The sequence below is a fragment of the Argiope bruennichi genome, chromosome 8 (assembly GCF_947563725.1).
Source record: "Argiope bruennichi chromosome 8, qqArgBrue1.1, whole genome shotgun sequence".
In the NCBI taxonomy this organism is placed as follows: Eukaryota; Metazoa; Arthropoda; class Arachnida; order Araneae; family Araneidae; genus Argiope; species Argiope bruennichi.
The window spans coordinates 35,664,918-36,241,633 of NC_079158.1; the positions used below are offsets into that span (position 1 = coordinate 35,664,918).

At 28.0% G+C, this 576,716-nt stretch overlaps 3 protein-coding genes and 2 long non-coding RNA genes across 8 annotated transcripts; 2 read left to right on the forward strand and 3 right to left on the reverse strand.

The window, feature by feature from the left end:
* Positions 1-1,772: 1,772 nt before the first annotated feature.
* Positions 1,773-13,825, reverse strand: LOC129980509 (selenoprotein N-like). Its single transcript, XM_056090841.1, has 8 exons — positions 13,229-13,825; positions 11,850-11,966; positions 10,908-11,245; positions 9,189-9,337; positions 6,573-6,784; positions 6,223-6,432; positions 3,936-4,108; positions 1,773-2,654 (listed from the first exon to the last, which is right to left on the reverse strand). Exons 1-8 carry the CDS (start codon positions 13,469-13,471, stop codon positions 2,570-2,572), a joined length of 1,527 nt encoding a protein of 508 aa, XP_055946816.1. The 5' UTR covers positions 13,472-13,825; the 3' UTR covers positions 1,773-2,569.
* Positions 13,826-27,666: 13,841 nt separating this feature from the next.
* LOC129980865 (CLK4-associating serine/arginine rich protein-like) lies at positions 27,667-60,123 on the forward strand. Of its 3 annotated transcripts, none has more exons than XM_056091305.1 (20): positions 27,667-27,804; positions 27,985-28,083; positions 29,438-29,535; positions 30,203-30,292; positions 32,895-32,974; positions 34,319-34,397; positions 34,483-34,628; positions 36,241-36,337; positions 36,541-36,619; positions 43,072-43,148; positions 43,222-43,284; positions 43,843-43,998; positions 44,435-44,704; positions 44,847-45,122; positions 49,121-49,160; positions 51,589-51,649; positions 52,681-52,739; positions 53,792-53,838; positions 54,308-55,252; positions 56,889-60,123. In XM_056091305.1, exons 2-20 carry the CDS (start codon positions 27,985-27,987, stop codon positions 56,962-56,964), a joined length of 2,838 nt encoding a protein of 945 aa, XP_055947280.1. In that variant the 5' UTR covers positions 27,667-27,804; the 3' UTR covers positions 56,965-60,123. The 3 variants fall into 3 exon arrangements, with proteins under 3 accessions (XP_055947280.1, XP_055947281.1, XP_055947282.1); XM_056091306.1 differs by having other exon boundaries at positions 43,246-43,284; XM_056091307.1 differs by lacking the exons at positions 27,667-27,804; positions 27,985-28,083 and having other exon boundaries at positions 32,895-32,939.
* Positions 60,124-142,725: 82,602 nt separating this feature from the next.
* LOC129981198 (B-cell lymphoma/leukemia 11A-like) lies at positions 142,726-351,906 on the reverse strand. Of its 2 annotated transcripts, none has more exons than XM_056091937.1 (3): positions 351,625-351,906; positions 182,747-183,256; positions 142,726-145,910 (listed from the first exon to the last, which is right to left on the reverse strand). In XM_056091937.1, exons 1-3 carry the CDS (start codon positions 351,674-351,676, stop codon positions 143,368-143,370), a joined length of 3,105 nt encoding a protein of 1,034 aa, XP_055947912.1. In that variant the 5' UTR covers positions 351,677-351,906; the 3' UTR covers positions 142,726-143,367. The 2 variants fall into 2 exon arrangements, with proteins under 2 accessions (XP_055947912.1, XP_055947913.1); XM_056091938.1 differs by lacking the exon at positions 351,625-351,906 and adding an exon at positions 197,661-198,024.
* A 119-nt stretch (positions 351,907-352,025) lies between these two features.
* On the forward strand, positions 352,026-371,616 carry LOC129981199 (uncharacterized). The gene is made up of 3 exons (XR_008785291.1): positions 352,026-352,161; positions 365,762-365,910; positions 371,153-371,616. It is a non-coding gene; the product is annotated as an uncharacterized LOC129981199 (long non-coding RNA).
* Positions 371,617-380,398: 8,782 nt separating this feature from the next.
* On the reverse strand, positions 380,399-414,096 carry LOC129981697 (uncharacterized). Its single transcript, XR_008785349.1, has 4 exons — positions 413,723-414,096; positions 399,204-399,303; positions 382,163-382,215; positions 380,399-381,121 (listed from the first exon to the last, which is right to left on the reverse strand). It is a non-coding gene; the product is annotated as an uncharacterized LOC129981697 (long non-coding RNA).
* Between the last annotated feature and the right edge of the window lie 162,620 nt (positions 414,097-576,716).

Here is a 576,716-nt window from a genome sequence, read left to right on the forward strand (position 1 = left end):
GCATTTAAAATGGAAAAATCTTCCTGTGCGCAAACTTTCTAAATGCAACAAAAGTTTTGATCACAAAGCATTACTTTATAAGGCCAATTTCAGTGAATAATAAAAGAAGACTTTTAAATATATAAATTCTAGAAAATACTGTAAATGCATAATTTTTTTCCTTCAATAGATGATGCTTTTAAGTACAATGAATAAATTTGTACATGTATACGAACAGCACTTTAAAGCAGCCTAAATACGCAGATTGTCAGTTTATAAGATTTGTATCAAAATATATAAGTAGCCAGATCATCCACTGTACTACACTAAAACGTTTTAATAGCACAGCTTCATATAACTACAAAATATAATGATACAAATGACTGAGAAAATTCTGACAGTGTAAAATTGTGTCAGTTAACTACTTCTAAAAATAGAAAAAGCACAAATTTTTGCAGTTTACAAGCAGTTTAATGTGTAAAAGAAGTTTCAAACTATTATATATAGCAAGTACACCACATTTAAAAGAGATATAGTGTTGGTGACTCTTGCTTGAATGCAATGATAGATTTCAAGCACATATACTTTGAAAATCTTTTTTAAAAAATCTACAAGTAAAGAGATTCTAATATAGCACTTTATGTAAAAATATTAATAGAGGAAGGCATAGCTAATTTAAGGAAGATAACGATAAATTTTTAATAATACAAATTGAAATAATACTAGCATATCAAATGATTAACAATGAAAAAATAATGTATAAAAATAATTTCTTTTCATCAATTGACTTTTAAAGAGTCAAAAATAAGGTAAATAAACTATCTTAGTATACTTTTACCATTAAGGCTTTCATTAATGAACAAACACTAGCAACTATTTATTCCAGAAAAATACAAATACTTTTCACTGAAAAAAACATGTATCAAAAATGAGTATAATTTAAATTATAAAATGTTTGTTGACAATAAATATAATATCTTTGGTATAAATGAGCAAACTTTACATTTGAAATAATCTATAATAGTTACTGATTTCTGCATTTTAAAAATCTGAAAATAATAATAATAAGAAGAAGAAAATCTGAAAATTTTTAGCATAAATAAAAGATAGTAAATATAATCTTTAAAAACTCAAAATAGAATATACTGCATAATTTATAATAAAAAATATAAATATATTTAATTCAAATAAAATTCAAAGCATTAAATTTTATTCTACAAAGTGATGCACAAAAATAAATAAATAATTGCATAGTTAAAAAAACTCTAATTATTTTATGATTTATGCAATTGTAAAATATATAGTTAGAAATTAGATCAATCTATTTTTCCTTCTTTAATAAAAAAAGGACAAATTTAATTTCTCTCAGATTACAAACTGATTAGTGATTAAACAATTTTGTTTATCATTCTAAAATTTTATAATCAGAAAATGTGATTTCCATTGTCTCTAAATAAATTTGATTTAACAGAAAAAAATTAATTATATTTATAAAAAAATATTTTTTAAACATAATTTTTTTAATACAAAAATTTTCATTAATTATTATCAGCATTTTCTAATTTTTAAGGAATATTAAATTAAAAAATAGCCCCATAGCTTATTAAATAACAATACTTAGGAAGCTATTCATTTCACAAATCAGAAAAATCACAAAACTTGTCTCATAAAAAAAAAAAAAAAACTACTAACTGAATTTAATCTGAAAATGTTAATTAATTAGATATTTACAACAACACAGTTTTGATTAAACTTAAACAAATTTTTGGTTTTTAAATTTCTTCCAATGGAAAAAAGTAAATTATAATTTAAAAATTTTGTTGATGTTAAAAAAAATAAAATAAAACTAATAACAAATAATAAATATATTAAAGTTTATATATCTTAATATATACATGAACTTATAAGCTAGAGATAGATCACAGTATCTTTATCTTGGTGGAAGGAAATACATTTATGGAGATATTCCAACATTAACTAAATTATTCATATGATAAACTTCATGAATTTATTAGATTTCTAAAACATCCAAATCTATTAACAGCAATAATATTAACCGTGATTCAAGACAGGCACTCTATAAACTTGTTTTCTAATGTTGTAATATTTAAAGGACAGAAATTAGAAAACTACAGCAAAACTTTGTAATTTTAAAACTTAAAGATTTATGGTTTTGCAGTTTCATTATTAATAGATGTGTGTACAAAAACATGTCGGGAAAACTTAGATCCTGCATCTAAGAAATATTACAATAACATAATTCCTTTATATCTTACAGTATGAGCAAAAAACAATTATATTCAACATTTTTTTAAAAATTTCATTTCATTGAGGTAAGAACAACACAAATCACTAAGATAATGAGTATGAGTTAAGATAATCAATAAGTTTATTAACATGAAAGAAATTATAAAGGTGTTAAAATAATTTAATTTCTATAACAGATTTCTATAATTTAATATAATTTAAAAAAGTATCACAGTTAGAATAACACAGAACAACATCAATAAAAAAGACACAAGACACTAGCTGGTTAAATTGGGCTCCTTTATCTTATTAGAAAACTTAACAGTTCTTCAATATGTAGCTCTTAAGTTTCTGTCTTCATTGTTTTGCTCATCAACAAGGCATTTTCTAAAAATTCCTGATAATTCTTTTCAACTGGATCCCTTATTCTAAATTTTAAAACATTATCAGGATTAATAACATTATTTAAAATACAAATTAATGAATCAAAGGATAAATCAAATATGGGAATAATATTTATTCAAATAAATATATACAAGTTAAATGGATTGCACTATTTAATCATGCAAACAATTATTATATAAATATAACTTTATTTTTAAAATAAATTCTGTGGCAGGAAAAAGATCAAATCAATCACATGATTAACTTCATTTAAAAATCAAATGCATGATATTTAATTTAAACACAACAAATATATAAGAAAAATTAGTTAAACTGAATTTCTCCTAAAAACATTTTAGTTATGATAAGCAGTATGTCAACAAATAATATGAATGAAGTATTCTAGATTTTCATAATAATTATTGTTACTAAAAATGAAGCCAAGAGTTATATGTGTACTATATTTACAGAATATATGCCTGCAAATATTCTATAAATAATTTCTTGTGAATAGTTCATTCTAAAAAATAGTTGCTTTCATATGTAAATGAAAAGCATTCATTTCCTATTATACATTTATTTTCAAATCACACTAAGTTAAGTATAAACCACATGGAAGATGCTTTACATATGTACCTCTGATTATGTAGTGTGTGTGTATATATATATATATATATATATATATATGGAAAGTAAACTTTTTGCATAAAAATGCAAAAAGTAAAGAAAAAAAATGTCTTCCATTTTTTTCAAATGTAGTAGTTTTTTCACTTAAATTTAAAACCATTGTTATATCTCAGACAACAGAATAACTGTGTTCTTTTTTCAAAATCACATTAAAGAATGAAAAAAGACAGAGAAGAAAATATGTAATCATAACTTTTGATGCCATAAACACTTGATACCTTTAAATGTTTTCTTTTTATATAGGAAATTAAAACACAAATAAACAATTAAAAATTCACAGCTTCAACATTAAAAAAATGGATTTCATTGGTCAATTGTGAATTTCAAGTAGAAGTTTTGAAAAGATATTAAAAGCTATTTTATTTATAAATATTTGAAGAATTACAGAGCATATTGCAAATTTGCCTAAAATAGAACATTTTCTAATGTCTTAGAAATGAATTCATAGTCATTAGACTTCATTTAAGATAATAGGGAAAACAAAATGAGTTTAAAACAATATAATGTTTATAAGCAATTAATAATTACTGTATAAAGATAATTCATCAAAAGTGTTCTAAAAATTATTCATGATTAGTTGTGGTATAAAAAATTTGTAAAACAAAGTTATTTAAGAATAGTATTGGAAGGAAACTTACTCAAAAAAAGATTCTTGTTCATTACTAAGACCCAACAAGACATTAGCATTAATTCGATGAATTACAGTTCCATTTGGAAAAAAGACAATGGATTCAACTGGAAATTCATAATTTTTTATACATGATTGGGCAAAAAAGGAAGCCTTAGAGCCAGCACTTTCCTTCACAATTGCCTGAAAATATAATTGTTTATAAATTTAAATGATATAAAATTATTCAAGGAAATTAAAAACATAATTCTTTAACAAATTAATTCATATCATTTTCATATTTAGCAGATACATAATATACATTACTTATTCAGGAATTTTGCAATGCATTTTATAAGGCCATCTTTTAAGAAACAAGTTTATATAATTTTAAATTTTAACACTTTTTTTATCATTATTTATCAAGATCCTATTTCATTTTTTCCCTACCCATTACTTCTTTAAGTAACTTTTTGAAAATATTATGTTTTTATTACGACTCAGAACATTGTGTCATCCACATTTATAAACAAAATTATTTTAAAATGCTAGTGTATATAAATATTGTTGTAAGTAAATGGATATTATTATGGAATCGCTTCTTCAGTCATGGGGGTTCTTTTAGTGATAGACGACGACTTTTATTAAGTTTCTGAACCAGTCAGGAGTATCTCGATTTCTATTGGATGGATCGCTAAAATTCTCGAAGTTTTCAGCAATTTCTATTTTGTCGCCAAGCTCTGAGATCACTGACACGGCACCCGATCAGCACCCAACAGGCTCACTGTAAAACGGTTTTTCTTATCTTGAAACTATTCGTGCTGGGAAGCAAAATTACAGGTTTGTAACAATATAATGATACAAGCAGGACTTGCAAATGTATATTTAATAAAATGTTAATATTTTCTTAAAATAGCAAAATTTACAGAATTTGCATTTTTTTTTTTTTTTTTTTAAGAAATTTACTTATTTGGCAACTAGAATAATAACATCTTTTTAATTTATTTGTCTGTGCCTCTCTGCTTCACTTCAACAATCTATTTTATTTAATTATTAATCTGCAACTAACAGTCACAGGTTGAAACATAAACTATATACTGAGCTATTTTATAAGATACATAAATGTTTGCAATATTTCTTCATTGATGCAATTAGGCAAGCAAGATAAACTTGAAACAAATTGTTTTGGTATTTATTGGTACTATGAAGGCAAATGTTCCAAGAGAGCAAAACAGCACCCTATTCTGAGTCCTTTTTTTAATATTAGCATTATGCATATATTGATGACAAAATATGTGTTAGCAACTTATTACAAAAAAATGGCCCTTTTAAATGATACCATTATTTCTCATTTTCTTGAATCCTTTTCCAAACATTTTTTAACTGGTTCATCTGCATATTGAACTCATTATATATCATTCATTCAATAATATTTAAGAGCACATTTGCAATTCATTTTCAACTCATTAAAAGGAAGATCAAAACCAAATTGCATTTGTTTGTTTATATTTGGAAATCGAAATCACATGATCCATCAATTGTTGTAGATATAATCATATAATATAGTTAAATAATTTTTAAGAACCACAGGAGAGAAATATTTACATAGATACAAAATAGATTTTTTTTTTTTAATTGTAGCACATTTTGATAAAAATAAATCATCGTATTTTTCAAAATAAACTTTTAATTATAATTTGTGGTTTAGAATCAATTAATGGCAGGGATTACAACTGTTAAGAGATTTTAAAATTTATATAACTTTTATTTAAAAATACAAATAGGGTTTTGATTAATATAATTTCAAATCTATAAAAGATATATGTTTTTAATACATACACATAATTTTATTTCATCCAAGAAAATCAAGCTCAATTTGATGTATTGGAGACATAATAAACATTCTTCTGTGATTAAGGAGGAATGAAGCATTAGACTTATTTTCAATTTGATTAGCTCAACCAAAGTTATCTTTAAATATAAATGTTAGATAAAAAAAAACACCAATTTTGAAGAAAAAAAAAATTATATACAAGAACATCCTCACATTTAATGATAAAGATAGCTTTATTTGGTGTGTTTCTATAATTCTTATTAATGCAAATATTGTAGGGCTAATCATAAAGCTCTAAATATTATTACATTTCATTCCCAGATTTACACTGAATCCTATATAAAAATATATCTACTGAAAACTTCTCTCAATAATATAAAGATTAGCAAATATTAAATTGGGCAGCAAATTTTTAAAGAAATAAGTGTCAATAAAATAATATTTTATATTCTTACACAACAAAAAGTAATTTTTAAATATTTACCTCTAAATCAGCAACTGTAGACCAGAAGCTGATGAAATGAGCTTCTAGAAGTTGTAAAATGGGCGGACTTGCAAGAGCAGTTTCTCGTAAAGTCCGCCCTGATCCTCAGCATGATTGATCATCCAGATTACCCCATAGTATAATTCCATGAACAAGCTTTGATTCTTTTGATGCCACATCAAAAGCATCAGATACATTATAATACTTTACCTACAATAAAAATGAATTTAAATAATTCTGTGACAAAAAGGTACTCGGATAAACTTATAATATATGACCTTTTGCTATTTCAATACAATTGGCAAAAAAAAAAAAAAGTATAAGCCTGCAAATTAAATGATATCTTTTACTTTTTTAAAAGGAAAGAACTGCAATTCCAATAAATTTAAGGCTTCTTCCATTGTAATTTCTGATTTCCATTTTAGAGTAGACAGTTTCTGATGTGCTCCCTTTTCGTCTTTTGAAGGTACAGATATTGCAGATGAAACCAAAGACATTTTAGGTATATATCCTATATCTACTTCCATACTGTCTTCAGTTGGGCCATTCAGCCATTCCATATCTATAAATATGAAAAAGACATTCCAGATTGTGATTATTCATTTAATAATATAATAAATATTCTCTTTTTTCCATTAAGAAAAATATCATAACAGAAAAAGAATTCATTTACTTTCTTCACTTTGAATCTTGTTCATTGAAAAGATTGTAATACAAACATATATAAAATAATAATTTTAATGAAATAAATTTAATTCAATTAATATCTTATTCTGAATGAAAAAGTTATTTTAAGATTCTTTTCATAATCTTAAATCATAAGCAGGCTGTAAAAATGGCATCTGAACTAACAGTGTATGTCCAAACTTCCACACCATATCAATATAAAGTGTCAATGTATTTAACATATTCTAGACCTTTGTACAAATAGCAATTTGACAAATGTCAAAACAAGATGTTTCTTTTAATACAATGAAAAAAATCATTAATTAAAATAAACACACCAGAATCTGTTGGAAATAAAAAGAAAAAGTAATAAGAATTCATAAATTCTGAGATTGATGGATTTTTTTTAACAATATAGCATAATCATTCTAATAAATTTTAAGAGTTAGAGATTATTTTTAAAGATATACAGACTAATAATAATAAATAAACGTTTTTCAAACACTTCCAACATCTAAAGAAAACTGAAGAACCTTTCAAAGACCATAATGTAATGTTACAAATCTGTAATGCTGCTTCCCAGCACAAATAGTTTCATCGTAAGAAAGGCTATTTTACGGTGAGCCCTGTTGGGTGCTGATCGGGTGTTGCGTCAGTGATCTCAGAACTTGGTGACAAAATAGATATTACTAGAAACTTCGAGAATTTTAGCGATCCATCCAATAGGAACCAAGATACATCCTGATTGGTCCCGAACCTTCTCGGCTCGCCCCCCCCCCCCGGAACTATAAAAGATCAGAAGACTTTTATAGTTCCCAGGGGACGGGCTGTGAATCATGTCCATAGTCAGAGTCGTAGTCAAGTAACGAGTCGTCAACAAGATAACGAAGCAATGGTGGAATAGTCCGGCGAATTGCCAGCATTGTGTACAGACCAAGGTATTGCTGAACTGAGCTGTGTGCCAAGTCCTGGTGTTTATTGTGGTAGCAGCATCGAGGAGGAGTCCTGTTAGGAGTAGCCAGTCAAGTAGAATTGTGTCGGCAGCTGGATACAGCTAAAGCGAGGAGACAGTGGAGAATTGCAGCCATTTGGAGAGATCATAGAGTGAAGCTACGAAGATTCCCTCTCGTACTGAATTCTGTCTGGCCGCTTTGTGTGCTATGACTGTTATTACTACCGATAATGACTTGTGAGCTACTGTTTGTTGAAATGTGCAGCTGTGTGTTGCCTATCTTTATTACTACCGATAATGACTTGTGAGCTACTGTTTGTTGAAATGTGCAGCTGTGTGTTGCCTATCTTCATCTTGGCTTTATATATTTGTCATCTGTGTATTCATCTATAATAAAAGTCATCATTTTTTGTTACAAAAGGACTGCTAATTTCATCAACCAACAAATCAAAAAGAACCCTGACAGAAGAGTAAATCCTAAATAAATTTCAGAATTTATTACCTAAATAAATTCTGAAATTTTAAATATTCAATGAAGTTTCTGATTAAAAATTATGCCATCTTTATGAAGAAATGATGATTTAAAAATAAATTTAAAAAGATATTTCAATGTATAGCAGAAATATACTCTACAGTACTGAAAAATCATTTATTTTGGAGAAAATCTCCTATATATAATTTTGTTTTACAAGAACCTTTATTTGCATTTTAAAGTAATTTATGTATATTATACATAAAGCTAGTTTTATGAAATAAGATAAAAATTAATGCAGAATACTGTAAATTAAAAAAAATCTATAAATGATAAAGGAAAATATAACACAATGCATTTCTTATTTAATAATAAATAAGAAATGCATTGCTTAGCTGTCAATAATAATAATAAATATTTAATAATAAATAAGAAATGCATTGCTTAGCTGTCAATAATAATAATAAATATTTAATAATAAATAAGAAATGCATCAGCTTATTTGTCAATATTATATGTTTCCAACCAGCAATAAAATTTCATACACTATAGAAGGGAATATAATGAGGAATTTAATCAATCTAACCTATTTATACCAAATATTAGTTTTGTTTAATATTAGTCTGAAAACTCTTAATTTATGATAATTGTTAATTCAAAAACTATTCAAATTTTAGAAAAATTATTTTAACATGTGCTTTATTATTACAAAGTGCTTCAGAATTAAATTTTATAGCTGCAGGTTAATTGGTCTCCAATCAATTTCATGCACATTAAAACCTGTGCATGTACATGCACGCACACACTGGTATATTATGATGCAAAAGTATATATTAATTATTATAAACAAATTTAAAGAATCAAGGATTTGCTTACCCACATTTAATCTTGTATCTGGAACTTCCATGTGGAAAAATTTAATAACAGAACTTTCTTTGTTGATAATTAAACGGCCCTGGAATTGAGAAGGAGTAAACCAAAATGGATGAAGAGGTGGCTTATTTAATTGGAACTCAGCATGAACTCTAAAGAAAAGAATGAACAATAAATAATATATAAATTACCAAGAAAATAGAAATGCTAAAATAAAATGTGCCCCAGATTATTAAAAGAAAAAAAAAAGGGGGGGGGGGCAAATAGTAATGGGCATGCTTTTTTATAATACAAGAATTGTAGAATGAAATCACATTCTAAAAATTTTAAATTATTATTCTAAATTCAATAGTTGCTTTCCTCAACAAACCTAAAGATATTCCCTCCTATTTTCATAGAGGGTATGAAGAGTCATTTAGTTTTATGTAATAAAAGTAACAGAAGACACAGCTTTTATACATTTTTAATTTTAGATAAATGCTCTTATTAGTAACATTTTGGAGAAAATGAAAGAGGGATGCTATTTGAATTCTAAAATTTTGGGCTTTCAGAAAAAATAAAATCAAAGAGAACATATTACACTGCAAATATGTGTATTAAATATCAATGATATTTTTATCTTCAAAGATTATTTTCAAATCTGTTTTTCCTGTAATAAAAAGATTAAAAGCATAAATTTCAATAAGTAATGTATCTTTTTTGTAGGCTCAATAACACAATATTTAAATTAAATCCAATTCAGATTTCAATCTATTTTTCACCATCTTGTCTTGATATTTATATGATAGCAGGAAAAATTTATCTAAAGAATTACTTTGAAGAATATTGATTTGAGAAAAATAGATACAATAATGCATTTCTTTAAAATTTTTCAAATATTTTAGACATTTTGTCTTGTTTTCTTTTGGGTCTTTAGGAACTTGGATGTATATTTCTTATTCAAAAGTTATTAAGGTCATGGCTAGATCATAAATGTACTTTTTTTTTTTTAAATTTACATGACTGAATTATTAAAAACTTCTGTACAATTGAAATGAAAAAAAATGAAGATAAAATTAAATTAAATTAAAAATCTGGATTCCCTTTGCTTAAAAACTTTATTTTAGGATTACAATTATCCTAAACTATTAAATATGCATATATTTAATAGTATTGGATAGTTTCAGCTTAATAATGAGGAAAAAGTCCAACTTTCTTATAAAACATTTTTTTTATTTTCCATCATAATTTATACTTTAAGCAATCTTTAAACATTATTGTTTTAAGAGCAATTCTAAGATTTAAATTTTAGATGTTAATTGCAAGCCCATTACCATTATTAAATATTGGACGGAAGAAACATTTACACTACAGGAAAGCAAATTTAGGGAAACAGCAGAGTTTGACAGAGCCAGCTAATACCAAATAGAATAGGAAAATCTCTGATAATGAAATGCAATATATAATGATATGTAAATTCAGCAATTCAAAGGAACATTTTTCATAATGCTGGATAAACCAAACTGAAATGAAGTAATCATAATTAAGAGAAGAAACTTGAAATGCATTTATTTTGACACTAAAAATATGTAGAAAGGAACAGATTTGCTACATAAATTGATTATATAATAAAACAGAATATATGTTAAATAATAATAACTTAAACTTTCTAAAATAAATAGAGAAAATGCAGGCTGATATTCACGATTATGTAAAAAAATCTAACAATTAAAATTAAATTACCTGAAAACTATATCATAAAAATTATCTTCAACAGCCCGTATAACAGCTGTTGTACCTTGGGGCTGAAATCTTGTCCAAAGAAATGGATGTGGATGAAACAGACTAAGTAACGCATGAAGAATAAGAATATTTTGTGGAACTTTAGGAGGATAATATCTTTGATTTGACAAGGGTGGAGAGTTTTTCTTAATTTTTGGCTCTACTATCCACCAAGTAAAACCTGGTTGTGCATCTTTCTTAGGTGGAAGAAATGATAAAAAGGCCTTTGCACCAAAAGGATGCCTTTCTTTGAAAGGATTTTTCCAGTTCAATAATCCAAGGAGTGAGCCTGCTTCTTCCTACATAAAAAAATATAAGAAATTAAACCTTGCAAAACTGTAGAATAAAATAAAAATTCGACTATCACTCATATGCACTTACAAAATGATACAATAACTTTCTAAATTTATATATATAACTGTACACATTAAAAAATATAATTGAATGAGGTATAGAATATTTTAATTTCATAATTGATACGGCCTTTTGAAGAAAATTTTCAACACAAAATTGTTTTACTCTCAGATTTTAAAAAGTTACTTTTTGTATTTTTATATCTATATTTATTACATGTATTTTTTTATATATGCACCACATATTGGAATATTGATTTGATATACATATGAATATTGAACATATCTTGACATTAAAATAGCTAAAAGAAAGTTATATCAAAAGACAAAAGCATGTAAACTGTCAGTTTCGTTCCTCTAAAATTAAAACAAAAGTTAAATTTTACTAATTGTACTGAAATATTTTGGCAGCAATTAGAAACAAGTAAAATTAAAAATAATGAAAATGATATCTTAAAAATATAAGTGGTATTTCTTTAAAAATATTGAAAATAAAATATAATAAAATTAAAATGAATATTATAAAATAATAAGGAACAAGAAAAATTACCTCGGACAGATCAGAAATGTTCTTCAGCATAGACTTTAAATTTAAAGGTTGAAAGTCAACTTCAACATTAATAACTTGTTCTCCTAAGTGTATAGTAAAATTAGGAAACTCCTGTATCTGGAGAAAAAAATACCAATAGTATACCAGTACCAGTATAATAAGCAGTTAAATATTTTAAAACTCTATAAAAATGTATAGAAACTTTAGGAAAAATCTGATTTGTTTTATATTTTGAATAATATGGTGGTTATGAAGGATGGATGAAGTAAATTCAAATCATAAAAAAAACCAGGACAATATTAGAATATGATTTCCCATTCTGCAAACTTAAATACCATACTAATGAAGGAAGTATATTTAAGTAGATTGAATAGTGATAAAGTAGATTGATGTCTCATACACACATCAGATTTTAAGAGATACTGAGAGATACTATTATGTTTTTCTGATAATGGAATTGAAACTTTGCACCAGCCATCATGTCCTAAGACTCAGAACAATGCAATATAAAAATTAAATTCCTCATAAAATAAAAAAATTTAAAAATATGTTTCCGTTATGTATTAAATTTGTCTCTATCAGAATATTTACGCTTTATCTATTTGAAATAGTAATAAAAAGTTTTAATAATAGAATTAAAAGTGCAAACTTAAAATATTATTTAAAAAATAACAAAATAATATAGATGATATACAAATACTATGAGGTTCATCTAGTTCATATACATAATATTGTAAATTAAATATCATATAACTGTAATTGATAATCACAAACATCTAGTAAAATTACAAACTAATCCCTTGAGAACGAAAAAAACTTTGCTATACAAATTCCAAATTTGATATAATAGTAAAAATTAGAGGGTAATATTTTCTTTTTGTAAATGAATAGGGCTTAATAGCACAAAAATATTTCAATATTAACTTTTAAGCAATAGGTAAAAACAAATTTAAAAGAAAAAAAATTAACTAGAAAATATTAATCTTACTCAAATGACTTTGAAAGATATACAGACAGAGAGAGACTTATTAAAAGTATTGCAAATGGTTTTAAAAATTGTGTATCTATTTTAATAGATTTATTCACCATTTAGACAGTTATTGATTTTTTTTTTTTTTTTTTTGCATTTTATTCAATAATGATGTTTATTAGCACATTTGATTCTATTAAGTAAAAAAAGATCCCAAATTCCATCTTGCTTAACAAGTAATAAAACAAAATTAAATTAGTTTTACTTTTTATCTCAATAACTTTGATTATTAATATCTTTTATAAATCGAAACTAGACACCTTTTTTGGGTCCTTATTATTAACAGTCCTAATTTTAAAATTTTCACAAAAAGCTAAGAGAAAAAAAAAAAAACATCAAATAAACATACCAGGTATTCTGATTGGATATCATGCACATGTTTTTGAAGAACTATATACAAACTTTTCATTCTTAAAAATTCAACTTCATTTAAAACTTCATTTTGATCTATATCAAGTTCTTTGAAAATGTTTTGTAAACTGCCAGTGACATCTTTAACGTCAGGAAATTCCTCAGATACAAAACTATCATCCCAATACCAATAAATGAAAACCGATATTAAGCAAAATATACCGCCAACTATATATTTCATTTCTGATATGATTCATGAATATAATTCAGAACTTTTCATATTAAATATAAAAAGTTATGAAAGATGGAAATATAATTAGTAGTATTTATTAAAACATTTTCATTTTACGAGTACTAAACGAGAACATCATTTATAATTTTGATGACGATTGTTTTTTATTATTAAACCTTTATCAAAACATCATTTTGACATATCATCTTCTGTTTTTGTTTCTTTGATCTTAAAGTTTGTTCAGAAAAATCATTAGAAAAAAAAATACAAATAAATAAGCACAACACACGACATCGTTGTGAACAACAAAGCAAATTGTTAATTTGTGCATGCGGTTTAAAAGTCTGAATATTAAACTTTTTTTTTCCTAAATATTTTTCTTTAATAATTTATAAATGAATGAAATAATAGTAACAATTTAGGACTTCATGAGTTCATCATTATTAGACAGAACATTCTGTACAAAGTTGAAAAATCGAATTAAATCACAATCGAAACACCTCAACTTCTCTCAATTGGAAGGCGAAACAATAAAAATAAACAAATAAACATGATACCGATAGGCTAGATATAGGAAGGCTCTTAATGTGAATTCGGTTCTCGAATCATTCTAGTAGTATTCGGAACTACAAAATGAACGAATAAATCAAGATTAAAATAATAGGATTCGGATCCACATAGTCGGACCTAATACTGGATTACTTCCTTCTCATTCTTGGATAGAGACTATCCAAGAAAAGAATGAATATCTATGATGAGGTTCATCCATCGACCTAACGTATAGATCAAAATCTGGGCAAAGAAGGGGGGGGGGAATATTGCTTTGTTTTAGAGAGAACAGAAGACAATAGGCATCATGTCTTGATAGTTCACCGCAGAATTTTTTGCAAAGTAAGTTTCTTTTTAAGGAAGGATTACGCTTAGCATTCATTGCTTTTTAGTATGAAAACTATCTGATAAAAATTAGAATTCAGCCGAATATCTGGTATTGGTTAATGGCAAGATAGATAAAATAGTATTTTTTGGAAGGGGGTGGATAAGGTTTTTGGATATTGAGGAAAAAACAGTTTTAATTATAAGAATGTTAGAAAAAAATTATAGTTTTTACATTAGTCAATTCTGTTGTCTGTATCTTCCATAGTCACACATTTTAATTCGTTCGAATTAAAAGCCAACTAAAATGACCATACCTTCTTTGATTTTTCGAATAAAAAACACCTCAAAATATCTAACTTTTTCACCTTATAAATCATATCGATTCATCTAGCTTTTAAAAATATTTTTAAATGCATTTTTTAAAAATTATTCTCTAGCAATAGAGATTTTTTCCTAGATATTTTAATCCTTTTTTCTTTCTCTCTCTCTCTTTTTTTCAAGTGGATAATAATTAAAGTGACGATATTGCAGAACAAGCTAAAATTTCATAATTTCAATTAATCTAATTTTTTATCCTTCTCTTTCACTCCTTTTGATCTAATAACATTTCCAATCTTTTGAGACTTTACAGCATTGTGCAAAGTTATCTTCAAATCTCTCTCCCCTCTCATCTGTTTCATACTAAATTAATAAGCATTTTTTTATTTGCCTTCTTGTTAAAGGTTAATATGATTACAACTTCCATTCTTTTGAAATGACAGAGGCAAATGTAACTTTGTTGTTCTTACCATCACGAACTCGATCGCTTAGGATACTTACTTATATTTAAATATTTATTGCATTAAAAATATTTAATTTTAATTTAATTGATTATTTTTTAGCTTTTCTCAATTTTTGTATTGCTTTTATTTTAAAGTTTATTTATTTTGTGTTATGGGTTATGTTGCACGAGTTGATTTAGTTGAGTACACTATCTAGTGTAAAAGTAGTCTTGAAATTTATCTCAATTTGATGACCGTCGTCTTCTATTTTGATTAAAATCCCTCCCCCTTCCCTCTTTTTTACTCTGAATAATCTGATGATTTCTCGACACATTTAACGAATTTTTAAAAACTAGCAAGGGTAAATACAAAATTAATTCAAAATTTTACCTTTATATTAATATTTTAATTTCTTTTCTGCAATAAAAAATTGATTAAAATGATAATAACTTTCAGATTTTTACAATCAGAGATTCACATTTTGAGATTTTACTCACCATCCTAATCGCTTTCACCCTGGATATATGACGAAATGCTGGAAGGCTTCTTTTTTGCTTTTTTTCTATTTTGGGCTATTGTATCTTTTTTAAAAAAAACTCTACAATTACTCTTCACTTCCATCAATATAGGTATTAATTAATACTATATTAATGAAATGCAAGAATGTTGATGGTATATACAAGAATGTTGATTTTATTCTTATGAATCAATTTGCTAAAATAGTATGTAACAGACTACAGAATATTTGTCGCCGTTAAAAAATATGGCTTTTCGAAATTTGAAGAGTAAAAAGTTCGTATTTCTTACAGAAACCTTTTTGGTTCCCTATTATTTTTGTGCATGATGAAGCAATGCTTAGGTTTTCTCAAACTCAATTCTGTACATATTTCTCAATCCTTGAAAGATTGTTAACGGCTTTCATGTGTTTGATTTAATTTCTTTCTTCTTTTTCTCCGAAATTTGTTTTTGTTTAAATTCTAATTTTAAGTATTTATTCTTTTATTATTGATTCTATATTTTTCCTTTTATAAAGACAATTTTATTTTCAAACAAAAATATTCTTTATTTGTAAACTGGGGAGTGGAAACGCAGGTTTTAATTGATAATGAAAAATTCCGTAGAGCGTTCAGTACTGTATTTTCTTTTTCTTCGAATTTCGTCTATATCTGGATAGCAATTTCTCTGATTTTACAGATACACTTTAATAGCAAGTTTGGTGATTGCTAATTATATATTCCTTTTGATTCGTTGGTATATTTACATAAAAATATGAATGTGTGGCACAAATTTGAAAAGCGTGGGTAAAACCATGAGTAATCTTGATTATTTTTCAATCAAATCCTTAAACAACCACCTTGTGTGATTTCTTCGAATCTGCCATCCTTCTTTTTCGACATAAAACTGTAAACTTTGGGCAAGGTAGTGAACGCCACGAATGTTTAGAATTTGATTTTCGCCTACACAGTTGTGTGCTTAGTAGTGTAATAAAGAAAACCGGTAACTGATTATGAACTGCTTGCCACTGCAAATAATAAATATGAAACATCGAACTTTGGTTAAAATCTTATGTTTTTACTGGATCTGGAATGCAATTTTAGCATATGAATGTTTTTTTTTTTTTTTTTTTTTGCTTAAGTGAGACAAACATCAAACGATCGAATATAGATTTTAAACGTCTTTTTTTTAACCGACATGAATCAAATTCACATGGAATTACAAATGCCATCAGAAGATCATGTAATGAATCTTCATTGTGTTTATGTGTATAAGACTGTACAATCCGACAGACTCAACACTTTATAGTCCTGATTAAAACCCTGATAAGTATCGATACTTTCGGTGCAAAAATTATGAATCAAATCTCTTTCACCTAAGTTAGGTATATTTTAATATCCCATTTATATGCATGCAGAAATACAGATTAACAGATATTAAACTTTTTAATAGATCTTATTCTAAATTTGATATTGTAAATGCTAAACCTGTGTATCAAATTTTATGACTGGCTCTTTCCGTTTTGTAATTATCGTGTTTACTTGCATTTGGACACCGGGACAGACAGACTTCCTCTGACTGGATTTTGATCAAAATTTGATGTAAAGACCATATATAAATTTCTCGAATCTAACTCAAAGAATTTTTGAGTTTTCAAATAACATGATTCCAAAAATGAATTTTTCAAATTCAAGGAAATCTGAAACGTGGAGATTCGTTGAAGTTTCAAATTCGAATTTTTTGACGATTGCAATATTTTTTTTTCGAAACTTAAAGAGAATAAGTGAAAGCAAAATGTGAACCAAATATAAATTTGTTTAAAAGATGAGAATCTGTGGAAATTAAAATGTAAGAAATTAGTTTACAATCAAAATAAAATATTATTATATGATTTATACTATATACAGGGTGATTATAATTAAAGTTACGATTTCATAAATCGATAATTCATTTTGATAATCGATCTACTGGTCAGAATGACGATATTTTAGCAGAACAATTGTGACGCAATGGAATTTGCTTGGCGAAGGAAAAAAAAAAAAATTCCAAAATGTGTAGATAGATGGCGCTGTCAGAGTCACATTGTTTGGAGATTTGCGAATCATTTATACTTGGCATGTGCACCGCAGACATAAGTGCCATAAAAATGCAGAGCACCAATTCTTTGCTTGAATGCTTCATCATAACTCTGATTATGAAGGACCGTGCTTTGCTCTTGAAGCTTTTTTATAAGAACGATGACTGTGCACTTACAGCTATCAGGAAGTTTCGGACATTAAAATCCATAAAATAGGGTCTAATAGCCACAAATGGCCTGCAAAAAATGATTGCTAAATTCGAAGAGACCGGTTCATTTCACGTGAAACGGGGTAGAGGAAGGAAACTAGTTTCGACTGCGGCATTGGAAGATGTGGCTACAGCATTACAAGAACAGACTAAAAGTGATGCTGGAATCATCAGTGCACGGAGAGTTGGCAGAATGCTGGATATGCTGATCAGCATGGTGCGCAAAGTCCTACGGAACATCTTGCGCTGTTATCCGTACAAGATAACTCACATGCAACAGTTGCTACCTACTGATCTGGAAGCACGTGAATCTTTTACACTATGATTTCTTCTCCGGAAGTGGAACCTGATGACTTGGAACATTCTGTGGTCTGATGAAGCCCACTTCTATTTGCACGGTTTTGCAAATCGCAAAATTGCAGGATATGGGCGACCGAGAATCCAGCTACAGCCATTACCTCTTCAGTCTGAAATAGGGATGACGAATATTTTAAGAGCGGTTATTACGTAACCAATATCAAAAAGTCACAAATACAAGTGATCAATACTTTTCAAAGAGGGGGGTGATTCAAATCCTTGATACGATCTTCGATCTTACTGATGATATTTCGATTACAGGTTTTGGATCACGATAGAAAGTAACAATCGATACGATATCACTGAAATTTACCGGAGCGGTGACTTCACTGGAAAGTAACAATCGATACGATCTGTCCAATGGAAGCTCTCGAAAGAAATCTGTGATTGGATTGAAAAGTGAACGGACCGGTTATTGGAATTATCGTATCGTATCATTGAATTGCATATCACTGAAATTTATAGGAGCGGTGATTTCACCGGAAAGTGCGAAGTCACCGCTCCACTTTACGGGAGTGACCGATATTCGTATTTGATGATGCACTATTCCATATAAATCATTTTTAATTGCTCGTGACATGATTGACTTTGATTACATGTATTCTGTTTACTGCTGGCGCCATCTATTGGTAGAATATAGGACTAAAGTAAACATTTTAAAGAAATGACATATATTTTTAACTCACCTTTTCCAGAAAATGGTTCACTCTAATAAATAAATTAAACAAATAGTTTTGAGAAAAAAAATTTAAGAAGTAAGCTGAAACAAATCAATTAATTCAATCACACGTTACTTAAATTAGTAAATTAAGTATTAATTACAATTAATAAATTTTATATTTAATATTAAGTAATAATTTTTAATTAATAATATGATTGAAATAACAGATATTTGGAACGCATATTTAAAAATAACAATAGCAATATTATTTGTTATTCAAAAAATCGTGGATTATGCATCTCTAGTCTGAAAAGGTCACTGTGTGGTGCGGAATAACAACAGCGTTTATCGGCAGTCCGTTTTCCTTCGAGGAGATCACACCTGCTGGTCCCGTTACCTGCACCGTTACTGGCAAACGATATGAAGCACTTTTGTGTAACCATGTCCTTCCGGCACTTCAGCAGCCCCAGGGCGTGGATTGCACAGTATTCATGCAAGATGGCGCTCTTCCGCACATTGCTACTCGTGTGAAGCAGTTTCTGAGTGTTCATTTCGGAGATGACAGTATCATAAGCTGCCATTTTCAAACAACGGGGCCGCCGTTTTTCCACGACTTAAACCCGTGTGATTTCTGGCTTTGGGGATATCTGAAAAATGTAGTTTACAGCGGGTGGATTGAGAATTTAGCAAACTTGAAGGCAAGCATCACACACCACATCCATTGCATCAGTACAGACATCCTGCGATCTGTTGTGGAGCATGCCGTTTTGCGCTTCCAATTAGTAGCAGAACAAGGTGGTGAGAGTATCGAATAACTGATGCCTTAACCACCCATCAGTAAGGTGTTTGTTCTATGAACCTTTTTTTTTGTCATTATTTCTGTTGTCGCTATAAACATGTATTCTTGTCTTATTGCTAATCAATTTTTAGTAAACTCCTGAACTCTATTGTTTCCTTTTGACTAACAATACTTCTGTATTTCACCTTTGGTCTTTCCTCCGACAGCGCCATCTATCGTCACATTTTGGTACTATTTTTTTCACTTGTCAAACAAATTCCATTGCCTCCTCATTTACATCCATATATCTTGGTTAATGATGAAGGTTGGCTATAGTTCACAGGCTCACACAGTTCATAATGAAATTTTGTATGTGGACTTTTTACCAAAAATGCAGTATCACATCGAGTTTTGACAAAATCAAAATAAAAGAAGCTATTGTGTTTGCTTATCTTACTACAAGCATGAGAATACGATAACTGAAAAAAGGCTAGATGGATGAAATCTGATATAAGGATTTATCAGCAGACTTAAGGATCTGTAAATTTGGACCTGCTTTATTAAAGGTTCACTGCCTATTAGTCTGTCGATTTCTTAGTGCTCAAATGAGATTGTTATATAACAAGTTATATAAAGATATAACAAGCTAAGTATATAAAATTTGGTGTGTAGTTTTGGTAACTGTATATTCATGAGGGGAATTTTCGATTCAATCAATTAATATCCATAAAAACGTGTTTTTATTATTGTAAAGCAATTAAAATATCATTTTCCATTTAAAATATTTACAGAAACAGTATCCATCTGCAATACGGACACTGTATATATATATATATATATATATATATATATATATATATATATATATATATATATATATATATATATATATATATATATATATATATATATATATATATATATATATATATATATATATATATATATATATATATCTTTGTTATGTGTTATCTTCATGCAATAAGCTTATGTGATGAGAAAAAGTGATTTATTATCGGGTTTTAAGAAGAATGTCATTGGTATTGCTATTGTAAATCACACATACTCAAATTAACAGGAAAGAATAAAGGAAAGTTATTTAGCAATCAGAGATGCAAATGGTGTAGATGACTGAATCAGTTTCAAGTAGAATATAAAAGTGAATATATTTGAAAGAAAAGAAATTCGTCAAAATCTCGAGTTTGAATTTTTCGACGATTACTATATTTTCTCTATACTATGTATACGAAAAAGTAAGATATATATATATGTAGTGTACGGAGCGTCATCCTAGCGGCGTTCGCGGTACGGAATGTCATCCTAACGGCGCTCGCGTCGTCTCTCAACAGTCAATAAGAAGCTATCTGATTCCCGCTCTAAGAACTGTGTTCGGTACTGTACTAGCGTCCATCGATGTAAAGCGGCCCAGCCGTTCGTCCAGTTCATTAAATTTGTTTATGTTAAATTAGTGTGTGATTCTCTTAATATGAGCCATCTCTACGCATTAATCTCAACCGGGCTTTCCCCTAGGGCCCGTGAGAGATATTTAATTTGATATAATCCGATTAGTAGAGGCCTGTTTTTCGAGCCAGAGTTAACATACCTCTACATGTGGGGGCTCGGTCCGGAGTGGAATGACCTCGGAAATAGAAAAATAATCTTCGATCCTGTAAGAAGCTGGGAATTTCACCATTAGTTTTCGTCGAACTATTTTCGGATCGGCAGTGGCCGACAAAATATTTCAAGAAAAGTCTTCGAGATCGGTAGTGGCCGACAAAATATTTCAAGAAAATCTTCGGCTCGGCAGTGGTCGACAAAAATTTTCAAGAAAATCTTCGGTTCGGCAGTGGTCGACATATTTTTCAAGCAAATCTTCGCTTCGGCAGTGGCCGACAAATTGTGAAGTTCCTGCATATTATCTCAACGGATATAATTGAAGAAGAACAGGTAGGAGAATTTTCTATATCATTTTGATTAAAGAATCTTGCAAGCATTTATTTTAAGATTTATATATTTGTGAATGACTTTTTCAAGAAAAAGAAACTGCTTGAATGTGTTTATTTTAGAAATTTCTGTTTTGAAGAAATATTAGCATTATTATTATTATCGTTATTATATTAGCATTTGTTATTAGGAAAAATAAAGGCATATTCAAAATGTTTAAAAATACAAAAAAGAAAGATTTAATTATTGTCGCTGAAGCAATAGGTGAGGTAGTTCCGGAAAAAACAAATATTGTGAAGCTTAAACAAATTATAGAAAATAGCCAAGCGGCTAAAGATGATTTGGAATTTGTTAAAGACATTATCATTTCAACTGTAGAGGAACGCGAAAAAATAGAAGCAGAGGAACGCGGAAAAATAGAGGTCAAACGAGCGCGTGAAGAGGCAGAAAGAGCGCGTGAAGAGGCAGAAAAAGCGCGTGAAAAGGAAAGACAGTTTGAATTAGAAAAATTAAAACTAACTTTAGCTCATGAAGAAAGTATGAGAAACGTTCAAGCGACCGGAATAAGTAGTCCTAACGGACCTCCTCAAGAAAATCATGCGGAGTCCATCGAACAAATAATTAAAAGCATCCGCACATTAACAATGCCAATACCAACTAAATCAGAAAATTTCAATTTGTTTTTCAATATTTTGGAACGTGCTTTCGAAACAAAACAGGTTAAAACTGAATACAAAGCCGAAGTCCTTCTAAATTTGTTAGGCGAGAAATGCCGACATGTTTTGTTATACGCGAACGAAAGCGAAATAAAAGATTATGAAGAAATCAAAAGAATAGTGTTAAGAGAATTCCAACCATCTGCTAAAGAATGTTGGGATAACTTTCAAGCCGCCAAAAGATTTAAAGGGGAAAATCACGTGCAATTCGTCTCAAGATTAAAAGCGAATTTAGAATATTATTTGGAACTAAGAAAAGTGAAAGATTTCGCGACCCTTTGTGAACTAATTGTAACCGATAAATTAACCAGCACTCTTGACAAGGACACATCCGAGCACATTTTGATCAAACAAGGCTCCGACTGGTTAAAACCGCTGATGTTAGCAAAAGAAATAGACATTTACTTTCGCGCAAGAAATAAAAGTTTGTTTTGGGAAGAGAGTAGATATACACATGACTACAGCTCAAGGCCGCGCATCAATAATTCCCGCCAAAATAATGATCATGTACACGGTGGAAATATTGATAGGAAAACTTTCCTCTAAGTACTTACCATGTTGACTTTATTGGACCCTTAGTGTCAACCAATAAAAATTATAATCATATTCTTACTATAATAGATGCATTCTCAAAGTTTGTTTGGTTATATCCTGTTAAAGGTGTAACTGCAAATGATGCAATTACGAAACTGCAATTGCAGGAAGCAGTGTTCGGAAATCCTATGCGCATCATCACGGATAAAGGTTCCGCATTTACCTCCAAGGAATTTACAAACTATTGCGCGAATCAAAATATTAATCACATTCAAATCACCACAGGAATACCTCGAGGAAATGGACAAGTGGAAAGGGTTCATGGAACTCTTATCCCCCTGCTTACCAAACTTTCTATCAATGATCCCACGAAATGGTACACTCATGTTCAAGCAGCACAACGTATATTTAACTCTACTGCTCCACGGAGTACAAAATTTACTCCTTTCGAACTCATGATCGGTGTGCAAATGCATAAAAATGACCAGAAAATTCTCGATATCCTACGAGAAGAATATGAGCAAATGGTCATCGACAACCGCGAGGACATTCGCGAAGAAGCGCGACAGAATATCTTGCGCCTTCAAGAAGAGAATAAAAGAGCTTACAACAAGCGCAGGAAGAAAGCTACTCAATATAATCCAGGTGACTTAGTGGCCATACAGAGGACCCAATTCGGCAGTGGTTTGAAGCTTCGCCCGAAGTTCCATGGTCCCTATCGCATCACAGCGAAGAAGCCACACGAGAGGTACCTAGTGGAGAAAGTGGGAATCCACGAAGGCCCCAACCATACCTCTACAGCAGTAGATTATATGAAGCCTTGGTCTACAACTGCATAAAGCATCTACTTCACAAAATCTAAAATGTTTGCAAAAATCTAAAACTTTCTTTTTTTTGAGTTTTTTCAGATTCTTTCTCAGATTGACGAGGACGTCAAGATCATCAGGACGGCCGATTGTAGTGTACGGAGCGTCCCCCTGGCGGCGTTAGCGGTACGGAGCGTCATCCTAGCGGCGTTCGCGGTACTGAGTGTCATCCTAACGGCGCTCGCGTCGTCTCTCAACAGCCAATAAGAAGCTATCTGATTCCCGCTCTAAGAACTGTGTTCGGTACTGTACTAGCGTCCATCGATGTAAAGCGGCCCAGCAGTTCGTCCAGTTCATTAAATTTGTTTATGTTAAATTAGTGTGTGATTCTCTTAATATGAGCCATCTCTACGCATTAATCTCAACCGGGCTTTCCCCTAGGGCCCGTGAGAGATATTTAATTTGATATAATCCGATTAGTAGAGGCCTGTTTTTCGAGCCAGAGTTAACATACCTCTACATATATATATATATATATATATATATATATATATATATATATATATATATATATATATATATATATATGTGTGTGTGTGTGTGTGTGTGTAACATTATTTGTTGCAGTTTGAAGACAGTGAAGATACTTTTAATTTCGTGACGTCGTTTTATTTCATTTTGAAGAAGCAGGCATATGTACAAGCGATGAGCACACAGAAAAGGAATGAGGAAAAAGCTCTTGGACATTTTTTCCTGCTCTTATATAACCTATGATTTTAATGGGGTCAATTCACGGTCACGTGTCATGTACCAAACAAACCGCTTCTGTTCAATTTTCAACCGTTCTGCGCATGTTGTGATGTCTGCCGATAACGTTGATGAAATCGTTTAGTAAATATTACGCTAGCCGATCAATTATTAAAAACTTCTGATTTTTTTTAAAGATATTATTTTGAATTATTTAATCCAAATTTTCGTAGTTATATAATTTTATTTCTTATATTAAAATTTTAATTAGTATTTTCAATGGAATTATTGTTTTTGCATAATTAATTAACATCGCTTTTTAATTCGTTTGGTGCCGCTATATTCTTTCCTTTTTCATCCAAAGGATACATTTTGACAAATGACTATGGCAGTGTTTTTGAAAAATTACATATGTTCTTTTTTACATATTTAAATATTATTGAATGTTAAATCTTATGAATATAGTTCCCCCAGTTAGTTCTTTTTAAAAATAATTATTAGTCTTAGATAAGTTAATATTTTAAAGCTTACTAATAAAATTATTATATTTTTTTTCTTATGTAATTACTTTTATAAATATTGAGACTTTGATGTTATCAGTTTGCTCAGAGGAAAGAACATAAAACTCAAATTAGTATATATTGAATAAATTATGTTTACAATTTCAAATTATGAAATATAAAAGGCATAAATACCCTTTTTTTAAATCTATGCAATTTATGAATCAGTTATTTCATTTTAATTTGTAGAAATCATTAAAGGAAAACAAACAAAATCACATTTTCATAATTTTTATTTACACATTACATATATATATATATAAAATATATATGATATTTATTTGGAAAAATAGAATCAAATGGATATTTTAATGCACTCACTAATTCAAAAAAACTATTTACTATTTATCAACATTTATTTTTCTAGACACTTAGAAATAATATAAACACAGTATTACAAGAATCTCAATGTAAATGATGAAATCAGTTTTGCTCAACAGAAACATCCTAGATACTAAACATTTTTTTTATCACCAATAAAAACATAATGTTGAACAATATACTTTTAAAGCAGAACATTTATGATTTTTTTTAATGCTAAAGTTACATTGATAAAATTTACATTGAATGAATATGATGAAATAAAACAAAAACATATAATACAGTAAATTTAATAAACAAGAATAAGGTCATGATATATATATATATATATATATATATATATATATATATATATATATAGAGAGAGAGAGAGAGAGAGAGAGAGAGAGAATTAAAATAGGATGTAAACAGTAGTTGAAAGAAATACTTTTATGCTTTTACAGAATTTTATAATTCAAGATTGATATGTTAAAGAAATAGAAAAAAAAAAAAAAAAAAAAAGAGTCCAATATTTTCTGGAATGAATCTCTTTCTTTCTTACAGAATCCCGAAGTTCTTGTAGCTCATTTTGCAAATTGCTGATCCTGTCAATTATTTCAGAAAAAGTAATAGTCTGGGAAGAAGCAGAGTACATTCCACTGAAATCAGAATTCATATAATTTTGCTTAGTAATCTTTTGCTTAGTAATTAGTATCAAATTAAGAGCACTTTTAATAACATACATCAATTATATATATATTATAACAGTCAATAAGAAAATTGGATTTTCAGTAGTTGGTAAAGGATTCACTTACTAAATAAATCTTTAAGAAATTTATTCACTTCCACCTAAGTTTAGCATTATAGCAGTTGTTATTTTTGCAACAGGAATTTGTTTACGTACGTTAATTAAATTTAGATAAAATTTTGTAGAAAAATGCAATTTAATATTCATATAAACATTTTAAAACCTTCTAAGCATATTCAAAATTATCAGAAATTTCATTAAATGTGAATAAAGTAAATTAGAAATGCACTCATGTTTTTGTTTGATTGTTTTTGATGGCAAATCGCTTACCGATTTCTTTTTCTTCGAATAGTTTTTCTACCAAATTACTGGAACAGCTATATTTAATAAATGGACACACACTGAATGAATTCTTCAAAATGATCGGAGCATATCACCGACTTCGAAGGCTTGAAAAAATCTATACCAAAGCTATCAACCCAAGTCAGGATTGTTGAAAGGAAAATAAGAAAACATTTTATCATGGCAGTCACTTGTGTTTCGCATTAAAGCATGCATCCATCAGCACACCAATATTTCCTCTGTTAACACATAATAAGAGGAAAGAAAAGGATTCAAAAATTAGAACTCCAAATGTAAACAAAAAATCCGCTTCATACTCGGCGGAGAACGTTAATGGCAGACTGCTCGAGGAAAACGGTGCGGATGAAACTTAAATGTCATGCGCAAGAGGTACATGACATGTGACTTTTACGTCACATGAATTGACCCCATAGGGAAAATATTTCTTTACAGTGCTAATGTATTATGAGATTTCGATAGGGATTTTCGTTACACGCGTGGACAAGGTAGGGGAAACACAGGGCGATTTTAAAAAAGAATTTGGCTCATCAGCGGTATTTTGTCGCTTCACATGGTGTGTGGGAAAATTAGTTTTAGCTGATTCGTCAGTTTAACAAAGCTTCTCTTGAATTAATTAAGTAGCGACAGTGGAATTGGATCACGAAATTAGAGAATGAACTTACTATGGGCTAAATTAAAATAAAAGCTTGGAAATTAATTAAATTGAAATTAAGAGTTTAAAATATCATTACATATATATATATATATATATATATATATATATATATATATATATATATATATATATATATATATATATATATATATATATATATATATATAAATGTGATTTATAAATTAGGCAGTTTTTATCGCCCTTATTTGAAATCTCAAGTATTCCAATTACTTGATTTGTGCTTACAGTTTACTTAAAAATTCACAATTATGTATATCTACTCATTGATCATAAAATTAAAAAAAAGGCAATAAAATTTAAGTGATTCATTAAAAATCGCAATCCAGCAATACAAGTATTCTTTTTTTTTTCCAAATAAAAAAACTGTCTTAATATTCTATATCTTTTATACCATATAAATTTTAAGGTGCCTTTTTTTACTTTTCCCAACTATCAGAATAAGATTTTTTTTTGTTGATTTTAATTTTCGTATTCTTTTTACGGATGCAGCTATTCAAATGAACGAATTGTTCCGGATACTGTCGTTCAGATTTTTGAATCCACACCAGTGTAAACCAGGTCTATCTAGCAACCCATATTAATGTACTGGTATAGAATGCATGGATGTGTATCGGTATAGAATCGGTTAAGGTAGCGCCATGTTATTAATTGTTTGTTAAATGCGAGGTCTCTGTATAATCTTGTTATTTGTTTTAACGGATGTAATCGTATTTTAAATTATTTCAGAATTCGAGGTTTGTTATTTTATTAGCTATATGCTTGTCAGAGCTTTTACTTGCTATTTTCGTTAAAGTTTCTTTTTTCTGATTGTATTTACTAACCAACCACTTTAATATGAAAAATTTCCTTTGCATTTTGAGTTTCTGAAAGCTTTCATATGTTATGTAGTTTTTATAATCTTAATTGAATTACAGATGTGGCACGAGGCAAGAAAACAAGAAAAAAAGATTCGGGGCATGATGGTTGATTATAAAAGAAGAGCAGAAAGGAGAAGAGAATATTATGAAAAAATTGTAAGTAAACCTTCAAAATCCGTACAATTGATTGTTTTTTAAAGCATTTTATCATAAATGATATATTTGAAGGTTACTTTGAACAGTAATCTTATAAAATTAATAATATATGTTTTTAAAATCCTGGATGCTAATAAATTAAAAATAATAGTCTTCAGTAAATTTATTCTCTTAATTATTTTTGATTATATATCATAAAATTCAAATTAACATGTATCATTAAATTCTGATTAACATGTATCATTAAATTCTGATTAACATGTATCATAGAATTCTAATTAACTTGTAAATATAATAAAAAGAAAATCAGCTAGTTTTCTATTTTGGTTATTTTAGTAATTTTTTCCCTACTCTTTATTTTATATTTTAATGCTCAGATAAAAAGAAATGGCATGAGCAGCTGTATATTTGTTAAAATAATTATTATATTAAATAAAGAGGATTAAGTTATTGATTTACTTGGAGATATTTTGTATAGTTGTTCATGTATGTGTCATATTTAATATTAACTGCAATATCGGTTTAGTTCTAAAGCCTTCTGTATATGCCATCTTTTTTATGTAGTTTTGAAATCCATTTTTCTGTTAGATACCTCTATCATTTTTGGTACATTCTTAGATTTATATCTTGGTGTAAATTTTTTATAAACTTCTTTAAAATCAGTGTTGTAGATTGGAATTATCTGCATGGAAAATTATTATTATGGGAAAAAAAAGTAAAGTATTAATTTAAAAGTTGTTTTTAAAGGTTTTTATTTTCTTTATAAAATCTGCAAAAAATGACATTTAAATATTGATCTTTTGCAGATAAGCTGTCTCATTTGAATTACACTAGAAAATATGTGCTTTTATTAATAATTTTAAATTTCTTTGAGTTAGTATTACATTATAAATTAGTTTATTTTAGTACAGTTATTAGTTTTGTTTTATATTTGTTTGTTACCTGTCCTTGATATTAATTGAGCAAGAGTAGTTTACAATACTTAGATTATTATGAAAATTCTCAATTTTTTTTCATTAGTAAGTAATGCATTGTATGCAATTTTATTTTTTTGTAATTCTATAAAGTATTATGAGTAATTTTTTATTCTTAATGCATTATTTATAATCTATTTTTAAATATCTATAATTTCTTCTGTTTTCTTGAAGTAAGTGCTTAAAAATTTGTTCTGAATGGCAATGATCTACTAAAAGCACTTAAATGTCAGCAGCTTTTCAATTTTTGTTTAACAGTATAAATACTTTTTTTAAAAATAATAGTACCTTTTTCATTTAATAAGTATTAAATAATTGAAATAACTCCTATTTTCCTTTCAGTTTTTAAATAAGTGATTTTGTTGTTATTCATATTTTAGAAACAGGATCCTGCTCAATTTCTGCAAGTGCATGGACGTCCAGCCAAAATTCACTTAGATCCTGCAGTTGCTATTGCAGCTGATAGTCCTGCTACAATGTAATAATATATTTGTAATACTAAGAAATTTAACTTGCTTTTATTGTCCTTTTTTTTGTTTAAATTTAATATATTTGACTGTACAGTATTATGATTATAATGAAATTATTGAAATTGATTTCAAAGAATCTGTATTTATGTTTTATTATAATCTAATTAAAAAAAAATCTTGAATATGTAGCAGTTTTTTAAAAAAATTATTGGGTTAAAATAATTAAGGGCATAATGTTAAAGCACTTGTAATCAAGTTTCATAAATGATGATTCTTTTCTCTGGTGATCCAAGCCTTTCATTCTAAACAGTACCTTTGAATTTTTCTTGTAAATAATCAAATTCTATCTTTATTAAGAGTTTAAATGCAGAAAATGTTAAAAAAAATATTAAAAATATACTAACCTGATCTTTATGCAAGACTTCTAATTATGACATTCACTTCAATCATTTATAGGTTGATAATGACTTTTTGTATAAAGCTTTTTTAAAACTATAGTTTGACTTTTGAAGCCAGTCAATATTTAATTCTTTTAGATTTCAAATACTGAAATGTTGCTTTTTTTGTTAAAAAAGTTCCCAAAAGTTTAATTTATAATTATAATAATTCATTTAAAGATTGTTTTTATTATAATCCACAGAAAAAATTCACATTATTTTATTTATTGATATACAGGATGCCCTGGCAAGGCCATGCAGATAATTTGATAGATAGATTCGATGTTCGTGCTCATTTAGATATCATTCCTGAGTATGATCCATCAAAGTAAGTTTATATTTTTACTAGTAATTGATTTTGACTAATGTAATTGCCATTGCACAAAATCGTTAATTATTTAATAATCATTAATTTACAAGCCTCTGTTCATCATATATAATATGATATGATAGCAATATTTATTTAGTGATGTTCTAAATGCTAAGATATAGGCTTTAAAAAATAGATTGTTGGATATTTATTTTTATGTAAAATGTTCTTTTGTGTTGAGCGTTGGCATTCTATTAAGTCAGGAACAAGATGTAAAAGAAATAGGTGTCAAACAGAAAATTTAATAAGTGCTGAAATAGGCTTAAACATCACCAGATTGATAATTTCTATGATTTAACTACTCCATATTAATTGTTTATTACATTAATAATCTGGATAAACAAACTAGTTGATAAAAGCAATTGGCACTTAAAATTACATTGCAGTATGTTTTTTAAAAAAAATCATAAATACTTAAATGCAGGAATTTTTAAAGTCCTATGCTATTTTTTATATATAAGTTATTTTTCTCAGATGAAATCAATTCTAAAATGCAGCCTGAGTTTTTAAATTATAAATGCTCCATTTAATTCATTTTATTTTGATTTCCCTATGAATGATCTAAAAATATATGGTACATGTTTGGGAAATATTGTTTTAAATCTTTAAAGAGGATAAATGGAAATAAAGGAGGATATAGCAAAGTATAATTAGTGAAACTGTTTTTCCTTTTTGTTTTAAACATGTATATCAGTTTATTATAGAATTAATTTAATTAATATCACTGATAATTGATATAATAATTAAATTGGTAATTCTTCATATTTGGATTAAAAAGTATCAGAAACATTGTAAAAAGAATGATAATTTAAAAAGAATGAACCATTATCAATCCAAACACCAAGAGATTCTTTTTTTAAAAATAAAGATATGTGGTTGCAAATTATAGTTTTATTTCACAATTAATGAAATATGCTTTATTTTCTATTGAAAAAGGTATCAATAATATTAAAATATTGTGGGATTTCAAAAGTTTTGTAAATTTTTATGTAAATTAAAAGAACTAATTCTAAATGTAAATTCTGAAATTTAATTCCAAGTTAAAGAATGCAAATGATATATCTATGGAAAGTTCATAAAATGACATTTATTGCACTATTAGCTAGTTACTTTTAGTAACCAGCTGGTTTGCTAAGAATATTAGTTGTGTTTAATTTCAGTTAAATCTTTTATTCACAATTTTAATGTTCATGATTATTTCCACAAAGTATTTTTAAATATTAAATTGCCACAAACTTTAATGTTATTTTAATAGTATTACTTATATTTTGTTTATGTTTGTAAAACCTTTGTAATAAAGTTAAATCCCTTATTATCATAGTGCCATTAAAAATTTAAAAAATATATCTGAATAATCTATTGCAGATTATCTTTTGTGATAATGTAATTTCACTTCCTGATTTGTCATTTAAAGTGTTTTAATTGATAAAATCTTTCTGTCTTAATTTTTAGTAATGGTGAAAAATCACACTATTAAATATTTGATGAAATAATTGAAACAGTTTGAATTCCATTGCAACAAAGTAATCAATTGATAAAAATTATGCTAAAAAAATGAAAGGAAAATGTTAAAATTCAGTAAATGGCATTGCATGGCAATTAAATTGATATCATTAAAAAGTTAATGTTTTAAATTTTAAAAATATATACAAAATTTATTTTGTTCAGTAATGTTTCTTAGAGTCATTTCCAAAAAAATTCTAAAATTTTGATTAATTTTTAATACAAAGTTAAAAAAAATCGCTTTGTGTTGCATATCTCACCTTTCTAATTATATCTGTATCAAATTTAACAGGACAGGAGGTCTATCTTCAGTACACATACAGATACATACTAATGCATGATCCTTTATTATTGATTAATCTAACTAAAAAAGATAATTGATTATAATGTTAGTGGATTTCAGTAACATACAGTTTCTTAAAACATTAAAGGTATTTTTTGCTGTAATTAAACATAATTTTGATTCAACACTGTTTTGAAAATTCAATAAAATTTCTTAGAATTCAGTTTTATTATAAAATATTTTGAGATCATGGAAATTTCTGAATGATAAGGATTGTTATTAGAGCTTTTAAATCCAAAAAGAATAATTTTAAAGAGAAAAAAAATTGATATATCTTATTTTGAAATATTATAAAATATATGCTTATTTAATAGTAAAAATTTAATTTTTGGAACCAATTCCTTTTTTTCTTTTTTTTTTAATGTCGAGTTAAACTAATCTGAAAGTGTTGTGAAGTTTTTGTAAAGTTGGTTATTTATATAAAATTCATTTTAATGCCTTTTAAAATTGCTAAAATTTTGTTGACATTTTGCTTTGACATTAACTGTTTAATTTCTACTGCTAATAAACTCTTTAATTTGCAGTGGAAATAAAATGAAAAAAAATTCCATATAATTAACTTGGCAGATGGGATTAAAATTTGTCTCTTAAATAATCTTTCATTTTTAAAATCAAGATAAGAATTTTTCAAATTTCATGTAAAATCTTTTTAAATTTATTATTTGTACCTTCCATAGTTTAATTATAAGCTAATTTTTCTTCCTCTCTCCCTAGGAATGATGAACCAATACCAGAAGATCGTCAAGCATGCTATGAAAGGTATCGAACTTTAGTTCAAAATGACTTCCTGGGTGGTAAGTTTTACTGATAGTATAAACTACTCACAATTAGCAAGAATGGACTTTTTTTAAAATGCTATCTTAAAAAGAAATATTATTTGATTCAAGAGATTTAATTTTTTTTTTCATTTGTGAGGCTGATTTGATTAATCATAAATAATTGCATATCATTTTAGTATTTGATGGAGCTTAAGTTATTTTGCATGAAAATTTGTGACTTTTTAATTAATTTAAGATGATTGAGAAGTATTGTCAATGCTTAGTTAGATATAAATGAATAGGTAGCAGTTATATATATATATATATATATATATAAAAAAAATTAGTTGTTTTTATTAGTTTAGTGTATTGAGAGATTTTGAATGAAAAAGTGAATAATATCTGAGTCGTGAATAGAAATTAAGTGTAGTTTTGTGCTATATATATATATATAAATATAATAACCATGCAGAATAGTTAGCATTAATTTCCACTTTGAATTCCAGTCTATATTATTGTTAAAAGGAATAAGTAATTGAGTTTATTCAAAATGTTTCTCAATTTTAAAAGATCTCAATTCAAATTTTTTTTCTCAAATTCAACATTTTAAAGGACATTTCAAAACAATTTTCAAGTTTAAGAAGCATTTTTCATAATGGAAAAGTTTGAATAAAACCAGGAAAAAATTATGATTTATGCTTTGGTAATTTTAAAATAAGTCTACTAAACAAATCATGGCTGCAACATTTTTATATATTGGCACAGTAGTGCACATGCTTAATGGAAACATAGTTTTTAGTTCATAAATAATTTACTATTTAGTTAATTATTACAAGATCACTGAAACCTTCCATATTTTTCATAACTATGAGCAAAATTTGAAAGGGAAAAAATCTATTTTAGTTGTTTGGATTTCTGTAGGGAAGGGCAAAAAGTAATTGATGTTTCAGTTCTATTTATATAATTTAAGAAAGTTGCAATTAATGACTTAAAATTATTTGCAAAGCATTTGTGCGCATATGTTTGAATATTTAAATAATGAGTATCTGCTATAAAACTATTTTTACTGATTTAGCTTTTAATCTATAATTATTATGTGTTCAATTAATTACTGAAATAATTTAAATTCATAGTTTATTATTATAGTAGATTATTGATGCCTGGAATATCAGTAACCATTAGTAAAAGAATTTGATTTCAATTATTGATAAAATCAAAGCTTAAAATATTAATCTTGAATTTGATTAATTATAATTTACATGATTTTGAATTGTTATAATCGACTACTCTGTAATGTTTTTAATTCTGTAAGATAAGAGAAGATTTTTGTTTTTGTTTTCAAAAGAATATTTACTGATTAAATTATGTTTTGGTTTTTAGTTAATGAAGACAAGTTTTTACATCAGATATTTATTGAAGAGAGGTTTGGAATTTTCAAGCCAGATGAAGAAAAGAAAAAGTAAGTTAACTTAGATAAAAAAAAAATGGAAAGTGATATGTGTTTAATTCATTTTTCAAATCATAGACAAGATGCTCTCTTTCAGACCAACTGATAAAAAGGCTGCTATTGGTTATGTTTATGAAGATAGCACTGAATCACCTCAGCATCAAAACAATATTTCAAAAGAGGACGAGGATGATGAGGAAAATGAAGAAGAAAAGGAGGAGGATTTAAGCGATATTGACTTAGGTAAAAAATCAACAACTTTGTATTACTTTATTGTATAGAATAATATTAATTTATTCTTATATGATGTTTATCAAAAGAATGCATTGTAATCATCACAACATTTAGACTTGAAATTTTGGTCTCCTTGTTTCAGACCAGCCATTGTCTAAATAGCACATTATTGAAATTATGTTTGTATGTCTGTAAGCATAACTCAAAAATTCTCAGAGCTAGGTGGATAAATTATGTGTGGTCTTCACATTAAATTTATTGACTTTATCAGATTTTGATGAATGTCTGGCTACCCCAGTAAGTAGCTACCCAGTACAACAACTTTAAAATGTAAAGAGCTAGATGAATGAAGTTTGGTACAGAGATATAGCCTTTAAAGTGTAGACCTCTATTCAAAGTTTGAACTAAATTTGCTAAGGATTGGCCATCTATCTTTTTATATTTTTGCATGTATGTAAATATGATAACTTAAGTATGCAATGGTTTAAATAAAGGAAATTTGATATTTTATCTTGTTATTAAAACTGTACTTCTTTGCTAAATTTCAATTCTAATCAGTCAACAAAAAGATCCAATTTTCTACTTGAATATCTTTATTATCAAGCAAAAATTGCTCGTATAGGATACTTTTAAAATGAAATTTGAGCCCTCATAGTTTTGGTAGCCAATGTCCAGTTTTGTGTGTGTGTGTGTGTGAGGGAGGAAGGGGGGAATATTTATATGAGAAAGTATATCAGAAAGTTTTGGGAAGACCAATGAATGCTGGTTATAAAATATATTGTCTTTAATTTTTGGAATTATTAATTTTCACATTTTATCATTTGGGATAAAATGTGGATAAGGACTTTTTAAATTATGAGCTATGATTCCAAGTCATGATTCTTAAATTATGTGTCAAATATATTCAACAGTAAAGGACAGATTATGTATTTCTGATGAAACACATATTGAATAGTTTGAATGATTCATTTTCAGACTCGGATAATTTTAAAAACATAAAATGCTTGATATGCACTGAAAATAAACTGTAGACTCTTATAGCTTCTTGGATAATGATCCTACGTCATCTGTAGTCTAACAAATGAAACCTAAGAATGTCTTTTCATTCGTTGGCAGAATTATTATTTAAACTTTTTGTTGTAAAGATACAAACAACTATTCTAAGCTGAAAAATTCTATTTGTTATTGAAATGTTTATTAATTAGAACTAATGAAATGGTAATTAGCCATTTTTTTGGATGCAGTGGATGATAATGGTCTATTAAAATTTATTTGATTGTTTAGAACTTGGAATTTGATGATGAATTGATATTGTAAATGCCTAAATTATAGCAAAATAAAATTTAATAATAAAAATGCATTTTTATTACTTAATGTTAAGAATTTTTTTGTAAATTGCTTTATTTCTCATTTTTAGTATACTACTGTAGTACTTTCATGAAATTTAGTTTTAATAATTTGTATATTGATATTAATTTAATATTACCTAGGGAATGAGAAAGACAACATCTCAAAAACTTAATGCTGTTCTATATCTGAATTTAAATATTTTTTATTACCTTAACTTTGAACTCAAATATATGTTTATATTTCTACCTGATTGTTTATTTCTTAATTTCAGATGTGACAGTTGACGTCAACATGCTGACCCCTGCTCAGTGTGAAGAAATGAATGCACATTCCCTCAAATATGGGATGGTAGATGAGGATTTTATAACGTAAGAGATCTTGGCTACTGTTTTAGAAGTTCTGGTTACCTCTTTTCCATAACTGCAAAATAGACCACTGTGGTATCCTCCCTGGCCTACTAAATATTTATTTAATTTCTATTGCTTGGGTACTTAAAACAAAAAGTATCTTATAATGTGTGATTTCTGCAAATGAATTTAAATATAGTAATCCTGAGCGGAAATTCCAACAGATATCTGCACCATGATAAAGATGAAGCAGAGCAGCTGAAACTTGCCAGGGAGATAGAAGAGGAAAAGGCCATGTATTCAGTAAGTCATATGATTTATTACCTTTATTAATTGATAAAGATTGTATTATGTGTAAATAAATTAAGTACAAGTACAGTGATTCATGAGTTAACATGCATAATCCATTAAAAATAGTTTGTTTCCTGAATTATTTGTCTGCCTATTATCAAGGTATTGTATGCCTTTTAATTGACATTTTGATTGATCCGTCCAAAGTATTGAGGCAAATATAAATTACATAATCTCTTATTATATTTATACACTGCAATGCAAAAATTAACAGCATTAATGCCATTTGACTGTAAGATTGAGATTTGGGATAGTAGAATTACAGAATCTTTGAACATGGTGAAAAACTTTTTAAATATTTTATTATCAAAATGCAGTTATTTTATTTGCTATGATGTTGAGAATAAAAACAGAAATTTATTGTTACAAAAAATTATAAGTTTCTGGATTTTTTTTTTTTTTTTTTTGGAAACTGCAAATTTAAAAGACATATATCAAACGTTGAGTTTTTAAGTTTTGCACTTCATAGATGAGATGCTGACAGCAAAAGAAATTCAAATGGGTAAGGTTATGAAGATCTTGAAAGCCAAAGATAAACCAATATAGGAAATTTTGGTTATAATTAATCAATCAAAGAAATCTATTCGAATTTTACATAGTATATATATATATATATAATATGGAGGCTGTGTGTAACAAATAAGCATGACGGTCGTCAGATACAAAAACTGGTGAATACCCAACAAATGATTGTTTGTCAAGTTTAAAGGCAGTTGGGACTCTCAATATCAAAGGATTCTAATCATAAAAGGAAATTGAAACTATCATTCATTGCAAAATGAAAAATAAATCAGCTCTATAGCGTATAGCTATCAGCTCTAAGTCTCAAAGAATATTGAGGACTTGATGTTATGTGGACTTAAATGGCAATTGGGGATATTTAATAATAAAAAAACTGGAATATGGATGGTTTAGATGGCTGGTCCTCACTGTTACAATGAATCTCAATGTTTTTATAGTGACTGACAAGGTATTGTCTTAGTGATGGTTTTAGCAGACTTTAGCTTTGCACTTTATTTTTGGTTCATAGTAATATACTACATCATTGGCAGATAACCTGTCACCATTTTCTTCTAAGTGGCTCTGAATGGTAATTTCAACAAGATAATGCTCCAGTTCTTGTGACAAAGTCTGGTTTCAGTTCCCAGAATGTATAAACTTTCGATTAGCTGACATTTAGCCTTAGTCTTAACTAAATAGGAAATACTTAGGGCATCATGTAATGTAAGATTTATAGTATTGGTAGGTAATACTATTCTGCAGATGAACTCAAGTAATTTATTTAGGTTGTATAATACTAACTCTAAGCCCAAAACTATTCATGACTTGATGTTCTTTGATGGAGACATGTTTATGAATTAATCAATTAAAATAGATGCACAGTCAGTCTTTAAATCTGTTTATTTCATCTTTGTCTAATTTTTTGAGACCTAAAAAATGTAATATGTTGAAGTTAACTTTTTTCATCATAATATTGTGTATGAATATAATTTCATGAATATAATTTTAATATTATAATGTCATTTAATATTGAAGCACATCACACTGAAGCTATGTTACAAAAATTGATTTTTAAGTATTTTAAAATTTGTGAATTCATTCATTGTTTAAAATTCTGTGTATATATGTAATAATAATAATAATAGTATATATTCCTTGCTTGTTTTTTACATGAGTAGAATGCTTGAGTCTTCATTTTAGCTCTGTAATATTTTTCAGTAAGAAGGTCTGAAACATTAAACATTTTTATAATATTGAATCTATGATTCTAATGATTACATTATATATATTTGTTTAAAGTTTGCATGCTCCATAACGTATGTTGTTATTATATAATAAGAATTGCAATCTATATAAAGAATTATTTTCATTGATATGATTTTATATTTTCACACTGTGTGTAAGTGTAAATTGTCATAAAATATAATGATTCTCTGAATGCAATTGTTCCATATCCATAATATTTCCATATTTCTTTTCATTTTTTTGGAGAAATTTTATTGAGTTCATTTCCAAGTGAAAAGATTTTTTTTCTTGTTTGTTATTTCTTAATTGTTTCTGTTATTTCTGAAATGTTGAGTTCTTTTCTACCATAAATTTTAACAATTGAACTAAATAATATTAAATTTTATTATATATATAAGTTTTTCCATTTTGCAGAGTTTAACTATATCTTTTTGAGACGTTAGTATATCTGAAATAATTGCCAGTAGTAAATTGTTAATTGGTGGGAAGATTTTTGATTAAAATAAAACAATATGCTAGCTTAACAAGAAGAGAGGGCACAGGTTGCAAAACTGAGTTCGGGATGAAGTATATTATAATGTTAGTATGTGTGCAAGTTTGAGGTTCGAACTTGCAACATTATTGTTCAGAACCGAGTAACAAAGCCACTACACAAAAGTGTACACTCCTATCCGGAGGTTGTTATCTGACTTAGGAAGTTACCACCACAATACTCCCCCACCAGTGAGTCGGCGGAATTTATTGCGTCAGTTATGGCGAGCGATGGACGTGATTACATGCCAGGCGTTATGGTGAGCGACAAATGTTGTTATCGTGCCAAGCATTATAGCGGGCGATGGCGAGCGTTTTGTGAGTGGTTGCTGCCGGTAGATGGAGCCATGACAGCTGATCGAAGGATGTAGTTGTTCAGAACCAGGGTCACCAATGTGCAAGTTTGAGGTTCGAATTTGCAACATTAGGGTTCAGAACGGAGTAACAAAGCCACTAGACAAAAGTGTACACTCCTATCCGGAGGTTGTTATCTGGCTTAGGAAGTTACCATCACAGTATGCCTTTAGGATGCTCATTTAATAAAATATTAAAGAGCAATAGCCTTCAATTTTGAGGAACTGGCCTTCTAACTTTCAATATAACTTATATACTAATAATGTGTCACCATGCATTACAATCGGTAAGACGTTGAGACAAGTTTGACTGAGAACTTAATCCCCAAACCTGGCTACTGTTTTAAAAATTGTTTTTTTTCTTTCTAAATTATTTCAGATTAATTTAACAATTTATAAGTAGTTTTAATTAATATGTTTTTTTAAAATTTTTGATGCAAAAATAAATGTTCTTGGAATTTTTGAATTACAATTTGTTTTAGAAAAAAAAGTTAGAAATTTATTTTTCTTAAACAAAAACAATAAAAATTATTTAAATAAAATTAACAATATGCATGTAGTTTTAATTAATATGTAAATTTTATATAATACAAAAATAAATGTTCGTTTATCTGATACTTGAATCATAATTTTATTTTTATGCAAGAAAAATAATTACAAGAGCCAGAATGGCAGTTGTCCTAAAAACATTCCATAACTCAACATCTGCTTTTTTTAAAAACATTTTTTTAATTAATTTTCAGCTGCTGTCTTTAAATTTTGGATATAAATATAGCTTAATTGAGCTATAACAAATGATTTGTCATTATTAAAATTCAAAAATTTAAAACTTTTAATGATTTTAAGATGATAATGGTTATTTAAATTATTTTTATCATTAAATTTATATTTATTTTAGCTCTTAAAAATTAAATTATAATAAACAAAATTATTTTCCTTTTAAAAATTAAATTATAACTCGCGTATTACGAAACAAAACATTTATTTTTGCATGCTGAAATGAGTGGCATGATAATTGAAACCATCTTTAAATTGTTAATTTATGCAATTTTTCATATTTAAAAAAAATGCATATCAATTTTCATTTATTTTTCTTGTAATAGGTAAATTACAATTCTTGAATTAGGCGAATAAACATTAATTTTTGCTTAAAAAATGAGAAACATATTAATTAAAAGCATTTGTAATTATGTAAATTAATTTACAATAATAATACAAATTAATTTGAAATAATTTTAAAGGAAAACAAATAAAAAATTAAAACAGTACTGAACTCGGGTCTCATGAATGTTAAGCCAGTGCCTTACCAACTGTGTTGTCTGGACATTTGTCAGTGATACATTATTAGTATAATAAGCTATACTGAATGCTTGAGAGTCATTTTCTTGAAATTGGCTGCTATTACACTTTAATAATTCATTCAATGAGCATCTTAAAGGCATACTACCATCATACTAAACCTTACTTTGAACTCAAACCATGCCTTCTCAACTTATGTGCTTTTCAGTTTGTTGAATATTAATATTCTTTGAAAGAACTTTATATCCATGCTAAAAATATGATGGTAAAAAAAAAAAGAGTGCATGGTCAGAGCATTTGCCATGGAAGCTAATTAAAATCAGCAATAATAATAATAATGCAATTGTATAGAATAATTATTAGTGAAGGCCTGAAATTTTTATGGATTTTTATAAAACTTTAAATGGGCCTTTTTTTTAGTATTATTTGAAATGAATATTGGTTTTGTTGCACATTACAAGACAAATATTGACTGGCTTCATTTTTTTTCTATTGGTCTTTCTGTTAATTGACCTTTGTTCATCATAATAATTAATCGGCATCCAACAAATGTTCATTTATTATTATGATGTACAAGAGCTGTTAAAAGCACAAATAAGTTGGTTGCTTTTAAAAGCCCAGTAAATTGATATGATATTAGCTCAGTATACCAAATAACATGTTTAAAAGAGAAAGGGCATAGGAAATTTAAATCTGAGTAAAGATTTTAATAAATTGAAAAAAAAAAGGAATTGCCCTTTTATATTAATTAAATCTTAATTTATAATTGAGTTCCTTAAAAATCTTTTATTAAAAAGAGGTATTTTTATTAGACTAATTTTAAAACTCTCTCACTCTTCAAAATTATTTATGATTTTGATTCTTAAATGCTTCTTTTTAAACACCTGTTTTCTTAAAAGAGAGAGAGAGGGGGGGGGGCGTATTTTGTGGTATTAAAAAAATAAAATATAGATTTATGGGATGCCATATATTATATAGGAATTATATTGTATGTATGGGATGAGTAATTTTAATATGAATTTCATTTATCTAAGATTTTAAGCAAAATTTTATAGCTTCATATAAATCTTGTGCATTTATCAAGCATAAATCCAGCTGTGTGGATTGCAGTTAAATTTAAACAAACACATTTCTATTTATTGGTAAGTTTAAGAGTGGACCACTGAATTGACATTAAAGTAAGTATTATAATGATGACTTATTAGAAAGTGATCACAATGATAATATTAAAAATGTATTAACTTAAATGATCTAAAAATCTTTAAATTTTTATCAGTTGTGAAAATCAAGATTTAATTTTCATATAATTGTAATAATTTACTTTCATTTATGATTTTTGCAAATTTATATTAATAAAAGGGCAGCTTTGTGGTATATATAAAAGTATTTAATTTTTAAATACAAAAACTGAAATATTAGTAACCAAGAATTTTAAATTTTAAAGTCTTATTTTCAACAAAGGCATTATAAAAGAAGGAAAAAGTAAAACATTTTTTTTTTTAATCTGGAGAATTTTTTAAAAAAAATTTGCTTTTTATGGTTTTCAAAAAAGATATAGCTTTGATTTGTATAATTTTAATAAATTTGATAATATCTAACTTATATGGGAGCTCAAATACTTTGCTTCTAGTTTGTCATTTTAAATAATAAAAAGTATTACAAATTAGTTTTTTGGTATTTCTCTAAACTTTTATCAGATTTGATATTTCTTTATAAAATATGGAACATTTATTTTAATTTTAAAAGTATTATTGCATTTTAATTTTAACTGGTATTTTATGAATCAGAATTATATTTTATTTAATCAAGCATGCTATATTCCTGAACTTATTCAGTAATTGTATAATTCAACCAATTGTTAAGGAACAGGGTGCGTAGGTTCATTAAAAGTTCTTAAAAACAATTTATGTTTGGTAATCCTTATATAAGGCCTTAAAAGTGCTTATTTTTTGTTCAAATATCTATTTCCCCCTTTCTTTGGGAAAAAATAAGAAAAAAGAAATTTTCACCATGCTATAGAATCACACTAGATCTTCCTTTTTTTATGACTCTATTTTCTTTCTTTCAATGTTTATTGGATCTTATCTTGTGAATCCATCATATAATCCTCTATGAGTTATTTGTTGAAGAATCCCTGGCGTGTGTTTAATAGTTTTCAAAAATTAAATGTAGCTCTATAATCGGAAATACTATGGTAACGTTGGATAAAATGCTTATTTTTTACGATAAAATTTGCCTATGCACCCTGAAGAAGTTTCAATAAATTTTTCATAACTGAATTATTTTCATTTAACTTCAAATGGAACATAAGTATTTTTAATTGTTTTCAGTATTAAACAGCTTAATGGCATGTCTGCTGTGATAAATCAAAGGTTGTCTTGCTATTAGCACTAATTATAAAATTATGAATAATTTTTGGTTATTTATCAATGTTTCTTTCAGATTATAATAATTAATTTCTGTTTTAAATATTAGGGCAGAAAATCACGAAGAGAAAGAAGGGCTCTAAGAGAGAAGAAGCTTGCAGGCAGGAAGATAACTAGCCCACCAAGGTATCAAAATTTTTATTTTATATTATAGATTACTTTGTAAACTGTTCAAACTATAATTAATTTCATAAATTAGTGATTATTTTGTTAAATTTTTTAGCTATGCAGCAAGAGATAGTCCAACCTATACACCTATGAGGTAAGTTTCTAAAATATTTTCTGAATTTTTCAACACATATTTTTACATTTTTACTGACATAGTAAGTATACATTTTTGCTGACATAGTAAGTAACTACTTTTTTAATAATTAAAAAGTGATTTCATGGTGATTCTTTTTTTGCATTAGAATAATAATAATTATATTATTAAAATAATTACATTAAATATCAAATGAGCTAATATGATCTTTGTATATTAAGTGGTTAAACACACAGTGCAATTATTACACAACACAGATTTACAATAGATTTAAAGGAAAACTTAAAGAATGTAATTTAAAAAAATATATCTTGCATAATATACTTGTTTTTATTTTATGTAAAAATATAATTTAGGAAGAATGTGACAGTATAAGCAATTTATTGCTTTTGCTTGAATAGAGTTTTTGTTTTTCAGAATAGAGTTAATTTTCAAATGTTATTTTATTTTGGGAATTATCAATGTTTCTAACTATAATTATGATACGTTTTTATTTATATTGCCCCACATTTTGTTCTTTGTTGATCTAATGATCTTATATTTTCCTCAATATTTCAGGCATTCAACATCTAAATCTCGTTCACGATCCCCACCAGATGCTGGTAAAATTATGTTTATTACAAGCTTTGGTGGAGAAGGCTCAGATGGAGAGCAGCTGTCTAAATCGGGGAGTAAAAGCTCAACTAATAATTTAAAACCTGGAAAAAGCCAGAAGTAATTGAAATTTTTGATCTTGTGATAATGATATCAGATATTGAATTAATTATATATCAATTATTTTTTGAGTTTCTGTAAAGTTACTTTCATATTTGAGACCTTGAGAAAAAAAGATGGCAAAATAATTTTAAAATTAATAATTTTAAAAATTGTTTTGTTAATACAAATGTTTTTCACTGTGTGCTTTTAAAAAAAGTTTCTGTATAACAGGCCATTTTTTAAGCAATAAGTTGTCATATTAATTGAGTTTACGTTATTGATTGACTTTTTGAAATTACTAAATTTAGCAAATAATTGACATGCATAAAATTTCTAATACTCTGAATTATCTCTATAATTCTAGTAATTTAAATTCTTGGGGAATTTTTCTTTAAATATATGTATTTGTGTTGAAAACTTTGACAACTTTTAAAAATTTGACTTTTATTTATAGGCCTAAAGACAGTTCTGGTTCTGTCTTTGGACCACAGTTACCTTTTAAAATTGATGATGAGAAATCTTCTCGAATGTCAAGAAATAGTTCTTATTCAGATTCTTCTCGATCTTCTCATCGTTCTAAAAGAAAACTTGAGAAACATCATTCTCGACACCGATCCAGACATTCTTCCCATTCTTCTTCTGGCAGATCTGTATCTCCTAGGAAGAGTTCTCATGACAAAAAAAGGTCTCGTAGAAGTAGAACTAGGTCTAGGTCCAGATCAAGGTAGTATGAACTGTCTACTTGTTTTTTCCTAATTTAATGCATGTTCTATTTTTTAAATGAAACATTCTTCTATAAAATGATGAAATAAATTATTGAATTCACCATTTATCTTCAACTCATTGAAATATGCTAATATTTTTAGGTCTTATTCTGTATCTAAATCTCGTTCACGATCTTGCTCTCAACATCTGACTTGGCGAATTAAAGCAAAATCTGCATCTCAGTCCAGATCTAGGTCTAAATCTGCCACAAAAGTTGTTGAAAATAAATCAGAATCACCAAAACTACCGCCACCTCCAGTAAAATCATATTATCGTCATAGTTTATCTAAATCTAATAGTGAAGTGTCTGATGAGAGTGAAGAGGATAAATCGCCATCTCGAACACCACAGCTTTCAAATGTTTCAGGCAATTCCCGGTAATTATGACTATCAGATATCATTTCTTTATATAGAAAACCAAATTTTAACTATATATAATTTAACAGAAGTTTTTAATATAATTATCATTTGATTTTTTAATAAAATTTTATATTTTGTACCAGATAGTTCAAAGATGTGGAACTGTTTGTTTTCATCATTTTTTTATGTGTGAATTTGCAGAACTGTGCAGAACTAGAAATTGTGAACTATTGATTTAAAATTACAGAACTATTATTATTTTTTACCTGGACTTAAATGGTTTTACATCTAACCATAAAATCTGAATTTTTGTCATTTAAAAAAAAAAAAAATTAAAATTACTTTTCCAGACTGAATATTGGCTCTTTGATTGGAACAGCATTTCTATAATGTTATTATTGGTCTGTAAAAGTATGAGATTAGAATTCATTGATCTTTTAAGATTTTTTCATAATAATACTATAGTTATACTTGATATTGCTCACTTACACTATACACATACATTTAGTTATGGACATTATCTATATCGTAATTCAGATGAAATCATGCATACTCATATTGTGTGCACTTACATGCTCATAGATATATTTTTTTCTTTTGCATTCCATGAAGATGTTTAAATTATTAAATTTGAAAACCAATTATCATTTAATTATGGTCAGTTTCTAGATGCATGTAATTTTGGATATAAATTTCTTAAAAATTTATTCATGATGAATGGTATATAAAAAAGGTATTTTCTTTCTTCAGTTATGCGTTTTTAATGTTTGCAAGATTTTTTTTTTTTTTGCATCCAACATTTTTATATTTGAAAAGTTATCTTTTAAATTTTAAATCAAAATATCAGGTATTCTGTTTCCTGTTTAATTGATGGCACTATTGTTAATGAAGTTTTGTTATGCTGTTGTGTATATTTAAATGTTCATAAATAAAAATAGAATTATTCTGTTAGTTTTTATTGCAATACTAGCCGCCTTTGGCGACCAGCCGGTTCGCCAATCTTAATGTTCGTTTAAATTTTAATAATTAAATAGGTTGAGCCGGAGTTTAACCCCCTTCTTCGCCAAGTTGCGATAACGCGCCAAAGCTGGCAATCTTTATTATGCACTATAATTGAACATCTGCTCCTTTGCTTTTGAACATTTCGCAAAGCCGTTGTTGGCGATTTTTAAAAATTGCACCAAGCAGGGGATTAAACTCCGGTCGTACCATTAAATATTTTACGCAATTCCAACTTTAATAGGTTCTTCAGCAAAATATTTTAAAACTTCGAATTTTGATAGTCATATAATTCACTCATAATATTATAAAGGCCTTCAGTCATAAAGTGATATGTATCTCTCTTATTTTCTGTTACCCCTCGTCGAATTTATGGTTTAAATTAAAGTGTAAATGATTAATCAGCAATTAATATAATCATATTTTTTACTGAAACAAAGCATTTTTTTTAATAATATGATTACTGATAATAGAGTCACTGAGCGTTTAAACTTTATGGGCACTAAAGAATATCTTTCTTAATTTATGTAATATCACAAGAATTTGTCAACAAAATTTTCTCAGATTCCTCATGAACAGATCGATTCATTAACAATGTTTCATTTTCAAATGCATCAAACACTAAGAAAATAAAATGAATCGTTTAAAATAATCGGTCGAAAGCAGGTTTAAAAAAACTACTTAAAAAACGTTGTACTTAAAACTATAAGCATATACAAAAAATATATAACTAACATAAATACAATTTAATTACAAAAGCATGCAACTAACCTAAAAATAATTTAAATCATTGAAAACAGGTTAAAAAAAACTACTTAAAAAACGATGTACTTAAAACTATAAGCAGATACAAAAAATATATAACTAACATAAATATGATTTACTTACAAAAGCATGCAACTAACCTTAAAATAATTTAAATCATCCGTTGATAATGGTTGCCATGGCAACCATCAGAACACAATGCGCAGGCGTGAATTTTCTTCGCCACTTACGGTAACGCAAATGCATGAATTTTTCTACGCCAGTTGGGGTAACGCTATGCAGATTAGACATTTTTAATTTCCTTTATTCTGTGTTATTTTAATTCAAAAGTACTTCAGAATGAATCTGAAACATGGATTAATTAACAATTTTTAATTTTAAATGCACCAAACATTAATAAAATAAACAGAATCGTTTGAAATAATCCGCCGAAAAATGTTAACCCTGGTCTCATTACTGTTAGGAGAAAAATAAAACTGAAGCTTTATTCATTTGGCGGTGGGGGAAATGGAAGATTTTTTTGGCGGGAAAGTTGGCGGTGGGGAAAATGGAAGATTTTTTTGGCGGGAAAGTTAGTTTTTAATTAATAATTAAAATTCTAATTAAAATTTCAAAAAAAGGGACCCCAGGTGCACATTCCCGACCTCTAAGGTATACATGTACCAAATTTGATAGCTGTATGTCAAATGACCTGGCCTGTAGAGCGCCAACACACACACACACACACACACACACACACACACACACATTGAGCTTTATTATAAGTATAGATTTCATTCGATAGTTTTCACTTATCTAACTTGCATTATTTCTTTGAAGCAAGTGTCAAAAAAAGAATTGAAACATCTTGCTCCTTGTAATTTATACTTCATTAGTAATTGTGAAATAGTTTGAATGTAATTGAGACAAATGTTTCTTTTTTTATCAAATTTTTTTATGAGTAAATATTCATTAGGACTTTAATTTGGAATTAATAATTGATATTTGGCTCTTATTTATTAGTTATTTTCTTTATTTTTTTATTAATCATGATATTGCTTTAGAGAACATGAGCAATTTGGAATTAAAGAATTTATTATTATAATTTACAAAAAAACTTAACTCATTGGAAATTTTAATATATGTTCATTATTGTGAAGCAAAAAATTATTCTATAGAAATATTTGTTTATAATAAAGTTGTTACCTTTTTTTAGAATTTTTATCAGATATGAATTATTATGTAAAGAAATCTGTAGTATGTATCTTGAGGGGAAAATGAATGTGTGAAAGAAACTACTAATCTTCAAAAAAGTTTGAACCAAATCATTTGTTATGTAACTGGAAAATTATTGTTGCTTTAACTTTTCTGGAGGTTTTTATAGGAAAATATAAATTTCTGACAGTTTTCTTTTTACAACCACTGTCTCTTATAAATATTTTCTTCTGTTACTTTTTTCTGTTAATTTAATGTGATTTATATAAATACTTGTGATACCAGTAATCATTTAAGAATTCATTACTAATTTCAGTTCATGTTTTCTTATTACATATTTTAGTGTTTTTGTGTTGCATTTATTAGTATAATTGAATAGATGATTTGAGATATTAACTGCTTTAATTAATTTCCTGCAGCTGATGTTCCATTTAAGTACCAGCATAAAAAATTATGATAAGTAGATAACTTAAAAAAAAATTCTATTCTTTTTGTTTTTAGATGGTTATATGTTATTTTGCACTCATTGGATTGAATTTGTTAAAAGCACTGTTTTGATTTTGTTTAAAGTTTATTTTATGTTAACGTGATGGATTCATTATGAAAATTCCTTACAGAAATGAAAATTATTCTTTGCAATACATTTATTTTTATAATATTTCTTGTGATTTGATTGTTAAAAAGTGTTCATGTTGTGGAGAGTAAAATAGTGTTTGAATGTTTATCTATTCTTTCTCTATAAATGAAAATAACTCTAAATACTGTTGAAAAATGATCATTTAACCAATTACAGTATATTTAATAAGTGGAGATTTTATTTGGTTTTTGTATTTTTTTTTTTTCACATTTACATGCTCAAGTTTCTTATATTTTATGCTAATAACTGTACCAAGTTACTTAACTTTCGTACTTTTTAGGTATTATATATATATTTACACGATTTGTTTAAACTTACACAAAAGTAAGACATATCTATTTCGATGATATGTTGCTTTGAGTTACAAATCATTTTTTTCTAAATTTCTGAATTACTAAATCATTTATTTGTTTCTTGCAGATTGCAGCCACTTATGGGTAAAGCTGCTCCTGCCACCAAAGTCAGTAAGAAGTTTTCTATCTCATTTCCCAAATAATAGTCATCATAATATACTGTTATTCTAATATCTGCTATTAAAAATAACAGAAATTTCATATCTTTTATAGAAAAATAATTTATATTAAATATAGAATATAAGTAATATTTCTGTTAAATTAAGTATAAATACAAAATCCTTAAAAATGAATTAAGCTTGTTTTATAAGATGGAAAGAAAAGTGAGATGTTTCTTTAGCTCATCTTTAAAATGATAAGTATTTTTGAAATTTAAGTAAATTTTAATTAATTTAAATGAATGTATTATTTTAAATTAATTTTATGCATTTTCTTGAAAGCAATTAATTCATAACATATAGTATCATATTGGTACTTTTAAAAAGTTTTCAATATTATTTTGAGTCAAAAGTAAATATAAAATTTCTGTTGCTAATTTCTTAAAATTTAAATGTTGATGATGTGTTACATTTATGACTTAATAAGCTGAGTTTTAAAAATTCTGTGACTTAGCAAAACTTAATAATGAACATGATTATTTATATCAAATTTTTTTTATCCATATAATCTCTTTTATTGTGTAATTAATGTTTAGTGTATTAATCTACTTATAATAATGCATTTGAATTATTTAAATTGCAATATTAATTAAGGAGGAATATTTTAAGGTTATGTTAAGGAGGATGTAATCACTAGTAATTCTTTTAAAAAATATTAGTTTCAAGCTTCCAGTCTTATTTCTTGAGGCAGTTTTATATTTGAATTACTTATGTAGTATGCATGATCTCCAGACAATCTTAAAAAAATTATAATATATTATAGAATTAAGATTTGGTTGTAAATATGTATTGCAAACTGAGGAATTATAATTTGTATTTATGCATTTTAGCTACTTTATAAAAAAATATAATACATATTTTATGCAGTTAGTGTTCATTTGGTAATTTTTTTAGCTTTTAAGAGTTTTTTTTTTTTTTTTTTGCAATTCATTTCTAAAAGAGTATTGTTATCAATAGTTGTACTTTACTAAATCTATTATTCTTTTATTTTTAATTTTTTGATGTATCATTGATATGAAATAAAATTTTTAGCTAATATATGCAATTATGGTATTAAATATTATTTAGAACATTGTCTTTGTTTGTATTTTCAATTTTTTATTTCTTCCAGTTTTTATTTCCTGTTTCAATAATCAATTAGAATTTAATCAGTAATAGTTTTTTTATCTTGCATTTTCTAGTTACTTCTAAATTATTCATATTTTATTTTTTAATATATATTTAAGATACTATTGCTTATTTTTACTTTTGTATAGGTTTAATTATTTTAACAATAGAAAATGTATCTGTAATCTATTATAAATTGACAATAAGGGATTATAAATAATAAGTAATACTAAGGGAGTAAAAAAATGAATAAAAAATAAATACAGCTTTACCAAAATTGAAAATTGCTAAGAAAGGAATATAATTTTCTTATTAAATATAAAAGTAACTAATAACTTTGGCATTTATTGATTGAGTTATCAAAATTTAAGGTGGGGAGATAAGTCTAGACTTTGTTATATATAATAAAAACCATTATTAGATGTAGAAATTGGCGGATTTTTTTCTGTGGATTTGATACTCATTTGCCAAATTTGAGTAATTTAGCAAATGTGTTTCTAATTTAAATTTTATTGGGACTAATTTTTACTTCTAGAATGAAACTATTTATATGTTAGGTTCAAGCAGAATGAACAAATAAACTTATGGTCCATTACATACAAATGTCATCATATCTGTTGTGGGAAAAATGAAGCGATCAGAGAAATGGGGAAGATATAGTAATTCTATGCTCTATAATTTTTACCAGTTGATTTGAAAATATAGATTGTTAAAACCGGTCAAGAGCTTATCCACCACTCCCTCCATATCATTATTATTTTTTAAAATCTACTTCTTGTAGATTATAGTTAAATATACAATTCTTTCCTGGATATTATTTTAAATGGAAGAAATCTATTTTAGATTATTTCATTGGTCAAACATGCTTTTATGAGATATTTTGAACCGTTTAGTGAAATTTATTTTGTTTAACTATTGTTTAATGAATTAAGTTAAATTAAATATGAGCCAAAGCATTTTTAAATTCATTCTACAATATTAAAATGAACATTTAAAAAGTAAATAGTTCATTTGATTAGCAAAGAATTTTCTATCAATTTTTCAAACACTTTCATTGCTGATATAGTTTAGTGAAAACTGAAATTCTAATATCACAAATATTTTTTTAATTAAAATTTCAAAATGAATATCCATTAAAGTTATTTTGGAACAGATTTGAGAATAAATACATCATATCACCCTATGTTGAAAAGTTTTTTAGTTATTGCTATCTCATTCCAATTGTATTTGCTTGTTTATGAATATTGATTTCTTTCTTTTCTGTTTACAGGCAAAAATGACTCCCCAAGAGCGGCTTAGACGAAAAATGCAACTGGCTTTGAAGAAACAATGTGAGCATTTAATTTAAATTATTTAATTTTTTTAGACATCATATATTGTGTTTATTTAAGCTTTTTCTACAAATTGTAAACGTGTTGAAGTAGAAAATTAATGAAAATTGTAGATGTCAGAAAAGAAAGAGCACAACTTATTGAAATTATAATTCTTTTTAATAAGATGGAGTAAAATTTGCTTTGCTATGTTAGTTTTCTAACGTTATGAATAAAAAATAACAGAATTAGAAAAATATTAGCGATGAATTTTACTGTAAAAAGTAATTAATTTGTGTGAGATTTTACATTGAATCAGATTTAGAAAATTTAATTGCATTACCTACATTTACTATTGTTTTTGAACATTAAAGGTAGATAACCTTAATTAAGAGATAGTTATTAATTATTCTTTCTTTTGTTATATAATAGACTATAATTTTGTAATTTTTTTTAATGTAGATTCTAATGCTAAATGAGTAATCTTTTGATTATATATAAAATGCATTTTAAACTGTAAATATTCCTACTTTTTAAGCATGTTTCAATATATCGTGTCACTATGTGTTAAGCAAGTGTCATTGAGGAACAATGTGTCAATGTTCCTCAAATGATAGTTAATGAGAATTTTGTAATATGTTGTATTCATCTGTAAATTATTAACTATTTTAAACCATTTCTAGCACATTTTAGCATTGATTCATACAGAATATTGTGAAATTCAATCTTGAATTGAATTGCAATTTTACTATCATTTTTTTTGTATTACAATGATATTTAATGTTTTGTTGTTACAGTGCAAAGTAAAATTCTGAATAATAATTTCTCTTTTTTTTATATATATATTCCTTTTGCAGTCGAACTTCATTTAAATATTGGTTATTCTTAATTTTTTTTTTTAAATTTTTTAAATTTTTGTATCAATGTTTAGTTTGATTGCTTGTGCTTTAAACATTTTTTGAATTTGATACTGAAAGATTTTATCTACTGATTCATGATAATTTTCTTTGTAATATTGTCATCTACATATTTACTAATATTTAATTATGCAGATAAAGCTGATAAACAAGCACAACTTGAAAAAACAGAGAAGCAACTTCAGGAAAGACAGGTAAAATTCCATTGCTGGGTATAAAATTTTTCTAGCACATTTGTGTATTTTCTACAGTTTTCAACTAACTTCAGTGTTAACTATCTAAATATTTCCATTTCTCTTTTAATTACTTCAATTTTTAAAAAAGTGATCTGTTAAGCTAGCATGGTTCTTACAGCATGTATACAATAATAAAAGTACATTTCCAGAGGACATGGAATTAATTAGGAGCATTTGAATTCTGTTTACATTTGGTCATCATTCATCATCCCCCCCCCATTTTAATTCCTGTTCTGTCTTGAATATTCTTATTTTGGTATAATAATATGGGCTCTCAGAGATAAATGAATTAGTATTGTTTTTTTTTAAATATTATTTATTATTATTACTTGACCACAATTTGCATGCAATTGGTATTCAGTAGTTTTTGTGAAGTTTTAAAATTGGATATCAAATCTATAAAAAAAAAACATAGATTTTTTAAATTAAGTTTTATAGTTTTATTTTAGTATAAAATAAAAAAAGTTATAATAGGTTAATACCTTTGCAGCATAAATTATTTTTTATTTTACGCTATTGTTTTCAAATTCATGTTATTGGTTAATTTTACCTCTTAAGAAGTTTTGAAATTCCTTTTTCCATCGGCGTGAAGATGTTTATATTTATAAAAATTATTTAATAGCATTTTTTTTAATGGGATTTAAAATTGAAAAGAAAGTAAACAAATGAACTCGTGACTAAGTAATTTGCATGATAAATAATGTTACACGGCTGAATTATATTATGGAGCATAATGGTTAGCTTTATTTTCTGATTCTTTCTAATAGATGTAGACATTGCTTAGTAAATTTATTATCTAATTTGCTTTATCATTTAATTAGTTCTTGTGTTTTGTGATATCACTTAGTGCTTATAATAAGCAATACTTGCATTATTTAATTCGTTTAAGAATAATCTGGTATCTGGCTTTTTATTGAATGTTGATAATGAAGAATATGAACAAAAACCTTGTTTATAATTTCTTGTATATTCTGCATAATGGTAAATATACTACTTTATTTATTTTAAAGGATAGAGCTGAAGAACTGAGAGAGATGGCCATTAAATTGCGACAAAGGTAATTATTTCTTCAATAGCCTTTAAAACAAAATAAACTCTCACTTCATTTCACTGCTGATTTCTTCTCTTTTTGCTTAGAGGGTGGGTAGGACTAAATAATAATTTGAAATTTAATATTTACATAATTTTATATAGTAATTCAAGTTTGTATTTTTTTTTTAGAATATCAAATTGAAGTTTTAATTATCCTTGGAAAATTTTATTATCCTTTTATTTATTGTAACTAAAGGAAAAAAAAAATGAAAAAGCATTCCACTTAAAAAAGATAGTTTCGGTTTGTTTTTCAATTAAAAAATATTAAAAATATCTCTGTCTTGTTCTTAGAATGGTTATAAGTGTTGGTAGATTTGTTTAAAGTTATGTAATTTATAATTTTTAGTAGTAAATTTAATAAATATATATTGTTCCATCAAGTAAATGTTAATTTTTTTTCTATTGTTCATGAAAATTCTTGTATTTTTTACTAGGGAAAGAGAAAGAAGGCACAAGATGCGTGGATATGATTACGATTCAGACAGTGATAGCACCTGGACTAAAAATCCAGATTATCCTCATAGGTCTGATAGTAATTATTCAACTAAGAGGAATAACCAAACATCCAGTAGAAGTAATAGCAGCTTTAGTAGTCAGGAGCGTAGTCCTCCTCCTGATGCTCCTTCTAATAGCAGGCGACGAAGCCGATCTAAGACTCCATCACGTTCTTCAATTCGAAGTCCAAATAATGAAAGGAGGAGATCTCCATATAGGAGAAATAGTCCAACTCATCGTAGTCCTAAGAGAAGTCCTCAACGTAATTATCGGAGAAGTCCAGGATATGGTTCAAGAAATCAATCTAACTCATCACGTAGATATTCACCTCAAAGAAATTCACCTCGTAGGTATTCTCCTGCTAGAAATCAGTCACGTAGATATTCGCCACCAAGAAACGATTCTTATAGATATTCCCCATCTAGAAGTGAATTTCATAGATACTCACCATCTAGAAGTGATTCTCATAGATATTCACCATCTAGAAGTGATTCTCATAGATATTCACCATGTAGAAGCGATTCTAATAGGTATTCACCATCTAGAAGTGATGCTCGTAGATATTCACCATCCAGAAGTGATGCTCGTAGATATTCGCCATCCAGAAATGATTTGCATAGATATTCACCAACCAGAAGTGATTTGCATAGATATTCACCATCCAGAAGTGATTTGCATAGATATTCACCATCTAGAAGTGATTCATATAGATATGCACCATCAAAGAATGATTCTTATAGATATTCACCATCAAGGAATGATTCTTATAGATATTCACCATCAAGGAACGAGTCCTACAGATATTCACCATCAAGGAATGATTCTTATAGATATTCACCATCAAGAAATGATTCTCGAAGATATCATCAGTCAAAAACTTACAGGTTTGTAAAAATTTATTTACTGAAAAAACATCTTTATTTTTTGAATTTGAAATTAATAAATGCTAAAGATATTGCTGAAAGTACCAATTTTATTCAAAAGTTTATTTGTTTAATTAGATTTATAGAAACAAATTCAAAGCAAAAGGTTTTTTTAAATGTTTCAAATACTCCATTTTTTTTCCATTAACATATCCAGATTTGTAATCAAAAAATTCTTCAATGAAAATTGTAAATCATAAAAGCTGTCAGAGAAATGGATGAAATACTGAGGACAGAGAGTACCCATTGATCAAATACTTAAAGAATGTATACTTCCACAATTGAAGGAAGTGGGAGGTGGGAAGCTAGAATTTTTTTTCTTTCTATTCAATTTTGTGTATATATATATAATTTATTGAAGAATTTCTAATGTGCAATGAAAAATATAAAGGTGCTTAGTAAAGAGGGTGGGAATTAAAATTTTTACTTTGTTGCTGAAAAAAATAGATAATAATAATTAAAAAATTCTTGCAGAATATATTTTTGTAATTAATTTATTCACAAGTATATTTCGTAAGCACTTTGAAGCACTCATATGCAAATATTTTGCATATTTTTCTTTCACTAGCTGGTAGCTATTGCAATTACATCTAAAAGTGAAATGTAAACACCATATTTTATATGAAGATAAATTGGAGAGGAGAACTAAGGCATCTTCATTTATAAATTGCATGCCTGTCATTGTAACTTTGCTGGCGACAAATTGTCAGTAAATTGTACAGGCATCAAAGGACCCAGGAAAACCGCAAGAGGGGTCGAAGGGAGAACTTGTGGCCCGCCTGAAGATTCTCCGGTCGTTGGAACATGGCTTAAGAATGCAAACTGCAGGTTTCACTTGTCACCTTCAAATGGGGATTGAAAGTAGAATTTTTTTTTTGAGAAATCAGACTGGTAACTTAAAAATTGATTTCTTGTGACATGAAAATCTTGTGAAGTCTCAGAAAATTCGTATAGTTAGAAAAAAAATCAATATGCATATAATTTAAAGATTATAAAAATTCAAATCGCAGAAAAATGCATACACAGAAATTTAAAAAAAAAAAAAGAATACCAATAACCCAAGAGAATGTAAATATATCCCGTATGTGGTAATAAAAGAACCAGTATATGTCCAGAAGGTAAAAACACATTTTTGAATCTATCTATTTTGTTGTAGATAGTATCTAGAAAATAAAATATGAGGAAATTATTTACTAAAAAGTAAACAAAAGAAAAAACTTCATAGCTGATGGAATTTCTTACGGAGTTTTACTTCTTTCAAATGCTCCAATTTACTTCTTTCAAATACTCCATTTTTTTTCCATTAACATATCCAGATTTGTAATCAAAAAATACTTCAATAAAAATTTTAAATCATAAAAGCTGTCAGAGAAATGGATGAAATACTGAGCTTCACGATTAGGTATATCTTTCATGTATATGGATTAGGTTTATATTTTTTCTCCCTTATAAAAAGAATATTTTCGCCATTGAAACAATTTCTTTGATAGGTTGAGAATCAAAGATTTGAAATTTCTCTATTTTTGATAAATTTAATTATGAAGGTATTGGTTATTGTATCTAGTTATGACACGTCTATGTTTTTTTTTAAATTTAGGCAAGGAAACTCTCCATCACAGCGATCAAGATCACCATCAAGATCATATGGTACTAGACCCCTAGTTGATTATTAAATGTTAGTTATTTTTAAAATCATGTTGATTGTTTATCACATTCATTTCTTAATAAAATATCTTACATTTTGATATATATTTTTTTCTTTTGGACATACAAATTGTAATAAATGAATTTGAAATTCAAAAACTGAATTTTTTTCTTCATTTACTCCTTAAATGACATTGTGAAATTATACATATGCTGTTAAGGGAAGGATATTTGTGATTGTCATATGTTGAATTGAATATGATGTGGTTTTTATGTGTTCAGAATAGATCGTCTTTGAAAAAAAAAAAAAGAAAAAAGTGCACTTAGTTTAGTTTCTTATAATTTCTTATTTCATCATATTTACATTTTTAGTTAATTTGTGCAGCAAGCGAAATATGATTATGTGTTCTGATTCTCTTCTTTAATCAAGAAATTATATTGATATAATAACTGTATCAAGATTGATTTTGTTTTAAGATACAAGATTGATTGTACATAGATAAAATCTGAAAGTGAGAAATATGTTTTCTGAGTCAAAGTATTTTAAGAGAGAGAGAAAAGCCATGTCTTATTTGCATTGTATATTTTTTATTCATTAGTAATAATTTACATGAACAGAATAGAAACCTGCATGTTTATATAATGCATTATTTGATACTGCATATTACATGATAAACGTTTAACAAAGAATTATGCAATACTATGAACCTTTTACAAGGAACTATATAATGTTATAAACCTTTTACAAGGAACTATGCAACAATGAAACATTTTACTAGGAACTATGCAATATACTAAACAATTTACAAAAAACTATACAATATAATAAATATTTACAAAGAGTTATGCAAATGCTTTTTATGATCTAGTGCTTTATATCTCTTAGGCTGTATTCAAGATGCATTTTCAATTAAGACAAAGAATATTTTTATTACAGTAAGTGCCATTTAATATAATTATATTTGACCTTTCTAATGAAATCCAATAATCAAATAAAAGTATGGTACTCTGTTAAAAGAAACTTATTTTGGATTTTTGTTTTAATTTTGAAAAATGATTTTTGAAATTCGTGATGTGCTAAAATAAGAAATATATAATAACATGTTAAGTAGTTGATAATTTTAAAATAAGCATATGCTAAAACATTTTTCTTTTACCACAACCGAAAATAAATTGATAGCTAGTTTATAATTGTTAGTTTATATTGTTGAGGTGAGAGTAAGATTTACGTATTAAATTTCAAATCTTTTATCATTTGGATTTTGAAACTTCCGTTTTGCATTTTTTTTTAAATCTTTATGAGGCATCATTTTATATTGTTTCATCATATTATACATGGATTTTTTTTTTTTTTTTTTTTTTTTTTTGTTTATAAAATTTGGCTTGTGGGGAATGGAGGAAAAGCAGAAGTTTTAATGTTTCATTCCTGCTTTTTGCCATGTAAAGTGTTAGATTATCTTAAACAAATAAATACTTTTTGCCCAATAGGCACTGAAAATATTAAAAAATATTGAGTGCTAATAACAATTTTTTACTATGCTATTTGTAATTTTGAATCTGATTTTCAATTTCTCTATTCAGCTTTTGATACCTTAAAAATCATACAATTGTTCGGAGTTTCGAATTCTTTGTTACTTAGAATTATAAATACAGAGAAAAATTACTAGCTTTTATTTTTTTTATTATGTCTTCGTTTAGACTATAATATAAGGCAAATAACAATTGCTATTTGCATATTGAATTAAGTTAAAGATGATAGAATTGCACGATTTTAATTATAGAAAAATGATTGATGATAATAATTGTGATTTAATTAATTAGTGGCTGCTGAAATTTATTTCTTTGAAAAATATTTGACATTAAATTAAGGGATTTTGATATTTCTGTTATTTAAAAATTTGGCTGGTTATTATATATTTCCTTATTAATTCCATTTCAGATGTTTATTATCCATATGATTTTTTTTTCTGTGATTAAGTTTACATATATAATTGCTTGCTGTAAATTTCATCCATGTTAAATAATTCTCCTGCATCTGACTTCCACTGTAAAAAATATTTTCCTATTAGAGCAATAAGAATTATTAATGTGAGCAATATATTATACTTGTAATGTATGTAATTATGTTGTCAAATAGTAAACATTTCTGTGGTGTACTGTGTGCTGTTGCTTGTAAATAAATACAAGTACTATCAAACTTTGTTAAAGCATGATTGTTTATCTTTTTCTGGACTTCCATTTTTGAATCCTTCTGCCAAAGATTTTTTGTTACTTATTTTTTTGTTATTTAATGAATAAATTGAACTAAAATATCTTATGTAAGGTTTTCTATTATGTATTATCTAAAACAACTTAATCTTAGAGATATCTGATTATTACAGTTCGATACTTTTTTCTTCACCTCCTTAGCTGTGCAATGGTACAGAATTATTTGGCTGGTATTACAGTTGTGCAGTCAGGAGCCTTTATTCCTTTTAAAAATGCAGTATTAGATTGTTTTTGTAATATTTTACAAATACTTCCCTATTTCTGAATATCTACTTTGGAATTGTTTTCTTGCTGTGTAACTGTATCCAGCTGATACTTTTTCTATAATTATATTGTAATAGATTGATTTAAATTTTATTATATGTCATAAAAATTGTCATTACTACTATTGGCCAAATAGATATATACAAGATATTCTTTGACTTCATTAGGAAAAATAAATTACTTAATGATTCTTTTTTTTTTTTTTTTTTATGAAATCAATTATTGCAACTTGTAATTTTATTTTCTGTATTTATTTGAAACTATTTTTGCAATTTTTCTCTTGGTTTGAGCTTGAAATTTAAATAAGAAAACTGATTTCACCATTTTGATTATTATTTGAGAGTGAATATCTCATAAAAAACAAGATTAATAATTTTTAAATTTTTCTTTGATTGTTGAATTAAATGACTTTATTAAGGCAAATAAATTTCTGATTGTGATATATTTTTTTTTGCTGATTAAAGAAGTTTGTGAAAGGACTTATGCTTCAGGTGTTAATTATACTCTACATATTCAGCCCAACTTTCATTTGTATGAAAGTTTTAAATGACTTTCTTTTTTATGACTTTGTTATGAAAATAAGATTTTCTCTCAGCTTGTGTCATTGTATCCATATGCTTATTTGAAATGAATAATAAAGTTGACTTTGTACTAAAGTAGGTCTTGTCATCATTTATTTTATAAACATATATTTCATATTTATTTTTTACTCACTGGTATATTCAATACTAGGCAGTGACTGGCTGATTTACTTGGAATATTGGTTTTGTTTACTTTAAGTTAAATTTCGTATTCATAACTTTATGATCCCCCATAAAGTAAACTTGAATTTATTATGTTCATTGTCTATATGAATCATCCTGATAAAGTCAATTCTCATGACATCATAGACCTATTAAAAACGAAATTATCCTGTTCATCAGTCTTCTGGCATTCTCTGTATTGTAACTTTACATTCTTATTTCTCATAGTAAATAAAATCTTTCATCCTTTGTTTACAACCATGGAAGAAAAATATGCAATTAAATATTTGACAGAAGATTGAAAGTGGTTTAAAATTCTGTTCAACAAAGAAATCTTGAAAATTATGCAAGAAATATTTTAAAAATTTATTTTATATACGAGATTATATACTATATTTTATATATAAGAAAGAAAAAAAATTATTTTTGAAAAATCTTTAAAATTTTTGTTGTATTTTGCTGTATATTAAAAGAAAATCATTCATTCAAAGTGTACTTTCTTAAAACTTCATATTATTAAACAAAACCTACTCGTTATAGCAACAATAAGAAGTACAAAAAAAAAAGTGTTTAATATCGTAAATTAGTAAAAAGTATTGCTGTAAAACAAAATTAATGTTTTTTAATATTTCTCAAAATTTAAGAAAAAAATTGCACGGAAATAAAATATGTGTCACTGAAAAGTCAATTTTTTGAATTTTAAAATGGTATTTATAGAATTTATACTTCGAAATTATAGAGGAAAAAATTTCAATTAATTATAAGTTAAAAATCTAATTGAAATTAAAAAAAAATATTCTTAGTAAGTTCAGATTACGCAAGAAGTAATTGTATGCCAGATTTAGTAACTCTAAATTCAACGCTCTGTCCTGTAAAACATTTTGAATGCTTGATTGTGCTTGATTCAATTTGCAGTTTATATCTAGCTTATGAATATTATCAATCTTAAAATTATATCTATAAATGATCCATTATAGTAAATGATGATGTGAACATTTATATGAATATAATCATATAAAAATTATTTCTAGTACATTTTATATATGTACTAGAACATGTGCCTATCTAAACAGGCAATTATTTCAGATATGATGTCACGAAAATCAACTTAAAAAGTTGCATAAAATCTCATGCACATTAGCGCAGGGTTTAGTCAAGAACAAACAAACAAATAAAAAAAAATACATTGCTATACATTTTAAATGCAAATTTATAATAACATTAGAAGTTTTATTTCCTCCGCAATGGGATTTCCTCACTATCTACTTAAATCAAAATTAATCATTAAAATCGGTTTGAGACAAATGATAATCCATTATAGGAAAAAAAAAAAAAAATTAAATAAAAGCTGAATTCAATAAATAAATAAAATAATAATAATAATAAATGCTAATAAAAAATTTTAACAATTACTTTCAATTGGTCCGTGAGGAGAGAATATAATGAATCAGTATATTGATCTCAGCTTATTGACCTTTGCTATTTATTTATGCTTAGATTTATTCACACACGGATAAATCACTCAGTAATAAATATAAAACCTGTTTCATTTGCTTGGTGCCAAAATGGAAAATGAGTTTCACATCCAATAATGACATAAGCCAAAAAGGCGGGAATATGTTTAGCATTTCTCAGCGTTATAGATGACGGTGGGCGATTATGTATTCTGATAACTGAAATTAGACTACCATATAAAGCGGTTAATACACGTTGTAGAGGGTCATGTTTCTCGCGAATTCGTTGCACAAAATAGATTGACCAGAAAAGGAGGCTCCAATTTTTTAAACATTGCTACCCAATTCATCTTCGGCATATTAAATTTTTTAGAGATTAACAGGACACATTCTTAATGGAGGAGATTTTATAGGTCCCAAAGGAAATTTATGAAAAAAAAATTAATTATTATATATAATTTAGCAAAGAATATTTTTTATGACAATTTTACAAACCGTGGAAAAATACATTTAGGATATTGTCTTGATCTGCCAAAATTTGACTCGAGAATTGTAAGCGGATCGCGACGCGACCATAATTATGAAATCCCTGATTTAAAATAATGTTTTAAATGATTATTCCTTTTGAAAATTTAATTTTCTCTGTTTTATTTAATGACACATTTTTCGTATTTGAGCTTTTAATTAAAAAAAACAATACAATTTTCTTATTTACAATACTTTGCGATGTATCAAAAAGTGTATAAAATGATACTCTGGTTTTGAACTGAGCATTTATTATGCAAAGCAATATAAGCAAGACATTCGCTCAAATCTTTGATTTTATTAATACATTATTAGTATTTTTTCTTATCAAAATAAAGAAAATTATTATGAATCTGTAATATTGATTCTCTGAGTAATTAGTTTCATTGCAAGGAAGAGAGTTTTACAGATAACTCTAACGGATGCTGAATGAATGCCTGGTCCATGATACACGATCTTGGCGACACATTTCATAACCATTTTCTGACTTGGCGACGATTTGACAACTTTAAAGGTAAATATTAAGATTCTTTAATATGCGTAAATCTTGGTAGTCTCTGTATTGGGATTCGTAATGAGTTGTTTCTGCTCTACTTCTCGATGTACTAGAACGAAAACTATAAAAGTGGTGGCACATATACGAGAATGGTAGTCATGAGATTTCTGTCTTAGCAATGCAGATCTCCGGCGTATGGTCTGAGTACTTTGTACTATTGCGGATGTTTAGAAATGTTTTGCTGCTTCCTCTGTTTCTGTTGATTTTTGAAAGCATTATCTTTGTATACGTTTCCTTTGTAATTAGCTACCTCTAATCTCTTTAATTTTTGTCGGATAAAGCATCGTAACTCATTTTCAAGTATGTTAACTATTCATTGTACATCCAATAAATTAAAAATAAATAAAAATATTAACTCCCATGTCACTTATTGTTATCTATTAAATGATAATGCTTTCATATGAATATGTATAAGGAAAGGAGGCAGGGTAGGAGGATCTTGCATTGCATTTAGTTACAGTATGGTGCGCTATTTCATTGAGTTATAATATTGCTGCGAAAGGTGCTCTAAAGATTAACAGGTGATATTGAGCGTAGGTTTAAAAAGATTGTTACTTGGTATAAATGCATCCAATGAATCAGAAATTAATGTTAGCCAACGGATTCTAAAACCTTCCGCGCTTTTGCGCATGCATTAGGATAGGTTTAATTCGTCGAAATAGGGGTGAAAGGAAAGACGAAAGGAGGAGATGTTTACGTTTAACAATAAAGTAAAAATAGGATTACTTGCGAAAATAAAATAAATAAATTTTGAATTACAATAGAACAATGCAGTCGTAAATGACTCAACACTCATAAACTTGTGAAAAAAACTGAACTGAAACTGAAAAAGTATCTAATAAAACGGAAATTTTGAATTACAATAGAACAATGCAGTCGTAAATGACTCAACACTCATAAACTTGTGAAAAAAACTGAACTGAAACTGAAAAAGTATCTAATAAAACGGAAATCAAGATAAAAAAAATGACGAATTCCGAAAATGCGCTCATTTTTTTTCAAGTCTCACCCCTTAGCGGGACAAAATCATTCAAAAGTGGTAGTTTCAAGATAATTGAAACGAACAGTAATTTTAACTTCCCTAGCAAAGAAAATATCTCTTTAAAAAGGGAAATCTATTCGAAAAAATCCTTCATATAACTAACTATTAGTATGTGATATTTCGATGTAGATGTATATAAAAAGGCCTAAATATAGGATGCAAAATGGAAATAAAAAATTTGGAAAAAATTCTGGATTCGAATTCTTCGAAATTATTTGGTGTGATACCTGAATATTGCTTCTAAAGATAGAGGCATTTTATGTGTTTATCTTTAAATAATTTGGAAGATAATTTGCTTATACAAAAAAAAAAAAAAAAAAAAAAAATTCTTACAAAATTAATCGTGTTTCATTTAAGAGAATATCATTGTGTAGGTAAACAATATTAGGACAAATAATGTTCCATGATTAAGAAAAAAATATATTTCATGATTATTTTAAGTATAATGAACAAATATTAGATTCTCTTGTTATGTATCAGCTATTAGCCCAATTTATAATAATGAATCCATTTATAGGAACTTTGAATGTTAGATGGTTCCACAAAATCATCCAGTTTTGAAAAATAAAGTGCAAAACGGAGTTTTAAGCGGTACGAAATAGAAGCTTGCTTATGTAGTTCCCTAAATGATTTAATAGATGAATGTTATGCATAGCATGCTCTGCTTTTTATCCCTTGCAAATTAATGGATAATTATTTACCTTATATCTGAAGAGCAAGTATTTTTTCCTTTATTACCTAGATATGTTTGTTTCAAATGAGAACAGTTAAAATCATATTCTGTTTAATTATGTCGCTATAATATATTATTTTTCTAGATAAATATTATGAAAAGAACAGAGTTTTGTGGAAAAAATATAACGCTAAAGCTGAAAAAACGGTATGAAAATGCAGGGTAAATGGATGCCAAGGAGAAAATAAATCGACATTTGATTATTATCAGCTTTCTATCTAATACAGTGCAAATACTCATTAACTTTTATTGTGACAGAACGACATATAATAATATTCACTTTTTTATAAGCTTTCGTTACCATACTTATAAGAATTCTAGAATCAAACAAATTCAAAGAAAATAGTATAAGTGCGGCAAGAAAAAAAAAAAATATCTACAAAAATTGAAATATTTTTTCCTAAGACGAACAGACCGAACTTTTGTAAATTGCTTTCATAATTAATTTGTAAGATTAATAGAAAGCAGTGAAAATTAATGGAACATTTTTGAAGGCAAATAAATAAAACACATTTGATATAATTTGTCAGAATTAAATGAATTCTGAAAATGCACGCATTATAAGGAACCTATCTCATACTAGTTTGATATAATGAATTGATACAGAGGCAACATTAGATCAGCGTTCTACTCACCGAATTTTTTTAGTTTCATGATATTGAAGTTGTTTATTCCTCTACCAAATTTACTTTGCATCACGTGCCTAACGCGGCTATATTTTTTGACTGAATCGATTCTTTAATTTGCTTTTGTCCAATACTGGTTCGTTTGTTTCTTAATATCTATTTTGCAATTACTTTAGGGCTGTTTGAACTTGTCCTTCATAATTATAAGTTGTAATGAGATGACATTATTTTAATTACTCTATTGGAAGGATAATTATTTAACCTGTACTTGATCCAAGTGCCGATGTCCTGGGCTAGGTGTAGCGCGTCTTCCCCGTGATCTAGGCATTCCGGGCTTGAGTCCTGGTTCGGGCATGGTTGTTCTCTTCCTTGCATTCTCTCTGCGAGGTGCGTGAATGAGCCTCCCTGTAAAAAGGGGTTGTGAAAGCGAGTGTGTGTGTGTGCTATCTTCATTTAAGCTAGAAGTCAGACTTCTGCCCTCGGGTGCTCAGGGGTCTTTACCCTCAGAAGTTACTGCGCAAAAATTTGGCATAAAATAGTCACACGGCAAAAAAAAAAAAAAAAAAAAAAAAATCTAGATAGAGATTTAGAACCTAGGTTTTCAAGAGGACTGGTCTCGAACTAGCAAACCTCCAATACCAAAGGCAAGCTATTGCCGTTCCACCGCTTTCCCACAATGGAAATAAAATCGTGCTATCAGACTTATTTATCCCAGACTTATTGTTATTAATTCCAGATAGTCTAGGTCTAGATTATCTCCATGAATACAGAAACCTCCAAAAATTGGAAAATAATTATTCATGTGAATGCTAAAGGAGAGCTTTAATTGTTCCGAAGACGGGTCATCAGAGGGAGAAAGCTGACCTAGACTTAAATGCCTGTTCTTTAGCTGGACAAAATGGAATGGACTTCACACTTTGGGTAACTATCAGGTGCATATACTTTTGATGTACTTTGTCCATTCCTCCCAGAAACACCTTTCCACCATGACGAAGCAGCAGCACATGATTTTGGAAGGGACTGTGATTGTTTTAAGACAGAAGAGTCTAGTTGGAGATCGCTTTGGTTAAGAATTTAGTTTTTTAATAATCTAAGGATTTAGTCAAGAAATTATCAGCCGAATTATTCTCCTTTCGACTTATTCGTATATTCACAAAATATGGTGCTCTTTGTATTGTGTAATATAGTAAAGAAGACCGAGTATGAATTTTGAACATCTTCCTTTATTCTGACTGGAGCCACAATTTGGTATAGACTTATCATTTTGATGATAACCCCCCCCCCCAACTTTATTTATTGATATTTTGAGTCACTGCTTTCACATATTAACAAGTGTACAGACCAACAGATCGTCAACTCTGATATGTGATAATTATGTCCAAAAAAATGCCTTTTTCATATGAGTATGGTTAGCATGTGTTTGTTTACTCTAGAAATATAAAAACGTGTGAGCTCCATATTGAAGATAAACCATATCGGGATTGCTATGAGGATTGGTCTGTAATCTCAGCCTTAACTATTGATATTTCTAACGGATGAGACCATTTTATTGTTAATATTTGTTGAAGAGTCTTTTAATCATTTTTGTCTATTAATGTTGTATTTTGTTACCGAAAATGGTGCAAATTAATTTGAATCTTTAGAAGTCCAAATATTTGTTGAACATCATTAGCCAGATTTCTTCAGTGTACATTAGACATTGTCTCTTCGATGGCATAAGGAATATCTGCAATGATGATTTGCACAATATTTTTGATAACTATCTGTGGATTATCTAGCTTTCTGTGTTTTTAAGTAATTAGTACGCTTGGTATTGAAGAAAAAAAATCTGAATAATTTGTAGTATACAGATTTTGATACTATAATTAGATACTATAATTTTGATGTTGAGTTCACATATTAAATTTCTCTCTTCTAGCTCTCTGCGTTTGAGAATGACGGCGTTCACAGACAGATTTATGTAATATCAAAAAATGAATTTTTTGGCTTCAGGAAAATTTGAGACGTAAAAATTCCCCATATTCTGCAGATCCAATTTTTTAATGATTATTTTATAAACATTAAAAAATATGATCCTTCTCTTTAATTTGCTCCCAAAGCTGGTTTTCTCTTTTTTACTTTCTTGAATCCGAAAACATCGAAGTCGAGATTTTCACGAGAGAGGTAACCTGCACTTTCAAGATTTCTCCGAGTTCAAAAAATATATTTTTGGAACTATGTCTGTCTGTCTGTGAACACGATAACTCAAAACGATGACTGAAATTTTGTATACAGAATTATGACAAAATTAGTAGATTTCTATAAAATTTTGAACGCAATCGATTTACAGGAAATCTGTCTATCTGGATGTTTAAGTACATTCAGATTATCGAGTACATTAATTATGGAGTACAATATGTACTTGATAATTATAAGCCAAGAAAAAATACGTAGACAAAATTTGGTACACATGTTTAGACTTATAAAATTTTGAACAAAATATAAATCAAACGGTTAACCGTTTGTTGGTCTGTACATTCGCATGCAAGTAAAAGCAATGACTTAACCCTTTAAAGAGCCATTTTTTTCTAGTCATATTATGTAAAAATATTTTTAGGCTTGAAATTAGAATAAGAAAAGGGATTCATTTAGCTTATTAGATAAACTTAACTGGATTAATTAATTAATTTGGTTAATTAATAATTAAGTGACAAATCAAGGCACATCATTTTGTCTGAGATAAAGAACTGAAGCATCTAAGTTTCTGACTTACTAAAAAAATGTGTCAGATTTTATGCCAACCTACATAATTTCATTCAAAGATTGATAAATTTGGTGGGAAGCATACTTCTCAAGCCCTAGAAAGGTTTAAATCAATGGAATTCGGTAAGTGCAACTGTAGTTCCTTGCAAAATCTTGATTTTTATCGGTCGTGGAAAAGGTGTCCAAAGTACTTATTCGAGTAATAGATTTAATAAAGTATTTTCCAAAAATACTTATTCGCATGAAAGTGGGATTTTACGAATTCAGGTACACCTGAATTGTTAATATTCTTTAAAATCTCGAGGTTAATTTTTTATTTATTTAAATTTTTTTTTATGATTGCAATTCCTCCTCCATATTTCTTATACTTGAAAGTAAAAAAAAAAGTTATTACATAAGAACATTTACATTACAAATGATTAGAATTTAAAAGATGTAAGTCAATCCACAAAAACTCAATTTTTCATTACGACAGCATTACTGTAGATTGTGAGGTACTTCTTCAGTTATAACAAATATTTGCATTTCTTTTTTTTTTATCCTTGGAAATTTAGTTGGAAAGCGAATACGGTATAATGAGCACATTATTTACCGGTATCTAAGAATAATTACTCTTTTGTTTCAGTGGACAGAGCTTTCGAAATGCGTGATTTTAATTGCATCTCTGACTTCCTTTTTCCAAACCTATAAGTTTTGTATTCTGCAAATTGATTCTATCTCTTTTTATTCTTCTCGCATATAAGAGGAAGCAAAAGATGACCCTGAAGATGACGATGGGAATTCCACATCACCTAGGAGAAAAGGTGAAAGGAAAAGAATATTTCACAAGCATTTCTCTTGCATTATATTTAAAAAAGAGAAAATGTTAGCAGCAATACATGGAATAATGAATTTCAAATTTCCAAAATGCGACTAGCAATTTATTCTAATTAAGATAATCATAAATGAGCCTAGCACGGGCTTTTGAGCACCATTATAATAGAAGTTTTGTGTTTCGTTTCACTATACAGGGTGTTCATTAATTATTGCCAGGGTTTCCGTACCTCATAACTTTCGAATAAAATATTTTACACAAAAACCGATTACGTATTCGTAAATTACAACTCATGGAATTTTATTAATGATATTAAAGTGTAAAGCTTGAGCAATTTGCACTTTGTAGGCATTCGGCTGAAGGCGATTATGTATTCGTAAATTACAACTCAAAGAATTTTACATGGCAACAATGCGAAGAGGTGGACCAATCCCATGGCCTCCGAAATCACCAGATATAACACCGCTGGACTTCTTTCTATGGGGGTTTGTGAAGAACATGGTGTACAAGACCCCTGTGCCCTCCCTTGATGAACTGAAGCGCAGAATTGTTACTGCGATCCAAAATGTTACCCCACAAATGCTGGAGAACACTTGAAAGGAAATCAAATTTCGTCTCGATGTTACGAGCCACGAAGGGCAGCCATGTGCAAATTCATTAATCTTTTTAATATCATTAATAAAATTCTTTGAGTTGTAATTTACGAATACGTAATCGGTTTTTGAGTAATATTTTTTATTCGAAAGTTATGAGGTACGGAAACCCTGGCAATAATTAATGAACACCCTGTATAGTGAAAAGAATTCAGTCAGCATTTAGCAATAATGCTTTTCCAGTTTAGTGACCGAGTCCAAATATTCATAGAATTTCTATTTTTTATAAACTTATTTATTAAGTCAATAGGAAAATTAAAGTTTTTAATTGATCTACTTGCATCCTCCTTATCAGTCCAGCGAACTTAGGAACTGTTTAATCTAACTTGTTAGAAATCTATCACTGATATTAGTGTAAACTTGGATACAGAATTACAACTTTGACATAAAAATTACATGCCAGATTTCTTTCAACTAGCTCGTTCTATCTTCGAGCTGTCACTTTTATATATATGCAGAGGGAGAAACCGTCAAAAAGGAATAATTTTAAAAACGTAGTATCTAAAAATTTTATCTAATCGGCAGGTGGAATTTTTTTTATCGATTGCGAACTTTTATGTATAAATATTATTCCGCATATGACAACTGAATAAGTCATATCGGTTTGTTGGTAGAGTATGGGTTTGTATATCAGAGCGTCATAATTTCGAAATCTGTTTGATTATCTGAATCTTAGAAACATGTAGAACAGAGTAGTGGCTCAGATATTGTTATCTGATTTCGAAGATTCTATATTAAATTAAAATGGAACTATTGAATTATTAAAAATATCTAAGTTATACATTACATTTTCACGATTGGCGGATATATATCGAATCTACTTTTGTTGACAATGGTAGATTATTTTGCGGCCCTATGCAGTGTATGTTATGAGGCCCCCTGTTTTTCAATAAGCCGGCATAGGAGCAGCAAATAGGGAATAAGGGGAATATAGACACCCCAGGTTCTATGAAGACTAAATGTTAGTCCGCATATGACACTTAAAAATTTTGTTGAAAGAGTACAAAAACAATACAATTCCTCGATCGCAGTTGATGACAAGGGGTAAAAAAATACTATGCAGCGTGGCACCACTTATCTCCGCTGTGCTATTATAAAATAGACAGTTTAGTTTCACATTTCAACACTTTTTAAACATGTTATTGCTTTATTTTCCTTATTTTTATTTCATGTATCTTGTGAAAATGTATTTGTATTTATTTATTGCGACTCTAGATTGCCTGGCATTTATATTTGTACACAATATTATTGAATCAGGGTCATTTGGAGCTTATAAATATTCTGATAACTAAGTCAGAGTGATGAAATATAAAAATCTGACCAATTATAGTTAATTAAGTTTTAATATTATCCAAATATTTCGTAATTCATTGAATTTGTATTTTTTCAAATTTATTTATTTGGCCATGGAGAAAAAAGTTTTGAATCGACCCTATATACTGGGCACTTAGAAAGAGAAATAAGATTATTGTGTTACATGAAAGTGGTCTTTCCAAAGCTGAAATTGCAAGACAGGTGGGTGGTTCAGTGACTACACCTGGAGTCCTAAAAATTTGTTTACGATATCAGGAGGCAAATTCAATAAAAAAAATAAAGGAGGAAATGGCTGATAAAGCTGTACCATATATGTTAATGACAGAAAAATAAAAAGACTATGTCTCCAAGATAGAAGAAAGTCATCAACGGTCATTAGAAATCAAATGAAAGATGCTGGTGTTTCTGTTAGTTCCATAACAATCAGGAGAAGATTATTAGATATTGGAAAAAGAGATAGATTCCTCGAAAAAAACCTTACCTCAATTTAAAAACGATTATAGTGGGCAAACGAATACATCAATTAGACAAATAATCAGGGGGTCACAAGTTATATGGAGTGAGGAAACAAAGATATAGTTATTCGGTAGTAATGGCGAAAATAGGTAAGACGTAGAATAGGCGAAGAACTACATCCTGACTACATTCAGCCAACTATAAAGAACACAGTTAGTGTTATGATTTGGTCATGCATGTTATCGATCGGACACTAAATGCAAGAAAATACATTGACATTATTCTAGAACCAAAACTTACACCTTCCATCAATGATCTCTTTCCCAACAACGCATCATTTATTTTTCAGCAGGATTCAGTGCCTTGCCACATAGCAAAAATATCGAAAGTGTTGCAACTCCATTTATTTATACTTGAACTTTCCCTGATCACGCAAGTGGCTTCAAACTATGACGTAAGGATTAAAGCGATGTCATGTGCGCCGGTCGCGGATTGGTTCTTAATTACATCACAAAATGAAGTCATATGTAGAATTATAGTATAAATGTACCTCTCTCTTTAAAACTGTACGTCTTTTTGTGTATGTCTTTGTGCTGTGCTGTTAATAAAGATGTTTGTTCCAATAACCGTCGTAAAGATTTCTTTGCAGAACCTGAGTTTGTAAAAGAAAGCGTGATTTAGTACAAAGAGCATTGAATTGTTATCATGGCGTGGAAATAGTCCTGACCTCAAAATTATTGAGAACTTATGGCACCGTTTGAAAACTCTTGTACATATGAAGCGTTTATCAAATAAAAGAGAATTAATTGAGGTTATAATTGTTTCCTAGCATCATCAGTAACGAAAGAAGATCTTAAAACTCTAGTCAGGGCAATGAAACATCAGTGTGTAGCTGTAATAAAAAAAGAAAGACTGCCCTACTAAGTACTGATAATTCACTGCAGTCATCAGTATCTAATGTATCTAGATAATTATTGCCACTGAACTTTTTCTGTGTTATAAATATCCGAATTTTCCTTTTTGTATTGAAATTAGCATTAAATTCTCTTTAAAATGATATGCAAGAGTTTGCATTTTGTGAAGCGTTACATTTTCTATAAGCATACAAAGTTAGAAAACATACAAATTTTCAAAAGTGTCCACAATTTTGGCCACCACTGTAAATCAGAATTTGGTAGATGTTGCAAGTTATTAAATATGCAGAATATTCTTAAAAGTTTAAATATTCTGTAAATTTTGATGCGTATATTTTAATTTGGTGGCAATGAATTCGATATGAAATATTCAAATATGGAACACAATTTCTTATAAATAGCTGTTGTTAAAATTCTATTTCATTTTCAATAGTCTTTGTACTAAGGTTCAGCATTAAAATATCACATTTAAATATACTTTTCATTACAAGATAATGATTTTTAGCAGATAAAACTGTGACTATTTCTTCTGTTAAATCACGTATGTATACTGAGCTGTTCTATATCAGACTTGAATAGCTGATGGCGGCTTTCATTATCAGTAGAAATGGTATTTCATTCTAGATTCAATTATATATCAAAATATATCATCATTATATAGATTTGATATTGATACTATATAATTTATATCGTCTGACAAATGTCTTCACGATCGTTTGATATAAAAGTGGTGCTGATTCAATTATTGCTTTTATCATTTGCCCATGAAACTTCCAGGACGCAAGCATTTTTAATGTAGTTAAAATTTCACCTATGCAAGCTCTGTAAGTACAAATATTTGTAGAATAAAGAAATAGAATTTATCACTCACTTACCGCAAAGAAAATCAGATTTCCATGATCGTTTCTAATAGCTAGAGATATGAACATTTGTTTGAAAGTTTGTGTGAGATATATAGTTTCGAGATTGAAACTATAATCTATATTGAAGTAATTATTTTGTTCTGAATTAAATTTTCTTTGCATAATTTCTATTATAAATATTTTTAGATTTCAATCGAGTCCGTGGGGTACAGCAGACAGAGTTTCAGCACTTTAACACCAGAATATTATATGCCCAAAAATGTATATAAGCGAATACTCATTAAATTTGTAACTGTGTGTTGCGTGTTCTCATCTTTATGTGATGTGTGGTTGGAATCCTCGTCGCAGTTTTAAATTAGTTGTCTGTCCCTAAGTAACCTTTGTGTAGCAATAAAATGACATTAATCTAGATGTTTTTTTTGTTTTGGTTTTAGTATTTTTTTGCGCAAGAGACATTCTTGGCTAAATTGTGCCATGGCTTCAGATTTCAGTTAGTGTAAGAGGATTTTGGTCACTGTAAATATGCCACTGCAATTATTGCCAGAAATTCGCCTGACATGGTATAATTCGTTACTCCTTTATTGTAATGTTAACCATTTTTTTTAAATATTACTTACAAATTTCACTGCTCTTTTAGTTCCCCACTCCAAAGACACAGGTCTCCTCGCCACGTCGCTCTTATTTCTTTTTTATTTCCTTTCTCTGAAGCGATAAGCACGCATTTTAGAAATCGAGCCAATTAACTTCGAATTTACATTCATTTCATCCACCTTACCATCTTTTTCTTTTTATTCACCGTGTTTCATCTTTTGCAAATAGTCGGAACCCAGAAGACGAAGAAGGGAATTCCAGTCCATCGGGAAAGGGAAAGGAGGGATGGAACGTTACGTAAACACCCCTCTCTCGCACCCACTCCATAAGAAAAAAAAGAAAAAAGAAAGACCCAGCAGTAATACACAGAGACAAGACATAGCAGTAATAAAACGAATAAATAAAACAAGCTAAAAATTAAACATTCTTCCGTACGCACTGCCAGAGAAGAAAAATTCTTCTTGGAAAGGAATCATAATAATAATAATAATACCAAAAAAAAGTGGGGCCGAGATTTTGCTTGGAAGAAGAAGAAGAGTCGCAAAAGTAGAGTAACAAACATACACTTGCTGTTAATTTCCCGTGGGAAATTAGTTTTATAACGAAGGCGACTGCCGACAGGGGGAGTCCTTTTCCGGCATGAAAGGGACGTGCATGCAAAACCGGAGATGCTCCCGAGACGCACCCTGAGGGGGAGGAGGAGGAGAAGAAAACGGAAATTCCGGAAAAGGAGCGAGAGAAGCAACATCTCTGGTTGCATGTACAAGAAGGCTTAGATTCTTCCAAAGCTGAATGAATGTACATGTACTATTTCTCACTCTCCTTCTTTCAGAGCCTCCTCCCCATTTTATCTCCTTCGATGTTGTAAGTAAATGTTACTTCAAGAATTTCCCTCCCCCCTCCCATTCTCTGGTAAGAAGAAGAAGAAGAAGAAGGATATATAAGCCTTTTTTGTTTGTAACCGGAAAAGCTATTGCGTGAATAACTCCCTAATGGGTCTAAATGTAAGCTCGCTAAGAAGGTAATTTCGCAACCAACAACCTGTTGATTGCGGGTGGGTTTATTATCCATAAAAATGAAAGGTGGAAAAGGAGGAATCCTTGGAGTGGTTTATTAAGTTTTGAGGACTAACTGACATAAAGTGTAAATGGGAATTTAAGAGATCTTGTTGGAATTTTTTTTTTGTTTGCGTTAGGGATCTTGAGCAGAAAAATTTCCCCAAGACGATAACTTTCGAAATTAGAATAATGGAATTCAAGTCAGTTGTTCTTTCGCATCAAGTTCACTAATATTTCTTTCATTAATCCCTAAGAGCGGCAAAGGATTAGAAGATGTTTTTAGTCTTAACTCATGGTTTTGAAATTACGCGAAACTAATCTACAGAACCAACCAGAAGGGAGAAATCTAATATATTAATAAAGAGAATTTTATTCCACTGCTCATAATATTTCTTAGACAATTATGTTTATGGAATAATATTTAGATAATACATTAAAGAGTTAATTAGCTCAAGAGCCATGATAATAACAGATCTTTTTGAGCAGAAAATTTTTAATTGAATGTTCATGAAAACGGTTAGAGTATGTTAATGCAAATTTAGCAACAAATGTAGTTTGAAAATCTTTGCTTATTTTGTCATTATGTATTTTGGCAAAAGGAAAAATGAACTTTTGATAATTACCGTGGTTTGTTTTTATGTTCCGAGTTTGCTATGGAGTTGCTTTCCATAAATTTGATTAGATACATACTGTTTATGGAAGATAAATAATTTAAAAAAAGGCCACTTATAAAAACAGGTAATTATCAATAAAGTTTTAATGATTAATTAAAAATTAGTTGATTAAAATTAATGGATAAATGAAATATCATAGTTTTTCAAACGAGATAAAATAAAGAAATACTTTATTTAACTAATTGCATACAACAATGCGCCATAAACTGTAGGTCCCAAGTGAAAATTATTTTGTGAACGAAAACTTATTTAGAGTGTTCTTGTTTAAGAGTTTTCAGCATTTGTTTGCAAATACAATCACGAAAGCTATTTTTCTAAGAAATTTTATTCATATACTGAATCAAACTATTTTTTATTGATTTTTTTATAGTTGGTATTAATTAACGTTTTGTCTTTTTTTATTTTAAGAAAGTATCAAAATAAAATTATTTTAATGGAAATAGGATAGCAAAAATTCTTTTTGCACATGAAGGAGGAACCTTTGATATGTAAATAAAAATAAAAAGGATCAAAAAGTTCTATGATAATTTATGCGTCAGCAAATAAATAATTTTAATATAAATAGTTAACGAACTCCATTTTGTGTCATAATCATGTACAGATTAGAATGCATGAGAGAAAACTGACGTTGTTGCCTAGTCGTTAATGAACCAACATCTTATTAAAGCCATGACAAGTATACGCATAGTTTCATCTTCGATAGTGCAGCAGAAAAATGACTTAGGCATTAGAATTTTTAAGCGAACAACTCTTTTCCACCAAAACTCATTTTCCAATTATTTTAATATTCCCTCCATGTCTTTTAATGAGAAAGCAAGCAACTCAAGGAACTTAAATCTTTCCCTGGTTGTCATTAAAAATATCGGCCGCTGAAAGGAAAGGCAAGAGAGTTCGAAATTTGCCACAACGAACCCCCCCCCCCCCCCCTAAAGAAAATAGAAGACAGCAAGCAGAACTGCCCCGATCTGGATGGCTGGCACCTCGTCAAAACTTCTCTGAGAAACTGATGTAAGAAGATATTTACATTCTTGCCAGTCCTTTCGACATTAGACTTAGTTGAGATTCTGAAGACGGCTTCCATGGAAATGTCTTCCCTCTACTGTCTGCTCACGGAGGACGTGGGTTTTAAAAATGAATATCGAAGTAAAGGAAATGAAGTAAGGGGTCGGACCTGGAATCGATATGCAAAGTAACTGCACTCACTGAGGTCTCTGGGGGTGCCTATGCATATACGTAGGCCCCAGCCTATTTTCGATCTGTTTTACTCGGTGAAACAGAGACTTTCTTCTGCTTTGTTAAACAGGCAGGCTGGATTAGTTTCTTACAGTTGGGATTTAGCTTTGGGTTTTGCTATTTGTTGTTTTTCATTCGGTGTTTGTACGGCTGATGTGTGACTGTAAAAATCGTGTTTGTTTTGTTTCAGTTTCGTTTTTGCTGAAATCCAACACGTTTGTAAACAGTTGACGGATTAAATTTTATTCTCGGGGCTTATTTTCATGCCTGGAGTATTGAATTCTTTCTTTTTCCAGATATACATTTATATTGTTCTTGTGTTGTATTTGTGGAGAAATGGTAATGGTTTTTCCCAAAGTATGGAAGAGTATTGTTTAGGGTTTGTAAATAACAAATTCTATTTAAGATTTAGATGAAGTTATTTATTTCAAGACTTCCAAATACGGTTTTGAGTAAATGTATTGCTAAGAAATGTTTTTTGCGTGTGAGTTAATGAACTAGATTTTTTTATGGATAATTGGACAATTACATCATTTTTTATAAAGATTTATAAGCATATCTTTTTTATTAAAATAATTTAAAATTTCATCATTTTTTATAAAGATTTATAAGCATATCTTTTTTATTAAAATAATTTAAAATTTCATCATTTTTATAAAGATTTATAAGCATATCTTTTTTATTAAAATAATTTAAAATTTCATCATTTTTAAGAATTTAGTTTAGCATATAAAATTTATAGTTTCTTCTAACCAATTTTATGTAGGTATTGTAATTAAGAAAAATCTTTCATTAAAAATACACTTATTGTTGGATAAATAAAAGCTATGAAATAACATAGTCTGATTGGGGACCCCCTCCAAAAATCTCAAAGTCATATTTTTGGTTTCTGATTTTTTTTTCTTTTTTGCGAACCCGGCTAAACTGCTCTAAGCATTGTGATCAAACAAACAATGGTATTCAGAAGATAATTTTAGTTTTAGTAGTATGAATTAGCATTCCAGTTCGAGGCATTGCAAGGGCCATTTTGGAACAAACCTCGTAATTTTAAACCATGTTAAGATCGGAGAGAGATGCTTTAGTTGACACTTCCCCTCCAAACTTCTACACCTCACCAAAGGAAAGATGTCTGGCCTCGCGGATGGGTTTAACGTATATTAGAAACACATATACGGAGAAATATTTGAGAGAATCGGATTTTAACCCTAAAAAAGTTTAATTTGGAATTTCACTTAGGGAAATTAATGGTGCACAAAAGTTGCAAATATGTGAAATAGAGAAACATAAACAAACATTTCCTTGTATAAACCACATTTATTCGTTGTTATATTGATATTAATTGCGACGATACAACAAAACAAAAATACACGTAATGGAATTTTCTTTAGTTTAGTAACATTAACGTCCCATTTTAAAGCATCATTAGGCTTATTTTGGCACAGACTTCGTAATTTTGAACAGCTGTCAGATGACGAGGACAACATCTGAGCTGAAACCCACTCTCCCAACTTTCACACTGGAAATTGGGAGAGGGAGTTTCCAGTGGGAGGACATTCCACAAATGTTCCAGTGGGAGGACATTTGGCCCTGACGGATTTAACCTGCACCAAAACCGATTACATGATGGCTCTTCGGTGAAATCAGGTCTCGAACTTGGAATTCTTGGGTCTCGATAACGAGACTTTACCACCAAAACATCGCATAATTGAATAAAACTTCCTAAGGAAGACGAGAAGAGATAACTTTCACTGGTTTATTTCTTATATGTTACTTTAAAGTGAACAGTATTATTTTAATTTTAATCATCCTGTAGATAGTATTTAAGATAGGAAATTTTGACGAACACTTTGTGGTAGTTTCGTTTTAATTGATGGTAATTCCAATTTAATTAAATAATTTTTAAGCATTTGTTTTAAATTATTCTTTTTAAATATATTGCTTAGAATTGTACATGATTATTTAATATGACGACACTACCATCTATAAATTACATCATATGTCATACATGATTGGAAATTATTTCAAAATTTTCTACAAGTCAGAGAATTGGACTTGGCTCCTAGAAACTTTTTGAGTAGTAAGAGATTATCCTAAAAAAGTTTTTTTTTAAAAAAAATATTTGGATTTTTAGTTAAAAAGTAATAAATTTGTGATGTTTTTTCCTCAGTAGTTTCAGAGCTTATTACTTCACAAAAACTATTTTACATTACTTCTAAATAAATTTTAAAAATATCATGATATCAATTTTATTTCCAGTCAATTTTTTTTTTCTAATTTTACCAAGTTTATAAAAATATTTTAATATTTTGCAATATCTTTCATTTTTTTGAATTTCTGTATCCTATGTTCACTGGGATGATATTAAATAATCCTTTGCGTATATGTAATCACTGATATATTAGCAATACATTTTAGAAATTTAAATAAAGATAAATGAGTTATTTCTAAAACAATATCATACCTCTAATGTTTAGAATTAGTAGTTCGAATTTTCTTGAATTTTTTTTAAAATCTTTAATTGTAAAATTTAAGGTTTATAAATTCATATATTAAATCTCTATATACTATTATAAGTAAATCAGAGAACTCATAAATTAAAAAAAAATCTAACTGATAGTAACTTTACATTTATTAAAGTCGTTATGAAATTAATTAATTTCAATGTAAGTAGAATAAGAAATCTTAAAGAAAATATCCAATAATATAAACTATTTCCTGAAACATTCAGCCAATATTAGGAAAAAAAATTAATTCTAATGATTAAGAAAATTTCAGTTTTTGATGATAATGGCAATTCCAGTTATATAACCGATTTGCGAAGTAGTAATTGCTTGAATAGCATTAGCAAGATAAATACAAGTAAAGTTTGGAATGATCAACAAAAACAACAGCAACAAAGCTTTTTTAATAGAATGATTGAAGTAAAAAAGCAAAATTTTTAATATATAGTTTAGAAAGAGATAGAAAGGCCGAAAACATCGCATACTTTATAGAACACGCAATTTAAACGAATATTCTGATATTTTTATTGTTAATTTGGCAGATGTTACATTTTTCCTCATAAATGTTCTTTTAACTCAGAATATTTTAGTAGTTTTTTCCCCCAATTCGGAAAAGAATACTTAATTTGACTATAAATTAATTTGATAAAAAAAGTTTAAAAAAACAGTTGATAAAAAAATTATAAACATCTAGAAAGGATTTTTAAGTGACATTCGCTCAGAATCAAAAATTTGAAATGTAATCGATTAACAAATAGTTTAGCTGTGAAGATATTAAAATAGAGTATTTTCATTAAAAGCGTCTTAGTGCACAAATTTCTGAACCCTGGCAGGTGAAAAAGTAAGTGAAAACATCGACTACGAAATTCTAACAATTTAATAAAAAATCATGCAAATTTGTGAATAAAAGTTAATGAGATTATTAAAGCTTAATAGAAAATCCTTAAAATATTGAAAATGATGAAATACAGATATTGAAACATTCTTAGAATATACTTGAAGCATTTTTACAGAACTGTACTATCTTTCTTTATGTTTTCATATTCTAAAACAATAAGTTAAAAATTTAGACATATAGGGAATAAAAAATACAAATATAATAAAGATAAACTTAAGCATAATCTATTTATAGAGAATTAAAAAGCTAAGTATTAGTATAATATAGATAAACAATTCAGAAAATGAAAGTGAAAATAAACCGGAAGTGACTTGCATACCAGTTTCTAAATTTTGGTAAATCAGAAAGTGAAAGTAACAATTTTATTTGACAGTTTTTTAGAAGCCTTATGAAGCTTTCACAGTATCCGAATAATTAACTTAAATTGCTGAATCTATGGAATTTCAAATCCGGATCTCTAAAACACGGATGAACAAATTAGGAATATGATTGAGGTTGTATCAAACAAAATAAAAAAAATTAAGGTGAACGAATGAACAAAGAATAAGTCCAATAAATAAATTAATTAAAAATGTAAAAAAAAATCCAAAATATTTAAATAGTAAAATAATAACATTTTCAAAATGATAGCAAAATGAAATCGAAAGAAATATTGTAGTATAAATTATGTAGTATGTTTTTATATTTACTATTTTTCATTTAGGCTGACCCATCCATATTGGTAATCTTGGAGAGGTCATATTTCACCCAATTAGGTTAGGAAAAAGAATTAATATATTTATTTTGATAAATAAATGCAGTTAATATTTTTTTTTACTTTAGATTCTTTGCTTATAAGCAAGACTCATATAATCGCAGACTACGAGTTAAAAATCGAGATTGCCATATTTAATTTTTAAAATTTCTATCTAAATTTTGAAATTCATATCTAATTTTTGCCATATCTTGTTTTTAAAATTAAAAAAAATTAAATAAAATTTTGGCAATAGATATTCATAAAAATAATAAATATAAATTTAATGATTAATTCATAAAAATAAAATTTTACTTTCGCATGTGAACATGCATCAAATTTTGTTCATTTTTTATATATTAAAACATATTTTTTTTTATTTCTTGAAATTCTAAATATTGTAGAATAATTAATTATTGTAGAATAATATTAAAATCGCTAATCGCTGCTCATACTTTCAAGAAAATTTTAATTTTTGATCTAAAATCAATTTTATATATCTAGAAAAACATTTGGCAACAGATAACTTAAATAAGAAACAAAAAATCGTTTGCGTAAAATAGAGTTATTCTACGTGTTACAAGATGAAGCTGTAGCTGCAAGACTGGATATTTTCTATTTACTAAAATTGGTGTTTGTGTCAGCAATTTAAAATGCCGTAAAAAACTAAGTTTTTAAATCTTAAATTTAATATTACTAATAAATAAATAAAAAAGAAGAAGAAGAAAAAAAAAAAAAAAAAAAAAAGGAAAATTGTCAGATTAGTATGAATCGGGAAAAACACAAAATGGAATTTAGAAGGTAAGAATTATTTCAAGAATTTACATATGTTACATATGTTTAGATATATGTCTGTTAAATGAAAGTTAAAATTTTTTTTAAAAAGAAAATGAAAAATCAAATTTGTACAAAGAAAATTTGCAAAAATGTAAAGAGAGTTATTCCAAGTATTCTTATGATCCAAATAGATCATAAATAGTAAAACAAGAGCTATCACATTGCTGTTGATGATATGTTAAATGTTTCTATTCAGCTCAATGTCATAGAATGAGTTCTAAGCAACTTTTGTTTAAACATTGTTTTATTTCTCAGAATATTGAAAAAGAATTTAAAAATTAAATTTTATTCAATTACATTTGTTCCTTTTAAATGCTTTAAAATCATACTAGGAGCTAGTCATACGCACTTAGTAGCTTTGAGTTGTCAAATTTATTATATGAAGCTAGAAAGTTAAATAGATTAACATTAAATCATTTAGGAAATCAATAGATAAATGTTATCGCAATAAATAATAGCGGATATGTTTGTAAAAAATATATTTAACAGTAAAAAGAAGCCATTCCTTACAGAAAAAGAAGCATACAAATATTAGCTAAAGAAAGAGGAAAAAATCTTCAATAAAAGGAATACGGATATCTCTGAACTTAAGATTTAAAAAAAAAAGTTGTTGCAAACTGTTAAGAATATTATGTAAAATTTATGATAAGTAATTAATTATCATAAGTAATAATTTATATTACAAAATTTATGATAAGTCACAATAAAAAAATATAAAAATACCAAAAGGGAAACAATATAAATATTTTTTATTTCTATTTTTGATAAGACACTTTCAGAAAATTTAGGATAGGATTTATAAGAATAGAATTGATAGATTTCGTTAGGATTAACAAATTCTAGATTTTGTAAAAATTGCTGTAAGAACATGCTAAGATTAATTCGTATTATCAAAATAAACCTTTTTTTACTGTTTTTGATAGAGTCACAAAAACATAATCATGTAGTATTGATAAAGCTATATTTTATTAAATTATTTCTGGACTAAATCATGATGACAGCTATCAATTTCAAGCTTTATTAAAAAGTTATAATAAATTGAATAATGATTAACAAAATCCTTTATTGCATTTAAATAAAAATAAAACTTACTATTTTAGATTTTATAAAAAATTACAAAAAAATTCAAAAAATGAAAATAGATAGAAAAAGGAATAAAAAAAGGTTGCTTTCTGTATTCGTCGAAGAATATTAAAAAAAAAAAATTCTCCCCGGATTGATAGGAAATGGTTTTTAAAAAGTTCTTTTGAATAATAATCTTTTGAAAGCGTTATTAAATCGTTATTTTGAAGCGTTATTTAATTGATAAATACAAAACTCTTATCGAATCATTTAATTGATAAATACTTAGACGCATTACTAAATTTTACAATTGACAAAATTTTATTGTTTTGTTATAATGTATGCTGATGAAACCTTTTGATAAGGTCTCAAAAATGAATTAAATTGCAAGCTGTTTTTTTAACCTTTAAGCAAATCTTAGAAGTCTATTTTAAGAAGGATTTTCTTATTCTAAAGAACGAAATGAAACAGTTTCAACATTCAATTCAAATTAATGTTTCTTTCCATCTGGGGAGGGATGGAGGGAAGTTCCGAGTTTACAGAAGATCAATCTTGGATACAAGATGGCGTTCATTTAGACAGTACATATATGAATTTGTTAGGAATAAGAGTTAGCATAATTTAGAGTTTTCACATAGACAATACATTCCTAAATGTAATCAAATTTAATAGAAATTCATTTCGTCACAAATATAATACAATGTGGCGAAATATAATATCAGAATTTCGAAATTATTCAGTAATTAATATAATTCAGAATTCGAAAAGTTAATGACTATCACAAAAAACTGAAAATTCAGAATGGGATGTCTGTTTGCGTTTAAAAAAATCATGGCTGCTGTATCAAACTATCATATTAGAAATCCCATAATGAAATTTTAATATAACCATTTTAAACTCTAGCGGTATAAGTTAATCCGTGACCTTTTATAACAGTCATCCAATAAAATAATAACTAATGTGGGTTTCAAATGCTTTCTATTAATAAAATGTTTCAGCAAATTTGACATTTGATGCGACAGACGACATTTTGATAAGACAGTAACTTCATGTAGTCATTGACAGCTAAACTATCAATAAGCTGATAATTACGATATATATCATAAAATTAAAGGATGATTAAAATCTGATGGCAAATTTTTAAAAAATGACATATTTGAACATAACTTATTTTTAAACATCAATTATCTAAAATGAAAATGGATGCTTTTTAATCTCTTGGAGCTCTTTTTATAGCTCTAGGAGACTTTGGAACAACCATTATGTCATTCACTTGTGACTGAATCATTCGCTGCTTTCTTCTTAATGTCAACTTGAGTTTCATTGAAATTACACATTGTTTTGCAATATACTGGGCATCATATCTTTTTTTTTTTGTAAAAATACGGAATAGGTAAAAAAATTAAGTTTATATTTTACATGAATTTAAATTTTATTTAGTTAAGATTGCAATCTTATGCCACTTGTTTTCTTAAACCTTATATTTGAAGCTAAGACATTCTTTCAGATTTAAAAAGAAAAGTTAGCTGTTTCATAATGAATTTTCCTCAAAAAGTTATATATAAAAATTGAATATTCAAAATTCTGTATTTTATATAGTTAATATCAAATTTTCGAGAAAATGATAAGTATCGGAAAGTTTTTTGCTAAATCATTTAATTTCATACTCAGGAAAATGAAATGAAATTATGAAAAACAGTTGACAAACTATTGAAAATAGCCATTAACTATTTCTGAATAGAGAAGAATTTGTTCTGAATAGAAAATAAATGTTAAAGAAACGCAAGGTTTATGTAAGAATTTAATCTTGCAACATATAGAAGTAAGTCAGAGTTATAAAACAATTAAAAGGGCAGTCAATGTTCTTTATTGGTTATTTGTTATTTTATCAATAATTTTTCTCTGTATTCTGAAACAAATGTTGAGGTATGCAGTGGCGGATTACGACAACTTGAGGCCACAGGCCACTTTATTCGTTATTCTATGAACAATGTTCTTTAAAATTTTGAGTAGCTTCCTTAATTTCGATTTTCGTTCATTTTGGAAAATTAACTAAATATTCGAATATTCGTGACCCGATTCCACCGAAGAACCGTCGTGTAAGCGGGTCTGGTGCACGTTAAAATCGTCCGAGCCAAACGTCCGCCCGCTGGTATGGTGTCGTGTGGATAGGAGGGGGTCGCCAGATCAGGTGTCGTCTGACCGAGGTTCAAAATTACGAGGTCAGACCCAAAAAAGCCCTAGTGTTGCTTTGAAACGGGACGTTAATATAACTAAACTATACCTTGTAAACTAGTTCCCGAAAAAAAAAGTACTTAGACTTTCTGGGTACGCCATATCGCCCTCAGTTTTTAATAATATTCAAATCAAACGCTTTTGCTAATAATTTTGCAATTAAAAAAAATAATGTTTATTTTTGTTTTTTTTTCTAATATTTTCTAGTTTTTTTTATACTTTAGAAATTTTCCGAATATCAGAATTTTTGAAATTATTTATTTATTTTTGACTTTTCCATTTATAGTTAATTTTCCCTGTGCTACGTTTGGCTCTTCATTTTCATTAAGTTTCTTTTTTCTTTTCCTTTATTTTTTTCTGAGAAAAGAATTAAAAATATTGTGTGCAGTCTTACGATATAGATTTTGAGGCCCTCCCAGGTCTCAAGTTACGAGGCGACCGCCTCCAATGCCTGTGCGGAAATCCGCCACCGGAGGTATGAATGGTATTTTTAATTGCATGAAAGCAGAATTAAAATAGTCATTTGGAACAAATTAATATTAGTTTCATAATTAATTTTTAGCGTCGCAATTTATGCCTGATTAAATTACATCACATTTTTTTAACTCTTGAGATAATTAATGAATTATCAAAAATCTCAGTTAGTTTTTTTCTATATTAAAACAGTTTTCATCTTCCATTCAAAAATATGTGATTGTAAAATTGCTTCGAATTTATTTGATTTTATTTGTAAAATATTTCCTTTTGTTTATTCATAAAGGATTATAATTATAGCTAATTATCATCATAACGAAAAAATAGAAGTTTTTAAACATAATTAAAAAAATAATTGATAAACGGTTTTTATTTTTAAATTTACAGTATCATTAAAAGTAATGATTTCATGCCCTTCTGTTAGAAATATGAAAAAAAACAAGGCAGAAGAAATAGTCCGTTGGCTAGGGCTCATGAACTTTAGGGCAAGGCCGGAGCTTCGATTTTTTTTTTAATACTGATTTTGTCTTTTACTCTCAAGTTAATATAATTTTGTGCTTTCATTTGATTTAAAAGAATCGTGTTTTTTAACTTATTCGAATTAAATGAAATATTATTTAAATTTCAAAATATAATTCTCAGATTTTCTTAATGTTTTCGATTTCGGACCAGTTTGTTTAACGAATGGCTGACTAACTCACAAGTCAAGAGCCCTGACAAATTTCTTCTATTATTGAGATTATCTTAAAAATGTTTTATAATCTTTTGTATCATTGCATTTAAAATTACTTTTTAATTTATAATAATTTTTTTAGACATGAGATAAAAATATCATATAAATCAAAAGTTAATTCTCAATTGAATATTTTCTTATCCCAATTTGTTATTAGTTATTTCAAAAATTCTTATATAGTAATCAAATCAATTAAATCAAATCTTAAATTTGGAAAGAAACTTTGGGACCTGATGCTTGCATTAGTTATGGGTTCCCTGCAGGATTTAATATTGTTTCGATTCCATTCTATTCAGAATGCAGACCCAGTGCTGGATTAAGCTATATAAGAATCCTTAATCAATGCAGGATTCTTGATCTCTTTTCCCCTTTTCACTGTCAAAAACAAACTTTTAAAAAAATTGATTTTAAGTTAATCTTTAGTTTAGAAATCTTTCAGTGAAAAATTTTGTGATAAGTTATGACTGAGTTAACAAAAACATCTGATTTCGAAAAATCTTGATGAGTGTTCATTTAATCAAGCAGAAAAAAATGAATTTAAAAGTAATTTTGGGTAAAATGGAAAAAAATAGCAAAACTTTTTAACTAGTCTAAATGTTATTATACAAAATGTTAAAAAAAAAAAAAAAAAAAAAAAAAAAACACATTAGGCAGTAGTGATTTTCAAGCATGTAAAGCATGAAATCCCATATAAAACAAGTATTATGAATTCTTATTGATACTTGATTTTATTTTGAATAAGTTCGAAATAACGACTCTTTTAAAAGAAAAATGAAGTCATATAATTTAATGCCCTAAAAAATATCTTAAGGTTTCGAGGTTTATAGGTAGTTGCATACTTTGCCAATTTGATAATCCGGCGCTGTGCATATTATATTAACAGAAACAATGAAATAAATGCTACAAGCTTAAAAATATCAAATTAAAATACATATTAAAGAGAATATTAAGTGTCATTGTTCTCATCCCAATGTTATTACATTTTTTAAACATTTTTAGCAGTTAAGATTACATTTTCATATTTTATCTTTGTTTTTTTTAAAAAATAATAAAAGAGTGACTTGAGAAAAAAAATATAATCACGAAAGTATATATGTTTTAAACCAACTATAAAAAGTATTTTGTATTTTGAAATGTTTTCATTTCGTTTCTGCCTTTCGTTCATTGTTTACGTCTTGACTGAAGTAGTACACCATTTGCTCAATAGATGTCGCTATGGTCATAAAGATCAGAAAAGAAATTGAAAAGAGGAAACGAGCTAATTTCAATTTTTCCCCCCCTCCTTTTCTGTTTTCTTAGTGAGAAACGAAATTTTCATATAACTTTTGCAGTATGTATCGAAGAATTTTTTCAATGAAATTTGTAAATTCCAGTGATTATAAACTTATTAATTTCAAACATTTAAAATTTACGAAACTTCTTCAGTAAAACATGAATTAAAATTAACGTCGATAAACAGACAGGCAATGAATAATATATAGTCAAAAACATTTTTAATCTGATAATTTTTATTCAGTCATGTCTAAATTGATTCAGTCTTTTTTATTATGTACTTTTTTTTACAATTTCCTTACTTTGGATTTTATTTAATATAATATAAGTTTGGATTGAGGAGTTAAAAATTATTTTGTAATTAAATATTAATAAAAATAAAAAGATCAACACTGAAAAAAACTAATGAAAATTTAAATGTCAACTATTTTCTATTGTATGGAAGAATAATGAAAACCTGAGCATGTTATAAGACATTAAATAAATAATAAACTTTTAATTCATGTTGAGAATAAAATATTCGTTTCAATAAACTGAAGGAAGCTGAATGTAAACTAAGTAATGAAAAGCTAAAGTGAAGTTTTCATTAAGTTTCTTTCTGATTTATAAAAAAATAATAAAGGAAATCATCGCTTACTAGTGAAAAAAAAAATCATAATCGACATCTTCGTATCTTACATCTTTCCGAATACAGCCAACATGTGAAATAATGTTAATGTATTTTCTATTCGTCATTCTGTATGTAAACAGAACAACTCGTACTTTAAATGGGTTAAATAAGTGAAATTCAGCATTTAATCTTTATATCTGAAATAGTGACCACATGGAAAGTAGGGGCCAAAATTGAAAGAGATAATTGTGTGTTTATCAATATATACGTGGATATTCAGATTCAATAGATTATTCAGAAATGGAATGAATAAAAGCTTAATAAAATTTGATATTCAATTCTGTGAACCAAAATTGCAAGTATGCATCAAAATATGAGCTAAATCTGGTTACAAAAAGAGATATTACTGTAAAATGCATATGCGATTTTCTTTACTAAACAACGAATCAAATATCGGAGAGAATTCCTTAGATTTTTCTCCTGAAGTATAAAAATAGTATTAACCCCCCCCCCCCCCCGTCAAAAAAGGAGTGATCTCATAATTTTAATAAATCTTGAAGTTTTAACCTTCCTGGTGACCTGGATATCTCTTTTTGATCTTTATGTCTGAATGTATATTTGATAGCATGCTAAAGTGTTATTAAAAAAAGAAAACAAATGGAAATATAAAAAAAAAATGCATAATACAATAATTAAAAAAGCGCCATATTTACGCAATTGTTTTTTTACGTGCTGGTTGCCACTTAAAACTAAGGAAAATATTATACATATTTATGGTTGCTGTGCTTATTGACATTCCATTTAGTTTAAATATGAAGTGAATAATATTCGATTTACAGTAAAAAATTTAAATTAAATTTACAGTAAAAAAAATCAAGGTTTGAGATTGTAGGGGAATTAATATCCTATCCCTCCCCAAAAAAGTTTGTGTAACAGTTTAGGGGAAAGTATCAAAGTTATAGAATGAAGTAATTTAAATGCGCTTTTAATGCCTAACTTAAAACATAGCAGTAAGATAATGTTTTAATCTTGCTCCGTCTATCTTTATTTCATTTTTAAAATGTAGTGGCATAGCCTCGATTGCTTGCATGCAAAAAAGGAATATCATGTATCCAATACTTAAAACCAAGGAAAATTGTAAAATGTACTTAACGATATTTTTTTGAATTAGAGAATATTATAATTAGAGAAAAAAAATTGCATGGAAATAAAATTGAGTATCATTAATAAACTTATTCTTTGAATTTTAGAGTGATGTAAATAAGGGTTTTTGTATAATAATTGTTTTCAAAATGATCGAGGAGAAAATTTCAAAGTCTCAATTAGTTTTTGATTTAAGATCTAATACAAATTTTGAAAAAATCTTTCTTAGGGATACTTACAACTCAATAAGTAGATATCTGCTAAATTTGACAGTTTTAGTTCCCACAGTCTGCACTGTAGAATTTTTGAACGAATTCTAACTCATACATGTAACATAACGCAATTTATAGATACAATGCCAACTTTTAAATATTAACCTTTTAAACTTCAGCATTGTCAAATCACCAATGAAAAATATAATTTTTAAAACTTCATGAAAATTTTATGAATGTCAATTAGGAACGCTCTGCTACAAAACATGTCACACATATTTAATGTGTTTTGTAGTCGAACGCTCTCGATTGGCATATTAAATAGCTCACTTTAGTATCCCCCAAAAAGCCAACAACAAGCTTGCAGACAATATGACAACAAAATTATATTTGATTATCGTTATAGTATTATTTTTATATGTAATGAAAGAATAAGTCGAAGAATAAAATATTCTTGATTTGTTAGTGTTCAAAATGAAAATAATATCTTCCTATGATTCACAAAAGAGATAAAGTATTCGATTTTCATGTAGGCTTAGAACAGGTATAAATGTAATATTTTAATATGTTTTTCAATTTTACAAAAACAATTTTTCAATTTGAAAGATGGATTTATAGATATAAATCTATCTTAATAATGTTTATAAGCTGGAAGCTATCAATAATTTGCGACATATAATGCATATGATACAAAAATCATTCATAACATTTTACAATCAGAACATTGGGTATACGTTTTCGCTTTGAAAGGAGTTTTTAAATATTTAATTAGGCTTTTAAATTAAAAGTCAAAAATTTTAAAGTTTTTCTACTTTAATTTCAGAGCATATTACTGCACAATAACTATTTTTCCTCCATTTTAAAATTAAAAAAAAAAAAAACATTTTTTCAATAGTACAAATTTTATATTCATAATTTTTTCTATAATGTTAACAAATTTTAAAAAATAATTTTAATCCCAGTTTTTAGCAGCGCCTTTTATTGCTGCAAGGAAATTCAAGCTAATTTATGTGTTTCATCAAACATTTCTTTCCTGTGTTTTTGTTAATGTTAAAATTATGATAAAACATGCTTTGTTTGGACGTTAATTCCAAATCAGAATTTTCACTTTTGCTTTCTTTAATATGATAGTGTTTAGAGGCTGCTGTTTTTTCTGTAAATTGAATATTATAAGAAAACGCTGTGCTCAGAATGTAGCGGTTGATATAGTCAAATCAGACACAGACAAGTTAGACGAATCAAATCTAAAAAACTATCATATTTGATACGGACTAGAGGTTCGAAATTTAATTATTTTGTTGTTGTTGTTGTCATGCATGTTTATGTTTGTTTTTGAAAAAATATGATCTTTTTTGCTCTTTAATGGTTTAGAGAATTAAGATATGATATGGATGACGAATATAAGCAGGAAAAAGAAAATCATAAGTTAGCTATATGCTTAATTAGGATTATTTACGGTGATAATATGCGCTACAGCAACGGGTTGCTCGTTGCAGTTGAACTGACTGAAGAAAGACCAGTATTCTCTGAAAGTTCTCGAGGTAATCAATTTTCCTCATATATTGCAAATGCATCAGGATTCTCCTTGTAGTACTACCTAGCTACCTTGATATTTTGTATCCTTTTTGACCAAGAAAAAGCCTTATTTCTCTTGACTCAAGAACTTGGTTATAGATGTTCGATCTAATATGATTTGTTTTTGTCTATACAAATTTCTATAACTAAAATGGAGATTATCACAAATTTTGCTATAAAGTATTTCATATTGATTTTCCCCTATAATGAATTTTAGCAAAGTGAACACTATTTTACCTTGAATGCAAAATGTGAATGAAAAGGTTTTGAACAAATCTATTTGCTAATAGATGAAAAGTGTAAAATCACTTGTCTTTTTTTATCTTTAGTTTATGTATTAGTTTTAAAAAGTGGCTAAAATTTAGCAAGAAATGTCAATTTTGTCACTTTTTTTATGTCGTTTGACTGCATGGACGATTTAAAGATGCAGAGAATTAAATTTGTAGCTTAATGAGCTAATTATTTAATATGTTCAATAAATAAAGGACTCTTTAGGATGGTTGCAATTTTGGATAAAAAGATTAATTCCGGTTAAATTTTATTGTAATCCCTTATGGTTTTGACTGATTTAAAAAAGTATTTATGGAAGATTTAAATGAAAAAATTAAAAAAAAAATTGCTCCTTGACAAAATGATCTGAAACCCACTCTCTTCTCTTTGGCAGTCTTAAATGCATCTTCTACATTTTATCTTTATGCAATTTATTTATTTATTCACTAAATGTTCAATTGAATTCAATTAAATTAGTCTCATTTCGAAGTCAAATTATCAGAAATTAAAAAAATTCCTCTTATTTTTAATTTTAAAATTGTGAGGGATATTTTCAATCAGACTTAGAAATTTTGAGTTTTTTTCAGATGATAATAAAAGCATCTGAAATTGTACTTCAAGCTTTCGCACTTGGTTATTGGAAGGATAGTTAAAATTGGAAAGATTATGATGTGATATCGAGTCTCGAATTCACAATCCTTATGTGTCAAAGAGGAAGTCTGTTGTGGGCCAATTAGTAAAGCTTGTACTTTTTAGTGGGCTTCTTTCAATCTTTCTGACTTCTATTTTTCAGATGATGAGATTTGTTATTTCGTTCAATTCTCTTTCTGATTAATGTATTTTTCCAATTCAATTTGATTTGTCAACTAAGTCGAATTAAACATTTTTCATTTACCTTTGCTGTGTGACCTTTTTTATTTATTTCAGGCTAGCTGCCTTTGGCGACAGGCTGGTTCACCAGAATGAATGCTCACTAATTTTCAATTCAATATTTATATATCTTGGACTGGTAAAAGCTTCCTCAGCAAAATTTTTCAAAGCTTCGAATTTCGATAGTCATATAACTCGTATTATTATTAAAGCCTCACGATATTTTGTTAATTATATCTCTCTATTCTACAGAAAATCGAATCCTGTAATATTGTTATCTTATGTATACTACATTTTTTAAAAAAAATAATTTATGCAATATTTAAAAGGATTACTCTACAAAAATTTCTTTGATTCATCATAAATTCGGTTTCATTTACAATTAAAAGTTTATTCTTTATAAAGTCAGTTTTTTTTAATAAAAAAGTCCAAATGTCATAAATAATATTTTATTTTATTTCAATCAATAAATGTATTTATGAAAACAATTATGAAGTCTAATTTTTATACTGTCTCTTGATCCTATAAATTATATTCAGTAAAATTATCTTGACAATCTAATGTTTTAATTTTTTGAGATCAAGTCCAGCTCCGAATGGTGCATTTTCTTCAAGAAGGTAGATGGAGAGGTTTGAAATTGCACGTTCTTATAGAAATTGAATGGCGATATTCAAATTTTCATAACTCAGTCAGTTTTAAATGCAAAAGAATGGAGCTTTTCTTATTTAAAATATTAGTATATCGAGAATATTTTATTAAACATGAATCACAGAATAGAGGATGTATATAAAATTTTAAAATTCATAATTAATCATAACATTTATTGATTTAAACTGCATAAAATAGGATTTTTTTTTCATTCAGACCATTTTTCATTAGTTATATACAACAACTAATAAAGTTTCAAAAATTAACTCTTCGGTCCCGATTAGAGCGTATATCCCATATGCATTAAACATGTATGCCTTAATTAAAACTGAATTATTAAATTAATAATAGAGCTATTTTGAAATGTCACTGAAAACGTTTTCTTGCATTCAGTTTTTTAAAGAAAATGTTGCATTTCATATTTATTTCATTTCATACAAACACGTGCTGATTATTACACTTTTCTTGATTTAATTTACAGTAACAGTTAACTTATTTTTTAATTCTATTTTTATCTTTCTGATAGCAACACGTTGATAAAAGTTAAATTTTTTTCCCATGTACGCGTGTCGTGTTCGTGCAAGTTAAATTTTATTTTTATTTTTCACGAAATAAATTGTTGAAAAACATGGTTAAAATATTTTTTAATTTATTAAAAATAGAAATGTATTTGTTTATTTAAACATTGATATCATTAAAAAGATTATTTTTTGAATTTCAATAAGATGTAAAAATCATTTTTGTGCTGTTATATTTTCGAAAGTTATCGGGGAAAAGCATCGAAATTTCGCTTACTTTTTAATTAATTAAAATTTTAATTAAAACTTCAAAAAATAGCTCCTAGGTGCACATTTCCAACCTCCAAGGTACACATGTGCCAAATTTGGTAGTTGTAGGTCAAACGGTGTGTCCTGTAGAGCGCTAACATACACACATTGAGCTTTATCATAAGTATGGATTACTCATAATGACTTCTTACTGAAAAGTTTTTTTTGTTTACTTTTACCTATTTAACTTGGCTAATTTCATATTTATTAAGATGGAATTTTGTTTCAATTTTACTATCAATTCCTGATGTTTTTCAGTTTTGAAATTTCAGAAGTATACTCTTTTTAAAAATACAACAATTTAATTAATTATAACTTAATCGGTTAAATAAATAAAATTTTAATTTCTTCTTAGGGTCACCACTTTTTAGTAAATTTAGGGAAAACCAGGCTCAAAATTTGAAATGTTTACAAAATAAGGATCAATTAAAAGACTAAAATATCAAGCAGTTCTTCTGTTTAGCATAAAAGTGTGTTTTTAAAAATGGTTTTATTTTATTTCACTTCGAAATAAATCCCATCTTATTCAAACTTTTATTATTTCATATCATATTATTAATTTTGAAATCTATTCTTTCATTTAACACATACTAAGTATCAAAAAAATCTTCTGTGGTGAAAACAGGATGGAACAGATTTTCCTTTTTTATATAACCAAGATCCTTAAAAAAAATAAAAGTGTTTAAAATTCATATAGTTAAAAAATATGAAATTCATATTTTTTAAGGATTTTTTCTAAGATTTTTAATATATATATATATATATATATATATATATATATATATATATATATATATATATATATATATATATATATATATTAAAAAGCGCAGCTATGTAATATGACAAATTCTCTCATATAAGAATAATTTCTAATGCTAATCTTCTTTTACATAATTATCACCTATATTTTATATAATACCATTTTGACAGTAAAAAATTAAAAAATTAAGTGAAACAGACAATAGAGAATCTATCGTGAAGAATGCCTTGGTAATACACTGATCTTTTGCTATTTTAAATAATAACATATATATACAAAAGAGACCACAGTTAAAGTCACGAAATTATTACACGATTGGCTAATGGCTGACTAATAGCGTTTCGGATTTGAATTGGAGAATGAATTGAAATGAAATATTCTTTCGTCAACTAAAAATTTTAATATTTCTTCTTTTTTGTTAACTTAAATAAAAAAAAATATATAACATTTTTTTTGTTCTTTATCTACTTTTTAGAATTATATTTCATTCAATGAATTTTTTTTTACACAATAAAATTAAAAAAAAAATTCTAACGAACTTGATAAATGCGTTAATAATTAGTGTACTGCCCGAGGCGACAATATTTTAAATTTCCAGGGTCGAACTGGCTTTTGAAAATCAGATACAGGCTGAGTTTTACTTAATAGGTTGGCATTATATATATATATATATATATATGTAAATATATTTAGACTTTAGGAATAATACCAGCAAATTCTACGAAAATAAATATGCACAGTAATCCTTTATTCTTTAGATAATTGCTTTTGACTAGCCATGTTTTTAAGCGATTTGATGAGACCATTTACATTAACAATACATCAAAATTAAATCAAAATTTTTAAAATCGGTTTTTAATTTAAATATATTTCTTGTTTTCATTAATAATTTTCCAGCTGGTTGAAGCAAATTTTTCATAAATGGGAAAAATGAAATACTTCTGCAGTTGATTTTAGAAATTAGCTTTTGATTTTGTAAAAGCGTGGAAGCCGAGTTTATTCATTTACACCCAGATGCATTTTTACTTTCTCATATACGAAATACAGAAAAAGCACTGTAATCATCAAAAATCACGTTTCAGGCCTCCAAGAGTTTGAAAAACACATTTTTGGTATTATGTATGTATATGTAAACACGATAACTCGAAAACACTTTGAAGAAGGCGAATGAAATTTGAATGAACTCGATAACTCCAAAATGCAAAGAGTCAAGTAGAAAGAAATTGGTTCACAGTTTTAGTATTTAAAATATAGATTCTTATCAAATTTTCAAATAAATTTGTGAAAGTTTGGCTGTCTGTCGGTCTGTATTTTCGCATGTGGGTAAACGCTATAACTCATAAATCTTAGAGTTAAGCTAATGTTTAAATTAATTAAATTCAGTATGTGATCTTAGTTATTCCTTTCTAAATTTTGCTTTCAATCGGTCTGAAAAAAAATCTTCCAAAACACACATTCCCAAGACAGATTCAGTAAAAATAATAGGTTCAAGCCACAGATGCATATTTTAAAACAATTGTTCACCAATGACATGCAAGACATTCGTGGCTGTACCTAAGGTTTGAAGTTTTATACGGAGCACGTTTAGAGAGGGGACAGTATCTTTATTACAGAGTATAGGAGAAAGTTTCGCTGGTTACTTTCTTGTATTTTATACAAAATATACAAAGAAAAATTATTGCAATTAATAAAAATTTGAACTGAAGATTTTAATGAATTTCCTTCATGAATCCCCCTCCCCTCCTAAAAAGAATTATAATCGTCTTTGTGTTAATCTATCTGATAACACGATAGTTCTAAAACACAAATAATTCATCAATTAATAAATTTAATGTTAAAAAGTAAAATTCTGTAAATTATATTTTTCATCAAAATTATGGATATTAATCAGTTTTTTGGAAATGCAAAGATGCAAATATCTAGATGATGAAATTTAGTATTTAGTTTTAGCATTAGAACTGCCGACGTATATAATAATCTAGCCTAAATACGACGGGAGATTGACCATCTATTGGTTTGTATGTTTGTAACAATGAGAATGCGTTAACTGAAAAGGGCTACTACTAAAATAATTAAAATTCGTTGTTTGATTTTGCAACACATCAGAAACGCCAAAATTGTAGATTTGTACCCGATTAATTACCAATTTTGGACCCGATTAATGGAATGGAACATATCCAAATGAAACATATTATGTTAGTAAACTAGTAAACTGAGGGGAGAACTTCCAATGTTGCCATCTGAAACTATAATAAAACTGCGCAATAAGAAGATTCGTGAGAAGGGTTTGATGTGAGTGTATTACCAATTTGTTTCAGTCAATTTCAAATGAATAATTTTGGTAGTTACTATAATGACCACGTTCTCCATTATTGTGAATTTTTAAAACAATATTTGACGAATGTGTACTCTACAATAACCAAATTCTTAACGAAAGTATTCATTCAATCAAATTCCTATTGGAATCTGATAACATGAGATTTACTGAAAAGAATTTTGGTTTTTAAAGTTCTTACAAATTTATGATTAAGTATGACATGCTAAAAGTATTGAATTATGCAATTTTAAACACTTTTAGGCAGATTTGATTTCATCGAACAATTATTTAAAACTGTATACCTTAAAATTTCGATTACGACCTATTTGGGAATAAGAGTCACAGAAATCTGAAAACAAGTAAACTTTCCAAATTTTAAGAAGTAAAAATAATCAAGTAATCTCAATTAAATATTTAAACTTGATGACTAAATCAATGCATTTTTGGTCTCAAAATTTATTTTCAGAAGAAAGAAAGTTCACAAGGGAAAAGATCTTGATTTAGAGCAAACAGTTTAAATTACTTAGCCATTTCTTTCTTCTAAAAGAGAGGATTAGCTCAGAGTTCAAATCCCTTTTCTTTTCTATATCTATCCAGAAAACCGTTTTTCTTTAAGCATTCAGTTATACAGAAAGCAAATTGCTTACTGGGATAACAAAAGGGAGGGAAAAACCTTCCAATCCATTGTGAATGGAAAACGACGCTGGTATTATTTACCGCATTATACAACACAGAAAACAAGATTTTTACTGTTTTTGACAGGTGAGCCATTGCGCGTGAAACAGCCACGCATAGGTCCCGATTATGAGAGAAATAATAAAATGATAAACGTCACGAGGGACTTTCAAGGAGGAAGCTTTTAAATGTCCTCTCTCTCTCTCGTTGTCGCTGGAGCACTTTTTTGTTTCAGGGGTAAGAGAGGATAAAAAAAAAGCCATGATAAATAACACCCTTAAATTTCAAGCATCCTGTCAAAAATAGCTTTCGTCATGGACCCTTGGTTCCAAACTCGAGTGGCAGACTTTATAGCTACCTTTTGGATAAGACGGGTAGGACTTGGAGATGTACCATCTCTCTCTTTTTTTTTTGTTCCATCCCTCGGGTTTATGTAATGATTTCCCTACTGTGTTTTGTAAATTTTCTCCCCAGAAGATTTAGCTAATCTTCACATTTTGACAACTGCTGTTGCACAAGACGAAAAAGACCTTGCTTGCTTTCATGCAGTTTGGATTTATATATCCGCATCCATTTTTATTATAGGATGATAATGTTATAGATGCACTATTACAACCTCATTAGAAATTTAAATGTTTTCTAAAGCTGTTAAAGAGGAATAAGAGGCTTGAAATTAGTATGAAGGACTTATACTTAGAAATAAAAATAAATTTACCAGCAAGCTTTCAAAAAAATAAAAAAAATAAACAACAAATGTGTCAGGGAAAGGCCTGGGCTTTTAAAACTTTTATTACTAGCGACCCATTTTTCGGCTGAAAAAAATCCTTCGTTTTCATTCATGAAATTTATTTTTCATTCACTATTAAGTAATAAATTAAGACCGATTATTAAAAGCTAATTTATGATAAACAAACAAAAACATCAGGTAAATAATTTATTTTTAAATTTAAAATAAAATTTTGTGCAACAAAGAGAATTTTTGGAATTATTTTAAGCTATTTCATGTGAAAAAATACGATCGCTTTGCATGACACCCCGTCCTTTTTCTGAAATTAAATTCCAAATTTGTTGCGGATAATGTGAACATGAATTGATTCCAATTGGCAAAAGCATGTGCATTTTTCGTGGCCCTACGTGGTGTCATGATCTCGCCGTTTTGGCATAAAGATGCAGCCTAGTCGGTGGTGTAGTGAAATAGGCTGTATCCGATCCCTAACATTTGTTTTTCATCCCTTTGTATTATTTGCAGATTTCTTGCATTAAAAACGAAAGATGCGAAAAAAGCATTGTCTTCAAGATCTCTCCTAAGATGGACATCGAGAGCATCTGTAATTACCTTGCCTAGCTCTAACGATAGTATTGAGCCTTGTATTATTAAAACATCTAATAAAAATGAATGCTTCTGTTAAACAGTTGTTGGGGTTTTGATGGATTGCAGTAACGTCCATCACAACTAAGTGTCTAATAACAGTTAACATTAATAGATTTCGTCAGTTAATGTCTAATAACAAATATCTGTTAAAAATTGACTAAGTATTGATCGGTTAGATCCTTAATAATCCTTTAAATGTTGATTACTGTTGATATACAATCATTTATTGAATCATTTATTACTGTTGATATACAGTCATTTATTGAATGTCAAATAATTAACTTGTGTAAAACAGTGGAAAATTAATTTGAATTGTCACATGTTTCAATTCAGAAAATACCAAAATAAATAAAAGAAAGGAAGGATCCTATTATTTTTAATACAAAAAAAAATAATTCGAAAAATACGAAAGTATTTGCAGCTCATAATATACTTTGTTTTAAATTATTTAATGTCCCAAAATTGGCAGAATAGCGGAAAAAATTCATTAAAAAATACACAGGGTATGAAAATAATTTTTTTAATATATTTTATTTAGTTTTTTCTCTTTCATGTTTGCAAATTTCCTACTTGTAAAAATAATATTTTATGATTTGAGTTTTCATTTACTTCCTGATGAAGTAGAGCTTCGAAACTTCGCTGAGATGTTCCTCCCGATGACGACAGAATATATTAATATTTTTAGAACTCCTTGTAAATTTTTCAAACTTAGTCAATTAAATTGAATTAAGCTTTGATTTCATATAGAAAATGCTATCTGATAATCACTTAATGAAAAAAATGATTACAGGAATCTGCAATTATAAAAATGTATTCATGAAATATATAATGAAAATTAGTAAAAAACAGTATAGCAAAAAATAATTAACAATAAAATGAAATTAAAAAACTGCAATTACATTACTGTAATTAAAGGGAGGTAAATAATTTTTTTCTATTGGATATCTAAAAATAAAAAAATGACAAAGGAAAAAAGCGGCGAAAATAATAAGATAAGGAAGCTAAATTAAATTAATTAAATATCGAGAAAAATAATTCTTGTAAATTTATTAAGAATTAAAATATAGACTGTGACTAAAATTCTAATATATTTAGAAGTAAATCTATTTACAGCTCATGCTTTGATGACTTAATTTTGACCTTCAGATAGTTGATAAAATATTTTCCTCATTTAAATGCACTAATAAAAGCGTTTTTTTTTTAATTTAATAAATAACTTGGGGTCTCATGTAAAACAGGTGAATAATCTATGATTCCATAGAAATTGTAATTGAAATTGTGCGTCGTCAGTATGATAAGAAGGTGTTGCGAAATATGTTTTCATTTTTCTATATGAAACTATTTGTATAATTAGAAGCACAAAATTATTATTCTGTATTGTATTATAACTTGTTACCCATTTCTCCCTTTGTATTTTTAATTTCTGAAATTTAGAATTATCAATAATAGCTGAGGGAGAAAAAACTTTTGTTATAATACTTTTAATCAACTTATAATAAACGATAAAGAAAAAAATATGCATTTGCTTTTTTAATGTGTCTGAAATTTTATTTGTGTTATCATGTGTTAAAGATTCCTGATATATCTAGATTTCATACAAGTTGTCAGATACAATATATAATGTGCTCATTAAAATCATTTACCTCTTTAAACTTCAGGGCGAACAGCATCTATAACCATGTAAAATAGTGAGATTACTTATAGCGCCAACTGGTATTACATTGTAGAATTGACATTCTTAACTTAAAAAGAGTAAAAAAAAAAAAAAAAAAAGACAACTTAAAATTAGAGGGCATCAAACTATTAGTACAAAAACATGCATGTATACTTTGTGAATATTAGTGCCAAGAATAGAACACTCAAAAGGCATTTTGTTTGTTTATGATTTCAAAACTGTGACGGGAAACGTGGATGAAAGGGAAAAAATGATGTGCTTGCTATCTATGGACAAATGTATAGTTACAACATAACAAGGATCCTCTCCTCCTCCCCGTAAGGCATCAAACATAAAGCAATATCTGGAGGAGACATTCTAGCTACAAATACACAGATATAGTGGTTTCAAAAAATTAACTCCTGAACCTTGTCCTACCTGACTACAATGGTCTTTTTTCGGTGGGGGACTTTAAACAACAGATGTATATAGCATCTCTGTCAGAAGACAGGATTTTTGATGACGCTGATTACTGATGCCAGGGTGTCAATATGATAAAAAAATGTGAAATGTGAGATTTAAACAAAGGTTGAAATGTGTACCGTAGCTAACTGAAAACAGTTTTAACAATGAAAAGAAAGCATAGCAACTATTATTTTTTCTTCTTTCAGAGATATGTATTGTCACAAAATACATTTGGGGATCAGGAGCAAACAATGTAAGTTTTAAATGTTTTTTTTATTAATATTTAAGGTATTTTTTGTATGTATGTATTTTCATTTTTGATCTGTCTCATCTTTTTCAAGACAAGGAAATTGAGTTCGAAGTTTAGTACCAAGTAACGCTGTAAACAATAACTTCGCTTAGCGCATAGCCACTTTATTAAATTTAGACATTACTTTTTTGACTATAGCTGCAGTCGTTCTGAAGTTAAAAAGCGGTAAAAGACTTTAGTAAGTACCCCCTCCTCCCGAACAATTTGTCATTACTGAATTCCTTTTTTTTTTTAATGATATACAGCTCTATTCAGTTTTAAAATAAGCACCAATAATAAAAAAAATCATGCATCACCAATTTTTATCTATAAATTTCTTGAATTCTTGAGTTAATTTATTCTAAATATACGAAAACAAATTAGAAAAATATTAAAAATTTATTTCCGTTTATGAAAAAAAATTTTTTTTTTCTAGAGACATTTGGACTTACTTTGTAATAAATAAAAAAATTCAATCATTTATTTATTTTGAGCGATTTTAAAATCTTAAAAACATTTTTATAAAATTCGATGGGAGTTTTGAAAAGTATTATAGCATGTCTTTCTAGACGACGCCAAGAATATCAGAGATTTTTTTAGGGGGTGAAATTTTAAAATATTTAAGAAAAGTGCATGATTTCATATCTTAACTCTGCTAAATTAGTAACTGCACCAAAAATCATACACATTTATTTCTTATTTTCTACGTTATCGGGAGCGTCTAATATTGGGATCACATTGGATCAGAAAAATTCATTTCCGAAACTTATCTCGTTCTGAATTATAAAATTTATGCTCGTTTGGGTTTCAGACTTTCACGGAACATTAAACCTGGTAATGTTGACTCTTGTTAATGCAGTTTAAACACAAAACAGTTAAAAAACTCAAGATAAAATTGCAAAAAAAGTAAAAAATTTCAGATAAAAATTGAGACACAAATTGAAACACTGTGCGTCATTTTGAACTGAATCAGTTACCTTGACTTCTCAGTTAAGTGACAAATGCCATGTCATTATTTAGCATTAAATGTTATCGTATTTCGCTATGTTACCATGTTTCACTCGCTTTCTTTATGCAGGGTATGTATTTGGTTCTCCAATAAAATGGTAGAGGGAGATTTTAATTTAATAATTATTCCAACTTTTTCTTCCTTTTCGGCTCAAAGATAAGAATAACGGCAAACACTTTAAAATTTCACAATCAGTTTCGGAATACATGACGTCATGTCTTCTGCATTCTGTGCCAGAATTTATCATTATTCCATTTTTTCCCCTCATGCTCAATTCAAACGTAAGAATGATGAAAAATATTTTTAAAAAATCATAAATAGTTATTGAATAATTGATTTAAAGACTTTCTACAGAATCTTATCTCAAATACTTAGTTCACTGATTGACTAAGGGCTTCTACCGACAAATTGTTATAATGTTTTATTTTGTGGAGCCGAATGTTAGAAAAGGAAGTCTTTTTTTATAAATATTTATAAGTCATACTCAATAAAATAATTAAATATATATATAAGTAATTATTCATAAATTATATTAATTACATCAAAATAAATTCTTCATGTAAATTTGCAACTTACTTCATTCAAATTCTTTATGATGATAATTACTTATAATTTTTTAATCATAATAACTTCTTATAATTTTTTCACTGCAAGCAACCATACTACAAATAAGATATTAGTAAATATAGACCAAATACGTAGACTAAAACTGTGGAAATAAAGATTACTTTGTCAAGAATCCGATGACAATTACTGAATGGATGGTAGTCCCATACTACCATCCACTTCCTAACATATGGGCGATGACTGTAAGATCGATACATTTTTTTTTGTTTCATTTTAAATTAGAGTTTCTAGCAAGTATCATCTTGCTTTTAGTTCATGAAAAAAGATTTTTTTAAAATTTTTTATTATAGAACAACTATTTTTAATACTTTTGCAATTTTATTGGATAAGCGCAGTTCCGTCGATAAACCAATGAAAGTAAAACATAAAAGTTTAATTTCTCAAAAGGATTTCGAAATTTATTAATCTTGATTCAGATTGAAATCACGAGGACAGTGCTATATTTCTTAAAACTTTTATTTCTAATTTGAAAAAGTACACCGTACCTTGACTTTAAAATATCTTATAATTTTGTGTAACATTTTAATTGCTTTGAATTGATCTTGAGTGTAATTTAAAAATACTATTACTACAAAAAATTTCAGTATCTTCTGCGTAGAATTGTGATTGAAATGATAATTTTGCCTTTTTCAATAGTTTTTGTGAATATATTAAAAAAAAAATTCTTAGAAGCCGAAAAGTTTAATTTATTTAAAGATACACATCAACACTTTCGCTACATTTTATAACTGTTAGCTCTTTAATAAATACAAATTTAATCTTATAAAAAAGTAGAAATGCAATCATAATAATAAAATCATGAATAATCATTAATTTTGCTGGGCACTTCATTTAGACATGAAATTGTTGTCACGTTATCGGCATCTGTTTGAAAATATTAAAAGCGATCTTGAAGTGAAATTCATAATTGAGGAATGACTTTTGAATTCAAATTTATCTTAGTTAAGTTGTGGATTATCATTTAGTATCTTAAATAATCTTTATGTTTCTTACTTAAATAGCAATGCCTAATTGTAACTGAAACATTTAGTAAAGGGAAGTTTAAAATAGTAACAACTTTTATACTGCCTTTTTTCTGCACTATTTTCTACGAAATCAATTACTCTTACTTTTGTATGCTACTCATTAAAATGTGGAATGAGCCCAAACATTAATTACAACTGAATTCATGAAAAATGCTCTATATTGTGAATATTTTGGACTGTTTTATTCACTTAATTTAAATTTAAACAAGGAAAAAAGAAAAGAAAAAAAAAACGAAAGAAGAAGCGAAATTTGCTCTTTCCTTGATATGGTGCCTTATTGATTTATTCTAAGAGCCCGTGCTGGAGTCTCCAGATCTATAGAATAAAATGGAATTAATTTGATTGCTTTTATTGAAATTTTTATGTTTTCTGTCTAAAAATATGTTCCTTAGGGAAAGTTTTACAATGTGCCAAGCATTGTCCTTCTTATTTAATTATGATTCAATATTACAGTTTCGGATAAAAACAGCTCTCTGAATATTGAAAAAGGGTCATTATTTTAATTAAAGTGAATTCTAAGTTTAAAATCATTGAAGAAAAGACATATTTTTTTGTGGTTTTTTTTAGATAAAAACCACAACATTTTTCTTACTTTCATAGCATGCCAGATTAAATCATAAAATGCTTTATTTGGCTGTTAGTAAATAAAGCAGTTTCTACAGAAAAAAAATTATCACCGATATTCGAAAGACAATAAATTTTTATAATCAGATTGAGTTTTTTTTGGATATTTTTAATAATTTACTTAGAATTAATGTACTTATTCACATAAGTTTCGTTTTTTATTTAAACTGATTAAAAATATGGATGGTTTCCCTCTTACTTTTCTATGTTAATTCGCACTCATGAAAAGAAATTATTTTTTTTTTATGAGAACGGGTTATCAGAGCTTAGAAAAAGATTATTTCTGATAAAAAAATATTATTTTGATCAATATATTTGTTATCATAGTTTTATTTTCTAATTTTTAATTCCTAAAGATCAAGAAAAGGAAGTAAAATTTGATAGTATGATATGATCAGATTACATGCTCATTTCATTTGAAATTTTTTTTCCTGTCTTAAAACAGATTAAAAAATTTTATTCATTTTTTTATGTCAATAGTTGCAAATATTCAGAAAAGTATCCATTTTGAAAAGGAAGCGGCATTTTCTAGCTACTTACCAGAAAATTTTATTTCTCAAATCCTCGATTTCAACAGCAATACAGAATATAAAAATACATTTAGTATTTAAAATAACACCAGTTAACGAAATAAAAATTTGACATAATTTATAAAAGTTTGCAAATAAAAACATCACTTGAAGTCATTCAAAATTTCAAAGGCTTTGAAGCAACTTTTTCAATCAGTACTCACAAAAGAATAAATTCTACAAGTTGGAACTATTGTTTAACTGCTACTATTGTTTAACTGCTAATGCTAAAAATAATGCATTTTTAAGTGTTCTGTTTTTATATATATACATCAAATTATTGAAATATAAAGATGTAGAGAAAAGATATTACAAATAAAATGCGAAACTAGAGTATAAATTTCCAAAATATTTCTCTGCACCCTTCATATGCTGCATGTAGAATAGCATATAATGTATTTGAGTTGCTTCAATGCACTACAGTATCATCAATGCTCTACCGAAGAGCCACTCTTCGAATGATAAGCATCCTTACGATCATGTTTTTGATAACGGCTCTCCACAGTACCTCCTGCGTATCGGCTATAACCGATTGTCGATTACCATAAAAGCATCGAGCCTGATCCGGAATGCGGCCGAGACAATGAAGAAACGCCTGTAAACAATACGTCTCTGATGGATGGCCGCTCGCAAGCGGAAAGAGGAAGACGTAACGTCAGCATTCATAATTTCACCAGTTAACGGGATGAATCATGGCCTGTGTACCTCCTTCACTGGTTCCTCTGTGGACGATGAAATATTTTGGCAGTTCTCCAGAATGCGATGATTTTCGCGATTGGACGAGCGAAACGGTCGAAAAAGGCCTTTCGTAACCACTGCCCCATAAATAACGATGCAAAAGTTTCTGATAATTCTTCAACCGTCCTTCGGACGACGTTCGGACGCTGTTTTTGGATTTATTAAAGGTGGTTTTGTTTTATGCTTGTCGTTCTCTTCCCTCCCTCCGCTCTTGTTGTAGTTTTCTTTTCTTTTCTTTTTTTTTTTTTTGTTTCCCTAAGATCGTCTATTCCCAGACAATCATCGCCGTTTATCGTGTGTGTAATTTTTTCTGGTCCTCTAACTTTCTGCTTCTGCTACAGACAGTGGCAACTCAAGATTAGAAAAGAGTAAGTTTTGAGGTGTATCATTACGCTCAGTTGGATAGTCCTAAATATGAGCTCTATAGTAATTGATATGCATGTTTTGAACAGTATTTATAAGTTACGTTAACTATACCGTAAAATTTGGATCAAAGTTTTAAATGAAAGCCTTCAGATCTTCGTGGAGCTATTTCTGCAGCACAATACATTTGAAAAAGCCACCATTTTCACTTTGGCCATTTGTAGCTTTCTTCAGGCATTTTAAATAGTTACTGGCTCAGTTATGTAGAGAATAGTATCCAATAAGTTTCAAACCTGATGAAAACTGACGAATGTGCACCCATTCTGCTAAGATTTAAAAAAAAAAATAATTTATGTTGAAACAATGGAAAATAATTAAGACATAAAATATATTAAAATTCTTAATTCGACGAAATTGATGAAAAATAAGATTAAAAACATAATATTTTGAGAATATAATTTATGATATAAAATATTTTACCTTTATTTTCTACCCGAAATAAATCTGAATATTAAAAATTCCGGCCCATCTTAATCCATCTCATCTTAACAAGTAGGAGCTCATGTACCAGCTCCTACTTGTTATTAAGATGGGCCAAATAGAGCCGAAATTCGAGTCTTTCCGGTTTGCATGAAGGTCGTCGAAGATGTTTTCAGATTAATTCAAATTAAACAAGAGATTTTAATTTTACTAGACTGCCGCAAGAATTAATCCAAATCGAATTATGGTTATAAAAGTGTTGTTTGATATTAGATATTGTATTACAAGCTACAAAGTAAAAAATCCCAATGCGTTTTGCTCCGAGATTTACTTCAAAATTCTCATTGTTTGAAATATGTAACTTAAATTCTTTAAAAAAATGTTGATGTTGAAGTCAAGGAATCTTTGACAAACACAATTGGCAATTTATATGATGTTTTCTAAAGTATTCAATGCGAAAATTTAGATTATTGTCTGTTTCAAAAGGGCATCTTTTTCGTTTGAGGCGAAATTCAAACTAGTGGATTCATTCCAACAATAACACCAACAGCTAAATATTTTTGTAAAATAAAAATTTGTGTTGAAATTACTTTGTTGGAATCCACTGGAGTTTTCTGTCTGGAAAAATTATGGCAGAAATACTTCGAAAGATGTGCTTGAAGATAGCCGAAATTCTTGAAGAATTTATACAATAAAAACCAATTTCGTACCAGGTTTCATTTGTAATCAGGTACCCTCTTTGCAAAATACATTAGAAAACTAGCATGGTGAATTTTTTCTTGTTTTAAAAATTGCATTACTTGTAATCTACTTCGCACAAATTTACTGTTGTTTCATTCTTGCAAGCTAAATATATTTGAAAATACTTTTCAATAGCAAATTCCCATGTTGAAGATAAAATATATGTAGCCCATGATAACTATTTTCGTGTGTTCTTAATTCAAAAATGATATTTATTTCTTAAGTATTTTAAAACGAAGGAAATATTTATAACTGTTTTTCGCTAATATTAATTAAAAAAAATTTATATCAGAAAACATATCTATGATTATGTTATTTTTTAAAATCATGAATCTTTTTTTCCAATGATATTCAACCGCATTTTATTAATTTTCAAAGAAAATTTTAAGTCATTCAGCTAAGCGTTTTGAAAAAAAAATTTATTTAAGCCTTTTTAACTCATTTTTTTTCTCGATAAATAACACCATTTCTTCTACAGAATTTATATTCTTTTTACTGTGATATTATTAATGCTCTTCGTACGTAATTTGTATACCTTGAAACTGTATTATTACTATTAATTTCACAGTTACTTCCAGAAACTATTTATAAAATTTCTTTAATTCATGTTTCTTTAGTCTTGATTGAAATTTGTAATTTTCATTAACATTAGACTTGAATTCATTCGGAATTCTTCGCGTTAATGCTTTAATTAAGAGGGGGGGGGGCGACGATAAGAAATGTGTTGGTTGAAAGAGAAAGTTTTTAAGTAATTAGATTAGGCTACTTTATTAAGACTATCAATCTTGCTTCTGAATTAGTTTGGAATTAAAGACAATAAGTGCAAAAACAGCTTCGTTAAAAAGAAGAAAAAAGAAACTGTTTCCGAGCAATTACTTATGCATTATATTAATGCATTTAAGTTTCGATAACCTATCGTCGGGGTTATTCGGGCATAAATATATGAAAAAAAATAATTTTTCCTAATTGAGCAAATAAAATTGAACTTTTAGAGTTGATTCGAACCATATTCATCTAGCATAATCTGTTTCAAGTTTTATTCGCGTGCCTTTATTTTATTTTTAAATGTTGCTTTCAATTATTTAACAGAGATAATGGACATAAAAAAATTATATATGTAATATCGTTGCAAAGAGTGCGAATATGAATTCGGTAACTAAAACGATGAAAAGTAATGTTGTCAAATATAAATAAAATGTTCCTAAAAATTTATTAAATTAAAAACGAATTTATGGAAATAAAATTGATAGAGCTGAACAACTTATTTTTTGAATTTGAAGGTTTTAAAGTGATTTTTGTCCAATATTTTACTCCAAATTTACTAAATTAGAAAGTTAAAATTTCATTGAATTTTTAATTAAAGAGTCTATTTAAAATTTGAAAATATTTTCTTAATGAGCATATTCTAACCAAGACATAAACTACGTGCCAAATTTGGTTGTTATAGCTCTAGGGGGTATGTCTTGAAAAACATTTTGAACGATTTCATTGAAACATTTTGAACGATTTCATTGAAACATTTTGAACGATTTCATTGAAACATTTTGAACGAATCATTCAAGTTGCACGATGCAGTTTCCAAATATTATGCTAGCCTATAAAATTATCGGCTGTGTTAAAAAACAATCATGTTTATGTATCAAAAATTGGATTTCTTCTCAAATGCTAGCCTGTACTTTTCTTGCAATTTGGTAAGCACAATCTTTATAAATTTTTCTGTGCTATCATGTATTACCAGAATGAACAGAAATACAATAATATTGATATTGATAGCAATTGTAAAATAAATCTGAAAAAAAAAATTTCTACATTTTTTTAAAAAATTTTATACCCGATCCGGTGAGTCATGAAGATTTAAGAAATTTAGGCGCAATTTGTTCTCGTGTCGATATTTCTGTATTTCTGAAATTTCATCTCTTTGACTTATCAGATTAGATAGTCACATTTTGTATCGTTACCACTCATAATAGTTCATAAATACAAACCATAAACTTTTGTTCAATCATGCAAGATACATAGAATTCTCATTCCGACAATTTGATAAAAAAAATGCCCGGAAAACATTTTTCTAGAAGATTTCAGAGCACGATGCCTGAAGTGTTGAAAATGCAGACAAAAATACATGAGGAAATTGCAAAATGCTTGAATGTAATAATAAAAAAAAGTGAGGAATAAATCCAACAATCCTAAACTCTGTGTCACTTCTTTCCGATATCCAGTTTTCTATCCAATAAAACGTTAACTCCGTAATAAATATTTCAAGAGGAGCAAAAAAACAAGGAATTTGAGCAGTAGCTTGAGGATAGATAGATAGGAAGACAACAATTCATCGATACGATGTCTAAATTAAATAAACAAATAAATAAAAGACCGAAAAAATAATGAAACAAATCGCTGACGCAAGCAAATGGTGTTCTCATGACGGGAAGACAGCAGCGAGTGGGACTTTAACGCGAGAAACGATGCGTGAGGCCTTCACGCCTGACCAACCCACTAGTGATGCGTCGCGCAGCCGAACAGCGTAAGTAAGGTCAACGGAATAAAGATGCCAGTCATTTGACTTCAATAAAGATGTGAATGGAAGAGGACGCTCAAGAAACAAGGCTTGTATACGAAAAATGAAGATGGATGGCAAAAAACAACAGCACAGTGATAATGGTGGCCATAAACGGGATCGGGATACCAATCCATTGTGGCCACCAGTGAATTCATTCACTTTTGGGTCAGTATGAAAGGAATTATGAATGGATGGAAGTTTTTGTTTATGGTGCGAATTACTATGCCGGAGTCATTGAAGAGACTTCAGCTACGACCCGAATAGTAAAACTTAGACGTGAAGGTTGACTTTGTATCTTAAGTATGGTGCTTGGTCAGTCTATGCAGGAACAATGAATGCGTACGCTAACATAGATCTTCCGAAACTTAGGTTGAAACTACAAGCAGGATAATACAAAGTAACAATAAAACAGTAAAAATTTTCTAAAAACACCCCCCCCCCTTTTTTTTTATAACGGATGTAAACGAAAATAATTTAGGAAAGTTTCCTAAGATAAAATGTTTCATTAACATTTATTAACTACTATTTTGAAAAACCAGATTCATTTTTATTTACCATCAATTAGTGCTTCACTTCTTTATCCATTTTTGAATTTGGGAGAAGCGATTGAATTTTTCGGATAGAAGCGAGACAGTAGAAAGTTTTTACACATAACAGAGTTAACGAGAGGCATAAGTTTGAAAAACTCTTGCTGATAAGTTGTAAAAGAATAAAAATGATTTCATTTAGAATTGTAATGTCTTCGCTTAAATAAAATATTAGTTTGGTAGAAAAGGAAAAGCGTTAAAAGTGTTCAATCTTCCTTCAATCTTCAATTTCCTTACATACTTATGCAATATCGTTCATTTGAAATTCAAGCACCATCATGTGGTTAAAAAAAATCACCGATTATTCATTTTGGAATTGTACGTTTTTCATTAGATCCATCGGTAACAAAATTCGAAGCATTTTTATAATCTTGACCATGCACTATTTTTTTAAATTCTAGTGATTTGCGTTTTTGAGTTACTGCATTCATTTATGGGTAGCTTAAGAGAAAGTCAAACTTTTCAGCAGATTTGGTTCAAAATTTCATAAACTACAAGTGGAGAAAAAGACCACACTACATTTTATTGATTGCAATTTTGATATGTTACGTTTATAAATAAACATATAAATTTAATTCTAAGGAAAGTTTTTCGAGCATAGGGATGTGTAAAATTTTGACGTCGAAGTTTTCAAAGGTATCAATGCTTTTTTTAATACATTTCATACAGGGAAAAAGTAAAAGACCGTCTGAAACTCGGGACTTTGATAAACTTTGGAGTTATTTTACATAATCAAACCAAAATACCTCCTATATTACCTGTGTTTATCGATTGCAACGACTACTTCTAAAATTTTGTAATAATTCATTTTTATTAGGTCATAAATTATTATTTTTTCGATTTTTTTTTCATGCTTTCTCGCCTTTCTTATAAATCATGTATGCCTGCGCTATCATTTGCGATATACGACTGAATAGTTTTTAAGGTACCTGAAGGTAATATGGCCATTCTTATTTCGGACTAAAACAGCTATACTTATTTATAATAATGGGAGAAAAGTAAGGAAAGGAAATAAAAAACGTAGTAGTGCTATATGCCCTCTTCAAAATTTTTAATGAATTTCTGTTTGCATTTTTGGATTTTGCTTTCAAATTTAGAATTTCACAAAACTATTGCTCTTGAATGTAATATGGTCTGAAAAAGTAATTCGGTCAGTTTCTTTTATTTCTCAATAAATCCATTTTTATAGAGTTTATCTGAATTAAGTAAAAAAAAAAAAAAAAAAAAAAAAAAAAAAAAAAGACGATGAAAAGTAAGGACTTTATTATTTTTATCAAGAAAATTAATTTATTTCTATGTTCAAACGTAAAAAAAAGTATTCTGAAAAATCAAAAATAAATTATGTTAAATATTGAAACGGAATTTCTTTTTAATAATAAAAAAAGCAAACAAAAAATATGAGATAAGGCAGGATTCCAATTTAAACCAAACTGCAACTGAATTTTGAATAACAGTGTGTAGTTACTACAACCACTAACGGGTTTATTTCTTCACAGATAGACTGCTAGATTTATGAAATCTTCTATGATTTAGGCAAGAACGTGCATTTTGAGATATACATTTGAATACACATCTTATGAACATAAAATTACATACATTTTAAGAAAATTCATTACATGTTATTGAAACAATTAAATTCCCTATCGGTTATATAACATTAGATTTTAACCACTATACAAAAATTGGTAAATTTACTAGATCGTTGAATTTTCCCAAAGTTAAGAACGGCCACTTTGAAAGGCAAGTAAAAGGAGATTTCTTCATCCACAAGAAAGGTTACTCTTTTCAAGATTAGTAGAGCCTTTTATAGACAAAAGCTTAAACTAAAGTTCCAATGCTCTGTATTAACAACTCTATCCACAAATTCTTTATGAATTGAATGACAAGATACAGGGTAAGATTTATAAATTCATAAATCATCATATTTCATGCAATATTTATGAATTATTCTCAATTAAAATTTTATATCACGATTCTTACAATTAGGCTTTACATTCTTTCCCAAGAATCCTATTACACATCGGACGTACACCTGCTGAAACCGTATCACACAATTAGCTCCAACGAGGCTGTCCCTCTTCAAAAACAGAAACGGCTACTCATCCGTTTCCCATAAAACATGGCATAATTTGATCGGTGTCTGGGGCATCAAGAATTTTTTCCAAGGTTAATCCCGCTGCGAGAGAGCCACAGAGCCTTAGAGGTCTGCCGAAACGAGATCTTCCTTGGTCATTGCGCATGTGTTCTCTCCGTAGGTGAGATTTTAATGACGCAATTATGCTGCTTCCTAATGGCGACCTGCCGATCTCTTTGGTCGGAATAAAAATCTTGGACTTTGGCTCACGCTGATTGCTAACCTCCGCCTAACGAACAACCCGTGGTCCGTAATGCATAAAACATTGCGTTTCACAAGCGGAGAGGGTTACGCTTCGATGTAACAAACTGAGTTGCATAACGATTTTTGTTTGAACAAATGACTCTCACATTCATCCGCCTGGTTGTGCGAAATCAAATGGTCCGAATAAGGAGCCATTTCTTCACGATTTTATGTGAGCCGGTGTCTTGTTATTGAGGAATGGGTGGTATTCAGGTGGAAACGATCATTTGCACAGTTACTTCTGTATCAACCAAATCTTACGTTAAAAGAAATGGATGGTTTTATTTTGTAAATGCACAAATACCCAAAACGTTTTCGAAGTTCAAATTTTGATAGACATGCAACTCGCGATATTAGGACCTTCTGTTTTAGAGCTTTATTATTTAAAATATATACTTTAAATGTATCCAAGAATTATTGAACTAACTCTAGAACCCTGTTTGCTAATACAAGGTATTTTCATTAAAAAATATTAAAATGAGAATCATTGAAGTTTTTGTGTACACTGCAGGACAGATGTCATGATTTATGTAATATCTCAGATGATCATTCAATAAAACTTTATCTAATCGAATAAAAAATTAGCATAATACAATAAGTAAAATACCAAGCAAAAAGAGCAATGTTATTTTTTTATACATAAAATTATATTTGAGAAAAGATAAAGTGTTTAAAATTGGGTTAAGATTAAACATTTTGACAGAATTGCTTACTTCTGAAGTTAAATCTTAACGTAATTGTCACTGAATTAAAAATAAAATTATTAAAAGCATTCTTTAAACAGAAAATAAATAAGGAGAAATTTTCATATCTTGTTCGTAAACAATGGAAGAAATATTTACAGTAACAACAAAAACCAGATTTGAGTTTCATTATAATAATGAAATTATTGTTTTAAAATGTATTTAAAACATCTTTAAAAATTAAAATAAAAAAATGATACTAAGGCATTGAATTGGTATAACTGAAAAAAGGAAGAAGAAGAAGAAAAAAAATTTCATTTAATTTTTAATCAATTAAAATTGGAAAAAATCGCTTGGAGGTAGCTCTTGGTCAAACAGACTCGCTTTTTGAACGACGACATGCGCACGCACGCACACTCTCTCTCACACACACACTTAGAATAAGTTTATAAAAATATTTTCAAAAACATATATTTTTTTAATAAATTTTAATCTACTATTTTAAAGATATTCTTTCAATATATCAGTGCATTTTTCTCACGTTGTTAAGACATATGGTTATAATCGATTTTTAATTTACAACTTGATGTTTTGGAATTAGTGTAAGTGTTTGTTTCAAGGTTTATGCATATTTTAAGAATATATTAATCAATCAATGGAATAATTTCGGTTGACTTTGAATTCGTACGAGAGAACTCCATCCTATAGTAGTAGTGAGTTGGTAAAATTCTATTTTGTAGAGAACACTTTCATCAGTATTAACATGCTTTTTCAATTTTTGTTTTAATTGTCAATTAAAAAAAGATAATAATTTTATACCTTTAAATACATCAACAAAAACATGTTTTTAATTGATGTTTAAATATTTTATTAATAATTATTTACATTTAAGACTTTGTGAAAGTTAATCATTTGTTGATATCGGGGAGAAATCCGAATCGCTTTCAAAAAGCCGTTTGTAAATTCAATTTAATAATTCATTCAAAAGTAAGAAATTATAAACTTTATTATTGTCAAAAGTCGAAAAATCAGTCACGAGTTTTAATATCATTTATTCTCAATATTTCAATAGAAATTTGAGCCTTTTCTGCATTAAAAGAACTTTCATTAAAATTTGGTTAATTTCTGAGAAGTAGGAGAAAAATCACACATCACGAATTCGAAATATCAAACTGATTACTGATAAATTTTTAGCAGTTTTATAAACTTTTACTTTTGATATCTGAAATTACAACTGGACGTTTCAAATGCCCCCCAACTCACTAATAAATGCTCTGCCACTGATAATAAAATCCTAAACTAGAAATAGAAGAAAGAGAAAAAGATATAAAAAAAAAATTCGTCCGTAAATTACCAGCGAGGATGATTTCCGCCCAAGTCCGAGGTTCCAGATAACGAAGAGACCTTTCATTCTACCGAAAATCGCCACCGGAGGCCACGATTGGGGGTGTGTAGGGTGGAAACTTTTTTTTTTTCATTGATATCCAATATGGCGTCCGGCCATCAAGCCTACCCCCTTCTACTCTCTTTTGCTTTGCTTCTACCCTTCTTTCATTCAACTCATTCCCCCCGTTTTACCCGACCGACCCACATGCAATCACTCGTAAAAAAAAGAACGAAAAAGAATATATAAAAAATAAAAGAAATGAAGAACAGGAGTTTAAAAAAAAGAACAGAGAATGAAGGGGAGAGGGAGTTGGATAAAAAAAAAAGTCGTCTGCCCGATATATTGGCTTAAAAGGCTTCCGGAGAGAAGGAACGATTGGGCAGGGCCTCTCTGGAAAAAAAAAATTGGAAAAGAGAGAGAAAAAGGATTTTTAGGAGGATAGGGGTATATACAGTGACGAAGGCTACGGATGGGGAACGTGCGATGGACGGGTCAATTTATCATGGACGGGGAGGGACAATGCGGGGGTCGGCACGAACGTCGACCTGTACACTACAGGACGTTCATTTTAGAACACGCATGCTTGCGTCCTATTGCGCGGACAAGGCTCCCCCCGTTGTCTGTTTCGCTTAACTTTCCAATATAGTCCAGATTCCAATATGGACGATTGACTGGCAAGCTTTATTATCATCAAAGGTTGCCCTGTCTTTTGCTTCTTCATGCAAATGGGGACTCAAAACCCTGTAAGATTTACGAGAAAAAGATTTTGGACTCCAGGAACAAGCGTGAACACAAATAAGAAATAAAAAAAAGCAGAGGGGATGAGAAAGGAGAGGGGTAAAAATGAAAAATGAAGTAGTGGACTTCACAAGGTGAGCATAAGCGACGCTTGTATCCGAAAGATCAATTTGGTTCTTTTGACAGATGAATACAGTTTAACGCGGAGATTTTTGATGCCCTTTTTGTGTGGTTTTTTTTAGACATCCACTGAAATTCATGTTGAATTGGATTGGATTCTTTGAATTTTCCTGCCGCAAGAGCTTTGTTTTTGACTATGTTGCTCCAAATCATAGGTAAAATCCTATCAATATAAAACAGTTAAAAAAAGAGTAACGCAACAGGGTGATTTAAAATGTAAACAAGATTTAAATAAGTAGATAAAATATTAAAAATGCAAAAATTATTAATTAAGAGTCCAAAAGGTTGAACATGAAGTCTTATTGAGTAAGAAAGATAATAGAATATTCGGCTTTTGAGAAAATTGCAAGCTCCGGGCATTGAAATTTAAAGATTCTGACAGTGTATACTGGACAGATATTTGATAATCACATTATGAACACAGTGGTGGTTATTCACCTAAATTCATGTTGAAATCTTCGCATATGTATAGAATATATGAAATTTTATTCATAAATAAGTCATCGCATTTTCAGATTTAGAAAAATGTGTGTGATTTTTGGGTAAAATGGTTCTATATTTTTCATTTTAAAATACAATTCTGCTAAAAATATGAGTGATTTTTTTAACGCAAACAACATTAATTGCAATGATATTATGCTTTCAATGTGACTACCAGATTAAAAAAATACTCCATTACAATAAATGAGCTCTTTCACCTTTAAAATTTATTAAATATGAATACTATATTTATAACACCTGACTTTCAGCATAAAAATATGCTATATGCGTCATAATTAAAAATTATAGAAACACCCATCTTTAAATGTTGAGATTTAAATTTGCAAAGCAAGCTTTTCAAAAAGAACTTTTTTTTTTTTTTTTTTTTTTTTTAATATTTTTAACCAAGTTTATTTTACTTCAATCAATTCTAATGGTTGTGAAAAATCAGCTAATGACCAAAATTTATTAATTTCTTCTCATTAAAAATATTTTTTGAATAATTAAATACTTTCTTACTTTTCGGCGATTTTAATCATGTTTTGTAATTTAAACAGCATTCTTGAATATTTGTGAAAAAAAAATCATTTTTGAAAAGTTTTAATTTCTCAAAACAGGTCTTCTTTAATTTCTTTCAACTCCAATTTTTTTTAATGGAAATTTTTTTTGTTACCCCACTGATAGTAGAAAATTTTTTCTTCGAGTTTAAAATTGGAAAATAAACGTGGAAATGAAGCCCTAATTAAAAATAGTAAAGGGAAATTCAATTATAAATAATTATTGCAGCAAATTTTAATTAAATCTGCAAAATGATTTTCCTTACTATTTTTGATAAGAAGTGTTTAAGTATCTGCAGGCAAAGACGTTCGATGTAAATTTTTGTCATTCATTATCGTTCCTCATAAGTAAAAATGACAACAAATGGGCATACTAAACGAAAACAGGCAATTCTTTTTTATACATGTTTTTCATTTTATTTGACTGCAATAAATGAAATTTTATTTATAAGCATTTTTGAAAAGTTAAATATGACAGGAAAAACAGATACAGTTTTTTATTAGATGATTTTCTCATTTTGAAACAACAAATCCGTTTAAGGATTTAATACAGACTTCAATGCATTTGTTTTCTTTTTTAACTAATGGTCTTAAAATTTTTTTTCACTAAAAATGTTTTTTCTACTCGATTTTTACGCTGAAAAAATGTTTCTTGATCCCCACGAAAAAGAATAAAGAAACATTATTGGTGACAAATAAAAATAAATGAAATTTATAATAGTTATTCAGAAAAATGTAAAGCGTCAAATTAATTTTCTTAACTGTCTTTTCCTATACCATAACAAAAAAAATCAAGTTAAATTCTGAACCTTTAGTTCAATGTAATCCTGCATAATAATATTTTAAATATCCACAAATGCATTGTTTGAGTAATAATTTTTACTTCATGCAAAAAGAATACCAATTCAAAAACTTTATCTTTTCAAAAAAGGTGAAAGTGGATATTCCGATTTGGAATTAATGTCCGAAGAAAGCAGTCATTTAAAATGTTTTTAAAATTATTCAAAGGCAAATGTTTGAAAAATTCGATGAAAAAATAAGAATGATTTAAATTTTAATATAACAATAATAAATATGTGTTAATATAATAATCACAGTGTTTAAAATTATTTTAGAAAAATGCATTAAAATTAAATAAAGTTGGATGAAAATAGAATTGAATACAAAGGAAGATAAAATTTTTAAATTTTAAATTGATGTAAAAAAGGTTTTTGTGTATTAACATTCTCTAAAGTTATCGAGGAAAAACATTTAAATTTCGATAATTCTTCTAATCAGTTAAACATTTAATAAAAATTTTGAACACACACACACACACACACACACACACACACACACACACACACACACACACACACACACACACACACACACACACACACACACACACACACACACACACACACACACACACACACACACACACACACACACACACTTTTTCTTACTGAGTGTTAGATAAGAAATAAGAAAAAGTTTATCTTTATATTTTAGCAACGAAATCAATTCATATAACGACATAAACACATGACAAATAGTACTACGTGTGTCATTTAAAGTCAAATTGCTAGTAATCCTACTCTGCGTTACTTTTAATTCATCAAAAAGCACTACAAATTCCAAAATTAAGTTAGAATACATCGAATGAATATGGATTGGTCAGGGTGCATGCTGATGATTGAGCACGCAGATGTAATAATAAAGAAGATAAACAAAGTAACGAATGATTTTAAGGATCATTAATTTTGTGCGAAACATTACTTTTTTTTTACAATGCTCAGCTATTTCATCGTAAATTTAGAAGAGAAATCTTTAAGGTCATTCTATTCACTTCATTAAATCAGTGATGAAGTTTGAGATACTTTAAACTTTTCTTTTAAACTTTCCTTCTAATCAAAAGCATTATTATGTTATTCAGCTCTTTAAAATGACAATAAAATGACATCGTAGAATTTGTTTTTGAAAACTTACAATAAGAATTAACGATCGCCGAATAAAAATTTATTCCTTTTTTTTCAGTATTTGCTGTATGTAAATCAAGCATTCCAATTAAAGTGGCCGGATTTTCTGAATTTAAATTCGGAATCATGAGATCCGAACCTGAAATCGGATACGCTGGATAAAAGGACGTGTAAGGAATACTAGCAAAAATCAAAATTTTGATTAAAAGAATTCAGAAACGCTTGAATCGATGTGGAAAACAGACTAATCCTAAATTTTCAATTCGAGATAATTCGAATTTTCGATTTTTGCGATTGATGATTTTGACTGATTTTATTATATTTATTCAAATTCAAAATGTGACTGAAAGTAATGGCGAGAGGTTATAGTGCTATCCGTATAGTATTTACTGAACCAACTTGTAACAAAAACTTTGAATTTATGCAATATTCCTTATTTTTCTTGCAATTAAAGTATTGACTATTTTTAAAAAAAGATAAAAAAAAAAACTAATACCGAAAAAATTTACAAATAATTTATTTCTGCTATTGCTTTTACTTTTTTTTCTTCATGCTTAATCCTAATAGGGAGATCACATTCTTTATACAGAAGCGAATTCTTAAAAAATTGAATATAATTCGTTTACTTTAGATATGAGCTAATTGTGGATAAATTTAAAAGTTGATACAAACATATCTTAAAAACATACTTTATTACTAAAAATTAACTTTTCTTTAATAATTTTCTACATTTTAATCTTTATGTTACAGTTCATTATTATAATTTTTTTGAAATTAATACCACTGATTCGACCTGAAAATTTAATTAGTATAATCAATTAACTAATAATAAAACTCTAAAATATTAAAACAGTACACTGTCTTTGAGAATATCTAATTATACAAAACACTAACACATCTTGAAGTAAAGGAAAAAATTGATTATCGGTTACGAAATTCCGTATTTACAAATATGAAGTTAAGTCAATTAAAAATGTTTTAAGATGGAATCATTCAGAACAATAAAATGATATTTCAACTCTAGATGAAAAGTCGAAACGGAGGTCTTCGTTTCTTTAAGATCTCGATCTTTTTATATCAATAGAAAAAGTTTCAAAATTTTAAATATTTATTTAACTTTTTAAAGATTAAATCAAGTTAATATGGTTTTCTATTATTGGTAATTTATCTATAAGAAAAATTTAGGAAAATCTCCTGAAACAATTAAATTCCTATAGCATTCCACAAAAATAAACCCTTTTTTCCATAAAAATACAGTCAAAAGAAGAAGGATTTTTTTAATCAGAAGAAAAAGAAATGAATCTGGATGGATTAATTTTCTTAATAATTTTGCTCGTTTACTGTAGTTTTATATGGAATCTCGCATATTTTGCTTATTTTATATCTTAATTATCCGAAATTCTTTTGGATATTTCTTCCTTGCACATTTAATACTAATATTATTTTTGTCTTCACTGCTAACAACTTTTTATTTACAAGAAGCACGAAATTAGATAATTTGTTCTTCTGGGTAAAGTTCGCATGCATCCATTGATTTGGTTTTCCTTCCTAAAGAATTAATTACAGTTGTAATATTTGACACAATATATCTTGTTATTGTATGCAGGTAATGTTGTAATTCCGTTTGTGATCCTCATCAATTCAATCCTTAACGTGCAATTAATATGTCAATCCCCCTGTTTCACACTTTGTTTTATATTTTATTCCCTCTATTACAGTTCTTACGAATTTTGTATGTAAGTATGGAATATATATAACAATGGAGTGTCATTGATTAAATTTCTTATTGATAATGGATTACTATTTAATATAAGAATAATTAATTGATATAACGATAAAATGTCATTGATTTACTCTCTCAAAATTAATAATAGAGCAAATTTTGATACTTTTCCGAAAGAAAATTTTTTACTTTACTTTATTTTGAAAATAAACAAGGAAATCATAAAGGGAAACTGAGATTCCAAAATAATTATTAGAAATAATTTTTCACACTTAATATCAAATAAGAATTAAAAAATTACAAACAAACCATTTTATGAAATGATAATTAAAATTTTATCTGAATAATTTTTCCCCACAGGATTACTGTTTAAGGAATTTTGTTGATTACAGTATAATTTAAGGACGACTTACATACGTTAATTATAATTTTGAAAAAATAAATAAATACTGTTCTTTTTTTATATAGAACTTAATTATTTATCTCAAAATCTTATTCGTGTGAAACTCAGTATATTATTACAAATATACCAATCTATTTTTTAAATTAATTTTTCACTTAAGTGAAAAATGAATTGTTGTTCATTCGTTTTCTTTTTTTTTTGTTGCTGTTTTTTTCTTTTGAAGATATTTTCATTTAAAATTCATCAAAAAATAGTATTAGCTAAAATGTCACAAAAATTTTTTGCTACTGAATTTTTCTTTTAATATTAAAATTTTGCTTTTCACCATAAGAGTTCCTGTTTTATTTTAAATTAAATTTTTTTTCCCACTAACTCTGAATTATTTACGCATATGCAACCTAAAATTGCTGCAAATTTAAAATCCCATAAGCTGTAATTATTATTGAAAATAAGTATAAAGTATTAAAAACCCGACGATATTACTATTAATCATTCCATGCACCTTTATTCCGGAATTCGACAGAGAAGATTGAACCTTTCTCGCTCAATTAATCACTAACACGTAAAAAAAAGTATCATTTCGTGTGAAAAATGTCTATGAACATAAAATGCTTATTATAATCCCCTTCTGTTTCAAGTAGTTATTTCCATTTTTTTGAGTAATTCCTGTATTTTTATTATTATCAATTGATCCAAACCGCGGCAGTATTATTCGATCTGAAAGTGGCAGTTTTAGAAAACATCGATTAAGATTACGATCTGAAATCCGAGCATTGTAAGATTTTTGCTCAATGAATCGCATAATTATCGTTTGGTGCTTGGCTTTCGTGCGACCGTCGAAATTTTAGTCCGAAAAAGAAATAAAAAGGATTAATAACTTTTATTTGGCATCAAGATGGGTGAGAATATTTATTTTGTGACAATCGAGTGTAACATTTTCAATCGGTCAGACATGGCAAGTGTAATTTTATGATTAGAATTATTATGGAATTATACTTAAAAATTTAATTTGCCTTCTTTTCAAGTTGAGTGAAGAAATGTTTTTCGCAGTTCAAGATTTTTCTTTTACAGTATATTCTCACTCATAAATTATTTAACGACTTAAGAGAAGTATAATTCGGTTTTGGATTACTCTTGTAAATACTACTCTTAACAGTTTTGGTTTTGGCTTCATTCTTACCTAGCTGAATGACTTTATTTTCATGTCCTGGGATTATAGAATTTATTCTTTTGTTTTCTTGAGTTATATTCAAGTTTCCTGGAATTATTTAAAAGCTAAAATCTAGAAGTATGATTTTGTGGTTAGGATCCAGTGGGAATATTTTTAATAATTGCTTCCACCCGCCCAATAGATGATTTTCAAATAGTTCATTCAAACTTTTTGATGAAATTATAAAGGATGTATAAGATAGTTATAGAAATTTAAATCTGAGTTATAGAAATTTAAATCTGAGTTATAGAGATTTAAATCTGAATTGTTAACTAGTTGCTTTTAATTTGAATTGCTGATCTTTTCCTGTTAAAATTCCATTAAAATTTTATATCATTGAATGTATAAAGTTGTGGAGAGAAAATTAGAGAAATCTAAATTACATTGAACAGAATGTAAGGCTTCTGAAATAGTGAGAGTCACATGTCTGTCAGAATTTGAAATTTAAAAATATCTTGTTGAGGAAATAAGCCTCAATGAGCAGCCATTAATCCCAGCGTACCAGCCAGTTCCAAAGACAGCTAATTGTAAATAAAAGCAAATTATCTTTAAATAAGCTTATTAAAAAGCTTGAGCACGTTAAATTTTCCAGTAAAAAATGAAAAGATATTACAATTCAATTTTGAAAAATATGTGAAAAAAAAAACATTGATGAATAAGATAAAAAAACCTACGAACCATTTTTTATATAAAGGAATATCAAAGTGAATTGCTTCAAAAAAGAGATTTTACTTTACGTTTTGACAGTTACAATTAAGTGTATGGGAATTTACGTTGGAAATGTTTATTTTAAAGACAGGAAACATATTTTAAGATTAACTATGTCTTACAGAGAAAAAAAGCACAACAAAAAATAAAGTTAAATATTATGTTGATGATTGTTAATTTATATATTTAGCATTCAATAGCTTGGTATAATTTATCAGATGCACAAACGCACATTTTATCCATCAAAGAGAAATATTATTAACCTTCATTTTGCAAATTATGACATTCGACTCAGAAACAAGACGCCCACGGTCCAGTGAGCACACTACCGAGGATTTCTTGTCAAAGTTAGCTTAGATCTTAAACATAAAAAAACGAACGCAGTGACCAGATGAGCAAAAGAATCGTTGAAATGTTAAATGTGTTTGCCATTAACATGTAACTTACTTGTTCACACCGTGCCACAGGAAGCTTGTTTTTTTACGAAGATTTTTAATTTTGTTTTTCGGTCCACAAAGCCGGAAATGATGCCTCATAAACGAACCATCATCCTCTCAACGCACCAACGCCTTCCAGTGAGAACTCTGATGACCTGGAGAGAATAAATTAGTTTCAGCAAACATTTGTAGTTCAAGCGATCCGATGCTTCAACTCGTGGATTCTTTCTTTGTAGCTGGAATTGGAAAGTTGACGAATTCTAGATTAAAAATTGTCTCTGTGTTGTAGAAACAGCGATTATGTTTATTTGAAATTGAATTGATTGATGATCAAATGATAAATTTAAGTAGAAATGATTAATATACACCCAAAGAATTTTATTTCAATATTTGCTTTATTTACTGCAGGAGCATATCTTTGTATCCTCTACTAATAAAGATGAATGTGCATGTATACATGTTAACTGTCTGCATGCCAGGCCTTTTGCCCTTACAGTATTTTATCAAAAGACATTTGTAAACATTTTGGACCGGGGGCAAGTATATTCACCCTTGAGGATTTTTTAAAACTCTAATATTAGAACTCTCTAGAATTTTAAAGAATTCTATTTTTTAAAAAATCAACAATAAATTTACAGCAAAATATTTCATATTGAAATGAATTTGAGATTGTTCTCATCATTGCTTTGAATATTTTATTCTTTGGTTCGTTCCCATTGTTGATGACCCAGATATGAAGATTCATTATTTTTTGTGTTGAATAGGTTTCATTTTTGTTGTTTCTTATGGCACTTGCCATGGACAAACCCACTGTTACGAAGACAGCGATTTAAGCCGGTGGGGGAGCGTCTTTTGTTTCTTTAGTAGCGCCAACTAGGGCCAAGAGTACGACTTTGCTACTCACGTATCACTCATTCGCTTGCAAAGCCTCTTTTTACAGGAGGACACATTCACACATCTCACAGATAAAACAACGTAAGAACAACCATGCCCAACCCGGGACTCGGCTCCAGGACGCCCAGATCATGGGGAAGACGCGCTACCCATATGCCAGGACGCCGGCAGGTTTCATTTTAAGATATGTTGTTAGCAAAATTTTTTAACTTTGTTGAGCTTACAAATAAAGTTTAATTTCTTAATCAAACAATGATGAAAAATGTTCACTGTTTCCTTTTTTAAACACTGCTGCCTTTTCATAGGATATAATTGTTTGTATAAAGATATAGATTAAAAATTGGAAAATGCTTAGCACAATGAACAAAATGGCGTAAAACTTCTAAAATAATATAAGCTCTATGCCTATAGAAATTTGAAATTCAAAAATTATTTTATGTGGAAATTATTAAGAACAAATAACATAAATTATTAAATGGAAATTTTAGCAACCATTGATTCTAGTGAGTCAATTCATCGCCAAAGACGGCTACTATATAAATTTTATGATTCATATATTTGCCTAAATGATATTTACAAAATAGTTTTTACATTAATTAGAGGAGAATTAAAATATTATTACTAATACCTAAGACATATACTGTACATAAATGAGAGCTTCTTTCTACTTAAGAAAAAGTTATTTTTGTTTACATGTACGAGAACAGTAAAACTAACCGAAAGTCAACGGTTTTGGTCCAATAACCGATATACATCTATAATTCTGGTGGTAAAACAATAAGCGGAGTTTCCTTCATCCAGTTCCCTGCATTTTTGAGTTATTTGAAGAACACATATAATCTTTCCGTTCAAAGATTTTGTCTAAGATTGATATAGAGCTGCTGTTTGAGAACGAATATAATTTCATTTTTTGTGTAGTTGATATTGATTTGCGTTTATATACAGGCAGAAATTATTCGAATCTCTTCTTTTCTTTACTTTTTTTACTTAAGAAGATTTAAAACGTGGAGATACGTCTAAACCTTATAGAATCTTTTAACGATTGGATTACTTTCTCTCATAATTTTATAATCCAATCAGTATTAAAATACTTAATTGCCTTTTGCGACCAGTTAGTTTATCAATATTAACGGTTGCTTAAATTCTTAATTATATGTTTTATGTAGTATGTTCTGGATGGCTTCCTTAACAAAATATTTTTATACTAAAGTTGGGTAGACCTGTAACATTGCGTTATCTTAAAATCTTGCACCTTTTCATTCATGGCGGTCAGTATATCTTCCTAATTTTGAGTCCACTCACCTTAAATGTGAATTTTAATTTTAACTGATTTTCGACTGATATAAAACTTACTCGATGAAATTGAATATGTTTGTTAAAAAATTCAGAAAGCAAGAATTAGGTAGCATTTGTTTTATGCTTACTACAAAATATTTTTCATAGTTTGTGTAGATTATTCAATAAAAAGTTCACTGGTTCAACACAAAATTCAGTGCACTTAAATAAGAAAGTAATTGTAGAGCAATAAGAAGATTAATAAACTTTTATACGTCTAATTTTATTACATTAAAGAGAAGTCAATTTTGAAGCATCAATGTTTAAAAATTAATTCACTTTAAAAACATTTAATCACTGTTCACTTGTGATGTTAATAAATTATACGTAGAGCAAGTTTCAAAGAGTGTATAAAAAAATAGAAATCTACTCATAATAAAAAAAATGACTTCCTAACTTCATCAGCAGCAATGGAAAAAAAGAAAAACAGGATGATTTTAAGTAGCGACAATGAAAACGATGTGAGTTTGACTTCAACCTTGGAATATTTTGTTTTGAAATACCCTTAAAATATTTTTTTGAAACTCATTGAAAAACGTGAAAAATTGTAACGGAAAAAAACTGTTAGAAATAAAAAACACACATATGTATTTTGAATTTTAAGATCATTTTAAAATAATTTATATGACATAATATTTTGGGAGTTTTCATGGAAAAACGCTAAAGTTGCGAAAAATTTTAATTAATTAGTCTTTTAATTAAATTTTAGAATGTTTTTTTCGAAATGCCCATTAATTACCGTCAAATTTGATAACCTTACATCAAATGGTTTCTAGGATGTCAACACACACTATTTTTATTATTAGTATAGATTTTGAAACTAAAATTGCTCTCTAACCAGTTTTGGATGAATACTTCATTAATATATTTATTTTACCATATAAATTTATTTGCATTTTCTGCTAAATGTGGCTTAGAAAATCTTTTTGTGACAAATATATGACCGTGAAATTTTTTTGCGAAACGTATTCTCCAAGGAAATATATATATATAAATCCTGGCATAAATCTTGCAGTGAAAAAAAAAAAAAAAAAAAAAAAAAAGAACTGCCAAAGACCTTTTTCACCCACGCACCAGAAAATTCCGCTACATCGAATGCTTGTCCACTCAAAAAAAGGGAGAGCGGGGAATGAATACTTGTCACATGATGTGGTGGAAGAAAGTGTTCTAAAATGTCCAACACGGGCCATAAAACATAAATCTCCCAATCCAGTGCAGGGATCCTGCCTGATTCGAATTTTCGTGCCCGGCAAGTGGACGATGGTCTTTTTATACGGTTGCGTAAATCTTCCAGCCGCAAATGTCCACTTCGCGTGCAGAGGGGGTGGTTCTGCCGCGGCAACCCCTCTTCATCGTATGCAAAAAGCTCCCCCAAGACCAGCTTGATCGAGAAGCGCACTAACAAAAGAGTAATTTCAGACTCGCCCTTTTATTAAAGGTACCGTTTGCCAGAGTTGTTGGGATTCTTTCTTGCTTCTTTTTTATCCCATCTTCGTCAGTGGCCGAGGGGGGGGGGGATTAAAGATTATAGAGCAAGAGTTGCATTCAGATGGTAGATGAAAATTGGGGCTATTTGGAACTGTTTTAACGGGAGTTCTGTCCTGTTCTTCCTCCCCCTGAAAAAAAAGGAAGATTGTGAGGAACGTGCTTTGAGGTTTGTGCGCTGATTTAAAATTTTCGTGCATGCGGCGATTTATAAGAAAATGGAAATGGTGGATGCGACAGTAATTGGAAAAAGATGAACCGCTATTTTGAAGATCAAAATGGACACGAGTATGCTTTCTTTATTATAGGTCATTTTTTTAAAATGTATCTAAATTATGAGTGCACATTCATTAATCTTTTCTCCTTAAGTATTATTAGTAGATTTAGTGAAAGTATACTCATATATCTTGCTCTTCCAAATTTATTCTTTTCGGAAACATTTAAATACACAAAATAAATCAAAATTTGAAAATCTTTAAACCTTGGTACTTTATAAACTCCAAAATAGAAATAACTGGTAAACGACGCATTCAATGCAAAGAGAATTTAAAGAAATAACATAAAAATTCGAATTCGAGATTTTAATAAATTGTCACATTTTAATTCTATCTGAAAGAATCATTTATGAAATTATGTCTGTCTGTCTACCGATCTGTCGGTCTTTGAGGAAGATAACTCAAAAATTAAATAATGTAATTTTTTAATCTTGTATTTACTTCTAAATTCCAGAATTTATCAAATCTTAGTGAAGATCAATCAAGGGGAATTCGTCTATAGATTTGTTTTCCATGGGATTGTAAATACAATAATGCAAAAACACAACAAACTTTACATATACATATATATGTGACAAGTTCTGATTAATCTGTAAATAATTCCCTAATCAATCGAACTTCATCTTCACGTAATTTCGGTTTCTGTCGCTATTATTTTCCAACAGTGATCAAAATGTGGTATCAGCACATTCTTTTCTCAAACTATATGCATAAAAAATTCTGTCTCTTCTTTCTACTTTCTCCTTTCTAGTTGGCTTGTTCCGCCGCTTTCGTCATGGCTTCCATTAAAAATGCCATGGTAATTCACAATGATAAAAATTACACTATTTATAGAAAATTATGAAGAATAAATATTGTTAAAGAGCTCCACACTTCCAATGTACAAATAATGTTGATTTTTACGTGTATGAACGTGGAAACTTAAACACGCAACAAGATAGATTCATGACATTTAGAACGGCATCTTGACATCAATTTTATAGATCTGCAGTAAAATTTATTCTTAATTAGTTAAAGGAAAGTAATCTGAAATGAATATTCCATTTTCTTCATTTCACTACGAAACTAAGTTGAAAATACGCCATATAGTGTTAATATATGAGAAAGTTCAGGGAGAACACTCAAGTTTTTATTTGTTTAGATTTTTTTCTTTTATTATTAGATTCTTTTCTCATCCTTAAGACATGCATAAAATATAGTAGTAAAAGTATAATTAATATACAAATTTTGCCGTAAATTTATTTAATTTTGGCAGTGTCGTCTTGTCTATTCTTTCATCCTATGCCTTTAGGTGACTGATTGTACTTTCTATTTTGGAAAGGGCGATTGTTGTTTTGAAAGTGCAATATATTGTTTTCTTATTAAGATTACATATTTATGCAAGCGTCCTTGCATAGGGGTTGCGCATCTTCCCCGTGATCTGGGCGTCCCGGGTTGGAATCCCGGTTCGGACATGATACTTCTTCTTCTGTGTTCTATCTGTGAGGTGTGTGAATGTCCCCTCCCCCTGTATAAAGGGGTTGTGCAAGCGAATTTGTGAGTTTCATCTTCATATGAGCTAGAAGTCAGACTTCTGCCGTCGGGTGCTCAGGGGTCTTTACCCTCAGAAGCTACTGCATCCCCTTTCGGTGGTAACGCGGGCACGACATCGTCATCATCATCATTACATGTTTATAGAAAATTTAAAAGATATATAAAAATTCCTTATTGTATTAATTATTATTATATTTTAAAAAGTTGTAATATTTACAATTTTCTTTATTTATGAAGCAAACTCTACCACAAATAATAATGAAAATGTGTATGTGTATGCGTTTACACTCTACAGACCAATTGAACTACGGCTACTGAATTTGAACCCCTATATATATATATATATATATATGTATATCTGAGAGTCAGAATGTGCGCATCGTAGCGATTTATTTTCAGAAATTTTAATTAAATTGTAATTAATTAAAATTTAATCTGAATTTTGATGTTTTTTCGAGGTACCTTCCAAAAATGTTGCTACACAAAAATGAATTTTACAATATTTGAAAATTAAAAAATAATGTTTTTTTTTAATTTAAAAATAATATAATACACCTGTAATGTTTTCCCGCATTTCATAAATTACATAAAATAAATTTTGTGTTTGATTTTCAAAAATAGATTATTTTGTTTCTCTGAATTTCAAGCCGTTTTCATTGGTTCATCAAATATTAAATTGTGAGATTTTCATCCATTATTGAAAGCTAAGAAGAAGGACCCAGTTTAATATCTGTGTAACTTACAAAAAGAATAAAAATGTGACAAAGCAGAGAAGGTTAGAAGATAGATAAACCAGACATATATGTTTTTAATATAGCTATGATGTCATGGGACCTGCTTCCATTCGGTTCATGCACACAACGAACAAAATATACATAAAACCATTAAATAAAAATAACTCTGTTTTGATGTCTACCAATTAGACAGAATCATGGGCATGAAGTTATATAGATATTATTTAACTGAAATTAAATATAATCAATATCCACATCAAACAACTGGTAGCTAAAGGCGAGTAGTATTTATTAAAATAATTATTTATGAAGAATAAAGCTTTAATATTATAGTAAGTATAAAAATTGCCATTCATATTTCTTGCACTCATTTTAAATTCAGTTTTTTTTTAAATTTCAGTTATAAAACAAAGTTTTTGTGGTTTCATGAACTTCGAATTAATTAAATCCTGCAATATTTTACATGGTATTCTCATAAAAGACTTCTACGTTAGCTAAAAGTCAATAATATGTTCAATATGTCTACTCAAATTTCCACCAAACTCGAAATTTAACAGCACCAAACCAACTAGTGATTTCCTCAGATAAGTCTTAAATAAACAAGAAAATTGGGAGGTTGAGGGGGGGGGGCGAAAAGGAACGTCTCCTACAGTCTCCTTCCCCTAAAGTGACACCTGGACCATTTCGGATGGAGGATGAACCTCACCGACAGTCTCCGCGATAGAGAAGAAAAGTGGAGTCGACTGCAAAAATATAAATGAAAATATCGAAAGGGGTGAAGGAAATGCAAAGTAGCCATGTGTATATGCGATGGTCGGATGATGACTGTAAAAAATAAAAAAAATCCGCGAAGTCCCCCGCCACCTGTGATCTACCACTGCGTCTATTTGCATACGTGTTATATATCCAACGTCTTGCAGACCATAAAAAAACGCAAGGAAAAAATGCAGCTGTCACCAGCGTGCGCACGGTGGTCCAGAATCCTTGATGGGGTTGAGAAGAAGATGAGGGGAAAAGCATCTTCTGCCTCTGACGATCCCTTTGCTCCCGAGCCTCCTTTTTCCAATTGCTTATTCCTCTGGCTTGCATGAAGATGCTAATGAAGTTGATTTCCTAGAGAAGGGCCTTATGCCGACAAGGTACTTTGGAGTCTGGGGTGCTTTAGAGAGGTATGCAAATTTCCGCGGACATGGAAATGCAAGGAAACCCCTTCTACCCCCTTCTTTGGCTGCTGCGTGCCAACGTTCGCTAAATATCAAACCTGCCACATCATACGACGTCAAAATAAGTAGAAGAAACTTACTTGCGGAGTAGAACCAGAAGTGAATTCGAAATGGATCATTATAGGCATCGGGGCTTCTATATTACGGTTATCGGTTCGAAGTTATTGACGTTATTCGCAGCCGGAGTAGTACTTGCTGGAGGCGCGCTGGTGCTGAAAAATTCATTTCTTTTTTGTCCTGAACAAGTTGGGTGTGACAATAAAAAGCTCTGACAAAGAAGATGAAGAAATGTAAATGGGGTGAAATTTAGCAGAAAATGATACGCGACCATAAATTAATTCATAATTCTTTTTAAAACTTGCTTGAATATTTAAAATTCATTATTGAAAAAAATTAATTTTCAATAATACTTCTATTATTATTAAAAGGTTGGGATATTATAATTCTGAAATATTTTAAAAATATATGCGAATTTTTGATATCAGTAGCTAAAGTGTAATGTAAGTGTAGCTAAAGTGTAATATAATAAACTGAAGCTGTGTAACTTCCTAGATTTGATTTAATTTTCAAGATTAGCATCTAAATTTGAAACTACACAAAGACAATTTTGGGACATTTTGCATTATAGTCATATGGGTATTGCGTCCGCTAAAGCTAATTACGGATGAGATATCTGTAAAATATAGCTGAATTCTATATTTTAATTTATAATAAAAATATATGAATGGCGATTTTATTTATTTTACATAAAATTTCAAAAGCATATAATGCCCGATTGAAATCGAATAAACCATTTCAATTAGTTTTGAGAACGCAATTCCAAACTGGAATTTAATTTATCAGTTTCTTTTCGCTCAATATATTGTTAATCCTGATTTTCGGTGTTTTTTTACTCACTTTAAAAAGTACAATTCATTAAACTATTTTCAAAGCTTTTTGTATTTTTTTGTTACATGTTGCGTTGATCAAAATGTTGATAAACTTATTGCATTACGTGCATATAATTCTTTTTATCAATTAATTTTAATTTGGAACTAGATGCATTGAAAAATCATTATTTGTTATAAATTGAATCTTACATAAACGATTAGAATTGGATAGTGTTATAATTTTTATATCATCACAAATCTTCAGAACATTATAAATTTGATAAAGAAAAATGATAATTTAAAAAGATAAGAATAATTTTATTTGTTAAATAAATGAAATAGATATAATTTTCGTATTATTTCTTTATTACATGAAGTGCAGAAAAACAGAAGATATTTGTGAGTTATTTAGGGAAAAATTCAGGCTTTCAAATATATTTTCACTTAGCTTTTTTATTTCCGTTTTTTTTATTTATTTTTACTGCTCTTTCTTGTGAAGAATGCAAGAAAAATCATTCCGAAATTCAATTAAGAAAAAGGAATCACAAAAAATTTCTTGTCGAGAGTTTGATAAATCTTGACGTTTTTTAACATTATGAGTCCAAACAAAAACATTTTAGAATTACATTTATCTCTATACATGAATACCATAATTGAAAAAGAAAACGGCATTTTGACACGGGAGCTTAACACCAAAATTTAAATCTGTATCAGATTTTGAAAGAAAAATTCCGGAGTCAAGCCGAAATATATAATTTTCCAAATTAAATATTCAATTTTTTTTAATAAAGAAAAAAAAAGTGAAATATTTATGGACTTTGTTTTAGCAAGCATGTTGCTACACAGAAAGGGCACCTATCTGTCTAAAAATTATGTAGAATATACTCAGAATCTGCTGACGATTTCTTACAGAAAATTGAAATGAGAGTAGGCCACAGGGTCTTAAAAAATGATTCATTTCTTTCTAAGCCATTAAAATCATACTCATATATAAAAGTTTCCGCTAATGTGATTAAGCTGTTATTATTACGATAATTGGTCAAAATAATCAATTGATTTATAAAATTTACTGGTTACTGTAATTATTTGTCCCTTACTATTAACAGCGAAATTCTTTTAAATTAATTTTTAAATATTAATTAATAACAACCATATTTTTAATTAATATTTAAAAATGGTCACACTGATCATAATATATTGAATGAAATGATATAAATATTTAATAAATTGAAGAAACTGATTATTTTTCATTAATTTTTGATCTTTTTATATATGTTTCCTAAGTCAAAATATCGAATTTATCATATATTTTTTCATATTTCAAAGATCTTATTTCAAATCTTGAAGTCTTATATATTTTTTTAAAAACATAACTTTTGTTTGCGCATTAGATATTTTTTAAGATCTGTAAATTTTCTTTAATAGTGGGTTTAGGTAGTCAAATTCTGATGATAAAATCGTTTTATTAATACTAGAGTATCTGATCTTAGAAACAACCATTTCTTTTTCGTAGGACTTGAAAAACAGAAAAAAAGATGATTTGCAAGTTGCATTTAAAAATTTGAACCAATGATAAAATTTGTAAATTTATTTTATTGATGTTAATTTGTTCGTACGATTTTAATTAAACGAACGGACTTTAAAACGATATATTTTAATAATTGACAATACATTTCTTGACTAAAATTTTTTAAAATTAATATAATTTATTTATATTATTTTTTTAAAAAACTCACGCCATTTAATTGATTATTGATCATTTAAAATAATTTTGCTCTGTCAAAAAAACGAAGCAATCTGTAAGAAGAATTTTTAAAATGCATTCAATTTTTCTATTTAAAGAAGCAGTTTTGGAGTGAATTTTTAACTGTTAATTTAAAAGAACGAATGAAGCGAATGAATACTCACTATATTTATAGACAAAATTTTCAAAAATTAGAGATAAGTTTTTGCCAGGATTTGTAATAAAAATTAGCAATAAACCAAATGAGCACTGTTTCCTATTTTTTGCTTAATTTTAACAAAAATCAAATATGTAAATAATTGATAAATGTTTTTTTAATTCCCCCTGTCTTTTTATCATAATTAAATCTTAACATGATTTACTTTCAGTTGTTTGAATGAAAGTTCAAAGAAAATGTTAACAAAAATACTGTTGAATAACTTTTTATTATAATAATTTCTGCATACTTACAAAAGGTATTCTTCCGGTATATTAAACCGTGGAAGTATTTTTTTTTATTAAATATGAATTAATAATCTTAAAAAGTGTAAAATTTACCAATAGTTTTGAAAAATTATTTTATTTTTAACTATTCCCTTCAGCTTTTACAGTTTTTCTTATGGATTTAGTTTAAGAAATATTATTCATATCAATTATCTCTAAAAAATGACAAAACGTGTTTTTGAAGATTCATTTTCAAATATTTTTCTAAAGCAGATGTATTATTCAGATATTAATTATGTGAATTTATTATGATAGAAAATATCATAATAGAAAATATTATGTGAAAATATGATAGAAAATATCATGTAAGGATTAATAGCCAAAATATTGTGGAGACCATGAAATATTATTTGTCATTAATTAGCTGTTCATTTTACATTCATTTTCATAGCACATGTGGGTATTCATTGTGTTTAAAATAACAGTTTAATGGTTATATGAAAATCAACTGTTATCCTCAAAGTATCTTACTAATTACTAGGAAATTTCAATTTTCAGCAAAGAAAAAGGAATAGGAATAATTTAAACTAAAGTCTTCCTAATCCTTTGCTTAAAAAGAAATTCAGCTAATCTTAGCAATTTTTTTCTATTGAGAAATCTTTAAGATAAGCAATTTCGTGAGTTTATATACTGGAAAATCATGTAATTTTTTTAAAAAAAATCAATAAATCTTTAAAAAGCCTTTTTTGAAACTTGAATGAATTTTTGACAAATTTCATTCAAATAACATTCACACTTTTCCGCATCGATATGAATTTGTTTGGAAATTTGTGAGTTTGTATCTACATGTTTATTAAAATTATGCAGGATTTTTACTCCATGGAAATTGTTAGTCTTTTTCAAATAAGAATGCAATTGATACTGAGTATAATATATAGAAATTTCTTTTAATTTTATAGCCCTTGAATTACTTCCTGTAACATTTTTTAATATCGAAGAGGAAATATTTAGTCGTCATTCTGAAAAATAGTGAAAATTTTAAATAAAAATTTATTATAAATTCTTCTAAGAGAACTAAATTAGCTTATTTCCATAGGAGAAAAGGGGCGCTAGTATTACACCTGAAATTCCTCATTGTATCTTAAAGACACCATTTGAAATATTTTTATTTAGCATTAGAAATATTGATAATTAATTATTTTCCTTTTTAAACATTTTTATCTAACATTAGAAATACTTAAAACTAACAATTTTGATTTTTATGTTTCTAAGATCCTTTGTAGATTCGATTTATTACTTTTTCTCCATTCAGAATTCTCCCCTCTGTCAAAATTAAAACAAGCAGTTAAATTTACAGAATTTTTCTTAAAAAGTTATAATTAAAATTATTGCTTCTCGAAAAGTTTAATAAAGCAATTTTATTGAATTTCTGTAGAAGGGCTATAGTAAAAAGTATCCCAAAAATGCGAATGAGAAGAATTCTATCACAGTTTTATATTTATCGTTTTTCTTTTTATGTTGCCAGAATTATCTATTTCTTCATATATTATTTTAGTAACTTTGATTTGTAATATGGTGATAAATTTCGTTGTAGCATTGTAAAATCATACGTTAGATTTCAATGTGCACACATATAAATTATTTCTTAGAAAAGCGGCAAATTGACAGATAAGTTAAATTTTTGAGAGCACGAGGTAAACATATATCGCATGAAATTGCACGAAGAATTGAGATGCAGCATTTATACTGTAAAATTATATTTAAGCACCCCTTACTGAACAATCCTTAAATATATTTATTCAAAAGTACCTTTATCCTTTTCTTCTTCTTTTTAGTAGAACAAATGTTACCTATTAAGCGTTTAACATCATTTAAATGCATTGTATTCTTATTTGACATATCTTCGAACATTTATTTTAAAGATTATGGTGATGTTTTCATATCTGATTTAACTTAATGTCCTATAGTTATCAAATTTTTAAAAATGATCTATCGCAAAAATTCTAAAAAAAGTATCAATTGCAAGGACTTTTTTTGGTGTGAAAAAAAATTTACTAAATTTTATTTAAAACTTTTATAGTGAAGCAATAACTAAAACATAATTACAAGAATTTAATTATTACTAATTAATGTCTACTAATAGCAAAATACAATGTATATCTCTGAGGTTTGATGTTCAACAGAGCAGATCGCTGGACCTAGAATTTCAGTATTTGACATAAAAATGTAGAGCGAGTATGTTTTTCGAAATAATTCTTTGAAATTTATTTTCAATTTTAATTCGTTAAAAATTAAGCTGAATTTTGCCGTTTTTCCGCTATAACTTCCGAAATTTTACAGCACAAAATTGATTTTTAACTATCATAAAAATCAAAACAATGCTTCTTTAATGATATCGATTTAATTGTCGTGCAATTTTTTTTAAATATTTACAAATGATAGTTTTTTTCATAATTTTTATAATATTTTATAATGTTACAATGAAATTCAAATTATTTTTATCGTTTCTTCAAATATTTAATAGCGTAATTTATCTTCAATATTGAAAGCTACGAAGATAATTACCTACAATGCTACATCTATTAATTACCTACGATGTTTATATAAGGAATAATAAGGCTAAATTATAGCACTGTGAAAGATACGATTTGAAGAGATAGCTATATTTTCAATGACTCTGTGATGTCACGGAATTCGACACCATTAGGAACGTTTACGTACTCAATAAATAGAAAGCTAAGGCTATTAAACTAATAGAGATTTAATATTTATAACAATTTGTTTATTTAATATATTATGTTGATGGAATCTTGAGCATCAAGCTATAATAAGAAATGTAATTGAAACTAAACAGAATTTTCTCGTATAACCAGCCAAAGGTGGCTAGTGATCGAAACGAAGTTCAATTGAAATGAATTAACCAGCGATCCTTAATGAAATGTTTTATAAAAAGATAATACTCTTTATTATTTTTAGTTAGAAATTATAAAGAATATGAAACAAGAAGAGAATATTAAATTGCCAGATATCCTACCTACGACGTGATTTTATTGAACTCACATAATCACAGTTTCAGAAATCAAATCTAATTCTATGTTTGAAGCTAAAAATTTCTTGCGAATTTTGGCTTATATCTATAGTCTTTCTACTTAAATAAGAAGAGAAAAAAATTTATTTCAAATTAGAAATTTTGTTTCAAAATGAATACTGCAATAAAAAATTTGATTATTTTTTTAAATATTTGAAAACTTAATGAATCCTTAAAATGAGAGAAAATTCCAAGTAGTAAATAGAGGTTCCTTTAAAATTCATTTCTAACTTTAAATCCTTATTAATAGCTAGTTGATAGGATGAAAATATTACAAACAGAAATTTATTATAATCAATTAATTTATCATTATTATTAAGTACTAATATTAACTTTATTTGAAAATTGTCGGTAAATCAAATAGCATAAAAAAGCTAAGTAGCAATGTATATTTGCATCATTTAGCTTCTTATTTTGGCTCTTTTTATAGTTTAATTCCAAAAATTTAGTAATTAAGTAATTTACTTCTGCCTTTTTTACTTGAACTAAAATCTAATAAAGAAGATATAATTGAACTATTAATTTTTAAAAAATAATCTGTCTTAATTCATAACATGAGCTTATAATTTCCTTTTGTTATTAATTTGCATAAATTTATATTACTTCAATTGAAGATAAAAAAAGGTAGGCAAGTTACAATAAAGAGAGACAAAATCTGAAATTTTTACAATATACGAATTTTTGTTTTCGCGAATTGTTGTAATTCATTCAGTGTTGTTTGCAAGTGTATATGAAATTCGCATGTGTGTTCAGTGTTTATTGAAAAATAATCAGACATATCCATTCCAGCAAGATTGTAATTTATAATCATTCTCCTTCCATAAATAAAAATCTGTTTCACAATATAGTAATGTACAAGAACATGCATTTAATGAGCATAATTAATTCAATCAACACAACAAATCTCTTAAGAAACGTAAGGCCAACAACTTTCTGCATTATTTTCACTAAATGCTTACTCATTATGACAGCACGGGTGCACAGGATATTTGAAAACTGAAAATAGACCTTATCTTATAAACGACCATTCCAAAAAGCTATGATAAAAACCATACCTTTTCAATACATGCAAATATGGTACAAAAGAAGGCAAGTAATGATCAACATAGGATGAAGGCAATAAAATATTTGTCAAACAGTGGTTATTCATAAAGATAACATTAAACTCAAATGTCCAGTGAATGCACTGTCAGATGCACCGTATAAAATGAATGATGAAAAAGTATCGGTGAATGTTTACAATAGGTGCTATTTTTTTTTCATACTAGGGTTTTGTTAAAGCTAAATTGCTATAATGTGAATTTTTGTACTTGTACTTGGTTTGGTATATTGATTTATTCTAATAGAAATTCTAAAATTTTGAAGAAAATAAACATTTATATATATATTTAATTTTACAAGAGGTGCAGTGTAACATTTTATTTAAATTGATAATATTATTATAAAACTTTAAAACTTTGATAGTTTTTGTATTACTGTTTGGAAAATCTTTACTTCGAGAAAATTGAATAATGTGCATAGTTTCTATTTCTTCAATTGTTTTATAATTATTACAGAAAATGTATGGCGGAAACAATATATTCATTTAAGGAGAAATTACTTATTTTTATTTAATTAATTAGTTTAATTAAAATTTTAAAATAAAAAGAAAAATTAAATCTTTTCTAAATTTAAGTTAGCTAAATAATTTATATTAGATAATTCATATCTTTAAAATATTTTGAACAATGAATTTCAAAAAACTTACTAAATGTTAAATTTGATAAATTTCTTTTTTCCGTCGTAAAATTTCAATATTTTTTAAATAAAGGATTAAAATTATATTCATTAGCTGTATACATTAAATATTTAATTAATTTAACGTTAAATGTTTAATTCTTTCTGTCAATTAAAAATTATAATTTCTTTCCTTAATAGTTTAAGATACGAATGCCTTTTCAGTGCTACTTTGTATAATTAAAGAAAAAAAAAAATAAACAAAAAAATGTGAAAGAAAGAAGAAATGACGTTGGAACTGCGTGCAAGGAAGTGCAAGTGAAGATACTTAGCGAGTTATCTGAAAATGTAACATTATGAAATCGTAAATAGAGTAAACATCAAAAACATATTTTTAAACCATCACATAACTTGAATGTAAACATTAACCAAATTCAAATTAATGAGTAGGATCCCAGAATTCAAAATTCAGGGTTACAATTTACATATTGCACGTTTTTTAGTTTACTTATCCTAAAATTTAAATCAGGATATGTTTTTTAGAACAATCTACAAGTCAACAGAGTCACAGGATACAATGGAAGAACTTGGACAAATAACAGACTGTTAAAGAAATTTAAAAGTCAATTTCAGAAAACATTTAATAATAGTGTGAGGATGAATTAGTGTAAAATTGTTTATCGAAACATAGCGTCAACAAATAATTCGATAGTGAAAAATAAATTCCATAGATGGCGCCATGTGAATATGGCTACCGCGAATTTTATTCCCACCTCGTTTTGAACCGTTACTTCCCACTACTTCGATTTGCTGAAACTATGTTTCGTTATCTGTACAACTCACTTACACAAACAAATCTAATACAATTAAAATATTTTTAAATGCGAATCACACTATAAGAATGTATTTTACATTATTTGAGCAAGTAGATCAGGAGAAATTGACCTCAGTTTCAGTAAGAGATCAATGAGAAAAAATATTATGCAATAATATATGACAATGACAAACTGAAATTGGAATTTATAGAATCGATAGCTTCTTATTTATTTTAATATTTAAAAACTTTTTTTATGATCATTAAAATTGTTCTTCAAAAGTAAATTGGGGACAGAAAAATTGAAACAACACCAACTGTAATCTGTACAAGGGTGAGAATAATTTTGTTCTGCACACTCAACACATTCAATATGAAAACACACCACAGAAGGAAGAGTTTTCTCATGAAACTGGCAACGATAGTGCTAGATAGTTAGTTCATCAAAGATAGTCCATTTAAATATTTCGAAACGTGCAGTAAAAATAGTTAGTAAATCATACGAAATTAGAACCACACACCATTATTATTATTTATAGATTGTTTATGAGAGGTAGGTTACATTAGTTTTAGCTGCCCTGTGCATAGAGCAAACTGTTAGTAATGAGGTCCGAAATAGGAAACGTAGAGTACACCAAATCTTTACTCAATAAATCGTAACTTCGAACTTTGCAAGCTGAATTTCTTTCAACTAATTCTCATTTCATGTCTTATAACTTAAACACCAAAAAGTAATTTTGAAAAAAATAATGTTGTGACATAATATATTATTCTAATCATCTTGGAAGACGAGACTGATCCCAAATATTAAAAAGAGTTGTACAGCAATGCAAGATATTTTTTTATTACTAATCAAAATTTTCGAAATGCATTGCGTCATGTTGCAGTGTAAGTTCGTTCCAAATCTGATAACTAAGTACAATATCGCAGTGCATCAGAAGATAGATAGCTAAATGCTTTTCAATAATAATTTTTTTTGGATATTATAACAATATTTTAACTTTATTAAAGTTTTAAATATTATAAAATTAGTTTTATGAACTTTAGATTTAATGATGAATTGAGATTGGTTAAAATCACCAGGAAACAATATTTCTTACAGTCATGATTGTCTAAACGTTCTAAACTCAGCTTACTTTTTTATTCAAAATGTATGTTTCGTTATCTTTATTTTAAAAATTAAATCATTTTAGTTAATTTAAGGGCGATATTTTAGAATATTTAGTTTTAATGAATCAATGAACAACCTTTTTAACTTAAAAAATTTATAAATATTCAATCTGGTGTTATAACACAAAATCTATTCAAAACTATTATTCTTATATTGTTATATTACAGTTTAATTTTTATCAGCATACTTTACGTTAACTTATTAATGTGACATTAATTCTTTCGGGAAAAATTCTTAAAAAATTTGTTTATTGACTTTTTAAATTAGAAATAGACTAATATTCGGTTATATAAATTCATCATCATTAATAAAAATTAACACCGAGAGAGGTTAGCAGTTTATTCAAAACGTTTGTATTGTTCTAGAACGAATTTCCTAGCAAAAATTCTTAGCATTCTACATTAAAACTGAAATTTTGCCATGGTGAATTATACGAATAACTAAAAAAATATTACAAATTTTGACAGCAAATACTCAAAGTAAATCTCGCTTGCATTTGGTATGGAGTTGATCTGTAAAATGAGATTTAGTTGGTTGAAATTTCAGGCCGTCTGTGTTTTCTATCCAGCGGTGTACTCTTACATGTACCAGATAATAGGAATCTTATAGTCCTGTTTCCAAGATGCAGTTACATATACCCACCACCTTGGCAAGCTAGGATAGCAGTGGTAAGATCTCGGACTGCGTTGAGGTATTTGAAGCTTCTAGTGTTTGTGGAAAACACCGGCTTCAGTATTAAAATCTTAAGTACGATAAATTTAATTTCCTCAGAATGTTTCGTGTCCATTTATGGTAGTTGATATCAGTTCTGCAAAACGATGAAATACAACTCTTCATGAATAAGAAAGATAGGGATTTGCTTTATAAAAACGGATCAATTCTTTTGTCGAATTCGGCATGAAACAGAGTTAAAATTTAACATGGAATGATGTTTATAGAGTTCTGCATTGGCAATAGTTTTGAATTTCAAGACGAAAGAAACTTTCTGGTCTGGACGAACGCACGTTATTTCGATAGGCATGTCTGGAAACAAATATTTTGTAACAGTAGTGAAATGACGTAAAAAAACAGAATATAAAATTACTTGCTTTATATTAAAATTATTGTTTTTTTTTAATTTGGTAGAAAATTGAATGCTTTGAAACTTTCAATAAAATTCTGTATATTTATTTATTGCAATAAGAAGTATGCACCTTAATTTTCATTGAATAGATATTAATTGTGTGTGATATTCAAAGTTGCTAAACTTGATACAGAAGTCTCAGAAAATAGAGCCAAGATGAGTCATGGGACTGTTCAGCCAGTGCAGATCTCTAAAAATATTAAGTATTATCTTAATTATTGCTATAAGGGACATAAAGTAAGGTAAAAATAAATATGGTTATTTAACAGTAGAATGTCAAACAGTTGTGCCTTACAGCAGATAAATGAGTTTTTTAAAAAATATATTTACATCTATTCCTACAAACTCACCTGATATATCAATGCTAATAAAATGCATTTTTCGTTGTAAAGGAGTACGAAATAATACAGAAAAGATTGCTTAGCATGCTGAAAACAAAGTGTCTTTATTACAAAAGACATTAAAATCTCCTACATAAGAGAAAACTTTCTTAAGAAATTTAAGATTTGTTCACTATTTCAGAAAAAAATTTTTTAAAGGGGGAAAAAAGAAGAAGCGTTTCTATTGGTCGGCGCCCGAGATCTTACCTACATATAGGAATTAGAAGAGGTATTTGCGGTTGCTTGGGTCTGTAGTTACACCCAAAGATATTGTAATACATTTGCAGTTAAATACAATACATAGTCACCAGAATTATTGCCACAATGTTCACACTTTTGTTAAAAATTTCGATTAAAATTCCACATTATGTAATACTATAAAAAATGAAAGAACTTGATTGCTTTTTGAGGTATTATACAACTGCTAATAACTCTGTTCTTAAGTTATATGTCAATGCGTGTTGAATTCATTTGCTCAAGTAAATTTATAATTATTTGAACACTTTCTAAATGATAAAAATGATAACTAAACATCTACATAATAAAAATATTCATGACTGAGGTTTTCAATGAACAGTTTTTCTCATTCGTAAAAAATAAGATAAAAATGTAATAATTTCTCTGTTTATATATGATTCATTTACATTGGACCGAGTTAAGCTGCTTTTTGACTTTAATTGGTGGTAGATATGTAAAATACGAAAATATAAAAGCATGTGAAGCATAGTTAAAATTACGGAATACATGTTGGAAAATTAGCTTATTAATGAAAACTATTAAAATTCTGTCAATTTAATTGCATTATTATATGACAAAAAAAACTGAAAGGTAAAATAATCCTATCCTTTTTTTTCGTTAAGATTTTATCTACAAATAATTTGTTATGAGGTACTTTAAAAAGCATCTATGGCAAATATTATCACCACAGATGTTTAGCTGTCGATGTTATGTTAATTAGATGATATACTAAAGTTAAAAAGCAGCTTGGTCCATAGCACAAAATAAAAACAAAGCATGTAATGAAAAATATTTCCACAGCAATTTGGCAACCTATCATCTCATTTATTTTATATCAAAACGCTAAAAAGACACTTCAAAAACATTCTATATCTATACCTAACAAATTCTCAAACTTTTTTCTGATACAACTAAAAACTCATTACTTTAAAAGTTGAGTTTCAGTCACACATAGAAAAAATGTAACACGTGATCATTATACAACAGTGAGGGAAGGCTTGTTTATTCGTATTTCTCTTTTTTTATTTAAATATTTATAGGATAGTGTGTGATCCAGGTTTAAAACCAACACACAAAGAACACATGCACACACGAATACGCCCTAGTTCTATCTTCACAGTTCGGGCCAGTACAAGAATTGTTCGAGTTGCGAGACCAGATAGAAGGTCTCTGCTGAAAAGAAAAATGACCACGTCACACAGCAATTGAAAAATAAAACTTTAGGTTCAGTAAATTCTTTCAGAGTTTGAGATTATTACATAAGTCTCACGTGAGATCTTTAGAGTCAGAGTCTCGATCCATGTAAGTCACACCTGTTGCATTTTGGTTAACCACGCACTTCCTCATATGTTTCTCTAAAGTGCTTGGTACTGAGAAGGGCATGTCGCAGAATCGACAGCGATAAACGTCTTTACCTAGACGACCATGCGTCTTCATATGTCGAGTTAGTTTAGAGCTCTGGGCGCAGGCATAGCTGCACAGTTCACATTTGTACGGTTTTTCACCCGTGTGTGATCGTCGGTGCACGGTGAGGTTACTGCAGTTTTTGAACACTTTCCCGCAGAATTCGCAGGTATCGTTGCGACGTTGCTCTTTCGTGCTGTTGCTACTTTTTGAAGAGTTAACAAGAAGACCGGGCATAGGCGTCACTGATGGAGTGCCCCCACTGGTCCCGGGACGAGGACTCATCGATCTGTTACACATGTTGGTGGGAGTGACAGACTTCAAGGCACTTTCAGAAGAGGAAGATTTGTTGTGGCGAGATAGATCGGCCATATCGTAAACATCTCTATGCGAAGAACCGTGGACAGAGGGCAACCAAAGTCCAGCATACAAAGAATCCCGATCATTGCTGTTCCTCAGATGATCCGCTATATCCAATTTCAGACGTTTACTTGCCTCGAACGCATTATGGTGATGGTGATGATTATAATCGAAGGCACCAAAGAAACCGTGACCGAATTCCATGGAGTGTTGATGGAGAACGAGGGCTTTATTATTATTGTTACTACCATGCTTGGTTGTATTGCTATTAGTATCTTCTCGAATATTCGGCCTCTCGGGACCATTTTCAGTCACCGATGATCGATCTCGATTTGAGGTTTCAGTATCTTCTTTTAAGGAATTTTTTAAAGAACTCTCTTCTAGTGCTTTTTTATAAGCTTCATTGTATTGCTGAATATTACTCAGCCCTATCTTGTCCATCACCTCGCTAAGTAACGAATGTCGGGTCTCCGGTTTAGAACTTTCCTTTTCTTCATTGTTATTTCCGTTTTCGCCATTACTAACGCTGATAGTATTACTACTATTATTGTCGTTATTCGTTGCCACGTCATCAGAAATTTTAGGAGTTTTGTTCTGATCAGAATTAGGTGACCCTCTAGGAACAGGCGTTGAACTGTTTGGTCCTCTGGTACTGAGATCTTCTGCCATCATACTATCGTCAAGATCTTCTTCATCATCTAGTTCATCTTCTTCCTCTTCGTCTTCATCGTCCAAATCTTCCTCTTCTTCCTCGTTGTCAGCAGTCTGTCCATCAGAACCGTCTTCATCCTCGTCGAGACTGCGGGGTCTGTTGCTAGACAAGTCTTTGCCGGTTTCGGATGTAGAATCTGGTGTAGATCTTGGCGACGCCAGACTGTTATTTTCGGAACCGTTTGCAGACTTGCCATTGCTGTTCTGATGAGTCTTCATGTGCCTCTTCAACTTACTTGCTTGACTACAGGAGTGTGTACAAATCGGACATTTGTAAGGTTTTTCACCGGTATGAGATCGTCTGTGAACTATGAGATTGCTTTCGAACCTGAAGGCTTTGCCACAAAACTCGCATGACCAGGATTTGAGCAATTTAGGGGAGCCTTCTGCTGCATCCGTGACTCCGCCACCTTTACTGCTAGTGGAAGATGCAGAAGATCCTCTGTGAGCTGGGTTGTTGTTTGTGCTGTTGTGCTGGTGACTTGGAGTGCCATTTCCACTGGCGGAACTGTGAAGGTTTAGCACTGGTTGAGGCGTAGAAGTGGGAGTGGAAGGCTGAGAAGAGGAAGACATTGGAGGATGAGTGAAAGGTGGGGAGGGCTTCCGGGGTGAAGCCGACGTTGCAGTAGGACTGGTGGCTCCCGCTAATTGCCTCAGTCTTTGCGAGTAAAAGTCCATTTGTGGCTCAAAGCCTAAGCTCATTGGGGGTGGTCTGGGTCGGGTGTCTATACCCAGAGGTCCCCTGTCGATGAACGGATTGTGGGGGTCAAAGCTTCCAATTCCTAATCCAGGTAAGGAAGGAGCATTGTGAGGTGGTATGTGTGACGGGTGATGATTGATTCGGTGAAACTGTTGACTATTTTCCGAGTTATTTCCGCTAGTGGAAGAAGACGTCGCTAACATGTCAACGCGGAAGTCTTGACTAGAGGGCCGTGCAAACATACCAGGGGCGTTGAGCGAAGTGGGAGGGAACTGCCTTTCTCCCAGTGGCATCCTCAGCAGCTGAAGAGCTGGATGATTCTCCAAAGATAGTGCCTGCTGAGGTAAGACGCTGTGATGATGAGCGTGGGGATGATGACTGGGTCCGTTCATCGAAGAACATGGAGGTAACACCGGTGGTAAGGGAATCCCTAGACTGCCACTGCTGTTGATGAGGGATGGTGGAGGCCCTGCAGGAGGTAGTGCATTCGCAGAAGAGGTGGATGAGCTCCGGCTTCCATGATAGGGAGTCACTAAGTATATCTTCATTCCATGCATATGTTGGGCATGTTGCACCAACACCCACGCTGATGTGAAGGTCTGCTTACACGTACTGCACGTATATGTACTGGGTTCTGGAAATGGAACAAATGGAAGTTTTAGCCATTTGATAAAATAAAAAAAATAAAATAAAAGTTTGGTTCAAAATCATATATAAAAAAGTCATTTATAAATATTACATGAAAAGAAAACTATTTTTCTACACAAAACCCAAGGTATTTTTTGCTATATCATATTTTGATTTTTAATTCAATTGTATATTATCTTTCCGAATGTTCCGGAATGTATTTGAAAAATAACAAAAATAATTATAAAAATTATCAGTTGCACTTCCTGATTAGTTGCATCTAATAGAATCTGTTATTCATGTGGATAAAAATATTGATAAGGATACAAAAATAATATTGTACTTAACTATAACAATACACAAAAACATCCTTACATAAAAACAAATCTAGTAAATTTTTAAACAGCGTATGACAAAGGCAGGATTTATGCTATTTAGATTTTCCAGATTACTATATACTCGCTTCAGAGACAATAAAGCAAAATTTTACAGAAAAACATCAAATCAATATTTATAATAAATTTATGCCATACATATATTCTTTCAAATTTCATCTATTTTAATGCGAATTTGATTTTAAACAATTTAACTGAACTCACTGACAAAATTCTATTTTAAAGGCTCGCAAAATGCCAGATTGGATAATCGATTGCTCTGTTAAAAACCCACTAAAGCCAGCCTGCTGTGAAAAAATCATTTTCAGAAGACTTCCCGAGTGTGCCTTCGTAATTTTGTCCTTCTCCTCCCTTACCCCTTTTTCCTTTCATCAGCAGCGAAACTCTAATCTGAAAGGAAGAAATCTCGAAGAATAAGACGTTACTGTGGAATGAGATAGCCTGGAAAAGAAAAGGATTCAAGTTTCTTCGCCTTGCGCAAGTCGCCTTAAAAAAAAATGTCAGAGTATTGCAAGTGCCGGTGGGAGGGGATAGAATGTCCAGTGACGAAGGGGCTCAGCAACGGATGGGACGCACAGGAAATTAAAATATTCCTCAGATCGTGCGCTGTGCATCAATCACTGTCAAATCGAGTCAGTTCTACATTTGATCGTGAACCAGCTCAGAGGCAAAAATTGCATCTCTCCCCCTTTCTCTGTTGTCCAGTTTTTTTCCCCTGTTCTATGTGCATGGAGTTTTCTCATTTAGTGCAATGGAAATACTCGATCTGCATAAAGTCCTTCTATGCACCAGAGCTATTCTCCAAGGACTTTGGCGTCGCTTTGTTTGGAAGGCGATCAAAAAATAGACCCCCCCCCCCCGGAATCTCTCTATTTAAACTGCAAGAGAGAATTCATAGCCATTCTTTTTATGGTTGAATGTGTGGTGCCCTTTTTTAATAGCAGGCTCTCTTTTGAAGGGGGTCTTAAGCTTTTAAATTTGGAAACGACGTAATCCCTTTTGCTTATTTTTTTATCTTTGAGGATTCGAAACTAATTTAAGAATTTGGATTTGCCCATTATTCTTCTGAAATGTGCTATTTTAAACCATTTTTAAAACAGTCTAACATGGAAAATGCATCACAGTTTTTATTCTTAATGGAATGATTGTAATAAGTTTGAAATATTAATCAAAATTTTAACATTATTTTAGATTTTTTATTATCATTATTATTATTAAAAATCATATTTTATGCTCTGTTTATTACAATACTTGTAACTTTCATAATATATTTTGAATCTACATGAATGATTGCAATAAAACTTTACTTTTAAAATTTTAACATCGATAATTATACTCTTTCAAGTGGTATGAAATTATTTTAGGAATAAGAATTTAATAATTTTTATTCGCAGCTCTATTTAATAATCATTATTATCATAATATTTGTACTTGCTTCATCATAAACTTCGTTCTTCCATGGAACGACCATAATTCGCATTAACTATGAATCGAAGCCATGAAATTCTTCTGATAATTCGAAACTTAATTTAAAAAATATAATTCAGACACAAATCACATCTGATGTATATTATAAATAGTAAACATCAAATAAAATTAAAATACTATTTCAATTTTCAGAATTGATTTCTTATAGTTTTTAATTACAAATTAACCTCATTTTACTACAATGTAAATAAATGTTGTAAAATTAAAAAAAAATATGTATACAAATTTAAGTGTTAAGTATTATTGATTTCACTATTCAGATCTTATAAAAATAGTATATATTTAGATATTCTGATCTTATGTAAATACTTGATTCAAGTATTTGATCAATTGCAGCGAAATATTTTCTTTTGCTTCATAAAAATTTTTTTAGATTTAATTTCAGAGCAAGTTTTAATTGGGTTTTTTCCGATCATTTTACTGAAATGATATTCAAAATTCTAAAATTTGAAAATGTTCATGTAAATTATTCTAAATTCATTTGTAATCACTAAATAATTCAGTAAAACAAAAGAATTGCTCATTTAATTTTGCATAATCGAAGATATTTACTTTGAACATATAATTTAAATAGATAACAAGTTTCATATAGTTAAGAGAAATAGTTCTTTGATGAAATGCCTTTCTTTATACATGGGCTATTGATAATTTTTAATTGTTAAATTGGTGAATGGAAGTTGATGACGGAAGTTATTTCCATTAGAGATATAGGGACAGCAATATAATATCTTTTGGTAGCTAAAATTCAACACCTTTATATATTTCAATTACTAAATAAAAAAAATCGTTTGTTTTCAGATGGCAATATATAAATTAAAATCAATCTGAAACATAACTGGGGAAAGCAGAAACATATTCATTGCTTTGTTTTTAACATAAAGATAAGTTTTTGACATTAATCTTAGAGAAGATTGTTAGCATATAAAGTTTACTTGAACTCTTCCCGAAGTATACTCAAACAACAGAGCAAACATATTTTTCAACCGCTGTCGTTGAGTAGATTTTTCGCGGTTTGTGTCTCGTGAAATAAAAGTCGCATCACGTTGTCCATCTGTTCGATATACATTGTGATCAGATCCATCATGCACCGTTCAACCGTCTATCAGCGGCCTTGTTTATTTTATATTATATGTTCCTCCCCTCCCACACAACAGCTGCAGAATTTCGGAAGAACAGACAATTATGCCGGACAACAAATTGTCACACTTCGCCGTCAAAACGTCCCGCTTCCGGAAACTTCTCCAAGATACAAGGGGACCATATCGAAATTATGAAGATGTGTATTTATTGATTCGTTATTAGATCTCTAACTAGAAAAAAAAACAAAAAAAAAAAACAGAATTTCTCATAAGGTAAAAGACTGAATTCGCTGAATCAATAAAATGTATAAATTTTATTCTCTTTAAAGTTCAATAAAATGTATCAATTTTATTCTCTTTAAACATAATAATTTTTATTACTTTTTAAACGTTATGTCTGCCTATAAATCTGCATTTAGACTTATTGCTCTTTATGTACAATATGATAGTATGATTTAATTAAAGGCTATAATAAAAAGCTAATAATAGTATAACATAAATCAAGGCTATATTAGTCTAATATAATATAATATAATATAATAATTTTAATTTGAAACACCCAAAACCACAAAATTATAATGAATAATAGGGGCGTGAATTCTTGGATTAATTGACGTTACGAGTAATGGGATAATATATCATCTGTAACAATCTGATAATATAACAATGGGATAATATAATCATGATAATATAACATCTGCTAAAACAATCTGTTCTAAAGTATGATTAAAATATTTTCAAAATTTCGGAAATAGATCTCATTGAAGCAAATTTCCCAAATAAGAATAATAAATTTCGATATAAAAGAAAACCATATAATTTGAATGAAAACGAAGTATCTATGAGGTATTACAGTCAAGTTCCATCACATTATGAATGACTGTAATATTTTCTTGATTACAAGAGATATATTTGATCATAAATGTAATAAACTCCAAACAATTAGGGGAAGTGAAAAAAAGTTTAGTTTCGACATTTTATTGCATTATTATGGGCAAAAACGAAATTAACATACATTTTGTGATTTACATCCAAAAATGATTCGATTTTTCCATGATAGACCCATTCTTGAATATTGCCTAGACAAAATTAATTTTTAATTACTTTGAAATTGTTTCATTTTTTTCACATTTAAGGAAATGAAATAGCGACTCGGATTCAAATGTTTTAATTTCAATTATTTTTAAAAGTTCTATCCATTTAGGTTAAAATTTGGTATTTAAAAATCATAACTGAGAATTGATACAATTTGCATCCTCATAAATCTTTTTTTTATTTAAAAAAAGCAGCTATAATTATTTCAGCCTGAAGTACGTTAATATGTTTAAAACCTACTTATTTCACAATAATTGCAAAAATTAAATATAAGATATTAAAATTAAAATCGAAGAAATGTATGTTTATTTATTCAATTGCTTTGTGTTTTATGGTTTCTAATTAAAAAACACCTTTTGTTTCAGGGATATGATTTCTTTTTAATGCAACTAAAAGAGACTAGAGAATACTCGAACTATCGAGTATGACTCCACGCAATTTTTTGTACCGAATTATAACATCTACGCATGATTTAATTTCACTATATAAGTTTAATGCGATAATGCGGCTCATTTATGGCGTAGTACACGCTTATAAAAACCTTTATGTTTATTTTCCAAAAAGCTTAAAAAAGAAATGAAATTCATAAATCACTTATATTGCTAAAACAATACCTTAGGTTCTTATTTCCTGTATTACAAATTAATTTCAATTCATACTCGTAATCGGTATCATCATTTATACCAATGACAGCATCTACATTTAAAACCTAAAAGTAACATTTCCCTTTTATACGGTTTTAGTGACATCGCTCTTCATTTTACTTTCCCGAAATCCAAACGTTGCCATACAAAATAAAATACAAACATTATTGCAAGCAAATAAAATCAGACAATCGCTTCTTTATTAACCACCCGATTTGTCATTCTTTAAGAGACTATACTAAAAACCTTCAATAAAACCTTAACCTAGAAAATGAGCATGAGTTCTATCACCGTTTCAAAAAGAAAGGAGAAAAGTCCAACCAATTACCATATTGCCGACAGATGCCTCACCCATGCACAATTTGTGAAAGGTCCTTCGAGATTTACCTTCACCCATCTCTCGCCCAGTGGGTGAGAGGCCAGACACCCATCTCACCGGTCTCCCCTCCTCCAACGATGCATGAACCTCAAGGTGAGACAAGATGTCCCTTTTTGCATACACACCTCACCCTCCCCTATCTGGGCCATGCAACTGCAATTTGATGTATGGCTACTGTGATGGATAGGTTGGCTGGACAGACCCTCCCCTTGTTCCCCTGGTTCTTATAGATTAATGATTTTGCCTTCTGACATTTGAATCAGAGAAACAAAGACGGGACGGCAGATGCGGTTCTAGGTCCGAGTGCAAAAAAAATTGGCGCGTAATAATGGATGTTTATGTTGAAAAGACCGTTACAATTACGTGTTGTTGACCAGAAGTGGTACAAATGAGAGGCAAAGACCGACGCAGGTGGACGAGTGGCTGTTGATCGATGTTGAGTGTAGATGATTTTTAAATTGATGGGATTTGTGTAAGGAAGATTTAGAATTACTAAGGTTTTAGAACTTAGACTTGTTTACATGGATAAATAACGCAAGATCTTTTCAAACTCGCATTACTTGTGAGTTCATGAAAAGTACAATTAGTTCTCTGCTAAAAATAATTAATGTTATCTCTTAATACTTTATTATGAAATATGATGCAACAGGAAGTAATCAAATCAATTTGTATGCGCCAGAATCATCATCGCTTCATTATATAACTTGTAATGCAAATTAAAAGTAATTTCAATCTTAGGGAAACACATTGTTTAAAATTCAGTATTTGAATTTTTTTATAGTATTTAACAATAGTGTTATTTTGGTTCTCCATTGCGTATTTGCGTCCAACTATACAAAGAAGGACCAACTAATGAGATAGTTGGTTCACCTTTAAATAAACTAAATATAAAGTAAATTTATTGAGCTTGGAAAATCTTATTAATCATTTCTTTGAATTACCGATCCACTGGCTTGGTGTGAAAGTTTCAAAAAGAAGTTGAAGGCCTTGAGGTCCTCCTCTCATTTGATCGTAATTCAGAATTTCGAATTTTGTCTAGAAATATATTTTTTAATTTGAAGCGAGATGTATTATATTATGTATGTATATGTGCAAAATATTAATAAACTTAATTAAAGTAAAAACTTAATTAAAGCAAAAGTATCTAAAATTATATCACTGAATTCCTAATTCATTAAATCCAAATATCCTTCGTATAATGTGATGCGAAAGTTCGAGAGGAGAACGTAGGTATCGTTCTCGTCATCTGACGACGGTTCAAAATTACTAAGTCCATCCATTACAAATCCAAATAGCCCCAGGGTTGCTTTAAAACGAGGCATTGCTATAACTAAACTAACCTAAAATTCAAATAAAAGTTAAAATTTAGCTAAAGTAAATCAAAATTGCAATTTTATGACACACAATGGGTTTTTATCCAATTAAAGAGTTTACAAATCTGATTAACTTTATAACAAATCTAGTAACAAATTTTAATTTTATAACAAATCTAATTAACTTTATTTCTGTAGAAATTTATTCACAGTGAGTTATACATACATTAAAGCGTAGGATGAATTTTTTCTGACTACCTTGAAACGCTTTACCATCGTAAAGGATATGCCTTTAGGATTTGAACTAATAAAGGGAAAATAAATATAAGGAAACTGTGAGCTATTGAGTAATGCCTTCACAATGACTCGTAAAAACCTGATTTTTAATCATGTGAATAAATAAAAATAAACAAATTGCTGCAAAAATCTCACACTGTCAAGTTTCAAGTCTAGCACATTTGCAGATGATTGTATTTAATTACTGCATTTGATAATAGTGAAGACACTACTATGATGATAATATTATTTATGGTTTTTATTATTGCTATAGATTTTGACTAACTGACTGTGATTATTACTTAAAAGTATATAAAAACTAATTTAGAAAGTTGGAAAGATTTGTTTTAATGTAATACTAACATTCTGAATGATTTTAAATTTAGAAATAAAATAAGTACGAACAAAATAATTGGTATAATGTATTGCAATTTGTTGAACAAATCATTCGTCTCTTTTGATTGACATTAAATTCATGTCTTTTAATAACTGTCATTTTGAATAATGAGAACAATGATCGATTAGGGCAATTTACACCAAAAATTAAATGATGATTTTATCGTTTTTTATTGAAAATTGATAATTAGAAAACAACAGTCCTCATAAAAATGACAATTTTATTCTATTTATTCAAACATGACGCATCCAGTTAACTACAATTTACCTACATTAAGAATTTTAATTAAATAAAGCCTTTTCTTGAATATAATATTTGGTGCAGTGTGTTAAGATCTCGTCATTGTCTTTTTATATCTCAACCAACCACTAAATAATAATTATACAAAAGTTTATAAGCTTTTTTCTGTTATATTTTTAATACTTTTTGTTTATTTTTGTGAACAAAAGAATTCATTCTTTTACGTAAGAAGTATTCAATAATTTAATGAGATGACGCATCCTGTTTGGGATTTTTATTGTTATTTCATCCTGAATAGGCGCATTTAAGAGAATTTTGCATTAAAAGTAATTGCTACCTGCTTAATAATAACTTTTAATATTAAAAATTCTGTAATTTGATCAACAAATCTTAAAAGCCATTGAAAACAAAAGTGATTAAATTCGATTTTTTTTGTTTGCGTTTGTGTGTGTAACTGAAATTTACCTAATACTCTAATCTGGTATTCGTCGTATTATTTTCTCATACAGTCAAAGAATTTTTCTTCAATTGACCTTTCAAAATGGTAAGTAATATCCATTCGTTGGCCTTGACTATGAAAAATCGTCAGTTCATTATGTATTCCAGGATATAGAATATCCGTTTCTATTGTGACTTGAGAAAACGCGAGAAAAGTATACGACTCGAGAAAAGGGTGGGAGGGGGAAGGGGAAGGAGCAAAACACGCATTTTCGGAAAGAATGGCCTACATGTCAACTGAAGCCGGACAAATGACCGACAGATTATTATATTCGCGCGATTCCCATCGGATGACCGGACGGCCGGACGTCAAAGGCAGGAAGATGTCCAGAACGGACATCAAAAGAGATTCAGCGATCTGTGAATGAAGGGTTAACAATGGGCAGAGCGAACACCTTTTCTTCGGACGGTCTCGGAACCCCTCGCTTTGCCTTTACTCAGTTAAAACACGCTTGTTTTTGCTGTTTCTGTGACTCTGAGTCAAATTGGTCTGTTTCCTAGGATATTGTAACCCTAGCGGTAGATCACTGACCTTAGGAATTGGATCCTGAGCTGCCTGTTTAATAAAAGTGAGATAAAATGGCCTCAGTTATTCAATTGGAAAGTTATATAACTTTTTTCGCAAAATATTACTGAGTATATTTTAATATTGAGTGTATTTTTTTAAAAAAACAACAATGCAAAAAATTTTAAGACACAGTGCAACGCAGATTTTTAGAAAAGTAATGATTCTATAAAAAGACAATTTTAACTTCTAAAAAATAATAATAAATTTATTTCGTTGCAATTAGTTAGGGAATAATGATATTTAATCGGTTAGTAGTCGTATGATTTGTAATTATATATCTGTAAAGGAAGTTAATATTTTAAAGAAAATACATAAAAGAATCTTTAATTTTAAACACAAGATTTAAAGGTTACTTTATTTATAGTTACAAAAATCAAAAGTGTTGTGATTGATTCTCCAAAACTGAAAAATTATTTGTGGCAACAATAAAATTATAGTTATTTTCCAGTAATAATGTTTCATCTTAATTTCTTCCCATTTCCCTTTTTAAATTAATAATATTTGGGACTCTAAAAAGTTTATATTCTGGAACTTTGAAAGAATATTGCAATCTATTCTAAGGTAATTTTAATTAAGGTAAGAATTTTCTACCAAAGGACTTAAATCGAAGAGGTGCAATACTCCAGGAAGCAATTGATTTTCTACAATTTTTATTTCTGTTTTCTGATGTCTCAGCTGACCAGTTCTCTGAAAAAGTATTTGGTCACTAAACATGTCTTACATCCCCCCCCCCCTTAAACTCTTTTGAAGTCATATTCTCCGAAGTTCAAATCTACAATCTACTTTGTTAATATTCCTAGGAAAAAGGACAGTTTTTACAAAAACATACAGAAAAAAAAAGAATATCGATTTTTCAAGATATAATATTTTAAATATAGAGAAATTTATGCCATCTTTCTGAAAGTAAAGAAAATTAGTTTTCAGTAGAGAAATGCATATAAAATTTATGCATATAAAATTTCCATCGAGTTGTAGATGGAATAGCCCTTTACAAAATTAATAAAAATTTAATTTATAACAAACGCAACCAAACGTAAACTGCTTTCAAATTCATTTCCATTATTTTTTACCTTTTCAATAGCTAAATTCTCTATTTTTATAAGTATATTGATGTTTATTGAGACACATTAAGTCATTAATTACCACATATTCCACAAAAGGGTGTATGAAACGGACCACTTACAAATTCAAAGAAACTCTTCAATAATGGAAATAACATTTTTTCCCTCTCATTTCTGTTTTTCTTCCCCTTTGTTACAACTTGCATTTTCCTGTTGTTCAAAACAATATCAAGCTCCGAGAAAAGTTAATTATGAATACAAGCAATCGTGAACGAAAAATAACCAGTAAACAAGCAGTGGTTCGTTTGCCTTTTCCTGAGCCAAAGATCGTCGGCAGCATCTACAATAAGACAAGCGAAAAGCGGCAATTTCTTTCCGCTCTCCCTTGAAAAATAATTAAGAGCTCGGAATTTTTATTAATTAACGTTCAATCGTGTTTTATCATAAGCCAAACGAGAAAACTTAATTAGCTGAGGAAAAGCTTCTGGGTGAAATTCATTAAATAAGCGAAATTAGTTTCGCCAGCATTGTTAACACAAGAGAGCAGGGAAATTAGGAAGGCCCGGATGAAAAAAAAATGGCTGATTTAATCTTGGCTACCAATCCTTCGACAATTATCGAGGTAAAGCCCTTTAATCTTTCGAGCTTTTAAAACGATTTTGACTCTTCATTTTGTCGGCGGTGTTTGTTCTTCTAGAGTATTATTTCATCCCGGAGAAAATCAAAACGTTAAGTTGACATTTGAGTATTCATTTCCGAGTAGCTCGAGTTATCCTTGCTGTTTGTGCGTCGTGCGAACAAATACACCTTTGATTTTCTGAGAAATTTCTTTATACTTGTTGACAGTGTCAGGAATTAATTAAATGTATAAGTTAAAAGATATCTGGTATTAAATAAGAATCGGTGACACGGATTTTTCCTTGATTTTTTTTTCAATCAATGAGTTTTAAATGAAAATCATGTTTGTCATTTGATGCTGGCCTATAAGTTTACCGAAGCATTTAGTAGTGCTGTAGATTTTGAAATAAGTAATTAGAAACTTACAGATTGTCAAATTTGATTATAAAATAGAGTTATAAACAGAGTATGTTTGAAAGCTTTATAAAGGTTGTTATGTTTCTAAATGTCTAGTTCGTAACAACCATTCGTTAAAAAGTGTCAACTTGTAATTGCTGCGTTACATCTCATTTACTGTGTAAATTGACATCTTGCTTTAAATGAAATTCAATATTGGCTTACTAAATGTGAAGCCTACGTCATTTAAATCTTTTCCTTCACTGAATAAATGATGCTTGAACTGTAAAAATGACTGCATTGAAGAAAATTTTCATTATCGTTTTTAATGCTACACTAGAAAGGCTAGCTTTTCAAAACCTCAAAGCCTTCATCTTATTTCTGCTGTAATTAGGAATATGTAATTACAGCAGAAATAAAAATGAAACAGTTGTTTGATAGTCCTCTTCATTTAATTTAGCATTTTTAAGTTAGCAGTTTCAAATGCAATTTTTATGAAGAAATATTTTTTTGGTTAATGGTTGGTTCTAAAAATTGCTTGATTCTAAAAATTTCAATTTGAAAGTTTAAATAACATTCGAAGCATTTTATGTTATAATGCACAAAGTTTAAAATGTGCTTAAAAATCAAAATTTTGAATTTTTTTGATAAATTTGTTTAAATATTATTATAAGAACGATTTCATATTAAAAAAAATTAGTCTGCCTGTTCTTCTGCAAAATTTGATATACTTTAGCGAGTTGAGGAAACATAAAGTAATGCACTTAGGGAAAAGATAAATGTTTTGGATGTGAAGAATTAAATTGTATATTAGATTGAAATTTCTGAATAAAAGTTTCGAGACCCGATTCCACCCAAGAACCGTTGTGTATGCGGGTCTAATGCACCCTCGGGGTCAAATGTCCTTCCGCTGGTGTGGTATGGAAGATTGTAGAGGGGGTGAAAGCTCAGGTGTTGCCCTCGTCATCTGACAGCAGTTCAAAATGACGAGGTCCTTCTCAAAATAGCCCTAGTGTTGCTTTAAAATGGGACGTTAATATAACTAAACTAAACTCAATCTGAATAAAAGTATCATAAGAATCCTAAAAATTCTTGAAAATATGAAATTTCTATTCATTGTGACAGTATTAAAAAGATACGCATAAAAAGAATATTTTGCTTTACTTTCTTTAGGTGTACTGAGCATGAAATAATACACAAAGAAGTCATTTATTGCATAAAAAATACTAGCATATTGTAATAGTCAATACAATATGTTGGTCAATTTAGTAACATCTTAATGGTTAAGATATAATTGAAAGCAATACACAGAGCAATATAGCAATATACCGAGATAAAATGAAGCATTTATAAGAGATTTCACAAGCTGCCCTCATATAATTGATTGCATCTATGTGCAAACAACGAAGTTGCCGAGCAAATTCATAAATAATTCATTGCATTTTGACATTTTTATGAAGTTATTAAGAATATATGAATTTAAAGAATGCATTAATCTTCTGATTCTGCTTTCGTCGATGGTAGAAGGATTCTTTTATTAACTGTGCAAATTTCTTACGATTAGTAAAGATAGTTATGAAATTGTAATTGATTGTTAATTATTAAAATTAATTAATTAATTTAATTGATAAATATGTAAGTTTTGTTTCGAATCTATATGTAAATAAAGAAATCGTATATTTTTAAATCGATTTGATCCCGTGTTTTTTTTTTTAAATGAAAAGAAAAAACGAATATAATATTGTAAGCATATTTCCAAGATTTAAATATTATTAAGCAGCTTTTGTTTCAATAACATATTTTTGTATATAATAGCTTTTAAAATTTATTTCTTATTCAAACCTATGTCTTTGCAGTTTCTTTGAATTTGATAATATTAAGTCTCTAATTTTTCTGTTGGGATATTTATTAAAAAATATATCATTTGCTATAATTTAAAATTTTTAATAATACCCTGCTGTTTATCAAATAGTTAAAACTGTATTAGTACTTTGTCATTCTATAAAAAAAAATATTTTAAATATTATTTTATCAACCAATTGCTAATTTTCCTGTTCTTATTGTAAGCAGCCTTTTTACATATCCTTAATAGAAAATTCAAGAAAGTAGAAAAACTGTTACAAATCCATTTTTACTTTCTCGTATATGTAGTATAAAGAAAATATAGAATCGTAAAAAAATTCGAACTCGACGTTTTGACGAGTCTTCATGTTTTGGACCTCTCAGAATTGGAAAAACACATTTTTGAAAAATGTCCGTCTGTCTATGACAAAGATAACTTAAAAACGCTTTCAGCTAGACGGTTCAAATTTGGAATACAGTGTTTATACCAAATTCGCAGATTTCTATCACATTTTGAGCAAAATCCGTTTAAAGGAAGTCCGTATGTCCGGCTGTTCCAGAGTAAGTTAAAACAATCCAAGCAATGATTTTGTGTCAGATAGAGAAAAATGTTTCTCACGTTCAAGTTCGATTTTCGGATACTATTAGCTAGATGTCAGGGATTAATCGCCAAAGAACTCGCCAAGGATAAAACGATAGATTCAGTAAAAATGCTAAATTCGCGCCAAAAATTAATATTTTGTAACTATTGTACAACGGTGCCATGCAAGGCGAGAGAAAGTTATGGGAAGATCACTTCTACTGGTTTATTAAATGCCTAACTAATATTTTTAAAAATATATTATTTCACATTTTCTCATATTTTTCATATGCCGAAGCAAATATCAATTAATAGCAATAATAATATTTATATCGCATTATTCTACATATAGTTATATTCTAGTTCATTTAAATTTATTATATTAAAGATTGAAATATACTAATATTCTAAATATCACCTTCCAAAATATTCTTGCATCCTAATACATCACTCAGAACTTCGAAAAAAGACGGTATCTGCTCAAACACACCAATTCCTTATTATTATATTCCTTATTCTCCTTACTAGAGAGACACCCTCAAGATAGACTCTTTCCCGCTTATTTTCGCTCTTTCTGTAGCAATTAATTTTCTACTTGGTTTAATTAAGATGTCATATTTTAACTCCGTCGTTCCATCGAGTCATCCGCAACTCCTCAAAGTAAGTGGGAAAAAAAAAGCAAACTATCTAAAAACTATCAACGAAGGCGCCTTTTCGCTCACAGGAGGATAATTCGGTCACCAGAGAATTTTGTGGTTGGAATCAGTTCCAAGTGATTTTGCTTTTTCCTGATTTAGTGAGAGAGATCCGAGATCTTTTCCGTAATCAGTGTTGAAGTGTTATGGGCGAAGCAGGGTAAAAACGTTTTCGTTTGATAAATTGATGTGGTGCTTGCTTTGAGAAGAGATTGAATTGATTTCTCAATGGAGATAAAGCCGCTATTTGGTAATTTGTATAATTATTGGAACATAAAATTGGAGAATAGATTTCACTTAATCCGGGAACAGTCAACAATTCAAGCAGTGCATCTGAAATGAATTTCTGTAAATGATTAAATATTTTAGATAAGAAGGAAAAAAAATCAATGAAATTAAACATAAAAGTAAATGTTCATTTAAATTTTTTTATATAATTTTAAGAGTTATTATCTTTTGAACAAGTTGAATGGATGAAGCTATTCTGACTGTATAACATTTATTGTTTCAAGTTTACCTTCTCTTTGTCATAGTAAAAAATTATCATTTTGATCATTTTCTTTATTTTAGCAAATTCTTCTATCTTAAAATTTATGTCTCGCGTTTTAGATTTTAATTTTTCATTATTAATTTTTGTTTCCACCAAAGTTTACTGCAATAAATTTATTTCAATGAATTTTAAGTATGCAGTCAATTGCGAAATGAGAATTTAACAATTGGCTAGGTTACTTAATAATTTAAAAATTAATAATTTCTTTAAAGATACACATTCGGTAAAAAATAAGCTTCGTTAAAATACGAATTTTTTAAAAGTTTGATGTAAGATAAAATATATCGAAAATGATTGTATGGAACAACAATTAATTACATGCTTCTAAAATAATTAATTCTAAGTGATGAATGCTCAAATAAAAAAAAAATGAAGTTGTTCTTTAAAAAGAATAATTATTTCTTTTTAAAGTGTTTTTTAAGAAAAATGAAAGTTAAATTTTCTTGTTATTTAGGTATTAAATATTTTTAGTATTTTGCTATATTCATATTTTTAATGACTCTTCGCAATAGAGAAGAAAAGAAACAAAAAAGACAAAAAGTATTATCTGCTACGGATAACATCTCAATATTGTTTCGTCATTTTAAAAAGAAATTTGCATTCCGATAATACAATAAACACTTTGATATTAATAATGCAGTTTAGATTTCTTTTAATAATTTAATCTTAATTCTATAACCTATGAACCGCAAGTTAGATGTCCTCCCGAGTTTGTTGGGAATAATAAGCGCCAGGAGCATCAACTGATATTTTGCTTTATTATTATATTTGTAATGTCTATGGTTGCAATGGGTAAAGAAATATGATGTTATGCAAATAATATGCGATGATGAATATGATTTATAAATATGTAAATATTTGTGAATTTCAAAGTTGTTCCCTTTATAAAAGACTATAAAATTGGCCCACGTTGGGCACGAATGATGCATTTTTACTTTCTGTGTTTTTCTACTAAATTATTTAATGTACTGCAAATGAGTCATTTTTATTATATTAAATAATTAAAAAATATTTTGATGCATTAAATTGTTGAATTTCTTTTCAATTATCTCCACGACAATATTGTTAATTGTAAGTTGAACACTAATTGAATTCTAGAGGGCTACCACAATTTTTAAATGCTTTTTTCACCCAATTGTATTGTTTTCAACTTATTTTCTATGCGAAAAACCATATTTCATAAACAATGAATACTGATAAATGCAGTCACACAGATTAATTAATTTAATATCCCATTTTGCATTCCTCATATGTTTTAAATTAAGCTCATCATTCTGCTCATAAATGGATTCATGGATTATGTCACCAGTTGGAACAGCATTTTATAGCATACAAAATTGCATGATAAATATAATTACATATAACATTTTATTATTGACTGAATATGTGTCATTAACATCTTACATAATGTTTGTTTTGTTTTTGAGAAGAAACATGACTCGGTCAGTGAAAGTGTTTAAGACGCCCTGCTATGAAATATATGTTTTGAGTTTTACTTTGAAATAATATTTTTAATTAATTGAGTTTTACGAGAATTTAATAGGGGTTTTCAAAATCAAGCGAAATCAGTTTCAACAAATACCATCTTTAAAGTCTAAAAAAAATAACTAAAAAAATGTCAATTTTCATCTGTGGTAGGGATCCGGGAAAGAAAAGACAAAAGTTTCACAGAAAAATCTATGAAGCGTCTAATTCAATACAGTGTTACATTTCTTTCACATTTTATAGCATACAAAATTTCATGATAAATATAATTACATATAACATTTTATTATTGACTGAATATGTGTCATTAGCATCTTACATAATGTTTGTTTTGTTTTTGAGAAGAAACATGACTCGGTCAGTGAAAGTGTTTAAGATGCCCTGCTATGAAATATATGTTTTGAGTTTTATTTTGAAATAATATTTTTAATTAATTGAGTTTTACGAGAATTTAATAGGGGTTTTCAAAATCAAGCGAAATCAGTTTCAACAAATACCATCTTTTAAGTCTAAAATAAAAAAATAAAAAAAAAATAACTAAAAAAATGTCAATTTTCATCTGTGGTAGGGATTCGGGAAAGAAAAGACAAAAGTTTCACAGAAAAATCTATGAAGCGTCTAATTCAATACAGTGTTACATTTCTTTTCACACAACGGTACAAAAATAAAAATATAAATAAAAGTTGTAAAGACATTCCCTTGAAAAACTTCTTTCTAACCACCAGCCACACTCACATTTTCAACTCGCATTAGGACTTAAAGCCGTAGCGAGAAGTATATATAAGAGCTTAAGCTTTCACTTAAAGCCTTAAAAAAAGAATGAAAACACAAAAATGGGCAGGAACGAAATAAAGCTAGAAATGATGTTTAAAATTGGAAAGCCCGTTACAAATTCTGCAGCTGTCTTTTTTTACGGAAGGGAGGCAGCAGGCTGGGCTGTAGTGGACAAAAACTGAAAAACTTCTTGTGACCAGTTTTTATCATTTTTTTTTTACTGTTGTTATTGAACTTTAGATTTATATATATCTTTTTTTCTTTATTCCTGTACAGCGCATTTTCGCTCATCTTCCCCTCTGTGGTCCGCAAGAAACTACTCAAAAGCAGTCTTTGGCAACGGCGAAAATCAATACATCATTGAAATTTTAAACACTTGTTAAATGGACGGTCTTGTATGTCGGGTAGTTCCGAACGACAGGGAGGAGGAATGGATAACGGGGGGGGGATGGAAAGTGGCGGACATTGTACCGAATGGGGGTGGAGTGGGGGGAGGGAAGTAGTATATTTCTGGAAACACAGTTTTCTAATGCGGCTTTGTACTTGAGTGAATTTTGGCTGGACAGATGGATAGACGACTCTTGTTGTTTTCTTAGGTTATTTTTTAAGAGTTTATTATAGAAGCGGTCACTTTGAAAAACGCATGTGTAAGTATATAGAAGAGATTCCAATTGCTGTAATAAAACAAAAGTATGTGTGTGGAACAATGTCTATTTAGTACAATTTTAACTTTCTAACCAAGAGTTTTTGGACATTCTAACCAAGAACATTAAAAGTTAATTGAGACATTGAGTATTATTAGAATCAACCAACCCATAACAGATTCATACATTGAATTAAAGTGGAGAATATATATATATACACTTCGATCGTTTGAGATTATCTCTGTTAGGGACAAAAAAAATAAAGGAGATTCGAAAATACAATCCGAAGCATAGAAGCATGAAAATGTTTTACTCGTGTTTCTCTATCTTCATTTTATATATATATATATATATATATATCTGTCAAAATCTGAATGGGCTCGAAAAGAACATGATTCAGCGTTTGTAGTGTACAAAATATTTTACCTGTTTTGCCATTTAGTGAAAATTGTAGACTGGCCGACTCTGATTAACACTGTTTGAATTGCTGTGATCAATTTTAAAAGCTATTAGAGTACATTACAATTACATATAACTTTACATTTTTTTCTGCTATTCTGATTTGTAAGACTTCTAAGCTACCAATCTTTCTTTAAATCTACTATGATATCTATTCCATGACTTCTACTACCTCTTAATTCCTATTCTCCTCTTCCTACCTATTTCCTTAAACCTACTATGACTTCTATTAGCCATTATGATTTCTGAAAAATTAAGCTCTAAATTGAATAATGTTACTTCTTCGGTTACATATGTTTTTTTATTAAATAAAAAGTCATGCATTTTACGGTTAAACATGTATACACGAAAGATTGCATTACATATGAAGGTATATGATTGTATAATTACCATATGAGTCTTAAGACGTTCTAATCAAACTATTCTAATTCAGGTGTTCTATTCTTAGCTTAAAATTCTGGTTTATTTTTTGTGACTGTTTATAGGAGCATAAAAAAACAATTCTTCAGCAATGTGGTTAATTTTGAATTGTGAAATGAATGAATTGAATATTTCAATAATTAGTCTTAAATGTTTTCAATGCTAAAATTCAGAAATAAATTTTCCACAGTTTCAAATTCAAAATCAGTAACTGCAGAAGATATGATACGAAATGACCGATGAGCTGGCTATATTAACAAAAAATATGATTTAGCACAATTTATTTATTTCCATATATTTTTAATAGAATTTAAGAATTCTGTTACAAATATATTTCTTATAATTTCTGGGGTTATGACCTAGTGGTAAAGTATCAGCTTTGGGACAGGAAGATTTCAACTTGAAGCTCGCTTTCGTTCAAGATACGTTGTGCATGCGAGCCTGGTACACTAAATTTGACGTCATGAATCAAATGTCCTGCAAGTGAAGAAGCTCAGAGATAAGAGTGGCAGATCAGGAGTCGCCCTTGTTATCTCATTAAGGCTCAAAATTACATTCCCGTATTCCGTTTTAAAATAACCTTTATGTCGCATTCAAAAGGGGCATTAATATAACTTAACTAAGCCTATAAATTCGGTATCTTCTTTTTTTAAATCTGAATAGTGTAGAATTTATTTAAAAATAATTTTGAATTTTAATTTCAAAGAAGGTTGAAATAATATTACAATATAATCTTCCATTTGAAATTTTTTTTTCTGTTTAAATACGGTAATGTTAAAAGGCCTAAAATTAAGATGTGTTGACATACAAGATGAAATAAATCCTACAAAACATTTTACAAGATATACCATAAGATTTTGAACATTGAAAATAAATTTAACCGTTATTATATATTATGTGCGTTACTACATAGAAAATAAACTTAAAAACTTATTACATAGAAAATAAATTTAACACTTAATTCTTTTATATGTAGTAGGTGTAGAGTAAAAAATGGATGATATGATTAAATAATTTAAATAAAATTTTATTATTTCAAAGTTAATCAAAACATTAATGTTTTTTATTCAATATTTCAGGAAAACGTTAAACCACAAAGACAATTTTGCATCTTTCTTAAAATACAAAATATAAACTTTTTTAGCGGTACAATTTTCTTTTAATTGCTCGGTTACATTTTCTAGTTTTAATACATTTTTGAAAATATTTTAAATTATGTTTTATAACAACACTTCTCATTATTTTAATTACTGAATTTACGATCAGAAGCATTCGACGATATTAAATAATTACTAAATAATATTTTTTTTGTGAGCGCGTTAACGCTACTGTATAATTAAGAGAAAACTTTGAGAATGAAATGAAGATAGAGAAACATGAGCAAAACATTTTCATGCTTCTATGCTTCGGATTGTATTTTCGAGTTTCCTTTACTTATTATTTTTTTTGTCCCTAAAAGAGATAATCTCAAACGATCGAAGTGTCTGATACCTTTGAATGGGGGAAGAGCAAGAAGGAAAGTCTTTTCTCTTTAAAAACTTAAATTTAAAAAAAAAATAATAATAAATCGAAGATGTCTGAAAAGACAGAAGTTTTAAGGAAACTGGGGGTAGGGATGGGGAAAAAACGAGAAAAAAAAATTTAAAATAAAAGGGGGAGATTCTGAATTAGAAATCGGAGTCTTTATATCAAAGGGAGGGGGTGGGCTGTTTGAAGTGTTTTAAGCCGAATACTTAGGAAGAGGAGGGGGTCACTCTGAACACGGGGAAGGAGAAAATGGAGTTGTCCATCGAACAGATGGTCGCTTGAAAATCGTTAGGGTGGAATTCATTCTTCTGAGCTGGATTAAAGTTTTTAGATGTTGAAGTTGGCAAATTGAAGATGAAACCGTGTTGTCGTTGAAGTTGAACCATGTTTTTAAGTTTTGTTTTATTTTAATTTCAAGAATCTGTTTAACAATCGTTTCAAATATATTGCACAAGAAAAAAATATTAAATTTGTTGAATGATTGAAATTTGATCCTATTGAGAGTGCCGAAACTTCTCACTTATCAGACTATTTTACCTAAATAAACCTAATGTAGAACTTGTCAGAAAGTTTTGGGACTATTGCTGTTCCAATCAAGCACAAACAAATCACTTTCACAATTATATTAGTATTTTTCTAAATCTTAAGTGCACATATGAAAGTTATTAAAACATGTCATGAAAGCCATAAACCAGTCATGAAAGTTATTAAAACGAAAAAGAAAACTATAATGGTACATTCTTAATTACGGTTTTTAGATGCCTGCATGCGTCACCCCCCCCCCCCCACTCCCGGATTTTTTTTCTACTGATACTTAGAGCATTAATATGTTTGAGTTAAAAGTTTTTATTTAATTCTTTTCAATGATGAGAATGTAATATATTTTAGGCATTCTGTGTCAATTTTCACTATTTATTAAGACAAGTCTAATGAAAATCTCAATATCAGTCTAAGTTTTCAGATCTTAAAAACTTCAAAACTATCTGTATTTATATGTTAAATATTAAAAATAATTTGAATATGCACTTAATTACGCTTCTGGTAAAATTAAGTGCAAATACAAAATCTATATATTTTTCATTGACGAGTTTATATAAGTAATATCGATCTTTCAAATGCTGAGGATATTTGTGATAAAAAAAAATAAGACGCACTTTAATTTTTAGAAAAATTAATATCATTACGATGTAAAAGTACGTTCCAAGTAAATGATAAACTTGGAACATACTTTTAATAATTGACCTTAAACAAAAATAAATGATGCAAAAAAAAAAAAAAAAAAAAATCTTAAGGCAATGAAAACAAAACAAAAACAAAAAAGCCTTTTTTCTCATAAATTTCAAAATGAAAACAATATCAACTTAATTTTTTTCCCTTTCGCCACATTTGTATTCAATTATCAAATTTCCAAACTTAATGAGCAAAAAATTGTGTTATTCATTGGCGCTGTAATTTAATGCAAAAATTGTCTGAAATTCATAAACATTTAAATTATTATTTGATTTTCAATTGAATTAAAATAACAATACATTTACAAAACATAAAGTGAGATCTAATTAGAATAAGAGGATGCGAAACATTAATGTGTTAAATATCAATTATTTTGTTGTTGAAATAAGCACGTCAGTTGGTGATAATATTTTCTCATCGAAAAGTCAAAATAAACCTAAAAGTACTAAGTACTGAACAACTATACTAAACTTAATTACTTTGACTTTATTAGTATTGGACTAGTACCTATTAGCAACCATGTTTAAGAAAGCATTGTCAAATGAAGAGAACAATATAGGAATTACATGAAATGTTATTTAGTTATGTTACATGTATATGTAGTATAATCGTACTAATTACATGTACGAATTTCATGTAATGTTACATGTAATAAAGTCGAAATAAATAATAAAAACTAGCAAAAAATCTATTACGAATCAATTTCTGACCAGTCTGAAAACCGACAACGTTCACACGATTTCCCTGGCGACTCATATTCCTTACAACAATGCTATTTTTTTTTCTTTTAATGTTCTAAATAATTTTCAAAACGTTAGGAATTGATTTCTTTACGGATGTATTTTTGAGATTTCTAAATCATTCTCGAAGAAGAAGGTCCTCGTGGCCATTCTAAAGCACCTCTTAGAACTACCCCCCCCCCCTGGAAACGGATGTGAATGAGATAAATCCTCAACTAACAACAGGAGACCGGCATGTTTTCAGAGAACTAGAATATATGACTTAAAAAGTAGGAGGGGAGGGAAAATGAGAGAGAGGAAAAAAAGTTTGTAGAGGTAAGAGCGTGTTTGTTGAAATCGATCTTCTTGAGGGGGGTGTTGAGGGAAGGACTTCCGGTCAAGTAATCATAAAAGCAGAAACATCGGGAATTTAAAATTAAGCTCGGCAGGAGACGGCTTTTGAACTTTCTTTTAAAAAAAAGTTTTAAAGCATAGAACACAGACTAAAAAAAAAAAAAAAAAAGCACCCTCCCCCTCCGATCTGTATCTATCTATCTACTATATATATATGTTTCTATAAGTGTTTAAATTGTGAACAGAAATCGATAAAATGCCTGGTCTGTTAAAAGAACCAACCATTTTTTAAAAAAATCTTACTTTCAAGATGTCAGAAGTTTGTCTCGAAATTGAAAATATATTTGGTCCATTTGCAATCCCAAAAGTATCTTTTGTGAAAAAATCCTACAAATATTGTGTAGATATCTTTGTTAATATTTATATACGTTTTTGAAAAATGATATAGAGACGATGACATTTTTCTTAAACTTTAAACTTATGCCAAAACATTTATTATATATCTTCATAAATTTAATTAAATATTGCTATCCTTATAGTATTGACTTTGTTTTCAAATACATTGTAAATTAAAAAAATATTTAAAAAATTCTAATTTATTTATATTATTTGTTTTATAATGTAATGGTTCACTGATTTGTTGAATAATTGAGTTAATTGACAATTTGCAGATACTTTTCTCTCATAAATAAAAATGAGCATGCAAACACACACACGCACGTATACATACGCACGCACACACATACACACAGGACTAATTTCGGATTATTTCGCTAATAATCACATTTTTTATATAAACTTTCAGAATTTTATAAAGCTGGTTTTTCATTTGCTGGATAATTTACCAATAAACGAAATAAACACCAACCAGTCACAATTCAAAACGGAAATATTTATAAAAATTAAAAAAGTAATAGGCTATATATATATATAAAGAAAAGAGCAAGTGAAAAATAAAGGAGTGATATTTTATCGATCACTGTATACAGAGAACAGCGAAAAATAAAACCATATTCAGCTTTATTTACACATTGTTTCTTTGTTTCGTTCTAACTGTTTGACAAGGCCGGCAAAATCTTGCTCCCCAACAAGAAACACATGCTGAATTTCTCTTTCCAGAGATTTACGACTGCCGAAACAATTTCTGACAGATTTTATATATCTCACCCCTTAAAACCACGACTAGACGTTTTCTTCACACTAAGCTCTCCCTACAACAGGGTTTTCTGTTGCCAGATATTTTATCAAGGAATTTTACACCCCCAATGTAACGAAAAACAAATCGTTTTTGAATTTGTAACACGAAATACTGATCTAAACTCTATTTACTTAAACGTTTCTGAATCACGTTTAGCTTTGAAGAAAACTTCTATTTCCATTTTTATGATATAAAAATTATTTTTAGTTCTTTGGTTAAAGTTTAGTAAGCTCTGAAAATATTATTCGATTCTTTAATATGTGTTTCCAACGATTTTTGTACCATATTTATTTTTGCATCTTGTTTAGATGTCTTCATGTTAAACTAATGAAAGTTTAAAAAAGGCTTCGAAATGTTCTGGTGTTTTGCTTTAAGACGTTTTAATTGCTATGCAGTCATTTAAAAGTAATTAATAAAATGCTAATAAAATAAACTTAACAGCTCTGCTAATCAAAAGCTTAATAATACATGTTCTTCGAAAAATTACTCCTGATTCGTAACGACTTACTTCTAATGCCAGCATATAATCCTGCTGTCCCCAGCTCTAGAAAAAGACTTAGAGCTGCAATTGACAATTCTCACGTTAAATTTCAGTTTGTAAAATGATTGAGAATTTACTAATTCTGTTATCAATCTGGTGAATTAAAATTTAGTAAAATTATTCCTGTTTCGACCTTAGATAGCTACAATGAGCTACATGAGTGAATTTTCTGGGTTTTTTCATAAATAACTTATTAAAATAGTTAAATCAGTCCCTATAGTAAAAGGCACGTGCAACGTTATTCCAATAAAGCTCTATTTCCCCCCTAACTAATCAAAATATTATTTTATATTAATAATTATATCATAAAAATATTAATTGAACATTTCTACTAAATTTCAAGACTTTAGAGCTTTATGTGCTAGTCTAAGCAAGGTTCAATTAATATTAATCTTACCCGAAACTTACAGATTATAATTACTATTCCAAATGATGATGCGGAGGTGCTCGTGACCATTTTGTCACACCGAAACATCACGACGTTGCCGTTGCTAATTTTTATAACAATTAGCAATTTAAAATGTTGAAACTCATTACAATATCTATCTTTGAAATCTGAGAAAAATTTAAAGGAGGAATATTTTCGTTTGTCTCTGATAACAGAAAAGCAAAACGAATAAAAAATTGTTCTATTTACTCTACAAATGATTTTGAATTCACTTAAAGTAATTTAAATTATTCCAGTTATTTAGATTTTACATCAAAACTGAAAATTATAATTCTCGCTGAAAAATAACGATTTTTTTTTATCAGCATGACATATATCTATACTTATATAAAGCTCAATGTGTGTGTGTGTTGGAGCTCTATAGGCCAGGCCATTTGACCTACAGCTACCAAATTTGGTACATGTATACCTTAGAGGTCGGGAATGTGCACCTAGGATCCCTTTTTTTTTAAAATTTTTAATTAGAATTTTAATTATTAATTAAAAACTAACTTTCCCGTCAAAAAGTCTTCCATTTTCTCCACCGCCCAATGAGTAAGGCTTAAGTTTTTTTCCCCCAACAGTAATGAGGCTAGGGTTAACATTTTTCGGCCGATTATTTCAAAGAATTCTGTTTATTTTCTTAATGTTTTATGCATTTAAAATTAAACATTGTTCATTAATTAATCTTTCAGATTCATTCTGAAGTACTTTTGAATTAAAATAACGCAGAATAAAGGAAATTAAAAATGTCTACATCTGCATAGCGTTACCCCAACTGGTGTAGAAAAATTCATGCATTTGCGTTACCGTAACCGGCGTTGAAAATTCACGCATGCGCATTGTTCCTTAATAGGCATTTAATTTTAAGATGGATTTACACTCGGCCAGTTATAAGATGGCGTAGAAAGGCGTAGAAAAATGTTGTTCGGTCCATGGCAAGTAATTGTCTCGACGAGACAACAACAAGCCACTGTATTGTATTTTATTCTTACTACGCATGCGTTTGTAGAATTTGGCATAAAAATTGATCCCTTATCATAAGTTAATTCCAAAATTTTTCGCCTTTATTTTTTCTGATGCAAGGGTTTTTTTTTTTCATTTTATTTGATATTTTTTTCCTATAGTTTTTAAAATTTAGGCATGTTGACCTTTTTTTTTTTAATTTACCATGTTTCATTTTGTAAATATTCACCATTTTAATACTATACGCACTGAAAAAGAGAAACTCCGCGGCGCCAAAATGGCAATTTATAGCCAAGCTTGGAATGCCCGAGTCTATCTTATGAAATTGCGGCAAACATAAATCAGTCCTTTTCTGCGCATGCGTTGTCTTACTGGTCGTTTTATAACTGTCCGAGTGTAAACATCTTTATATTTGTCTTTTAAAAGAAACTAAGACAGTACATTATTATTAATAATCTAACTAATTTTAATTAACTGTAAGAATAGACTGACTGAAATGTTGAGAAGTAGAAATATATGATAACTTCTGCGGTATAGCTTAACAGTAATTATTACAGAATAGTATGAACATAAAGCGATATTTTTGTTGATATTTGCCTGGAAATCTAAGCAAATATATTTTATATTTTAACATCCAAGTATAAAAGAATAAATTTTGAGAAAAAAGGGAAGGAGTGATGGAAAATAGATAGATCAGACCATGAATAGTATCGAGAACAGAACAATCATTCGCTTCTGTGAATAATGCCGTCTTTGGAATCTCTTCAAGTATAAATTTCTCATGAAATCTAAATTTAAAATGGAATCAAAGCGCATTTACTTAAAAGGAAAGGGTAAAGTGCCATAAAAAACCCCCTCCTTTGTGATAAAAGTAAGAATAGGTTATACAGAATCCTTCTTTATCGAACTGTTTCGTAATTCGGAACAATTCCTTCCGTTGCATTTTTACCAAAGCTGAAAGTTGGCGCAAGAATTTTAATCTGTTTACGACGAATGTCTAGAAAATATTCCGGACCATTCTTACAATAATTATAAGAATACGGATCAAAAGATTTTCGTTTTATTCGCACGTTCGCACTGGCTCAAAGGCCGTATTAAGCATGGGTGGTGTGATTAAAACACCGGTAATGCTATTGTAATGACAGCCGTGGCATTGCCACTAAACTTGTTTGTTACGACAACGACTCTCGCGCAGAAACATCATTAAAATAATTAAGGAAAAGGCGAAACTCGGAAAATGCGACTTGTTTTTCAGAAAGACATTACAGGAGAGGTAAGTTTTAAGAGGATTACCGGAACACAAGACGCCTGCAAACACACCCGCTCGAAATTGAGCCCACTGCAGGAACAGTTTTCCTAAAAGATTCTGCTTGTTATTAGTACCAGGACTTGGCGTCGACAGAAGTGTATGATGAAAGGCAAAAGAAAACAGAACCTCCACTAATGATAAAATGATTAAGTCCCGGCGAAATTTCTACTAGCTACGCCCCTTCACTTGTATTGTTGTTCGCTTTCATGTAATTCTTCCTGCAACTGGTGGCAGTGATTCGCGTTCGATGAATACCAGTCAGATTTTCATCGTAATCGATTTAAAGAAGACGGCGGCCTCAGTTTTTGTTTCTTTGTTTGTTGGCAAGCGCACCAAAAGGAAGAGTTCTCAGAGGAGAGTATTAATTAGTAGAGGGAAAGAAAGTGTCCCTGTTAATGTGCTACCAAAGCTTTAAGTCTCATTTTAACCTAATTATGAATGAAGAGAAGACTCCTTCAAAGATAAAAAAAAAAGAGAGAGAGAGAGGACTCTAACTTTTACAAAGAGCTTGTTTCAGAAATACATTTACAACGTGACCAACCATTTGTAGCATTTGATGATTGAGTATTCGATGCCTATTTTTACTGGGAGCTCTCTTATTGGATTTGACAATATCAGAGACATATAAAGCAAAAGAGCAGACTTTCCAACAACAGTGTTGAAATAAGTTTTTTTTTTTGCTTGAAGTGTGTTTTGAATAATAATTATGATATGATATATATTGTGCATAAACGAATGAAATAAGGAATTTTATATCAATAGTGCAAATAAATTAATATTAAGAAAGTTAAGTTCCTTGTAATTAAGAATATTCTAATTTAAATTACTTGTATTCTACTTTATCAATTTGAATTATGCGAAACATTTTGCTGTGTTTCAAGAGGGAATTTTCTATACTTTCATTTTGAGAAATTAATCGTTATTTAAAAGTAGAAAAAAGGAATGGTATTAGAGACAAATTATTATTAACAGCTAAATTGGTTCTTTCGTACAAAGTTGAATTTATAATTTCTTGCTTAATTAAAGTTACAGAATGAATTTTAAAATATGTGAAATGCATACATGATTATTCCTTAATTGGATATTCATTTTGTAGTAATACACGTTTAGTTTGTGATAAAATTAAATAGAAATTAATGAGCACTTGCAAGTACTCTTCATTTTTATATCCCTTTAAAGTTTGTAGTAGATATTGCCATTTTTCACTAGATAGAAGTGCAATTTATACATAAGATTTCTTAGGATAAAAAGATCTTTATTTATTTTCACTGATTTTTTTAAAGTTCGAGTAGGAAAAAATATGAAAGCAATGCTGTTCTCTTTATTAAGTGATTATTAAGAGACTGTATGAAATTCTAAAACAAATCTCTTCCTTTTTTACTTTCTCGTACACTTAGCATATTGTTATCGTCAATAAATTCGAGCTCGAATCGCCAAATTTTAGCCTTTACCGAGTTAACAAAACACATTTTTATAAAACGCCCGTCTGTCTGTCTGTGACAAAGGTAACTGGGAAACTTTGATCTGGAAGGATGACATTTGCTGTGCAGTCTTTATACCAAATTTGTAGATTCCTATCAACGTTTCGAACTAAATCCGTTCAACCAAATCCAGCAAGGAATCGACTGTCTGTCGGTCTGCATTTTTAGAAACATATAAACGCGATTATTCAAAATTGCAATGATTTAAATATATCAAATTTGGTATGTGATTGTTTGACTACAAGTGTGATTCTTTATCAAAATTGTATATCAATCGACTTGGAAAAACGAGTCTAAAAAACAAATTCGGTTACTAACCGCACCCCAGGGATTAATCGCCAAACAACTCGCCAAGGATGAATTAATAGATTCAATAAAAATGCTAAATTCTTGTAAAAGGTTAATATGCCGTAACTATTGTATGCCATTGTTATGCAAGGTGTTCTCTAAGATAACACCTTTATTAAAGAATATGCGAGAACGTTTTGGGAAGACTACTCATATTGGTTTATAGTTACTATTATAAATTATTTTACTTATATTTAAAAATTATTTGTTATTATTGAGTCATCAGGATTGCTAATGCTATTTATGAATTCAGTTCCTCTCATTTCCATATAAAACATTAATTTATTCTGTATCACTCCACACAAAGCCCAAACATCAACAAACTGTTGGTTTTGTTCCACTTCTCCTCCCTCCTACTTGAGAGACTTGGCCTTCACTGTCATAGTTGGGAGCCATCATTGTAAAAAGGTGCATCGTGGAACCCACACGTAGACAGACACGTCAAGTCTGAAATATTTATTCCCGCAGGTCACTCAGGTTAAAGGTAAAAGTCGCCAAATAAGGCCTACTGTGAGTAAATCACACTTTTTTTTGACACCTGTGGCTACTATGTCTCATTTATGGCGCCATCTTTATTTCTCCTCGGAAGTTACTGCGCCGAAATTAGTATGTTAAGAAAGAATGGATTTTAACGTCATTAAACCTTTAAATCTATCAAACCAAGTTTCTGTTTTGGTTGGACTTAATGAAGAATCAAGAAAAACCAGTAGCTTAGCCACAGAAAATATGGATCCAAATATTTCAGTAGCGTTGTAAGGGCAACGTTAGTGCGATGTGTAAAGCTTTTTTTTCCATGTTCGTGATTAGCATTATTAAAAGAACTAAATTTTCAACTAATGATTAGAGTCAGAGGTATCTACATCTCTTGCTTTTCCTTTACAGCTATGCCAATGACTTCAACCGAAATTAATATCTGATAGAAAACTAAATGTGCTATTTTCATCAATTTATATTTGCAATGCCTGAAAAAATTGGTGTTTTTTTTTATTTAATCAGTTAAATAAAATGTATAGTTTCTTGAATTTAATATTATATCTTTTATTTATATAGGATATAAATTAAATAATAAATGGTATCTTTTAGGAAAATTAAAATAATTGTAGTGGATTATATTGCTTATTTACTATTATCATATATCTACGATAGCATATAAATTGCTTTATGAAATGTTTTTTTATCAGTAGTTAAAGCCCAAAACAAATAAAGTAACTCTGTTTATTAGCCAGCTTATTTTAAGGGGAAAATATAATCACTGTATTCTTTAGTTACAAACTAATTCATCAGATAATGCTCAATTAAAGAAGATTAGAATTTTATATAATCTTCTTTAACTAAGGAAGAAATAATTAAAGGTTTATTAAAGAAAGTTAATAAATAATAAGACTTTGTTTTTTTATCAGCAAAAACAGAGGAAAAGTTGCAAAAAGTTTCGTAATCTTTTGCTAACAGGTTATTGTTTTCCACATGAATCATTTTCCGAACATTCACATTGAGGTGACGATCATCTCGCATGTTGTACGTTTTTCCTGCTGTGCAACTTCCGTCGAAGAATTTCTTAATAACTTTAAATATTAAACTTCCGAAAATAATATATTATTACATTTTCAATATTTGAAACGTGTTTCTTGTCAGATCCACGTAATAAGGTAAAATGCAAGCTAAAACTTGTGACGTATGGAAAAATATGCTTTTCATACGGAATAAAATGATAAATGATTCATAAAATGATTTATAGGAGGAGAAAAACGGAAATGATTTAAGCAATGGATGCTTTGAAGTAATCTAATTCAGAGCATCCATTAATTAATTTAAATCACAACTTTTTTCTGATACTTGTCCATTAAATTAAAAACCGCACATATTTATAAAATAAAGCTAGGTATGTGTATTTGATTCCAAATGGTGTCACTCAAAAGATTACTACAATTTTTACAATTTTGGAAATTGTTCTTTTCTATTATATTCTTCAGTATATATATAAAAAGAAACCCAGAGGAAATGGTCTTCCCGAAACTTTCTTGCATATTTTCTAATAAATGTATCTGCATATTATTAATATAGCATTGGCAAACAATTGTCACAAAATGGCCTGTTTACGCGAAATCTTTGGCATGCTGTTGATACAAAAGTGCCAGAAAACGGAATGTGTATTTAAGATACCTCTTTTTCAGATAGATCAAAAATAAAATCCGCACTTAAGTATAAGTATAGTTACAAAATCAAATACCATTCCACATATTTAAGCCATTACATGCTCGTGAAAATACAAATCAACAACAACAATGTGATCTCCCTTAGACAGATTTCGTTCCAAATTTGATACGTAACTAAACTTTAGATTTTAAATCAATATACCAAATTTCATCTACCTAGCTCTCTTCATTTTGTAATTATTGTATTTATTTATATTCGGACAGCTGGACAGCCTGATTTCATTTGAATGGATTTCATTCAAAATTTGATCGAAGCCTACCAATTTGGAGAAGAGACTATATATCAGATTTAATCGGTCTCAGCATTTTTGAATTATTATGTTTACAGGCAGACAAACGGACAAACATGATTCCAAAGCTTGTTTTTCGAATTCAGAGACGCCTGAAATGTGAATTCTTCTTCAAAATCACGAGTTATTTTTTTTTTTTGACAATTTCAATAATTTTTGTTTGTATACTTCGTATAAGAAAAAGTAAAAAAAATAATTTTTAAAACTAAGTTTAATTTAAGTTTAAATAATTTGGAAAAACTTAAGTTTAAAGTATTTCGTTGCTTTTTCTATTGCAATTGGTTTGAATTAAAATTTCTTTAATTTATTATGAATTTTTCGTTTATACTTATTTCTATTTTCCGGTTTTAAAGCAAATAGAAATTTCTAAAACAAAAAGGAGCATAAAAATAATGTCTTCAAAAAAAAAAAAAAGTCGCATATTGAAAAGTTAGGAAGTTAAAGATGGACTTGATGGACTTCTATAGTATGAAGTATTCTTTGATATTTTTCGATATATCCCTTTCAGTTCTGTATATTAAATACTTAGTACTGCAACTACTATTTTAAGATAACTTCCTAAAACCAACATCTGCAAATATTTATCGTATAATATTCAATTTATAATATCACGCATTGAATTAGTGATTAAAAGTATGAGATTAAATAAGTTTTCAAATTCGCTTATTCTTATACCCACATTTGAATATTTTATGGGACAAATTTTTTTAAAAATGTGTGATATTTGTTTCTTAAAATAAAAATCTGAAAAAACTTTAATCCGATCTTCTAAATAATTCATAGTTTAGAAGCAGACTTTTAAAAATGAGTGATCTCATATAAGGTTTCTCAGGAAAATATCAGACAGGAAAACAATTAGTGTGTTTTCTATTTTCAGATTCTTCAGTATTTATTAATTTAAAAAATTTCATTTAAATTTCTTATGCAATCATTTTTAATTAGGTTTTTTCTTTAGTTATCTATAATTAGCTCCCCATTTCCTTATTTATCTCTCAAATTGGAATCCCGGCAAAGTTTTTCTTACGTAAAAAGGACGGAGGAAATCATGATTTAAAAATAGTTCATGAAAGTGATTAAAAAGTTAAATTAATCTATGCGTCAATCATCTTATCAGTGATTATATGCATTCGTGGCAATATTTTTTTGGATAAAAATGGAATCAAGGAACTTTTATCAATTCAAAGAGACATTACAGGTGAAGAAAGGTCAAGAAATTTATTTAAAATTAAAGATAATATGTGTATTAATCATCTTATTAATAATTAAATGTGTTTGTGGTAAAAGTTTTCAGATAAAAATGTAATTGGAGAGGTTTTATCATTCATAAAAGCATTGAAAATGGGAAATCTTGGCCTAGATGAATGCTATAGAGTAAAAAGTAAGATTTAATAGCTAATGAATGCATCAATCATCTTGTTAGCGGCCAAATGCAAGTGACATGATGAGCATTCATCAGTAGCCCTCTTAGATATTTTATGAGGCGCTTGTAATCTGTGGTCCTATGGAAGTTTCTTCCATTCTACTAAAGAATGCATCCATTTAAAAGCTGTTTAATACTCTATGGAAAAATAATTCACTGTAGAGGCCCCCGCTTCGACAAATGGACATTTTGTTGCCGAAAACACGAAGGATCACTTCCAACGATCTCTTTAATTCAAAGCGATTCTCCTTTCCGTTATACATCTCACATGCCCTCATTGCGACATTAAGCCGGTGCCTTTGCCGAGCCTCCTAGTGTCAGACACCAGAAAATAAGGTGCCACTAATATTTATGAGGTGCCATTAAGGTCCTCTACCCCTGATGCGCGTTTTCCCCGAAAAATCCGTTATTTCTCTATCCTCTGTTCAAAATAAGAGAGACGATGCGTTACCTGCAGGTAGTTCTGCATGTCACGACAGCCCCCTTTTAATAACACGGAGATTTGAGCAGATAAAAAAAAAGAAGGGGAAGGAAGAGTTTTCGGTGGAAATCAGATTAAGTGCGACGGATTTCCAAGCAGCTATCTAAAAACTTGGAATGAAAAATCCGATATCAGTCTCAGATTCGGGGCGTGTGACATCAATAACTTCTCCTAAGCTGTTTTTGCTATTTTTAAAAATGAGTTACTTCACGTATTAGCTGTGATTTGTTGGCCTCTCATATTTGTTTGGTTAATTTTAATCCGTGGAAAATAGTGGCAATTCAGTGAGTTACTGAGAAGTGGTGAAAAGTTACGAATCAATTTTATCTAGCATTTTACGACTTGATTTTACTCTAAAGGAAGAGGCGAAAGAAATTAATATATTTGTACCTGCTTTCAATTTTTAAGAAAACCGAAATCAAAAGGTGAAGGAATTCAGGAATTTGTTCAATTGCAAAGTAATGAAGGGATGTTCGCACATTTATTAAATTTTATGAGTACAGCACGGTATACTTTAAACTTTTTTCATTTTTTACTTTCTTGTATATAAAATTAAAAAAAAATAAAAACGAATTCGAGATTTTGATAAATTTTTATGTTTCAGATCTCCCAAAATTCGAAAAACACATTTTTGAATTATGACTGTTCCTCTGTGAGCGCAATAAACTCAAAAATGATATATGGTATTGAATTTGAATGAATGAAATTTGGTATATGGTATTTGCAGCAAATTTGTATATTTCTATCAAAATTTGAATACAATTTATTCAGAGGACGTCTGTATGTCCACCTGTGTGAGTAAACTGAATACGATAACTGAAAAAAAAAAACGTAAAAAGCTAGATAGATGAATTTTGATACACAGATTTTGTATCTAAAATGTAGAATTTTGTCAAATTTTTAACTGAGGGGCTGTCAAAGGGCTGACTCTCTGCTGGTCTGTACTTTTGCATGCTTGTACACATAATAATTCAAAACGTAATTATTTAAATTAGTGAAAGTCATTTTGTGGTCTTGTGACTGTCATTGTAATTGTGTACCAAATTTTGGTTCCAATAGGTCGGAAAAAAGGTATTGAAAATTTGTAAGGTAAATTCAATTAAAATGTTAGACCTCCGCCAAAGATCTATTCTTCCTAATTATTGTTCGCCAATTTCATGCAAGACATTCACGACTATATCGAATGTCTACAATTTTATACGGGGGGGGAGGCGGATAAGACTTTTATTGGAAAATATACGAGAAAATCTGAAGCATTCTCTTTGATTATTATTAAAGATGGAGTGCGTCTTAAAATACAAGAGTAATCCGATTAAGTTAATAAATAATATAAGATTTTTGTTGATATAGCCTTGAAAGAATTAAAATTTAAGTAATAAATTAATTCAAATTAATAAATTTGAATGTATCTTTTCGCATATTTTATTAAATTTCCATCTGAATTTTCCAAATTAATAAAAGCTTTGATTAATTTGGTCTAATAAGGTTTACAATGATTTCCAAAATTGTCATTACTTTTTGAACTAAATACAGTGCAATGCAAGTTGGGAATATTGCAAAAAATAAGTCATCAATAGTAATAAAATGTTTCATACGTACTCTGGTCGATTTATTTTTTATTTTCCAACAAAAACTGAATAAATCCCTTTAAATAAGTTTAAGGAATACAAAAAATTTTATTAAACGGTTTAATTTTTAATTAAAGTTAATTAATTAAAATGTTAATTGTTCAACTACTATTTATTAATTTAAAAGTATTTCTTCTTCAGGAATAAATTTAATACGTAATTAATTTTTATAAATCAGTTTTTACATAAAATTCATTGAAGAAAAAAGTAAAAATGATGAATAATTATGCATGTATGAATTGCTGCATCCTATATGTTGAATTGTCCTTTTCTAAATTAAATATATATGTAATACATCTTTTTATTTATAATATATTAATATATATTTTAAACAAATAAGTTTCATTCTTCATATAATTTGTTAGTTAAATCTACTGAAACTTACTCGTCAACTTAAAAATAAATATGGCAGACAATATCTTTTGGACGAGTCTTAAAGTACATTGCCAAATAAAAACTTTTTAGCAAAGGGAATATATCTTAATATCCGAAACACCCGAATATCTTACATTTATCGAAACTTCTTCAATTTACATTAAAAAAGAATCAACATTTTCTATTCCAACTGAGGATACGCTGGTTATAATAGCAAAAAATTTGAATAAAAACCACTAGGAAAATGCAAATTATATTTATATCTTCTTCATTTTATGAAAAAAGGGATTTAAAGGAAACGAGAAACAACCTATATTTATTCCGGCGAAACTGCAACCAACCCACTACAGCTTGTCAATCAAATTCATCCAATTAAAAATCACAGAAAAAGGTATTTCTTGTTACTCTTATGAATTCACTGGAGGGATTAAAAACATCAAACAAGACGCCATTATTTGATGTGATCTCGTAGGTCATTATAAATTAACTCGTTTGCTAACATTTTTTTGTTCTCAAAATAGGTAAAGAACACAATGAGCTTAATGTTTCACCACTCCCGTTTGACACCTCCTCTAAAAAAATAACGATGAAAGGGTATTTCTTTTATGCATTATATAAATGTGAAAACATACATTTGCTTTTCTTTTGTTTTGTAAGTACTTTCTTTTAACAATTATAAATGAAGGAAAAATGGAATTGCCTCTCTAGTTACTGCCTTAATTGAAAAGGACAGTCATACATGTGAATTTTGAGAGAAAATAACGCATATGACAAAGTTTTAATTACTCTTTTGAATCCCAATTGGATGTTCTGAAATATAGAGTCAGTGAAAAAAAATATCATTTCAGTTTTCTTACACAAATCAAAGTCAATTGAAAAAGCGAAGAAATGTCAAATTCAGCTGTTCTTTTGCAAAAAATTCTCACTTTGACAAAACATCACTGCCGTTTTCAACCGAAAATTAGTATTTTAATTTACTTTTAGGTATGTAGTCTTTTTTAGTGAAAATTCTAGTTTTTCAGAAAATGGTAATGCATATGTTTTAGCGATATTCGTACTTTTCATAATAAATGAAGACGCTTTTTGTGATAGAATAAAGCTTCTATGCTTTAAAAATTAATGAAAAGCACTAATAAATGAAATTTCGTTTCCCTTTTTATGTAAGTGCTTCAAAATAAAATATGATTCGCCATTTTATTTTATACTTGTAATATTTCAAAAGACTTTTACTCCTCTTTATTTCTGGAGGTTTTATAAAGGAAATGAAATTTTTATAAGTAAAATTGCAGAACTTTTTGCAAAAAGAATTCCATCAGAATTGCTGTTCATCAGTTTAAAAAAATAAATCGCTTGTCTTAGGTAGTTGGTTTTTACTCTTTGTTTGTTTCAAGAATCAAAAATTTAACATATCAGCTTCACTTTACTTATTATACTTTATAATATGCATATATCTTGTTTTGCCTGAGTTTTTGGTTTGCTATAAGTTCTAAGTAATGAAATTGCATACATTTTTTTCTTATGAATTTTTGGCGAATATATGAAGAATTTTTATTAACCTGATTTTCCATAGAAAGCTTTTAAATTCATTCGATAGAAAAGTCATCATAGAGAAATTTATTTTACAACGTATGACCCCCCCCCCCCCAACACACGAAGAGAATTTTAAATAGGATATACAAGATAAAGAAACCCAAAACATCCATAGAGGTTTTATGTAGGATATACAAAACAAATTGTTATAAGTAGAAAAATATTAATTATGTAATTGATATCTGGAAGATAATAATAAGTAGCTTGATTAGAACAAATAATTTTCTTGAACCAAGAGCAACGCTTAGCATCACATCTTGAAAGTATACCAATAAAGTTTTAATTAATTTAATAAATTTTAAAATGTAAAATTGCATAAAAGATAATAAGGGCTACATCTTTAGATTTTATTAATATTATAGTTATTCGTTTCATTAATAAAAAGAATTTCCATCCTCCAGTTAAAAGTTTAGTAACAAAAGGAATGAAGAATTTTGGTGCAAAAGCACACGATAAAGAGCCATTTTTTAATGAGTTTTTGACTTGTAAAGTGTAACTCCTAAAGTTTAACTAAATTTTTGTTATTTTGAATCATATGATGTGACTCGAATTTTATATTACATGGACTCACATGGTGTAACTTTATGTTACTTGAATTCCTACCGCGTAACTTTATTCCAATGTGAATTTAGATCATATAGAGTATAACTAGAATTTTATAATATTTGCAATCACTCGGATGTAACTCAAAATTTATGTTGTTTGGATTTATATGATGTGAGTATACATTTTTAGGTTAATTTGACTCATATGATACAACTAGAATTTTTATGCTACTTTGCTTCCTATGGTACTTTTTGACTAGTGTGGTTAGATAACAAATTTTGAAGAATTAAACACATGTACTCACCAGTAATTATCGTGTTCGTGTACGCATTGACCATTGACTTAGGACTACATCTTAGAGACGGATCTTTCACCTCCTCCTTGATCACCGGTATTTCCTTCTTTTTGACGTCCTCATAGTCCTTTTTGTCGTAAAGGTCCAAGTCCAGGGGCCCCTTGTCCTGGGGGTCCCCATCTTCGCCACTGAACTTCAGGCTGTTTGGGAGAGGGCTGCTCTTCTCCAGCCTGTTTCTGTTTCTGTGCAAATGATGATGTTGGTGGTGAAGGCCCTTTCTGTTGCAGATGGGGGCCGAGATACTTGGTGGTCCCTTGGAAGTGGCAATGAGGGGCCCTGGTGGGTCCTCCTTGTCGTCGCTGTCGAAGTCCGGCTGTCCGCCATCCTCGAGAATAATGAAATTGTTCTCTTTGTTGCAACTGTGAACCTTGTGCTGAATGAACTTGACTATTTCGGACAGGACGAAAACTTTCTGACAGGAGCCACATGTCAGGGTGTCCTGCAGCAACTCGGCTTCGGCTGGAAGAAAGAGAAAGGAAGAATATAAATTTACGGTTCGAACAAATAAGTTTTAGTAAATAAAACTTTGTACACATATTCTAAGTTAAAGAGGACATATTTATAGTGACACAAACTAAAACTTTTTTAAATTTATTACATGTGAAGTAAATGCATAAAAACCATTATAATACATCTATTTATATTCTAAATTAAAGAGGATATATTTATAGAGAAGCAAATTAAAACTATTATTATTTTATACTACACTTTTATTTATTGCATTTAAAGTAAATGCAGAAAACATAATAATTTCAAAATTGGATTTCAAAATTTTGAAGAATCCTCGTATTTTAGACTTTGGTGAGAACTAACAACACCTGTCATCTTTTTGAATTATGCCTGTTTGTTTGTTTGAGAACGCACGGTAAGTCAGAAACAGTAAGAGAATTTTATATACAGTTTGGACACTATAATTGTTGACTTGCATTCAAATTTTGAAGTCATGTCTTCCAAAGAGAAGAATCCAAAATGCTTAATTGATTCTCATTTTTATACCATGAAGTCGATCACAAAATTCTACCATACTGTGGATGTATATAAGTCAAGAAATCTGATTAGTTTTCAAACATTTATGATTTCTGAATAAAAATACAATCAAACATTTGCAAAAATTGAAATTAAATGTGAAATTTTTAAACCTCATTCAGGTCAGAGTATAATAAATTGTCACCCTTAATTATGATAAACTTGCGTCATAAACAGTGTCCAGCTTTTGTTGAAGAGCTTGATGTTTATTGATTTGAAAACTATTGAAGCGTGAAGTTTCTGAAGATTGACAGATAAATAGACTCAAGACAAATAATTTCTAATAAATGGATTATTATAAGCTGATTATGGATGGATTGAGCGAAATGAGATAATGCACTGTTGGACGAAATCAGCTGCGTATGAATTTTCTTTGATTGTTCCGATTATGATAATTTTATTTATTTACTCATTTTCTTTTGTTTATAATGAAACGTTTAAAGAAACAACAAGTTACTGGATTATTTAAAAGACATCAATATAGATGTTATAAGATTTAACTAAATACCAGAATCAATTTGTGTTCACAAGATAATAATAAAATACACAAACTTTAAATTAAAAAGGAAGTCATTGTATATTTTGCTGATTAAAAAAAAGCATGTGATATCACCAGATAACTTCAAGAAACATCTAATTTGCAGATATATGCAGTTACAGGACATGTGCATATACACATTGGCATATGCAATCATATGACAATAAGGTCATGAAGATTAATGTTTTAATTTTATCATTCGTATACAAGACAATTTATTTTTGTTAATCAATATAATATAATCCCTTAATTTCAGTTTAAAATTTATATTAAAATAAAAGTACAATTTAAATTTTTGTATAAAATCAACATTCAAACTTGTTTCATAAATTTATACAAATAAATAAATAAATAAAACAAAAAATAAGGAAATCTAATAAAAGTATAATGCTGGAATAAGAAGCGTGGAAGAATTTTCAACATGAATAAAAAAGTTCAGATACGTAATAGGATCTAATCAGTAAGGTTATGGTTATAAGTCCAAGTTAAACAACGCAAAAGTGTAACTTATTCAAGTGAATAACTTAGGTGTTCCACGCTAGATTTTAACGATGTAGGTTATATTTTTGATGGTCTGTTCCATGAAATTCTGTGCATTGAAAAAAAACAATAACATAAAATGTTAATGCATATCTATTAAATGCCAAAGCATTTGTTTAAATGGAACATTAAGAGCTTATATTAATTGAGCGAACCATTACGGCTAATAATCATTTAAATATTTTGCAAACAGCTTCACTGATTCATTTTGGCGACTTTCTCACTAGTCTGAAATTGAAACAGTTTTGTTTGGGAAAAATGTTAATTGCGCCATGAGTCATTTTCTTTTTGGCGTCAAAAAGAAAAGAAGGGGAGAATCATCAAATCAATGGCAGAACATTTAGAATTCCATTTTTCTTGCTTGTGAGAGCGCTTGTAATAAAGGCTTCAGCAATGATTTTTCCGTGTAAATTATTCGAGATAACAAATGACAATTTCAACACTCCATGCAGAACGAACGGCTATGGTTCTCCATTAATTCATTCCTTCATCCATCCATTGTTCCCAGGGTAACGTTACACGGAATAATAATAAAATTTTCGCCCCGAAAATTCAGTAGCCCTCGAAATGTCTGTCCGGACGTTTCAAAAGGGAAGAAGGCATTGTGAAGCCGTTCCATTAATTGGCGAAAAGCGGGGAAGAAGAACAGATTGACTGGACGATTTCACGAGCTGTTAACCGAGTAATTAACCCTTTTGTCTCCGCCCGCCATACTGCCGGATTGGGGGGCGTCTCTGTGGTAGAAGGAGTTTATTTGCAGGTCGCAATCCTGCTTTTTCTTGCTATATGGATAGGTTAAAAATAAGACATCTAAAACTTGAAAAACTAATAGCTAATTTGTGGTTGCTATGTTAAAATCATATAATATTACTATTTTAAATACCTTACGAGTTGAATGTAAATAAAATGTAAAAAATGACTATTTTTTAATACTTTAATTGATAATTAAAAGAAAAATGATGTAAGATTAAAATTAAGGAATATTACAATTGAAGCTATTATGAGCTGTTTACTGGCTTTTTACAGTATTAAAACAACATGAAAAATAAAAAAAGAATGCGTATAGATATGCTCTGAAAATATATATCTTATTATTTATCTAATTATAAAATATACCTTCACATATCCATAAACTTTTTTATAAAAATAATTATAATGAGTTTTTCCTCATTCGAATTATGAATTTTTTTGTAAAATCACGTTCTGCCACACTTAGACTTCAAGAGAATGAAATAAGTAATAGAATTTTTTAAAAAAACTATTTAATTTTTGTTAATATATTCTTATTAGCAAGCTTATTAATGTAATGGTGTATTTAAGAAATAAATCAGAAATTACGATATATGCCCTTTATATCAACAGAGAAAGAGAGTAAAGTCAGATTTCATTTGATACAATAAATTCCAAGTCTTGAAAAAATATATTTAAAATCAAACTTTCCTTATTTAAAATACTCAATCTGATTTTAAATGTCATTATATCGTTTTTAACAAAGTCACTGGAATAACTAAACTTTAAATTCGATATCTTAAGTTTAATGGTTAAGTTATAAAAAATGAAATATAAATTTTAAAACATATTACGTTATGTCAATAACCTTAAAATATTTCAAAAACAGTTTAGTTGAAGAAACAATATCATGTAGATTTTTATAGTTGTCTTCTCTTTTGCAAAGCTAAAATTCAGTTAATCAAAAATAGTAAAGGTTACAGAGCCAAAAAATTGCTTAACCATGTAAAATTCAAACACACTTTTCCATTCCTGCCTATTCGAGATTCAGTAATTTCGAGTCGGCCCCTTTCTTTTTAACCGAACACCACTTTTACCAACTCGAACCTTTAGTTTTCTCTGTCGCCCTCCACTACTGTCCGGACTCATCAGTATCCACAAAGCTAATCATCTCTGACTCGTAGTTATCTGTCCTCTATCTCGCGTTTTAACATTTTCCGTCGTGAGATTTAGGAAGTTTGCAAACCCCGATGTTGTTCCGGGGAGGACATAATTTCTGTCTTCCCTAACAATTCGAATTAACGAGCTCGTTTAGTCCTGTTTCCCCCCTCTCTTTTCGTAATAGTTTTTGATTCAATTTACTCGAATTCGTAGCCAGAAGTGTGCCAAAACGAATCTGCCGCGAGTTGTTGGAGCCGGAGACCATCCACACTTGTGAGCGCTAGTAAACTTGAAACCTCATTCTTTTTTCACGTTTTTTTAAGGACATAATGGATTTGAATTCTCAGTACGGAAATGGAAATGTTAGCCATATCAATACTGATGACTGATTAATAGTTATGGACAAATGATGATAAAAGAATTGTTTTAAAGTATCTTTTCCTTAACTAATTTTTCTTTGGTCTCATCAATGCATGATGAATAGAGAAGAAAGATAAAAGAAATAATGCTTTGATTTAAATGAAAATTAATTAATTTGTAAAATTAATGGACATTTTATGAAAAATTCGACACAGGTCCGGAATTTAATGCTGAATTCTTTTTGCATGCTTACATTAAAAATTTAATCCCAAAAATAATTTGCACCATCTTTATTTGGGCATTGCTTTAACCCTTTCTAGGGCCGTGGGAAGTATGCTTCCCACCAAATTTATCAATCTTTGTATGAAGTTATGTAGGTTAGCATAAGTTCTGACACATTTTTTTAGTGTCAGAAACTTAGATGCTTCAATTCTTTATCTCAGACAAAATGGTATATCTTGATTTGTTACTTAATTATTAATTAACCAAATCAATTAATGAATCAAAATAAATTTATCTAATAAGCTAAATGAATCCCTTTTCTTATTCTAATTTCAAGCCCAAAAATATTTTAACATAATATGACTAGAAAAAAATGGCCCTTTAAAGGGTTAAATCAGTTAGAAATTAAGAAAACAATTAATCGAATCTGTTTATTCGTGAAATTTTAAATAAGTGTTTTTTGTTTTTATGATAAAATTGGGAAAATAATCCGTCCCCCAAAATAATGTACATCACCTCACTTTAGACAGAGAAACGTAGTTTAGAAAGATCGCCTTTAAAATTTTATTACTTGGGAAACATTTTTCTAAGCTAAAATTCTTTCTTCTTTCTTCCAATACTTTTTATTTAATTTTACCTTCCTGCGTAAAATTTATAAAAATGATTTGATGCGCAAATGATACATATGGTGCTTAAATTTTTTACATATCTATAAAGTTTCTATCATATTTAAGTATTAAAATAATATATTTTCTTAATTTCGTTTCAATCGTTTCGTTTTTCCTTATAATTCGCTTTTCTCAAATATTTTATATCTCTTCTGCTATTTCAATCTTATTAGATAAGTGTCTAGATTCTCAAAATCATTGCTTTAAGCAAACAAGAAAAGAAATGAATGACACAAAATTTTAATTAGTCAAAATGAGAAAAAAAATATGTAGCAACTATTTCATTCAGTTATGAGGATTCGGAATGAAAGCACTGACAATAATACTTACAGAGATGCTAATAAAGAAAACACATTAATTGAAAGAAAACAATTCAAAAGTGATGATGTGGACAATATGATGATGATGTCGTGTCCTCACGGAAAGGAAGTGCAGTAGCTTCTGAGGGTAAAGACCCCGAGGGCAGAATTCTGACTTCTACCTCATGAAACTCGCACACATTCGGTTGCACAACCCCTTTTTACAGTGGAGCACGTTCGCACACCTCATAAATAGAACACAGATGAAGAACAACCATGCCCGAACCGGGATTCGAACCCAGGACGCCCAGATCGGGAAAAAGACACACTACCCCGATACCAGGACGCCAGTTGTGGACAATATAACGAGTTTATTTAAAAATTGTTAATGTATTAGTTTTCCTTTGTTTCTTTTCACTTTTATTTCGAAATTTTATTCATTGAACTCTAAAATTAAAAAAAAAATTATAATGAGTAAGAAAAATGATCAAATAATTCAAAAAATTAACATTCGAATTCCACATAACACTATTATTTATATAGGAAATTTCTTTTTACATTTGTTCGAATGAGATGAAAATAAGAAATTTAATTATTTAAAATCCTTAGGAAACCCTGCTGCTTTTTGTTGTTATTAGTTTCCTTTCATGGTATTTTATAAAATAGACAATTATTTTATTTCAAACTAAAATTATTTTGAAGTTAAAATAAATTTTAATAAATAGAAGCCATTAATCAAAAAATTTTTTTTAACTTAATTAACAGACATGCGCATCTTTTTTGTAGAAGTGTGTATTGAGTAACTAAAGCTTTCGTATAAGCAGCGATAATGCATTATGGTTACTGACCTTTTCAAAAACAATAAAAATTCTTTTATCAATTATTTTATTATTAATATACTTTTTTTCAGAAAAAAACATTCTTCATATGATTGAAGAAATCCTGGGAAGAAACCTAGATAATCCAACACAAATTTCGAATATCTCATCTTCAATGAGCCTTAAAACAGAAATCCCATGTCGATCTCACTCACCAGAAGTTTTGAAAAAATTAGAATGATAGCAAAAATCTAGTATTTGCAATAAATGCTCACACACGTTTGAATGAAACCATAAACATATAAAAATAAAAGTGAAGTGAACAAAATAAAAATAAATAAATAAAAATTGGAATAAATAGGTTTATCACAAGCCTTAGATAGACAATAAATTCGAAGCTGTTTTAAGTGTAATGATTAATGGGCTTTCACCAAACGATAAGCTGCGAAAGTTATTAATAAAATTTAATAAATAATTTTTTTATTTAGTTAAGGAAAAATATTCTTTCTTCTGTTTGTTAGGTATCTAAATATAATAAAATAAAATAATAAACATAAATAAATAATTTTCTTTTTTCCATAACATCATTGTATATCTAATAGCACATATTAGAAGAGCTAATTTTTTAAAATTACTATTATGAAAATAAAAAAGCATTAAAAGGAGAAAAAAACGGGTGTTTATAATCAAAGTTCAGATGCATTAAAATTGTTGCTTATAATCAGCAGTCTTATATATTCAAATGGATCTAAGAACAATTAGAATAAAAAGTGATTGGAATTAAAATTGTATGCCAAAAATTCGAAATGCAAATTAGATTAATTAAAAATCGAGTAATTAAAAATAAGTAATAGAATTATTAATTAAATTAGAATTATTATTAGATTAATTAAAAATAAGTAATAGATTAATTAAAAATCGGGAAACAGAAAGAAAGATTAGCGAAATTCAAATTAATAGAATAAATAGAATTAGAAGGAAATTAAACTAAAAGTGAGTAAAAAAATAAGGTAAATATTAGAAATGCAAATTAATTCAGATTTTAAAAATAAAATAATTTTATTAAAAAAATCAAAGCCTTAGATAAATAATAACAGATAAATAATAATAAGATAAATAATAACATAATAGAATTATTAAAAAGAATAAAAATTTTAAGATAATAATTGAGATTTTAGTTAAGGGAATGATTTGAGAGAATAGAATAGAAATTCGATCAAAATTTTTTCTTAATGATTATGAAATAGATTAATCAAAAATTAAGAAACTGAACGAAACAATGTACAGAATTCAAATCGGTTTTGAGTTTTACCCTATGTCCTGGTCTTCCTTCCAAGATAGTAGCAAAAATTTCCCGGTAATTTTTAAAAGATTAAGAAAAAAAAAAATGACCTTTTATTACTGTTAATCTAGTGGCTAGAAAGATATCTTTTTTTCCACACATACATCATCCAAGCAGGTGAGAAGGGGTTAGAGCGACGCAGAAGGTTAAGTTTGCAGAGTGCATGTTTGTATGTGTTTGTGCCACTGACGATGCTCATTTGCAATTCAAATGAGGGCCGGAACGGGGTCTTGCGACATGGGGGGCCGCGCATAAATATTCGTCAGACGATTACACAGAAAACGCCCAATTTCCGTGGTCCCAGGTAGCCGTGACCGCAGCCGTAAATATGGCAAGAGACCGATGCATGGGGTGAAGCCTCAATTGAAGAGACCCGAGTTCCAGACGCTTAAGTCCTTCCTTATCCCATTCATTTGGATTCTTGGAATCCACAAGCATTGATTTGTCTGCCCGCTTTTCTGACTCAAATTTCTCGGTTGATGAACCCTCAGAAACATTTGCTTAATGAAGTCCTTAAAATGCAGCATTGATGAACACATTCATAGAAATGAAATAAATTACTACGTTTATCGCTATATTTCATCAAGTGAATTTTTTTTTTCCTCATATGAATATTATTGCAGTAAGATATAGGTATCTGGGAACAAGTATTAATTATTTTATATTTTTAGTGAAATTAAATTCACGAGATGTAAATTATTACAATTATGCTATGGGAGCTATTCCAAAATATACATTTTGAGATAGAATTAAAATATTATGGAAGAATTCATATTCTTTGATTTCTAGAATTAATTATTACATAAATATTAGTTTACACTAAATCGGATTGGATTTAATTCAATACTTTAGATTATATTTCAAATGGTAATAAAAAATAATAGCAAACTTATCCTTGGTAAACTATGAACTAGGTACAGTTCATAAAAATGAAAGACAAATCCATTAAATAGTAGTTAATAGTTAGATTTTGTAATGACATCCAAATGAAAATGTTGATATAAAAAAGATATTTTTAAATAAAAGTAGTATGATTTAAATACGTTTTAAATCATAATTCTTGACTGAAATAGCATTTAGAAATATTAAAATGTTGGAAATTTTATCTTTTGTTGATTATTGTTTATGGGAAAAATAATTACATGAATCGATGATTTCTAGAGTGCTTTAAATAAATGAAAATTTTAAAAGATTTCTCTAAAACGTTTTTAACCTTTGAATTACTGCCTTAAAAATTGAATATTTAAGGCTTAATTTTTTAAGTACTTTTATTTATAAAAAAATCTTCTTAATAAAGTTAAACGTTTTCTTGCTTTATCAAGCTCAGCAGCAATTAAACTGAAAAGATCGAAATCATTAAGTTTTCCATTCAACTCATTTATTGTTTTTTTGAAAAAATTGAGTCAATATAAAATATTATTTTTTTAGAAAAACGTTGCGATATACTAAAGAAATGCCCTGTTTTATGTAAGTCTATATTTTGTTTCCTGGTATTAACTCAAATTCAATTTGCAACCAAAGATAGAAAATATAAGGTTAAATATTGAGATGAAATGAAAGCATAAATTTGAATAATTATTTTTAAATCTAGTTTATTGACTTCAGATATCAACAACAGATTTATGTCCATTTTATAAAATTAATAGGGATAATTTCTGTTATGAACTTAGTGCTCAGTTAGTTAAATTCTACAAAAGTTGAATTATATAATTTCGCATTGAAACTCAGACATGGAATTTATTACTATAATTCAAAGATTGCAATAGTTATACACTTGAACATAATGCCAGAATCTCTTGTCTGCAATACTTGAAAGAAATATATATAAAGAATTATGTCCTGCAATATATTATCTAAATTAGGGGACATTTCACGAAAACAATTTTTAATGTAAAAATTAAAACCCTTGCTGAAAAAAACGCTTTAAAGCCTGATTGAACGTGATTAATTGAACCAATCAAGGATAATGAAAATTCAATAACAGCAGTTGCTGATTTCAGAACTATTTAGAAATAAAATTTATTTCGCATAAAGTCCCTGTGAACGGAGGTGATAAAGTCCTATCCGTCCTTAACAGCCATTAGCGTAGCATTTCACTATGTTTGCTTTAACATACAGCTCATTAACATACGGCCTTGCGAGGAGGGAGGGAAGGGGTGCATTTACACCCCACTCTTCATAAGTCCTTCCCCCCTGCACCCCGTCTTTATGTTACCCTTCATATTTTAATGCAGAATGCTCCTACTCCTGAATGATTATCCACAAGGAAGGGAAGAATTCGCGGATTGGCGAGAAATGAAATTAATACACTGTCGTGATTAAAAACTGCTGCTTATGGAATATTATACTAGCTATGTAATGGATCAGAATCGTTTGTCTTTCTTTAATAATAATACCACTTTTTTTTTCTTGTTATCATTATGAAATGCTTTTTTTATATTTTTAATAGAATAAAATTTTAGAAATGAAATTAATGCATTTAATTATGAAAACGAAAAAAAATGAAGAATGAAATTAATGCATTAATTAATGAAATTAATGAATAAAATTTAGAAATGAATTAATTTTAGAAATGAAATTAATGCAAAGACAAAACTGTAAAGCTATTATCTAATGAAATATATTGTAAATTATATAATTTCATTTATGCATTTAAAATTCTGTTTTTGCATATAAAAGTTTGCATATTATAGTTTATGTATATAAAATTATATTTTTTTAATCATTTTTAATAATTCTATTGTAATTTTAGTATTATAAAATTTAAAAAATGGATTAATGAATTCCTGTAAATAAAAATTACACTTTATAATATAAAACAAACTGTGTCTTTGAATCCTTGCAGATTAATATTACTTGTTTCCTTCCATTCAAAGCATTTTAATTTATTTAATTATAATATTACATCTTTTAAACATAGCTGCTTATGGAGCTCTCTGTAAGACACAATGGAAATAAAACGATTGTTTTTAATAATAAAATTTAACTTTCAAAGGTTAAAACATATTTAAAAAAGAAGATTGCTTCATAAAATATTTTTTTTGGAATTGTTTTAAAAAAATCATGATTATAGTTTTATTGCTACTAAACATGAGAAATGTAATTGATGCCTTTTCAGTATTTATTAAAATATTTTGGCTGCAGTTTTAATGTCATTAAATCTGAAAGCGAAATTTATGAGCAGCCTGAATTAATAAGTGGTTAGAAAACATGATATAATCTATAATATAGATCAAAATCATTTACATCATCTTATTAAAAGCCCCATTTCTTACTTGGAAGAGTTTTGAAGCATTTTTATTGTAGTCTAAAAATAATAAAATTTCCTAGGTAGTGTGGAATAAGTTTCATAGAAATTTCCAAAATTTTTCTTTCAAATTTCAAACAAAGACTTTTACAAAGACATTTTGAAGACTCTTTTTTCATTTTATAGACACTCAAAAATAAAACTGAAATGAATGCTTACAGTTCCAAGCATCTGTTTACTGAATAAAATTTAAATTGTCAGAATATTCTATATATTAAGACATATTTTTCCAAATATGGTAAAAGTGGAGAAGAAAATATCAAATTAATATAATTAGATAATTATAATTTATTAAAAATAAAGGTTGAAACACTCTATCCGCGGCTACAATTATAATCATAAATCGGATGATAAATTCTTCTGATTAAAATATTTTTCTTTCCGTTTCCATAATAAGGAAACCTTGATGAGAAAAATAAAATATATTTTTGATAATAATACAAGCACATAAATACATTGTTTTTCAATAATTACTTTGTTAAATTTCTTTTGTATACTGAAACCTACGTTTTCATTTTAAATACTTGTAATATTCAGTGTGATAGTAATATAATATTTGTAAAATTTGTTTTTTTATAGCATTGCCTTTTTTTTTTGTAAGTATCATTATTTTTTGTCAGAACTTATGGAGCTACAAAATTTTATAAGTATAAAATGACCAAATAAACGATAAAAAAAATTTAAACATTCCTATGAAAAAGGGGCATTAATTTATTTATTGTTTTCAGCTTTTTTTGGTACATTTTTCAATATTTTAACATTTTTTATAAGCTTTTAATTAACGTTTTTACTGGATTACATAGAAAAGTAATATTTGACTTGACATAGTTAATATTTGACTGAGCATAATATTTAACTTGATTTAGAAAGGGATATGCATTTTTTTCTTCATATTACTTACATTTTCGAAAAGAAATGCATTGCAAATTTATAATTGTAACTTAATCTTTGACATTTTTAAATAATGTTTTTATGTTGTAAAAAATGCATTTAACTATGTGTATTAAAATCTATATTATTATATTATAAATATACATTAATAATATTTTTATACCGTAAAATATTATTTAAAATTATTAGGTATATATTTAAGTTATCTAATATAATAATACAGTAGAGAACTATAATTATTGAATTATAAAGATTTTAGAGGAAAAAAAAAAAGACTTTTGTAAGAAAATATGTATAAAAAAAGTCTTTTGAACATATTTTTCATAAGAGCAGCAAAAAACCAAACATTTACTCTGTATTTTGATTAATAGTAGATTTTTATATAATAGTATTTGGTCAAACATTTTGCTTATAAGTATAATCATGCATATTGATTCATATTTTTATATTTAAAACAAATCAGTGGAATAAAACTAGATACATTGAAGCAAAATATAGTTCTGTTTAAAAACTAAAATCAGAATGAATTTCATTAAAATGTAGCTATTAAAAACAGCGTATCTTAAAAAGCTTGGAAATTCTTAATGAAGGATAAAAATACAAATTATTGTTTTCGTTTTTCAGTGATTATGTTCGAAATTCTTATTGCATGTTACTTAAAAGAAAATCTACAGAATTTTATTTACTTACTATTAGAGTTTTCTTAAAGCAACTTTACAGTAATGAAATTATCTTTTTTTAAATAAATTCACTATTAAATTATTTTCAAATTGTTGTTATACGAGGCAATAAAATCATTCTGATTTCATTGTCTATTATTATTACATAATTGATGATTTTCAGCGACTATGTTATATAGAATATATTTACAGATTTGGAAATACAAGAAAATGTAATGTTTTTAAATTATCTTTTTTTTTTCGGAGTATAACATTTTGTATTATTTTTATTAATAACTAATATATTTATCCTAAATGTGTTATTTCTAACGAAATGTATTTATTGGTCATGCCAATAAATATTTAACGTTTATTTATATTACTATTTTTCAATATTGTAGTATGCCAGTCTTTTATGATTTCTAAATCTTATTCATCAATAAGTTTTGTACAAAAATAAATAGTTTCAGACTAGCATAAATTTGGTAGGAATGCATATATATAGACTGGCTGATAGAATATCTGTCATAAATCATTCAGAATATTTAATTATTGTAAACCATCAGAATATAAAATATTTAAAGCAACGTTTCTATAATCTGGCGGAAAATATTTTAATGTTATAAGGAGCAACGTATTGTTTCAGATAGTTTCCAGGAAATCATAAATTGTTTCTAGGTAATTTTTTTTTAATTTTTCGAGAATTTCAATTCATCTTTCCGAATCGTTTTTCATTTTATCGTTTTTAATTCATTTTAAATGCATATTTAAAGTTAAAATGACAATTTTTTAGTAAGAAATTCAGTTATTATTATAGTTTTCTTTTCTATTTCCTTTAAATATTTTTGAGTTTCACTTTAAAATGAAAATTCAGATTTACAAAATAATCTTCAGTAATATTTTTCGATTGTTTTTTTTAAATATAAATGTAAAACATTGAACATATTTATGCATTGTAAACTTCAGTTCTTTAAGAAATACCCAAACTTAGTTAATCTACTGATAAAAAAAAAGATCAATATTTCATAATATTATGTATCTTTATAACACTCTTATGAAATGCTTATTGATGTGTAAAAATGAATTTCAATTAGTAGCAGAATATTTTTTTTTCACAAGATTTATATCGGATAAAATAGATCAATAAATGTCAAAACTGAAACTGCATATTGAATTGTTATTCAAATGCATGAAAAATTTTTTTGGAGATCAAATATTTAAGCCCAAGGAATTAGTATCGTAGCCAATTAAAATTTTTGTTGAAATCAAAGAATCATTATAGGGACTATTCTAATACATGTGTAATAAAGTATTTAATATTTCTGAAGTAGTTAAACACTAAATCATTTATGAAATACTTAAGTTTTTTTTCAAATGCAGCATTTCAGATTAAACTCTTTTAACGTTATGCTAATGAATGGATACTGAACTATAATTTAGGTTCTCAAAAGAAATATGAATTTGATACCGAGTTTCAAAGAATGAGAACTGCAAATATTTGAAGAGTTTAACAAAACTAACCATTAACTAAATTTTAAAAAATTCTCGTATTATTTTCTCTTCTAAACAATCTTTTCTTATGGGCTTATAATTGGAGTTTAATTTTAAAATTAAGCTAGAAGAAATGCTTGTTTACTTATAAATTAAAATATTAAATTTTTTGTTAATAATTAAGATTTATTGCTTAAATGTTCAGATGTGTTCGGAAAAATATTTTCCCAAGTGTTTTTTTCTTCATCTTTTTAATGAGCTGAATAACATTTAAATATAATTTATTCATTTGAAAATAGATGAAAAAAATTACATTTCAAGTTTTTTTTTTCTTGCCCCATCGAATTTAAAGAAAAAAAAATAATACTAAAATAATTAGCATTTTCTGAAATTGACGAAACTAATAGTCAAGAAAATGTATAATCAAATAAGCAGTAATTCCAAAAACGTGCAAAGCATTAATAAGATTGGAAATCGCGCAAAAAAAAAAAAAAAAAAAAAAAAAAAATCTTCGGAAAAAAAAACCACAAGAAACTTTGCTGAAGTTACTAATTAATACTTAATTCAAATGGAAAAAATAATGACTAATTAACTGTTAATGCAGTAAATTAAATTAGCAGAAAACCGATTTCGAATGAGAAAAAAAAAATACTAAACAGGAACCACAAAAATAAATCCAAATGAAATTTTTATCGCTAAAGTTGGTTTTCGGAATTAATTTGATTTGATCTAAATGCCAATAAAAACTATCTTTTTTTTTCTTTCTTATTAGTACCACTACCGGTTAAAGTAGTAAATAGATAATGGCTTACCTTTCATTATAATAATAGTCCATAAGTCGATAACGGCATAATAATCACACTAAAATAGCCACTGTTGTGAAACCATTCTGTTAATGTTGTTGCAAGACCACCATAACAACAAAAAAGTGCCGTCCAAGAAATGTTTAGTGAGCGGCGTTTGTTGGACACTGTATGCGGTCGGGTTTACCATCCCGTGCCGGCTACCAGTGTGAAGTGCTCACGGAAAGAAAAAAGCATCTTCGCATCTGTTGCAGTGGGTGCTTGTCGAAGAGTTCTACCCGCGAATGCATTTAGCAGTCGGAAAAAACCTGTTCGGAAAATCATACGCGCGTTGGGTCACACGTCTTTGGGAAGAGCCCGTCTCGGGAGTTTCATTTCAATTTTATTGTTTACTTATTTTCCACTACGTCGTTTTCCGCTGAATTCCGCGGATAATGGTTATGGCAAAGAAGCTTTTCCCCCCTCCTTCGAGCATTCTTTTCCATCCACCGACTGCCCAAAGGAACAGAATTTTGAAATTGGCAAAGTGGATGGTTCTTTTTGATCGGTTTGACATAGAAATCAGTAGTGATAATAGATAAACTAATAGATAATAGTAGCTGATAAACGTTATCATGTCATGGAAGAAAAAAAAATCTTTAATTGTTTTTGTTAGAGATACGATTTTTTTTTTCAGGCATAACTTCGAAATTTGATGGTTAGATGCTCTTGATTGGTTCAAAAAATAAGTACTATAATCAAACGATAAGTACTTAAAGTAAATCAATCTAAGAATCACTTTTTGTCATTTTCGTTGTAGGAGATTTATTTATTGTTCTTTTCACATGCGGAGTTTCCAGCTAAGACAGAATTCTGAAATTTGAAAAGTTATTATTCTTAACTCTCCAGCTGCGTATCCCGCGATTTCCGAGGGTTGGCAATCAGTTCATTTTCTATTGCACCCCATGTTTTTCGCAGTTTAGCGCGTTCATTTTACAATTACAGATTTTTATTATATCATATTATTATCATGTAACATATAGTTTCAGTTCACTTTGTTTGAAAAATATTCGAATTTATTTTCAAACAACGTATCTAAATTCTGATTTTTAAAAATTTTGCAGTCAGAGGGTTAAATGAGTCAAAAAAGCATTTTTCCTGCTAATCCAAACATTCCTTAGGTTCATTGACTACGAGAAGCGAATTTTGAAATTTTAGAAATGGAAGGTTCTTGTTACAGCGTATTTTTAGCGCTGAATAGAACATGTATTTAAAGTAAATATTTTACAAAAGGATATAAGAATTTAAATTCTCTCTATTTCAAACAACTTCTATTTTCTATGTAATACTAGCAAAGACTTTTTAGCTTGACATTAGAAATTCGGATAGTGGATATATCTTCGTTGATTAAGTAAATCATTTATTTTTTTTCAAATAACAGATTAATTATTGTAAGTTGTTTTTAAAATGACACAGGTTTTTGACTTTATATGGTTTTTGCTTTTTTTAAAAAAAATTTTCTGCTATATTGTACCCAAAAAGAAATTTTAATCGGTGCAGAAATGTGAGTAGATCGATTTCTTAAGGTTTTCAAACAGAAAAGAGACCTTATAATATTATAAATAGATCTTAAAATAATGTAAATGGTGTAAGAATCCATATTTTCTCTATTATAACAAGCCCTCTTTATTTTATTTTATTTTTTATTTTTTACACTTTGGCGAAATTGTTAGTTTGTAAAAAATTTCAGAGCGGGAAATGGATGACTTTCTAAATTTTTTGACGGATTAACAGATTATTTTAAATTTGGGAAAAGTTTATAAATTACTTTAACTATATTAAAGAAAAGAAATATGACTTTCTGATCACTTTCTACCAGAATTTTGAAAACTTTTTTTCTGCTTAGATGATTGTTATGACTGCAGCGTAATTTGAATTTGGCGTGCGAATGATTGCTCCCTTACTGTTTTATATGGAAATTAGTGTAGGATTATTTTTCGACACATACATATAATTAATTTTAAAAACGATATTAAATTTATTAAAATCTTCTTTGTTTAAATATTATAATATTATAATTTAAATATGATAAAAATATTCTTTGCATATTGTATTATATTTCTTGACGGGTTTTCTAAATAAAGCAGAAATTCGATAATTTGAATGTTTTGATCTGATTTACTTATAATTTAAATTGTAGTATACTATTAATAAAGTTAGGAATTATAATAATATAAAAGTTAAAATTTTGATTATCTTTTTCTTAAAAAATATTTTTTTGTCTTGTGTTTTAGCAGGTATTTTAGATACAGAATTTTAAAATTCAAGTGAATGATTTTTGATTGGCTTAAATAGATATAAATGTGGGATTTCACTACAAATGGCTCAATTTTAGAAACGATTTTTAAAACTATACAGAACACTTATATTTTCTTTCTTTATCAAACTAATTTTTCTTTTTCTTTTACAGAAAATATGCTTTCATTTAAATTAAATAATATAGTCAAATTAGAAAAAAAATTTCAATAACAACAAAATATTCAAAAATTGTAGTTTTAATTCATCCATTGCCGAATTGATTTTTCTAGTTAAACTATTTGATATTTTTTCTTTATTTATCCTTTATATGTTGCACTAAAATAACAACTTCATGAAATAACCATGATTTAGAATGGTTGAAATCAAGCATTCTTATTTAGAGCTTCCAACCGCTCAATTCTCTTTAAAAATATTCTTGATCAAATCCATGAATCTAATAATAAATAGAATCAAAATGCCATTGACATGAATTAAACTCTCATAAAACATAATCAAACTTAATTTATCTGCATTTTTTATGCATACCAGACATCATCACATGCATTTTTTTTTATTCGTCACTATGGTTAAATGACTTTAACTTCTTATCAGATTTTTGATCCGTTTGATGAGTTGATGAGAAATTATTGGTTATCCTTCAGTAGAATCTGATGCGATAAAAAAAAAAATTTGCATATTTCTCACAGACTTTTAACGAACATCACAACATTTCCCAATGCAGTTGCTTGAGGAAGAAAGGGCATATCAGTTCAAATCAATCCATTTTTTTCTATTGAAAAACGTGATTACATTTACAGAACAGGTCAGTAAGCCACTTCCATGGTTATTCGCTCTCACATATGTAAATGTACGTATTTGTTTGGGCTTTGATTGTGTTTTAATTCGATTGATCATTTTGAGTCAGATCACAAGCTTTGTAGTTGCTATTTCTTAACAAGAAGCAATAGGTGATGACAAGAAATTTTTAAAAAATGGGACATTTTCCATACATATTTTTCTGATTTTACGATTTTAATAAAGCATAAGAAATTGATTATTATGAAATAAGTTATTGGCAGTATTTTTTTTATTTTTGATAATTCAGTCATTATTTGAATAAATTTAAATAATTATTTTCTTATTTTTTTTCTTTAAAATTCTATTTCAAAAACAATCATAAACAGTTTGCTTCATTAAATTATTGCCACATCTTTTTTTCCCTACTGACTTAAAAGATAATTCATCTGTGTTTTCCCTCCCAGAGCAAATCATTATGTAGTTGAACATGAAAAAAAAAAAAAAAAAAAAAAAAAAAAAAACTTATCCCTGTTCTGTAGCAAGTATTTTTTTTTTATGGACTTTGTCCATTTGTTTTAAATTTATGGTTTTCTTCATGTTACTCCTTCGCTAATATCTGGCCGATCGGACTCAAGTACTGAACTAGAATTTGAACTTTATATTTTACTTCTTTTGTTTCTTCTTATTATCAAAGTAACAATTAATTTAAAAACTAAAAAAAATCACTTGAAATTGCTTAAATGTCTTATGTGTCCTTTTTAGTTTCATAACAAATAAAATAAGCCATCCAATCAAATGGTTAAATCAACTTTAAATTCAAGAGTTTGAGATAACTCCTTTGTGTACATTGAATTAATGTAGCTATGCAATTAAAAGAATTATTTCAATATAAGAATCTGAAATCCAAAGCACAAATGGCGTCTTATAGGATAATGATCCATGTAGGAAGAAGACTTAGTGTCTATGATTGTTTTTCCCAATAATCAATAAATAAAAATGAATGTAATATTAATAACACTTTATCCCCTAGGTTAGGCAAAGAAGTGAGAAACAACAAATATCTTCAAAACCGAATCATCTTATCAAATCCCAGACAAAACAAGTCAATCAATTTTTTAAAGGATTATCCCGCTAATATGCTTAAAAATGAAACACATGATAGATGCAATGTGTTCAAGTTCAAAAATCCTTCCAATAGAAGCGAGAAAAGATTCTTTCTCACCCATCCAGGCGTGGGAAAAATGTTCTTAAACGTTCGAACGCAAGGTGAGGACGGATGAGACGAAACTTAAGATATCTCGTGAATAAAAAAAAAACGGGGAGGAGGAGGTCTTTCCCTGACACCCACGGGCACATGGAGAGGAGAGCCAATTAAAAGGCATCTCAACCGTTTCTGAACAAAAGCGCAACAAGTTTTTTCCAATTTTCCGGCACGTTTCCCTCAAACTCCGGAACGTGTCTTGTTCCACACCATTGTCTCAGAGGCCTACGACCGAAAAAGGGGTAGGGAGAACACCAGCATTTTTTTTTTTTGTTATTCTTCATTTCATTTCGCTTCCATTATTTACTTGTTTTTGCCAATCTTCTCGTAAGTTACGGTTACGATTATTACAGGACGGTGAAAGATTAGCTTTCCATTTTGTCGGATAAATGTGTTTCGGCAGAGTGGGTGCTAGAAGTTGAAACCATTTTTTTCATCTCTCCAGCTATCTTCCGTGAGAAAAATTATTTAGTATCGTGAGCAGAATCATGCATTAATTTGTTTTTAATAGCTTCATAATGTTAATTCTGGACCTTATTGACTTTTAATTTTACGGGCTGTAAAATGTTTAATATTTCCCAAAATAAATCCTTAAGGCGAGCAAATCATTCATTGTCCGTTTGTTTTTTAAATAATATTATAACTATTTAAAATCGACTTATTAGACATCCTGGCCTAGGGGTACCGCGTCTTCCCCTTGATCTGGGAGTCCGGATTCGACCCCTGGTTTGGGCGTGATTTTTCTTTACCCTGTGTTCTATTTGTGAGGTGTGTGAAAAAGATCCTCGTGTAAAAAGGGATTGTGCAAGCGAGTGTGTGAGTGTCATCTTCTTATGAGCTTGAAGCTAGACTTCTGCCCACGGGTACTCCGGGGGTCTTTACCCTCAGAAGCTACTGCATAAACTCGGCTTAAAATCGCTGACTTCGTCAGCAGGCTTGTCTATGGCAAGTACCATAAGTAACAACAACCAAATTGAATTTGCTCATAAACTCTTATTCAACATTTTTTCAGTAGCTTCTGTTTCAGTAATTATTGGAGGAGAAGGATCTGAGATTCGAAAACATAATCGATGAAGGCAGCCTCAATTTTTTATGAAAGCCGTCTTAAGTTCTTCCTAAAAATTTTGTTATGGTTTTTAAAATCTTTTTTTGTAACTTTTAAAATGACAATAACTTAACAAAAAAGACAATTTAAATCAATACAAAATTTTGATAAGCAAATATTCATTTCTATATTTCTTCTTTTACAAAATTATTTCATTTCAACAATTTCAATATCTATTATCCAATTTATTTGCTAGTTGAACTTTTTTCTGTTTTTTTTATTTTTATGTGCCTGTGAACTTGTTGATACATTTGCTTTCTAAACCTGTCCGATGTTCTTTGATTTTTGTTCAATATATAGCAAATATCTAAATTTTAATGTGACCTTTTTTTTCAGTTGTAACAAATAAAATATTTCACCTTCATTTTTTTAAGGGCTCAGATATTCTCACTCTTCATTACTTCTCTTAATTTTATGCAGAATTGATTTTCTTAAAGATTTTATTCCAAAAGAAATTAAATAATCTCTTTTTTTCTTCTTACTAATGCTTATCTCTTCTTCCGAAATTTTCAACCCGATTGAAACTGTTATAAATCGAATCTATATAATAAATCATACTACTACATTTCTGGGACACCAATTAAACCAAATGTTTGTTTTTAATTGTAGCATTAGCGCTTCGAAAATATCTTATTCTTCATTGTGTTTTTTAGATTTGTTAATCCCATATTATTTGGCGGTACCGAAAATACAAACAAATATTAAACAAAATTTTAATGGAAGGGATGCATAATGCATAGCATTGCCTGAACCTTTGCTTTTCAAGCTATAACCCTCTGAAACTTGGCAAGTATATAGTTCCTTGTTTCAGTAACATATCGGAAGATATTAATATAACTTTGTATATCCATTTCCTTCCAATTATATAAAAAAAATAATAAAAATATCTGTGTCATAATATTAGGCAAATTTTCGTGTTACTGAATATTGATGCACACAACATCTCTTATATTATTGTTTTTCTCCCTGTGGCACCACGGCAGCAGCAAGCGACGCTCGACTTTTAATTGCAGCCTTGGCAGGCCGAAGGCAACAGCATATCTGCAGGTCCTCTAAGCCTGCGATCATTACCAAATAATTCCTCGCCTCTTTCAGGTGAGGCAAAATCACCTGCAGCCGAAACCAGTTGTGTCGTGTGGCGGCACGCGCTGTGGGGGTGTGCCACGGCACGTCCAAATGGGCGCAGGCCTCCTCAAGAGAGGCGTCATTTTCTTGAGGTAGTGGTAGCCGCTCGTCATGACAAGGGTGATGAATAGCAAAAGAATATGTGGCCCCAGGCTCCATCCGCCACAAGTTTCGTCTTTCGCCGTTCGCTTGCTTATTTATTTATTACGCGATCCGAGGTGCGTTTATCCGCGGAAGAAGTTCACTCAAGTGTTCCCTGAACTGAAGTGAAGGGGTGCGTTTTCTTATACGCCGATCCTTCGAAGGAGAGATTTTCGAGATCTCGATTGTATTCAGCGAAATTTCGTTAATAGATATCTTTCACGCGCGAGTTCAGCCGCTCTGCCGGTGGAAAGGCATCCTTGAAGTCGGTTCTCTTGGTCTTGAGGTCAACTCTGGAAAGGTCGAGTTTGCTTGTCGCTGTCTTGAGTGTCTGTCTAATCAGAATCTTGAGATTAGTGTAGAATATAAAGATTTTTGGGTATAACTTTTAGTGGCATCTGTTTCCTTCTAGAGTAAGACATTTTTTAAGGTTTTCTGGCACTTATCATAAACTCTATGGTCTGTGGTAAAAAAATATTCCAAGACCATAGGTGCATCGAAAATACGACCCTGGTTTCGTTGGAGGTACGAATGGGTTTTCAAGTATTCCATGGAAGCAGGTTCAAGTATTTTATTTAACTTATTTTATATCCAGATTTTAAAATATTTTACACCATGGAAGTAGTATTGGGTTTATTAACACTGCAATCCATAGAAATAGGCTTTGGTTAAAAATATTATCATCCATGAAGGTAGGAATGAAAGCGAAAAGAAAGGTAGGAATATAGCTGAATTATGAAATTTTGTATAAGCATCTGGACAAGGTTTGTATAAAGTAGCCAGATTTTAAAATATTTTATTCCACTGAAGTAGAATTAGGTTTATTAACACTACAATCCATGGAAGTACGACTATTACAAATATTGTCATTCATGGAGGTAGGAATGGACAAAGTTGAAAACACAAGATTTTATATGGTTGGTTTCCTATTTTAAAAGTAACACAATACAGTGGTACGGAGAAGGCAAATGGCACCCGGGTACTATTGTGATATTTCAGCCTCAATCATTCTTAATATAACAAAAGTAAAAAATGCCCGATAAAGAGCATATTAAAAATAATATTTAATATATTACCGCCTCGCGCCAGAAGTATAAATACAGTAATTAAAACAATGAAAAGTATTTTTATAAAATTTACAGGAAATATTTAAAATAAATAATGAATTAAAAATTCAAGGAAATAAATTTATTGTTGAAAAAGTTTTTAAAATTGATGTAAAAATGTTTTTGAGCAAGTTGTGCCCTTCAGTTATTGTAGAAAGATGTTAAATTTTGATTAATATTTAATTCAAACGTAATCAAAATTTTGAAAAACACTTTTCTTAAGTATTCTACAAGAACCATAATATATCAAATTCAGTAGTTCTAGTCCAATGGTCTGTTCTGTAAGCATTTTTAACGATTTTTATCAACATGCGTGTCGAAACTTACAGATAATATGTCAACCTATAAACATCATTTTAATTTTAAAAAATTGCAAAAAAAAAAAAAAAAAAAATTATGAGGCTATCATATTTGACATTATTTTTTACATACTTAACAGAGTTTCTATTAGAAATTTGTGGTTAAGAATCTTGAAATATGATAGTATTCTGATTGTTCATTGACATTTGTCTCTTTCATTTTTTAAAAAATTCTGAATAGCTTTCAATCAAGAGTTTAGGCAAGCATTTCTTGCAAAATCGGTTCATAGAAGCGATTCATCAGCGATTGAGACGATGCGGTTTATTGTTGGGTTTTATCCGAAGAAAAATATCACATTTTTCCTTGAATATTAACAGCTGCAATTTTTCATGGCTTGTTTGATGAAACTTGTTGCTTAAAATCATTTTCGAATTTGTGAGCTTACCATCAATAAAAATGACCAATATTTTCAAAATTAATAAATTTGATTTGATGTAATGTTTTTTTATTCCCTGATTCATTTGTATTGAATTATTATTCATATAATATACTATTTACGTAACAATGCTGATTCTTATTCTTGCTAATATAATGACAATCAAGTGTTAAACACAGTTTGATATTTTATTATTTTATTATCTTTTACAAGAAACTTAGATTTTGATTGAGGCATTCCCAAAACATTCATTATTGATGTTATATTTAAACAAATTGTGGGTTTTGTGACACTATTTTCTTATAATACAGAATTAAAGCAAATGCAATTTATTATTTATAAAAATAAAAATCGTAACATATTTTAGCTTGTTCACGTATATATCATGCAATACATATTATCAATAGTAAATAAACATTATTCAAAAATTTAAAACATTAAATTCCAGACAAATGTCTGTGCTTCAAAAATTAAATTGACATGTAAATCAAAAATATTCCACAGAATTCAAATATCTTGGTGAGTTAAAAATGTATGTCCTTAAATTTTATTTCATGTTAACTTTTCACCAGTAAACGGATAAACATTCAATAGCGGGTAACTTTACCAATAAACACAGATTAGCCATTCAGAAATATGCATTAAATCCAAATAATTTGAACAATAAAAAATATATGTACTATGCAATTTTATTCATTATGCAACAATATTATTCATTCAAATTTTAACGGCTCTTAAATTCAGTAATCAGCTTGAAACTCTTTAAAACAGACTGAAATAATAATGACATGTTTGCAAGGAGGAAAAAATACAGACAACCTTATATTTACTACATCAATGAAAAACCTGCACTCAAATATTGAACAAATTTTATTAAATAAAAAAAAAAAATCTCGTCTCATAATAGCTATATCAATAATAAAGAATCTAATTCCTACTTCTCCTTGATATAAAAAATAGTCCTCTATTTAACTTAAACGCTTTAAAATACGCTTTTACTTTTTACGGACCAACCTCAATGCAGGTGCAGTCCTGACCTTATCTTTACTGAACCTCTTTTTTACGTCATTCCCACAACCCCTTCTCCCCATCTTCTGTGCTCTTTTCCCCTTTTACAATGTAACCCTTCGGTTATCTGCCATAAGTTGCAAATGTCCATATTTGCATATGCGGACTTTCACTGGGCTTTTTAAACTGTAGCCCGAGGCTAAGCAAAACATATTTCCCTTGCTCCCCCCTGCCAGACTGGGAAACTTTCCGCTACAAAACTTAAATATCAGGGTGGACTTCGAGAGAGGGGAAAAAAATACTCAAATAACCAAAGAAGGTTATAAAAAAGGGTGTCTCAAGGTATATGACATTTTGCCTCCTTGCCCTGAAAAGAGCGTATTTTCCTCAGGCGCTCCTTTCGTGAAAAGGTGGTCGTCGCGAAAAACAGCATATAAATAAATATACCATCGTGGACTCTATCTGATAGTGGACTGTGGAGAAAGATTCCCGCCTCCCCATTTCGTTGTTTAGCAGTTTCGAGTTTTGTACTTTAGTGAAGATAATTAGCTGTTTTCCCCGACTTTTTTTTCTCTTTTTTTTTGGGGGCAATTTTTTAAAGGTTTTTTTTTTTTTTTTTTTTTTTTTTTTTTGCCTTTTCCCATAAAGAAGACGAATCATTAAGAAAGAAGACGAATCATGTCAGTGGATTAAAAGTTAAATTTTTTACTTTTAGCAACTTTATTTTAATTTTTTAAAAAATTGACACTTGTAATTTTTAGAAACATTCTATTAATAATTTGTTGTAAGCTTTAATATATAAGGCAAAAGGTCTTCATCTTTCATTTGTCGTTGCTCTGAATATATTTAAAATCATATTAACGCGGAAATAAAACAAGTATAGAATTTTTTACTATGAAAATGATACAGATGTGAAAGAAAAGCACTGCTGATTATTATCATAAATAAACGAATTTTAAATTTTGTTAGATAATATATGACACAACATTCCGATGAAAGTAACCATCATAATTTAAGAAAAAGAAATTAATTAATTTTTTTTAGCAAAATTGATGCCATAAAATTTTATAATGTAGCTTCAATGCTAATTATATCATCATTTACGGGTTTTTATATTTTTAGACTTTTTTTAGGTCATTCTTCTTCGTGACTCTAGTCCATTTACAGATATATAGATCCAATTTATATCATTTACAGATATAAAAAAGTTGTCCAAAGTTTTAACTAACCAAATTGCATAAAATTCATTGTAATGATGATTAATCTCAGTAGAATTGTGAGATGAATTATATTACTGTTTTTATGCTTTCATATTATTAGAACTGTATAGTAATCCTTGTATATACATAAAACACGAGTTCATTGTATATGTTGTTAAGAAATTGTCTATTTAAACAAATTTAATCTGACAAAACTAATTACCTATATAAATAAAATTAAAAATCTTTTTTTTATCTTATTCAGTAGGATATACCTTGACAGATTCGAACGAAATTTGGACACATGTTCTTTAGCACTTAAAAAAATTAACCACATTATTAAAAAGTTTCTACAACTCTCTGAAAAAGAAGAAATTCGTCTCGAAAGATTTTCAATCATAACTTCTGATCAAATCACTACAAAAAAATTCATACCATCCTAAAATTTAAAAAAAAAATTAGCTTTATAATGACATTAATATTTATGTCTATTTTTATTTTTTTGTTGAAATATTGAACCTATTTCACTGTTTAATCATATATATTTTTCGCTTGCTTGCCAGTGTTAATGTTAAGTTGTTAACATTAATATTGCCAAAAAAGAGTGAATTTTTTTATATGTATGTGCAATTACTAAATACTGACTTTTAATATTATTGTAAATTCTTTAATTGCTTGCCTTAATTTCACTTCACATTTGAGTACTTTTAAAATTTTTAATGCATCTAGTTGGTACATCATCTGTTTTCATTTACTATTTTTTTAAATTTGAGTTCACTAAATAAGATTTTATATTGCTTGGTATGCTTGTTAGTTTTTATTGCATTATGATATGCCAAAGAGCAAAATTTAAATTGTCATTTAACAAAAAACTTTAAAGCAGTGATTAACTATTATTCATTAGAGTTAAGGATTCTAAAAACGCTCAAGAGATTTAAAAAAAAACGAACGAAAGCGCGGATATTGCAGCTAATACAGAATATTCATGATCAATTATACCATCATTTAAAACAATTAAAAAATATTTAAAATTCCGGAAAGTGCTCTTTTACAACAGCTGATATACAATATGAATGATCAATTATACCATCATTAAAAGCCACCACTACCATTACCATCATTATTCATCATTAAATTGTTTTATGTTCAGAATTATTTTGGTACTAGTTACGTGTTCCCAAAAGTGCGAGCCCTGTGTGAAACAAACGATAATTACATTCAGTGTATGCTAAAGAGAATCTTCAGACTGTGGCCTATTCCTTGTACTGTCTGGTACCGCATAGATTTCGCTGTGATAATCGTATCAATCACGCTTATCGCTATTCCACAGAATGAACTCATTCGCTTTCCAAAAGTGTCTGGACATCCTGTTGACTCAATGCATGGTATGCAGGACGATTAGCCATGAAATGCGCCCTAAAACAATAAAGCAAAACAAGGGATAAAGAAAACAATTTTCAGATTAGCAACTCCGGCCACTTTAACTCTAAGCAGGACAACGTGCCCGAGGGCATTATTAAGATTTACGCCTTCCAGTCCTACTGCTCAAACATTGGCCGTCTCGATCGGCGATTTAGATTCCAACCATTACACAAGTGGAACGGGCAACGGCGATTCCTCTTAACTATCCATTCAAAACTCAACCATGCCCAGTAGCAACAGACGCAATGCGCGTGGCGATAAAGTAGCTGCAGGGTGTATATTTCAGAAGTGGCTTTTGTTTTTCCGATCACCAGCCATTCCAGCCAATTTTATTTCACCGATTTTAAAGCATTTTTCTGGTCCCGATTTCTTGTTCTTTTACAAGCAATTTCTTCACTCTTTTGTTCTTCTTCATGACAGTCACGTGGCCGCATGGCCGTCGGCGTGTTAACGCCGAGCCGTTCACTCGAGTCCGCCAGTAATGCTCGGTTACGGTCTAATAGAATATCGAATAATAATGATAAATAACAGGCCGCATGGTATAAGGAAAAGCAAGAAAACAAAGCAGAGCAATTTTTGAACGCTGAGATCATCATTATTTGTTTATGCTTTTTATGCAGTAAAAGCTGATCGTTCAAACAAAGAACCTCTGCGACTGGCTAGGATCGTTTTCATTTCGAAGAGATGATCCGTCTGCTGCAAATTTGAGAAGTGATGAGTTAGTTACTGAACCGGAATCAGATACCGGATCTTTTCGAACTTACACAGCTTCTGGTTATTTGCTCAATACCTGAATACATTTCTGATTAGGCAATGATAGGAAATTGAGATGCGATCTCTTGGGCTAGAAGGTTGGCACTTATGGATCCATCAAATGTGGTTCTGGTCTAGTGGTTTAGTTGTCTTTTCCACTGGCCTCTTCCGGGTAGTACTACTCCCTTGATTTAAAAGTCGTAGAATTGAAATTGTAAACACGCTTCTTTCTGGTATAAAAGATAGTGACTAACCTTAAATAATTATTAGGCAGTTAATGAAAATAGCATTGTTAATCGTAAAGAAAGGAAATCGTATTTATAGGACTGCCAGAAAACATTGAAGTCTGGAATAACCAATGTTCTAAACACAGCCGCATGATATATTTCATATTTGCTGATATATATATATATATATATATATATATAAATATATATATATATATATATATATACACAAATAACTTTCTTAGTTAAACAACTGCATATTTGTTTGGATAAGCGGTAAGATATTTATACGGATAAGTGGAACATTTTAGATACGCTAAATCTTGAATATATTCACCAATAAAATCAGTTCTCTGGAACAATTAGTAGAACTCTAAGTTCGTTAGGCTTTCGTCATTAGGCAGCGCAGTAATAAATAATTAATTTATCAGAGTTACATTCATTTTCATATATATATATATATATTAGCCATGTATATAAATTTTTCCTCATAATATTGAGATGATAATTTTGTTTTGCATGAGAAATGCCATAGAAGAAATTGGCAATGATAAATAGTCTGCATATATACTCAGTAGCATAGGAAAGAAAAGTGGTACCCAGTGCATGGTATGTTTTTTTTCTGACGTTATCATCCGTTTAGCAAAAGTAAATAGCACCCGGGACAAGGTATTCTTTTCTCGCCATTTCATCGTATTTTTTTTAATTAGCATAATCGCACTAATATTTTCGTCCGTAACTATCCCAAAGATTTCCCTCCTTCTTACACCCTGGTCGCTAAACCTCTGTATACGTGTTTGAAAGACATTCACTACTAATTTCCAAAGACCGTGTAAATCCAAGGATCTGAACAGAAAATTCCCATTTGTCTTTTTCTCTTCTTCACATATTCAGTTCCGAAATCAATTTAGAATGCGGCTCTGATCAGTTTAATTGTTCTGAGGACAAATTTCATTTGTATCTGCTTCAATGCAAAGAGTTCAATAAAAATAAGAAGATACTGAAAGGTATTCACTACATAAGATAGCGTGATATCAGTAACGAAAAAATAGACCAGTACAAATCGATGCCATCACAATAATGATAAATAAAATGATAATAAATTAAGAAGTTTGGCATTTATTTTTGTTTCGTCGTATGGAAACGATTGAAATATTTTTATTGATTGCGTAATTTCTTGTTGTTTTCTGGAATCTAACTTTATCGTTTGTATGAACACACACACACACACACACACACACACACACACACACACACACACACACACACACACACACACACACACACACACACACACACACACACACACACACACACACACGCACACACACACACACACACACACACACACACACACACACACACACACACACACACACACGCGCGCACGCACACACAGGAAATCTAAATAAATACGTAATGCGCATGCGTAGAATCGATGCTCCATTTTTTTTAATTCAGAGTTTACCTATTGCTTACAAATAATGGCATACCGGTCTCAGAAAATATCCGAAATAATGGCACAAAAAGGTTTTTAAATGATAATGAATATGTTAAAGAGGGCTTAAAAGATCACCGATAAATCTAATGCATAATCATAAAAGAAAAAAAATATATTTGTTTTAAACTAAGCTCTTTATCAATATTTAGCTTTAAAAAAAGTTTTCGCGACAAAAAGAATCTCGCAAATTGCTGCTGCCCCGATGCATTTCTTTTAAAATTATTTCATTAAAAGATGCGGCTTGTTTGCTTCTCAGCTATAAATCTCGCTATGCTAAGAAAGCACTTTTAAAGAAGAAAATGAAAATTTAAAAACTTTTTTTACCTTCTTAATCAATTAATATCATCTACAAAGATAACTTCAATATTGATACATTGATAACCATAAAAAGTAAAATTTCAGTAAAATATTTTTTGATCTTAGCTAGTTTTCTCTTCTTTTTTATTTTTTATTTAACAGCATTTATCAAATATAATAATAAGTTGGTTGGCATGATGAAATTATTCTATAATGAAGCTAATGGGATCAAAAGCAATTAAAAACTCGTTACTTAGTGCAAATTCGCCAGAAAACTATCTAGGGAAAGCATTTAATATACAATAACTATAAACTGTCGAAGACAATCCCATCAATAAAAAAAGGTATATACCATTTCAAGAGCCAAATGTCTTACTTCTACAACACGAATACAAAGTTCTACAACTCTCATTTAAAATACCAAATCACTAATGACTTCTGAAACATCTGTACATGAGTGACCCCAGAAAAATAAAATAATCGAACTCTATTCACGAATAAGCCAGAACGTTCTGATGCCGAATTTCTGCTGTTCGATGGCATACTTTTGGACTCTTTTGTGATTCCAACCATCATTTATTCCCAGTCCACCTGAAGCTGTCTTTTATCTTCCCGTTGCAGATGTCGTTCGATGAGGACGGTTACAGTGACTGAGTGAGATGGGGAAAGATGAATTTTAGTAGCTACAGGTACAGTTATATCTCAGCGCTCATTTGTTCGTTTTAAATAGGGCCATGCTTTTGTTTGCTAGGCTGAAACCCACCAGAGAGTAATTAGTGTAAGAGGATGATGCAAAATTAATTTTCAAAGACATAATTCTTAGCGTTTTTAAAAGTCCCTTGTGAAAATATCTGAAGAACAAATTATAGAATTAAGAAATTAAAAGATTTTTTTGATGTTTTATAATGAAATTCATGCAATGATTTTATGAATCTATTTTGTTGTTTTCAAGGGTGGATATTTTCAAGAGAGAAATTATTCAAATTTTACAAGAAAAAAAAAATGCTGCGCATAGTGATTGCTTTTTCTAGAATTCAACAATTATCATTTAATACAGAAGGTTTCTTGTGCAAATAATGATGGATGAATGGTTTTATTGGCTGGCTAAAAAGATTTGCATCTGATTATTAGAAAAAAAATGTCTCCAACGTTTCTTTTAATTATACGAATTTAAAAAAAATTAAGTCTAATTTCAAAGTTATACGATCGGATTAAAATATTTTAAGAATTTTAATTTTGATTTGAAAGTTGCACAAATAAATAAAAACATTTTTAAACATTCAACTTTTTTTGGCAATTACTTTAAAGAAATGATAAGAGCGATTGAAGTTCAAAATAAAATGGTAGGCTCCTGTTTTTCTCTCACTTCATAAAAGGTTCAAAATAAAATTCTAGTGGAATTCAATAAATTTGTATAACATTCAATTCATACTTAAAATTTTTTGATTTATGAATACATAAAATATTAATCTATACTGATAATTAGTTAGTTTGTATATTAAACAACAGAAAGGCACATAAACCCCCACAAATTTCAGAAAGATAATCTTAAAGTTGCAATAGATGAATATTTTTTAATTAATCTTAAGAAAAATTAATCTACTTTGAAGCCCAAAAGCTGATTTCCAGCATTAAATTCAATATTTTATTTATTTAACTGCGCATTTATCATCTAGGCTATAATCTTCAAAGAAATCTGCCGATTGTCCTTAACAAATGCTTCTATCAATAAGATCAAGAACTCATAATTTGTCTTTGTTCAAGTACCACCAAAATTCGGTTTCCAGCTCTACTTTGAGGTGGAACAACGGACCTCAAAAAGAACAGAATGCAATCCCTCTCCCAGTGATGGTGCAACACATCCCCCTCCCCTTCGCATCCTCATCTCCCCGACTACTATCATCATGTCATAGACATGTCAACTGCGTCGATCATGCCATCTGATGCAATGTCGACTATCTGGCTCTGACAAGAGTTTGTATAGACGTAAAGACTGTCCACGGCAGGTGGTTTCGAAGCTCTAGGCTTCGTTTTAAAATGAAGAGTATTGGAATCATTTCACATTGAAAACTGAATGGGAGGACACACAAAGAAGGATTCAGCGCAGTTGGAAATAAAATGGTGTTTTTTTTTTTACTTTAATTTTTTTTCTCTTCTTATACAAGTAGCTTGCTTGCATTGATTGGGTCAATAGTAATTGATAGATTGAGAAATACTATAATGAAAGTTATTAGGTCTTAAAGAAAGAGGCTTTGTTGAAGCAAACAATTATTTTTGTGATTATTTGTAATCGCACATAACTTTTTAATCTTTTTCCAATTTTGGGGAAAATAATCACCAATTGCCTTTTAGTTAAAAGTAAATTTTCAAAGAATCAGAATTGAGAAATTTGTTATGAGGTAAAGTTAATTTAACTAATTATTTAATCTTAAGCTAATTTAACTAATTATTTAAATAATTTTAAATTGTAATTTAATATTTTAAATAAGGACGATTTCATATTTATTTATTTATATGTATTTTGAATTTTAAAACTCGAGGCACTATTAAAATTATCGCGGTTTCACATACGGCCACGGTGGCCTGATGGTTAAGAATGGTTTTTGGAATTGGTGAGTTCCAAGTTCAAAACCATCGCGTCTATAGGTCTGTTGCAAGTTATACATAGTGGATGAAATATCTTCTTGCTGGTGTGGAGACGAAATTTGGAGAAATAGATAACAGGTCAGTGGTCAATGAAAATAACAAATGTAAACAGAAAATAGTTTCAAATACCAATAATCGACGTCTTCAGTTGTCGTTGACGACGAATGATATTCAGATATAGACAGAGGGAGCTTTTCCTATAGGCTAAGATACTTTTAAACGCAAATTATGTTACCCGAAGATATTACCTAAATTATGTAGAGTAACATATTTAAACACAAATCATGCTACACTAAATTTTTGTCTGTAATAAAATAGAAAGAAAGTAAGCTCCTAATGTATTACGGATTATTTTCATTATTAATAATTTTGTGTCCCAAGCTATTATTTTAATATACAAATAATTTTCCAAGCCGAAAACAAACGTGAAAGATGGATCATCGTGAAGTCACCAATCCAGTAAGAAATCACCAAAGAAAATAAAAGATCACCGACAATAACAGAGGACCCGCAGTAACAGAGGATTACTTTAAGATCTTTTCGGAAAACAAAACTTCAAAGCCAATTAATGATAGAAAGAATAAAATGATAATAGAAATAAAAATAAATGCAAAGTATATGAATTCGTGAGAAATACAAAATGACTACTGATACAAATACAAACAATACAATACAAATACTACTGATTGTTATTACCATTGTTATTACTGATTAGGCGTCATCCAGTTTTTTTTTCCAATAGTATTTAACAACCGAATGATAGGGTTAAAATGTCAAAAAAGATATCGATATCATTTCTAATCTTCCAGCAGACCACTGTTTAAGTTCATTATTAGAAATCTAATTCTTTGATCATGATACGCACTGCTTTTGAACAGGAATACTTGTCATCCTTATCCATCAGCCTTGGCGAACTTTAAATGCGCTTATAGCCAATAAGAATTTGATTAAACCGAAATTTTTCTTGGATTATTCTGGTATTGAAAATATTAAAAAGTAATTTGTCTATCTGAATTTTATTGTCTATTTTCCCATCATTTATTTTGCCAAAAAATTTTTATTTTCATTTTTTTTTCCGTTTTAATTCGAATAAAAAATAATTTCAATATAAAAATGATAATGAATGTACCATTGCAGTTATAATATCCATAAATTATTATTTAAAAGTATAATTATATTCATTTAAAAATTTTGCTGTTATCAATTATTATATTTAACTCAGAGCATTTTTTTCGCCTATATATTCAAATAAATTCATAATATACTGAAATTATAGAGTTTTAATATCTGGGTGAAGCAGATTTTTCATTAAAAAAAACTAGCAAAATAAACCAACGTATGCAGACTATTTCATTAACTTCAAACATTACCCAGAGAAAATTTTTCATTAAGTTTAAACTTTTCTTTAAAAAAATACAAAAAAATCTGAGATACTTTCAGAAAATCGTTTCTTTCTTTTCCTTTATACTCACAAACAAGCGACAAGGAGAAATTGCAATAAGCATTAAGAAAAATCAATGAATCAGTGCGTATCGGTCGCCAAATGATTTTTCTTAAAAAAAGATCCGAACAGGATTTTATGTAACGGTTAATTTGAAAAACCAGCGAGATCAAGGGACAGCGGGAAATATGGCATAAAAACACTAATTTTATTTTTGGAATTCCGAATTGTGATCTCAGCGAATTTTTGCTGTTGGTGTTTTAATGGGAAATTTAACACATTTACTTAAGTTGTTAAAACAGATATCATTTGCAGTTAAAACCGTTCGTTTGGTTCGAAATGTAAACAAAATTTTTTTGAATGGATTGCTTTCATGCAGAAATAAAGCATAATTTAAAGAATTATTTGATTTAAGTAAAATAAAAGCTATCGGAGGTCATAGTAAGTTGTTTAATAGAAATATATTTTTAAGTTTTCTTGACTTTAAAAGGATATTTAAGGATATTAATTTAAGCCTAGAATTTCAGAAGCCAGTAAACCAAAATCATTCATTAGTAATTATTGTTGTGCTTCCTATCAGATTTCAAATGCCATTTTTTATGTCCATTAGAAATGTAGGTATTTATTCTTCGTAAGATCTCTTAGGCTCTTTCAACTTTATTCAAGTAATAATGTCCTATTTATTCTACATTTTCTTTAGAAGTAATTATCAATTTTACATTCTTTTGAAAAATTCAGAATATCATTGACGAAAGATCCAAGTTTCGATTTAAATATCGGTACACAATTTTGATGTAAGTTAAATTTGAGGGAACAGTATGGAAAGGTCCAAGTTTCGATTTAAAAATCGGTACTCGATTTTGATATTAATTAAATTTGAGGGAACGCTGGGAAGATCCAATTTCGATTTGAATATCGGTACACAATTTTGATGTTAGTTAAATTTGAGGGAACACTATGGAAAGATCCAAGTTTCGATTTGAATATCGGTACTCAATTTTGATGTTAGTTAAATTTGAGGGAACACTATGGAAAGATCCAAGTTTCGATTTGAATATCGATACTCAATTTTGATGTTAGTTAAATTTGAGGGAACACTATGGAAAGGTCCAAGTTTCAATTTAAATATCGATACTGAATTTTGATTTAGTTAAAGTTGAGGGAACACTATGGAAAGATCCAAGTTTCAATTTGAATATCGGTACACAATTTTGATGGAAGTTAAATCGGAGGGTACATAAATTTAGAGAAATGTCTTGTTACAAAAGCTCAGAATTTTCATGAATGCAGCCAATATTATAAAAATCGCAATGCTAATTCAATAAATTTTTCAAAATTCAACTATTTTAGTTCTACAAAATATTACAGTATATTATTTAGAACAATTTGTGGTCTAAAGTTAATATTTATTCTTGTTGTTAAACTGACAATAAGTGTTTAGTGTTAGACAAGGTATTAATTACATTGTTTAGATAATTAGTAGTTGAGTATTAAAAATGTAGGTTTATAAATTACATGTTACAAATTTCATATATTTACAAATTACAAATTACATGTTTTTGAGGTATGTGCAGATGTGCAGATTCTAACAACCTATAGTAACAAGTGATTGCTGTCGATACGGCTTCGTTCAGTGGTGGCAGGCTGGTCGGCTGTACACAAGAAGCAACAAATAATTTAAAAAAAAAGGATTAATAATCTTGAGAGTTACTAAAAATATTAATGTTACAATACGTCCTCGTTTGTATGCATTCTAATTTGTTTTTGAACCCTATAGTGGTGGTTTGGGCGATTGCTTGGGATTTGATTCTTATCGTTTATTGGCGAAAAAGGCCGTTTCATTTTTAAAGCTTTAAATTATAGTTAATTTTATAAATTCTGTTCAATACAAAATATTATTTAAAAATTTTTCACAATAATTTTCTAATAAAATATTTACTATTTTAGGAAAAAATATTTTTGTAAGTCATGCATAGTACTGTTGCTCTAAAAATAGACTCCAGAACGACGTGTGCAAATTTCATGTCGACACTGCTCACCATTTCAAAAGAGTTCTTGTGATGGACAGACGTATATATATATATATATATATATATATGCTGCTTTATATTACAGATACCGTTTCTAAAAAAAAGACGGAACTCGAAGCAAAATGATCAAAATAGTGTATTGTCATCGTTTATGAGAACATGTCGCAGGTGGCTACAATCGCTCAGACTTTGCCTCTTCCAATGTCTGTTGTGAGGATTCATAATTAATTAAATGCTGAATTGGAAGCACCCTAATATCACATTCCGAGATAAAAACTAAACAGCTGACAGTCGTAAGACATCTATGCTTGTAAAAACAGAGCGCCCTTTTTAAATTCCAGTGGCTTTTACGACGCGATAACCTACGGGAGAAGTGAGCACACAGACAGAGGAGCTAAGCCTGCCCGTTACAGCGATAAATCTCGGAAATTATGTTGGAGTCATAAATTGCTTAATGTCATATATTCACAGAAATAGCTTTCAAAGAATATAATATTTAATGATGTTTTGAGCACTAAAATGGAAGCCTTCCTTAAGTCATACTTATCGGGCGATTTCTGGTATTTTACTAATACATTCGTAGGAGTAAAATGAATAAGAGTGTGCGATTGAAGGGTTGCTTTGGCGGAAATGCGCCAAAATAACGGGATGGAATTATTTAAAATTGATTCGATCGCTTGTTCGGTTGAAAGGATTTGGGTAATTTGTGAGATAATAATCTGATGTAATTGGAATAGGATTTTTTTTTGTTTTTTTATAACTTCATATTATGTGCAACTTTTGCAACATACTTTTGATGAAACAAACGAATCCAGTAATGTTAGTATGCTTGGTAATATGCTAATATAATCAGAATAATAGTAACAATAATAATGATAATATATAATTGAAAAAATAACTAATTACAAGTAATATATGATAATAAGTAATAACGCTGTTAATAAATTAGCCACAGTCTATTACGGGATAAAATGTGAAAGTATGGACCTATGTTTATAAAAAATACTAACTAGACAGATAATAATAAATAGCATAAATGAAAAACAATTTAAAACATAAAAATGAGGAAATCGTTTATGATTAAAAATTAAATAATAGTTCTTTTCTTGCAAAACATTCCTTTAATCTCAAAAATAAAAAAATAAAAATTAAATGCCAATAAAAATATTACAAGACATTAATTATCACAAGTATTTTTTTTATCAGTATCTTTACATTTAAAATATTTATATTTGTTTTGGATTGTTAAGCATAGAAACGCAGTCATTAAATATGTGTGCTTCATATAATTTCATCAATAGCCGCATAAATTATTTACCGTTTAGTTAAAATTTAGATACTAAAATAAATTTATGTTTCTATTATTTTTCTAGTTGAAATTTATATTTTAAAATTTTGCATTCGAAAAATGATCCAAATTATGATATTTCTCTCCAAATCTACAAATAAAAGAAAAAAACTAAATATTACTTTAAAAAATGTATGAAACATGATTTTTTAAGTAATCTTTAACAAAATTTAGATTCATAATCAAAATTTGAGGATTACACATCTAAAAGGATTTATTTTAAATAAAATTATATTATTCTCAATCTCAAATCGGATACAATGCTTTTGACTATATAGATATCATTCATAAATATTTCAATAAAATCTTTTACTCATATTTCCAATAAAAAGATTCGAAACGTTATGAAATATTCAAGTTCCATTTAAAATTACATATATATTTAAAAATACATTATATGAATTTTTATTCTTTAACAAAACTTATATAAGTCGATATGATTGAAGATATTAGATTGCTAGAAAGGTCATTTCAAAATGTAATTTAGAAATTAATCTTTTCATTTATTTAAGAACATATTAAAAATATAATTAAAATTCATATTTTCAAAAACTTTACATTCTTAAGTTAAAAATTTGTTGAGGAAAATTAAATTTAATCAATAATAAAATTATCAGAAATAAGTGCATCTATACACATATAAATATCCCACATCACAGGTTTAAATACAGCTTTGTTACTCAAATACAAAAATAGAGGGAAGTTTGAATACTTCTGGATTCATTTTTTAAAATTATTTTACATAGTTAAAACACTGAAGAAGAATTCAATTAATTTTGAAATACGGAAGTTGATCCATTTGTTCTAATTGTTTTAGAAAGAAATAGTAGCCAGAAGGGCGATAAATAACAAAATATGGCAGCCCTTCCCGATTCACATCTTTTCCCCAAAGCGCAGTGTAAACGAGCGCAAGGTATTCGGCAGGGTGGATAGCGATCATAAACGTGATTTTTATGATCATTTTAGAGAGTCGATTCTCGAAGACGTAAAATATGCAAAGGGGGCCCAGGGTTCCCTTATCACAGAGCTCGAACTATGAAAATGAATTGGAGACCTGGGTTTGGACAATGTGAGCGCCTGCGAAGAATGAATTTTGCAAAGACGAGCAATTTACGGGCAGTCGTTAAAACGGTATTGTTTCATACACGAAATGGGATCCGTGGCAGAACCGTTTAGGTCGCCACGGAAGAGATATGAGATGGACGGACCGAAACAAAATTATGAATATTGCAACTATAAGTTTTAATTGTGCATAATGTAAGTTGTGGAATCCTATGAAAATTCGTTCCTTTACATGCCAACACATTTATTATGTCTTTTTCTTAGTCGCGTTGTTTTCAATTGTAGATAGTGACCCTGCATCGAAGAATTTTCAAATCCTGAATATATTGAATATGTGGGTTTTCTGTCATCCCCTTCACTAAACGAAGATGGAAATAATTAATAAAATAATCTTGGATCACATGGCTTTTTAAAATATATCAAATGATTGGAATAAATGTTAACTGTCGGTTTCCTGGTATGGGGTAGCGCGCCTTTCCAGTAATCTGCCCGTCCCGAGTTCGAGTCTTGGTTCGGACATTGTTGTTTCTTACCTTGTATTATAACTGTGAGGTGTGTGAAAGATCCCCCGTGTAATAAAAGTGTGTGCGTGTCGTCTTCGTATGAGTTAAAGTCAGACTTCTGCCTATGGGTGCTCAAAAGTCCTTACCTTCAGAAGCTACTGCACCTGTCTTTTCCCGATCTCTTGGACTTGGTTTGAAACCAAGCTTGGTTCAATCCAAGGGGGATACGCAGAAGCAGAACAGCATAAATATTAATTAAATGCATATTATGTTCTCTATTAAATGATATTTTGTTTCCGATTTTTTTACTAATGCTTTTATTTTAAGGCAACAATTTTATTCCCCCCCTAGAACTATCTATTATATGGTGACAAAATTTATTTCAAGATAGGAAACCTTAGTGAACTCTCGATCTGCCTTATGAGGAGAGGGAATGATGATTATAAATACATTGATTGATGATTATAAATCCCCAGTGAATCGAAAATATCAGTGATGCAGTCAGGAAATTTGAAAAGAGGAGTGCCTGCCCAGTATCGCGCTCATCATCAGATAATTGTTCAAAGTGACGCGCATCTGACTTGAACAGGCCTTGCATAACTTCGAAACGGGACAAACTCCTGAGTCTTTCAAAAAGTCTTTTTGTCTTCTGAGTCTTTCTCAGTCTTTTTTCTAAAAAAAGGAGCTGTTTTACTTTTCCGTCTTTTAATTCACACAAAAAATATTGTTAGGTCTCAATACAAAAAGCTATGGAAAGATCTACAGGTTTCGATGTAGATAATAAGTTTAGATGTTTGGTTGAGAGGTTCCACCATAAAAAACAAAACCAAAGAGAAGTAAAAACCTTTTAGTACATTTCATTAGCACTCGACAAGTTCCTCTTTCGAAGAATGTAAAGCAAAAACATTTTCCTTGACCGAGACAAAACTCATTGAAGTAGAGATGACAAAGAGGATAAGACAACAAGTTGTTCGTAAAGGGCGGGGCCTGATTTGTAAGCTGTTGGTAAGATGTTTCGCTTATTTCTGGGGTGGAGACCAAGTAGGAGGAAAAAATGTGGTAGATTAATATCTGAATGTTTTATCTATTTGTTTATAATGACATTACAGATGCTAATGAATTTGCCTCAGTTTATCGTCAGATCATAGAGCAGCAAGTTTCTACTCTGATAAGAGATCTGTGCTAAGAAATTCATAAAAAAGTGCATCTGATTGTTCCAACCGATCAATAGTCATTCTAAATACATGAATTATGCAATCAAAGAAAATTAATGCTACTTCTCTTCTGGTTACTCTTAAGAATAAGAAAAGTGTTTATGAAAGACTTCAGTACGCATGTATCTTTTAAGCCTTTGTTTCCCTAAAGAAGACGAATTCGATAACTAGGTTTTAATCGGCCGATAATCTGTATTAAAAATATTCCATTCTATATATTTAATATAATGTTGAAAACGAATGGATCAGATTATCACTTTATCCTCAGCCATTTGCCCAAGTTGGCCTATTTTAGTTTTGTATGAAAACTCCTGAATCCCTAGATATATCATTAATGACCAATAAGTAGTCTTCTCTACTTCCATTTACGTGACAACTTTTCGATTCATTCTGTATGAAGAAAACCCACCACTGAGTTTCCCTTCCATAACCACTGTACCATTTTCGAAAGTTTTTATTTTATATAAAAGTTCTTTACTCCTAGATATGTCGTTAATGGTCACCTGCTCTCCAACAGCTCCCGTTTTCGAAAAAAATTTCTAAAAACACAACTTCACTGCATATTCTCATAAAGAGAAAAAAGTTTGTCGCAATTGTCGAACCACAATCACTATGTTGATATCGATTTTTTTTTTCATATAATAAAGTTTGAAGTGTCAAAGCAATACGTTTTCAATAGTTGCTTGCCCTCATTATCCTAAAATTCCGAGAAATGTCACAAAATAAAGCCTTGTTAAATCTCGCCAACTTTAATTACAACTTTAGCCAAGTTCTAAGCATTTCTAACCAGTCAGAATGCTCTTTTTATTGCTCAAGTTTAATTTAAAACAATATTTTCTTTTATTGTAATAAAATGTAGTTCGTGCAATCTAATTGACATGACTAGATCAATACTCTAATAGGTTTGTCATGGAAAGCGGATAGTATTTTAAAAAGCTATAATTAATGACTTACAACATATCAATGCTTATTATGGTAATTTTTGAACGATCTGATCGATATTACATTTACATTTGTATTCTGAATCTTGTAAAATTCAATTTCTAACAAGTATACAACTAAAAGAGACAATGAGAAGAAAATTATTATTGATCCCGTTACTAATGATAGAAATCTAATGGACTTTCTGCAAGATCCGTCATTTAATATAACAACTTTCGTTTCAAATATAGAACTTCGTTATGGATTATATCGTAAAAGCGCTCCTACTCCGACTTTCTACCTCGTCTAAACTATTTTTATGTTATGGTTATACTTCTACAAAAAACTTTAGAATTATTTAAAAAAAAATAGCTTAATGGATGAATGTACATATGTGATGAATAGCATATATGATGAATGCACTACACGTTTTATTTAGTTTTCTTGTCTAATAACGTGACGCGACTCCACGTCATATGAAATAACCTCAACTCCTCTTTTCCCCGGCAATTGATTTATCTTTACGCATTTGATTTGTGAACCTGAGCATGATTTGACACCATTTGTTGAGCTGTATTTACATATAATATCAATAATTTTACTTAATTTACATCCTAAATAATTAAAGGGTGTTCGCATCCATCAAATTATTAATATGTCAAATCTTCTACAGCTAATGAATGATTTCACAGAAAAACCAACCTGTGTCATTTTTTGCGGTATCGGGGGCACCATACGTCTTAACGCATCGGGTGGACACAGTGGTGCTGGCGCGTGGGCGCAAAGGAAAACCGCGACAAATTCCACCTAGGGCGTCGGAAGAAGAAGAGTTCCATTCAGGTCAAGCGGGTGTATTCGGACAGGTATCAGCGGCACGGTTCACGGTCAGAGTGGCAAAAGGTGGGACACCCATAGGACAATGAGGGCGAGGTCCAGAAAAGATGACGCTCACGCTACAAGGAGAAGGGAGGAGACAGTAATGAGGGCCAGTTTTCCACCCTTCAATGATGCCAGAGGTCATCAGGAGGTGATGTCGCTTTTACTTATGTCCCACGGATGGGCATGCAGCCAACAGTCCATCTGGATGGGCTGGAGATGTTTTTACATAAGACTCATCCACCCATTCAAAGACTCCATTATTTGCTTTGCAGTGTGGGAGTATGAGGTGGGTCCGATGTCAAGGGTTCTAATTCTGTGTCCATTTTTTGCCCACTTCTTTTCATCACTCACTTCTTAAATCATGTTTTAAAATAGGTCAGTGGAGTTAAAGTCTAGGATTAGTATACCTTCAGAGACGTCTGCTGTTTTTAATCTATTTATAGGTGTTATTATATAAATTGAAAAGTTTTTAAAATGGAAATCTGAAATGGTGCCATAAAAAGAAATATGAACTTCCATAACTTCAAAAGTTTTTTCCTGTTACATTGATATTTATACATTATTAATATTTATGTTCATTATTAACAATTTATTCTAGATACATTTTCTTTATGATAATGTTAATAAAATATAAAATAAAATGAACGATCTCAAATTATGAATTATTGAATTATAAATCTCAAAGATAGAAACTTTCATAAATTACCATAGATTAGATAATATACAAGGACAGTAATTGCAATACAAGGACATGTAACTACTTAAAATGTAGTTTCAATTCAATGAAAATATACAAATGTTTCCATAATTCAATTGCTTAATTAATAGAGTTATGTGTGTTATCACTTGGTGTGTTTAAAAATATCCAACAGACGAAATATTGATCATATCATTCCAAATGAAAGCAAATAACAAAATAATCTGTTTCAACCATAAAATTCAAGTATATCCGTTAGATTTGACAAATAGATGTTGCGAAAACATTATGAGCCATTCACTTTCATGTAAATAATAAATACGTCATTGTTTAGATACTGGAAAATATTTCAAAGTCATATGAAATTGTTAATTACAAAATACTCTTTCTCTTAAAGAGGAAAAAAAAAATGTTTTCATGAGATACTAAGAAAGGTTTAAACTGTGTACTAAAATATAACATTTGATTGGTTTGAAAGCCTGGTAAATGACTTGTCATATATATTTTCATTTCATTTCTGTGACGTTTGAGTTCAAAAATGTCATTTGTATTTTTTTTAACAAACAATAAATTTAATGACTGATAGCATTCATTATTAAAAATATTAGGCAATTTTTCAGTCTATTATAAATTAAAATCCATATTTATTTTATTTAATTCGAATTTATTAGTTTAATGAGACATTATTAATTTTTTTATTTAGTTCGGATACATCAAAGACTTATGTTAAAAAACAAAGACAGCAAGATGTTGCTACAGGTTTGTAAGTAAGTAAATGTGTCATAACTTATATAAATAAATAAAATAAAAATAAAGGTTCTTGCATATATATATATATATATATATATATATATATATATATATATATATATATATATATATATATATATATATATATATATATATATATATATATATATATATATATATATATATATATATATATATATATATATATATATATATATATATATATATATATATATGAAATGTATGTTTTACATTTCAACAAAACAATTTTAATATTTGACCATTCTGAAAATGTCAATTATTCCAAAAACATAGTCAAAAGTTGCCAAATGTACAAACCTAACAAAAATCTATCGTTAAATTTAACCGAAACTTTTATTAAAATAATTAATAATTATTACAGAATAAAATTTACAAAAAATTTCTAAACTCCATTCTTTTATTCTAATAAAAAAAATAATAGCATTAAAAATATTTGAAACTAAAGGATCTCAGTTTATAAGCAGGTTTTCAGGTTTTTCAAGTTCGACTCAAAGCTGTAAAAACGAATAATACAGGGCTTTATATTCATTTTTTGTTTGTTTGTTTGTTTTCTAATGTTCCTCACCCTGTCCACTTCACTTTGAGAAAACACAGATCAAGCGTAACCTTTAAATTCTAGAATTAGTCTCACACTTTTAATCTCGAACATCCACATGGGCGTGGCTGAGCGATGAGAACGAACTTGAGTCACACTGTTATTTAGATGCTCAAGTTCAAAGGTCGGATGAGAAAGAAAACTGGGGAATTGTTTTCATCCAGAGTTCTACGTAAAAAAGGAAACAGCGTAAGAGAGACAAATAAGGGGGAAAGAAGCTATTAATGTAAAAGTTATAGCAACCATAGAATCGCCTGCCAGTTTGTTTAGCAAACACGTCAAATATTGGTATCAAAAGAATAAATAAAATTATTTTAAAAACACAATAATACCACAGAAAATGGTATTACGGTTTTGTGAAAGGAGCATTAGGTTTTCCTGAAAAAAAAAATGTTTTCCGTAGCTGTTTATATCCGATTTGTAGAAGGAATGCATACTTATTTATTTTTAAACTTATACCTATTTTACTTTCTCTTATGTTATTACATAATTGCTTAGAAATCTTAAAAACACCAATTTATGCATTATAAATACTGTCCGCAAAAATAAAATTTTTTTGACTACATTTTTTTAAAAAATACTACAGTCGTTAATTTTTTTTGTTTCGAAAATGACGAAGTTTCTATTTTTCCTCCACTATTGGAAAAAAATTCAAAAATTCATTAACTCATATTTTTATGTTTCAGTTCCTAGTGCTACAAATCAGTAGACTGATGAAATAGGAATATTCATTAAAAATGCTTTTTTTTCAGAGAAAAAAATAGTTAAATAACGAAAAAGGGGAGTGGTGTCTTAAGAGAGCCACATTTAGTCAAGACTTAATTTTAAAAATGATTTTTTTTTTCCGAAACGAAAATCATCTGAAACACTGGGATCCATTAAAATTCTGCGGTCAAAATTTTTTAGGAATATGATATTTTTATAATGAAAAATATTACTTCCTATATGTGAAAGTAAAAAAGTGGATCAGTTGTAAAATTTCAGTGCAATCTTATGTTATTGCCAATTTTTTCATCTTTGCATTAAAAAATTTTAATGAATACTTTGCGAAATTTGTTGTAATGAATGTAAGCAATATTATTTTATAATTGCAACAGATTCAAATCCAAAATGTATATTTTACTAAAATAAAATTTCACATATATCTTATTATAAAAGTTTTCCTTTCCTATCATATATACGAAAATAACAAAAATAGAGCACTCAGATACTAAATCTTTTAGAACTATTTTTTTGAATACATTTTAAACACTTTTCATTTTAAGAACAACATTTCTATTTTTCTAAGTCTGCTTTTTTACTTAATCCACTATTCCATCCCCCCACCCCCGCAGAAAAAAATGAAGAAAGAAATAAGAAGGAATAAAGAGACTGTAGAGAAAGAACCATGATTAAAACGGAAGAACATAACTGGTTGGAGAAAGGGGAAAAAGAAGCATAAAAAAATTTCTGAATTCATAAAACATTTAATGTGAATATAAAAGAGAAAGCATACAAATACAGAAACAAAAATGTAAATTGCAGAGAATCCTTGCCGGTGTGCAACAAGAGTGAAACGTTGTTTTTAAAAAAAGTAAAAAAAATAAATATATATTTGGTTATTCTGTATTTAATGCTGTCTAAGGACTCACTTAAGCGTGCTAAAAGTCACGCAAAAATTCCATTACAAACAGTTAGGGAAAAGAAGAGGAAAAAAATTACTGCCGAGTTGGAGATTCTCCCCTCTTTTGATCATTTTATTCCCTTCATGTTAAAATGAAGAATTTAAACGAATAATTTGGCGGGCAAAATTGCGCACGCGAATCCGAATGCTACACTTCCCATTTCTGTTCCTTTTACCAGTGATTTTCCAACGATTATGAATCATGAAGAAGGAATGTACAGATTCTTCAGAGTTAGTTGGAATATTTTCTTGATCAGTTTACGCATTTATTTATCGTATGACGTTTAAAGAAAGAAGAAATAAATGATCTCAGATACTGAAGAGGAAGAGAGAGGAAAAGAGCCAGGAAAATGTTGCGTATAAATAATCAAAGTAAAATGCTAAGATACAGCTGTGTCATTTTTGCTCAAAGGAGATGGTTTTGATCTTCATTTCATTTTTTTCTGCAGACATTAATTATTATGCATTTGAATTCTTTTTTTCTGGTTTTAGATGTAAAATTATTTTTTAAAATCTTTCATAGAATAAAATGTTGTTTATTTTATACATAGATAAATTTTGTATCCCTGTCTAGAATGCATAAGTTATTTTAAGGTGGATTGATTGTATAATAAAATAGAGTTGAAGCTCTACAATGTTATTTTTGGATCGGTCAAGCAATTTTAAAAAGTTCTTAAGCGATCAGGATGATACATGATTCTCCCCTTTGCTGACATAATACGCAAAACCTGAGCCATCATTTTTTTTTTATCTAAATCTTCCACAGCACGTCAGATTCCGTAGCACCAAAATTCAAGTAAAGTTTGTGCTATTAAAGTACAGTATGCAAAACCTGAGTCATCTTTTTCTTCGTTTTTATTTATTTATTTATTATTTATTTAAACCTTCCACAGCACGTCAGATTCTGTAGCACTGAAATTCAAGCTATGTTTGCTAGTAAGATTAAAAGAATTTCTTAAATAATTATGAGCTACCGAACTATTTACATTATTTTGCATATAAGGATTACGTTTCCTAATATATATATAGATAGATAGATATATGCACTAACATGTTCATCTGCGATGTTAAAATAGGAAAAAGTTGAAAGTACTCATTAATATGTTAATTACGAGTCAATATTTACACTAAATAAAATATCTTGGTGTCATCAGAAATCAATATTTGCAAGATATAAAATATATGCCGATTACACACATTTAAAAATATTATTTTTCATTGCATCCATTATTCACAATAAAATATCTGAGTTTTTAAGCTTACTGTGCATTTAGCATAGAAACTCGAATAAGAAATTGCTTTTTTACAAGTAAAGTATAGGCTTAGCCATAATTTTAAAACGATGTTAATTTTATTTGTTACTTATATTTTATTCATTTACTTCTTAACTATATTTAACAGAAAATAATATCAAAGAGAAGAAAACATATCAAGAATGTTAAAAATGGCTTTCTTTAATAAAAATGGTTAATATAGCAAAAGAAAATAATAATTAACCGTGGCTATATGTGACGTTTTTTTTAAAATTCCGAAGAAAGTAAAATAATAGAATAACCCGTAATTAAATTTCATAAATAGACCACCTTTTTAAAAAAAACTTTAAAACTTTATAAAAACAATTAGGAAAAGAAAACCTCATAATTTCACGAATTGTTAAAATATTTAACTGCAACCGCAATCGGATCACTAACTTTTAAGAAACCAAAGAACATAAAAAGAAAATCATTCGAAAGTAAACCACAGAAAAAAAAAAAAAAAAAAAAAAAAGCGTTTAACGTCTAGCGCGAAATGAACTGAAGAAAAAAAAAAGAACGGTGAAAGAAATTACTTTATGAAGAACTAACACTTTCGTTCTTTGTGCAGCAAAATAGTGAAAACAATGCTTTAGAAAAAAAAAGTGAAGGGAAAATATAGGAAGGGGGAGGGGGAAGAGGAAACAAAAATAATAATAGCGGTAAGAAAAAAAGAACAAAAGAAGAACGAAGTGTTGAAGTTGGAAAACAATCCCAAAACGGTTCGTCTGCGAGGTTTGGAAGCTTGTTGAATTAATTAAAGCTTAGCAAACGATAAATCAGAAGTATTCGCAGTCAGAAAGCCAAAAATACGAAGGAAAAGGTAAAGGGAGGAGACATTAAAAAATAAAATAAAAAGAGGAAATCAGAGAAACAAATAATGAAAGTAAAAAAAGAAAAAAGGATAATAAAAAATGGTATAATAACAAAAGAAGCTCCGAAAAGACATGGAAAGGAAGAAAAATGTATCTCAGGGACTATATATAAAACTCCACCAGATGAAAGCATTATCGAATAAAGTTCATTAGATGATCATGTTGTTGAAATTTCAAAAGAATCATTTTCTAAAATTCATTTTACAAAGAATTTTATTTGCATTTTCTAAATAATTAGAAGCGACACATTCTAGAAAATCGTTGGCCCTAAAATTGCATTTATTACTTGCAGCTAAATGTAAAATACTTTCTACTTTGTAGCAAGTAGAAAGAGTTTAAATTTCCTTTCTCATTGTATAAAAATAGAGTGATGGCTATTCACTACAAAATTTTACACATTATAATAAATTTATCGCAATAAATTAATAAAAATTATGTTTTCAATAAAATGTGGATATAAGTATCTGTGACTAGATTATGAACTTATTTTTTTCTTATATTTTAGTCTAAATTAAAATGTTTTATTTAATTAGTTTGAAATAAAGAAAAAAACAAACGAAATCCAAAAAATAGCCAATTTAAAAATTATAACAGCTTTATATGATGGACAAATTGGTAGACATTTAATAACTTATTGTTGTTTTAATTCACTTTATTTGATAAAAAAAATGATTACACTAAATGAAAATAATATATAATAAAATAGATTATACTTAAACAGGATTCTTGACGAAATATTCTGTTTTTGAATAAACAATGAACTATGACAAATGTTTCAATTAAAAATGAAGTGCTTTTGCTTTTATTTTCATTCAAATTTATTTAATATGACAATATTAAAACTTGTTGGAAAATAAAAATCTAATAGCAAATTCATTGCACAGATGTTTTTACTTATATAATTCGATGAGATTTAAAAATTCAAAACTTCAAGGGAAAAAAAATCAAACTCATTCCTATCCAAAATTTGCATATTTCGCTCAAGAATGTCAATGATATTTAATTATTAAATTTTCTTAAAATCACACAAAAGTTTTTAAAAACCTATTAAACGCAAGTAACGCATTATCTAACTCAGGTAACTACATCTTTTTTTTAAATTCTCGCACTTTTTTGTTGCTAAGCATTCATTCTTTCTTTTTGTGGACAAAAGTGACTCCGTGTTACTCTTATATGACAACATCATTTGCATAGTGCTATTCAACCACTTTATTTGCAGCTGAACAGAAAAGAAAAAGCTGTGAATAAATAAACCTACAAACGCAACGATTCGCAATTTTCTGTTACACGTTGTAGTTTCTTGTAACGGCAACAGTGTTCTTGAGCAACAAAAATCAGTTCTTTTCCTCTGGTGCGGAAATTCCAGCTCAGTTTTAATTAGATTTCTCTTTTTGGCAACAAAACAAGGGTCCTGCCACAATCCCCGGAAACATTTTCCGACACACGGAAAACTTACAAGAAAATGTTTTCGTGCCATTTTATCGACGTCAATTACTTCGCTATCGTACGAAAACGACGTCAAACAAAGGGCTCAGAAAAATCTTTAATTTTTACGTTGCCAAAACGGAAAAGGCAACAGCTGTTAAAAGTGCCGCATTACCCCCTACCCCTACTATTTCCATCAAATCTTCTTTCGCCTGTTTCCCGACCCACCCCTTCCCTTTTACGACGTTTCCCCTTTTCCTTTTAATTAAGAAGTCATTACTCGGCGGCGTAAAAATAAAATAATAAAAAATATTAAGATATTGTTATTATTTGACAAACTTTACGTGTCTGCAAACTATTTGGGTATCAAATTCAGCGAAATCGGGCCCCCGACCCTTTGAGGATGAACTGATTACTTGCTGCCTTTTGAGGTGTTACTTGCCTGATGTCGTTACAGAAGAAAATAAAATAATATTTCCAACATTTAGATGGAGTGGCATCAGACGCTAATTATTATTTTTTTTTCCGTCCTCGTGCAAGCAGCCATGCCACACTTGTAACTTCTGCAGTGAAATTTCATTAATTGGACTGGAGTGAATCTGATACGTTGTAATTCCCTGCGACAAACGCGTAGGGGAAAAGTTTTAAATCTTTACAAAGAAACGCATGGAGAAGCTTTTCCTGGTAAAATTATAAGGTAAGTTTGTAGTTTTGGGACGCAGTTTGTCAAAAATGACAGAGATTTAAAATCGTGCTATTCTTGAAGTAGAAGTTTGACTATGCAGATTGAAGACGTTAATAGGCTTATTTTTGAGTTTTTATTGATCACGGAATTAAAAGTATATTTCACCTTCTTTGATGTTTCTTTTTAGGGACTATAATTTAGGAGATTGCATGCTAAAGAGATACTGTTTAGTATTAATTTTTGAATACTGTTTATCAATGTTTTCACGAATTTGAAAGATGCTATTTTATACAGTGAAAATCAAAAATGGTATCATAATCTGAACTGCTGGTAAACAAACTATCGATTTGCTTTATATATTACTGGAATTTAATTAATTCGTTCTGTAAGTACAAAATATGTATGAACATTACACACACACACACACACACACATATAGGATTTTTTTTCTGTGTGTGTGATTCCGTATTTTGTAGATGCTCCAAATATTATCAGATTTTTACTGAAAGTTCTGAAAATCTGTTGCTAAAATTTAAAACAGACATACCAGCTACATAAGCATACTTATTGCCAGAATATCATTCCAGATACCGTCCCGAAATGTGTTCTCTATTTTTTTCATTTGGTGGGTTACTCTTGGAAGAAGTTGTTATCTCGATTTCGCTTGTCCCTCACTCATGTACGAGCAGCTAAATCTAGTAACATTTCGTCTCCAGAATGTGAAAATTCTAGGTTCGAAACAAAATTACATTGAATGTTTTTCTTATATGTTGGTTTGATGCACGTTAAAACTGACAAAGAGGGTAACATTTCGTCAAGTTGGTATAATGGGAAACTTTTGATTGAGTATATTGGTTAAAAATTTCATCATCATCTTCTTCTTACTACTATTAAGAAATAATTAAAATAATCTTACCAATATTTTATCTTTCAAAATTTCATTTATTTGCTTATGGAAAAAAATATTAATATATGAAATATTTTAAATGGGAATTTTCGTTTTACTCTGCAGAATTCGATCAATTTTTAAAAAGAGATTGTCTGTCCTGATTAAAATTATGAAATAATCTAGTAACCAAAGATTGAATTTTAAAATAATTCTGAAAATTTTTCAGTTTCTGATTGAAGTACTATAAAAATCATTCTAAGCCTTTTCAAAAATGTAAATATTGTTAGAGATAGATTGGTGTAAAAGGTATTTTTTATAAATTACAGGCGAAAAAAATATCGTATCTAATTTATTTCTTTTAAGATGGCGGTTCCGCATTGTGCATTGATATCTAACTCAGAAAAATATTTAAAAGTATAAAAATTTCGAGTCATATTGCTGCAAAAGTTTATTATTTTGTATAATCAAGTTGTTTTTGGCTATAAAAGATAAAGCTCTTCAAGTAATATTTTGTAACCTTCTTTTCATCAAATATATTCTGATAACTAATCAGATTATAAAATGGGGAAATTTTTTTAAGCTTTTTAAATAAACATCATGAGAAAAAAATTCCTCAAAATATTGGAAATGCCCTACGGGCATCAGATATTATTAGCATAAATTAATCGATGCAAATAAAATAACAATTTAATAGAGTTCAGGAATTTGGTACCGCTGAATGAGAATGGATTGAAATATTTGTTCAAATACATGAATAACTTTTAGCTTTTCTCATCAGTTGAAAAATGATTTTCTAATCCAATCGTGTTTAATAGAACATAAAGCTCTCATCTATCCTTTTATCCTTACAGATAGAAATATTGTAAATTAATAAAAACAAAGAAGTTGTATTTATTTTATGGGCGAGAAAGTTCCCATTAAAATGAGAGCTGCGATATTTGTGCTATCCCATTTACCGCCTGGCGAGTCATTCGTTTGTCGCCAAGTTCGAAACTGACATTATAATCCGATCCTTGGCCGATCATGTTTGACAAAACATAAAACTCTCACCGATCCTCGCCGTGTGGAAACATTGTCAATTTACAAAAAAACATTAAAAAGAAGATTGTATAAATTCCATCGGAGGGAAAGAAAGTTGCCGTCATGGGCATTTAGACAAGCTAGAGTGAAAGACAAGAAAAAAAGAGAGGACGTTTTTTGAAAGGAAATTTGCAAGATTCGAAAAAGGACCGACCGAGGGTACTTAGTAGCCCAAAAGGGTGGAAAAGCAAGAGTCCGTGCAACGATTCGTCACACTTTGAGGGATCTCCGGAAAAATTCCTCAGATTGGAATAGAGGATAGAATGGAGGAGAATCACCTGAAGGCAACGATTAGACGGTGAGATGATTCAGACTCAAGGTCGTCTTTTTGGCTAAGGCGTCCTTTAATAAGGGGTGCATGGTAAAAATGGACAAACGGAAGAAGGGTTAAGGAACTGAATCGTCTGTTGGTGGGTTGGATTTTTGTATAGGAGCGTGAGGAGTAACGTCTGAGAAACGTGCGTTCTCACAGATTTCACACAACTGAAGTTTTGGGCTTTATTTCCTGTTTGAGGTAGAATATGGGAATATTGAAACATTTTAGGTTTTATTACTTATTTTTAAAGCTAAAGTTTAATCGAAAATAATTGTACACAGATTGATATATTTACACCTGAATTATTGACGATGGAGAAGGGCGCATAAAGGCATCTTAATATCATGCCATTTAAATTTTTTTCTCTCTGTAATTTACATGATACTGATGTGATAAAAAAAGCTTATGGAGCATAGAGAGATTTTCCTGATGAAATTTCTAGATATTTGACTGATAAATATTAAAGAGGAAATCATTTTCATTGAAAGATTAAATAAGTTTCTATCATTTGCAAATAAAATGTTTTTGTTTCAGCTATGATCGAATATAAGATATCGCGTTCTTTAGTAAAACATCAGAATAAATGAAAAAGTAAAAGTAATACTGAATGGTAATAAAAGCAAGACACGAGAAATATTACATAGTGCCTCCATAAAAATATGGATTTAAATCAACGCTCTGAAGATCTAATAATTAACTTAATGCAAGTTTAGACAGAATTTATTAATTTTTGTCTGTGTGTAAAACAAGGTTTATCAACTTTTTTATTTCCACATATCTTTCTGAACATAAAAATGCCCTGACCTCAGTTGTTAAGAATTTTTGTACTACAAATTCAGGCTCAAATAAATAAATCTAATTCCTTAATACACAATAATAATCTTCAAATTCCTCACACAGATCGTGGAAGATCTTGGATAATTAATTCAGTTCGAAAAATAAAGTCATTTCTAAAGTGCAGTATTTTGAACAAAGGGAACTAGCATATTGAAAATGACGTACATGAGCAAGGGATTTCTAACATTAATTAATAAAAGATTATAGTGTGTTTTCATATTGCATGTCATTCATTTCTGTATATATTCTTTTTATCATTTAAATATTAAAGATATTTCCACATAATCATTTTAAATATTGGTACTTTTTCTATTGCGGCGTCGCTAAAAAATTTCTCTATCGATAACATTTGTGGAATTTATCTTTTTATGCTTTTGATAGTGTGTATATAAAATTTTGTTTCCTTTCTATCAGTAATTTCAGTTGCACAAATTTCCAAACAGAAAAGCTATTATTAAAGATCACTCTGTATTTACTTTTCTTCACTGAAAGTAGATAAAAATTTTCAAAATATGATAGACATGAAAAATCTTTCAGAATGAATCATTATGGAAGCATAGTTAAAAATGATTTTAAATTTTTTTATTCCCTTCTATCCCGTAAATGGATAATTTAGGTATACTTATCATTAGGAAATGATAAGTATACCTAGAAATGAAGTATACTTATCATTAGGAATTTAATCTAGATTTAAGTAATACATGTTAAATGAGCCAAATTAATTAATTTTGGAAAACATTGAGCCTTTTTCTTTAATGAAAATGATAATATTATAACACAGCGCAAGACAGCAAGTAATTATATGTTACATAGTATACGGCATTACGTTTAACATCAGACAGTTACATCATATAAAAGAAAGTTTAGAGTAGATATTGCATGAATTTAAGGTTTCAAATGATAAATATATGGTTCAATAGAAGTGACATTATGAGTAAAATAGTTATTCTAGCTTTTGATATAAATATCTAAAAAAAAAAAAAAATAAAAAAAAAATGTTATCTTTCTGAAAGGATGATGTAACTATTGAATTTGAATTGATATTTAGATTCTTCAGTAACTCTAGCAAAGATTTGTAGGAATTCCATAAAACTTAAAGATCTTGACCGTGTAGATAAAATTTGAATGCAAAATTCAATACAATTTGCATTTTTCCTCCAGTGCATATCCGAGCAAAATGGCGATATTCTTTGCAATCCATCGAGTTTGGAGATATGCTTGTTAAGATAGTTTATCGCAACTATTTTTCTTGATTCTTGAATTTTCTCCTATGGTCGGCGGTTAAAGTTCAAAGACAGGGGATGCGATTTCTGGGCGAGATTAGTCCGCAGCTCACACCCTGATTAGCGATGCATCACGAAAATGTCGAATCTCCCTCTGCCTTCGATCCTTTTATCGTTTCATTTCCCTAGCAAACATCTGTCATTAGACACATTAAGGAAGCAAAAAAATATACGAAGCGACGAAATCATTGCTCTCCACAGGGTCATAGACGAATGGCGAGCGAACCACTGGGAGAAACGGATGATGGACCATCGCACACAGGTAAGGGGGATGAGAAAACTCGGGAGTCTGTGAGAGAATTTTCTGTCAGATAATCAGATCATTCAAGCATTTCTTTTAACCCTTTAGCGCGAGTTAAAGGAAAAAAGGAGCCCTTCGGGGGTAAGTTTTCCAACGACAGATAATAGAAAGTTCAACAATCGTTTGATACCTGAGGGCTTCAAGGAGGCAATTGATTCAGAGGGATTCTTGGACGACAAAAGGTATCAATAGCTGCCGCTGGTCCATTTTGTAGTTGTCACTGCCTCAGGTCAGTTATGGTCACAGGTATTATTCAAGATGGCACGCGTGCGGTATTTTGCTGGTCACAAGCCTGGCAATCACCCATGCGCGAACATCAGACATCCGAGAATGAATAATGGCCGTGGTAAATTGTTGTTTGGTTCAGTATTATTTTACGATTGCCCCTCGATAAAGAATACACCATCGCTGCTTCTGGTAACGATGCGATGGGATAATTTGGGTAATTCGATACAGTGGCTTGGAAAGCTGATAGCATAATGCTTGCGCCGAGACGGATTATGGAGTAGTTACTCGCGGAAGTTCCTTTTAACCTATCTATTTAAAAGTAGTAAATGGATTGCAAGAATGTCGACCGATTCCTATTCCGCATTTAAAGAACATTCAAAACAGTTTAAATCGTGCTTTTTTGTTTTTCTTCGTTCGGAGGTTTTATCATCAAAGCAATTGGAATGGAATGATCCTTTCGAAATTTGACAGAATATCTTTAAAAAATGTCGATTCTGGAAGCGGCAGGGATCTTTTGAAATAAATCTTCTCAGAGAATTTTTAAAATCTCATAATTGCCTGGCATTAACATTGCTTTGATGCTCCGTTAGCTATTAACAGGGTACAATCGAGCTGAAGTACAATAAACTGCTAGAAAAAAAATTTCTTTTTTAAAAATATCAACATCAAAGTTAATCATTGGTTTGCATTGCTATTAAGTCTTTACGGTTATTTATTTCCTATAGTGATGCCGAAGGATTCTGATTTAAGTTTCAAACACTGAAAACTTTGCTTATGAATTCTTAAGCAAGTATTAAAATAAAAAATTGATTAAAACAGATACACGTAGAATATTTTTCTTACTTTTTATTTGATGGCTATAAGTCGATTAAGTGCTTCTGTTTTAATTATACTTCAAATCCACAGTAGCTTAATAACCGTTTATTTTAATTTTACCATTTCCTGCGATTTATTATTTTATGTTTTTATGTGAAACATCATTAGCAAAGAATTTGAGTATCGTGCTTGTGTATTTTTTGCTAATTCAAAACAATAAATAATATTATATATGATTTAAATCTGGTACTTATATAAAGCCAAGCAATGCACAATAGCCCTTCGTTATATATAAATCTATTCCTTTATAGACTCAAATCAAATACCTTAACAATATTTCATAGAATTAAAGTACAGTTTTATTATATTTTATCTATTATATTTTATCTATTATTTTTTTGTGAAAAATGGCTTTTTATCTCTGTTTATAAAATCAGATGCCGCTTTTGTTATTAAAAGAATACTTTTAATAATTAATAAATCACCTTGAACTTTAATTCGTATTAATTTCTTTTAACAGGAAACTGACATATATACAAATAAATAGAAAGGACTCTTTAAACAACTAGCTTTCTTAATTCAATGAAGTAAATCGCAAAACTAACTTAAACATATATATAAAAAAAGAACATATTTTGCGCAAATTTTCATTAGCTACTTAGTTTATTTCACAGTTATTCAGCCATCCCATTCAAATAAGCAGACTCAAAGAACCATTAGAGATTATTGACCTTATCTCCAAACCAAATAATCCACAGCCACAGCAAATGATTTCTAAATATTTTGAAGAATGTTTTTAGAAGACTTTTCTTCCTTATCTGCCAGTTTTTTCCAACCCCGAAATTCTCATGCCTGGCGCAGCAGTATCGTAGCCAAGGCACTCGCTTGCAAATGATGTAATCGCTTCAATGCTCCTCCAGTAATTAAGAAAATGGACACCTAGAGGCTGTGTTGTACGCTGATCGCCGAGCTTTAATCTTCCCTACCCCTCTGCCCTAACACGAAACAATTTTTTTTTTTCACTCCTGCAACTGTTTCAGATGGGCAACAGTGTTTGGCGATCGTATCGCCAACAGAGGCGTTACTTTCGTTGTCAGTGAAACTTGTATCCTCTTCCAATTTAAGATTCTTCGAGGTTGTTAGTGTTTATTTTCCAAAAAGCTTAACGGCTGCTTTTGTAATGAGAGTTGGACACGCTATTTAAAGGGGAATGCTCTGTTGAATTCAGAGTTTATATATTAGATTAGAGCTTATTTTTTTTAAATGTAGATTAGATGATAAGTATTGACAATTTAATCACTCATTGCATGGGGATGTTATCTGTTTTGGAACTAAAAATAATAATATTATAAATAATAAATAACCAATGTAAATTGTAGTTAAGGATGATCATTAAAGAGTTCAAGATATATTTTCGAATAATTACTTTTTTTAGGAAGGAAAATATCGAAAATCATGTAATTTCAAAACACCTATTACAAAATGAACTCAACAAAACTTCAAACAGTGTTTCTGATTATTTTCCAGACAAAAATATTTAAAAGTATGGAAATAAAACAAAAAGTATCAGCAATGGAGGCCAAAACAAAAAAAATGTTCTCTAATACAATGATTTTAATAGTTTCGTTTATAGTAATGCGAATGAATATGTCATATAGCAAATTTTGAAAGCATTCTTATTAGGAATTAAATATTCTCTTGAATTTTCAACAATTTTCTTAATTAAGAATGAATTTATGTTGCGTATAACATCTTTAATTATTTCAATAATATTTTTAAAAAAAGTTTCAGGAACAAAATATTTCTTAAATAAAAACGGTTTAATTTATTGTTAAAACTCATTTTTTCTCATACAAAAAAGGAAAGCTTTCATAAAAGGGGCCAAGTTTCTTTACAAATTATATTATTTATCCGATAAACTATATTGCATATGAGCACTCAACTAATAACATAATAATCTAGGTATTTTTATCTATTGTATTTCTTCCTATTAGTCTAGCTAACGGAAGACATTAAGCCATTGTTATAATACATTTTCTTTTGATGATTTCATTGAGAACAAAATAAAATTTTTTCTTGTTAAATTTTTTTGCAAGGATTGGATTGCTGTGCAAAATAAATCAATTTTGCTAAATATTTTTTTCCTTTTAAATTAGTTTTCTAATATCAAAATAACTATCAAAAATTCAAAGAATAAACTAACAAGCATAGATTATTCAATCAAAGAAAAATATTTTTCCTATTAAATTCGTCTTCTAATATCAAAATAACTATCAAAAATTCAAAGAATAAACTATCAAGCATAGATTATTCAATCAAAGAAAAATATTTTTACCGTTCATTTATGTATTAAATTTAATACAACAATAAATAAGGCATCACAACAAAAGGACTTATGGTGCAAACTTTATTAAACTTTATTAAATAATAATTTAATATTAATTAAGGCGCAAACTTTACTGTGTTGCTAAGATAATAAAGGACCTTGCTCGAGTAATAAATTATAAATTTTTTAATACTTGAAATTGTATTTAATTCAAAATAGCGAATAAAACTTATTCGGCTAATTTTATGTATCTTCACATAGATGTTTAAATCCTTATAAGGACTGAAAAATGTGCCCAAATAGATGCTATCTAATTGTAAAATTAAATTAGTCCAGAAGTCAAGAAATTAAAAGACGGTCTATCTGTAATTGAAATGCATTTAGATTTTAATTTCTGAAAAAATGTTCGAAAGATATTTATACAAATTAAAGTGCATTTTTGATGTGATTTGGTAATTTTGAATAATATTTAAATCTTCTCCCCCCCCCCCCCAAGAGAATAAATCTAAAATTTTTTTATCAACTGCGGAAACTGGCCTTTATGCTTGAAAAAAAAAGTTGCATTTAAATCAGTTGATAGTATTTTAGATAATTTTTGCTTTAATATAAATTCCAGAAACCGATTCTCTCAATCCTAGTATATTCAGACTGACCTTTTGGCGACAAATCTTTTGAGTAGCCCCCAGTGGTGAGTGTGAGGGGGTCTTTTTCACGCAATGGGTAGTTAGGTTGAGAAGCGAGAGCAAGAGGCAATTTTTTGACCCGACTTTTTCCGACAATCACTGAGAGTAATCCCATGAGTCGAGCCGAAAGAACTCAGGAGAGAGCTAGTGTATTTAGTCATGGCTAACAACCCAAATCGCCTCGCTTTTCACCACTGCATAAAGTAAGAGGGGATGGAGGGGGCTCTTCCTGAACAGTTGTCTGAGTAGCCTTTCGTGGACCTAATGCTGTTTTTTTCATCTTTTAGCTCGAATTTCGGTAGGAGATGAGAAAATTGAAAATACATTTATTGAACTATTTGTAGATATAATGCCATTTCAGAATGTTTTTAATTATTCATTTATGCTTAATGTAATTTTGCCTTAAGTAACACATTAATTGACTGATATTTTTTATTTTATTTTATTTATTTATTTTTGCTCGAGATAAAAACATTAACCAGAAACGAAGATGGTTGAAAACTAATATTTAGATATGTGTTTAAACAATAAGGAGTGGAATTAGTATATGCTCACATATGAGAAATCTATGAAACATTTTGCCATTGTGCCAAAACCACAGAGCATCAAGCATAAAATGTATAGCTTATAAGACTTTGAAGACTTTTAAATCTAAAATCAATTCTACATGTGTATTTTCACTTTTCTCATTTATCACTCAAATTCAGGGTATCAAGGTATCAATACATAGTGCTGATAGTCACGTTTACTTCATGACTGTGACATTATATCACAATATATAATTAAATAAAACTTACAAGATGTTAAATTTAAAAAAAATTCAGTGAAGAAATGTTAGTATAAATGGAGTTAATCGTAAAAGATTTATTATATATCCTGTTGTTGTTGTTTCTTATGGCACTTGCCATGGACAAGCTCGCTGTTACGAAGACAGCGATTTAAGCAGGTGGTTGAGCGTCTCTTGTTTTTATAGTAGCGCCAACTAGGGTCAAGAGTTCGACTTTGCTACTCACGCATCACTCATTCGCTTGCACAACCCCTTTTATAGAAAGGCACGTTCACATATCTCACGGATAGAACAACCATTCCCAAACCGGGACTCGAACTCAGGACTCCCAAATCACAGTGAAAACGCGCTACCCCTATGCCAGGACGCCTGCATTATATACCCTAAAATCTTGTATAATCATATAGTGAACTGAAAATTTAAAGTGTAAATCCCCTTGATATCACGATTTATATGTCAAACGTAATTGCACATGTCAATTACACCAACTACTCACTATCTTCCACCTGAAACACTTAATAGATTTTGATACAAATTGATGCATTTGGTGCAATTAAGTGACGTTGGAATGAAACTCAAAATTCATATTTGCTTAGTTCAAGTGAGTTTTCATCCATCTACTGCATCTTCTGCCTTAACGTTGCTATGATACATTGTTGAGAGAAGTGTGGACTAATTGACAAATCTATCTGATCTTTAGTATTCGATGTGTAACTTCAAAGAGAAATATGAATTTCATAAATTTTTCAAATTTTTGTATTTTTTATCATCAACAAATCTCAAATTAAGCCAGGTAGAATTAAAGCCCCATGTAAATATCCTTTGTTTTTCTATAATTAATGTGTGTCATATTTTATCATACATAGCCCGTATAAAAATATTTACAAGTGCTAAAATAAAAACTATTATAGCATTTTAAAGTACCACGTAAATATCCTTTGTTTTTCTATAATTAATGTGTGTCATATTTTATCATATATAGCCGTACAAAAATATTTACAAGTGCTAAAATAAAGACTATTATAGCATTTTAAAGTATAAAGTAAATATCCTTTGCTTTTCTATAGCTAATGTGTGTTATATTATTTTATCATACATAGCCCGTACAAAAATATTTACAAGTGCTAAAATAAAAACTAAGAAGAATGAAATTTTTCTTGTGAAATTTATAAAAAGACAATGTCATGTACGAACTGTTTTGTACTTTGTTTTTCGCATTTTTTCTTGCAATAATTGCCGTAAGAGATATTTTATCAAGAAGAGATCAGAGACAAACTAATTTATATGAGGCCACTTATTTTAATTAAAGTGTTCTTTAAATATACTGTTCTTTTACTGTTTTGCACTAAACTCCTCAGAATTCCTTGAAAGAGGAGTTCACAACAACATGCAATTAAGTACAAAGACACCGTAGTAAAAGTTGTGCTATTTTTTATTACAACATATTTTTCTCCATAAATATATGAAATTCATATACACATGCAAAAAAAAAAAAAAAAACAATTTCAAAGCAAATCAAAAATTTTCATTAAACTTTATTATGAAACATCGTTTATTGTGACGCTTAAACCTCATGGTCGAATAACTGCTTTTATTCTTTTATTTGTATACGTATATTCTTCCTCTAATGAGTTTAAACGCAACCTTGAAAATAATCACTGAGTTTTCGACATGCTATTTCTTCTCTCAATAGGCTGATTTCAATCACTTATTTCGTAACATAAGCGATTCGGATTCACTGAATTATCTTTCACACTCTCTTTCCTGGAAGAACCTTTTTCTCTCACTAATCTCTTTCTCTTTTCAAAAAATAAGAATTAAATTTCAAAAAGTCTAATGAATTTTTTTAAATTATGACGGCATACTATCTGCAAATTGCGTCATACGACTGGCATGAATAAAAATTGTGCAAAACGTTCTATACGACAGGTAATTATTTTTCAGTTAGTCGATTTTTATTGTGATAAGGGTTTTCAAAATTTTTGATAGATTTCTAATTAAAAATTTTAACATTTTTCTTCAGTAATTTCGAAGCAAATATAATTACACAAAAATTATTTTTACATAGTTTTAAAGCCCAAAAAATTAGCTTTATTGTGATATTAAATTTATTTCCGCATAATTTATTTCAAATTTAATATGTTTTTAAAAATGTTTCAGATTGTTTTCATTTCGTCACTACATTTACTCAGTTCATAGATATATATTGTTTACATGTTATTATTGTTATAATTAAGAGTAAATTAAAAAAAATAACCTGAAGAAAGATAAATTGAAACTAAAGCATTGTCATGTTAAGATGTCTGACTAGAGGTTTGAACCTCCTTTAATTGTTTTTGAAGTTATATGTTATATTTACATCTATATCATATTTATAATCATTTAATTTTAAAAACATATTTTTAATTGCATATTTAAAAGCATTTCTGTATCTGGTACATTTTATCTCATTTAAGATTATATTATCAAGCTATTTTTAGCAGAAAGAGAGGATTATGAAAAATTTTGCAAGAATGTCGAATATTCTTGCTAGAGACGCTGGTATGGAGTTTAGTTTTAATTTATAGTCAATTAAATGGAAAATTTTTATCAGTGAGAATTAATTTTATTTGTGGCTCAAATTGAGATTTTCTCCTTTTTTTTATAGAGGAAAAAACTTATAACAATTTCTATTTTAAATTTATTACACTCAAGACACATTATAAATATTTAAAAAATAACAAGTTTGTGTCGTATATGAGTGTCATAATATATGAACTCTCTAATTTTTGAGCTGTTTTTTAGAGGGAGAAGCGAAGAATAACGAAGGCACAACGTAAAGACAAGGGAAAATCGATGGAAACTACATCAATCTTATTCATTTAAATAAAATAAAAAAAGCATCCTCTTATCACAAAATTAAAATGTCCGTCTTAAAAATAGATACAAATATGCAAATAGTGAGAAAAAAAAGTATCTCAGAATCAATTATTTTTTTAAAATTATATATATATTCAATTCATATGCATATTAGTAGCTGATTTGTAATGTTGAATTTCAAATCTAAAAGGATAAAAACTAGTGTCACGTGGAAGTATTCCACGATCCAACAAAGGAGAACAACAGACCACTTTCAATATTTGAAGTTAGCAAAAACAAATATTTGCAAAAGAATATGAAATTCGGGACAGATGTTACATATCATTCTGCATTAAGAGGTTTAACTTTCGTGGAAAAAGTCCCACGCTTTTGAGTGAGACAGTGTAGGGGACACTGAAGCTTTCGCGTGACTCCTGCCAGTAGCTGTAAGCGCGAATCGTTTTGCTATGGGGTCCGCTCAAGAGGAAAATTGCCTAAAAGGCGAAGACAGAAATTATGTCTGTCTCACGCCTGTTTATATCCATTAAATCAGTGAACTGTATTAATTTAGCTGCTTTAAATGCTGCCTAGATAAGCAATCGCATGCCGACACCGGATTCTTGAAACGCTAGACGGAATTTTTTTGTGTGATGTTTTTTAAGTAAAGGGGTGTTGGAGTACACTAAACTTTGAGCTATTGATTTGTGAAAGAAAAGGATAATCTCTGGTGTATGGCTCATTTGAGATGAGACTTTACTTTTCTTATTAGAAGGGATAATTTCTTTTGATCTCTTTGAGATAATACCCTGCTTTGGAGGTGATGAGCAGTAAAAACTTGAGGCTGTCAGCATGTGAAGAAATAGCAGTCATTCGATATTTTATTAAAAAAAGAAAATTCCGTTTGTAATAAATGCACAGTAAATTTTACGTTTCGTTGAATTCAGCGTATAAAAAGTAATTGGAAGAATAAGAGCAGTTTTCACTGTTATATAGTTTTAACTTTTTATCTGCCGGCGTCCTGGCATAGGGGTAGCGCGTCTTCCCCGTGATCTGGGCGTCCTGGGTTCAAGTCCCGGTTCGGGCATGGTTGTTCTTCATATGTTTTATCTGTGAGACGTGTGAATTTGCCCCCCTGTAAAAAGGGGTTGTGCAAGCGGATGTGACGCATGAGCAGCTAAGACGTACTCTTGGCCCTAGTTGGCGCTACTAAAACAAGAGACGCTCCCTTGGTTTAAAATCGCTGACTTCGTCAACGAGCTTGTCCATGGCAAGTGCCATTATAACAACAACGACTTTTTATCTAATAATACCTTGCCTGAGTGAACATTCTTGGGATCATTTTAAATTCATGATGGATTTTGACATCTGTCAAAGATAGGAAAAATTTTTGCAGTAAAATCTCAGTTGTTTTATGTTACATATATTTATGAAAAACACTATGAAAAAAAGGATAATTTTTAATTTCCAGTTACATCATTTGCTGATCAATGTATTAGTCATCCTTTGTGTTAATTGTTTCCGGATTCGGGATGATTTTATTTAATCAATTCATTAAAAATTAGCATATTATGTTAAAGATCCAATTGGTAAATTAACTGAGATTATTAAGTATGAATGTTGTAATTTTGAATCTAAGTTATATAATAGGTAGTACCTCAATCTTATAAAAAAGGCCGGAATAAGATTGTTTGACTTATAATAAAATTTAATTTGCATCACTTTTATTATTACTATTAATTAAGTTAATAGGGGTGGAGGGCTTGAGTTCATCATCTTCCAATTTCGAAATAAAAAATAAACACTGGTAACGATATATAAATACTTGTATTATGGCAATGCATCTATTAATATTAAAAATGACATCGTTTTTCTCTTTGATTGATGATACAATGATTCTTCATTATAAAAATGTTTCTCTTTGATACAATGATTTGAAGGTAGACATCGTTTTTCTCTTACCAATACCTTCATAATAAGACGTATTTTATATTTAGATCTGAAGAAAGCAATGCATTATGTACCTTTTTGCCTTGACCGACTGGACCCAAAATTTGTCACCAGTCTACTATTCTGAGGTCAAGACCACATACGAAATATATTTCTTGCTGCCTCGGATATATAAATAGACTTTTATTTTCACAGCAGACTAATACTTAATCCCGGATCTATTTGATTAAAAGTTCTCTCTATATATGTTCCTAGTCCAAAGATAGATCATTTTATCAAATTTCATACACATTTATCATTGAATTTTTGAATGATCATGTTGAAATGTACATAGATGAAATATCAGTCAAACGCGATTACAAAAATTCTTATATTAGGATTCAAGGGGAAACTAAAGATTCAGTAAGTATTTTCTCGTTTCTGAAAATTTTGACAATTACAATACTTTCTTTTTGTATGTTTCGTTTACAGAAAAAGTTTTTATAAAAATATTATTCAAAATTAATTCAGAAGTATGGAGCACATTAATGTTATAATTGTCTATTACCGGCACCCACTAGCAGCAACACTTTCTTTCAAGCTCTTCCATCAATGTCAATATCCGATAACTCCTCCCACCTGTTTCCCCAATGAACTCTGGCAGAAATTCAATTAAGCTGAAATATCATCGACAGATCGAGTCATCAATAATCTATGACGTTCTTACAAGTGAAGTAGTTCAACCCGTCATGATACGGCAGCAGTGTCAGCTTATGTAATGAACTGACCCTACATGGTAAAAGGTCATGAAGACGTCGAAGCGATCCACCCCACCATGAGCAAAGCATTCGAACCACACACACGCCTTGGCATACCGAACTTTTCTTTCAAGGGTCAGGGTGGGAACCTTTTTTTACCACTACCAAGGTGAAGAGGTTTCAACCCAGGGCTAGACTGAAAGGTCTGTTTGAGTGCAACCGCATTTGAGTGGTACACGCCCCACGGTCAGGTGGCGTGTGTAATCGTGGATGGTATGCCCACTGGATGATAGGTTAGTCCTCTGGTTTTGTCTCCCTTCCGACTCTGGGTGTAGGTCGAAAAATGTAGGGCGAGGTGTAAATATGAAATTCAAGGTTAAGGAACCTTAACTGTGACCATGGGTGGAATTTGTGAGCTTTTTTTCAGAACCATGCTTATTTCTCTTCATTTGAAAAAAATAAATGTTTTTGTTTTGAATTAGTCTTTTAAAACCTTAATAAAAAAAGAGGGTTGTGGACAATTAGTTGATAAAAAAAATTCGACGATTTTCGAATTCTTTAAAAGAAAGGGGAAGTTGAAAAAGTTGTTGAAGAAAGGAAGAATAAACACTTGGTTTGGAAAAAAAAAATCAAGATTTTTTTTCTTTCTTGTTTGCTTTCTCTGTGAAATGTTTATTCGAATGCCCAGAAAAAGAAATTTCAAAACAATTAAATAAGTTTTAAGACATAACAATAATGTTGAAAAACAAACAAACAAGGGTACAACATTTTTTTGTTTTTTAGTTTGACAAAGTTGTTATAATTTCAACGCTTATAGAGCTAATTTGCAAGACTGTCGTAGTTTTTGTTTGTTTGTTTGGAAAATTATATAAAGTAGTGTTTGAGCAGACAATTATTATAATAAAAATCAGTGATACTTAAAATAAAAACCTTTTTTTAAAAATTTTTATGCTATTAGTTCTATATTGATTTTATTTACCTATAACATTTAGTTCATAATAAATTTATAGAAAATATTTCGGAAGATATGCTTTAATAATTTAGACCTAATATTCCAAATATGAATAAAGAACAAAAAGTTTATGATCTAATTTATTCGTGCTTCTTCTTCCTTCTTTTTCCTCCCAGAGGCTTTAAAACTGTATAATTTATTCGAATGAAAGGAAAAGAATTTAAATGCTAAATGAAAATGCATATATCACTATATATTGCATCATAATTCAAACTTCATGCGCAGAAGCAGAAGAAATTTATTCTTATATTTATAAACCACAAAATATTCAAAGGTACTTTATTTAAAAAGTAAAAAAATTTAGCCTTAAATTTGTATGTTGCAAATTACTGCCTATCCATTTGATTTTGGAAACGATACAAACAAACTAAAAAAAAAATCTAAAAAAATTATCCCACATAATTGTCTAAATTTTTATTTTCAGCTAAAATTTATTTATATGAGGCATCATAAATTGCATTATACGTATAATAATCATCATTTACATAAGACATAAAAAAATTAGCAACATCGTCCCTTATGCAAATAAATAAATTTTCTTTTGTATAAAATAATTTTAGATCCTCTTTAAGACTCCTGCAAATTATATTCACTGACAAAATTTATTGCATTAAAATAAAATTAATGAACAAATTATTAAAATCCAACAAATTTCAAAAAGGTATCTTTTTTTTACATATTTCTTTAAAATTTATATAAAACATTTCATTATTTCAAAATTTTTCTATAAAAACAATCAATTATAAGAACCAGGAACATAGTATAAAAATCCAGGAATATGGGTCGGAAATATAAACCAAAAAAGGAGTGCAAAAATGAAGGAATTAAAAATATAAATTTATCAAAAATGTAAAATTATTAGTTTTATTCTCCAGTAGTAGCTTATTAATTTTTTTAATTCATTATTTATCTTTAAGTACAGTTGGAATAGAAAATTTTATAAAAGTAAGCACATTTTAATTCTGCAATTGTTTCGTGACACTTTTTTTTCTTACATTAAAAGTCAAAGATATTTTCTATAAAAAAATGAATATCCTCGCACACAAAGACATCATTTTTTATATTTTTACAATTATAAGAATTTTCTCATACGTTTTTCAAACAAATCTATGAAGTGATGCCATTAAATTAAATAAAATAATCATTAGTAAAAAAAAATCTTCAGAAAATCATAAGAAAAGTTAAGTATCAAATTGAATCGAAGCATTAGAATTGAAACAAATTTATTCGTTTATTTAGCTCATTTTTTTTTTTTTTTAAATTTGCTTTAAAGTCGAGCGAGAGATAGAATGTAATTTTATTTCATTGACACAATCTTTTTCTTCCATGCTTTCCTCTCTTCTCTAGCGGAGAACCGAAATCCTATCAACTGAAGAAATAAAAAAGGAAAACTACCCGTATCACACGATTCATCAGTTTTACTTAATCCGAAATCTAAACTTAAAAAAGTAATGAAAATAACAATGTTTCTTATTAGTTCGAAATCAAAAAGATTCTATTGAAGCATTAAAAAATGAATTGAAAACAGATAAAAATAGATTTACGTTTAAAATGACTGATGTAGTATTTATTTTATATCCAAGGCTTTTTATCTCCAACATTTTCTAATCTTTCCGAAAGATGGCTCTGCTACTCCACTCTATCGGATCGTTGGAGGAAGAAATATTCGGAAGTCAGAGACGACTTAGCAATTCTATAAAACTTTAACTTTGATATTATACCTACAATTCCGAAAAATTGAAAGAAAAAAACATGATGTAAACATCATTCGATTTAACAAGAAATAGTTAGGTCGTTTTGTTACTGTTGCTATGTGTATTTTAATAGCGTTGTTTCCCTCATATTGTCCAAGAATAATGTTCTTTACGAATTCTGCACCAAGATAGTAGTTTAAAAATTTTGTAAAAATTTTTATATTTCTATTATGATTAACGCCATTAAACTAGAATTTTTATTAAAATTAATAATTCAGATTAATATTATGTTTCTTTATTATTAAAATTATGATTTTTATCACTATAAGAAGGAAATATCCTTTAAACTAATTTGTAAAACAGGGTAAAATAGATGGTTTTTTTTTAAAGAAAGTTGTATTTGTTTTCCTTTAAATATAAATAAAAAAAATATTTTATATTAAACTGTAAAAGAGGAGAGTCTTATTTGAGAAATTATTAGGAGGGAAAAAAATTGAAATTAATAAAATTGACAATTGCCATAGAAGTTATCGGAAAATTCAAATAGATTAATAAATTAATACATAAAATCATTTAATAAATTATAAAAATAAGATTAAAGTAAATTCGTTTTAAATCAATTTTTTAATGTTATTTTTAAATGGTCTTAAAACCGTACATGATATATTTTTTTCTTTTTTAGTTACCTGCTATTTCTTCTTTTCATCTAATAGATTTGTTCGAAGGAGAATAAACAGAATTTTTAATCATTAAATAAAAATTTTAACATTTACGGTATTTAATTAATACAAAAATGAGAAAACAATTTTAAAAGGAATATATTGTCATGAAAATGAAAATACAAAAATAACGTTGATAATATTATTATACTAAAGAGTTGCTAGTTTGATAATTCCCGAATTTTTATAAAAACTGTTATTTTTTAATCAGTTTTTGAAGAGAAAATTATCTTAATTGACTCAAAGCAGAACTTTGGCGTGTCAAAAATAAAAAAAAAATAATTCAAAAATATTTTTATTAATGGGCCTTTTGTTATTAATATTCAAACGGAAACTTGGAAAAGTTTGCCAAGTGATTTTCAGTAAACATCAACCATTAATAAATTTCTAAAACAAGGAATAAATTAAAAAATGATAATTAGTTAATATTGAAATAGTTAGAAAAATTCGAACTTGTAACCATCTCTTACATGCCAGCTTATCATATATTAAACTGAAGTTAAAATATCAATTAATTTTTGCTCAGATTATATAATAAATAAAATTCAGACCAATAATGCAGATTTTTTTTGCCTTTTGAGTAAAAAGAAAAAGCTTTTAATTTTTAAATCTCACTTAATTTTCAAGTAAATTATTGAACTTAGAATAATTTAATGAATACTTAATTTTCATATACAGTTCCTCTATTTAAGAAATAATTTGCATTTTTATTATCTCTTGACTTCCTTTATTGTTACACAATAAAATAAACGTAGCTTATGAAATGAGGAAGAAGCACGGAAAAACAAATATTCAAAAATTGATTTAATAATACTTTTTCATAAACTTATCGGTTGAATAATCTATTTAATAGAAAATGTTGATATAATTTCTTCTACGGACAAAGGAAAGAAAAGCTTTCAGATTTTCGGCACTTCATAGCAAATATCCCAAACCTTTGTTCAAAAGAGCTATTTCCTTTCTGGAAAAGGTAAATTCTTCTTTAAAAGAGCGAATAAACCTCGCGAAATGGTATTTCCATACAGAATATTTCAGTTTTTGCTTTTGTTTTGTCCAAATCTTTTCTTTTGTATATATTTGAATATTACAATCGATAGAGTTACATTCGTTCCCTTGTGGTCAAGAACTGGGAGTCCGGGCTTCTTTTGGAAACAAATGTTATTCTGAGTTTCGAAAGTAAAACGTTTTCTCAAGGCAGTTCTTTCCAGGATTTTGTATTTGATTTGTAGAAAAATCAAAATAAATTTCTTGAGATAGTGTGTATTGACTGTTATTTATGTATTTTATTTAGGATATCACCAGAGAGATACGGGATTTTTTTCCAAGGATTTTAGTTTCTACTTTTCAATGCACATAGTAGAGAAAGAAATGGTTGATTAAAATGCTATTTTGAAGTTTAACGATATTATTTGCTAATCTTGTCATTCTGAATTGTCGTATGATGACGACATCGAAGCTAGCCTCCCTTTTTCAATATTTCATATCATCACCAATGAGAGGAAATGGAATTCGTGATTTTCATACATACTGGATCCCTGTATATGATGGTTTTTTAATAGAATAAGGTCTGGAACTTACGATATATTTGAATTTTTACATGAGACTTCCAATAATGCCTTTAATTTCATGCTATTAGAAAATAGCACTAAAAGACCCAAGCTAAGCATAGTTAGTAACCATTACAATAATTGTTCCATAGCATTATTATAATCCATAGCATTAAATGTAACATTAATGGATTAATTATCATCTTACAATAGACTGATTTGAAGCAAATGGTAGAATTTTTAAAAATAAAACTGACTGAAAAAATGTCAGACATTTTTCAGCAAACTCCTTTTGCTATATTAGGATATATCACCTTATCATTTGCATAATTTCGCTATAAACTTTTTACTTCGGCTTTATATTGATAAAAGGCTTGGTGAAAAATATCCTAATTATATAAATAAAGAATAGGGACATGGTAGAAATTTAAAACAGGGTAGAGTTGACGCTTATACGTGGAACACAGAGCGAGAGCTAAAAATTTAGCACATTTAACAACAATTGAGGTAAAAGCAAGTTTCTTGCCTATAATTTAAAGTAACTATTTGACGGGAAACGCTGTATTCCTATAAACCTTGTACGACAATATTGACTGTGTTCTTAAAAAATATATAGCTCTGAAAAATATTTCATCATAAGAAGAATAAAATGAGTGATAAAATATTACTCCTTTCGAAATGTTAATTATTCAGTATTGATATAATATTAATAATACAATGAAACTGAAACAGTTGACTTTTTTGTAAAGTAAAACGTCATTATCTTTCTAGAAATATAATGATTACTAATATATGATAATTTTCAATAAATAATATTTTCTATAATTCAGAATACCATAAATTATTTTTCTTCCTTATTTTTTTTCTTTTTGAAAAACAATGAATTTAAAATTCCGGAACTGAAATTAGAAAGATTCTCAGTAGTGAATATATATTCTGGAAATCTTTAAAAAATGATTTTTTTTCTTTTATTAGTTCAATTGCGGATAAAAACTTATGAGATATTATTAAATCTACGATCGTTTTATATTTGCACGAAAAAAGTCATTAATGGGAAATAAACATGAATTATTATTGTCAGCAAAACTTGATATTCAGAATTTTTAGTTTTGTCAATTAAAAAAAGATTTAATAACAATTTTCAAAATTAATCATTAATAATCTAAGAATAAGTAATTTTTTTATTGTTCTTACCTTACTAGATTTGATAAAAATGTATTTTTCGTTAACCTTGTTTCCTTGAATATAAAAGCGAACTTATGGAAACCTCAAATCATAAAAATAAGAAACTGAAATTGAATTTTCAAATCAGAAGCATTTAAGGTTTATTTTTTTAATGATATTTTCTTCATTGAAAGAATTATTTGTTTTGAACAATAATATAAATAAGATTTATGAACTAGTAGCTAATTTAGAAAATCTGATTTAGAACATATGATTATTGTACGAGAACACACTTTTACTTTAGAAAAGGATAGATAAAAAATGCAATTTTAAAAACAATTTCCTGGCTTGCCATTGAAAAAAATAATCTCATTTTTTTTTTTTTTTACTTTATCTTATATGAGATATACAAACAGAAAGTATTGCAATTATAAAAAATAAAAATAAAAAAACAACAACCTCGAAATTGAGATTTTCCAAGTTTTAAACCAACCAGAATCTATAAAACACATTGTTGGCATTATGCCTGACTGTTTGTCTATGAATACTATAATTGAAAAGCGTTTTGAGCTAGACGGATGTAATTTGGTATATAGACTTTACACTTTATTTGTATGATTTACTAAATTTTGAATGAAACGCATTCAGAATCTGTCTGATTTTCGGAAAATAAATTAACTTAGTAGCTACAAGAGACTAAGAGAGAAAATGAATAAAATTTGCGTAGATATATATGAAATTTATAAGGAAATGCATCAATAGATTGACCATTTGTGAGTCTCTGCTTTCAAATACAAGCAAATGCAATGATTCAAAAACGCACTAATTTGAATAAATGAAATTTGGTATGTGATTTTGTGACTATAATTTTAGTTCAATGTCCAATTTTGATTTTAATCATCCATAATGAAAAGGCTAAAATATATTTTCGGTTTTCTAGTACTTTTGTATTAAACTCACCGCAGCGATTAATAGCGAAAGATCACACACTAATAGGTTCTTTCGTATACTAATTCACAAGTATGTTTATTACAGAATGTTTCGGTGAGATTTCTTCCGTTAGTTTATTTATAAAAAGCTGCTGATCTATCCTTTAACCAAAGGCTGAAAAGACCAATTCAAACTTCGAAAAAGAATAAAAACACTTCCTTAGTACTAATTTAGCTTCCATGTTAAGTGCTCATTAATTTAGGAATTACATTTATATCAGCACAAAAGGCAGTTAAGTTTGAAATAGTGACGTTGTAAACCACCTGCAGAGTCAAACCGCAAAGAATAAAGAGCATTACGCACGCGATATTTTATATAGAAAAAAATAAAATAAGAAGGATACTTTCGTAGATCAATAAATGATAACTACTAGCTCTCTGTAATCAGTGATTTAGGTAGAATATGATAATAATTTAAAGTTACAATTTTCCCAGAAAATAATTTAAAAAATTATTTTTTAAAAGGATCATAAAGGAAAAGCATCGAATATATTAGGTTTATGCCATTAAGTCTATTAATTAAGGATTTGATGAGAGCTCCAATTATTTAAATCAGTGTCTTTATGTAATAGTGATTTCAAGAGGAATTTTGTTAAATAAAATGAAATATGTGAATTAAAATGTTGTAGTTTTTATTATTAAGTTTATAGAATTATTAGCCGAAAGTCGATTCCACTGAATTAAATCGCTTATATCAAGCTGGGTTTGCTCATTAAATCTGATTTCGTAGCTCAAATAATTTTCATTAATATTGTTAAGAAATTAGAGAGAAGGTGCCAGCTCATGTGTTGTTCTCATCATCTGGATATGATTCGAAGGTAAGGGGTCTGAACAGATCATGTTAAAGGGGTATGTTAATATAACTAAATTAAGCTGAACTTTCAGATATTTAACATTTGTGAGTGAAAACACTGAAGAAAATTCTATAGAAACGAATAATTTCTATGTATCTTTTTCTGGGAAATAAATTTAAATCGATTACTTTTGTTAGCTACAAAATAGGGGATAATTTTTGTATTATTTAAGTATTATTTATTAAGTAAGGCAGAAGATTTTTTTGAACTTATAACAGAAAAAAATAGGTGATTTTAAGATGTTCAATATTAGTGAATATCGAAATATTTTTTCTCGCTCATTTTTGCAATTCAAACTGGATATTTAAAATGTTGCCTGCATTTAATTATTTAATTTTTTTTAAATTTTAGTGCATATGAATAATTATTCTTATAATATTTTTTTGTAGATTTTTGTCCTGTAAGGCCTACAAACTCATTTTCTATTTCAAAAATAATCTGTTTTCCGTTTAAGAAAAATCCTATATATATTCTAACTTTCACAATAAATCCAGCAGTGGTGGTAAAATTCCACAACTGAAACTAGTTTCAGACGAGCCAAATTCCCAACTGCTATTCATAATTTTCGAAAGAAAAAAAATCTGTCTCCTAGCTTCAGATAACTTTGACTGTACCTCGAAATTCGAATCTTCGGACATTACAAGAGGCGACCGTGCCCTTTGGTGGGCCTCAGATAACGAGATTTCGTCCACACCTAGAAATTCTGATGGCATTTCAAGGCCACCTTCATGAGAGGAATTACGAATGACCGAAGGGCTCCTATTGAGAAACCTTACCCACTCGATTGTGGTTTGTCCACTGTCGTCTTTGAGTATTTTAAATTTTTTGTCGAAATCATCTTTTTTTTCCCCCCTTCTTAGTTTTGTTCTTTTCTACGTTATTGTTCTCGACTAAAGCAGACAAACTGCTTTTAACTTTTTCTATTTTCCAAAAAATTGATACCAGTGTAGCTTTATTCTAAATTTATGTTAAATAAGGAATTAAGAAAAATTGTTACAGAATCATCATTCGGTCATAAATAGGAAAGAAGATTATTTACAGCGAAAGAATTGCAAGGTCAAATTGTTGCATTTTTGCATATTCAACTGGATGAAGATTAAACGATAAATACCAGAAAACTGACAGTGATATATTGTTTTTAATAAAAATAAAAACTATAAATAAGTCAGAAATTTCTTACTGAATTTGAAGTAATAAAATCACAGCAAGATATATCTCTCTTAATAAGAAAAAGTACTGCTTCTAATACAAGAACATAAAAATTACTATATTAATTACTGAGTACTTCGTTGGAAATCAAAGGTTTACAGAAAGGATATCCCACAAAGAATATGAAAGCAAGTCGCAGATATCGAGTCCCTAAGGAATTCCAGGATATTCCAAAGTACTGACCGTTTTTTCCTACCAAAGGGTATTATTTATCATTGCCATTTTAGAGAAAACTCAGACGTTCATTTGTTTCTTTATTTAAAAGTGAATTTTGATGGTTGTTTGTGTCCAAAATTACTAATTACTACTGAACGGATTTGTTACCATTCTAATTTTCTTGAAAACGATTTCAAAAATATACATTTTTAAATGTACATTTGAATGAACGTATGATTTTATAAAAGGACAATGAGTTCATGATTATCGCATAAATTTATTTTCTGAACCAAATGTTTGGAAACAATTGCATTATTATTGATATAGAATTATTGTGAAAGAATCCATTGGAATGCATTATTAAAAACTTATTAAAAGCAAATAATCGCCTATTCACTGAAACATTAGCAATATTAAACGGCGCAGCAAGTTGGTGGAGGAGAATCCGTCGCATTTCGTCCCAAAAGTGCATAAGAATGGATGATGAACAAGTGAAAATGCTCTTTGAGAAGTTTAAAAATAGTTGAAAGACAGGGGGCTTTACCTTCCTGACTACTTGTCTCTTTAAGGTCAAGGGAAAATCGAGGAGGTGCGAAAGCAAATCCTCGTCAGTCTGAGGCCAAAGTTCTTGTTTGTCTGCTGCAAATGCTCAAGGTGACAAAGAAAAAGTGCCCTTCCGCTTTTACAGGTCTAGTGCCGGTTGCTAGCAGAAAACGATGTTACCTAATTTGGGGACACAGACAAAGCTGCAAAAGAAAATGGCTAGGAAACAATTGGGACATTTTTCACAGATTTTAGCTTGTTTGTAAGAAAACAGTGTTGTCTAGTTTCGCAATTGGAGATGAAAAGTAAAAACAGGAGAATGATAGGAATTTCTTGAGATGTCGCAGAAGCAGGAGTAATTCCGTCCGCGCTGTTTGTTTCGCTGCCTTTGTCAAACTTTTTTTTTTTTTTTCCTTCTGTTGTTTTCTTGAAAGCCTTCGCAAACTAAATTTCTTAACTTCATGGGAAGTTTAAAATAAAGAAGCAAAAGAAACACAGAAGTAGTTGAGGATATTAATATTTTGAATAAAGCTAAATAAAAGTATTTATTTTATGAAGCCATGGGGGAAAAATCACTTAAAGCAATACAAAAAAAAAAGTAAAGAACACATCTGTGGTTAGTAAATATAAAGATATTTATAACACAATGCTATTCTTTTCTAAACCTGGAATTTTATAATTTATGTAATGAGTTACGTATTTTATAATTTATGTAATGAGTTACGTATTTTATAATTTATATACTGGCAAAAGTATTGTAATTATTTTTAATCATAGATTTCTTCATTAAAATGCAATTTTAAATAACTATTATATTAAAATATCGATGCTAATTCAATCTTTCAAGAACAGAGTATGGTTACAATAATGAATACAATTTCTTTCGATCACAATTTGCTAAAGAAATGAACTAAAATTTTTTAAAAATTCGATTTTGACGGTTTTAAAAAAATTTAGTCTCTCTCTCTCCGTCTCAAAAAAAAAAAAAAAAAAAAAAAAAATCCAACATTTGTGCTTTGGTAGAGTTTTGAAATGAACACCATCTTCTTTCTTTTAAAATTTTCTTAAAAAGCAATACATTTAAAAAAAATGTAGATACGGGAAATGTTACATAGTTAATAAAATACCAATAAGCGACTGTTTCAATAATTAAATAGAAATATTTTAATCTTAACATTTTCACTTTTTTATTGAAGGATGGTTAATAATTGCCTAAGACAAATTTTGTAATTTTCTTACATATGTAGAATTTGCGAATACAAAAAAAGTTTGATTTTAAATTGATATTACAATCGCTTTTCTTTATTTTTCTTCACCAAAAAATGAAACAAGTTGAAGAAATTCAATTTCAGTTCACCGATTAGCTAGAAAAGCAGCATAGGAAGCACGCTTTTCAATCTTTATCAAAAGAAATTGGACAGTTTGGTTACTATTTATAAAACAACTGAATTCTTACACGGTATTTTCCAAATCCTTACCATGCACCCACGCTGAGCATAACTATCACAACAAATAATCTTTCCATCACATATACTCACGGTGCTCCACAGCGTGACAATAACATTTAGCTTTCCAATTTAATTAGCATATCGTCCCTTCACTCTGCCGAAGGGAAAAAAAAATAAAAACGGGTACTCTTCGGACCGTGGCACGATCGAGGCAAGGACGAATGTTTCAATACCTCTCCCCCCTCAGTTGCCAGACCACTAATTTTAGATCTGCTCCCGAGATGAGTCTCGCTCGCCGAGGAAAGATGCACCATAGACAAATTGCGTAAGCGGTGACAGCAAAAAGGTTCCCACAGCTGTTGCGGAACATTTCTTATTTCTTGCTCCTGGCACCCCCTACCTATTCCATTTTCTTTCACTTAACCGTGGCGAAGAGAGAGGTCTGCATGATGAAAATAGACAACGAACGACCCTTGTTGACGCCTTTCTTTGCTTCACAGCATCAAAGGGATGAGACGGTATAGACCGTGCGCCCTGTAGTTGGTTATTCCACTGACTAATGGGCAACTATCCAGATACGAGTGGGCTCTCAATAATCCGATACTACATGCAGCTCGACATTCGGAGAAAAAAATGTAGTGTTCTTTATTCCTTCCTCCCCTCTTTCTCTCATTCTTATGATTCATTCATCTCACTAATTGCTCAAGCTCCATATTGAGGAATATTTATATGATACGGACGAAAATGTACAACATTACATGTTTTTATAAAAATTTTATACCTGCCTTGTATATATATTCTCTATCTGAATTTAATGATTACTTAATCACATTTAAAATGAAAAGTAGCGCAAAATCTTCTTCTGTGTAGTAAAAATAAAAATAAATAAATAAAAATGAGCAGTTTTGAATGATTTTGCGCAATATCTTGAATACTGATATTTTTTCAGACCCTCACGATTCATTCATCGCATTAATTACTCAAAAACTTATGTAGTGGAATATTTATATACATGATATGAACAAACCCACAGTATAGTATCTTGAATGATGATACTATCTGTTATTCCTATAACTTTTTAATCACATCAGATATCCAAGGTAAAAAGTACAGTAAGTTTTCCAACAGTAAAAAGTTTATAGTGTGTTATAGGTTTTGTCTTGAATAATGCAATATGTTATATTAGTGGGGACCAAGACTATAAAAGATTTATGAAAGTCTAGAACAAGTTAATGGATACACACGCAAGAACACACCTTTCTGAGACGTAGATGATATACTTCCCAAATAATGAATTTAGGATATTAGAACTTAAACATTTACATGATAGACAATTATTTTTCAGCAGTTTATATTATTTAATTTAATTATATTAATATTTTGCATTGGGGCTTAAAGAAATTTTTTTGAAGTGGAAATTGTAATTTTAAATTATTATCAGATCTGCCATTTGAATCAATAACTTCTGATAAACCTTTCAAACTACAATTAAAGAAATCAGACCAAGAAAAAGATGGATTTAGATGCTTTTCAGAACCTTATTCAAATACATAATTAATGTTTTAAAGGGGGAAAAAAAGATGGAGTTTACATGGAGTTTTTAAATAACTTTTATACTGATTATGTGCAAAATCTTTTATTTTGTTCTCGCTATATACGATAAATAACAGGACATATTCCTTACTTTCCTGCCGGCTCTATTTTTAATATGTATCTGTTGCACCTGAATAGATAGGGGTTATTTTCAATCATATGCAATGTATACGTATTTAATGTGAAGCATAATAACATGAAACTTATGTAAAAATTTACATGATGCCAAGTCATTTTCCATAATTTATGTTTCATCTCTTCATATTAGTTTGCAGAGCAACAAACCATAAAATAAAGGTTTATCTCTATTACATCTATTCACTGTTATCTGACTCGAGTGAATATCTGCTATCTGACTCGAGTGAATATCTGCTATCTGACTCAAGGAAATTCAGGACAACAGAAAATATTACGCTTCAATGACTAATTTTCAGAAGAAAGAAAATGTTTGCATCAACATTTATTTCAGCAGCAAAAACATTCAGAATGTGAATTTGTAATGCATTTATTGGTCCTCTTTCTGAATTTTTTGAACTAATGAATTAATTGGAAAAATACTCATCCCTTACATCTTTTATTACATATTTTGCTAGGCAAGGTAATTTTATTCGATAAATTATATTTTACTATATAAAACTCAAAAATTTGAATCAAATGATGTTTACTTAGCTTTGAAATTGATAACAGTTTTCTATTAAACATTTAATTGCTCAATCTTCTCAATTTTTGTACTACATGACATTTTCTGATTTCAAAATATGTTTCAGCTTGGATTTAGCTAGAACTCCATAGGATATTTGAGATGCTTACAGGATTCAGGCAATTTTTCCTTGAAAAATAATGTCTATAGCTTAAATATTTTATGGTTTAAATTGCTTAATAAGTATAAAAATAATCATTAAGTATAAAAATGTAATAAAATTCAATATATATTTCACTAAATACGAAATATTTCTTATAGCATTTCACTGACTTTTTAAAAATAAAAATAAAAAGAATTTAAGACAAATAACAACAATAAAAAAAAACCCCGAGATAATTTTCTGAAAACTATTCAATCAATCCTGTTACAACAATTTAAATTCCATGAGAAATTGTTTTATTTAAGATTTTCATTTTATTATTTATTTTATTAACTCATCGATTTAAAATGTAATTCCAAACATTTATTTTTACCTTTCCATCGTTTAATACTTATTAGATTCTCATCCAAAACTTTGATCGTTTTTTCTACATATTTTGTACAATCCCTTTTAAAAAGTTGAAGCGTGATTTCAGAATATCAGTCGTCTTTCATATATTACTCATCTTAGCAAAAATGTTTATTCATTTATTTTAATGGCCGAAGCTGCTATTCGATTAGATAATATCAGAATGAAAAGCCCTTTTGAAGAGAAGAAAGAAAATTCCAAGACGTTATTCGGAAACAAATTTCGAAAAACACCCTATATATCACAAAGAATAATATGAATGACGTCAACAATTCTCAATGGTGATGTTCTTAAATAATGCAATCAATTAATATGATATGATAGTAGCATGATAAAGCTAACTAGGCATATCGTCGGAGCCTACAAGTAGCTCTGCAACGTCACGTCCTTAAGTCTCTCTCCCCTCTTAGAAAATGCATAATGAAATCCAAACCTAACTTTGAGTCACGTATTTGATATGTATCACACGTGCCAAAATTGACCCCATCAGTTTGTTTCCATTGTCTCTTAAAAATTAAATTAAAGATAATTTTTATTATTAATTTTAGTCATGTAGAAGATACTTCATATTAAACTTGCAAAAAGAATTTTTTCCAGAAATTGTGATTATTTGTTGGTCTCATAATACTTATGCTGATTTTATTGTTTGGTCACAAATTTTATTCTGAACAAATTTCATTCTCCGGCTGAACAGAAATTCAGAAACAACAGAAATGCTAAACCCAACTTTGTTCGTTGATGCATAAACGCTATGTGCTTAAATCTTCAAAAATTTGTCATCACTTTCATTTGCTCTGGCTTATCAAAAGCTAATGCCAAAATATGCTCCATTATCAATATATTTGACATCCTACCATAAATATTTATTTATGCTTTTTATTGATCGGAATATTGTCGACTTCGCCAGAGTGGATCTTAATTTTGATCGAACTCATTACCTATACTGAAGGAGTGTCAACAATGTGATCTAATGGGTACACACAATGCTAAAGACAGCGGGATAAAAAAAAAAGAGGGGGTGGGGTGTTTCAAACTTTGTTACCGAAAAGTTAAAATTTAAAATAATGAATTTACTCGCGTTCCATTGCGGATCTGAGCATCTCTGACGCTTCCATCTCATTTGCCCAAACAGACACCTTCTCTCTAAAGAGTCTCTCAAAAGCAAGAGGTTCGCCGAAGCATGTCTTCGCATTCGCCTATGCTCCTTCAACATCACAAGAGAGTGGAACAGAAGAGCAAACAAGCCGTCTTGAAAATTACCTCCCCGTGCTTTTCGCGTCTTTGTGCTAGCAGAGAAGGGTCTCTTCTTTCAGACGGCGCATTTCTGCGTGCGTACGTGTGTGTGTGACTTTGAATTATGCGAGTTGTTGGCAAAGGGCTCTTTGAAGATATATATGCTGCTGAGGTGCATCCAGCACGAAACTGAGAAAATTCGTGTTCTCCAGCAGTTTTTAAATTGGGAAGGGAAGGGGTTTTAGTCAAAAGTCCCAGCTACGAGCTCGATGGTTAGAAACCCTCGTAAAACAGAGAGATAAATAAATGTTTGATTTGGGTAATCAAAGAACACGTTTACCTATTGTAGAACTAGTTTAACTAGATCAGTGTGAAGATTCCCCAAAGGAAATTTGGAACATTTTCAATTAAAACAAATGTCAATACTTCTGTTTTACTCGGTTTAAGTAAAGTTTCATGAAATATAATTCTCACCTTTTGCAAACTCGGAGTTTCTTTGCCTTGAGAAAGGCAGTTGAAACAATTAAGATTTCGAGTGAGTCGACTAATTTCATTCATTTAAACTTGCTGACTATCTTATTTATTGCATATTTTTGTGGAATCAACATCTTTAATGATCAATCAACTTTATTGCTTTACTCCAACGCATTATTGAAATCTTTTTCGTTTTGAACAGCACTATCCTTATCTTATTTCTTAGAAATACCTATTAAATAAAATATAACTACCTACTTAATTTTAACGAAGAATAAAATTTCACATTGCTAGTTTAGCCAGATGAATGTAAAAATCGTCTAATAACCCTGGAATGTTTTTAATTAAAGCTGGGCAATGCTTCTTTTTCTTCCAAAACACTTTTATCTGTTTCCATTCTGGTTTAACTAGATAAATATGAAATACGAAACGAATTTGAAAGTGTTTTGAATTAAAGCAATTGACAATATTTCCTTTTTTATTGAGTATCAGTTAAGTAATGAGGTGTAAAACCTTTAAGTCTTACACATGCGTATATGTACTTTCTTTTTCTTTTAGAAATAATTCTGCATAATTTAGATTTCGTAAGAGTTAATAAAATTGACCTATTTAAGCATATGAGTTATAAGCTTTTTTTAATCTAATTCTTTTTGAAGTTCAACACAGTTAAACTTTTAATTATTTACCAGATTTGCAATCTTTAAATTCGATTAAACTCTGAAAAATTTTAGTTTTATAATGTCCTAATTTACATTCAATGACAATTCACTTTTTTATTATTATATAATCTAATATTCAAAGAAATAAGAAATACCAATTCTCTAATGATAATTCTCTGTTTTATATTTTTTAAAAAACAGTTTTAAGTTCAAAAATGTGTATCTCTGAATATATGTTTCCGAATTTTTACAGTATTTTTAATATGCCTTGAAATGGGTGGCGCAGAAATTAAATATATACATTTCGTAAAAAATGTTTTAAGTGTTTTCAAGAAAAACTGCAAATTCTTGATCCAACTATGTTTCATTGTGACTCTTTTTCCTTTTGTTTATTGTAGGAATTTTATTATTGTTTTCAAAAAATTCGCTGATGTGTATTCAATTTAAATAGAGCAACAAAAATAAAATAATATTAAAAATTTTTTTTTAATGAAGAACGAAATTTCACATTACTAATTTAGCAAGATAAACGTAAAACTCTTCCAATAATGCTGAAATACTTTGAATCAAAACTAGACAACTCCTCTTTTACTTCCAAAACACATTTATCTATTTCAAGCCTGGTTTAACTAGATAAATAAAAAACTGTGAAATGGATTTGAAAGTGTTTTGAATTAAAGCAATTGGCAATATTTCTTTTTCTTATTGAGTATCAGTCAGGTAACGAGGTGTAAAACCCTGACTCTTACAGATATACGTACTTTTTTTTAACTTTGGCTTTAAAAAAATTTTTGAACAATTTAGATTTCGGAAGAATAAATGAAATTTAACTATTTAAGCATATGAGTCATATGCTTTTTAAATCTAATTATTTTTGAAATTCAAAACAGTTAAACTTTTAATTACTTATTATATCTTAAAATTCTGTTAAACACTAGAAATTTTTACTTTCATAATGTTCTAATTTGCATTTAATGAATATTCTGTTTTTAATTATAGGATATTCTAATATTCAAAGTTATACGGGATACCATTTCCCTAATTGACAAAAATATCTTGATATTTTTAAAACGGTTTTAAGTTCAAAAATTTGTATCTATGAACGCATGTTTCAGAATTTTTGCAATGTCTTTATTATACTATGATATAATGGGTGCAGAAAATTATAATGTATACATTTTGTAAAAATGTTTTAGCGTTTTTTTTTTTTTTTTTTTGAAAAACTGCTAAACGACTGTTTTATCCCCCCCTTTTTAAATTGTGCGAATTTTATTTATTTATTTTTAAAATTCCTTAATGTTTACTTACTTTAAATAGAGCAATATAAAAAAGAAAATGTCTGTAAAAAAACTAAAGAATGCCGGAGAAAAAAAATTTACTGTTATATTTAACCTTTTTAAAACTTATATTTAAAGAAACTCTAACTATTTTGATCTATCATTTCTATTCATACTAACTTCAACAAACAATGAAATTAATGCCAACATTTCGAGTCCAACAACTGCTCCAACATTTTGGGTTAAAATATTTTTTTATCTCAAGTATGTTCACAAATAAATGATTTAAGAGAAAAAAATAATTTCTCTCTTCTTGCTATCAACTATTTAAAGAGAAAACATTCACAAAAAATAAAATAACGTTTTGAAATTTATTTCAAAAGCATTGTTGATGGAATGAATATTTCCTCTCTTTAACTGCATTAATAAACTCATCAGTTCGAATAGTAAAAGTTTGTTTAATAATTGTTTTGAAAATACACGATGGACTCATACTTCAGAAAGCAAAGAATGCATAAATCCCTCGGCCAAACAACTAGCGAAAGAAATACAAAATACGCACTGACCACAAACATCTTCTGTTTGTTAATATAAAAGGTTCGTTCCACAAACATTAATATCTTGAAAAAAGGGACCCTTAAAACAATTAACTAGAACTCTCAATTAAGCCATTCTCCTCTTCGTTTATTTTGTAACGGATCACCAGTCAGCACCTCTGAGACGTTGCAGTGGTGTCAACGATCTATAACATAAGCATAACCTCCAAAATCAAGTGAATTCGAACCCTGCTCCAATTCATTCCTTGTAGCAGCACCTTGAAGGTCAATGACATGAAAAAAAGCCCCCTCAACCGTTTTCGAAGGGCATGCACTCCACGGGACATCCCCTTAACTAACGTCATGTGACTTTGGGGATGCCAGCAGGTGCTCCGGAAGTGTTAGGAGGAAGTTTTCTCCAAGAGGAAGTGGCGTAGGTAAAGGCAGGTAAAGACCAGTCGATGCATTTTTATTTTTTTTAATCAACAGGAAGTGTTTATTTGCTTATCTTTCTGATGAATCGGTTAATTCTGAGAGGAGGATACATAACCTTATCGGTGATTGGACATTGATAGGTACAGCAGTGAGTAATGTGTGTCACCCAAAGGAAACCAGATAAATTCTCTGACAGTCTATTTTTATCTTCCATTCAAAATTTCATTTTTACCGACGGCATTTAAAACTTCATTATATGGCAACAGTTTAGTAAAGATGCCTTTAATACTCATCCATTTTTTTTTTAAATTTATGGTATGCGATAGGAAAAGGAGTCATATTCAAGGATTTTGAGATCGCTGAAGCAATAAAATTATTTTATCTCATTGAAATTCTGAAATTAGTGCGAAAAAATACTTTAATTTAAAATATTTCAGTAAAATTTCGCAAAAAAATATTCTTTAATATTTTAAATTTTAATTAAGTAATATTTTTGTAATTGCTTCATATTTTCTATTTTATTACTTAACCCTTCACTGCATATTGCATCAAATTTGATACATAGCTTACTTTTCATATGCATATGACTAAAAATTTTAATAGCAGAACCGAAAATTTTTCAGAACTTTTTAAATGAATGAAATATATATATGTATATATATATATATATATATATATATATATATGCGTGTGTGTGTGTGTGTGTGTGTGTGTGTGTGTGTGTGTGTGTGTGTGTGTGTGTGTGTGTGTGTGTGTGTGAACTACTCACGGTAATTTTTTTTTTTACTTTGAAATTTAAAAAAAATCGTGCGTAAAAAGGTTAATTTACATGTACAATTGCGATATTGAAAAAAATTTTTTTTTTGTTCATGTAGAATATCTTGGAAGGCAAAATGGGGCAGCAAATATAAAAAAAAAATTTGCTTTATAATTTGTGCTTAAATTAAAATTTTATTTTAAGTAATAAAAAGTAAAGAGGCTGTCCTAAAATGAAAATTATATTTAGGTTTTCTTTTATAGCTATCGATACTCTTTTAGAACTTAAACACACATGGGAATTAATTTCTATTTAGAGCTCAATGAACATCAATTTATTATTCTTTGTATTATTTTTTTAACTAAGAATTTTACCTAACATTTAAAAGTTTCCTATTCTAGATTATTTTTTATCAGACAGTTGTATGGCATGCTGAATGGTAGACTGATATTGATTCACGTACATAATTTTGAGAAAAGATTTACAGTACACATTGAAAATTTTCGAATCAGATGTCAATCGAAGTAATGCATTTTTAATTACTTTTCATAAAACAGACAGCAATATCAAAATATTTATGAACAAGTGATGTAAATTTTCAATGAGAAAGTTAGCTAAGTCGGAATCAATACACAAATCGAACATGTGGGGATTCTGAAATACGTATTAGTACCTTGAGATGCTTAATGAAGAAGGGAAATGAAGTAGTAATATCGAAATCACGTTTATATTTTTTGAAAAGAAAGCAGATTTTGTTACGTTGCTTTGAAGAGAGAGAGGCAATCACTCATTGAATTTCGAATATATATAACTTCAACGAATGTCAATTTTATTTTCAAATTATTCTTTTTAAATATTCATATATTATAATTACAATTTAGTCTTCATTCGCCAATGGTGCATTTAAAAGAGTCACTTTTTTTTATATATATATAAAGATGAACAAATCACTGTCTAACAAACATTAATACTTCTGCTATGAAATCAAAAGCGTTTCCTGTAACAGATTGAACATCATGCGCCCATTAGAAAGAAGTAGACGGTAAATAATTTAAATTTATTTTTGAGTAGAAAAAGACATTGCGACAGGAGATTTCAACCTACTTAGGAGCGATAAATTGGAAATTGATTACTAGCTTCGTTTGGGTGTCAGTTTGGGACCCAAGGTACCGTGGCTAATTGAGCAAGACGCATAACAGGCTCCTCCAATTAGAGTTTGTCTACAGAAGGAGAGATAGCTAGACACGTGGCCAAGCAATCTTAATGGACCAGGGGGCGGCAGACAATATTGGCAACTTTATCACTTTTTTGATAAAAAGGGAGAATAGAAGGCGACAAGAAATCGTTGATGATGAGAAACATAAAAGGATAATTTTCTGGTTCGTTGGATTGGTTCATTGTCCTCTGTTTTCAAAATTAACCTTTGAATATTAGGAGTTTCATTAATATATATAATACAATGCAAACAATTTAACCGACATATTTAACATCTTTTTCAATTTCAACTAAGTCCGAAATTACTTATAGGAGCATGGAACCCTAAATAGTGTCATTTGTGACATTTTGAGGGCCAGAATGAAATGTCTACTAAATTTCCCAAATATATCTAATTTAAAGAACATACTTTTATTTCATTCTTACTTCATACTTATATTTCATTCATAAAAAGTAAAAGTTTTAAAAAAAATCACTTGAATAAAAAATAATTTAATATTAAATACCTGTATGTTACTTTTTTGTTATTCCGTAGCCATGGGTATGAGAAAAATTTGTAAAAACCAAAAAGTGGTTTATAGTACAAATGAATTTATGATTTCCTTATCAAAATAATTAATTTCTTATTTATTAAATTTTTCAGCTCAAAAATATTTTTAGCTCTCAGAGTAAGCCTCAGTGTGCAGCTAAATTAAATACAGAAAAAATGTTTAATCCAGGATTCCTTAAACTTTTTCAATTTACAACTCTTCTTCGAATGTAAAGAAATGCTTCAAGATTTTAAATTGTAAAATAAACAAGACACTATATTATTAATGAGCAATAAATATAAATAACTGAATAGGAGATTGTTATCGGGTAAACTTTAATGAAAATAGTTAAATAAAGATCATATTATGACCAATTTTATTATAAATAAAAAGGAATATCGAAAGAGATAAAAGAAGAAAACATTGCAGAAATTTTCATGGTTCAAATATTGCTGTAAAAATTAATTTTAAAAATGAATGTTGCTTATAAAAAACAAACCTAATGCTATTTAAATTATAATTAAGACAAGGATAATATTTTAAAAAGTGGTTTTCATTAAAGGCGAATTTTGCTTTCAATCATTCTTACTTTTGAACTTCTGGTTCTTAAATAACGCTCATTATCTACTAAAAAAAAAACTTGAGATTGATAATATAAATAATAAATAATAGAAAAATTTATATCTTATAGCTTGTAAATACAAAGATTAATATTCGTTCCCAACGTATATTTCTTTTCAATTCATAAAAAGAAGAAAAAAGTATTACTTTAAAGGCATATTGAAAGAAACCGGAAGAGAAATTCCACCTCAAATAAAATATCGCCAAAATCGCCAAAGAATACGAATGGTAATTTTGCATTGTCCTCTTTTTTTTCTTTTGGCGAAAAAAGTTGAATTGGAAAGGGTAACCCTGATGAGAGCTATTACGTAAAATAAGATAGCCCGTTAATCCTACCCTTAGGAGTCCATTTTCCAACATTATTATCCTGGCAATAATAGGAACATTTGAATATTTCTTGTAATTTTTTTCTCCATTTTTTTCAATAAACCTAATTCTTAAGGATTCTTTTTATTAAATTTTTATACGTGTTCCATGATAAAGGAATAAAAACTTCAAGCTCTTTTTTTTTTAGTTTTTTTTTCTCCACGAAAAATAATAATGTTAATAAGATACCTTCATTCTTAACGTGATTTTAGCTTATTCGAAACTTATTTGTCAAGGATTAAAATTTTCAAAGGATTGTTTTAAAACAATATTTGAAATTGGCTTCCAAAATCATTATATTTTATTTCAAATGAAAAAAAAAAATTCTTTATTTCTAATTAGGATACAGCGTTTATTAATGAAAAATATTGAGATAATGATGATCATATGTTTTTAGAAAAATGAATGATTTAAAAAATAGTTACAGAATAAAATTTAGAAGTATAATTGGATTAGAACAAGAAGATGAGCGATACAGAATGGATAAATTTCGCATATTAAAAAGGAAATGCAAAAATTTGGAAATAAAAACTCAAAATTATTTGAGAATTTGGCAATTTTAATTTCAATAATTTTAAAAATAATTAAATCATAATTAATATAAAGGATTTAAAATTGAAAACTTAGAAATATATCAAATGAATTATCATAAATAATGTTTAAAGTGGAAAGAAAATGCTAAAACTAAAAATTCAAAAATGAATTAAAAAATGCATAAAATGAACCAAATAATACTTCTGTAAGAACTATTGTGGAGTGATGAAACTCCAGAAAAATATATTAATGGATTTTAAATACGAAAGATTATAAATGTAGGGGATGAAATCCTAAAATCGTTTATCGCAAAAAAGAATTACTGCACACTTTTTTTTTTTTTTTTTTTTGCTGTGTAAAAAAAACCCCCCTTAAAGCAAGAATATTTTACAGATGTTAAATAACGACTCAGAGATTTTTTTTTTCTGTGTGTGTGTGCGTTTTCTTTTTAACTGCATTTCAGATATCTTTTAATTTCCTGTTTGTTATAATTCATAAAAGTGAAATTATATAACAGTTTTAAACAGTGTTTTTTTTCTTCCTGCTTTGTTATTTTGTTTTACTAGTGTGCGATTGATATATGTTGGAAATTAAAAACATCAAATTAAAAGTTAGATCTCAGAGGCCGAGGAAAAAATATTTAAAGTTTGTAAAAAATAGTAGGGTGAAAATGTTTAACTCTAATATCTTACGACTGAAAAAGAATTTAACTTTTTTACATTTAAAATTTATAAAGCTCCATGAAGACAATAAAAAAAATGTATTGATAAAAAAAAAGAATTCGGACCTTTTTAAAATAGGAGAAGAGCAGTAAATTGAAAATTGAAATTTGCTATCGCAAATTTCAAGGTATTATGTGAGAACATTTTTATTTTGGATTATAAATTATAATAAACAAAAGTGATAAACTTTGTAACTGAAAGTAATAAAAAATATAATAATACTTGTAAAAATATTTTAAAACCATGTTCTGAGTACTGAAAATTCATAAGTTCCTAGATAATTACAGACAAAGAAGATATTTTTAAGAATATCAAATCTGTTTACAAATCCCTCTTTGATCCCATAAATTTTATTTCTAGAATTATTTTAAAATATTAGACAAATATTGCATTTTTAAAAAAGAACATACTCTGTGTTGTTTAAAAAAGTATATATTCTTAATATTGCACAATTTTCCCATTTATTTTACAACTGAATATCAAAAAAATTGCATTCCATCCTTACCGTTACTGCAGAGATATCATTTAACAAATTTTTGCATCATTCTTCATTAAAAAGTTTTTCATGATTTTCAGAATTATTCTTCTTATTAAAATGTATAATTCTTTCAATTTTCTGTCGCAAAGGTAATGATTAAAATAGAACAAATTGAAAATAACAAAAATAATTTTCACATTTTTTCCCAATTAAAAAATTAATTTAAATTTTAGTAGTTTTTGTGTTAGTTATCAATACCTAACAATCTTTGTTTCTTTTTTTTTTAAAAATAAAGAACTCTAATTTATTGTTGTTTTTTTTTGGAGACTGAATATCTATACATACTTCGTCTGACTAGATTAATTTCAAATTTATACAATTAAAAAGTCACAAACAAAAACTTAAAAAAAAATATTCTGGCATTCTGTAGAAGAATGCGTTGCTCCTCTCCATCAATCCATGATGTCTACTAACCCTTCTGAACAAAAACTAAATCTCCTCCGTACACAGTCTCGCCATCTATTTTAAAATCGTCCTTCCACAGAAAGCTTGCGGACTGAAAGGGATGGAGAGCTCCTTGATGAGTTCCCCTCCCTACCTACCTTCACGCGTCCCCAACCCTTCCAATGTGAGTCACCCCCTATGGTTGTCAACCGAAGCCCCGCCCACAGAATGGTATCAAGCAGAAGAAAGAAGAATGGCAGGTGCTAGACAAGACAGACATTGACTATGGCAGGTGGAAATAGACATTTTCTTACGGCGACGGTTGTGCCACTAGGCAGGGGGCAGTCCACGAAGTGAATGGAAGTGATTTGCCGCAAGCAGGAGGGATTCCTCAATATCTGCGATACATTTGTCAGAAGGTTCATTAGGTAAAATTGTTCTGTAGATCACAGAAATTAGCTCTGAGGAACGACCGTTTTGTTGTCGAATTGGGATTTTAAGAGTGTGAATGTTATGTGTTTGCTTAAATTGCTACTCGTGTATCGTCTGCTTTTGATAAAAGGTAGCGGTTTTCGAATAAAATGAAAACCAGAAGAAATGTGTAAAAGTAAAGCAGATGTTAAAAGTGGGAAAACGTATTTAAAAGGTTTAAGAGAGGGGAAGAACATCTTTTTCTCGTACAAAGGGGGAAAAAAAGCGGGGATTTTGTTTTGATTCAAAAGAATTAAGAGCGCATAATAATGACAAAGAAAACCACTAATATTTTAAACTGCAATGAACTGTCTCGTTAGATGAAATACATAATGATAATGATAATTCAAAAATCAATTAAGTAACGCCATTTCATTAAGAAATGTGCATAAAAATGTTAAATATATTATGCACTTGCTTTACTTTGGCAATTTTTTTTTGTTCATTGTTATTATTATTATTATTATTTTGCTAAATAAGACAAAACAAGCTAATTTTTAAAAGAAATGGTATAGTAAATAGGATTTTAATTTGCACGGTATTATGCAATTTTAGAAAAATAAAATTGAAAAGTAACATTGTTTTACTCATCAATAGCTGCATAGCAAATGCTGGTTTTTGATTTTAAAAATGCTTTATCTGGATAAAATACATATCAATACAATTTTATTGAACACATATCAATACAATTGAATCTGAATTTGATGGAAGAAAGAGGATAAACAGTTATTAAACTTTTATAAAGTAATTTTACTTGATCTGATTTATAATCAGAATGATAATAGTGTTAAAATTGAAAAATGATAAATATAAAGTTTTATGTTAATTTCCTATCAATTTCCTGATTTTTCTTCTAAAAAAAACACCTAAATATTTTATGGCAGCTGCAGGTTTATTCAAATATTTCTGTCATAAATTCTAAACATATTTAAATATATAAAATTGCCAATTTTTTTCCCGTGCAAATATTATTTTACAACTACGCTTAAATTAGTAGTTAAAGTTATATCTTCTGTTACATTTTTTTTTTTTTTTTTTTTGGATTAGAATGATTCCTAATATAATTGAATGTCATTTGACTTACAAAACCTAAGTATCCCTGGGTCATCAGAAACCTTCATTTTGCTTATACATAATGCAGGCTATCTGTAATCGTTACGAATTGAGCCTCTAACCCCCAAATTATCACTACTGGACAAAACCTGTGCAGGAAATATTAACCGCTGCAATTGTGCCTCGCGGTGATTTTGTTTCAGTTATTACGCGTGGCTACTAATAGAGGTCATTTTATCGACTTCCGCTCATTACAGAATTTAGTGAGCAGCTGCTCATAATTTTGACACACGCAACTTTTATCTTACCGACGTTTAAATAACCATTTTTCTACAGAGGATGTTTTGTTAGTAAAGGGGGAAAAGCATTAACGTCTGAATTTTATGACCACAAAGGACCATCATCAAAATTTGGAAGTGAGCATGGCGTATCTCTTCAAAGGACAGCAAAGATTTTTCCAATGATATCAAACAGTCGAGAATTAATAGCTAATTATAAAGCCTATGAGTTGCTTTGTAGTTTACCCATTAAAAAAATTGTTGCATCGGTTATCAAAACGTTTAAAGAAATGCTTTTAAAATAAAGCGGATATTTTACTCCAAATAGTAATTAAAAGCTTAATTATTCATGAACAGATGTGAAAGCGGAGTTCAATGGTCCAAGAAATGCAAATTATAACCTGCGACTGATTTAATTTCTTGAGATTAATTTTTGTGTTTGATATCTCGAAATCTATCGAGAATATTAAAATGATGTATAATTAATAATTTCTTATATTTGTACGAACCATTAATCACAATAAATTATTACTTAGCATTCGTTACTGATATTGAAATATTAGGGCTGTTACTATACCAAATTAAAATGCTAGAATTTTAAGGAAAATTAATGATTATCTAGAAATTTAATGACCACAATGCGAATACCTTCAGTGGGAAAAGACAATGGCTGTTCATGTAAAGAACTCTAACTTATGCGATTATAATTAAAATGTAAATACTTTGTATTTCGGAGTAAATTTTCATTAGGAAATTGTATATTAAACAAATTTTTCAGAGAACAATAAAGAATAGAATAATAAAAAGGACTTTAAAAAATTATAAAATGAAACAGTTTTTATTTGAATTTTCCCTTCTATGACCATGTGCTATTTATAATATAAAATATTATAAATAATATTGTGCTATTTATAATAATATATTATAAAAATTTCATATATTTTAACGAATAAATTCTTATTAAATTTTGTTTACAAGATATTTTTTAGTTTTATTTTAAATTTGGGTAATTTTACTTCATTTTGGCTAACCAAAAGAATAAAACATATTTTTCAGTGTAACACTTTTTAAACATAAGCTCTTACATAATAATTGAACTTACAAAATTCAAGAATGTACTTCAAAGTTCATCATTACTTCCACGATTCCCTAGAAATTTTATTGCATTATGCCTTAAAATGAAGTTCACGGAATATTTCCCGTCTTAAATGACCCTGCACTTTCGCTTTACTTTGACCATTACTCGTTTAATGCAATCCATTAAGAGCTGTTGTACACTTGCTAAATGCCTACATAATATATACACAGAGCCAATGTAATTTAGAGTAGATATAATTAAGGGTGATATATTTAATTTAAGTGCAAGAAGCATTTCTTAAATCTTATTATAATTAATGTGGCAGGTCTAGCTATATTAATGTCAATTTTGCAAACAGGTCAAAACAAGACTAACTTAATTCCTGTCTTTGAAGTATTTTCTAATTTATCTAAAAATTCAAATGCTGGATCACGGTATACGGGCTTAAAAGCACCATTCTTTTACATTACCTTGACCACTAGACGTCTAATACATCACTCACATAGTATCAAAAATGTTTTTTTATGAATATTTATGACAGTATGCATCATAAATTTTGAAACCTGTCTTTTGTGTATGAAAGGATACATTTCATAAAAAATGTATCAAAAGACTAACTTTTTTCTGCGCTTCCTGCTAGAGGGGTATCTTTCAGTGCATTCTACACTTTAAGTAAATAACTCAATAATGCCATGAAAATTCTAATTTAAAATAATAAATAACTCCCTAATTAATTAAAAAAAGGTATAACTTTAAAAAAAATCTTTACAGAGCGAATTTTTATATTCTAAGAAATGGAATTATGCGATATCAGAATTGCGTAAATAAATCAGGAAAATTATAATTAATTTTTTCTATACAGCCGCTTTAAATTTTAAAAATATAATTTGCAAATATTCGTTTTATAAATTCGTATTTTTCTTACCTAGGAATATATTTTGAAAGAAAAATCATAAAAACCAAATAAATGAAAATGAAATAAATAAATAAAGTAATGTTTCTGCAGAATTAATTTTAAAAAAATTACAAGGATATTAAATAATTTGCTAAAACAAATAGTTCTATCTTCTAAATAATGAATCATGAAAGAATTGAAAGAAAACATAACTGTAAGTGATATTTGGGCATATTTGGGCATCACATGTTATCATCAAAAACAGATAATTTAAAAAATATTTTATACCTTTATAAAATACAACTTAAATATTAAAATCAAATATTTATGAGGAAAGGTTCATTTACCGTTGTAAAACTGTATTTCTAGATTTTTTTGAAATTTGATTTTTAAAAATGAAACATTATTTTATTAAGAAAACAAAGCTTAAAAATAGTAATTGTGTACTTGAAATTGTACTTTCTCCCTTTTTTAATTTTTTAATAAAAGTAACAGTAGCATTTTTCCTCTTTTGTCATAGAGATTCAATAAGCTTTAATGAAAACCAATAAATTTAAATAAGATTTATGGCATTGGATAAAGACTGCATGCTTCTTAATAAAGAGTATTTTTCGAGACTTTTTTTTTATGTATCGAATATTTTTAACACATATATATATATACTTAAAATATTATATACTTATTAATAAATAAAAAAATAAATGAATATATTTTAAGTATCATATATTGCTTAAAAGAAAAAAGATCACTTACATATTTGTTTATATATACAAACAATGCCCGAGACTATTTGCAAGACTCAATTTCTATACGTTATAAGATATATATGGAGGGATATAAAGTAGTAATGGGAGAAAAGGTAACACTAACACGACGAATAAATGAACAACAAAAAGTGAGATGATTCGAGTCCAAACAACTGCCAGATACGGTCGGTTATTCCTTCAGTTCAGATTCTTTATTTATGCATGAAACTTTGATTTCTGAGTAGTAGCAGCGTTGCGGAAGCATGTATCATCGAAGAAAATGGCCGTAAATTATCCGAAAAGAAATCGAACGAGAGGCTGATCTCATTTCTCTTGAAGAATTGAGGTGAAATGTATTTTTTCTCTTTTTTTATCGTAGGTAGAAAGAAATTTCTGGAGAAATCCTTTTGAAACAACAATGGCTTCCAAGCAATATTATTGTGGAATTTTATGTACATTAGTTATCCCTAAATTATAATTTATTTCTTAAACTTTTTTTTGTAATTGAAAAGGGAGTTTCTAATGAATATATATATATATATATATATATATATATATATATATATATATATATATATATATATATATATATATGACACAAAACAGTAGTTATAAATGATACAAAAAGCAGGATATATATATACATATATATGAAGATATATATATATATATATATATATATATATATATATATATATATATATATATATATATATATATATATATATATATATATATATATATATATGAAGATATATATATATATATATATATATATATATATGAAGATATAAGATTCGAAGACAATTTTCTCATGCTTTTTACATCATTTGTAACTATTGATATGAAAAATATAAAAATTAATTCGGGCCAATATTTTAGTCATTCTCCGAGATTTAGTTTGATTAACATTCCATTCGAAACTACTTGAAAGTATTTAGAGGATATAATAATTTTGATTCGCTATCAAAAGGAGAACAACATCTGAGCTTATTCAAGTACCATTTTCTCGCAACATACCACTGGGATAATATGTGATAGATTTAATATGCAACCGGTCATTACTTACAGCAGGTCTTTAATAAAAGTCGAGTCTCGAGCATAGAGTCCTGGAACTAATATTCTGCTTCAAGACTATTTCTACTCCTTACAGAATAAATAGCTTTTGGAGTAAGTTATTCCCTGAAAGTTTTTATGCTATTTTATACTTGTTAAAACATTAAGTAAAAGTTGGTTTAAATCATTCTTACAAGAAAATTCTTCACCTACAAAAATTTGTTTTCTTGAGTGAATTATAGTAATAAATATTCTTAATTTATACTAAAACATTGAATATTTAGCAGCACATCAATTAAATTCAGAGACATTGAAATAGTTTAAAAAAATAAAGTCAATAATATATTTTTTTGTGTTTAAAAATTACACAGTGTAAAGATCTTGTATATTCTTGGAAAGAATATCTCATAACAATGTGTAACCCCCCCCCCCGCCAAAAAATAGAGAGAGGGAGAGAGTCAAAATTTTAAATTTAAAACTTTGAGTCGAAAATAACTTCTCAGAAATGTAAAAAGAATGACTGAGCTCTTAAATAATTTTACTTTTTAGGTGCAGTGCAATTTTTTAATAAATCTAAAATATTACAATTATCTCTTACACGTATAAATATGAAATAGAAATTTTTTTAAAGTTTATATATATATATTTCCCATAAAGCTTTAGACAGTTAAAAGTTCTCAATTGAGTTCAGTTTGCATGCCGCAAACCAAAAATACAAGACATGGATTTAATTTCGCTGTTGAGAATATTATCGGAAGTTATCTTCCACTTATACGCAAGAAAACACCTATTTTACTCAAATAATTTCTTCTCAATATCATCGGAAACTCAGAGCACCCTTTGAGTGTATTAAACTTAGCTATATGCCTACTAAATTTTTTCTATTATTATTATTTTTTCTTTCTGCTCTGATCAATAAGTAAAAGCCAGTGACTTCTTGGCAAAATTCTTTTTCTTCCCCCCCCCCCTTGTTGTCAGTGAAATCGAGTAGAATGTAACAGCCCGTGTCAGACAGTGTTGTAAAAAGTGATAAATAAGAGTGCAAACAAGATGAAACCGCCTACTCGGTAACGAGTTTGGCCTATGTGCCAAATTATGGATATTACCTTTGCCCTCGGGTTAGCAAAGTAACTGATAAGGAAAGGGATCGTCTTATTGCCTTTTTATTTGCTGCGCAGAAGGGATCTCTGGCAAAGTTATGAAATAAATTTTCAGATCTTTTCTACTTTCACTTTTCTAGTTAAGTTACATAACAACTCCTTTTACTGTTTTCTTTGTCCTCTGATTAGAAGGTATTTTCTGTTTATAAAGATTCCGATATATTTATTTAACTAAGAACCTATACAGCATTTGAGATTTTTGTGAACTTTACATAATTTAAGATTCAAATTGTAATATCTCTCAATAGTTTAATTTTAACTTATGAGTTGAAAATGATGGTTACGATCCATACTCGGGGGCACAATTAAGGATTGAATGAAATACTTAATGAGCAGTCCGGCTATATAAGTTAAGAAGTATAAAGTATTTATATTATTCAGTGCACTGTTTTGCTTGATATATATAAGTGAAAAAAATTTATTTGATATTTATCCTTTTTTTAAACTGTAAGTCTGGAACTCAAATGGAGTAGGATAGCATGAATTTGGGGTGCAAAAACTCAGAAAAATTGTAATTATGTTTAAGGAAAGAGAATACATTCAGGGGGTGGGGGATTTTTTTAAAAATACTAAATTTTTTTTAATTTTTTAATTTTTACATAAGATAAATTTAAAATAAAATCTTCTGTGAAACAAAAAGATATCAATTGAGAAACATGAATGCGTTTTTATTTTGGTTAAAAAAAGGTATAAATCAAACATTTTCTAGTTTAGAAATTTATCAAATGATAAGGTGAAAATCTTTTAGATAACTGAAGAAATATATTACCTAATATCTGAACTAAGAAATAATATGTATTTTTGTTATATTATTCCAATTTTTGAATACAGTGATTCGACTAATAAATAATATGAAATTCTCATTTTTTAACATGAAGTTTATTTTTTATCTAGAAACTACAGAACACATAAAGAAATTTTTTTTACCAAATCTGAGCAAAAAAGGTATTATATTTATTCTATGAAGGTCTTTTTTAAAAGAAGATTATGCCAAAATTTAGAGTTTCGGAAAATGGTGTAAAGGATTTAAATAGTATCAAAACGTAAATAATGCAATCAATGTAACTTCTTAGGAAATAAATACAGAAACAAAATTCAAATAGTTTTATAGACGGGACTGTTCAAAGAATAGGAATATTCAGGAAAAAAAATCGATTTTCATCGTAGTTATCTAACTTGCATGCGAAAAAAAAAAGAAAGAAAGATATCCTTAAATAAAAGTTTTTTTTTTAATAAAAATTTAACAAATAACTAGGCTTAGTGAGATTTTTTTTTCCTCATAGCTAATTAAGACTTCTTTGATTTTTTTCTTCTTACATTCCAAATTGCTTAATATTTTTTTTCGCGTAGATATGAAGTAGCAGAACTTTTTTATTATCAAAAAGGAATTGCGGTTTAAAAAAATGAAGTTTTGTAATACATATATAATTGATACTTATATTCACTTTGTTTTTTATTCCTGTTCAATTAAATCATATTAATTTAAAGATCGACATACCAATTTACAGACGGATATAAACCAAGATATTATTTATCAGAATTATTGAAAATTAAAATAACTTAATTCAATTTTATCCCATGCTTTACATCCCTTAACTAATATCGGTTTTTAAAAAAATGATAAACTTAGTTTTGAAATGAACCTTTCAAGAATAGAAAGTTTCAGAAATCTTCGAAAAGAAAAGGAGCAAGTAATAATTGAGTAATAATTTTGCATTGTTATTTTATAATCAATTATTAATTTCATATTAACATTATAATCGGAAAAAAATAAGGATTTTGTTTTGTCTAATTCAATGAAAGATGAGTATGCTTGCGATTTCAATACTAGTTTTGATAGGTAGTCAAATACCTTTCTATTTAAATCTACTGAGCTAAAAAATCTGAAATTTCAATCAAATAAATGCATTACCTAAATACAGCTGTATTGTAAAACTTATTGCTTTAAAACATAATAAATTAATAGAAATAAATAAATGAATATGATAAAATTTCTTAAACTCAAAACTAATATGCAAAACAATTTTAGAATAAATGGTTTAAGATAGTTATGAGTTTCAAGAAGTTGTTTATCAGATTTTTACTGTGTTTCTACACTTTTAACAATACCCCCTCCCCCTTTTTTCCCTATTTTACTTCAAAGATATAACAAAATTACAAGGATCTATTTCATTGCAATAATTCTGATGCATTTTTACTAATCTATTTTAATAAAACTAAATTAAAAAAACTTTTCCAAATAAATGTGTTACTTAATAAAATATAGTTTCTCCAAGTAATTGAATGAAAAGAAAATGAAAGAATAAATGAAAATTTGAAATTTAAGTTTATAATTTTACAGTTGTTCCCAAGTTATTAAATCTTAATAAACCAAAACATTTCAGTAAACCATAATTGGGAGCAATTGTGAATTGAAAAAGCAACTAAAATAAAGACGTGACTGTTTTTCCAAAACATCATACGAAAAAATTATACTGTTTCCTTTTCACAATATTAATGAATCACTCGAACATATTCTATTATGTAACGTACTAGAATTTGACTCAATTTTTTCACAGCATACAATGAACCCTTAGGTACAGTCTGCAATGGTAATCTTTTAAATGATGTTTGATTACTGACTGCATAACTTTATCTTTTTTATAAGTGTTGATTAATTGTGCGTTTTTTAATTTTCTCTTTATGAAATTCTTATCATAGAAACGGACGTGAAAATTTGAATGAAGAAAACAACTTTTTTTGAATATCATATTTCAGTGGACGTTGCCTGGACGATCTGTATGCAAGGTGCAATTCCAGTCTAGTGGCCCGCGGATTCTCCCACAAGTACGTTACTCCGCACAAAAAGTGGCGACTTTAAGGCCACTAGCTATCTCTATCTAAATGGCAGTCCATCCATTTTTTCTTGACCTAGGCTAGAGACAATGACCTTGGTCAGGACTTTGATAGCTGGACTTGTCAAATATCTTCACGAGTCTCATTGATTTATAAGCAAAAGACGACGTTGTTGGAAAAAAAAAAAAAAAAAAAAGACAGATTTTGAAATGACAGTGGCGAGCACGATGTTTAGATATTGGTATTCGGATGTCGTGCTGATACTTACCATAGTTCTTAATCTTCTAAAATCTCTTAATTTTTGCCCTTTGTCTATCTTTTTTTATGGAGATTTTTGTGGTTACAAATCGTCACATTATTCCACTTTTTGAATATATTTTCTTTAATATCAAATGTTGGTGATGATTACTATGGAGTTATCTTAATTTTATATGTTTTTAGGAAATGATAATGCATGTTGTTGTTTAGCTTCATATTCATTCACCTGTACCGCAATTTGCTTAATATAGATCTTAAGCAAGAGTTGTGTCTAAGCATTTAATTATGCTTCATAATATGATTATAGATCAAGGTCCACACCTGTATTTTGAATCCTAAACTAAAGTATCGATTGCAGCTGCGTTGTTAGGACAATGTCAATGACACATAATTTATATTAGTTTTGAAAATAAATTTAAATTGGATGCTTAAATTATTTTACAGTGTTTACTCACTAGGAATATTTAATATGCTGTGTTGAACATTTTATCAAATCCATAATTATAAGTGACACTTTTCTAAAAAAAAGCATAAAAATTGTTTATTTATACAATTTAAATGGAAATAGAAAATTGTTTCTTCGATTTTTTTTTCCGTTTCCTTGCATTTCTTCTTCGTTTTTTTAAGATAAAAAGGTTACATATAACATTCTATTAAAATTATATTATATTTAAAGTGTTGTTTTAACAATGGCTCTACACAAACCGCAAGCATCGATTTTTCAATATAATTCTATGTAGCTTATTTTTTAAAATCATTTAAATTCTAATATTTTATATTGCAACATACCTACATATAGACATTTCTTAGAAAATTAACTAACTTTTTCATTTCAATGAACTATTAACAATATCCGATAGTTTGTATTTATGATAATAACTTTTGGCCTTTTCACATTGTTTAAAAAAATACAAATTCATTACCGTTCTTGTAAAATTCATTAATTTAAAACTCTCCTCCTTCAATATTAGTATTGTTGAATGGTTGAAGTACCTCTAAAAGTATCTTATAAATTAGAAAATAAAATATTTTATCAACCAAGTAATTTTAATCTTAGAAAAAAAATATCTACTCAGGAAAAAACTTTTTTCCTGATACTTAATAAAAAGATGACCGAATAGTACATAAACTATTCTGATTTCAATAATTAGGAAATATATATTATAAAAATTTTCAAAAGTTGCATTACTATAATTAATTTTTTTCTGCATATGCATAATGGAACAATATAAATTATGGACATTCATCTAGATAATAAAGAGATTATTCCAATTCATTGTGAGCGAAAAATGAGCTTTAAAATATTGAGAACTAATTGATTAGATAAAAAAAATCACTACAAAGTACTTAAGGGATTTTAAAATATTCTGTTGATAAAATATTTATGGTTTTAATATTTCTACAGTTATATGGTTTATGGTTAATGGTTAAATTATGGTTTCTACAGTTCATTTATGTTAATATTATCATTTAACTAGCCAATGATATAGAACATGAATTATTCTATTATGAATGGTTAATTATAAATCAAAAATATTTTAAAACAGCTTATTGAATTTTCAATTACTATGATTTTTCATTCACACATCACATTAGTGGCTAAAACAACAAATTAAAGGGACATATTTGTTTTATTGAAAAATTCAGCATCAGAAGATAAAAAAATGCCGACTTTACAATCTTGGCAATTAACTGAAGCAAGAAACATTTAGAAAAGGTGTCACTCGGATGACTTTTCCTGACCTAATAGTGATTGCGACACTTAGTGTTAATTTACATCATAATAACCTTCCTAATAGTTCTATGATAATCTCATTTACATCTCTTCACCAAAACTCCATCACATATTAAAACATCCAGATTCTTATGGTCTGCAAAGCATTGACAAAGCTGGATGGAGTAATTATTTCGTTGCACTCGCAAACAGCAGAAACGGCAACACACAACACATACCATTCCATTTTCTTTAAAAACGTTTAACAACTCCTCGCTCCCCACCTTCTACAGTCTTCGCTACCTTCTTTTCTCAGAGAAAACGTAGCTCCCCCTTCTTAATTTCCACTACACCCTCCTGTAGCCCCCCTGCCTTCCTTCTTCTTTCCTTTAACGTTAAGCTAGAGACTTATTTCCATAATAGTCTCCTTTACCCAGGAATAAAAATGAGCTCCAGTAATCGAGATCATTAAGGTTGGCCCTAACTTCATTTTAAATTAATTTTTGAAGTGTAAAGTATGAGTCTAGGGTTTTCGTTCGCTTTTCCCACGAGCTGCGAAATTTTTATCGTCTTTATTTTTATCTGGCTCATTTGAAGATCGGTTTGTTGTTAAGTGAAAGAAGGAAAAAGAACGGCGAAATGCGTAGAAGAATAATAGAATTGAGAAGGGCTTCTCTAGGTATGCGATGTAAACAATTGCGATGAAGGGTTTGTGTGAATGTTAACGCTTTGGAGAGAGAACTAATTTAGTGGAATTTTAGTGCAAAGTGCTCTCTTGAGGAGGTTGGAAGGCTCAAGGAATGGGACGAGACAAAACGTGTAAAAAGTTTAAATAGAAAAAGAAAAGCATTTGTTTATTTTCTGAGAATATGCTGTTGTTTTTTTTTCTTTTGTAATACTGTTACACGTTTTTTTTTGTGAGCTACTTGTTACGTAATTTTTTTTTCATTTTAAAATGAATACACTTTTTTCCCTCTCTCAGCTGAGAATTGTGGAACTAAGAATTTGTTGTATAAAATATTTCACATTCTTTGTTTAAATTTAAGACAGCTTAGAGTTACCAAATGAATATAAGCTTATTTACCGGAATTGAAATATGCAGTTAACATTTAAAAATGTCTCCTTGTGATATTAAATGGTTACTTTTTTCTTTCAAGACAAACTTATTGGAGTTTTTCTAATATTTGAATTGTATTAATATATTAAATCTCATACAAATCATGCCACAATTTTAATCACATTTAAGGCTATCAGCTCATTTTTTACAGAGAAAAAAAAAGAAAAAAGAAGGAGAAGGAAGAAAAACGCCAATACTAATTTTGCAAGAAAATCTACCTTAGATGGCTAAAAATATAATTTTATATATTAGTTGATTTACTTTCTTAAAATTTTCGTTTGTTTTTGTAAATTTTGGAGTTCTTTCAAGCTACATTATCTGATGATTCAAAAAATTTACAATATGCTGCTTAAATATTTGTGCATAAAATTATTAAAAACATCATTGAAAATAAAAATTTTGTTCAACGCTTTGCAATCTTTTTTCCTAGAGACTTCTTTTAGCTATCAGAAAATTATTATTATAATAGAATTTCTTACAATCTATGAACTTTATGCTCGCATTCCATGAAGAAAAATCAAATAAAAGATAAATAAAATTTTGTCACTAAAAATTCTTTTTACTGTTCTAAATTAGGTTTTTAAAAATATTTTTTGTGCAACAGAAACGCAATGCTATTGGTTGAAAATACAAAATGCTTTAAGATATATTTCTTAATTTTAACATATTTTTAATATAAAAATAAATACATATAATATATTTCAATAGCTTATGTATATAAACTGTAATATAATTTAATTATAAATTTTTATACATATAAAATATATATACTTTAATACATATATTTACATATATAGAGAACAATTATAAAATGCTGAAATTTATTTAGTAATTAAAAATTTTCAAAAGGCTTTAATTTATGAATTTTAGGGGAAACAAAAGGTAAGAATAAAGTTTTTATAATAAAAATATATATTAATGACAGTCTTTAATAATTTTTTATAGTTTTTCAGAAGAAACTAAATAGTCATAAAGAATTTTTCTAATTTTGTATGCAATACAAAAGTTCTAAATGTAATCGAATAAGGAAAGCTTAAAAACAGGTTATTTTTAATTTATAAAATATTGTCAGTCATATTTTATCTTTCAATAAAAAATATTTGGCCAATTTACTTAATTTTTTTAATTACAATTCTTAAATTCTTTTAATAATTTTTTCACACTTTTTTTATCATGAATAAAATAAAATCAATTTAAAAAAGTTATCAAAAATTGCCTTAGTATTTTAATTTAATAATTCTAAAAAAGATTGCTTTATAAAAAGACATTTGAAACAATTTCAAAGCCTGCCATTTTGAGTAATAATAGCTCTTCGAAGCGCGCAGAGATGGCGCTGTACGGATGATCTATTCCGAGACCCTCATTTCGAAGTTTGCAGTTAACTAAATACGGGATAGTTTATATTGACAACTAACGAATTTCGCAGTCCTTTCCGATGTTTGTTATGGTGTGTCTGTTAAATATGGAGGTAGGATATATCTAACAAAAGAGAGCTGCTTAAGAATTCATAATTTCTCTTAGCGCCGAATTCGATGGAGAAACGAGAAATGGGGGCCTTCTATAAAATGAATAAAGATTGTTTCTTGATTGAAATTTTTCATGACAATATTATTTGTAATGTATATTCGCATACAAGTTATTAATTTCAAAAACTCGTTATAAAAAAAGAATAAAATGAAATCTCATTTACCTTATTTTCAAACGAAGAATACGCCGTTCATTTTTCCACTTTTTAAAAATAATATTCCAAAATTTTTAATGTTGCCATTTATAACAATAAATTTACTAAAGATAAATAAATATATAAATCGTTTGAGATATAGTAATTTGCTTCCATAATATAAGCAAGTGAATAAATTATTTGCAATGATTCATTTAATATAATAAGTAAATAAAATCGTTTGCAGTAATATATTAGCTCATACAAAATAAAATAAATTGATAAATGAAGAATATTTCAAATAAATTGTGCTAATCGATGCGAGTAAATCGATATTTCATTGTCATATGAACGTGGTAAAGTAGAAAAAAAAAAGGTTTATTCAGATGAAGCGATTTTTTTTTTTTTTTGCTAATACAGAAATTTTAAAGCTATTTCAAATAAATTGGATTTAATTTAACATTTAAGATTAAATTTAAATTAAATTTGTACTTGATATAAAAAATATGAAAAAAAAACTAGATATATTATAATAGGAAATCTCTTAATCAAATGAATAATTTATTAAAATAGTTGCCAAATTGATTAGTTTAATAAAGCTTAATTGAAATTTTTATTAAAAATAACTTTTCCTATTTATTACTTTTACTAGTTTGAAATTTCAGAAGTAAAGTTGAAAAATCAAATTTATGAATCTAAAACTCAGGTTTTATTTTATTCTTATAAAAGCTATGATAAATTCTTAGTTTCTTGATTTTTATCTGCAAATCATTTTTGTAAATGAAACATAATAAGAAATATAAATGCATCTTACTATATAAATTTAAAAATTATTAATTATAATAAATATATCTAGATAAAAAAATAGAGAGTCTCGGTATTCATTTAAAAAAATAAAATAAGTTGCTATTTTTATCCTAAGGATATAACGCGAGTGTTTCGTTATATTTGTTTAGAAAAATATCTGTAACTATGATTTTAAAAATCATCAAAGCTTTTCATTGCTGATATAAATATATCTAAAATAAAGTTTTAAAAATTCAATTATATTTTTAATTAGTACAAATATCTTTTAAAATCATGATATAATTAATTATATATTGCGAGAGAAAGAGAAAAATAGAGAGAGAGAGGGAGGGAGAGAAAGATAATTTTTAGATGGCCCCTCGGAAGAGGCAGATATAAAATACAGGAGCGCCGAGCCATGAGTTGATTGTCTTTGAGGTAAGCAACAAGCCCCTATCATTACAATATCATCAATTATGAAGGTAGATCTCTTCTCTTTTTAAAAAGGACACTCCTTGCCTAAATTAGTTTTCTTAAGATGATAACCGAAGAACAGCTTGATAAGCTGATTGCTCCGGAATTGCACCTTGATTTTATTACAATTGTAATGGTATTTCGAAGAATCTAAGCGCAAAAAAATATTATAACTGAATGCTGTTGTAGAAATTCAATTTAAAATAAAATCCCCAAAGTTATTTGTTTCATTTTGGTATGGTTATTAATCATATTATAATAAAAAAGAAAAACGGCGATTAATTTATATTTTTAGACTGAAATTTGTTTTGGGACGAATTTTATTAAACCAGATTATCTCAAAGTAGCAAAAATATTTTTTATTGAATTAGAAATATGCTTAACATTGAAGGAAATCAAATTATCTCATCTTTGAATTTACACTATGCATTGTAAAAAAAACCTTCATTTATATTTTTCTTTTAAGAAAATTAAGTTTTGAATATGGTAAGGTTTAGTTAATGAAATAATTTACCCATGACGTTTGATTATGTGCATTAAAAGAGTTTTAATGAATTTTAATTGAACAATTTATTTATTTAATTAAAATAATTAAAGTGAAAAATAAATGTTTTCTTTATATTTTTTTATTCTAGTTTGATTCTAATATATATGTATCTTCAGAACTGAAGTAGGGAAAAAATATTGTGCAGAGTTAAAAACAAATGTTATGGACATACACATTACAGTTCATCTTTTTATAATTTCTCAAATAATATTCTTTTAAAATTATTTTAGCTAGGTGATACGGTTTTTAAAATGTCCAAAGAATATTTTGTTAAATTTACTCATAAATATTGTACTGAAATTTTTAAAAAATGTAAATAGTTTTGTATATTAATTAAAGTTTCTGAAGAAAATTTTTTAAAGTTTTTAGTTCGATTTTTTTTGTTCCTAACTAAAAATCAAAAGACTGATGTTTTTGAAATTTTTAGTTTGTATTGAAACTTTGAAATAGATTCAATCTCAACTACTTGAAACCTATTTGCTTCTTTGGCTTAAATCATTTGAAAAAAAAAAAATTATATATTTTGAAAATGAAATCTTTTCCAATTTGTTTCGACCATGGAACGGTTGTCCATTTTTCATTTAAAATAATAATTTTTTATTTATTTATTGATGACAGTAAAATTTATGAAATTTTTTATAAGTTAATTGAACTTTTGACAAAATAATTAAAATCAAACTATTCAAATTAATCTATTGTCTGTCAAGATTTTGAAGATTTGTTGATATTTAGCAACAATTTGATTTGCGTATAAAAGAAGAAATTAATTTCAATTGTACTTGAATTGCCTAAATTAGTTATTATAGATTAATTTATGAAAAACAAATGTGGGGAAGAGATATTATTTTAAAAAATTGATTTTTTTCCCTAAAACAATAATTAGGTTTTTGGGAATGGTCAATTAAACCCATTTGTAATTTATCATTTTAAGTTTAATTTAAATTCAAAAGCTTCTGTATCCTTTAGAGGGGGAAAAGAATCAGCGCAACTGCTCATTATACTTTTCTTTTACAAGGTGCGCTAATCATTTTTTATAGTCTTTCAATCTGGACTTTAAAAAAATAAATAACAAAACGCCACTCAGTTTTAAAAACGCAAAGGAATGCTCCCTGTTCCAATTAATGAGTCGCATTCACTGGCACCCCTAACTCCACTACCTCTACACTGAGAGAGAATCTCCAATTGCCCCTAGACTTCCCCTCCACCCCTCTACCTCTTTTGCAACACAGAACTTCACTAATCTAGAGAATCCTTCCTCTGCCCCGACAACGTTCCAGCATCATCATCAAGCGTTCCCAGCGCCCTATAGCGCCAAAAGAGAAAAGGTACAATTATCGATCCTTTTTAGCAATCAGTTGAGCGGACCTCTGGGTCCGTTCGTCCGTCGGTCCATTCCTTTTACAATTTCGGGAGTGAGAGAGCGATTCCAATTTATGCATGACCAACCACAGTACGGCTCTGTTTTCACTGCTGGAGCCCCCCTAAAACCTCCCCTCGTTCAATCCTTTCTGGAGATATTTGATTCAACTCCCCCACTCCACCCCCTGGTTCACCTCGTTCCCCACATTCGAACGGTTGTTCCTGTTCAAAGGGTGTAGGTAAAGAACTAAGGCACGAGGAAGTTTTCAAAAGGATTGGGGTCGTTACCAGCACATGAGATTTGTTTAGATTGTTTCTTCGCATCTTAATCTATGGAAAACTAAGAAATAGGAAGAGAGACCAGAAAGCGCCTCCTCTTTCCCCGCTCATCTTCTGAACTTATATGAAAAGAAGAAATATTTTGATTATCTTTCAACTCTTTTCACGGGCAACATCTGTTGAGTTTTTCAAGTGTTATGATGCGATATAAATTTAAGAGGAGTTCAAAGTACTAATCCTAGATTCATTGACATTTAAGCTGCATTGCTTTTGGTTCATTTTACAATATCCGTTTTGGCCATCAGGTTCCACCATTTTGATATTAATAGAGAAAAAAAAGCGAACAAGAAGCAAAAAAGACTTTTTTAATGAATTGAAGATTGAACTTTTCTCTTTAAGAAAGAAGTTTTGCATAGCCAATGCATTGTGAAGGACAGTGTACCTAAGATAAATAACAGCCCCCTCCACAATTATTATCAGTGACTTAGCAGATGTAATAATTTTTCTTCCGCATTTTATCATGATTGACTTAAATAATGGTACAAATGAGTTTTGTTTCATATACTATGTCAAGGGTCATGTGGTAACTACATTCCTTGAGCTTCAACCAATAGGCCTCTGCAATAATGGACATTTATGCTCCGGTATCTTGACTTAATAACATCTAGAAGATAAAATATCAATACAAATATTTCATTTTTTAAATTATATATGAATTATTTATTTAATACAATAGCAAAATATGAGTACATGATGCAAATTGTAATATTCGGATAAAATCTTATGTTACAAGATTAACAGAAATCGCTATCAGACATTTAGTGATGTTTTGTATATTCAGTTTCCTACGCGCATATCGTCAAAACATAATAATCTTCTTGTATAGTGTCACAACAATTTAAAAGCTATTTTATTAATTTTAATATCGTGATAATCATCAGGGAAAGCAGCCATTTTTTTAAAAATCACTCTATTAATTACCGAACAGTCCCATTCTCTACATTTAAAATGTAGAACGATACGCTATCCGTAAGATCATCTACAAGGAAAAAAGTAACTGTTTAAAAAAGTTTTAAAGTAAAAGATAAAAACTTTTATATAATTTGAAACAAAAAAATTCAAATTAAAATGTTAGAGGAAAAGTTTTATTGTTAATGAAGTATCTAAAAAGCATATTTATTTATTTCCAAAAACTTTTAGTCTTGTGTTTCCAAGAATTCGAAATTTTATTGAATTTTTTCATCGGAGGGAAAATAACCACGTCACCCTTACATCTACAGAAAAGAGACATGCTAAAGGAAAAATCAAAAAGTGATCCAGCAGCAGATGGCAGACCACATGTCCATCACGATAACGGACATACATAAAAAGTAGGATTCCAACAAGTGTTTGTTGCCCAATATTTGACAGCAGAATGCATAGAAATTGTTTTCGTTTGATTTGAATGATGTTCCAACCCAATGGAAATGATTTATGACATAAAGCATATTTGCCTGGCCACTTGATCCGAGACTAGGCAACCTCGGCAAAGAAATTGTTCAGATGAAGCAAGCTTGGTTGATTTTCTGGAAATACTTAGATGTTAGAAAGGATCTTTTTTTTTATTTTGGATATATTGGTGTATTCTTTATAACAAATGATTATGATGAAAGAAAATTGTACATTTCCATAAATATATGATGAAAAGTAATTTAAATTAATCATTTTGAAGTATGCAGTTTAATCCATTTCAAAAAATCCAAAACAATGTTTAAAATTATTTCATAAATTTAAGTTAGTAATCGCTGTTATTTTAATTTTAACTTTTATCCACTTATTGAGATTTTATTATTCACTGCGATTTTCTTAATTTTTTTTTAATTAAAAATCGTCTGCATACTTTTTTTTGTTGCGAAATGCAACAGAGTACTCTGAATGAGAAATTATAAAAGATTTTACTTCATCGCAACATGGTCCCCTTTCTGAAAATATCTGAGATTTGTTAAATGCCTTTTTTTTGTAGTTATTGATATGTTTTTGATTAAAAGACACAAACTGAATATTTGATTGTTTCACTTGTATGTCATACTAAAATATAAAGATAAAATTTGCATAAATCATAACAAACAATTTATAATCTTTAATTTTGAAACAAAATAACTGAATATTATAACTGAACTCTTTTTTTTAAAGAAGTATTTCAAACAAAAACTTTTTGAAGTGGACGATTTCTTTGAAATACCTGTTTTCTAACTGCAAACATTGCTGGATATTTTTTATTAAAAATAATAAAGCGAAAATAGTTTTCTAATCTATAACTAAAACAACTCATTCTCCAGTGTCGAGAAATATTAACTGCGTCTTAATTTCCTATTCTGTTTGGTGAGCATATATTACTGCACATAAAAAAAATTAGTTTTTTTTAAATATAAAATTATGCAAAGTTTTTCGCAATGATTGCACAGAAATTTTTTATTTTATACCAAGAAATAAAAAAAAAATCGACAGAGATTAGAGGTTACTAAAACAATCTAGACAATGCCATTTCTTCTATAAACACCAATGGGAATAAACTTTTCCCATACTTATAAGAAAGATGGGAAACAATAGTTCTTACCTGAGTTATTTTTAGATTTGCTTTTTACGTACGGATGTTTTGGAAAATTATGCAAAAAAAAAAAAAAAAATTAAAATTTTATGCAAAGTAATATTTAAAGTACCATATTTTATCTTCAACCTCAAATTATTATCCTATATACCATTTCATTATCTGGGCAACAGTTCATCTCTTTTGCATTCCAGACAACACCTCATGCTATCTCCCTGGGATTATTCTTCGAAAAAAAAAACTGGATGTGAACTAAAAGCGAGGAAAGAAATAATAATCTGAAAGAGACTTTTTCTGCTTCGTGACTTTTGACCTCTGGTAGCTGACTTATGTGTCTGTCCAGCATGTTTAGATTAAAGATCTGGATTATAAAAAGACAAATCTGGTTTGTTGACCTTTCGACTGTACCTGTCCACATTCGGGAGGCACGCTTTGGTATACAACCCACGTGGGATGACCACGCCGGAGGGGGGGACTAGTTCATCGACCCCAAGCGTGATTTAGAAGGGGACGAGGGTAACCTCCTCAGGGCAGGTCGCAGTGACAACACCTGGTCACGTAACATAGAACAAACTGAAAAAAAAAAAAAAAGTCGGCGAACAAAAGCCACCTGCCTTGATTTTTTTCCTTTTACTATTCATCCACTACAGTCTTTTTGTCATCGAGACGCTGTTTCAACCCTTTGAACACCTCACTCGAGCTTGTTGGGGGAACCATCTGCAATAGAAAAGGGGGGAAGTTTTCGAAAGGATTAACGGAAGAACTGTTCAGATGCAAAAGTGGGAGGTATGGGTGGAAAGGAGTGAGGTCGTAGCTACCGTTACAATTGTAGGGGGAGGAAGCAACGTAGTTTTTTTTAATATTATTATTATTGCTATTATCTTTTGCTCTGTAATTGATACAATATTTCTCTTACTAAAGCAGCAAAAAAGAACTATTTGGGTGTAAAGAAAAACTATTCACTTTCAATTATTGCTGATAATTTTGTTTTTAAATTAATTTATATAATGAGTTTTCAAATTTCACTTTAAAGTTTTTGAAAGTTTAAAGGGGGTTAACCAGATGGTATGGGTAAATATGGGTCAGTCACCTCAGATCACCCCCTCATTGAATGAAATTCCTACTAACACAGATCCTAAATGAAACGGAATGATTCGCTCTCTCTGCGGTGAAATCACTTTTATTATATTCGTTACTTCTGTTTTATTTAAAATATTTATGATGCATCTTGAGTTCATTTTATAATTACGTATAATAATAAATGTACCCAATTTTCGTCGAGTTTAAAAATAATCCTTTTTAATGTTCAGCAGTTTCAGTTTAAAGCGAACGGATATATATATATATATAAATTGTAAGGAATCGTAGGTTCTTTTAAAAACGATGTGTTACAAGACTAATTTCAATATTGTTGTATGTTAATTATTTCTTGATAATTCTGGCTCAATATTTTTATTAAATTATCCTTCCGATTAGTTAAAATGTATGATGCGTTTAATATTTTTAAAAAAATATCGTTTTTGCCATGATTTGCTATACAATGTTAATATTTTTATTATTTTAATATAAATAAAAGTCTCTCTCTGTGTATATATATATATATATATCCACACCTTTTCCCAAACAACTGTGAAGATTTCTACAAAACTCCACACACTTATTTTTCAAGATGAGAGAAGCTGACATTGAAAGACAATTTTTCAAAGTGCAAAAAGTTAATTTAAGATACTATTAACTAAAAATGTACCGAAATTTAGCCATTTTCCTGCAGTTACTTAAGAGCCATTCTTTTTATAAGAAATATAGAAATACCATTTTAAAACTCAAAATTTATCTTATGTGATGCCCAGTTCTTTTATCTGTTATTTTTATTTTAATTGCCATCAATTCTTTTAAAACTTAACACAGACGATTTTGAAATAGGGTTATAGTAAGACTCTAATACACTCTACAACTATTCTGTTTCATATCTTTTGAATTTTTTGGTCGATTTTTTTTTATCGGTTTAAATATTTAACAGTGCTTAAAATATCTGAAAGAAAGAATTAATATACTTTCCATTTTCAAGCGATTACAAATAACCAAAATTCAAATCAATCAAGTAGTTTATGTAATGAAAAGATTGTATGTTTTATAATAATTTGTACAAAATTAATTTTAACGCTAACAATTATATATAAAGGTATTTTAATTCAGAGAAATACAGGGCATAACAACTAAGGACATAATAAATGCGAGCTAAAAGTGATATTCCTAAAGATGTTACAAAGTGCAGTTCATACAATATTAAGAAACAAACAGCTATAAGGAAATTGTCTTAATTTTTAAAGTCATGACGAATAAGAACTAATGTTTTTAGTAATGCCTGTATTAAAATCCAATGTTTTTAGTACAAGCTTCAGGTTCAGTAACATCTGCATCAATTATACCACCCTTAACAGTTAATTACATGTTTTGATTGCTAATTATCTACTTGAAACATTTATTACGCAAGAAATGTCGCTGTTTGACCTAGAGACGCCCCTTATTCAATAAGGGCAATAAGGCAATAATCAAAATGACGCTCATTATTTTTTCTCCTACCTCTTTATTTGTCGTATTTACTCTTTGAAGGTTGTTTCAATAAGTTATAATTGTTTAAAAAAATTGACTGAGGGATGTGACTACACCCTGTGTGGTAGGCTATTTGTCCCCTACCCCTCGATGCAAAAGAAAAGGGGAGTAGAGAGGATCTACAGAAGACACAAGGAAACAGTTATAAATACTTCAGTTAAACTCCTTTCTAAATATTTAAAAAATGGAAAGAAATGGATGATGTAATAAATAAATAAATGAATAAAAATATAAATAAACACTTAAAATTCTTCAGTTTATATCTTAGAATTCTTTAGCTTACATGCATTAAATGATGGTATTTTGAAACTTAAATCAATCATCAGTAGTATTTTTCCATGTATACCGTTTTCAAATCATTTTAATATACTTCGGGTTTATAGTTGAATTATTATGTGATAACAATCGATGCTTTTGACACATATTTTTTGCAATATTTGATTTCTTTCTGCTTTGAAATATATATAAAAAAAATTGATATTCTTATGACTATTCACTTTTTCTCCACAGTATTTTAAAACGAATACTGCAATTTTAATCATCGTGCATTAAAAAGACGTTAAAATTATTAACGTATTAAAAAAAAACGGTATTAAAAAAAAATTAGGAAAATTTTCAAAACCGGTTGATAGTTTCGTTGCTTTAATACGCTGTTTCCGATGAATAATTTTTTATTTTTTGAAACCACTTTTTATTAAATTTTTTTCACTTAAATACTTGGCTTTATACTCCATTTCATCGACAGGCAATAGAACAATTTTAGGATTATTTAATTTTCACAATATAAAGGCAACAGAAGTTACATCTATAACTTTCTTTACTTCAAAAAAATAAAATTAAAATTTATTGCCTCCTTTCACATATATATGAAGTAAGTAATCAGATCAACAGATAGACATATACCATTTATAATGCTTATTGAGAAACAAAATAGCTGGATTATTGTTATGTTGCTTTATCTTACTAAACAAATATAGACTTTAAATGCTTATTACCTTCATTTTTTTATATTTATTATGGTTGGTTATTAAGATCAGATTCAATGTGCATAATCTGAAGAATTTGCTGAATATATCAGTTGGTTAATACAAAAAAGTGTTGAGCACATTCTGAAGACAATAAAAAACTTTTTTGTTTTGTAATTTTCTGTTTATCAATAAGAGATCTTATTAGAAAAGTTATATACCATTGTATTAAATCCCATTGGATGGGAGCAAGTAAGGAGGAAGAGCTACTGACATGACGGTTGGTTCTCGTCACCCAAGTGGTTGCAGAAATGATGTGGGGTCAACTATACTCTTCCGATGACGGAGAGTGCTTCCGACTTTAAGGATGATTACGGCCCTTAGGACTCAACATTAGTTCCATCCAGTGCTGTCGCAGCCGTCTGGTCATTCAGATTACCTTCAGTGCCTCAGGAATACGCAATGTGTGATACCATTGTATTAGGATACTAAATATATGACGAAACGTTTAAATATTTTGATCAGTTGTTTATTTCTGTTCATCCTCTTATTTGATGGATGTTTAATACCAATATCAGAAGTTTAGGTGGTTTGCTTTTAAAAACAAATGTTTCCGTTTTATAATGCTATAATTTTTAATTGATAAAAATTACATTTCTTCGTCATTTGGGCGTTTTTCTTGGACTACAATATGATATAACTGGCCTATTTATGAAAAATTCTGCTGCCTCACATGCATATATATCACTTGATAACAGTCGTGACGACATCCTGCGTAGTATTACGGCATGTTCAATCCTTTGGAACGACACTCATTCGCAACTTATGACCCTAGCATTTTTTGATTTGTAACGAATGGTGTATGGTCATCGTCGAAAATTAGCCAGAGAATCGGTTGGCTGACTACCCGTTGCAAAATGCAACCTCAATGTGTCCAACTTGCCAAGTCATCGCTTTTAATCCGTCTCGTTTTCGGTTAGAATAGGAAGGAAAAAATTGCATCTGATTTCACACAGACAGACAGACAAATGAAGACATCACAGGTGTTATGGGGTAAGATGGGTGTCACTGAATAGGCGGAGACAGCAAACCATCCCACTCTTAACGAGGCCACTCATTGTTATTAATGAGAATCTCATTTTTGGGTTAATTGGCTGCAGTAAAGTCGAGGAACTTTTGCATGTGAGGCTGTAGAACTTATCTCCTTCCCTGTGTATTTTTTTTATTGTTGTTTCTTTTCTGCTTTTTCCTCTAATGTTTCTCGTTAGTGTTGCAGCAGGATGTAATAAACCAAATTTCATGGAATCGTTGCAAATGAGTTTCGATTTAATGGAGGACGATCATGGGTGATTCATCTACCATTTAGTCCAAATGATATCTCTACTAACTGAAAATGGCATTAAGAAAGAGAGGAAATTTCTTATCAATATGACAATATTTTTACCTAAAAAATATCAGTATTAATATTTTTACCTGAAAAATTTATTTAAATGGTTCAATACTTCTTAATCGATTAAAATAATTTATTTTTATTACATATGAATACCTGTTGAAATTATTATAAAAGTTTCGACTTCCTATTCTATTCAGAAGAGACTTGATAAATAGAACTTGAAAAGGATTACTTTTATAGACAAAAAACATCTACAGTCCAACTATTTCAACTATAACTGTTCTTATAACTATTCTTTGGTATTTATTAATTTTAACAGGTTGCATGTCGTTGAAACTGTCAACGTCCACGAATTACCAACTTATAAACTTCACTTTAATTTTATGTTGAAATGAAGAAAACATACAATTATCATTGAATTGCATTATTGGTACATTTTTAAAAAATCGTTAATTCGATCTGCAAAAAAATGTGCCTCAGTTTGAAATCATTTACTTATGAAAAAATTTTTATACAATCTTGTGCCACTAGTTATTGATGACTAAAAATATTTACGTGTTTTAATTTCATTTAATTGATATTTGCAAAGAAAGAAAACAAATTGTGGTACAATTTTGTGGCATTGTTTTTAGTGATTATAATTATTTTCCGGCTTCAGAAAAATTTGATTGACAGACGTAAATAAATCCATGTATTAAATATTAATAAAATAAAATGAAAAAAGATATAAAAAGATAATAATATTTACTTTTTTTTATGAATTAAGAATTTCGTCAATAGAAAATAAATGAAATGAATTAAATTTGTTTTTAGCTACTTTGTAACAATTCAAAACTTCCGAAAAAAAAAAATTTCTGCCTCAATTAAAGCTTTCTTGAAATTATTCTTTCACTAGAAAAACTTGAATATTTGAATACAAAACGTTGCATTGTTTTGAGTATTAACAAAATAGCATTGCTTAAATAACAAATTCAATTGAATTTAAAATAAGATTTCGTATACTTTTCTTTAGACAGAATAATTATAATCTTCAATATAACTTTGCAACATACACAAACAAAGATATGAAACTAATAAGTTTCTATAGAGTAGTTTAAAAGATGCATACGTATTTAAATCTTATGAGAGGAGCTACTTTATAAAATACGCCTTTCTGAAAATGTTATAACTCTTTTAAAATGAACGGGCCTTTTAAAAGCCTCTACAAAGCTCAACGGGATCTATTGAACAAACCGGAATAGAATAATATCGAAAACCCATTCAAAAATTCTGACTGTGTGTCATACATAACTGCATTTTCAAGCAACGAGTCAATTTCTGCATTCTAGATGTTCCCTGGGTTGCACCGTTTATCCCGTTAAACTAATTACATTGCTAAGATCTTGTCGAATATTCAGCAAAAGAGAACAAGATTCTTTTCACGCAAAACTGTTCCGTCTTTTGTCCTCCGAAACGGAAGAATTCCAGACCCTAATCCCAGAATCACTTCCCTATAACTAATCATTCTTTGCAATTGCCTCTATCCACCGGCGAGGGATTTGGCACCAGAATACGATTCCTGGTTGTTGCTTTGGTGAGAACAGCTCGCCAATTCAATAGCCGAATTCAGAACCATTTCGTTTAATTGCTTTGCAAACTCATCAGAATTCAAGATTCTCAAACAATATTAGCAATTTTCGCCGACCAGTCTATTGAAACACATAGGATTAAAATCCTTCCTTTGGCTCTCTATTCATTGTTGTCGCAGAGCCGCGGCTTGTGTCTTCGGTTTATACGCCAGGATACGAAATTCGTAGCCCAAAAGCAGCAGGGGAGATCCAACCTGGTAAGGAGGGGGGCAAAAGCGAGCCGTTTTGCATATGCAAAACGGAATCAAACCCCTTCGCCAAAACTCAGGGATTTAAACCTTAATCCTTCCCCCTTTTGCTAAAGGCTGTACTCCGCGTGTGTTGAAATCTTTAATTAATTATCAAGCTGAGACGGGAAGCAAATAAAAATCACCGCTTGAAAATTCTCCATCGTCTTAAAATAGTTGAAGAATATATATACACGAAATGCAATTTTATACATAACAGGCATGCTATATATCTATATGGGGTGGAGGCAATATTCGTGCGATTAAAACGAAGATGAAAATGCCAAAGATCAATGTACTGTTGTGCCAAAAGAGCTTGAGTCCTTCTTGCTGAAGATTAAAAATCGTTCCGATCCAGGTAACAATGTTTGATGGATTAAAATCTAATTAAAGAAGAAGATTGTGTTTTGCGACAACGACTACCGAATGTTGACACGGTTTCTTTTGTTAAAAGTTCTCCTGGTATGAGAGTTCGGGTACGTGGAGTAGAGGAAATAAGAAAACGTGTTCTTTTCATTAAAATCGTCTGCACAAGGATGATTTTAAAATTTCCAATCTTAGAGAGCTCTCTTGTATGTTAATCTGACGAAAATGCTTTTTTTTATGAAATTTATATTTAAAGCTTATTTTATATGATATAGGAGGAATTAGGTGTTTATGTTTCAGGATTGTTTGGACGAACAATATCCTCGACAAGAATGGCCTAGAAATTTCTAAACTGCTTTTGTCTAGATTGCATTATCTTTAGGTAATAGCAATGGAATTTTGATTTTTATTATTTTATCCTTATTTCTTAAAAACGCTAATTAATTTTGTAATTTTTAAAATTTTAATTAATATAATTTAAAATGTATTATACTTTGTTTTCGATGCTACCTATTGTAATTTAATGAGGGACTTTATCCTGCTTTTTTTAATATTACAATTAAAATATAAAATATTTTATTTCAACGTCGAATCTTTTTTTCACATTTGACTTTAATAATTGTGCAGATTTTCTGTTCTTTATATATGAATTAAAAGTTAAATTAGATATAAGTGGTATAAAATTGGAAAATAAGCAAAAATAAAAGTTTTTGAGACTTGGAATTTATTTGTTAAGTTTTTTTTTTTTTTTTCCCTTGAGAGTTTTTTCCTCTAAGGATAAGAAATATAGAATTCATATCAGAGTAAAATCCACTTTTCTATTTTCTGGAAATTTTTTTGGAAAGAAATCTAATAATATATATAAAAAAAGCCTTATAAATAGGAATGGGATTTAATAAAAAAAAGTTGAACGGCCATGAACTTTAAAACTTATAATACATTTTCCATAATTTGTTTTAGTACCTTTCAGCAATTAAAAAACGCGTAAAATAAAATATTTAAAATAACCACTTGAATCAATTTCAAAAATTAATTGTAAAATATATTCCATATAAAGTATATTGATTTAAAAATATTATCATGAAGACTTACTCTGAGCTTTTATTGCCGTTAGAGACACAAAAAGGCAAACTTCTTACGACTTTTAAATTATAAATTTAAAACTTTACAGCTATTTTCAATTATTATTCTTTTAACCCTTTCTAGGTCCGTGGGAAGTATTATCAATTATCAACCACCAAATTTATCAATCTTTGTATGAAATTATGTAGGTTGGCATAAGCTCTGATAAATTTTTTTAGAAAAACAGAAACTTAGATGCTTCAGTTCTTTATCACATACAAAATAATGTGTCTTGATTTGTTACTTAATTATTAATTAACCAAATTAATTAAGTAATCAAATTAAATTTATCTAATAAGGTAAATGAATCCTTTTTCTTATTCTAATTTCAAGCCAAAAATACTTGAACATAATATGACTAGTAAAAAATGACCCTTTAAAGGGTTAATCAAACCAATATTTGTATAGAAATCTATACTATACAACTGATTTTTCCCAAAGAGTTGTCCCGCAATTCATAGTTTATTTGCAATAATTATTAGTATCCGAAATTGAAATTGTCGAAAATAGTATATTTATAGCACCGGAATGGATCAAAGAAATTCCTTAGTTCCTATTTTATAAATTCATATACCAAGGAATTCATAGTTCATTTGCAATAACTATTAATATCTTAATATGAAATTGTGCAAAATAATATATTTATAATACCGGAATGGACCAAAGAAATTCATAGTTTTCAATTTTATAAATTCATATACCAAGGAATTCATAGTTCATTTGCAATAACTATTAATATCTTAAAATAAAATTGTGCAAAATAGTATATTTATAACACCGGAATGGACAAAAGAAATTTTTTGTTCAATTTTAGTTTTCAATTTTATAAATTCATAGACCATGGAACTCAGAGTTTATTTGTAATAACTATTAATATCTGAAAAGGAAATTGTGCCAAGTAACAAATTTATGTTACCGAAATGGACCAAAGAAAGCTAAAAGTTTACAGTCAAGTTTGCTGTCAACTCACTGAAGAGTAATTATCATTTTAATCCTAGGTAAAAGCAATAATTACAAGCATTTTTAAATACATCTAGCGTTGATATATTAGTATTGTTAGCATGCGCATAACATTGATGGATCGGATGCTTATCTTTATGAAGTCCGTGTTTCAAAAATAATCCCGACTCCTGACTTATTGAGATGTTATGTCGGTATTCCTGACAGTGAAAAATTACCTCCTGGAATTCTGTTCTCAAATATCATCTTCTGAGGGAGGAAGTGGATGCATCTGTGAACCCTGTGCAAGGGTTCAAAGTCACCTATTTTTACTTTATAATTATTCTCCAGCTCAGAACCTGCCGATTAAGCAGAAGCCGAACCATGTTGTAGAAACATGGATTCAAAAATAGGGCCTCGCTCACAACGGACTGGAAGCAAAAATAAAGCAATCCCCTATTTCCGGATACCTCTGGGGAAAAACGGGAGGTTCTTAAGGGGGAGGCCCAGGGTTAGGGTTAGCGGGAGGAAATGGGTAAAAAAGGGTGAACAAACGAATGGGTTCTCTCCTACCTGAGGGTGGTAAAAGGGGAAGTGGAGCGAAGGGTTCAATGCCAATGACTCACTGGCAATGTTGCGATTAAAATAATGTCATCAGGGCTGGGCTGGAGTGGAAAGGGGAAGACTGGAGTGTTTTAAATCGAAATATGTGTCTCTTTTATACGTTTTTAAATTTATAGATTGTTATGAGTACCTTATCTTCTCGTACAAGCTTGCAAAAACATGAAGTAGAATAGCATAAGTAGTGTTCATGTACACTTTATTGAATACTGTCAGTAGTTTATTAAAATCGATACAAGAGAATTTAGCTAATTCAGTTATCTTTCATTAATTATTTCTCTATTCGTTTAAAATTTTTATTAACGGGGAATTCTATCAAAGTTAAATCACCCGAATTAAAAAAATATTATATTGAAATTGCATATTTGGTGTCTTAAAATAAGAGAATGACTTTTAAGATAATTAATCCACATGAAGATTTAGAAAACATAGATTTATTAAATAAACAATGTAATAAAAATATTCTGATTTTTTTAAAAAAAAATGGATTTGTTAGATCTGAATTACACTGTCGATTTCAAAATTCTATTTTGAAGTTGTTGTATTCTAAGAATTGCAATGTTTTTTTTTTAAATTTACTAATTTGTCGAAATATTTGTTAACCACAAAGAATTTTTATTATGATTATTATTACTTTATTTAGCAAAACTAGTTATTGTACATTTTTGCTTCTTTGCTATTTGTACATCTTTTTTGCTTTTATTTCAAACCAAAATCATCTTGTTTTGCCAATTTGCAGACCAGTTTTTCTTAATTCGAAATTTTAAATAAATGGTTTTTTTTTTTTTTTTTTTTTTTTTTTTTTTTTTTTTTTTGGTTCCGCTAACTTCGAATTATTTCTGTTCAACTTATTTTATTAAACTTAACTTCATGAAATAATATTTTTGATCGTTGAACATTTAAATCTGTTTTTTTTATAAAGTGGTTTGTTTCTTAAACAATGTAGTTGAACTATTTGAATATTCAAGACAATACAATCAATACTGACAGTTAACTCAAGACAATTAACATATTATTAAAACAGCTTTAATAGTTTTTTAAGGAATATTTGCTTTCATCATAATTATATTAAGAATCTGAATAGCAAATGTTATTATTTATATTTATTAAAGCCATAAATATTCCCACTATAATGCCTATTCAGTAATCAGTTTATCTAATCTATTTAACAAAAAAAAATTCCACCATGCTTATTTTTTCGATCAAAAGTTAAGATTCTTGTTTAAACTATATTGTTTTTGAAGTTGGGGGTTTTAAAAAGTAGTTTAAAATGCACATATTAAGTCAGAGAATTTTTTCAAAGCTTGAATCAAAACATTTTAACCTTAGAGTTCTTTAAAATATTAAATTTCTTTTTATTAATAATGGCATTACTTCCGTTAAACAATAACAAAATAATATGATTACTTAATCATAAAGAGATACTTATAAATTATTACCAAAAACCGTAATACTGTGTTAAGAATGAATCTCATAAGCGTCGAAAATCCTAGTCTATGAAGCTCGTCGGAGAAAATTTAACGTGTTTAAATTCTCAGTAAGAAGACGTCTCAGCCAAGCTCGATATTAATGGAGCGGCAAAATTCCTCCCCTCCAACTCAACTCAGCTTGTCAGCTGTCTTGTGCTTAATAATGGAGCCCCCTTTACTAGGATGATCAAAACTCATTAAATCAACCCAGTGACAAGCTTTTTTTCCCACTCCTTTTTCTCAAAGCGCGTTTTCATACGTAATTAGATAGCAGCTTAAGAACTTAAGTGCGAGACAAAGGAAGGGTAAATAAAGCGCGGGAAGGATTTATATTGTTGTTTTTCACTAGATAAACAGCGGGATGAAGGGTCGAAATAGATACAGTAAGATATAACGTTTAAAAAGGCTAATGTTGATTTATTTTTTATGCGGTTTATAACGTGGGTTTGTATATATTTTATAAAGAAGTATTAATAAGTAACGTACATGACTTTCAACATAATAATAATAATAATAATAGTAAATGCAATGAATAATAGTATGAAATGTCGATGGAAATGTCGTCGATATACTACTTTTCGACATAACTGCCATTCGTGTTGAGATATTTGTTCCAGTGCTGGATCGAGCCACGGTAGCCTATTGGTAAGGCCTTTACTTTGGATCAGGAGGGTTTCAGGCTCGAAACCCTTTTCAACCCAAGAACCGTTGTGTAAGCGGATTGTGTTAAATTCGTGGGGATCAAACGTGCTACAGATCACCGTCTCATACTCCCGTATCCGTGACCATTCCGGCCACTGAATAGTTTGGTGGGCATGTTATGAGGCTAAACGTTCTACGACTGGTGTGGTGTGGAAATTTAGAAAGAGGGTTGCCAGATCAGGTGACGTTCTTGTCATCTGACCGCGATTCAAAATTACGAGGTCCGTTCCAAAATAGCACTAGTATCGCTTTAAAAAGTTGGATTTTAATGTAACGGAACTCAATCCAAAACGGATCAATTAAAAAAAATCCCCTCGTCAAACTGGAAGGATAGGTTGATTCCTTTTCAGCCAAATTAATATTTCAGACAAAATTAGGACTTGAAAATCACCTCTTAGATATTGCAATTATCAAAAAACTTTAAATACAAAAATCGTCCGTCTTAATGAGATGCCAGTTTGGCTATTTTAATTTATTTATCTATCTTCAATATTAAGAAAGTTATAGCGAAATGAAAATTTCAATCCTCCATCATTTCCACCCCCTTTGAGCTAGATGGCCCATCCGACTAATTTACTAATTCATCCGAGGTTTCTACATTTCTAACAACATATTCGAAGTCTTTTAAAATCCACACACACACACACACACACACACACACACACACACACACCATGATTCGGCGAAAATTTTCTAAAATCGCGTCATGAGAACCCTTACAATAAGTAGTCTTCATATAGGAATCGGCCTAAAATCCAGGCCTCATGGAAGGCCATCAGCTACGAATCGAGCCATTGTCGCACGTTCCATTTCAGGTAGTAGTCAGAGTCAAGCTTCTGACTTCTTCATGGATTCAAAAGGATGAAAACTGGTTGGTACCAACTCCTAGGTCGTTTGATAATGTTCTTAAACTTTCCAACCCAATCCTAACGTGGAAAAAACTGTTCTTAATACTTGTTGGAAAGCAGTCCGGACTTGGAACCTTAGGATTTTCAGTTGTTTAGACCCAAGAAGAGGAAGAGGAATCAAGTTCGTAGCCAGAACTTGATTCCGAAGATGACCTCAAACGGGGGATGTGACAGTGACTATATTCTCAACCGACGGCATGTTATGAAACCTAGATTTCCAAACTTATCCAATTATGGCCCAAATGCTTCAACATGAATGGTAGTTGTATTGTAAAGTAGTAAAAAAGATATATATATATATATATATATATATTTTCATTAATTGCATTTTTTTAATAATGTTGCTCAAAATTATTTGCGTATTATCGATACCCTTGCGTATTTTTTTATCGATGATAATTATCGGAGATTCTGATTCATTACAAGGGAGCTGTAATGTAATTAGTAATCAGACAGATTAACAGCGGAAGGCCCTAACGATTTAACTGCGATTTTACAAACTCAAATGCATTTTTTTTTTTTTTTTTTGGATGTTGCAGGATTTTTATCTCAAAATAATATTAAAATTCTAAAACTTTACATGTCATATAATTATGAGATAGGAGAACTTATAAGTTTCAATTTAAAAGAAAATTATTTTAGAAAAATTAGCAGCGAAAGTATTTGTTTAAAAGAGTAAAATGATTACGATCATTAATTAGTAATTTATAGTTTTTTTGGTGTATTTAACTTAAAAGTTCGATTTTATAATTTAATTTTTTGAGAAGTAATACAAATTATATGCATATCATTATTATATTATTTGTATTAACTACATTGCCAATAAAATACCATTATCAGCAGATGGACTAACAGTTTAAATAGTATTGCAAAAAGATAAATCAATAAATCGATGATGTTAAATCAATTCGTATGCTAATTATTATATAAACATTGCAGATATTGCATCATTAATAAACGAAGCAGCTGAAATATTCAACAATTTAAAAAAATCATTTTTACTGAATCAAATGCAGAAATCAAAGAAAATTGCAGAGAAATTTGAATTTATTATCTTTTTAAATAGAAAACGATTTCTAATAAGCATTCTGTTTTGAATACATGTTACTTTAATATATTTCGAAATCGTTTGAATTTATTTTTTATTTAATTGCCAATAAGCAAGCCAGAAAATTTACATGACATTTATTTTACTTAAATATTAAAATTTAACAATCAATATAAAACGCCTTCATTAGATTAAAGAAAGCAGTGTAGCCTTATTGAAATAAAACAACAATTCGGAAAAAAAAATGATGTAATTAGAATGTCAAACTGAAAAGAAAAACAAAATGCGAAATATTTCGAGTAATCTTACGTTTGTGATATGTATAAAAACAATTCCCTTATTAAGGACTTCATTAGTTTTAATAAACATTAAAATTAAAGAATAGAAATAAATTTCTCTTATGCTTTTAGCTATTTCTCATAAACTGCTAAAGTAAGGCAGATATTAAATGTTAATAATGCACTTGAAAGCAAAGTGTTCTTTCTTTGAACGACGACGAATTAAGTTAAGTTTGTCAGGTTCTTAAAAGCACGGAAATTTAAGAGCTTTAAATATATATAAAAAGAAAGAAAAACCTCGCATTTTAGCGAATGCTTTCTTTCCTGTTTCAATTAAAAGTTGGTCTTCACAATTTTTTCTTCTTCTTTTAATTTTAAAGTCTTTAAAAGCAGAAACATATTTCAAAAATCTTATTTCAGAATTCTAAAATCAAATGGTCTCTTAATAAGATTATAAAAAAGTTTTCTCGAGAAATTATTTCATCATGTTATTCTGGAACCTTTTTAATTATTATGTATTTCAAAAGACGTGCCTTTTAAGGGGTCTCTAACAAATATACTCTCAGATTATCGAACCGCGTAAAAAGCTCTTCTATTTGAAAAGAAAATGGAAAATACTTCATTTAGTAAGATTGAAATAAAAACGATTCGTTCTATGCTACATATTTTGAATCAAATCCTTTCAATTTACTGATATACTAGGAACTAATGTCTTTCAGTAAATATTTTCATATTTATGTTTATTTTAGTATGCAATATTCGACGCTAATATTAAACAGTTTTAAATTTTATGTTCCAATTCTCTTAATATAGTATAATATATTTACTTTTTGCTTTTGTTAAATAACTGTGATCTTATATTAATTTAATAGGAAGTATTCAGCAGTTCATTTACATAGAAATGATCATCATGGTAAAAAATTTTAGAATATTAGCCGTTTTTGGAAATTTATATAATTATTTTTAATAAAGTTTTACATTATTCAAAAATTTAAGACTTAGTTTAATTATTATTTGTTAGGTTCCATAATACCAAATTGAATGCCAATAAAATTACGAAAAAAAAAAAAAGAGTTTACTTTAAATACATTTATATAAAAAAATATATAAATAAATTTAAAAAAACTTAATTACATTTATATATGTTTGAAACTTAACATTTATACTTTGACAAGTACTTGCAAATGCCAAAAGAGGTAAACTAATATTATTGTTGAATAATAATAAATTAATAAATGCCCGCCTTCGGTGACCAACTCGTCTCCCATAACACTGATAACGTTAATTTACAAATGCCAACGTGCTTTGATGAACTTCGTTTTATCACACCAGATACAAGTAACATATAGAGTTATGATTACAAAATAGCATAGAACATATTAATTAGTTAGATATACAAACGAAGTACAGAGATCAATTAGTGAATAAAATTGATGAAATGGGCCAGTTTTTGAGTATTCAAATTTTATTTTGCGATATCTGTAGAAAATGCAATGCGGAAGGGTAAATATAACGTATTTAAACAGCATAACCTTCCGATCAAATAAAAACTGGAGAAATCGGTGTAATAATTCTATCTGGGGGACTGATTCTTTGGCTTTCTTAATCATTTTAATTGTATAGATAATTAAAAGATACTATAAACTATCTCTACTGAAAAAAAATAATTTGTTTTAATTTATTTAATATAAAACAATGACGTTTTTCTGATATTTTTTTAGCAGAACTCTACCTATTTTATAACATTGCTTTTTCGTTTTATAATGCAATATAAAATTCGTTTCAGCTTTTGAAATTCAATTTTTTTTACAGCTTTAGAAAAAGAACTTAAAGGAACGACGGGATTTAGAAATGAATTTAAAAAAATAAAAATGGGAATTTACTTAAGAATATCAATGTATAAAAAGATATAAATTAAAGCTATGAATTCTAGCATATATATGTTTTTTTTCAATTCCTCCAAGATCTAATACTTAAGAACACAACTTCTGACATCTAATTCACACTGCAATCAGCTTTTTTCAGTCACTTTTTTAATATGAGCCAAGCCCCTTTTCCCACGCTGGTGTGCAATTATTATTCAAGCGGCCGACAATAAAAAGTCAAACTGATTAAACAAATGAATTGATGCTCGCTGTTAAGAGGCGTAGCGCAAATAATCACGATCGGATTTTAACAAGTCCCCACTCTTTTTTCCACCCCCCTTCTAATTCTATTTTAATTTCTAAGAACAATGTTTCACAAATCATAAATTAAAAGAAGATAAATTATCAAATAAGTCGTTGACAATCGAACTTCATCGTGGGGTTTTAATTTTTCGCACACAAATCTTCTCTCCCTATTCTTTTTATTACTTTTAAAGTGATTATAGAGTCAACATTTGGAGCCGTTAAAAAGTGATAATCCTTTGTGTTATTTTTTTTCCCCGCTTTCACGCTTAAGAAGTGATTGAGTGCGTTTTTCGTATTTGTTTTAATTAATGCGTTCCTTGCGTAGTTTCTTTCTTCTTCTTTTTTTTAATGTCTTCTACTTCTTTTCTTATTCCTTGTTTCACTTTCAATAAAAGTTGCGCGACATCCATTTTTTCCCCTCTTTTTCATTTTATTTTTCTTCTTTACTACATCGAGATTTTTCTGAAACTTCCGGTACAAAATAATTTATCGTCTGCTGAATTGGGCTTGGAAAATAACCTTGGATTTACAATTGAATTGTCATTAACGGTGTGGAAAAAGAAAACTTTAAATCTTTGTTATTTTTTCCAACATTTTAACGCAAATAATTGAAAGAACTTTATTTAATTTCTTTTTTATATATAATTTTATGAAAAGCTATTAGAAATCTTCTGGCAACCGCGAAAAGAAATACATATAAAATAGAAAATTGAAAAAAAAAATAACTGTTTTGTATACATTTATATTATAAATAAGGTGGTATTCGAATTTTTAGTAAAATTATTTTCTATAAAATTTCCAACCAACATGCTATAATAATATTAGAATCGAAAATTTTTAAGTAAACATTTCAAAATTTCGATTTTAAAAGTGTCATTTATCAACAAAATAATTATTTAATTTTTTATTATTGTGATTAGAAACGTTTTATTCGATAGCCTGTTTTATATTTAAAAAAAAATCTAAAACAAAATTTTTGTCAAATTTAGAAAAAACAAACAAACAAACAAACAAAAAAAACATGTACATAAAAATGTTTAATTATAACATCTTTGCGGTTTTTATACATTTGCAATAAAAATTAGTCGAAATTCGAATCTTCAGTAACTTTAGTTTCAATAAAACTACAAATAATATTTTTAAATAATGATAGATGAATGATAAAAATAGAGGAATTTTTGGATATGCATTTCCAAATTTCAGTTTCATAAATCAGATTTTTTAAAGAACGCATTTTATCAACAAAATAAACATTTAATTCTACATTATTTTAGAAAAAATATTTTTACTTTTCTTTTATTATACTTTTAAACATTAACTATCATTCGTAGTATTTAAGAATTTTCGATTTTTGTTATGCCACTCTTTTTTTATGGCAAATGACGTCATTAATGAAGAAAGCAAAGATTATAACAATAATGCCTGCTTGAAGATATATAATGACAAACAAACTAATTTTATTCAATTAAAAATACAAATTTTTATAGCACTATTGCTTAAGCAGTGTTTATTATTGATATTCCGTTTTCTATTGTATTTTTACAATTGATAAAATATAAAATATAGTGGTGTAGTTATAAAAATCAATTTTAAATTACAAAAAAAAACTTATAGAACTCAACCTCAAATCATATTTTTTACATTTTTAATACATATAAATTTGAAAATGAAAAATGGAAATTAACTTACAGTTTAGTCAAAAAAAAGAATATTTTTATTCTTTTCTGCGGCAAACTTATAATTGAATTTTCATTTTTTCGGAATACAATTAAGGCAGTTTATGATGGACATAGTTAATTAAAAATTTTGTTCATATAATATAGCAATAGTTATTCATGAGGTAGCCACTGCAAAATCATAGAATCAGATGAAAAAGTGTATTTAAGTCATAAAATAAAATTCTACTGAATTAAAAATATGCAAAAGATTTTATTCTCCAATTTAAACATAGTTAAGTAAATAAAATCTTGTCATTTTAAAGAAATACCAATAGAATTTTATTTTCTAATTAAAAAAAAACATTTTTTTACTCTATGCTTTGATTATATAGCGGAAAGAAATCTTTTGAACGCAACATATTGAATATATTCTTTTTTTCCCCACACACAATTGAAAGGAATTGCTTTGCCTATAAATAGCCAACTTGACTTTCGTAAGGAGATACAGGAGTGTTCCGGTTACTTTCTCTCATGCGCCCTCATGGAATTATACGACCTTTATGCCACCCCTGTACAGGTGCGGATAGCTTAAGCACCTGGCTGCTTAGCTTGATAATAGAGAACCACCGTTATACCCATCGGAAAAGGATGGACAGCGTATAGGGGTTGTGCTTGCGAGTCTTTTTTCATCCAAAAATAGGCCAATCTCCATTACCTCACTATGCGCATACTCGGTTAAAATAACATACGAAGGAAATATTTTTGCCTCATTTTTTTTAATGCGTTGTGAACAAAGAAATTTTAAGATTTTGTTATGACTAACAGCAGTATCACCTGCTTTCATGGCTAGTTGGTTTATTTGGCTAATATTTAATCTCATCTTTATTATCAATCTTTCATATCAGATAATCCTGAATTGTGGGTCACGTTCCCATGTTGGATAGTGTAGAATACTGTTGAAATAGAATAAAATTTGACATTTGACTTTGATTTATTATTTTAAATTGTTGAATACTCCAAATAAAAAATAATTAAGAAGATCAATGCGAAATAAAATATTTCTGTAATAACTATTTCATTATAATATAATAATTATTTCCTCCACACACACACACACACACACACACACACACACACACACACACACACACACACACACACACACACACACACACACACACACACACACACATCATTAGTTAAAGATCATGGCACATAAATGGCATGTACTATAACGGAAAAAAACTTAGATTTTTGCTTTAAACGAAAATGAAACAATGGATCTCTGAAAATAGTTCAGGGAAAACCCTAGAAATCAATTTCATAGTTTTGAAATAAAAATATATATATGTATAAAACTGTTTAAGTAAACAGCGTCCGTTTTTTTCCATGGATAAAATATTTTTTTTTTATCCATGTAAACTCAGCAATCATTAGTTGTAAAAAGCAAAGGTAATGAACCTGAAAAATAGTATTCTTTATTTATGTTGTCTGCATTCGGTTTCTTCATTTATACACCAAATAGAAAATAATTAAGAAGATCAATTCGAAATAAAGCATTTAAAACATATATAACTAACTAGATATCACGGCATATAAATGGCATGTATTATTAAAGGAGCTGAAAACTCATATTCTTGTTTTGAACGAATAGAAAACTGATCTCTGAAAATAGTTCTGGGAAAAAAACCCAGGAAACGATTTCATAGTTTTGTATTAGTAAATATATATGTATAATACTGTTTAAGAAAACAGCGCCCATTTTTTCTGTAGATAAAATCACTTTTTTATCCAAGTAAATGCAACAATCCTACAGCTGTATAAAGCAAAGGTAATGAACCTAAAAACATTTTTCTTTATTTGTGTTGCCTGTATTCGATTTCTTCATTTATAGCCAATTGTTTCAGATAAAAAAAAAAGAAAAAATGTATGTTCATGCATCCTTGGAAAATAAAATGAAAATGATGGAATCTAATTCTTACAAATAGATTTCAGATTCTTGAGCAATACATCAAATGAAATAACTTAAACATGTTAGACGTCTTGCATAAGCTGTCATCACGTCAGATGGTAGACTTTTATTTTAGATATATGTTTCTAGTATAGTAGCCATGCATATGTAATTATTTCAATTTTGAAAAAGTTTATATTATTAGTCGTATTTTCTGTATTAATATTTTGAACTGTAAAAATAGTTTTGAGTTTACAGCATTTTATTTGATGAAATCAAAATTAATAATTTAATTTTCCATTTGGAAAATTGTAAAATAATAGCTGAAGTCAGTTCTTAAAACTTCACAGGCTCACTACAAATAACAGGAAATCTTGATCGTATAGACAAAAATTAAATAAAGTAACTTTTAATTTTTAAAGCTTAAATTTAGGATTGCAGATTAGAAAACATAAGAAAAAACTGTATAAATTTTATAAGTTGATACTTTTAACTGTGTTTTTTGCAGAAAGAAATTAATGAAGTCAAATATCCATCGTATCACTCAGAAATACTTTATTTCCATGATAATTTATATAATGTACAGCCACATTTGCAAAAATCAATCAAGCAATATACATTCGCGATTAAATTTTGGTCATTAATTTTTTTTTAAAGATGAAAAACCTAATATTACCAAATATCAAATCATGCAGCTAAGTGAAGCAATAAATAGATAATAACTTTTAAAAAGAATATATCATCTTTTAATAGAATAAGAATATATCAAAAGAATAATTTATATATCATCATAAAATATAAAGCCATTTTTAATAACATTTATACATTTTTTTAAAATTTTTATTTTATCACGCAGCCCATCTTTAAGTGAAAAATAAATATATACACATTAATAAAGAAACAAAAGCATTTATCTCTTTCTAGGGCCGTGAGAAGTATATCTCAGACAAAATGATGGTTTTGATTTGTTACTTAATTATTAATTAACCAAATTAATTAATTAATCAAATTAAATTTATCTTATAAGCTAAATGAATCCCTTTTCTTATTATAATTTCAAGCCCAAAAATATTTTAACATAATATGACTAGAAAAAAATTGCAATTTAAAGGATTTAAACAGATACATTTTCTTAAATAATTAATACTTATCAACCATATTTTTGAAAATAGTTGAAACTATCAAATAAATATTTTTTTTTTCAATCCTTAATCTTATATTCTTTTCCCAAGAGTCAAAAAATCACAGAAACCGATGATCCACAGGGGTTTTTCGTTTTAGCGGAACCGGTCCACTAACCAACCTTATCTGAACGTGCCTGACCATTTGGATAGCACCAAATGACAAACTGTATCACCCCATGAATGTTAGAAGGCTCGTCCTGTCACCTGAAATCGCTCCAGCCTTGAACTTTGCACAGAAGAAAAGTAAAAATAAGAGAACCTTGTCCATTCCCTAGAACCTGTCCTGCATATCTGATCTGTCTCCTAAGTAAAACACTTCACCTTAATCTGACCCAGGGGTTACGTAACTACAACGGCTGTGGGGAGGAGGACAGATGATGCTTCTCCCCCCTCCCACCACAAAGAAAGTACAACTGGCCAGCTGCCGTACTGTTCACATCCTTCAGAACTTTTCTCAAGGCTCGGGACGTTTGCTTGGTGTAGGGGAAAAAATAATAATAATGAAAAAAAAGGACTTTTTTTTGTGGTGAGGGGATCTTTTTTTTTATTCCCATTTGATAGACAATGCAGGCGTCCCTCCTCGCTTAGCTACAGACTGACTGGACTTTGGTGGCTTCTAAGAGGAAATGTAGCTAACTTCTTTTTGTGAGATTTGATTTTTGATTTTTGATACTCCTGTAATATCACATATTTTTTTTATCTGTCAGTCAAATGATAATTTCGGATAAAGCGATAATTACGAAAGATAGATAAGCAGATAATGCCTTTAATTGATGAAATGAAAAAAGGGGAGCTCAAAGAAAATGTATAGAATAAAATGGTGTTCCTTAAATTATTATTAATCCAATATACAGTGTTGTTTTTTATAAAATTTTAAATACCTTTTCACATACTTTAAAGTATAACAATCTTATAAGTAATAGCTGTGATTTGATTTCTTTTAATAGAAATAATTTTACGTATCAGAGTAACTGTATTTTTTTAAAAAAAACTTTTATTTAAGTTCTGGTGTCTTAAATTCTAACTAATTTTATTTGCATTATAAATATTAATTATAAAATTTTCTTGTATTGTAAAATTTTTTTGCTATGTGAATGAGTTAAATTTTAATATTATGTTGAAAGGAAGAACGAAATAAAAGCAAAGTTTGCTGAGAGTTCTGAAAGGATCTCCAATTAGAAAATAAGTTTGAAAGCTAAAGATAAGTTTTATTTTTCTAGCAGTCATGTTATAATTTCAGATTAAAGAGATGACTGGGATAAAATGAATCATTATTCAATAAATTCATGATGCCTTTAATTGGTGAAATAAAAAAGAAAGAGAACTTAAGGGAAAAGCCAAGAACAAAATGATGCTCCTTAAATTGTAATTCATTCAATATAGACTCTTTTTTGTTATAAAATTCTGAATAGCTTTGCAGGAACTAGAAAATGAAATAACCCTATAAGTTTCATCCGAGAGCAAATATTGTGATTTGATTTTTTTTATTGGAAATAATTTTGTGTCATAAATTACATTTTTGAAAATGTTTTTTTTTTAAGTTCTGGTATCTTAAATTCTAACCAATTTTATTTGCATAGTAAATAATGAATGCAATATTTACTCGAACTATATAATTTTTTTTTGCTATGTGAATGGTTAAAATTTTATATTGAAAGAAGGAACGAATTAAAGACAAATTTTACTAAGAGTTCTCTAAGGATCTCCAACTAGAAGATGAATTTGAAAGCTGTTTTCTAAGAATCAAACTATCATACATTATAAGTCTTAACTAAGTGTTTTAATAACTACAAAATCTTAAAAGAATTAATTAATATTAATAAGATAAAAACCATTATGAGCAGAATAAGCTGATTTCAAATAAATAAAAAATAGCGCCAATATCTGATGAATTTAGATAAACCGATTGGAATTTTGACTTCAGAGCACAAAATCAGAATGACCCAATGCTATTGCAACAGGAAATATTGAAGAAAATAAGTGAAGTCATATGACTTCACTGACTATCCGGTCCACCCGAAGGCACACGGATAAAAACTAAATGACCGGACCGCCACTACAGCAACACTGCAGGGAACTGTAGTTGAGTCCTAAGGGCCATCACCAGCCATGGTACAACCTTTTTCTAAGGAAGTATGTCCCATCATCGATGAGAGGAGCCATACCTCCACCTTTTCGGGTACCCTCTAGGGTAACGAGAACCAACCACCATGCTGGAAATTTCTCATCCTCAATTACGAGTGGGTAGAAGATAAGTGAAATGAGGGGAGGTAGAAAATAAGTGAAGACAGAGGCGATTTATTCTTTTTAAATAATGGATGAATAACAAATATATAATGAAATATGATTTTTGCTTTTCAGATAATAGCAATTTATATTATATCTTGAATCTGATTTTGGTAATGAAGTTGCATTAGGGAAGGGAGGGATTCATTTTTATGAAGCAAAAATTCTGAGGGAGAAGGGAGTGAAAAATAAATGAACTAACTCATAATCTCTCTCTTCATTAACCTCGGAATAAGATTATACATCCTATTTGATCGATTTTATTTTATTACATTTCATTATTAAAATACATATTTTAACAGCATTTATATAACATTTATAATCATCACTGCATTTAATTTTTAATTCTTATTTAAATTTATGACTAACACTTGAGATACTTTAATGTTAGTCTCTAAAGTTAATTGCGTCTTCGAATGCACTAATGATATCAAGAATTCAGCTTTCCATCCACGTGTCATTAGAAACCTTTAGTCGTTACACAGTAACCGCCCCTTTGTCTGCGTCATTGTACGCAAATATGCTATTTTGTTATTTTATCATCAGGACAAAGTAGATTAGTAATAATTGCTAAGAAATCTTCGAACTTTTTAGGGATCTGAGGTTTTGAGATTTGTTTTGTTGTATTTTCATTTTGCTTCGTAATGGTTATGCACTCAAACTTGTTTACATTTAAAATCAATTGTCGTTTAGATACCAGAGTGATAAATTTCCTCGAGATTTTTTTCCCTGTTTTTCCATGCTTGAAGATAGAATTGTTTAAAACTTTATTTTATTTTATTTTGCCATTGGTTGACTGACTCACAAGTAAACAACCTGGCAAACTTCACATTAAAATGCTTCGATGTTGTTGAAAACATTTTATAGTTTTTTTAAATCAAATTAATTGATTATTTTTTTTTTGTCCAAATTAGTTTTAAATCAATTTTTTTTAAAGCGCGAGTTGCTAAAATAAATTCTCATAAAAACTAAAAATTGCTTTATTACCTCAGGTTTCCATGATATTTTTAATTAATAATTAATAAATTAAGATTAAATTCAAATCAATAAAAAGTATTTGGTTTAAGAAAATGGAGAGGGAAAGCGGCCCCCTCCTAAGGGCCTCTATGTAGTTTAATACTCCCTACTATCAGGTATATCAGGTATGCAAAAATTATTCTGTTCTATAATAAAACATCTTTAAAGAGCATTCCAGCCATTTGTAATGTCATCCATATTATAAAGATCACACAGACCGACTGCGCGTTCTAAAAACGAACTCTTACCGCGCACCCCCTGTACTTAACCTCTCACACCCTGTTTGCACCCCAGTTTTATCTTCCATTTCCATCTGAGACCTAAGACTCTTGTTTCTAAGTCGGCAGAGCCCGTGGGGAGGTTGAAACTTATTTGGACTTCTCGACGGAAAAAAAAAAATATCGTAGACTTGGAACGTTTTCCACTCGAGGAGGTGGGGGAGGACGCGAGCGCAAGGATGCAAACTCAGATGCTGGAGAGAGAGTTAAAGCTCTATCTCTCAGTCCTTACTCTTTCGCCTTCTCCTGTTATCATAGCCATCCGACAAACGGGAGCAAACGCTTCTTTTCCTGTGTTCTATATTTGTTCTCTCTCTGCCTCTCCCTCCCCTCCCCTTTATGCCGTTTTCTTCTTCTGCATGGGGAGTGTCGTTTATTTGAGTAACTAATGCAACTTCTGTATGAGAATTTAAAACTGCAATTAGTGTGAGAGAATACAATTATTGTTGTAGGAATAATTGCTCAAAATAGCGAAGAACCCTCAGTTTTGGAGGTTAAATTTAATGTAATATATGTGTTTTATTGCTATTAAAAATAATTTTAAAATGATATAAATCGTAATATCTTGTGTTCATCGCAATATCCCATTTCCAGTACAAAGATATTCTTCATCTCTTGTCTAAAAGATAGATATTTTTTCACGATCCTAAGTATAGGTAGAAGCAGAAAAACAGAATATGAAAATGAAACATTAATTAATGGCAAGTAGAAGAAAGTTAAGCACGTTTAGATGTGAAATTTTAGTATAATGCTTGAAATTAAGAAAAGTGTTTCTGCAACCGATTTTTTTTTACTAATAATGAAAAAAAAAAAAGATAATGAAATAAATTGGTCAATTATATCATAATAAACTGATAGAAGCAATTTTTTTCGACTTTAAAATATTGCTACGCAATCCTTCTCAATTGCGCATTTGACGCAGTAGTAAAATTTATTTCGCAGTTTCAGTAGTAAAATTTATTCTTTAATAAGCCCATTAGCGGGCACTATAAGGAAAATGATATTGTGTGTTGTGAAGCACAGGACATGTAAAATATAATTAGATTTAATGTTTATTATAATTGTATTCTTGATAATATTAATAGATATAAAAATGCAGGATATCAAATCAAATAATAGATTACATTTGTGTTTAAAAAATTGAAATAAAAGTTATTAATAAATGTAGAATCACAATTATTATATATAATCTTAGTTTTTAAATAAAAGTATATACCATTTAGAATTATGACCAAAAAAATTCCATGAATATAGAAAGTGAAATGAGGTTTTTAAAAATTTTCTCCAGATTAAAAGTTATGAAAGATTTCGCATATATTGTTAAACTTTTGCATATCCAGACTGAATTTCAAATTTATATTTTTCAAAATATAAATTTGGAAATTGATGGGATTTAACAGAAAAAAATAATAGAATCTCAAACGATTTTGTTAAGAACTTTTTTCAAATTTGATAGAAGACAATTTTTGTCAATCTGAGTCAAACATGTTTTAATTAATTCTGGTGAATCGTAAATAGAGGCATATCATGAAAAACCAAATCTAATAAAATAGAATAAAATGAATTTATTAGAATAATAGTCTTAATACAAAAATTAGCGTGCTTATCATCTGACTGTATGTTGCTTTCATCTTAGCTATGGAATAATAACCATTAGCAGTAAGTAGAAAAAAAAAATTACAAAATTAATTTGATTCAACGCACTTGATGTGTGTTTCATCAACACGACTTTTTTGACTTTATTACTAACTAGAAAATTCTAAAGTCGTTCTAGAGATGTTGATTTCTATTTTATATTTTAATACTAAATTCCTTTTGAACTAAACATAAAAAATTACTATACAAAACGCTTTTAGATTTTCATAAAGAAGCCTTTTACCATGCATTTTAAAAGATTTATTTTGCTGAATATGCTGTTCATATTTCAAAGAAAATAACTGGACTCACTAAATTTAAATTTTTCACAAGAAGTGAACATTAACATTTAAATGACAATTCATGAAATAACAGAGCTGCTTTCTATTTGAATTCTACGATTATTTATTTTTGTAGAAATAACTGAAAGCGCTTAAAAGGCATTAAGTTTAATTTTTTTTATACACTAAGTGAAATAACTACATTTATGCTACAAAACTCAATGTGTGGTAAATTGTTTGCAAAAATTCTTTTTTCAGAATTTTCTATCTAAATATATTATTCTCATATTTTACATATAACTGAAAGCTCTAAACTCACGAATTCTTCGCAGATAATAAAATTCAACATTTGGAGGGCATTTTTTAAAATTTCAGCTCTGAATATCTCATACTTAAAAGAACATTCAGTTTTCTTAGAAACAACTGAAAATCACCGATTTCTGTAATCTTGAATATTTTACAGGGAAGGAAATCCAGCATTTGGAAGACGATTTATAAATCCATAGAGTATATTTATGGTTTGATCAGAGAAAAGCATTTATTTTGGTCATTTGCGACGTAATTGGACGTTATGCAGTCACCAAACATTGTAGTGAAAAGCTCGTCAACCCATGATTAGCCGCGTGAAAAGATCTTGTCACTTTGCCTCAAATTGTGAGTATCCGTAGGTAGATTAAGGACATAAAAGGACATAAATTGAATTTCGTTTAGCATAAAAGAATCGCTGTAATTTCTGCAAAACAGATTTCGTTTTACAGTTGTCATGGTTAACTGCGTTTAAAAATATGATAAGAAATGGGCGGAACGAGGTCTTTTTATGTATTCAAAACAAATTCTTCAACTATCACAGGTATAATATTTGTCGCATGAAATAAAAAGTGGAATTTTGAGTTGATTTTTTTCTATGATGTGCATTTTTTTCATTCATTTCATGCATTTTTACTTTCTCTTTAGTTTATTCAAGATTTTTGTCTTGCTCTAAAAAAATTTCTGATGACTGATGTGATCTTTCTTAAGCTGTGGTTTTGAACGAAAATACACATTATTTATTTGAAAAAGTCCCGGTAAGATTAATTTGATTGCCCCTTGAAATAAAAGAGAGATGGCATGTATTTAGTAGTTTTCAAGAAGTCCAAGTAAACAATCAAAATGAAGCAACAGGCATTCACTTTAAAAGATTTCACCCGAAATTTGTCACTGATCTGCAACTTTGGCGCAAAGTTTGGCTGAAATTTATTCCTCGATCCAAGTTACGATACCGATATAAAGATCAATAGATAATCTACCTGTTGAAAGTTTTCATCAAAAATAGAAGAAATATTAATGTTATTGGTGAATCATACACTAAATTTCATTCATCTAGCTTAATGTACTATTGAGATGTTTTTTTTCATGCACTCGGATAAATATAAAAATAAAATTTCAGACGATGGATTTTGTCCAAAATGTGTTAAATATACAAATATAATTTTTGAACGAAAATTACATGCCAAATTGGTCTAGTCAGCCTGTTTTTGAGTTATTGCGTTCAAAAATAAATACATCAAAATAAGTCCCTTTTTTTTCACTCAAGGATTTTGAAGGAACCAAAAAATGGTATTTGGTCTAAAATGAGAATTCACAAAATCTGAAGTCGAATTCTTGAGCATTACAAGGCATTTTCTTTATATACCATTTACGAGAAAATAACAATATGTCTAGAGTTAACTAGCCATTATCAAATTGTTAAATGTTGGATAAATCATTTAGAAATAATATTGAAATTTTATTGATGTTTGAAAAAGGAAACTGAACTCCATCATTATTTTTATAACATTGGAATCACCCCCCCCCCAAAATCAATTCGGAAACAGATCTACAAACAAATCGTTGTGCATCTTCGAGTCGGACCCTGAGATGGCACGTGCAAAAGAAGTTCGGGGCACTGTTTGGGTGTCTAAAGGAACAAGGTGCAAGGTGAGAGCCAAGAGGGCAGAGTGCCAGGCGGACGAAAACAGAGACAAAACGTCGGAAATGTGACCATTTCTTCACCCTCTACCCTCTTTTTTTCCCACCTCGGCCTCACCGGAAATAGATCAACCAATGCTGGGGGTCTCCATGCATTCCCGTCCGTCTTGGGTCAGTCTGCATTTTATAAGAAAGTTTTGAGGAAACTCCAACACTCAAAAGTAAGAAATAAACTATGAGGGAAAGAGATTCTAAAAATGCTCAGAATGAGGAACAAAGATCATGCTTGGAATGATAAGATTTATCATCTCTTTTAGATAAGATTTGTGATGAGCGAATGAAATGTTGCTTGGTTAGAGGTCTGGTAACGTCAAAAATTGAAACGAACCCTGAAGAATAATTTGATTTTTTTATTTGAATTTTTAAGAAAAAATAATTATAATAATAACGAAGAAAATAAATTATTATTTTAATAATCTGCATTTGTTAATTATCTAAGATAAAAGGTACTAATGATTGAAAAGAAATATCTTTAAAATACAAAGAAAAAAATAAAGAAATACTAATAAAAAATATAAATTAAATTAACAATTAATACAAATAATAAATGTTAAATACAAATAATTAAATTAAATACAAATAACAAATGTAATACAAATATAATTAAATTATTAAAAAGCACAAATATATTATAATTATTTTAAAATAAAGTGCAAATTCTTCATGTAAATAATTTTTTTAAAATTGGAAAATTTTTATGAGTGTTTTTTCAGAGATTTGAAGATGTGAATTAAGAAAATTATTAATATTTTATATTTATTTGTTATTTAAAATTTTTAAAGGAAAGTTAAGTAATACCTCAGTTTTATACAGCCGTATGGATTAGATATAATTTATATATCTAAATATAATTCTTTTCCTCTAAATGTTTATGAGAATTGCAAGAGTTTTGAAGTTGAGAGTATCTTATAGAGTTAATGATATGTTTTGATGCTCCGAACTCTAAAAAACTGAGTTAAAGGCTGATTTTATTTTCCTTTTACATATGTGAGCTCTAGTCTAACCATAACTGATTTTTTTATGCATAAGAGAAATAATGGCGATTTTTCAGGAACCTTCTTAATCTACTTGCTCTTTCTATTTTTAGTTTAATATATATTGGTAATATTTAATATATTTTAGTTATATCAACAAAACAAAGCCGTTTTGCACTAAAGTACTATTGAAATTTAAATCTATTGGTACTAATTAAAATTTGTATTTTAAAGTCCAAGTTTTTATCCAAGAATTTATTTTCCAGAATTATTGTAAAGCTAAAAAAGCGTGTTTTGAAATACTAATCTAGTATTGATGTTGTTATTGTTTTGATTATTTTTCTATTAAAAGTACTTTGATTTTATTGATAATGTAATGATAAATTATTAGTTCATTATATGAGGAAGCTTCTTAATTTTTCAAAAATTTATTAATTTCAAGAATTATTCATGATATTAGACTTATATTATAGCTATTTGTTCATTTTTTGTAACTTTTAAAGCATTATTTTTATTTAACATGAATCAAGCACTTTCGCACTAGCGGCACTTTCTAATTTTTTCGACTTACTTTTCTTCTATAAGAGAAAAAAAAAATCATAGTGACTCAACTTTCATCCAAAATTTATTTTTCTTAAAAAAAAAAAAAAAAAAAAAAAGGAGAGAGAGAGAGAGAGTGAAATCGTATATTAATGAACTTCACTTGTGTAATGGAGAAAACACTACCATCTCATGGTTACTGTTTTCTATTATTGCAAACTTTGCTTAAATAATTGTTGTTTTGCTCTACAAAGTTGGAATAACTCAATTCATTGCAAAACAAACTATGAATAATGCAATAATTGATTTTAGAAAAACGAATCATAAGGTGATTTTACTTTGATGTTTACCGAAAATGCTTGTCTCCTAAATGTTCATTATGAATTTGATGAGCATTGCAGTAATGTATTCTATTTATTGATAGATGAAAAGAAACTCTACTGAACGAATTCTCCTTTTGCAAAATATTCCAATGAAATGTTATAAACCAAAAAGATAAATTTAATTATTTTCCGAGGCCTCATACATAAATATATATAATCTTATCCGAAGATTTTTTTTAAAAATCTAAATTAAATGAATATGATTTTTTTTCAGTCCCTTGATGGATTTAATCTTATAAATACATATTGGTATAAAAAATGGACAGATATACTATAAATGGCTCCAAAATAATATCTCTATGAAAGCATGAAGAAATTCTGTATTTATTCATTTCGGTTTAACCCTCTGACTGCGTAATTTTTAAAAATCACTATTTAGATGCGATGTTTGCAAATAAGTTCAAATATTTTTGAAACAAAGAGAACTGACACTATATGATACACAGTAATAATATCATTTAACAAAAATTAGTAATCGTAAAAATAAACACATTAAACTGTGAAAAACGCGGGATACTACAGAAAATGGATTGATTGCCAATCCACGGAAATCGGGGGATAAGCAGTTGGAGGGTTAACTGAGGTTAAAACTAAACTTTTCTTTAAAAACTGATTAAATATTAATTTTGGTGATATAAACCTTTTGACCTTTTTTAGGTCTAGCCTTTATGGCAACATAATGGAATCAAGAAATGAATTGATATGCTATTAATGCTTCCGAAAAAGAATAAAACGGGTTCTGAACCCGTCCAGTGAGAGAAAAAAAAATTTAAAAAAAAAAAGTCAATCCAAGACCGAAAGAAAAATCATCAAATCGAATCAACCTCGGAAAAATCATGAATTCGATCATTGTTAAAAAAACAGGCGCATCAAGTCTAACGACTGACTTCCGCGGTTACAGGCAAGCAAGCAGTCCGAGCGAAGATTCGATATTAGTCAAACATTACACCCACCCTCAACATCAAGAAACACTTACTTTTTATTCATCCCTTAACGCGTAAGAACTACAGCAACCAGTATACGGTCAATGGACATTAGCTACGCTTTAGTGTGTTTGCACGGGAGGAACCATTTCCTTTTTCTTTTTTTTTTTCTTTGCCTTTTCTTCCCGGGCCGTTTTCACGTGTGAAATGGGAGTGAATTTTTATTATTACTTTTTTTGAGTCACTGTTTGTTTCTTTTTCTTTTGGGTTATTTTATGTGCGTCAAAGGAGTAAAAAGAGAGCGAAGGTTGTAATCCATTCGTTTTGGAAGATAGACTGAGCTAAGTGTGCCTTCATTATTTCGGGTACGAGCTCGACCGGACAGCCGGCCAATGGACCATTCTCGATTCGGAGACATTCCCGGCCTTGAAGAAGAGCGGCTTCGTACCGTGGGAGGGGAAGTTAAAACATTCGAATAAATAGCCGAAAAATGAAGCATCTTAATGTTGCATACTTTGGTTAAAGATAAGGGTTTTTAATCTGAAAGAATTCAGGGTCGGCTCTATAATATTCAGCACCCTCTAAGAAGTTATTGTGGGGCTTCCTTCCTTGTATATTATCGTATATCGATGACTATATTTTAACCCTCAAAATAATCAAAATATGTATATACTTTTTGAGATAATGTATATTTAAAATGTTGGAAAAGATTTTTAAAAATTCTTTTATTGGGGCCATGGTTTTATAATTCATAAATTTGGAATCTATTTTTTTTTCTTATTTTTCATTACAATTTTGAAAGGACTAGGAGATATTTTTGATTTTTTAGCTTTACTTTTTAAATTGCAGCTAACCATATGCTTGGCGTAGTTTGGTCAAAAATGGCTCTTGCGCCAAAAAAACCCATCCAACCAACTAACTTTTCAATTTCAGGTTTTAAAAATGAACGGCTATAATCAGTATTCTTCACTTCTCTCTCTTTCTTCCTTTACTCACTTACTTACTTAGAGCTTTTTAAATTGAAAAAAAAAATTAATTTTTGTATGAAGGGCTTTTTTAAGGTTTGAATACACAGATTAATATAAAATTACAAATACTGTAGGTAAATCATGTATTATTACGATGATGTGTGTAAAGTATTCCCTGAACATAAATAATGTGAAATAGTTGACTGATGAGAAAACAATAATTATTGTGAAAACGATCTAAAATATAAATAAAAAATATCATTATTCAATTTAAATAAATTTAGAATTTAGTCTTCGAATATTTTACCGTCATAGTCCAAACTCTAACAATAAGGCAAATAGTGTAAAGGATGCTAAGCAAGTCATTTGCCATTTGAGTGCTTTTCTAAGAAAACAAATCTATCGGGTGAGAGATTAGAGATTGTATAAGAAATTCAAATCTTAATAACTGCCTATCAAAATTCCATTAAGATAGGTATTAGTCAAGCTGAAGTCTTACTTTCTGAATGCAGGTACTAACTCTCATTCTCAAATATCTAGTGAACGAGAGATATGTAAGTTATTCTTGTAAGATTCAAAGAAAAATCCCGTTTTTTCAAAGATGTAAAAACAAAGTAATCAATGTTTTGACAAAGTATTCAATATAGTTGACACTAGATAAATTAGCATAGTGTTCCATTGCCAAACGAGGATTATCAGTTGTCGAGTAACATGGATTTCTTAGTTTCTTTTATTCATTAATACAAGAGAAAAAAAAATCTGAGACTAAAATTTAGAATTGTTCATGATACCATCTCAAATGGTGATATAGTTTAAGAAGCATGGTACATTCAAGGTGAATAAACTTTTGTCACAATATATAGATTATTATTTGTAATTTATATAATGTTTAGTCGCCTTAGGATACCAGCTTGTTCGCCCAAGATATTGGTTATATTTAATATCAATTAAATCTCATATGTTCATGTTTCATAATTCCGTCATTAAATTATATTTAAGTATCATATGTATTGAGTATGTCCCGTTCACTATGTGTATAAATTTTTTTTAAAGGAAACTAGTCCCATTCCATCGAAATGTTTTTAAAAATGTGAATGTCTATTTCAACTATATTCTAATTTTCGCGCTATTGTAACTTCTCTTTTTTTATGCGGCATGTCATATTTAACAAAATCTTTAATTTTCAACAATGAGAGAAAATAAAACGATTAAATATATGATGAAACGAAGAAAATGGCCTGGATCTCAGAGCAGCAATGTAATCTTTTGCTTTAAATTTAGCAGAAAAGTATTTTTAACAGGGTGCCAAAATTCAGAAAAAATGTATACTAATATTAAATTAGTTTTAATGAAAAGTTAAATTTTTTTGACTTCAGGATGAAGTACAAATAATTTTTGTGCTGTAATTTTTCGGAAATCATGGAGGAAAATTGTCCAAATTTCGCTTAATTTTTAATAAATTAAAAATGTAATTAAAATTTTAAAAAATCGAACCTAGGTTCGCATTTCCACTTTCCAAATGTATATGTGTGCCAAGTTTAATAACTCTAAACTAAACAGTAGGGCCTGCAGAGCGTAAAGATAAAGATATCCCTTTTCTTTCATTAATATGTATGCTTCTACAGTAAACTCCATGCTCAACTCATGATATTTCCATTAAATTTGATAAAAATTATTTTTACATAGTCTTATACTGACAAAAGTCTCATTTGAAAACAAATTTATATCCAAAACTATCTAAATACCTTTTAAACTATTGTTTGCCTTTACATTTTTATCTAAGTATGCTAAAAGGATCTTTGCAAACATATCTTATGGCAAATGAATATAATATAAGTCAGTTGAGTATTAAATTGCTCTTCAATAGCTGACGATGCCAGATGTGAAATAGCTGACGATGCTTTCCTTTGAACATGATTGGATAATTGTCTTGAATTTGATAATCAAATGAATCTTCAGGAAATTTTAGTCGTATATTCTTTCATTTTAAAATAGAGATCTAGTAAATTATGTGCTTGAACAGAAAAACTGTCGCTTGCTGCTTTAAATTTATTGAGTACTAGTCGTAATATAGGTTAGATCTAATTTCAGCCAAAGTGTTAAGACATAATTTCATGCTTCTGATTCACTGAAATTATCAGATATTAAAACTGTGTTATTTTAATTGTCTTTTATATTTCCTCTTCACTGTATGCATGAACCATTCCAATGGAGTGAAGTCCCTTGGCATCAAAGCTCTATTAAAAATATAACTCTGCGGCTCAACCATCTAAATTCTGTAGTATTATAATATCTTTTTTTTTTAAATTCGTCTTGTGAACTACACAGATATAAACAAAATCCTTCTTCAGTGCATATATACCTCCAAAGTATATATGCGCTATTTATCCTGTACTGCAAATTGTTTATCCTGTAGAGTGACAAAGTATACATGGAGACACACACGCATTCATCTTTATTATTATTAGAAATTCTTGAGAAGTCAACAATTAAGTCGATAACAAGAAGTCGATTTTAATATTTAATGCTTTAACAATTAAATGACAAAAAATGCGATGAAATTACACATTTTAATAAAATATTTATTTTAAAAAAGTCGAAAAAAAAAAGAATTCTTCCTTTTTTTTTGTTACAAATAATTTTATGGTTTCTTGTCAGATTTTATACTTTAAATTTAATAGATGAAAATCAAAAGAATATGTTTTTATAAGGCTTATTTTAGAGAATAACGAAGGATCAGATTTTAAATAGTAAAATGCCTTTTTATTCGAAAACAATTTTTTTTTGAAAACTCCTTAAATTGAAAGAAGGAATATAAAAGTTTTTATATTTTTTTAATGCTATGTGACCAAATTTTTGCTGCATTATTATGGACATTGTGTATTTTAATTGCATAATGATGTAATTGCATTAATATAAACATTAAAAGTTAATATCTTTGTGGATTTTCTTTATAATTTCTTCAATTTTATTAAAATCTTGTTTTATATCCATGCAAAAATTTCTGATCTAGTTTTTATTGCTAAAAAAACTTTTTATGAAATAATATTTTTTGTCTGATGTACTATTAACTCCCATTACTAATGTACTCTAATAGTACTATTAATTTATTAATTAACACTGTTAATTTTTGATGCACAGATAAATCTAATGACCACTCTAATTCCATCCCTAAAAGTAATAATCATTTTCTTAATTAAAATGTTTCTTTAAATTTATTTTAGCCTTAGTTACACTTCAAAAAAAGATTTAGATCTTTTTTTCCAATTCGATCCTAACTCCTAATTCTCAAATAATCTTGTAAATGTCATGAGATATTATAGTCAGTCATGCAATTGGCAATAAAAAAAATTGCTACAAATTTTTTTATAATGATTCTTTTATGAATTATCCGGGATCTTTTTTCCATAAAACAGGATTTTCACTATTTTATTACCATGTATATTCACAATCTTTACGGATATTCTCGATTGCTAAATCTACAAAAATTGCTTCAATTTCAGCAGTAGATCTGAAAGTAGCTTTTTTGCATTTTGTGATCAGCCATCCGGTTTAGTGAACAAATCTTTTTGCTATTCAGGGACTCTGTAATGCCAATCGGCAAATTGTGAGATGTGAAAGAAGGCTGATTGAACTTGAAAGCTGCTCTATTATTACACCAGTGAATTGTAGATAGCAGTTGTATTGCTTACATTAACACAGAGAACAAATAAAAGGCAAGCGGTCATGCTCTAATGGTTTGGACACATGTTGGAAAATCGGGGGATCGGCATTAAGGCACGGAAAAGAATTTTGATGATCAACTTTTGTTTCTCAGTCTTTTGTTGTACGATGAACTTCGACTGCCTGTGATCTATACCGAATAAAAAAATAATAAAGGCCGTATTTTTATAAAACAAACTTTTGAAATAAATGTAGGTTTGGAGGAAATTATTTTTTTTACGGAAAATACACTTTGGAATAATAGAATTTCTCGGAATAATATATTGCGCTTCAAGCAAAATATATGGTTGCACAATGAAAATGAAAATATGAATTAGGAAAAATATGTTCTGTGCTAAATGATTTTGTTTTCATTGCAAATTCGCATTCGTTGGACAACATAACCTTTCATTTTATTTCAACACACTTTTAAATGGTAAGAGTTTGTAATTTCTCTTTAAAAAGTTAGAAAGTTTAAAAAGTTTCTTTATAAAGTTAATATATAATGTTGAGGTTTTTACAATTACTCTTAATTAAAATATAATTTCACAACAACATTCTTTTGCTATGAGTGAAGTAATTCCTTTATAAGAAATAATGATACATTTTACACAATATAATTGTATTCATTAGCTGTTTTTCTGCAGATTTCTGCTGTCAGAAATTAATTTTATTAATTATTTTTTAATTGATTAATCTTAAGAAGTTTAAAATTATATTATTTCATTTTTATTTAGAAAATACCCTCAAAATTTATTGAAAAAAAAAGATATCATGATATGACTGTTTGCAATTTTAGAAATACAAACATTTTTTTCTCAAATTACTTTAACGATCTATTTAAATAATCTAATGGTTGTCATTATGCAATTAACAACCAATTCCAGGAGTCACATTCTGAAATACAACTAATTTTGTAAAAATTACAGAAAAAATATACTTAAATATTGCATTGTTTCAGAATTAGTTATTACATTATAAATAGCTTGCCACACATTATTATCAATTATTTCAGTTTTTAATAAGAATCTAATCAATATTAGTTAATTATTTGTAAATTCAGGAAGGATTTCATGCCAAGGTTAAAAATAATGATTCATCGTAAATTCAGAAACTGATAATAGGTTTCTAATTTCATAACTTTCACAGTTTAGAATGAAAAAATCTTGAAATGCCTTGAAAAATCTTGCAAAATAGTTCTTCTGAAAAAAGTTATTCCACAAGAAGCTCCAATTTTTACAGAAAATTCCTTAAACCCACTTGAAAAAAAGATTTTAAAAGTCTTATTTATGTTCTATTTCCAGAAAAACCCATTGATTTATCGCCCGAGGTCACTAGCAGTAGTAGTTCCACCCTCCACTAGCAACAGTTCACTTAACATCACAGCAATTCCGCTGAAGAACTAGATTTCCACCATCTCCAGTTTGGCCCTGAAAAATGTCCCTTTCATTCTCCTTCAATATAAATCCGAATTCCGTCATGTCCGCAGAGGCGACGGGGTGGCATGCAGTCGGTGGTGACCCCGACACTTTGTCCACTCACCCAACACCCACGCGCCACAGTCGAAGAAAGAACTCATATAGCCCGAAATGAATGTTGGGCGCTAGACTCTTTGAATGACTAAATTGTTATGCACGAACCACGGCCTGGCGGTAATTTATTCTTCCATTCTGTCTCTTCCCTCCCCGCCATTCTAAATCTTGTTCGGTATTCTTTTGTGTCCAAAACTGAGTTTGTATGCCTCCATCATTGATGCTCGGCTCGCTACAACACCACGTCTTCGGGGGGGGGGGGTTGCTGGCTGAATTTTTTACTTTTAAAATTTACTTTTCGATAGGGAATGAAAAGCTGCGTAATATGTAAATGAATTGTGGGAAATTTGGAGGACTCTAGACGTTGCTTATGTGTGGTTTTATGGGGAGAATAAGAAAAAATATGTTTGAAAATAGATATAAAGATGGCTCATCTTGAAATTGCTTTTATTTTATTAAAAAAAGAAAAAAATCAGAGAGATTGTAGTTAGATAAAGGAGAAATAGTCATAATATAAATATTGTACTTGAACACATAAATATACACTCATTCATAATACATAAATATTCACATATAAATATTGGGCAAAATAATCAAAATATTTTGTTATATTTGATGTTGATATTTCTACATTACAGACTCTTGTATTGATTAAATTACTGAACTTCGAAATGAATGAATGAAATGAGTTGTAATGAATTAATTAATGTTATTTTTAAGAAATTTATTACACTTTGAAATAAGTTATTTGTTTCGAAGAAAGTGTTATTTTTTATTTTAATAAATTATTATGTAGGTATGGGAAGGGAGTGCTAGAGAAAATTCTTCTATACAGAAAATGTTCTTTAAAAATTATTGATATTACAGTTTGAAAAGGAAATATTAAAAAGTTGATTTTTTGAATTATATATTATGAGAAGGAAAACGAACTCCTCCAAATTAAATTAATTAATAAAACATGATAATTTAAAAATAAAATTGTTTGTAAACCAAACATTTTATTCTAACAAATATGATTTAAAATCCACAACCGCAAACTTATCATTTCTAATTTTTTTGAATTGGTAAACAATTAAAATTCCACATTATTTTTAAATACTTTGAAATAATTGATAAACTTCTAAATACTATTATTACTAATAAGAAAATTAATTTGTAAGACAAAAAATCTTGCGAATGTTTGTTGAAAATTTATAAAATATATGAAAATGTTATGTTTTCTTTCTTATTTACAAATAAGAATTTTTAACCTTCGATTTTTAGACTCTAAATTCTTATATTACTCCTTAATATGTGTCTCCATTTATAAGTTTTACTGAAAAAACTTCTTTCTTTAATAATCCTCAAATTACATGAAAAATTTTAAAATTGCCATTTCATCATTAAGAGCCTCATTATATGCATTTTTAATTAATTAAATAAAATTAATGGTGAAATCTCTCTACTCAATTAGTTTAGATAATAAATATTCGGTAAGAGAATTGCCTGTACGAAGAACAAATCAGAGGACGGACATTTTCTCGAAATATCTTTATGTTCAATCAATGAACGGGTAATCAGAGAATGAACATCTTGAGCGATAAATCAGAAAAAAAAATCCCCACAAAAAAGCTACATTATACCTTAAATGCATCAAAATGCACCATTATAAACTGGCATGATTAATAAAGAGATGAAAGCCTAAAACTAAAGATTTAACAGGAGCAGCAGCGAACTTGGCAGACGAACAGATGAGGACGGAAAAGAAAGTTTTATATTTCTGTAAACTGACCTTGTAATAAGAATTTTTGTGTCTCTTTATTTAAACTGTTTCAGACGTTAAATGACTAGTTGACAATCCCCTCTTCAAATACTTTCGCTTCAGATGCCTGTGTTCAGAAAACGAGTACGCATTCAAGGGATGAATACTTCAAAGAACAAAGACATGGACAAGTGACATTTGATGAAGTCATAATCAGCAGGATTTAAGATGAACAGAAGTAAGTGGGAATTGAAGAGAGAAATAGGAGCAGCAGCAAACTAGCCAGGCGAATAGACGGAAGAAAGCTTAAGAATCGAGAAGTGTGACATTTTATATTTCAATAATTTGAGTCTTAAAAATATCTTGATAATTACATTTATAACCATTAATAGTTAATTACTGTTTACTACTGTTTTTTGAAAACCATATTATTAAAAAAAAACTGATATTAAGGGAGCTAAAAAAAATGAAAATGAAGAATTATACTATCTATAGAAGCCGAGCGAGTTTTCTATATTGGTATTACATATAAATAAAGAATAATTAATGCTGATATATGCGAAATATCAAAAATATTTTTATCTTTTGTGTAGTTTTCAGCAGAATTATTAAAAATTTCTAAAAAATCATACATAAATCGATGATAATTTAATGAGTGATTCAGGCAATCAATAAGTTAACAATCACAATATGGATTTCTTTTATCTGCAAATATTTATGCAGATTCCTAGAAAAGTGAAAAGAATACCCCCACCCCCTTTCCCTTCTCTCAAGTTACATCTATTCCTACCCACTTTTCTTTCCTACGTAAATCTCGAATGCTGGATTTCTAGATTTCTACGTCTCTCATGCTGCTTCCTGTTCAATTTTTCCTCTTTTCGGATCTTTATTCATGTGAGCGTTTCGACTTTCTAAATATTTTATTCTTTCTACCTTTGATGTTGATATTATTTATTTATTTCAGTTTTTATAACTTTTTTTCTTTGAATTGGCGATGCAATATCAATTTCTTAATACATCCCTTAAGTCGAATATCTTGCCTTTAAAAATCATTTTGCTTATAAAAATTTACAAATGCCGAGTCTAAATAAAATTTATAATGGATGCATCTAGAACCTACAATATTAATGCGATTTTAAATAAAAGTAATTTGTATAAAATGTAATTAATTGCTTTTCAAATACTTCAGATTCTAGAAACACTGAATAAGATAAAAAGTCGACAACAATCCAAACGAGTTTCGTTATTTATGATGTAAGAGTCAATACATGATTAAGAGTAAATAAAATTCCGAATCTGATATTCATTATAGATATTTTTAATCATATTTATTTTTTAAATTTCAGAATATGATTATGTATACATAAAAAAGAATTCTTAGATAAAATACTTTATATTACTACATAATTTGTTGATTAAAATAACCACATAAACGTATAGAAATCTATCTTACAAAGATATGATTTTTATCAGCATGATGGGAAAAAAGACCATATGAAATGCTCCTCGGTGCTCAGTTTGTTTTCATTGATTGATTTAAGCAGTTAATTAACATTTAATTGATATAATTATGGGAAAAAAGTTTTTTCCAACAGATAGAATGGTTTATCGATTCTATCTGCCGATTTAAACAAATCTCGTATATTTAAACAAATTTGATCTGACGATGTAAACAGTGACGTGAGAAAATTGATTTGATACCCATGTTAAGAACTCAGTAAGTAAAAGAAAGTAACAGTTGGATTTGAAAATTTGCATTTATTTTTGAAATTACAAATTCTTTTTAAATATGATAGCTATTTATAGCATAATTATATTTTTCGAAGAACAATTTATATATTTGTGGTTACTTTTGTTTTGAAAAGAATTAATTTTGACAAGTGGAAAAATGCTTATGTGAAAGTAATCTGGAAAAATCAGTAACTTTCCTTACTCCTAGGTTTTCTAAACTTTCCCATGTATAATTTATATAATTTAATTATAATAAAAAATTAAACATAAAATTTAGAATTACTTCCGTCCAGAATTAGTTCGTTGGTATGTTTCTCTCCACAAAACAAAGAGACTGAATAGATATCCATTTTTTCCTAGACAAAACGATATACTCATGCAGTCTATAGTAGAAATTTCGTTACTTTTTTTTGACTCCATGTTTTTCTGACTTAAAAACAATTTATTAGCATTATAAAAATTAAATATTATATTTTAAATAACTATTCCCGACAATGTTCCCACAGTCACAGTTAATTCATTATGTGTAAATGATTAAAGAGAAACCCATACTTCCAACCCAAAATATCGAACTGTTGCAGATCAAAAAGGGAAAAAAATCTTTCAGTTTTTTTCTGACTACTCAGCTTTCTAAATGTTACAAAAACAATTTGATACAAATAAAAAAATGGAACACGATATTTAAAACAACTGCTCTCCACAATGAGTCCGTTGGCACATTTGCCTAAGGAGTTATCTCCCAGGTCCGGCACAAAAACTGAGTCAGTGTTTTCCGCTTTTTCTCTTAAAAACCCATGAAATCAGCAAACACATTTTGTCGGAAGACACCGATAAAAGTCAAACTTCCGTCCTGAATGCATCCGGTGGACGTCAGGAAAAAGGTCACATACAAAAATCTGCTGAATATGTGATTCTCTCTATGCTCTTCAGGTGAACACGTCATCCGCCAGCCTTGCTCAATCATCGGCTTCTCTGGAACTCAGGAACTCGCCAGCCAGTTCCTTCTCTTGAGAAATGACCAATTACGTTCGAATATGCACAATTTCTAGGGAAGTTATCTTTTTTCTGCTAATAACCGACCTCTGTTGAAAGATTTATGCGAATTCTGCAACTTCTCAGAGTCGTTGTTTGCCTTGCCACAGCGACTCCATTTCAGAAATAACTCAAAACTTCCCCCTTTGCGGCGAGTTTCCTCTGTTGTTTTCTTTGAGAGAGTAGAAAAATTTAATATTCCTTTTATTTCAAATTTAATTAAAAAGTAATAAATTGAAAATAAAAGGATATGGAATCTCTTCATGAGATAATAATAATAAAATAAAACAACAGAAGTTTGGATCATTTTCTAACTCATTCTTTTCTCTTCTTCTCTTTATCTCAGAATCATTCCAATACAAAATTACTCCATGATGTTAGACATCTCAATTTTTGAGACTTTAATTTTTCCATTAAATTTAAAATGAAACAATTTTGATCCATTTAATTTTAATGATAAATGAATCTTAGATGGATGATTGAAATGAAAGACTGCTTGACATCAAATGCTAATATTGCTCTCTCTCTTTTCTATCTTGGAGTTATACTAGAGAAAAATTACTCCATATGCTTTATACAATATTTTTCTTTGATCTCCAATCTGTCTATTAAACTTAAAATAAATAATTTTTAAGGTGAATTAACTGTAATTAAATTATAAATGATAAAGAAATGGATGAATTTCAATTGGATGGTCCAGTTTCCTTTCCAAGATCTTTACTTTATCTTTTCCTTTAAAAGAAAAAAAAAATGTTGGCTTCTCTTTTAGAATTTAATTAATAAGTAAAAAAAATTGAAAAACATTATGACTTTTTTTTGATATTTTCCTTAAATATTTCAGTTATCCGTAATTTTGAGCAACTTTTGAATGAATGATTATTCAAAAATTATGATGAATTGAATAAATAAAAACATTAAACATTAATATTGTTGATGATCTCTCTCTCTGTATCAAAGTTATGCCGATGTAAAATTATTCCATATATTTTGAACAATACTTTTCCCAAATCTTCTGTCGGTCAATTAATATGCTTACGATAAGTTTTAGTTGTATGACTTTTGAATGAATAAATATTCAAAAGTTATTCAAACCAAATCAAATGTATAAACCAAAGCTTTCTTCTTCCTTTATAATTTTAGTTAGAAAGAAGAAAAGTTTACTATTCTATGACTCTTTTTTTAGTTTATGACTCAATAAATAAGCAACAAATTATGAAATGAACAATACATTTTGAAACGCTTCATTTATAAAAATAAATGTAAATCTATATGTAATGTAGACTTTACTGACAATCTTTCTATCTTACTAAAACGGTGTTTTACAATACATTTTTGTTGAATTTTCTATCTGAATGTAAAATTGAAATTTTTAAATAAATGAAATTTAAGAAGAGATGATTCAAAGATTTCTCTCCCATCTCTTTTACATATTCTTCTTCTTTCATTTATCTTTTAATTAATACGAAATTAATTTACAAAAACAGTATAATTCTGTTGAAAAATGGAAAAGCGGTTGAAAGACTTTCAAAACTTTTGTGACAGTTTCTGCATTCCATTTTTCTATCAACACTGTTTTTAAGCAAAATCATTGCATAATATTCTACAATTCAGTTACAGTAGGCGTCTCTACATATCTAAATAAATAATTCAAACTCTTTAAGGTTTGAACAATTAAAATACTTCCCACATTATTTACGTGTTGTTTATTTTTTCAATAGCAAATAAAGTTTTACTTCAAATAAGTAATACATTATTTGAAGTAAAATATTATTAACTACTTTAATTAAGTATTTATGAATTGAAATTGTTATTTTTGATTAGTAAGTAACGACTTTAATAAACTTTTTCTATAAATCAAATTATTTATAAATGACAACGACAAGGGTGCCTCAAATTTTGAGATCCCTTTCTCTCTTCTCTCTCTGGGTAGAATTGATTCAACTAGTTAATCAAAACTTATAATTGTTTTGATTCAATATTATTAAATAAATAAACTTCGTATATTTTATTTTAAACGTATAATCTAGCATTTCGCTATCCAATATTTATTCTGCTTTCCTATTATATTTTTTTAATAACAAAATATAAACGCTCATGTTCCATAAAATTTAATTAACTTGTAAATAGTTTAGAACAGAGAAATGGCAATGCTATGAAACTCAATACCTAAATGAGCAATGAAGTGAATGAATTATTAAATTTCAAGATAAGATTTGTTCTACCTCTACATATTTGTCATACTTCAGCTAAATTATTCTAGAATGACAAAAATTACAGTTTTTGTTGAGATTTTGTTGTACATCGGTGTGTCCCTCCTGAAAGAATAAAATTTTCATAGTAAATAATTGTTTTAAATGGTATTTTTCTCAATTTATTTTATTTTTCAACGCTTTTTTGTTGAAATAAAAAATTTTACCCCTTCCCTTATTCTTTAAAATCAATGTCAATAATCATTATGAAAAAACGGAGAAGATGCTCGAAATACTGTAGACCGAATAATAATAAACCATTTCATCAATAATTTTCTGCATATTTATTTTCTTTTAATTTGTTTTGAATCAAAATCACAATTCTGCTTACATATAAAAGAAAGAGACAAAATTCCGCATTTCTCTTATATACAATTCTAGTCATAGAACATTGATCTAAAATACGAAAGTAAATGGCTTTTATTTGTTTTATGGCTTTTCTAAATCAGGACAATACATTTTTCTAGTTACATAATAGGAATAATGATGTGTAATCTTTCTTCATTTGCACCAATTTCTTCTAATCTCTGTTTCATAATTATGAAACATTACATTTCTCTATGCATTACTCATTTAAAGAAGCAATTAAAATATCGATTAAAATGCCAGAATTATTCTTTCTTTAAACATGTATTTCAGTGAAACTCCATAACAATTTCTTAAAAAACATTATTACGTTGATTGAAACTAATATTTGCGTTTATAAAATGCTTGAATTTTAAATAAATGTTTTTTATTCCTTTTTGATTTTTATTATTATAATTTAGATTAAAATTATTGTTACTTTGCGTTTTATGGCGCAAAGGTCTGATTTGACGGTGCCAGTCATATGATTCTGAGCTTAAATAAATGCCTAGAAACCTTAGTATCTATAGACAGAATGACCTTATTTGTGCAATTTTGATTTAAAAGTTGATAAAAAAGAATACAACAACAATAAGGTAACTCGTTTTTGTGAAGCAGAAATGTTTGCATTACCTAAATTACAAATTTCCGTTTCCAGAAAAATGTTCATCTTTATCCTAAACTGCTGTTCAAAATCGAATTTGGTTTAATTCAATTGTCTTTGGTTATAAGAAATTTGTTCTCCTTCTTTAATTTTGATTAATTTTATTCTTAGTGACAGATTTTCAAATTTTGACATAACTCATTAATTTTTTAAAACTTTATCTAAACATATCTAAAGCTTAGAGACTAATTACATTTGCAGGCAGAAATGGATGTTTTATAAAGCAATTATATAATTCAATTTCAAATTAAAATTATATTTCCGAATAAGAAATAGAATGCAACATTTTCGATTGTACTGTCTTATAGCCAGATTGGGTGCTAACTGATGCAGAAAAATTGACAATAGACCTTTATTAGCGGGCCAGTTAAGAGCTAATTAAACTTCAAATTGAGTTAATTGAAATTCCAAAAGAAAAATGCTTATTCAAAAATGAAAAGCATCTTGATATAAGAACTTGATATCCTTAGTGAGAACTGGATATTGCTCCATATAATCCAACTCTGACTCTAATAAAGTATCTTATAATGTAAATAACGGTTTTAAAATGATATTCAAAATATAAAATTCAATCGATGACAATATGGCAATATAATTTTATTCTAACCAAATGAAAATTGTTTTTTAATCATTTATTTACTAAATTATTTCGCAATCAATTTTTCCACTTTATTTTTGCTCCTGTAGTTAAGTTTCCTTACAGAATAATCATAGGGAATGCAAAATTTTTTTTAATTAATCGAAATATTTTAATTAATTTAATTCATAATTAAATATTTATAATTTCCACTTTTAGCTTATATTAACTACTTGCTATCTAGGTTACATTCTCCGTGTTCTTTTGAATACCATCAGAAAAAAAAATAGTCTATTGCGAAGGTCTAAGCCAGATTTAAATGGTACTTTTAATTACCGTCAGTAAATAAAGGGTTAAAATATATGATTCATTATTACAATATAAGAATATGGCACAGCATTGCCATAGCTGAATTTTGTGCCTTGAAACTATATTACTATTTTCTTTGTGAGATAAATATTGACCTTTAAACAGTAGTCAAAATCAAAAATTTAGGACATTCAGTATAGCGAAATATATGCACTCTCGGCACACGAAAGATTTAGAGAGAAAACCTCCCATTTTCTCACAGTTGCCTGAAGACATAGAAGTGTCGAGCTACTGTCCTCGAAACTGTACACTCGCGCAGGCGCAGTGAAGCGGAGATCGTGTGCAATGCGTGTTGCTCGTGTCACACGTCACTGCTCACGCAATGATGGAAAGTTTATGAGGGAAGCATTGTTCAATTACAACGTATTTTCCGTCTTTTTTTCTTTCATCTTAAGAACGTGTTGGCACGCGTATACATCATTGCTAGGGAAGCGATGAAGAAGGCCTGACAATAGATTTATCACCATTAATCGGTGCCGTTTAACCTTCGCCATGTATTAGTTAACGATCCTGTATCATTCGTGCATACAAAGTATGGCTTCAATTGAATATCGCTTACACTTTCATGTCTATTGCAGATTTGGCAATTCGAAATCATATATTGCTATTGTTTCGTCCATAAATGCGCTTGATTTTATTTTGGACTAGACTGACTTTCAAAGCTACAAGAATTATCATTATGACTTGCAAATTAAAAAGATTATGTTTTCTTAATTTTTTTAAATATTTAATGATGCGTATTATCCCATTACCAGTATATCTACAAAATGTAATGTTAAATGATTTGAAGTCAATTTGTGCTACCTTTCTTTCTTCTAACGTTCACCAATGTTGTTCAAGTTCTGAACTATTTCTTTTATCAAGAATTATTAAGAGGAAGCAAAATTATTATTTTGATAATCAAACGAGTTTCAATAATTTACGGTTACTTTTCTCTTTCACAAAATCCCCAATAACAGTTAAATATTCAAAAACTCATACTAAAACATGTAAAAGAAAACTTGAAAAATAGTATGCAGAATTATTGTCGTGAACTAAGAATTTTGAAATCATTTATGGCTTTTTTTTCATACTTTGTATATTCTTTTTTATTTGAGTTTTAGAAAGCCAAAATAATTTAATTTATAACGGATCTCAAAATTTGCCGAAAATAAGGTAAAATGTCGTATCTACTGATCTTTAAGATTTATTATATCACATTCTCTTTGTATATAAGTCTATATTTTAGAAGTTAAAGTAATAAATTTCACATTTCCTTAAGAAATATTTGAAATCTTGGAATTTTCAGTATTTTCTCTTTCAGACAGAGGATAATCGATTTCTAAACAGAATTTTATAAGCAACTAATATTAATTTTCATGGAGAGTTATAACTTGCAGAATATTATTCAAAATTCCTGCACATAGGGATAATAGTGTAAGCAATTTTAGGCCGATGGAATTTACAAGAAACGGCAATGAAATGTAAAGCATAACTTGTTATGATTATATAGAAATTTGTTCAAAATAACCCTCCGTATACTTCACGAAAATTAAATTGATGCATTTTACAGTAAATAATTCATTTTTATATTAAAAAAATTATCGGATGGAAATTTTAAGTAATTTCCAACTATTTGAAATAACTGCTTTAATTTAATTTTTCATTTATAAAAAAAGGGGATGGGGGAAATCTGATTTAATTTCTATACACTTCCTCCTTTTCTCTATTTTTTTTCTTTAAGTTTATAAAGAAAAAAAAATTCTTCTTCAAAACTGTCAATAATATCGAACAAAAACATCCATATCACTCATGAAATCATACAGTTTTGAGTAGTTATGTAATTCGGTTAAACTCGGTTTTTAATAATAAACAATTTGTAGTGATTCATATAGAATTCTTTTTTAGGCAGAAAAATTTCATATGTAATGTTTGCTTTAGTGTATCGCAATTTAGTGAACTCACAATCCTTGTATATAAGAGATATTACTAAAAGATTGGACACAATGCACATACATAGCATGAATTAGACAGTTAATGTTATAAAATTGAAGGCGTTGATATGACATATTAAATAAAAATAATTAAGGAAATTATTTAACAATTTTATTAGTTGCTTCCCCCCCCATATACCTTGCTATTTTTATTTATTTATTTATTTTTATTTTATTTTTTTGAATTTTAAATGGTCCTTACTATTTACGTATTTTCTTACTTATGTGCACAACCGGAGTTGTAAAAAAAAGTTTTCTAACGAAAGAAAAACCGTGCGATTTTTTTTATTTGAGGTAAGTGGATCATTGTTAGTATAATAAATTTAAGAAACTCTAACGCACACGCACGCGCACACACACACACACACGCGCGCGCGCGCGCGCACGCACGCACAAGAATATAGTTTAGTAAGGTATCATAAATTTTTGTTAACAACACAACGAATACAATGATAAAAATTCAGCTACATACACAAAGCTAGTAAAATTGAGATAGATATGATACTGTAAAGAGAAGAGTACTTTTAATACTTTAAGAAACTTTGTTTTTCACATTTCTACTTAAGTTTTTGTTCAATATAGGGGGAAAAAAACCTGCCCTTGAAACAAAGAAAACCACTCTTTAACTTTGAGGGGAAAAAACGTTTGATCAAAATTTAAAGTTTCATGTTCATAGAATAAATCCTATTTTGAAAAAAAAAAAAAAAAAAAAAAAAAAAAAAAGGAATATTCTAATAAATTTACCATAAAAATAATATTCTCAACAACTTATAGTTCAATATATTTTTTAAATATTATTGAAATTTAAAACCGAACCATGCTGATTTCGGCATCCTAATTTAAATGTAGAAAATTTCGAGTTGTCGATAAGGAAAAGAAATGAATTTAATTTATATTCTTAGATATTAATGAGGCATTTAAATTCAATCAAGCGTTTATGGAATTTCCAACTTTAACTTTTAAAATCATTTAGTTAAATAGCTGTTAAAAGGAAATTATCTCTCATGCGGTCCCTCATTAACCATTTGGAGCACAGAAGTTTGAGAAATAAAAAGATCTTATTAAAAGATGAAAGTATCTTAGGAATAAAAGATTGTCTTTTTAAATCGAAAAAAGCTGGTATATTTTTAATTATTAAAAGAATGATATAATATAAAAAACTTAAAAGAATAAAAATTCAGTTTAGTTTTCTTGTAATAGGGAGGGACTTAAATAGTTCTACCGTGTCCCATTGGGTCATGAATGGTAATTAGAGATGGTGGTTCTAAACGTATCCAACCTTGCATATGAGGTGTACTGTAAGGTATACCTTGTATTGTAAGGTGGGGCACTTTTAATACCTCAAAGAATTAAGTCCCAAAAGAGATTTGTAGAAAAAATTTGACTAAGAGTAATTCTAGTTAAAATAAATGAAGCATGTGACAAGTGATCCTTGAGAATTAAATGCATTTTTATTTTCTTCGAAGAATTAAGCTAAATATGAGATACGCATAAGCAGTTTGAATTGGAAAATGAGATTACAAAATGTAATAGCAACCTTGGTCCGTTCAAGACTTTTGCTTGTAGCAATTAAAAAAAATAAAAGAATATATATTGTTAAGATGACTACAGAAAATTCTTATTATCTTAATTTAATATATAACAGGCCTCTTTTTAAAAATAAAGTAGCAGCTGTAATAGATTTCGAAAAAATATTTTTAAATTATTAAAATAAACTTAAAACCATCATCATGCGTACTTCAAAGAAAAGGCAATTTTAGTAAAGATATGAAGCACGCAATATTTCAAACTGTTGCAATAACTTTGATTCAAATCTTTTGGTACTGTAAATTAGCAACCATTTAATGTGTTAGTAACAAATATCAGCCCCTTAGAAAAGCAAATAATTTAATATTATATCCATCTTAGATTTAAAAAAAAATGACAAGTCAGATTGCTAAAACGCTTTTTTAATGAAAGCAGTAGAAATTTCCAATCCCTTGACTTAAGTTAATAAATATAAAAATATAAATGATAGCAATAATAATCTTATGTAATTTGAAGAGGAGAAAAATGGAGAGAGTTGGTATTATTTTAGTTCTGTAAGAATATCAATTGATATCAAGAAATTTTCATGGAAGAATTTGTATTCTTGATTTGAATATAGATAGCTTAACTTTTTGTAAATGAAATGAAGCTAAATGAAGTTTTAAAAACTCTCGGTTACTTTACTTAATCATTAGTTTGTGCAATTAATGAAAAAGATTTCATTTTCCTCAAATTTTTAATAGACATTTCTGTCGTAATTGTTCGAAAATTCCAGTGATAATTTTATACTCAAAATCTAATATTTTTTATATACGTATATAATTAAATTTAAAAATATTGTTCTCCTAAATATAATTTAAGAATGAAGTTAATATACTTTTACATGTTTCTATTATTGAGAAAGTATCAAATAATGTATTTAAACTTTGAGACTTTCAGAATTTGTGCAATATAGGGTGTTCATTAATTATTGTTGGGGTTTCCGTACCTCATAACTTTCGAATAAAAAATATTACGCAAAAACCGATTACGTATTCGTAAATTACAACTCAAAGAATTTTATTAATGATATTAAAGTGTAAAGCTTTCACAATTTGCACTTTGTAGGCATTCAGTTGAAGGCGATTATGTATTCGTAAATTACAACTCAATGAATTATGAATACGTAAAGTACACTCAAAGAATTATGAATACGTAAATTACAACTCAAAGAATTATGAATACGTAAAGTACAACTCAAACAATTCTGTATTCGTAAAGTACAACTCAAAGAATTATGAATACGTAAAGTACAACTCAAACAATTCTGTATTCGTAAAGTACAACTCAAAGGATCGCCTTCAGCTGAATACCTACAAAGTGCAAATTGTGCAAGCTTTACACTTTAATATCATTAATAAAATTCTTTGAGGTGTAATTTACGAATACGTAATCGGTTTTTGCGTAATATTTTTTATTCGAAAGTTATGAGGTACGGAAACCCCGACAATAATTAATGAACATCCTGTATTATTTTATGTTCCGACACGTTAATTTGGTATTACTTATTTTATTAGCTTATAAATTTTTTATTCAAAAATTTCAGATTCTAAAACTAAAGTGAAATATAGAACGTTTAAATGCTTTAAAAATTATTGATCACCAAGCATGAAGAATAAGAGTTTCATTATTTTTCAAAACTTTTTACAAAATATTAACACTTTGTCAGACAGGAAACCATCATAAGAACATATTCTATTTACATTTTCTAAAGACAGAACATTTAAAAAAACTATTTTCATTATTAAAAACATTCTTCAACGTCAAAATGCCAAAAGAAAAAAAAAATGGATATTGGTCACTATCTTTAACCTATATTTTCTTTTCAAATTAACAAGTGCCCCAGCTCAATATAAACGCCAAGCAAGAATTTCCAAAAGTTTTGCCAACAACAAACATATTGCTGTAGCGTGTCATAAACAAATAAATCATATCGAAACAAAACGGCTGTGCTTTCGGATATTGGACATCGTCTCATTTCGCGCCAGCAACATTGCGCCAATCGCTCAAAACGCAAAGAATTCTTTTCCATGGCGAGAAACATTAAACTCCAGAAGTAATTAATAAACCATTTGGGTATGCCAGACACGTTTTTGTTCCGTAGCATGTTCTCCGATATCTCTAAAGGTGTCAAAATCAATAAAACAGACGGTCGCCATTGAGCCAGCGGAGATTTTTTAATAAAGAGTTATAGAACTTTCTCCTTTTAACTAAAATAAATGGGATGTTATCGCATGCAACAATCATTCAATAGGCTGCCGGATCGCAGACAACCTAATTAATGTCGTCTTCAGTGTTTTATAATGAAAGCAGGGGGCTAATTATTCTCTTCAAAATTGCAAATTGTGAAGCAATTGAGCTATTTATTATTAAAAGAAGACGAGGAAATGAAAAAGGTTTAAGAGGGGCTTTAAACAATTCATTAATGCATGTGGTTGGTTTATTTAAAGAAACTGTTTTCGTGATCTTCGCAGGCAAAAAGTGATGACGAAAAGTGTCTTCATGGGATTGTGTAATAGTGTATTTTGGTGATATTTTTAGGATGGATTTTAATATAAATGTTTGTTTAAATATGATAATTTCGCCTTTAGAAATGGAGACTATTATATGAGCAATTCATAAAAATGTTTTTTTTTAATGAATAAAACCACATTTTTCAAGAAAAAGGGCCAATTAATTATACATTATTTGGATTTAATATGTTGAAAAAAACTAAATGATCAAAACAATATTTAATTCGTGTTCAAGTTTGTGGATTTCATTTATATTCAAGTTATTGTATAAATATTAGACAGCATAGTTATAAAGATACAGAATATAATTTTAGTTCAACAAACATGATTATTTTAAATTGTTATAAACTTGAAGTAATCTGAAGATACTGAACTTGAAGTAATCTTTCTCAGTTTGATACATTTTAAGCAGAATGTGCGATGCAAAGAATTAGTCATTTGAGAGTTAAACACAGAATGAACCTTTTGTAGGAGAAACTGCTTGACAGACAATTGATAAATTGGTTACTTTTTGTGTAGTAAGTATCAACTAAGAATAAACTTTTCAGAATTTTAATTAAATTTTAAGTTAGTTAAACATTACTCAAAATTTTAACATTTTTCATCAGTAACCTAAGAACATATTAAAGGATAAAAAAAATTTAACTATTTAGTGATACCAATTTTATTTTATTGTAATTTTCTTTTAATTTTAACAATTTTTTTGACAAAATTAAGTTTAACATTGTTTCATATTGTTGTAATGAAATTCAAATTAAACTTATATTTTTCACGTGCATGCTTTTGCTAATTTTAAAATATGAAGGAAAAAAAATTGCCTTTTTACAATAATTTCAAAACACAATTTTCACTTTTACTCTTGTTAACGTAATTATACTTTAATGAAGAACTCTTCCTGTCATTTAATGATATAAAATCGTTTCATTCTGAATAACGCATTAAGCGATCCAATGAATTAGAAAAAGGAGATAACCTAAAACTTTATTATGTTATGTTGAAATGTTATTAACTGAATTCCCGATTATATTTTCTTCCATTTTTTTCCCCTTTACATTTAAAAAATAACCATTTTTTTTGTTATGATCATATTTTATATATGTAAAGGGCAGCATATTTTATTATTTTACTCTTTTCTCACGGTGATATTTTAATGTTTAGTTTCTAAGAAGGAATGCTGACTCTCTTACTATACTTACTTTACCTTTCTTACTTTTTTCTTATTGATAAAAAAAATCGTTATTGATTGAATAAATGTTATTGATAAAAAAAATTAACAAAAATTTATTTACCAGCCATTAGTAAATATTTTTCTTTCTTTGAATTTTATATTTTTATCAAAATTTTGTGATTTTAAAATATATAACAGCTTAAGTATTTATTTATTTATTTTGCTTGCGCGCGTTTTCTACATTAAAACGAGAGAAAAATATATAGATTTACATATGAAAATTATTATTTTACAGCCAATAAAAATAATTTTATAGTTTGAAAAAAAAGCTTTACAAATATTTTTAGTCTAGTGAGAGAAAGAAAGATTATTTTTAAAAAACATTAATCTTAATTAATATTAATAACATACACATTAAAGTATACATCTTTTTAATATCATTGCAATGAATCTGTGAACAAATCTATTAACTAAAACAACGGCAAGTATTGTTTCAAAGTGTAAATGAAAATTTATTCAAAATTAGAGACAAATTTGTACTGAAATAAAATTGGCTTGAATGAAAAGCTGATTTTTTAAATTCTAAAATGGTATAAAAGGCAGTTTTATGCGATAATGCGTTCCGTTATTATCAATGAAAGATCTTAAAACTTCGGGTAATTTTCAATAGAAATGAACTAAAACTTACAATAATCTTTATCAGTGTCCAGATTTTTCTTTATAAAGAACTACCCGCCAAATTTGGCAGATCTTGGCACTATAGTCACTCTGTGAAGTGTTTTGAACGATTTTTGCCGTATTCGTATTCATTTTTCGTATATTGCAGCTCAAAAATAGTACCTAACTCTTAAGATAATCATATTAAAATTCACTTTTCCTTTTTCTACTCATTTATTTTTTAACAATTTGGTTTCATTTTTTGTTTATAACTATTTATTAATGGTAATTGTAAATGACATTTACAATTTTACACAAATCATTTCTGGCAATTAGATAAATCAATTTTCTGCAACCAAAACTTTAATAAAGGAGTTAAATATATTTCATATGGAATTATCTTAAACACTGACGTTTAAAATCCATTTTAATTTATGAGGGGAATTATTCGAGGAAATAATAATAATACATTAAAAACAAAGTCAGTAATAGTTAAAATTGCTTTTCTTGATTCATATACATTTTGACAAAAAAGTACAACCTTCATACATTTCTTCACAATTAATACAGTATTTTCAAATAGTAAAACAAAGTACAGATTATTTTGTTTAAACCTTTTCTTAAAGTCTCAACCATAATTTAATTGATTGTAATGAATTAATTTACTAAATTAATTAAACCATAATTTTGTTGATTATATGCTAGCTTTTTTGCAATGAAATACGATAGAAATTTCGGTAAAATCTAATTTTTTAGATGAATGTAAGATATTTTATGATTAGCTGGAGAATATTATTAAATTTCTTATTGGATTTGCTAGCGTGATTTTAATAAAAGAATGTATGCTTGACAAATCAGAGAATGAGAGAAATATAAAAAAGAAATCACTGTAAATATTTTAGATTTCGTGAGATTTTATTTTACTGACTAAAAATTTATCTTTTGGCAACGGAGGAAAAAACTATTAGCAATGAAAAGACTCGAACCTCATATTCATAGAAATAAGTTGCTGAAAGTATGGTTATATGTATGGAAATATTTCTGTGCATTTTTAAAAGGTATTTCTATGCTTTAAACTATATAAATGTTTTTGCTGCAAAATACAAAATCCGCGTTTATAAAATACAAAATTTTCAGGGTTTTGAAGATTTAGTTTTTGAAATATGAAATATTTAGTTATATTTATTTAATATTTTATTCTCAGAAATTCAACTTGTTATCAGTAGTTGTACTGCCTGCTATGAGTAATCGAGAAGAATTAGACTACTACAAAAATACTGTATACTATGAAAGCTTAGTTGGCAAAAGTAAATTCAAGGTGATTAAATAAATAATAATTCTAATTATTAATTTTTTATATATGAAATTTTTATTCCATAATTCTGTACTTATTTCGGCTAAAATTGCTTATTTGCTATTGCGAGATAGTACAGTAGAACATTGTTTATGACAAATACTTTGTCAAAATAACATTTGTTTAAATAAACATGTTTCATAATTTTCAAATCTAAAATATTAATTTATACTTTTTAGAAACATTTAATGAAATTTTTCGAGCGATTTAAAAAATTTTTACTTGTGTATTCTGATGACGAAATATGAAATGATCATATTTTAAGATTTTTAAATAGAAAAATTATACATAAAAAATATTAATTCCAAAACTTACAAATACATTACTAAGCATTTACAAATTTCTTACTATACTTTATTTTAATTTAAAAACTTTTTTAAAAAGCAATAAATGAAGTTTGAATTAAGATATCAAGAAATTTCATATATTTACTAATTTCTTTCGGATTGTAATATAAAAACGGTTTGGGGAATTGTCACTTTCACATTTTAAATTTAGCTGCAATACTAACTATATATATATTTTTTTCATTACAATCCTTCCTTCTTTTTAGAACCCATATTTAATATGTATGCGTGACATTTTTAGATTTTAAGAATGAAATTGTAAAAGTAATCTATTTGAAATTGTTAAAATATGAAGGATTTAAGATGATTAAACACAATGTTGTGAATTTCACTTAATACATGGTGTCGTGAGTTTTACTTAAGAATGTAACATTCATGAAAATATTCACGTGAATGTTAGTTAAAAATGCTATATTTATGACATTAGTTATTATTATGTTATTTATTATTCACAAATGTTACATTTACGAATATCATTTTTCTTCTTAACTGTGATTGAAAATAAATTATTGTTAATTTTAATTAACCATAAATAACAATAATGAATGTTTTGATTTGTTTCAAGATTTCTTTAAAGTCATTAAAATAATCACTTACATACAGATATACCTCAAATTTCATAATGATTATTTTTTTAAACGATTCTAATTTGGAAATTATGGCTATTGTAGTATGTTCTAATTTACTCATTAAATAACATTATAGCCAGAATTTAGATCTCAAAAACTTGTTGATTAATTTACATGGGCATCAAATTAATACCTATCTCTATTTAAAATGGTTTTTTCCCCCATGAATGATCTCTTTTCATGTTTTACTATTCAGGTCGTTTGACGGAAGGGGGTGTTTAACATCTGCGGACCTATTTATTTCACTTCACGTTAGGGGGTGAGGGAATTTTTTTAAAACGGTGTAATTTGGCACATTGACATACTAATATCCATATGCAACTAAAATATACTAGTTAGAAATAAGGGCAAATAATGTAGATATAGCAGAGAAAGGGTACCAAATGATTTATATTATTTTATGATGCATGTACTGCATAATGTATATTATTTTGTAGTGAAGAATTCTGCTTCTGATAACATGCGAATACTTATATTTTGGCATTATTGCTTGATTTTATTAAATTCCGTGTGATAAAATGGCATTATTCACGAATTATTTTTTTCAATTCATGTTTTTTAATAAACATATTTGTCACTTTTCTTATTACAAAAATATAAATAATAAATTAAAATTTATTTTTAGAAATAAAATAGTTTTACACATTTTATAATATATTAAATTTCTTTAGGCATGTAATTTAAAATTGAATCTTGCTTTTTAATGTAGGTATGTGCTGTAATCAGAGCATTGCATGCATTTATAAAAGTTGAAATCTAATTTAACATACTACAAATATTTGACATAAAAGAAGGTATTGGTTGAAACTTTAATAGTATATAAAATATAATATCACTTACAGCAATTATTACTATTTTCATTAATTAAATTCATTTTTCAAATTTGATTCTAATTATATTATTTTATTTTATACTTTGACACGTGGCTCCAATAATGAATTATTGAATCGTAATCTGTTATACCAGATTTAATGATTGCAAATTAATGTTGTATCAAATTACTTAAGAATTAGTTATACAAATTCAAAATAATATTAAAAAAATGAAATAACAATTTCGGAATGAATTACAAAGTAAAGGAAATATTTTTTATTCCTGTTGGAACAAGATCAATATTAATATTCAATGAAACAAAACATAATGAAATGCAGCGAAAATTTAAAAAATGCTTTTCTTTTTGAAAGGAAACAAAATTATTTGTGTGATATATATTTAAAGGAATTTTATTATTTCAAGTAAACTAAGCATTATTAATAAGGAGAAAAAATAAAGCATTAGTATTTTGAAAGCACTATTTAAAATTTCACCAAGATTAATTATTAGCTTTTAGAATTTCTTGAGGATACAAAGATGTCAAGCATCAATAATTTCTGAAAATATACGTCACTTTTATATAGTTTTAACTAAGTTATACAGTTTCAAAAGAACAGTTTTGTAAAATTGACGAAATAATGCCATTGCATGTTTTTAAAATTTATATTAATTTCAATGGAATAATTTATGTAAAAAATTTTAATTCATATCGGCTATATATTTTAATCAGCTACATTTTATAATTTAAAAATAAAAGAGTACTTTATTTTTAAAAAAAAATAAGTATTGAGATATATGCATGCAGTTTGAATTATGCTCAAATTATACAAAATTAATTTAAAAATATCTCTATCCATTGCTTTTTTGTTTTCTTTTTACTCTCACACTTTTCCTCACTTGCATTTATTTAATAATTATTAAGTATATTATTATAATTAATTATTACATATTAGGAAATTACTTTTAACTATTAATAAAAACAAAATTTATTAAATTCAGATTATATTTTTTGAAAAGAACTTGGATATGAAAAATAGTCTCAAATTTTAAAATTTAAATTATAGAAAATGCTTAACTATATATAAACGAAAATAAAATCCATATAAATATATTTATATATTTTGCCATAATTTATCAAAATAAATATTTACTTTGATTTTTCCATAAAATACTCAGTGAATAAATAAACGAATAAGCAGTAGTTAATATCACACACAGAATATATTTAAATGTTTAAGAAAACAGGAGTGGTTACGCTTATAAAATCCTTTTTAAAAACATTCAAATCCCTTTGTTTTTATTTTGTATTATTTTAAACCACTAATCACTCATTGAAAAAAAAAGAGAAAAGAAACGGACTGTAATTTGTACATACACCCCTCTACACTCACGTGGTCTTCGGTTTCCGAAAAAAGTTTCAAACACTTTTTCACCTTCGAAAAAAGTGGAAAAACGAAACATATTATTCATTGGATAGTTTCTACAAGTTCATTCCCGGACATATTCCAGGTAATATAAAATATCGAAGCTTTAAAAAAACCGAAGTGAAATCATTTATTACATTTTTCATAAAAAGAAGGAAAAAATTAGGAGAAAAGAAAAACAACTCACCGTTAATTAATCTCTTTCTTGGCTGCGGGTTTTCCTGTTTTCTACGAGACATGGCATCGACATGAAGTCATTTGGTGAAATAAAAAAAGAAAAACCAAACTAAACGGCACAAATTAAAAAAAATGGAAAATAAAAAAACAAAACTAGTCCCCCGATTTCCGATGCCCAGTTGCGACGACGTCTTTACATTTTTCACCGCTATTTGTATAGGGATCGCTCCTCTCTCAACATCATGGCCGCTCGCAAAGCATCATGGGAAAGACGCCGGCTCAGCGCTTAAGAGCTGCTCCACCACGTCAGGTCTCCGGTTGTGTTTTGCTCATATTTTTCCAGTTTCTCTCTCATTCTGAAACAAGTTTCAGCAATCCTGAGTTGCAGCATCAGTTACTGGAAAGTTTTTCCGTTGCTTTCTTGCACATAGGAGGTTGGTGGCTGTGATATTTATCGAAATATTGATTTATTAACTAGGCCTAACGGGAATTTTCAGGTCTCTTGGCTTTGTTTACAATCACTGTGAAGCTCCGGATACTCCAATAGGTGAGGGGAACATCTCCATATTTTTTTCAAGTTGCTTATAGGAAGAAACGTTGATTTTCTTTTATTGAAAGGAGAATGTATTTTTTTGACGATATTTTATTTCAATACTTTTTTTCAAAAAATTTGTCAGCAGGGGTAGTGTTGATTTGCTTTTTATTTGTTAAGTATGAACTTTTTTTGAAGTGACTAGTGCTTGTTATTTGCAAACAAAAAATAAGTGCACCGGCTGTATATTCTGACTAGTAAAATTCGATTATTATTTTTTTTTATATTTTTTTTTATCATTTGCTATTGACTAGCTCTGTCCCAAAAAAATGATGATGTCACTATTAATCAAAATAATAACAAAATGTTCCGAAATCAACAATAACACTGTGCATAAAATTCTTTACCAAACACTCGTTTTAAAAGGATTTTTTTCTTTTCGTTTTTGTTCCACTTACTTGTCGCATGTGCCGTTTACAAAAAAAATTATCCATCATATAACAAAAAACAAGTCAGTAATAACTACACCAACAGGTCCTCCTCAGTTATTTTCAAAAGTAAACAATTATTCCGAAGTCCACAGTAAATGTCAACAATCACAGTATTAATATTTCCAGTCTTTTCTAATAAGTCCACAGCTCACGTAATGCAACTCCGAACGACGACACAAGAGTAGGGCGAATCGAATCACTGACCACGGCGCGTGGTTTCACTCTCTGCGGCGTACGGAAGCTCTGCACGCCGGTCGCCGACCGCTCGGGCAACCGTGCGTAGGCCTATGCGGCGTATTAGGGGCTGCTCACAGACCAGCTCTGTCTGATGATTCTGCTGGCAAGCGCGCGCTGCTTCTACCCCTCTCCCCCTCCGCCAACCACCCGCTCGCAGAGGAGTGGTCAGGAGCAGAAGACGCAGACCAAAGGTCAACCCACCGCCGGTTGATTGGCAACACCCCCCTGAATGCACCCCCGCTTCTATCGCTATGTGGTAAGGAGCGATGCTGCTCCTGCTCTTACGCAATGCTCTCTGTGTGCCGCTTCGCCCTCTCTTACCCCTCTGGTGGGGTGGGGGGAGCGTCGTGGGGGTGCGGTAGGGGGGGGGGAGGGTGCTCCAACTATCGGTTGGTTCTATTTTCTGACTTTTCTGGGTCTCTAGTAGTGTAACAGTAACCTCCGTCGAGTCGTCACGCCGTCTGGATGGTTCTTAAAGAACTATTTGCCCAGACGGAGAGTTGTCGATTCATTAGAAAGCTTGGAGCTGAGGAAAGAGCCTAATTTCCATAAGATAACAGCCCGCTTTTTATTCATTCATTCATTTATTATTTTTTGGGGGGTACTAAAGATCTGTCTTTGTTTACATATATATATATATTCTTACTTCTTTCGTAGTTTTCCATGTGTTAAATAGAACTGGCCAATTTTTCGTGTCAAGCGTCGAGATTTGAGTTTTGGTTGTTTCAAGAAAATTGAATGCTTAATAATTTGACTAGTTTTTCAAGTAATTAAAATATTAAGAAATAAAGGTTAGAATGGAATGAATCTGGACCAAGACATTTCTTGGAAAAATAATAAAATAAGACATGATTCCTTGAATTTTGTAGTCCTCGATTTGAAAGTCAAGAAAGTTTTGATAATGAACAAAGGTGTGCTACATTTTCAATACATCAGATTTTTTTATTACTCTAAAATACCTTCTTGTTTAATTAATTAATTAATTTCGGTAGATACCTATGTTGAATCATAATTCGAATTTTGGCCCATCATAATATTGAAGTTCGATTACTTGGATTGCTTTTCACAGAATGATAATAATAAGATACCGAATGCGTATTTGAATCGTGATATTCCCATTATTGTGATAAAATGTATAAAAATCTTCTAGAGAATGTATCTAGAATTTCTATTCTAAATGCAGTTACGGATATTGATAGTGATGAATCAAATTAAAGTTTCCTGATATTAGGCATCCCTAATTATTTTAAAAAAGTTTTTAATTTAAAATAGTGCTTCAAAAATTTCTGAGAATGTACATTTAAATAATTTTTTGCCATTAAACAAAGTTTTTTTTTTTATTTAAATCTATGTATATGTTTTTAGCTACATAAGTAGCAAACGTGTAAGAGAAGGTTCAACACAATTTACTATTTGCATCCCCCGGGGGTGGATAGCAACAGCAATAAAAACTAATCTCAGCCTTAAATGTATCAATAAAGAGAAGGAGATAAACAGTATAAAGTGTTAATACAAATAAATGATAAATAGAATATGCTTACTAGATATATGTTATTGAGATATATGTTATGTTATTATCAAGGCGGTTTTATCAACTTATCTTCTTTTTTACACTGGAAGGCAAAAGAAATTCTCAGAGCTAATACTTTTGGGAATTCACTTGAGGTCAACAACCATCCCTACATATGCTGCACAATATTGTTACGATATCTTTCCGATACTGCACAACATTTGGAATATCGAACTTCGTCAATTGGATATTGTATAATAGTACGAATAAGAAGTTTGATTTAAAAGTATTAAGCTGAGATAGAAAGATCCTAATATTATCTAAACGATTTTAATTTTATCTTCATCTTTTTTCTATTAAATATAAGAAATAATAAATTTAACCTATTTATTTAAAAGCTTTCAATTTGTTATCTCATTTTATAAATATATGAGGGCTATTTTTGGAAGAACATTTGTATCTCGGAACCGTGATGAAATTTCGGAGAACACTTGAGACTGCACCCTCTTCTTCATAATTCCACACCACAGTATGGGGGAGAGGATTATCTAGGAAGAATATTAGGAAAATAAAGATGATATGTTCTTTGTTAAAAATCTGGTCTCTATTTCAATAGAGTCTATACAGAAAATCGGTAAATCGAATTCTTCTCTATTTATATGCAAGTTTTCTTCGACATTTCAAAAAACATACGGATTTTTAACCATAGCTTATAAAAGGCCTGCCCTCCAATTGGGAAATTTTGAATTTAACGTATTTAAATTGAATTATATTTTTATATAATTGAAATAAATATTGAAATTTTTTCCAAGGTAATTTTAGCAAAGGTTTATGGTAGGAGTAAAAAAGATGAAAAGAATGTTTTAGAATGAACCTGAATCTTGGATTAATTTTTGTATTCTAAATATGACAATTAATTTTTTTTCTAGATGGTATTGATTGATTCATTTGATTTACCAGTTCTTGAATTTCTCCTATAGGACGGATGCTGGGAGAATGAATCTCGTTATTTTGTGTCGCATTCAGATATAGGAAGCATCATTTGAGACCCTATTCTACTCTCGGATACGACAATAGATTGATGTTATTTAATCTAAAATAATATTTATGAATCAGATTTGCATAGAAAGAAGATTATTCTCGGAATTTCAGTCCTACACCTTTCGATCATGTAATATCCTGACCAAAACACGAATATCAAATCATCGCGGTGTTTCGATTGAAGAAAAGGTATCCAAAAAAAAAAAAAAAATTGTCTTTAGCATTTTTATAAGTAATTTCCGAAAATTTCTTCTGCCAGTAATTAAAGAATATTATTGGTTTCAAATTAAATCTAATATCTATTCATTCGTATTAATAAAATCAGTCCCTTTTTGGGTATGACTCTAAATATTAATTTGCGAAACAAGGATTTGTTTTTATTTCTTTTTATGATTCATCACAATTTTTTATTAGATTTTAAAATATACTAGTCACGATATCTGCATTGCTCGAAAAAGAAATATTTGTGAGACGAAGATAATGGCCCATTATATAGCATGAATTGCGAGACAATTTTTAAAACTACTTTTTTTTTTATCTATTGCCATAAATTTAAATATAAGCTCCTGGGCTGATATTATTGAAAAATATCAGTACGCAAAAAGGCCTGTTTTAATAAGTTTGGGAAGAAATGTGAATAAGAGTATGTTTATACATATACATATACATATACATATACATGTATATATATATATATATATATATATATATATATATATATATATATATATATATATATATATATTGCTTTATTCTTAGTTTTGAATAAAAGATTAATAAACTTTTAATAAGAAAGTTGACGATCACAAAAGTTGGATCAAAACGATCACAAAATAAAGGAAGGAAAAAATTAATACAGTTAAAATTTTCACCACACTGTCCAATGGTTAATGTAAATTTGTATTATAAAAGATTTTGTGTTTTCTTAGATAATTTTAATTTATTAATTAGATAATATGCTTATTGTATTTAACACGGAAGAAAAAGTTTCAATCGTATGATGTTCAATCAATTTATTTTAGATGCAAGATTTTAATTATGCATATTTTAAGTTTAAAATTAATTTCATAAATATCTGCCATCATCCGTTTTATTCTTTTAAACAGAATAGTACGCCTCGATTCGAAAAGAAAAGATTCCGTACATCTAAACTTTGTTCTGCAGTTTGCGAATATCGATTGATTTGTAAAATAAAAGTAAATAAATGAGGTCATTGTATGCATGCATTATAAAAAAGTATTAAATATATTATTAATAATAAAATATTAAAAAATATTATTCTTTCAGAAGCATATACATTTTCCCTCATAACAATGTTTTAAATAACTTTTTACTTTTTTCCCTATTTTATCCACTAACAACTCTTTCTTACTGGAAAAAATAATCGCAAACGCATTTCTATCAGAAAACATGTGTTGCCATTCCAGAATTAGGAATAAAGTTGTATAATTAAGCGTTAATGAATGATAATTAAAAGGAAGAAGCATATTTTAATAATTATAATTATTAGCAAATTTCGATGATATGTTTTAAGTCAAGAATTTTTTTCATTTTAATTTATAAATATAAAGGGACCTGATAAGAAAAGGTACTATGAAAATTTTCAGGGCCTTAACCTACAGCAAAATCCAAAGGACTTGAAATTAGCTTTTCTGCGAGAAACATATCGAAAAAGCAAGGTCGTGGGAAACATGGTAGTTGTTTTTTTTTAACAACGAAATTAGATGAAATCCTAAAAAATAAATAAATAAAATATTAGTAAATTAAAATAAATATTAAAAAATAATAAATAAATACTAAATACTGGAGTTAGTATTGATTAGGACCTATTTATTTTACTCAGAATAGTAATCGAAATTTAAATTTTTGTGACATATTTTTTATCTTTTTCGTTGGCTTTCGCTTATACACATCTTTGTAAAAAAAGTAAAAGACTCAAAACAATTTTTTTAACGAAATTTTATTCACTTGCTGAATTCCCCATTTGAAAGCAGCGCAGCATTATTTGTGACTGACTTTTAAATTTTGATTTAATATAAGACGAAAAGGAGAACAGTTGGGGCAAAATCACATTTAAAAGAGATCTACGGAATCGGTAGCAAAACACAATTCTGCGATACTAATCACGAGACTTTCATCGGAAAATTGCGACAACATAATAAGTGAGAGAAATGTGTGAATGAACATGAAAAACAAACAAACAAACAAAAAACATACATGTTTAGTAGAATCTAATGAAATAATTTTATGAAAAAAATTTTTTTTCGAATATTTTGATATCTGCAACTAATTGATATACTCAACGTTGCTCGGATCATTCATATATAAAAATATTTTTACCACATAAAACTACTTTTATATAAAGTATTACAATACATAAAGCAATTTTCAAGATATACGTATTGAAATAAAAGATAAATTAAAGTAATATGAGTTTTGAGTAATTAAAAATCTGGATGACGGCAGCAAAGGAGGATCTATAAGTTTCAAAATTATTTACGTTAAATTTTCTAAAGAATTAATAACAATTGAAAGAAAATTGTACAAAAACGAAATAATATCGTTTTTAATTTCAAGGAGGTATAATTTCTTTTTCTTTCTTTCTTTTTTTTTAATTATACTTTCCGTATGTAAAATATGGTATGTTTTAATGTATGTAAAAAAATAGTTTAAGGCTGTTGCGTCGTTGAACTTCTGTTTCCTTTACTCATAAAAACTTTATTTTCTTGTTTTTATTTGAAATTAACTTTTGCTTGCTTTTAGGCATTGTTAAATTGCTGTGATGAATTAAATGAAAAAGCAGTAAAAAAAAAAAAAAAAAAAAAATGTGTGGGAAAATGGAACAGAAATTTTAAAAAAAATTAGTGGTGACATTTTTTAATGTTAATATTCATTTTGATGGGGTAAGGATAGCCTGGTTGTTAAGGCATTGGACTCGCATCCCTTAGGTTGTGAGTTCGAACCCCTCCGGCTGAAGATTCTCCGTGTGTGGTGGCTGGCCCACGCATAAATCTGTCGTGGGTACAAAGTCCTCCATGTCAAGAGTAATATCACTGGGGGTACTGGTACGGGGGTACTGGTTCAGAGGTGATCGTTCTCTGATTCAGGTCTAAATTACGATTTGCGGATGAGTGAATGAAATGCATGAATGCCTTCTTCCCCGTAAGAAGAGTTCTCATGCGTGAGTATCAAAGCCATACTCTTGGATCTGGTTGGTGCTACTGTAAAAACAAGACACGCTGATAGATAACTGTCAGAGGGCTTGTACGGTGCCATAAGTCGCCTTAACTTTAATGCATTTAAATACTTTCAAAATTAGTTACACTTCAAAGAAATGTTGTGCAGAAAGGAAATGATGATGTGATTTTAAGTTTTAGAATGGCCTGAAAATATTTCTTCTGAAATAATTTCCTCACAATTTACTATGGAGAAATTTGAATTAATTTCTAATTAATTTTTGAACTTTGAAAATTCTAATGCTAATAAATGTTCAAATTTTGATTGAATTTTGTCCAGTTGTTTAAGAGAAATGGAACACACGTGCATACATGGCAGCAATGTCCTTTATTTAAATTAAGATAACGAATCCGGAAAAAGATAGTATTCTTGAGTTGCTTGGATTGCAAAATTTTGGTATTTGATTCAGGACTCAAAAAGCTCTGCTCTGTATCAGATGTAACTAATTTAATTTTATCTTACCATTGTATTTCGGGAAAAAATCGCGCCTTTGAATAAGCTTATTTCTAATAAAGTCAAATAAAATGCTGAACCATTAGTTAATGAAAAAAAGTAATATTTTTTGCAAAGGTTATATTAGTGCAAAGTGAGGCTCTTAAAATGAAATTTATTGTTAAAGATGAGGATCAAAACAAAAAAAAATCCTAAAAATATTAGTAGATAATATTGATGTTCTAAGAAATTTTAATTACAATTTAATTAGATTTTAATTTTTTAAATCAAGAAATTTCTTTATTATTCTAATTTTAATTGCTAAGGAATTAGGGTCAACGACTTTAGCAATTTTTTAGCGCTTTATGTTTTTGGAAGGTTGTTAATCTTTGCATATTTTCCATAAATAATTATTTACATATTGTAGTTCTTAATATATTTCACAATCCATATTATGGAATCTCTAATCAAATTTTCTTGTGTGCTGTACTAAACGCCATTTTTCATGTGGAATTAAAATTTAATTAAAATAAATCTATTAATTAGTGGTTAGGGGAAATATTGCATTGTCCTTGAGCACGCGCAACGGTACATAATTTCAAATTTAAAGAAATCTGTGAGTGAGAGAAAATTAGATTTCAACATCACACCTTTGCCGACGTTAGTCTAGTCAAGATAATTAAAGAGTACGGTAATAGTTAAGAAACTGATTAATGCACTCGTTGACAAAGCTTTCCGGCTCATTGAGGATAAGGACCATTGCTTAAGAGCATTTACTCATACTTTACTACAGGAAATACATTTTGTTTCTTATTGTTTCCAACGAAGCATTTTCTCTACTCAATGTTCATGTAAAATTACTTTTTATTCAATTGTCGAATGTATGTGTGATATAATTCTCATTGATAAATGTAATTCTGCGGATAACATAGGTTAATTTGGAGATATCGATTTTTAAATAAGATCTTGGGGAAAAAATATGGTAATATTGTTCTGAAATTGTTCACTATATATATTTATATATTTCTTTTAGAGGAAGAGAGAGAGTGAGAGAGATTAGTATCGAAAGATTATATTGCAATTTTAAAATAATAATTTTTTTAAAAGTTTTTTTTTAATCGGCATTGCTCAATGCTTCTTTTTTTATTCCACCCCCCCCCCCCCCCCCGAATTTCGAGTCATAGTTAAATTTGTCATATGGAAGTAGAGGCATTCTTTCTCCCACAGAGGAAAGTTGAGCATGAAAAAAAAAATTAATATGATTTTATCTAAGGCAATCTTATGTTCTTTATTATTTTTTTAATTTTTTATTCATTTATTTTAATGAATTCATTTTTAAAACTAATCATTGATAGACTAATTAATTTCCTAAGTATTTGATATAAATTCTTATTCCCGAATTATTTTTTTATCCTATTTACTTTAGCAATCAAGTTAATCAGTAAGCTTTGTTTTAATTTAGTTGATATTTTTTATTTAACCATTTTTAAGTAATTCGTTAATTCGGATTTCTTTAATTCCATTTTTTTAAATTAACCATTTTAATTCCATAGTCTGGAAATTTTTAATTATACTGCTTAAATTTTTTTAATTCGCGTGCATATTATTTTTTATTATCTTTTCATAACTGTTGATTCTATTTATAGTTTCAGAGAATAATAAAGACGTCATACATGTCATCAATGCTTCCAAAATCTGATCTTAAATCAGAACAAAATCTGATCATCCTTGATCCACACCTGCTGTGAAAAGAGTTTTTCTCTTTCTTTGTTATAAACAGAAAGTCAGTGAGAGTTTTATAAGAGGACAATACCTCAAGAAACATCAGGATCATGGCTTTTTCTTTGAGCAGGTGTATAACAGACCCCTATGCCGTTATACGACGTGACAACTTAGGGGCACTGCTCCCTTTTTTTAAGGGGGTCTGCCTCACTTCCTGCTAGAGAAACGGGGTGGAAAATCAATATCATTGCTAAGCGTTCCAAATATGCTTATAATAGATCCATTCTGTTAACAAATAGTTTATATATAAAATGAATCAAAGAAGAAAATGCAGGAAGAGTTTTAAGTATAGTAAACGTAAGTGAACTTGTTACTAGAATCATTTTTTATTAACTCATATCTTTTTTTCACTCGAATTATTTTTAGTTACTCATATCATTTTTTCATTAAGAAAGGCCTTTTTATGCTTTGACTATACGCTATAGTAACTGATAAAACTTCATAAATATTGCTCACAAAATATTATATTTGGCTATCAATGATGTGTCATACAATCTAGATGCTATAAAATAAAACGTCGATCTAATGGCTAATTGCTAAAAGTTAGTAATAATTCTATCGGATTAAAAAGAAATATTTGGTCTTTTATCCATATCTCAAAAGTTGCTATCTATTGCCTCTTTCCACTATTTTTCTTCGTTATTTTGTGATATGGTGTGCTGAATTTATGTACTTTATAATAAAATAATACATGCATAATTATTTTTCTATGTTTTGGTACGATTTTTGTATGACAATACGGTAACAATAAGCTATTCTAAGAACAAAAACAATTTTTTTCCTTTTATGCGCAAAAATCAAGAACGTCCGACGATAATCCACTTTAAAAGGTCAGTTTTAAAAAAATGAAAAGCAGCAACACGCTGCTAATTAGATCAGTAGAATTACTGATAAAAACATCATAAATATCATTAACTTATTATTTGGTGATCAGTAACGAATTATACAATCTCGAAATTGCCGTTAAATAGATCAGTAAAATTACTGATAAAAGCGTCATAAATATCACTCATTTGTTATTTGGTGATCAGCAACGAGTTTACAATCTGTGAATTATAAAATAGTTTCTTGCACCCATATTTAGAAATTTCGCCAAACGTTAAGCAAAAATCTATTGGGGGGGGGGATTTGAGAAACATTTTGGAATTGTTTTTTCTCAATGTCCAAACAGCTGATATTTTTTTCTCTATTTCTCTCATTTACTTTTTCATTAGGTATAGTATAATTCTGTTGCACATTCGGTAATGAAGTACACTGCATGTTATAACACTTTTCATATAAAAGCACGATTCTTTTCTGACCATGAAATAAGTATAGACTTCTGTATTAATATGATGTGTTATTTTTAATACTTTATGCTTATTATTATGTAATACTTACGAACGATCAAGATTCATTTAAAGTGAGTAACTACGTTAAATATCTAATGCTTGGTGAAAATGTCGAATATTTTTTAATTCAATGTTTTTAATTTTAAAGAGTTTTCTTAACAAAATCATCTGAATTGTGTTTCATTCGCTGGAGATTATATTCATTCTTGCATTTTCAAAATCTTTACACAAGTTTTAACGTAATTTTTTTCAATTTCTAAGTTTTTATAATATTTTCTTAAGGCAAACATCATAAATTTAAATCTAATTGTATTTTTTGTTTGAATATGGTATAGGAATTTCTCAATAAGCTTCGCAATTCTTGAACAACAAAAAAAGAAATCTGATCGTTTAAAAAGTTTTTCCAATTGTTTTAATTCCTCAAAATGCGAAGCAAAATTTAAAAAAAAATTATATTATTTATTATTCGAATTCAAATATTTTAAGATTGGATTAAAAATACAGCTTATTGTTTTCATTTATGTAAGTAGGTAATATCTTTCTTAACTCTAAACTTGACTCGAATATTGAAATGAGGCACATTTCAGGGGCACAGTTACAATGTATCGATGAAATGTCAGTATGTTTGGTTTTAAGCTATCTGCAAATTTTGAATTGATAAATTTCTAAATTGGAAGATATTTGGAACTATTTTTAAAACACACACACACACATTCCAAATTCTATCAATTTTCATAGCACTGATTAACGTTTAACTCATTTTTGTTTTAATTTTTACAACACATACATTTTCCGCTTCAAATTAAAAAAATTTTTCAATCTAATTAATGCAAAAATTCAAATATTTTAGTACTTTATAAGCATTTTAGGCAACATTAAATGGTTAAAATTGCAGAATTCTACTGATAACGATTTGTTACTGTTCTTTTGGTATTCTAACAATTTTCGATGAACAATGTCGAATAATAGGCTCAAATATCTAATCTTCAGATAAAAGTCATGACAATTACTGCTCCTTTTATAGAGTGCTATAGACAATTAAAAGCATAGTTTTTTAATTGTTTTTTTCATGTCTAGGAATTCTTATATCATATTTCTCTAATCATAAAGCCTTGTTTATTTTTGGTGTTTTAGCAATTTTTGATAAAAAATAGAAGTGAACAATGTCGAATAATGGGATCTTTTTGTCACTAAGGAATACCCATTTATAATCATTCCTAGGTCCGAGCTTCATTTTTTTTGTGTCAGTTTTAGATTGCGACTCTTAAGTTAAGTGATTCATCCATATTCACTACTTCTCTTTCACAAGGTTTACAGGATGTTTCTAAAATCCTAGAAAAAGTTTTAAAGGATTTCAGGTATTTAAAAAGATAAATATGTCAATTCAATATGGGGTTCCATGTATTTGTCACCACTTCTACTGTTGGAGCACTACAGAGAGGTCTTTGCCGATGAATTGAATGATATTGAAGAGATAGATGCGCAGAGTAAGTGTAATGAAATATAAATTTGCAATAGTAAAGCAATAAAGCTACAATATGTAAAACTTAAATCACTTTGAATGACATATCATTAAATACTTTAATTAAATACTTCAAAATTTAATGTTATTAAAGACAAAGTTTTTATTCTTGATACTGACAAAGAGCTCTTTGTAACGGCTCTTGCCTGTGAGTGTATAAAACATGTTCTGCTATAAAAATGAATTATTTATTATTGACCTATTCTGAAAACTATCCCATGAATTCAGATGATCTCATGAATTTGTTTGTATAAGTTGATTTTGAATTTTATAAATTTCTTGTTAGAGAATGTTTAAATTTATGAAAAGTGACTGAAACATAAAATTTGAATATACTTCCACTATTATCTTATTGGCTTAAAAATTTACTTACTTTAACTTCAAGGATTATACAAATTTAAGAAATCTGATCTATTACCATTAGAGACATAGATCCAGACACAAAATGAGACACTATTGTCCGGTAAAGCAAGAAGACTCGAGAAAAGAGGAAGAGCTAAGAATAAAGTAATATTCTCAGTCGTAAAGCTACGGTTTTTAATTGGAATAGTACCAGGAAATCTTTACTTGGGGCACAACAGTTACTTTGCCAAGTTTGCATGAATCATCAGAAACAATACAAATTTTAGGACACTCAATTTTGCTTCCGGAATAATTGCACGATGGAGGTAATTTTTGTTGATTTGCTTCGATCTTCTGCAACAGCCATATTGCTCTCTGAACTAAAGTAGGAGAAATCAATGCTTTTAAATAATTTTTGTTCTATTTTGGGGCTGGTATTTTATTGTTTTCTTTGATTAAACAAAAAATTTCAAAAATCTGTCTTTCTCCTTTGTGGCCATCTGAATCCGTAATAAATTAATTTTTTATTCGATCACAGCTCAAGATATTGATGTTTTTTATATCAAAATATTGATGTAAAAATGCAGAAAAAAAAAACACAGCAAAATTATCGATTTTAAATTTCAAAAATCATGAAGTCGTGAGTTGAAATCGCAAGTCATTGATAATATCTAAAATATTTTTGACAAAAATTTGATTGCTAGGGCTTGTTGATATGATGCGGATGGTTGAAGAAAGGGATGATGAAATGTCTGATCAAAATAGATATTATATAGCTTCAAAACCGAGCCTTTTACAACAAAATTAACACTCACTCTAAATGATTCTATAACTGTTATTGTTTCGCTGTTAACCCTATAGTGCACATATTTTTTTTATTTTTCAATAAATATTGTATAAATATCTATAAATAATGATAAAAAATATAAGAAAAATAATTTAAAAATTAAAAATAAATTTAAATTATTAATTAAATTTAATTGGTTTAAAAAGCTCTCATTATTTAATCAAATTTCTTCTTTAATCAAAGATTGTAATAAGTGAGTTATTTGATTAATTAATTATTACATTTTTAAAAATTAATTTTGAAGGGTGAATAATGTGACTCATACATTTGCAGCAATTAAATTTTGCTTATTTTCAAGTTGCTCTAATCCAAGTAATAGAAATATGTATCAATGCACGATGTAAAACGTCACATTTATCATTAATGTGTTGCTGAAGTAAAAACGATTATAAAAAGTTTTAAACATATGTATGTAAAAATATAATATATAATTAATTGTTCCTTTATTAACTTTTTGACGTACTTTTACAGAACTTAGGAGAAAGAATTACTGTCATAAAAAGCAATCGATATTAGTGATAATTTTTTAAAGAAATTAGAATGATTTTAAAATAACTGTATTATTCTGTTTTCAGTTTAAAGAAAAATTATGGAAAATTATCAAAGATAGCAATTTAGAGATGTTTGTTTTTCATGATCACGTGTACCAATTGCATGAATTTTGAAAAATGTATATTTTATATTGTATAATAAAATAATGAATAAACATGAAGACAAAACATGTATACTGAAAATGTTTATTTTTTTATTTACATATATTTATTATAAAAATTACATATATTTATTACAAAATATTATGTTATACTGGTCTCAATACCTGATGTTAAACTGACTCTGCTTTAGAATTTGAAAATTCTGGATCTGAAACAAAAACAAAAATCGTAAATTCATGCTTGATGTGAGTTTGCCATCGCTGATCAAACTTTCGGCTCTTTGATTTGACAAGAAAACTTTCGGAAGGTTGTATTTTACAAGAAAGACTAGAAAAATGGGTACGTATTCATATTATAGTAATGGCTCATATCTAAAAGATACATCGCAAATGTAATGAATTGCTATAGTATTTTCAAAATAGGACGTTAACCAATCTTTTCATATCTGATTCTTTTGGTTTTGTATTTTTCACTTTACTTTTACCATCTTTATGGATATTCAAAAATTAATTTTAAACAACTAAGCATTGTTAATAATTTAGTTCAAAATAAATCTCACTGTTATTTTTTACTCAAACTCTTTATTTTTTAAAAATCTTTGAAAAAAATCCCTGAACTGAATTTTTTTTTGATATATTTTTGAAGCACTGTTTCTTCAAAACTACGCCTTCATTAGAAATTCTGTTAACGGCATTACCGGGAATATAGAAAAGCTTTAGGGTTGACTTGATTTACATGATTAATGTCCATTTTTGAAGTTGAAAATGATTATTCTGGCACGAATATCATAATTTTGAATTTTCATCCAATTATGAGATTCGTCTCATTCAACTGACATTCCACTCTCCAGGATTTCACGCCACACCAATGTGAGGATTTGGCTTCTGAAAGCAGACCAGTAGTATCCATTTATATATGGAGATTCAGTTGATATTTTCAAAATCAAAGTATTTTAAGACAACTAATGATCCCAGAAAATTAAAAACATTTTCGTGGGCATTTTACATGAGAATAAAGAAACAATAATAGAGCACTTATTTTTAAATGATCCTTAAATATAGTCTGATGCAATTTTCTTTATATGACTGACCAGAGCTCAGTCTTCATTATTTTGAATTATATGATCATTTATCAGGCGCTCCAATTTAATGCAATTATTTTCAACATTTTCCAAATATCAAATGCATCAAACACTTTTTTTTAAATATTGAATTTTTAATACTGTCCATTTTTAATACTGCAATTTATAATGTTGGATACTGTCCACCTCTTATAAATTAATACAAAAGAAACACTATGCAATGTATAATTTTATTAAAATATTATAGATTATCGAGTAAGATCAGCAGGATATATATTAAAACTATCGATTACAGAGAATTCTAATTTAGTAAATACTTTAATTTACTTGATTTTTTTTTATGTTTGTGAAAATTAAATTTTTCAATTCATTTTTCTTTTGCTTACTAGAGTTGTAAAAATTTACCTACTTTTAATTTCAGGATCCCGTTACACTCTTTTCCTATTTTCAGAATTTAACTCTGAATTTAATTAAATTAAATGTCCATATTATCAGCGCCTTATAGCCATGAGTAAGCGAAAATGTATTTTAAAATTCTATAATATATATAATAATAAATTACAAATTAAAGTGAAAGTAGTTAAAAAAGTATATATTTTAATAATATAAGGTGTTTAAGGTATTTTTAAAGGAAGGTTTTTAAATACTGGTATTACTAATTCAATCATAAAAGCAGTCTTTTCTTAAATCCATAGATGATGTTGTCAAAAAAAGAATTACTGAAGTCTCATAATAATTCCAATGAATTATAAACATTTTTATCTAATCAGCATGGGAATTTGTTTATTTTAATTTAAAGCATTTAATTTTGAAAATTATAATAAAATATATTTTTGTACTTTATAATTAATATTTCTCATTTCCAAAATATGAAAAATTCGTAAAAGATGTTATGACAACCAGTTATTCAAAAATTTTCAAGATTGATGAGTAAAGCACAGGAAAGATAATTCATAATGACTTTACTGATTTTTTATTCACAAATAATTCAGATTTTCCTATATGCATTCAAAACTAAATTTTAAAAATTATTTTTGTTAATAAACATGAAATAAACTAACATTGTTTGTACCATATCTTTTCCCATTAATTCTTCTTTTTATATCTACTTCTATTTCTGAAAAGGAAAAATAAAGCAATGCATGCAATGTAAAATTAAGATTAATATTTTTAATCAATATGATTTTTATAAAAGGTAATTACCTTGATATAGCAGACAATCTTTATACACTCATTTAAGATGTTTACACAAACATTTTAAAAATTCTTCAATTAATGAGAAACTTTTAACGAAATAAAATTATTAATTTAATTATAATTGCCATGTATGAAATAGAATTCTGAAATTCAATACACTGAATATGCTTGGTTAAAATATGTAAGGAGACTCTTTAAATGCTTTGAAATTTCAAATTAATGATTGCACTGTACATTGAAGTATATCAAATGGCACTTACTTTGAATTCAAATGTTTGATTTCATAGAGTTTGTTATTTTCAGATGTCGTGAAACTTAATATGCATTTGATTGATTTACTTTTTGAAACTGATTGAATTTGGATTCTAAAAGCCGGAATGTTTAATCGTCCCAACAAAGAGCTTGAATGTTAACAAAATTTGAGAAATCAAATTAAAAGATTAAATACTTCGCCCATTGCATTCAGTCCCGACGAAGATTGGTGGTGCTCAAATTTCAGTTATTTGAAACATTCTTTCGATCGAGGCTTCAAAGCTAAAACTGAATGCTTTTGTATCAGAATGATAAGTGCGTTTCATTCATATTTGTTGAAAATAATTTTTAATGATGAATTTAATCTATTAAAATAATATAAATTAATCTATTAAAATGAATTTGATAATTAAAATAATAAATAAAAAATTTAATCTATTAAATTAGACTCATTTTTTTAAAAGTGGCATAAAGCATTTCTTTATTCTGAAATGACATACAATACGTGTAATTCTTATAAACTCTGTTTAGGATTGATATTATCGTTATTAAGAGCTAAGAATATATAGAAATTACTCGATATAAGCATACTAAGGAAGCAAGGTGTGAGGTACATTACAGATTTCTATCGTATTAACCTTTTATATCCGACACTACTTGATACATACTCTATAAAGTAATATTTTAATTACAATTGTATATTCATAATAAGATTCATATATTAATTCATATATATAATAATCATTAAAAATATTCATATAGTTTCGTATGCCCCCCTTTTGTTAGAGAAGAATTTCATAATCGGTTCACTCTTCTTCTTATACTAGAATTCGGAAAATTGGTCTATTAGTTGATTCTCGATGACAATTAAATATTTTAAATACTTAGTTATCAAATAATATATTAACTTGACTAAAAATCGATTTCATAGAGGTAGTGTTATCATAATATTATGTGGAGCAGTGTCAATTTTTAGATTTCGTAATATTTGTAATCATGAAATAAATTATATTTAAGACTAAAGAAAAAAAAAAAAAAAAAAAAGAAGAGAAAATTTTTAAGAGTGAATTTCATAGTGTAGTTAGAACTAAGAAATACTTTTTTTTTTTTGTCAAATATCAAGAAATTAAGACGCAATGTTTTCATAAATATTGAAATTCTAAGATATTCATCAAAGGTCAAAATATATTAAATAAGAGATTGAAATTCCAATTTATTTCAAATGTTTCTATCAGAATCTCAGAAATTTACGGTTTTGTTTTGAAATGCATATTTTGGATAAAAATAATTTGATGTAAGAAATTATGATTATTATAAAAAGATAAGAACTACAACTTTTTTCTTTGAATCTCTCTAACTATCATCGGAATACTTATTATTCTCTAGTAGATCATTATATATAGTCAGTTATATATATATATATAATTAGAATATCTATTGTTATAAATTTAGAAAATTAATGGAAAATAATTTTTTTCAAGGTAAAATTTTACATGACGGATTAGAACATGAAATGGCAGACGAATTAGCATAATGTTTTGGAAGCAGCATTGTTGCATCAGCGTAACCATACTCAATTTCAGGATAAGACAAAAGTGTTTAACAATTATTTCTAAAGCCACAATGAATATTATAAAAAATAAAAAATAAAACATTGAAAAAATAATTATTAAAGCATTAAAAAACCTTTTATCAGTGTATAAAAATAACTTTTTTTTAATCAGAAATCTGGAATTAAAGAAAGCACCATGAGATGCAAAAAAATAGATTTAGGGTGCCATAATAAATATAATAAGAAAGAAGAAAAAATGTGAACATTTATTAAATAAAAATCAAAATATATTATAATTGTAATTGCAATTTAACTAATTTGAAATGTTTCTGTTTATACCGTAAGATTTTTCTTTTTTGCATTAAGCATATTATTTTTGAAAAGAAATACGTAAAAGAAAATTTTTTTTCCTTTCTAATATACTGGTAAACTCACTTTTAAGATTTTTTTTTAAAAAAATATTTATTGTTCCTGACAGTATTCAAAAGAATAAGTAATACTTGATAATAATCTGATAAAATACAATATGTTATTACTGAAAGCAGAAATATAAATTTAGTTAAACTTTTAATTTAGAAATTAATTTAGTTTTTAATTTAGAAATTTACTTTTTAATTTAAAAATTTAAACAAGTTAATTAATTCCGGAAAGAAGAGGTCAAGCATTTTCCATATTATAACTTCTCACTAATCGATACTTTATTATCATGTTTGATAATAAAGATTTGATGCTTTTAAATCATGTTTGATTTTTTATTCATACTAAAGGTACACAGAAATCTCTCTGACGAAAGCAATGTCTGAGATTTAAAAAAAAAAAAAAATGTTATGTACAAACGTATTTACTCAGAAAGATTTAAAAATATATTTAAAGTAACAGAAGGTTACAGAAAGTGAAACATCGTATTTTTTAATGATGCTGATGTAGCGGGCATATTTACTTACTAAAAAATGATGAAATGCAAATGGCTGCAAAAACGATAGAACTAAATTACGAAAATTTTGGTTAATATTATAATTTAATTAAAAAACTATGCATATTTTAAAACAATTTTATAAAATGAAAGCTGAAAAACGAAATAAATAGTTTTTCAGATATAATTTTAAAAAATTATAATTCTTTTTTTATATTATTGATTAAAATTGCTAATTCAGATTCATTGGCAATGCTTAAATATCTATAGAATTCCACTGAAGTTGAAATTAATGAAAAACTGAAATACGTTATTCACTTTTTTAATGTAAACATTTGTAACCAATTAATGAAAAAGTGTATATGAAACATGCATTTCAATGATCTGTAAATAAATAATAAAAAAAAAAAAACATCGATTCGAATTCGATTAGACTCAGAAATGCAGGATTTAGACACGAAAATCGTTATTCGAGTTTGTTGCATATTTAAAGTTCTTCCTTGTTTGCATCTCCATTTTGTTACGAAATATCTAGGAAGGGAAGAGTGCAAATGTTGAAAATTTTTTTCCTGTTTCTGTCCCGCAGTGCAAGTGGACAGCAGGGAAGAGCTGTTCGTCGCTTCCTTCCGCAAGAGCTTCCATCCCATTCCTCGAAGTCAAGCAGGAAGAGCAACCACACCACCAAGTTCCGTCTTCAGGTGAAGCGGTCTCCTCTGCACGACATCGGAGAAAAACAAGGGCCAACGCCTGCTTTCGGGCAACTGCTACGTCCGATTCCAGAAGTTTTCTGGAAATCAGATGACGATCTGATTTCCAGAAGACGATCTGCTGACCACAAAATGAGAAGTAATTCGTGTGCGAAGATGAACTTGAAGAGTTCCTTTTGCGATGGGAGTGTATTTAGAATAAAGTCTCCCTGTGTGGTTAAAGTTTTCCTGTTTAGAGCACTTAAAGGGGGGGGGATACATAGGGATTTTAAATCTTATTTGGATTTAACAAAAAACACTCCATATTTTATAGTAATTTTAAAAAAGAAGAAGAAGAAGAAGTCTGATAACAAATGAAACGAACAAAAATAAAAGTTTACTTCTTCAGAGCACTTTAAGAGGATAAAAACAAAAACACAATTGATCTTAAATTTTAGATAAATTTTCAAAAAATTACTCTATATTTTAAACAAATTTTTTTGTTGTCAAAAGATTTGTCTGTCTGGCTGTACGAACATAAATGAAGAACTTAACTATAAATAAAGTATTTAACATATTTAAAAGGCACTCATACATCACTTTTAATTTTAAAATTCGTTTTCCGAAACATTGGTATTCAAAGTTCTCTTCCAGCGCTACTAAAAATTACGTCGACAGTTTTATACACTTTAAGTTATAATACTTTTTTTAAGAATGGATATAAAAGTTTAGTATTTTAGCTTCAAAATCATTTTAGAGACTTTGTGCATTAATAAAATATTATGTATAATCTGGAAAACATAAAAGAAATGGATGTAATATACCCTTAATACGAAAATACACTGAATATTCTATTTGATCATAGAATTTGTATAATTATATGCTATGGCGGATATAATTTAGATTTTCTCAATTTCAGGGGATACTTTTTTACTCATTTATTTTTATCTAGATACAAGATGGCCATGAAATATTTTTCTTGTTTGGAGGCGTCGTCAGATAAAACTAATGAACGGATATGAACCAAATTTCATATGTAGAATGTGAATGGCATGGGAAGAGGAATTCAGAATTTTTTTTTCTTCTATACTTAAAGGTAAGATTAGTATAGTGAATATGTAATCTTAATTTTGAATAATAAAAGAATATTTTTCTTTGAGTTTCATTCATTTTCATATTTGTGTTTTCTATCAATCAAGCATAATTTACATAATTCGTTTTCAGTGCGTACTTCATTAATTTTAGTGTTTTCATTACGACATTGCCGAAATCTCATTTATTAAATTTTTTTAAGTTTTTTTTTCAGAATACTTTTTTATAATCACGAGATGGGTCTTTGGTGAAATCCAGCTTCGGCTGGAAACGGTTTGGTCCGAAAACCGAAACCTTACTACAGTCACCAAGAAACTTCAAATTTAAAATAGATGCAATTTTTCTGATTGTGGACTTAAAAAGAACTACATTAATTTCTGATTAATTATTTATCTAAAATAGACGTTGAAGACATTGATTCTAATCGCAATAATTCATAGAAACATTATACGCTATCAACATTGATATTTTACTTCTTAGTACAGTATAGAGAAAGTATTGTTATCATCAAAAAATTAGAACTCGAGATTTTGACGAATCTTAATATTTTATGATGCCTGTATTTTAGAATTTTTGAATGAAATAGCTAATTAAATCGCTTATGAAACAATTAAGATCGGTTAAATCATAAAATGTTTTGTAAATTAACAGAAATGAAATATAAATATAATTACAAAATAAAAACCCTCCTAGACCAAAGTTTAGTATTTTATCTAGTGAATTGTTTAAAACTGAGCAGACAGCTTGTGAAATGTTATATCTAGTTTCTGAATAAGAAATAGACTGTACTTCAGTCTTTAATTCTAGGGTTGAACAAAAAAAAAAAAAAAATAGTATCGAATTTTCCTTTTTTCGCATTATGAAGCATTAAAAAATTGTAAAATCTTTTTAAATGAACAGATTGCTTATTATATATTCAGAAACTGTGCATTATTATATCAAATTTTAACTGAAAATATATTTCATATTTCAATTTATAAAGTTTATCGTTAAAATTTTTTTACCAAAATCAAAAATTGGCGAAAATGGTATTAAAGGATGGCATTAAAATGTAAGTTACCCAAATATAAAGATAAATGTAGTTTCCCAAAGAATTAAATAGAAAAAAATTCAAATGGTTTTTATAAGGAAAAGTGTTCAGAAATTAAAAATATTGAATAAAAAATCTATTGGATAGTCGATATTTGAGTTCAATATCGGTAAAGAATTTATCAATGTATCTATCTATCTTAATACAATAATTCAAAATAATCTTTTATAGTATTTTACAATACATAAAAGAAACGAATGTGTGCAGAGTTTCTAACTGATTTCTTATCAGCAGCAATCATATCATTTTTAAGGGAAAAAAGTAAAACGGGGCCTGTAATCTCGAGATTTCATTTCGAATCAATGTACCTTTTAAAATGGATAGAAGTTCCAGCCTTTTGAGGAACAAAATATTTGAAAGACTTCAAAAGATCCATTGAGTTTCAACCTATCCGACAACTTTAATGAAACTCTCATTCACATGATGATTGGGGCTGCCGATAACAGTAAAATACAAAACTCCGCGTTTTCTGGGAAGATCTTCAAACTAATGAGAGGACGGAAAGAGAGAAGTTCTGCAAAGTTTGGAAGAGAACAAGAAGTCAACTCATGACGTCTTAATTTTTGCATCAAGTTTGTCATGGCAATGTGACTGAAAGAGCATGTATTTCATGCGTTTCATCAAAATTACTTATGATTAGTCCCATCTGTTAGTACATCATAAAGATAAGATTCCTTATATTCCAAAGATTGAATTAGTATTTTCTTTGCACTACGGATAATTAATAGAAAATTTATATATGATGCAGCTTTGCAAAGTTTCTCATATTATAACCCGATATTTTTAAAATTTCCTTGGGAATTATTTTGGTATGATATTCTTTTTTTTTAACATTCTTTGACACATTTGTTCATATGCTAAAATATTAGCAAGGTACCACCAAGTTCATTTAAAATTATTTTTGGTTTAATAATATATTAAACAATAGAATATGAATTACAAACAGAATATGTAAATACTTAAATATACTCTTATTTAAGATAAGAAAATTATCTAGAATAGCTAGAAAAGACGGAATGATATAGCTCAGGTTTCAAAAGAAGTAAGTTGAATGCCAAAATTTACGCAAAGTACCACCACAATTTACGCAAATTTCTTCTAGATCTCTTTATCTAAGAAATTATACAACCGCTTTTTCAATAATTATTATAAGGAAGTAAAAAAAGCTTTATATCCATATAAGAAAGTAAAAAACACATCAGAAACTTAAGAAGATCCAGTGATTATTGTCTTTTTATTTCAATTCTGCTTTGATTAAAATGCAGATTTCAGTTAAAAAATTAATTAAAAAAATAAATAAAAATAAAACTACAAAATATTATAATTTTGACGCACGAGGTGTGAGATTGCCGACTAGGGGCAAAAAAACCTCTGGAAATCCATTAATAGTTGTAAGAATAGTGTTGATTAACAATGATGTAAAAAGTGTATCCTCATTTTATATCCTTATCATGAAAGAAATCCTAATTAAATTATTATTCTTAATCATAAAGAAAAGATTTACAAAGAAATATGTATTTCTAGACGTAATTTCTCAAGATTTTAAAGGAAGATTTAACAGAGCTTTTGTTAAGTCAATTTTTTGTCTAGCTAAAGACATTAAATATAAAAAATGAATGACTATATAATGAATCCTATAAATTAGGTACATTATGTGCCACAGGTATAACAATGCAATTGATGTATTTGGCTTTAAATAATGATGAAGCTTGATATTTTCATAATAAAATATGTTTTATAACCAGCCTACGATATTAGGAAAATAACAGAATAATATATATATGTATTTTGTGCTGAATTATGGTGTGAGTTTGCAACGGATTGCTGTAGAGGAACAAAAATTTATAGTGCCATTTTTGCAAGGCCCCGGCTTCTTATTGAAACAGTTGATTTTTCATTATATTTGTAAATTCAAAATATGAGACAGGTGCGATTTCAACATTTGATATAGGCGCAAATTACAAATTTCAGTTATCTAACTTGTTGCGATTTTTAACCATAACAGTCACATGCACTACAATAGGCGAAATAATAGACAGTTAATCAGTTGACTGAAAATGTGACATTTATTTCTTTTTCAGATAGAAAAAATATGTAGATTATTTCAATTGAGCTCGACGCTGTTTTGAAATATCAAGCTCAAATGCCCAAAATAATTTAAAAAAAATTCTTTAATGGTTTTCATTCAATATCCTATAGAGTTCTTTTACTAATAAACATATCTTACAGATAAGCATGACGAAGGTATTAATAACTTAACTAATAGATAAACATAAGATTAAAAGAAATTTCAGGTTCGTGAGGAATAAAACGTTGGGGATTCATTAAATTGTTCAGGCTGATTCCTTGATAATTACGATCATTCTCTTCCAACACAAGAAAATAAAAATCCTCAAGTATACACAGTGTTTTCTCAGCATTTCTGTTACAACTTTTATTTCATTTTAGTTTAAAAGATGAATAGAAGAATAAATTACATTAATTTAACTATCCGTTTACGAACGGATTATTTTTTAAAGATTAATTAGATAAATTCCAGTTATAAGAAATCTTTAGAAAAACAAAATTTATTACACTGTAATTCATTTTAAGCATGAAGACTGATCTATAATATCGACAATAATAATATATTTAATATCGACAATAATAATATATTTAATATCGACAATAATAATATATTTAATATCGACAATAATAATATATTTAATATCGACAATAATAATATATTTAATATCGACAATAACTAATGCACAATAACTAATGTATGATTACATTGCCTGACTAAGAAGAAAATATCAGATCATAAATTTTCAAGAAAGCATATATATTTCTGCTCTTTTAGGCATCCCCCATCCCACCCCTGAAAAAATATTATCATTTTCCTCCCCAAAGAAAAAGAAAAAAAAAACAAAACAATTATTCCTTTCCCTACAATTACTACAGAGGTTGTACTAGCATTTTTCACTGCTAATGGCTTGGGAGATAAGCTATACCATTAAACTAAAATCTACCTGTTGCACGAGATATAAATTTATTACTTTATTTTTTATGTGTGGTGGTACTGAGAAGTTTGATCTGATGTGGAAGGATACGAATATAAAATATCACAGGAAATAGTGAGGAACAATTGATCTCATTTTACAACGAATCTGAAACCATACCTAAATACAACATTGACTTACGGCATTTGCTACAGAGATACAAAAGTGAACTCAATTTACGTAGTGTCATGGTAGTGCGACTAACTTAGTTGCACATACCATATAGATCTGTAATTGAATCCGGTACTGACGTATATTATGAGATCATGAAATGACTCAGTTGCTCACCATAACAATGACTCCAACATTGATGAAATCCGAATGTATATAGCACTGATGCAAAACTATTGCAAGGTCGTTATATTCACGAATCTAGATTTCAGAAAACAGATCACATGATGCTGCTAGTTTTTTTCATCTGAGTTTACAATGATACATTTTAGATACATGAAATGACTCAGTTGCTCACCATAACAATGACTCCAACATTGATGAAATCCGAATGTATATAGCACTGATGCAAAACTATTGCAAGGCCGTTATATTCACGAATCTAGATTTCAGAAAGCAGATCATATGGCACTGCTAATTCTTTTCATGGGAGTTTACAACGATACATTTTAGATAAACAAAAGATCATAGTGTCATTTTTGAAAGACCTGAGGGGATGGCAGATCCGTACCTAGATTACATTGAAGTTCGTTTTATTTTTGGGCCGTCTGTACATTAAATTTAACATCGAAGATAGAACGATTTTTTTTGTGGCGTGAAAGTAGGAGGATAGGATGTCGTTTTAAATGTTTTCTTCGTTATATGACATAAGTTCAGAATTAGCAAGTAAAATCTAAAATGACATTCGTGTTGGTTCAAAAAAGATGTTCACCTAGCTAAATTAAACTTGGAGAATAAAACCTCTATTGTGAAAGAGATTAAAAAAATCTCTGTTACAAAAAAATAGCCAGAAACTCCACTCACATACAATCAAAAGGGCAAAAATAATCTCAGTAACGAATCCTTCATATTTTGGTGGATTTTTTAAATAATTATTAAAAAAACTTAATTAAATACAATCAAATGACGAAAACTATTTTATTCTGAAGATTTGAGAAAACAGTGACTAAATCAAGAAAGATTCAGCAAAATAATTTATCTCAATAATTTTAAGTACAGAATAAATAATTTCAAATGTTTATTATAGTTTAAAATTTATTTTATTTTTTAATTTATCCTTAAAGAGAATAACTGAAATTTCCTACAATGCTTGATAGTATTTCATCGACGACTTTTTTTGCATCGTTTCTGATATAGTTTTAAACGAAAATATTGGTTTAATCTTTAAATTAATTTTCCATTGTATAACCTATAAACTACATCAAAAGTTGGATCGATTCAATATATGAAAACCAACAATCCATAGAACTTAAAATCACTTACCTTCAATTATTATAGAGCTCAACATCAAAGGCTGAAAGCGAAAGCTATCATTTTAAGTAAATATATATATATTTGAGAAAATATTTACTTAGAAAACTTTGCATGAATTCATTTTAAATTCTTGTCATAGTATATCATGTGTTTGCCTTTACTTGATAACAAATGTATTTGCCCTTTGAGGAATGGAATAATAAAGTATCCAATTATCGTTATCTACAAATGAAATGAAAATTCTTCATATTATTTAAGAATTTATTTTTCTAAACTGAGAAAATTAATTGTAACTTGTATTTTCTCAATTTTAAATGCCATTGATAGAATATATCAAAGACTTTCATTTACTAAATAATTGTTTACATGCTTTACCTTTTGTTGAAATAATAAACAATCAATAAAAATTAAATATGCAGTTTTCGAGATTGAATTACTTATCGGCATAAAATTTTATTATTATCCATTATTATAGCTTTAATCAAAATATCTTTAATTGTATCCTTTAAGGGAATTTCAACAATTCTATAAAAATCATTAATAATTATCTCATTTTAAAAAATGTTACATTTGTATGTTGCAGTGATTAATCATTACTATAATCTAGTTGATTCTCCATAGATTCCAACTTTTATACATGTTTTCTTCCATAAAACGAATTCAAATTTTCGTAAAATAAAGCATTAAATGTCCTAAATACCAATTATTATTTAAAATTAATTCTTTTCCCGAGTTATTTATGTAAATGAATGTAACAATTTTTGTTTGTAAAATTTTCCATTCTGTTCCCCAGTATTTCTCATTCTTGGTTATATAATAAAAAGAAAAAGAAAATGACTCTATTATTCTATTCTTCCAGAACTTTTGTATCAGTTTTGAGGTTTTTTGAAAAAGATCTTCAGTTCTTGTTCTAAATTATAAAACAAAAATAAAAATAAACTAATAAAATGATATCGATTACAAAGCTTGTGCATTTGTTCTCTGAAGGAAATATGAACCTATTCTAAATGGAGCGAATTGAGATTTCAGTTTTTGATTTGACATGTTTTTTTTTGAAAAAATAACTAATAATACAAATTGAACGGATACTTAATAATTTAAGTGATTAAGTTGAATAATTGATGTTTTTCAATCAATTAAAGTATTGCATGTATTGATATAAATATTAGTATGGAGCAACTAAATAAACTTTTATCTTGAAACGCCCAATCAAAATTTTCGATTTGAGCATTTAATTCTCTATTTGTGATATTGGCTATACTACACTTCCTATCATCATATGTCTTCGTATATTTTTCTCATGCGTTATTTCATTTGAAATTGATTATCATATTATATATATATATATATATATATATATATATATATATATATATATATATATATATATATATATATATATATATATATATATATATATATATATATATATATATATATATATATATATATATATATATATATATATATATAAGTGTAATAAATCGAAAATCATACTGCAGAATTTTCTATCTAATTGTAATTTCAAATACGATGTAATGAAAATTTATCTAGCAAGTTTCACCATATTTTAATGTTGCTAGACATTGAAATCTTAGATTAAACCACTTAAAAAGCAATAAATGTACCCAGGAATCCTATTTTAATAATAAAAAGTGAAATTGTTTTCTTCTAAGTATCTATTTAACGTGTCCTTTTGTTAACTTGTAGACGTTATTGTTCTTGATTACGCAATTTTATAGAAGTCATCAAATCTCTATTCAAAACAACAACATATTGTCTCATGACATTATTTTTTCAGATAACTACTAACCAAAATTTCTTGTTTTCATCCATTGTGCTGTATATAATTGGTTGATTGGGTAATGATTTTGTAGCAACTTACCTTAATGTAAACATTAACTTTGGAGTTTACTACTTACCTAATTTTATTGTTCTGTACTGTAGATAATTGTTTGCTTGGATTATAATTTGTAGCAACTTACCTTAATATTAACTTTTGAGTTTACCACTTACCTAATTTTCGTAGTTTGTTATTGTAATGCAGATTATTGTGTAGACACTTATTTTTTACATTGAGTTTGTGAGGTTCTAAAGATGAAACTATAATTTTCAACCTTATCTTGAAAAGCAATATAAAAAATACAAGAAAAATATAGAGAGAGATCAGCATTATCTTGAGGATTTGTATTGGATTTTCAAATTGGATAAAAATGCTTTCAAATAATGCTGCTCCATACTATTTCCGAGAACAAAAAAGAAATGAAGAAAGATAATGTATCTAAAGAAAATATATATGTCTGAGTGTATGAGAAACTGAATGATGAATAAAGTGCATTAAGCACATTACAGTAAATCATTTTTCTCGACTTGGAGATTTTTACTATTTTCGATTGTTTCGATTTAATTGTTTTTGTTTATCCTGAGCTATTTGATCCTGTAAACAAAAATGCAGAAAACACCTGTTGACTTTCAAATTTTTCTTTAATTTGCCTTCGTGTTCTACTTTAGGAATTTCTATTTCTCTTGATCTGTATAAAAATTCTAGAGATGCTTAGGGTTTCTATAAATTTCTTGCCATCAAAATTCATCCCTTCTAACGAATGAAAAGGCATTGTAAGCAAAAGTATTAATTTATATATATTATCAATTATTTATTTTAAGAATCCTGTCCTCAAAATGTATTGGTGCACATTATTCTCAACAGAAGAAAAGCTGATTTTTATTAAAAACTATCCGCTTTTGGCGACCAACCGGTTCGCCAGTATTAATACTCGCGAAAATGTTCAATTAATATTTTACATAACTTGTTCTTATAAGTTTTACAGAAAAAATACAAGATCCTGTTTACATTTAAATAAAAACAGAAAGTCATTTTCAAGTCTCCTAGGTACGAAAAATACAAAACTCTTCTGACTGTAATTTATATAGTGCTACAATGGGGTTTATTTTAGAATGTATGTTCTCATAATAATTTGAATGAAAGAAAGATATTTCACTGGTTCGAAATGGTACTCAGACTGTGACAACTTTTTACTAAAGAAGGTGTGTACAATTACGAATACGAATACAATTACGTAAAAGGTACGAACTCTGAACCTTATTTGGTAAGGTTAAATAAGATTTTATTTTCTTCTCTCAGGACACTTCTTCATCTTTCTAAGAAGTCAATCATACATTCCGTTATTCTTGGCGGATGCTAAGGAAGATGAAACCAGCCCCTACAAACAAAGTGAAAGTTATTATAATTATAAATTTGTTTAGAAAATCTATTAGTATTTTTTTTAAAAAAACTTCATTTCAATTCATTATTTAATAAAAATCAATTTCATAATTTTTTTTTCAGTTTCAATTAATAATTTCAGTTTCAACTCATTATTTAATAAAAATAACATAATTTCTGAATTTGTGAAATTGATTTTTATCTTCTTGAGCAATGCCAACTTTTTCAGAAATATTCAGATAAAAATTAATCTTAACACTACCATCTGAATATATATATATACATCTTATATATAGTATGTTATTACTTCATTTTCAATTAACTTTTAAAAAGTAAAAAATGACTGATAAAATTATTCAATTATTTTTTTTTTATTTTCATTTTTATGAGAACAAAGAATGACTTTCAGATGAGGAATTTTAATTTAAAATTTAATTGATTTGCAATTAATCATCTTGAATTAATCCAAATTAATTTTTTAAAAATTTCTTCTTGTAATCTTAAAATTACTTATATTTATGTATGCACATATTTCAAAGAATAAAGAAACTGACTGTATAAGAATAATATTCTTAATTTTGTTAAACTTTTGCATTGAGAAATGGATTAATTCATATTATTTGCATTATAGGAAATACTTCATTTTTTTTAGAATTTTTCACAAAATAAAATTTGTAACTAAGAAAATGAATTATTTAGGGCCAATTTATTTCATCATGTACTAAATTCAAACCTTTCACTTGAAAGATGTCTTGCAACAAAAAGAGATTATTTAAAATCAGTTGTATTTTTTATTTTTGTCGTTCTATGCTTTTAAAAAGTTTTCACGTTTGATGTTTGCTCTAATGCTTTATTTAGGATTTAAGAACTGAATATTTTAATCAGTTTGGTGCCGAAAAGGATTTTTATAACCTACTTCCAGAAAAAAAAATGCAACTAATCACAATCAAAACTTTAGTCTTTAATCATCTTTCAGAGTATTAATTTGTTTGGCAAAGCAAATATATATCATTAAATATTTAAAAATGCCTATACTTACTCTGTTTCAGATAATTTCAGAAACCAGAAAGCAAAATTGTTTTGAATATTAATCTGCAACAAATGAGATATAAATTTGATTTTTTAAACTCATTTTTAATATTAGTACTCACAACAATATTAGATGATTCAATTTTAGAACGTTTGAAAAAATACACTAATGAACATTCGTAAATCTCTTTTAATATGAAATCGTTTGGAAGAAATACGTTTATAAGCTACAGAATGGAACACAGAAAAACTTGAATCAAACTCTTTGAAATAATGCTGAATATCACTTGAGCAAAAAGGAGACTAATGGTATCTGTGGAGAACTCTGTATATGTAGTACATCATTCAATATAAGATTAAATTATTTTAATATATGTTTTATTTATGATATCATACAAAACAATGAATATTTTTTCAAACTTTCAAAAGGTAAAAGATTTTGACAAATATTTTGGAATTTGAGGAAAATATTCTCACAATTCAGCATTCAATCTATCCAATGGTCATGCCGGACATGTCTATTAAAATTATCTTTGCACTGAGATACTATGACAATTAAAAGCTGCCATTGCCTGGATCTTGAAATTACGTGGAATTGCATATTTTTAATTATATTTTATTGCAGAAAAAAATCTAAAAATTCAAATTTTAAGTATTTACATATATTTTATTTAAATTCAATTCTCAGAAGGGCGTAAATTATTCAAATATTTGACAGATCGATCTATAAAAGTATTAAAGCTTTTTTAAGCTTTTAGATAACTTATTCATAATACAACATAACAACCTCAATTAAGAAAAAGCATGGTTGATTGAATAAATTATTGTGCCATTTTGAAACCATGAAGCAAATGAAATGAGACTGACTTAATATAAAATGTCGAGGTCAGAGCTAATGCTTAATATTAGAAGAATTCAGCTTTAAAATATTTAGATATTTATCAGGATTAAAATGTGAAAACTAGAAAGCATGAGATACTACAATAAAAACCATACAGGTTTCCTGTTTATTGAAATGTACAAGAATTGTCACACAATAAATGTGCTGCTGTTTGCTTTTGTATTGCAAGTAGCAATACACTACTTATATTATTTACTTTTTATAATTCTTGCGATGGCCGAGTTCCGAATTCATCATCAGGTAGAACTCAAAGTTAATTGTATCACATTTTTTCAATGGAAAATGTTGAATATTGCAGATATATTTCAAAATTTTATTTTTATTTTACTGAGGGATTCTTGCACACTTTATATATCTTTGAATTTTATAAAAACTCATAATAACTCGTAAACAGTTTTTTTTTTATCTTCATTAAAGCATGTTAATCTTCTTTAAATCATTCCACTTTTAGTATAAATAAAATTTAAAATACTAAGAAGTTTATTAAATGAGTATTCTTTTTCTGAATTTTGTGTTTAATTTTGGAATAGAGCAAACAAATCAACAAATAATCACAAGCAAAATCATACCGATTTCTATATTGAATAATAAAGAAGCTTTCTTTATAAAGAAATCCGCAAAGGTATTTCTAGAATGTATTTACACAAATGATTTTTTTCTTTTTTTTTTCACACATTTATGCACTTTTGGATTTATATCAAATACGAAGAAATTGCTCACTCATTAAAATGTTTCGGTAGATGGAAGGTCTATTTTATTAAAAAATGCTTAGAGCCTATCATCATAATATTATCACATATTTTCCCTCGTATTCTCACTTTCTTAATTTTTTTTTCACAAAATTAAACATTAATCTCTTTGAAATACTATGTTACTATTCGCAGAAGGGAGTAAATCTGCAATCATTAAAATAACAAAATTAATCAAAACTTACTTTTAAACAAAACTAAAGCAAAGAAAGCTTTACTAAGCTAAAACACAAACATAGTGCAACTTTATCGATTTAAACTATTTTTAAAAACACATGAAAGCTTGATATCATTAAACATTAAAAATATTCAACTTAATGTTGCGAGATAAAAATATAAAATTTTGGTTACATATTAGTTATGATAATTAATACTTCTTTCCTTCATTTAGAAACATTTGGAATTTAAAAACAAGCAGAAGGTGGAGTTAGGAATCGAAAACAAGATTTGCTCATAAAAACAAATGAAGGGATATTTGTACACATTTTTAATAATGATAAGGATAATTGATGCTTTTTTGTACAAAGTTATAGATTTAAGAGTAAAGCAATAGTTTGTAACAGTTCATTTATAAGGATTATCTATGAAGCAGGATATTCTAGTTCTCTTATTGTAGAGTTAAATTTCGCATAACTTAAGACGTGCGAATTTGTACGGTTTCCTAAGGTTTGAATATAGTCTCAGTATAAACCGAAAAGAATCTATGACTTCTCTACAGTACCGTACTTCAGTTGAAACATTTTCCAAATATTATTTGATGCAAAATTCCAGATGCATTTCGTAATATCGTGAAAGAACTATGATTTTCCATCGAACAAATGATATTTGTAAGAAAGAAATGGGATTTGTTAGAACTGTTTTTTTTAAATGCTAATTGCTAAGTTAATTCTGTAAAGCTTTTTTTCTTTGAACTGCTTGTTGATTACCAGAAAAGCAGCTTAAGTGGCGAACTTGATATTAGCAGCTTAACAGCAGTTTAGTTTGTAGATACATGATATGATTCTATGGGGGATCATATGTAGGCTTAATACATATTAAATATTTTGGATTATAATATTTTAAAACTGATATGATGGTGAAATTTATTGAAAGAGGGGGGAGAGAGGGAGGAACAACAGCTCAGCCCGTTGGAAATTGTTTAGAAGTTAAAATTTAGAAGTCTTTTACAAAATAAAGATTTCTAATATAGCTTAAGAACGAAGTAATGATGACATCGTTCTGAAAATGGAAATAGATTGCCCTGAAAAATTGTCAAATAAATAATAAAAACTCATCCTGCAGAAAAGAGACAGCATCATCTATCAAATAAAATCAACAAAGATCAACATCTCAAGAATTTCGCTTTTGTTACAAAGTGAAATGATACTATTAAATCATTTTACTTGAGACATGGCGATAAAAAACCATTGCTTGTATCTAACAAAGCCTTTGTTAAAAAGCTTTTTCAATATAAAATAATAAATTTTTAAATCCACACGAATCACTCAACTGCAAAATTTTGTAAGCATTCTAAAATTCAGTCGCATCTATAAAACAAGACGCGAAACATATAAATTTAAAGTAAACAAAAGTGTCTGGATCAATACGAATTCTCTCAACGATTTTTTTGTCAGAAAAGTAGAGAAAACTGTCCATTTAATTTTATATGCAAATGGAAAGATTTACATTTTATGAAACTTTAGCATGTTTTTCGAAATGTGAGTTTTCGATTTTAATCGAACGAACAATAAAGACGGCAATGAATTGTAGAATTTCATGCCAAACTTAAGTTTGGATTTTGCTTGAATTTTAAATGTACTCTTACAATAGAGAAGAAACAGATGCTAAAATTTAGTAATACATTTAAATTACTATTTTACGGTTAATAAAAAGAAAACCATCACAATTGTTAAAGATATAAAATTTAAAATACTCAGCTTAAAAAACTCTAGATTCCATTCTTGTCCTTTGTTTAGAAAAAAATTGCAACTAAGTTTATAGGTAAATCGTTAAATAGTCAACATTTGTGAACTGAATGTGAAGAATAGATAAAATTTTTCAACAGCTAAGAGGGATTGAAAGCGATTTGTTCTTAAATTTGATTACAAATTCCGAGTTAAGAGATTAACTCTTAGTGAAAAATGAGAAATAATATAAACAATAATAACATAACGAAAAGGCAATGTTTACATAATTTAAAAATTAATCTCTTTTTTATTGTAGAAGTATAGTAGAATCAAATAGTTACCATTTTGTATATTAATAAACGAGCAGATTTCAGAGCACATTTTGTTCACTTTAAAATCAAAATTTTAATATCTTAAAATATGTAAAATTTGAAATAATACTGATAAAGTAAGAAAAAAAATGTAGTGGTAATATGCAAAATGGAATAATATATCCTCTATTACTTAAATATCATTTTCGGACATATTTGTAAATAAAGCAAAACAAACTTTTAACAAGTTATAATTTTTTTCTATGATTTAGGAAGCCATACAATATATATTGGTGGAAATAAAAATGGTTTATATGCATCTAAAATGATCTATTATACAGAAGGCTTGTCACTATTTTTTTGTTGCGTATTCATTTATGAAATATCAAACAATGGTATAATAATTTTCTAAACTTTTATATTTTCAAAATTATTTGTTACACAGAGGGCTTGCATTCTTACTCATTCATTGATGAAGTATCGATAAGAGATAGTATTGTAATCGCCTAAAAAATAACATTCAGAATTGGAGCTTAACATTGGAGCATCCAGCATTACATGGAGAATTTGCTACTCTTTTTCTTACTTATTGATTTACGAAGTATACTAAATAACACTATTGTAATCGTGAATAAATTTTAATACTATTGCATTGATTTACGAATTAACACTATTGTAACACTATTTACGAATTAACACTATTGTAACACTATTTACGAATTAACACTATTGTAACACTATTTACGAATTAACACTATTGATTACGAATTAACACTGTTGTATTGATTTACGAAGTATAAAAAATAACGCTATTGTAATCGTGAATAAGTTTAAGCAATTAATATTAACAATTACGCGGCAAATTTCCTATTTTTCTTCTTGCTTATTTGTTTACGAAGTATCAAATTGATGGTATAATTCCAACAATTTCTAGCCTAGCAAATCCGATACTACACGGGGATTTGCTACTCATTTTTTACGTCGTATAAAGAGATAATCGCTAAAAAATTTTTGTCTTCCCAAATTCCGTATTACACGGAAGATTTATTTTTATTTTTCAAACTTAGTCAAAAATATAATCACAATGTATTTCAAAGACAGCACTGTAGTTGTCGAAAGTTCGACCTGAGACAAAATTCGACGTTCAAGAAAGCATATCTGCTTACGAATATGATAATTAAATAACGCGACAAGCTAGACGATTGCAGCTGGACAACTACATTAAATATCACTATGAAATTCTGGTCTAAATTTGCAGAATACTTGACTGTCTGTTTGTATATTCATATATATGTGAAGGTTACATACCAAAAACAACGTTACATACAAAATGCACGAATGAGATTTCATATCTGCTCTCGCTACTAAGTTATAGATCCATATCAAATTTTGAATCTAATTTGGCAAAAAGAAGAGGTGTGAAATCCTTACTAGATTTTTTCAATGCATATAAAAAATAACATAAAATGATCCATATTGCACAAACTTATGAGAAAAGCAAAAGGAGACTGCTTTCAGTCGTTGGTAGGTGACTTTAATGTTTCCCCGCTAAGGTTTCTAAACGTAGAAAGCGCAATAAACTATTTTTACACTATCTGAATCTATTCAGTGACACTAGTTAAACTGCTATACACTTTTCTTGCCTCTTTCACATTAAAAATATTTTTAATTTAGTTACATAACTTTCAAGCTAGGAGATGTTTTAAATCGTTTCATTGGACATAGTCCATAGTCCAGGACATGAAATAAGAGTAGTGATTAAAATTACGCAGAATAATTATCAGAATTAAGAGTGGCAAAGCTCAGTTTTATAAGGAAAGGCTTTTTTTTAACACAATCCATCAAAAGCAATCAAATGAATAAAATAATTAAAATATTTTAAAAGATAAGAATAGTATAAGAAAAGAATTTTTATCTCACATAAACAGCATTGATAATAAAAGCCCTGGTTAAGTATTGTATACCTCCATTGACTTATTATAATTGTTTGGAGAGAACAGAGGATGCGTTTGGATTTCGATGGAGTTTCCCAAAAGTTAAATCTAGACCTATAAATTGATATCAATACTGAATGGCGAATGCCAACCTTTCAGTCAACCTTTCAGCTTTTATTCGGAACATAGGCAAAGGATACGTATTCATTAATTCAATAAATAACGTTTCTCGGATTCACTACATTCTACATTTCACAAATTCAGATTTTTAATAATTATTATTACATTCATTCTCAAAATAATTAAAATATCGAAATTTATTAAAATCGTAATTTTCCTCCGAAGATTATTGTATTGATCTACTCATAACATGAAAATGAAAAGAAGTAAATAAATAAAAATAAAGAAGTAATATATATAATTAATAGAAAATATTATTTGCCATTTTTCCGTTGTATCAGTTTTATCAGTACCTGAGTTTAAATGAAGGACAATAATATTTTCCCCGAATTTAAACATTTAAATACTTCAAGTAACCCCGACCAACAATAATGTATAAACAAACATTTATATAATCATAAAAAAATTAAAAATTATAAATAATGTTATAGACATCTAAAAATTCAGCGAAACAACTTATAAATAAATAATAATACAGATAAATATGAAGAGAACACACACGTGTCTGTGTGTGTGTATGTATTATATACATTTCTGAATCTAGGACAAAAAATGGAATCGGCAAATGTAAATTGGAAATTTAAACAAATGCACCTGCTTATTATTGTAATATGTACCTTCACATATGGTATTCTTTTTACCATATATATATATATATATTCTTAAGCCGCCTAATGGGTTGAAAAGTTGGAACTGATAAATGTAAATTCGAATGTAAACGGAGATGTCCATACGCATTGCAACAAAGATCTTCGTAAGATTCCTTCTCAGCCATTTAACCTCGTACCCCCCTCCCCCAATTTTTTTTCCATGTGATATAAAATATAAAAAATATAGATTAGACGAATGTAAATTAAAAATTAATGCACGCTTATCAATATTTATATAAGAGTACACTTTTATTAAATGTAACGCTATCTCAGAAAAAAAAACTTTCTTGAGCACGCGTGATGTAAAATATAGAATTGGCAAATATACATTCGAAATTCACACAAACGTATCCTGTTATATTGCGACATACATCAGAAAAAAATTTTTACAAGCTCATAATTTTTTTCTTAGGTCCAGAGTATGGAAAATTTTGAATAAATAAATGTAAATTTGCATTTTATTAAGCGTGTTTATATGTATTGAAGAATGAATTCCTGAAAGTATCCTATGTCAGAAAACAAAATATCGGGGAATGCTGGATCGATAATGTAAATTCAAAATTTAAATTAACATATTTTTATATATTGTCTCAATGAGGTATGATATTTCAGGGGGGGGGGATTACCTGTCATGCAACGAATACAGAATAGACAAATGCAAATTAAAAATTTATGCTATCACATGTAGAGCAACATGTATCTCCAAAAGGTGCGATATCCCAGAAAAAAAATGATTTTGCATGGGACATAGAAATTCTTTAATCAAAATTTGCATAAACTCATATATTTTGACATTCATCTTAACATTTATTTATTACAAATGACCAGAAGATTGGCTATGACGCCATTAGATTTCTAGCCTTCTAATCTGTCAGAGACACAAGGAAGGACGCAACGCCGTAGCAGATTGAATGTTATCGAGGGTGCACTGCGTGAAGGCCTGCTACATTACACCCCTGCATCTTAACATAATGTACATCATTGTAGAAAAAAAATATATTATTTTCGTTGCCAAAAAATGTGGTACAGATATATGTCAATGTGCAGATTGCTCCATTATTGATAAATATGTTGGATCAAGAGCATAAAGTACAAAAAAAAAAAAATGTTTACATAAATGGGGATTCAAATTAACTGTAACTTAATTAAAAATACTTAAAGTGACTGCCAACGTTCAAGACAATTTTCAAAGGCTATTTTTTAAGCTTTAATTTGGGTTTTCTAGTTAAATAAGGATATAAAAGAAAAAAACATCTATAAAAAAATCCTGCGACCGTCCCATTTTTTTAAATTGATAAATTTGATGTAAATTTTAGCAAAGGTTAACCAAAACGGTTAACACTCTACACAAAATTCCATTTCAGTAATTAAAATTTTCTTTACACATAGCATACATAAAATACTTATCTTCAAAATGAACTAAAATCTAAGAGATTAATTAAAATGAAAATATATTATGAAGGTTTTTTATCTTCCAATGTAGACATTATTCTTAAATTTTCAGCTATTTTCTAACATAAAAGGCTATAAGTAAAAAAGTATTTATTGCACATTAAAACTTTTAGTTCATTTCATAGACAATAGTGTAAAGAACACTATCTGAAAATTTCATTAAAAATATGAATTAATACTGGCGATATCATGTTATGGTTTATAACTTCTATCGGAAATAATTATTTTGGGAAAAATGAGTTTAAAGTTTACAATTAATGTAAAAAAGTATTTCCTCTTCATAAAACTGTCTAAAATTCTCCACATTTATAAATTTAACCTTCTTTTTCTTCATGCATTGTACATTTTTTTTCTTTTTCTGAGATCCCATTTTTTTTCTGTGAACTTTTGCAGCTGGCAATGAATGCTCTTTTGAACTACAAATACCTTCATAGTCAAAAACTTTAGTCCTCCTTGAGTGTAATAACCAACTTCTATTTGCAGTTGATTTAGCACACTTTTTATACCATTCCCACCTTTATTAAACTAAAGAACAACAATATAAGACCCCAACGACAGAGTTTGGAGTTCAACGAAATATTCCATTCGTTGTATAATATATTCCAGAGAAAATTATTAAAACTCTCATTAGCGTTTTGTGTCTTGAGCAAGCCTTTTTTTTAAAACAATTTTTGATCACAAAATTTCATATATACAGGCGTTATGATATTTATAATGTTTTGTGGTTGTTCAATGGATTTCCCAAGAAAGGTTTTCCCCTGTGCCTTTGCTTTTTGATATTTACACCAGTTATTGGCTCCTACTCGACATTCCCATGCATAGAATCATTCGAGCTTGAGCAAAAATGATAAAATGCTACAATAACTCCAGATTGAATGTTTTTTAGACTATCAAGATTACTACGAATGGCAATTACATAGTAATTCTGTAATCTATCAATAAAATTATCAGTTAATTTGCTCTTTCAATCCAGGCGCTTTGTTAATTTTTTTTCAATTTCTGTAATCGACTGCCAATTCGTTTTTTGGACATGACCAATAAATACATTCTACTTTATGACCGTATTTGCACCATATATATTTTTCACAACATCATGCACTAGAAACATTATAAAATCATTATCTGCGTTTTAAAGCTAAGAAAGAAAAAAAAAAGTTAAAAGTGGCATTTTACAACAACTTCCGGTTACAGACTGAGACTTCCAGTTAATTTTCACTTTTTTTAATTTGATATATCTCGGCTTCTGGATGACATAAAATGAAAAGAAAAACGATTTTGGCAAGAAAAGTGTTTGAATTAAAACATTTTTGAAAAAAATTTTTTTTTGAACAAGATGTTCGAAAAATGCCATCTTTAATGTAAGCAGTCACCTTAATAAACAAAATTTTTTTTCGTATATTTACTTGAGTGCAAAAAACAAAAACAAAAAAAGAATTCCTATAAAGAAAAATTATGAAATTTAAATTTAAATAAACGAAACACCTTTTTAAAAAAAGGGGACAATCAGTAACACTTAGAGACAATATCACTTAATAAAATCCTCATGAATTCTTAAAACAAACAAACAAACAAAAAAAAAGTGTCCAACCGAAATCAGAGCTTAAACCCTTTTCCACTAAATCACTCTCTCTGTCGTTCGTTAGCTAAACGAGAGGCGAGACACAGAAGCAAAATGTTTTTAAATAACTGCAAAAATAGCCCCTTTACATCAATGAAAATTAACTCCCTGCTAAGGGCGGTAATTTTCTCCCTCCCTCTTTAGCAGGAAGAGGAGAGAGACAGAAAAAAAAGAGGAAGAAAAAGGGAGAGAAAGAACCATCAACGAGTTATAAAGAATGATAAAAAAAAATAAGGAAACACAAACTGTTTTTCTTCTATTTTTGCCTGCTTTTTTTTTTCTTTATTCATTCGCTCTTTCTTTATGTTTTTTTTATATATTTAATTTGCGGCCTTGCTTTCTGACGCGTGGTTCGGGCATCGCGTGCGTCATTATCCGCGTCATGATCCGCACGCACACGCTGCCCCTGCTGCACGGTTAACGTGCTCGCATAATAGAAGATAGTACGAACGGAATGGAAGGAATTAAAGGAAGGAAGAGATGAGGACTAAGAAATTCCTGTTGCTGCTGCTGCTACTGCTGCTGGTCGCGAGGTTTCCTCCACTCCCCCATTGGTCGGAGGTTCGGAGTGACGTGTCGGGTGACGTCACGGGGCCTTCGGCCAATGGGGGCGGGTTCGGTGGGTGGAACTACGGACTGAGGATCAGCGGGTCCGATTTGGAAAGGGGAAAGCCTATTCGTTGTCATTGGAAATGGCCTACGCCAACTGTAGACCGTTTTCGAGCCAACTGACAGCCCAGTCCGAGCATACCTAAGCATCTGATCAACAGTTCAATACAAATCAACTGCACACGGCCAGATCTCATATTTTAGCATTTTCTCAAATGCATTTCAGATGAGCTGTAGGGCTCGTGTTTTTTTATTGTAATCTTTTTTTTCCTGGCATCCTCCCTCGCCCAATCTCCACTACTTTTTCCATCCCCCCTCTCTTTCCTATGAAATATCGATATCGCAGCTTATCATAAATCGATATTACTAGACGACATGCAATGTACTGTTTAGATACATTTTTTGGGTTTGGGGTTCTTTCTTGCCATCATGGATAGGCTGTTGTTTGGAACACATGTAAAAGAATCGCGATGCGTTTTTTTTCCTTCCCCTAATGTTTAACAATAGCCATTCATTTTTCCATATAAAAGAAATAGTAAAGGCGTCATTTCCCACACCATAAAACTACAATGTGATTTAATTTGATTTCAACATAAACAACAAAAAACATACTCGTTTCACGATCGTTTCCTTTTTTCCTCTAGAATTTTTTTCTTTGATACTATTTTTCATCAAAATTCATCGAGTTATATTGCAATTTTGTTCTAAGAGATTGCATTTTTTTCTTGATAAAAGAAATAAAAATAATCTTGTTTTCATTGTTACATTTCATTGTATGATAATTTCAATATAATCTGTCACAGACCTCATGTTATTTAGTTTACCCTGTTTTAGAAAAAATGTAGATTGAGTTAGACATAAAACTACATTTGATACGCTTTGTTGTATGAATTCTTAGATATATGTCTAAATTGCACCTAGATTAGAATTCTCAGATATGATAGTTCTTATTGATGCAAAATTTTGGCAGTTGTACAATTACTGTTACTTGTATTACAACCAATTGTTTTGGTTATTTTGATTTACTTCTCGGATTGTTGGAAACATTCAAACATGCAGCGACGTAAATTTGTTTAAAATATTTTTTGAGCAAAGTTAAAATGATTGAAATGAATTTCCTACACGTTTATAATTAAAAGATAAACTTGCATTTATTTTGTGTAGTTTTGTAATAAACTATATTCTGTTGAAAGTGAAAACATCGGCATTCTTCCTAGAATAGAAATAAATGTGTACTGTATATGGAATATAGCATTCAAACACTAATGAATAAAAAAAATATTTGCAGCAAAGTCCAGCATAAATGTAGATAGCAAAAATAAGCTTTTATTTTATCTAGTACAATTATTTTTATGATGCCATTATTTAACATTAACATGGAATTCATGCTTTCTAAACTGGTAACTTTTTATAAATTTTTTTTTTATATTGTTACCTAAATTAAACTCTTAACAAGTAATCAATGAAATATTACAATATCATGATTTTTATAAGACGGTTACAGTTGGAAAACTTCGTGTTGAAAGAATTTCTGAAAGTCACTAGGAATCATATCCAAATATTTGCATCCAAAGAATAACAAAACAACTTATAGATATTGCCCAGCTTCTAGAAATATATTCATTGTTTTTTTAATTTTAAGTAGCTAAGTAACAATCAACTCTAAGGAAGAAGGACAGTTATTTCATTTAGCTATAGATATACTAAAAAAGTTCTCTAGTAATACAGTAATCATAAACAATTCTATTTATGTTCAGATAATTTTCAAATATTTGCAGAACATGATTTCAATTATAAGATGAACAGAATGCACTATACCTTCTAAGAATTCAAACAAAATTCGTACGAATTATTTTAAATCTGTTCTTGTTTGAAAATTATCTTAACAAAAAATATTTATAAAATATTTGTATTTTATTATCTTAATAATGTAAATTTTTCTCGCTTAGCATCGCTAAAAAACTTAGAAATTGCAAAATATTCTTTCAATTTAATTTTTGAAATGCATATAATTTATCAAAATATTAATTATATTTCATAGAAAAACTTAAATTGGCCTTGTGGATGTTTGAAATATTTTATTTCAATTCCTTCACAAGGGATACGAATGCTAGATATTCTAATAAAGCAAATTATTGTCGAGCATTGTCTAAGTATAGCTCATTTGAATGATATATCATTCACATGATCGAATGATGTATTTACTCATCAAATCATGATGCATTTAAGATATACAAAATTTTAAAAGAAAAATTTAGAAAATAGCATTTTGGCAATTTTGTGTTTGATAATTTCTTCAATTTTCTGCTCGTTTCTTTTAAAAAAAATTCTCTGAAATCATAAGCAAAGCAAGAATGTCAAATTTATTTACTTCCAAAAATTTTTCCAATTGATACTAAAATTACATTAAAAAAACTGTTTATTTACTTGCAAATTATTAAAAATGAATGAGAGTAGTAAAAAAAAAAAAAAAAATGAAAGCGCTTACTTCGAAGTGGTTATGAAGTATGTACTTCTGCTACTTTATTTCGAATGAATTGATTTTTCATAATTCTAAGAGAATTTCAAGTGGGAAACTAAGCTGAAAAGTAAAGAATTACATTTTCGCTTAAGGTCAATGAAATAAACTTTCTTTTTTCCTTCTTCAAATTTGAAAGAAAATTAAATTATTTTCATTTTAGCCATAAATTGAAAAATAAAATAAAAATGTTAACCAAAGGAGTATTTTGAATTTATCCCGGATCGTTTTCTGGCGAATGTAAGTTTTTTTGGTAAAGAAATATTATCTAGCGATGCAATATTAAAAATATATAAGGCTACTACAGTTAAATGGTTGCGAAAAATTTAAATAATTAACTTAGAAGTTACTGTATGACATATGTTATGCATTATATGAATGTTATTTATAATATATATATATATATATATATATATATATATATATAATTATGAATTTTACAGCTAATTCAAAACTCTACTACAATTCCTACAACGTTTGAAAGTTTACATTTTCGAGATTTTGATACATTTTGAGCATATGAGGCAAAATCCTATACACATGCCAACATTTGATCATCACAATAACAAAAGCTCATTACAATGAAAAAAAAAAGATTTTATTCGTGAACTAAATCATCACTTTATCAAAAGTAATTTTGATGCATATCATAAAAATAACAACTAAAATTGCAAGATTAAGATAGCAATTTACAACTATAAAATATCACTCAATTCAATAATTTGACTCTTGTGACCTTACCAGACTTTATTTAGGAGCTAGAATTATCTATTTATTGTACAAATTGGCATCTCTATTGTCTAACGCTACTTTTTGGCAAGCTAATAATGTCTAGAACTTAGCCACAACATAAAAAAAGCACCCACAATAGAGGTAAAATACGCGGTCGGTTTCCTCTGTGGAATCACCCAGACAATGGCAAGACCGATCCATGAGAAAGCCGTTGGACAAATTTCGTGGGACCAGAGCATCCAAGCCTAAAAGTTGCGCCTAAATCAAAGGAAATGATGATTAGTCGAACCATGGAAGCAGGCAAGAAGGTCAACGCGTCCACTTTACGATCAGCGCTTTCGTCCATATTCCGCCGAGCGTAGCGGTCATTATTATGGCAAAAGCGAAGAAAGTCTTCGATGGGATGCCACGGTTGAAGTGTTGCAGATTCACGGCCTTGTCCGCCAAATTGTGACAAAAAATAATCATAAAGATCATCATTTTGTGGTACTGATGCACTGGTCATTTCCTTTAAGTGAAGTGGGGAAAAAATACAGGAAATCGAAATCCTTTCTTTAGTATTCTTAATTTATCTAGTCGTTATGTTAGTTTTTTTTCCTTGGTTGATGAACCAGATTTTCTATTTTTAGTTCCGGGGTTTGAAGTTTGCTTTGCAAAAAATAGTGCTTAGAGAGAGTATTTAAAGGTCAGGCGTCTATGAAAAATTACGCACGGCTCTGAAGTACAATTGAAAAAGAAAATAAAATTATAATGGTTTTGAGATTTGTGGTTTTCTTTAAAGGTTATTGTTCAAATAATGGATACGTCTCCAAAGTCTTAAAACAATAAGATTTACGTTTCTTTTTTAACATTTTAATAAAAAATGCTCATTTTACTAGCGAAATAATCCTTGGCTAGAATCACTTTCAATTTAAATTTATCTAGTCGTACATGTTCAGGCTTTGTCCTCAGTTTTTTTATATAACATTAGAAGTTAAAATACTAACGTTATGTTTTTCAATAGAAAATGAATTTAACCAAAAAAAAAAAAAAAATGCAAGAAGTTTACTTTCACTGTTAATAAAGCATTCTTTTTGTTCGATTTTTCTTATTTTAATGAAGACATAAATATCATTATTAAAATGTTATATTAAATTTCCATGATCTAATAATAAGCACACAATGTGTCCAAAAATTATAATGATACTTTGAATAATTATAAAAATAAACAATGTATATTCAAATATTATGGCACATATAAATAAATATAAATGTCTAAATTTGCTAGTGACCGGGAATCCCATGATTCTGATTAAATATTTTAATAATTTTCCATTTTTTACTCTTTAATTTTGTCACTAAAATAATACCTTTTAAAAAATTGAATAAATATCGACAACAGATAACTCTGGCTTGTTAAGACGAACGCTAGTTGAATTTATTAAGTATATATTATGTAGTCTTGTTCATCAGTATGTTGATTGATTGGACCCTTTCTTCTTTGACAGTATCATCATGGGGAATGATTGTTTTAATTTAGAACAGGGATACGTTTTCGCAACGATTGAAAAATGGCATGGATTGAAGCATCTTCATGTTTTTATAGCTATATGAAGAAAGATCTTGATGCTATTCTTGTTGGACAGTTCTTAGAACAAAGTGGTAGGTTTGAACTATCTCAACATACACAGAATCTTATTCCGATGGATTTCTTTTTGTAATGGTAAACAAAATATAATGTTCAAAGCTCCAGAGCACCTACAATAAAAGAGTTAAGAGAATCCATTGAAACTCTTAAATGCCGAATGTCAACTTATGCTGATTCATCGGTTGTAATATGAGCAATGTCTAACTAATATTAGTTAATAATTCAAAAACTTCTGGTAAACGATTATATTCTATATTCGTAAAGATTAATTGGTTTGAAAGATTTTTATGTATTTATATTTATAATTTTTGGGACACTATTATGCATTATGATTATCAAAAAATATGAAAATACTTATGAGAAAACAGGCTTAGCTTCTTTAACAAAAATTTTACTGTGGCATGATATAAATGATAAGAGATGAACTTAATTATGATAACAATTCAGAATTGAAGTTAATAGATCGAATCATATCGGAATGTAATTTGCATGATTCATTATAATGAACAATTAGTATGAATGGACCGTGCAAACTGAGAGTGCCTTATATCAAATATTTGCCTGAATCGAATTTCTTAAATATAACTTTCATACAAATCTATGCTCAATAAATAAATAAATAGAAACCAGATGCTAAGATCCACTATTAAATAAAATATCATTATAAATTAATTCAAATGATCCCCATATTCCCCAAAGAAAATTAGAAAAGGAAATAAAATAACATTAATTATGAATAGTGTTTTGTCTTTTGGCAAGAAAGTTGCATAGTAACGGAATTTTTTGGAAGAGGAAATACAGAATGCGCTCATTCTTTATCCCCCCCCTCAGATTTTAATATCTTATTTTTCTTTGATATGTATGTAATATTAAGAAAGGAAGAATTTATTTTTAAAAATTAATTTGTTTTCTTAAAGAAGATTTTATTTTGTTAATAATACCGGTTTTCTAAAGTTACATGCAGTCACATACTGTTTATTATTAATAACGGCAACCACTTAAACAATAAAGAATATTTTGTAAATTTCCATATGAACCTGTGGTTATAATAATTTATCTCTTGAATTATATTTTTAATCATAGTGGAACTATAACTTTGTCGCCAAAAAAGAAACACAGTGGCCTCGGAATTCCATTTTCGAGACCTGATTCTAACAATGAGGGAAGTAGACCTGAAAGATAAATTTGATGTCGTATGCTAAATTTCCTCATCCTGATGTGGCATGTAAGTCTAGCGTGCCAGCTTGAATGCCTTATCATCTAATTACTTTTCAAAATCACGAAATCGTTTAAGATAAATAACGAATTTGGTCTAAAATTTGATAAGTACATACTTTTAGGCAAAAGTATATACTAAATTTTATTCATATTATTCGTTTCTAGAAGAATTAATTTATTTGCATACTCACGAACAAAAGAACAAACTTATGTTGATGGATTTACTCTCAAAATTCATACAGTTCTATAACTTCGGAATAAGGATAACATTTCATCTGTATAGATTTTTGCTATTAGATTATGGTTTTTAAAAACATTTAGTGATTTAAATTCGACATTTCATAAAAATCTTGCTATCTACTTTCTTTGGCAGTATTTTCTCTTTGTTTATTTAATAGGTGAGAAAAATGAAATATACACACACACACACACACACACACACACACACACACACACACACACACACACACACACACACACACACATATATATATATATATATATATATATATATATATATATATATATATATATATATATATATATATATATAAATAACTTGTACCTAAATGAAAAATTATATACATTTTCACAATTATTTAAGTCGAATTTTGTAGTCTTATGTAAGAATAAAAAAGAAAATCCTTCTAATTTTTTCATACATACTTCGAATGTTGTTCAAATATTGTATTCAAGTCATATATCGGTTGACCTTCAAATATTCTGGGCTGCCAACATTCTTTGGTATCGCAGCTGTTTCTCTGAGCTGGAAAAGAATAAATTTATTGAAAGAAGCGTCAATAGTTTCAAACTGAGAATAAGTGACAAAAATATGATTTAGTTTGGTTAACATATGAGAATGAATTAAAAACAGTACACATTAAAGTAGGACCTCAACAAGGGAAAAAAATTGTAGATGTCCATTTTTTTTATTTATATATACAATAAAAGAAGTATAATGTAAGAAAATTTTTATTAATGATAAATAAAGATTTCATCTATAATAAAGAATGATTATGGAGAATAATATCCTTACACAGGAATGATTCAATTATTTTTAAATTCACAGCCCTTATTTAGAAATAAATAAATGCACTATAAAAATAATCAGGGATAACTTTGTAATGAACTTAAAATGTTTTTTTTTAAAATCAAGTAAAATGTAATAAATTTTATATCCGAAAAGTAAATAATCAAGATATATATTTTGCCGGCGTCCTGGCATAGGGGTAGCGCCTCTTCCCCGTGATCTGGGCGTCCCGGGTTTGAGTCCCGGTTTGGGCATGGTTGTTCTTCTGTTGTTTTATCTGTGAGATGTGTGAATGTGCCCTCCTGTTAAAAGGGGTTCTGCAAGCGAATGAGTGATGCGTGAGTGGCAAAGTCGTACTCTTGGCCCTAGTTGGCGCTGCTATTAAAAATAAGAGACGTTCCCCTCAGGCTTAAATCGCTGTCTTCGTAACAGTGGGCTTGTCAGTGGCAAGTGCCATAAGAAACAAACAAACAGATATATATTTTAAATATTACTAAGTCTTAAAAAATTAAGAAGAAAAAAAATAGTTTTCTAAGCTTTAATGCAGTTTTAACATCTGAATTTTTTTTTTATCTTAAGATTTTTTTTCTTAAAAATTAATTTTATCTTTTGAAATTTTATATTATGTTAGAAATTTAACTATGAATATTATTATAAAACTGTTTTTATTTATTAGAAAGATAATTTTTTTCGAATAAATTTAATAATAAAAGCAGTTTGAAAACATGCATATTTATTAATATGCTCAACATTAATGTCTTCTTATTTTTAATTAGTTTTATTTCTTCATGTTTAATTGAAAATTAATTATAATAAAAAATATGGAAATCCGAAATAAATTTTTCGCAATTTCACTACTAGATGGCATTACTATTACAAAATGAAAATTTAATTAATTTAATTTTTTATCTGATAATTATGTTCTGAAAATATTAAAATATTATTCTAAATAAAAATTACATAAATGTACAAAATTTCAAAATTCAGGCACATCTCAAAAAAATCCATTAAAATACACCATCTTTAGAAATATGAAACGAGTCAAATTGAATAAAAATGTATAAAAAAGTTTTAAAAAAATAATATTCCAAAGAAAAATGTTTTCGCTCCTCTAACATCATTTTTAAACAAAACCAAAACCGGAAGAAAGAATAATAGGACATTTAAGGAACAAAAATTCTCATCCAAAAACCTAATTTGAAAAATCTTATAAAATTCAGAACTAACACAGTAACAGATAAAGAGGCTGAGGAACCATAACTTTGCCTCTCATTGTTTAAGAACTTTCATTGTAATAAAAGAAAGATTATGTCTGTTCTGTGGTGCAAGAATCTAATTGCTAGCGAGCCCAGAAATGAAGAGGATAATAGAATAGCTCTTCAAGTGAAAAACAAAAAAGTGTGTCTCTCTGTGGGGGTGGGGGAGAGGTGCAGGTTACTCTGAATTATTGATTGGTAGAAAATCTTATCGGTTCAAGCCGACAGGGAGCGTCGATTAAATTAACTTTTGTGACCGTATGTCCTCCTCATTGATTGCATCCGTCGAATAACGGCACTTTTATGTAAATATAGTCATGCACAATGAACCAAAGGGGAGCTACTTTTATGGCCATTGTGTCTTAATAGTTTTCTCCTATTTTTAATTTATGAATTGAGGTGGTTTGGCCGCTTTAAAAATTTTAAAGGAAATGGTTAGCTGTGTATATTTTTAGAACTTTAATTGCTGGGTGTAGTTTCGGTATTGAGATAAATTGATTCCATAAATTTAAATCTGATTTTTGTCTGAATTTTATGAAATTCACATATTTTACAGAATGTTTCAGCACTTTGTACAATTGAGGTATCTACAGAGTGTCTAGTCAATGTATGAAATTCACATATTGTAAAAAACGTTTTAACAACATCTGAAATTCATGCATTCTGTAGAATACTTAGTCCTTGAAATTTACGAACTGCATGAAGTATTTTGGCAACACCTGAAATTAATCTGTTGTGTTGAATGCATTTTCTATGTATGAAATTCAGATGCAATACAAAATGTTTACTCAATCTATGAACTTCCGGTATTCTTCAGAATGTATAATCACAGTGTGGAATTTACGTGCTACATGAAATGGCTTAGTGATATCTAGGAAATTCTGCAAAATGTCTAAATAATATATGAAATTCTGCAAAATGTCTAAATAATATATGAAATTCTGCAAAATGTCTAAACAATATATGAAATTCTGCAAAATGCCTAATCAGTCTATGAAATTCATATAATGTATGAAATATCTAAGCGATCTCTGAACTTCTATGAAATTCAAGTATTCTATAGATTGTTTAATCAACGTTGAAAATCACGCACTGCAGGAAATGCTTTAGCAATATCTGAAAATCAAACATTCCTTATAAAGCCTCGCCAATGTATGAAAATTTACATATTATATGAAATGCATTAGCAATATCGGAAATTCAGAAATTTTGTAGAATCTAGACAAAGTATGAAATGCCTATTTGACTTTTATGTTATTTTTTATTAAGAAATATTTTTACTGTAAACAAACAAACAAATTTTGATTGGCATGATGTTAAAAAGTAGATCTGAAGCATTTATTATAATAAGATGAAAATCGTGATCGTGCAAATGCTACTTCCTAATTTCATCAGTGCTTTAGAGGCACATTTTGAAGAAAACATACTTCTTATATTTCGCGTCGGTATTTTATGTAATATCCAAGTTCCATAAGTAGTAACAATCGTATCCGTATCGTAAAATGTGATGTCTATTTTCGTTAAACAATTAAGTTTTACGTAATCAGTTTCCTTTAGAAAGGTTTCCTGTTCGAGCTTTGATTTCCCTAAGAAATCCTCTTACTATAATCTGTAAAAGCTAATATAACCTTAAATTGGTATGAAATCTAACATCAAATTTGGTGATAACAATGACATTTAATTATCATTCAAATAAAATCAATACCATTCAGTAATAATACTATTCAATAATTACCATTAAGTATCAAAGTTAAATAATTTTTATACAGCCTCAAAGATATGACTCTAAATCTGAAGAAATTAATTTGAAATATTTTTTTCACCATTTGTTAAATATTGCTTCCCAATTTTATGTATCAAAAAGAATACGAATATTTTTAATTATTATTTTGTAAATTTAACTTATTTGCAGATGTTTTAAAAAACAGTAATAATGAAAAATTTCAGAAATATTTACTACATTAAAAATAATAACAAGAATTGTTTTCTAATTAACAATTGTATTTGAGAAAATTTGAATATGTAGCGGTTGCTGGAATAGTTTATAACAATTTATAGAAATGACAAATTTAGCACGAAAAGCAAGATTAGCAAAAAGAAAAAAAAAAAAAAAAATTGCACGAAATTCTAGATTGATTAGAGAATATAATCTTGTTTAGTCTATTTTTTTTCAAACACACTAATCAAAGCAAAAAAGTGAATGGCTTTATTAAAAATATTAACTGTCTTATATTAGATACAAACTAAAATGGAAACAAAACAGTAACAAAATCCGCAATATTTTACACTTCGATATATAAAAAGAGATTCATAAAAGTTTCAAAAATAAATATCTCAAACACAAGAATTAAGTCACACATTTAATTGTTCTAACATAAATCTTTGAAACTGTAGAAACATAAAAGTTTAGTAAAATAAATATTTGCAATTTTCAAATATAATTAAGAATATTTTGAAGACACGAGAAATTTTTCGGTCACTTGATTTACGAAGTAAGTTTTCATCAGTTGCTCTAGTTCCTTTGACGTTGACATTTATTCTAACATAGTATTATTTTCAAACAAGCTTATAATTTTGAATTACAGAAGCTTTTTAGTAGACTCAAAAAAATTCGGTAAGGCTTTTTTTTTTTCACAGCGAATTTAATATAAATTTGCTGTTCATTTATAGCATTCGATATGAAGGAATATATTGATAACATAATAACAAATAAAACTATTCAGACTGAAAGTTATTTTTATACATCTTAAACATACGAAATAAACATCAATTTCTGAATAAAATCAAATTCCCACATGATTTCAGATTGCAAAATATATTTTTGTTTCTTCAAATTTTAGTACATTATATATTTTAAATTCAACTTATTTGTCTTTAGTAATATTATTTTGCATTTAATTTTTTTTAAAAAATAATATACAAAATAACTAAACGAGTTCTTTTTGTATTGAAGATAATAATGTGATACAGATTAATTTCTAAGTTTGTGTGATCACATGTTTACACAGTAGAATATGCAAATCTACAATCCTGCAATGCAAATATACCTATTCATTAACTTCTGAAATAGGTTAAATGAGGGAAAAGAATCAACTTAAGAAGCAAATTAAAAAAGAAAAAATAATGAAATATCTGTAAAAATAAAACAATATCAATTTACCTTCTAAAAAACAATAGTGACCTGTGACATCTTTTTTCAATTTATGCCTCACCCCCTTAATCTTTTAAATTCTTCACGAATTATCCGCAACACGGTAAGATGACGTGAAAATTTTATAGCTGTAAGATTTTCTAATCGACTAGGTTCTTAAGAAGAAGCGCAGATATTTTTAAATCTATCTAATCGCATGTATACACACATTCATACGCTATGTTTAAAACCCTAACAGATCTAGCGACTTCCCAATGAAGAAATAAATTTAAACGCTCTATGATCTGTAATAGAATCAGTATAATTCGTTACATCAAGCAACGGTAAAAAGAGAGAGATAGAGAGGGTGAGAGAGGAGGCCACAAAAAATAAAGAAGCGCCGATAGTCTTTTTTTTTATTTCTTTTTCTCTACCTTATTATTATTTCCTTCTTTTTCTTAAATTCTGTTTTATTGCTTCCATACTTACACAGTTATGTCGCTTAATAAAAGTCCAACGGTGTTGGTGTGTACGATGCTCCTCTCTTCCCTTTTCACCCCCGCTTTTCTAGAATCAGAATTTGGGTTTAATTGAATCGATTTCTTTTTGTTTCGTTATGTTTTCGTTTTATTTTCGTTTTTCTTTCCTGCTCCTGTCATCCGCCTGTTTTGCAGTTCAAGCTCAGCTCGTTCCTTTTGTTCTTGATGACAAAGAAAGGAAACACTTTCATTTGAAATTAAAATTATCTCCTCCCTGCTTAGGAAATTGGAATGACTAGAGAGGTGATACTGAGCCATGGGAATGCTGTTTTCTGTCTTTTATTTATTTATTTATTTGTTTATTTCTTTATTTTTTTCATCTCACTCATATCCCTCTCCTATTCCAGTATAATTCCAAGAAGAAGCTATCTTACAAAATGTGTTAAATATTCACATAGTTCATAGCTTCTAGATTTTGGTTTTGTTAGTTGGCTTAATTTTCTCCCTATAAACATTATACGTCTGCAACTTTTTTAAATGAAAACAGGTAGGTAGGTATTTTGTATCTGCATAATAGGCACAAATAGATTAAATACAGTTCTTTTTGCAATTCTCATGCTATTTTGTTTAGATGTGAAGATAATTTAATTTGCTGCGTGAATTTTTGAACTTCAATATAAGTTTGGTGAATTCTCTGAAGTGTTTATATTATGATCAAATTAGCTAATTTTTTTCATGAAAATAGAAATTAAGCATTCAGTAATAAGAAAGGCGAATTTACAGCAGCGCTGTTCATTAATGAACATTTATATATATTTTGCCGAGTCAAAAATGCATATCATAGAATTCAGCTCTTTTCTTTAAGTCACGTGCTTTTTTTTAATTTCTGCATTCTACTAAATAATGCATTTGAATTTTTGTTATTATTTTGGGAGATATATAATGCTACTGTTTTTAAAAATTGAACAAAGGAGAAAGCAAGTTGTTTCAATGCTAATTTCATTAGAATAAGACTAAATGGATCTTAATGTTTCTCGAGATAAAGAATATTCTAACGCATTTTGAAAATTTAGGCTTATTTCTCGGATAAAAATGGCGAATTAAATGCATTATGAATACAATATGAACAAGCCTGAAAGAAAGTAAATGCCAAGAAATAATTTCAAAGAATTTCGAAGTAAATTTTCTTTATTAAATATCACTTCTATTCAAAGGAAGTGAATAAAATATACAATTCCTGTCAAGAATTGTGTTATTTTATCTACCTATTGTTAACATTAAAATTTGTTTCACGAGTTTAATATTTTTAAAATATCGCTTAATTTCCATCCAGCTTTTAAATAAACATTATCCACATTTTTTTACATAATCTATGAAAGATCTTATATATGACTGAATAAAATTTTCTTATATAATGACAAACCGAATAAATCTAAGTCAATTTGAAAAATAAACTTCATAATTGTTTAACATGTTTCATAATCTTCATAATAAACATTTTTACTTAAAAAAAATGAAATTACTATTTAAGATACATATTAATATATTTTATAGCTATTATTGTGTAATATAAACTGTTTAAATATCTCATGTGTATAATGAAATTTTATAATAAAAATGTAATTTTTACTTTGAAAATGAAATCTTCATTTTCAAATTAAATCTCAATACTGTTTTTATACTATCTATTTTAGTAATTCTTTTTATCATATATATATATATTTTAAATCCGTGCTTGCTGGTTTTTATTAAAAGACTCCAAATTGAAATCGATATTTCCGAACAGTTAATGCCAAGATTTTCTGTAGTAATAATATTGTTTTTTTACAGAGAGCAAAAGCTTATTCCAAAATAAAAATAACGTAAAAATTCTTTAATAAGCATTCGCTCCAAATTTCACAATTCTTACAATCCAATCTAAGCTTCCAGAAAATATTTTGAAAAGAACTGTCCCTTCATTGAAACATCATTTCCTGAACATATATTTTGAGTACATCTTATTATATGGTCACGTATTTCAAGTTTCAGTCATCGATATGAAATGGCGAAATGATCAGAAAATAAAGAATAAATATAGTACAAATTCGTAGCTGGTCAACATAATAACATTTTTTAATATGAGCGAAGGTATTATAAAAACTATCATTTAAAAAAGTATTTATAAAAATTTTGTTCTTGCGATAAGAGCGAGAATTAAAGATTTAATTAACCATTAACAAAAAAATTAACCATGTTTCAAACTCAAATAAAGATTCTTGTGTTTACACCATACTTCATAAAAAGGACATATTTGTTTATTAAGTATATTATTCAAATGATCTTCTGGAATTCAAAACTGAATTAAGATGGTTTTTCAACTGAACTAAGGTTTACTCCAATTCGGGATAATATGTAATTTTCTTTTTGATTTTTTTTAGAAATCCTCCTAATAAAGGTCTTTTTTTATTTAGCAAATCGAGGATTTATGAAATTTTGCAATATATAAAAATGTTGATGAACAATGTAGAAAGTAAACAATGAAAAGGAACTTATACAGAAATCTTTTCCAATATGCCCGATTTTAAAAGCTAATATAAGCATATAATATAAACATATAAATTTTTTATGAAAGTATGCAGCCGAGCCTATTGATGCCATGAATGAAAATTCCTCAAAGAATAAAGAGTTCTTAATGTTTTGAACAGATCTTTTAAACATCTTAAAAAGTCTAAAATTTTTAATTCTCCTAAAAAATGGCTATAAATTCACTTCAAACAGTTTTTATATAATGAAACGAAGGGACATTATTTAAACAATATTAAGTACTTGAATATTGCATTGATTTAAACAATATTGCATGAATATTGTATTGATTTAAACAATATTACTTGAATATTGTATTGATTTAAACAATAATTCATGAATATTGTATTGATTTAAGCAATATTTCGAGAATATTGTATTGATTATTGATTTAAACAATATTTTGAATAAAAATGATTAAACTAAAACTGAATTTTAGAAAACTTAGGTTTGTTTTATACTTGAATAGTTCTTATTAAAGAGTTATTTTTCAAGCAGTTTCATCGTTAAAGATGTAAAAATAAACATTTTTCATGATTAAATGAACGTTGATATCCTACTCATCCAAATATATGAAAGTATTGTTTAAAGATTATATATTTTTCTTTTTTTTTAATTTACATGAAAGCTTATCGTAAGCAAAGCCGTATATAATTCATTAACAGTGATTGAAAATATTTCGATAACAAAGATATCGAAATTCCTGCTTGGTGGGCATTTCATATGACAACATGGACTTTTAGAACTTTAAGAATTTTTTCGTTTTTAAGAGCTCTTACGAAAATTTAGCTTTTACAGTAATAAAAATAGGGATTCATTATCCATTATTAAAAGGTATTTTGGTAAACAACATACTCTTATTTATTTGCGTACGATTTTTAAACAAATGGAGGAAAAATAATTTCAGAATATGGAATGAATTAAATTTCATTCTGGTTCGTATTTTTGGAGCTTGCACAATTGCCTTGTTGTAAAAGTTTGATATAAAACATCTCCTGGAGATGGAAAATCCATGTTACTCAAACTTGATGACGTCTCACTTTATCGAAAATCGATAGAAATAATCGATTTTTAAGGCACTTGAGAGATGAATGCCTATAAAATTGTTGCGAATATCATGCGATACAATAGAAAAAGAACAAAAATAAGTGGAATTCGAGAAATTAAAAAAAGTAAAATTTATTCCCAGTGATATTAAAATATTTTGGTTACAGTACTTGTTATTTAGTATTAAAAACTGCAAATGAAATTATTAAATTTTATATGCCATAATGCTTTAATCTGAATGAAAATAATATTCTGAGAAAGCTCGTTGAAATACGTAAGAATAGTTTATTATTTAATCTATTTGCAACTATTACGAGCATTTGCGATTAAGAAACAATATAACATTATTTCTTTAAAAAGATTGAAGATAATTCTTAAGAAAGATTTTGGCTTCTTCTTCTACTTCTTTTTGTTTTAAAAGTTTAATTGAAATTGCGATTTATTTTATTATATTTCCAAAATAAATTAAATAAGTTACAAATATTTTGGGAAATAGATTCTATGAAAACAAAATATTCATTTAAAATTGCTTCTACTTTATTAAGAATAAAATTATGATCTAATTAGCGTAATTAAATTAAATAAAATTAAGAAAATTTTGTTCATTCTTCTGTTTACATTTCATGGAAGTATAAAAAGATATTATTTGCAGAGTAAAAGGAATAACTGTAGGAAACGATAAATAAAGTTCATTTTTTCAAACAAATAAAAATTATCATTTGACAAACTGAATCCTAATTTCACGTGAAATCATATTTAAATAAATGAAAAATCATATTATTATTAAAATAACCGCAAAAGGTAATTATTATAAAAAATGATAAATTTGATATAAAATAATGAATAACAAATATCTATAAGATTCAGAATGGAAAAAAAGCATTATTTACTAATGAGATACTTTAAATAATATTTCATACTAGTTATTTAATTTAAAATTTTGTAACAATTATGTTTGTTAGCTTCTCTGATTATACTGAGAAAGCTTCATCATTAAATTTATCTTTATATATTCAATAGTATAGCAATTCAAAACTTTAAATCTTATAACATTTTTCTCAAATTCTTTTTAATAATGGTGGTAATATATTAAATTAAAAGGCAATTATTTTAAAAATTTGTTCCAAAAACAGAAAAATAAAAGTTTTAGATATACCGTTAAGCTTTCGATGATAATTTATGTATTTCATCAAATCAACATTTGATCTAAAAATTTTGTAGTATTTTTATTTTCTAATTTATGTAGGTGGATTGTACTAATGTATTTAATGAAAAAGCTACTCTTTTGCAAAGTGTATTCAACATTTTAAATAAACTTAAATTCCATTAAACCTTCTTTTGACATTTGACACATAATTGCCGGAAACTGCCACGTATGTGGTCAAAATAACATTAAAAGTTAATCCAATATTTTTTATTAATGTTAAATAATTTTATGATTGTTCTTTATAATTTAAATCTAATCTAATTACGAAAAACTTGAACATCACAAAATAAAAATATGTTTTGTGGTAACTTTTATATTTTAATTTTCTGGAAGAATTCAGTATTAATAGAATTTTCTCGAATTAAAAAATAAGAGTCCCAAAACGACATTTTTTCAGGTACATTTTTCGCATATAATAATTTGAAAATTAATAATAAAAATTGCTCTCAAGGAAATATTGCACATAGAATATTAATAGTAGACTATTTCTAGCAACAAAATAATCTTTCATCATAGGAAATAAATATCATATGTTAATCTAAGTTGAAATTTTAAATAATTATTAAATGTTTAACATTAATCAGCAAGTTTTTTCAGAATTCATGGTTTAAGTTTTAAGCAAATAATTTACTGAATAAGAGACACAATTAAACTTCTTGGATAATGCAAAAAATATGTATATTAAGGGTTTTTTCGTTAATGGATTTTGTAAATAGTAGTCAATACAAAAATTTTCCTCACATATTTCGCTTTTATTTGATCTTCATTCAAATTATTATACATTTCAAATCACTACATGAAATCTTGTTCATTCATAAGATTTTGTTCATTTTGTTCATTCATAAGATTTTGTTCATTTTGTTCATTCATAAGAAAATACAAGAAGAGTGTTTGTTAATAGACTTTATGGGAGGAAAAAGTTATTTTAACATAAAAATTTAATTCTTGAGTTGATGAAGGATTTCTATAATATCAAAAATACAAATAAGCAAATGAATACATTTAGTTGTAGCTTAGCAAATGAGTTACATTTCCAGCTAAATTTTATTTCAATCAATTTTTTTAACTCAATTAATTTTTCATTTAATATATTTTGTCCCTATACTTAAAACTAAACATTTCCTTTAAAAAATTTCTATACTAGTATATTTATATTCTTGATTCCTTAATTGTGTGATATTTTTCACAAATATAAGCCGTGAGAATTGTTGTTATGTGGAGATAAATGTAAAGGAAAAGAATAAATACTCATTCGATTTTTATAAAATTATTAAAGTGAATTCACTTCCTTAATAAAGGAGAGAAAGTTGTAAATATGAATTTTGATAGAATTTTAACATATTAACTTGTGATGAAAATTTTATGTTTGGGGTTAGGATACAAGCGCGAAATAAAATAGGAATATCTCATGGAAATAATATTTTGAAACAACGGTATTAGGATAAAATTGATAAAATTAAAAATCTTAACGATAAAAGAAAAAAAAGATTTAGATACGATTTTATTTCACCAAAACTTGATAATTTGAAGAATTGTAAAAATCACAGATGAAAATAGATAAAAGGAAATTAAATCAAAAGATTGTCAATAGTAAAACAGGTGCTGTATAACAAGTACCAGGATTTTGTTGAAAAGGCTGTAAGACGAATGAATACAAATAAAATGAGAAATTAACAAAACTGAAATAATTATCCATTGAAATATGATTTTTTTTAAACTTACATTTTATAAGAAAGGTTTAAAAAGGGATTCCCTTTATACTTTCGATAAATTTTATTACAGTACCATACAAGATGTTCAACATAGAGACATTGGTTTATTGTTTCGTATTTATTTCAGTATTAGTAATATTTTTTGTATTCTTCACAGCTGCTTATTATTACATTTTCTTTTGCAGACATGAACAAAAAGTTTCAGAAGTAATGTCCTTTTTTTTCAGAAGTAATGTCCTCCCAGTATCCAAATTTTTACTATCGCGGTATTCACCTGATTGTACTGGTTGTTTATACATTTTTATTAACTTTTATTTCGACAATAAATATTTATTAGTTAATAGCTCATAAGCTTAAGAAAGTTAAAAAATAATTTATTCATTCAAGAGTTAAAAAAAATAAGAATTCAACAGTATCTTTTAAAATATTGCATTATCATAAAGGGATTTATTTTCTTTAGCAGAAGTTTGTAGTAACAGCATTTTAAATAAATACAATAAAGAAGTTTAAGTTGCCAAAATTTTATAGGAATATTCTGTTAAGTAATTACAGTAAAGAAATTTTTGGTATCAAAATTCTTAAGAAATAGCTTGTTCAATAATTTCAATGAAGGAATTTTTGTAACCGAGATTTTAACATTGTAAGATGATAAGTTTTATATAAATAAATGGTAAAATTTCTCTATCTACATGTACATTGATAATAAACAATAGAAATTTCTGAAATCTTTTTAGCATTGGATACAAAAATTTTGAATCGATCGTATTTAATTAAATTTTAATTATAAATTAACATTTCTTAATAAATGAGTATTATTATTTTCGTTCACAATATGTAAAACTTTTGAAAGATGATGAACTTTTCAAAATTTTTTTATTTTAGAATTAAAAGTCACTATTCAAATGTACTATGTAGATAACATGAAATACATTTACATTTGGGAAAATGAGATATGAAATACAATTAATGGTTTAATACGTATTTTTTAAGTCTTCATATTGTATTTAAAACAATTTATTTTATCTAACAAAAAATCTTTTACGCTATAAGAAGTCAATTTATGTATAATTAGTGTTTAAAATAAATTTAATTTGGTTTTCACCATAAAGAAACAAATTATTACGATGCTAATTGTGCAATTAAATGTATTTCACATATTATCGTTTATTATTATCATGTCTGCTTGCGACTTTACATTATTTTTATTTCAGATGAAATAAATGTCTTAAAGATTTGTTTTTGTTTGAATTGAATACCTTTTTTAAAATTTTTTATTTATTCATTGTATTATTAGTTTATATATAAATTTAATTATTTATCCATATGATTTATATATAAATATTCCTATTGACAAAAAATACAATTCAATAGCAATGATGTTTTTGTGAATATAATTAATCATAAAATAAGAAAAAGTTTCTTTAAAAAACGAAGAATTATTTAAATTTAAAGAATTTAAGCTTAAAATATTTGATATAAATTGCTTCAGAAATATTTGTGATAGAAGATACATGAAGATTGAAGCTATTTATGATACATAATGATATGATACATATGATGATAAGTTGGATCAAAACAGTAGAAACTTATTAGATAAATGTTTTTCTATATAAGCATTATTTATATTAACAGAAAATTTTACTGCTACCTATATTTTCACTTAAGAACGATTAAAGTTGTATTTGTATTAATACACGTTTGAAATGTTAATAGTTTGAGGCCAGGTATTGATAATTTTTTTAATTCCAAGATGAAGTATTAAATTAGAAATATCTCGGAATATAGGCTCTGAATTTTTATTTTTATAAAGAACCTGCAAGTAAGACAATCATTTGACAGTTATTTTCGGGGAAAATATTTAGGTGAATTTATATACATTTCCATAGATATATTTTAGATGACATGCTGTTTTACTCGATTTATAAAGATTTAATCTAAAAGAATCTAGAATTGAATACTGTATACTAATTTTTTACAAGTATTTTCTAAATTATTAACAGTCCTTTATGTTATTTCAAGTTAAGCAACGAAATTCAAAATCTACAGAAATAAAGTACGGTATTAAAAGATCGAAAGTCAAATGATAATATTTTTAAACTGAATCAAAGAAAATCTCTTGAAAAAATACATGATATATTTACCTTTCTGAAATGCAAATAAATATGAGAATCTAATATGAAATGCCATTTAAAGTTACGCCAGAATAAATAAAACTTTATAAAAATTTTGGGAAACGAAATTCATGAATTGAAATTAAATAGTTAAAGAAAGGAAAAAAAGACTTTTTCATCCTGTTAGGAAAGTATTACAATTAATAATGTTAAACTATATAAGTCATAGTTGAAAAAATTTGTCATTCCATTCAATATCACTAACGTATATAAACCACATATAATAAAAGTAAATCCTTCTAAGTCACAAATATAAAATAATAATTTATCAAATAACTTCCATTCATCATGTTAAACAATGTTCAGGATAAATAGATACAAAGAAAAATAAAAGCACCTGTTAGAAGAATTCACTGAAAATTAATCAAACTAAAATATCCGCCGATCATTAGTAATTCAAAACAAAGCAATCAGGCCAGAAAAGTCAACACTTAACTAATTTCGGCGCGACAGAAGGGATAAAAAAATCACCATACCTCCTTATCGATTACAAAATCGATAAACGTAATTTAAAAAACATTGATTAATTCCAAAGAGAAACGATCGACAAATCTGATTGTACGCGTACCAGAATGCGAGCAGACGACATACCTGAGCTCCGCGTGCCATGTCTGGACCACGTGGGGGTGGGGTCGAAAAAAATCCGGTCGCCAGCAACCCCCGGGTAGCCGGTGATCGGTCCGAGCCGACAGCGGCATGTTCGTAGAGCACCCAGCGGCCAATGGTGGAGCTTGGCTATCGAAGGGTATGTGTGACGGGCACGGGGAAAAGCGAAAGTAACTGCCGGGAGTAGGCCGTAAAAAAACCCGCTTCTCACGGTCGGGGCCCCCCTTTTTTATTCGGAGAAAGTTCCGATTGTAAGAAATCGAGGACGTACACAAAAGATTGGGATTTTTTCATTGTCCGCATTTCCTTCACTTTCAAAAACGGTATTTCTTGTGACCTAGTTGCGTCTACCCAAAAACCTCACCTTGCCAGCAAGGAATAGGTAGGGAGCGGTTTTTGAATAGACGACATGAGGAAGCCAGCTGTGAGGCGACGGAATAGGTACACGTGTGAGATAGTTGAATGTCAAGATCTGGTTGAAGACTACTTTCACACTCGGGGAACTAACTGTCGGTGGAAAAGGGGAAAAAAAATTTCAAAAGAGAGCGTGAAAGTTGCCTGTTTTGGTCTGGTTTTGCTAAGGCTTCTGCGATATTAGATTTTGAAATTATATTTTTAGAGATTGAAAAGATGCCAAACTATGTTAAGCCCAGAAGTCAAAAGTGGTTTTCTTATATATTTTTCATTAAAGCAATTGTATCTGTTTCATATCAAATATCATTCAATTAACCATCTAACTGCTTTATTTTTTCTTCGATAACAATTAGACGATATGATTTGCTTCTGGAATTCATGTGTTTATAATAGCAGATGAAATCGCTTGGTATATAATATATATCAAACTATATTTAGAATGAATATCACACTCACTTTTTAATGTATTTATTAACACAATTGTGTAAATGAAATATCGTTATAATTTGAAAGCATACTTAGGAAAATTTGTATAGATGCCCTTTCTTCTAAATAAATGCTAATAAAATTTAATAAAAAATCAAATATCTAAATTATATATAAATTAATTATCTGCTAAAATATTTTTCTTCTCAATAAAGTAAATTAAAATTAATTAAGTACTTAATTACATTATGTACAAATTAATAAATTATTGTTTCGAAAACAAATCCAAACAAACACGATTATTAAGCAGTTACCTACATTTGGATTATCAATAAATTAGTTGATGAAATAAATTTTTACAACAAAATTACTGTCATTGAAGTAACATAACAAATTAAAATACATATAAAATTCTCCAGTTGAAATTTCATGAGTCATATATTTTATAGAAACGAATAGATCACGCAGAAGATGCCTTAAGAATTTATTCTAGCTATTATATTAAACAATTATTTAAGAATCTGTCCGGCTAATTTACTCGCTACTTTCTAGAAAAATTAATTTACTCCAATCAAAAGCAAAGAACTTTTCGGAAGAGGAATCATTTTTCATATTTATTGATAACGTTTTTGAAGAATTTAATAGCTGTTTGTATTCTTTATGCTTCTTTAATAAGATTAATAACGTTGAAAGCTGTTTTCTAATCATTGTATAGTACGGAGAAAGCTAAAGTTTGATAAAAATAAATGATCAGCAATAAATTTATAGTTATTAATTTATAAGTTATAAATTTATAGTTAAGTTACATTTATGCCTACAAGTTGAAAACTTGCCAACATTCGAACTTCAAAACTATTCATAGTGATAATTTAAATAACAATTATAACAATACCAGGCATGTGAAACTTTAAAAAAGAAGCAATTATAATTAATCGAAATAACCGTGATTGATAAAATGCAATATTTATTTTATTATCGCATCTTTAAATTAATATATTTTCATGATTCTCGGTTTAACTTCTACAAATAGTTTTTTTAAAGATTTCAAAGGCGAAGAATAAGTATTTTGAGCCCGTTTCTATTGTCTTAAATATTGACAATTAACAAAATAAATATGTTTATAAAAGAAAAAAATAACCGAAAAACTAAAAAGTTATTTATGTATTTTAATCATAAATATTCATATTTAATCATTAATCAGAGTGCGATTTTCAATTGTGATGATTATGAAGGGGAGCCTAATTTTTTTAAAAAGAAAGTTTATATACCTTAAAAAAAGAATAAATAACATATTTCTTTAAAAATATAAATCAATACATGATGTCATTTATTCATCAGTTTTAATATATAACTCCTAAGTTGAAAATGCCATATTAAAACACCAGTATAGTGATTAAGAACTGAATATATAGATTCTTTTTGGTAGCACTTTTACATGTAAAACAAAATATCTTATAATTATATAAACACTTTTTACTTTTTGTATTTTATAAATTTTATAACACAATATGCAGTAAATTAACGAAGTTATATGACAAATTTCAAAGGATATGCTATCATTTTTATTATGTAATAATCATAGCATAAAGAATAATTGAAAATAATTAATAATTTTTGAGTAATAATACTTCATAAAATCTTTATTATTTTAACATATCGATGATTTATTAGTTATATATTTTGATCTATATCATATCTGTAAACATGGAGTCTACTTCAAGAGTAGAAAAGTAGTATCTAGCAATATTTTAATATTTTATAAAATTACTCGTTAACAATTTATGAAATTTCGTTTTGCAAACATCTTTCCATGAACAGTTTCTGAAAAAAAAATGATAAATCAAAGAGACAAGAGTATTATTATTTTTAAGTTTTATTACAAAAATAATAAATTTTGTTAAGGATTTAGTAAATAGATTTTAAAGACCATGAATATCTTTTTCCTTGGCATCTTGCACAAATTAAACGTTGTTTGTGTCTTATTGTGAAAAGAAATAATATAAAATGAAGGATATGCTCCTAGCTTTAGCATCAATATATCAATTTTACGCTTGTATATAATATTTTGATAGGTAAATATTTCGAATCTACGTTTGAAGCAAAAATAGAGCTACATTTTCTTTAAAAAATAACTTACTATTTTATATCTAGTAATAATTTGTTTCTTTATTATATATATTTGCTAATTTATTACTATATAATTAATTAGTAATTAATTAATTTATTAGTATTAATTAGTACAAAGGAAACCTAAAGTTGTAAATCATGAACATTTAAAAAATTGTCCAGTGTTTTAGTTGCCATGATATTTCTAATATTATTGAAAATTTATGATTCTTCTGCTTTAGATTTTGATAGTTTAACATAGGATAAAAAGTTCTTCCAGATTTTTCTTGAATAAAAAGTAGAAAAATAAAAGAAATTTTCAATTCTTCTTACCAGTTGTTCAACAGATGTGATGATAAGCTGCTAAGTTTCTAAAGTTTTAAATTGCATTTGCTCTGAATCTGGTTCACCATACGTGAAAATACGTATACCAAACTTTATCTTTAGAGAACATCAACAACATTATAATTTACCTAAAATTAAATACATACAATTAATATTCAGTACAAGAACATTCATGTATTTTTATTTAAATGTTTGTATAAAAAAGTCATTTTCTAATTAACTGTAGAGAGGATTAATAACTTATAAATCGAAAGTTGAATGATGTTTGTTTCTTTCTCTCTCTCTCTGTATATATATATATATATATATATATATATATATATATATATATATATATATATATATATATATATATAATTTCCCTCCTGGAAATGACTGTGATGTGAGACGAGATAGAAGTCATTTTTTCATTTTATTGTAATATTTAGCAAATAATAAATATTATAATAATTTTCTTTTTTATCTAATAAATTAAGGTAAGAAAACCATCATTTATTCTGAAAATAGTTCTTGCTTGAAAAATCGTGCACAGTTAAAGTGCTGTATTCTACATAACCCTTTCTATGTTCTTATTATTTAAATATATAAGATAATCCAATTGCTTTGTAGGTTAATTAAATCAGAGTTTTTTTCAAAATTTTGCAAATTATTGGCTGTGGTACTCAAAGAAATATAAAGAAATCATAAATATGAAATTTTAGGCACACATATTTAACTTGATGAGCTTATCTATTTTGTTTATAACTGCAGAAAATATTTGTATTAGTTTATTACAAAGAATTTAGATTTAATAAGAATGTAGAAACGTCTTTAGGATAAAATAATTTATAATACCTTTTTGAAAAAACTGGTTGTGAGATTTTTATCGTTTAAGATACCCAGATTATCAAGAAGACTCCGAATTTTAAAGTTTCTTTCAACTTACTTACATGTTTTAAAAATTCTTTTAAATACCATTGAATATATATATATATAGATATATATATTAGACATTTTATTTATGTTGTGCTACTCATTTTATTATTCAATTCCTTTCTCTCCTATCATTGGATATATGTGTCATATATTCAATAATACAAGAGAATTATATTTAAAACATTCTACTATTATATTTCAGAATTTTTATTTTATTAAATTGCATTTCATGATAGTTTTTAAGTACAATCAATAAGTATTTGGATCCGTTAAAATAAATTCAATAACAAGTTTGGCACTATTAAAATTTTTTCAGTTTCATAACATTTCGTTTTCATTTTTCGCATCTCTCTAATACATCTCTTTTTCTTTAATTATATCAAGTCACTCCGTTACCACAGAACTAAGCCATATCAGCAGGTATTATTGTGACTGGCTTGTCTAATACTTCTGTGGGACCAACGAAATCTGTCTCGAAAATCGGTACGATGAAGTAAAATCATTCAAAGATATTCTAAGGAAATCATTTAGTTGACAATATGCATAGAAATTTATCATTATAATGTGAATGCAAACAATTTTTATTTAATAATTCCAAAAATAGATTTTTTAAATATCAATTGGTTGCTCAAAATAGATGATGCATAATTTTTCTGTGATTCGGATTCAAAAATATCTTTGTGTAGTTTATGATGAAATACGAATTAAAAATTTGAATAAAAACGTTTTATAATTAATTTTATATGTTATTTTTTGAAAACATTTCATTTCAAAGCACTGATATGCCTTACAATATTATAACTCTATGGTTGCAGAATTCTATGCACATCAACTTTCTGATATCTACAGATTTGTTTTATAAATTTGTAGAAAGGAATAGATTATAAACAGCAGTTTAAAAAAAGAAAAATTGTGTAATTTATAAATATGTTTAAGAATTTTACATCTAGAGAATTAATAGTATGATCTGATTCATTTAAAAGGTGATTTGAAGGAAGAATAATTTATCAAAGTCGTAGTTTCCTAGATGGTTTGTTTTACAACTACATTTAAATTGAAAATAAATCTCTTTTTTACAAATGGTTTGAAAATCAACAAGTTTTTTTTTGAAATCTAACTTTTAAAACGTATTCGAGCACAAATTATTTAAGATTCCGCCTACAAATTAAACTAAAGAGAGGTTGATGTTCAAATAGGAGAGAAAAAGTGATTCAATAACAGTTTAATAAATATTCAAGAGCGCTGATTTCTAACGCATTTTGAAAAATCTGGTTCTTTGAAACAAGGAGTGTTAGAGTATTGTTGACTATAAGATTATATGGATAGCAACACACACAAAACAAGTTATTGAAGTAAAAGGACTTAAAATATATATAAAAATAATATTGTTTGAAGTGATCTAAAAATGCAATATATTAGGTCTTCAAAATGATTTATTTGAGCTATATTTCAGGAATTTTCTGAAATGAAGTTTCTGTATCGCTTTAAGAATACATTTCTTATAATTATGAATACAAAAATATAGCTTATGTTGGAATATTAAAGTTGCTTTTCACATACTGATAAACATGGCATCCTAAAGCAGGTCTCGTGTTGTAAAACTGCAGAATTTTGTTGATCTTTTCAAAACTATTGCTATGCGTCTTTCACAACAAGTTGCAAATTTGTATCATAAATCCACGAGTAATGAAAAGATATTAAAACATTTACAATAATAATAATAATATTTAAAATGATCTAAAACAAGCATTTAACTCTCTCAAAATGATTTATTTTTAAATCCGCATTGATTTTCTATCTGTCTTGATCAGATTAATCATTAAATTGTTATGATTATAAGTGCAGATGATCTTTAATATGGTTTTTATTAAAATATGAATGCTATAAATCAGATGTTGGTAACTATGTCATCTTGAAATAAAATCCGTATTGTTCTTCTGACGAAATTTGCTGCCTTCATCGTTAGATAAGAAATGTCTGTCTTAATGTGTCATAGATTTTTCTCATAAACCCATGAATAATGAAAATGCATCAAAAATATCTGCTAAAAAACATATTATTTAAAGTTATCTAAATTATGCCTTAGTCTTTCAAAATTATTTATTTGAAAACCGACAGTAATTTTTTTTGAAGTTTTAGCTTTTCAGATCAGAACAAGTATGAATTTCTTACAATTCTGAATACAGATTCATTTCGAATACCGTTTCATGCTGAAATGTGAAAGCTATAAATTACATGTTGATGAATATTGCATCTTAAAACATATTCTGTATTGTTATTCTTTTGCATTTATTGCCTGCAAAGTTATATGAACAGCCTCTTTCACAGCATGTCAAAAGATTTGTACCATAAATCTAAATAGTGAAAAAGCATTAAAAATATCTACCAAAAAATGAGAATTTAAAGATATCTAAAATATAAGCTACTTCCATAAAATGATTTATTTGATGACCAACAAGAATTTCCTGAAGTCTTAGCTTTTCAGATCAAATCAAGCATAAATTTCTTATTATTCCGAGTAGAGATTTATCTAAAATGTGGTTTGTGATGAAATACAAGTGTAAAAGATCATTTTTGCAACGATTTGATAAATGCCCAAAAATGATTTTGTCTGTCACACGTTGATAAATCCAGCTTTCTAAAACACATTCTTTCATTTGAATAAATGAAATATAAAATAAATCACTGCGTTGAAAACAAAGATTTATTTCTAGTTGCCACCTCAAAAAGCAACACTTAATATGCACTTTTCTATCCCCCCAATTCTATATGACATGCTCTACAATAGAGGAAAAGAAGCAACAATCCGAATGGCTTAAAATATGGCGATACGTTAAAAAACAACGGCTTGTTATAGTTCCACAATAATTTTCCAAGTATCTCTGAAATAAAATCAGAACTGACGTTATTTTTATTCTTTCATCACTTAATATAACATAAGCCTTCTTTCATAGAGATTTGTTGAAAAGGATAGATTAATTGCAGAGCATGAACATACAGTTTTTTTTTTCCTAACCCGACTCCTATTGTGTCCATTGTCGAGGAGTAATATTGAATTTGCAAAGAATTGTAGCACGCATGTTTTGGAACAGCAAGACGCCAGAAAGCATAAATTCAAACAGACGCGTGTTAAACATTATTTTCGGCAATGAAAAGAATCGTGAGTTTGCTTTTTGGATGGAAATAAAAATGGTGAGCAAATAACAATTAATCACATACATATCAGCACGATACGTTATTCTTCGTGCATAAAAACAACAATTGCCATTTTGTCAACAGAATGCATAGCTGTAGCTTTTGTTTGACTTTAAGAGTTAACTTCAACAATAGTATGCGTTATTTGTTCGAGAATTTTCCAGTTAATCACCAGATGCGGCGTTGCAGAAAAGGTTTTGCATCGGTTGAAATATTAAAGAGTGTTCTTTGTTTAGTCAAAACTTCTTCTAATCAAAACAAGAAAGGAACTCGCAAAAAAAACTGGGTATCTTTCAGCATCGAGCCGGGGTTTATTGTTACGATTCGGAAACCTTAGAAATCTTTTAGTTTGCGACAAATAGCTTGAGGGGGAAGATCCTTTGTTTAAAACATAATATTTTATCGAAAAATTAGGAATCGTTCCCATTGTATCGAATGAAAGTTGCAAAGAAACCTCAAGATTTGCATAACAAATTGACAAAAAGTAATCCATTCCAACAAGCGGAGACAATTTAAAAGTTTTTGGTAAAAATATCCTGGTGAAAGATTACCAAAATCTGCTTCGACATTTGAAAAAGGAAAGCGTTAAACATTTTAACGAATTGGGAGCTTCCAATTGGAGTTGTTGTCATCCTCTATAAAAGAACGACATCCTGTTAGAAAAATGGTGATGCATGTCAAAAAGAATGGCTTTCGTGCAACTTGTGGTAACTCTTTTATATCAGGTACATAAGCGTACAATAAGATTAATGAAGTATATAAGCTCGTGAAATGATTGCACTATAGTTACCTCAAAATAACATAAATTAAATTATCTTCTAACAGTACTTATTTATAGAAAAGAATAATAAAACTCGAAAAAGAATGCGGCAGTTAAATGACTTTGTTACAGGAACAACTGAGAAATTCTGAAAAATTCATATTAAAGAATGCTGATTTTTGATTTTCTTTTGATGACTAAAACGATCTTTTTATGTACGTGCATTGAATAAAAGTAAGAAATTCATTGTCATAAAAGTTTCCATTTTCAATAATCATACACTTTCAGATAATTAAAGTCTTGTGAGGAGAAATTAAAATTGATAGTTTTAATTTTAGGAATAAGCAAATATTTTATACTATCTTAAAGAGAAAACCTTAAAACTTTGTAGCGTTTAGAATATAACAAAAGTATAAAATATTTTCTCTTGTATCTCTTTAAAAATCATATAAACAGGCATGTTGGAGGAACTGGATATTTAAAGAAAATTAACATTATAAGTTAATTTTTTCAGCAAATAATATCCACCGAATAATGCTTTTTTAGTTCCACATTCGATTGAATTGCATATTAAGAGTTGCATTCTGTGGAGAAAAACATACTATAATAACATGAACGAAAAATTTGATTTTTGATTGAAGTCATATTTTAAGGATAAGTTTAAGTTAATTATTAAGAAAGTATAAAATAATAATTTTTTTCATAAACCCTGAAATTAAATTTTTTTATTGATTTGTAAGTATAAGTAATAACTATTTTATTAGTGCATTTATTTAGATATTCTTGAGAAAATAATCACTTCAATATAATTTCTGTCTATTTTCTATGTAAAGTTCATGTTTATATTACTTGCTATAATGTTTGATTTGATTGTAAATTTAATTGCATGGGAAACCGTGTTTCATTTTTCTTCTAAGCGTTTCTTTAAATTTTTATAAAACATTACAATCACATTTATCTCTTTTTAGAGAAAAACAATTTAAATACGCATGCTTAATGAATTTGTCTGAAAAGTTTACAAACAACTGATAAAAAAAATAGGTTTTCTAATATGTATTGTAAAGTTTATTATTAATTTGTATCGCATATGTAAATTATTTAATTAGATGTATCTAAAGTGTTTCGACTTTTTATTTAAAAAAAAAATCTCCATTTTTTTAATTTTCTTTCAAATTAAAGAAGTTTCAAAAATGTATATTGTTCTGTCTTCTTTTATTATTTATTCACTGAGTCACAGGAGAATTAGTTTCGTATAAATTTACTGATTCTTTCAAAACAAAGCAGAATAAATTAAAGGATCATAAAATGTGATGTTAATGAGAAGTAAAAAAAAACTTTCTCGCTTTTTTAAAAACACTTTTCAATGATTTAAAAGTTTCTGAACATATTAACTAGTCAAGTAAAAAATTAGACAATCTTGACTTTCTGAGTTCTCAGCAGTTGGTATGGTAATTGTTTTGAGTTAAATCTACGATTGATAAAGTAAGATTAACAGTTAGTTAGTATGCACATTTAAATACAAATAAAAGATATGCAGGGGAAAGATAAAATTGTTTGTTTACTTTTTAATTGTATTAACTATATGTTTATTTATCTGTTAATTACTTCTACGTAATTCTACGAAAGGTAATTATCTGGGAAATGAAATTCTTCAAGAAATTTGCATGCTTATTATTGTGTTGCTTAAAAGTTTCTAACATGTAATAAAGAAAGATTTTAACAGTTTTAGATTTCACTTCATAGCAGGAGAAATATTTTTTCTCTTTACAAAATAATAATTATTACTTTTTTGTATATAAAATGTTCATTAATTTATATAAAGTTTTATTATTTCTTTATTTCTAATCGAAATCATGGAATGATTCTATTATTTGTTTTAATATTGCATTTTAGTATTGATTATAGTACACAAATGTTTCCAAATGTTTAATCTATTAAATTTATTATTAATTATTATTCATTAATTTTTAGTCATCATTTATTTTTAAATCTATTATTAATTGTTCATTATGTTTATTAAAGTTATATTTAATTATGTTAATAAAATTTAAATTTTTAATTCAATTTCAATTCATTCAAAATAGAAATATCAGTAAAAAAATATAATTTTTCTCCAATATGTATAATGAAGCATTCATTACTAAAGCCAATCTGTTATATTTTATAAAAGCGTTACGATTTTGAAATAAATTTACATATATATACTTATAACATTAACCAACGATGGCACTGTTGTTAAAAATAGTTTATTTTTGATATCAACATCTAAAATCATACCATTCATGTCTAAAACTCTTTCTTTTAATCTAACGCTTTTGTTAAATCAGGAAATATCTGAAAAGAAATACGATCCTTTTAAATATTTTTTTTCTAAAAATATTCAATTAAACTTAATAACAAATGGAGTGATCTTTTTCTAATATTCTAATCTTATTAATCGAAAATTTTCTTTTTCATTTACTTAAATGGGAATGGATTATCTGGTTTATTTAGCCTGAGAGTAATAAAATTTATTTTCCATCAAAAGATAACAATCTGGTCGATAAAAAAGAGTGATGTAAAACATCATAAATTGTGCCCGCTTCTAAAATATTTTTATAGTTTCTTTTCAAAATTGAAAATTTAACATTTAGCAGAGGAGGATTTCTGATTATCATACATATTAATGTTTATTTCAAAACATTTTATCCACCTTAAACAATCCTTTAGATAATATTATTATTTAATATATATAAATCCATTTCATTTTTCGATAAGCTTTCATATAAACTAAAGATTAGATCTTACAAAATTCAGAGGTATTATCGTAAGCTGCAGGTCAAGGACGTTTTGTATATTTTTTCAATGTTCCAATAACGTTATTAATTCGATGTAAGAATACGTTCGTTACACTAAAGAGTCAAGCATAAAGTATAATTTAATAACAGAGATAATAAACTTGCAAAAAGTATTTTCTTAAAATATTCTAACACTTTTAAATTTGAAACGAAATAAAGCTTAAATCCTACCTAATTAAATGCCCAAAATCCAAAGAATATATATATATATATATATATATATATATATATATATATATATATATATATATATATATATATATATATATATATATATATATATATATATGAGCCCAAAGTTTACGAAAAATACATTTCAGGAAATAATATATATGTTTTTAATAAAGCACAGCGTTTCAATACTAAGCTATTTTAATCCATTCAAGAGAATAAAAAAGAATTTTATTCAGTTTATGATGCGATGAATATGCTTGTTTTCCTCATTCAAAATTATTTCAAGTTTCATAAAGGTTTTAGGCTAAAACATTGTTAGCATTCCGATATAATCTGACCAATAAAAAAGAAGAATATCATCTATTCTATACGATATATTTTGAGTTAGAAAATGAAAAATTATTTCTCGATATTTCCTGCATGCTTGATATTATTTTCATAGCTATAAAAATAAAGGATATATTAAAAAAAAAGAAATGAAAATTGTCTCGATTTAATTAAAAAAAATGTTAGTACAGTAACAGATAGAAAGTATAAAAATAATATAAAGTTAAATTTATATTATTTTAAATTTGAAGCTATAAGAGCATTTAAGACTCAATTTTTTTAAAGTTTTCAAGTTAAATTAAACTCAAGTTTTTGAGAGGATAAATGGTTAAATCAAATCATTTTGAAAAGGAGAATTCCGAATATTTCTTTCGTCAATTTTTAGAAGCATTATTTTATTAAAGGTATTATTGCCTATTTCTTTTGATTACTAAAAAAATCGGTGTTTTGAAAAATAAACTGATGACTAAAGTCATTAGCTTACAGAATATAAATACAATTAAGAGAAAATGAATAATTTTTCAAACTTTTTCTAATTCTTATATGTTTGCAATAAACTAATTATATTTAAGTATAAAATTTTCATGGCATGCTTTAACTTAATATATATATAAAAATGTAAACATTTTTATAAATTTCATAGTTTTAATTCAGTCTTTCTTTCCCTTTTTGAAATGTTGCACTAAAAAGAATTCAAGAAGCTTTTTTTTATGATTTCAAAACAGTACTCAGAGAGCCAAATGATTAATTAATAGGCCTATATATAATTAACTTTATATAGATTTTTAATGTTCTAAATTTCAAATTTTGTTTGAAATTAAAACTAGAAAGAACATTGAACCTCACAAAATATTTTAGATGATATTTCTTCTCAACAGATTTTGTTCTTCTTTTTGGCTTTTAGTAGACAATTTTTAGTTTGATGCTTAAAATATTTTGTACCTTTAGTCATTTATTATTCAATCTCATTCATAAATATTAACATTTTAGAATTATCAGCAAGAATTTACTTGTATATTTTTTGTGGATTCTGATAACTATCTTAAGATATTAAATAGCTAAAATATTACCCTTATAATAATTGATAAAATTTAAATGATTTCCGCTTAAGTCTTTTTCTATGTATATTAACGTATTCAGTTTAGTAACGTATAACGTTATTTGTACATAAAATTCTTACTAATTCTGATTACAAATAACACATACTTATATTGTTATTTGTAATCAGAACACTAATATTATATTATATATTACTTACTAATTAAAATACGTAAAATAAGTTAAAGTATTTTAATTAGTAAGAAACATATTCTTAATAAATATAAAATATAAGTGTAGTCTCATTGATAGGAAGGTTATATTTAAAATACTAGTAACGTATAACGTTATTTGTACATAAAATTCTTACTAATTCTGATTACAAGTAACACATACTTATATTGTTATTTGTAATCAGAACACTTATATTATATTATATATTACTTACTAATTAAAATACGTAAAATAAGTTAAAGTATTTTAATTAGTAAGAAACATATTCTTAATAAATATAAAATATAAGTATAGTCTCATTGATAGGAAGGCTATATTTAAAATACTGCTGCAATCTGATTACAAATAAAACATTTATTGCAAATTCAATATGCTTATGAAATATTTTCCAAGAAAAACCCATTAATATTTCAGCAAAACCTAACAAAAAATAGGATATGTATTGTTTGCATTATTATAATATTTGGGGGGAATTGTAGATAGTTCAGAAAAGCAAAAATATTTTGTATTTTAGAATTGACACGAAACAACCTATGATTTCTAATGTACTTTGAAATGAGTTTCTCTGAATTGTTGTTATAATTGTTTATAATATTTAAATTCTTTAGAAGTAATATAGAATAATATAATAATTATTTGATGTCACACGTTGCATAAGTGAAATTCCTTCCGCATAAATGTTTATAAGGAAGCATGAGCATGATCAAAACGTTTTCAGGCTTTAAATGAAGATTCGACAAATGATTTGCTACTTATAAATATTTTTACTGTAAAATGATCCTCATAAGTAAAACCTTGAACTGCATGAAGGAGAAAGTGTTTTATTCCATACTCCCACCACTTACATAGCAATATTTTTTCATAAACTGGTTTCAGAAAATATCGAATTGGCATTTGTATTGGATAAAGGGCAAAAATGTAAAATCATAATAATGAAAATTGTACAAAAAATTCTTACATTAAACGATTCATTTCATTTAAAAATAAAAAAAAAATTCTGTCGTAAGATTTATCTCTTTAATGTGTAGAAAAATCTATGCAGAAATTCTATTTTAACATTAAAACTTTTTCATTATAGCAATGTAACTTAGGGCATCATGGTTGGATTAAGTCAATGATAACAGTTCGAAGGTGCATTGTAATAGGTAGATTCTTAACGTAACAATCTACACATTAAATCTTTCATTAACGTAACAATCTACACATTAAACTAAGTTGCGTTACTCTTCTTGAAAGATATTTCATATCAACTTTTCTAAGTATAACACTTACTTAGTTATCTTTATTCTAATTTGTAGAATTTATTGTCTTTCTTTAATTCTAAAACTACTTATTAAAGGAGCAGTAGAGAAAGATAAAATAAGAATATGGTTCTAAAATTGTACTAAATTGTTGTAAAGTTAAATTAATTGCTAAAGATTTCAATAAAAACAAAATTCATTAAGCACTGTATTATGTTGGTTATTCATTAAGAAATGTTTTATTAAAAATTTAACGGACATCAATAAAACATTTTAGTAAATTCAACGACCTATTTTAATTGTTATAATAAAATTTTTTTTATCTGATTATTTTTTTAATGTTTTGAATAAGGAGGAAAAAAATTTTCATAAAACAAATTACTCCTCGCTGATAATATTCATAAAAAGTATATACATTATTGAATTTTAGAAAAACTGAAAGTTAGCGAAATAATTTAAAAAAAGAAAGAATAAAAAATGGCCATCTTTTGGAAAAATAAAAAGTATTTAAAAACCATTTAGGGGAAAATCTTACTACAGAATGCAAATTATTCATTTAATCCGCCATTAGAAACAACGAAAAAAAAAAATACTTGCTTATTGCTTCATGTAAATCAAAATAAACGTGATAAATTTCGTTATGAAATGATATTTCTTATGCTTTTACGATGTTGTTTATTAGAACTTGAAAACAAATTTTAGTGAATTCGAAGACGTAGTTTAATATTTAACAAGAAGAAATTCTTAATTTTTTTTAAAAGAATTATTTGCTTAAAAAATGACCGGAAGATTTACAAACAATTCAATGTTGGCTCATAATGTTTGTAAAAAGCATTTACCTTTTTTTCCTTTTTTTTTCAAAAAATTTTGATAAAAATATGAATTTCAACAAAATTTTAAAAAATAGAAAAGCTACTACTTTTTTGAAAAAATATTCAAAAATTATTAAAATAATTTTGAAAAATAATACTTTCAAATGAAAATATTCTGTTTCAAAAACCATTCCCTTATATCTATCTATCACTCTTTAAACATCGAAAAACAAAATAAAACAAAATCTGGTACTAGTTAATATAAATCACAGCAAATGTGATAAAATTCATTAAGAAAATGACATTTCAAAAATTCTGTTTCGTAAACGTCATCATTTTTCTTCCGTGCTTCTATTAAGAGTCATGACGCAGCAATGCACGACAGAGAAAAACAAAATAAAGAAAAAAAAATGAGCAAAAAAGTAAGCGAGCAGATAAATACATAAAAAGCCTAAACGAATATATAAGATAAAAAAAAAAATACCTTCAAACTGTGTAAACGATATCACTTTCTAAATGAAAATGTGAGGATAAAAAAAAAAGCCAATCTGCAACAAATAATGAAGGCTTTAAAAAAGAAATATCCAGGAATAATAATAAAAAAAAAGGACTATTCTTTTAAACAGCGAACACTAAATACCTAATAAACATCACACTGATTTGTAAATGCGCTACTTTTAAAAACTGGCTTTTAAATTTGCCTAATCACCGGAAAAAATATTAAACCAGACAGCGGAAAATAAGAAAACCCCTGCGAAAGCAGGTAAAGGAGGGGAAAAATTACAAACCGACCTAATAAAATCACTGCCTGTCGCCGGCGAAAATTTAAAAGCAGCTTTCTGTCTCTTTTATATGTAATGAGGCACAGTGTGTTTTTCTGTTAACGTTGTTTAATTGACTCGAGCCTTCTTCCAAGGTCGGAGGGAGGGGGGGGGGGTAGGAGAAAGATGGTAGGGGGGATCCTTCAATCTTTCTCAGACCCCCCTCTCGTACCTTTTTCTCTTGCACCTCAGAGCCCTCTGGCGTTAAGAATCCAACACCCCCTTCCACCCCCTCTTTCTACAAGCTCCTGGCAAGAAAAGTGTTAGCGCAGCGATAATGGAAATCAGTTTAACGTTAATCGTCGTACAGTGTGTAAATGGTTCATTCATTCAAGAAAAAGTTAAGATTTGTCTTTTTCGTGGGAGTCGATACGTTACGTTTGATTTAATTATGTGGAATTCATATTTCAGCAATGGAACGATGGGAAAATTGGAAAATGCTGTAGATATTCGAATTTTTAAAATTTAATTTTTGCTCGTTACATAGATTAAATTCGAAATTTGAAATTAATTTACTGCAAATAAAGATTTTTGCTAACTGTGATAGAATTAGTTTCTTAAAGATTTCATTGGGAATTCATTTCTTGCAATTAAATATGCTACTAGTTAGAAATGCAATAAATGTGGTTAATTAGTGAAATTAATTGTGTTCCATCATTGAAATGTAATTACTTTTCAAATTAAATAAGTTGCTTTGAATAAAATTAAAACTAAAATTTATCACTTGTATTTAAATATATTTCAATAAGCACTTGTTTGTAATTAATTTGCCTATCTGAAGGTATTTGAGAGCTATATATATTTTTTAAAATTGACTCACAATCAGAATAGTAGTATTCAAGCTAGAGCCCAAATTATAGCGAATAAAATTATTTGAATTTGTATACCATAATATTCCAAATATAAGAAGACAAAAAATTCCTTCCTTTCAATAACAATGCTAAGTCTTAACTCTATAAAATTCAATTAAAGTATCCTTGTTTCAAATGCCCTCTTTATATATAATAGAATTTTTCAATAAATGTGTTTTCATAAACTTGAGTATTTTTGGCCAATTTGATTATTCGACGTAAGGTGAGAAATTTGGTTTAAAATTGAAGACAACTGACGAATTTTTGTTCACAAAACTAAGCATAGATTATTTTGTATTCAAAATAAATTGACGAGAATCAATTTCAAAATTGGTATTTCTTTACGTAGAATAATTTAATAACGAACTCTTATTCTCTAACTATATGTAATACTATTATAAACCAATTATATTTAAGATTCTATTTCATATGATTTAGCTGCATGTTTCATAGAACAAAAGCAAAAGTAAAGAATGAATGAACTTAACAAAAGCAATTTTTGTTTTTTCTAGTTATGAAAATAATGTCCTCAATTCTAAATACCAATTTAATATTTGTTTATAGCAAACGATTTTGATGTATCATTATTTACTAATTAAATTTAAAAAAATTAATGCATAATTTAGTTTCCTTGTGATTTATAAAACAATCTGTTTTCTAATAATCTATTTAAATCCTTTTTGTCATTCAATATTACTGGAAATATGTGAAATTAGAAATTTATTGAGCGATCTAACCGATTTAATCCTTTATTAAATGAAATAGCAAATAATTTTATGAAATAACTAAATTGTAATTTAAACCTTTTCTAAAACAATAATAAACTGAGATAAATAATAGCAAATTATCTATGAAAATATCATGAAAAGGTTTCGGGCTGTAGCATATTTTTAATAAATTGATATCATAAATTGTATTTGGATTCAGTTATATGATATAGAATTAAATGCTTTATTTTATGGAGTTTATACTTTTTATTACACATATAAATTACATTTAAATATGTTGGAAGAGGGGGGAAACAAAAATTCGATGCACAATAGATAAATTGTAAAAATTGATTTAGGGAATATGTAGCGGTCGAATTTTTTAAAAAATGGTTTGACAAATGTAACATTGAATTTTATATAATACGTTTTGAAAAAAAAATAAGACAGAATAAGCTGGATGTGGCTATAATTAACAATTATAGCCATTTATAAAAAATAGTTTTAATAATTAAATATCCTTAAAAATACATTACTTTCAGTCATTTTACAATTAACTTGATGTCTTTTATTCATTCCTTCATCTTTTTTTTCGCACGTTGCCACCATCTACATTCCAAAAATAAATAAGGTAAAATTTTCTGGTTCGCGAACTTTTTCGCATCTATCTTATAAGCACATTTGACTTCCGGTTACTTTTTTTTTCATTTCCCAAACTACGTAGGAAAGCACAAGACACCAAGCAAAGAGAACATCAAAACAATATTGCAAAAAATATATTGTAGTTCAGCATGTTCATCTAATTAAAAAAAAATTAGCTTTAAAGCGGAGAATAAAAAATCATTTTAAAATCTTTCTTAAAGCTTAAGATGTTGACTTAAAAAAAATTTTGGCAAGAAATTTTAGGGCAATATTAAATAACCAAAGAGATAATCAAATAAAAAAATGCTATATTTGTAAATAAAAGATTTATTGCCTACATGTAATTGATATGAATATTAATATTTATTGTTATTAAGAGAAGGATATTTGTAACTGATTAGTGATACTCTGTGATTTCATTTTTTTTAACAATACCCTTTCATCAAAAATATTTTTGGTAAAAAGTATTAAACATTGTTGCACAAATGTACAATTAAATATGTATATTACTTCAATGTAGGTAAACCTGCATTGATAGAATACTCAGGCATTTAATAGAATACCGAAAATTAGCTGGCAGTGCATGAAATGATTGAAAATTTCACACATTTCCATGGCATTTCATAGAATGCTAAATGTAAAATCTTCAAAGTATAAAGTACATCTCTAATGGAGAAAAAAAACTTGTTTAAAGAAACACGTATGAGATTATATTCCATGTAGATTAAACTAGCAATCTACATGTCTAGATTAAACATGCTAGTACACATCTAGTACGTAGTACACATCTAGTAGCTACATACTAGATGTGCACTACATTCTAGTACACATCTATGCACATCTATGCATGTACACATATATGCACATCTATGCATGTACACATCTAGATTAAACATGCTAGAATGATAATAACATTAACTAACATACTAGCATATCATAAACTAGCATGATGATAACATGAACAAGAGATTTCTGCTCACTGTTGCGCATGTTTAAAAAAGCTAGTGACACACATGCCTGTATGGAATGTCATTAAATATTTCAGATCTTTTATAGCCATGCTAGTTAAGATGATGAAATGGTTGTACTCTTGTTTGGTTTTCAAATGTTTTTGTGCACTCTTTGTTTCAAAATTGAATAATAACTTCATTATTTCATTTATTTTAGTACTTTATTTAAACAGGATTTGTCATTCTATAGGATATCTATGTATTATATACAGGGTGTTTATTAATTATTGTCAGGGTTTCCGTACCTCATAACTTTCGAATAAAAAATATGACGCAAAAACCGATTACGTATTCGTAAATTACAACTCAAAGAATTTTATTAATGATATTAAAGTGTAAAGCTTGCACAATTTGCACTTTGTAGGCATTCAGCTGAAGGCGATTATGTACTCGTAAATTACAACTCAAAGAATTATGAATACGTAAATTACAACTCAAAGAATTATGAATACGTAAATTACAACTCAAAGAATTGTGAATACGTAAATTACAACTCAAAGAATTATATATTCCTAAATTACAACTCAAAGAATTATGAATACTTAAATTACAACTCAAAGAATTATGTATTCGTAAAGTACAACTCAAAGAATCGCCTTCAGCTGAATACCTACAAAGTGCAAATTATGCAAGCTTTACACTTTAATATCATTAATAAAATTCTTTGAGTTGTAATTTACGAATACGTAATCGGTTTTGGGGAATATTTTTTATTCGAAAGTTATGAGGTACGGAAACCCCGACAATAATTAATGAACACCCTGTAAAATACATTGAGCAAGTATATAATAATAATATTGAGGAAGTATAATCATATTTCATACTTTGCCTTAAAATCCCATTCTATATAACATTCTTGAAAAATGCTTAAGTATTCTATAGAATGCCGGAGTTTCATACAATGATAGTATAATATCAATAAATATAAAATATGCATCAAAATATTTAATAGCGCACGAAATAATTAAAATTCACATCGTTTCGGTTCCACGAGACTATTTTCTATATTTATGCTTTTAAGCATGCAACAATTTCTTTTTCGGAAATTTGTTATCTAAAAATATAGCTTTATTTAGTTATAATGAATTATTTTCTGCATTTTACTCAGTTAGAGATTTTAAAATATTTATATCCTGATCGTAATAAGATTTAAGGATAAAAGTTTTTAAATAAAATTAAACTCATTCAATTCCCTGAAATTATCTATAAAAGTTGCGGCTTATAGCAACCGAAATTTGCGTTATAAAAATATGCCTCTTTAGAAATAAAGAAGAGTCATATTTTTTATTTCTATACATGGTAACATATTCGTCATTTCATAAAGTATTATAAGTTCAAAATATTTTAAAATTCTTTGATAAAAAATTTAAATTTCATTTGGAAACGTTTTTTCTTATATTAAGTACTTTCTTGTATTTAGTAGATTTTAATTAAATGTTTTAAATACAAAAGTTTCGCTCATTTAGTATTAAAAAAATGTGGAAAGTATTTAGCATTTGAATTCCTGTACGGCATCTTAATTTAATCGATTAATTTTTTTGTGAAATTAATTTTGAATTACTTTTAACATTGGAAAGTATATAATCTAAATAACTGAAATGTAAAGTTATATAATCGATATACTAAATTAAAAACTTTTGTAAAATGTAAGCATACACAGAAAAAGATAATAAAAAAATAAACCTAAATCAATTCAAATAAATACATTTTTCAAACGTTTAAAGATTTTTTTTCTTCTTTTTAAACTTTTTTTTCTTTAATGGTTTTGCGAAAATTTAATTTTCAAACTTCTTATGAGTTAGATTTTATTATTCACTTTCAAATTTTTCAATACATTTTTAGATCCTTCGCATCAAAATACATTTTTACAGAGATTTTTTAAAGAATTTCAGAGCAATTTTTTGCAAATCATCTTCAATAAAATTTATTTGTTAACTTTATTAGTAGCGTTTCCTAGTATTTTTATGAAAAGGCTGCAGATAAATCCACCAGTCAAAAAAAAAATGATAAACTTTCAATCAGTAATGCTGCGGATATATATAAAACGTTTTTCCATTGAACTAAAGTAAGAATACTTTTAAACAAAGAAAGATAGATTAGAGAAAAGTATGACATTATTTTTTTTTTATTTTCATACTTTCAAATGTAATTCTAACTCATTTTATTCCTTCCATGAAAAAAATTACTTGCTTTTACATTTAAAAAAGTTTTTTTCTAAAAAGATTTTGTTACCTTCGTTAAAACCTCAAAAATATTTCATCTGATTTGCAAGAAACGAATTCTAAAATTTTCACTCAAAAAAAAAAAAAAAAGTAAGGAAAGGAAATCTTGAAGAATTCCATATACAGCGAGAAAATCAGCATTGACAAAGCATATAATTTACCAACTTTAAAACAACAAGATTCGATTTTTCTGTACCAAACGTAGAAATTACATCTTTATTTAAAAAGTTAACTTAAAAAGAAAGGCAGGATAAAAAAGAAGGAAACAAAATGAAATAAAGAAAGACAGAGTGAGAGAAGGAAGGAGAGAGAGAGAAGAAGGCTATCCAATGCCTTCCAGAGAATTTTCTTTATTTTATTATTAAAAGTCTTCTTTTCCGCCTTCTAACTGTGATGGTCTCTGCACCACACCCCCTCACACCCTTCCTCATCGCACGCCTTTCATTGCCGTACGGTCAACAGAGAAAAACACGGTTTTTTTCATAAAAAAATAAAAGTCTTTCTTCATTCTTTCTCTTGGAGCCTGCTACCATCGAAGAAAACGAAAGTGACTGAATTCAAACGCAGAAGGAAGGGAGAAAGGAGAAGGAAAAAAACATCTCCACTCTACTCCTCCCACCCTTCTTCCCCTCTCCTTTACCTCCCTCCTTTTCTCATTTTTATTTCACTCTTTCAACTGCAATCGACGACTGTAATTGATTAGACCGTATTCTAGAAGACGCAATCGTATATTTCTTGATATTTTTTTGGCGCCCTTTCCCGTTTTCTTTTGGCGATTTACTGGACTCCCGAATAATGGAAGATTCCGGCAAAGGAGAGGTGTAAGTAGGGATGGGAAGGGGGTCTTATATATAATTCCTCCCCCCTGCTGGAATGTCTTAGAGCCCAGTCGTACCATCACTTTAAGAAAGGGGTAAAAAGGAGGGGGTAGGCAGAAGTGTGGCAGTGAAGTTGGCGCAATCCTCAATTTTTCACTCCAGAAGTTGAGCCGAATTGCCCTTTGCACATATCACCTTGTCTTCTTTTCCAATTTTCCGGAATCTTAGGAGTAAAATAAATGCTTCTTTCCAGAGACGATTTAAATCCGGACCTCACGTGGGATATGCAACTTTTTCAATCATTTCGCGTTTTCGTGAAAGGAAGTGTAAAAGTAAGGATATTTCATGCGATGTCTCGAAAACACGCTCCAAATTTCTGTCAATTAATCGATTTTCTTCGAGACTTTTTTTTCCCCCAAAGAAACTAATACTTTACGAAGTTTTTCATTGAAATCTATTAGATACTTGAGCTAATGCGCTTTACAATATTCTTTATTTTTTTTTCGTGTTAAGTCTATAACCATCAGCAGAACATGCCTTCAAATCGAGAGAGAACTTTTGTGAGAAAGAGAACTTTTCAAGGTTTGTAGCAATTTTTTTTTTATTGAATCAATGAACTTAAAACGATGACCAAAAAACTGCAGATTCAACTGTGGAAATAAAAAGAAAATTACACGGTGTTATATCAGGGGAATATAGGGCTAATGAAACAGTACTTGTTGAAAGTTTGGTTAAAAATTCAAGAATAATAACTGTACTTAGAGAAGGCGCATTATTGTAGTGTAAAACCAGCGAATTTTTCGTATAGCATTTCAAGTTGTTTCTGAACGTATTGTTTCACAAAAACAGCACAGAGCTCTTAAATGTTTATATTTATTGTTTCTTTGACCATTTGATAGCCATTCATCATGCGCGACTTCATGATAATCAAAGAAAATAGCCAACATTATCTTGACTTTTGTGGGACTTCGGCATGGCATTTTTGTTCTTGCTTCACCTTTCAATTTCCATTCATTTGATTTTTGAATATTTCTGCGCCAAAAAATATATCCTTTATCGCCTTTAATAATGAGTTTTATGATGAAATCGACCTGAAAAACTTCTCTCTGAATTCTTGCCTAGCATTGTTGTTCTTGGAACAAATTCAAATTTTTTGGAAAAACTCAAGAAACGATGTGGAACAGTCATAAATGATCATTTCTAGTTATTTGGCAGAAATGAATGATATTGTAACTTATTTACTAATGTCTCTTATTGTCAAAAGTCATTCCCCAAGCATTGATATTCTAATCTTATCGATATCTTAAACATTATTCGTAGTGGGTATTGAATCAGATCGCGAATCATCTACAATGGATTCTCTATCACCTTTGAAATTTTTATATTGTTGTTTTAAATAAAAAAAAAAATCGTCTTTAAAGGTTTTTTTTATTGATTCGAATGTCTTAAAAAAATAGCAGAAAGTTCACTTCGAAAACAAAAATTAATGCATTTTCCTTATTCAATAGCATTTATCATTTCGAAAAATTAACAGAATAAAAATTCTTATCTCTTTAAAAATAAATTTATTTTCAGATGATTATTGTAAATAAATTCTTTACTGTTGTCAATCATTTATAAAAGTTATAAATATAATTGATAAAGTTTGGTTTAGTTTCGTTACAGTAACGTCACTTTTTAAAGCAACACTAGGGTTATTTAAGGACGGACCTTGTAATCTTAAACCGCGGTCAGATGACGAGGACGACACCTGAGCTGGCACTCCTCTATCCACACCACTCCACAACAGCGGTAGGACGTTTGGCCACGACGGATTTAAAGTGCACCAGACCCGCATACACGACGGTTCTTCTATGGAATCGGGTCACGAACCTAAATCCCTCCGGTTCTGCAGGCGAGACCTTACCACCAGACTAACGGGGGCCCCCCGATAAATGTTTGAAGATAAAAGTTTGTAAAAATGTCAAAATGAGAAATCTTAAAGATCAAAAATTTCTTATTCTGTTTCATTAATATAATTTGAAGTAGATGCTTTTAAATATTGCTATTAAATAACATGTGAAAAATTATATTGTATTTAATATTATTTTAAATGTTTACAGAGAATAAGCAAATGTTTTAATAAACTTAGCGTTCATCTCTTTCGGGGAAACTTAATATCATTATTAATTGTAAGTAAACGGAAATAAATGGGGATGAATAAATTTTTTATTGCTATTTTTTAATTATCTACTTGCTTTTATATATTTGATCTAAATACACACATTTGATTAAAAAATATAAAAGATTGCCATTAAAATGAAATGGAAGATAAATTAACAAGTAATAAGAAGGAAAAAAAAAGTTCCAAAACTATGCTTTTTCTTGAATATTTATAAAACAAGATAGTGTTCTTCGTAAAGTACTGTGTTTCACATATCTCCAGTAAAATAAAAAAAACAACTATTGTTACAATGGAAACCGAGCTTTACTGACAACTTTTTGCACACTTGTATTAGGATATTCCATATCATTTCACATTCGAAAACTTGTTTTGACCATTATACGTCAAGTTTTGATAAGCAACTTGGCATGTTTTGCATAATCTTACATATTCTCTCGGAAAGCATTATGCGAACAATGCAGCAAGTTGCAATAAAAAAGTTCATATTACTTCCACGAATATGGCCTCACTTATGTATGCACACTCGACTCATATGGGAAACGAGAGAAAGAAAAGAATACATACAATTTTCGCCTCGCCAAAAAATTTGGCTTACGGAAATAACCCCCACTTGTATATCTATAGCAAAGTAAAACATGTGAAGCTGCAAATCGAGCAACGGGGTAAAATCTTGTTTTATAAAGGATGACTATGGTATAGGGGCTTGGATGAGCTTATTTTTCTTCAGAATATCCATAACATGGTGACGCTACCATATGCAAAACAATTTGCAGAAGTGAGGTATCCCCAAAGCCAGCATCCCTGCCGAACCCTGAGCTTTTGCAGAGGCAACAATGCAAATCAAAACAGTCGGCGTAATCCGACGGAAAAATTTTTTTCGTTGTTGTACCATCACAAACTATGAGTTGGTGTCCTTAGAGGAAAAGGACACTAAGTCCTGTTCTATGGAAGAAGAGTTGATAACTGTTATACGCGTGTGGTATTAGAAAAGTTGTATTTTCTTTGTCATGTGCCATATCTTCTGTAAAGTAAAGGAAAAGAAGCGTAAGGGACGATATATTAAGTGTTTGACGCCTACTATTTTTAAACTGGAAATGTTTTGAATCACTCATAAAAGGTTAATCATAACTAAAATCCGGAAATTATTTTCTTATTACAAAAAAAAAAAAACTCTAGAACCTATATATCCTGGATAATTGAATAACCTATTTATCCCGGATAATTGAAAACAGACTTGATCGGAGAACTTATATCTATATAATTGGATAACTGACGAAAAAACTTATTTTTGAAATAAAGGTTCTTACAGTTTACTAAGTTAGCAATTATAAAAACAATGCTCTTTACATCATTACATTTTCATATTATTTTAAAATGACATTGTTTGAGCATTGTCAAAATCTTTATAAATTTTTACTCTGAAAAACAGCGTTTGGGAATTCTCTTTTTTGTTTCAAAGCTGTTTTTTTTACTAAAGGAAAACTGGGAATACTGTATTTTGCTTTCAATTTAATATGCTTTGGAAGTAAGGAATAATTCAGAAAAATTGCTCTCTTAGTAGAATTCCTTAAGCATCACAAGAATAACATAACAGAAATCTGAGATTAAAAATCGAAAATAAAAATTAAGAAATCTAATAACTGAGGCCAAAATGAAAAGCATTAAAATTTTTCATAGCATACGGAATTTTATTTTGTATTTTATTGAAATGAGCTAAATGAAATTAACGAACTTAATACATTAAAATAATGGCATCGTAAAAATTTGTGAATAATAAATACTTAATATTATTATAAATTGAAAAAAGAATTTCAATTACTAAATTAAGTGACCATAGAGTTGAAAGAAGATAGAAGTGAAAACAGTAGGTGACTGAAGAAAATAATACTATCCAGAACAACTGATGAGGTATTACTAACAAAAATTTCAACTCAAATTCAGTTTTGTTTTCTAAGTTTGATGATTTTTATAATAACGGCTTGAAGATTATTGAATAATTATATAGTATTTACTTAACCAAATATAAAAATGTATGTTGCAGTAACTTGACATTATATTGAGGAATATGATATTCAAATGTAGCATTGAGTAATTCTTTTTATTTGTGGAATATGTGTTATAAAATTTAAGTGATTTAAGAACCACCCACCCAAATTTAAAAAAATCCCGAAATTTTTATAACTAAAAATACAAAATTCTGTAAAGTAGCATAGAATTTGATGATAGCATATAGATATTGTCTGGGAACATAAACAACTTTTCATGCATCACGGAAATTTTTTGATTGAAAGTAAAAAATAATAATAGCAATTTTTTTGTAGACTAAACATGAAAAAAAAATGAAACTGAAGGAAGAAAATTTAACTTATAAACAAAGTTCCAAGAATTTCTTTTTACGTGTACGTGAGCTGAATCGCAAACTAAAAATGTTGCCAGCCAGGGAAATAGAAACTTCTCTTTGGATTATAATCAGGAAAAAAAAGCTAAACGCGACAATAACTAAATGATACAGTTGCCAAACGGATATAAGTAATAGTGAATTGTTTGCTTTTCATTTTGTGAATGTTGTTTTGGTATTAACAATTTCTTCCTTCAATTCAAAAAAAGTTTTATGATAAAATTAATACATTGACTTGCATGAAAGAAATTGTTGAAATTATTTCTATGTTAAAACAAATTATTTCTTCGTCTAAATTAAGTCCATAGGAATTATTGAAACTTCAGTGAAGTGAAAAAATATCTGAGAAGTTTATTAAAAAGTTGCTGCTTTTTAAGGAACGTGTGACTTTAATTTTAAAACTTAACGCTATGTAAATCAAGGTAAATTCCAATGTATATTCCAAAAATAAATCCATGTAATCTATAATATATAAAAATTAGCACAAGTATAAAATAATTAAGTAATTTTTTTGAATTAATTAATTACTCCTTTAAATAAATTCTAAAATTCGATTGAATAAAGTAAATCTAAACAAGATACTTTCAATGATGGGCGAAATTTAGGCATGCTTCGTCGACTGCTAAAATAAGCATTTAATAATTTCATTAATGACCATATCAAATGGCTGTATTATTATTAGCAATAATATTTTGAAATAAATTTATATTGTCTTAACATTATTTTCTACTTATTTGACTGCATAAAATTCAAAATAAAAGAAATTACGGACTTAAATGAATGATAAAATATTTCCATTCATTTAAGTGAGGCAATAATTTATATTAAGAGGCATTTATTTATATTCATTTAAGTGCAAGGCAATAATTTATATTAAGTAATTAGGAGTGACAATTAGGGAGAATGTGGATCAAAAAGAGATAATTTGCAACTAAAGTCCTATTTCAATATTTTCATTAATTTCGAAGGAGAAGTTTTGTCCTTTTAAAACTATTTTTATATTTTAAAAATACCAAAAAAATACACATTGATGAAATCATGCAAATAACATACTGACATTTTTATTTTTAATGTGTTTTTCAATCCCTAATGTATTTTCATTTTTCTTCTTACAACTGAGATAAAATGGCGAATTTTTATGGGTAACTTTTAAATAGAAAATCTATGAATGTGATAGATATGTAACATTTAATTGATTTCTAACAGTGTACAACTCATATTAACGTTTAAGCTAAATTCATAAGGAATTAGTAAGATGGTTTAATCAATAATTTAACTCAAATTTAATTCAAATACAAGCTCTATCAATGAGATTCAACACCAAATATTTCACGAATATTGCTTTGGTTCCACAATCTAGACATGTATTTTCAAAATTAATATTCAAATCTAGAAGTTTTTGCGCTATTCGCAGTCATAGTGTGATATACTATATAACATGTAGATAGTAAAAAGCCATAATACAAAGCAACTTCTTTTCTGAAAACCTTCCAGAAACCAGACCACTTTAGCCCTCGCTATTTTTTCACATTTATGCCCTACAATTTTTCTCAGCCACCCTTTCCAACACCAACGACCATTTTTATTTCCTTTTCAGCCAATTCATTTGTCTACATTGCGTGCAAAGTGTAAGCTCAACCGGCATAGCTGCTAGCTATGGGAGGGAGGAGAACCAAAATATGTACTCTGTAGTACCATCAACTGGTTATTGCTTGTTATTCTGGAGCACATAGAGAGGGATTTTGTATGACCTGCATCTTTTCGCTTCACATTGTAGGAGGAGGTGGCCTTTTCCTCTATTATTCCGCTTTTTGTATATTCTTCATATTAGAAAAAAATGCATATGTGGCGAAGGCCAGCCATTGTTGGCTTTACGCTGGAGTAGATGACTTCCAACATTCCACCGCGAGGAAAAAAAACTGGTGCTGTAGTGCTTTTTTATTAGGTAAGAAGGCCCTCTTTCCTCGCCAAATCCCAGATCTTGCAGAGAAGGGTTTTTCAGCCGCCTTACTTGAAATATCAATGGACTTGTATTTGTAAGCTTACATTTTGAAGGTATATTTTCTTTGAGAAGTTGATCCACATGGGCTTTTATATATATATAAATATATATGTATGCATCTGTACATGCAGATGCCATTTTAAAGCTTGGTGCCTCAATGTCCGTTCAATATGTGTGATGGCAGCTTTCTTAGAGGACGACTGTATAGTCGTGCCATTTTGAAAAGAGAAGTTCTATGAGTTTTTCTAGCATGCTGGCAAAATTTTGGATTCTGGGGTTTATGGATGCAAACGTTGACATAAGATTAGATTTCAAGCTGTGGCAACAAATATTCACTTTAAGGTTTTGGTTTGCCGAAATTTTAAATTTGAAGAGCCTGATTAGAAAACAGGGTCCAAGAAATCTTTAACTATTCACAATTTCGCCAATGAATTAGTAACTTTCTGCTAAATTTGAATGTGAATCTGAAATAAAACTTTAAACATACGAATGTTTAAAGTTTTTACATACGAATGTTAAAGTTTAAACATTTTAGCTATTAAATTCTTATTTAATAGCTAAAATTTAATACATTGCAAACATGAATGAATTATTTTTCGAATCTTGGTTAAAATAACTGATAATATGCTATGATAAAAATTTAATGCATTGCAAACACGAATGAATTATTTTTCGAGTCTTTATTAAAATAACTGATAATATGCTATGATAAAAATTAATAAGGACATTAAAATTTCTTAATATTCTTACCAATAGTAAAAATATTTCTTTCGAAACTTGGGAGGTTATAAAATGACTCACACTTCAACAAAATTTAAATATTTAAGTCTAGTTTTGAAAATGATTTATGGGTAAACTAATATATAAAAAACATAAATTAAATAATAACTAATAACACAGATTTGTTTTTATTCTAATTAGGAGAAAGGCTTGATCCATGATATATAATTTCGAAGGTAATTTAAAACTTTCTGCTCTTTGATATTTTCTTCGCTAATAATAACAAAAGGAATCAAAATAAACGGAAGCTGTTTCATTCTGATATTGGTAAATGATTTTGCTACTTTAATTATAATTTATTTGCTAATTTATTCTTGTTTTCTATTATTCTAATTATAAACATCACAAAGTATTTCATTCAAAAGGCTTTAAAAACGTTAGGCAAACATTGCCATATGTTGCGAAAATATATTCTAGAATTACGTAAGTAATAAGCTAAGCTAACGGTTCAAAGAAATAAAATTTATAACAATGAAACTTCATTGAATTTAATCAAAGTCAATTTTTAATCAATTGTTTTCATACAGAATACACCTGAAATTATCGATAAATTTGAATTTAAATTTCTATATTCTTGTCTCAGAATCGGTGCTTTAGAATTTGTTCAGATGTATATCTCCATTCAATTTAAAATTTTGAATTAATATTTTTAAATGTTATCAAAAAGGAGTGTTTCTTCTAATTAAAAAAATTATAGTTGAAATAAAACATTTCAAAAAGTTTTAGAAATATATACGAGGTTATGGTATTAAAATGCTTATTTATGCAAAGTCGTGTTTCAATGAATTTATATTATCTTAGATTAAAAAATTACATGAAACCGTTCCTATTGCCATATATGTTAACTAAAATTTTTTTTTAATCTTTATAATAATATCAGCTGAAATTTGTTTTTATTATATATATAAAAATATGCAATCTGACAAAATGTAGTATATAATCGGACAAATGTTTCAATATTATTAAGCAATTGATGGTATTTACGTTAGAATATGGCAAGCATTTTTCATGTTGTAAACCATTTCGTAAAAAAATAAACAAATCCTGAATAAAACTTAGTGGAATTTTTATTATATAATTTTTTCACGCTTTTAGAAACAATTTTTTTATCCAATGATTCATCTTTGGTCTTCCCATAAATTAGCCAATAATCTTATTAGTGAAAAGAAAGCATTTTTATATGATTTTATATTATACATGAGAGATAAATATTATTCATTAGAACATGAAGCTTATCTTAATCATATAATTTTCAGATTTGTTCTCAAGAGGCTTTAAATCCTTCTAAATTACTTACGGAAAAATAAAAATTTCTCTTCTTTCCATTTCTACTTTCAACTCTAATGAAATGCTGTATCATATCGAATGAAGTTTCAACAAGTTGCTGTTACATATTTAATGCAATTAGTGAGCTTGCCTCAATATTTTTCTAACTTTTACAGCTTTTTAAATAACTAATGAGTCACTTAGAAATATTGAATAGCGAATTTATCATCACCAAGTAATAATAATGTCGTCTTTGTATGCCTAGTCGCTAAATACACTATCGAAGCAAGAGATGTTTAAATTTGTGCGGCTTAACATGAAGCAGGCAAATATTTTCTTACTTCCTTTAGTATAATATGCATGATCCTACTCAAGAAAGTAAGAAACGACTTTTATATTAAATTATAAGCATCGGTTTCTGTTCGTTTGAATAAAGAAATTTTGGTGAAATACGGTTATGCCTAAAAGCAACCCTTGAGTTCAAAACTCAAACGTGAATTTCAGCTAAGGGGATATTTATTTTATTTTGTAATGTATATAAAGTATTATTTGATTTGAGGAAATTAAAGCAAATAATATGTGTAGTGCATTTTTAATGGAAATTTCTTTCAATTGAGAGGAGTGTAATGGAATTGGGTAATTGTATATGAATAATTTCCAGGAAAATTCAATGCTATTCTTGAAATATTTGGTAATTTTTTCTTCTCAAATTCCTACTATTATATTTTTTTCCACTTTAATATCAAGGAAAATGAGTTCGAATTTTTACAGAGAAAGAATCAGAATTATATACCATATGATATTCAGATGAATATTAGGTTTGTGTTTAAAGTGGCGTTACACTATTAAAGAGCTCATAATTGAAATAAAAAAGTATTCAAGTATCGGTAAATCTTTTTTTATTTTAATTATGAGCTCTTTATCGAAGTAACGCCATTTTTGGTCTATACCTTATCAACATCAGAATACCATGTAGTATATAATTCTCTTGCTCTATAAAAATTCTATTCTTATAATACAAAAATTTGTTGGAATTATAATAACAGAATTCAAATAATTCTAATAATATGAATATTTAAATATTATATGATATAAATAAACACCTCACAAAATTCAATAAAAAGCAAAATTTCCTCCACATTAAAGTTAAAAAGGAATTTTCCCTTTCATGAACAATTAATAAAATTACAAAGTCAGTAAAGATCTTAACATTATGCTTAAAAGATAAATTTAATATTGAATAGTATTTATCAAAAATTAAAAATAATGAATTAATAAAAAATCCATGATTGGTAAAAATTTGCTGTTGTATATGATAAAAATATTAATTCAAAGAGAAATGAATGAATTTATTTTATAAAAGCCATGTTCGAAACACTCATTCTTTCTACTATTGTATGTAAGTAAAAATTTGAAAGCATTTTTCATTTTAAAAGTTTCTAAAAGTGTAAACTTATTTTATTATTTTTTATATGAATGATGATTTACTAAATTTTCTGCTTTTATAGTAGAAAAGTTAGTATATTTTAAACAACAAAAAAGAAATGCATAAAATCCATTTTGGTAAAATGCTTGGATATTTTACCAATGCTTCATTGAAAAGGAAGATATGTTAGGATTTCGAAACTGTTATTATTAAGATAATCACATATGATTTTCTTATACAAGAATTTTTGGAAATTAAAGTGTTTGGAGAATACATTCATACAATTAAACCATATTCTGCTTTAGAAAAATTGATACTAATGTAATCTTTAAAATTTCTGGTGAAATTTTAACGTATTAAAAAAAAAATTTTCTTCATATTTTTGAAATAGGAGAACAATTTTTATTTCTTATATTTTATCAGAATTCATGGAATTGAATTTGGTTTCTAATTTTAAAAAGTTATATCTCAATTTATCATAAGAAAAAATAATAATGAAATATGAAAGAACTATTTTTGTTGTATGATTTAACAGCTATTATGTTTTTAATCTATTAGAACTACGTGCGATCTGTTGCGATATTATTATATAAACCCTTTGAATTGTACATTGTACTTACTTGTCATTTCAACAAAATACATTTTTTTTACACGCGGATTTTTATTGTGAACTAATGATAAGAAACAACAACAACAAGTGTTTTCCTATTATTTCGTACTTATTTCTGAATGATTGTTAATATGGTACTGCATTTAATAATTCAGATGAAATTTTGTAAATAACCAGCGATTAGAAATTCAATATTCTTCTTCGTAACACTACAAATAAAAATACAATGATCAGAAAAAACTTCACATTTGGATGGGATGCAATTAAGGCTTAAGCGAGACGAATCACACTGAAAATAAAGAAACGAGTTGGAAGCTTTAAGTTAGGGGAAAAATGAGATGCTGAAAATATAATTTTTCACTTTTAAACTTTGTGTACTTTTTATTATAGACATTTATGAAAACGATATTTTGGATTTTGCAATAGTACTTGCGTTTCTCTATATTTCTTAAGATTCGTAATTAATATTCATCTAGACTAGGACTTTTTTACTTTAATTTCTACACATTAATTAATGTGGATTTAGTTTATGATTTCACAGTGAAGCTCAGAAATATTGGAAAGCTAGAGATCTAATGGCGTCACAGCCAATTTTCTGGGCATTTGTAATAAATAAATAAGTTTATGATTGCATTGTCAGAGGAAATATGTTATGTTTGTGATTCGGTGTATGCCTTTTTCCTCTCCGTTTTACTTCAATCGTTTTTCAGTGATTTAAGATGTATACCATCTAAATTTAAAGTAAAGTAGTAAAGTATGCGATTTCTTGTTTGAGCACCTCCAGCGTTCTGAATGCATTATAACTACTGAATGCATTTTTCTCATACAATTAATGTAACATGTAGTTATTGACTCAATGTTATCTGTAGAAGTACTTTTCCGACTGCATTACATTTCAGGCAGCAAAGTTACCTACTAGGCAAGGTCGATAAAAAGTCAAACTCCTTGACTAATACCGGAAGTTCTTCGCTTATCGCTTTCATAGTTGCTTACAGTCATTTATTTCACATTCACTAACTATTTTTGAAAATAAACGTTGGAAACACTTTTGGGATAAAAATTTTGAAAGATAAATACAAATTTTTATAATCTTATTATAGTTCGTAATAGCAATTTATATCTAAATATATATAATCTGAATTTTGAAATCGCTAATAAAGTTAATAAATTTGCTTGAAATTCTTATATAACTGAACAAATATTTTAAGAAACATTAAAAATTACGTATATTCTTTTTTATATATTCGTTTTCTGGTAGGGTTAAATAAGTTTTCAAATTTTTTGATGCTTTAAAGCCTTCATTCATAATTATGATACATTTTTTGATGCCATCTTTTATAATTACACCATAAATTTCTATGCTTGTTGAAATTGAGTTTTAAAATTTTTTATTCAAATATAAATCATGTAATTTGAAATCAGATAAGGAATAAAGAATAAAAAAAAAGGCATTGCCAAACTTATACAAAATAATCGTAACATTTTTAGGTATTTAAATATTTTTTAAAAAGTTTAACACATTATTTTTTATAATAATAAAGAATAAAACCTAATCATATTCAATTACATGAACGAATCTGTTGCAGTTTACATTCACATAATGCTACAATAGATAAAATTTTCATTTATATAAAGAACTTCATGCAAAAGCATTTGTTCAAATTCTTCAAATTTCAATGTAATGAACGTTTAATCGCTTGTTATAACAGTGAACAACTGGTTGTTCTTTTCTTTTTTAAATGAAATTATCTACTTCTGCTACATAACATATTAAAACTAAATTAAAATAGAATTCTATCGAATATTTCATACAAAAAAAAGAGATTATTATTCATCAGAACCATTTATATCATGATCTTCATTCTAAATATTATGAATTAAAATCGACTAATTCATAAAAAGTTGAAATGTAATTTAAAATTTAAAATGGAATTAAAAAATTATTTCTATATTATTTTTCTGTAAGCAGCAGTAATTCGAGTTTTAAGTTTGTCAATCCCATTTCATAGCTTGTAAAAGTTATAAAGTCATATGATACTTTATCTTTTATATTAAACATTATAAATATGTTTTTATAATGTTTAATATAATTCAACCTGCAATAGTGAGCTCCATTATACACTTTACATTGTTTTAATCACATCTTGACATCAAGTATTAATAAATATTCTATATAAAATTATCTTTCAATTCTTTACTTATTAACACTAGGTACAGTGAAATGAAAGTTTATTGCTGAATGATACTGCAGAACTCTTTGTTCCTTTCTGCTGTATTTTTTGTTTGTTTTTATTTCTGTTATTCAAAAATATTTAGATCATTTAAAAAATTTCAAAATTTTATCCTTCATTATTTGAAAGAAAATTTTATCGCATAATGTTTTGGAAAGAAAATGCTGGAAAAGATACTTTAAGCTGGATGAAACTCATATCAAATAAAAAATGTAAAGAGAATGATGTTATAAAGCTTAATCCACAATTTTTAACCAGATAATTTATTTTCTGTTTCATTTAAGCTAAAGTGAATTGTATCGATGCCTAATATTTTGAATATAACGTATTAGAAAAAAAATTCTGGATTCTTTAAAAAAAAAAAGAACAAATAAATAACATAAAATAAAAGTTATATAAAAAAATTATAGAATTCTTAGAGGCTGATTCAAAAGAAATTTGTCATTCCTTTAAATTTTTTTTTCTTATCCGTATATTATTTTTACATTGAAGCTTCTCGCATACATTGAATATTTTCTAAGCTTTATTATTAATTCTATAGTAATGAAAATTATTTGAATTCATTGTGTAATTTTTTTCATCACTAAATACTATTAATGTTCAGTCTAAAATTTCAGAAAATCAAAGTTGTTTAGAGTAGCTTCCTGGGTATTACTTTGAAGATTAAAGATTATCTTGGATAAAGATTAAAGATTATGTTTCAAGATTATCTTAGGATAGATTTCACAATTTTAAATCTCGGAGTTTTGTTGGATAATGAGGAAATTATCTGAATCAGTAATTTCACTAGGAGGACACTAAGATTAATTTTATGTGCCCTGATTCCATGTACATGGCAAATATCTGATGGAATACGTTCTCTTATTCTTTAGGACGATTTTTTACTGCCAAAATCGAAGCTTTACCAATAGCTTGCAACAGATTCCTAAAAACATTTGATCTTAAAATTTAAATCAATTTGATAAATATTTGATGGACTATGGTTTCAAAATGATAATTCTTTAGTTCTAAAATCGGAGCTTCTCCCTTAGTTCACAACATTCCTGAAAACATATTAAGAGGTTGATACCAAAAAAACTTAAAACTATCTATGATTTCTTTCTATGTTTCTATATATAATTTTCAGAATACAATATATTATAATTATGAAATATTGTCAAAAATTTTAAAACTTATTATTATACTAGCGAGATCCTGTTACGATACGAGATTATGTTACGAGAATATTCAATTTTAATATATTACTTAATAGTATGAAATGAAAACATATATAATAATAAATCAAGAGACATACAAGTTTTATCAAGATGGAAATATTTAAAGAAACTGTCACTTTTAAAATGAAGTTTTCAACTATTTCTATGTCTAAATTCTTGAAGAAATAGCTTTAAAAAATAAATAGTAAATTGTCGCCTAAAATCGAATAGCAGTTTTAATAAGTATAAACTTTTTATGAAAATTATTCAAATTAAATAACCAATCAAGCGAAATCAAACTTATATGAATAAAAAAGTTTCTCTGCAGAGCTGATATAATAAAAGATAACCTCTTTAATGTTGTATATATTTATATCTTTGAAATAAATTTATCAATTCAACAAGTTTTGAAATCACAAAAACAAAATCAAAAGTCTTTAATAAGAATATTTAAAACAATATAACATGGATTAAAACCAATTGAAAATGAGATAAATATTTTTCTTTAAATAAAGTTTCTATCAGACATATATAACAATGTATACTCCAAGTAATATTGTGCTTTTCAAACAATAAAATTTTATATGTTAATTTAATTATTAAATTATCAAAGTTTATTTATTTAATTATTAAAGTATCAAAATTTATTTATTTAATTATTAAATTATCAAAATATATTTATTTAATTATCAAATTATCAAAATATATTTATTTAATTATTACATTATCAAATCATATTTATAAAGAATTATTTTTCATGAACAATTGGCCAATATGGGTTATTAATCAAATAAATCAGGAAAAATATCAATCACAAAAATATCAATTCGTTCAATCACGAAAAAATTTTTAAAAAATTGCAAGAATCTAATATAAAAAAAAGCATATTTTCTCGATGATTTTTTCTACCGTTTTTGGATCGATTTTTGTGGAAAACCCCCCAGACCGTATGCACTTTATGACGTCACTAACAAATTAATTGTTCCGCTTCTTTAAAGAGAGAAGTAATAAAAAAGAATTGTAAAAAAAGAGATCGCGCACATCCAGTAAATGAAAGAATGAATGAATGAATGAAAAAAGAAAGAGAAGAAGAAATAAAAAAAAATAAAAAGAGAGAAAAGAGACCTGCTAAGATAGAGAGGGTGCAAGAATTAAAGAGGAGCAAAAGCTCTGCAATGAGCAGTATTTATAAACACAAAGAACATGACATGGACTTTCTGGTAAATGGCAATAAAGTTTACCGTGCTCTTTTTCAGCCACCCCTCTACTCCCCCTTAGCTTCTATTTTGCCCTGTTCTTTTCTTCGCTTCATTTTTTTGTCTTCTTTTTTTAATTTTCTTCTTCTTTTATTATTTTTTTCTTTTCATGCGCGCATGATTGCGAACAAATAATACAGTCAACAAAGTAATTTAGTAGCAACGAGCCGGGTGTATTTTTTCTTTTTCTCAATCTTCTTTTCGTTGTGCTTGTTGTTCAATTGTTTAATTATTTTCTTTTGGAAATCTGCATTTTTATTCTCCTTCTTTCTTTCTGTCATTTTTTCTTTTTTTTTCTTGGATGTCACCACGAGTTCATAATTTTTTTTAGAGGGATTATTTCACCAGTTCCATTATAAAAGATGAATTCATTGTTCGAGATTTCAAGCTGTATTAATTAACTTAATTAAGAGTAAACTATTGCTTCTGTGCCTAATTGCTTTGTTCCATTCATGGCATTTTAATATGATAGGTTGATACTTTTTATAACAACCCCCATTATCATTCTCACCTCTGTGTATTGTTGTATATGCTCAAACCATTATCCATCTTCTTTAAAAAAACACACACAATGTGTTTTTGTGTCTTCGGTATACGTCTCTATATAAAAAAGCCAAAATGAAACGAAAAATGATTCAATGTGTTCAAGTTGCTTTGACATGTCATTTCTGTAATAAAATAATGTTGGTAATTAATATACGTGCAACGAATATTTTATGCTGTCGATAAGTTTATCAAAGCGTTTTTTTTTGGGGGGGGGGTACAATGATGGCATTTTAAAACACAATGCTTTTAGTATGAATTAATTTTTTCATTTGCGATTTGAGCAATTTTAACTGTATATTACATTAAATAACTGTGTATTATTGTAAATTATGTATATTATCATTGTAAATTATTATTGTAAATTATGTATATTATCATTGTAAATTATTATTGTAAATTATGTACAAGTATTATTGTAAATTATGTAATTATTGTAAATTATATACACTTTTTATTGTAAATTATGTACAATTAACTCATAAATGTTCCGGAAAAAAATTGCAAATTATTGAATTTAATACTTTATTTTCAGTCTATACTAATTTTTGACAATGAGGAATTTAGAGATTATTTTATTTATGCTTTATCGTACTATTAAGCTTAAACCTACATTTTAATTAATGTCTTTATTAAAAAAAATGAATATCTTTCATAATAAGCGGCTTTCATAATAATAAAATAAAACATAGATGCATCACTTAAATTCAAACGTCACATTAACTTTTTGAATTGTAGAAATTTTAAGCAGTAAACATAAAAATATCACTTATTTTGTTTACCTTGTTTTTAAAGTTATAATTTAGTCTTCCACATTTCATTCAGCATCACATCTTTATAAAAAATTTTTACTGGTAAAAATTTTGTTAGAATCTAATTTACTAAACAAAATAAGTTTATGCAATGCTTTAAAGAGAAATTTAAATTTTAAAAATCAAACTATTGTTTTAATATCAAGCGATTTTTTTCCAATAATGCAGTTAGCCTTGTAAAATATTTATTCGTGAATATGTTTTCAGCTTCCAATAAAAAAATAGAGCGATTTGATTTTCTTTAATTTTATTTGTAAAGTCATTTTAAAATGGTATGCATTTAGTAATTTATTCGACATTTCTTAATTTTATTTTTGCTTTGACCGGTTTAGCTTTACCATTGATATTTTACTACTGTAACATTAACAACTGAAACAGTAAATGTATGCTTAGGCCAGAAAAGGTTTTGCCATTTTTTTTTATCCATCTTTAGAAAGGCATTTTTCTTTTTGAAATCCAGGATATTGACAGCTGGCATAAAATTTTCGTATTATTATTTTTTAAAAATTCCATACTTATTTTAACATATTTTTTTAAAACTAAATATATTGACAAAACGATCGTATGCGTTTTTTTATGAGAAAGTTCATTTTGTATCCTTTATATTAGCCAAATTTGAGGGGTTGTTTTATTATCCAAGAATTTAAAAGAATGCTTGATATGAACGTGATGAAAATTTCTGTTACTTTTCTTATTTCAAATTACAATTCCTTTATGGACAAAATATTTTGCAGATAAACAAAATGCATCTGATCATAGAAATTTTGGAACATGCAACTGTTTTTTTACAAATATGTTATTTGCAAAGCTTTTCATGGAAACATTTTTAAACACTCTAATGTTACACCACAGACATTTTCACAGTATGACTTTTTTACCTTTTATTTCCATATCCCCCCCCCCATCTTCATACTAAGAATTTTTATCTAGCCACCGTATCATATTTTGCCATTTCGCATATATACATTTTTTTATTTTTTATATTGCATTGGAAAACCAATATAAGATTCATTCCACTAGCCATGTTCTTTCGCTTCACCGTCCTAGAATTTTTTTTTTCTCTTCGACTATCTCTTGTATTTTATATATTTTTTTTTCACTGAACGCAGCATTCTCTTTTTTTTATACCCCACCCTTCATACCCTGCCCCTTATTTCGAATGCCCCCGGCCCTTCTTTCAATATATCCGACCCACTCCCACATTTTCTTTCCCCCCTTATCACCTCCCCCTCACGGTTTCAACCGGTTCCCTTTCATGTCGGGATGCTTGGAATCCGGGATGAGGTTTAGGGCGGAGCTACCGATGGACGACCGGAGGCTTTGCTCCCTCCCCCCACCCACCCACGAATGGATTTATTAAAGAACGCGGGGCAGGGGAGGTGGAGGGTGGAAATCGACGGCCGCCTGCTATTGGTCGCTCCCTGGCCGGACCGCCGTTCGAGGGTGGACCTTAGCCTTGACTCGCTACGAGGGTGACCGCTGTGTTACTATGGTAACGGAACTCATGAAAAATGGAAGGGGATTTCGAGCTATCCTGCAAGGAGTGCCTTATGTTTTTTTCCTCCGAAATTTTTGCTGGTTGTTGTTGTTGTTGTTATTATTATTATTTTTATGTTTCGGACTGGCGGAGGAAATTTTTTGTTTGTTTATTTATTCGTTTGCTAGTTTGATTCTTTTTTTTTTTTCCTTCATTCGCTATCGCATGGAATACTAAGCACGTTTGATATGTATTTTCTTTTGTGTTTTATTTTATTTATGATTGATATTTTTTATTTCTCTTTTTTTCTTTTCCTTTTCCGTTCAAAATGTAATGTTATCGTTTTGTTTCATTCCCATTTCTTTTCCCTTTTTCCTTACTGTTTCTTCATAGCAATGCTGCGGCATAATTCAATATTATAAAATCCAGCCCCTTCCCACCCGAACATACTTTTTTTTTTCTTTCATGAAACACGCGTGGGTTGCATTTCAGTTGGAAGAGTTCTTAGGTCTGCATATTTTTTACCCTTTTTTCTATCCAAAAGTAGGGTCCACCTTTTCGAAGAATGCGAATTCAAAAGAATGCCGGGAAAATATCCGCGTCTATAATCTAACATAGCTTACGTTCAAGTCAAGATTTATCAAATACCTGTAGAGGTATTATGAAACGGGAATTGTTTACTTTGCCCATGTCATCTGAGGAAAATATGCTTTTCTCAAATATAATGCAGAATTTCCATCCATGTGGAAAATATATGAATTTAATAGCTTTTTTTGTATAATAAAATTTCTTAAATTTTTCCGTATTTTCCACGCCACCCCATCCAAATTGGTAAAATGGTAAGTTTACAGTTGAATAGATTTAAGACATTTATTTCTTTAAAGATATTTGTTGACTTTATATCAACGACTCTCAACCTATAGTACATGTACCATTATATTATATTACATTATTTTTTAGGTATATTTTTATTCAACAAATTTAAACGAATGTTCAAAACTAATTCAAATTCTTGCCCCTCTAACATTTGTTCTAATATGCATTATTCAGATACTCATATATGTTAAGTTTTAAGAGTCCTCAATTAACATCTAAGACGGAAGATGCACTGGCTATATGCTGGTATTCTATGCTAAATAATGTTTCACTTCAAGAAAGAGATGCATTTTCAGTTATTTCATGTGACAGAAATATGCTAGTTGAAAAGAAAAGATATTTGATTTTTTCCAACAGATCAGTCTTCTCAAGATTGGACTGTCGAATAGAAAACTGGATGTAAATTGATTAGAATAAAACAGTTTCAGTCTTCACATCAATCTTCATCAATATAAAAATTTAGCAGTTACTATTACGTATTATTCCCTTCAAATTACGGCAGTATAAGTAGTTTTCATCATTTACTTAGAAGTATTATATATGTGTAAATTGAATGATATAAATTTCAAAAGCTTCATTCTTCGATTATAAACATTCCTTTCCAAACATATTGACTCTTATTATTGTACGCCTATTTGAGCATGTATTTTTGTTTCTTTTTTATATGGAATAAAATTTAAAAAGATCAAAAGCCACTGGATTCTAAGATTGCTTTAAAAGATTATCCTATATTGTTAACTTGAATCTTTTAGTATTCGCCACAAAAATATTTTGCGATTAAGTTTTTATTTATATCTAATTTTCTAAATTTCAGAAACGCAGTACAGTTCTATGTGGCCGATGCAAAAATGTAATTTTATATTCAAAGCTTTAAGTTAGATTTCACACAATCATCCACCCCTACACCCCAAAACTTGTTGTAAAAAATGTTGGGAATAAAATAGTTTTCTTTGAAGAAAATACAATTTTTCATTGTATTGTTAAATTCTAAAAAAATTGCTCTTTAATTTTTCATCTCAGATTCGTTGAAATTACGTACTATTTAATCCACAAAGCTTTATTAGAAATAATATTTTATTATCACAGTGTTTCACATAAGTACCGATTCTTTAAAAAAGATTTGATTTGATCCTTTTCTCGTACATTGCATCTGAATAGTGAATCCCCTCGCCTTTATAGATTTCAAATAATATTAATCGAATAGCATAAGTAACTGGTATTCCTAGAAATTTTTATCTTTCTTAAAATAATTTACAGACATCATAATTTAAGAGAATAAAAATAAATACCAAAACATAGATAATAACAATTACCTTTATTTATATTTCCAGCGAAGCTCTTTTAAATGTTTAAGAAGTTATCGAGATGTATTTGAAAACACAGTTGAAAATGTTCGCCAGCGCTAAGTAAGAGAAAATGTAAAAATAATTAATTTCCCAGTTATCGATGAAATCATTTACGATTTTTTTTCATTTAAGACAATATTTGACGAAAATTAATACAGGTTTTAAATTCAAACATAAATGTTAGTTAAATTTTATTTAATTTCAATAATTTCGTATCAATATACATGTCTAATCAAATTTTTAATCAAATCATTTAAGATTATTTTAATTACTTAATTATATATAATAAAACAAGTTCGTTTTTATTATTTTCTATATAAAATACAAGATTATAATAGATAAAATACAAGATTTAAATTTGCAAGATTAAATTTACAACATTTAAAATACAAGATAAAGATAGATAAAATACAAGATAAAGATAGATAAAATACAAGATAAAGATAGATAAAATACAAGATTTAAATTTGCAAGATTAAATTTACAACATTTAAAATACAAGATAAAGATAGATAAAATACAAGATAAAGATAGATAAAATACAAGAGAATAGGTAAAATACAAGATTTGTATTTTCTCCAATTATATATATATATAAGCGATATTATTTCATTGTTGCTATTGTGTTGCTTTTTACTTTTAAAAAAATGCTGGTTTCCAAAAAATTTTAATCAAGGAAAGAGAATTGATAATGGAGAAATTGATAATGGAGAAAAATTTAACCGTACATGTCAGCTGAAATATTAATTTTAAATCTTGATGTTTCTTGAGTAATTTTAACAATAAAAATTTTGTCTAACAATGAAAAAAAAAAAAGTCAGTTAAACAATATATTATTCATTAGAAATATAACGCTTTAATTTTGCAGTAATTTACTACATAAACTAGCCATAAAACTAGAAATTTATTATAATATTCTTAAAATATTATTCAAATTTTACTGATTGTTTCAAATTTTAAGAGAAAATATTCTGCAATTATTACAGAAGATAATATTTTTATAAACTATCATGAATATAAAAAAATTGCATCCCTATGCAAGGGAAAAAACTCAAAAGCAAAAGTATTAAAGTATCCCTTATATATATATATATATATATATATATATATATATATATATATATATATATATATATATATATATATATATATATATATATATATATATATATAGTTGCATATTCATATGCATAGTTAAGCAAATCAGTGCTAATTACAATCTCGTCTAATATAAAAGTGTGTTATTTTTGCTTTATAATTGGCGAGGTATGAACAGAAAGTATTATAATGATCAAAAGATTAAGATTCCAGAATGTGACGACTCTCCCCTTTCAGATCTTTTTAAGTTCGAAAAAACCTTTTTTGAAATTCTTTTTGTCTCTGATCACGATATCTTAAGAATGCTATGAGGTTGATGGCTGAAATTTGATGTATGATCTTAATACCAAAATTTGCACATTTTTATCAAATTTCGAATGAAATATTAAATAAATCTTTTTTAGCTAATCTATTATCCAAACGAAATCTTTCTAAAATCTAGAAAAGTCTGTCGATCTGGTGATTTGAATGCAAGTAAACACAGTAACTACAATCGCATAGAACTAGATAAATAAAATTTAGTACACATATTTAGCATCCTAAATTCTTGATAACTATCAGGTTTGGAACTTTATGTGTCAAATCCAATTATCGGTATATCTGTTCTCTCACAACTATGTAAACGCGATAATACAAAAAAAAAAAAACAATGATTTAAACAAATTAAATTTGGTATGTGGTATTATTGTGACTACAGTTGTTATTCTGTGTCAAAATTTGGGTTTCAATAGGTCAGGGAAAATAAACACATCTAAAATATATATTTTGTTTTCTGGTATTTGTGTATCAACTGCATTCTAGTGATTAATCGCAAATGTCTGCTCACTTATTAGATGTTAGCATATAGCGTATGATTAATAATACAAAAATACCGGGTTTCTTTACTGTATCACAAAAAAAGTAATTATTTTATGCAGGTACAAGAAAGAAAATATCTGAGCACTTGTTGTATTTACGGCCTTGCTCAATAACTACAATTTTACGCGGGGGAGAGGAGAGGGGTAACTATTTTATAAGAGAGTATGAAAGAAAGAGGCAAGATCACTCCCATTAGTTGAAATAATCTGACATATAAATTGCTCAAAAATGCAAAACAACCACCAGTTATATTCATTAATTTTAAGTATCAGCAATACATTAACTTGGCTCACAATGCACTTATAGAATAGTTAAATACATGCTGCCATTCAATATTTAGTATGAAGAGTGATAATCTTCAAACAAATGACAGTTTCACTGAAAGGCAACCACCCCACTGGCATATTGCTTTTATAAGAACGCTTATAATTACCCAATGATAAAACTTACTCTATAAACAACAAACGACTAAATTGACAAAGTGGCAGAATTCGAAGATGTCAATTTTTGGGTTGATTCATTCCAGTTTATAACACAGAAGGAAAAAGAAAACTAAATAAAACTTGAATAAATTTCTGAACTCTTAGTGTTTTTTTTTTAGCTCGATATAGAGAAATCCTATAAATGAAGATTTTTTTTTTTTCATTATAAAGGAGGCCTTTTAAAAAAATTAGACAGGAAAAAAATTGACAGATTGCATTTTTCAAATATTTATTGCTTTCGTAAATACTTTCAAACTTCACCTTTTTATTGCTTCAAGCCCAAATTCATATATTAGTGCTTTAAGAAATAAATATTACCCTCTTTTTTTACTTTTGTTGTTGTCTGAATATTTAGTTTAATTTGTTACTTTTTTGGATACGAAATCTAGGTTAGAAAGAGAAAGTATTGGTGTCGTAGAAATATTTTACTTTTAGAGTCTGATGATGCTCCATTCTGAGTCTAGAAAATTAAATTTTTAGAATCCTGCCAGCATGTGTGCCAATCTTTTAACTAAATATTAAACTGATCTCTGATCAAGGCTATCACAGTCAATGCCCTTACTGAATATATTCGAAGTCTAACAAATGGCCATTGTTGTCCACAAAGAAGGTAATAATTATAGTATAAAATAAAATTTTTATTTAAAATTTTTAATATTTCTAATAAATATTTCTTTCTATAAAATTTTTAATATTTCTAATTTTATACAATTATAAACAATGACCCAAAATATTCGGTGGTAATCAAGTTAGAATTTCAAATGCAAGCAAATTCTTAGGAAAAATAGTTGAAAATTGGAAATATAACTTGTTTTTCAATATGTAACATGATTGAATCAAGTTTTGGTGATTTTCTGCATGAGTCATTGAGCAGCAGAAACAATAAGCAAGTGGAAATAGTCGAAATTTAGGAAACTTAGATTTGAAAGAAAAATTTAATGAAGCAGAAGTGCATGCATTTTACAAATATTTGTTCACCAGATTCAAAAAAACTTTCATGTGCATTTCAAAAGTGGCATTTAGAATTATTCAATTAAGATATATTTATCGATATGAGAAATCTTAAACTTATAAAACACAATATTTCTTTTTCTTCAATATTTCTCTTCTGAGGATCCTTGAATCCTCAGAACTTCAGTTATCTTTTTATCTCCAGTTTTCAAACTAACCACTGCAGACAACTATCTTTCGAAGTAAGCAAAATGGTAGCAGAAAAATAGGTGCCGTCTAGGAGCAATTAACCAGTTTTCCGTTGATTTAATAATACTGCATTTTCCCAATTAAATCTTTTTTCTATATCATTACAATTAAAGTTTTTTTCCCTTTGTCTTTGCACCTCATATAAATTTAAATTTTTGTTTAGTTTGTTCGCGATATCATATGATTGAGATCTCTAACCCAGGTTGATGCGCATCAAATAAATTTCTGTGGTCTTTTAAATCGGATATGAATGGTATTTTTCAGACAGCCATTTAGTAACTTAAAAATATCCTCACAAGGGGAAATTAAATACTGAGTGGTAACTATTGGATTTTATTCGTACTTTTTTAAAAATTCGTAGTAGTATTCAAATGCCGGTTTTAACACAGATATTTGTTTGAAACTATTTACAATGAAAATAAAATATTCATGAACACGAGGGATAAAATTTGATCTGCAAATTATAAAGCATGTTATAGAACAGTGGAAAAAGTAAATCTTAACAATAATTAATTAAAGCTTCAGAGCATAAGCTAGAGTAATTAATAATTCGTGTACTAAACATGTTGTACGCATTTCACAAATTACCTTTGCAAATTACCATTCAATCAATTAAAAAATAACCATAATTTTTTCTAGACTTTGTAGTTTCTGATTGAGAAGTATATGTGAATATAAAACACACAAACACACACACATTTGAATCAAAAGTAAATTAAAAGAGAATTTTACTCTTAAAATTATCCTTTAATATATTGTGCAAAAAATATAAAATTATATGAGCTTGATATAAAACTCGGTCTGAACTAACACCAAAGCGTTCACTTGGCGTTTTCCGTGGTTTGTATACAACCATAGCATTAAGGCTTTGCAGATGCATTTTTTTTGTGATATATTTTCTCTATATTTGTATTCAAAAGAATTCTCCAATATAATATATTTTCTACAATTATTGCGCAAAAACTAATTTATTTAGAATCGCAATCCTTATTACAAATTTTTAATTCGTGTATTAAATTTGTAATTAGACTAATTAGAGTAGCAAATATTTCAATGAATGGTCCTTTTGTAACTCGAAAAATGCCAATATGCTATTCCGTTTCTCACTATAGGTTGTTCAACTTTTATTATGAAGCACTAGATACAGAATTTATTGTCCAGATCTTCAATACTTAAAAATCTCGAAATTGTATGGCATATGATAACGAAAAATTCCGGAAACAACGTAAAATTCTCTTTGAACAGAAATGGAAAATTTAATTTCATCTAATCCTCCCCCAACCCCCCAGAGAAAAAATATAACATTTTTTTTTCCAACTCCATTACTTTAAAAATTAATATTTCATTCAACGTTACATGCATGGATTAATTGCGCCACCGATTTTAAGATAAGAAAAAAATCTTCACTATGCAACGACAAAAACTTTCTATTTATACTTTTTTATTTCATAATAGAGTTTTATAATAGGAAAAGAAATTATGCTCTCACTGTATATCGTATATCTGTAATTCTCTTGCATATTTTTCTCGTAATATTTTTGGCAAAAGTGTAGTTTTTTCCCACTTCAAATTTAAGATGAAATCCATCAAAGAAAAATTTATCTTTTCTCATCAACATGTCCATGTGAGACGATAGCTCAAAAATACAAACAACTACAGGGGTGAAATTAAATACATAAATTTAACAACAGAATTGTAGATATATGACAGAGAATTGACTGTTTTTTGGTCCTTATATTTGCGAATATCTGAATGAATAACTCGAAAAGTTAATGACTTAAAATACTAAAATTTTAAATGCGGCTTTGTCAGCAGCTTTATAGATCTGTATATAATTCTGAACCCAATCGTTCTGAAAAAAAAAAGCCCAAGATCAAAATTTAATTTTTTTTATTCCATTTCGAAGCACAAAACGAACTGCTCCTGTTTGCGTTAATGTACAACAAAGTCGAGAGGAGAACCCCCCACCTTATCCTGATTGTTGATAGCATCCAATGTAATATCATGTCGGCATATAATGAGACCGAATGCTATCTGCCAGAAACCCTTGTATTCTCTCTAGTAAAGGTGCTTACGTATTATTAACCATATGCCATTGACAAACATAACTTCGAGAGGTCGTATTAAAGTGAGATCTTGGGCGATTAATCGTAAGGAAATGGTTAATGCATAAGTACTAGAACACCGAATGCATATTTTGTACTCCTTTTATCCGAGAGATTGAAACCAAAATTTGAGGGAGGGCTACTATTGTAGCCATAACAATCACATACCAAATTTCATTTATTTAAGTCAATACATTTTTGAGTTATCGAGTATGCGTGTTTGCGATCATAAAACTGACAAACGGTCAATATATTTGATAGATTTCCTTCCAAATTGATATATCTCAACACTTTAGACAATATTTACCCTTACGAAATTTTGTGTCGCTGGATCTCTTCGTTTTCGTCTTCGTCTTATCGTTTTAACTTATATTTGTACAACCGGACAGACAGACTTCCTCTAAATGAATTTAGTTCAAAATTTAGTAAAACAATCTATAAATTGCATTTTGGATCATATGACAAATTTTATCCACCCAGTTCAAAGAGTTTTTGAGTTATAGTGTTCACAGTCAGACAGACAGACGTAAATCCAAAAATGTGTTTTCCAAATTCAGGGTTATTAAAAGCGTGGAAATTTATCAAAATCTCGAGTTTGAATATTTCGGTGATTACAATATTTTCTTTTTGTATGCTTTATCCATGAGAAAATAATAATGATAAAGCTAATTAATATTCAGATAATATAATTCAAGACTTACCTGTCAAGAAAATTTATCTTTATGGAATACTGATTTGCTTTTTAGGAAGTCAATGATTCTGATAAACAGCAGACCCAACAACATCTTAGAAATTATCTGAAACATATTAAATAAAATTATCAATTAATAGTAAGAAGAAATAATTAATAAAATATATAACAATGACCATTAATGTATTATATATCATAAAAGAATCCGTCCAAATTAATTGCAAATATAAAAATTTTTAAAATCATATTTTGAATTTGGAATATTTTTAAATGGCACAAAATATAAACATATATATACTCTTATCGCCGAATATTTCGGATAATAATTATCAAAAGCAAAGAAAAGTAAGAATTTTTTTGGGATAAAACGTTATCACTGAATTTAGAAACGAGATAATAGCGAATAAATTTTTGCCTGAACCCTACAACCTGTTTTGTGTCTCATATTTTATGAATCGAATGTTTTCCTCTGATCATAATTATTTCATTTTTAAAAATATTAAAACCTGCTAACTTGAAGAATTTGGAGATACAATTTAAAATTTCATTGCTATCGTGTTACAGAAAGATTATAATCACAACGATCACCAAATGTTCAAAATGAGACATATGGATTCACAAACTAATATATGCTTTTAGTGTAATTATGCATATATTAGTTATTAAGGAATTAATAATGCATGTATAAACTACCAGTTCATATTGTATATGAATTCATGTATTATCCCAACAAAATCGAGGCAATTCGTATTTGTTTCAACTTAAAATCCTATACTTTAGTTTTGTATAATCCGGCATTTTATCTACCAACCTGTCCATGAGTCAATATTTTCAAAAGTACATGACTTTAAGGAATATTAAGTCATGGCATGCAGATGTCAGTGACTTTAAGATGACAACAGTTGGATATTTCTCATGTTTTGATTTACTATGTAAAGTATGATTTGATATATTTTAAACAATAAACATTTTATTCTGTCAAAATATGTTTTTTTAAAATACATTTCTATTAACCCGTTAAACTGAAACGACAAGTCTAGCTCGTCGTAATTTTTGTGGAGCAAACTGAAAATGACGAGCTGCACTTCTCTGAAACTATAGAAAGTTAATGTATTTTATAAAAAAATTCATTAACAAAAAAATTATTTTTTTTTAATAAAAACAAAACCCGTAAGTTTTTATATCAATACATCCACTTAAAATAAAAAATAAATAAATTGAAAAACGCTGAATGAAAATAATTGTGATTAAAGAGGTTAATCCAACATACATTATTACTATCTACCGAACTACTGAAAGATTATTATAATTCATTTAGGAAAAATATAATAAAAGTTCTTCCGAATGCTATTATTTCTTAATATATATATAAATACATCCAACAGATATATTATATTACTTATCCCCTTACAATTTCATTTAGAAAATAATAAAAGGCTTGCACGAAATGGCAATGCTTTTAATTTTTAATTATAGTTACAAAATAGCATTCATAGTGCCTTTTTACACTAGCGTATGCAGTGAAAAAGTCTTTTAGCGTTCAAATCCTTTAACCTTGGAATTTTGACGAATTTTCGTATTTTAAATTTCTTTAAGTTAGGAATCCTCCTTTTTTTATAGTTATATCTATGATGATCTATTTTATAGTTATATCTATTTAAATCTGTCCCAATGCGAATAGAATTACACTCGAAAAATTAGCTAAACAGGTGGAATTTTGCACGTAAATTCAGAATTAAAACTGTAGACCTGAAATACACGTTACATAAAAGCCTTTAACATGAAGACAGGTTTTGTGAATACAGTAAATCAGATCTACAATTACTCGCATAAATCATCTGATAATTTAAAATTACATGCTGATAAAAATATTCAAATTTTTATCTATACATTAAACTATAGATTTGTATCAAATTCTGAATATAATTTGTCAATGGGAGGAGTTTTTTTTCTAAAAGATATATTCGCTTTTCTTTACAATGTAAGGATATTAAACATATAATGTAATAGCAGGAAAATTCAAGCAGAGAACATATTCAGTTTCAAATGAAATAATTTTGTTTGCAACAAATTGATATCTGAAATCAAGTGTATCTTTAAAAAAAATCGAATGAATAAAAGAAGTCATTTCTGTTAGCCTTTCAGAAGTCTTTTCGGTATTTATTAGAAAAAATGCAACAGTGAAAATTGTTATAATTTATTTACAATTGTCTACATAAATGAATTTTTTTATTTACCATAAAAGGTTCATGAGTTTTTTGTATTGCCGATAGTAAAATATCATCTAAAACCCTAAAAGAAAACCAACATGTTTCTATCAATTATGACTTACATAAAAGAAAATATTATTTACATGTCTTAAAAGCTTTCGCTTTGAGCAATAAACGACAAAAAATTCACAGAGGAGTTCCAGATTCTTGGAATGATACGAACAATATGATTTGATTTGAAAATATGTTATGATTAGATACGAACAAAATAAATTTGCATGATACGATAATTGATATGAAAATATAAAAATGCCTTTAAAATCTAAGCTTTTAAACGAAAAATTCAAAAATTTTGTTTTAAATTACTTCAGATGATATTCTATTAGTTTTCTTCCTTCTATGTTAAGACTGTTTTCAATAGTATACCATTAAATCAATAAAGTTTAATTAAGTCTAGGGTCTTTGAAAACAATATAGAGGGTTTTTACGCTATATTCCGTTATGTAAATTGATATGTTTTTAAAATGGATTGCTAATCACAGAAGAAAAGAATATTAAACCCCATATGCACTCAAAAATGATCGCTTAACTTGTTATCTAGAATCAACACTTTTTGTTTTGAGAGATCATTTTGAGATATCATTTATATGTAATTATGATCCTTATATCAGAATATCAACTATTAGGCAAGATGGATTTCTAGACTTATTTTTACGGAGTAATGATCATGCATTTGAGCTTCAGGCTCGTTAAATAAGTCGAGTATGGTATTTCAACTTGTTGCTGCATCTCATAATATTTTAGGAATGAAGGCTCGAGTGAGGACCCTGCCATTTGACAATGATCTAAATTTACAAGATGCAATCTTAAACAACCATAGTGTAACTGCAAAAAGGGACATTAATCTAGGTTAGATTTCGACAATAATGCTTAAAAATAAATTATTACATAGTAATTTTGATGAAGAAAGTTATTAAAAATATCATACCGATACAATAGTAACTGTTTTATACTAGAAAAAAATCGTGCATAACACAGGTTGAAAATTATCATCTGTGAATATGAATTAAATTTTTCTTTATAACTTGATATTTTTATTTCAGTAGGTACAGTATAAATGTATGCCAATGTATTAAAAGTATATTTACCATAAAAGGTTCGTGCGTTTTGTATATTTCTGTGAGTAAAGTATCATCACTACGTACATTAATAATTTATGTAGCACACATTAATGATTGCAGAATAACATCTGTACACATTAAAAATCCAGGTACATATTAATGATTGTAAAATAGCATTATTTTGCGTAAGCTAAGTGCTCAATTAGTACACATTAATGATTGCAAAATAACATCTGTACACATTAAGAATCTAGATTCATATTAATGATTGTAAAATAGCATTATTTTCTGTATGCTAAGTGCTCAATTAATACACATTAATCAATGAAAAATATTATTTCTATGTACATTGAGAGTTTATAAGGTTTACATCAATGCTCGATTGCATTGCTATCTGCTCGAAATTAATTTTTACTTGGTAACTAAAAGGCTTTTATTCCAGTGTATTAACAATACATGTCATATAACTAATGTATTGACAATGGACAACAAAGTATTAATAGTACTTTTTTCAAGGAAAATTTACATTGTATACAATACTGGTTGCAAACTAACACTGTACACAAGTTCATTTATTTCTTTATAACCAAACAGTTTTATTTTGATTTGATAAAATCATATTCTTTCCCTTTTTTTAAATACATTTCTAATACACCAAGAAAGAATTGGGAGCATTTTGCTACTATCCTCAGTGAAGTATTTCTTTTTCAACACCGGCGCAACAGAAGTAAACAAGCGTGCCTGGTCTGGCAGAAAAAAAAATATTAAATATGGAAACGATAAGATTGAAAATTCTGTTCCAAAGTCGTAACTGGAACAACAGCAGGGATCTAGGCGGCAGTTACCCATATTACTCTATCCCCCAAGCGATCAAAGCTTTCGAAAATCAAGTCAGCATTTAAAACTGCTCTATAATGTTGAGATAAACAGTAAAGCAAATACAAACACGGAGGGTAAAAGAAATTTTAACGCTGGAGCAGAAATCATAAAAAAAGTGTAAGGGAAAGGGGAAAAAAAAAAAAAGGAGAGAAAGGTTTCGCTGTTGGAGCATTCGTAGGAAAGCAAAATGTAAAACAGTTTGAAAGAAACAAACTGTACTCCATAAACTGTCGATAAAAACGTCGGTACTTTGCCCTAGTAACTAGATTGAACCTATTTATAACAAGTTTTAATACGGGAGTAGGGAGATCGATATGTGTACAATCTTGTGTATGCTGGAGCGTTATTAGCATCTTATGAACATCCTTCAGGAGTGAGAAAAAAGACGAGAAAAAAAATATTTCACCCACTTGGGGATCTGGTAAAAAGTGTGGGTATTTTCAATATCTGTGTTTCACTTACGTATGAGTGTGTATTGGCAATTTACTCTAAATTGTATTCAATAAAATTCAAATAGGGCATTCTTTTTTTTTCTTTCTCTCGTATTTGTTTCTGTTTGTTTTGTTGTTTGTAAACTCTTGTTATTAAATTGAAGTGAATGTGTTTATTTCCTTTTACAGTTTTCTTTTATTTTATTTTTTGGTTTAAAAACATTCTGTGGTCGTTATTTTTACGTTTTTGATAGTTTTTTGATTATATTACTATCAGCAAACGATTATATCGAAGTATAGATTTGATATCTTTAAAGAATATACCATTCATTCTTTAATATTTCTAATAATTTACAATATTCATGCATATTGTTTCTCAATGCTTAGAAATGTAAATTTTGTGAAAAATTGCTTATTCATTCGTGACCTTCACTGCATATGATATAAAAATGTTATTAGCATCTTATAACGTAATGTAAACGCATGCATGTTGCTTAATTTAACTTTTATTCATTGAGTGCTTGTTTGATAAGGTTCTGATTTCCAATTACATAAGATTTTTTGGGAAAGAATCTGATAATTTTCAACTCTAGCTTGACCGGAATATCATTCAAGTTGTATCACATTCTCCAAACTTTCGTCCTACACTAATAGGTAAGATGTTAACACCCACATACCAAATGCTTATAAAACTGTTTAGATGTCAGATATGCTTTATATTCAGACATTGAATCTGCAACTCACAGATCACGTTGCTGAGTCTACTATAGTTCTAACCTTTTATTTGAAATAATTGAATCTGACTGAAGAAAAGAGTTTAAACGTCAGATTACACAATAAATATTTTCTCAGAGCTATCAAATGTATGACGACACACGCACGAAGATATTTGAAAGAACACGAATTCATAATTGGAAGTTTGAGATTGCCATATAATTATTGCTGTACGATTTTAAAATAAGTATAAGGTAATTATAAAGTAGTATACGTAAATATAATTCAGAAAGATAGCAGCTACATCAATACTCCATCTCCAAAGGTCCACTTACATATAAAGATGCATGACGCCATGGCGACATATGCACGCGGATATTTCTAAGAATATAAATTTATAATCGGAAGCTTGAGAGTGATATATAAACATTACTACATGAATTAAAACATTATGAAACAGAATACATGAATATTATAAATTTATCAGTAGTTTGCAAAGTCAGTAGTTAAAATGTATCAGTAATTTACGAATCTTTACCCGCCGTAAATAATATATATATACAGAGAGATTATATATATGCAAGGAGATGATTATTCCAACCTAAGAGAAAAAAATTGTTAGGTTTAAAATCAAATTCTTTGAACATATTTGCTTAAAAATGCAGTTTTAGTTTAAGAAGAAGAAGGGGAGAGGGAAGGTGGAGTGGTCACGCCGAAACTTTCACGCCTATTTATTAATAAAGGTCTTATCTTCCATCCTCTGCTTAGAATCGTAGATCTTGGGTAAGGCTGGGAGTTCTTCAATCACAAGAATATATATGGATGCATTTTTAAGCTTCGACTGATACCGAAATTTGAGACCAAACTATAGTTGCAGTCACAAGATAGTATACCGAATTTCATTGATTTATGATATTTTTTTAATGAATTATTGGATTTAAATGCATGAGAAAGTACAGACCAAAAGTCGGTCCATTGTTTAACGAATTTTGCTCCAATTTTGATAAGTCCCTATATCTTAGTATATCTCATATCTGAGGACCAAATTTAATCTATTCAGCTGTTTGCTTTTTATAGTTATCGAGATCACTTGTATTCGAATAGTCAGACAGACAGACTTTCTACGAATGCATTGATTTTAAAATTTGATAGAAATCAACATATTTTGTTGAAATTCTATATGTCAAGTTTCAGCTTTGCAGCTCAATCGTTTTTGAATTATTGTCTTCACAGGATGACACGTAGACAAATGCAATTCTAAAAATATGTTTTTCGGGTCCAGGGAGGGCAGAAAATTGTTGAATTTTTTTAACGATTGTAATATTTCCTTAATATACGAGACTAATACATAAAATTAAAATATCCTATAGCAGATACATAACATCTTATATTTCACATACCAGAAAATAAAAATATGGTTTCGATTTTAAAAAACAAGTCGAAGATTGAGACTGACAAACAGAAAAGGATTAAAACAATTCATTTATTGCTTTTTCGTGTGCGGAATATATACAAAGAGAAAGTATTGAAATGGTAAAAAGAAAAAAATATTACGTCGAGATTTTGATGAATTTCCATATTTCAAATAGACCTGAGTCAGAAAAAAACTTATTTTTGGCACCATGGCTGTCTGTGAACAAGACAGATAACAAAAAAACCCCTTTTACTAGGATGAAATCTAATGCATGGTCTCTACTCCATACTTGTGGATTTTTATCGAATGGTAAATGAAATTCGGTTTTTCTGTGCGGCTGTTCGAGTACATGCGAATTCGATAATTACAAAAGGCCAAGAACTGGATATAAAAAAATTGATATACTGTTTTAGTATCTAAAATGTACATTATTATAAAATTTCGAACTAATTCAGTCAAAATATTGACCATTTGTTGGTTTGTATCTTCTCATGCATAGAAACGCAATGAATTTGCATATGCCATTTCGTATGTGTACTTGTGACTACAAATGTAATTCAATGTCAAATTTAGATTTCATTCTTTAGAAAAAAGGCAAAACGCGTATTCTATTTTTGAGCACTTCTATATTAACTACATGCCAGCCAGAAACGAATTACAAGAAAAAAAAATCCCATGATAGATTTAGTAAAATTATTACCTTCAAGCCAAGATCAAAATTACGTAACTATTGCATGCCACTGTCTTGCGAGTCATTCACGACCCACAGCTTTATGGGTGAACGGAATTACACATTTTTTATAGAATATGTGAGAAAGTTTTGGTGAAGCTACTCTCACTCGTTTTGACAAATGCACCTTCAAAAAAGTTTTTAAGCTGAAAATGAGCCTATTGAGCTGTTCTTGCATTATTGCTATCGCGTGCATCTATTGTGGTTTGTTTAACAATAGCAGTTGCAGTTTCTTTATCTCGCACCATTCCAATTGATTGGTGGTGCTGTCCAATTTTCTTTACAAAAGTTCCTGTCTCTTCTCAAGGCTGTATCTTTGTAATAAGACACCAGGCTAATCTTTACAAATATTTTGAGGGTCTGCAGAAGGATTGTTTTTCATGAGGCAAATTAATTCATGATAAGAAATATGATAAAAGCTATGTCCAAGTTATCAAAATCGTTCACTTAAAAATTACTTTCTGAGCATTTATATAGGCAGGAGAACTTAAAATCATTCCGATTTTAAGCAAATTATATTAATTTTAACTCGAAAGCCATTTTTCTCTCATGAGCCAAAATCTATACATATAAACTTATGGTCCAGAAATCGCTCTTATTATTTATTGTCAAAGGCATTTCTCAAATTTAAACAAATCGCTAAACTAACGTTTAATGTTTTTTTAATTATTATTTTTACCGTTTCACTTAATTTAATTATTTACCATTTAATGGATTTGCAAGGAATTATTAGAAATAATTGAGAGGGCTCGCCGTGTCACCCAAAAATCCATGCTGTCAAAGGAAAGAGAATACAGAATAAATCAAGAAATAGACATCAAATATAGTATTAAATCGAGCTTGAAAATTTGCTTAGCCGTTGCCAGACGTGTAATCCCTATGATTCACTATGGAAATTGAGGATTATATCTTTCAATCTATTATCTCCCAAATATGGTTTTGCATTATTTTAAAATATAAAAAAAAACAGTCTTTGTAATGATATCTTTCTTCTATATTTTTTTTTATTTTTATTAAGTTTTTTAATTTCATTTGGTATACAATCTCTGACAATTATTTAGTGTTATAAAAAAAAACTCAATCCGTCAAGATATTCAGTCGTGTGTTTTTGCCAATATTAAAATTAGGACTAAAAGTTTGCTTTCTTCGGGAATTAACACAGAAAGAGGGTTTTTTCACTTCCGGCATTATGTCATATTATATGCACTTCTTAATTTATTCCCACAGTAATTTGTAACAGACTGGTACAATTAAATTCTGATTTTTCAATTCGTAAAACATAAAGTTAAATTAAAAAATAATTTCTTATTAATCGATTAACAGTCTAAAAGGCAATTAATATGGGCAAACAAGTCAGTCGCTAAAGGCGGCTGGGATAAACGATTATTTTTTCTGAAATTGGAAGCCCATATTCCAAGGTGTTTGTGTCAATTTATCTTCTATTCAGTCTCTAGGAGACTTAGGAAATGTCAAAATCTCTCTGTTTAATTTAAAATTATTTTGCATCTTTTATATATATAGTATTATCCATTTTATTGTTAATATTTGAGAAAATCATTTCCCAATTAAAGTAATTTTATGAGTGAAAACTTTCAATATTATAATGAATATGAAATATAAAATAAAATATATTGAGTACTGGATAAAACAGAAAATATAATCAACGATTTAAAATGTTAATTTCCTGCATCTGTAATTCATACTTGATGAACATCTGAGTATAATTTAGAAAATACGAAAAAATATGCCAAATATTATGCAATTATATCATTTAACATAATCGAAAATAAACCCAATCAATATTTAATGATGGATTCAACTCAGATAATTTATGATTAATACTTTTGATTTCCATGGTTTTTAAAGTTTTTAACCATTTTTACAATTGTATTCCCACTCTCATGACAAATGATTGTGATAAAGTTGAAACAACAGGATCTTAAAAATAATGCTCACTGTTTTGAAACGTAGTGCACATATTTCAAAATGATATAAATTTGTTTACTGAGGCTCTTTCAACAAATTGTTTTTATTTTCCAAGATATTTTGCATAAACATCCTGCAAAATGAGATTAATATATCGTGTAAATCTTGTTTTGTAATTATATTCACATAATTCATAATTATCATGTCATTTTGTCTTTGCTTTAGCATTCACCGCTTTTAGATTTATGTAGATATGATTGCTTATTTCTTCAACCGAAGCGACCTTGATCTTTTGCAAATCATTCTAGAAAATATTTCTTTCAAAAGATATTATTCAGTTTTCAGTTTATTTGTATTTATATTTTATGAATAAAATAAAACAATTATAAGACAGTAACAAGTTTTTCAGTATTTTTTTTTCTGATACTTACTATACAAAAGAGAAGATTATATAATCTTAAAAAAAAGAATTTTTATGTTATAAATGATTTGACAATATATTTCAGACTTTTTTTTGCATCAAAAATATTGATGGAATTGTTTATCCATTAGCGAAATAACTCAAAAACGAAAGAAGCTGGACAAATCAAATTTGGTACATTGTCTAAAAATTACAATTATTGAATTGTTTTAAAATTTTGATCAAATCCTTCCACGAACTAACTTTATCTCATTCTGTCTATTCGTATGTCTGTAAAAGTGAATACACAAAATAACAACACTCTAAATAAACGAAATTTAGTTCGCTTCCTTGATATTAAAAAGAAAAATCCGTATTAAGATTTCATCAAAACGTTTGAAGGGAGATTCAAAATAGATATTCGATTCTTTTTATATAGGATAAAACTAAACACTATACGCTTCATGTTTTGAAAATCGAGGGAAAAAATGGCAAAGTCTGATATACTAATCAGCGCAGATTATTCGCTGCATTTGCAGATTTAGTATAAATCCAAATTATTTCCTACTTCATATAGTTGACTATCTCCTGAAATTTTGATTAGGGGAAATGGTTTTAATAATTAGGTCTTTGATCATATTATGTGTACTCCAGTTGATATACTCGGCATTACTCGTAATTAAAATCTTTTCATGTAAAAAATACATTTGTGCAAAATATTGCAATATATAAAATCTTGATTGGCTTTTATCGTATGTTTTCAATTAAATTTAGAATTTCACATGAACCAAAGGATTTGTAAAAAATCGCCGGTATTTAATTTTTGTCATAAGTTATTACTATTGGTTTTATTAGAGTTGCACATTTTATCAAATGCCGATGTTTAAGAAAGGTCATCACCGCTTGAGCAATTGACTTAAGCTTCATTTTACAAATTATTAAATCACTGCTTTAAGATAAAAAAAAATTAGCACAGTCAATAGATGTATTAAAAGAAAAGAAAATTAAATAATATATTGATAAAATACTTTAAAGTCTAAAACAAACAACAACGCTTTCATTAATTTCTAATTAATTGAATACTTGTAGTTGTACGGTGAAAAGTAGACAATATTCTTTCTCATGTCTTACATAATAAATATGAATATATGGTTCAGTTCGGCGCAGTATTTGTTTAAAAAGAAATGTTGAACGCACGCAAGCACGCACGCACGCAAACACGCACGCACGCACGCGCACACACACACACACACACATACAGAGAGAGAGAGAGAGACGTATCGAAAGGATTCTCGAGATTTAGACGTATTTTAATATCGTATCATCAATAATGTATATGTAAATAAACCAGAAACCAAGAAGAAGTAAGAAACCAAGCATCTCATTCATCTTATTCTAACAAGTATATCTCGCATTGCTTCCTTAGTAATCACATATCAAGGAGTTAGTTAAATTCATTTTGCAAGCTGTTTTTAACGCTTACAGATAATAATATTTAGAATTGAAATAAACATTGATTATACTTGATATTGATTAATGAGTATCAACGCACCTAATCCTTTAACAAAACAAGCAAAATATAGTAATGGATGCAAAATAGAAATTTCTATAGATCATTAAGATTGATTAAAAAAAAAGACATTTTCCATGATGTATATATTTAAGATTCTTGTCAAAGAATAGTTAGTTCAAGGAACCCTTGGAAAACACAGTATAAATATTCTATTTTTTTAAAAAACAATCAGATATGTATTAAAATTTTTGTGAAACTCTATGAGGAAATAAATAAATTTCAAATTCTTCCTTTACGTTGGTACAGGTTGATTTGCTTATATCGGTGGCTTTCAAACTGAACTGATAAATATTGTCAATGTGAAATTACGCAGCATAAAAAATAAAATAAAAAAAATACAACAAAGATAAATACAATAAAAAATACAATAAAGATAAATTACAGTTGAATATAAAACCTGTCTGATTCTGAAGAGATATTAAATTCATATTTCCCCTTTATAATTAGCGAATGTAAAATTTTTATATGTTTATGCTTTTTATGGGATCGTTCAAAACAGCCTCTCCTCCTCCCTCCAGCTGACGAAACAATAAAGTGAGTCCTTTTAAATTGTTAACACTGCAATATTTTGTGTATATGTTATAATAATAATTTTTTTTTTATTGAATAGCTCTGAAGAAAGCTCTTTTTCAAATATATTCAGAATGTCAAGTTGCGTGATTTTCCATTTTATAAATGAATTACTATTCATGTAGAAATTTAAAACATTATAATGCTGCCTATGTTTTTAATATATTTTATTATAATATTATGTAAGTAAACAAGTGAAATTATCTGTATAAACACTTATACTCTCTACTTGTTTTATTTGCATTTTAATTATTGCCCATTTTGAATCAATGATTATAATTGCTCCCTACCGTCTCATTTTAGGCATTATATCCTTATTTGGGTATACTGGATCTGTGTGGATTATAAATATAAAAATATGTCTAGAAACGATCCAGTAAAAATTATTTTGCTGAATAAAGTTAAAAGCCAACCAATCACGATTTGCTGTACTATACTCGCTGAGATAACTAGTATTTCAAAATATACTACTTACAAAAATCAACTCCATGAGGAATGACCGTTACAAAAAGGGTGGACAGGGACATTCAAAAGATAACGTGACTAAAAGAATCGCTAAACAGAAGAAATATTTGATCACTGTTTTTTTATTCGTGGGCAAAATCTGAATATCGGCATTTTTTCTTGGAATATATTCTGTTTAACAATTTATTAAAGTATTGAACGTAAATTATTTATTTTTTAATTTTATATGGAATTTCTTAATTAAAGTTGCTATTTACTTAGGTCAAAATATCCTAGTCATAACGCGTTCCAATTAAGTGTACTCTTCTAAGCATAGTTTGAAAATCACTTAAGAAAAACAACTCTGGTGCGTTATTTTTTACATTTTTTTTGTTTAAATGAAACTGGTTTATTAATTTCGTTGTTTGCCCGTTAATAATTCGTTTTCGCTTCGCCTAACATCTAATATATATGCAGTGTTTTTTTTTTTTAACAATGTTGCATTTAGTACAGGTTACTGAGTTCTAAAATTATTAAAATGTGCAACTTTTCGCATGCAGTTTTATCATTATTTCCATGATATTCAATTTCGTATCAAAAACAATGTTTGTTTTTTTATTTTGTAATTTTTCAAACTCAATTTTACTGTTGTGTCATTAAATAACAGAAATAAAAAGAAAACATAAAACACAATTTTATGGATTATCCTTTTCATTTAAATTTCTATGCAACATTCAGCGTCCGAATCAATGATTTCTTACAGTTTATAATGCTCAGCTTTTTCACTTACATTCATATTCTCAAAAATAGGCATTAATATTTCAGTCTTTATCAGATCTTAAAGTTTCAAGAATATAATATCAACCTGAAGTTTCAAAAATAATGCCTCAGTCCTGACTAGTGGAAGCTTATTGCTCAAGTCAGTATATGATAAGTAAAATACTACTTGCTAAAAATTCTTAAGAATCTGCAAGATACATATCATTATTTGATCATGTCAATGGTTTTAAGAATGAATAATATGCATCAACTTTTGAATATTTTTGCTATCATAAGATTTTATCTCATTCTGGTTTTATATAGTACACTAATATTATATATCTAGGATAACTGCAAAGCCCAAATATCAGGGTTCAAATTTTATGCCGTAGAAAGTAGGAACTGCTTATTAAATCTGAATTTTCTAATTAGTCAAAATATTAGAAAATGGATACATAAATTTATGCTCAAACCATCTATATATCGTATCCATTATCATTTCATTGTTAATAAGAGAAATTTCGTTGCCGTCTCATATTCAAATTGTAACAACTACCATAACTCACATGAGAACTACAAGCAGTAAGTAAGTTGCTCTAGTTAAATAATGAGGACTATTATCTTTAAGTAGTGTAATATTGAAAGTGGGATAATATGCCAACTCATAGTAACGCATCTGCCCTGGTGTCGTTCCTTTGTTGTGTTTATACCGTAGTTAAATTATTTAACTAGGAAGGAACAAATCTTTAATATCATGTTAGAAATAAGGTGTCTGAAGTTGTTAAGTATGTTGTTATTTCGCTGGTTTTACATTTTTCACTTTGTATCATTCCTGGTATTTCCGAAATGAATATTTTTTTATTAGAAGATGTGTGATTTGAAGCAATAAAAAAGTTATATTCTTTATTTCAAGATGTTTTTGTCATCTGTAGGAAAATTCTCATAAAGCGCTTTTATGAAATATTTCATTCATTTTAGCTCTATATTTCCAATGAATACGGGTTATGCTGTCTCGTTCAGCATTGGAATTTGACTCCTCTATTCCAATGACACAAAAGCAAGGACATTTCGTGTTGTGCAGGTCCCTTCTGACCAAAGAGGAAGTAAACCATTTCTGTGTTTATAGAAATTACCCATTAATGTTATCGAAGCTTAATTTTCTTCATGACCAAATCTATAGAATAATTTATCCTTTCCTGCATCACATAACTGTTGCATAGGAACAGGTATTCTTTAACTAATATTCTAATAAGAACTAATATTCTTTCTTTTTATGTGTTTCATAAGAACAAGGAATAATTATATCTTTGAAATTTTAAATACTTCATTACTTTATAAAGATATCTGAAACTAAATCTGATAGAAGAAAACTATCTTCACATTTTAAATTAGTCTACAAAATGACATTATAATCTTTTGATTAAGTTGGCTTTTTATACATTCAGATATTAAAATGGATCATGAAAGGCATAAAATTGTATATTTTCAAAACCATTTGCTTTTAACATATTATTGGTTTTAAGATTACCAATATTGATCATGAGATTCATGCATTGTATGGAGAAGGAATAATATCTAAAAATTTTGCATAACTTTGATTTTCACCGTTGGCTTCAAACAAGGGGAAAATGGAGGATTATTAAAGCAATTTCGTTGCAAAATAGTTTGAAGATATTTTTAATAAAGATTCATTTAAAATTTAAAATAAATATGAAAAGAGCTCAAGAATTGAATTAAAAAAGTATTAAGATTGTACTATATGGCTAATACTGAATTGTGTTTATATTAAGACAAAGATTTCCTTGCCTTTAAAGTACTCTTATAATTCTATTCTGGAACTCTTCTGTATTATTAGTTGCTGCTTATGACCAATAGCTTTTACGCACAAAATTCTAAATAGGTATGTCATAATTTTAATTGCACAATGTTTGCCCAATATATTAAAAAACTCTTTTCATGAAAAATGTTTACGCTTCTTTATATGTAGGTGATAGCAATTATATTATAAAATATAATTAATTAAACATAATTAGCAAATTTATTAAGTGAAAATTTAATACATTTCCATGCGTGATTTTACGATGCAGTTACCCTAATCTCTTTTGGAAAAACTTTTAAGTATCATCTATTCAATACAATAGTTTTCGTTTTGAGATTTTAAAAATGAGCTTTTTTTTGTGAATACAAATGTTACAGAATTACATAAATAAACAGGAATTTCTCAGATGTTTCTGTACCCAAAATTTACTATCACGACTCCTGTGGCAAAAATATTGTAAAATCACATCTGTGTTTTATTTTTTAGCACAGAATCGGAAAAATCTAGGTTCTTGGAATCGAACTATTTTTTTAAAGCCTTATTTCCCTGAAAATCTACTGTAATTTTGTTTTAGTGTCTCGTTTTTGTGAATTTCACTCTAACATACTCGTAATTGATACGATTTGGAAGATTATAGAATGAGGTGGAAACTAAATAGTATTCAAGACATCATATTATGATTCAGACCTACTGATTCCTCCTCAACAGCATCATCAAGCCCTTTGAGTTTCTCTAAAACATATTGACTGTGTAATAAATCTCTGGCATTATTCTATTTAGAAATTATCAGCGTCTTTACAACAATTCAAATTAAAACATAGTACAGAAAGAGTTTCCTCTTTGAAAATTCCCTCTTTACCTTCTTGCATTCGAAGTATACATAAAGACAATTTTATCTAAACAATTCAATCTTGAGTTTTTAAAATAAGTTTTATGCTTTGAATCTTCTTGAATTCGAAAAGCCCTTTTTGTAAACATGTTCTTACGACTTTTTCCTTATGAACGATATTTACAAAAAACGTAAGAGGCAAGAGGGTTGAAATTTTGAATCAAGCTTTTGAACTAAAATTATAGACAAATAACAAATTTTGGAGCCTCAAACGTAAACTGAAAGATGAATTTGTCTAAAAAGCTTTTATTCTGATACCCTCACTATATTTTGAACTTACACAGACATACAAATAAATACTTCAAATACGCGTAAGCAACGTGTATGCACGCACGCTGTACATAACTGCTTTTTTTATCCACGGTTATCCACTCACATAAAAAGAAAACATTATACACATTTCAGTTATTGGGTTTTTGTATTGGCATGCCAAGTGTCACTCACTTTTTAAAGAGAGTCTTCTATATACATTAATTTAACCCTTTCTAGGGCCGTGGGAAGTATGCTTTCCACCAAATTTATCAATTTTTGTATGAAATTATGTAGGTTGGCATAAATTCTGACACATTTTTTTAGAAAGACAGAAACTTAGATGCTTCAGTTCTTTATCTTACACAAATTGATGTGTCTTGATTTGTTACTTAATTATTAATGAACCAAATTAATTAATGAATCAAATTAAATTTATCTAATAATCTAAATGAATCCATTTTCTTATTCTAATTTCAAGCCTAAAAATATTTTAACGTAATATGACAAGAAAAAAATGACCCTTTAATAGGTGAATCTGTGGATAGCTTATCGTTACTACAGTTAAAAGTACATTTTTTTAAAATTGGGAAATTTAAGATGGTATCAAAATAATTTTTTGAATAATTATTTTTAAAACTATCAGCGAAATTCATATATATATATATATATATATATATATATATATATATATATATATATATATATATACAGAAAAAGTGTTTTTAGTGTTTTTTAGAGTATATGTATGATGCCAGTCCAAAAATATTTGATTGCACAATACTTAGTTACAACTGTTTTTGATTGCAAAGTGGCATTCTTATGAGAAAAAAAAACATACTAGAGAATGCTATCGACATTTTTTTTAAAGTAAGGCTGTAATTCATAAAATTGACCGAGAAAGAGGAATTGAATGAATAATGACTACAAATCAATGATCTCGGAATATTTAAAACTTATTTTTTACATCGTCCCTAATCTCAGGGAGCAGCTCAGTCTCTTGGCTGCAAGGAGAAGCCAACTTGCTAATGACATTTGCAACTGCTTGACGCATGTTTTGCTACAAATCAACTAAGAGTTCTCAACCACCCTGCCCCACCACACTCAAGATTTTTTTTTTTTTTTTTTTTTTGCCTTTTTCTTCTTCATCTTCTCTATTTTATTTATCCGCTCATTTTATTACTCTTTTTTTATTATTATTATTCCCCTATTTTTTTTTCACTCCGCATATCGGGAGGTTTGTGTTTTCAGGTGGGAGCAGTAAAACTTAAAAAGTTGGTGCTCCATATAGTTGCCGCTTCAGTGGTTATTACTCACGGCGAGAAGGTGAGTAATTTATTGCCAAAACGTCGAGGTGAATTCCATCTTTCTCCCTTTCATATATACATTTTTTCTCTCTCTTTTTGCTTTGTTTTTGTCTTCACTTCAGTTCTCCATTATATCTTGTTACTTCTGTCGTATTCGGTGGCAAATTGAGGTGTCGCGCAAGTCTACTGCTTCTTCCCCCCCACCCCCACATCCCTCATCAGAACGCTTTAGACACTTTATATTAATGAAAATGAAACGAAAAAGTTGGTTGGCGCACGCTTTAAGAGTAAACGGGGAAGCGAATTACGGATTTTATAGGCCATTTTAAGAAAGATAAATCATACAGTTTATTGTTTGAAATTTAGCTCATTTATTGGATAGGTGAAGCACCGCGTGATATAATAATGATGAGAGTGATAACTTTAAATAGTGTTTTCTGAAACAATGATGGGATATAAGTTTAATAATTTTCATTCATAGGATGAAGTTCCGATAGGTGCCGAGATTTTTCGCTGTGATGACGCAGAATGACTTTATTTGAGGTCAAATAATGTTATGCAATGATGATGTGTTGTATTTCCCTAGAATACTTCTATAATGTGATTTGATAATGCATAAAAACATAGAAAAAACTATAATTAAGATATAAAAGCTGCTTTATACAATGTTGATGCTATATGAAATAATGAGTAGAGTGGTAAATAATTTATATGATGGAATATAAATGTAATAATTTTCATTTTTCATTATTAAGTTCCGCTGGATACTCAGATTTATCTTTGTGATGACGCATGAAATGGCAGAATGACTTTGATTGAGCTCAGTCAATGTTATGTAATGATGATGTGATATCACATATTGAGAGAATACTTCTGTAATGTGATGATGATGACACATAAAAACAGAGTAAAGACTTTAATTAAGGTAAAAAAAAATGTTCTATACGATATTGATGCTATATGCAACAATGATGAGAGTGGTAACTTTAAATCGAGTTTCTAAAAGAATGATGGAATATAAGTGAATGAATATAATGATGGAATATAATGATGGAATATAAGTGAAATGAAGTGAAGGGAAATAATTTTTCATTTTTTACATTAAGTTCCGCTGGGTATCCAGGTTTTTCTTTATGATGATGCATGAAATGGAAGAATGACTTTGATTGAGCTCAATCAATGTTATGGAATGATGATGTCATGCTGTATTTCACTAATACTTAAGTGCTATAATGTGATGATACATAAAAATAGAGGAACGACCTTAATTAAGGTAAAAAAATTCCTTTATACAATATAGATGCTATATAGAATAATGAAGATAGTAATAACTTTAAATAGTGTTTCTAAAAGAATGATGGAACATTAGCGTAATAATTTTCGTTTTCCACATTGAGTTCCGCTGGGTAACCAGATTCTTTTCTTTGTGATGATGCCTGAAATAGCAGAATGAATTTGATAGAGTATCAAATTCAATTAAATTAAGTAATAATGATGTGGATGATGCATTTTTTGTGAATACTTATTTTGTAATCTGTTGAGGCATAAAAATTATGCAAAGATTTTAATCAAGATAAAAAAACAACAACAATATTTTAAGTAATAACAATGCTATGTACAATCATGTCGAGAATAACTTTAAACAGTTGTTTAAAAAGTGGTAACTTTAAATCGAGTTTCTAAAAGAATGATGGAATATAAGTGAATGAATATAATGATGGAATATAAGTGAAATGAAGTGAAGGGAAATAAATTTTCATTTTTTACATTAAGTTCCGCTGGGTATCCAGGTTTTTCTTTATGATGATGCATGAAGATAAAAAAAAACAATATTTAAAGTAATAACAATGCTATGTACAATCATGTCGAGAATAACTTTAAACAGTTGTTTAAAAAGAACAGAGAGATATAAATTAAATAGTTTTCTCTCATTGAATGTTGGCTGCTGAGAAATTTCTCTCTGATAGCGTGCGAAATGATGGAATGAATTTGTTCAGTAATGCATACAATAATGCATTAAATTAGAATAAATACAATACTATACAATAATGCATTAAATTAGAATAAATACAATATTTTACAATAATGCATTAAATTAGAATAAATAAACTTTTCAATGTGATGATGCATTTTAAAAGAATACTTAATTTTTTTATAGTAATACATACAAAAAGCACAACAAAAGATAAAGTTTTAGTTAAAGATGGAAGTTCAATAAAAAGCAAATGGTTCAATGGAAGTTCAAATAAAAAGCACCTTTTCATAACGGAGCAGAATGAATTTCATTACAATACGAAACTCTGACATCTATTTTTTTTTTTTTGTTCTCTACGTATAAACTTCTTGTGTGATAACAAGTATACCACAAGGCTTACAGATGTAAGTCAGTACGCAATCGACAGTAAAATAAATTTAAAATATAAGGTCGCAGGCACAAATGCAAAAATAGAAGAAAGAAAAATAAGGGAAAACAAGTAGATACATAAATAAAAGCAAAATGAAACAAAATTGCTCACATAGTAACAGAAACATACAGTAAATGATATGAAACAATTCAAGAAGCATGATCAAATAAAATATTCAAAATGCAAATACAAAAGTATATATGCAAATATATGTAGGCAAACACACTGAAGTAAAGTTTAAATCATACGTGGAAGAATACTATTGATATATGTACAAAAGGAAATGAAAGATGATTTACACTGTACAAAGGCAGATAAATGAGGAGGCCAAGCTATATTGTTATTTCGAAGGCAGTAACGAGCATAATAAAAACAACTATTTTGCTCAATAATAAGATTAATTCTTACATTTAAAGATATCATGGGCTGAAAATTTAATAACCGTTAATGGAAATTTTAATTTCTTGTTCCCGAAATTTTGCTCTCTGATGATATATTAAAATGGGAGAATGAATATGCTTAATATTTTAAAAGATGACATGTCATGATTCACTTAATTAGAATACACAAGTTTTACTGCTAGTTACTGAATTAGAATCCCAATATGATGATGCATTAAGAAAATCAAATATTGGATAATGAATTAAGACATTGAATTTTACAATATGAAGGAATGCATTAGAATTATTTGGAGTAGAAGTGAACTAGAAATAATGAATTATTTTGATAATATTATGTTTTCTCACTTTGAATTAATAGTTGAAAACGAATAGAGTTCTTTTTTTGGATTTATTGTAAGATTTTCTCTGCCGAGATTGAACAATGTAGTTATACTCAAAATAGCAGAACGTGTTTGTCGAAAGAATTAAGCTATACTATGCCTGTAATTCAAAATTAAAATCTCATCACTTTCTTTTTTAGCTGAATTTATTACATTATTAATATACTAATTTGTGATTTATTATTGTTCATGAATATATCATAATTTTATTTGTCAGATTTAATATACAGATTTGTTAATCAATAAGGGTTAACGAAACGCTATTCAAATTTATTATTTTTCAAGTTGATTAAAGTTAATTATTTAAAAAAAATCAACTTTGGATTCATTTTCATTATCCAGTTGATGATTCATAACTTAAGAGGATACTCGACCTGCTTTAAACGCAATATTGTTGCTGTAGATATTGAAATTTTTTATAATGTTACTTAAATATTATAAATAAAGAATTTGTTAATATATATTGATGTAATAGAAGGAAAAACATTGCAAAAAGCACAGAAAAGTTTTGCTAAGCTATTGAGTTAGTTATAGTTAAATACATTTCTATAAAAGCAATTGCTGTGCCTCAAAGTTTCTTAAGATTTGTGCACTTTCAACTTCTTTTCAATAGAAAAAAAAATTCTTTCTCTTTTTTTTGATCAAAAAAAATTTTTGTCGCAAAAAGTATATGTTTACATAAGAAAATATAAACTGTATAAGCATTAGTTGAAGAAAGAGGAAGAAAATTTACATATTCCTTTTCATTCAATTATATGATAAATTTCAATGACAATGTCATTACTTAGATAACATTTTAAAAATTATTACGATACTTCATATTGAAGAATTAATTAGACTACATATTTTTAATTTTTCGTTTTCAAAGATAATTCGCAATTTCACTTTATGTTAGAAGCTTTGGTTTAAAAAGCTCAACAACGTATGACTGATATTTTTAATTATATTCGAAAATATGCCCTTCAACTAGCTGCCAGTAAAGGCATGTTGTAACACTGATGTTTATGTAAAACCCTCACTAAAATTCAATGGTCTTTCTTAAAAAAGGCTACAAAATATTTTTATGAATTTTGTTATCTCTTATCTTTTAATTTTGTCAAATCATTCTGAAAATCCAAATGAAATATCACGACGAAACAAACTATAAAGAAATTTTAAATTTTATAATTTTGAAAATATTTCATAGAATTTTTAAGTAAAGGACCGGTGTAACAATTTTGTAGAAAGAAATTTCAGTGAATATAAGGTATCTGGATTTTTTGATAACATTGTTATTAATACGTTAATTGTAGCAACGTAAAACATTGTTTGGACCTGCTGAGTCACGGGAACAACTAAATCATTATACATAAACCACGTGAAGTAACTGAGACTCATACGTACAAAATCCATACTTGTGAGACGCACTTGGTTCGTGGTTATTAATGTGTTAGCGTCTACATTTTACATTTATATCTTTATTTTATAAAGTGAAAGAAAAAAATGAAGCACTAATGTTAATCAACATTAATTATATGGCATTCCTGTCTAAACCTAATTCCTCATCAGGAAAAATAATTTTATTTTCAAATTTTTCAAATTTCATTTTCAAATTTCCATTAGACATTACCATTTTATGTTTTATGGTGTTAATATAAGCTATTTTGAACTACTTACATAAAGGTTTAACTTCCATTTATGACATATCTACACTGTTTAAATAACAGAAATATAGTCGTTCATAAAAAGTTTCATTATATACAAAATAGACTTCTGTTTTTGCAATACAATAAAATAATTAACTGAATTTGTTATGAATAACAATGTACGAGATTATTGCTATAAATTCTCAAGATAAATTTCATTTTGTTTACCAGGAATTTATTTTCAATTTATTTATATCTCAAACATGGAATATGGAATTTTTTTGAATCAACAAAATTTTCAGATTTTTCTAAAAATCTGATTTGCAGATTTATTAAACAGGAGTTTAAAATGAATTTACGATTAGCTATAAATTTTTTTAACTCAGTTATACATAAAACTGATATTATATGCGAAATAAAAGGTCAATGTTAGGAATAAGAAAATGGCATTGACGTTGGAATATAGTTAATTACTATGTAAGTTAAAATGAAACAATTTTTCCTTAAAAATAAATTAACTGCAGAAAATTTTAAAAAATTTCTATTTGTTTTAATATAAATATTATCATTTAATTTCTTCGATTTTAATAATTTTAATGAAGATGTAAGGAGTTTCGCAGAATATATTTCTTTTGCATATGGCTTCAAATAATTTCTGTCATGTTAAGGTGGAAAGGTTATAAAATGCAAATTCCTATTCTTGTTAAATTAACAAAATGCGATTGAAATTTAAATTATAAATTATTATTTTTATAAGTATAGAGCTATTATATATCTTCAAGCAATTACTTTAACTTTTATTTTCAGATGATATAGTAGAAATTTTCCCTTTAATTAAATATTTAAATACTAATATTTAGCATTTAAAATATTTATTAAATATTCATTTAATTAAAATTATTGATTTAATAGCTATAAAAATTTAAACAAGCCAATTAGGATAAAATCGTTAGTTCCTCATTAAAATGATTAAGGAATTTTAATGATAAAGTGATTAAAAAGCATTTTTTAAAGTTTATAAAAGAAGAAAATTAATCGCTTGATTAATTTCCTTCTTTTATTTTTTGAACATTTTCTTAAATACCACGTTTTTATTAATTCACGAAAAGTCTATTGAATATATATAATTATTTCATGAAATATTTTTAAATATGAAACTATTGTAAAACTTATTTTATCGCCTGTATATTGTTAGCAATTATATTTACCTGAAATCACCAAAAGAAAATTTTTCAATTGCCATTTCGCTCAAGTTCTTTAAACTTTCCCAAAAAGACGGTTCTCCATCTGCAAAACAAAAGAAAACGCATAAAATTCCCCTCCAACATCAGCGAAACATTTTAATTTTGAAGAATTCAAATCAAGATAAAAGAAACGAAATAACACATGCTTTGGAAGAAAATTCGCATTCATTTAAGCGAAGAGCGTGTAAGAGGAAACAACAGGTTTCCGGCCGCCATTTTGAAAACAATTAGATCTTTTCGCCAGAGCTTTTTCAATAAATCTCTTCTCATCTCCTCTAAGAAGAACTTTTTTCCTTCCTTCCCTCTCACCCCCCAATACTACCTTCCCCCTCCCCAGGCCATTTTGTAGCCTCGTCGTCCCAAAATATGTAATAATCTAATAGCGAGTAAAAGACCGCAGAATCGTAACAGATTCTTTATGTAAATATTATAATTACTGGGATTATTACGTTAAGTCATCAGCGATGTTGACATTGAGAATTAATTCTTCACTTGCCCTGAAGAGGCGCTGTCTGCCGGGCTGTGAAGTGGCAGGCGAGAAAAGATAGAAGAGGAAGGAGTAAAAAAATTAAACGACTTCGACTTCATAATGAAGCTCTCTTAATGGGCCCAAAGACTTTTGTAAAACCCAGAGCTCAGCTTTCCTAGCAAATAAATCAAGAAGAAAAGGTGCGAGGAAAGATAATTTTCATTGCGATAAACTATAATGATTAAATTAGTTACTCTAGATTGTTTTTGAGTCAATTTTCGAGCGAAGTGTTTAATGGGACTTGATAACATGAGCAAATAGGAGGGTGTTTTTTTTAATGGGAAAGGGGTGAAAGAGGTTGAGCCTAATTTAGTAACAAATTTAATAGTGAGAACTTAATTGGCAAATATTGTAAAGTTCTCCAAATGTCAATGATTACACACTTAATTAGTAAATTAATCTATTTATAGGAGGGAAAAAAAATAAACAAGTAAGAAAGTGATTTGATGTTTTGTTATTAAATTGAATGAGAAAAGATAAATTATTTATTTTGATGACCTATTAAGGTTTTGATGATTTCAGTAAGATTTGGTTTTTAATTAAGATGTATAAGACACTACATTATAAAAAGGTTTTTTTATGAGATAATGGGATATAAAGTATGTTATTTTAATATTCTACTTTTTGATTTTATAAATATTTTTCATTGTATTTTCGAAATCCCAAATCCAAAAGCAGCTTAAGACTTAAAACGAAATCGAAGTAAAGCATGAAGATTTTAAAGTAAATAGATTAATTTTGTAAATATTTTGCTAATTTTTCTGATTTTATAACGATAAATAATTTTGTTCTGTCATATGCTGCCATTTTTTAAATAATCAAGGCAAAATAATCTTTATCATTATAAATCTATTAATCTTTAAACTATTATATCTTTAACTGAATAAAATATCTTATCTTTTAATTAATAAAAGTGTTTACACGATTTTAATAAATGTATCATGACATACGAGCTGATGCATTCAACGGCATTATTGTTTAAGAAGTAGAAAAGTTTCAATTAAATTATGTAAATTATAATCTTATTGATAACTATCAGTTTTTTGAAATTTCTCAATCAATAATTATAAAAAAATTCAAGTTCTTTTAACTTTTTGATGACGTAATTTTTAAAAATCATTATTTAGATATGAACGTTTGCAAATAAGTTCAAATATTTGTTAAATTATGTGAATTGTTTCTGATTGTTACTCGATAATAGTATGATATAATAAAAATCAGCAATCGAAAAGTGAAACACCTTAATCCGAGAAAAACACGGGGTGCAACAGAAAGACTGATAGCAAACCCGCTGAAATCATGGGATAAGCTGTTAGAGGGTTAATGGTAATTAAATGCAATATAGTCATGGTAATTTATTAAATTAATAAATTCAAGGCTTCATCAGTAATCCATAAATATACGAGGTGCATACTTTATATGTGACTAATTATTTTTTTTGTAAACCGTTAAACGTAGATTTATGCTTCCTCTAATGCCGGAATTGTTTTAAATGATGTTTAAAAATATTTTATGTTCTTTGAATCAGCAATTTGAATATTAAAAAGGACATAAACCTGAGAAAAATAAGCTATGCAATCTCTCTATCCTACTGGTCATATTTTGTAAAACATACTTAACACATTTATTTTTTTAAATGTAATAAATTTCACACTTCTTCGACTAACATTGATATATTTAGGAAACTGAATATCATAGTGTTAAATGTGTCCACAATTTTAAACTCTTTTAAAGGAAACTTTGTGGAAGATTCGCCAATTATCAATAAAACTGAGAAAACAATGACCTTGGGATGACCTAAAATATTTAAAATCAGAGCTAAATTACTAGATTGGTTTTCTTGACATTTCTATTAAGAATTGAAAATTTATTAAGATGCTAATGTGGTAAAAGTTTTTTTTATTAAGTATGAATAACAGGACCAAGAAATTGCATAAAAGATTGGATTTGGTAAATTTATTTCAGCAATCTTTTGAATGATCCAAGTAATGTAAATGTAATTTTTAAAAATGTTTTAGTACATTTTTACAATTAGAAACATACGTGTTTCTCTGTGAATTACAAACTAGCTGTTGGGCGACAAATAAGGCGAATCCCCTGAATATTCAGACATTATATGCTTGTTATGTATGGATTTTAAGAGAAATATAGTTTTGTGAGATTTTATACAATTAAAGCATATTATGCTATTTATGTTTATGTCTGCTTATTTTAATCCAGAAAATAATTTTGGCACTGATTCTTTCATTTTAATATTAATTTATGGTTAAAAAAACTAATCTGAAAAGTATTTTTCTATAATTACTTATAAATTTTTAATATTTTTACCTAATCTGAAATGGAGAATAAATGCTGCTATGTTCTCTCTCTGTTTCTCTCTCTTTTATTTACAGTATTTTAAAGTAAAAGAATGATTTACTTTTTGTTTGATAAAAATATTAATAGATCAAATATTAAGCTTAAATCTAGAGTAGAATTTTTTAGGAATGCGGAATAGCTTATTCTAGATTTAATTCAATTTTATTAAAAAATGTTTTGAAACAACATGAGAGCCCTTTGTGAGTGTCGTACCAAATAACAAGGACATCATCTGAGCCGACGTACCCTTCCATCCATCCTTTTCTTGCCTTTTCTGCCATTCCAACTTGAAAATATTTGACACATGAGAGCAATTTTAACGTACATTTAGATCATATAAGACAATGAAATTTTAATGAAAGTGCATTTAAAATCTTGGTACTTTATTAAAGCTGTTTAACAATTCTCTGTGGTTGTGGTTATACTTACATGACAGAAGGTAGTAACAGAATATTTAGCCAGCAGGTTTTTAGGATTCTAAATATTTTACCAACTTCTACATTTTTTTTTGAAATTGAATAATAAAATGTTTAGTAAATGAATTACTATTTTATTGCTTTAATTAAAAAATACTAATAGTTATAGTGATATTTTCTTTACACTGTTATAAATAATAGGGATTAACTAATAATTATATTTATCTGTTCGGTCCCCAAAAACACATTAATTAAATGAGGGAAATTAAGGAAGAATATCTATATTTGAAGATAGAATTTTATAAATATTTGACATCTGTATTTGGCAGTATTCGATTACTGATTAAATTGTTAATCAAATATGTTAACTACTAACTTAATTTAATATTTATTAATTTTTAACTCATTAAATAATTAAATTTCATAATTGAATGATTAAAGTTTGAGAATTTTAAGAATACTTGGAAGATTTTATCGACATAAAGACATATCCGTTTAAATAGGCATGTCAGAATCAAGACATCAGAAAGATACATATAACAAAATCTTAAATTGTATCAAATAGTAGCCATTCGGATTGGATCCTCCAAAACTTTCACCTATACTCTCTAATAAATGCATTGTCAGGTTAAAGAGCATATTAAAGTAAAGAGCAGACTAGCGTGAGAGATATTTGGTGATTTATCCCTGGGATACATTTAATACGTAAACAACAAATCTATTGGAAAATCTTTTCCAATCGAATGAAGCTAAAATTTGACACAGAACTATAATTATAATCACAAAAATCACGTATTAAAATTTATATATTACTGGGCATTTTTGAGTTATCGCTCTTGCATGCTTGTGAAAAGGCCGACAGGCATAATGTTAAACCCTTGACAGTTTAGTTCCAAATGTCATGTATATTTCTGGATGTTAAACACGTGTATCAATTTTTATCTTTTTTTAAATCTAATTATCATGTTCCTTTGTATTTAAACAAACCGACAAAACAAATCTTCCTCTGCATTCATTTCGCTCAAAATTCACCACATTTACTTTACATTTGTTAAAAACACCATAAGCCAAATTTCATATGTCTAACTCCAAGTGTTTTTGAGTCGGACAGATGAAATTTAGATTCTTCTATGATAGTGTTCAAAGACAGACAGGCCTATTTTGAAAAATGTGAAGATTTTTGAGGTCTGAAGTGTGTAAATTCTTCAAAATCTCCAACTCAAATTGTTTGTCGCTTAAATACTTTCTCTTTATATACTTCGTATTCGAGAAAGTAAAAATGATTGAATATTAAAAAATTATAATAAATATTGTGAGTTTATCATAAACAAAAGATCATACAGTAAAGAGTGTTTAAATTCCATGTTGTATGAGAATTTTCGTAAAATTGAAGCAATTTCATGCAACAAAATATGATATGAAACTAGTCTAATTTAGCGGGCAATTAGAGTTTTGAAAAATTTTTAAGGACATCCTTTTTTGAAAGAATTTTAAGGATGTTTTTGAATGATTCTTAGGAATTCGTTGAAATCTGAATCTTCTTTAAAAACCACAGCCGAAAACAGAACTATAATACATCAAGTGTGGAATCACCTTTCCTGATTTCAGAGGGGCACCTCAAAAGAAGGCGACAGGAACCGAAAGTCTTGACCTATTTTAGGCATCAACTTCTTTCTTTTTTTAGAAAGTTCCTGCACGTCCTTCCCCTTACCTTTTTCCATCCCGTAACCTTGGCAATCGTGGAAAAGGGAACCCTTTCAAGGGGTACCTTACCTCATCTTCAAACTCACCAGGGTTCTTTTTTAGGAACCGAAGTTCCTTGAACTTGCCACATTGCTGAGGATAAGTTGTCTGAAGGACAAAGGTCGATGCCTTCTAGAGGCGAAAGGGGTTTTCTAGACCCCCTTCACCTTCTTTTTTTCCCATAACAGAATATTTGGAAAGAAGTTGTTCTCAGATATTGCTTCCGTTAGTGAATTTTTACAATACCGTGGTATTCGGGTACAAAAGCCATTGACACTTCTATAGAGTTCAACAGGTGTTTGTATTAAAGTTCGACAGTTCAAACTGATTTATATTTTACATAGATTTGTTTAGTGAAAATGTTGTGATAGAAAATAGCTACAAAGCAGTTGATAATTAATTATGCCCTGTGAATAAAAAAATGACAATGTGAAGGAGGAATTTGAATGCATGAGAGTCCAATCAAGGTCAATCATATGCATTCGTGTGGCATCCTAGAAGAGGAAAAGTCCTTTATGTTACTTGCATAATTTTGAATAAGTTCTTCAGTAAATAAGAGTAGGTCAAACAGGCAAATGTTTCTTTGAATATATGGTCTAATCTTGCTAAGAACTAGATGATTAATAAAAGTTCTACAAATTTTTTCAATTCATAAGCCAATTTTTAAAAAAAATATCCATCATTCCATTATTTTTTTACTCTTGAAGTTATGCAAATGGTTATTTAGATGTATAAAATTGATAAATTAAACAGTAACTATTTGAGGGATCACCACGTAAAATGCACGTAGTACACATACTAAGTGCATACATGGAGCAGTAAGTTTCTCGACCATCTTTTACACTGTAATATTCCCTAATTGTTAAACCGTAAGGAACGATCTCATTCATATTAAGTTTCATCCTGTGTCATCATGGACTGTCATCATACCTTATAATGGTTGATAACATGGTTATGAACAGAAAACAAATTCCTCAAGAGATAGTAAATATCCACGAATATGATCAATTATCATTGAAGGAAATATAAAGGACATAAAGTATGAGAAAAGGTTACTAATTATTCAAAATGAATTTATGATAACTAGTTGTCAAGAAATTGCAAAAGTACAGTCGAGTTTCGTAGAAATAGTTACGTTTGAGAAATAAGAGGCAAGTAACATCATTGGTACTTGCATTGTTGCTGCGAAATAATAGGAGCAATGCAAAAGAAATGTAGACTTACCATCCAAAATGAATGAGTGGTAACTCTTTAGGAGAAGACAGAAAAAATGTAATTAAATTGCTCAACGATAGTTAAATGTATGGAACATTGGAAAACTAGTATTTTAGAAGACAATATAAAAGAAGGAGAATGAGACAAAAATGGACTTGCTATCTAATGTATGAAGAATAATTAGTTGCCAGGATGTAAAAAAAAGATGATGGTTGGGGTGTCATAGAGAGTTTTATTTGGGAAAAACTGATCAAGTGATCTTGGAGATAATGCAAAAGAAGGGGAAAGAGTCACAAATAAGCGTTCTTTTCAAATTGTATGTGATAGAAGAACGGAAAAAAAATGTTCTAACAACCGTTGAGATGCTTAAAATAAAAAAATAAAAAAAAGAGGATAGCGAGACACAAGCACACTTGTATTTTATAGAAGAATGTTGAACAGGCCATTAAAGAAGTTCAGAGATAGCAAAAAATTGACTAGTGAAATTGAAATGATGAACTTTTTATTTGAATCTTTCTTTGTAAACGTTAGTATTTATATTAACAACGTCCTTTTTAAAAATAATATTTAAAGATAAGCTTAGGGTAATAATAATAAACTACAAACAATATTGAAAAAAATCGATGATATTTCAAAACAAACAAAAAATGATATTAGACCTCCACAAAATTAGTGCAAATCAACATGTTGAAGAAATTTCCACATTCAGAGCTTGGAACATACGTGCTTTAATAACAAATCTGAGGCACCGATGTGTGAAAATGTAATTCATAGACATATTTACGTTAAAACTTAGTCAAATCATTACATATTTTGAATTCCTTGCTATGCACTATATAATTCTGGAAGGTATTATCCTAAAATTTTGATTCTAATTATTTTTTTCACAAATGCTCCTATAAAATCGTTAAAAAGAATAGCGCTACAGTTTTTAAATTCAAACATACTCGCACATCTATTTTAATACAAAATTCAAAAAATTGCAGCTGCTACTATTATTAAAATTTTTCTACAACAGCTGACAGAAATAATATTTAATTAAAAACTGCATTTAAACTTCTAACTATCTGTCTTTTTAATTAAACCGAAGTGAAACTTAAATAACTTATAATTACTGTTAGAATAAAAATAAATAATTCTTGTATCTTAAGAAATTATCGTTTTAAAAGGAATCGTAATAGAATTCTCAAATGTTTCTAGGAGATATTAATTTGGGGGTAAAAGATGCTTAAGGAATTCATCAGATTTCTCGAGAGAAAATATTTAAATTTTAAAGATCAATATTTCTATTTATTTCGCTTAGTTTATAATTAAAAAAAACAAACATTATATTCTTGAATAAATATTAACTAACATTCCATGTGAAAAATAATTTTCGTTTTAAAGTAGTTATATTTTAAAAATAATGAAAGATTTTTATGATTATATTTGAAAAGGTGGATGAATTGTCAGATTCCAAAATTTCAACTATGAAAGTTATTAAAATATAAAATATTTATCTCTAAAACTTATGAATAGATAAATATTATTTAGAAAAGTGAAATACTTTTACCAGAAAAAAATGCGATGTAGAAAGATTTAAATATTACATGCACCAACCTGGCATTTTTGTAAAACTTTTATTTCAGAAATCGTACGCTATTTCAAAAATTTCCTGTATAAATTCAAAATATCTTGTATTATTCTGTTACATTTGCTTATCCAGTGTTTATTCCTTGTTAAAATGGAAATGAATCTCATTTCAATATCATTAATTTATATTTTGTTGAACAAGAAAAAAACGTATATACTTTTTTATATTTGAATTACTCATTTATTTCCCTTTATTTTTTTTGACAGCTACATTACATGTAAAGAGAATGAAGGCATGAAAAAAATATGATAAAATAATTTTAAAATCTTCAAAACTTTCTATTTCATTGACATAACAGTTTTTGGTCAGTTAAAAATGCATATATTTTACAGATACTGTAGTTTAGGTGTTGCTTAAGCTCCATTTAAGAAATTTGTTAATAAGTATCAATAAACATTTGTGAAAATCACCAGATTTTTTTTCTTCGCCAGATCTTTATGTCATTCTTATATAAACTTGAAGAAAATAAAGGTCAAAGTTATATTAGTTTTTGAATTGAAAACTCTGATTGATAGTCATATGAATGTTGCACCTAAATGCTTTAAAAATCCAGTGCCCTTCAACCAATAGAAATGAAATTCAGAATTAAAGAAATGAAAAATACAAAATATATTTGTATCATCTTAGATTTCAAGTGAAATATTAATACCAAGACTCTACTAATTTGTTGTTTGGGGAATTTAAGAAAAACTTTTAACTATTCTTATTACTAACATTCGAATTTACAAAATGCTTCTTGCCATATAATTTTTTAAATAATAAGAAATCACCCTTCCGATCTAAGAGATAAGGTTTTTGATTAATTCTAATTCTTGTTAATAATAAAATTACTTAAATTTAATAACAGGAAGTTTGCTTTTCAAACTTGTGAAGAATAATTTTTCATGCTTACTAAAAGCGCAAAAACCATGATGGTGGTTTGATACCGCATTGTTATTTTACAAAATTGTTATTTTAATTGTTTGAATTATCTATACTCTGCTTAAAAGCAGATATAGAAATCAAACAAAAATTTTTTAAAGCCGGTCTTTCATTGCCTAATGTCAGAGAATAATGAAGAAATTTCTATATGGGCCTAAGAAAATACAGATACACAAATCCCATTAGAAAACGCATCCCTTTCCTTCGTAGTATATAATTCAAAATTTGATGCTGACAGGTTGTATGTCGATGTTGTTTGATGTACAAGTTGTGGTTTTATGTCTAATTTCATATCGAAGCTTATTGCGTTTTTTATAATCATGATTACATGGACATAAATAGATAGAACTGCCTCCAAGAGATTGATTTATTGGAATATGTTTCAAAATTTAATTAAACAAATACAATTTTGATGAAAAGAATGTAGGCCAAATTTGATATTGAAGCTTATTGTGTTTTTGTATTGTTATGATTACATACACATGGACATATAAAGCTATCTTCCATGAATTGATTTATCTGGATATTGTTTAAAATTTAATGCAATACAATTTTGATAAAAACAATGCAGACTGAATTTTCTAACGAAACTTGTTGTGTTTTTGTGTTATGACTTTACACATATGAAAATAATATCATTTACAAAGCTTTATATTATTCATGCAAATTTATTTATAAATAAAAAGCTTTGCGGTCAACACCTTTAGATTGAAAATATTTATAATTTTTTAATGGAAAAAAATTGAATCCTTCATTAAAAGCTTCAAACTTATGGAGTTTAGAAAATATAATTATTAATTACATCATCCGAAAATTCACACACACACACACGAAAATATACACATGCACGCACATACTTATTCTTCATAAATTTGAATCTGTCAAATTTACGAATTTTTTTCGGTTGATATTACTAGTAGAAAATCTCCAAAAATTACAATAGAAGAAAGATTTTTTTTACAGATTATTTTAGTAGAATTTAGCAGAAAAAGTATTATACAGTAGCTTATTTTAGTTATTATTTAGTAGAAAAAGCATTGCATTTTTAAACGTTATTAATTTCTTGATTATATTATCAGTTTCAAAGAATTTCTTTATTTTGAATATTTGAATGCATGATCTCTAAAATCTAAATTGAAATCCTATTAAAGCTTGTATACTTATTATATTAATATTTTTTATTTATATTTTTATTATTATTGTTTATTATTATTCTCATTATTAAAAATCCGAAATTATAACTTTTTTAGAATCATGTTTTCAGCTCTAATAGAAAAATATATTAAATATTTAAACATTATTCTAAAACCTACAATTTATCAAAGAAATAACTAGAACGTTATCAATAAAGCAGTCTTCTGTCTGATTTTGTTCAACATTTACAAGCAAATATGGTTAAAAAATATAGAATAAAAAGGTATTAGTGTTAAAACTAAAAAGATCTCAAATTCAATTTGTTTTCTCTTATGAATTTCCTAATTTTGATGTCATGGAAATATATTTAGGTAAAAAAAAAAGGCCATGCAATTTTTTTTTTTTGGAAAAAGATTGCAGATGAAAAAGTTTAAGAAGTTTTAGTTTGTTTCGAACTAAAATGTCTTATTAGAATCTTAATTGTTGTAAGTGATTATATTTTTATCTCAGTTGTAAATGATTATATTTTTTCTTAGTTGTAAATGATTTATTTTAATCTTAGTTGTAAATCTGAGCACAATTGTTCTTAGATTTCAATAGCACGCTCATTATTAAGATTTTGCAGCACCAAGGAAACTAATTTACTAATATATTTTTATGAAAACCACCAGAAATATTTTTTTCAAGATGAAAATTCGTAAAATCTAAACTATGAGCTCTAGCAAACATAAAGAATTATTTTTTAGCGTGAAGACCTAACTTTAATTTATGACACATATTTAAAAACTTGACTGAGAGATTTTTAAGACATTTTTTGTGTGCGTGCATTCGAATCGTCAGTTCTGAAAGATGATCTTCACAGACCGTAGAATTTAAGGGCATATTGCCAAAAGCCGATGTTAAAATATGCGCTTTCTTTTTTTTTAGCATCGCGTTTGATACTTATATCTTGGATAATGGATTGTTGTATGTCATCAGATATGTTGCAAAACATTTTTTTACAGAATATTAAGCATACTGTATCTAAATTTGTATCGGACAGTCGATGCATATTCCATTCTGTTCAGTTTTCTTTGTTATGACTGATGGTGACAAATATTTTTTATGTGCGTCTTTAAAGCAATGTCTCCGGAAATGCAGTCAAAAACTATAACATAGATATTTATTTGTATAACAATAGAAATAAAAAATTAAAGGAGATTTGAGCTTTTTCGTGGCTTGATATTACTTTATCTTTATTTTTGTTATTAAAATTTCCTCTTAAAATAAACGCACAAAATGCATTCAATATCAACGCAGCGTGCATGAGTATAGTTACAATAGCTGACACAATGAATAAATATTGTAGAATATTCTTGACAATTTTTTTGAAATTTCATTAAAAATAGAGACAAAAATATATGGAAATAAAATTGATATAACTTATTATTGCTTAGTTGATCTTTGAATTTTTATATAAAGTTAAAATAATTTTAAACGATAATATATTTTAAAGTTATCGAGGTAAATTTAAAAGTTTTGATGAATTTTTTTATTAAAAATGTAAATAAAATACAAACAATTTGTTTTTTTTTATTATGTAGGATGCGCCGTGCTTTTCGTGTGGCATTATCTACTAATAATAATTTGACATTATTTACAAATAACTTGCCTATGAATATTATGATGTTAAAATACTTTTTAAAAAGAAAACACTCGAGGACTGACTAGTATATATTTTATAATCCCGATTCAAAAATTCAAAAGTTTTTCAAATGTATGCAAATTAATCAGAATAATTTAAATATTGTGATTATTAAATTAATTGAAATCTAATATTTTACGAAAAGAATCTCGTTGATATTGGTTTTCAATAAATAAATTAATTAGTTTTGAGAAGCTGAAATTTAATAGCCTAGGGGAATTCTCAAAAAAAACCCCGTTTTATCAAGGAGTTTTAGATACAGCAAAGTTATAAAGAAGATAAATAACTGCTCTTCGCCTGAAACCGAGATTCGCTTATTCGAATATTTAAAGACAAATCTTCAATCAAGTATTTTAATTTGAAGAAATCCCTGTATTGGATTCAATAGTTCAGAGTACTTAAGAAAAATCGTGAATTATCTTGTTTAAATTGTAAAAAAAAAAAGTTTTCTTGTTAATATTTTCCAGTTCCTAAAATCATAAAAATAATAAAAACACAATATACAACAAACAAAACCACAATAACAACCAAAAATGCATTGTTCTGAATCTCAGAAATTCTTTAAATTAACAGATACTTTTTTATTTTAAAATTTTAACAAGATTGTTATATATTTCTTTCAAAATTATGAAATAAATTTCTCCCTAAACCTTTGAAAATACTTTGATTATATATATATATATATATAAATAATGTTCGTAAAAAATGTATGCAATCGATACTAGAAAACTCGATTAGACTTAATATCACTCAAAAGTTTCTCAATATAAAGAAATAACAGACAGTAAACAAAGAATATCTACAATACATCATTTTTTACCTCATTGATCCAAATAACAAGAATGAAAACTCTTTCCTTAAAGAAACAATTTTGAAACAGAAACTCCTACTTTCAATATTTCAAGGAGACAGTATAACAACTAAGTATTTATAATTTAAACTCTTAAATATCTTAAGATCTTTTGTCAAAAAGTGTAGACTGCTTCTATATATTTTTGTCATTATTTGTAATTCTATTTTTAAAGCACGTAATAACGTTCACTGCAAAGTAAGCTGTATATATTTGTCATAATAGTTAGGAAAGACATTTAATTTGATTTATTAAAACTGATAAGTTTGAGGTCTTTTTTATTCAAAAAATAATTTTTCAAAGTTTATTGTGGAGCCATAAAGTCATTTGAGTCAATTTTTAAACAAAAAAAAAAAAAATCATTCTGTACTGTTTGAATAATATAAAAGCAAATTAATTTTTCCATTAATAAGAAACATTTTCAGGCTTTACAATCATAATTTTAAGAGATAGAAACGTGACTCTCATTCATGCCAGCTTTCTTTGATTTTGAGAATGTTTATAAACTTTTATTGCCTTATTAAATTTAATTTTCCGAATTATCAGTTACATTTTCATATATAACGACAATGTAGTCAGGACGACAATGATATACGATATATGATAACAATAACGAAAATGTGCTTCAGGAATTATTGACACAATTATACTTTAGTATATTGATCAAACATATGGAACAATAGAATAAGAATACAATGATAAATATGGAATATTTTTGTGTCTAACAATTTGAATTAACAATCAAATTTAACAATTTGAATTTTTGCATGCAAATTCAGTTTTGCATTTAAATAAAGCATAAATATTATTTTGAATGAAATAAACTTTCTTGCCTTCATATAATCTTTTAAAAAATAATACTCGAACAAATTTCATATATTAACAATTTTTATTATAGAAATCATCAAATATCTAAACAAATAAAAATGTGAAAATAAAATACTAAATTTTGAAATCTAATAAAAGTTTATTTTAAATTAAGTTTTCGGGCGGAAGAATTTGTATAGATTTCTTTAAATATAAGTGAATGCGCGTTTTTTGAAGCCCCGAAAGTGTTCCTCAATGAAAGTACCGAAACCATAAAAACGTTCTCATACATAAACATCATTCAAAGCAATCTGAAAAGGATCGAATCTTTAATGCGTTTTTTTTCTTTGCTTTTGATGTATTAAGTGAACTTTTAGATCGTTGCAGCAAAAATACTGAAAAGTGAATTTTTAAATTATTTTTTCCGCCATTTCAACTATTTATTATTTTAACACTGAAATTGTTTTTTGAAATTCGCAGAACTTGAATTTATTAGTTGATAACTGGGTATTAAAAGTATAATTTCAAATAAAGATAATTTATTATTTTGCATCTAATTTTTCAGCAGATAGTGAATGTGAATTAATGAAAATGTTAGGTTTATTTTGTTGTGAATTTTATATTGAATTTATTTATAATTGTGGCTATAATTTGTAGCCACAATTATAAATAAATGTTTTAAGCAGAAACAAATGAAAGCTGATTCCGTGCTACATTTAATGTCTTTTCCACTTCTTATTTTAAATTAAGAAGTTTCTATGTGATAAATAAAATTTTCTGTCATGAGTATGTTTTAAAGCTTTTAATCTACAAAAACATAATAAAATTTTATTCATATGAGAATAAAAACAAAACTAATTATTTTAATAGGAACAGAAAAGTCATATTTACAGTTTTTACATTCTAATTTATATTCATAAATTAATATTGCTTGAAACTGATTAATAATTTTCATTAATGAAGACAGCATAACTAAATAGCCTTTCAGTTATTACTTAATATAACGCGTTTTAACATATCTACAAAATATGATATTTTAAAGAAATCATATTTATGAAAAGTTATTAATTCAATCCTTCGTGCATATAAGGTACCCCAAATAATGCAGTTAATAGAAGGAAATTATTTGATTGAATATCTTTATATGGGAATTATTTTAAAAGAACAGTTTTGTATTGAAAACTAATATCATCTGACGAAATTATGTTTTCTTTATTGAAAATAAAGCTAATAATTAAACTAAGCATTATATAATTTCATAATATACATAAACAATAAGAAGAAATGTTCTTTATGAAATTTTACAAGATTTCTTTTTAGTAATAAATAAGATTCTTTTGCTGAAATTGAAAATAAAATGTTAAATTTATCACTTAGACAAGAATTATTTTTTTTTTTTATTATGATACGAAATTTATTTTGAACACAAAAAATACCTTTCTGTAAAACAATATTTTTTTCAATAAATAAAGTTAAAAAATGAATCAAAATAAAATTCTAAAATTTGATCTTGATGTAAAGCAGAGCTATTTTATTCATTCAGTATTTATATTAAATTGTATTCTGAATAAGACCCCATAAACGTTATAATATAGAACAAATTTAATTATGATTTTTAAATATTCCAAAATCCTTTAAAATAAATGTTTTTCATGTTAAATTAATAAACTTGATTAATTCTCAAAACTTTTCTTCGCAATATAAAATATTTCATATTAAAATATTTTACATTTCGTTACGATATGATTTTGACAAAATAGTTTTAGCAGACAAAAAAAAAATTAAGTTTAAGGAAACGGTTATCTTGCTTTTTAAGCATTTAGCTACAAAATAAACTTATTAATTATAAAAATGATTGATTTTAAACAAATACTTATGAATCCTTATAAATATTTTTACAGTTTCAGTGAATAAATAATAAATCATATATATAAGTTATAATATATCAAGTTTCAATCTTTAATAAAATGTGATAAATTAATCTCAAAATTTTTTTCTGCTTGAAATATTTTAAAAAATTTTCAGAAGATGTATTATTAACTATTCATAGCAATATAAATCGTTTATTAATGTTTGATGATCCTGCAATAATCTTTTGTTATCAAATGGAACAAAATAATGTTTAACGGCAATTATTCATAATAAATTTTTTTCGTAAAATAATTGAAAGAATAAATTCCAGTATTAAATCAAATGACAAGAATTTTTTTTTCCAAAATCTACTTTTCGGCTTCCTTAACATTATACAAATTTTTGAAAAAATTCTAAGAAAAAACTCATTTTTTAAAAAATTATTTGGATAGAAATTTATTCTTTTTTAATTTAATATTTATTTACCATAAAATGATTGAATGAATATAAAAACTAAAAATATCTTTTAACTTATTCCTATCAGTTTTCAAAAAGTTTCTAAAAAGCATTAAATTTTTAATGCATAAATTTTCTAAATAGATTACAAATATGCAAAAAATTTTAAAAATTGGAAAACACCAAACTGTTTTTCCGGAAATTATAAACGTTTTCTTTTTATCTCTATTACATTATAGAGTTTTTAATTAAATTATCTCTTTTAAATTATAGAGTTATTAAATTATCTTTTCAGAAAAATACAAACGTGCTTTTTAAAAAAATCTCTTTTAAATTATAACGCATCTGTAAAAAATTGACATTTTTGAATGTAACTTTTTAAGAAAGAATTATCCGCATTTTTTTTTTACATTTCTTAGCTAAACTATTTAAGTATTTAAAATGTTGTAGTCAAGAAAAAGGAATTGCCATTAAAAAAACAGTTGTTTTTTAAAACTTAATTTTTAAAAATAAAAAGAACCACCTTAATAAAGTTCTAAAATTATATTTTGATGCCTGTCCTGTCATTTTGCTTATCTTATCGAGCTGAGGAAGTGAAATTTTCCTAAGTCCTTATTTAAATATCGTCTGGAAGAAGAAATTCTAGTTTCCAACAAATTTCATAAACTCTGATTGTTGTTTGTATGAAATGTTATTGCGAAATGTCAGGGCGAGAGCTGAGATTAAAATTTTGTGAAATACTATTTTAATATCGAAAATCGGAAAGTTGTTCCGGGGGCATCAGATATTGAGACAGACGAAATATTTTTCGTTAAAGCTTCGTCGAAATAACAAATATGTGTTCTCGAACCGTTCTTTCATAGTATGAGACTGGGAATGTGGTAAAAGATTAGAATTGGACTTACTGTTACACTTCTCATTTTTGTTTATGGAAAATGTAACTTTGTTTGAAAGTGTATTTTATAAAACTTCGTGATTTGTCAGGGGAAAGATTGAGATTTGAAAAAGTAAATATAGCATGCACCATACTTTGCATAAATCGTACAGGAGAATATAATTTTAAATCAAATATCAAACTGTAAACGTTTTTTGATAGTTCGTTGCGGAGAATACAAAAATATCGTCTTTTCAGAAAACGGTTCAAATATTGAAAAAATAAAATTATGGTTACTTTGTTGATGAAATCTGGCTGTTGAGGTGTAATAAATAATTTTATAAATATTAAGAAAGATTCAAATTATTATTGAAATTAATTTCTGATTATTCTTGTTCGGATATCTAAACATTGAATTGTGTTAATATTATTAATGCAGTTAATTAATAGTTGAAAAAATCGTATAATTGTAAATGTTTAAAATTGTAATTGTAAATTTTGTAATTAAAAATTGTAAATGTTTCGAAAATGCCACTTTTTCTAATTGCAATAATTCTGGCCCATATATTGTATTAACGATACAGTAGGAGAAAAATATTTTTTAAAAATGAGACTTTTCATCCTATATGTATTCATTAAAGTGACGTTTGGATGTTTAAGACAGTTGATAGCATTTATTGAAATTCATTCAGGACACAGAATTTGCAATTAATATGGATCATAATTATTCACCAAATTAAGGCAGTTGATAGCATTCATTACAATTCATTCTGCATGTAATTTGTACTTGATATATATACCATGATTATGAATTGATTTACAAACAGCGGTTATTTAGAAAACAAGTGCTAGTGTTTGACTAACTTTACAAATCACTCGATTTTGGAATTTTTTTTTGTTCCTATTAATATTTATTTGGAAAAAAGATGAACCGATTTTGCTTAATTAAATATTCTTGCTTAATTAAATTTATGGAATGTTTTATTAAATCTAAATTTCTTATGAGTATGTTGGTATATTTTATAACTTGAGATACCGGTATAAAATCACACCTCTCACCATTTTTTATAATAGATATTGTTCTTAAATGCTGCTTCAGAAAAATAGAAAACTATTGTTTTGAGTTGAAAACGCTAAAGACATAATTATTCTATTTAACTCATATGAGAATGAGTTATTTCTAATTGTAGAATCCTACAACTATTTACCATACTGGTACAGCCTAATTTATTTGTTGCTCAATTAAGTAAAATTATTAATTCATAAAAATATTTCCTTTTATCTTTATGATTAATAGTACTGAAATTTAAAAATTTATGAGTTTATATTTGCAGAAACAAATGATCAACTGTAAATATATACTAAATGTAAATTTGGAGGAACATACTTTACGCTCCATGGGTTGATTAAAAACTGCATTTAAAATGTATTTTTATGGAGTATTATTTCTACTTAAAGATCAAAATTTATGCTTCCCACAAAATATTTTAAGGACAAGAGTTTCCTATAAAAATAAGAATTCCTCTAAACTTAAATGAAACATTTTCATTTTATTACGGCAATTAATGATATTACTTTCCGTTATAAAATTATTGTTTTTTGTTATCAATTTCGAAATTCTAACTATCGCATAATTATTTCTTATTATTTAGAAGCATCTAAGATTTTCAAGAGTTGCCATTTAATTATTAGAATTTCGATAAAAAATCAAAATAAATTTTATAAAGAAAAAAAAAATTAACTATCTACTGTACTCTACAATAAATTTCGCACGTTCCGTTTCTCAAAAGTTAGTGCAATGGTTCTTTAGCGTCATCTGTTTTGACCTTCTAAAGTTTGAATGTATTTGATATTTTTTTATATACATTTATTGCAAAGCATTTAATTCGGAGTTTTTAGTAATCAATGGAACATTGGTGACTAAACATCTATAAAAAATGCCCATTTCTTGATGCATACAAAATTATGTTTGAGTGCTTATTGTTGACATCACTTACAATTAAGCCCTTCTGAAAACAAAAAGATTCATCATTTTTTGTTTTCATTCAATTTTTACTGTTAGCGTCGTCCCTAATAAACACCGTCATGTTTATAAGCAAAGATACAGATTAATTTATGTTTTCAAGGTTGGATACATGTGTCTTGATGTCATTCACCATGATATCATGCTTGATATTTATCATAAGAAGACTGATATGCTTGCGATTTTAATTACTCCAATTAATGATATTATCTTTCCGTTATGAAATTATTGTTTTCCATTATAAATTTTAAAATACAAACTATTGGCCTATCATTGTTTACTATTTAGAATAATCTAAGATATTCATGAGTTTTTAATTTGTTACTTAATTATAAGGGTTTAATAAAACCCAAAATATATTTTGTAAAGAAAAGAAATTAACTTTCTACAATATTTTATAACAAATTTCGTACTTTTCGTTTTCAAAAGTTAGTGCAGTGACTCTTTAAATCTGTTTTGACCTCTTAAAGTTTGAAAGAATTGGATTTTTTATACACTTATATTGGAAAACATTTACTTCGTATTTTTTAACTATAAATGGAGCTTTAGAGACTAACACTTATAAAAAATGCCCATTTACTGATAAATTAAAAATTATTTTTGTGCGTTTATTGTTGACATTGCTTACAATCGAGCCCTTCTGGAAATAAAAATATTTATCACTTTTTATTTTCATTTACCCTTTACTGCTAACGTCGTTCCGAATGAACATCATCATTTTTATATTCAAAGATACTGATTAATTTATATTTTCGAGGTTGGATACATGTTTTTTGATGTCATTCATCATGATCTCATGCTTGATATTTATCATAAGAAGATTGATAGGCTTGCGATTTTAATTACTACAGTTAATAATATTATAAAATTCATTGTTTACAATTTAGAAGCATCTAAGATTTTCGTGCCGCTTATAAGGGTTCGATAAAAACCAAAATAGATTTTGCAAAGAAAAGTTATTACTAACCTTCTACAGTACTCTACAATAAATTTCCCACATTTTGTATTTCAAAAGTTTCTGCTGTGGCTTTTTAGCATTGTTTTGACCTCCTAAAATTTGAACGAACTTTATTTTTTCAAACACTTATATTGCAATGCATTTACTTCTGAGTTTTTAATAATAAAAGGAACATTGGATACTAAATAAAAATAAAACAATGTTCATTTTCTGATATATACAAAATTATTTTTGAGCATTTTATGTTGACATCACTTTCAATTGAACCCTTATAAAAACGAAAAGATTCTTTTTTGTTTTTATTCAATCTTCACCGCAGTGTTGTCCCGAATGAACATCATCATGTTCATATTCAAAGATACTAATTAATTTATATTTTCAAGGTTGGATACAAGTGTCTTGATGTCATTCATCATGATAATATGTTTCATAATTATCATATGCAACTGATTTTAACTACACCATTTAATAATATTACCTTCCCATTATGAAATGATTGTTACCCATTTTAAATTTCGGAACGAAAACTATTGGATATTCATTGCTTACAATTACATCTAAGATTTTGGTGAGTTTTCTTTGCCACTTAATTATAAGGATTCGATAAAAACCAAAATAGATTTTGTACAGAACAGAAATTAACATTTTACAGTACTCTACAATAAATTTCCCACGTTTTGTATTTCAAAAGATAGTGCAATGGCTCGTTAGCGCTATTATAATATTTGACTTCCTAAAGTTTGAATGCATTCGTTTTTTTTTGTTTTGTTTTTTTCTCTTGGACACATGCGACGCAATTACTTCAGAATTTTTAGTAATAAAAGGAGAATTAGAGACTAAACACCTAATAAAATTTCCGTTTGCTGATACGTATAGAATAATTTTTCAGCTTTTATTGTTGACATCACTTACAATTTAGCCCTTCTGGAATTTCAAAGTTTTAGCATTTTTTTTTTCATTTACTACTTATGTCGTTCCGAATGAAAATCATCATGTTTACATGCAAAGATACTGATTGATTTATATTCCCAAAGTTGAATACACGTGTCTTGATGCCATTCATCATGATAGCAGACTTGATATTTATCATAAGAAGATTCACATGCTACCGATTTTAATTAAAAATTCTCCGGCATAATTATGTGATAATTATATGAACTTTTGCATTCCATTTAAAAGACGATTAAATGCCCAGCCTCCTTCCATAGAACAATTCATACCCGCCCATAAGCTCACATAATTGGCGCTCCTCAGAACTACAAATGACCGATTGCGAAGGCAGCGGACGAACTCATCCCCTTCTCCCAAGACAACTTATATTAATTTCATTCAATAGAAGCGAAGCCATAATCGCCAAACGGCGTCAGCAGTCACACTGTTTGGCTTCTTCTTCGAAATGAATACGTATTGTTCCCAGCCAACGTTCACCTGCGTCTTGTACACCCTCCTCCTCCTCAAAATGCATTAATTTTAAAATATGCATTTTCCGTCCAACAATCACCGCGCATTTGCATTCAACTTTATATTAACATCTAAACATCAAAAACAACCTTTTGATGAAACCGCTCATTGCAACGGTTTGAGGCTTATAGCGGACAGGATATATATACATGGGCAGGCGGCACTTTCTTGATATTGATCTCTGAGTTCTGAATGATGCATTTCAGCTTTGCCTAGTTAGTGGCGGATTGTTTTGGGGACTAGTGGCTGAAGTCGCCTTGGAATGGAAAGCTATAACAGTTTGTTATTGATGATAGTCGTTGCGAATGTCCTGATGCTATGATGAATTACGCCTCAAGCGCGTCCGATGGTATAGGAAGTGATTTAAGAGATTTTAATGCGGAACATTATCCAAAAGAGGCACAAGCATTGAGAAGTGCCTTTTAACAATGTAAAAGTTTTTTTCCTTAATTTTTTTTAAATAGATTTTGCTACAGTTCGGTTTTAACGGCGACCAAAAAGTGCCAAAAAAATTTCGCCAAATTGTAAAAAATATACTCAAGTATCTAGTTATATAATCACATGCTGTACAATTTGCCAATTGAAATGGCCAAACTGGCGAAATTTTTTCTTGGCGCTTTTTAGTCGCAATTGAAACAGACAAGTATCTAGATTTTTAATTTAAATTATTGATTTCGAATAATATATGTTTGTATTATTTTCGAGGCGATTACTAAAATTTTATACTTTTGCCTTCATCAAAATTTTTTAAATTATTCCCATGACTGCCAATGATTATGTAGCTACTCACTGTTTAAAAGAAGGAAATAATGGTACAATTAAAGAATTTTTTTCTATCTTAGAGACAAATGTACTGCAATTTATTATTATTATTATTTTTTTCATTTCATTACTTTTATCTGCAAAAATATAATTTTTAAAAAAATTTTTTAAATTTATTATAATACAATGTAATCAATGAAATATGCAGTTTAGTGATGTAGAAAATTAATTAATTAAAACTATAATACGTCACAAAAATGATTAAATTCTATAATTCCACATGAATTATTTTGGTTATCTACGGAAATGGAAAGCTGTCCCTTTTAATTATAACCGTATAATTTATAATTAATACAATTCACAGTTTTATTATGAAAAATAACTAGAATGAAACCTCTCAAAATAAAAAAAAAACGTTTCTTAAAGAAATAATGCTTAAGATTTTTTCCATACTTTCAAGTTAATAATCTCTTTCTAAGATTTACTTACAATTTAGAACATGCAATTTTTAAGTATAAAGTCCACGCTCTAAATTATTTTTCTTTCTATTGCAGAAGAATATTTATTTTGTTAGACTGAAAAATAGCCTTTTTTCTTTTTTTATTTTTCATTAAAGAACAAACATTATAGTCATATATATACTTAATGCAACTGATTAATAATACAGGCATAAAAAAAAACAATAAGAAAAAGCAATACTTTTTCATGAATATATTATCATTCGTTTGAAAGTAAACAGAAATAACTAATGATACTGAAAAACATTGAAGTTATTAGTAATCATAAGGGGCAAAGAGAAGTAATTCTTTATAGCAGAATGAAAATATATTTCTTACAAATAAATTCTTATAACTAAATATTTAAGATATTTATGAAGAAGTAAAACACAAATAAAAAATTTAAAACAGAAAATAGACAAAGTTTTATTATAATAGCGAAATTGTAATATATCAAGAGGAAATTTAAAACCATTTCTTTAAACATGAAACAAGAACTTAAAAAAAAAAAAAAAGGTTTTCAACACCTTTTTTTTAAAAAACGCATCCCTAACAAGCTATTTAACACTAATTGTGATATTCCTCGTTTTTCTTTTTCCCTCAGTTGCTCGCAATTACAAAAAGTGCTTTCATTCCAAATAAAAAAGCGAAAAGACCACCGAATATTACTTTCCAAATTCCTTAAGTGCCCCAAATAAAGAATAAAAACCATGCGAAAAGGTAGATAACATCACTTGAAAGATTTATGAGAATATATTTAAAGAAATTCTTCATTCCGGTGAATCGCAAATGTGCCTAAAAACGCATTTCAACGCGTTTTTTGTGTATATTTTCTGGTATAGAAAGGCTTCCGCATTTCGAGGACAATGTGATATGGCCGCCGCTATCGAGAGTATGTGACTTGCGCCATTTTGCCTTTTCACCGCCTAAAATCTCTGGGGATTGTTGGGCTGCATGACTAATTCGAATTCTTCGTCAGTAACACTTTTGAAGAAGATAATGACAAATTAGAATCAGCAGCCTGGTTCTCCGTATTATATACATATATCAATGTATAGCGGCCTAGTTCTCCCATGGGCTGAACCTGAGGAAACTTAACCGAAGAAAATTAGATTATAGCATCGAAGAGAAATGTCTTTTGTTTCTACTGTCTTTCTTGTCTTTGTTATCATTTTTGTTCGAAGGTAACGCAGAAAAATGGCAGTTAGGGTTTTAGCTTCAATCTCATTCATTCATTCTGATTCGTTTGGGTTGATTCTTCAAGGTTCATACAATGGGAAATTTAATTAATTCCGGTAGAATACTAAAGGTAATTTCATATACGTAACTATTAAATATATGTAAATTTTGCGTACTTGAAAGTGATGCATGATGAAATACGTTTATTTAATTTTTGGTGAAAACTTCCTTCTTGGTAATATGATGGAAATGGATGACTTTATTATTATTAATTCATTCATACCCATTCAGACAGAAAAACATATCAAAGAACAAAAGTATATTCGAGCAAAATCATAAATAATTTATCTTAATTGTGCGTTGTGGATATGCGTATCTAAATGAAATATTACGCAATGAAAATATAAGAAAGCTTAACAATAATTAAAATGCCGAAAACTCCGTTATATTAAAGGAGAGTATTATTTATTTTTCATTATTCATTAGGCTTGAATAGTTTCGCTTGAAATAAAATAATATGTAGCACTTTCATAAAAAAGAAAAACAATATTTTTAACAGTCTAGCTCTTTTTATTGTTTATTGGTATATGGTTCTACTTTTATTATTTGTATTTCATTATCCACATTTCAACATGATTTATGTACTGATAATAAATCAGAATAAAATTAACAAAAGACGGATGGGTTTTCTAAGGTAAACGCACACACAAAAAAAATGAATAAATTTATATAACTTTTCAAAAAATATTCAAAAGAAACCACAATGTTTGTCTTTTTTTTTCAATTTTTGCAAAACATATTTAAATATACTATTTGGCAACATTATTACAGCTTTATCTTGCAGTAAAATAAGACACTGAATTAATATATTTAAAAGTCATCAATTCATTTTAATCTTAATTTCTTCCATTTCTTCAATTCAGTTTTATCCTCTTTACAGAGTTTTTATTAAATAATTTTTTTAGATAAAAAAATATTCGATTAAAACATTCACATGTTTTCTAAATATAAAAAGCCACGTAGCTCATTTTTACTGCATAATTCATTTTAAATTCCCAAGGTTATTTTAAGACTTAAATTAAATTTTAAGGAGCCCAAGGCTTCAGACAAAAATATTATGAGTGGTAACCTACAAAATAAACTGCAAAGCGAAACATGTTTTAAGATTTTTAAAATTCAGAAAGTAAAAACATGATTTTTTAATATTATGATTTTGCTTGAGGGCAAAGCTCATATAGAAAGTGAGTTTATTTATTCGTTTTTCATTATTATTCACGACGCAGGTATTGCGGTATTTTTAAAATTTAATTACAGTTGTTTATTTCTTCTTGATAAAAAAATTAAAACTATTATGAAATATTTTCCTATAATAAAATTTACTACAGTAAAATTTCAAAGCAAATTGATTTGAAGTCACAATCTTAAAATAAAATAATATTTTCATAACTCCATTCACAAACGATTTTATTTTGCTTTGCAAATGCCCAAGTATTCATGAAATAGAGATAGCCAATAAAATTTTAATCTAAATAAATGGGGAAAGGAATATTTATTTTCGAATTCTAAAGAAATCTTTTAATTAAAAATCTCTTTTTTTAATTAATTTTTATCTGAAAATTTCGTGGAGTCTGATTACAACAAACATTGATAATGTTTTGATGGGTTTAAAATTAGAAAGTGTAATTCAGATGTGATTGGAATTTTAAGTTGTTGAAGTTATGCTCTAAGCTAAATACATCTAACATCATCTTTTTCATTAAAATAGTGCTTTAATTTCTGAAGGAATCAGATGAGGTTTGAGCTGTAGAATGCTGTGATTCAAATGGATGCACTAGAAAAACTCTAAATACAAATCTTTGTGAAGATAACTTGAAATCTCGCCTAAGCTGTGATACAGCTATCAAGTGAATTATCATTATTTCAGATGCATAACAAAGCTAAATACATAAGACAATACAAAACTGTAAACACCCATTTGTTTGTTATCTTCCGCTTCATAATGTTCAAGATGAAACACTTGATTACACGATGAAAATTGCTTCTAAACTTCGGCATTGGGCGGAGATTAGAGAGTTCCGCTCAGAACCCGGTACACCATCTTACATCTAATGAAAAATCCTTGAAACCACCATCAAATGCCGGACGCCATTTTGGCTGGTCTCCCATCTACGCCAATTTTTCTAAGAGAGTGCAGGAAGAGTTGATCTTTTCCTTTAGAGTTAACTCTCTTAGAGAAAGAGGGGGAAGGGAGGAGGATAGCAGGGACAACAACCCTTAAGACACGATGTATCCTTCTTCGTAATTTCCGGACTCCAGACGGAAAAGCGGACCACGCGAACAAGAAAAATTCTTTACCTCTGGCACGAGTATCACACTTTTGCTAGGGACGCAAATGTCTTTATAATTGAATTCTCCCTCCAACCCCCCCTGAAAACTTCACTTCCCCCCTCGCTCTATACCACCTTCGTTGCGAGAAAAGATGGCCAGGACTTCGTTACCATAGAAACGCGATGTTGCCAGACTCACTCCGGTTGTCTATCTCCTCCTCTACGTTTAGAAAGTGTCGGGGGAGGCAGGGGGTGATTGAAAGGGGGGTGGAGAGAGAGGAGGAATGTCCCTCGCATTCGAAGACCATAGCGTCACGTTCTGGTCAGCCAACACCGTACGTGAGCTGCGCGACTGAAGCGCCAACCCCCTCTTTCGGAAGATAAGCCCACTTCTTGTTATATGTGTGTGTGCGTATACATATATATGTGAATAAATATATATAAGCAGAATCAAAAAAGAGAGAAAATCCGCAAAATATAATTTAGAGAAATCGTGCTTCGAATGCAGTGTGCGTCCCGCGCATTTGAATCATGGAGTATGAAAGTCTAATATTCGGAGATGTATGCACAAGGGGAGGTTGGATCTGCATTCTCACCTGGGCCTTACCTTAGGTTTGATGCAAAAATGAGGGAGTGTAATTCACTGGTGTGGTGTAGCCGTATGGGCATTTTATGTAAAAAGGCCTGCTTTTATTTAAATGGTGGTGTATTCATGAATTTTAGTCTTAATGTTCTTAAAGTTTCTGGTATTTTTTTCCCAAGCAAATTTAGTTGAAGTTTTTCTTTTCTGGAATCTTTGGTGTTTGTTTTCTATAGGGGCAACCAGAAACAATGAAATTATGAGAAAAAAATTTTATATAGCCAGATTTTGGAATCTTCACGCGTTTTTCACTGATGGCTTAGAGTATTCAGATTTTAAATTTTATGTTGAATATCGTTTCAGCATGCTCTATTTTCTTCTCGTAATAAAATGTAATGCGCAATAAAATGCTCGTATGCCTAGTAAAATGGATTTTAAATATTGATTTTTATATTAAATGAAGTATGTAATAAATAGAGCACAAAAAATTCGAAGAATCATCCTAATATTAAAAAAAACGTTATGGAATTCATCGCATTAATTATTGAATTCACACAAATCAATTGAAAATTTATACTTCATTTTGCTTATTTCATTATTCTGTGTCCATATATACTTGTAGAAACGGAAAATATTTTTTCCACTATAAAAGTTATACTAATTTAGAAACCTTATATCACCCTGTTCATTGTGATATGCATTTCTTTAATTTTCTGTCTCCATATTTATCGTTCCAAATATTTCAGAGTAAATTGTCGCAGTGTTTAAAAAATAAGCGTATTTTAGGAAATGTTTTTGCCATAGCTTGATTCTGTAGTTAAACTTTATATGCAAATGCAACAAAATTTCAAAAATTTCATTGAAAGTATGACATAAATTGAAACTTACAAAGCATGGCATATATATATATATATGTGTGTGTGTGTGTGTATGTGTGTGAATTTTAGAACCATGTGAAAATTTTTTTTCTGTTGCTGTAATTGTTTCTGAAGTTACCATGGAGGAATTTCAAAATTTCTCTTAATTTTTAACCAATTAAAATCCCCCCATCTCCCCCCAAAAAAGCATACCCCGAGGTATGTTGCTTTCGACTCTTTTTAGTTCAATAATTAATGAATACAGATAATGTTACACGCCATGGGATATTAGCCATACAGTATTATAGGAAAAGGCTTTTAAGACCAAACGCACTGTGTTGTTGAAGTGTAAAAGAATAGGAAAACATTTCTGGTTTATTATTATCATTATTATTATTATTTATTTATTTATTTATTTTGTAAGTGGTACTGAGAATTAATTGCTGAAAATTTTGGTAAGGAAATTTCGAAATGAAATCAATGGCAGAAACTAAATATGTATTTTTACAAGAATATAGATTAATTACTTATTGATGGCATTACTGCTACTTGAAAGACCATTTTCATCTGTTTTTTATGAATATTTACCAACCGATTTTTGATGAACATTTGAGGATAAGTCTATACTTATAATAAAGCTCAATGTGTGTGTGTGTGTGTGTGTGTGTGTTGGCGCTCTACAGGCCAGACCATTCACCCTACAGCTACCAAATTTGGCAAGTGTATACCTTGGAGGCCGGGAATGTGCACCTGGGGGTTATTTTTTCGAATTTTTAATTATAATTATATTTATTTAAAAATTAATCGAAATTTTGGCGTGTTTCTGCTATAACTTCCGAAAATATTGCCGCACAAAAAAGATTTTTACATGAAGTTAAAGATCAAAAATTTATTTTTTAAATGATATCAATGTTTTAATCTTAAAATTAAATTTCTATTTTTAATGAATCTTTAAATAAATATTTTAACTATATTTTTCAACAATTTTTTTTTGTACAAAATAAAAATAAAATTTACGCAGCACGAGCACGTTTCGCATCCATGGGAAAAAAATTATCTTTTTTCAAAGTGTTGCCATCACATTGATTAAAGCTCCAAGTAAAAATAAATTAAATCTTTTTGGAAATGAAATCTGCAAAAATATAATTTTCGGCACGTGTCTGTAGGAAATGAAACAAATATGAAATATTATTTTTTCTAAAAAATAAATTCAAGGAAAATTATTTTATGATCTTTTACACTGTCTATATTATTAATCTAATAAATCAGTTTTATTTTAAGGCAAGTTTTGTTTAATATGAACAGGATATCCATTCAAATCAGGGTCACACAGCTAATTTGTAAACCTATAGTAAGACACAGATCTGCTAAAATGGTCTAAATGGAAAATGATTATATTTTATGTAACTTTATACAATAAATGCTCTAATAAATAACGAATTCCTGATTTTACATAAAGCTTCTGCTGTGGAAATCACGAATAACAAAATGTTCTTGAAACACTAATATTTTAAATAAAAAGAGTTAATTTCCAATCAACTAAACCAATCACTTAAACTGACTGATTTATGAAAATTTGAATATCACTATTCAATAAAAAAAGGATAATTTTAGATTTTCCATCGATCGTTTCAAAGAAAATACGCCAATCAGCACTCAGGTTTCTCAAGATTAATTGGCCTAAGATTATGAAAATGTTGAGTTTTTCTAAATTTTTAACATTCAAAACTTCATAAATAAGTTTTAGTTGATAGTGGAAAATTAAAACATTCACTCATTTATTTAAAATTTGGTGTGCCCAGAATATTTCTCAGAATATGATACCTTACTGCATTAAATTTAGACTTCATAATTTTTGAAATATATTTATAGACCGGAACAAATATTATTATTGATTTCATTTCAATCCTTTTGAAAGCAAAATTAAAAACTGAATTTTATGCTGAATCTGAGAAATTTTTGTTGAATTATTGTTTGAGATATTACATAAATTATGAAAAATATTTTGTAGTTCACATAAGACTTAAATACCGAGCGATTCTGTTTGCAATACTCATATTCGATAATAATAATAATAATAAACAAATAACAATAAAGATGATAAATAAAAGAAAACGCTTGGTTTTATTAAAAAATATCTTTATATTAATTGCAATTTCATCATTTCCACTTTAAATTAAAGTTGAAGTTTTGCCGGAAATGACAACAAATTAGAAATATATATATATAGTAAATTGAACGAAACGATTTAAACAACAGTATAATTTTGGTATGACTATCAAAATTTGAAGATTAAAAATGTTTTGTTTGAGAATCTATTAAGAGACCAGTTACTTAAAATGTTTAATTGAAAATTGTAGCGAACAGTAATATTGGCGAACCGGCTGGTCGCCAAAGGCGGCTAGTTTCATTATAAAATTCTCTAAATGTGTTGCTGAAAAACAGTAGAATTTCAATTTAATCAGATTAATTGAGATCAATTCCAATACGGATAATCGAATAACCGAATGGTTGGAAAACAGACACGAAAATATTTATAAGGATCAAGGAGCCGATTTTCTTGCAATACATCAATTTTAACCTTCAATATATTATTCTTATCATTCATCATTTTTATCATTCATCATTCATTTTCTTATTATTCATTATTCTTATCATTCATCCTTCTTATCATTCATCCTTCTTATCATTCATCGTTCATTGTTCTTATCATTCACCCTTCTTATCATTCATCGTTCATTATTCTTATCATTCATCGTTCATTATTCTTATCATTCATCGTTCATTATTCGTATCATTCATCATTTATTATTTGCAAGTTATCGTCACCACGTGTATATTTACATAGTTCAGTAAAATATCACCCTTTGAGCATTTCAGTGAAAATCAATTCTTACGTTGTATTTACTCATTTTTATTCGGGAAAATTTTATTCGCTAACTTTCTTTTTTTTCCTCAAAGTGATTAGGTAATTTGCATTCAGATAGTTCGAATTCTACTGTACATGAAGGAAAAAAAATCAGGGATTGCGTACTAATTTACGAATCCGGTGATAGAAATAACATATTTCGTCATTCTTTTTCGGAAATACCTTAAACGAATTCCAAGAACAATTTTTAATGATACTACTTATAAAACATATTAATTCGATTCCGCTTCAACATAACCTTGTTGTATTTAACAACAATTAAATAAAATAATTGCTACTTAGAACTTATTAGAAAAATAAATTGCAGCTTTAAGTGTTTCAGAAATCGGAAAAATAGAAATTATTTAAGAAAGAAAAAACATTCGGGGGAAATTATTTCTTTTATTTTACTCTTGCATATATCATCCGATTTAAAATTATATATTGTACATGAAATAAACTGATTTTTTTCAATCAATGATATCTAATTATATCTGTGAGATTTCTAGTTAACTTACTTAATTAGCATGGCATAATTAAAATTCCTAATTAATTTGAATCATGAATATGATTGAATTAATGTAAAAAATGATGTGATTTAGATTTATATTTGGAACAGTTATTCTATCGAATACTTTTAGTATCCTAAGTCACGATTTCGTTAGATGTATGAATGTCACATTTTATCACTTTTTATACTTACAGACAACAAAGTAGGAAAAAAGCAAGGAACAAAATGATATGCTTTGAAACCAAAAACAATTTTTTAAAATTTTTATTTTGATTAAAATCTAGAATCCGATGTATTCATTTATACAAAATAGGAAAATCTTATCATTAATTCAATTACAAGAAATAAGATAGTTACAAATTCAATCATCTTTTCATTTCTGAAAAAAAATTATGAACATATTATTTCAAAGTTAAAATCAAATGACTGTTCAATAAAACTTCACTTTCTATTCAATATGTAAAAAGTCAGAATAAAAAAAAATTGTAAAAATTTATTAAAGAAAGCATCGCTCACAAATGAGATTTCTGTCATGAAAGACAAAATTTTTTCAATTTCAAGATGTCGTAAAAATAATTCTGAAGCAATTCTGGTAAAACACAAAAATTAAGATTAATTTTAATCAATTAAAATATAATGATAAATTTTTAAAAAATTTCATAGTAAATCTAAAAGTCAGAATAAAAAAAAAATGGAAAAATCTATTAAAGAAAGCATTGCTCAAAAATTAAATTTCCGTCATGAAAGACTAATATTTTTCAATTTCAAGATGTCGTAAAAATAATTCTGAAGTAATTCTGGGAAAACACAAAAATTAAGATTGATTTTAATCAATTAAAATATAATAATGAATTTTAAAAAAATGTCCTTAGTTAAAACTAACTATCCAAAGAGTAGCTTTCAATTAAAATTCATGGCTCTATGCGGTATGATTTGAAAAATTTCTTAATGAACCTTGTCATAGGTATTTGCTTTTTAAAAACATAGTTAGCTTTTTTTTAAACATTTGTTAACGTTTTGGTGCCATTGTTTTCATCAGATTCAGTAATATATATCACTTATGAATTTGCCTGTTATTCTTTTACCTGAATTACATTTATTAAAAATTTTATTTTTTATCCAGTGCACAATTACATGATATTAATTTATTCTGATTTCATGGTTTGAACATAAAATGATTCAAAAATTGCGACAATACTCTGCTCTTATAACGTGAGATTTCGATATTATAGTTTTTCTATAAATGACGAAACGAAATTGGACGGGATGCAAGCGATAAAAATTAAGCATACTGTTTTGATTAAGCTAGAAATTTTAATATCGCTTAATAAAAAGACAATATAGTTTAAAATAAATCAATCATGATACAAGCGTATACTGAGTATGCTTACTGAGTGAGGTATTGAAAAGCAAAACCGATTTTTTTTAATACAAGAAAATATAAACTGCTTTATTATGTTAATTAAAATTTAAAACAAAAAATATTTATAAGATATTTTTATTCAAAATCTTATTAATTTTTCTTTCATAAAAATTTATTTTTTTACAGATACAAACTAAGAAAACATTGATTTCAGTATTAATTCTTTAATTATTGACATATCTCTTTGATTAATTTGTTAAAATTATTATCTTTCTTATCTGGAAAAAGAAGTAAAATATTGCCGATTCTTTTATTTATAAAGAATAGCTTTTGCATCCTCTATATTACTCCTCATATCAAATTCTATCAAAAGTTACTGAAAAACGCAAGTAAACCGAACAAAACCAATTTACTTATCAAAGATTCGAACAAGATTTGGTCTTTACTGCATAATCAAATAAGAAAAACGCGTTATCTCTGAGGATATGCATATATTCTTAATTTTAATTACTTATTATTTCGCTACATTTCCATTAACATTTTTTTTCCTACACGCTCAATTATAACCGCTCCTGTGTCTTAACGATAGTAGGAATTCTTTATCCATATCGGCAGAGCATACATATTTATGTAGTAGGGCATCGCGCAAAGATAGGAGAGTTAGAAAGGAGAGGAAAAAAAAAAAAAATGAAAAAAAAAAGATAAAAAAACAAAACGCACGATCCCATCTTCTTTCTAAATGAATTCGCATATTCAAAAAAATTCCAAATGCTTAATTGAATATCTCGGTCGTTTTAAGCTTTTCATACAACGTTCACAAAGCTTAAGAAGAAATTGAGGGAGCTCCTTCGTAATTTTTTATGCAGGTAGAGAGATACGAGTAGTAAGAATAAGGTAAAATACTTCCTTTTTTTTCGACCTGAAAAGCGTTTCGCTTCACAAGAAGCAATCAAAACTTGCATAAATAAAAAATGAGAAATTAATGATACGTCCAGTATTCGTTTCCATTTGCATTTGAAATTACTAAAGGTCATTACCTGAATGCATCTTATGAAATGGTTCAGGTCATAACTTTTTTTTTCCTCAACTAGAATATGCAATGAATTTATAAGAAAATGAATATATATAAGTGGGCAAAGTGTTCAGATTTTTAGTCATATAAACCGATTTTTATTCGACTTTTGGATATTAGAATGATCAAAAGACATAATCTTCCATCACTTTGAACTGTTGTTCTTGTTTTTTTTTAAATAAAAGTGGAAGTCGTGACAAGCAATAATTTTACATTTTTCAACATATGCAGGTAATACTTGACTTATTCTGGTTTGAGATATTGACAAACATAGCACTTTTTAGTCTATCCTTCTCAAGTCGTTCATATTTCATATCGCTTCATTTTAGTTTTTATGACGAAGTTATACTTGATTTATTCAAAGATTATTTGAGTATCTTGATTGAATTTAATTGATTACTTGATTATTTAATCACGCAATTATTTATTTACTTCAAATTTCATGTTAATATGAAATCAATAATAATAAAAATTAATATAAAACCTCATTAGTTGTTTGTATTCTGATTATTATTGAATTTTCAGTTTTGTTTTAGATAGAATTAAATCTTTTTTTGGATATTAAAATGATCAAATGACATAATCTTCCATCACTTTGAACTGTTGTTCTTATTTTTTTTAATAAAAGAGGAAGTCGTGACAAGCAATAATTTTACAATTTTGAACATATGCAGGTAATACTTGACATGTTCTTTTTTGAGATATTGACAAACATAGCACTTTTCAATCTATCTTTCTCAAGTCGTTTATATTTCATATCGAGATATAATATTTTCCTTTCATTTTAGTTTTTATGACGAAGTTATATTTGATTTATTCAAAGATAATTTGAGTATCTTGATTGAATTTAATTGATTACTTGATTATGTAATCACGCAATTATTTATTTACTTCAAATTGCATGTTAATATAAAATCAATAATAATAAAAAGTTAATATAAAACTTCATTAGTTGCTTGTATTCTGATTATTATATTCATTAGTGCTTGTATTCTGATTATTATTGAATTTTCAATTTTGTTTTAGATAGAATTAAATCTTTTTTTTAGATTTTAAAATGATCAAAAGACATAATCTTCTATCACTTTGAACTGTTGTTCTTAATTTTTTTTATTAAAAGAGAAAGTCGTGACAAGCAATAATTTTACATTTTTGAACATATGCTTGCAATACTTGACTTATTCTGGTTTGAGATACTGACAAACATAGAGCTTTTCAGTCAATCCTTTTCAAGTCGTTCTTATTTCATATTGAGATATAATATATTCCTTTCATTTTAGTTTTTATGACGAAGTTATACTTGATTTTTTCAAAGATTATTTGAGTATCTTGAGTATCTTGATTGAATTTAATTGATTACTTGATTATGTAATCACGCAATTATTTATTTACTTCAAATTTCATGTTAATATGAAATCAATAATAATAAAAATTAATATAAAACCTCATTAGTTGTTTGTATTCTGATTATTATCTTCATTAGTGCTTGTATTCTGATTATTATTGAATTTTCAATTAGATAGAATTAAACCTTTTTTCGCATCGGTCTTTAGAATAAATAGTTAGAAAGAATAAGAGATTAAAAATGAAATTGCTAGGATAATACGCTTAATTGCCATAATTAACTTCAGATATTATATTTTAAAGATTCTTTTTATATGAGAATATGAATTTATTATCAAGATTACCTAACTTCTGCTTGCATATTACAAAAAGAAATCTCCATTTTTAAATTTCCATATAAATCCAAAATTGCCATGTGTCCTGTTATTTTATCCGAGTCGTAAGTTCTGCCGTCATTACAACTAACGCTGTGATTCTTTGCTGTGCTACGGTGCAAAATTTGAATATTTTTTATATGTATTCAATTCGCGCAATATCAAAAATGCAATTGCAAATTTATTTATGGTAAATATAAAAAAAATACTTATTACATTAATATCACTAAAACGTTATAATGGCATACAATACACTAATTAGGCTAAGAATATCTACTTTCTTTTAAATAAAGAAATGGAGAGTAATGAAATAATAGCAAAATCTAGGATCTACAAAGATATGAACTTCTTCGAATTTTGAATTACTATATTATAATGATCATACATATATCTATGAGCTAGAAAAGGAAGCAAGTTAAATTGCATTTAGTGTGTAATGTCCACCACACAAACACTATAGTTTTGTTACATTTTGTCTGACTACTGTCTGCTCGTTTCTATGTATGAAGACTGCAAAAACTGACAAATAAAATAAGCTGGATGGTTGAAATTTGGGTACTTACATCAAAACTGTTTATTTTATAATAAACTCGGTAACCTGATGGTAAGATCTCAGTTTCAAAATTGGAGGATTCCAAACTAGAAATCCGATTCTGCCGAGGAACTGCAGTGCAAGCTGATTTTGCCGGCGCTGGAATTCGCCGAGGTCAAATGCCTTACTGTTGAAGTGCTGCCGAAGTTCTTAATATTTAACTGCAGTTCAAGATCAAAGGCTCGTCCCAAAATAGTCCTCCAAACGAGTGTTGCCTCCAAACGAGACAAATATAATTAAACTTTAAGCCGAATAGTTATGAAACAATAGATCTACATTACATTCTCAGTTCTCCTAACTTCAGGATGAAATAAAAACTCAAAATGTGTAATACTGCTGAAATATATGAGAGAGTTGATTGTAAAATACTTCAGAGATCAAATGTAACTGGTTTAACGGAACTGCTGTGATAATAGTTTTGTTAGAGCTAAGAGTTAAGTTTTACAGTTATAATTAATTAATATAACTGTAATTCACGGTTTAAAACGGAACGATTGTACTAAGACTGAAAGTTCTTTAAACAAATTCTTTTCTTCAGCAAATACATTCGCAAGATGTTTGACATTCATTAAAATAATTCATTAATATAAATTTCATTAAATAATTTCATTAATAATAATACAATTCATGAAAATAATTTTAATAATTCATGGAATGCTCTAATTTGCTTTGTTTCTGTATCTTTTTAATAAAATCATTGAATTCTTTTCAAATATTTGTAATCAGAATCAGAATTTATAGTATTTTTTCTAAAGTTTTTGTTTTATTTAATCATTTTATTTAGCAATTGTTGTTTCATTCAAGCATTACTTAGAATGTATCAGAGTGTGAAATTGCAGTTTGGTTTAGTTGCATTTACGTTCCATTTTGAAGAATAATGAGGGCCATTTTGGGATGAAATTATGTAATTTTGAGTTTTCATCGCATGAGAAGAAAGATATCTAACCCGGCAACTAACCAACAGAACCTTAATGACATGACAGTGAGAGAACGATACTGTAATTTTAAGTCTCGGTCACATGAGATGAACGAAATCTAAGCCAGGGGCTAAGCAACAAAACTTTCATGCCACGACAGCAAGAGAATGGCACAATGTAATTTTGAGTCTCTATCACACGAGAAGAACGCTATCTAAGCCGCCAATTAACCAAAAAAACTTTCATCCACAACACCGAGAGAAAATCCGATTCCAACATGCATTTGGACTCAACATGCACCTGACTCACTTATTTGGTGATTCTTTAGTAATATTGCATGTTCAAAATCAGAAGCTTCAAACTCGACTGCCGAGTCTTTATCACAAGGACTTCGTGGTCCCTCGTTTTGCAGCTATTGTCTGCAGCTATAAACTGCCACAGCTATTTTGTCTTTTGTTCTAGGCAAACCGAGTAATAGAATGATAAAATGATATCGAAAGCTTATTTCTATTTTTGGACCATATTATAAGAAATCATGTGATCTGATCATTTTGTTGAAAGAAGGTCACTGCTATTTTTTTTATATAACTTTCTGTATAAAAAAAGTGTGATCAAAATATATTGTAGAAATACCCCCCCCCCCTGCTGTGATGGGATCGTTATCAGGCTGTCGATGGATGCATGAAGGATGTCACTGCTTTTGCTGCATGTTTTGCAGATCATTTATCAAAAGCAAAAGAAATGTTAATTGAATTTTCAACATATTTTTTATACAAAGTGTGAAACATGTCCAACAAAGCTCTTTGATTTTAATGTCATTTTCTTGTAGATAACCTTCATGAAACATAATTTTAATAAATTTTCATCTTTATGATACAAATACCGTGAATATAAATAAACAGTATAAGAAGTAAGTTAATATTATATTTCCAAAACGGAAACTTAATAATAAAAGATATGTAGTAAATCTTTCGATAACACGGCATTTTTTTAACACACTTACCATATAAGTTTTAAAAAAATAGTTTCCATTAAAGAGTGTGAATAGAAGGTCTAATTTATTACTTCCAAAATTAAATTTCGAAACAAAATGTATGATAAAAATTTAAAAATAAATGCTTTTAGAAAAAATCAGAATTTTTTTTTGGAAATGTTAAATTTAAATTTGTTTTAACAGATGAAATACTAATTTATTATTTATTATTATAACTTTTTATCAAAAATTAAAAGTAAAAACCAAATTTTTTGCTGCTTTTTTTTCCCCGCTTGAAAACGAATGATTTATGGCGCAGCGGATTACGGAGTAAAAATACCTTGGATTATTTTATACGGCAGCATAAATTATGGAAGTACATACAAAATATTTATTTTTCAGTTATCACATCATGTCAGATTACGGGGGGGGGGGCAGAAAAAGAACGGGAAAGGAATCGAAATTCCTAAAAAGAAAACTGTCGCTAAAAAACAGAAAAGAAACAACAAGCAATGGGATATTAAAATAAAAGGCCTTGCCGCTGTCCTCAGAAAAACCTCCAAAAGGAATAAAAAATTGAGCCTTCCAAAAGAGGGAGAGGGGCATAAAAAGAAAAAAAAGAAAATCCCTATCTAGGGAACCAGCTATTAGCAAAATGCCCGCCCTGTTTGGTAAGAAATGAAAATAAATGAACGTTCCAGTCGTGGGGGAACATGGGATATCTTTGGGGATAACAAATGGCTTTTCGTCGTGCTATGGACATGTCGATAGTACCACGTGATCAGGGCTGCCCACTGCATGACCAATGAAAATGCTGCAGATTCTGCACAACAATGGATACCCTTTTCTTCAATAATTTTGATTTTTTTTTCGCACTCCACCCTGTGGCAGAAACCGATTTTTTTTCCTCCCCACCCCCTATTTTTCCCTATTTTTTTCCTTATGCCCTCTCCCTCCGAATGTCTTTCTGATGAGGATTTTCCAGCGAAAGATTTTCAAATCTCCAGTCAATGCTTGGTTTCTATTATATATGCTCTTTTTTTCTTTCTCTCTTTCTTTGCTGCTGTTGCTGTTGTTATTATTATTATTCTCCGTGGCATTGTATATATTTTTCTTTCTTTACTCTTGCGTCCCTTCCTTCTTTTTCTTCTTTTTTTTCTTCACCCCTTTTCTCGGTGGTTTCTTTTCTTTCGAATGTTATGAGATGAAAATTTCGGTGCTTTCTTTAACTCTCTCATTGAAGAACAGCAAGACAGAAAAAGATAGAAAAGAAAAGAACAAAAAATAAAAGAGACCCTATATCGTGTTCTGGAGATAGAAAAAGTAGAGACTTTTGAGGGTATGGGGGAGGGTGGGGGAGAGAAAAAAAGAAAGGGGAAGAAAAAAAAAAAAGATGAGCCAAGAAGATGGGGAAGAAATAGAAATGCTTGCCAAATCCCGATGTTGCTCTCAACAAAGGAACAAAATATGGGAACACGTCAAGGAAAGGGCTTCAATCATGGCCATATGCGCTGGCAAGAAACACCGCAGAAGGGTCAATCGCCTTTACCCTGCAGGGATATTCCGGAATTTTTTGCCCCTTTTTCCGCCCTCTTTCGTTACTTACGCATCAGAAATTCAGACGTGATATGCCATCTTGGATGAAGGGCAGATTTTTTTACATCTAGGAGATCACAAATATATCCACTTGAAGTGGAAAGAAATTTCGAATTCGGAAAGTTGGTCCATCAGATTTGTTGGGGAAATATAAATGGTCCTGTCAGGTTATTTCGCTTCCATTTTTTTCTGTGTACCACTTTAATTGACCCATTTTGTTTTCAAAAGATAAAAGGAAATAATAAGAACATTCGACATAGAAAAAGTGTGTCAAGATTTGGTTATGTATTATGCATAGAACATTGTTAACTCAATCAAAATTGTGCCAAATACAGACAATGTGCTACAGAATATTGTTAGTCCAATATTACTCAAAATAAGTGTTAAAGTTAGAAGGCACTAAACAAAATTATAGAGCAATTAATAACAATGTGATATAGAACACTGTTAGATCAAAATTAGTCAAGATAAGTGATAAAGTAAGAATGAACTCAACAAAATTATAGAGCAATTAACAGAAAGAATCAAAAATTGAAAAAATCTTGAACTATTTAAATTCTATTTTGAGTTTTACATCACTGAAATGATTCAATTATCCAATTTAAAAAATATACCAGAATATTTTAAAATATAAATCTCAAAAATTCGAATGTTAAAATATGAATTACAGCCATTCAAATCACAATAATGGAAAAAAAATCTAGAAATCAGAAATTCAATCAAGTTGTGTCATGTTGGTAGATAGATAGATTCGTTTAAACCGTGATAATCAAAGATATATCAGATTCAGTTGGAAAGAATTTTTTAAATCGAGAATTTAGTCCATCGTTTTCAGTAGGGAATTATAAATGAACTGATCAAGATGTTCTATTTCCATTACTACATGTGACCCCCTGAGAAAAAGAGTATAAAATTCTTAAATATTTCTTAATATTCTCTTAATTCTTAATTATTCTTAAATATTTCTTCTTAAATATTCTTAAATATTTCTTAAATATTTCTCTCTTCTTTCTTAAATATTTAAAAGAATTTAGATATTTCAGATATTTAATAAAATATATAAGATATTTAAATTATAAGTTATCCAGTAATTAAGATAAAGCAAAATAAATTAATAGGGAATTTCGAATTATCATTCTCACTGTCCTAAAAATTGATTTAAAAAAATCATGAAAATGCTAAATTTCAGTGTTTTCCACTCTAGAACAAGATAAAACAAATTGTACAAAATAAGCACAAAAAATGTAAGAAATAAACGAACATTTTTTTATTATAAACATAATCTAATGGTCATGGTTTAATAATTATGATGTTAATGTTGTATGCTAATTGTGAATTGTGGGTGAAATAGGAATGCCATGGCAACGAATAATTCTTGCAAATATTGAAATGTCATTTTAATTTATGGATATAATTTAATGTAGGTTAAAATGTAATATTAAACAAATGTATTTCTTCTAAATAATCATCTTCTTTTTTTAGCTCCATTTGCCTTTACTCATTTTAAAATGCACACTACTGAATATTTGGGGTTTTTATGACCTCAAGGAACTTTTTATATAAGTTATTTTCATATTTATATTTTATATAAGCTGTTTTTATATTTATATTTTATATAAGTTATTTTATACACCTGCCCATCTGTATGCTGAACGAACATAATCTCATCAGTCATGATTTATGATCTATTATGATTAATGAACATTATCTATTTTAAAGACAATATTTTTAACAGTTACTTCCGTATTGAAGTTAAAATACTTTGATGGAATAGTAACCCAATAGAACATGATTTTCGAAGCTAAATAAGGACATTAAAAATATTGAAATATTAATTTATGAATATCATTTTGTCAGTTTTTAAAATGTTCATGTCAAAAGTATTAGCTATTGTTGTGTCTTATATTTGCTCGTTCCTATTATTTAATATATTTTTTTTGTCTGTTACTGAAATTTCTATTACTGAAATGAAGTAATTATAGAAATGTATTACATATTTTGCTTACATGCATATTATACTTAACTATTCAAGTAACTTTTCAAGGTAACAAACAATTATTTTTCATATAGTACAAACAAATAAACTTTCGAGTTAACAAATAATTAACTTTAATTTTTTAATGGAATGATTCAGAAATATTTGAAATCAAAATTTATTTTAGTTAAAATCAATCATCATATATTTTTGTATACGATTAATATGTAAATCTAGATAATATCATTAATCCATTATATTTATATTTTAAAAGTAGAGAATGAATTACAGGTATGAAATAGGTCGGCCCATCATTTGTTAAAGATAGGTCCATCTTTTCTTAAAGAAAGGAGCCAAAAAGTTCACTTTTAAGTTATTAATACCTAAGTGGTATTTGCACTTTTGTAAAGTCTTCTGTACTTTTACATCACTTTTTCATAATTTTTAATTTTTAGGAAAACTGAAAATTTTTGTAAGTTATTGTCACTTTTTTACTTTTCTTCTTGATCTGTGATATTTAAACGAGTTAATAGGGTATTTATGAGGGAAAATAAATAATAAAAAATCAAAATAAAGGATAAATAAGTTCTGTCTAATTATTCCGGATTTTATTTCTGTATCTACACTTAAAATCTTCCAAAGGAAATGTACAAAGATAAATATGGGATATTAGTGCTATACTAAATACATAAATGATCGCGAGTATGTTTTGACCTACAGATATCAAACTTGTTTCATGTAGGGTGGGAATTCATCGCTGATAGCAATTTTTTTTATTATTATTTAGAATTTTAATGAATAAACAATTAATAAAAAGGAAATTGCGCTTTTATTTTAATTAATTTAATGAATTAAAATGGAAACAGTAATCGACTTTTGGCGGGGTTTTTTTTTGCAATGCTTCCGAAAATATTACTTTAAAAATGCCTTTTTCACTATTAAAAAAATCGTCTTCTTAATGATACCAATTTAATAATCATGGAAATTTTGGCAATTTATTTAAAAAATATTTTTTGTGGGATTTTTAACAATAGATTACATTGTTGAATGAAATTTAAACTGTTTTCCTTGTTTCATCAAATATTAATCAAATATTTTTATTGGAAACTAAGGAAGGGGATTCTATTTAACATTTGCATTTGTGATTTTGCTTCTATACTGGATTATTAAAATTAAAATGTGATACAAATCTTCAACTGTAGTCACAAAATCACATACCAAATTTCATATATTTAGGCCAATGCATTTCTGAGCTATCACATACACACGTTTGTGATAGCATAAACAAGTGCAAGTGTACGATCAAATGCCTGACTTATTTGGTTCCAAATATGTTACGTATTTAACACTTAAGATATTAAATCTGTATATAAAAATTTATACATCTATTGCTTTTCGTTTTGTAGTTATTTCATTAACATTTACATTTAAGATTTACATTTTGTACTTAATTAACATTTACATTTTGTACTTAATTAACATTTACATTTTGCAGTTAATTAACATTTACATTTTGTAGTTAATTAACATTTACATTTCGTAGTTAATTAACATTTACATTTTGTAGTTAATTAACATTTACATAGTCATTAACATTTTTCGAACAGGCCTCCTCTGAATGGATTTTTCATCCAAAATTTAAGTCGAAAAATTTGGTGCAGTAACCATATATAAGATTTCATCTGTCTAGCGCAAAAATTTGTTGAGTAATCGTGTTTACAGGTAGACAAAAGGGTGGACAGACAAACATATATATTTCAAAAATGTGATTTTGATTTTCAAGGACGTCTGAAATGTACAGATTCGTCAGTCATTGACAATTACATATTATTGTAAAATAATCGTGAAATTTTTGACAACTCCAATTCTTTCTTTTTGTACACTCCATTTATGAGAAAGTAAAAGCAATGATTATAGGAATGGATTTAGAACATAATTTTAATATCTGTATAGAATAAAAATTTACGATCTCTAAGAACTTAAATTAGATAATTTAAGCTTTAATCTTAATTATATGGAAACGATATGGTAAAAAAAAAATATTTCGGAAGTGTAAAAATTTGGGATGTATGAAACTCAGAGAAAATATATATGATTACAAAGTATTGTGAATATAAAATTGATAGTAAACATTATTTAGTATAATACTAATGCAAGAAAAATCAAAAAAATTATCTGATGTTTTAGAAAAATTCTTTAAGTCATAAGCCGCGCAACATCTATATACTTGTCTCTATCTTAAGCAAATTAATAAGTTCGCCGCTTTTGCCCAGTTTTGATGAATTTTTCCGTACATGCTCTTCAAGGAAAGAAGAAAGTCCACCAATTAATTAATTTAAATTATTAATTAATTAATTGTAATTTAGTAATTAAAAATTAAATATGTTTTTTGGGGATTTTTTCAGGTATATTTTAATAAAATTTTATCTTCCCCCAAACATTTTTTTACTATCCTAAAGCTTGAAAAATTATAATTTTAATGATGTCAATTACATTTCTGTATCTAATTTTGATTTTTTGAAAATTTAATTAGATACATAATTTGTGAAAATGAATTAGCATTAATTTCGTACTCCATTAAATCCTTTAATGGAGCGTTTTGGCCAATGTTAAAATTATGATGAAAAACGGACATTACTTTTTTTGAATATTAAGTTCAGATTATTATTTACATTTTTCCTTTTATTTTACATTTCTTATTTATGTGCACTATAATTTGAAATATACTGATCCTCTAAAAGTCATATTGTTCTGTTTCATTAAATAGAAAGATGAAATTTTAAATTAATGCAATTGCAAATTAAGAAAATTAATATTCCTGAAGAAAATGCTGATCTCCAGAAGCAGCTTGTATAAGTTAAAATTAATATAAGATAATTTTTTAAAATATTTTACGCAATATCACTTATCTATAATTTGTGTGCTTGGAATTACCAATAAATATTTATCCGTAATTTAATGTGAAACTGAGCAGTTTTGGACAATATTTCAAATAAAACACTCACAATATTTAAATAATGAAAATTAAATTATTAATTTGTAATAGGAAAATTTAATTAAAAAATTGCTTTTTCTAAATTTAAAACGATTTGTAACGAAAATTAAACCTATTATCTCTTCATGTTCCATAAATGTTAACCAATATTTTAATCAGACATCAAAAATTATTTAAAGTGAAAGCATCATTGATTTAGTAAATTTAGGCCTTGGTATCACTGGTTTGCTCATTCTTTCTGTTGCATATTGTTACATATTTAAGTATCTTTTGGCGTTTAAAAGTCAAATTCTCACTCAGCAACAAAATGAATATAATAATGTTTCTAAACCACAAAACGTAGAAGAAGCGTATATGTGGCTTGGTAAATTCTGGCAAAATATTTATTCAAAAACCTATGTTGAGCAGAACAAAGCATCTTGTCCAGAATCAGTTAGGAAAGTAATTGTCCTTTAGAACTGTTATTGTCATCTTAAAAGAATTTCTATCCTCTGACAGCTGTTTCTGTTTGCAGGAAATGCCATCTGTAAAGTGAGAAATCACTTAACATAATTAGTATGTGCGAAGCACTTTCCCTCTGCAGATTTATTTAAACTTTTGTGGGTGCAATTTGCATTTCTAAAAGACCATATTAGAGATATTTTAGGTCCCTCAATCTCTGTACTTTGTGAATGCGAATTGCAGTGAATGAATTTCTTGATATTCAAAAGCATTAACTGATCTAAAGAGTTTCAAAATTATTGAATTCTAAGTTATTTAAAAGCGTTAAACAATTCATTTGTTTAAAGGAATCCTATTTATTGTTCAAAATAGTAATAAACATTGTTGAGTTAATAATTAACTGAGCTTCGTTTATTCATCTAATACTTTATACCATATAGTTTTCAATATTCAGTTTCAGGGCGATTTAGTAGAATAATAATTTAAATGGCTTTGCAATTTGATAATTTGATTAAAATTGTATTCAATAAAAGCTATAATTTCAGAAAAATTAGAAGTTTGAAATTTTATTGTTTGTGAAATTTTATTATGTATAAAAGAAAGGAGTCTCTTTATAAATATTATAAACAACAACAAAAGAAATCTAAATCCAATAAATACATTGGCATATTTTCTTTGTAACAATGCGGATTTTTCCATAACTAAATTAATTAAACTACATATGTAAAACTAAAAATACAAATTAGGAATCATGTTAAATCTTAAATTAGCTTATTTATTTGTAAACACGATAAAATATCGTTTGCACAAATTATGGTCAAAAATGTAGTCACAAATTTAAAAATTCTATTTAGCACAAGTTTCAGTTTATTTAGAACTGTAAGAAGGAATTTATTACTGTGAAACATATTTGAAAATCATGAAATGTTTTTATCGGCACATAATCTTTTTTAAAATTAGAAATATATATTTTTATATATAAATAGAGGGAAACCCTTTTTATATTTCTATTATAATAACTTTAGAAATATGAGAGATTAAGCAATTCATTAAAATATTTAAATTCAGGATAGACTCCTAAGAACGGTTTTAATAATAGTCTATTGTATATAATGTAGTTGAATTGAAATTATATATTTATTCAAATTTATAAATGGCTCCAATTCGAAATCTCCGAAAAATTAAAAATTATTACCATAAAAATCTTTATACCTACTCAAAATGGCAACACTCGAAACAATAATTTTTTAAATTTGAAACGTAAAATAAAAATTTTGATGTAAAAAATGACATGGTTTCAATTTGTACAAATTTTTACCTGAGGGATCTGATTTAAATTTATAAAATAAAAGTTATACAACGAAAAAATTTAATTTGAACAGGATAAAAATCAATTTTTAATTGTTTAGAACGCTTTCTTTTAATTTCTGATATATAAACTTCTAATTCCTTATAACTATTTATGATACATCTATTTGTTATTTGAAAACATTGTGGATGACTATTTTTCATCGAATTTTTTCTAATTAAAATCTTTGAAATATCATACATGCAAATAAAGCCTTTAATTTTATAAAATGCATTAAAAGAAAAGTGTCAGAATAATTAATTTAACAAACTGTTTTACGACTGAAAGAAACTGAAATAAAAGAAATTAAAAATTACATTTATAAATTAATTTTTTTTACAAAGATGATCTCAATAAAAAAATTAATAACCTTTTTCTTTAATAAATTTGAAAATATTTTCATATTTCAAGAATCAGCTGATAAGCATATAAATCTTTATATCTTACGATCGCTAATCCAATAAAACACATAATTGAAAAATATATATAAATAAAAACGTGTAAAAATTCATCCGAAGTTTTTTTAACTATTCTGTGAATCCTCATTTATTTAAAACATTTTGTATCAATACATCGTAATTTAATAATACATTGTAATTTACTGATACAGAAATTATTTGTGAAAAATCTCAGAAATTCATCTTGAAATATTTTTCTCCTTGTACAATAAATCTCATAAGCTCAAGTAATTTGTTTTATTGTACATATTAATGTATTTAAACACATGCGCACAACTTGTATACATTAATATATGTACACAACATGTACATATTAATATATTTAAAAAATAATAACAAAAATGCAGACAAACATTCTTAAATTCTTCCCCAATTGCAATAATTCTACTTAATTTATGTATTAAGACAAATATATTGGCGTAAATGTACTTTTCTGTGTACAATAATTTTCTTTCAATTCAAATAACTCCATTTCATACACATGAGTATATTAATATAAAAATGTTATTAAAAGTTCATTAAAATTCATAATATAATTTTTTCCCAGCCGCAATAAATTCTGTAATTCAAGCATCTTGTATTAATACAATAAATGTCATCAAAAGTGCACATTAATTTATCCAAAAATTTTTTCTGTTCCAATCATAATAATTCTCTTTGACCTCAAGCAGCTTGTATTTCCTTTCCCAATACAACGAAGAGGGTAACATGTTCTACTGAACACGCGCACTCGACAATTTTTTCTACAGGAACTTTCAGAATCATGCAAAATGCCTACCAAACAATTTTTTTCGCAAACTTTCACCTTTCCAGCAACGACCTTACGTCTGTTTCCTGTACCCTCCATGAGGCTTGCACAAACTACCTCTTCCCAATTGGGTAACATGCCCGTTTCACTCTTTCTTTGGGGAGGCAAAGGGCTGCGAGTCCCTATTCATAGAAAGGGGTAGGGTAACGAAACACTTGAAATACCCTTTTAAAAAGCTGTTGGGTGTTTTTTGTTAGCCAAAAGTTCAGTAACCTACTGTGACTTTGAACTGTTGGGTGAACTTTGATGAATCAGAGCTCTAACGTAACAGCGTCAGTTCAAAAACGTTAATTTCGTTCAAATTCAGTTTAATTCATTAGAATTAGTAAAGGGTAATAGAGAAAATATATAAATTCTATTTCCAGTTTCAATATTAAACTAATGATAGGTATTTCTGAGCATTTGTGTAAAGGATTTTTGTTAGTTAATGTTAAAGGTCGTTAACCTAATACTAATGTTAATTCAGTTGAGGTCAAAAAAATTTTTAATTGGAATTGGTTAAAGATTAATACTTAAAGCATTGAATATATTGCATTTTATTATAAAATGTAAGCGAAGATTTAGTATTAGTTAAAATGTTTAAGAAATTTGTTTTTACCAGTTGAGGTTAAGGTCGTTGACCTAATCGTAACGTATATATAGCGTTAATTTGGTTAAAATTTCATATCTTAGAAATAGCTATGTATTAATGAAAAACTTAATACATAGAAAATTATTTTTTTGCATTAAAACCAATGAATTTTAAATATTTTTTTCAATTTATTCTGAAATTTGTAATCAAGTTAAACAACTAAGGTCATTGACCTACAGCTCTTACTTACTAAATACTTCTTTTCTGGCTAAAATCAAAAAAGTCCTAATTTTTATAGGCAAGCAATCTGTATTGATTGTAGCTTTTAAATACCAAATTATTTATTTGCAATTTTGATATTTTATGCATTATTTTATATTTTCTGAGGCTATTTTAGATAAATATGTCTCGATAATAATCTAAATTTGGAAATATTAGGTTTACAGAATTCATTTTTGGAAGTTAAATATTAATTTCTACCTTTTACAGATATGAAACTATTAAGTTTTTGTATGAACTCTGTCATAAACAATGATAAAAGGACAATTTTTCATGATTAATATGAAGTTCATACATTTGAAGGCATTTTTTATCAATGTAATGTCTTTAGTCATTTGTAATAATAAAAACAATTATAATGAATTACTAGATTATCTGCTTGGCATTAGCTTTATCTTATGTACAGGGTGTCCCCAAAAAATGTATACACATTTTAGCAGCTGATAACTAAGTTATTTCTTCTTTCTTTACATACTGGACCCATTGAACAGAGTGATGGCAGACAGACTTGAATTTGAAGAAAGGAAATTTATTCTAAAATGCTACTGGAAGTATGAAAATGCAGTAGAAGTGCAAAGACAATTTACGAGGGAGTTTAACAAAGAACCACCTACACGAGTTACCATCACTCGAATTAGAGATAAGTTTGAAGCTGATAGAACTGTTCAGGACGTCCATAAACCTGAAACAGTTGTTCAATTGAGGACAAAAATTGAACATGAATGTACGAATATCCAAAGGGAATTGTTCCATCATGTGCGCTATTCCATCGCTTCGCGTTGTCAGCAGTGTATGGAGCAGAACGGACATCAATTTGATAACATGCGATAACAAGACAATAGAATGATATTTGTAGAATCTTTTACATGTTGAAAATTATTCGAATTATAATAAATCCCAAATTTACAATTATTTAAAGTGTGTATACATTTTTTGGGACACCCTGTATATGGTCATATTTTTTGGTGTATATTACGTCGGAACATGCATGCATTGAATTATAATTTTCATTATTCCTAGGGAGGCAGCTTTTTTCAAAAATGAACAAATAATAATTTTTATTATAAATGACTACATAAATGATTTTAGCATCGATTTTTTTCAGCTAGCTTCAGATGCCAGAATTCGTGATTAAAATTACTAAAGAATGTGCTGGCATTGAAACATTGATTATTCCACGAGAGGTAACTTTTGCAAAAAGCAACCGAATAAGAATTTTCATGATTACATAGTTGGTTTTAGCATCATTTTTTTCAGCTAGCTTCAGATGTCATAAATCGCGATTAAAATTACAGCAGAATATGCAGGCATTGGAACTTAACTTTGATTATTACAATGAGGTAACATTTTTCAAAAATGTGCAAATAATGATTTTTCCACCCATTGCAGAAGTAGGAAAGGAATAATCATTAAACTAACTGTCGGCATCTTAAAGGGTTTCTCTCTACAAATTCTTATTCTCGAAATTTCTCCTACACTTCCGACTCTTTCTCATCAGGATTAGGAGGAAATCATGTCAAAAGTAGATAGAAATAAAAATAACAGCATTTTCAGCGAAAATTCCTCATTAAGAACAAAGTTACATTCCTGATCAGAACATCCCACCCTATCTCGCATCCTCTTTCATCCCACACTAATCCGCATCCTCTTACATCCCTAATCTACATCCGGAATGGACTGGCAGCGTCACCTGGTGAGGCATGGAGAACTAACTCATTATGCATCGAACTAAGAATAAAAATCTTCTCTCTTCATTCATTCACTCATTCTCTGATTTATCGAATTACCGGCTGTAATAACAACACAGCGTCGAACAAGTAATTAAAAAGCGATAAAAAAAACTCGCTCGCCTCCTTTTGCTAGTATTTGATGGATAGGAGTCTGAAAGATTTAAAAGATCGGCCCGTAAATTTGCGGAAGCGTGTAGCGTGTTATTGTAGTCAGCTCTTTGTGATAAAGTGTTATCTCTTGTTTTATCGGATGATTAGAATCGAATTATGAATGCATTTTAGTATTAAAATAAAATTTCATGCTTATTATTTATTGTCTATTCTATATGAGCATTTTCGCCGATTCTATTGAATGAAAACGGGAGAGAAAATAGCTTTAAATTGCTATGCATTAGATTTAGATATTTAATTCTTGTTGGTAGAATGTTCATTTCAGAATGAATTATAATGGAATTTAATTTAGGAAATACTAGTTAAGGTTTTGAATTATGCCAGATTTTTTTTATCATAAATAAAAAAAAAACCTGAGAGTTTGAAAAAATTATGTGAATAAATTTAAAATTAGTTTAACATTTTCCCGCAATTTATCTTCATTGTAAGTTTAAAATTATTTGAAGCATCTATGATTAAATGTATTAAAATTTTCATATAGTCCAAAACTTAATCCGAAATTAATATAAAACAATATTCATTAACAAATAACTGTAAATATAATCTATAGCATTTCCCAAACGATAAGTTTAAGCAATTAATTTTGTATTAATCAGAAAATAAAAACAGCTTTTTCACAAGAATTGCATAACGAAACACATAATTCTCTTGTGTTTTGAAAATTCTCTCATTACAAATCCTAACATATTTAGTTCATAGATGAGTCAAAATAAATGATAACATGCATCTAAATTTATACAATTATTAAGCAGATTATTCTATTATTTACAAAAAATGTATCAATATTTTTATCAATTAAAAACAATAATATATCAATTTTTAAAAAGAATCCGCAATTCAGAGCCTTGAAATGGGAAGAAAATTTCAGTAATTATACCTTCTGAATAGTTGTGAAATATTATTGTGCCGCGCAAATATCGGAGATTCTTCAAAAGTATTAAAGTTGCATTTACCAATTATAAAATAATACCTTGTGAATTTAATAAAAAAACTATGTATATTTCAAGTGTTATTTGTCATTACCCTAAAAATTATAACAGACAGAATAATATATGATTTAACATAATGTTTTTTTTATATATTTTTTGATGTTCAAATTCACAAATTTCATATTCGGTCATCTTTCTTTAAAAAGAATAAATAAAGTAAAATTTTGGTTCATTTCTTAATTAAAATTAATTTACATATAAATATAAAAAAAACTTGAATTTTTTAAAATCGTTGAATTAAACAGAATATTCCACCTCAGAATAAAGCAATTCCCAATAATGCATTTTCATACTGATTTTGTACTACGTTTTATCGGATTTCTTTTATATCCATGAGACAATAATAGAATTTTTAAAATTATATATTCATTTATTTAATATTAAAAAATCAATAACATAACCCATCATAATAAATGAGTATTATTTCAGATCGAAAATAATCATGCGATAAGGAGAAATATGATTTAAATTTTTGAACTACTATGGAATTGGAACAGTATATGAATGAAACATTTCTGAACACTGTTTCAGAATTTTATTTTTTTTACGAATGCAAATTTCTTAATACAAATTTTTATTAAAATTATCATTAATTATTTTAAAAATTTGTCATTATTCGAATTACGCAGATAGTGACGATTTTGAAATTACAGATAATTTAACATATAGATTTTCAATCTAGTAATATTTTTGTTACAATTACTTCAGAATTATTATGATTAATTTTTTCCTCATTATAATAAGATATTGTTGATAAATTTTGCAAAGATTGAACTATTTAATATTGCCCAAATTTTGTCTTTATTAATACATCTTTCTTCCCATTTTTTCATATTCTTTTTTTCTAAATGAATTTTAAAAAAAATATTTATTGAAATTGTTCGATAAAGTTTTATTTAATAAGGATCTCCCATGGTATAGAATATAAATTTTTTAAAGATTATTTAAATAATTATATTACTTTACTTATACAGCTTAATACAATTCATTTTCAATTTTAAAATTCCTTAAGAGAAAAAAAAACTATATTTCTTACAATTAATAAAACTAGTTCTGATTTTTTTCATATCTGGGGTGAAAATGAGATCGTATGTTGACGTTTAATGCTGAAAAAGGCCAGAATAATTCTTTATTGGCTATTGTAAAATTTGAAGAAGTGAAATAAATGGCGTTGCTTGTTTAGTTGCTTTGAAAAATGGAGATAAATGGCGTAACCTGCAAAGAAACGACTATCTTATTGATACATATTTGAAACTATTTGAATGGATGGTTGATACAATTTTATTTCAAAAACATCAATATATTTTTTTTCAGATAATATTATACAAATCTACCTCTATTTATATATAAAAGACAAAGGAATTTGGATTTTCAAAACTTTATTCTAGAATTTTTTTTTTGAAAAAGTAAAGAAAAGATTGAAAAAAGAAAAAAAAAGAAAAAAACTTGTTTCAGAGAATCCATTATGCAAAAGCCTTCTATTCAGAGCAACCAAATAGATGATCCCAAAACTATAACAGAAAACAAATCTCAAATCCATCCTTTAGGAAAAATCTCGTTTTTATTCTATATTTTATTTCTCAAAAATCGTACATCCCTCCAGTTCCTCTGCAATAAAACATTATCAGTCGCATGAGACCCAAACCTCTTCCTCATTGATTGCCCACTAAAAATTCTAAGGAGATCAAACAACCGTCAATAGATATCCGATGCACAAGAAGTCTAAGAGAAGTTATTCATAAAACATGCATCTAACGAGGCGGATAGCTATCGTATAAAATCGAGATGGACGAATTATACACTCGATATTTTAGCGGGCAAACATGCGGGATGGCAACGTCAAATGCACAGTAGCTCTTTGCGATTGTTTATTTGGTTAAAAGCCATTTTTGAATGGCATTTGCTTAAGGTAAACTGAGGTTCATGTCCCAGTTGGTGTATACTTCTTCTCAAGAGCTATGGAACTTCTTTTTTTTTCTTATTCCCTTTCCTACAACCAAGAGTTCGTTAAAGGGAAAGTTTTATCTGCTTAAAAGCTTGACTCAGTATACTCATCGGCTTAAGTGCTTTTATTTCATTTATTTCAAATTACCGTGGAAAGAATTGGAACAGAAAAGGTATCTCGGATTTAAAAAAAAAAGGTTATCATGGAGATTGGAAGATTCTTTGGCAAACAAAAATGCAAATTAGTTGTAGTAAAAGGTTTAATTTCTTAATAGCTCAATGACGAATTAAAAATTAAAGGACGAATTATTACTTTTCCTGGTTTGATACATTCGGCTACTAGCTCGTTGCATAGGAAATGAATATACTAATTGAATTGAGCCAAAAATGTATCATTTATATAGTCACTGCTCCTTCTTGTAGCAAATTGTAACAATAATTTATTAAATTCTGCTGATTTATACAAACCTTTCAAGCATCTGAGATTATTTTACATTTTTCATATATGATGGGAAAAGGAGCTTCAAACGTTTTGCAAACTCATCCATTTGAGCCAAATCACTATTAATTAGCTATAATTTATTAAATTGTGCTGATTAGCGTGAAAAGCTTATCTGTCTCAATATCTAGGAATATTTTACATCCATTCAAATGTGATAAGAAAATATATTTCAAGTATTCTATCGCAATTAAACTTTATTGAAATCTAGTAAGGTGCAAAGCAAAATTAATAGCAAATAACAAAAATATTATCAGATTAATTTTTAAAAAGTTATTAAGTAAATTAAATCCTTGATATACATTGGTATGCATTTTCTGAAAGATTCACTTAATAAATGGCTTATTTCAAGCCAGTTCTGAGCGAGGTAAATTTGAAAATTCAAAGAAAATTTAGCTTCATCAACTGATTTTAGAAAATAATAATTTTAAAAGCAATATTCTATTAATTTTATTAATTTTTAATATCGTTTCCCCTCAAATTACTAATGTTTTATGCTTAGTAAAAAATTTCTTTAAATTCTATTCCGTGCTTTTCTATATAAAGCAATTAAAATACAAATATTTCCAATTTATTACTTATCCATTATTAATTATATAAAAAATATGTATAATAAATCTGCACACATTATTTACTTAAAAATTTATATATAGATACATATACACATATAGACATATTTATATATAGACAGGAGCTGGCATTGAAATTCAGAAAATCTATAACGTCAATTATCTGAAAGCTAGGTAAATTAAGAATAAATGAATTCTAATCAGTGAATTTATTTTTAAAATGTACATAATTTAAATAAAAACCTAAAATATGTAAAAGTTTCTGACTAAAAGAATGTACATTCTGATTAGAAATTAAATCCAATATCATGTCAAATAATTTTGACTGATTTGAATATTCTTGCTTTATTGTTTATTACATGAACTTATTTCAAGCTCCTATGAATCTATTCATATTTAAATGATGGTATGTTTTTAAATGTATTCAAGATATCAACCCTTTCTTTAAAATTAAATGTTCAAATTAGTTTTGCAAAATAAAATGTCTGAAATTAATTTAGTTTTAATGTTATTTTTATAATTTGTGTTATACATTCTCCATTAGCATGCTTATTTATTATCAGGATACATACTTTCACTTTTATATTGTGAAAGGATAATTTGATTATGCATTATCAGAAGAGAAGTTGTATTTAAAAAGTAGCAGCGAAATTAGGTTCTATTCAGAATTATTTAACTTTAATTGTGAGTATCAAGTTAAAGTGATACACTTTCAAAAGCGTGTTTCTAGAGATGTTCATTTCTCCAAATTATTTTATCAATTCTTGCATTAAAGCTGATACAAAAGGGAATTTTCGAAGGTTTTAAATCAATTTCAGTAGTTCTTTTACCTTCTATTAGAAGATAATATTAAATTCAACAAGATTTTAAATTAATTGTCACCATCTATTAAATGTGGTGTTGTTAGCACCACATTTAATTATTAAATAACAGTAACAAACATTAACACAGATTTTAAAATAAGGAATTAATCAAAATGAAGAAAAATGAGGATGAAATATTTTGAAAATAAGTTTTGAATGAAAAATCAAATACATTTAAATAACTGTTTGTGTAAGAAACTTTCTACATTATATTTTTATTGAAATTTCTTCAATTGTATTAACTTTTTACCATTAGTGATTTCAACAATGATATAATAGAGGAGATATAAAATGAAATTTATCACAAAAGGTTTATGCATTATATCTTAATATGACTAACATATTTGTACAAATGATTGAGTAAATAAATTGCAAATTAGTTGAAATATTTTAATCTATTTGGAATTTTCGAAATAAATTTTCAATGATTGATTTATGGAATGATATTCAACTTTTAACTGATGAAACAGAAGGACTATGGATTAAATATTTATTTAATAATTCATTATAAAATCAGCATAGAAAGGTGAAATCAATAATTGCTATATTTAAGTATACAGGAAACAATTTTATATTTCTGCAGAAATATTTCAATATTTTTAAAGTTTTGTTATAAAGATTGTTTCATTTTACAATAAATTGTAATTTCAAATAAACATAAACAATTAATAAATAAAAAGAAATAAATCATTTGATCAAATTTGGACAGTTAAAAATGACATTGTGTAGAAGTCAAATATATTTAAATAAATTTTGTAAGACTATAGAATAAAAGGAATAAGAAGCAAGTGGATAATAAAATATTACAGTCTCTACTGCATTTATGTAAATACATTAATTTAGGCATGAGTACTCACATATTATTGCTATTCATTGATTATTTTAATTCCAAATCCCTTGAAATACATAATTACAATCTTAGAAATTTCAAAGTATCTAACAAATTTCATAGCTCTTACTTAAAGCTAGAAGGAAATGAACGTTTTCATATTCATCTAAAAAATTGTTTTTGGATATATTCCTTTGAAATAATATAGAAATTATATGAGGGGAAAACTGGATGTTAATTAATATTCTGATTTAATTGTCTTCATATAATTTATAATTCTAAACAATTATAAAAGCTCAACAAATATCAAACTAAATTAAAATTGCTTATACAATTAATTCAAAATAAATAAATTTATTCTAATTTATTGTCATTAAATTATTTGAATCAAAATTTATAGTAAAAAGTTTATTTGGAAATAATGTTTGGAAAAAAATTCTTATATACTCCAGGAAAGAAGTTTCTAGAAGTTTATTATATTATAATAATAATAATAATTTTTTTTATACAAGTCAAAAGATGAATCACCCAATTTAAATGATCGAAACAAATAAAAAATGCAACCTCTAACTTAAATAAAAGATCCCTGTTTTGTTTTGAATTGCCATTTGTCAGAAAAAACGCTTTTGTAAAAAGAAAGAAATTGAAAAAAGAAATTGTAAAATTTTTGTTAGTAATTTTTAAGTTTAAAAAGCATTTTTTAATACTATTCATTAATTATTATGCTTACAGACTACAAAAAACATCATCATTATTTATATTTTATAATGCTCAGGAATCATGAATAGCAAGAGAATAATAAAAAAACTTTTGAAATGGCGCAAGAATTTTTTAACTGTCTATAATTTAAAATTTTAAAATAATGCTTTGTGTTTAAAGCAGAAGAATTTTCTAGATTATTTCAAGGTGGAAAAACATTTATGAAACTAATTAAATTAATTAAAGATTTTTTGAAATTGCTATTATTCTTTTGATTCTTTACAAAAAATTAATTGAAGTTCAAAGCTGATTTAATTAAGAAAATGAAATTAATTAAAATGCCATAGACACTAAAAAGTTTTATTGTATCTATTAAAATCATATGTTGTTTTGGAAATTGAATTTGTTCATAACATGCACAAATACTATCTTCACAAATAATATTATCCATAACGGAAAAATAGAATTGCGTTATGATTAAGGTAATCAATGAATTAAAAGAAAAAAAAATTTAATTAATTTAATTTTTTTGGTACAAATAGGATTTGCAGGCAAACATCGCTTTTAATTTTTATTATTTTACAATATTTTTAATTTCATTTAAGTTAAATTTCTCTCAAATAAGAAGAGAAGATTTTCTAAGAAAAACATATGATACATTTCGCTTAATATTAAATTAATTAAAAATTAACAAAGGCATTGTTAATTTCATTAAATTTTGATTCCTGTGCTAAAAAATCTGCTAATATATAAGTGCAAGTTAACTAATTTTCTATTGATGTCAAATTCGTACGCTAAAAACTAATAAAAGCGTTAAAAATTTAATAAACGTATATTATTCATTTCACAAATTTTGATTCTTTATTATGAAAGAAAAATCTGCGTAGAGATTTATTTAAAAGAATGTACGCTAACTAACACTTATCCTCGAGCCATACTCATACATTATAATAATTAAGCTATCAAAAAATACATATTTAATTTGCGAACTGAGAAAACTTATGTCTTAGCAACAAACGATAAAAAAATAATTTTGTGAAAAAATTAATGCAAAAAAAAAAATATTCGTAAACTAACTCTTATTTAGTGCTATACTCGCACGTTAAATTAATTAATCATTCAAAAAATACATATTTAATCTGTAAGCTGAGCTAAAGTTTATAATGTGTTCACAACATCCGGTAAACTCTGTCAGCAAATCCCTTATGTAGGAGCAGAGAGTTTTCCGCCTTGATTTGTTTACCCTAGCAATTCTCCCTTTTAAGATGAGCTAAGCCTACTTCTTAGTGTTCTGCATTAACGATAGACCCACCTAGCAAGATGGCAGCCGAGAATTCCTCCTTAGTATCGATTAGAAAGGCTAGAGCTTGTATTTAAACGAAAATAATTACTAGAATTTTTTTGCGCATGTGCGATGGAGGGAGGACTTTGGAAAAATCGACCCCTTTCGCAATACGCATTCGAATTCAACTGCTGACCACTAGAGGCCAGTCGAAGGGACGTATAATTCCGTCGCCAATGGCTATTCTGCTTAGATCGAAGCTAGGTAGAAAGGCTTACCTCGTTTTTTTCGGGATCAGGAATTTGGGAAACCCGGAAATTCGGGAACGGGAGCCGGAGCTCGTGCTGGTCGATGTTAACCCTGATTGGAAGACTGGAAGAAAATGAAGACTCCAGCAACTCATTACGCATGCTGCTGCTGGTGTTAAAGGAAATTCCTTTTTTTTTTCTTTGCCTTTTTATTATTTTCTTTATTATTTTTCGTTCTTTTATTAACACTTCTTTTTATTTATTTTTTGCTCGTTCTTCTTCTTTTTCGCTCGCGTTTGAATCGTTTAAAAGAGCATGGTTTAAGTTTCCGGATGAAGAACTAGAGTTGGTTCGATAATTGTACATTAAGACGCGGGATTTAAATGATTTTTTTTTCAGCTTTTGTTGTTTACTCTTCTGTTTACTTGAATCCGATATGAGTTCCGGCGTTTGTTCAAAAGCACTGTTTCTGTATCGATGGGGTTTGAGAGGAGCTTTTGGTTGAATTTTACGGCCTGTTGCCTTAAATTGCTTTTATGCTTGATTTCTTTTATTGAGATTCTTTTTTTATATTAATATGTTTTATTGACTTTAAATAAATCAATAAAGAATGAAATGGAACGTAACAAAGATTTTACAATAAAATATTTAGGCGACATTGTTACTTAAATAACGATATTAAAACCCGCTTCCCCCACGACTAAATCATATATCTTCTAAAAAATGGTAGTCGTCACATTTTATTAAAACAATAATACTGTCCAAATCCAAGAAGTTTCATAAAAGCATGTGTAATTTTACATAGAAAAATGTTAGGTATCGCATTATTTTACAATAATATAGTCCAGATTCAAATTTTTCAATAAAAAAATGTGTATTTAATAAAAAACGCATAAAAGAATGCATAAATACTACTATTAATATATGTAATGAAGATTTACGACCTATTGAAAATATTCTCCCCCATCACATTACAAAATACGTGATGACCTTGAATTACTACCAAAACTAGGAAATAATGATCACATCGCTTATTCCCTTTTGATATGTTCAAAGAATTCGACGAGGAACCTATATATGTTCCTTAAAAGAATACGTATCTTGGTATCTAAGTTTATTTTTTGATATTATGAAATGAACTGTCAGAGATGGATTGATAATTAGGTATATTTGAAAGCATTGCCCAAAATATTTTAAAGTCAGCTGATGCTGTCAACAATAACAATCGAATTTATCACGGAGGCTTTAGTTTATATCTTTTGTATTTTGAGAAGTACTGATTCCCATAGAATATTATTTTTGAGAATAGATTGAATGCCGTCAATGATAATTAGTTAGAATTTTTAAAATAATAATAATAATTTCTTTCGAAATTTAGTTTTTAAAATTATATTGAAGTAATAATTTAAAAGATATATAAGGATTAAATTCTAGAAAGTAAAAAAAAAATGTATATGTTTCAAATAGAATTCATAATTTTGAAGAAACATATAACGCTAAAATAAACTATTTGAAAGAAATAGAAAATAAACTTAAAAATATCATTTACAAACTTTAAAGCGAATTAGAAAATACGCAAAATGAAGCCTATATCAAAACGATATAAAATTTAATTTATCTTTGAGATTATTAGAAATATCATGGATGCCGCTTAATACGATAAATATTAATGTTATGATTCATTTTATAAATTCCCTGTCCCTAAGCAAAATATTGTACAAATAAAAATCTTTAATATAAATATTCAAAGGTACACAAAAATTTTATTTAGTGTGATTGCCACACCGTGTAATGCTATCAGCTTTGAAATAGAGAATTGACCGATCGGTCATTTTCAACTAGCGATTGAAATTCGCAGGATTTCCAGTTTTTCTTATAAGAAAATATTTACTGGAAGTCATTTTTTTTCATGGATTGGGATTCACATTCTTTTGTCTGGACCAGAATGATCTGTATGGGTTTAAAAGAACTATTACGCTGCCAAGTCTGGTAGAAATCTGTGCAACAGCTATATGTTATCCCCTCGCTATGGAATTACGAAAACTATGGAATTAGAAATTATTGGGTGTCAAAGATAAAAGTGAAATTCTTGGCTAGTATGAAAATTTACCTAATATGAGCCAACGTAATGTTGCAAGTGAATTGAAATTTTCAGAATTTCCCCTTTTAAAATTTTGGAAAATCCTGAGCTCTTTTGTGAGCCAAGACCAAGCAATAAACGTTGATGATTCCTGTAAGGAACTAACAATAATCAACTAATAATAAAAAATTACACTAATTGTTGCTCATCGACAATCACTTTTAACACCTCACTTATATACTTAAAAAAGACTATATCCATAAAAACTACTTATAAATGAGCAATTAAGGAATAATTTTCGATAAGCAACAATTAATAAATTTTTATTGTATTAATTGAAACTAATTCTATCATGAAGTTTTTTTTCCTTCTTTCTCTTGATCTGATATGAAATATAGTTGTTTTTTCTTATTTCAGTTGCTGTTGTCAATTGGTTAATATTATCAAAAGGTATCAAAGTGAACGACAAACGACAATTACTGTATTTGTAAAGAATGCCCTTACATCAAGAGACTATCTATAATTTATTTCAATACTAACAATAAAAAATTATTAATTGTTGCTCATCGATAATTATTCTTTAACAACTCAATTATATACTTGAAAAAACAATACTCACAGAGAGACTATATATAAGTGAGCTGTTAAAGAATAATTGCTGATGAGCAACAATTAATATAATTTTTCATTGTATTGATTGTTTTAAAATAAACTACAGATAGTCCCGAAGCAAGTGTTTTTTCTTATTGATCTGATAAAAATATAATTGATTTTTTCCATTTAAGTAATTGTCATCAATATATATATATATATATATATATATATATATATATATATATATATATATATATATATATATATAAGTGAGCTGTTCAGGAATAATTGTCGACGAGCAACAATTTTTGAACAGCAATAACAATAAGATGCAGCTTTTTATTGCTAGTTTTAAAATAAATTATAGATAGTGCCATGCTAAACGTCTTTCTTGTTTCTTTTGATCTGATAAAAATGTAATTGGTTACTTTCATTTCGGTTATTGTTATCAATTGGTTAACGTTACCAAAATATTTAGATTCCAAAGTGAGAACATTAAGTGGCAATTACTGTATATCTTTTTTTCACCATGATATATTTCTAACTAAATCCTTCTTCAATGAAAGTGGCTTCCTTTACATAAAAGCGTTGTTAAAATGAATTTGCCTATCAGACGTAAGGTTTGATTAATGTATAGCATATGCTATTAAGAAAAAAAAATTAATATTATTTTGATATTATTCTTCATATTTAATTCAGTCATACTTTTTAACTTTTCAGTATATTGAAATAATTAAACCGCGTGCTTATAAATTACTGATTTTGAATTATGAAAAAAAGTGTCGATAAAACAAGTGAAAAACTACGATTTAATATTACTATTTCAAAATGTAAGCGCTTTTTTAACGGTGTTTTGTGTTTTTAAAACATCCAAAATACTAAAAACGCTAAAAAAGTTCCCCCTTTTTATTGCTCAAGAACATTACTCACGCGACTGAGAGAAAAAAGAGATATTTTTTATAACAAAAACATCACCAGATGTGTGATATGTTTGTTTCAGAATCATTTCGGTGCGCGATATCCTTACCTTAAATGGAAAGGATTTTTTAAAACTTTACTGATATTATTTAGAATGTTCAGCTCATCGCATTTTTGAACATAGAAAATATTTCATTATTTAAACCATATTAAATATATTAAGTTCTATAGTATAATTAAATGTCAAGAAATTCTTCATTTACATTGCGAAATAACTTGCATACATTGTTCTCATACTTTTCTTTATAAGATTCGAAGCTTTATTCCTTAGGTTTTCGCATCACTTCTCCAAGTTAATTACCTAACTTGAGATATGTATTTACAGTTATTTAACTGGAATCGTATGTTTCTTTCTATACGATAACTATAACTTTGTAACATCGAAAACGCTTCATCATTTAAGCTAATTTAAACAACTTAAGTTTCATGGTATAATAAATGTTAGGAAATTCTACATTTAAATTTAACTTAACTAAATTAGTAAATTCGTGTTGTGTCTTGTACTTTTTGCTATAAATTCGTAGCATTCTTTGTTCAAGATGTTTCGCCAATGCTTTAAGTTAATAACTTTACTTGACATCTGTAACCACATTTATTTAATCGAAATAGTACCACTTAGTCTATACGATAATCATAGCTGATATATATATCTGCTGAATAGTGGCAGAGTATATACACTAACTAAGCGTCTTTTCAGGTTGTGTATTGCAAGGTGTAGGGCAGTTTAAGAAGTCATTTAGGCATAGTAAGAGGAGTTGTCTATTCTGTAAGGTGGAAATGTCGAAACTAAATATTTCTAAAAGTATATTCATTCCAATAAAAGTTAATTTTTGAAGTATTTTTTATTACCCCTGACGCAACTGGATCGCAATCACTCACTGAAATTACCCGCGAAGGTCAGGAAGTTTTGTTTTATGATCTTGCCGCAGTTTTTTTTAAAATCAAACTTAAAGTCTAACTACCTGCTTCTAATATACATTTAATAGCTTTTTTGGATTCAAATGGATTAAATCTAACCCTCGTAATTTAATTATATTAAATCATGAGGGTCCCTGGTCAGCTTGCTTCTATTTCAAACTTCAATCAAATTTCAAAGCGATTGGGAAGAAGTCTGAGTATAATAAAATTATAGCATTAGATATTCTAAGCTTTTATGTAACAACATTTCAGATAATAACAGATTTAATTAGGAGAGCAATAATTTGCACTTTTTAATTAATACTGATAATTCGAAAATACCACTTTAAATTTCAGTTGATTCAGATAATTTTTCATGAGTTTTTAAATATATCATTGTAATGTTTGAGTATAAAAGGAATATCAGTTTATATAGTTTGAAATGCAATTGTTTTTTAATCTATAAATCCTCAAAATCATTTATTGAATGAGGAAATGGTAGTTGATCGAAAATGGTGCGAAAATGGTTGCGAATAAAGCAATTTCTTTGGTCTTAAATTACTTTGTCAATTTTCACTAAACTTACTAGATCAAGTAAATCTTATTTATGAAACGAAGATTAAGTTCACAAAAAAGAAAAGAAGAAACGTTTTTGAATATAAAATTAAGTATTATCAAATGGATTAATATATGATATGAAAAAAAAATTATTAAAAATTAGAACTTTGGGTAATACAACACTAAAATTAACACCGTCTTATGAGTTTTTATTATAAAACGTTTCCATTGTTTAAATATGATCAAAATTAAGAATGTTCATATCAGAATAGAATAATGAAATTCGTAATTTTAATCTTTTAAATTATGAATTTTATTTTTTTAATTATGCGACGAAAAATTGCAAATCATTCTCATCAAATGATATTCGTTAAACTTAATACGTTTAAAAATACTAAAAAAATTAGGAACTCTCTTGTTAAAATAAACAAAATAATGTAACTTAGCTACAGTAAAGCTAGTTATGCTTTTAAAAACGCTGACATTTTCTAAATTCTGCCTTTATTTCCTCTTAAGTTCTCTCTTCAGTTTCTTATTTTTGTTTTTAAACTACAAAATTTCAAAACCGTTTACACTATTGTACTTAATAATAACTACATAATATTTTATATATTAATCCATGATATTGAATAAGATTAATTTTACTTTTTATTGCATTGTTTTAATTTCGATACATTGTTAAAATTCTTAATATTAAATACTTAATAAAGATAAAATAAATTTATTGTCCAATTAAGAAAGTTTAAGTCATTTAATGTGTTTATGTACAAGAGGTAAAAACTACGCAGGAAATACACCTTTATAGAAAACATTAAAAAATACATGCAATTATTTTAATAAATAGTAGACTTTCTTAGTTAAGGAGGAGTTAAAGGGCATCATGGAATTTTATTCTGTTATTGGTTCCAGATTTCATTTACAAATTGAGTATCTTTTCATATTATATTTTCACATTATCTTTTCATATTTTTTCTTTGTATTTCTAGAGTTTTTTATATATCAAACAGACGCTCTTTAGAAAATAAGAAATAGGAAAATAAATTGGCATTTTTTAAAAAAATAAAAAATTGTTAAACTATGTGAAATAATTGAATTTTGAGTAAGAAATTTTTTACGAAGAACTGTAATAACAATATTTTTCACATACTTTTAAAGTAAGGGAACGATTTCAGAATATGCTTATCTGGCGAGAATAAGAAATATAAATCATCATAAGCCAATGAAGCTAAAACATATTTCGATTTACGAAAAATCATGCAAGAAATAAAATTTAAAAAAATTCAAGTAATTTTATTTATTTTAAAAAGAAAGTAATTTTTTATTTTTGTAAAAGAGCTTGTAGAAGATAAAGCACTTTTTCATATTTAATTCAAACTACATTCATAAATTATATACATGATCCCAAAGAAGTGTTTTTATAAGTAGTACGAATGCTTCAAAACCAAGTACTATCCTTGATTTATGCTCAAAAACAAAAATTCGATGAATATGAAACTGAAAATGACGATGTGAAGATTTAATGTGTGCAGTTTGAATTGACGCAATGCTATTTTTTTCTGGCAGTAACAAAATCTTTTTATCTGAATTTGGAAACTAGATGTTTGATTTATAAATATAAGCTAACAAAGGCTTTCAAAAAAATAATAAAAAACTACAGATTTATAGGAATTTATTGAAAAATAAGAATTATTAGAATATAAAGTGAATAGCTTTTCTAGAAAGTAGAAATATATCTGAATAGTTTAAATATAGTCTAATCCGAAAACCACACACACACACACACACACACACACACATATATATATATATAATGTTCCAAAATAAAATGCTTAAGCATTAAAATTATGAATATGTAAATGAATTGATAGAAAGGTTTTAGAAAATTATAAATATACTGATAGAGATTAGGATAACCAATTAATAAACATAGCATCTTATTTTCCAATAATAACAATGTAAAACGATCGTAAAATCGTTGAAGTTTTCATATCTATCATTTTTGTGGGGTGGAAAGCTAAAATTATTTAAAACTAGAATATTATATTTTCTGACTTATAAGTCCACTTTGAAGGCACAAAACATGAAATGAAATTTAAAAAAGTACTTAGACAAACTGTTTTCTAAAATTGTAGTAAAGCAATAAATTTGAAGGTTGTACTTAAAATTTTAACAGAATTTTTAATGTAAAAAAATACGTAAAACAAATAAATAAATAAATAAAGTCACAAGCATATTCTTCTATATGATACTGGCTAACGTTTACTAATTAGATAATGCTGTAAAAATAAGTAGGCCAGCACAGGTCAAATGCTCTATACAAATATAAGCATGTCATTGCAAGTCAAATGCTCTTACAAAATCGGAGGTATTAAAACTATAAATTACTTAGAAATAACCCATCTATTTTTTCTTTATAGAAGACTTAAATATAATTTCTTTTCTTGTATCGAAAGATAGAATTTCTGAATCTTGAATCAGTATTTAAACCAAAATGTCGATCAATTTTTAACGGCAAAATCATTTGACACTTTATATAACTTAAAATCCCAATTATACATATCTTATATAAGTCTAAAGGTTTTGAAAAGTTTCAAAAAGGATTAGTCAGATAATTGCGAAATGAAATAATTTCTTATATCAAGGTGTTATTAATTGCTTTGTCATGTGGTTAATAATTGCTTTTGCTTTGGAAAAGATGATGTTGGTCCTTCCATTCATGAAAACAATTTGCTCATTGGGAATGATCTTGATGCCTGTCCTCCTATGAAACATCCCAGCGTTATTTTTAGAAATTTTAACAACCGAAAGAATTTAACGCTTAAAGCAAGGGTCACAAAAGGTGAAGTGGGCTTATGGAAAAGTTTAACAATAGGGAAAAGAAAGTCACTGTTGCACCCGCCGAAAAGCATTTTTTGAGACTTAGGGGGCGAAAAAAGAAGAAAAAGAAAAAGTCCGAAGTTTAGTTCGAAAGGGGTAAGAAGAGAAAAAAAAATAATAATCATAGTGCGAGAGAGTAGTTGAAGATAGCTAAAAAATAAATAAAAGGGGAGAAAATACTGTCCTAAGGAGTTGGTCGTACGAGAACAGGATGGGTAAATGATGAAGAGGGAAAAGAAGAAAGAAAGAAAGAGAGTTAGAAGACACGACAAGAAGAAAAAAGAAAAGAAAATGAGAAGCAAGGAAAGAACGATGAAGAGCAAGAGACCCATAAGGAAGAAGAAGGGATAAAAAAAAGAAAGAAAAGAAGGAGAAAAACGTACAGGAAAATAGTCAGAAATAGAGAGGCCACCTTAAAAAGAGTCTAAGTACGAAAAAGGAGTATAGAAAGCTTTTACCGTAGGGAACACTGTGAATTTTTTTTAAGGTTGTAGGAGGAATAGAGAGAGAAAAAAAGAAGAAAAAGAAAAAGAGAGGAAAGTTTTTCTTCCCAATATCTGCGTTGACTTTCACGTTGCTTTGTTGGTCCAATGGTAAGAGAGAACCGACACAGATAGGAGAGTGGAAGGGGGAGGGAGGACAGGGGCGTGGCCTGGCTAAAGCGGAGAATAATAATAATAACAGCATGTAAAAGAGAAAATAGAACATAGGCAAAAGAGGGTGGGAGGGCCACTACTCGATATGATCTTGAAACGTTTAACACTCACATTACGCTATTGTGCATACGAGGCACTAGACGGTTCATAACAGTGTCGTAAGTCGAAAAGTTCAGAGGGGGGGGGATTTCTCTGCGGGCATTTTTATTGCATTACCACCCTCTGAGAACCTTAGACACATCTAAGATTTTTTTTTTTTTTTTTTTTTTTTTTTTTTTTTTTTGTTAAAGCACCCCTTCTATTCCAGTTTTGAACTTTTTTTGTGTGTGTGTATGCTTTTTTTTTTTTTTCTTCTTCTTTCCTTTCTCTTTTTCTGTGCACTGAAGGTAAATTTCGACGCAAAGATCGAATTTACGTTCAGAGGTGAAATGCAAAACTTCTCGTAGTTTATCTCAGGTATACAAAGAATCGAATAGGATGTTGAATATGGAGCTGAAACCGTATTCTTCTTTTCGAAGTAGGCTAAAAAAAGGGGGGGGGGCGGAGTCACAATGTTTTAACCATTGTTGCCAAAATTTTAGAATGCTGAATAGTAATGCAGCCAAAATGATAGATTGGACCAGTTCCTTTTCGTTAGACCTCTTGCCTTTATTTATTATTCGCTCAACACTGTTCATTTCCAAAAACGGAACAAAACAAACAACCAAACAAGTAAGAGTGTTTGCGCATTGTAGTCATACTAACTACCGTTTCCCATTGTCACATGCAGCAAGATGGATTTAGCAGCTATTAATAAATCTATAGTTATCGAATTTTTCTTTAGCTTTTTGTATTGAAAGATAATTAAACTACACTAGAGACAAATATAACCTTCTCTGGGAAATTACAGATCTTAGACTACTAAATCATTACAATTTTGCTCGTTGCGTTCAAAAAGATCTGCTGAATTTCTAATGAATTTACAGATAGTATCACTTTTATATTCTATTGTATCATTAGATGAGCAATGATTAATTATTGTTTTTGAGGCAATCTAACGGCTGAAAGAAACAATGTATATTTTCTAAATTTTTTTTAAAAAAAAGTTTAATGTTTTTCCAACAAAATTCCCGTTTCAAAATGCTATTATGAATTATGGTCAGCCACAATCTAAAAGCTAAATTACGAAATAATTAGCTGTATTTATATATCGACCTGCATTTCAAATATAATCTAAAAATAAAATCGTAAGGTTATTAAGGTAAAATCTGCATTCCTAATGTAATGTGAAGGTTAAGTGATAAAGAAATGTACTGGCTAATTTGTATTCCAAATATTTGTTGAATTTTTGAGAACAAGGAAGCCGATATTTTACTCTGTCGATCTTATTTCCAAATTAGAATTATTGCAGTTTATCTCAACTTTTATGATGGTAAAGAAAACGATGATATAATCTCATGAAATCAAAATTTCTATGTATTTTAATAGGATTCTAAAAATTAAATTAAAGTAAAAATATTAAAATCAAAACGTAAATGTTATTAAACTCAACATGGTAGAAAAATTAGATTTATAAAATCATTATATCTTTTCATGAAATCTCTCGTTAAAAAAAAATTAACTGCTGGGAACACAATTATTTGTTTACACCCTCCTATTGTTACATAATAGTCCTTAGACTAATTAAGCTGTAATGATTTCGATTAAAATTGACAGTCAGAAAAACTTTTTTGAAACATAAATGGTTTCATTGTTTTGAGATTTGACGCTATTTGTATGGATTAGAAGCGTATTGGACTTGTTAATTCATCCGCACAGTTAATCAATGGCAATATACAACGAAATTCGCCTTTCATTCGCAGCATGATTACTTTTCAAAATAAAAAAAGGTCCCAATTGTTGAAGGAAACAATGCAAGCAATCTCATAAGAGAGATTTCGACCTCGACATAAATAATTACTTATAATTACGTAGCATTAAACAATTAAATTGTGTTCATAATTTCAAATTTAATTCACCTACATTTTATTACTATGGAGCATATTGTTATAAGTTATAGGATAATTAAGAAGAGAAAAAAAACTTTTTAAATGTTATTTATGTGTCACAAAAATGTATCAATTAAAACAAAATAAGCAAGTAACAATCAATTATCTTTTTTTAATGAAATAGTTGATACATTGATACGAAATAAAATTCCATAAAGTGATTAAAAAAAGCCTTATATAAAGCCATTGTACTAAATTTTCATGAAATAATTTAGTGATGTATTTTTATTATAAAGCTATTGTTTCTTGATATCTGATGATAAAGTTTAATATTCTGACCTATTTTTAATTTTGAAAGGCAATAAAACGTCTTCATAAATGAAAACAGAAATAATTTTCAATTCACAATCTTTCATGTGAAAATATGAAATTGCTGAATACAATTTCTTATCGATATTTAGCAATTTAATTTGAAAAATTAATTTTAATTACTGTAATATAATTCGTGCTTGTTTCCAAAGCTTGCAAGAAGAATATAAATTGTTTCAAAAATGCATTGTAAATTTTCGTAAATTTTTTCTGCGTGAGGAATCTCCAAGTTTTTCTATAATATGAAGGAAATTCAAATTAAATCTCTTCCACCACTAAAGTAATCATTTAGGAAAATAATTTAACATCTAAATTTTTACAATTCTCACACTGAAAAATCTTCCAAATATAATAATGACCTATCATTATGTACGAGGGTACAGTCAAAAGATGCTTTTAAGTAACTAGCTTTGAGATATAATTTTATAAATTATTTCTACACTAACACATATGTTTCAGTTGATATTGAACAGTAATTGTTATGGTAAAAGAACTATAATGCAAATAATTTTAAAACATATTACATAGTTCCATTTTTTCCTTTCCTTATCCCGCACATTAATATAAAAAAAGTTCATTTTTTTTATTAGTCTACTTTTCTGCTTATTTATTTATAGCTTTTACGCACGTGACCAATTCATCAAATTGCCAACCTCTTCTGTTACATCAAACTATAATACTATGATAGCTTGCAAAAATCGGAGAGAGGCAGAATTACAAGTATAATATATATATTTATGAATCCAAAAATTATAAAAATTATAAAAAATACTTTTTATTTTGAATAACATAATTAATAACACAGAATACTAATTATATAGATACGAAACAATTTTGGTAAGTGGCCAATTTAAAGCTAACGGAACAAAAGAAAAACATCAACAACTATCCACATCCGAAAATTGGGTAAAAAATAAGTACAGTAAGAGAAATATATTTTTCAAACTAAAAATGGCAAAAAAGCTTTATTTTTCATATTTGATAAATAAAACTTTAATAAATAATACGTAATTAACAAACATTAACCAAAATAAAATTCTTATAAAAAACGTAAACATTTCTATTAATAAAACATGTGTAATATTTTTAGATATAATAATTTCAATAAAACATGTAGATTAACAATCGTTTTGAATTGAATTTGAAAAATCAATAAAAAAAATCAATAAAATTTACAATGTCTTGCTTGACAATGATGAATAACCGTTCACAATAATGAGAATGATAATTCAGCATTTTTCAAATTTAGCTTGTTTAAAAGTATTAAGTAAGTAAGTGGGAGTTTTTTTCATTACTCTTCTGACTAGATATATTGTACGTTTAGAATGAATTTAGAACCTATAAAATTTTTTCTCTGATGATCATTGAATGTGTAAGATATAAACATATTTAGTTAACAAAAACAATTTAAAAATTTTATAAAAATTAGCTCTTCTAATATAATTAAATAATTAATCAAAATTAATTTGAATTTTGATGACATTTAGCCATTAATTGAATTGGAAATTCCATGTACCAGAAAAAAATGGGAACAACTGATGTATTAAAATTAAAATCCTTAGAAATAATTTTATTCCAATATACATTTCCTTGGAATATGACGATTACTTTCAATAGAATAGTATCATTCATTCATGGTTACTTAATTTGTAGCATGTGAAGTTTATGTTTTTAATGATTAAGATGGCAAATAATCATCCATTAAATACAAGAAAACATAATTTTTGACTTTTTTATGCTTTTTTAAAAAAACCAGAATTAAATATTTTAAACTTCTATAATGACCCTTCATCTATCCTCTTAAACCCTCTAATAGTTCTAAAAATGCGACTTTAGAAACGACTTCAGGGAGGGAAGGAAGATAAAACATTTAACCCCCCCCCCTTCCATCTTCCTTACTGTACCATTATAGACGACGCGTCATACACAGGTATGGGCGCGTGTGCATATACACAGATATACAGCATTTGACTGTCCCCCTATTCTTCTAGAGCTATTGCCTTCTAGGACCTTCTTTTTCTGAGAATTTAAAGAAGCAGAAACAGAATCTCTGGTGCAAGAGAGAGCAAAAAAAAAAGAAAAAGAAAGGAAAAAAAGAAAGAAAAAAGAAAGAAAGAGGGAAACACAGAAGCCGACAAAAGATAGGGAAGTTATAGAGGGGAAATGGGGGGACAAAAAAAAAAGGCGGGGATTTGAGAAAAGAAAAAAAATAAAGGGTAGGAGAAAGAGTGAAGAGGAGAAAATGACCCGAAAAATCGCATCATAGGCCTACCTGCCTATCCCACGTATGAAGAAGAGCGAGAGAAAGTCTTAACGTTTATTTTTACGTTAAATATTACTTTATTTCTCTGTCGCAAACCTTTTCTATAAAACAAAATAGCAGGCAGCAGCGCCTGTCACCGCGATGAGCACTTACCGCACTTGAAATGCGTCAAAAACCGAATTGGAAAAAGTTGTTGCGCTTTCAAGGAAGCGTTTTATATTCCTTCTAGAATTCAAAAGGTAGATGAGTATGCTGCAGTGCCTTCTCTTTCTTTTTTCAAATGATAAAAGAGATGGGAATCGAAGTGAGGTGATTGGGTCGTATATAATTGTTAAGGAATTTTAGAATATAAAATCATGCTTTTCTTCTGCGAAAATAGTTAAGAAAATTTATATTTTACTAAAAAATCAAAGCTGTTTGCATAAACCGATACTAATATATCAGAAGATTATACATAATTAAATGTTATTGTACTTTCTAAAACGAGTTTTATATTCCTTCAAGAATTCAAAAGGTAGATGAGTATGCTACAGTACCTTCTCTCTTTTCAAATGATAAAGGAGATGGGAATCTAAGGCTATTCAATCATAGATAATTGTCAAGGAGTTTTAGAATTTTGAATTATGCATTTCTTCTGTACACGCAATTAAGAAAAAAAATATGTTTTAGGAAAAATTCGGAATTGTTTGCATTAACCGATACGAGGTAGATACTGATATATCAGACGATTGCGCATAATTAAATGTTATTTTACTTTCAAGGAAGAATTTTATGTTCCTTCTAGAATTCAAAAGGTAGATATATATGCTGCAGTGCCCTCTCTCTCTTTTTTCAAATGATAAAGGATATAAAAATCATAGTAAGGTAATTGAATCGTAGATAATTGTCAGGGAATTTTAGACAATAGAATCCTGAATTTCTTATGCTAACATAATTTTAAAAAATATACGTTTTATGAAAAATTTGAAATTGTTTGCATAAGCCGATACGAGATAGATACTGATATATCAGACGATTATACATAATTAAATGCTTTTGTGCTTTCTAGGAAGAGTTTTATATTCCTGTTAGAATTCAAAAGGTAAATGAGTATGCTTCATTGCTCTCTCTTTCTCTTTTCAAATGATAACAGAGATGAAAATCGAAGCAAGGTTATTCAATCGTAGATAATTGTCACTGAATTTTAGAATAGAATAGCATTTCTTCTGGGGACATAATTAAGAAAATATATGCTTTACGAAAAATTCGAAACTGTTTATATAAACTTATAAGAAATAAGTATTGATATATCAGACGATTATATATAATTAAATGTTATTATATTTTCAAGGAAGCGTTTCATATTCCTTCTAGAATTCAAAAGGTAGATGAGTAGGCTGCAGTGACCTCTCTTTCTCTTTTTTAAATGATAAAGGAGACCGAAATAGAAATGAATTGATTCAATCGTAGATAATTGTCAGGGAATTTTAGAATATGGAATTATGCATTTCTTCTGTGAATGCATTTAAGAAAAATATACGTTTTATGAGAAATTAGAAACTATTTGTGTAAACCTATATAAGATAGATAGATACCTATGCATTCGATGAATATACATAATAAAAAGTTATTATTTTACTTTCAAGAAAGTATTTTATATTTCTTCTAGAATTTAAAAGATATATAGATATAGTGTAATTCTCTCTCTTTCTCTCTTTCAAAAGATAACATAAGTGGAAATCAATATAAGTTGATTCAGTAGAGGACAATTTTGAAATAATTCTAAAATATAATACTATTTATTCCTTTAGTATAAACAATTAATTATAAATGTGTTATATTAATCTGAGAAAGGCTGAAAAATGTTTTCATAAATCTAAATTAGAGAATCCCCACACGGATACATACATACGTACTATTCTATAAATCTACATAGGGGATTAAAATAAATTTTTTCAAAGTAGAAAATTTTTTCACGGTAGAATTTTTTCAAGGTTTTCTTAAAAATTTAGCTTTTGTCTTCTCGTGATAATGACGATTTTATGCAAACTTCATGTTGCATCTCTATTAGATATAAAGAAAAATGTAAGTGGGTGTGTTGACACTGTATGAATAAATCATTTGATCTAGAACTACGAAATTTGGCATACATATACATTACAATATAGACAACATATATGTATATATACCACGTATCGATTTCTTTTAAAATTTAAAATAATTAAAATTTAATTTATTCATGATTATATGGAAAAATATTAGTTCACAAAACTGATTATTACATTTTTTTTCCCTTAAACATTTGTCATTATAATGACAGCGATTTAACCATGGTGAATATTTTCCCTAATATTTTGGCTATTGATTTCCCTGTTTCAGCAAATACTTAATTGTGTGATTTTCTTACGTTGGCGAAACCAAAGGATTTTATTTAATAACTGCTTAGTTAACATGAGGAATTAGAAAATGAAGTCAAAATGCTAAGAAGATGTTAGAAAATATATATACCAGATACTGTTTTTAATAGAATTGTGATACACATGCTGTTACCTAGACTCCATAAAATTGTTTACTTAGACGAACAGAGCAGAAGTAAAATTATTAAAATAAACCGATTTTGATAATACCCCAATTTGATGCAAAAAAAAAAAAAAAAATAGGCCTTGAGTCATCAAAGTCATGTAGCATCAATAGAAAGCATGGCTATGACATATTATAAAAAGAAATTGTAGCCATTAGGGTTGATCAATGCAACATTGTAGCATTTAAGTTCACAATAAAGAAATTTTATATTTTATTTAGCACCTATATATATATATATATATATATATATATATATATATATATATATATGTGTGTGTGTGTGTGTGTGTGTGTGTGTGTGTGTGTGTGTGTGTGCGCGCGCGTGTGTTTAAGATGACTAATCTTCTAGGGAAAACAAATTATTTACATTATGTTTCTCTCAAGAAGGAACAAATCAAGAAATCTTAAAGCAGTCTGCATATCTAGGAAAAAATTTGTTATTAAATTACATATTGGTCTACCAGTTCTTGAAATAACTCTGATCGAGAACACATATAGTGGAGAGTACACAATTCCTTCGATTCTTGCTTCTTAATCATACCATGGCACTGCTAGCTTGCTAGTGAGTAAATGGAGAGTGCTTTTTAGAACTGTCTACGGCTATACAACCAAATATAACTCGGAAAAATTAATTTCTAGATAATTGAGTTTTGTATCTGCATTGTAATAACAAATTTATCTCTTACATAAAGTAATATAAATTATTGTTTTCTTATTAGCGTTTATTTGGGAATGTATCATATTTATAAAGCATTATCATGAAAGTTTTTGAATTTTTTATTTGATAAATCAATGAATCATTCATGTATACTTTTTATCAAATTCCGTTTATTAAATGTCATGAATATGAAGATCTATCTATTCAGAACAATTAAGATAATATTTTTCATATAAAGTAATTTAAAACTGTCTCTATGTGATGTATTTAATTAATGTGTTTAGATCTACCTTGGTAGTTTTACTTAGAATTACGGGGTAATACTTGTGTAATTTTGCTACTTAATTATCTAAAATCACCAAAGCTAAAATTAATAATAAGTTGGGTTTACAAGCAAATCATTATTAGAAAATTAATGTGAACATCATACTTTTTATAAGAATACATGTGCTGTTTCAATTTTGAATCAATTACGCAGCTTACTAAAGAAAAAAGAAAGAAAAAAAACCATTTGAAATTATACCACAGTGGAAAAGGATTTGAAGTTAAATGGCATGCGCAGTTTCGTCTATCATGTGGCTGATGATACACTAATTGACGTCATACGAAGGAATATGAAATGTCGAATTATCAATGCTTTGCAAATGAGACAAATACTTCTTCCACAGAAACCAGTTAACAAAAAAAAAAAAAAAAAAAACAGTTTTTTTTAATAGAGCCAAAAGGTTGTAAACGAGAAGCGTGAGTTGACATATGCTTGCGAGAAAAAATTTACATTGTTACTTCATTGCTATGGTTACACATCATTCAGGAAAAGAGCTCTAGATTGAATTGCACAGTTTTTGTTCTTAAATATTTATTGTTAAACAATGTTAAATAGGTTATGATCCAAAAAACTGAAAGAAAATAATTTTTGAACAATAATAATCCGACGCTCTTCAATATGTAATATATGTAAAAGAATTTTGATGGAATTAAATGATTTAACTCAAATATGGATACATTTTCTGCCAATTAAATCAGTTTAAAGATTTATAAAATATTTCCGGCAATTTTAAGATTTAGTAAAAGCTTATTTGTATTTGTTATTTTCTTGTTAATAAAAAATGGGATGTTCCAAAATGAAATTAGCATTACGAAATTATAGAAGTAATATGTGCCTGTGTAGATATGACGATTTTTTTTTGTTTTTATTTATCATAACTTCTAATTGATTGAAAGGAATAAATCCATGTTCATGCACAAGTGACATGTGCTTGAGATTTTTCAATTTTTGTAACCGTTTTATTTTTTCATGAAAAACGTTGAAAAATTATGAACTGATCTTCTGATAGAATATATGTTCTGATAGAATATATCTTCTGATAGAATATATGTAAATTTAAATAGTTAATGTGACATAGTATAACGTGAATTAGTTTCATTTATGAATGATGTTTAAAATTGTATTCACTTGTCTCTACAATCTTTGCAGCCAAAAAGAAACAATTAAAAAAAAAGTTCCAAATTTTCTTCCAGTAGAATTCATAACATTTTCAGAATTAGAATTTCTTTAACTATATATATAATAAACAGGTAAGTTTTAATCTTTTTTTCTTTTCTTTTTAGAAGAAAGTTCGTTTTATGGCCTGACCGCTGAAAGTTATCAGAAAGTTTGAATTTGAAATCCTAAAATAATGAAATCACTGTGTGAAAGTCTAGCATACAATTTCGACTTTAAGAGTATTTTGCTTTATTTTTTAATTTGCAGTTTTATACTACTTGAAGTTTTCTGTAAAGTACACTACAAACAAAAATGGAATGCTAATGTGTTATTTGTATTACACGGTACTTATTATATAATAAAATTTATAAGCGTTAATGCGAAGTAAATAAATATATAGAATGCTGTTTAACAAAGAAAAAATGTAGTTTGACAAATTAATAAAATATCAAAGAAAATTTTTTTCCTTTGTCTTTAAAGAAATATCTTTAGTTACTTTTTTATAATGACGTTAAATAAAATATCTTAAATAAGTAAGCATGAACTATGATTAAAATTCTACATAAGCTTGTAATTTTGTTATGGGGTAGATTTTTTTAAATATTATGGAAATATGGTATTTACATGTTATTACCAAAAATAAAATATTAAATTTCCTGAGCCTAAGTAAGTGTCTTAGAAAATTTTCTTGAGGAGGCAAGACATATTAATATTTATTTGCTGATTTACATTTTGAAAAATCATTAATTTCGGATTTCTTTTTAGCTTTATAAAAATGTTTTAAGGCTCGTTATACCATTTTCTTTTATTAAATATTTAACAGAAATGAAATATAATCAGATTAAAAATACAATTTCACCATTCAAGAATATTATAAAACATTACGAGAAATTTGTATTTCATAAGCATCTTAGAAATAATATAGATTCATTAACACATTAAGTAAACTGATTCACAAAGAAAAGTATTGAAGAAGGGGAGGGGGGAATTTTATTATTACTTATTTTAAAGTTTGCAAATATTTAATAGTAAATGATTCTAAAATAATTTTAACGATTAATATTTAATTTCCTTGAAAAACATATTATTAAATCGAAAAACGCAGCAATTTTTCTCTTCGTTAACTCTTGTTAACTAACAAAACATCAACAGAAAGGGAAATCTGCATGCTTTAAGATAGTAAAAAAAAAAGAATCATTAATGAAAACTAGGATTTATAATCCAATGAAATTATAGACATTTTGAAAATGATTAGATTAAAAAGGCTATAGCTTTATTCTCTTCATTATTGGGAAAACAACTCATGAACTATTCTTTCAAGTTATAATTTTTCTGCTTGAATAATTAAGAATCAAAGACATTCTATTCTAAAAATATGACTTATACATTGTAAAGACATTTCTGTAAATTTCAATTAATATTTTTCTTTCTTTCTTTTTTTTCCAAACTGTACTTTTTTAATTTGTGTATTTACTTGCCATTCAATTTTTTTAGAAATACAATAGTAAAATAATGATAATTTTATGTATCTGTTACCGTTTAAGTATGAAATCCGTTATTTTATAGAATACCTAGTTATTCCATGAAATAACTGATCGTGTCCGTTAAAGTGTAAAACTCTCTTGTATTTCATGGTTCAACTAGTTATTTCATAGAATAACGATCTGCAGCCCGTTAAAGTGTAAAATAATCTATATCATGTATCTCACACGACAAACACATTTACCTTCCACCCCTACTGCATTTATGTTTTTGTTTGTTTGTTTTAGAAATAAAAAATGTTTTTGTTTTAGAAATAATGTTCTTTGTAATTCCAAGTGTCATTTTAGTAATCCTTGTTGTAACAAATGATTTTATACATTGTAAGTATGGTACGTTTCCATAAATACCATTTATGCGCTGCATAAATTAGATAAATTGCTTTTTTTTTATTTTAATTGACTATCATTAGTTTAATTTCATTTTAGATAAATTGTTTATTTTACACTTTAACTGTCTCTCATTAGTTAATTTATAGAATACCTAGTTATTTCATAGAATAGCTAGTTAAAGTGTCAAATTAATAACATATTACACACTTTAACGGACACGATCAGTTATTTCATGAAATAACTAGGTATTCTATGAAATAACTAGCTATTCTATGAAATAACTAGGTATTCTATGAAATAACTGCATTATATACTTTAACGGTAACATATCTAATAGGTCTTATGAAGTATATTAAGCTAAAACGGTTTCATAAAACATTATACAAGACTTTCTGTATAGCATAACATAATATTTTGACTATGTATTTTCACATAATATGATTTAAAGGAGAAATGAACACCCAAGAAATATTTTTTTTACCGAGTTGTTTTCTTTTGTCTCAAAATAAATTGCTTTTGATTTCAGTACAATGCGGAGGCGAATGATGCTACAAGTAATGTTGTTCCATAAGAATATCATTACCTGAACTAGATTATTAATAACGAGTGATGGTGGTAAGGAATTGATTAAATAAAATAGTTATTTTCTACATTAAATAAGAATTCTTTAATTTGTGATATATACCTTCCAGTTCTATGAAACTACCATGTTCATCCATTCAGTATTTTTGTACTCAAGACATTTCCCAAATTTCTATTTTATCATTCTTGGCAATACAAATTTTTTCTGTTGTTATGCGCTTATTGTTCATTTACTTCAGTTCTAAGCGGATGCATCAGATCTAGAAACGAAAATCTGATGTTAAAATCCTAAGTTGGATAAAACAAATCTCTTTGTCATTTTCTGCATTGTAAATAAATTATATTCTGTTATTTTTACTTATTTTCTGCATGAATTGTACAAAAGAAAATAGTCAAACGTTCATTTTCGAGATTTTGATCAAAACCTCGCTTTCAGAATTTTATGTGTGCGCTTTTTGGTCCTTGTTATCGCGTTATGAGCTGATATGTCTGGATTTTTAAATTTATAACGAGCTTGATGGCTTTTTAAATTTATAACGACTTGTGGGCTTTGCATCAAAATTTAGCTTTTGACAAATGACGAACCAGAACCTTGAATAGAAAGATGTACTTTTGTTTCAACAACTCTAATTTAATCATTATGTCATGAAATTATATAGATGAAAGCCATTATTTATTGCTTATTATTATTATGACGATTATAATTTAAAAGATATCTTTAAAAGTATAATAGAAAAAAGAGAAAAAGTAATTAATATATCAAATAAACAATAGGGGAGTAAAATTTTTCAAAATGTCTCACTTTCCTTTTTTTAACAATTGACATTGAAATATCGCTTGAAAATGGCAAAAATTACAAAAACAAAGTGTCAGGCTCTCAATATAAAAAGTAATTTTGAATACATTAAAATTTGTGCTCTCCTATGCAAATTTCAAAATACATAAATCATCGACATCTCTATTAAATGTTGTTTGAAATTTTCACATATTGACATATCAGTTTGGCTTTCATTTCCATATGGCTTTCTTACCATATTTCAATGAATTCCTTATGATTAAAATGACTCTTTTACTAAAAGAAAATAATAAAAAGTTAAAAAAATAAAATTTTGAAAGCGATAAAATTGTTATTTAAAAAAAAAAGCGAAGATTTTTAAATGTAAATATTCTAAAATCTTTTAGTAAATAAATGAACAACCTGGAAAATTTTCACTTACAGAAAAGGGATTAAAAAATTGCGAAAAATAACGATGAATTTTCATAATAAAATAAAATGTGGAGAGCAATAAACTTTTAATTACATTCTTTTTGAGAAATTAAATTTCTGAAGAGTAAGAAGATTACCAAATTTTTTTTATTGATGAAGGATTAAACTTTATCAAAAATGACACTTTTTTAATCCCTACGTCTCAAGTTTCAAAACTCGAAGTAAATACGATGATACAAATATGCTAAAGTAGTTATTATAATTCATAATCAATATTACAAAAGATTAAACTTTAAATGTCTAAGTCTTTTTAAAATTATTAAATTATTTCTTCACTGACGGGATAAGAAAATTAAATTTATAGTAATATCTATTTCTTAAAAATTGATGAAAATATTATATTTTAAGCAATTTTTTTCCTTTATTCATTGAATCTTGGCTAATTCCAGAATTAATGGAACTGCAATAAAAATTCGATTAATCCAAACATTAGAATTCCAGTCTTGGAAAAAAAAGATACTTCGAGACGATAAAGCAAATAAAAAATATTTTTAATATGTGACAGTTTTAACAATGTGAGTAATTATTAAATTATCTATAAATAATTATAATAATACTTATAATTAATAAGATTAAAAACGATAAAAATAATCTGAATACAATAAGGATAATTTGAATATAGTAATTTAAATTGAATTATATGATACAGGGAGCTTATAGTTTCTAAAAAAGTAAGAATTTTTTTTATTAAATTAAGAATTATTCTAAATTATTAGATTATTAAAGAAAAAAATTGTGCAATGGCTTCAAGGGAAGTTTTAATATTATAACTATATTTTTTTTTCTATTTTAGTAAGAATACAATTCTGTAATCAATTTCTCACTGATTTGTTTATATTATTGAGATTTGAAATTGCATAGAGTAAGTGGCTTAACAACAAAATATTTTGATATTTTTAAGTATTAATTATTAAATGATATATTAATTTAGCTAAAAATTAATTTCACGTTAGTGCCATTTTTAATAACTTATTAAAGAAATATTATTTTTTAGATTCCGTAATACAGTAAAACAAAAACAGTTCTATTTTATAAGCGATGAATTTTCGTCAAAGGAATCGATTTTTATTACTTTTAAACTTTATTTTTATTACTTATTATCTTAGTTTATTTTTGTATACAATAAATATCACTCGGGATTTTTTTTAAGTTCATATTTAAAAATTTCTCATTTATTAATAAAAAAAAAACCAGCCAACGTAAACGCATTTTAATACTTTTTCTTTATAAAACTAAAGAATAGTTTATGTTGATACCCATTAGGCCATATTTTACTCTTTCATCATGTTTATGCATTTTATTTTCTGAAAAAAAGACAACATTTATCTCTTATTCATTTACATTAATCTTTTTAAAATGTCAGCTTCATAGTTAGAATAATTTTATTTCTAAAAATGTTTGGTTCTTACTTAAATTCATCTTAGTAGCTGCTTGCTTTGTATGCATATTAAATTTATCTAAAAAAAGTGTTACGCTTAGTCATTATAATTCTTGTTACATGTATCGAGAAATCTTATCTTCTGTTTATAGTTTTTATTTCCATTATTTATATATTGATTGTTATTGATATTTTCCATTGTTTATATGTATTTTATTTTTATTTCCATTGCAGCTTTTGAGATAACATTTCTAAGAAAAACAAATTGTGGTGAATATAATTGAAAAATCTTATGATTATTTACTTTAATTAGAATTAAAATGTTCCTCATGATATTCATTGATGGAACAAGAACTATTTTCCTCTTTAAATTCCAGAACACAAAACTGACGTTAACGCCATTCCTCTTACAATCGATAATAGCCCAGGAACATGCTTAACATTCAAAATGCTCATTGCACAAAAGCATCCTGATTGGCAATCCATGCTCATTTCGAAGCTTTTGTGTGCTTTTATTACAACTGTAACTGTACAAAGCAATATGAGAGGAGAACAATCCTTAGAATTCGTCCGAAAAGCTAGCCTGAAAAGTTTGTTTTAAGGCAGGTACCGAATGAAAACTATGGGCCTCGTCATTACATTATATTAAAGATATTTATCCATCCCTTATTTGACAAGCTCTTCAGTTCTAGTTCTTCCAAGGAGTCCATTATTTCCTAACTATACCCGGGCGTGCAAACTCCAGTCTTCGCTTAACTGGAGTAAATATGGGTGTGTACCCGTATGAGCCCCAACTCACACGACTGGGGAGGGGATGGCGTTCGAAAGAGGGAAAAGAGGAGGGAAGAGACAGTTGGCATGTGGACTTGAAAGCGATATTCTACGGGGTCTCTGGGAGCAGAGGATGCGGTTGCTATGGAAACCCTTCCCTCACCATACCAACCATTTTTCTCCTACATCAGATGAGGTGGAAGGCAGAAAACAACGACATCGGGGGTGCAGTCTATGTAATTCCAAGGCAGTTTCAGGTCTCTGCAGCCATTGACGAAACAATGGCTTTGTTATGATTTAGAATGTGACGATTAAATGATGAAAAGGATCGTTCATAATGATTTCTAATGCCTTCTAGTAACTGAGGCAATGTCTGCCTTCTAAAATAGCATTGCGTCAGTTGCAGAAAAATTGCAAACTGAAGATTTGTAAATCTAAGGAAGAAAGTAGACATTTGATATAGTTTGTACTTACACTTTTCTTAATAAAAATGTATGCATTTAATTTGGAAAAAGGGAGCAAATGCTTTTTTAAGCGAGCGAATGTTCTTCCGTAAGTTGAGCTAATATATGAAATTTTGCTAAAATAAAAGTTAGTCAGACTACTTAAGCAATGAAAAAGATAATTTGGGATTTATTTTTACAGTGAGATAAAAATTATTTCATTTTCATTATGTAAGATCCATTTATATATTGGACATTTTTGACAGTTTCAAACTTGCAAATTTGTGTAAAATGTTAAAGACATTTTATGAAGGAATTGTCAATAAAATAAACAAAAAGAAAATTATAAATATATGCTTCTAATGAACTATGCAATTTGTGAATTATGCTAAATTTATTTAATTGAGGAGAATAATTAATTTTTATTGAATATTCATTATTATAATGAATAATTGCTTCTTAAATTGATAAATATTTTATTAATTTGAAGGATTTTCTCACTTACTCCCTTATAATATATAAATAATGGAGAATGTATTATTCATTAGCAAATCTTTAAATTATTAAAAAAAGTGTATAAAAATCAACTCAAATTAGACACTTTATGATTTAAAGGATAAAATATTCTACCTATTTATTTGTTTCATACAATTTCATTTTATTTATATTTGAAGCTAACAATTCAACTATTAAATCATAAATAAAATACTGAAATACTAAAATTGTGGTTTATTCGAAATAAAATGGATTTATAAATGTACTATACTTCTCGAGAGTAACTTTTATAGTTTTTTCCCCGTTCCAATGATGTATTTTCTTGATTGATTTACGCCTGTTCTTTCCAGTCGTTGGGTAAATATTAAATCGAACTACTACTGTTGCTCACAATTCTATCGAATATCTCAAGAATATTCGGGTGCAGATGCTAAATGAACCCATAAAATAAACATTTTACTTACGTTTATAAATAAACAATTTTAAGATATCACTTCCCAGTAACAATAATCTTCGGTCAAAATAATAGCGATCCCTAAAGCAAATATCGTGGAATACTGCTTGGAGAATCATTCTAGTCAAATTGTCTTTCTTCTCTCTAAACTGCTATTCTACTTTTGTTACGGTGCATTTTACTATGCCTTTAAAAAAGAGTGCTTTCACTTTCTAGTGTAAGTATAGTCCTAGAAATGTCTCTATTCGAAATGTTGTTTAACGTTTTATTTTTCTAAAGAACCGGGTTGGAAATACCTTATAAAACTTTAAATTTAAGTACAACGATAGAGTTCATGTACTCAGTTTTGATACAAATCAGAGCAGCATAAAAGTAGTATATAAATACAAAGATATTAGGAAGAGTTTTTCACAAAGAGGCGGCTAAAAATCTACAAAAAATCATTTAGTTCTTAAGTTTTAGATGCGCGTTCGCTTGGTTTTGTGAGTACTTCGTAAAAAATGGAATTGTTTCGTTTTATTTTGAGTTAAAGGCTCTGTTAAAAATATAGACATCACTTATAGACTTAATAGATGTGTATGACGAAATTTGAGAAAAGGGTAGAGTTTATTAGAGAATATCTTTTAATAAAATGAAAACAAACAAACAAACAATGCATCCCTATTCATTATTATAATTGAACTTTAAGAAAGACATTATCAATATAATTTTATGAGACTCATCATAGTACTTATTCAAATTATATCCGAAAATAATTTTAGTTCTTCCAGTAATTTGAAAATAACAGTGCAATGTTATTTTCAATTATTGTAAAATACATAGTAATTATTTCTAATTTGAACATATTTAATAGCGTCATGTTATTTTTTATACACTTTTTATGACTTTGATAATAATCTGATTTCTTTTCATATCATCCTGATGTTACTTACAAACATCATTCTGACAAAACTTGAATTCATAATATTATAGAGTATGATTTAAATGAGTCTGTTCTTTACAATATGTTGTAAAATTTCTGCTCATAAAATTCTTGTTGAAAGATTGTTGTTTATCTCTTTAATAAAAAGAATCTATTTCTTCAATTATGTCTATTTATAGAAACAGTTAAACTTTATTATTAAGTCAAAATAGTAGTTAAAAGTGCTTTTATGTCTAAGGTCTCTTTCTGCTAATAAGGATTTAACATTATTTGTGAAATATATTTGCATGAAAAAAAAAGTTTAGAACACAAAATACAATCCGAAAATGATTCTGACAAAAAATTGTTTTGTATAGAAATATATTAAAAATGTTTCTATTTTTGGTTACAGAGTTTACCTTGGCACAAAGTTTCCATTTCTGTCTTGTATTATTTTTTGTAAATATGTATAACAATTAGTTATATAACGCAAAACATTGTTTATCCAATGAAGAGAATACTGATGAATTTTGAGAATTTAATACGTATCTTTAAGATATTTTTTTAAATATAATTCTTTTAAATATAAAAAAATTAATGAATAAATATATTATCTTTTTGTTTGTCCAATGATGCAGTTTTACCAAAGTCAGATATATCACGGTATTTATTTTTATGATTTGATTTCTGCTTTAATTATTCCTCTGGTCACAATTTTATTGTTTGTCCCATAATTATCATATGTTGCGAAATCTATTTGTTTTGGAGCAAAAATTTTATCTATTTTCTCTAGTTACTTTAGGGAATTTGCAAAGAAATTTTTGAAATATTTTCATTTGAAATTGAATTTTATTTAAAATGTAGCTGCCTGGTTAATTGGTGTATTAATTCGATTTTCTAAAAAAAATTTCTTCGGGGTCTTATTTTTATTCATTCATCATAAATTGTTAATATATGTACTAAATATTTTTTAGTATTAATTATCACCTTATAAGTTTAAAATATTAAATTCCGCCAAATTGCTGATATTTCAATAATCCGCAACTTAAATAAAAATGAGAATTTTATTTTTATAGATTGACTGCAATTGCAACAATTTTTATATTTTTAGGTGTATAAAACTGAATTGTTACTGATTTTATTTTATTTTTTTATTGTTGCAGTTTTATGTAGGCATTTTATCAATGCAGCAGCGGTAAACACGCAAAAATGCAAAAATAAATCTATGAAAGAATATACACATATATATATTAAATATATTTTTTTTACATATTGATCGTAATCCCTATCGAATAAATTCACTAGACAATTGAAGAGCAATATTTACACCCAAAACGGCACATTTCCACAATTAGGCTCATTTATACTTCCCTAACGTTTCTACTGAAAATCAAAAGATAACACTATCCAGATCCGAAATAAAAATATTTATATCAACAGAGTTACATAACGAAACAATTAAAAGAAACCATCAAGTGATTAGTTTCACTGGCATACGACTTTCTTCTTCAATTACTCTTTTCGAAAACGAAATGTTATCGTTTTTCTCTCCCTTCTCATAACACTCAAGAGCACATTCAGTCGAATGTCATTCCGTCAATTTAAACACCCCATCCTTACTCCTGAGAAGAATTTTTTTTTTCGCAATGCTCAACACAGAGTGCAAGAATTTATTCCTCCCCTGCCACCCTCCCCCTCCCCCACCTCACATAACTTAGACTCGTCTCTTTAATTTTCTCGTCATTAACGGAGACATCTGGCGATGTTTTTTGCAATTATTATGAAGTGATGATGGTCGGTGAAATGTCTCGTGCAAGCGCTCAAATGAAGTGTGCGCCGAAATGTGCCTTCTCTATCTAAAAGAGAGAACAGCTCTCTATTTTTGTAGGGAAAGATTGGGAGATTTCTCTGGAGAATACAGTCACTCACGTTATGTTTGGAAAATTAATTTTAGACTATTTTGAATGGCATGTGTTTTTTTTTTACAAATTAAGAAATGCTGATTTATAATTTTTGAATGTATTTTGTGGTTTTAATAAATGATTTTTAAACATTTATTTTAATCTGTCAATATTTGATATTTATTAATATTATGAAATGTTTTAATCAATTTAAATAGCATACTTTTCTAATATAAAAGAAAAAAAAGAATTATGAATCTTTATCTATCTATTTGTAAATGTATACAAAATTTTCATAAAACTCGGAATGCACATATATGTGGAAAACCAAGAAAAAAATTATTTGATGTGTTTAAGGGGATATAAAAAAAAAAATTGAGACAAATAGAATTATTTGTAAAATTTCAATATAATACTTAAAATTGGAGTTAAGTTTCGTATTTCCATTAACAATTATACTAAATATGTGACAATAACCATGCATTATATCTCAAAAATTCATAAATAGGCACTTTGTCAATATTTCCTTCAATGCAAAAATAATCTCAGACCGCTATTTGAAAGAAAGCTGTATTTTTAAAGAATTTACTGATCGATAACACATTGGTCAATATATCTTCATCTTTGATAAAAAACAAAATGGTTTCAAAGTAAAACTAAACCTTTTAAAATATTGAAATCAAGAAATTCAACTATTTTTATTTTCGAATATTTCTAATTATCCCCTATAAAAATATAAAGTTACGGTAATTTACGGAGTTCGTTTTTATAAAACACATGAAATATCGAGAATCATTTAAATTATTCATCATGCATTATATACTCTAATGTGCACAAAAATATCTATAATATAATAAATAGGATGTGGGCAATGCTTGTAAAAAGCGGATAAATGAAGTCTAAAATAGTTAATGGGATACATGTGGTTTTTAAAATAACGAAATAAAATAAAGTAGTTAATAAAAAAATTGATATAATAAATGAGTAATTTAGAGATGAATAATTTACTTTAGAAGATATGCTGCACTAATTGGAAAGAAAGAGGCATTTAATTAAAAAAAATTCCTGCTCCATTTGGCTTGCTAATATTGAAAAAAATATTGTAGCACTCTTGGGACAGTAACGAAAATTACATAAGAAATATTTTTGTATTGGAGATCCCGTAAAAAATTGGGCTTTCTTCAAATTTTTACATGCAGACGAAAAATTAAAAAAAGGAAGAAATATATATGTATATTTTTATAATATAACATTTAAAAAAATAAGATTTTTTTGGAAACGAAGAAGAAACTTTTAGTGTCTTTTTTATTAGCGTGTTCTCATTTTTGTGTGTTTTTTTATTCTTCACTTTTTTCTTATGCAGCAGTGAAAGCTCCATCTTAAAATATATGTAAATTTCATTTCACTTTCGCGGACAAAAAGTTTAAAATGCGTATTTTTATTTCATTGTATTTTTAATAAACTTAAAGTTAAGTAAGATATTTTTGAGTCAGACCAAATTTATCATGGTATCCATGTTCTTCAGTCTCAGAACATTAATCTAATAATATCTAAGTTATAAGAAATAATGCCTTGAATCTTGATCTAGAGTTAAATCAAAAATATCTTAACTATTTTAATTTTTATTATTTTATCTCTACAAATATATATTACTTTTAAATAAGTTATTTTGCTTGTTTTTTTTTTAATTCTATAAAGAATAATGTGATTTGTAAGAGTCTAATATATTTAGAAAACATTTAATGAGCAATATTTCAAACTAAAAACTTACTTAAAATTTATGATTTTAATCTTCAGTAAATTAGCTTCCTGATAGTTATTAAATTAACCCTTCAATAGTAATTGTGCATCAAAAATGAAAAAATAAAATCTAATTTCGCTTCTGAGATTTGTATAAATTTTGTGTATCTGATACAAAATGTTTGATTTTTTTTTATCTGAACAAAGCGGTTTTTTTTATAATTTTGTGTAAAATGAATTACAAAAAAAGCGTCATTTTTCTGGGACAATAATCAATTAATACCTTAAAACAAGTTTCATGCTATTTATTTTGCTAACAAGCTTACTTCATACGTTTTCTTTTTTGCTCTTAATAATATTGGATAAAAAAAATTACAACTGTCGTAATTGTCAATTGCCATTAAAAATGTGCAATTTGCGGAAGGTTTCATAACATTAATAAAGATAATCTTTTCCAATAACATATATTTTACTTAATCAAGATTTTTTTTAAATTCTTTTCTTTCTTTAAGATTTTTTTTAATTCTTTTCTTTCTTTAAGATTCTATTTTTAATCAAGACATTTAGATTTCTTGAATTCAAAGACAATCACTAATTTGCTGCATTTTTTGGCTTTCTTACAAAAGTAGTAACATATTAATATAATTCCAATTCACAATTGAACTATTTAAGTGATTATTTAACCTTCATAGATCATTAGCAACTAGAATCATGCTTTTTGCTATATTTTTCTTTACTCCTACCAAAATAATATGTTTTTAGCTCACATTAATAAAAACAACATTTACAAAAGAAAACACTTTTATTTATGCCGACATTTCTCACCATCTTCAATTCATTGGCAACTAACAACGTAAAATAAGTTTTTTTGCTTTACATTCTGAAATTCTTTTGAAATTTATTTAATAATTTTTTTCATTCATTCATGAATGCAATTTATAATATAAATTTCATTGCCATTTTTCTGTTTACCATTCAAAGTTAAGAAACTTCTGCCTCTTTCTTACTTCGATTATCAATTAATAATTTGGCAATAAATATTTTGTGATGCATTTTAACAGTATAATTATATCTTATAACAATTTTTTTTTATTCTTATCGATAAGATTATCATACTTAATAAAGGATTTTCTTTTATTTAGCTTTTCCTTGAGCTAATCAACAGCTGTAAAAAAGTGGATATTTTGACATTCCTATTTAAAAAGGAAGTATAATAGAATTATTAATTATTACAACAAACTTAATGCTATTATTTCATATACATTGATTATCGATAAGTTGATACAAGGTTTATGTTTGCATATTGGAACTGCTACATAAATAACACGATATACTTTTTCTTATTAATATAATTAGTGTTTATGATTTAGAAATTTCTATCTTCATCTTCATTTCTTTGGTTTCTATCTTCCTATCTTTAGTTTCATTAAGAAAATTATTAATTCTTACAAACATTTGATGCTATCGCTTTATATCCAGAGATTATCGATAAGTTGAAACAAGCGTTACGTTGAGCGTTTCGTAACTGCTTCCTAAATAGCACGATACATTGTCTCTTATCAATATAATTACTGTTTCTGAGTTAAAAATTTCTACTGTTATCTCCATTTCTTTGGTAACAATTTCAAACAAGTTTCTTTATTCTTGTTTTGACATTCTTATCAAAATACTGTTAAAATTTCAAGTTCTCATCATAATTAAGAAATATCTATCGTCATTGTTTTCTATTGCAATCAACAATACGAAACAAGTTTGGAAGATTTGTTTTATATTGGAAAGGCATCAATCTGACGAAAGAGAATGCGCGCCGCTTATCCACAAGCGAATTGTCAACCGACGGTCATTGGGTATACGGCCCCTTAGCGACCATTGCCCAGAGGCAGACAAGCCGTTGCTTCCCCGAGTGTGTCGCAGGGTTACAACATACAGTCCGCCTTCAAGAACTGGCCTCTACTAAAACCGCATTGAAAAATCAATGCAGCCGTTCTGCTCCATTCGCTTCCATCCTTTCGGATTTTTTTGCCTCAATTTTTACATTTATTTACTTATTTAAGGGTCTTTTTTCTCCTCCTCCCGCTATCCTTTACCTTTTTTTATACACATTCTCCCTCCTTCTTGCCTCCCTCTCTTTGTTTTTTTTTATTCTTTTATTCTTATTTATATTTTTTAGACTCTATCAAGTACTGGCGTGCGTCCGTTCTCTGGTCCAATCAATGGCTAGCTGACACGGATTGTTATTTCTTTGCCCACATAGATTTGGCGCGCTTTCCTACTGAGAGGAAAGAAAAAATAAAGGAAAAGAAAAGAACCGACGAAAGAAAGGAGATGATAAAAAATAAGATATCGAAGAATGAAATTTCGAAGAGGATGAAGAGGAGGAGAGAATTCTTTTTTTTTGTTGTTGTTGTAGTTTCTTTACACATGCCGAATCAAATTGTCTGCCGTGATTTAAATGTTATTAAATTAGCACGGTGATTCTTACCTTAATTAGCAACTCTTGATCCTTGTTAATCAATTATTCCATCGACAAAACCTCAAGCTTTCTGTCAAACGTTAAGCCTCAATTAAGTGCCTGCGTCGTAAGGGAGTAGCTTTTTTTAAGTGCACTTAATTAAACACGAAAGGAGAATGGATTTTTTTCTCTTGCTATTATTATTAACTTTGGATACTTTTGATGGTTATTCAAAGAAGATTTTGATTCTAGATCTAACGATTGATCATGCATTTTGACACATAAAATATCTTTAATGATCGATCTAATTCTGAGCATTGTGTATATGATTGAATTTCTGAAGAATCCGTTTAAGTTCCTTTTTTTGATCAGCCTATATTGAACAAATGAAATGATGAGCTTAAACTTGATAAACAAAGATTGATTTATTACTAAATATAATTTGATGGAGAAGATATATTATTCCAATCGAAGATATAATTTTGCTCCATAATAAAACAGTACTCTGTTATTTCACTTAAAATATAAATATGCATCATTTTTTTTAAAGAACAAAAATAGAAGGTATATTTATACTTAATTCTGTTATTCCTCAAAACATGAAAAACAAATGTCTTTCAAATAATTCTAATAATGGTATTTTTATAGACAAAAAAATTTTGGTGCATCAAGCTTTCTAAATATTTTTGCAAATTTATTGTATCAAACAAATAATAATTACAACTTAATTATTTTTATGGATGATCTTCATTTTAAAAAACTTCTGCTATTATGATTTTTATTATTAACGTTTTATTAATATTTTATTTAAACATTTGATGGTTTTTCAAGAAAGATGTTGATTTTATAGACATATAATAATATGTTTATAATTATTAGATGTAATATATTGATATTTTATTTATTATACATATAATAATATTTTAAAAATTCTAATAATAATATTTTCATAGACAAAAAATTTTCATGCATCAAGGTTTCTAAATATTTTTGAAGATTTGTTCTATCAAGTTAATGGTAATTACAAATTAATAACTTTAATTGAGATTCCACGTTTAAAAAAAACTTCTATTATTATTGTTTTTACTATTAGCGTCGAAACATTTGATGATTATTC

Coding starts and splice junctions, on each gene's coding strand:
- LOC129981198 (XM_056091937.1), bottom strand. CDS start 351,676: ATGTCTCGTAGAAAACAGGAAAACCCGCAGCCAAGAAAGAGATTAATT. Junction 183,257..351,624: donor AAGAAAGAGATTAATTAACG/GTGAGTTGTTTT, acceptor TCTTTCTTCCAG/CCGAAGCCGAGTTGCTGCAG. Junction 145,911..182,746: donor CACGAACACGATAATTACTG/GTGAGTACATGT, acceptor TTCCATTTCCAG/AACCCAGTACATATACGTGC.
- LOC129980865 (XM_056091305.1), top strand. CDS start 27,985: ATGTGGCACGAGGCAAGAAAACAAGAAAAAAAGATTCGGGGCATGATG. Junction 30,293..32,894: donor CCTGAGTATGATCCATCAAA/GTAAGTTTATAT, acceptor CTCTCTCCCTAG/GAATGATGAACCAATACCAG. Junction 45,123..49,120: donor AATGTTTCAGGCAATTCCCG/GTAATTATGACT, acceptor TGTTTCTTGCAG/ATTGCAGCCACTTATGGGTA.